A 454,745-nucleotide genomic window follows, 5' to 3' on the forward strand; every position below is an offset into this window, starting at 1 on the left:
TGCCACCTTGTATATCTGGCTTATGTGGGGAATCGAATCGGGGTCCTTCAGCAAGCACCTTAATTGCTAAGCCATCTCTCAACCCCCCCCAACACCCCTCCCCAGGCATTTCTTGAATATAAAAAAGTAAGAAATGGTGAGCCACAAAGCCAGGTGTAATCCCAGCACTCAGGAAGCTGAGGCAGGAGGATCAGGAGTTCAAAGCCAGCTCTGGCTACATAAGCATTAGACCAGTGATGTGAGGCTCTGTCTCAAAATAAAACAAAGCAAAAACAGTAAGAAACCCACCTGAGACATTTAAAATCAAATATTGAGCCAGGTGTGGTGGTGCACGCCTTTAATCCCAGCACTCGGGAGGCAGAGGAAGGAGGATTTCCATGAGTTCAAGGCTGCCCTGAGACTACATAGTGAATTCCAGGTCAGCCTGGGCTAGAGTGAGACCCTACCTCGAGAAAAAAAGGAAGAAAAAAAAGCAAGTGTTAAGCCTTACTTTAAACCCACGTGTGGCAAAACTGTCTTCAGTCTACTGGGTCTACCTCAAAACACAAAGCCACCCTTCCCGATACTTTCTCAATCTCTAAAGTAAAAACAATCATGAGTAAATACTCAGTGTATGTAATGCTTCACGTGCAACAACAACAACAAAAAAGTAATGGCTGAAACCCCCAATTTCAGCTGAAATTTACCCAAGTTGAACAATGGGCCCATACTGACAAACACCAAATGGTGACTTCAAAACTGGGCTAAACTGGAGCTTTCCCTTGCCAAGCAGCCTGTTTCTAGGTGGCCCTGGCTCCAGTCTCTCCTGGGTGGGATCTACTCTTTCCAGCCTCCCTTTAAGCCCTTTGCAGCTGCTGAGGGCTTGCGTGGCAGGAGCCGCCCATGAAAATTCCCTTCAGAGAATCAGAGCCTAGCAACTCTCTGCTGCCCCCAGCTGGCATCTAGAGGAACACACTTCAGTCTACCTGATCCTGTCCTTAGAGCCTCTAAATTTTCAAAAAGCCACATAACTAATTAGTAATGGGTTAAACTTAACCCGATAGATTCAAAATATATTTTGATACAAATATTATTGAGATGTTTTACTTTTTTGGCTTTTTCAAAGTAGGGTCTCACTCTAACCCAGGCTGACCTGAAACTCACTCTGTAGTAGTCCTAGGCTATCCTTGAACTCACAGTGATCCTTACCTCTTCCTCCCTAAATGCAGGGACTAAAGGTGTGCACCACCACGCCTGGATTTCTCTTGCCCCATCTTAATTCCCCTTACAATAAACCTCATAATTCATCATTTAAAAAATATATGAGGGCTGGAGAGATGGCTTGGCAGTTAAGGCACTTGCCTGTAAAGCCCAAAGACCCATGTTCAACTCCCCAGATCCCACGTAAGCCAGAAACACAAAGTGACACATGCTCAAGGTCGCACATGGGCACAAGGTGGCACACACATCTGGAGTTTGATTATAGTGGCTGGAGGCCTTGATGTGCCAATTCTCTCTCTCTCTCTTGCTTGCTCTCAATCATTAAAAAAAAAAAAAGGCCAGTCTGTTGGGCTTGCCTCAAAAAAAAAAAAAAATCTGCGGGGACTGGAGAGATGGTTCAGCAGTTAAAGACACTAGCCTGCAAAGCTTGACATCCTTGGTTCGATTCCCCAGTACCCATATAAAGCCAGATGCACAAAGTGGCATATATGTCTGGAGTTCATTTACAATGGCAAGAGGCCCTGGCATGCTCACTCTCATTCTCTCCAAATAAATAAATAAATAAATAAATAAATAAATAAATAAATAAAATAAAAATAAGGCAGGCACTGTGGCTCAGAGCTTTAATCCCAGCACCCAGGAGGCAGAGGCAAGAGGATGGCTATGAGTTCCAGGCCAGCCTGAGACTATGGAGCAGGTTCCAGGTCGGCCTCACTAGAGTCAGACCCTACCTCAAAAAAACCAAAATCAGCCGGGCGTGGTGGCTCACGCCTTTAAACCCAGCACTTGGGAGGTAGAGGTAGGAGGATCGCTGTGAGTTCAAAGCCAACCTGAAACTACATAGTGAATTCCAGGTCAGCCTGAGCTAGAGACCCTACCTTGAAAAAAAAAAAAAAAAAAAAACCCAAAACATAAAAAGATCTGACATACAGGTAACCCAGGCCCAGAAAGCCAAGCGCCACATGTTCTCCCTCATATGGGGATCCTAGCTACAGATGACTGGGCTTCTGTGTGAGAATGAAAATACTTAGTAGCAGAGGCCAGTAAGTTGAAAAGGAGACATAAAGGGTGGAGAAAGGAAGGGAGGAGGATACTTAATAGGTTGATATTGTATATATGTAATTACAATGATTGTAATGGGGAGGTAATATGATTGAGAATGGAATTTCAAACGGGAAAGTGTGGGGGTGGGGAGGGAGGGAATTACCATGGGATATATTTTATAATCATGGAAAATGTTAATAAAAATTTAAAAAAAAAAAAAAAAGATCTGACATAAATTTCACACTTGCAAAACACCAGAATTTAGACTAGTCACACTTCAAAAGCACAGCCGCCACAAACTATAGCTAATGTCTACTACAGCTGACAAGCCAGCCTCAGACACTAATGCCACTCTTTATGTCCAGCGTGTTAGTAAAGGACTACCTGTCTGGAGATGAAGTGGAATTACAACATTTTATTGCTTAGTTAATGTCACACCCAATTAAGCTGGAATATAAGTATATGACTTCCAAAACAATTTTGTAGAGTCTCAAGTTCAAATCCCAACTAATTATCTGAATCTTCACTAGCTGTAATAGTGAGAAATTAACCATTTGTTCTATTTCTCTCAGTAGGACAATGTATAATAAATTGTGCAGTATCCTCGGGATGGAATACTGTATGTCATTTAAATTAATAATTAGATCAAGGGCTGGAGAGATGGTTTAGCAGTTAAGGCGCTTGCTTGCAAAGGCAAAGGATCCACATAAGCCAGATGCACAAGGTGGCACATGTGTCTGGAGTTTATTTGCAGTGGCAAGAGACCCTGATGCACCCATTCTCTCTCGCTATCTGCCTCTTTCCCTCTCTTAGATCTAGCTGGGTGTGGTGGATTGTGCTTTTAATCCCAGCACTGAGAAAACTGAGGTAGGAGGATCACTGTGAATTTGGGGCAGGCCTGGGCTACAGAGTAAATTCCAGGTCAGCCTGGGCTAAAGTGAGACCTTGCCTCAAAAAAAAAAATTTTAAAAAATAAAAAAATTAAAAAATAAAAAAAAACCCTAGAGAGATGGCTTAGCGGTTAAGGCGTTACCTGCAAAGTCAAAGGATCCAGTTCAATTCTGCTGGACCCACGTAAGCCAGATGCACAAGTGGGTGCATGCATCTGGAGTTCCTTTGCAGTGACTGGAAGCCCTGGCATGTCCATTCTCATTCTCTCTCTCTCTCTCTCTGCCTCTTTCTCTCAAACAAATAAATAAAATATATTTAAAAAAAAAAAACATGGCAATCAGAGACTAGACACTGGAGCCATAAAGAGCATCCATGTATTAAAAAAAAAAAAAAAGCCTTTAATCCCAGCACTCAAGGGGCAGAGGTAGGAGAATAGGTTAGTTAGAAGACACCCTGAGACTACCTAGTGAATTCCAGATCAGCCTGAGCTAGAGTGAGACCCTACCTCAAAAAACAAACAAAAAAAATTTTTTTAACTTAATTTAAAAAAATTAGACCTGGGGCTGGATAGATGACTCAGTGGTTAAAGATTCTTGCTTGTAAATTCTGACAGTATGGGTTTAATTCCCTAAGACCCACAAAAAGCCAGATGTGCATGTATAAAGTTTACTTGCAGTGCAAGAAGGCCCTAGTGTGCCTGTTCTCTCCTTCTGTCTCTTTTATTTTTTCTCTCTCTCTCCTTGCAAATAATAAATTATTTTATTTTAAGTTACACCTGCCAAGGGTGGATTTGTAAAGGGGAAAGTGGGGGAGGGAAGGGAATTATCATGGTTTATTATCTATAATTACGGAGTTGTCAATAAAAAAAAGTTCAAAATCCAGCCTAGGGCTAGAGTGAGACCCAACCTCAAAAAAAAAAAAAGTTAAAAATCCAGGTCAGCCTGGGACAGAATGAAACCCTACCTGGAAAAATCAACAACAACAACAAAAAAAAGTTTTTTTTTAAAAATTAGCCCTGCATATTGGCAGCACAGAGAGAAGACTGATGTTTCATGACAACAATGATGCTACAACAGGAGCTGTCACTACGAGTCCACATCTTAAACGGTCAAGTACGTGCAGAACAATGGAACATGCTTCTTGTGGACACACACTGATGAAGCAAAGTTAAAAAATGAACACCCGTTCAGAACAGAGGTTCTTTGGGAGGAAGAGGAGTCCCATGAGGAAGGCAAGACTTCAACAGTGTTTGCAATGCTTTGTGTAGAGGAGAAGAGAAAGGGGAAAGCTCTAAAATAAAACTCAACAGCAGCAGGCAGGCGTGGTGGCGCACGCCTTTAATCCCGGCACTCGGGAGGTAGAGGTAGGAGGATTGCCATGGGTTCGAGGCCACCCTGAGACTCCATAGTGAGTTCCAGGTCAGCCTGGGCTAGAGTAAGACCCTACCTCAAAAAACCAAAAAACAGGGCTGGAGAGATGGCTTAGCAGTTAAGTGCTTGCCTGTGATGCCTAAGGATGCCGGTTCGAGGCTCAGTTCCCCAGGTCCCACGTTAGCCAGATGCACAAGGGGGCGCACACGTCTGGAGTTCGTTTGCAGAGGCTGGAAGCCCTGGCGCGCCCATTCTCTCTCTCTCCCTCTATCTGTCTTTCTCTCTGTGTCTGTTGCTCTCAAATAAATAAATAAATAAATTTAAAAAAAAAAAAAAACAAAACAAAACAAAAATATATATATATATACACACACACACATACATACATACTATTTATTTAACCTTACTATTAGTTTTGAGGTAGCAAAACCAGCAAGCTCATTTTTCCTGCTTGTATATATGTGTGTGGCATACATGCATGTGTGTGCATGTTCATATGTGTGAGGGCACAGGTGTGGGTGTTCATGCTTGTGTGTGTGTGTGTGTGTGTGTGTGTGTGTGGAGACCAGATGTCAACATCAGCTGTCTTCCTCAATCATTCTTGTGTTCATCTTACTCTTTGAGACAGGGCCTCTCACTGAACGCAGAGCTCACCAATTTAGCTGAACTATCTAGCTGGTGAGCCCCGGGGACCCGCATGTCCCTAGCTCTCCGGCACTGGGATTATGAACACACACTGCTGCACCTGGCATTTAATTCTTATGTTTTATTTTTGTTTGAGACAGAATGAGTATAGGTGCACCAGAGCCTCCTGCCTCTGTAAACGACTCCAGAAGCACGTGTCGCCTTGTGCACCTGGCTTTACTTGGGTACAGGGTAATCAAACCTGTGCTGTCAGGTTTTGCAAGCAAGCACCTTTAACCACAGTCATGTCTCCAGTCCTGTGCCTGGCTTATGTGGGTGTTGGGGATTCAAACTCGGGTCCCTTTGCTTGCGCAGCAAGTGTTTTACCAACCGAGCCATCTCCACGGCCATGGTTAGCATTAATCTTAGGTTTGAAACAGATAGCAAAACCAACAAACTTGGTTCTTAATCTAGAGTTTTGAGACAGGCTCTCATCTGAAATTCTGTGTCCCAAGGCAGCTCATCTTCCCACCGTTCAGGACATCCAGTGAGCACAGAAAGGTGGCTACTAAATGCTGAACCTTCCACCTCGACAAGTCTGGGGAGAAGCGACCTGCTGGGCAACCTAATGACTTAAGGCAGAGGGGCGCAGGGTGGAGTGACTTCGTAGTTTGCTCAACCCGTAGGATTTCTATGAGGCATACAGACTAGAAATCTTAAAGTAATTAATGCAAACTTATGTGTTCTGTAGACATCTGGGATTTAATACAGTACTTAGAAAGGATTTATTCCTAGGTGGTTTCTATCTACATCTAACCCATCTGGGCTTCTACGGCGAGAGCTGCAGTGCCAATGTCTTCAGACCATGTCCGTTTGCTCGCTTATAATTATGCAAAGCTGTGTTTTGTTCTGCCTGAGCCTGGTTCAGTTTAAACGCCGATCAAATGAGGGGGAAAAATTAATGTGATACAATCGCAGATGGAGTTATCATAAACTGGCACTCACCCCTGGAAGCAAGCCATCCCCTAATGAATTAATTGTATTGGGGGAGAACATAAGATGTAATCAAACAGAAAACACACACATTTATGGGCCCTAATAAATGGCATTGTTGTAAGAATGACTGTAAATTGACTTAATTTGAAGAAACTATTGGAGCACTAGACATGCAGGCTCTAGTTAGAAAAATGAGGAGTCTGATAAGAGAAACAATGCACAATGCTTCCCATGTCCTCAGTGACATTTGTCCTTCAAGGGGAAAGTGACTTTAAAAATATTTTAATTTTTTTTTATTTATTACAGACAGAGAAAGGGAGAGAGAGAGAGAAAACAGGTGTGCCAGGGCCTCTAGCCACTGCAAACAAACTCCAGATGCATGCACCACCATGGGCATCTGGCTTACGTGGGACCTGGAGAATTGAACCCGGGTCCTTAATCTTTGTAGGCATGTGCTTTAACTGGTAAGCCATCTCTCCAGCCCAAAGTATATATATATATATACATTTTTTTTTTGAGGGTCAGGTGTGGTGGTGCATACCTTTAATACCAGCACCTGGGAGGCAGAGGTAGAAGAATCACCATGAGTCCTAGGCCACCCTGAGACTACATAGTGAATTTCAGGTCAGCCTCAGCTAGAGTAAGACCCTACCTTGAAATGAAACACACACACACACATACACACACACATACACACACACACACACAGAGAGAGAGGGGGGAGGGAGAGAGGGGGGAGGGCTATTCAGTGGTTAAAGCACTTGTCTGCAAAGCCTAATGACCCAGGTTCAATTCCCTAGTACCCACCTAAAGTCAGATGCACAAAGATGAGCACACATCTAGAGTTCCTTGGCAGTGGCTGGAAGCTCTGGCACACCCATTCTCTCTGTCTCTCTTCTATCTCTTTCTCTCTCTCACTACTTACAAATAATTTATTTAATAGAGAAAGATAGAAAGAAAGAAAGAAAGAAAGAAAGAAAGAAAGAAAGAAAGAAAGAAAGAAAGAAAGAAAGAAAGAAAGAATAAAGATAGAGAGAGAACAGGAGTGCCAGGGCCTCCAGCCACTGCAGACAAACTCCAGATGCACGTAGCACCTTCTGCATCTGGCTTATGTGGAGACTGGGGACCTGGGTCCTTAGGGTTTGCAGGTAAGCACCTTAACCACTAAGTCATTTCTCCAGCCCACAAATAAATTTTTGAAAAAGAAAAATATTTTATTTTATTCATTTGAAAAAGAGACAGAGACAGAAAGAGGCACACAGAAAGAATGAGTTTGGGTGTGTCAGAGCTTCCTGCCACTGAAAACAAATACTAGATTCATGCACCACTTAGTGCATCTGATTTTATGAGAACTGGGAAATCAATTCCAAGCTATAAGGTTTTGCAAGTAAGTGCTATTAACTACTGAGCAACCTCTCCAGGCCCAAAATTAACTTTTGTGTTTTGTTTTGTTTTTCTGAGGTAGGATCTTGCTCTAGCCCAGGCTGACCTAGAATTTACTACATAGTCTCAGGGTCACCTCAGACTCTCAGCCACCCTCCTATCTCTGCTTCCTGAGTGCTAGAATTAAAGGCATGCATCACCATGCCTGGTTTTGACTTTTGTTGTTTTGTTTTGTTTTGTTTTCCAAGGTAGGGTCTCACTCTAGCCCAGGCTGACCTGAAATCCACTATGTAGTCTCAGGGTGCCCTCAAGCTCCTACCTCTGCTTCCCAAGTGCTGGGATTAAAGGCGTGCACCACCATGCCCAGCGGCTTTGACTTTTTTTTGTTGTTGTTTATTTTATTTATTTATTTGAGAGCAACAGACAGAGAGAAAGAGGCAGAGGGAGGGAGAGAGAGAGAGAGAGAGAGAGAGAGAGAGGGAGAGAACGGGCGCGCCAGGGCTTCCAGCCACTGCAAACGAACTCCAGACGCGTGCGCCCCCTTGTGCATCTGGCTAACTTGGGTCCTGGGGAATTGAGCCTCGAACCGGAGTCCTTAGGCTTCACAGGCAAGCACTTAACCGCTAAGCCATCTCTCCAGCCCGGCTTTGACTTTTAATCACAGCAGATGGACACAAAGTTCTAGAAATCCCACATGGTCACCAGAGACTGTTCCAACAGTGACCACATAGTTTTACACAAGCCAACTTATCATCAGTAGCCCTGGGCTATCTACCTACCTGCAGGGGCACATTAAAGGTATTTTATAGCTAGTCCTTAATTCCCTGGAGGACTTTTTAAAAACGGGGTAGTAGCTAAATTAAAAGTCCACTCACTCTGGGCATGGTGGCACATGTCTTTAATCCCAGCACTAGGGAGACAGAGGTGGGAGTAAGTTCGAGGCCAGCCTGACACTACATAGTGGATTCCAACCAGGTCAGCCTGGGCTAGAGCGAGACCCTAACTCAAAAAATCAAAACTTTTCTCTGATGATTAGGGATGATGAACATTTTCTTAAGTGTGTGTTTGCCATTTGTATTTCCTTCTCTGTGAACTGAAACTAAGGAAAATTGGTGAAACAAGCAAGGGTGCTGTTTTCCTGATGACCAGATAAGGGGGAAGGAGACCAACACAGAAAAAAATCAACTCCTACCAAACCAGAGAGCCAGAGTTCCAGAAGCCCCCAACACCTCATCATTGAAGCAGACCAAAAATGAATCCAACAAGGCTCAGGGAAATTTTGCAGAGGAGGAGGCGGAAAGAATGTCAGAGCCACATGTTGGGTCGTAATATGCAGAGACACTTATCATACCAATAACTATGGGCTAACTCAACAATGCACAACCCATATCCCTCAACAAGGAGGGGCCAATGGGGAGGGGGTAGGTCAAGGATGAGCCTAATAATGGTACCAAACTGCCTGTATCTGCTGAATAGAAAACTAATAAAACAAATAAATAAATAATAAAATAAATAAAAATGAAAAATAAAAATAAAACATCCATTTACAATTGTGTAAACCACAATATTCCAATGTGAACAGTGACTCACTAAGGACTCCTGCGCTCTGTGGGCGAGGGGTGGGGGCTGGATGAGTGGGGTAGGGTTCTCAGCAGCTGAGGCATTTACTGTGTATCCTGCCCTGGGTGGGGCCCCCTGCTAGCCGGGGCTCCTCTGGGGTATCTGGACTTGAACTTGAACACCATTCAAAGCAGGGAAGTCGAGGGCCTCCTAGATGAGCAGAGCTCACAATTAAACAGGCAAGTATATCAGCCCACGCCAGGGGCTCACCAGGGCCAGGCACAGGGCAGGTCTGTCTGAGTAGACACTGCACAGACGGGCAACCCGCCGCACAGGCTCGGGAGGAGGTGATAAGGCAATGCCTGAGCCTTTCCAGAAAAAGAAAAAAAAAAAAAAAAAAAAAAAACAGGCTCAATCAAAACTTCAGTTAAGAGGCTGAAGAGTTGGCTCAGCAGCTAAGGACACTTGCTCAGAAAGGGTTTGATTCCCCAGTACCCACGTAATGCCAGATGCACAAAGTGGCACATGCATCTGGAATTTGCTAACAGTGGCAGGAGGCCCTGGTGCACTCACTCCCTTTCTCATTCTCCCTCTCCCTCTCTCTCTCCTTGCAAATAAAGAAAAATTAAAAAAATAAAACTTTATTTCAAACAAGATTTAAATAAATTCACACTGGAGGGGCCAGGCGCAGTGGTGCATGCCTTTAATCCCAGCACTCAGGAGGCAGAGGTAGGCTGATAGCCATGAGTCCAAGGCCAGCCTGAGGCGACATAGTGGGCTAGAGTGAGAGCCTACCTCAGAAAAAAAAAAAAAAAAGCACACGGAGAAACAACACTGAAAACACCCACGAGCCTATTTATTCAAATCTGTTGGTGCACTATGAGATCTTTTGAAGGCAGGGCTGTTCGACCTCCAACCTGCTGATGTTGCAGATCAAGACTGTGCTCAGGGGCGGGGCAGCCTGTGAGCTACGAGCGCTCAGCAGCATTTCCAGCTTCTGCCCACGACATGCCCGGAGCACCCCATGCTGGCAAACAAGTGTCCCCTTACATTAACAGATGGCATCTCGGGGTCAGTCACTTCAGCCTGAAATCCACTCTTCAGAGGAAACGTCAGTTTTTGGACCGGCGGTTTTCATTTGGTGTATCTGCCTATGTCATTAGAACATTCCTGCAGGATCCCTCTGCAGGCTAGTGATCCATCCCATTATGCACAGTAATTTATGGGACCAGTCTTTATTTAACCAGTTCCTTTCCCCCCACAATTTCGTGCTAAAACGTGGTGACATTGTTGCATGTGTATATTTAAAAACACAATTATTTCCTTAGAACATGTTTCTGCAGTAGAATTTTGTTTTGTTTTAATAATTCATTTGAAATTTTTTGGCTTGTTTTATGAGGTAAGGTCTCACTCTAGCCCAGGCCAACCAGGAATTCACTATGTAGTCTCAGGGTGGTCTCGAACTCATGGCGATCCTCCTACCTCTGCCTCCTGAGTGCTAGGATTAGAGGTGTGTGCCACCATGCCTGGCTTATTTGAATTTTTTAAAATTTTATTTATTAATTTACTTGCGAGAGAAAAAGAAGCAGAGAGAAAGAGAGACACATAAAGAATGGGCAAGCCAGGGCCTCCAGCCACTGCAAACGAACTCCAGAAGCATGTGCCACCTTGTGCATCTGGCTTACGTGGGTCCTGGGGAATTGAACCTGGATCCTTTGACTATGCAGGTAAATACCTTAACCACTAAGCCATTTCTCCAGCCCTTATTTGAAAATTTTTGACAGCCATGGTCTCACTTTGTGATGATTGGTGTCCACCTCAGCTGCAGCTCTCTCTCTCCATCCCCTCCGGGAGTTGAGGCATTTCCACCTGCCCCGCTCACAATGTCCCCAGTGTCTAGATGCTCCTCCGCACAGGAGAAGCACCATGGTGTCTACTGAAGGGGTGAATGGACAAATGAAGGAATAACACGAGGTCTGGGGAGGCAGCTCAGCAGTTAAAGGCACTTGCTTACAAAGCCTACAGGCTCAGGTTCAATTCCCCAGCAACCCCACATAAAGCCAGACACCTGTTTGCAGCAGCAAGAGATTCTGGAAACACACACACACATAAAATTTAAGCCAAAAGAGTAACAGCAGGTTGCAACATTTTGTAAAACTTTATCCAAACAGTGATTTAGTGGAGGGGCGACTGGGAAGGGGGGAAAGGTAGTGTGGTGGGAGGGAATTATGATCATGTCATGACCTGGAATTCACTATGTAGTCTCAGGCTGGCCTCGAACTCACAGTGATCCTCCTACCACTGCCTCCCAAGTGCTGGGATAAAAGGGGTGCGCCACCATGCCCAGCAATAAAGGGATTTTTGTTGTTGTTGTTGTTTTTGCTTTTTTTTTAAAAAAGGAAGATAAAAATATTCCCTGCTTCCAGGCCTCCTTCCCAGAAAGGAGGGAGTAAAGACGCCAGCGGTGGGTGGTTCGGAATGTTTTTTTCTACAGACTGCAATTCAAATAACTCCTCCTTGACTAAATCTTATCCTGAGGTGGAAATCCTCCAAACAGGATGGAGAGTTTCATCCGCATTGACATTCCATGCCAGCCCAGATCTAATTAATGGACCTGAGTCCCAATGTCACAGGAACGCACGGCTTGAGTATAAACAGGCTGATAAAACGCTTTACGCTCGCGTCCATCCTCCTACAAATGCCACCGCTCCCCCGGGCAGCAGCACGATGGACTCTGCTCAGAATGAGCTCAACTCCTTGCACTAACCGGTCCTCCCCACCACTCCCCACAGTGAGGCAAGGAGACGGACCACCCCACGACACACACGCCGCAGCAGTGAGAAGGGCAAGCCTACCGTGAGCGCTCTTGAGGATTCAAGCAGGCATCTTAGCCAGGCCTTGCATAAACGTCAGACGTAAAGAAGATGAAATAAGTGGATCCTGGCAAATGGACCATGCAACCCTTCCAATGAATTCCAAGGTCGAATCCATCCAGACAGAATACTAATCAAACAACAAAAAAATAAAATAAAAATGGGGGCTGGAGAGATGGCTTAGCAGTTAAGGTGTTTGCCTGCAAAGCCAAAGGATCCCGGTTTGATTGTCTAGGACCAACATAAGCCAGATGCACAAGGGGGCACATGCATCTGGAGTTCGTTTGCAGTGGCTGGAGGCCCTGGCATGCCCATTCTCCTTCTCTCTTCCTCTCTCTGCCTCTTTCTCCCTCATAAACAAATAAACTATATTTTAAGAAAAAGAAAAATGATTGCCTTTGTACCCTAATTTATCTTAAAAGCCAGTGGGGCATGGTGACGCATGCTTTAATCCCAGCACTTGGGAGGCAGAGGAAGGAGGATTGCCATAAATTTGAGCAAAACCAAATACAAAAATCTAAAAAATAAATAAATAAATAAATAAAGGCCAAGAAACATGCAGTAAGATATCATAGTGGATTCATCAGAAAAATTGTCACTGCTAATGTTATCCATAAAAAATGTCCCTAGCCGGGCGTGGTGGCTCACGCCTTTAATCCCAGCACTTGGGAGGCAGAGGTAGGAGGATGGCCATGAGTTTGAGGCCACCCTGAGACTACATAGTGAATTCCAGGTCAGCCTGAGCTACAGTGAGACCTTACCTCAAAAAACCAAAAAAAAAAAAGAAAGAAAGAAAAAGAAGTCCCTAAAAATGGTGGGCGTGGTGGTGCACGCTTTTAATCCCAGCACTTAGGAGGCAGAGAAAGGAGGATCGCCATGAGTTTGAGGCCACCCTGAGACTACATAGTGAATTTCAGGTCAGCCTGAGCTAGCCCTACCTCAAAAAAAAAAAAAAGTCCCTAAAAGCCAGGCGTGATGGCACCCACCTTTAATCCCAGCACTCAGGAAGCAAAGGTCCACCATGAATTCAAGGCCAGCCTGAGACTACATGATGAATTCTAGGTCAGCCTGGGCTAGAGTGAAACCCTACCTCAAAAAAACAAATTAAACAAACATATAAATAATAAGTAAATAAATGTCATTATTTTCATGAGCCACTTGGTAATACAAAAATACTAGTAAAATACTTCTTGAAAAAGCACTGCTTGAAAACAGCTTTGCATTAATTGCCTAAGAAATTTCAAATGTTCTCAATCTTGGAAACACATTAGAATCACCTGATAGTTTTTGAAATCCCACCAATGCCAGGGCTCCAATTCCAGGTCTGGGAGGAGGAACCAGGCAGTGGCGATCCTAAACCTGCCCAGGTGATCGTAATGCCAACCAGCCCCCAGACCACTCTCTCAACTCCACCACAGCTCAGTCTCAATGCTTTGACCCAGGCTGCTGTCTGGTTTATTTTGTGCTGCAGAGGCACGTGACTGACATAAGGACTGGCACTTAATACTTGCAGTTCTGGAGGCCCGAGATCAAGGAGCCTTATCCACTGAGGGCCTCCTGGCGTGGCCGAAGGGCCGAAGGGGAGAAGGGGAGAAGAGGTTGCAAGCACAGAGCCCTTTGGGAACCATCAAGGGTGGACCCTTCCTCCAACCAAGTCCTATCTCATAGTGAGAGAAGAACACTCATTTACTGATTAAAAACTACTGGGTAGGGGCTGGAGAGATGGCTTAGCGGTTAAGCGCTTGCCTGTGAAGCCTAAGGACCCCGGTTCGAGGCCCGGTTCCCCAGGACCCACATTAGCCAGATGCACAAGGGGGCGCACACATCTGGGGTTCGTTTGCAGTGGCTAGAGGCCCTGGCATGCCCATTCTCTATCTCTCTCCCGCTGCCTCTTTCTCTCTGTTGCTCTCAAATAAGGAAACAAAGAAACAAAAACCTACTGGGTAGGGCTGGAGAGCGAGTTCAGCAGTCAAGGTGCTTGCCTGCAAAACCTAACAACCCGGGTTCAACTAGCAGTACTCCCGTAAAGCCAGATGCCCAAAGTGGCACATGCGTCTGGAGTTTGTTTGCAGAGACAGGAGGCCCTGGTGTGCACTCTCTCTCTCTCCCTCTCTCTGTTTCTCGTCTCTCTTTCCCTCTCTGCTTATAAATAAAAATATTTTTTTTAAAAAGCCAGACGTGGTGGCAACACACCTTTCACCCTAGCACAGGGCAGGAAGAGGTAGGAGGATACATATTGTTCCTTACCCAGGCCAACCTGGGACTACAGAGTGTGTTCTAGGTCACCTTGGACTAGAGTGAGATCCTACCTTGAGGAAGAAAAATAAAGAGCACTGAATGGGCGCCAAGATGGGGGGGCAGGAATCCCCACTGAAGCTGTCAGGAGGGCTGCTGAGGGCGAGGCCGCTGCTCGGAAATCTCCACCGACCCCAGGGGCTCCCTGGCAGCCGCAGGAGCTGGAGGCGGCGCTGCAGCGCTGGCGACCTGGCAGCTGCAGTCCTGGCTGTCCCCTGGCTCACAAAGCTCTCTTACCTCGGCCTCACAGGGCTGGGGTTGTAGACACGAGCCGCCACACCAGCTAGAGCTAGAAAGTGGTAGAGAGCGGCTGCTCTTTCGGAACCACCACTGAAAGGAAGTTGGTGGCACTCCACAGAATGGGCTACAGGCTCAGTAATGCCCATGCAGCCCACATGACCACAGCACAGTCCAGCCCCGTGCCAGGCAGTGTCCACAGTGCTCAATGAAGCCAGTGCCTTCCCCGTGCCCTTTCTGAGCTGTCAAAGGGGCAGGGCAGAGCCTGAGCTCTAAAATATAGTGTCCTGTGCTGACTCCTCAAAAACAAAACAAAACAAAACAAAAACCATAGCTCATGGGGCACTTTAAAAACCCACTTCTCATGGGCTGGAGAGATGGCTTAGCAGTTAAGCACTTGCCTGTGAAGCCTCGATTCCCCAGGACCCACGTTAGCCAGATGCACAAGGGGGCGCACGTATCTGGAATTCGTTTGCAGTGGCTGGAGGCCCTGGCGCACCCATTCTTTCTCTCTCTGCCTCTTTCTCTCTCTGTTTGTCACTCTCAAATAAATAAATAAAAATACTGAAGGTGTGGGCCACCATGCCCAACTATTAATAAAAAAATACCTCTCACCTCAGCTGACCCCCGACAAGCCTGTGAGCACAACTCTCATCCCTGGTACAAGGACAGAATATGCTGACAATCATGGAGAATTTAAGAACTGGCATAAATTAAAATAAACAGATGTTACATAGTCCTACAGGGACCAGGGAGATGGTTCAGTGGTCCGGGGTGTTTGCTTGAAAAGCCTTCAGGCCGGGGTTTGAATTTCCAGTGCCCATGTGAAGCCAGGTGCACAATGTGGTGCATGTACCTGGGGTTCAACTGCAATGCGGGAAGCCCTGCCATGCCCATACTTCCTTTCTCTGTCTCTCTAGAATAAATAAATAGAGCTGGGCGCGGTGGCACACCTTTAATCCCAGCACTCAGGAAGCAGAGGTAGGAGGATCACTGAGTTTAAGGCCACCCTGAGACTACAGTGTGAGTTCCAGGCAAGCATGGGCTAGACTGAAACCCTACCTCAACACACACACACACACACACACACAATTTTAAAAATTGCCCTGTAAGACATAAACTACAACTAGAATACTTCCCAACAATTCAAATTCCTCAACTATAACATGAACTAATTCCCTTTTGTTATGAAGCACGTTTCACACAACAGGCCTAATAACATTTTTAATTACTTATTTTTATTTCTTTTTATTTTATTTGCAAGCAGAGAGAAAGAGAGAGAAACAAAGAGAGAATGGGTATGCCAGGGCCTCTAGCTACTGCAAACAAACTACAGACACATGCACCCCTTTGTGCATCTGGCTTACATGAGTCCTGCAGAATTGAACCTGGGACCTTTGGCTTCACAGGCAAGCACCTTAACTGCTAAGCCATCCCTCCAGCCCCCAATAAACATTTTTAAGTCTAATTCATGCATACTGAAGTTGCTCACCAGTGAAAACAGGCACTGATAAGTTCAGCATTCTTCTCCAGATAACGAGATTAACATGCATCTCAGAGGCCAGTGTCACTCCTCCGGCACCTGTGCGGTAACTGATGGCACTGCTGTGCCAATATTCAAAGAAGCAATCAATTTCAAAAGCTTTCCTTTCACTCAATTTGCTGCCTCAAACACTCCCAGTTGCAGATGATTACCTGTCATTCCTAAAAATGTTAAGTTCCCACTGTCTTACAAGAAAATTATGCTAAAAAAAAAAAAAAACTTATCATTTTCCCTGACACATTTTCTTGCTGTTAGATTCTTTTCCTGTGAGTGAACATCTGCTGAGCACTCACTATGCACCAGGCACCACGCTAGATGAGACTCTGGATACACACCAGCGATTAAAGCAGATGGCGCTCGAAGCTAAGCTCTGTTGGCTGTTGGATCAAAGCACTGTCTTACCTGGTGTCCCTCACCTGCACAATGGAAGTGACATATAGGAAGTACCCAGCCACAGTTATGACCTGCCATTGGATCCTCACAGCTCTGGGACTAAGTGGCACTGTACTCTGCTCAGATATGTGACAAAAGGTACTGAGAAGAGACGGCCTGCGTATTTGTGCTTCAACATGTTTTTCTCCATACAGCATATCCTAATGTGCTTCTGATAACTGCAGTAAGCCTTCCACAACTGGAGAAGCTGTCTACAAAGCCAGTAGCTACCGGCCCAGGTGCTGGGCACCATGAAGTATTAATGGGGGTTTGGTGAAAGGCTCACCGGACACAGAGAGCAGCACTTGCAGTTAGTTTGCCTACTCTGAACAAGTTTTTTTTTTTTTTTTTAATATTATATATATGGTATTTTGTGTGTTTTGGTTGAGGTAGGGTCCTGCTCTAGTCCAGGTTGACCTGACCTGGAATTCACCATGTAGTCTCAGGCTGGCCTCGAACTCAAAGTGATCCTCCTACCTCTGCCTCTTGAGGTGATGGGATTAAAGGCGGGCATCACTACTAGTGGGGCCTCCTCTTCAGTGGAGTGTCCTTGATTCCACTGCATTCCCGGATGCCAGCAAAGAAAACATGACACCATCCCTAAGTGTAGAGTAAAACACCAGAATAACCCACAGACCAGAATGTTCTGTTTCTCGGAAGAATCCATGGCTTGGCATCAAACCAAACATGGCTGGAAGTCCTCGACTTTGAATCTTGTCTTCTGGACTGGCAGCTTGGAGCCCCGACCTTCCATGAGGTGCCAGGAAGCAGTGTCCAGTCCAGCAGCATCCGGGGCCCTACCACACACTTCAAACTATGGGCACTTGGTAGGTATACTAAATGTATTCCCAGTTAAGCTATTTTCAACTTAAAAGGAAGGGGCTTAGCATCAGGTTATGACCCCACCAACAGCTGAAGAGTATCTGTATGTACCTTGTCAGAACATACCCAATAAAACAAATACTTTAACAGCTGGGATTCTGAGGACGGAAAAACAATGGATTCTTATTTTGTGAGAAAAGAACGGGCACACCAGGACCTCTCGCCGCTGCAAATGAATTCCGGATGCATGCACCACTTTGTGCATCTGCTTATGTGGGTACTGGGGAATTGGAGCCAGGCTGGCAGGCTTTACAAGCAGGTGCTTTAACCACTAAGCAATCTCCCCCGCCCTTCCAATGCCTCCCCCGCCCCCTTATTTACAGGCAGAGAGGAGAGGAAGCAAGAATGAGCATGCCAGGACCTTCGGCTCCAGATTCATGCACCTCTGCACCACTCTGCAGTGCTGCTGTGACAATAAAGACGTCAGAAAATCCCTTCTAGAGTCCTTGAAAGTGAGTGACTTTTTTAACATTGATTTCCAATCTCATTAACACTTAACTCAGCAAGCTGTCATGTTTAACTTTCACAACATAGTCTTCGTTCTTATGAGAATTACCCTCTGAGATTCAAATGTTTTTTGAAATTTTTGAAAACATAATAGGGAAAATAGCTTCCCTTATGTTCCTTATATAACCCTATAAAATTAGGGTTTTTTGTTGTTTTGTGTTTTTACTACTAGTTAAGCAGCAGCAGAAATATGTTCCCTCCTCCCAGTCTGTACGGCAAATGTGATGTGTTTCCTGATAAATGTTCCAGCTAACTTGACAGAGATTGGTGCACGGGGACAGCACACGCAGTGTGGTCACTGACACTGCAAATACACCCACCCCCAGCAAGCCCACTGCTATCGGTGGTCTCAACCAGCCCCCAGAGTTAACATCTCAACGCCAGCTTACCACGTGGTGGCCTTGAAGTAAGCATTTTACTTAAAATTATTTTACTTTGTTTTTTTCAAGGCAGGGTCTCCCTCTAGCCCAGATTGACCTGGAATTCACTATGTAGTCACAGGATGGCCTTGAACTCATGGCAATCCTCCTACCTTGACCTCTCAACTGCTGGAATTAAAGGCATGTGCCACCACAGCCAGCTCTCAATTTTCTTTTTCTGATTTTTCGAGGTAGGGTCTCACTTTTAGCCCAAGCTAACGTGGAATTCACTCTGTAGTCTCAGGGTGGCCTCGAACTGCGATCCTCCTACCTCTGTCTCCCAAGTGTTGGGATTAAAGGCATGCACCACCGCGCCCAGCATTCAAACTTCCTTTTCTTAACACAGTCATATTGTACAAATGTATCTCCATGAAGTGTTAAGCACATACATATTTTTTTTTAATTTTTTTATTTATTTATTTGAGAGCGACAGACACAGAAAGACAGATAGAGGGGGAGAGAGAGAATGGGCTTGCCAGGGCTTCCAGCCTCTGCAAACGAACTCCAGATGCGTGCGCCCCCTTGTGCATCTGGCTAACATGGGACCTGGGGAACCGAGCCTCGAACCGGGGTCCTTAGGCTTCACAAGCGCTTAACCGCTAAGCCATCTCTCCAGCCCCACATACATATTTTTAACTGTAACTCTTACTTCAGTCTGTGAGGAAGTTCTTCTCTTCCAAGTGGCAGATACTTTCTGTCTTTCTTTAGTGCGCTTACATAATAAACATGCAGGCACTTACTTGAGAAATGGTTTTATTTTAGGTACAATGGGCAAACGTTCCATCCATAAATTCTGCTTTCAAAGAAAGAACTGGGAGACGAGCGCGGGGCGAACGTGACAGGCCCTGAGGTTCTCATTCTCCCACTTCTGCGTCACTGCAGGCCAGGGACTCCGCAGTGACACTCACACTGCCAGAGCCCGCGGCTCAGAAATGACAACGATCACTCACACACTCACGCCCCTCCAACACCCACACTGCCCATCAGAACAGCCCACACACTTCAGCTCCTCTAAGAAGCCAACAAAGAGAATGAAACAGGAAATACTACAATCAAAAGAAAAGACAGTGAGGCTGTCAGGTCAACTGTGGCTTGCTACGGCCCCTCCCCACACCGTGACCTACTAAAGGAGTATTCGACTGCAAAGATCATGACGTTTTGTCATCGGTAATTACATAAATGCTACCTGGTCACTCTCCCAATGGCATGAGCATGTTCTGTGACAACTGACGTCTGCACTCGCAGACGTCGTGATCCACATAAGCACAGATCTCGGCGAGACGGGGGCGCAGAGGTGCAGCTGACAGCCGGGTGGTCTGAAGTTCTGAGAGAGCAGGGTGAGAGTAGGATGTCATCTTTCACCTGAGGGACCTCACAGTAATCAATAACTTAGAGTCTGCGTCTCCAAAGGAGAGCTTCAAATGTACAGGCAGACAATGGCTACAGTGAGCTTTAAGACGCATCCTCCATGTCCACATCCTGCTGTAACTGCTGGACCATTTTTTCTTCCAGCTGCTTTCCTTTGCCTTTAAAAACAAAATTTGAAAAACATAATCCATGTAATGCCACCTTGCAGAATTGTAAAATATCCTGTTCAGTAATATTAGCCATTTTTGAGACACTTAATACTAGCTAAACTTATATAGGCTTCATTCCAACCTCACAAACCCATCTGACAGAAAACTGAGCCCAACGGGCAGATCCACTGCCGTAGGAACTCGGCTGCTGAATGCATCACTCAGGAGCCCACAGCCCGCAGCACCACACTGCCTGCCTCCAAGTCAGCTGACAGTGAGAGCATACCAGTCTCTCCCATGCTTCTTGTAAGCTGATAGCATCCACATTGGAACCAAGTGCTCCAGGAGCTTGCCCACTTGTTTTAACAGAACCTAGCACCAATAAAACCCAGGAGTACTTTTATGCAAATCTATTCAGCATGTGGTTAAAGAATTTGATTTGTGCCAAGGTTTCAGACTGGCTGGAACTGGGAAGGCACTGAACAAATTGTACTGTATCCACCAAATCAAACCCTGAACACACTCAGGCATTTCTATGAAAAATACCTTAGAAGTCAGCTGGTAGCCAATTCCATAAGCTCCAACGCTGCACACTGGCGACTGTGCGTGAAGCAGAGACGCCACACATGACACTCACCTGCAAGCGGGGCCCGGATCAGATGGATGTTCTGCTTGACTTCCTGGACGTCCTGGACTTTCTGTAGTTCCTTATTCTTCTTCAGTCTACGAGGAAATGCATCACATTCAAAATTTCAGGTACTAAGACTTCTCTGAGGAATTCATATAATAGCTACTAAAGTGAGCCACACAGATGGAACTGATGTCAACCTCCTTTTGCCTTCCTCTCCTTCCTCCCCTCCTCCTCCCACCCAAGGACACCAACACTGAGCATCTGTCAGTTCTCAAACTCCAGGTACCATTACCAGTTGAGCCCTTCCAAGTCAAAACCATGTTCTAGCCAGGCGTGGTAGCACACGCCTTTAATCCCAGCACTGGGAGGCAGAGGTAGGAGGATTGCCATGAGTTCGAGGCCACCCTGAGACTACATAGTGAATTTCGGGTCAGCCTGAGCTAGAGTTCTGGAGACCCTATCTTGAAAACAAAACAAACAAACAAACAAAAAAAAACATTTTCTAGTTGCTAACTGGCCTACACAGCACCCTGTTCATTCTTCCTATCTATTGTGTCCAGTCACCTGTCCAGCACAAAATGGGGCTCAATATACAAGTGCTGAGTGAATGAAATAAGATTAGGATTAAGCACATCTCAGAAACCGATCTCCGCCATACACATACAACGTCCTAGTCCGTAAACCTGGGTCCTTTCTCCTCAGACAACAAAGCACCTTCCATGCTATGTAACTTGTGAATCATTCACAGCAGTAAGAGCAAGAAACCCTATGAATCTCAGGAGAAACACTGACAGAGCGGTTCCCAAGCAGTCAGACCACTTAGAAATGCTCTAACACTTTCCCAAGCCAGAAAGCAGCTGGGGCATGCTAGCTCTGTGGCAACTAATAAAAGCAAATAATCCTACTTTGAAGGGCAACGTCCAGGCTGGAGGCACAGAGTACAGCCTTGAAATCTCTCACCACCCACGGACCACACAGCCTCAAAGAATAAAGCTGAACTGTCAAAATGAAGGGAACCACCTGAAGGGACTCTACTGGTCAAATGTGGGTCACTAACAATCAAGACTATTTCACTGAATACCCGAGACTATTAATATGCAGAAGAAATGATGCAATTAGAAAAAGAATCTCCATGTGGCAGTAATCACAGAATCCACTGACTGGGGCAAAACTCTCAGGAGCTAAGCCAAGAGGAGCATGTCTGAGGAAGAACAAGCTGTGGGCAGAATCAGTGTGCCGCCCCAATCCCAAAGCTGACCTCACAGGGTAAATCACAGTACCCTTCCAGGGAGATGCTTGTAGACACCTTACCCACATTATCAAAGTTAATGGTAAGGTACCATCAAGTACCTTGTGACAGGATACATGAGATGACACCATCACTTCTGGGGTACTCCTGCCAAAGGCGCCTAACCTAAATCTAACCATGAGGAAAATGCCAGACAAATCCAAATGAAGAAACACTCTACACAACTCCATCTGTATGTACTCTTCAAAACGTCAGTGTTAGGGGCTACAGAGATGGCTTAGAGGTTAAGACACTTGCCTACAAAGCCTAAGGAACCACGTTCGATTCCCCAGAACCCACATAAGCCAGATGTCTGGAGTTCACTTGCAGTGGCTAGAGGCCCTGGTGCTCCTATTCTCTCTCTCTCTCATTTAAAAAAAAGGCAGGGTGGGGCACTGGAGAGATGGCTTAACAGTTAAGTCATTTGCCTGCAAAGCCAAAGGACCCAGGTTTGATTCCCCCCAATACCCATGTAAGCCAGACGCACAAGGTGACAAATGCATCTAGAGTTCGTTTGGAGTGGCTAAAGGCCCTGGCACACCCTTTCTATCTATCTTGCTCTCAAATCATATCAAATAAGGTAAAAAAAAAAAATTTTAATGTTTTTTTAAAAAGTTAAATAAAAAAAGAAATGCCACCACCACTCAAGAGGCAGAGGTAGGAAGACTGCCATGAGTTCAAGGCCACCCTGAGACTACATAGTGAAGACCAGGTCAGCCTGAGCTAGAGAGAGACCTCACCTTGGAAAAAATAAAAAATAAATTAAAAAATAAATAAATAAATAAATCAAAAGGTTTTAGAAGACACTAATGCCTTTGGAAATGTAGCAGCACTCATGCTTAGGGACCCACTCTGTGCAAATATTCCTACCTGTTCATTATAAATTTGGCTTGACGTTTCTGCTTGATTTCTTCAACTCTCTTCATTGCGTCAACTACAAAACAAAGTCACAATAGGTTAGCAAATGTGCACACTCAAGCAGCACATCAACAAGAGCCTTCAGCAACACCTCTGGGACTGGCTTAAACACATTCAAGCAGCACCACAAACAAGCACCTTGACCAACACCTCTGGGACTGGCTTAAAATAAACTTAAAAGAAAACAAAACAAAACATCACAGAAAAAAATCCCTACCAAAAAGCTTAAGGTACGTACTCTATAATCACTGTCAGCTTTCTCTGTCAACAAAGATCATTATTTTACAGAAGCATTTATTGCTCTTAAAGTTTCTTTCCTTCTACTTTAAGTCAAAGTTTTCCCAACTTTATTCTATAGCTAGTTAGGTTATTTGCAGCAATGACTGTCCCTCTCAGTTGGCAACCTCCACAGAGGTGGCATCTTTCCAATGACGGACACTTTTCCTTCGAGTGCCTGGAGTGAGTACTGCAAAGATGAATCTGGACGACGAACCAGTCCGTCCCTATCAGCACACTCCTCAGCCAGCAGAGCGCGTCTGCCTTGGGAAACAGCTACAGGAGGCGCAGCGGAGGCCAGTCCAACTCTACTCCAATCTCTACGCCAGTGCTAGCCAATGTAAGACCAACCACACATGATACTTAAGTTGTCTAGTCACTATATTTTTTACAAAGTATCAGGAGCGGGGGGCATGGTGGTGCACACCTTTCATCCCAGCGCTCGGGAGGCAGAGGTAGGAGCTAAAATGAGACCCTACCTTGAAAAGACAAGAAAAAAATTCCTTATTTTTATCTTTCAGATTTATGTACATGTGTGCTGTGTGTACACTGGTTTATACAGGTGTTTGTAATATGTATGGCACATATGTGAGGCAGAGGGTACACATGTGTACACTTGTTTTGTTTGCTTTTGAGGTAGTTGCTTTAGCCCAGGCTGACCTGGAATTCACTATGTAGTCTCAGGCTGGTCTCAAACTCACATGGATTCTCCTACCTCAGCCTCTGGAGTGTGAACATTAAAGGTGTGTGCCACCACACCTGGCTTCCACGTGTGTACACTTGTATGCAAATGCCAGAGGCCAACATTGGGCGTCTTCCTCAAGCATTCCCATGTTTTTTTTTGTTTTGTTTTGTTTTTAGGGGGGGTTCGAGGTAGGGTCTTGACCTGGAATTCACTATGTAGTCTCAGGGTGGCCTTGAACTCATGACAATTCTCCTATCTCTGCCTCCCAAGTGCTGGGATTAAAGGTGTGTGCCACCATGACCAGCTCCCAGATTATTTTTGGAGACAGGTCTTTCACTGAACCTGAAGCTCACTGATTCAACTGGACTAGCTGACCAGAAAAGCTCTGGAAACCTCTTGCCCCTCTCTCTAGTTCTGGGATGACAGGAACAATGTCACCTCGCCTGGCTCCTGTGTGACTGCTGGGGAGCCGAGTTCAGGCCTCACACTTACCCCGCAGAACTTTTCCACCGAGCCATCTCCCCAGGCGCTTCTCATATTTTTATGTCTTTACGCCTCTGTGAGGTCACTTCAAATTTAATAATTATGTTATTTTTATAATGGATACATCAGCCATTTGACAAGAATTTGAAACAACTAATAATTAAAGAAATAAGCACAACAGAAGCAGTAGCTAAAGGATAATAGAATTAAAGCCCAGCAATGAAAATGGCAAATATTTAACCCCCACACTCTAGCCATGTCCCAGAGCAGCCTCTCCGAAGATGGCCAGGACCCCAGGGACTCACTAGTTTTATTCCAAAGCTCTCGCTGGTATTTCACAGGTTCATTTCGACGTTTTTCAAATTCAAATGAGTTGTCCTGTAAGAAGGAACAGAAGGAGGATAAGATGGTAGAAAGACAGCCTTTCTCAAAGCACACACACTCCTCAGGAACCTACTCCTCCCTTCTCTTTCCTCATTCTCTTACGTGCCTCACGCTCTACAATGCCTATAATAAAATCTCTCTGAACTAGCAAACTGAGTGACTGGCTGGCTGGCTAACTCCTTTCCATAAAGTCCTAATGGGGATTAAGACACCAGCAGCTAGCACCAAGGAATGCAAGTGTTCAATCTTTTCCTCCGCCACAAAGCTCCACATACAACTGAAAACATCTCTTCACTCAGATAATCCCAGACAGTCAATGATCACTAATCTTAAAACATGCACAACCACTGTGCAACAGCTACAGGTTTTCAAACCTAACTGACATGGGCACACGGCATATCACGACTTCTGTATTTGGCTGTTGCATTTATAAACACATGACTATATTCTGATCACAGTAATGCTGGCAGTGGGAAGGTAGCTGGTACCCAGCAAGTCACTGTGTGGCACTCTTCCTTCACTCCTGCCACACGCTCCAGTGGTGCTGGGCTTCCCAAGCACACTGAAAATGATTCATGACGACAATGGTGACTTAGCCTCACATCCTGTCCAGTAACACTCTGCATGCTCATTGAAAAGCTGTTCCGGGAAAAACCAGGGAACGGCTTGTAGACACTGTCCATAAGCAATAGTGAGGAGGAACGAGGCCATGGGTTTGAGGGAAAGGGAGAGCCATGGAAGAACAGTAAAGACCTACCACCCCCTCCCTCCACAGGAGCCACAGTGGACAGGAGTTACCAGATCCTGTCTCAATGCAGTAATCACAATGAATGGGAGTGCCTACCCTAAGGAGTCCCTCACTCCTGACGTCAGTGTTCCTCCTAACACCCACATTACCAATTTCTGTTCTCTGACACCAAGTCCTGCCAAGGACATCTACTGCCTGATAAACGAGTCTACTGCAAACCTCTGAGCCTCAGAGTGCTCAGGAATCCACAACGCACCTCCTCTCAAGCCCTGGGGACAATCCCACCCTCACCGGCTATGCAGGTCTCAGGAATCCACTACACGACCTCCTCCCTCCTCCCAGGCCCTTTGAGCAGCATCTCCCACTGCCCTCGGTCTATGTAGATGATCCTCACTCTTGGTTTGCAAATGCCACACAAGGTTTGTGAGGAGAAGAAAAGCCCTTCTACAAGCTGGGGTGGGCCTTCTTCCTTTTCCAGGAGTCGACAGGACGGAAGACTTGGGGATCGTGTGAGAATGAGACTTCCCACAAGCAAGCACAGCAAAGCAATCGCAACCTCGGAGCCCACGCTCGGGTCCAGCAGCCACAGACAGGGACTACTCACCACTGTGAGCTCTTTACCAGCCGCCTTCCGGAAGGCTTTGGTCCACCTGACCTTGCGGGGATTACGCTTCTTTTTAAAGTTCTTATGACATTTGGACTTACAGAATCTGAACACCTACAAGAAAGGTTAAAATAATGAAAACTTAGCACTGCAAACATAGAACCCCTATCTAACAACAACAAAAGTAAAGTCAGAAATGATAGCTGCTTTCTTTCCTGTCAACACCTGATATTAATCACAACTATGTCTACTTACAACACCATTTAGACATATTTGGAATATATCAGAACTAATAGAAATTGAAAGTGTTTGATGATTATCTAATTTTACCCTAACTAAAAAAGGGTAAGCCAGGCGTGGTGGTGCACACCTTTAATCCTAGCACTCGGAAGGCAGAGGTAGGAGGATTGCCATGAGTTCGAGGCCACCCTGAGACTACGAAGTGAATTCCATGTCAGCCCCTACAGTGAGACCCTACCTAAATATATATATATATATATATATATATATATATAGAGAGAGAGAGAGAGAGAGAGAGAGAGAGAGAGAGAGACTCTAAATATGTAAAGACTATTTACTAAGCCCAGTCTAATAGCTAATAATGCACTAGTGTCACTTTGCAAACAAGCCTGATACGGACCAGTATATAAACAAAATAAATCTATACGATAATAATGTACACAAAGTAATACAGAAACACTTGTGCGGAAGTGATCAAGTCTATGATGGGGTACGGCAGGCAGGTGGAAAAGGGGGGGATGTGTGATGCAGAGCTGGACATCAAGCCAGCAAATGGTCCATCTAACACTGTCTCAAAGTTCTTCAAGCCATTCTTGTTTATCCCACTAATTTAACACAAGTTAAGACCACATATATATTTTCCTATTTGCAAAATATATGAAAATACAAAGCACTGATACTGTCTCCCTTTAGAAGCTACCTGCAAGAGCTAATTATGAAAGATATTATCCCAGGCGAAGAGAACCAAAGCGAGAGTGAGGCAGGCATGAGAGGGACAAGTACCTAACCTAAGCCAGAATGGAGGGCCGAGATTCCGTTGTCGCTGCAGAGACAGGGCAGACAGGAGTTGGGAAACATTCAAAAGGTCAAATATTCACCCCAGGCATTGGTGCTCCACACCTGTAATCCTAGCACCCAGGAAGCAGAGGCAGGAGGATAAGGGGTTCAAGGTCATGCACAACTACACAGTGAGGCCAGAGTGAGCTAGAACACACACACACACACACACACACACACACACACACACACACACACACACGGGGATGGACTGGAAAGATTGCTCAGCGGTAAGGCACTGCTTATAAAGTCTGGCAGCCCCAGTTCAATTTCCTAGTACCCACATAAAGCAAGATCTAAAGTGACACCCATACTCTCAATCTCTCGCAAATAAATAAATAAGTGAAAAACTGAGGGCTGGAGAGATGGCTTAATGGTTAAGGTGCTTGCCTGAGAATCCTAAGGACCCAGGTTCAATTTCCCAGGACCCACATAAGCCAGATGCACAAGGTAGTACATACGTCTGGAGTTTACAGTAGCTGGAGCCCCTGGTGCACCCATTCTCTCTCTCAAATAAGTAAATAAAAATAGGGCTGGGGAGATGGCTTAGTGGTTAAGGCACTTGCCTGCAAAGCCAAAAGACCCAGGTTTAATTCCCCAGGACCCACATAAGCCTGATGCAAAAGGTGGCACATGTGTCTAGCGTTCATTTGCAGCATCTGGAGGCCCTGGTGTGCCCATTTTCTCTCTCTCAAAGAAATCAATTTAAAAATAAAGCTGAAGGGCTGGAGAGATAGCTTAGCGGTTATGCACTTGCCAGCAAAGCCAAAGGACATCGGTTTTATTTCCCAGAACCCACATAAGCCAGATGCACAAGGTGGCGCATGCATCAGTAGTTCGTTTGCAGTGGCTGGAGGCCCTGGAGCGCCCATTCTCCCCCCCCCCCATTTTCCCTCTCTCAAATAAATTTAAAAATTTTAAAAATACAGAAAATCAAATTCTTTAAGTTGTTAAGTTGTTTAAGTGAAAATTTTTAAGTGAAAATCAGGAGTGATGGCACACACCTTTAATCCCAGCACTCGGGAAGCAGAGGTAGGAGGATCACCATGAGTTCAAGGCCACCCTGAGACTACACAGTGAATTCCAGGTCAGCCTGGGCTAAAGTGAGACCCTACCTCACAAAAATAAATGAATAAAGGTAACTCATATATTTAGCAAAATTTTCTAAGCATATGAAGGTGACATTAATTCAGAAAGCAAGAAGACTTGAGGTAATTGGGATTTCTTTCAGTAGGTCCACTGTGAGGCACAAGGAGAACATCTTCCCATCCTATGAAGATCCATCCAGGTATGGAGCTGAGGAGATACAGGAGTTAATGCACCTGAAATCGATACCAGCTCTGAAGAGCTTTCATGACCTACTGTTATAATTCCAATATCCAGCAATTCTGCACCAAAAACAGAAAACTCAGAGAACCGTAATGGTCAAATAATCTACAAAACCAGACAGTCAGCTGTGAAGCAGCCCCCAGCCGGGCAGCCTTCCAGCTCATTTATCACGTTTTGTATTCCAGAGAACAAGTACTCAATATCTTCCACAGGCTTAAAGTTCCCAAACTGAGGTTCGGTTCCTTGCTTTTAGCAAGGATCCCTTCCCAATTTAACAAAACCAACACCTCTGGACTGTAACATAGCACAGGAGATAAAGTAGAATAGTCCCTTAGTGTGTCACAGTCATCTTGTTAATACAGATGCCTACAGCCTACTCCTCTCCTCCTAAAATCTGCATATATATTTTTAAAATTTATTTATTTCTTAGAGGGAGAGGGAGAGAGAATGGATGTGGCAAGGCCTCCAGCCACTGCAAATGAACTCCAAACTCATGTGCCACTATGTGCACCAGGAGAATTGAAGCTGGGTCTTTAGGCTTCACAGGCAAATACCTTAACAACTAAACCATCTCTCCAGCCCTAAACGTATCTTTTTTGAAGTGTATTTATTCATTTACAAGCAGAGATTTAAAAAAAGAGAGAGAGACAGGATGGGCACACCAAGACCTCCAGCCACTACAAACAAACATCACTTTGTGGATCTGGCTTTACATGGGTACTGGGGAATCGAACCCAGGTCATTAGGCTTTGCAGTCAAGTGCCTTAACTGCTGAGCCATCTCTACAGCCCAGAAATCTGTATATTTAACCAATGCTCAGTAACCCAGAGAGGTTTAACCCTGAGATTGTGATGAGATTCATTCTGAAATGAGACCAAATTCATGCACCATCCACAAAGGCTTCCACAACTACCTCACAGATACTTCATTTCTAGTTTGTTTTGGCTTTTCAAGGTAGGGTCTAGCCCAGGCTGACATGGAATTCAATATCAAACTTACAGCGATTCTCCTACCTCCGCCGCCTGAGAGCTGGGAATAAAGGCCTGTGCCACCACGCGAAGCTCCATTTATAGTTTTTGTTGTTTATTTTTTGATTTTCGAGGTAAGGTCTCGCTACAGCCCAAGCTGACCTGGAATTCACTATGTAGTCTCGGGGTGGCCTTGAACTCACAGCGATCCTGCTACCTCTGCCTCCCCAGTGCTGGGATCAAAGGCGTGCGCCACCACGCCCAACTGTTTATAGGCTATTATACAAGTGTAGCTCCACCCCAAGCCTGTCATCACTGACAATCCACGTCCTTCTTCAGAAATGCAGGTGCTCTGCTCTACACCTTTATTCAAACTGTTCACTCTCCTACCAAGAATGCCCTGTCCACTTTCCTACGCAGAATCAGAACCACAGTAGAGGCTGCCTCCATGCTGGGCCTCTCCTCCAGCAACAACACCCAACTCTGCTCTTGGGCCGCAGGTCAGGAGGTCATGGCCCTCTGCGCCGACAGCCTCGCCTCCTGCTCGCCGACTTCAGCATGGCGCCTGACTGCATGCACACAGCTTGCTGGATTCAAGAACCGACCTGAGGAGGGCTGGCAGGGTGGCTCAGTGGGTACGGTGCTTGTGGTGCCTGAAGGGACCGGTACCCACAAAAAAAAAAAAAAAAAACTGTGTGTGAGAACCGAGGAGGGTATCCAACATGGACCTCTGGCGCCCAGGGGCGTGCACACACATGCAACTACACAATAATGATAATGGCAGCAATAATAATAATAATGTAAGATATTCAGAGAAGAAATTTGAGGGGGTCCGAGGTAGGGTCTCGCTCTAGCCCAGGCTGACCTCGGCGATCCTCCTACCTCTGCCTCCCGAGTACTGGAATTAAAGGCGTGTGCCCCCACTCCCGGCAAGAAGTGTTATTTAAATTTAAAAAGAGAGAGAATGTTGGACTGTAGAGATCGCTTGATGGTTAAGTACTTGCCTGCGAAGCCAAAAGGACCCAGGTTCATTCCCCAAGACCCACGTTAGCCAGATGCACAAGGGGGCGCAGGCGTCTGCAGTTCGTTTGCAGTGACTGGAGGCCCTGGCGCGCCCATTCCCATTCTCTCTCTCTCTCAAGTAAATAAATACAATATATTCTTAAAAAGGGAGCTTTCTAGGTCCGAGGAGGGCCCAAGCCCTGCAGGTCCGTCTTGCCGTCGGTGGTGCCCAGCATCTCTCAAGCGTGGCCGGGCCAAAGCCGTCATCCCTCGGCGGCAGCGCCCGCCTAACGTCCCCTCCCCTCACCTTACAGTCGTTACGGACGAACATCATGCCGTGACCCGGGTAGATGGGCCCGGAGCAGAAGTAACACTTCTCGATCCTCATGTCGTACCCGCGTGGGACCTCTCCCACCAGGCCCTGAGCGCGAGAGGAAGTGACGTAAGACGACACCGGAAGTGGTCGTCTCCCCTCCCACTCGGAGCGCGGTGGCGCCCCCTGGTGGGCGGAGGAGCTGGCGCGCCGCTGTGGTGCGCAGGCGCTGCGCGCCGGACCGGCGTCGCCTTGGGTCTGGTCCCGAAGAGCTGGCGTTTCTCTGTTCGCCCATCCCGGTGGGTGGCGAGCAGCCGGCAGAGGATGGCAGTCCACCTGGGGCTGGGGTGCATGGACCGCGGTGGGTGAAGTCCTTGCGGACCAGTCGTGAAAAGACAGGCCAGGGCTGGGGAGACGGCTCAGCGTTAAGGCGCTTGCCTACAAAGCCTAAGGACCTGGGCTCGGTTCCCCACGTAAAGCCAGGTGCACGAGGTGGCACGCGCGACTAGAGTTCTTTACAGCGGCTGGCGGCCCGGTGCGCCCATTCTCTCCCTCTCTCCCTTCCTCCGCTTGGCCTGGTGACACCTAGCACTTAGGAGGCGGAAGTAGGAGGATCGCTGTGAGTTCAAGGCCACCCTGAGACTATATGGTGAATTACAGGTCAGCCTGGGCTAGAGCGAGACCTACCTCGAAAAACAAACCAACGAAGGATGGTCAGAGCAAAGCAGGGGTGTGGGAGACTAGCTTGCATTTATTCCGGACAGGGAATGGCAGATGAGGACCCCTGAGCTTGGTGCTGACTGACTTCGAGAGCCGATGCACCTGAGAGGAGGAAGACAGCCCATGGCCCTCCCCTTCCCAAGGCTCCTGCCATTGTTCCCCAGCTCTGGTCTTGGTTCAGGCTTTAGCCATTATTGTGTTTCATTGAGACCAACTCGAAGACCACATGGACTGTTCAGTGGATAAAGCAACTCTGGCCAGGCGTGGTGGCGTACACCTTTAATCCCAGCACTCGGGAGGCAGAGGTAGGAGGATCACCGTGAGTTCGAGGCCAGCCTGGGACTATAGAGTGAGTTCCAGGTCAGCCTGGGCAAGAGTGAGACCCTATCTTGAAAAAAAATGCGGGCTGGGGAGAGATGACCCAGTACTTAAGGCACTTGATGGAAAAGCCTTAGGCAGGTGTGGTGGCACACGCCTTTAATCCCAGCACTTGAGAGGCACAAACAAACTCCAAACACATGTGCCACTCTGTGCATCTGGCTTTTCCTGGTATTGGGGAATCAAACCCTGGTCATCAGGCTTAGCAAACAAATGCCCTTAACAGCTGAGCTTGGTCTCCAGGCCACATGTAATATTTTGAATTAGTTTTTCTACAATGTTCAGCATCTAATGGAATCTGTATCTCTAATTTTCAGTTCCTTTATCATTACAGTTTCTGGTTTGAAACAAGACAGTCACATTCACATACAGACTAGACCCTTTTTTTATTATCACTTAATTGGTACAAGGCTCACTGAAAATAGCTGACTTTTACACAAGGTTGTCAATATAAAAATACACTTACACACAAAAAAGGTTATGTTGATATCAAATTTAAACAGTTTCCAAGAACTACAGTTTATGGCAATAATTCATGGTGGTTCTTGTGTAGGCACTGTATTGTATATACATCTACTGGTATAGTATGCTTAAAGCTAGTACCACCTGTATCAAATTACATATGTAGCTCTTGAAAGCTGAAATATGCAAACATTAACTCATTTTTATTTACAAAAACAGACCTCATAAAATGTGCCCTGATATGTAACTGCAAATTTTTGACATATTCCACTGAAGACTTACATCAAGAAGACACTGCTGCTGGCGTGGTGGCGCACGCTTCAATCCCAGCACTCAGGAGGCAGAGGTAGGAGGATCGCCATAAGTTTGAGGCCAGCCTGAAACTACATAGTGACTTCCAGATCAGCCTGGACTAGAGTGAGACCCTATCTTAAATCCCCCCCCCAAAAAAGAAGGCACTACTGTGTGTTCTGGGCCTGCCCTTGAGACATCTGAATCCTTCATTTCAAGGATAAATAAACAAACCTTAGTAGCCATGGCTAATTTTACTATGGAAGTAGAGGACAGAGAGTGGAAAAATAAAAAGCCATATGAACATTATCCTAGGAGAGTAATTATGTTCCTTAATACTGTGTTTTTCTAATTAAGGTTCTGCCAAACATTTTCTGTCACAGAATACTTTTTATTTGCACATGCATGTGCACACAAACTATGGTGTGTGTACACACACCAGGTGACCAGGGCCTCTTGCTGCCACAAATGAATGCCTGGCCAGCTTTATGTGGAGACCTGAACCCAAGCAGGCAGGCCTTTTACGCAAGTGTCTTTGACTGTTGAAACATTTCCCCAATCCCATATAATACTTTCCCCCCCCCCCAAAGTAAGGTCTTACTCTAGCTCAGGCTGACCTGGAATTCACTATGTAGTCTCAGGGTGGCCTCGAACTCACAGCGATCCTCCTACCTCTGCCTCCCGAGTGCTGGGACTTTTGTTGTTGTTGTTTTGTTTTGTTTTTTTGAGGTAGGGTCTCGCTGTAGCCCAGGCTGACATGAAATTCACTATGTAACCTCAGGGTGGCCTCGAACTCATGACAATCCTCCTACCTCTGCCTCACCCCTGCCTCCTGAGTTCTGGGATTAAAGGTGTACCACCACCACACCTGGCTACAAAACACTTATTTAAATTTAAATTATGAGTGCTATTTCTTCCTAATAATCAGTAAGCTCTTTGGAAATTTTAGTCTACTTTATTTGAACCATTGTCATAAATAATAATTTTACTCTAAATGAATACTTTAGAATTATATAAGTAAATTTTATGAAGCATATATTAAAATCACTTCTCACTGGTGTGCAGACACTTGGGCAAGACCCAGCAAGTACAGTCAATACCCACAATGCCCTTGAAAAGATACAGATGATTGAACACTCTTTTCATAAACTGCGCTAGACTACAAATATGGCTGCTTAAACACAAACATCTATCTTCCACCAAGTAGCAAACAAACATCCCATGTCATTAGAAATGAATTCCTTCAATTACACTAGTGGAGGAAAAAGTGGAAAAACATCAGCCATGCAGAGCCTGACGCGGAAGAAGAAGATGAGGACTTTACAAGCTAATTGCAGGTGCGGTCTGCAGAGGCCTGCACAGCAGTGTGAACACGAAGAGGAAGAAACGAATTCTTTTTCTCTCACAAACTCAGCAGAAGCAGCAGCTGTCTTGTGCAAGGCCAGAACTAGTGGACAAGCATAAATGCGTGACCTCTGACCCCCCCCCCACCACAATACTCCCGAGCACTGGCGATATCGTAAGAGCCAAAAGCTGGCCTCACTTGTTCATGCTTATGTTTTGTCAGCCCAGCCCCACCAGCAAGAAAAGAAAACACAAAGTCAATCCAGTTTATCCAGGGCCTATAAATAGCGGCCATGATTTGTCTGTGCGCACATTAAAGGGAGTACTTACATAAAAGAAATGCTGAAAGACATTGATCCCAGTGTGTGTCTGTATTCTTATTTAACATTTCAGTGGTTGAAAATGGCACGTTAGAGGGTTACCTATAGTATAAATTTTAAATTTTGGATTCAGGACCAGGCTCGGCTTTTAATTGTTATCAGAGGTCTTAATGTGAGAAGCCAGGCATGCCGGCACATTTAATCCCAGCACATGGGAGGCAGAGGTAGGAGGATCGCTGTGAGTTTGAGGCCAGTCTGGGACTACACAATGAATTCCAGGTCAGCCTGGGCTAAAGCAAGAACCTACCTCAAAAAATAATAATGATAATAATGTGAGAATTGGGTCTGTACAGAGAAGTGGGTGATGTCTCACAGCATTCTCGTTCTACCAGCAGATGCCACGGTGGCTGCAAAGCCTGAATCTGACTGTCGTGCCAGTGTAGGCCGAGGTTTCCTAAGGCACTTTTGGCTCTGAGCTAGTTCCAAGTGTCGGACTGAATCTAGACAAGTATTTACAAAGCTGCAACGAGTTAACGACTGTAAAAAGTGGGGTGGAGCTGTGTCTGCACGCCGGGGCGGGCCAACCCTAAGATGTACGGCCACAGTGCTCACAGGCAGACGGCACCTGAACAGCCCGGCCACCCCCTGCACTTCTCAACAGCCACACGTCCCCTTGGGCTTCTCTCCACTCGGCTGGTCTGCAGAGGGGGGGCCGTTGGATCGCATCACTCCTTCCGGAATCCAGGACTTGTCCACGCACCGCTCCATCCTCTTCATGATCAGGTCCAGCAGCATCTCCATTGCTTGGCTTATGTTCGTCCCATTGGCGGCACTAGTTTCAAAATAGGGGATTCTGGAAGACAGGGACAGAAGAGGGAATAAAATGAACTCCAGGTCAGCCTGGGCTACAGCAAGAACCTACCTCAAAAAAAAAAAAAAATAGGTCTTAATGTGAGAATTAATATCCCCAGTGCTCTGGAGTGTTGGCTGACGGGTCAGAGATCATGCATTTATACTTGTCCAATGGTGTGGTGGCGCACGCCTTTAATCCCAGCACTCGGGAGGCAGAGGTAGGAGGATTGCCTTGAGTTTGAGGCCACCCTGAGAATACAGAATGAGTTCCAGGTCAGCCAGGGCTACAGTGAGACCCTGCCTCAGAAAAAGTATAATCTGTTAATAAATAGATAAATAAATAAATAAATAGAACATCATTCTTGTCCAGTGTGGAAATGCACAACCTCAATGTCGGCACCCAGCATTGCTGCAAGTTCCAGGCCAGCCAGTGTTCCATACGTATATATTTAAGTCAGAGAAAGAGAGAAAGAATGGGCAGGTCAGGACGTCCAGCCACTGAAATTGAGCTCCTGACACAGGCGCCATCTTGAACACGTGTGACCTTGCACACTTGCATCACTGTGCGTCTGGCTTACGTGGGACCTAGAGAGTCGAACATGAGTCCTTAGGCTTTGCAGGCAAGTGCCTTAACGGCTAAGTCATCCTTCTAGCCCTCTTTTTTTTTTTTTTCTCCAAAAACTTTATTAGGTAAAAGTTTAGTGATCTTAGCAAGGGCTCTATTTTCAACCACAGAAAAATTGACCTTACCACCTCCATCCACATGGTGGTGCTAATGTATTACTATGGAACTACATTGCTAGAGATGGGGAAAATGTTTGGCTAATATTGACATCTGTCTACAAATGGCCACTTGATGGCTATTTGAAATTCATGCAGACAACTTATTTTGGTTTTTTTGTTTGTTTGTTTCTTTTTTAAAATTTTCTGTTTTTTTCAAGGTAAGGTCTCACTCTAGCCCAGGAGGACCTGGAATTCACAATGTAGTCTCAGGCTGGCCTCAAACTCACGGCAATCCTCCTACCTCTGCCTCCTGAGTGCTGGGACTAAAGGCGTGCGCCATCACGCCCAGCCAAGACAACTAACTTCAACATGCTTTTAGAAATCAGTTCATCACAGATTCTAAGGGGAAAAAAACTAAGTAAACACAATGACAAATGAGGGCAGACATGGCTCAGTGGTTAAAGGCACTCGCTCTACAAGCCTGCAGAAGGGAGTATGGACCCTCAGCACCCTCATAAAGCTGGACAGAAAGTGGAGGGCACATCATGATCCCAGGGCATCATGGCAATGGGAGGAGTCAGAGCCCCCAAAGCTCACAGGCTGCAGTTAGTCTGGCCTTTCCAGTGGAGAAACGAGAGAACGTCTCAAACGAGGAGGAAGGCAAGGACTAGCACTGAGGCTGTCCTTTGATCCTACACACATCATCATCAAACAAACTCAAGGATAAATGTGCTCAAATCAGAATAAGCAGCATGAAGACATTCTGGAGAGCCGGGTGTGGTGTTGCACGCCTTAGTCCCAGCGCTCAGGAGGCTGAGGTAGGAGCAATGCTTTTTTTTTTTTCTTTCAGGTAGGGTCTCGCTGTAGCCCAGGCTGGCCTGGAATTCACTATGTAGTCTCAAACTGGCCTTAAATTCACAGCAATCCTACTTTCGCCTCCTGGGTCATGGTTTAAAAGTGTGAACCACCATGCCCAGCCCTACAGGAATTCTTCCATTCCTGTCCCTTCTGGAGTTCATTTCTTCTCATCCATCAAAACCTTCTCTTCTTGAGCTGGAGAGATGACTTAGTGGTTAAGGCACTTGCCGGCAAAGCCAGAGGACCCAGGTTCAATTCCCCAGGGCCCACATAAGCTAGATGCACAAGGTGGCATTTGTTTGCAGCAGCTGGAGGCTCTGGCATGCCCATCCTTCTATGTGCCTCTTTCTCTCTCGCTCAAATAAATTTTTTAAAAATCTTCTCGTTTTAACTCAATTCAAAACCTACAGACACAAGGCACACCTTTATTCCCAGCACTATGGAAGCAAAGTGTTGCAGTCAGGTTCATATTGCTGGTAGAAATCACCCAACTAAGAGCAACTTGTGGGGAAAAGAGGTTTATTTTGGCTTACAGGCTCGAGGGGAAGCTCCACAATGGCAGGGGAAAATGATGGCATGAGCAGAGGGTGGACATCACCCCCTGGCCCACATAAGGTGGACAATAGCAACAGGAGAGTGTGCCAAACACTGGCATGGGGAAACTGGCTATAACACCCATAAGCCCGCCTCCAACAATACACTGCCTGCAGAAGGCATTAATTCCCAAATCTCCATCAGCTGGGAACCCAGCATTCAGAACATCTAAGTTTGTGGGGGACACCTGAATCAAACCACCACACAAAGGTAAGAGGATCACTGAATCCGAGGCCAGCCTGGGCTACAGTGAGACAACCACCTTGAAAAAACTATAGACTGAGCCCCTCCCTGTGAAATAACCCATGGTCAATGAGCCCCACCTTCAGCACTCCAGCCCTCGGTGGCACCTGACCTCTCCCCATTTCCTGTGCACGTTTAAGTGCCTCTCGCGGAGAAGGGGCACGGCAGAACCGCTGTGGGCTCCGTCGCTGTGCCACAGGGCAGGAAACCCACGCGGGCCCGTGCCCACACCCCATCTCTAATGGGCCCACTTAGCTGGGCTTTTCCCCGAAGTTCCTTTTCAGTAAGGGTGGACCACAGAGGGCATCTGCGGGAGGAACTTGGCGGGCAGAAGGTGACGCATACCCATTTGTAAGCTGGCATCTGCGGGCACTCCTCTGCTGAGTCATCGCGGTCTAACAACCAGATAGGCACCTGCCCCTCCCCCAGCCCTGGCTCCTCCGCCTCCGAAGCCCAGGGTGAAGAGCTCAGCTTTTACCTGCCGCCCAGGCACCAGGGACAGGGGCACCCACCGCTGGCACTGCGGATGCCACCGTTTCGGGCCCCAGCTGGCCCTCCCTGTTCATAGCCGCCCCTCACTTGACACCCGTGACATCCGGACTGCCTGGCTTCAAGCTTCAGCAGCTGACACAGAGACAACACTTCCAGCTGCTCCCACGAGGGCAGATCCCTGCCACAGAGCTCTTCCTAGCAGTGTGCGGTGGAAACCCTGTAACCGTGACGGCAGTGAAGTGCGGCCCGCACGTGTGCAATTATCACACGCTCCGGTGTTTCTAACACGGCTCAAGGTCACCTGCCCCGGGGTGAAAAGCCCCACACCAGATTGCAAATCCTACCCACAGTGGGACCGCAGGAGTCAGAATAGGGAAAGGTTTAAAAGCCCGGCTCTGCCCTGCCCTGGGATTTTCTCACCCCAACCTTACCCTTTCCCACTAATCCAGCCCTGGCTCAGCTCTCAGATCACCCTATCTACAGCTTCCACACCGATCCGGTACAGTGTACCTCACATCCCTCCACACCCAGGCTTTTCCCCACTCTGACCTCCTGGCATCAAGTCTAATCTGAGGTGGTATTCAAAGCTGACAGCCTGGCTTCTTCCCACTGGGCCTCTACTGACCACTCCCTCACCTGGCAGGCATATCCTGCCTGAGTCCTTCCTGAACCTCCACCAGCCCAGGGAAGGAAAAGTGGTCACACAGTTAAAAGAGAAAGGCTGGGCTGGAGAGACAGCTCAACAGCTAAGGTGCTTGTCTGCAAAGCCTAACAACTAGGGTTCAATCTCCCACTACCTACATAAAGATGGATGCACAGTGACACATGCATCTGCAGTCCTTTTGCAACTGCTGGAGGAACTGATGTGCACGCGCTCTCTCTCGCTCTCTCTTGCTCTCCCTTTCTTTCTCTCCCTCCCTCCCCCCCCTCTCTGTCTCCCTCCACCCCACAGATAAATAAAAAGAGAGAAAAGCTATTCCCTGGCCTCCTTCAATTCTGCCCTGGGTGCACCGGCTAGAGTACATGCAGCCCCCCCCCCCCAACTGTCTCGTCTCACTTCCTTCTACTTTGTTATTTTCTTCTCAAGGCAGGGTCTCACTTGCCCAGGCTGGCCTAGAATTCACTATGTAGTCCCAGGCTTACCTTGAACTCACAGCAATCCTCCTGCCTCTGCCTCACAAGTGCTGGGATTAAAAGTCTGTGTCACCACACCCAGTGCTGCTCCTACTTGAACAGTAAGGTTTCAGTCTACATTTGGTATCTCACAATGAAAGAAACAAGAATACAATAAGACACAGATTCCTTGGTGGAGGCACCCTTGACACCTGGACTTTTTACCAATCTGCAGTTCATTACCCTCTCTGGAATGCTTCTTTTTTTTTTTTTCTTTTTTAAGATTTCTAATCAAAACATTTTTAAAATTTTTATTTGAGAGAGACAGACAGAGAGAATATGGGAGTGCCAGGGCCTCCTGCCACTGCAAATGAGCTCTAGACGCATGTGTCACTTTGTGCCTGGCTTTACATGGGTGATGTAGAACCCAACCCGGGCCATGTCTAAGGAGGAACAGCATCCTGTAAACCTCCCACCACAAAGGCAGAACCAAAGGAGATCTCCACCCCTTCTCCAGTCAAAAATACGACTGGTCTACAATTCCCAGTGAGGTTTCCCAGTGAGCTGGCCTTGAAATCTCCTGGTTGAACACAGTTTCCTTTGTCCTAACAGCCTCCTGCTTTATTCTCTAATGAAGAGCCCGCACACTTAACACGTCTGCAAACACCAAGAGATTGATTGATGGGACCAAGACACTGGAGGACACCCCGACCCTGTGCTTCTCCTGTGACTCCCACTATCATACAGCGTTCCTGTGAGTGGTGTGTGCACCTCACAAGGCCTACAGCTGAATGACTTGCTTTGTTTTCTTTTTCATTTTGTTGTTCTGGTTATTCATGTGCTACTATTTCTCACGTGTGTGGGGGAGGGAGTATACGTGTGCTTGCATGTCCATGTGGGGGTGTATATTCATGTGTACGCAAGTGCATGTGGCAAGCAGAGGTCAACCTCAGGTATTATCTTCAGGAACACCCTCCATCTCTTCTTGACAGGGTCTCTCCTTGGCCTGGAGCATAGGATTAGACCAGACTGGCTGACCAGGGAGCCCCAGGGATCCACCCGTCTCCACCTCCCAGTGCCAGGACTGCAGACACGCACCACCACATCTGGCATTTTCACATGGGTTCTGAGGGTCAAACTCAGGTCCTTATGCTTGCAAGGGCAAGCATGTAACCACTGAGCTCTCTCCAGCCCCATGTGCTAATGTTTCCTATAGATTTCTCCATAATACTCACCCATATTTCTCTGCAAGTCCTCTGGCTTCCTCCTCCTTCACTACCCTCTGGTCTTCCAGATCACTCTTATTTCCACATAATACTATGTCTGGGTTTTCACAGTATGCGTGCATTTGTAGCTGGCCTAGTCACATAAAAATAAGAAAGGTTATTATAGGTAAATCACAAAATAAGAACACAATCAATCGAGAATAGATGTGAAAGCGTTTTTGAAAACTATAAATGAATATCCAGATATAAAGAGCTGATAGAAAATCCTTAGCACCACACAAAGCACTAACACTTTAATCTAAAAAAAAAAAAAACTGAATGGATGGGATAGAAATGCAAAATTATTCCCGTCCTTAACACAAACTCCAGTTTACTTACTTGTGGGAGAATACACTAACCCTCAAAAGTGTGTGTAGAAGGCATGGTGGGGTACGCCTTTAATCCCAGCAGTCAATAAACAGACGCAGGGCTGGAGAGATGGCTTAGCAGTTAAGGCATTTGCCTACAAAGCCAAAGGACCCAGGTTCGATTCCTCAAGACCCACATAAGGCAGATGCACAAAGTGGCACATGCGTCCAAAGTTCATTTGCAGTGGCTGGATGCCCTGGCATGCCCATTCTCTCTCTCTCATGCGTGCTCAAATAAATAAATAAAAATATTTTTTAAAAGAAAGAAACAGAGATAGAAGGATCACCTTGAGTTCAAGGCTACTCTGAGACTACAGTGTAAATTCCAGGTCAGCCTGAGCTAGAGTAAGACCCTACCACAAAAAAACAAAAAGTTTGTAGCCAGGTGTGGTGGTGGGCACCTTTAATCTCAGCACTTGGAAGGCAGAGGTGTGAGGTTGAGGCCAGTCTGGGACTAAAGAATGAATTCCAGGTCAGCCTGGGCTACATTGAGACCCTACCTTGAAAATAAAGTGTGGGTACACATACCACAAAACTCCTGTTTTTTTTATGAAAGTGACCAAGAATCGCTTCTCAGCCTTTTGGCTAAGATCAAGTGAAAGAGACCAGGAAAGAAACTTGGAGGGATTCCCGGTGTGCTTTTTTGTTTGTTTTGTTTTGTTTTGTTTTTTGAGGCAGGGTCTCACTTTAGCCCAGGCTGACCTGGAATTCACTATGTAGTCTCAGGGTGGCCTTGAACTCTCAGCAATCCTCCTGAATTCTGGGACTAAAGGCAGGCGCCACCGTCCACCATGCCCAGCTAACAATTTTCAACTCCTTTTATTTGTTTGTTTGTTTTGTTTTTCGAGGTAGGGTCTCACTGTAGCTCATACTGACCTGGAATTGGCTATGTAGTCTCAGGGTGGCCTCAAATTTACAGCGATCCTCCTACCTCTGCCTCCCGAGTGCTAGGAATGATGGTGTGCGCCACCACGCCCGGCAACACACACTTTTGAGGGTGACTGTATTCTCCCACAAGTAGAGCGGAGTATGTATTTATTTATTTTCTTTAGAAAGAGCAAAAGAGAAAGACAGACAGAGAGAAAAAGAATTGGCACGCCAGAGCCTCAGCATGGCAATCAAACTCCAGATGCTTCTGCCACATAGTAGGCATGTGTGACCTTGTGCTTGCATCACCTTTGTGTGTCTGGCTTATGTGGGATCTGGATAGAACATGGGGCCTCAGGCTTTGAAGGCAAGTGCCTTAACTGCTAAGCCATCAATCCAGCCCTCTTTTTTTTTCTTGAGACAAGGTTTCATGTACTTGAGGCTGGCCTTGAACTCAATATGTGTTGCAGTATGACCTTGAACTTCTGATCCTCCTGCCTCCGCCTCCCAACGATGGGATTAGAGGTGTGTGCCACATGCCTGGTTTATGGGGTGTTAAGGATCAAACCTGGGGTTTGGAAAGCATTCTACCAACTGAGCTATAACCCCAGCCCTGCTAATTATCTTTCTAAAAATTAACCTATTTATACCTAAACTGGCTTTCACATTTTACTGTTATTCTAAGGCAGAACTAGTATATGAAAAAGAAAATATGGGTATGGTGGTATCTGCCTGTAATCCCATCACTCAGGAGGCGGAGTTCAGGGCCAGCCTGGACTACATCATGAGTCCTTATCTCACAAAACAAAGAAAAACCAGAATTTTCTAGGCCTGGTAGCTTACACCTTTAATCCTAGCACTTGGAAGGCAGAAGTAGGAAGATCTCCATGAATCTGAGGCCACCCTGAGGCTACATAGTGAATTCCAGGTCAGCCTGGGCTAGAGTGAGACCCTACCTCAAAAACCTAAAAGTCAGAATTTGATGGGGAAAAGAATACCAGGCATGGGGGGTACTGTCACAATCCTTATTTTACAACTTTTATCTTTCCACTGAAAACCTAAAAGGAGCACAACTGTGAAAAAAGAAAAAGTGAGTCAAACAAAAGCTTCACCTACTATGCAGTTCAACCTCCCGAAGAAGGGAGAACAGAGGTCTTTCCTCCCCCTCCCCCTCCCAGATCAGAAGTAACCCAGCTTGGACATTCTCACAAGGCTCTTATCAAAGCCTGAGGACTCCCTTGTTTTTCCTGGCAGCTAACCAGAAGCCTTGGCACTTGAGTTCCTCACTATAAAGTCCAGTCATTGACACATCTTATCAGGGGAAAGGCCTGACTCTTCCTGTGGAATTTCAGGGCATCACCCCGTTGCCCTCAAGGAACAAGTAGGGTCTTAAAACCTAATCAGTCAAGACCATGCTGTGAACCAGGCATGGTGGTGTACAACTTTAATTCCAGCACTCGGGAGGCAGAGGTCGGAGGATCACTGTGAGTTTGAGGCCACCCTGAGACTCCATAGTGAGTTCCAGGTCAGCCTGGGCTAGAGTGAGACCCTACCTCGAAAAACCAAAAAAAAAAAAAAAAAAACAGACCATGCTGTGTCCTGTGGCCAGTAAACCCTTTGTTTCATGTCCTTCAGGTAGTTTATGTGCAGTGTCCACACATGTGTGTGTGTGTGTGTGTGTGTGTGTGTGTGTGTGTGTGTGTGTGTGTTGGGGGGCACATGTGTGTGTTGGGGGGCATGTGTGTGTGTTGGGGGACATATGTGTGCCATGGCACCCATATGGAGTTCAAAGGACAACCTCAGGTGTGGTCCTTTCCTTCCACCTTGTTTGAGACAGGGTCTCTCTTGTTGATTTTTTTTTTGTTTGCTTGTTTTGGTTTTTCAAGGTAGGGTCTCGCTCTAGCCCAGGCTGACCTGGAATTCACTATGTAGTCTCGGGGTGGCCTTGAGTTCACAGCGATCCTCTAACCTCTGCCTCCCAAGTACTGGGATTAAAGCATGTGCCACCACGCCCAGCTCTTGTTGACTTTTGCTACTGTGAATGACAGACTAGTTGGCCCACAAGCTATGGAATTCCCCTGGGTCCCCTTCCGTTACCTTAGGCTCATTGAGATTATAGACGGCAGCACTATTGGAATCCAGCTCTATGTGGGTTCTAGGATCCACATCCAGTCACCACGCTTGTGCAGCAAGTACTGGTAACCACAGAGCCATCTTCCCAGGCCCAGCCCCTATGCCCTTGTATACCCAGCCACAACCGCCTTGATTTGCTCTGGTGCAGAGCCCTCCTGGTCTCCAGAGGGGTTCCAGGCTCTCTAAGCACCTGGATGTGCTCTGTTGTGAATCTGAGCGTGGACTCCCGATCCAGCAGGCCTAGGGTTGCAGCACAGCTCTGCCACGTGCCGTGACCTTGAGAAAATCACCTCACACCTCAGTTTTTCCATCTAGAGATGGTGAAGTCAAAGTAAGGGCAGACAACTTAATCCCCGTTAGGTCTGCCTAGCTCCTTAGTACCACCAGAGAGCTTGTCAAAAATGCAAAGTTGGGGGCTGGAGAGATGGCTTAGCGGTTAAACGCTTGCCTGTGAAGCCTAAGGACCCCGGTTCGAGGCTCGGTTCCCCAGGTCCCACGTTAGCCAGATGCACAAGGGGGCGCACGCGTCTGGAGTTCGTTTGCAGAGGCTGGAAGCCCTGGCGCGCCCATTCTCTCTCTCTCCCTCTATCTGTCTTTCTCTCTGTGTCTGTCGCTCTCAAATAAATAAATAAATAATTTAAAAAAGAGTGCTAAAAATATATTAAAAAAAAAAATGCAAAGTTGGGACTGGAGAGATGGCTTAGCGGTTAAGATGCTTACCTGTGATGCCTGAGGACCCAGTTTTGATTCCCCAGGACCCACGTAAGCCAGATGTACAAGGCAGCACATACATCTGGAGTTCGTTTGCAGTGGCTAGAGGCCCTGGCATACCCATTCCCTCTCTCTCTCTCTCTCTCTACCTCTTTCTATCTCTCTGTCATAAGTAAAATGTTAGAAAATTATTTTTTTTCAAAATGCAAACTTGGAGCTGGAGAGATTGGTCAGTGGTTAAAGGCACTTGTTTGCAAAGTCTGCTGACCCAGGTTCAATTCCCCAGTACCCACATAACACCAGATGCACAAAGTGGTGCGTGTATCAAGACTTCATTTGCAGTGGCTGAGGCCTGGTGTACTCATTCTCTCCCCGCTCGCTCTCAAACAATTTTTTATTTATTTTTTGTTGTTCTTTTGAGGTAGGGTCTCACTCTAGCCCAGGCTGACCTGGAATTCACTATGGACTCTCAGGGTAGCCTCAAACTCATGGTGATCCTCCTACCTCTGCCTCCTGAATGTGTGTGCCACCATGCCTGGAGCATCTAGAGATCTAAGTGGCCATGAAGTTGCATTAAGGAGCGCACTGGCTTGGGCCTGACCTGCTTACTCTTCTGGCCTAAGACGACCGCAGTGAAAGCTATGCTACCCAACTGCACTCAGGATTTAGTCTGGGCCTCCAAGACTTAGCTGAGTCAGGCTCACTCTCAGGGCTCTCCTGGCAGTCCCTACGAGGGTGACATCCCAGCTGAGAGAGCCAGCCTTGGAGGGCCATAAACACGGGCTTTCTCAGTCATCTTTAGCCTAAACTGAGAACCCCTGTTCTTGGGTTTGGCATTGGCAGCTAGACCTGGACCTAACAGGGGGTCTTGGGGGGGGGGTTGCACTCCAGGGAGGGGAGGCCAGGAAGCAGGGAAGCAGAAACACTTACTTAACCAGTTTCGGACATTGAGGAAACTTTGCTCATTCGTCAGGTCAAACAGCAGAAGGAAGCCCATGGCGTCCCGGAAGAAGGCCGTGGTCAAGCTGCGGAACCTGGGGACACAAAGCGGACTGGTCACCTGAGCCCGCGCCCGGCTGCTCAGAGAGCGCCAGCATCCCCTCGGCCTCCTACAGTGCCACCGTGCCATCCCAAGCGTAGGGACAGGTGCTCAGCCCTGTGTGAGCTGTGCTAGCAGACCTCGGGATGTGAAGCCCCACAGAAGGAAATACTGGCAGAAATTCTTCAGCTCATCAGCAATATTGGGTTTTTATCAAATATTTTAATCAATGTGTTTATAAGAGATGCTTATTTTCAGAGATACCTAACAAAATAGTTACAAATAAGCTGATAAGACACCAAGGATTCGCTTCCAAATAATATGACAGGGAGCCGGGCGTGGTGGCGCATGCCTTTAATCCCAGCACTCGGGAGGCAGAGGTAGGAGGATTGCCAAGAGTTCAAGGCCACTCTGAGACTACATAGTGGATTTCAGGTCAGCCTGAGCTAGAGCAAGACCCTGCTTTGAAAGAGAGAGAGAGAGAGAGAGAGAGAGAGAGAGAGAGAGAGAGAGAGAAAGGGAGAAACATCAAGGGAAGGGCCGTATATGATGTGCAACTGGTCACAACATGACAACTGTTGAAACTGAGTAAAGGACAAGGGTTTATTTGACTCTCCTGTTTACTTCTGCATATGCTTAAAGTTTTCCATGATAAAAAAAAAATATTACAGGAGAATGGAGTTTCAAAGGGGAAAGTGTGGGGGTGGGGAGGGAGGGAATTACCATGGGATATATTTTATAATCATGGAAAATGTTAATAAAAATTTTTAAAAAAAATATTACAGGAGAATGGAGTTTCAAAGGGGAAAGTGGGGGGAGGGAAGGTATTACCATGGGATTTTTTTTTTAAGTCATGGAAGTTGTTAATAAAAATTTGAAAAGAAACGGGGCTGGAGAGATGACTCAGTGGTTAAGGAGTTTACCAGCAAAGCTTAATGACCTGGGTTCAATTCTCCAGTACCCATATAAAGCCAGATGCAAATAAATAAAATATTTAAAAAGTAATAAAATCCTTCAAACAGGCTGTAAACGAAGTCAGAGGCTGCAGCTGACTGAAGGCAACTTAGATGCCCTGTGGCTTATCTTAGTTCCATAACCTCTGACCACGTGAGTTAATTCCAACCAGATTTTCCACTAGGTTTCCACACTCAGATAATAATGCAAGTAGCATTACAGTTTTCTTATAGTTGAGTAAACAGCAAAAGTCAACAGGGAAAAGAAGAAAAAAAAATATATACAAGACTAAAACAAAGAAGAAAGAGAATAAAAGTCATCCGGAGGAGTGGTGGCACATGCCTTTAATCCCAGAACTTGGGAGGCAGAGGTAGGAGGATCACTGTGACTTTGAGGCCACCCTGAATGACATAGTGAATTCCAGGTCAGCCTGGGCTAGAATGAGACTCTACCTCAAAAAAAAAAAAAAAAAGAATAAAAATCTAAAGTGAGAAGGTCCACTTAGAAAAGGATCCATTCATAAGAGAAAAAAGGACCTGGAGAGATGGCTTAGCAGTTAAGATGCTTGCTTGCAAAGCCTATGGAACCCTGTTCCACTCTCCCGATCCCACGTAAGCCAGATGCACAAAGGTGAGGCAAGTTCAAGGTCGCACATGCCCACTAGGTGGCACAAGCATCTGGAGTTTTCAATTGCAGTGGCTGAGGCCCTGACATGCCAATTTCTCCCTCTCTCTCTCTCTCTCTCTCTCTAGAGAGAAAGAAAAGGATCCATTCTTCCTTCAACCTTGTTGGAAACAATGCCACCATTACCATCTCAGGCTGAGGCAGCACCTCTATCCAGGTTCAAACTACCATGCAGCTTTGACTGCCCAGGTCACTGTGATGCCTGCCCAGGTCACCATGAAAAGGCTACCACTCCAGCCTCTTCTTCAGTGGAGTGGACAGTGAGACATACCTCTCCTGCCCGGCTGTGTCCCACAGCTGCAGGTGGATCCTCTGGCCTCTGCCCACAGCCCCATCTGGCCCGTTGGCTCTGTACACCTGAAATACCAGAGGAAACAGACGGAGGGAAACTCTGAGACCCGAGAGCTCTTCTTCCCTTGCTTCTTGCCACAAAACCTGAAGCCGCCTGCACTTCTCCAGACGACCCCATCTGTGATGCAAACACGTTGGTATTGCATTTGGGCAAAAATAATTTGAAGCTGGGGGTGGTGGCGCATGCCTTTAATCCCAGCACTCAGGAAGCAGAGATAGGAGGATTGCTGTGAGTTCAAGGCCACCCTGAGACTACATAGTGAATTCCAGGTCAGCCTGGGCTAAAGTGAGACCCTACCTCAGAAAACCAAAAAAAAAAAAAAAAAAAATTCAGGGGGCTGGAGAGATGGCTCAGCAGCTAAGGTGCTTATCTACAAAACCTAACAACCTGGGTTTGATTCCCCTGCACCCATGTAAAGCCAGATGCGCAAAGTCGAATGTGCATCTGGAATTTGTTTGCAGTGGTAAGAAGCCCTGGCATGCTCATTCTGTCTGTCTCTCCTTGCAATATATATTTCTTTTAAAGCCAGGCATGAGACCCTGCCTTAATCCTCCCCCCGCCACCCTGCAAAAAAATTTCTGGCTCCCTTTTGGCTTGAATCTTCCCATCTGGATGCCACGCAGTTGTCTGTCCCTGTGTGGCCCGTGTCATGAAGCCTGTCCATCACCTGCCCCTTCTGCCTGGGGCATCAGCTCATCTGATAGCATCTACTGCCACGGAGCCCTGCATAGCGGGACTCACGGCTGCTGCCCGGCTGCCTGGAGGGTTAGGCTGGAGCCAGAGTGCGGAATGCTGCCCAGGGGTGTGATGTTCACAGCATGGTGAGGGAGCAGAGGAGTGGGGAGTGCTGCCCAGGGGTGTGATGTTTACAGCATGGTGAGGGAGACAGAGGCCCACAAGGAGGCCCCATGATAGGGGGGAACTCAGGGGGGGGGGTGTCTCTCTATCAGTGCAGAGGAGGGCTCTGTTTCCTCAAATATCCATGAAGTAGGCAATTAGGGGTTCATGACAAAGGTCTTCCATGGAGTGTGTTCTGCCAAGGGAGCTGCAAGGTCCCAGCTCCAAGGACAGAATGTTCATCTGGTCCATTCCAGGGCTTTTTAATACACATACATACATACATACATGTGAAAATAAGCACCCACATACAAACATACATATACGCATGTACCTAGTTTTTTTGAGGTACGGTCTCCCTCTAGCTCAGGCTGACTTGGAATTCACTATGGAGTCTCAGGGTGGCCTTGAACTCACAGGGATCCTCCTACTTCTGCCTCCCAAGTGCTGGGACTAAAGGCGTGCACCACCAATCCCAGCTTGTAAGGAACTTTTTTTTTCTTTACACTTTAAAATTTAATATTTTTTTGCATTTTATTTATTTATTTATTTATTTTCTCAATTTTATTAAACATTTTTCATGATTATAAAAAATATCCCATGGTAATGCCCCCCTCCCCCCTTTTCCCCTTTGAAATTCCATTCTCCATCACATCCCCTCCCCATCTAATCAGTCTCTTTGCAAGGAACTTTTTTTTGTTTGTTTGTTTATTTTCAGTCCCCTTCTGCTCATTTTTCTTTCTTTCTTTCTTTCTTCCTTCCTTTCTTTCTTTCTTTCTTTCTTTGTTTATTTTTATTTATTTATTTGAGAACCACAGAGAGAGAATGAGGCAGAGAGGAATGAGCACATCTGGGCCTCCAGCCACTGCAAAGGAACTCCAGACGCATACACCACCTTGTGCATCTGGCTTATGTGGGTACTGGGGAATCAAGCCTCGAACTGGGGTCCTTGGGCTTTACAGGCAAGCGCTTAACTGCTAAGCCATTTCTCCAGCCCTGCAAGGAACTTTTTAACAGCAGAGTCACTTGGTTTGAGTTGTGCCTCAGCCTTGCTGGGTCATACTGAATGGACTGAGCATTGAACGCTTTCCTAGGTACCCTTTAATTTTAGATCCTGACTTCTGGCCTCTTAATTCCTACTAAGTAAAGCACACAGATATGCAAAGATCAGATTTTTATATGGAAGGATCCAGAACTTACCACTCTCTTTTCCCTGAAGTCAATGCCAACTGTCGTGATAAATTTGGCATTGAATTTCCCATCTGTGTACTGGTAGAGGACGCTGGTCTTCCCAACCCCAGAGTCACCCAAAGCTAAAAACTTGATAAGGTAATCATAGTCTCCGTCAGACATACTGACAATCCTGAGCTTCACCTGCAAAACACAAGGAAGCGAGCAGCAATAACATCTATCAGAAAATAACAGGTGAGGGCTGGAGAGATGGATCAGTGGTTAAGGCACTTGTCTGCGAAGCCTAAGGACCCAGGTCCAATTCGCCATGTCCCACATGTCAGATGCACATGGTGGCACATGCCTCTGGAGTTTGTTTGCAATGGCTAGAGGCCCTGGCATGCCCATTCTCTGTCTCTAATAAATAAATTTTTAAAAATCAGAAATATATACATATATATATATATATATATATATATATATATATATATATATACACACACACACACACATATATATACAGACACACACAAGAAAATAATAGGCGAGAACACCCAGCTGCCTAAGTACTGCTGGTGTGCACTAGCTTGTGTAGGTTTTGTGTTTTGTCTGTTCAGGGTGGCGCTGCAGAGGACGGCCTCCTACCATAATAGCTCCTGCTTGCAGGGGCAGGCACCACTATCACTGGCCTGTGACAGGATTCCTCTCCAACAGATGACTACATGAGAGCAAACGTCCTAACATCCCTAGTGAACCATCTGACTTGGCTACAAGCTATTCAGAAATAAGCATTCAGAACTGAAAGCGGACCCAGGTCGCATCTCATATTTGGAAATGGGAGTGTCCTCTGGTGTGATGGAAGACATCATAGTACTTCATTGACTTTTGTTTGTTTGGAAAAAGTTGGTCATACCTATAACTGTGGGGGGGTGGCATGTACATATGTGTGCTGTGCATATCTGTGGGCACAGGTATGGGTGCACTGCATACGTGTGCTCACCATGTGGAGGCTAGAAATCAATGTCAAGTGTCTTCCTCAGACACTCTCCACCTCGTCTTTGAAATGGTCTCTCAGGCCCTCGACCTCATTAGTTCAGCTAGACCAGCCGCCAGTCTGTGCTGGGGATCCCCTGTATCCGCCACCACAGAGCTGGGATTCCAGGTGTGTGCCGCCATACCGGGCATTCTATGAGGATGCCGGGGGTCTGAACTCAGGCCCTCGTGCCTGCATGGTAAGCACTTTGCCCACAGCCATTTCTCCAGACCCACTATGTTTTTACTACAAAACAAAAAACGTAGCCAGGCGTGGTGGCACATGAGGCTGAGGTAGGAGGATCACCTCAAAATAAATAAATAAACTTGGTAAATACAATTTAACAATGTAATTTTCATGGGTGAAGAATCATATTAGTTTTGTTGTTGTTGTTGTTTTGTTTTTTGTTTTTTGCTTTTTGTTTTTGTTTTTTGATTTTTCAAGGTAGGGTCTCGCTCTGTCCCAGCTGACCTGGAACTCACTCTGTAGTCCCAGGCTGGCCTCAAACTCCCAGTGATCCTTCGACCTCGGCCTCTCTTGGTGCTGAGATTAAAGGTGTGCACCACCATGCCCAGCTGCCAATGATCTTTTGACTTTTGTTTTCTATTCCTGAAAGTAATACTAACCAAGACATCATAGGTGAAACACTAACAAACCAAATACCACAAAGTGAAGGTTTAGACAGGACCACTAATGTTAATTATAGTTTAGACTTCTCAGAATTATTCACCTTTATAATAAATATCTGTTTTCTGGATCTGAAAATAAACACTCAGATCTTGGGTTTTGGTTTTCTAAAGGATAAGATTGAATGCAGAGAGGTTAACTGATTTGCACAGTCTGAAACCTGATCTCCCCCCTCTGAACCAATGCCTGCTAGACCCAAGGCTTCAAGTTCACGACTCATTTCTTTACAAGTGCATATCACACCTGAAACGGGCTGGTAGTATGGGTCCTTGGAAGGCAGCTGCGGTGGTTTGAATGTAATAACCCCGTAGGTGTAGGCTCGTGAGTTCTGAACACCGGTGCTCAGCTGCTGGCAACTTGGGAAGTGGAGCCTTGCCGGAGGCGGTGTGTCACTGGGGGCTGTGTGGACTATGGTCCAGCCCTGCCGGTTGTTCCTGCTCCTTCCTCTCTGCTGCTGACATGTGAAAACATGAGCCAGCTTCCTGATGGCGCCTTGCTCCCCTGCCTCGCTGCTATGACGGAGCTTCCACTCAGAATTTTAAGCCAACATAAACCCTTTTTTGTTGGGTGTTCCGGCCCGGCAGCAAGGACGTGCCTGCTTCGGCAGCCTTGTAGGAGATGCATGTACTCAGGCAGGGCTCTCTGAACCAAGTGCACCCTGAACAACCATTTCGATATCTCTGGTCCTCCAACTTACAGTCTCCATTCTCAGACAAGAAGAATGGCCTGGGAGATGCCTTGGTTGGCAAAGGGCTTATGGTGAAAGTGTGATGGTGCCGCCTTTAATCCCAGCACTTGGGAGGCAGAGGTAGGAGGGTCTCTGTGAGTTCAAGGCCAAATGGGACTACAGAGTGAGTTCTAGATCCACCTGGGCTAAAGTGAGAACCTACCTCAAAAAAAAAAAAAAAAAAAAAAAACTAAAAGAATCAAAATTAAAATATGAGGTGGAGAATGACTAAGAAAGAACCTGACATCAGCCTCTGGCCTACACATGCACCCCATATACATGCATACACACATATATGAGCATGCATACACATGTGCACGCATACCACATATAAATAAACAGACCAAGAAAAGAAAGGTGATGCATGCTACTTCACACAATTGTTCTGAGGACTAAATGAGATAGTTTGTGGAGTACCAAGTACAATTCTGAGGAAATACTGAGTACTCAGTGTGCCCTGAAGCTCCCTGGGTAGAGGTGGGGTGAAGGAGCCACTCTGATGAAAAAGACTCTGTGAGGCTGGAGAGGTGGCTTAACAGTTAAGGTGCTTGCCTACAAAGCCAAAGGACCCAGGTTCAGTTCCCCAGTACCCACGTAAGGCAGATAGATGCACAAAGGGGTGCACATGTTTGGAGTTCTCCTTTGCAGTGGCTGGAGGCCCCATTGAGCCCAATCTCTCCCTCTCTCTCTCAAATAAATAAATAAAATTTTAAAAAAAGTAAAAGACTCTATGAGGCTGATTAGACCTTCATTAATTGTTTTTGTTGTTGTTGATTTTCTGTTTTTCGAGATAGGGTTTCGCTCTAGCCCGGGCTGACCTGGAAATCACTATGGGCGGCCTTGAACTCAAGGAGATCCTCCTACCTCTGCCTCCCGAGTGCTGAGAATAAGGCAGCGCCACCACCACGCTGGCTGAGGCCCTCATGAATGTGAACAGCTAGGATGCTGCACCCCCAGAACTCAGCCATTCACAGTCAACCCCACATCTTAAATAACATCCTTTTAACAATCCGGTAAAACCTTTGAAATGGATTGACTAGCCTCCACCCACCCGAAAGCTAAGAACTTCATTGGATAACCTCTGAAACCTCCAGCAGAGTTTCTCGGCTGAGCTGTAAACACCCATTCGACTCTCCTTCCAAAAGACTCGAGAGAAACGCCTTAATTCCTGACTTCCTTTTGTTCCGTGGCTATAAATGTCCATGCAACCACTTCCATGCTGGAACATGCGATTTGGGGCAACCTGGGCCTGTGGTTCCGGGCCATGGTCACTCAGATGTGACTCAGAGTAAATGAACAACAACAAAAACAATTAATGAAGGTCTAATCAGCCTCATAGAGTCTTTTACTTTTTTAAAATTTTATTTAAGTTACCAGGTATGGTGGCATATGCCTTTAATCCCAGCACTTGGGAGACAGAGGTAGGAGGATAGCCATGAGTTCAAGGCCACCCTGAGATTGCATAGTGAATTCCAGGTCAGCCTGGGCTAGAGTGAAACCCTACCTCGGGGGGGGGGGGGGGGGAACAAGCTAAACGAGGTTTGCTATTTCTGGCTGACCATTTCCCCTAAAGCCATGTGTACTGACCAGAATTCTCTGAGCTTCCTCTTAACTGCCCAGAATCTGACCTGCACAAGCAGGTTCTCACTGGCTCATGTAAGGTGTTTGTTTTGTTTGGTTTGGTTTGGTTTGGTTTTTCGAGGTAGGGTCTCACTCTAGCCCAGGCTGACCTGGAATTCACTATGTAGTCCCAGGGTGGCCTCAAACTCATGACGATCCTCCTACCTCTGCCTCCCGAGTGCTGGGATTAAAGACGTGTGCCACCACGCCTGGCTTTCATGTAAGTTTTGTGTCTTAGGATATGCTTTTCAGAGTCCAGTCGGTTCTGAATAATTCAATCTCCCTCCAACCACACTGCATTTGCTGTTTTATCAGACTGCTTCTAGCTTGTTCTGGCCATCCATACTGTTCAAATAAAACTCATGCAGGGCTGGAGAGAGGCTCTGTGGTTAAGGTGTTTGCCAGCAAAGCCAAAGGACCCAGGTTCAACTCTCCAGGACCCACGTAAACCTGATGCACAAGGGAGCACATACATCTGGGGTTTGTTTTGCAGTAGCTGGAGGCCCTAGCACGCCCATTCTCTCCCTCTCTCTCTCAAATAAATAAAATATATTTAAAATCAAAAACTTGTGCAAACTCCTGGAGATGTTCAAACAGTTCTTGACGAGACTAACATGATCATCAGAAGCACCAAAAACCAAGTTTGTTTTATAATTTGTGCCAAAAAAAAAAAAAAAAAAAAAAAGCTCTCAGCCAGGCATGGTGGTGCATGACTTTAATTCCCAGCACTCAGGAGGCAGAGGTGGGAGAATTGCCATGAGTTCAAGGCCACCTTGAGACTGCATAGTGAATTCCGGGTCATCCTGAGCTAGAGTGAGATCCTATCTTGAAAAACCCAAAAATTCTCTCAAGAATTTTAATTGTAGCCAGGCATGGTGGCGCATGTCTTTAATCCCAGCACTCAGGAGGCAGAGGTAGAAGGATCACTGTGAATTCAAGGCCACCCAGAGACATCATAGTGAATTCCAGGTCAGCCTGGGATAGAGCGAGACCCTACCTCAAAAAAGCAAAAAACGACAAAAAAAAAAAATTAATTGTAAATTACCTTCACTGTGGACACTGTGTGCCCCAAAGTGCAGCCCTACCATAGCATGGCTGATTGATTTTTAAAATTTTTTTTCTCCAATTTTTAAATTTTTAAAAATTTTCATTTATTTATTTATGAGAGAGCTAGAAAGAGAAAGAATGGGTGTGCCAGAGCCTCTAGCCACTGCAAATGAATTTCAGTCACATATGCCACCCTGAACATCTGGCTTCCGTGGGTTCTGAGGACTCAAACCTGGGTCCTTAGGCAAGCACCTTAACCACTAAGCCATCTCTCTAGTCCTGCTTTTTTTTAAGTGAAAACCTCCACGCATGTGGACAATATACCATGATCCCAATCCCCTCCCACCACCCTTCCTCTTCTCCCCTCCCCTATACTCCCTTTTCCGAGACCCTTCTTGTTTCCAAGTAGTCTCTCTTCTGTTTTGAAGTCATTTTCCCCTCCTCTGAGTACAGTTGATGTGCCCACTTACAATAGCATCCGCAAGTTAGCAGTGGCCACAAGGCTAGAAACAGTGTTGCGGTGGTGGATTGCCATGGGGAAGGGGGCAGTGAGGGATGTGGGCATCCCAGATTGAGAAATCACCTCCATGTCACTTCAAGGATCAAATACAGGCCAGTGATCCCTGATCCAACAATCAAATGGAGACTCAGCTGGGGAAAACCCCCAGCAAATTTGAAGGCCGTATAATCTGCCTGCCACTGGCCACCTGACCAAGCTAGCCTCAGTTCACACAGACTAGAATGCTACAGAATAAGGAAGCTGCAAGGAAATGAGTGGATTCAGAGGACAGGTTTTAAAAGCTTTACTTTGTGGCAGGGCGTGGTGGTACACACCTTTAATCCCAGCACTTGGGAGGCAGAGGTAGGAGGATGGCTGTGACTTCGAGGTCAGCCTGGGAGTGTGAGGGAGTTGACTCAGATCCCCGGACGCCACAAACCACCACGCACCGCAGCACATGCGCGCGCCACCCCAGAGCGTCTGCAGCGCGACTGGGGAGACACAGCGTCGCCTGGAAGCCCACAGCCAGCCTGGCAAGTAGAGCGAAGACGAAGGTGGGCGGAGACGGCCAGCACCCAGCGCCAGCCTCTAGCCTTTATACAAGACCACAGCGTGTAGGCATCTGCACTCACACTCATGAAGACACATGCATGCACACACACTTAAGCTGGTACACTCATGCACTTGGGAAGGTTGAGCCAGTCCTGAAACTCTACAAAAATGTACTTCATCCCTTTAGCCTCAGATGTGAAATGGAAATGATATCCAGTTTGGCTAGTTTTTTGGTTGTTTTTTTTTTTTCATTCAACTTAATTAATTTTTTTTTTGAAGTAGGGTCTGACTGTAGCCGAAGCTGACCTGGAATTCACTCTGTAGTCTCAGGGTGGCCTTGAACTCATGGTGATCCTCCTACCACTGTCTCCTGAGTGCTGAGATGAAAGGTGTGCGCTACCATGACTGGCTTTAATTAATTTATTTATTTAGTAAGTTTTGTTTTTCAAGGTATCATTTTGCTGTAAGCCAGGCTGGCCTGGAACTCACTCTGCAGTCTCAGAGTGGTCTCAAACTCACAGCGATCATCCTCCCTCTGCCTCCTGAGTGCTGTGATTAAAGATGTACACCACCACACCCAGCCAGTCATTAAATTTATTTTTTTTATTTATTTATTTTGGATTTTTGAGGTAGGGTCTCACTCTAGCTCAAGCTGGCCAGGAATCCACTATGTAGTCTCAGGGTGGCCTCCAACTCACGGCAATCCTCCTACTTCTACCTCCCGAGTTCTGGGATTAAAGGCGTGCGCCACCACGCCCGGCGGTTAAATTTATTTTTAACAAAAAGTTATCCACACTGGTGGAGGCCACGTGACACTTTATGTTCACACATGGTATATGTGTAAGCCGGATACACGCCCCTATCAAACACTGATCACTTACTTCTGGTGACATTTGTAAAGCTTTTCATCCAGCTTCCTAAGACCCTCAGGGCACGGTCGAGATCTGCAGCTGTCTGCTTGTACTGTAACACACCAGTTACTTCTCCTGTCCTCAGTACTTACTGATCTGCGCCCACCCCCGGCCTCTGATAACCACCATGCCATTCTCAACTTCTATGGAGTCTCAGGGTGGCCTCGAACTCATAGTGATACTCTTACTTCTGCCTCCTGTATGCTGGGATTAAAGGCGTGCTCCACTATACCCAGCAAGATCAACATTTTCATATTTTCTCTTTTAAAATTTTTTTTGATATTTTTATTTACATATTATAGAGAGAAAGAGGGGGAGATTGAGAGAGAGTGGACATGCTAGAGCCTCCAGCCACTGAAAACCAACTCTAGACACATGCGCCCCCTTGTGCATCTGGCTTATGTGGGTCCTGGGGAATTGAACCTGAGCACTTTGGCTTTGCAGGTAAATGCCTTAACCACTAAGCCATCCCTCCAGTCCAACTATTTTATATTTTCTTATCTATATTTCACATGAATGCTCATACTTCTGTATCTGCCTTAACATAATGGTTCTAATTCCAGCCATATCACTGCGAATGGCAGGATCTCATTATTTTAGGTAGCATACTTTTCTATTTTGTCTATATGACACAATTTTTAAAATATTTATTTATTTAAGAGAGAGAGAATAGGCATGCTAGGGTCTCCAGCTATTGTAAACAAACTTCAGATGCATGTGCCACTTTTCTGCATCTGGCTTACACAGGTACTGAAGAATCGAACTTGGGTCCTTAGGCTTTGCAGGTAAACACCTTAACCACTAAGCCATCTCTCTAGTCCCGTGTGCCATCACACCTACCCTCTTTTTCTTTTTTAAAAAAATATTTTATTTATTGTTGGGTGTGGTGGTGCACACCTTAATCCCAGCACTTGGGAGGCAGAGGTAGGAGGATCACCATGAGTTTGTGGCCACCCTGAGACTATATAGTGAATTCCAGGTCAGCCTGAGCTAGAGTGACAGTGAGACCCTACGTCAAAAAAAAAATTTTGTTTTTAAAAAGAAGAAGGAAAAGTAAAGAAGGACATCTGTTGTGGTACACTTGAACCTAAGGCCACACATTTCAGTTCTATACCTCCTTGAGGAACTAGTGTCTTAAAGTTCCAGGCACCCACTTTGGGACTAGTCAGACTCTGCTATTGGCACTTTTTTTTTTTTTTTTTTTTGGTTTTTTGAGGTAGGGTCTCACTCTAACCCATGCTGACCTGTAATTCACTATGAAGTCTCAGGCTGGCCTCGAACTCTCGGCGATCCTCCTACCTCTGCCTCCTGAGTGCTGGGATTAAAGGTGTGCACCACCATGCCCGGCTTTATTGGCATACTTTTATCTCTCCTCCTTCCACAAATATTGTCTCAAATGCTCTCCACCCTCACTGTCAGTCAGCCCAACAATGGAAAGCAAGGAACACCCAGAGCCAGTGATAACTGCTGAGGGAGAGACAGTCCATAACCTTCTGTATTTGAAAAATAAGGAGGGCCAGCCTGGAGGCACAGGCCTTGTAATGCTACCTCTTCGGCAGTCAATGAAAGTTCAAGATATGCCTAAGCTGCTAAAAATAAAGGGAGTTCAATGAGCAATTTACCGAGACCCTGCCTCAAAATATGATTAAATCGGGCATGGTGGAACACACCTTTAATCCCAGCACTTGGGATGCGAAGGCAGGAAGCTGCTGTGAGTTTGAGGGCAGCCTGTGACTACCAAGTGAGTGCCAGGTCATCCTAAACTAGAGTGAGACCCTACCTCAAAAAAAAAAAAAAAAAGTTAAAAAAGGCTATAGAGAAGGGTTTTAAGAGGGTTCTAATTCAGGGGCAGAAGACTTACCTAGCATGTATGAGGGCCTAGGTTTAACTCCTAGTAGCAAAAAAAATTCACAATGTATTTTCATTGTTTTCTAGGAAATAAGATAGAAGAATGTGAGTGCAGTTAAAAAGGCAGAGTTTGGGTTGCAGAGATTGCTTAGTGGTTAAGGTGCTTGCCTGCAAAACCTAAGGACCCAGGTTCAATACCCCCATACCCATGTAAGCCAGATGCACAAGGTGGTGCATGTGTCTAAAGTTCATTTGCAATGGTTGGAGGCCCTGGCATGCCTATTCTCTCTCTCTCTCTCTCTCTCTCCATATATATATTTGCCTTTCTCTCTGTGTTTCTCTCAAATAAATAAGTAAGGGCTGGAGAGATAGTTTAGTGGCTAAAGTCAAAGGACCCAGGTTCGATTCTTCAGGACCCACGTAAACCAGATGCACAAAATGGTGCGTGCATCTGGAGTTCATTTGCAGCCGCTGAAGGCCCTGGTGTGCCCATCTGCCTCTCTCTCTCTCTCTCTCTAATAAATAAATGATAAAAATAATAAAAATAAAACAAACGCTAAAAAATAAAAATAAACCGGGGCGTGGTGGTTCATGCCTTTAAAAAAAATACACAAATAAAATACGAAAAAAAAGGAAGGTAGGCAGGTGTGGTGGTGCATGCCTTTAATCCCAGCACTTGGGAGGCAGATGTAGGAAGATTACCATGAGTTCAAGGCCACCCTGAGACTGCATAGTAAATTCTAGGTCAGCCTGGGCTACGGTGAGGGTGAGACCCTACCTCGAAGAAAAAAAAACAAAGAAAGGTAGAGGTGAGCTTGATATTCCAGCCCTTGGAGGCTGAGACACAAGGAATGCTGTGAATTCAAGGCTAAGCTACCGACAGAATCTCAGTCCAGCCAGAGTTATATACAAGACCTTGTCAAAAATGAAGAGGAGGGAGAAAGGAAAAGGGAAAAGGAAGGGGAAAAAGGAGAAAAGAAGGGAATAGAAAGAGATAGTTCTCTTTCCCCCCTCCCCTCCCCACACATATACCTGCACAAATTCTCTGCCAAATTTCAAATACTTCAACCTTACTGAAGCGGCTTAAGGGTAACGGGGCTCCCTAAAGTAAGAGCAGTGCTGTCCTGGGAGGGAGTCTGGTCTCTCCTGGTCTCTTTTTCCCTAAAGAGTCCTCCAAGCTTCCACCTTTCTAGACACTAAAACAGCACAAGGGACATCTGGACTTTTCTTATCTCTTCTTCTCTAGAAAATTCCCCCCTTCCAAGAAGATCCTGGATATCTGCTATGAGGCCTGGACTGATCAGCCCAGCTTCAACCCAGCAAATTCCCATAAAAGACCCCAATCAAGGACCTCTGCCTTCCTTCCTTCTCTTAAGTTCTGCAATAAAACCTTTCTAAACTTCACCCTCTATGGTCTCTGCTTTTCATTCGTTGAATTCTTAAGACAATATCCTGGAGGCACTGCCTCCAGTGGAAGTTTTGTTTGGCTGTGAACATCCAGCACCTTTACTCCCAAGTTTCAGCCCAATTAAGAGCCCAGAAAGGCTCCATGGGTCTCAAAGACACCCCAATCCTGTATCATTAGTGTTGCCTATCACTAAGCAAAATCATTCTAAATCTACTCTAGATGGACCAGCCAGGTTTTAAGATATGTGTATGTGTATGTATGTATGTGTATGTATGTGTATATATATATACATACATACATATATGTATACGTATATGTATATATATAGATTTTTTTAGAGAGAAAAAGAGAGAATGGCACCAGGGCCTCTTCCCACTGCAAATGAACTCCAGATACATGTGCCACTTTGTACATCAGGCTTTGTGTGAGTACTGGGGAATGGAACCCGAGCCCCAAGCTTTGCAAGGCAACCACTTTTAACTGCTGAACCATCTCCTCAGTGCACACCTTTAATCCCAGCATTCAGGAGGCTGAAGTAGGAGGAATGTTGTGAGTTCAAGGCCAGCCTGGGACTACAGAGTGTGTCCCAGGTCAGCCTAGACTACAATGAGACCCTACCTCAAAAAATGAAAAGAAATATGAAGTATGTTATAAAGAAATGCCCTGGGTTTTTTGTCATTATTATTGTTTGCTTTGAGGCAGGGTGTCATGTATCCCAGGCTGGCCTTGAACTCCTTATATTGCCAAAGATGGCCTTGAACTTCTGGTCTTCCTGCTTCAACCTTCTAAGTGCTGGAATTATAGGAATGGGCCACCATGCTCAGTTCTATGGCATACTGGGGGTCAAACTGAGAACACATTAACAACTGAGCTATATCCCCAGGCCCTGTTTTTTGAATTATTTAGAATAATTAATGAGATATTTTAGTATTCCTAATGTTGTTTATGGGCTTCACTCTCCCCACAACCCCTGCCTCAAATGATTTTCGTGTAGAAACTGGGACCCTTGGACGGGACGCTTCTTTGGGTAAGAAGTGTGGGATCCTCATGGCCACATGTGCTTTCACAGAATGCAATGTTCTGTGCCCAGGATCTGCCTGGAGAAGTAGGTTGACATGCCAATTACTGGCACAGAAATATGGTCAGTGATACCAGGTGTGGTGGCACACACCTTTAGTCCCAGCACTCAGGAGGCCAAGGTAGGATGATCACTGTGTGTTTGAGGTCAGCCTGAGACTCCATAGTGAATTCCAGGTTAACCTGGGCTAAAAATGAGACCCTACCTCAAAAAAAAAAAAAAAGAACCAGGTGTGGTGGTGCATGCCTTTAATCTCAGCACTGAGGAGGCAGAAGTAGGGGAATCCCCATGAGTTTGAGGCCACCCTGAAACTACAGAGTTAATTCCAAGTCTGGGCCAGAGAGAGACCCTACCTTAAAAAACCAAAAAAAAAAAAAGAAAGAAAGAAAGAAAGAAGGAAATGTGATCAGTACTTCCATGCTTAAAGCAGAAGGCTCCTGTCTCTTGTTCTAGGAGTTGACCTGTATTTCTAAAATGTCCCCATCCCTTAGTGGGTGACCTATAAGACTCTGTAAGCCAAGCAAGATGGCTGCCACAGGCAGGAAGAAGAGACCTGGAACAACTCCCGACAGATGTTTAGAAAGAACAGTCAAAGACTTAGGTGAGACGCTGCCTTTATCTGCTAACACAGACCATTGACTCATTTACTCAAAACACATTATTTGGTTACTTGCTGCCAAACCCTCTTTTAGGATCAACATGAGTATTTTTAGGGAGTTAAGGAAAGTAAATTTATCAAAATACTATGTACTATAGTACTTAAGACGTGTGAGCCAGGTGTGGTAGCACACGCCTTTAATCCCAGCACTTGGGAGGCAGAGGTAGGAGGATCGCTGTGAGTTCAAGGCCACCCTGAGACTACATAGTAAATTCCAGGTCTGCCTGGACTAGAGTGAGACTCTACCTCAAAAAACCAAAAATAATTTTTAAAAAATTGTGGCAAATTAACCCTTGGTGCAAGATAGTATAATGGGAACGCTGTGCATAAAATATAGGTGCTATGATGGAAACAGGAGTGGCTGTTTGGTTTGCTGAGTAATATCTCAAATAATGTGACAGCAGCCATATGTCACTGTGGTAGAATGACCAGCCCACGGCGAAGAGAGCCTCTCAGCGACACATGCGGCTGGATCCTCTCCAAGACTTCAGTGAAAGTCTACTCCTGGTCACTGGCTGCTTCCTATGGGCACATGGAAGACAGCGAAACATGGACCTTGGAAACGGCCTCTTCCAAAAGCCAGCCGAACCCACAGCCTGCCTGTGGGCAGAGAGCATCAAGATGCCTGGCTACAAACCAACATGCCACAGCTGCGTATGCGTCCACAGCAGGCTTGAACATCCCTGTACGTACTTGCGCCTAGATGGCTTCATGCCTAGTGTTTCCTCTCCATATAAAGAATGGCATTAGAACTGGGTGTGGTGGCACCCACCTTCAATCCCAGCACTCGGGAGGCAGAGGTAGGAAGATTGCTGTGAGTTCGAGACCACCCTGAGACTACATAGTAAATTCTAAGTCAGCCTGAGCTAGAGTGAGACCTTACCTCGAAAAAATACTAAAGACAGAAAAGAATAGCATTAGGGTTGGAGAGATAGCTTAGCAGTTAAGGTGCTTGCCTCTCTCTCTAATAAATAAATAAAATATTTAAGTATGGGGCTGGAAAGATGGCTTAACAGTTAAGGCACTTGCCTGTGAAGCCTAAGGACCCCACCTTGAAAAAAAATAAATAAATAAAGGCTGGGGAGATGGCACAGCAGTTAAGAGCACTTCCTGCTCAACTATGAGGGTCTCAGAAGGTCTGACTCTGCCCGAGTTTGAATGTCCAGATCCCACGTAAGCAGCTGGGCAGGACCACACAGGCCTGTCACCCCAGTCCTTCAAAGGGCAGAGACCAGAGTTGCCCAGGCTTATGAAAATCAGCAAGCTCTGGAATCAATAAAAGACTCTCTGGCTCAAAATAAGAAAGGGTGGAAGAGCTATGGAGCTGGACACTCAATGTCCACCGCAGACGAGTGTCCCGGCTGCAGGCAAGTGCATGACGTGCTGCAAAGGCACATGCAGGTGCCTACACCACACACACACACACACACATATACACACACCACACACACACACACAGACACACACACACACACACACACACACACACACGCACGCGCACACGTGCACAAAGACAAAGCAGAATGGCGCCAGGCGTGGTGGCGCACGCCTTTCATCCCAGCACTCGGGAGGCAGAGGTAGGAGGATCACCGTGAGTTCGAGGCCACCCTGAGACTACATAGTGAATTCCAGGTCAGCCTGGGCTAGAGTGAGACCCTAACTCGAAAAAAAAAAAAGAGAGAGAGAGAGAGAGAAAAAATGAAAAGAGTAAAGTTCATAGTGTACTATAATCACCCCCCACCTTCTTCAGCAATTACATACTGGTGTGCACCACACCCTCACCCTCAACTTCTTCAACATAGGACACAACTATGTTTAACTCTTCCTTGATGAGATGGGCTGTAACCACACACACACACGCACACGCACACGCACACACATACACACACACACACACACACACACACACACAGAGGACTGCAGCGGTGAGCCTCCCACCCCACACACCCTACTTGGAAGGAGAAGATGAACCACTGGCCTGGCCATGAGGGTCACCAGATAACGCCACAGCCCCCCTCGGCCACCCTCATTCTCAGGACCAGGCAAGGCCTCCATGTCTTCAGCCACGCGACGGCCAGCCGCACACATCTCTTCAGTCAAACAAACACCGCGCTCCACGCACTCAGGCCGCATTCTACCTCCCATGCTGCGGCCCCGCTGCTCTCGTTGTCTGGACCTCTGGCTCCACGGCTCCAAGTCGTCTTCTCAGACCCGTTAGGGTGGCAGAAGCTGGTCTCACACAAGAGCTCACAGTGAGCTGCCACTCAAAGTTCCCACGTCAGGCCTTCCCTGAAAGCTCGCATGCTGCTGTGTCTCTAGGAAATTCTGCTTTCCTTTTCAAACTTCTATTTCAGGCTGGAGAGATGGTTTAGCACTTAAGGCACTTGCCTATGGAGCGGACCCTGGTTTAGTTCCCCAGTACTCACATAAGCCAGATGCACAAGGTGGCACATGTTTTGAGAGTTTGCTTGCAGTGGCTAGAGGCCCTGGAGTGCCCATTCTCTCTCTTTATCTGCCTCTCTCTCTCTCTCTCTTAAATAAATAAACTCCTTTTATGCATCTGGCTTTACATCGGTACTAGGGAATTGAACCCAGGCAGTCAGGCTTTGCAAACAAGAGCCTTTAACTGCTAAGCCATCTTTCCAGCCCCACTTTTCTCTTTCTAATTTTACTTTATTTATTGATTTGCATGCACAGGTGTTTCTGCCCCAGCTTTACATGGATACTGGGAAATGGAACCTAGGTCCACAGGTTATGTAAACAAGTGCCTTGAACCACTGAGCCATCTCCCCAGCTCCCCAAATTCTGTTTTTCTAGTAGAGTTTCCTTGCTACCCATGGGAGCTGAGCCACATCAGAAACCCAAGCTCCCCAGCACTGTGCTGGCTGTTCGACCCGATGCGGATGAAAGGCAGCAAGTGGACAGAAGCACAACACAAGCTCAGCACACGGCAGCTGTAAATACCTCCACCCGGAGCCTGGGAGATGGCTCAGCAGTGAAAGGTGCTGGCTTGCAAAGCCTGCCAGCCTGGGTACAATTCCCAGACCACCCATGTAAGCCAGATGCAAAAAGTAGTACAAGTGTGTGGCGTTCGTATTTATCAGCAAGAAGCCCCCAGTATGTGTGTGTACACACACACGCGCGCGCGCACACACACACACACACAATGTGCAAACAAATAAGTATTTTTATCCCACTCTACACCAACTCAGTTCTTGTAAAAACAGTGAAATTGGCTAAGAAAATCATAGTACTTCCTGATGTTGAAACACCATTAGTAAGGATCCTAGAATTCTTAGCCTGTGCCATCAGGTATCAGTGAGCTGTGTGTGACCCACCAGCTATTGTTTAGTCCTCTTTACACACAATACATGTCTAAGTGTCTGCAAATATCTATCCATGTGTCTGTCTGTCTGTCTATCTATCTATCTATCTATCTATCTATCTATCTATCTATCTATCTATCTATTGTTGTTGTTGTTTCAGGACAGGGTCTCACTCTAGCCCAGGCAGATCTGGAACTCACTATGTAGTCTCAGGGTGGTCTCGAATTCACAGCGATCCTACTACCTCTGCCTCCCGAATGCGCCACCATGCCCAGAGGCAAATATATTTTTTAACAGATGAATTCAAAGGAAAGAAAAGTAACTTACCTAGTGGACAAGGTCTAATCAAGTCTATTTCTTATGGCTTCTGGAGAAGTCCTTCCCTGTTCCACCTATGCAGTATGCAGATGCAGGATATTAGAGTCCACTGTTTGCCTTTCTGACAGTGGCCACTTACAGAGTGGGTGTGCCTAGCGTTTACACACGCAGAGCTCGAGGGACAACTGCAGCTGCCTCCTCAACCTCTACACCAGCCGGTCAGACAGAGTTGGCTCTCCAGCCCAGTACTTTTGATTTCTAATCCAGTTGCATAGTGCTCAGTAAATATGGCCCACCTTATATCATTTTGGGGGGATTTAAGGTTGTTTTGCTTATGGCACATGCTCTACCACTGCACTACATCCTCAGCCCAAGATGAGTTGTGTTTTATAAATGTTTCACAATTGAGTGAAAATAACCTACATACCCTGTTTGTTACATGTATGTAACCTATAACATGTACATGCTAGCTCGAGCTAGTTCTCACGGTTTGCGTCTGACACATCCTTGCTTGGATTTTCACTACTTCATCCACCCGGCCCCGCCCCCACTTGCTTCATGTCTCCGGCAAAGTCGCACAGTTCCTGAGCCGTGTTCCTGGGTACTGCTTCTCTACTAGGATGACAACTGGCCAGATGTCACTCCCATGCTAACTGCTCCTGCCCTGTGGCTTCCTCTAACAGCCTCTTCCTTCCCAAGTTTCCAAAGTCTGTTCCCTGCTGATTTCATCCAGAAGCAAACAAAACAGCATCCTGGGCTCCTCAGACAGCTGCACATTTTAGGTTAGTTTAACTGCTTGCAACTCGGCAGTGTTTGATGACTACTGCGTGTCCAGAGTCACGTGCCCGACTATGGGGGGCACGATAGACACCCCTGCTCCAGTCGTTCCTCTCAGGGAGCTGTGGACTCAGGTGAAGAGACAAGATGAACTCAGGCACAACAAAAGGCGAATGCTATTGAAGTCAGAGAGCAAAACACCCGACACACCATGCGGACACCCAGCATGGGGCATCAAAGGGAAGTGGACAAAGAGCCGATGGCCCTGAGCTCCACTCTTTATGTCTGAGCCATGGACCATGGGGAATCTCCTAGCCTCCCCAACCTGTTTCTTCAGAATGGGAATTCTTTTTAATATTTTACCTATTTTTATTCGTTAATTATTATTATCATCTTTTGGGGGGTTGAGATAGGGTCTGTCTGGCCCAGGCCAACCTGGAGTTCACTATGGAGTCTCAGGGTGTCCTCGAACTCATGGCAATCCTCCTACCTCTGCCTCCTGAGTGCTGGGATTAAAGGCGTGGACCACCACGCCGGGCCTTATTAAGTTGACAGATAGAATGGGCTCCCTAGGCTTCCAGCCACTGCAAATGAACTCCAGACACATGGCGCCACCTTGTGCATCTGGCTTTCCATTGGTACTAGGGAATCGAACCTAGGTTCTTAGGCTTGCCAGGCTTACCTGCTGAGCCATCTCACCAGCCTAGAATAGACTGCAAATTACTGCAAAGATTAAAGGATGCATTCTATGAACACATTGTATAAGCCATAAATTACTGGGTACCTACCTGTACGATAGCTGTTCACAGGACAAGTACACTTTGGAAGCTGGACAAGGGAGCAATCCAAACACGGCTTCAAGTGGGACCCAGGACCTGAGCTGACCACCTTGGATGTCCAGCAGGATTCAGCTAGAAGGTGAGAACAGGAAGGACAGAGTGTTCGGGGCACGGGCCTAGCTTGTGGTTTTGTTTGCCGTGCTGGGGGTCCATCCCAGAGCCTTACACACGCTGGGCACATCCTCTACCACTGAGCCACACCCTGGCTCAACGCGCACTTTCACTTCAGTTCCACAAGTTCTGGGGAGCCCTGCTAATCATGTCAAGACATGTGAGTAAGACAACTGGAGAGATGTGGAGAGAAGTGGCGGTGCATGTCTGTAACCCCAGTTCCTGGGAGATAGATGCAGGCGGTGACACAGTGAAACCCTGTCCCAACAAGCCAAAGCAATAAACAAACAAACCGGAACACTGTGCCACATTGGCTACACAAGGATGTGGCAAAAAGAACCCCAAAGAATGAAGCTCAGGGGCTGGAGAGATGGCTTAGCACTTAAGCGCTTGCCTGTGAAGCCTAAGGACCCTGTTTCAAGGTTCAATTCCCCAGGACCCACGTTAGCCAGATGCACAAGGGGGCACACATGTCTGAGTCTGTTTGCAGTGGCTGGAGGCCTGGTCCACCCATTCTCTCTCTCTTTCTCTGCCTCTTTCTCTCTCTGTCTGTTGTTCTCAAATAAATGAAAATGAACAAAAAAAAATTATTTTAAAGTATGAAGCTCAGGTGACTAGAAGGGCAAAATGCTATTGCTCACAGAATGGGACATTTGAGGTCGGCATGTGGACACTTGGGCTGAGCAAGAGAAGTCTGTGGGCCAGCATCGGATTTGTGGAGGAAAAACATGGTGATATTGGGTTGAGGAAGGTAGAGTGAGTTATCAACAAAGCTATGTCATAGAGAAGTGCTTAAAAAGCACCCACAGCTGGGTGTGGTGAGGCAGCCCGTAATCACTGCACTTGCAGCACTGGGTGCAGGAGGACCAGGACTTCAAAATCATGCTCAGCTACACAGTAAGTCTGAGGTCAGGCTGGACTACACAACACTCAGGAGGCAGAGGTAGGAGGGTCACCGTGAGTTCGAGGCCACCCTGAGACTCCATAGTGAATTCCAGGTCAGCCAGAGCTACAGCAAGACCCTATCTTGAAAAACCAAATAAATGAACAAATAAAAATTAAAAAAAAAATAATAAGACAAAGCTAGGCGTGGTGGCACACGCCTTTAATCCCAGCACTCAGGAGGCAGAGGTAGGAGGATCGCCATGAGTTCAAGGCCACCCTGAGACTACAGAGTAAATTCCAGATCAGCCTGAGCTAGAGCGAAACCCTATCTCAGAGAAACAAAACAACAACAAAAAAAAAAAAAAAAAAAAAGAAGAAGAGAAAGAGAGAGAGAGAGAGGGGCAAGACCTGGAAGGATGACTCAGTGGTTTGGTAGACTGAGGGGCCTGCAACTGCTAGTTCAAATCTCTAGATCCCACATCATTATTATTATTATTATTTATTTGCAAGCAGAGATAGAGAAGGAGAAAGAGGAGACAGAGAAAAAGAATGGGGGTTGGAGGGATGGCTTAGTGGTTAAGGTGCTTGCCTGCAAAGCCAAAGGACCCAGGTCCAATTCCCTAGGACCCATGTAAAGCCAGATGCACAAGGTGGTGCATGTGTCTGGAGTTCATTTGCAGTGGCTGGAGGCCCTGGCATGTCCATTCTCTCCCTCTCTCTCTCTCTCTCTCTCTCTCTCTCCCTCCCTCCCTCTCTCTTTCTCTCTGTCAAATAAATAAATAAATAAATAAATAATAATATTAAAAAAAAAAAGAATGGACCCACCAGGGTCTCCAGCTGCTACAAACTCCAGATGCATGTGTCACCGTGTACTGTGGGTACTGGGGAATCAAAGCAGAGTCGTTAGGCTTTACAAACAAGCGCCTTAAACACAGAGCTCTCTCTCCAGCCCCAGATCCCACACTGAATAGCTTGGGTGTGGCCATGCACACCTGTAACCCCAGTCCCCTGGGGCAGCAGGGATCAGAGAATCAGCAGAGCCCTGAAAGTTCCAAAACAGTAAAAAGAAATTCCAGCTCAAAACAAGACCAGGCAGAGGAGAAACAGACCGGGGCATGTGCATGCATGCAAGCAAAAATTTAAAACTACATCTATATACAGAAAGATAGATAGATATAAAACAAAACAAAAATATCAGCCCCATTCCTGCTGCATTAATTTTTTTTTTTTTTTTTTTGAGGTAGGGTCTCACTCCAGCCCAGGCTAACCTGGAATTCACTCTGTAGTCTCAGGGTGGCCTTGAACTCACAGCGATCCTCCTACCTCTGCCTCCTAAGTGCTGGGACTGAAGGCGTGCACCATCAAACCCAGTTTTATTTACTTTAGTCCTTGAACAGAAGCAAAGCGGCCGACAGTGAAAGGCCCCCATGGGCCCTCTCCTGGGGACAGGCGCAGAGGAGGAGCCCTCGTGTAAGTGCAGCATGAACAAGACCGCAAGGACCACGGCAGCGCGTCCTCAGCCAGACTGAGTCACACAGAGCAGCTGCTCATCCAGGCCCATGACGTTCTGTCTCCGGACATCATCTTTCCGCTGGGAGGAGCTTTCTCGGCGCAATCCGGGAGACAGAGCGGAGAAGACAGCAACATCCTTTTGCCCACGTAGCAGCCTCTTGTCTCCTGCCTATGGCATCTCCTCGGGTCAAACTCAGGGCTCTGGGGCTGGGAAGACGGCTTGATGGATAAAGCGCTTGCATGTGAGCAAGAGGATCTGAGTTTGTATCCCCACACCCACATAAAATGCCAGGGTGGCGCATGCCTGTACCCCTGCGCTGAAGAGGCTGAAGAGCAGAGAGGAGGATCCCTGGGCAAGCCAGTCAGCTGGTTTAGCCGGCTCAGTGAGCTCTAGGTTGGGCAAGACCCTGTCTCAGAGAGCAAGGCGGGGAGTGTTTGAGGAAGATAGCTAGCGTTGGCCTCTGGCCTCCACCTGCATGTGCACACGTGGGCAGTGCACCCTCCCATACACAAACACACGTAATGCACACACATACACCACATACACATGCATACACCAAAACAAGAAGTCTTCAAGAACCCAGTAGTCCTTTGACACTCCCAGTTTCATATTACCAACATCTGGAGTTTGCTTTCAGACTTCTCAAAGTGACACTACCTTGTGGCCCTAAATATGCATTTCTTGGAGTGCTAATAAGGATGGGTATTTTTTTTTAAGTATTCGTATCTTTTTAACTGGTGAGTAGAAAATGACAGGGAGAGAGAGAGAGTGGGCATGTCAGGGCCTCTTGCCACTACAAGCAGATTCATGTGCCACTTTGTGCATCTGGCTTTACATGGGGACTGGGGAGTGTCCCAGCTGGCAGGCTTTACAAGCAAGTGTCTATTACCACTGAGCCATCTCTTCAACCCACGGGCATCTTTTTATAATATGTTGGGCTCAATTTCCAACTTCTTTATATAAAAGCACATTCATGTCCTTCCTGCTTTTCTACTGGGTTCTTTCTCCTTTTTGTTTGCTTGTTTGTTTGTTTGTTTGTTTTTCTAGGTAGGGTCTCACTCTAGCCCAGGCTGACCTGGAACTCTGTAGTCCCAGGCTGGCCTCAAACTCACAGCAATCCTCCTACTTCAGCTTCCTGAGTGCTGAGATTAAAAGTATGTGCCACCATGTCCAGTCAATATTTATATATTTATATATAATACTTACATATATACAAATTTCTTACATGACTGTCTAACCTCTGGAAGTGTTGGGTAGACATAGCAAGGAAGACAGTCCTGCCTTGACTATTCTTTTGCTATCTTTTAAAAATATTTTATTTATTTATTTGAGAGAGAATTGGCATGCCAGGGCATCTAGCTACTACAGAGGAACTCCAGACACATGTGACACCTTGTGCATCTGGCTTCTGTGAGTACTGAGGAGTCAAACCTGGGTCCTTAGGCTTCCCAGGCAAGCGCCTTAACTGCTAAGCCACCTCTCCAGCCCTGCTGTTTGTTTGTTAAAATGTTTTCTTGCTTGTTTTGTTTTGCTTTTAATTTGCCCAGAAGTCACGTAGCCGGTCAGTGACAGGACCAAGCTTTGAATGCAGCCAGTCTCAGTACAGCGTGAGGGCGCGACCCCTCAGCAACCGGGTCTGACTGACATCTGGAAAAGGGCACACACGCCTGCAAGAAGGAATGAGGTGCCTGGCGGGGCAGCGCCCACCTTTAACCCCAGCACTCGCAGAAGTAGGAAGATCGCTGTGAGTTTGAGGCCAGCCTGAGACTACAGAGTGAGTTCCAGGTCAGCCTGGACTACTACGAAAGCCTACCTTAAAAAAAAAAAAAAAAAGGAGGAATAAGAACATTGTTTCCTGGGACCTTGGAGAGAGCGAGGGACATGCAACATGTCAGCTGCCGCAAGACAGACTGAAGAAGGACGCGAGGCAGGGCAGTTTCCTGGCAGAGAGCCTCCATGAGTGCCCAGCTGCGGGCCTCCTGGAGTCTGGACTTTCTCCTGTCACTCCCTGGGTGATGGACAGTGACCAAGAATGGTTGCCAGTACCGTGGCAGAGACACAGGAGAGAGAGGAGGCCTGGCGGGGCAGGGAACGGGGAAGGAGAGAAACACAGACAAAGCCCAGCCTGTGGACACGGCTGCACCCCAGCGCCCGCTTGTGCGGGTTCGCACGAGGCCCACCTGGCCGCCAGCAGCAGAGGCCCGCAGGGCAGGACCCGCCCCACCGGCTGCAGCCTGGGCTGTCAGGCTGTGCCGCGACGCTGGCTCCCCGTCAGCCACATTCCCAGGGAAGATGAAGGGACAACGGGAGAAGATGTCTCGCGAGCATAATGCTCAGGTGGGATGGCAGAAGCGGGGTGGGGAGGCGAGCGTTCCCAGGAGCACACCCCCGGTCTGGGGAGGGAGGAAGCGGAGATGGTGACAACACAGGCAGGCAGACCTGGGGACGCCCACTGGCCAGCAAGGCTGCGTCTGACCCCTTGTCTCTGCCTGCGGCAGACACACTAGGGAGGCTGAGGTAGGAGAATTGCTGTGAGTTCAAGGCCAGTCTGGGGACTGAGTTGCAGGTCAGCATGGGCTCAACGAATCCAAAACATGATAATATAAAATAAAATAAAATAAAATAAAATAAAATAAAATAAAATAAAATAAAATAAAATAAAATAAAATAAAATAAAATAAAATAAAATAAAAAGAGGAAATAGAGACACCAACATGCACAGAGGGAAGAAGTGAAAGATACAGGAAGAAGACCATTTCTACAAGCCCAGGGGAGCCTGAACGGATCCCCCTCCAGGCTCTCAGGAGGAGCCATCCTGGCCGGTGGACCTCTAGACTCCCTGGCGGGGAGACGGCAACCCATGGTGCTGACGTCCGGGAGGCACCCAGGCCAGGACTCTTGTCATCACAGCCCTGGGAGCTGCAAGGACAGCCCAGAACAGAGCGAACGGAACTGCCCGGCCTGCGCATCGTCCTGATCTTCCACACTCTGTGCTCTGGCGCTCAATGCTAAAGCATACTCACCTTGCCCTACACAGCCACGTGCCCTTAGGAAACCACCACAATTAACGGGAGGCAGTTTTAAGTCACCCGAAAGAAAACACACACTAGCATTCCTCCATCAAGCTATGACCAGCACTGAAAACCTAAGACTAACTGTGAATTTTCATGAATAAGGTTCTCAAGAGGATGAGCAAGACACTCAGAATAACATAATTATTGTGGCTTGAGAGATGGCTCAATGGGTGAAAGGTGCTTGCTTGCAAAGCCTACCAGCCCAGAGTTCAATTCCCCAGCAACCCACGTAAAGCAAGAGTGGGCATTCATTTTCAATAGCAAGAGACCCTGGCATGCCCACACACATACACACAAATAAATAATTGTTTTAAAAGAATAACTTGATTATTTAGGGAACTCTCTTACTCAACCTATTACTTTATCAAAACACAGGAAAAATTCACTCAGTATTTGTACACACTCCCTGGTCATTCAATGTGTGTATTTCAGAGGCAGAGGCAAGAAGATCAGGAATTCAAGGCCAGCCTACACAACATGAGACCCTGATTCAGTTATCAGAAGCCAAGCATGGTGGCACACACCTTTAATCCCAGCACTTGAGGAGCCTAAAGTAGGAGGATGGCCTGACTGCTTGTGGTGGGGAGATGGGACCAATAACAAGAGAAATGCATATTTCTAAGTAATCCAGTTTAAAAACAGTAACAATATGTATTTTAGGAGAAATTGCACATAATTTTACCTGATAACTGGCACAGTAAAGCTCAGAACCACAAGAAAAAGAAAAGAAGTCGTGGCCCACGCTTTTAATCCCAGCACTCGGGAGGCTGAGGTAGGAGGATCCCTGTGAGTTCAAGGACACCCTGACACTACATATTGAATTACAGGTCAGCCTGGACCAGAGAGAGACCCTACCATTAAAAAAAAACAAAAAAGAAAGAAAAGAGCAAAACCATACCGTGGCACGCTAGAGAATCGTTGGTTATGTTTTCTCAAACCTCAGAGACTGGAGTCACCAATGCCACAGCAACTGATAGCTTCCAGTCACATGCCCTCTTCACCAAGGTCACTTGCTATCTGATGTTCAGGCGGAGAAATGTTAAAGTCAGAACAGCCCACCAAGAAGTCTTTCTAGGGAATCTTTTGAAAAGCACTTTGTCCTAACCACATTCAAAGCCAGGCATCTCTGTGAAAACCCTCAATCCAGCTAATTCGTCTCAGCTGTTGGTCATAAGGCCCCACAAAGCAGTCAAGTGATTCCACCCCTGCCAGGCTCACTAAGATCAGTCCCATGGGGCTTTATTAACCCCTGATGGGGATTGGAGGAAGCAGTCAATTCTTACTCTCCTCCCAGTCAAGAAAGCACATCAGGGCTGGAGAGATGGCTTAGCGGTTAAGCGCTTGCCTGTGAAGCCTAAGGACCCCAGTTCGAGGCTCGGTTCCCCAGGTCCCACGTTAGCCAGATGCACAAGGGGGCGCACGCGTCTGGAGTTCGTTTGCAGAGGCTGGAAGCCCTGGCGCGCCCATTCTCTCTCTCCCTCTATCTGTCTTTCTCTCTGTGTCTGTCGCTCTCAAATAAATAAATAAAAAATGAACAACAACAACAAAAAAAAGCACATCAGTTTTCTTACAATGATTCCTTTACAAATATAATGATTTTCAAGCTGGGTGTGGTGGCGCACGCCTTTAATCCCAGCACTCAGGAGGCAGAGGTAGGAGGATCACCATGAGTTCGGGACCACCCTGAGACTACATAGTGAATTCCAGCTCAGCCTGAGCTAGCGTGTGACCCTACCTGAGGAAACAAACAAACAAAAAATAATAATAATATTCTTTTTTTATGGTCTTAGATTGTTTGAGGTAGGGTCTCGCTCTAGCCCAGGCTGAGCTGGAATTCACTATGTAGTCTCAGGGTGGTCCCGAACTCATGGTGATCCTCCTACCTCTGCCTCCTGAGTGCTGGGATTAAAGGCGTGCGCCACTGTGTCATGCACAGGTAATGCCGTACCCAAACAAACAGCATGGGAGATCACATGAAGTAAGGGCAGGATGGAAAGTGCTAGATCGCTGACTAGACCTTGGCGTTCAGACTGCAAGACTTTCTATGGGAGGGGTGCCCAGACATCTCCTGAACACCTTTGCACACGGCCCCCTCCCTGGCTCTCCCTGCTTCTTTTCCTGGTCTTCAGTAGCAACCCCAGCACACCCGGAAATCGCAGTGCTCAGTGACTCCTCTCCTCTTCCTCCCCCACTTCCAACTCGCCACCAACTCCCGCACAGCTTTCCTGCTCCGCCCTGGCTCCTCATTGTACCATGTCTGCTCTGGATGACTATGATGAACCACTTATTTGGTGTGCTGACTGCATACCTCTGGTCCACACCATACTCAAACCGTTCTTTCCAAAGAGAGATCCATCACTCTCCTCCATGAAACCTGCCAGTGGCTCCCCGAACCTCCATTTTCTAACCCTAACCCTGTCTCCTGTCTGTGAGTCTCTGGACTATCTGTAATTCTCTAAAGCAGTGATTCTTAACCTATCGGTCCCAAGACCAGCAGCGGCAGGACCACCTGGGGCCTCGTTCAAGGCACGCCTGTGTACATGGGTGTGCCACTGGGGCCTTGTTCATTGTGTGCCTGTGTACACGGGTGTGTCACTGGGGCCTTGTTCATTGTGTGCCTGTGTACACGGGTGTGCCACTGGGGCCTTGTTCAAGGTGCATCTGTGTACACGGGTGTGTCACTGGGGCCTTGTTCAAGGTGCAGCTGTGTACACGGGTGTGTCGCTGGGGCCTTGTTCAAGGTGCATCTGTGTACATGGGTGTGTCGCTGGGGCCTTGTTCAAGGTGCAGCTGTGTACACGAGTGTGTCACTGGGGCCTTGTTCATTGTGCATCTGTGTACACGGGTGTGTCACTGGGGCCTTGTTCAAGGTGCAGCTGTGTACACGGGTGTGTCACTGGGGCCTTGTTCAAGGTGCATCTGTGTACATGGGTGTGTCGCTGGGGCCTTGTTCAAGGTGCAGCTGTGTACACGAGTGTGTCACTGGGGCCTTGTTCATTGTGCATCTGTGTACACGGGTGTGTCACTGGGGCCTTGTTCAAGGTGCAGCTGTGTACATGGGTGTGTCGCTGGGGCCTTGTTCATTGTGTGCCTGTGTACACGGGTGTGTCGCTGGGGCCTTGTTCAAGGTGCAGCTGTGTACATGGGTGTGTCGCTGGGGCCTTGTTCATTGTGTGCCTGTGTACACGGGTGTGTCGCTGGGGCCTTATTCAAGGTGCAGCTGTGTACACGAGTGTGTCACTGGGGCCTTGTTCATTGTGTGCCTGTGTACACGGGTGTGTCGCTGGGGCCTTGTTCAAGGTGCAGCTGTGTACATGGGTGTGTCGCTGGGGCCTTGTTCATTGTGTGCCTGTGTACACGGGTGTGTCGCTGGGGCCTTATTCAAGGTGCAGCTGTGTACATGGGTGTGTCACTGGGGCCTTGTTCATTGTGTGCCTGTGTACATGGGTGTGTCACTGGGGCCTTGTTCAAGGTGTACCTGTGTACATGGGTGTGTCGCTGGGGCCTTGTTCATTGTGTACCTGTGTACATGGGTGTGTCACTGGGGCCTTGTTCAAGGTGCAGCTGTGTACATGGGTGTGTCGCTGGGGCCTTGTTCATTGTGTACCTGTGTACATGGGTGTGTCGCTGGGGCCTTGTTCAAGGTGTACCTGTGCACACGGGTGTGTCACTGGGGCCTCGTTCAAGGTGCACCTGTGTACACGAGTGTGTCGCTGGGGCCTTGCTCAAGGTGCACCTGTGCACACGGGTGTGTCACTGGGAGTTGAACCCAGGGCCTGGCATGTGAACAAGTGCTCCATCACAGAGCCACATCCCTGGCACTTTTCAGTTTTTATTTATTTAATTTTTAAAATAATTTAATTTAATTTATTTGAGAGGAAGAAAGGTTTTAATAATTTAATTAATTTATTTATTTGAGAGATAGAAAGGAAGAGGCAGAGAGAAAGAGAGAATGGGCATGCCAGGGCCTTCAGCCATTGCAAACAAACTCCAGATGCATGCACCCCCTTGTGCATCTGGCTTATGTGGGTCCTAGGGAATTGAACCTAGGTCTTTAGGCTTCCTAGGCAAACGCCTTAACCGCTAAGCATTTCCCCAGCCTCAGTTTTTATTTTAAGACAGGGTCTCACTCTGTAAGCCCAAAATAGCCTTGAACTCAGTCCCAGGCAGGCCTTGAACTTATGATCTTCCTTCCTCAGCCTGATGAGTAGTCGGGATTACAGGTCTGCACCACCAGGCCTGGCTAGAAATGCACATCCCTAGCCATCACGGATATGTGAGTTGAAACCACATTGAGATTCCATCTCACCCCAGCCTATCTTCAAGAAACAAAGGATGACAAAGGCTGGACAGGGTGTGGGCAAGAGAAACCTTACCCACTGCTGGTGACAGTGTGAGTGGTACGCCATGAAGGAAACCAGCATGGAGGGTCTCAAAAGGCTAAAACAAAACTGGATGTGGAGTCACACACCTTTAATCCCAGCACTTGGGAGGCAGAGGTAGGAGGGTCACTGAGAGTTCAAGGCCACCCTATAGTGAATTCCAGGTCAGCCTGGACTAGAGTGAAACCCTACCTTGAAAAGCCAAAAAAAAAAAAAAAGAAAGAAAGAAAGAAAGAAAGAAAGAAAGAAAGAAATATTCCCACAGCTCATCTCTTATTTTATTCTGATAGTTCATCTCCAGTTTGTTTGTATACTTCATTCCCCCAGCTCATGCCCCCTCACACATTCATATGCAATCACAAAGCCTCTAAATAGCCAAAGCAATTAAAAGAGAGAGGAGAGAGGGCTGGAGAAATGGCTTAGTGGTTAAGGCACTTGCCTGTGAAGCCTAAGGACCAAGGTTCAATTCCCCAGAACCCACATAAGCCAGCTGCACAAAGTGGTGCATGAGCTTGGAGTTCAGTTGCAGTGGCTAGAGGCCCTGGAGTGCCTATTCTTCCCCCTCCTCTGTCTCTCTCTCAAATAAATAAAATAATTTTTTGAAAAACAGAGTGGGGGTAGCTGGGCATGGTGGCACATGCCTTTAATCCCAGCACTCAGGAGGCAGAGGTAGGAGGATTGCCATGAGTTCAAGGTCATCCTGAGACTACATAGTGACTTCCAGGTCAGCCTGGGCTAGAGTGAAACGTTATTTCAAAAAACCAAAAAAAAAAAAAAAAAAAAAAGGAAAAGAAAAGTGGGGAGGGGAGGCACTGGAGAGATGGCTTAGCAATTAAGGTGCTTGCCTGCAAAGCCAAAGGACCTCAGTTCGGTTCCCCTGGACCCACATAAGCCAGATGCACAAGTTAGTGTGCAGTGGCTGGAAGCCCTTGTGTGCCCGCTCTCTTCTCTCTCTCTCCTTCTCTCTCTTTCCCTCTCTCAAATAAACAAATAAAAATAAAATATTTTTCAAAACAGAGGGGGATTGGGCTGGAGAAATGGCTTAGTGACTAAGGTGCTTGCTTATAAAGCCAAAGGACCTAGTTTTAAATCCTGAGGACCCACCTAAGCCAGATACACAAGGTGGTGCGTGTGTCTGGAGTTCGTTTGCAGTGGTCGGAAGACCTGGTGTGTCCGTTCTCTCTCTCTCTCTCTCTCTCTCTCTCTCTCTCTCTCTGCTTCTTTCTCTCTTTCTCTCTCTCTCCAATAAGTAAATAAATAAATATTTTTTAAAAGGGAGGGCTGAGGAGATGGCTCAGCAGTTAAAGGCACTTGCTTGTAATACCTACTGGCCTAGGTTTGATTCCTCAGCATGCATGAATAAAATGGAACATGTGTCTAGAGTTGATTTGTACAGGCAAGAGGCCCTAGCACCATCTCTCTCTCTCTCTCTCTCTTCCTCTCTCTCTCTCTCATACACACACACACAAACATATTTTTTAAAATGTATTTTTTAACCTGACACTACCTACACAAGACCATCATAATAGGAGGAAAAGATCATGACATCAAAATGAAAGAGAGACTGATTGAGAGGGGGAGGGAACATGTTGGAGAATGGAGTTTCAAAGGGGAAGTGAGGAGAGGGAGGGCATTACCATTGGATATTGTTTACAATCATGGAAGTTGTTAATAAAAAATAAATTAGGGCTGGAGAGATGGCTTAGCGGTTAAGCGCTTGCCTGTGAAGCCGAAGGACCCCGGTTCGAGGCTCGGTTCCCCAGGTCCCACGTTAGCCAGATGCACAAGGGGGCGCACGCGTCTGGAGTTCGTTTGCAGAGGCTGGAAGCCCTGGCGCGCCCATTCTCTCTCTCTCCCTCTCTCTGTCTTTCTCTCTGTGTCTGTCGCTCTCAAATTTAAAAAAAAAAAAAAAAAAAAAAAAAAAAAAAAAAAATAAATTAATTTTAAAAAATGTACTTTTAAAAGAGAGATGGCAATTGGGTATGATAGCCCATACTTGCGATCCCAGCACTTGGGAGGCTAGAGCAATAAGATCACAACTTCAAGACCACCCTGCACTACACAGTACACCTGAGGCCAGCTTGGGCTACAAAGCAAGATCTTGTCTCAGAAAAACCAACAACAACAACAAAAGAAGGCATTCTGGATCTGAAATCATATCACAATGCTGAAATAACCATACAGTATGGCACTGACATAAACACATATTCACTAATGGAGTAGAACAGAAAGTCCAAGGTCTGGAGGGATGGCTTAGGGGTTAAAGCATTTGCCTGCAGCCAAAGGATCCTGGTTCAATTCCCCAGGACCCACATAAGCCAGGTGCACAAGGAGACACATGTATTTGGAGTTCATTTGCAGTGGCTGGAGGCCCTAGTGCATCCATTCTGTGTGTGTGTGTGTGTGTGTGTGTGTGTGTGTTTGCACGTGCATGCGCGCACACGTGCGCCTCTTTCCCTCTCTCACTCTCTCAAATAAATAATAAAAATAATTAAAAAAAAAAAAAAGAAAGTCCAGGCCGGGTGTGGTGGTACACACCTTTAATCCCAGCACTTGGGAGGCAGAGGTAGAGGATGGCCGTGAGTTCATGGCCACTCTGAGACTCCATAGTGAATTCCAGGTTGGCCTGGGCTAGAGTGAGACCCTACCTGGAAACCCCCCACAAAAAAAAAATTTAAAAAAAGAAAGTCCAGAAATAAAGCCTCACATATACATATATATGGTCCATTGATTTTCACCGAGAGCCAAAACTACATAATGGTGAAAGATTCGATTCCTCAGTAAACAGTAGTGAGAAAAGTGGATGCCTACATGCACAAGAATAAAATTAGGGAGGTAATATGATGGAGAATGGAATTTCAAAGGGGAAAGTGTGGGGGGGGATTACCATGGTATATTTTTTTATAATCATGGAAAATGCTAATAAAAATCTTAAAAAATAAATAAAAATAAACTGAAAAAAATAAACATGAACATTAAAATTCTAAAAAAAAAAAGAAAAAAAAAGAATAAAATTAGACCCTGACCGTACATCATTCTTGAAAATCAACTCACACTGGGTGAGACGTAAATGTAAGACCTGAGATTGTAAAACTCCTGGTAGGAAATGGGAAAAGCCAAGGACATTAGTCCCGGCGAAGATCTCAAGAGCATAGGCAAGAGAAGCAAGAATGAACAAGTGGGATGCTGTCACATGGAAATACTTCCACGTGGCAAAGAAAACAAGCAGCAAGATGAAAACAGCTAATAAGATGGAAAAAAAATTGCGAGCCGTATTTATCTGAAATGCAGGCAAAGGACCCAGAGGTGGGGAAACAACCTCTACTATCTCTCAGGAAAATGCAAATTAAAACCGCAGTGAAAGCTGAGGAGATGGTTTAGCGGTTAAGGTGCTTGCCTGTGGAGACTAAGGATCTAGGTTTGATTTTCCAGTACTCATCTAAGCCAGAGGCACAAGGTGGCACACACATCTGGAGTTCATATGCAGTGGCTGGAGGCCCTGGCCCAAATGTTCATTGTTTCTATCTGCTTCTCTCTCTCTCTCTCTCAAAAAAAAAAAAAATATATATATATATATATATATATATATATATGTATATATATACATACATATGTATGTATGTATGTATGTATGTATGTATGTATGTATGTATTTGGTTTTTTGAGGTAGGCTCACTCTAGCTCAGACTGATCTGAAATTCATTATGTAGTCTCAGAGTGGCCTCGAAGTCATGGCGCTCCTCCTACCTCTGCCTCCCAAGTGCTGGGATTAAAGGCGTGTGCCACCACGCCTACCAATAAAATATTTTTTTTTAATTGAAAACAAAAGAAACAGTGAGAGGGTGAGAGTGTGGGGATGGGTCAGTGGTTAAAGGAGCTTGCTTCCAAAGCCTGACAGTCCATGTTCAATTCCCCAGTACCCACGTAAAACCAGATGCACAAAACAGTGTATGCATCTAGAGTTGATTTGCAGTGGCTAGAGGCCCTGGTGCACCCATACTTCCTGTCTCTGACTCTCTCTACTTGCAAACAAACCAATAAAATAAAACCACAGTGAGATGTCACCTCACATCTGCCAGGTTGGCGAAGAGCTTAAAAGGAAGGTGAGTGTGTGGCTCAGTGGTATAGCATTTGCCTAGCATGTGTGAGCCCCAGGCTTGGATCCTCAGCCTGAGAGAGAGGCTGGGGAGAAACAAAAAGAGAGAGAAAGAGAGAAAAGAAGAAGAAAAGGAGGAGGAGGATGAGCCAGGTGTGGCACTCAGGAGACAGACAAAAGTAGAAGTTTGAGGCCACCCTGAGACTACCTAGTGAATTCCAGGTCAGCCTGGCTACAGCAAGACCCTACCTTGAAAAAATAAAAAAAGAGGAGGAGGAGGAGGAGGATGGTCACAATGCCTGGGATACACAGAAAGATCCTGTTTCAAAAAAAGAGAGCTGGGCTGGAGAGATGGCTTAGCGGTTAAGCACTTGCCTGTGAAGCCTAAGGACCCCGGTTCGAGGCTCGGTTCCCCAGGTCCCACGTTAGCCAGATGCACAAGGGGGCGCAGGCGTCTGGAGTTCGTTTGCAGAGGCTGGAAGCCCTGGCGCGCCCATTCTCTCTCTCTCCCTCTATCTGTCTTTCTCTCTGTGTCTGTCACTCTCAAAAAAAAAAAAAAATTTAAAAAAAAAAGAGAGCTAAATGTGGGGTGTGTTGGTAAGGATATAGAAAAAGGGAACCTTCCTTCATGGCTGATGACAATGTAAGTTGGTACAGCTACTACGGAAAACGGGATGGAGATGTCTCAAAAAATTAAATTTAGGGGCTGGGCATAGTGGTACATGCCTTTAATCTCAGCACTTGGGAGGCAGAGGTAGGAGGAGCTTCACTATGAGTTCAAGGTCACTCTGAGACTGCATAGTGAATTCCAGGTCAGCCTGAGCTAGAGTGAAATCCTACGCCCCCCCCCCCAAAAAAAAAATAAATAAATAGATTTGGAAATCCCACATGGCACAGCAATTCTACTTGCGGGTGTCTATCCAAGTCTGGGAGATGTCTGAACGCCATGTTCACCGTAGCCAAGAGGAAGGGGGAAGGGCAGGGTGTAACCCTCAGCCTTAGGAGGAGGAAACATTCACTTGCAGGTGAGCCAGGCAAGCTTGGGCACCTCCCCTGGCTGCCCCTTCCCAGGTAGACAAAGTGCGTGTGTGTGTGTGTGTGTGTGTGTGTGTGTGTGTGTGTGTGTGTGTGTGTTGATGGGATGTAAAGCCCAGACAGCCCGCCTGTCAATGAGAGTAAGGATCTGCCCTGTTCCGGCCCCTCCCTCCACATGAACTCATAAAGGGAGCCCCGGGAAAGAGCCGAAGTCATGTCTGCTCTCGACCCTCAGCCCTGCAGAGTGCTGTCTACACTTTTATTGTCACTGTCACCTTTTATTGAAGTTTTATTTATTTGCACATGTGTGAGGAATGGGAGGCTTGCCAGGGCCTCTTGCCACTGCAAACAAACACCAGACACTTGTGCCATTTTTAGATTTTTTTTCTTTTTATTTAGTTATTTGAGAGAAGCAGAGAGGGAGAGAGAAAGGGCGCACCAGTGCCTCTAGCTGCTACAAACGAACTCCAGACACATGTGCCACCTTGTGCATCTGGCTTACATGGATCGTAGGGAATAGAACCTGGGTTCTTTGGCTTTGCAGACAAGCGCTTTAACTGCTAAACCATCTCTCCAGCCCAGCCCACTTGTGCCACTTTTTGTGTCTGGCTTATGTGGGTGCTGGGGAATTGAAGCCCAGGCCAGTAGGCTTTTAACCACTAAGCACCTTTAACCACTGAGCCATCTCGCCAGCCCCCCACCGTCACTTTTAATAAACACACACTTTCATTCTGCTTCTCCACGCGTGTACTATCATTGTTTGAGATCCAAAGAACCAGGCCATGGTGAGCCGGGCCCAGAGGGCAGCCTGCTAAGTGCAGAGTGCTGGACAGAAGCAGGGAGTGGACGAGAAGACTCCAGCCAGGACAAACTCAGAAGCAGAGAGCAGACGCTGGCAGGGACTGGGAAGGAAAAGGCCGGGAATCAATCCCAGGGCCCCGGGGAAGCCCTGTACTATGCTCCCAGGCCCAGAGCTGGGTCCTCAGATCCCAGTTCCCACCCAGTGGCACCTCCAACTCTAGAGGGTGTCTGCAGCACCCCAGCTTCATAGTGGCAGCAGCATGACTGACCTCAGGGTGCTGGCCGGATCCCCAGGAAGGTGCTCACAGTGGACTCTGGAGGCTCTGCCCAGCCCAGCAGGTATGCTTGAAGATGAAAAAAGGAGCCAGAGGCTACTGGCCTAATTACAACCTCAGCCCTGTAAACCCAGGAAGACTGGTGAGACAGCCTGGGCTGTAGAGTGAGATTCTGTCTCAGAAACAAAAAGAGGGCTGGAGAGATGGCTTAGCAGTAAAGGTTCTTGGCTGCAAAACTAAAGGACCCAGGTTCGATTCTCCAGGACCCACATAAAACAGATGCACAAGGTGGTATATGCATTTGGAGTTTGGAGGTCCTGGTGTGCCCATTCTCTCTCTCTAGCTGCCTCTTTCTCTCTCAAATAAGTAAAGTTTTAAAATATATATATTTTAAAACAAAGAAACAAAAAGCAGGGCTGGGGATCCAGGCGTGGTGGCACATGCCTTTAATCCCAGCATTCAAGAGGCAGAGGCATGAGGATCACCGTGAGTTCGAGGCCAGCCTGAGATTATATAGTCAATTCCAGGTCAGCCTGGGCTAGAGTGAGACCCTACCTTTAAAAAAAAAAGGGGCTGAGAGATGATTCAGTGGATAAAGTGCTCACTGCTCACACCTGGAGTACCCGGGTTTGATTCCAGACTCCACGTAAAAGCCAGAAGCTGTGGTAGGCTCCTGTCGTCCCAGGACACTGGCACTGGAGGGAGATGGGAGGCAGAGACAGGAGGATTCCACCAAAACCTGTGCTGAGCACAGCGAAGGACAAAACAGCAAACCACCCCCACCTCAAATGAGACGCACAGGTGAGGACCTCCCCACACACAAACAAAGTAAAATGAAGGATAATGTGACTATCTGGGGAGAGGGAAGGGACAGAAGTGACTCACGTGTGGAAGGTGAGTGGAGAAATTATCCAGGGCTCCTCTTCCGTGACGAGGAGTCACAGCTGCCCACAGACGTGACTCACTTAGGCAGAGGTGTGAGGACAGGCGCGGTCGGCAGGAGGGGAGCAGAAAGTGGGCTGGGGGAGGGGAGATTGCGGGGCTTTTTGTAACAAGTCTTGTAGAGCTATGTCCAAATGTAACGTTGATTTTTTAAAATTTAATTAATTAGCTGAACATGGTGGTGCACACCTTTAATCCCAGCACTCGGGAGGCAGAGGTAGGAGGATCGCCATGAGTTCAAGGCCACCCTGAGACTACATAGTGAATTCCAGGTCTGGGTTAGAGTGAAACCCTACCTCAGGGGAAAAAAAGAAAAAGAAAGAAAAAATTAATTAATTAATGCAAAATAGGGCTGGAGGGATTGTTTAGCAGTTAAGGCCTGCAGAGCCAAAGGACGCAGGTTTGATTTCCCAGGACCCACGTTAGTCAGATGCATAAGGGGGCACACACGTCTGGAGTTTGTTTGCAGTGGCTGGAGGCCCTGGTGTGCCCATTCTCTCTCTCTCTCTTTCCCTCTTTCTTTGTCAAATAAATGAATAAATAAACTTTTAAAACTTGATGCAAAATAAAATGTGATGCCATGCTTTATTTGGGGGCTATCATAGTGACACCCCAGTTTGCCGTGCTGTATCTCAGAATCCTGGACCTGGCTCTGGGGACAGCCTGCCCAGCTCTGCATCTCAGCCTTACCACTCTGGCTGTGTAACCTTGAGTAAATGACTTGACCTCTGTGCCCAGTTGCCTAGTCTGAGAAACAGGGAGACTAACAGAATTGTTTTGTAAGGACCGAATTCTGATAAAGTGCCTTCAGCTGTCGGCCACACAGACGGCGCTGGGGAAAGCCCATTCTAAGAAGGCACGCGTCTCCGTAATAGGTGACGGCACTGCATTGATTTCATGTCTTTCACGAGTCTGTATTTCATTTCCCCCGCCGTCCATCAGCCAGCTGCCACTCAGCACAGGAGCCCACGTCCCTCCAGCTCACACTCCAGCTCTTCCAGCTGCTTCTGACCAACAAGTCAACGGAAGCCAAACACCCGTGCCTAAGGCAGTGTGTGAGGTGGCCGATGGGCACAAGAAGGGCGCTGAAGTCTCCACAGAGGCGGGGGGGGGGGGGTTATCTATCAGTCACTGAGCGTCTGGCTGGCTGCTCAGAAGCCCACTGCTTCCTTCCTCCCTGTCACCTGCGGGTGAGGAGGCTGGTGACTCTCAGGGGGACCATCCACCCACCTTGCCAGAGGCTGAAAGGCTTCTGTCTCAGGAAACCACTGCCTTGGGCAGACTACTTAATCCTTTTAAGCCTGTTTTACCAATCATAAAGTGAAAGGCAGACTGTTTGGAAAGACTACGGAGGATCAGATGAGAGAATGTTTGCATAATCCTTGACACATATGCCAGGCAGCAGTAGCTACTGTACTCAGAGCATATTGTTAATACCAATTCGAGTATTGGCTTAAAAGATACATACATACATGTGTATGTGTATATATATATATATATATATATATATATATATATATATGTGTGTATATATATATATACACACACATACATACATATATATGTATGTCTGTATATATATACATACATAGATATAAACTATATATATATATATAATATATATTATATATATATGTTGTTTGTTTTCCAATTTGGGTCCCACTCTAGGCCAGGCTGACCTGGAATTCACTATGTAGTCTTAGGGTGGCCTCGAACTCACAGCAATCCTCCTACCTCTGCCTCCCGAGTGCTGGTGCTGGGATTAAAGGTGTGTGCCACCACACCTGGCCTAAAAGATGTATTTTTTAAAGTATTTTACTTATTTATTTGTAAGAAGAGAGAGAATTGGCATGCCAGAGCCTCCAGCCACTGCAAATGAACTCCAGACATATGTGCCACTTCGTGCATCTGGTTAGGTTTTACAGACAAGTGCCTTAACCACTGAGCCATCTCTCCAGCTCCAGTGTTTTCTTTTTTTTTTTTTTTTTTTTTTTTGGTTTTCTGAGGTAGGGTCTCACTCTAGCTCAGACTGACCTGGAATTCATTAATTCATTATGTAGTCTCAGGGTGGCCTCGAACTCACAGCAATCCTCCTACCTCTGCCTCCCAAATGCTAGGATTAAAGGCGTGTGCCACACCCAGCTTGTTGTTTTGTTTTGAGGTACAGGGTCACTCTATCTAGCCCAGGCTGACCTGGAACCCACTCTGTAGTCCCAGGCTGGCCTCAAACTCACAGCAATTCTCCTATCTCTGCCTCCCGAGTGCTGGGGGTGCCACCATGCCTAGCTAAAAGACGTCTTCTTAACAGATAACATGCTTTATATATAGTGGGTTCCAGGAGCTAAAATGTTTGCAACGAGCACGTTTCTTAATGTGTGTGTATGCACACATGAATGCGGATGCACACGCCCTGCGCACACGGGCAGAGAGCAGAGGGAGACCCGCCCCGAGGGTCCTCTTCCATCAGCCTTCCGCTTTATTTCCCTGAGACAGCATCTCTCACTGGACTTGGAGCTTGTGCCGATTTTCAGTTACGCTGCTGACCAGCAAGTGCCCGTGATCCCTCCTTCTCCACCTCCCTCAGAACTGCAGCCGCGGTGCGCCCTGGGGACGACCTCAGGTCTCATGCTTATGCAGCAAGCACTGTTATCTGCTGCGCCATCTTCCCAAGCCGCTGAAATGCTTGTTTTTGTGAACTCCTCTCTATCTTTGTGCTACACAATTTGTTTCAGGACTAAGGACATATTGAGAAATTGAACACTTCAACACTGTTGACTTCTACTCAACAAAGGCCAGAAGCCAGGCAGGTCTCCACTGTCTTTTCGTACATGTCTTTTGTCTTTTCCACCGTGGGAGAATTGCAGTAATCATATTCAATTTCATGTTGCAGTAATCGTTTCTAAACTTGTGGACAGAAATTACCACAAGTCACCAAGCACACTGGCACTGTAACTGAACTGTTTAATCTCTTTTTCTTTTCTTTTTTTCTTTCTTCCTTCCTTCCTTCCTTTCTTGGAGAGAGGCACGGAGAGAGACCAGTGCCTATAGCCATTGCAAACTCCAGAGGCATGTGCTACCTTGTGCATCTGGCTTTACGTGGGTACTGGGGAATTGAACCTAGGTCCTTTGTCTTTGCAAACAAGTGCTTTAACCACTAAGCCATCTCTCCAACTGTTGATGACCGGTTTTCAAGGTGTGTCTCACTCTCCCCTTCATATAGCACTGTCATTCAGCATCTTAATGGGCTGCCAATCATTCGCCAAATATGCTTCCAGCCCTGAAAACTGTGGGCCCTAAACTGGGTGTGGTGGTGCACGTCTTTAATCCCAGCACTCGAGGGACAGAGGTAGGTGAATTGCTGTGAGTTTGAGGCCACCCTGAGACTACATAGTGAGTTCCAGGCCAGCCTGGGCTACAGTGAGACCCCCACCTTGACAAACTGAAAAAAAAAACAAAACATGTGGGCTCTTGTCACCAAACATGAAATACATTTCTGCCCTCAGAAGCTGAAGCAATCCACTGCTCCCCAGGGGTTGGCTGCAGGAAGTTGCTCACTTCTGTATGGTGCACCCCACCCCCAGCAGAAGAACAAAGTTGCTGTAAGAACAGTGACCAGACGGGGTAGATAACAAAGGGTTACAAGTTGCTCAGACCCCCAACTTGGCCCGGGAGCCCCCAAGAGGCAGCGAGACGGGCAACTAGCCAGGCGTGGGTGGGGTTTCTCTTTACCCTAAAGGCCCCTGACGCCCCCTCCTCCCATGTTCACGTTTCTTCTGCAAATGGCCCAATCAGCGCCGCAGAACCATGAGCACAGAACCGCAAAACCTCAAGAAGCCTTGAGTGTGATCAGCCCCAACCAGAGAGGACAGGAAGGAACAGCTGTTGAAGTCTCAGAGTCCTCTCCCCATCCCCCTCACTTGCCCCAGCTGTCCAGGCCATGCTAACCCTGGGGCTGGGGACTGCCTCCTGAGGTAATCAGCGAGCAGACCTCTGGGCTAAGAGGAGAGGTCACCTTCCCCCAGTGCCCCTGTGTACACAGCCTGAGGTCCTGCCCTCACAAGCATTTCTCCCTCTTCCATAAAGCTCACCCCTGGCCCACCGTCTCTCTCCTTCAGCTCTTCTGCTACAGGTGTGTGTATGCTCCTCCCCATTTTCTACATATTTAATTTAATTTACTTATTATTTGAGAGACAGAGAGAAAGGGGGGGGGGACGAGCATGCCAGGGTCTCCAGCCATTGCAAATGAACTCCTACAGACACAGGCACCACCTTGTGCATCTGGCTTACATGGGTACTGGGAAATCGAACTTGAGTCCTTTGGTTTTGCAGGCAACTGCTTGAACCACTAAGCCATCTCCCCAGCCTTCCCCTCCCCACTTTCTCTGGTATCTACAGGCCTTTCTTTCTCTCTCTCTCTCTTTCTCTCTCTCTTCTCCCTCTCCTCTGTTTCAATGAAGTCTTAGATGAAAGAAGCTGTTTCCATCCTCCATCGTGAACCCCCCAATCTAACAACAGCTCCAGACAGGAGTTCTCTAAGTATGGTCACCCACTGGGCAGAACTCCACCTCGCCCAGCAGCAGTTAATGAAAACTCATAGCTCAGAGCCCCTTGGGCCTCTGAATTAGACCCTCTTTGAGGGAGGCCTGGAGAATCTGCCCGTATAACAAGCTTCCCAGGAGTTCGTGGTGCTGCGTAAGGTTGGAGAGAGACTGCTGTAGGGAGCCAAGAGAAGGCCAAGAACACTCACAGGCACGTGAGTGACCTGAGGTAAAGGTTGTGTTCAGCCTCTGCCAGCCTTGGGTTCCCAACCTGTAAAACAGGGATAATAGTATTGTCTAGCAGGGGCTGGAGAGATGGCTTACCCCGGTTCGAGGCTCGATTTCCCCAGGACCCACATTAACCAGATGCACAAGGTGGCGCATGCATATGGAGTTCGTTTGCAGTGGCTGGAGGCCCTGGTGCACCCATTCTCTCTCTGTCGCTCTCAAATAAATAAAAATAAACAAAAAAAATTATTGAAAAAAATATTGTCTAGCAGGATGGTTATGAGTAAGGAGTCATGGTCCCGGGCTCAGAGCCTCGCCCACAGCAGGTGCTGGGGAGGAGCCAGCCTGTCTTGGCCTGGTGTGCAATCTAAAGAAGGCCTGGGTTTGGGTTTTGCATAGAGGTGCCTAAGAAAACCAGATGGCAGCTGGGTAAGTTAAAGGTCTCCATGTTAATGAGTCACCAGCTGCAAAGACAGGCCGGCAGCTTTAACCGGAGAACGGGCTGTAAAACATGCCATAGACTGAGGCTGTCAGTGCTGGGGTGCACCAGGGCCATCTGGATGGCTCTGAGCACACTTTGGCCACAGCTTCTGATGCAGTAAGTTTGGGGTGGGGCTGAGAATCCTCATTGCTCACAGGTTGCCCAGGGGTGCTAACACCACTGGGCCCAGACTCACGGTGACAGAAAACGTCACTCTCTAACCCCAGTATCTAATACCCAATGCATAGGTCGCTTTGTACCAGAAAGTAAAGCTATGCCTTGAGGACTTACTGTATGACACCAGACTGTTTAGTTATGCGTCAACAAAGGAAAAAGTTACAAACCAACCATTTCCAAGGCTTGCTGCCTCGGCCTCTGAGAATCTTATTGACTACGTTTTCTGAACATGTGGACAGAAGGTGAGCATATCTAAGCCCCTGTGTCCCTAGCTGTGTGACCCTGAGCACAGCACACCCACTGTCAGCCTCAGTTTACCTGCCTGGGAGTAGGGAAGGACTTTCTTACTGGTTCTCAGACATAACTATGCAATCCTTGAAATAAAGCCTGGATTCCTCACGATTAACCCCCCAAACTAACCAATTAGAATCCCCAAGGGAGACACAAAAATATGTTGTTTCATAGGGTGTTTTAAATAAAAATCCCTGGGAGGCTTACGAGGTGATTGATCTGGCTTCCTCCAGCAAGAAGACCCTGGGGGCCTTACGGTTGCTAAGCCCCTGTGCCCTGCATCCAGGAGCACGAGCCGCCTTCTCTTTCTGTGTTTGCTTCCCACCCATAAGGAGAATAACTACACTAGCTCTCAACAACATTTCTCATATACCAGTAAGAGGATTTCATGCAGAGAGACACAGAGAAAAGGAAGACAGAGAGAGCGAATGGGCATACCAGGGCCTCTAGCCACTGCAAACAAACTCTAGATGTATGTGCCACCTTGTGCATCTGGCTTTACATGGGTCCTGGGGAATCAAACCCAGATTGTTAGGCTTTGCAGGCAAGTACCTTAACTGTTGAGCCATCTCTCCAACCCCAGGGTTTACTTTAAAAAATAAAGTCTAGGGGGCTGGAGAGATGCCTTAGCGATTAAGGCCCATGCCTGTGAGGCCAAAGGACCCAGGTTCGATTCTCCAGGTCCCACATAAGCCAGATGCACATGGTGGCGCATGCATCTGGAGTTTGTTTGCAGTGGCTAGAGGCCCTGGCATGCCCATTTTCATTCTCTCTCTCTCCCTCTCTCTGTCTGTAATAAATAAATAAATAAAAATAAAATCTTATTAAAAATAATAATAAAGTTTAGGGACATTGGAGGCAGAGATAGGATTCCTGTGAGTTTGAGGACAGCCTGAGACTACATAGTGAATTCCAGGTCGGCCTGTGCTACCTTGAAAGAAAACAACAAATAAAGTGGAGAGAAACTGAGGCCAACGTCAACTCTAGTCTCCACATACACACATACATGCGCACCTGCACACAAACATGCACCCACACATGTATGAACAGGTAGGTACACACAGTACCACAGGGACTCAAAAGCAGCCAGGTAGGAGCTCTGGGACACAGAGGTGGAGCAGTCCCCCCAAAAGCCACAGACCACCTCATAGTCCTTGTACAGCGCGGAGGGGGTTGGGAGGAGGATGGGCCATATCCTCACATGCCTTCTCCCTCAAGGACCACCGAACAATTTCACTCATTCCTGGGACCGCTCTCTTGCAGAAAGGAATCGTATTGAAAATCGATCACACACAGCAAGAAACAAGGAAACCCTGACCACAGCTGCAGGGTGGGTTTTTCAGATCCTTTGGTAGGGCTGAGCACGTGGCTCAGCTGGTAGAGCGTGCTCCAGGCTTGCTCCCCCACACCACACAGACTAGGCAGGGTAGTGAACACTTACAATCCCAGCAATTGGAAGGTGGAGGCAAGAGGATCAGAGGTTCAAGGTCATCCTTAGCTATACAATGAGCTGGAAGCCAGTCTCGGAGCTATGAGAGACCCAGTCTGAGACAACAACAAAAAAAATTTCTTAGTTAACCCAAACCAGCATAAACGCTATGTACCTCTGTTTATTTATATCCCTGTGTCAATTAAATACCCATATCTGTCTGTCTCCTTTTCCCCCTCCCTGATAAGGCTAGTGCAGCAAGGATTAATGTGTTCTGTTACGTTTAACGAACTGATTGAAATCTTGTCTTTGCTTTTAAGGATGCAAGTACACAGAGATCAGTGTAGAGCGACAGCCAGATAGGGGCTGAGCAGCCACCCTGCGGTGGGATGAGCTACAAGAAAGAATCAGCAGATGTTTTCCGTTTCCTGGCAACCAGCTTCATCTTGATTTGACCTGGCATTTGGGGAGGCTATGAAAAAACAAGATCCAGGATGCTGGAGCCCGGTTTTCTAGTGGCAGATGGAGAAAGTATGTTCATACTCAAGGTTGCCTTCTTAAACAGGTACAAATAGTTTTTAAACAAGGACAGTAGTGAACACATCTTTTCGAAGGGCACACCCGACACCAGTATGGCGGCACGGCACATGGCCGGGATTGCAGGACGCTGAGACAGGGGGATGACTACAGGCTGCAGGGGGTCCCAGGCTACACAGCAAGTGCCAGCCCAGCCTATGGGACCCTGTTTCAAATAAACGATTAAACAAACCCCATTTCACCTCCACACACACACACAAAGTACACAGTGGGATCCAGGCGTGGTGGCACACACCTTTAATCCCAGCTCAGGGGAGGCAGAGGTAGGAGGACTGCTGTGAGTTCGAGGCCACCCTGAGACTACAGAGTGAATTCCAGGTCAGCCTGAGCTAGAGCGAGACCCTACCTCAAAAAAAAAAAAAAAAAAAAAAGTACACATTGGGAGGCTGGAAAAATGGCTTAGTGGTTGAGGCACTTGTCTGCAAAGCCTAATGACCTGGGCAACCCAGGTTCAATTCCTCAGTTCCCACATAAAACCAGATACACAAAGTGCCACATGCATCTGGAGTTCCTTTGCAGTGGCTCGAGGCCCTGGCATGTCCATTCTCTCCCATTCTCTCTCTCTCTCCCTGCTTGCAAATAAATTAATTAAAAATAAGTTGGAACTCTACCTCAGGAAAAAAAAAAAAAAGAAATGAAATTAATTGGGCTGGAGGGATGGCTTCTTGGTTAAGGCACCTACCTGCAAAGCCAAAGGACCCAGGTTCAATTCCCCAGGACCCACGTAAGCCAGATGCACAAGGTGGTACATGCATCTGGAGTTCATTTGCAGTGGTTGAAGGCTCTGGTGCTCCCATTCTTCATCTCTCTCTGCCTTTCTATCTCTTAGATAAATAATATATATATATTATTAATTTAAAAAGAGCACATCAGCTGGGTGTGGTGGCACATGCCTTTAATCCCAGCACTTGGGAGGCAGAGGTAGGAGAATCACTGTGAGTCTGAAGCCACCCTGGGACTACATAGTGAATTCCAGGTCAGCCTGGGCTAGAGCAAGAAACTACCTTGGAAAAGAAAAAAGTGCACATCAGGGAACTATAACTCAGAACTCTGGTGTGGTGGTTTGATTCGGGTGTCCCCCATAAACTTAGGTTTTCTGAATGCTGGATTCCCAGCTGATGGAGATTTGGGAATTAATGCCTCCTAGAGGCAGTGTATTGTTGGGGGGCGGGTTTATGGGTGTTATGGCCAGTTTTCCCATGCCAGTGTTTTGCACACTCTCCTGTTGCTATGGTCCACCTTACGTTGGCCATGGGGTGATGTCCACCCTCTGCTCATGCCATCATTTTCCCCTGCCATCATGGAGCTTCCCCTTAAGCCTGTAAACCAAAATAATCCTCTTTTTCCCATAAGCTGCTCTTGGTTGGGTGATTTCTACCAGCAGTGAGACCCTGACTGCAACATCTGGGTTCCATCTCTACTACCAAAGGGAAAGAGCAAGGGAAAGGACGGGTCTCTAAACAATGAAGTCAAATTTCCCTCTCAAGTGTTGGGCATGTATCTTACCATATATCGCCCATGTTTGTTTTTAAAGATCTATTTTTATTTATTATTTATTTGAGACAGAGAGAGAGAGAATGGGCACACCAGGGCCTCTAGCTGCTGCAAACGAACTCCAGTCACATGTGCCACCTTGTGCATCTGGCTTACGTGGGTCCTGGGTAGCCTCAAACCAGGGTCCTTAGACTTCATAGGTATGTGCCTGAACCACTAAGCCATCTCTCCAGCCCATGTTTGTTCTTTAAAATACAAAGGAGGGCTGGAGAGATAGTTCAGCAGTTAAAGGCGCTTGCTTGCAAGCGTGACCACCCAGACTTGACCCCAGTGCCCACATAGAGACATGCATGTAGTTGCATCATCAGAACTTTGTTTGCAGTGGTAGGAGGCTTGGACGTGCCCAGACTTTGTGCATCTCAGTAGGGAACACCACCAAATGGGGGCACCGAGAAGTCAGAGGCCTCTCCTGAGAATGATGTTTCTGTTTTTGTGTTTGTTTTGTTTTTCAAGGCAGAATCTCACTCTAGCCCAATCTGACCAAGAACTCACTCTGTAGCCCAGGCTTGCCTCAAATGTACAGCAATCCTCTTACCTCAGTCTCCTGAGTGCTGGGATTAAAGGCATGCACCACCACGCCCAGCCTTCAGAATAAGTTTTGCTGTCCTCAATCATACGAGAAAAAGAAGGTGGCGTGGCCCTGTGAGTCCTGCCTGCCCCCCTGCCCAGGGAGACCCCAAACCATCTGGACCCTCACTACCCCTCCACCCCATCCGATGACATAAAGCCCACTGAAAACCCTTTCTCCAGTCTCTGGTGTTTTCTGCTCCCAAGCTAATCAGCTTAAAGGAAGCCAGATGATAAACTCAAGCTTCCTGACCGGAGGCAGAGGGACAAATGGCCCCAGAAAGTCTCTGTGAGGCTGGGAAAGCAAGTGGCACGGAAGGTCCTGTCCTTCTGGAACCTTCGTGTTGTAAGCAACAGGGGGCAACCTGCTTCTCGGACTTCAAACCTGCAAGCCTTGTTGTTTTCAGGGCATCTCCACTCTTACGATTTATTTGTAAAATACATTATGTGTGCCTATGTATACTCCATATATGTACAAAGATAGAAAAATAATAATTCTTATCTCTAACCTTTTTTATGTTTTGGGGTTCTTTTTCTCTTTGCTGTTTAAAAATTATGTTTTGGTCAGCATGCACAGTTTTAGAGATCATTATGGCATTTCAAAGACTCTTTTAGTTGATCCCCTGCCCCCACTTCTTTAGCCCTCTGTTTACATGTCACGGTGTCCTTCCGCCCTCTCCCTACCTCCTTGTCCTCTCTTATTACCCGCTCTCTGTCCTCAGTCTAGCTATTTAGATTTAAAGGTGCAAAGGTGCAGCCCGGGCTGGCCTCAGACTCTGATCCCCCTGCCTTGGCCTTCTCAGCATCTTCCACCATGACAGGCCAAAACTAATTCTTTCTTTGCAATGAATTATACCTAAGACACATTCCAATGTAAGTCTAAATAGAAGGTGAGTTCAACTTAAAGAAGAAAAAATAATAGCTTTCTGGGTATGGTGGTACATGCCTTTAATCCCAGCACTTGGAAGGCACAGGTAGGAGGATCATTGTAAATTCAAGGCCAACCTGAGACTAAATATTAAATTCCAGGTCAGCCTGTGCTAGAGTTAAACCCTACTTCAAAAAAAAAAAAAAAAAAAAAAACCTCCAGGGTTAGAAAGATGGCTCAGTGAGCAAGGTGCTTGCTTGCAAAGCCTAATGACCCAGGCTCAGTCTCCAATACCCATGTAAAGCCAGATGCATAAAATGGTGCATGCATTAGGAGTTCTTTTGCAGTGGCAGAAGGGCCTGGTGGGCCCATTCTCTCTCCCTCACAGTCTCTGCTTACAAATAAATAAACAAAATGTTTTTCTTAAATGCCTCTTTCTCTCAAATAAATAATTTTTTTAACCATCAAAAATTGGTTATCATGCATTTTAGGCCAAACTAATTCAATTCTTACAAAGAATTTTCATTTCTTCAGTAGGAACCCCATTCTATTGGGAGCAGCAAGATCAGTTTGGTGGTCTGTAACCAGACATTTGCTGAGAACAATTAAATGCACGGACATGTGGTTTCCAATCCAGGTGTATATGCTTCACGAGTCTACTGAACACTTATGTTTGTGTACAGCACCATAAAAAATAAGACTCGGGCTGGAGAGATGGCTTAGCGGTTAAGTGCTTGCCTGTGAAGCCTAAGGACCCTGGTTCAAGGCTCGGTTCCCCAGGTCCCACGTTAGCCAGATGCACAAGGGGGCGCACGCGTCTGGAGTTTGTTTGCAGAGGCTGGAAGCCCTGGCGCGCCCATTCTCTCTCTTCCTCTATCTGTCTTCCTCTCTGTGTCTGTCGCTCTCAAATAAATAAATAAATAAATTAAAAAAAATAAATAAGACTCAAGGGCTGGACAGATGGCTTAGTGATTAAGGCCCATGCCTGCAAAGTCTAAGGACCCAGGTTTAATTCTCCAAGCCCCATATTAGCCAGATGCACAAGGGGGCACATGCATCTGGAGTTCATTTGCAGTGGCTAGAGGCCCTGGCACACCCATTCTCTTTCTCTCTCTCCCTCCCTCTCTCTGTCTCAAATAAATAAATAAAAATAAAATCTTTAAAAAAAATAAGACTCAAACTAAATTGGAGTCCTGTCCTGTCTCCAGAATGTTGGAATCACCCATGGTCGGGTCAGCGTGCATCTCAGTGATTGAGTCCTGCCTAGCATATGCAAGGGCCTGCGCTCAGCCTCCCACACTGCAAAACAATCGAAGTTAATTATACAATTAAATGCCAAGCACTGGCCATTTCCTTTAGAAGCCACAGAAAGATTAATTGGTTTGAGTACAAAATATTTATTAAAAAATAACTTTTTAAGCTGGGCATGGTGGTGCATTCATTTAATCTCAGCACTCAGGAGGCTGAGGAAGTAGGATGGCAGTGAGTTTGAGGCCACCCTGAGACTACAAAGTGAATTCCAGGTCAGGTTGGGCTACAGAAAGACCTTAACTTGAAAAACAAAAACAAAAAACAAAACAAAACAAAAAAAAGACAATAAGAAATGAATTTGGGGGGGCTGGAGAGATTGCCTAACGGTTAAGGCACTTGCCTACAAAGCCAGAGGGCTCAGGTTCAATTCCCCAGAACCCACATAAGCCAGATGCACAAGGTTAAGGGTAAGTCTGGAGTTTGTTTGCAGTGGTTAGAGGTCCTGGCCCACCCATTCTGCCCTTCTCTCTCTGCCTCTCTCTAGTAAATAAACACAAATAAAAATATTTAAAATATATGTATATATAAACATTTTTTTAAAAGGAAATAAGGCAAGACATAGGGGCAGAAATTATGGCAGGAGGGGCGCTATTTTAGAGGGAGTGTCAAAGTTTTCTCTTGTAAAAAAATTACATTGAGGGCTGGAGGAATGGATTAGTAGTTAAGGCGCTTGCCTGCAAAGCCAAAGGACGCAGGTTCGATTCCCCAGGACCCATATCAGCCAGATGCACAAGGTGACACATGTTTCTGGAGTTTCTTTGCAGTGGCTGGATTCCCTGGTGCATTCTCTCTCTCTCTCTCTCTCTCTCTCTCTCAAATAAATAAATTTTTTTTTTTTTAAATGGCATTGAAGGGCTGGAGAGGCTGCTCAGTGGGCAAAGCACTGAGCCCTCAAGCAGAATTCCTGAGTCCCACCCAGAGCTCACGTAAAGCCACCTCTGCGGTGGGCTTCTGGAGGCCCAGCTCGCCGACACTGACGCTGCAAGCGAGATGAGAGCTGGAGACCGAATTCCCAGGAAGCTTGCGTCAAGCCCAGCAAAGAACAGCAGAACGAGAAAGCCTGCCTCAGGTGAGGTGGACGGGCAAGGACCAAGCTGAGAGTTGTGCTCTGATCTCCATACGTGCACTATGGCACACTCATGCTCACACTCACACACACACACATAAGAATTTTAAAATATTTTACTTATTCATTTGCAAGGGGAGAGAGAGAACGAGAATGGATGTGCCAGGGCCTCTTGCCTCTGCAAATGAACTCTGTGCATCTGGCTTACAAGGGTACTGGGGAAACGAACTCAGGCCATCAGGGGTTTCAAGAAAACACATTTAGCTGGGCGCAGTGGTTCACGCCTTTAATCCCAGCACTCAGAAGGCAGAGGTAGGAGGATCGCCGTGAGTTCAAGACCATCCTGAAAACACAGAGTGAATTCCAGGTCAGCCTGAGCTAAAGTGAGACCCTATCTCAGGGGCAAAAAAAAAAAAAAAAAAAAAAGTAACATAGGGGCTACCAAAATGGCTCTTCAGTTAAAGGCCACTTTCAAGACCTGATGGCCCCGGTTCAAATCCTCAGTAGCCACGTAAAACCAGATGCACAAAGTGGTGCGTGTGTCTGGAGTTCATTGATAGTGGTGGGAGGCCCTGGTGTGTCCATACTCACTCTTCCTGTCTCAGGATGGCCTTGAAATCACGGTGATCCTCCTACCTCTGCCTACCGAATGCTGGGATTAAAGGCATGCGCCACCACACCTGGCCACCTTATTTTTATTTTATTTACTTATTTGAGAGCAACAGACAGACAGCGAGAGAGAGAGAAAGAGAGAGAGAGAGAGAATGGGCACACTAGGGCCTCCAGCCACTGCACTGCCCCCTTGTGCATCTGGCTTATGTGGGACCTAGAGAATCCAACCGGGATCCTTTGGCTTTGCAGGGAAATGCCTTAACCACTAAGCCATCTCTCCAGCTCGGTGTTGCTGTTAACAAACTGGTAAAGCCCCATTTTCCAGGCTGTTTTCACTCTAAAATAAGTTTTTGAAATTTATTATTTGTAAGCCAGGCATGGTAGTACTAGCAGGCCTTTAATCCCAGCACTCACGCGGGAGGCAGAGGGAGGAGGATCGCTGCGCGTTCGGGGCCACCCTGAGACTACATAGTGAATTCCAGGTCAGCCTGAGCCAGAGTGAGACCCTACCTCGGAAAAACAAATCAAACAAACAAACAAAAAACTATTATTTTTATAAATGCTCAGCCAGGTATGGTGGTCTTTAAGCACAGCACTTGGAAAGCAGAGGTAGGAGGATCCCTGTGAGTTCAAGACCAGACTCCGGAGTGAGGTCCAGGTCAGCTTGGGCCAGAGTGAGACCCCACCTCCGCGGGGGCGGGTAAGTGGCAAAGATATCTGGTATTTACACGCAGGGAGACCCTACACACACACACACTTACGCACATACATAGTACGTAAGTACGTACACACACACACACACACACACACACACAATTTTTGAATACGAAAGCCCAGCAGGGTTTCCTGTATGTGCCCCCAGTGGCGGACTGACCAGGTGCCCACCCGTGCGGATCCTGGCGGTGGAGAGAGCAGCTGTCAGCCCGCGGGCAGCGGGAGAGGACTCTCCAGAAGCCTGGGCCCAGGCGGGCAGCAGCACCCGAGGCCGGGGAGGGGCTGCGAGCTCGAATGGCTTCCTTTCAGGCGGACCCTGCAAACCCAAACCCGTACCCTACGGGAACGGAGCCGGGGCTTTGGCAAGAGAGGCTGAAACGCGTGATCGAATCCACCCAGCTCCGTGTGACCACAGCGCCTGGCTGCCAGGCAGGGTTCTCTCTCTGGAAGTGGGGGGGGGCTCCCAACTTCCAAAGCCTCACCGGGCGGGCGCAGAGAAGTTACATGCTCGGGGAGAAAGAGGAGCGTGTGGGAGGTCACCGGCCGGGTGGGAGCGGCCCCACCGCAACCGGCATCCCGAGGCGACCTCAGCCCAGCGCCCGCGCCCGCGCCCCGGGCAGTCCGCGCCGTCCCGGCCGGGGGTCGCCGTCCTCACCTGCTCGGCCCGGCGACGCTCCGCCCGCCCGCACGTCCCCGCGGGGCTCCCGGTCCACGCTGCTCTCGCAGGTCCTCGGCGAGTATTTTCCGTCTGGCTCACATCACTTCCCGTGGAGGAGAGCGGGCCCGGGGCGGGACCTGCTGGCTCCTCCACCTCCCGCCTGCCTCCTCCCTCCGGCCACCTCGGAGAGCGCCCCCAGGCCGGGGCGGGGACCCGGACCTCCCTCCCTCCTGTCCTAGAGATGCCCGGGATGACAGCTGTGAACTGTCCAGGGTCGGGACGCTGCTTCCTTCCAAAGCCCTCCTCGCTATAAAATCCAGCTTGCGGGTGCTTCCCAGGGACTCCAAGAGACCCCCCCCCAACCGACCCTGTCCTCCAGAGACAAGGGACAGCTCTGGAGGACCTGGACATGACCGTGAGAGGAAAAAAAGAAATACAGTCTGAGCTGAGCAGGGTGGCTCACGCCTTTAATCCCAGCAATCAGGAGGCTGAGGCAGGAGGATTGCAGTGAGTTCCACACCAGCCAGGGAGTACAGAATGACTTCCAGATCAACCTGGACTAGAGTGAGACCCTGCCTCAAAAATAATCGTAATAAAATAATAAAAGAAAAGAAAGGGCTGAAGAGATGGCTTAGCGGTTAAGCGCTTGCCTGTGAAGCCTAAGGACCCCGGTTCGAGGCTCGGTTCCCCAGGTCCCACGTTAGCCAGATGCACAAGGGGGCGCACGCGTCTGGAGTTCGTTTGCAGAGGCTGGAAGCCCTGGCGCGCCCATTCTCTCTGTCTCCCTCTATCTGTCTTTCTCTCTCAAATAAATAAATAGATAAATAAATAAATAAATAAATAAATGAATAAAAATTTTTTTTAAAAAAGAAAGAAATTGTAAGCCATTCATTACAAGAAATGAAAAGGTGGGGGCTGGAGAGATGGCTTAGCAGTTAAAGTATTTGCCTTGGAAGCCAAAGGACACAGATTCAATTCCCCAGAACCCATGTAAACTAGATGCACAAAGTGGCACATGCGTCTGGAGCGTTTGAAATGCCTGGCACTCCCATTCTCTCTCAAATAAATAAAATAGATATTAAAAAAAAAAGAAAGTGCCGGATGTGGTGGCACACACCTTTAATCGCAGCACTTGGGAGGCAGAGGTAGGAGGATTGCTGTGAGTTCGAGGCCACCCTGAGACTACACAGTGAGTTTCAGGTCAGCCTGGGCTAGAGTGAGACCCTACCTCGAAAAACCAAAAAAGAGAAGAGAAGAGAAAAAAGGAAAGAAGAGAGGGAGGGAAGGAGGAAGGGAGGAAGGAAGGAAAGGAGGGAGGGAGGGAGGGAGGGAGGGAGGGAGGGAGGGAGGGAGGGAGGGAGGGAGGGAGGGAGGGAGGGAGGGAGGGAGGGAGGGAGGGAGGGAGGGAGGGAGGGAGGGAGGGAAATTGAAAAGGGAGCAGGCATATCAAGTAAACCTGGGTCAGGCCAAATCCGCGCGCCTCTGCTGCCCCCCAGTGGCCCCTTGGTGCATGTCATGACTCCGAGTCAGGCTGAGGTTCGCCCAATGGAGACGGCCAAATTCATCCAAGGTGTCCGGTGATTCCCAACAGTTACCTTCCCCCTCTGGCTCTAATAATTGTACTTGCAGGAGCGGGAACATGTCACTCATCCTCTCTCTCTCCAGCACCCACTCCGCTGTGGCGGCCACCCGCCCAGCCCCAGCCCTAGTCTGCAGCGCTCACCTGAATCCAGTTGACATGATATGCGTCTTTCATCCCAGCACTCAGGAGGCTGAGGTAGGAAGATTGCCATGAGTTAGTTCGAGGCCAGCCTAAAACTACATAGTGAATTCCAAGTCAGCCTGGGCTAGTGAAACCTATAAATACATAAACAATAATATATCACACAAAGGACTAGTTAGCCACGTGAAGTTATTGATACGAATTACAGTGGCTCGATTTGGCAACTCCACACATCCATGTCACACAAACAGCGATGAACCTGGGCTTAGAGATAAGAGCTGCTCCCCACGTGAGAGAACCAGCAGACTATGGGTGAGGTTGAGAAGGAAGTGGCCAGATGCTCACATGGAGAACAGTCCTGAGTCACTGTCAACCAAGAGCCCAGGGGGGCTTAGTCCATTCTGATTGGTTTTAGACTTACTTATCTTGGAAACACTTCTGAGTGGTCTGTGAGGTTGTTTCCAGACAGATTTAGGAGGGAAGACCCACTATGAATGTGGACAGGACTGTCTGATGGGTTAGGCCTTTAATCTCAGCACTCGGGAGGGGGCAGAGGTAGGAGGATCGCTGTGAGTTCAAGGCCACCCTGAGACTACATAGTGAATTCCAGGTCGGCCTGAGCTACAGTGAGACCTTAACTCAAAGGAAAAAAAGAAAAACAGGATAAAGCGAGCTGAGCACTAGCCTTCATCTCTCTCTGCTGTCTGACGGGGTACAGCATGGCCAGCTGTCTCACAACTGTTACCATGCTTTGCCAGACTGTACCTTCATTGCCAAAATAAAACTTTCTTTCCTTAAGTTGCTTTTGTCAGGTGATTTGTCATGGTGACGACAAAAGCAATGAGGAAAGTCACTGCTAGCCACCATGCTCTCCCTCACCTCATTCTGGCCCCACGAAGCAGTTACTATTCCTGTTCTGACCTTACAGATGAGGAAACTGGGTCTGACAGTGACTCAGCACGCTGATAAAGGCTGAGCAACTAATGCATGGCACAGCCAGAACTAGAACTCGGATTGAAACTCAGACTTGTAATGACTGGTAAGTCTGTGGAGGTTTGACTCGGGAGTCCCCCATAAACTAAGGTGTTCTAAATGCTAGGTTCCCAGCTGATAGAGATTTGGGAATTAACTTCTCCTGGAGGCAGTGTACTTTTGGGGGTGGACTCATGGGTGTTATAGCCAGTTTCCCCTTGCCAGTGTTCAGCATACTCTCCTGTTGCTATTGTCCACCTTATGTGGGCCAGGGGGTGATGTCCACCCTCTGCTGATGCCATCATTTCACCCTGCCATCATGGAGCTTCCCCTCAAGCCTGTAAGCCAAAATAAACCCTTTTATCCCATAAGCTACTGTTGGTAGGGGGATCTCTACCAGCAATGTGAACCTGGCTGCAACAGTAAAGTGGTACCGAGGAGTGGGGTTTCTGCTGGAATCCTGACTGCAGCTTTGGCCTTTTGGCGCTAATTTTCAAGGGAAATATGGAAGGATTTGAAACCTTAGCCTAAGAGACACCTTGTAGTGCTGTAAGTTCAGCTTAGTGGACTATTCTGATAGGAGTTGAAAGACCTGAATGCAATAAGAGCTTTAACTGTGAGGTTTGGCTTGTGACGGTGAGAAAGAGCTTTGTCTGGACTGGGCTAGAAGCAGTCTGTGTGAATGCTTGCTGTTATGACTGTGCCCTGAGAACTTGTGCTTTTGCATAGAAATGGACTGGTATGAGCAAAGGGATATGGCACAGAAAAAATTGAAATCTTTGGGCTGAAACTTCTGCCCATTCAGCTGCAATTATGAGATTACAACCTTTGAGATTGGGCCATCTGACCTGCACTGGGGCAACAGGAAGAATGTAAACTCTTTTGAAGGGGCCTGAGTGCTCAAGGAGTGTCTTATTCTTCAATGTCCGCTGTATTCCCCCTGGATTAACAAATTGGCATCCTACCTGGTATTAAGGACTATAAGAAATGCAGGAAAGAGAGGGTCATTGAGTTTGCAGCATGGTCTTGTGTTTTGGAAACGGCTATGGGCAGTGTGAAGCAGGTTTGCTGGATGCCTGCATGGAGACCTGATGGAGCCATGAGGATGAACCATGGGATGCAGTGGAGCTGCCAGCCCTGTATGAAGTTTTCCAGGACTGTGAGTAGCCTAGCTGAAGGTCAGAATTGGAACTCCAGAGACTTGTTGCTGGTTAGAATTATCGGACTTGGAGACTTCACTGACTAGTTGTTGGACTTGGAACTACAGGGTTTGATGTTTGCCCTGTTTAAATCTTGTACTGGCTGAATATTTGCTATGCCCAGTGCCATCTTTTGCATTATGAGTGTTTATTCTGTGCCAATATAGGTTTTAGGGGGATTTTCTGGTATTATGGCTCAGTTAAAAGACCTTGGATTATAGGGATGTTTGAACATCATTAGGAGTCATAACAAATGCGGGGACTTTTAAAGTTGGATGAACGCATTGCATTTTATATCATGTATGGTTTTATCAGTTTATGGGGGCCATGGGTGGAATGTGGTGGTTTGATTCAGGTGTCCCCCATAAACTTAGGTATTCTTTTTTTTTTTTTGGTTTTTCGAGGTAGGGTCTCACTCTGGTCCAGGCTGACCTGGAATTAACTCTGTAGTCTCAGGGTGGCCTTGAACTCACGGCGATCCTCCTACCTCTGCCTCCCGAGTGCTGGGATTAAAGGCATGCGCCACCACGCCCGGCTAACTTAGGTATTCTTAGTGCTAGAATCCCAGCTGATGGCGATTTGGGAATTAAAGCCTCCTGGAGGCAGTGTATTGTTGGGGGAGGACTTATGGGCATTATAGCCAGGTTCCCCTTGTCAGTGTTTGGCACACTCGCCTGTTGCTATTGTCTAGCTTATGTTGGCCAAGGGGTGATGTTCACCCTCTGCTCATGCCATTGTTTTCCCCTCTGATCATGGAGTCTCTGAGCCAAAATAAACCCTTTTTTTCCCACAAGCTACTCTTGGTCGGGTGATCTCTGCCAGAAATGGGAACCTGACTGCAACAAAGGCTTAGGATGGATTTGATGGGCCAACAGGCCAATCAACATGCTGAAATTCAACTGAGGGGTAAGAGTGATGGTCAAGGCAACAATCATAAGGGTAAATCTGAAGGGTTGTTGCTAACTATATATTTTTTGTTTCAGTTTGATTTTGGTTTTTCAAGTTAGGGTCTTGCTCTAGCCCAGGCTGACCTGGAATTCACTATCTAGGCTCAGGGTGGCATTGAACTCAGTGATCCTCCTACCTGTGCCTCCTAAGTGATGGGATTAAAGGCATTTTCTACCATGGCCAGCTACTTTTTTTTTTTTTTTAAATCAATGACATGATAGATAGACTTATCTAATAGCAGAATGCCAACAGAGACCTAGATTACAGTTGTTTTGTTTCTTGAATCAGGATCTCACTAGGTAGCCAGGCAAGCCTCAAATCTGTAACAATTGTGCCACCTCTGCCCTGAGTGCGTTCTTTGTGCAAACCTGCCGGGAGGAACACAAGAAGCATCCAGATGTTTCTGTCAGCTTCTCAGAGTTCTCCAAGAAGTACTCACAGAGGTGGAAGAGCATGTCTGCTAAAGAACAAGGAAAGTTTGAAGACATGGCCAGGGTGGACAAGGCTCATTATGAGAGAAAAATGAAAACCTATGTCCCTCTTAAAGGGAAACAAAAAGTTCAAGGATCCCAATGCACCCAAGAGGCCTCCTTCGGCCTTCTTCTTGTTCTGTTCTGAATATCGTGCCAAAATCAGAGAACACCCCGCCTATGCACTGGTGATGTTGGAAGAAACTGGGAGAGATGTGGAATAACACTGCTGCGGATGACAAGCAGCCTTTCGAAAAGAAAGCTGCCGAGCTGTGGGGAAAGTAAGAAAAGGATATTGCTGTCTACAGAGCTACAGGAAAACCTGATGCAGAAAAAAAAAAAAGAGTTGTCAAGGCTGACGGCTGGAAAGAGCAAGAAAAAGAAGGAAGAGGAAGATGAAGAGGATGAGGAAGAAGAGGAAGAGGAGGATGAGAAAGATGATGATGAATAAGTTGGTTCTAACGCAGTTTTTTTTTCTTGCCTATAAAGCATGTAACTCCCCTGTATGCAACTCACTCCTTTTAAAGAAAAAAAATTGAAATGTAAGGCTGTGTAAGATTTGTTTTTAAATTGTACAGTGTCTTTTTTTTTTTTTGTATTGTTAACACACTACCGGATGTGTCTTTAGATAGCCCTGTCATAATGGCATTTTCAATAGTCACAACCTTGCCTGGTACAGTATGGGGGTTGTAAATTGGCATGGAAATTTAAAGCAGGCTCTTGTTGGTGCACAGCACAAATTAGTCATATATGAGGACGGTAGTTGGTTTTTTTTTTAATCTTTAGTTGTCTCTGATGTAGCTTATATGAAATAATTGTTCTGTTTAACTGACCAGCACTCTGTAATTGCAAAAAAATTGCAGCTGTTTTGTTGACATTCTGAATGTTTCTAATAAATACAATTTTTTTTAATTAATATGGTTGTCTGAGATTTTCATAGGTCTGAGATTTTTCTTCTTGATGGGAAGCTAGTATTCTTGCTTTTGCCCATTTTGGGTCACTTGGATTATTGTAGTGTTTATCTTTTCATATAGTCAGGCTGAGTAAAATACTTTTGTCTACACATGATAGGGGTAATAAAACATTTTCACCCATAACTGAAACTCCAGAATCTCGATCAGTGGATGAGTTCACATAGCCCATCAAAGTTTACAACATGAAGAGTAACCAATTGTTTTCATAACATGGGATTATTAGAATCAAACAATTTGAAAGTCTGTCCTTGAAGGACTAATAGAAAAGTATGTTCTACTCTTTGAATGAGGACTCTGTATTCTTTAACTCCCATCAACATGTGATGGCAATTATATTTTGAAGTTCCCACATGAAAGAAGACCTAAGAATGTACCCCCAAAAGCGTGAGTCTAAAATACAAGGCTGGAGCCGGGCGTGGTGGTGCACGCCTTTAATCCCAGCACTCGGGAGGCAGAGGAAGGAGGATCGCCATGAGTTCAAGGCTGCCCTGAGACTACATAGTGAATTCCAGGTCAGCCTGGGCTAGAGTGAGACCCTTCCTCCAAAAAAAAAACAAGGCTGATATTAAACGTTTTGTTGACTTTAGTCCCAGAGAAGGCTATGAAAGTGCTGGCTATACACTTTCCCATTTGTCTAAATATGGACTGCTCAGAAAATAAGGCTATTACAAGTATTTTTAATTAGTTGGGCTACCTTTTAAAATTATGCCACATTTAAAATTAAAGTAGGATATATTTTCCTGTATTGTGATTTCCCCTTTAATAAATCAGACATGAGGAAGAAAGACAAACTTCACATCTTAGTATCAGTTACCCGACTGACTTTATTTTTCTTTCCAAAACCCAAACTCACTCATTTGAGTCGTATTTATCTCCTTAGCAGTTTAAGGAACAATCTGGCGAATTTTGTGGTCTTGAAATTATCGTTCTCTTAAAAGTGCCAGTGTTAAATAGTGTTCTTGTAATTTTACAAGCTTTTGTGATGGGAGTGCTGTTTTGTTATATAATTTTGACTTGGATTCTTTCCATTTGCATTTGTTTATGTAATTTCAGGAGGAATACTGAACATCTGAGTCCTGGATGATACTAATAAACTAATAATTGAGAAGTTTTTACAAAAAATTAAGGGGGCTGGACAGATGGCTTAGCGGTTAAGGCATTGTCTGCAAAGCCAAAGGATCCTAGTTCGACTCCCCAGTACCCATGTAAGCCAGATGCACAAGGGGGCACAGGCATCTGGAGTTCGTTAGCAATGGCTGGAGGCCCTGGCACCCCCATTCTCTCTCTCTCCCTCTGCCTATTTCTTTCTCTCTCAAATAAATAAAAATAAGTTATTTTTTAAAAAATTAAATTCTTAGGTATGCAGATCTAGGAGGGGACACTGGTAGGTCACATACTCAATTACTGCCCAGCACTTCCAAAGCCACCATTCCATGTACAGTTCCACCAGCAGGGAGAGATGGTCCCACTGCTCTGCAGCAGGGACTCTAAGCTGACTGGGGTGACCCCAGTGACCATAGAGGTTCTCACTGGGGATTATTTTGGAGCTGGTATCAAACCCAAAATCTGATGAGCTTGCCTGCAAAGCCTAAAAGGACCCAGGTTCAATACCCCAGTAACCACATAAACCAAACACTCCAGGTGATACATGCATCTGGATGCATCTGGAGTTTGTTTGCAATGGCCGGAGGCCCTGGTGTACCCATTCTTTCTCTTCCACTCTCACTCAAATAAATAAATAAATTTTTCAAAAATTAACGAAGATAGTAAATTAGGGAAATGATTTAGGAAAAAAAAAAAGCTAAATGTGGAGGCACACACCTTTAATCCCAGCACACAGGAAGTAGAGGTAAGAGGATCACTTGAGTTCCAGGCCACCCTGAGACTACATAGTGAATTCTAGGTCAGCCTAGGCTAGAGGGAGATCTACCCTCAGAAAAAAAACAAACAAAACAAGAAAGAAAAAAGGAACGGGGTGTGGTGGCGTACACCTTTAATCCCAGCACTTGGGAGGCAGAGGTAAGAGGAATGAATACTGAGCTCAAGGCTACCCTGAGACTCTGCAGTGAATTCCAGGTGAGCCTGGGCTAGAGTGAATCTCTACCTTGAAAAACCAAGAAAAAGAAAAAAAAAAAATAAAAGAAAGAGAGGGAGAGAGAGAGAGAAAAAGGAAGCCACATTTGAAAGGCAAATGTAGGACTGTTGATGAAAGGATCAAATTTGCTCCAGTTTAAGCTCCAGCTAAGCCGGGAGAGGCAGGCAAGACTTTTGGGAAAAACCATGAACAAAGGGCCTGGCCAAGGTGGTGGGCTCTGGGGACTGAATCAGTTTCTGGAGACATGTCCAAACATACCCAGACATGTCCCTTTCACAACCCTTCGTGCCTTCTACCCCAACCAATCAGAGATGTACAACTGTAACTGCTGCTTGCCTCACCAATCATTTTAAATGATTACCTAACCCGCTTGGAATTCCCCTAGTTGTGCTTAAAAGGGGCCTGCGTGCTCCTCTTGGGGTCACCATTTTGTGTAAATGGTTGACCCTCACATGCTGGCTGACTCTGCAGAACAAACGCTCTTTGCTTTTACATACTATTTGAGTCTGGGGTCTTTCTTCAGTGATTCTCAGACCCTTATAGTTGGAGAGTTCAAGGCTACCCTGAGGGTACATAGTGAATTCCAGTTCAACCTAGGCTAGACTGAAACCCTACCTTGAAAAATCAAAAAAAAAAAGGAAAAGACAAAAAGGGGGCTACAGGGATGACTTAATGGTTAAGGCTCTTGCCTGGAAAGCCTAATGACACAAATTCAATTCTCCAGTACCCATGTAAAGCCAGATACACAGTGGTGCAGCTAACTGGATTCATTTGTAGTGGCTGGAGGCCCTTTCTTTCTGTATCTCTCTTAGCTTGCAAATAAATAAATAGGGCCAGGCACATGCCTTCAATCTCGAAAAACCAACAAAAATAAATAAATGAGCCAAAAAGATGACTCAGCATTAAGGTACTTGTTTACAAGGCCCAATGGCCCAGATCCAATTTTCCAGTACCTACATAAAGCCAAATGCAGAGTGGCACATGTATCTGGAGTTCATTTGCAGTGGCAGGAGGCCCTGGCATGGCCATTTCTTTCTTTCTCTCTGCTTGCAAGTAATAAATACAAATACTTTAAAAAGTGCTGGTCATGGTGGCGCATGCCTTTAATCTTAGCACTTGGGAAGCAGAGGTAGGAGGACTGCAGTGAGTTTGAGGCTACTGAGACTATATAGTAAATTCCAGGTCAGCCTGGGCTTAAGCGAACCCTACCTTGAAAAAAAATGTGCTACCTTTAAAAATCATTTCCATTATCCATCATTTATTTATTTAAAATGCACCTATTTCACTAGCTCAGTCAGTGTCCAATCCAGCGGTCCATTAAGCAGCCCCATTTGCCCGGCCACCTGAGCTTCCCTTCTCTTCAAAGTCTCGTGCCAGTTTCTCCTTTTGTTTCAATTCCTTTTGGTCTCTGGAATACTGTTCAAATATGGGCTGATAAATATATATTCCTCCCACAATTCCAAGGATGCTGGCAAAAGCCAGTTGTGGTAGAGTCAGTCCCCTGAACATGGCTGCAGAACACACCACACTGGGCTCCTCATCCAGCAGATCTCTTCAGACCTGTACAGAGACCAGACAACACAAGGCAATCAGTACCACAGCTTTTATCAAGACTTTATGCCAACACTTTGCTCAAGCCAACTATGGCTTTGTAGCAATATACAGGAGTCACTAGTAAAATGTATAGTGGCGCACACCTGTGATCCCAGCACTTGGGAGGTGAAGGCTGGAGGATCAGGAGTCCAAGGTCATCCTTGGCTACAGGAGACCATGTCTCAAAAACAAGCAACAAAATTAAAAACAGTAAGAGCTGGAGACGTGGCTCCGCCGCTAAAGGTACTTGCTTGCAAAGCCTGATGACCAGGGTTCAATTCCCCAGTACCCATGTAAAGCGAGATGCACAAAGTGATGCATTCATCTAGGGTTAATCTGCAGCCACAAAGGCCCTGCTATACCCATTCACATTCTCTGTGTGCAAATAAATAAATATTAAAAAATTTAAAACAAAATAAATACACAGGGAATATGGGGCTAGGGGACATTCTAAGACAAAACTAAATCCTCACCCATTGCAGAATGTTGTCAGTGAGTTATCTCTTTGTTCTGTTGTTTGAGACAAGGGATCCTCCTCTCTGCTACCCAAGTGCCAGGGTGACAGGCTTGTGCCACCAGCCACCAACCTGGCTTTTCAGTAGCTTTAAACTGCCAGCTTTGAAAAATGACAAGAGGGGCTGGAGAGATGGCTCAGCGGTTAAGCGCTTGCCTATGAAGCCTAAGGACCCCTGTTCAAGGCTCGATTTCCCAGGACCCACATTAGCCAGATGCACAAGGGGGCGCACGCGTCTGGAGTTCGTTTGCAGTAGCTGGAAGCCCTGGTGTGCCCATTCTTTCTCTCTCTCTCTCTATCTGCCTCTGTCACTTTCAAATAAATAAATAAAAATAAACCAAAAAAATTTTTAAAAAATGACAAGAGTGGGAAGAGTGGAAAACTCACACTGATCCTCTTACCTCTTCCTCCCAAGTGCTGAGATTAAAGGGGTGTGCTACCATGTTCAGGAAGAGTACTTATTTTCATTTAAACGAGAGAAAGAGACAAGAGAGAATGGGCATGCTAGTCTAGAGACACTGCAAATGAACTCCAGGTGCATGTGCCACCTTGTGCATCTGCCTTACTTGGGTACTGGGAAATCCAGCCTGAGTCCATTTCTTCAGCTGCCAATCCCCCGCCCACACACACACCTTTTTTTTTTTTTTTTTCTCCCAAGGTAGGGTCTCATTCCAGCTCGAGCTAACCTGGAATTCACTACGTAGTAGTCTAAGGGTAGCCTCCAATGCATGGAAATCCTACCTCTGCCTCCCAAGTGCTGGCATTAAAAGTATGCGGCACCATGCCCAGCCTTTTGTTCCTTTTTTAATAATTTTATTTGTGTGTGTACACACCTGCAAGTCCTTTCTCTAGCCACTGCAGACTCCAGACACATGCACCACTTTGTACATCTGGCTTTATGGGGATAGTGGGGGAACTAATGTTTTGCAACAATGCACCTTTATCCACTGAGCCATTTCCTCAACCCCTGATTTGTTCTATTTTTAAAAATTTATTTATTTGTGGCCTGGGGAAATGGCTTAGCGGTTAAGGCATTTGCCTGCGAGTCTAAGGACCCAGGTTCAATTCCCCAGGACCCACATAAGCCAGAAGCACAGGAGGCACATGTGTCTGGAGTTTGTTTGCAGGGGCTGGAGGCCCTGATGTGACCATTCTCCTGCTTCTTCCCCTCTTTTTCTCAAATAAATAAAATATTTTAAAAAATAAAATATTATTTATTTGTAAACACAGAGAGATAAGAGAATATGGGTGCACCAGGGCTTCTAGCCACTGTAGGAATGAACTCAAGATGCATATGCCTCTTTTTGCATCTGACTTTACATGGGCACTGGGAATCAAACCCAAGTTGACAAGCAAGCTCCTTAACCGCTAAGTCATCTCCCCAGCTCCCTTGTTCCGCTTTTAACAACTGAAAAAAAAAAAAAAAAAAAAACCTCACAACAAGACATAGTATTTTCCAGAAATATCCCTTGCCAAATACTTTAGTACATGGGTAAATGTCTGTGAGTGACAAGAGCAGAGTAGTTACATTTGCTCAGATGTGATCCCAAAAATCAGTACTGGCAGAGAAGGTACTGAAAGCTAGCTTGCCCTTAAAAGCTCTCAAATGCAACTTAAACGAATGTGAGAAAGGTTTCTTTTCTTCTGGACTATCAGGCTGAGTACACAAATGACAACTTCCCCAATCTTGCTTTAGAGCCCAAAGAAAGGCGGAGATTAAATAAGTAAGAGGAGGGGCTGCAGAGACGGCTCAGAGGTCAAAGGCGCCTGCTTGCACAGCCTGACGGCCCCAGTTCCAGGTCAAGCCAGATGCACAAAGCGGCACGTGCCCCTAGAGTTCGTCGGCAGGGCGCCCATTTTCTCTCTGTCTCTCTCATATAAATAAGAATTTAAGGCCAGAGCGACCACTTGAACCTTATGTAAATTTAAAAAGCAAACAAACGGGGACTCCGGGAGCTCGGCTTCTGACATACGCGCGTGCCGGGCCCACGGGAGTAGCCGAGGTGACCCGGAACTTCTGGCGGCCGGCCGGCGCTCTAGACCGCCGCGCCTCAGTCCCCCATCGCGACGCCGCACCCTCCACCCGCCTGCCTGCTCACTGACACAGGGGACTTAAAGCTCCACGCCGGCCACCAGCACGTACACAGGAGACAACGACCACCCGGGCCAGCGTCCCGTCCCTCACCTGCATCGCCCGCCCGGCGGAAGTGAGACCCCGCTCCTTCCGGCAGCGTTTCCGGCTATCTTCGCGCACGGCGACGGCCGCTCGCCGAGGCCAAACTAGTGCGCGGAGCGGCCGCGCGCTTCCCCCGCCGGCTCGGCTCCCGGGGGGTGTGCAGCCGGCCTCCTCCGCCGGCCTCGGGCGCGCGGGCCATGGACCCCGAGCGCAGCCTCGCCTTCCGGGGCTTCCAGAAGCGCTCCCCCGAGAAGGTGAAGCTGCGGAAGAGGAAGTCCGCCTTGTACGCCGGCGCCCAGGACCAGGGCTCGGGCGGCCGCGGTGAGTGCCGTCCCGCTGCGCTTCAGAGATCCGAAACGCCGCCTCGACGCGCTTTGCGGTCCTGCGCGGCTCTCGTCCTGTGCGCGAGCTGCTGTCCAGCTCAGCTCAGCCTCCGAGGGCCGCCACGCCTGGAAGACTTACAGATTTAACATAATATCTGATTTTTAAAATGTTCACTGGAGAGAGGGAGACAGAATAGCTCTCCAGGGCCTATTTCCACAGTAAACTGGAGATATATGCGCCACTTTGTGCATCTGGCTGTACGTCGGAACTGGGGAGGTGAACCTGGGCCATCAGGCTTGGTGTGCAAGCGCCTTCAACTGCTGAGCCATCTCCTCAGCCCAAAATCTGTATACATTGGCAGCTAAATTAAGATTTTAGAAAATTCTCGGTATTCAGCATACAGGCTGTCATTTGTAAGAGTAGACTTTGGAGGCAACAGACCAACCTGTTTATGACTTTATATTGGACAAATCATTTTCATTCCTGAGTCTTATAGTTTCCTTGTATGTAAAATGGAGGTAATAATACCTAACCCACGGTATTAAGGACTAAATAGAAATACCTATAAAGGAATTAACAACATACTAAGTAGTAATAGTGGGGTACCAGCCGGGCATCGTGACTTGTGGAAATTCAGGCCTATAACCCTAGCATTCAAGAGGCTGACTAGGATCATCGATTTTCAGGTCAGCTCAGGGCTAGAGAACCTGCCTCCAATAAACAACTGGGTATGTTAAAATGTACAGATGAGGTCTAGAGAGATGGCTTGGCAGTTAAGGCACTTGCCTGTGAAGCCTAAGGACCCACGTTCAACTCTCCAGGTCACATGTAAGCCATACGCAGAAGGTGATGCAAGCAGGCAAGGTTGCATATGTGCACAAGGTGGCACATGCATCTGGAGTTCGGTTGCAATGGCTAGAGGCCCTGGCCCCAATTCTTTCTCTTGCTTTCTTGTAAAGAAAAAGCCAGTATGCTGGGCTTGCCTCAAAAGAAAAACACAGATGACTTAACCTTAGTTAATTTATTTTATTTTTTATTAATTTGCAAGCAGAGATAGAGAACAGACATGCTAGGACCTCCAGCTACTGCAAAGGAACTCCAGATGCATGTGCCTCTTTGTGCATCTGCTGTATGTGGGTAGTGGGGAATTGAGCCTAGGTTATTAGGCTTTGCAAGCAAGTGCCTTAATTGCTAAACCAGCTCTCCAGCATGTCTCCCCTTCGCACCACCTGTATTTATTTGTTTGCATTGTACCAACCGGTTGCATGCAGGGCCTCATAGAGGTAAGGCAAGAACTGTGCCACTGATCCAAATCCCCATTTTGCCTAGTATTCCCTTTAGCCTAGGCCAGCTCTGTGGAGTAATATGGTGGGAAGAGCCAGAGGTGACAACAACCTAAGCCAGGGCCACACGAGAGTCCATAGTCCCCTACTTTATGTTCTGTAAGAGGAAGCAACCTGACTTTTATGCCATTGTTGTGTTTGGCTTTTCAGGTCTTCTTGGAGAAAACACCTACCTTGTCTTGCTTACCGTGGCTTTCAGAGTACTTAACTGTGCCCTAGTTCAGACCAGTTTTGTTCCGGATGAGTACTGGCAGTCTCTGGAAGTTGCCCATCGCATGGTCTTCAAATATCCTTTGCAGTTTCTCTTCCAGCCTGAGACTGTGTTCGTCTGGGGAACTAAGCTTGTGGTTACATTTTAGCCACGTTGCCAAGTGTGCCATTAGCGACACCCATATTCCTCCTAGATCTCTGACACTCAGACTTGTGGCACAGCCTTTAACTCCTATATTCCCTCAGTGCTCTTTGTTTGAAGGATTTCCGTGGAAGTAAAATCCACTTTGCTTCCCAACACCCCGAAGGCTAGAGCAAGAGGATCATGAGTTTAAGGCTATTCCAAGCTAAATAGAGAGACCCTGTCTCAAAAAATGCAAAACAACGGCCGGGCTTGGTAGGGCACACCTTTAATTTGAGCACTTGGGAGGCAGAGGTAGGAGGATCACAGTGAGTTTAAGGCCAGTTTGGAACTACAGAGTTAAGTTCCACATCACATTGGGCTAGAGTGACACCTTGCCTCGAAAACACACACAGAATAAAAGACCAAAATATGTCATACTCCAGATGAACCTTGCAAACATTTAAAATTATTAAGTTTTTACTGTCAAAAACGTTAAGATACTGCTTTATTATATGGAAATGTAAATAAGCTGATTCAATACTATTTGGTGTTTACTCCTTAATCTTATTAATTATGGTTACTTGACCTGGGAATGGACAGAACAATTAAGGGGTTACACTTATCCCTTAATCTTTGCAAGCATTTACAAGATTCTGTACCTCTTGGGGAAAGATAGTGTTCAGTTACTGGTAAGTTTAAATAAAATAGCTATTAAAAATGTATTCCATCCTTTTTCAAAGACTAATATTAAGAAAATTGCATTCCTGGTATGAGTTTGTTTTTAGGATATACAGTGATGCATAACACCTTCATATGTGCTAAAATTAGAGTGAGCCTTGGCATGTCCTGCTGTGAGGAATCTAGTTAAAAGTTATGCAGATTTTCAAAGCAGCTCTTCTACATGTTCATTATTTGGGTTTTGGAGTATAATTCATAAAGGAATCAGATGAAAATGGTGCTTTGCTTTTAAATTTTTTGTTAATTTTTATTTATTTATTTGAGAGCAACAGACTGACAGAGAGAGAAGGAGGCAGAGAGAATGGGCACGCCAGGGCCTCCAGCCACTGCAAATGAACTCCATATGCTTGTACCACCTTCTGCATCTGGCATATGTGGATCCTGGGGAATGGAGCCTCAAACCGGGGTCCTTAGGCTTCATGGGCAAGCGCTTAACCACTAAGCCATCTCTCTAGCCCGGTGCTTTGCTTTTAACCTATTGATAGAACACATCATATGGAGATAGAATACACATGAGCCCACTCAGAATTTAGCACTGAAATTCCAACCTAAGAAACGATTAACTTGGCTTAGCAGTTAAGGTGCTTGCTTGAGAAGCCTAAGGACCCAGGTTCAATTCCCCAGGATCCACATTAGTCAGATGAACAAGGTGGTACATATGTCTGGAGTTCATTTGCAGTGGTTGGAGGCCTTGGTGTGCCCACTCTCTCAAGTAAATAAATTATAAAAAACAAAAAACAACTTGATAAACATGTGACAGTATGGGTAACCAACCGTTGCTGCGTAGTAATGAACACTATGAAGGATGTGACTTTGGATAGTGGACTATTGAACTGTTCATGGAAGTCAGTACAGGTCCAGATGGCACAAGTTTCTCTAGCCTCTCAAGTTTTGGGGTTCTTTCTGTGGTGCCGAGGGACCAAACCCTTGGACATGCTAGGCAAGAACTCCACCACTGAGCTATACCCCAGCTTTCAGGTCCATTAGACGTCATCAGATTGGAGTCAGGGATTTGACCCTTCATTTCTGCTGGGAAGGCCAGAGGGTTATGTATTGCTTAGACTGCAGTGTAGAGTCTGGAGAGACTCTGAGGTCCCAGGGTATTTGTTTAAAGCAGGCTGTGCCCTCCCTCTTGCTGCTGAGACATGAGGGTTCACGGCATGGCATGATCATGGGAGGGGAATGTAGAGCAGAGCTGCTCCTATCATCTCAGTGTGAATTTAGAAACTGTGAACTCACTTTTCTCAGAAGCAATACTAGCTTCTAGATCATGAAGGGCAGCCATAAAGTCAGAAACAATAAAGAAGTACCCATGACATCAAGGACATCATCTAGCCCCAAAACAGATGATGCCAAATGAGGAAGTAGAAAAATTTCTAACCTCCAGTATCTACTCATTACCCTTAACCTTCAATGGAGCTATCAGGGTGCTTTCTAATTTAAAAAAGAAATTTTGCTGGTGTGGTGGCACACACCTTTAATCCCAGCACTTGGCAGGCTGAAGTAGGAGGATCATCATGAGTTTGAGGCCAGCCTGGACTAGAATAAGACCCAGCATGAATTAAAAAGTAATAATTGGCTGGAAAGATGGCTTAGCAGTTAAGGCACTTGCCTGCAAGGCCAAAGGACCCTCGTTCAATTTCCCCAGGACCCAAATAAGCCAAATGCACAAGGTGGCACATATGGCTGGAGTTTGCTTGCAGTGGCTAGAGATCCTGTCATGCCTATTCTCTTTCTATCTGCCTCTCTCACTCTCTCAAATAAGTAAAAAAAAAAAAAAAAAAAAAAAATTAAGCCGGGCATGGTAGTGTATGCCTTTAATCCCAGCACTTGGAAGGCAGAGGTAAGAGGATCACCTAGAGTTCAAGGCCACCCTGAGACTACATAGTGAATTCCAGATCAGCCTAAGCTAGAGTGAGACCCTACCTCAAGAAATGAAAAATAGGGCTGGAGGGATGGTTTAGCGATTAAGGCGTTTGCATGCAAAGCCAAAGGACCCAGGTTCTATTCCCAAGGACCCACGTTAGCCAGATGCACAAAGGGGCTCATGCATCTGGAGTTCATCTGCAGTGGCTGGAAGACGTAGTGTGCCCATTTTCTCTCTCCCTCTTTCTCTGTCAAATAAATACAAAATATTAAAAAATAAAAATAAAAACTGGGCTTAGTGGTGAAAGGTGCTTGTTTGCAAAGCCTGCTAGCCCAGTTTCAACTCCCTAGTACCCATGTGAAAGCCAGATGCACAAAGTGGTACATGCATCTGGAGTTCATTTGTAGTGGCAAGAGACCCTGGTGTGCGCATTGTCTCTCTCTCCCCCCCTCCTACTTGCAAATAAATGAAATTTCTTGGTGAAAACAACAGTAAGAACAGAGTCCCCAGGTGATGCCAATTCGGGAATTGGGTAATTCTGGGGGCAGTGTATTGTTGGAGATGGGCTTAAAGGTGTCATAGCCAGCTTTTCCTTGCCAGTGTTTGGCACGCTCTCTTACTGCTGGCGTCCATCTGTTGTTGGCCAGGAGGTGATGCCCACTCTCTGCTGAAGCCATAGTTTTCCCCTGCCATCATGGAGCTTCCCGTAGAGTCTGTAAGCCAAAATAAACCCTTTCTTCCAACAACAACAACAAAAAAAGTAAGAACAGAAAGTTTGGGATCCTTACCCCACTTTTGCCTCCTCATAGGCAAGAACTCTTTATGTTCTCTCCTCCCAAGCTAGTAAAGTTTCTCTAAACATCAAAAAAAAAAAAAAAAAAAGGAACATTATTGGGCTAGGAAGATGATTCGGTGGTTAAAGGCACTTGCTTACAAGACTGCCTTCCTGAGTTTGATTACCTAGCACGTAAAGCCAAATAGCAGGAACGTGGGGCATGAATATGTGATCCTGGAGCACAGCGTCTACGGCTGTGGGAGGTAGTCAGGTAAATGCAAAAGCTCATGGGTCAGCTCTTACATGCCACTACAAAACAGTGAGAGACCCTGTCTCAAAGAAGATGGAAGGAAGCTGGGTGTGGTAGTGTGTGCTTTTAACCCCAGCACTTGGGAGGCAGAGGTAGGATCGCAATGAGGAGAGAGAGGCAGGTAGAGAGAGAATGGGCACACCAGGGCCTCTGGCCACTGCAAATGATCTCCAGACATGCGCCACTTTGTGCATCTGGCATATTCTGGTCCTGGGGAACCAAGCCTGAGTCCTTTGGCTTTGCTGGCAAGCACCTTAACCACTAAACCATCTTTCCAGCCCACTTAATACTTTCGTGTTGCCAACGGAGGCGACATTATAGTGGGATAACGAGAAATGCTCACCTCCCAGGTCCAGCACACAAAGAAAAAGACCAGGGTCCCAGCATCTCACTCAGCGTCACACGGCCACTGCTCTGACTTCCTGCTGCCAGGTCCCACCTCCAAACAATGCCACATACTGGGGACTAAGCCCTTAACACATTAGAGGCTATTTCACATCCAAATGACGGCAAAAACCCTCAGAGGTTTCATCCTTTCTGGTTACTAACCTCAGGATCATACAATGTCTTCTAGACACTTGCAGTTTACCAAAGTCCATCTTCAGGTGTGGCTGTCAAACTGAACACGGTGCTGTGTGCTCCACGTACCAGTTCAAGAGAAAGTGGATGTGAGTCCCATGACTATAGAATACTTTCAATAAGTGATTTAGTGGCTGTGGAGATGGCTTGGTGGGTAAGTCCGCTCGCTGCACATGCACGAGGACCTGAGTTCAGTCCCAGCACCCACCTAAAAAGCGTGGCATGGCTGCAACTGCTGGAACCCCAGTGCTAAGGGGGATGCAGGTGAGGGTTATTGGGGCTGCTTAGTGGGCCAGGCTAGCAGTGGAGAAGGGAAGCAGGTAGTGAGGCCTCTGTCTCAGGGAAGATGGAAGAGCAGTAGAGTTGGACCAGCATCCTTTGGCCTCCATGGACATTGGGCATGCACATGTGCATACAACACATGCATCTCACATACTGCACACCTGACTGTACTGCAGAACAGGCTTTGGTGTCAGGCAGACCTGGATTGAATCCAGGTGTCTATACTAACTAGCTCTGTAGTTTTGGGAAAATTACATAGTGCACATGTGCCTTGCTCTCTGAAACAATACCTCCCTAGGAAGATGGTTATAGCAGAAAGAACTGAGATGTATAAAGTGTTTTCTGTGGCACCAGGTGCATGGTGTGGTACATGTTTGTGTGTGTACAAAATGTGAATGGAGACCAAGAAATGGCTTTCTTTGAACTAACAATTGGATTGCCTTTTTTTGTTGTTATTTTTTTGAGGTAGGGTCTCACTCTAGCTCAGGCTGACCTGGAATTCGCTATGTAGTCTCTGGGTAGCCTTGAACTCACTGTGATCCTCCTACCTCTGCCTTCGGAGTGCTGGGATTAAAGGTGTGCACCACCACGTTTATTGATTTTTATCATAATTCAGTGTGAACTAAGAGATGTGTTTAACATCATCTTTTTCTTTTTAATGAATGAAGATTTGGATCCCCAGGCTTGGCCAAGCACTTCTGTCTGCTGTTGCAGATGTGAGGCTATACTCACTCATGAAACAACTGGAGAACCAGGAAGTGGCAAGATGGGTGGTAAGTCCCCAGCACTTAAATACTGCACACCGTTGTGTAGACATAAAGCACATCAATGGGAACTATTCCCAAAGCAATTTTAGGAGCTAACCCAAAGAACTTTCTAGAGACACTTCCATAATTAAGAACAGTAAGGTCCAAGTGGCACATGCCACCTTTCTCCTTGTCCACCCTAGGATTCAGCCCTTGGAGGCTCCTGTGTCAGAGACCATGCCTCACTAGACATGGTCTTTGACATGGCTATGTATACCTCAAGAGCAGCTATGTACAACCTCAGCCCACTCTCCCTCAGCTCTGAGGCTCAGCCTGAGAAATGCTTTCTGCACTGGAACACACTTTTAGCCCTGATTGGAGAGAGACAGACACAGAAAAGTACCTTGTACTTCAGGATGTGGTTATCAGCTCCTGACATCTACCACCCACACCGTACACTGAAGGGTGGCTGGGTTCTGCAGTGCTGGTCCTTCAAGGAGTGCTGTCCATGGTTAAACAAGCTTACCTCACCAGCATGGAGATCTGCCATGTTCACTATTCCACATTACAACTTCCAAATAACCCATTTGCCAAAACATTTCTGGAGTGTTGGGTGTGAATAAATGGGAAAATGGAGATATTTGTGAAAGTAATATCTTCTTTTACATCTTAAAAAGCAAGTTCTAGGCTAGAGAGATGGCTTAATGATTAAGGCGCCTGCCTGCGAAGCCTAAGGACCCAGGTTTGATTCCTCAGAACCCAAGTAAGCCAGACACAGGTGACACATGCATATGTACAAAGTGGCACACACATCCGTAGTTCAGTTGCAGTGGCTAGAGGCCCAGGTGTGCCAATTCTCTCTCATTTAAAAAAAAAAAAAAAAAGCAAGGCGAGCCTGGCATGGTGGCGCTCTTCTTTAATCCCAGCACTCAGGAGGCAGAGGTAGGAGGATCACCATGAGTTCAAGGCCACCCTGAAACTACATAGTGAATTCCAGGTCAGCCTGGGCCAGAGGTAGACCCTACCTGGGAGGGGGAAAAAAAAGCAGAGTGAGCTTAGTGATTGGAAGTGGCCCACTGTATTTTGGGTACTTTGCTTATGGTACCAAACGTAAGTGGTGGGCAGATGTCATGGCCTGCCTCTGAAATCTCTCCATGGTAGCAACACGGAGTTCTAGTTTAGGAAAACTCACCTCGTGGAAACTGGAACATTTCTTTAAAGGAATACTGGAAGAGGAAAAATGCCTGGACCAACAAACTGCTTCTGCAGCACTGTTGAGACACACTGACACTTTCTTCCCTTTGCACGCTCTGAAGGGGACTATAAAACCACCTTGTCATAGTTCTTCTCTCTTGTTTGCATTTTTCCTCAGGAAATAGGGGAACAAGAGCTGGGCATAGACTCAGTGGAAGAACACTTGTCTAGCATGTGTAAAGCCCTAGGTTTAATCCATAGTACCAAACAAAAAAAGAAATGTGTACGCCAGAAGATGAGACAAGAGAATCACTAAAGACCAGTTTGGGCTAAAGTAACTTCCAGGCCAGTATTAGCTACCCACACACACAAAAAAAACCTGATCTCAAATAAAAGGAGAAATAGGGCAGCATTCCAAACCAAGGTCAATAAAAAATACCCAAAACTAGTCAGTGCTATAAGACAATATGTAGAATGCTGGTTGATTAAATTTAGTTGTGAATTTCAGTATTCTACCAATGTTGCCGTCAGTTGTGGTTTTTTTATGTCTTAATGAGAAATGGGATATGAACAAAATGCACCATAAAAAAAACATGCAAAGGTATAAACTTCTTGCCATCAAAAGCAGATCTGAAAGCCAGGCATGGTGCACATGCTTTTAATCCCAGCACTCAGAAGGCAGAGGTAGGAGGATTGCCATGAGTTCAAGGCCACCTTGAGAATACATAGTGAATTCCAGGTCCGCCAGGGCTAGAGTGAGACCCTACCTCAAAAATTGTTTTTAAAAAAGAAAGAAAAAAAAAAGCAGCTCTGGTATCCTCAGTTATGTTAATGTAAGTTCTTAAGCACTGTTTGGGCACACCTACTTGTAAAATCATTTAAACTCACCTTCCATCTCCCACTTACTATGTTTGCTCATAATATCTCATAGTTCTTTTGCCAGCTGACCTCCTGGTTCACATGGTACTGCTGCACCAGGACCCTTACAAACACCATGGAAACCGTTCTTACTATAATTGCTCTTTTTTACTATCCTCTGGAAGGCTCAAAGACCAGGAGCAGGTGAGATAAATATGACTGTTAATAACTATGTACAAACTCTAAGGCATGCTTTGAAGTGTCCACATACTGTACTGTCCAGGAGATCCCCTGAAGTTCCTGAGCCTTAGTAAACCACAGGGCTAGAAGGCTTTACAAGAAAGGACCTTTAGGGCTGGGGGGATGGCTTAGTGGTTAAGATGTTTGCCTGCAAAGCCAAGGGACTTAGGTTCGATTTCCCAGGACCCACGTCAGCCGGATGCACAAGGGGCACATGCATCTGGAGTTCATTTGCAGTGTCTGGAGGCCCTGGTGCAGCCATTCTCTCTCTCTCCCTCCTTCTGTCAAATAAATAAAAATAGAATTTTTTTTAAAAAAAGAAAGTGCCTTTAACCACTGAGCCATCTCCCCAGTTTGGCTTTTGAATTTTTTTAATTAATTAATTTTATTTATTTATTTTGGTTTTTCAAGGTGGGGTTTCACTGTAGACCAGGCTGACCTGGAATTCACTATGTAGTCTCAGGGTGGTCTCGAACTCATGGCAGTCCTCCTACCTATGCCTGCCAGGTGCTGTGATTAAAGGTGTGTGCCACCACACCCAGCTTTTAATTTATTTATTGACAACTTCCATAATTGTAAGTAATATACCATGGTAATTCCCTCCCTCCCCCCACTTTCCCCTTTGAAACTCCACTTTCCATCATATCCCCTCCTCCTCTTAATCAGTTTATTTTTAATGTCATGATCTTTTTCTTCCTATAATGATGGTCTTGTGTAGGTAGTGTTAGGGACGAGGTCATGGATATGCAGGCCATTTTGTGTCTGGAGGAGCATGTTGTAAGGAGTCCTACCCTTCCTTTGGCTCTCACATTCTTTTTGTTGTTGTTGTTGTCTTTTCAAGGTAGGGTCTCACTCTAGCTCAGGCTGACCTGGAATTTACTATGTTGTCTCAGGGTGACCTTGAACTCATGGCAATCCTCCTACCTCTGCCTCCTGAGTGCTGGGATTACATTCTTTCCACTATCTCTTCCTCAATGGACCCTGAGCCTTGGAAGATGTGATAGAGATACATCAGTACTGTGCACTCCTCTGTCACTTCTCAGCACCATGGTGCCTTCTGAGTCATCCAAGGTCACTGCCATCTGAAAAGAGAAGGTTCTCTAGTCAAAAGTGAGAGTAGCATTAATATGTGGATATGAACATTAAGGGCAGTCTGGGGAGCATAGTGTATACATTTAACCAGAAACCAGCAGGTGTTACACCCCTAGGGCTCATGACTACCCTTGTAGGTTTTCGGTATTAGAGATGTATTTCCTCCCATGAAGCAGGCTTCCAGTGCAATTAGAGTAATTGGTTTCTTCCATAATAGACATGCCACTATTGCACCGCTTTTGGATTTTTGTTTTGTTTTGTTTATTTTTATTTATTTGAAAGTGACACAGAGAGAGAAAGAGGCAGATAGAGAGAGAATGGGCACACCAGGGCCTCCAGCCACTGCAAAAGAACTCCAGACGCATGCACTCCCTTGTGCATCTGGCTAACGTGGGCCCTGGGGAAATGAGCCTTGAACCGGGGTCCTTAGGCTTCACAGGCAATTGCTTAACTGCTACACCATCTCTCCAACCTGCTTTTGGATATTTTGAAACAATTTATTGACAGCTTCCATGCAAATAGACAATATACACAATATACTATGATCATAATCCCCTTCCCCCATCACCTTTCTCTCTGCCCAAATCCCTCCTTCACTGATGCCCTATTTCTCTCCAACTAGACCCTCCTTTTTTGTTTTCTTTTTAAATTTTTATTATTTATTTTTATTTATTTATTTATTTGACAGAGAGAATGGGCGTGCCAGGGCCTCAAGTCACTGCAAACGAACTCCAGATACATATGCCCCTTGTGCATCTGGCATACGTGAATCCTGGGGAATTGAACCCGGGCCTTATGGCTTTGCGGGCAAACACCTTATCCACTAAGCCATCTCTCCAGCTTAAGCCTTTCTTGTTGTCTTTGTTTTAGAGGTAGTTTCACTGTAGTTCCAAACCTCCAACTCACAGTGATTCTCTTACCTTTGTCTTCCCACTGTTGGGATTAAAGGCATGTGCCACCACGCCCCGCTTTGTTTTGTTTTGAGGTAGGGTCTCACTCTAGCCCAAATTGACCTGGAATTCACTGTGTAGGCTTTGGCTGGCCTCGAACTCACAGCGGTCTTCCTACCTGGGCCTCCTGAATGCTGGGATTAAAGACACATGCCACTATACCCAGCTTTATCATTTTTTCTCTCCAAACAGTAATTGTCAGAGTTGTGATTCTGCTGTGAGTTTGAGGCCACCCCAAAACAACAGAGTGAGTTCCATGTCAGCTTGGGATAGAGTAAGATCCTATATTTAAAAAAAAAAAAAAAAGAAAAGAAAAGCCAGACATGGTGGCACATGCCTTTAGTCCCAGCACTTGGGAGGCAGAAGTAGGAAGATCTCCATGAGTTTGAGCCCAGCCTGAGACAACATAGTAAATTCCAGGGAAACCCTGTCATGAAAAAATATATAGAAAGATAGACTTTCCTTTTCCCCCCTCCTGCCTTTTCCTTTTTGGGATTGAAGGTTTGTGGCGTCACGCCCAGCTAGGTTGACTTCTTATTTGAAAACATAAGCTAGAAATAACAAGTAACATGCCTGGGATCCAGCACTTGGGAAGCTCCCACAGGAGGATCAAGGGTTTGAGGCCAGCCTGGCTACATAACAAGACCCTTTCTCTAAAAGCCAGACAACAGAAAGTCATATCCCAGTGCAGGTAGTCACCTAACTTCAGGAAGGTCCCTAGTTGTCTGTCTTTGCTTACAGTGTTAAGTACTCATCCCTGGTCGCACTGGCCTTCCTCATCCGTCCCACAGCTGTCATCCCGTGGGTTCCATTACTCCTCAGACACTTCTGGCAAGAACAAAGCAAGCTGAATCTTCTGCTACATCATTTCTTACCTGTGGGGTAAGTATAGCTCAAGCTCTTCTGTTAAAGGTAATTAACCTGTAAATGACATTGTAAAAAGATTGTGTCTTCTTGCTAAGCTTGGTGGTGCACGCCTTTAATCTCACCACCTACTTGGAGGCAGAGGTAGGAGGATCGCCATGACTTTGAGGCCACCTGAACTACATAGTGAATTCCAGGTCAGCCTGGGGCTAGAACAAGACCCTACCTCAAAAAAACTGTATAGCCGGGAAAAAAAACTTTTCGGCTTATAGTGAATTATAGTTTATGTCGTCACTAAAACAAACTCCTCAGTCTTTCAAGGTGCTGGAATGTTAACAGGCTTGAGCCACTGCTCCTGGCTTAGAAAAAAATCTTGAAGGTACTTCCCATCATAATAAAATTTTAAATTGAAGAAAATTATAGGTTTTTATGTAAAGGTAAAATGATACTACTTTGCAAAATATGAAAAATATTCTCAAAGAGAACAGTCTTATTTTTTAAAGGTACATTTAAAGGGCAGGAGAGACGGCTTAGCGGTTAAGGCACTTGCCTGTGAAGCCTAAGAGCTCCTAGTAGAACTCCAGGTCCCACAAAAGCCAGATGCACAACGACACAAGTGTACAATGTCACATATGCACAAGGGGGTGCACGCATGTGGATGTTTGCAGTGGCTAAAGGCCCTGGTATACCCATTCTTTCTATCTCTTTCAAATAATTAAATAAAGATTCATTTGAAGTCAAGTATTGTGGCAAATGCCTTTACTTTCTGCACTTGGAAGGCTCGGGTAGGAGGACGACCTTGAATTGAGTGAGGTCCAGGTCAGCCTGGGCTAGAGTGAGAACCTGACCAAAAAATAAATAAAAATAAAAAGCAGGTGTACTTGAGTACAAGTGTAAAGAGCTATGTGTGGTTCAATGGTAGAGCACTTACTTAGCATCAGTGAAATTCTGAGTTTGACCAACAGCCCCTCACTTAACACCTACAAAAATTAAAGACATGTGTTTAGCAGATTCCCCCTTATGAGAATGAAAAGGCCAGCCACAGACCAGGAATACATATCCACCAAAACCAACAATCTTTTTTTAAAATATTTTTTTGCTTATTTTTATTTATTTGAGAGACAGAAAGAGGCAGATAGAGAATGGGCACCAGGTCCTCCAGCCACTGCAAACAAACTCCAGACGTGTGCACCCCCTTGAGCATCTGCCTGACGTGGGTCCTGGGGAATCGAGCCTTGAACCGGGGTCCTTTGGCTTTACAGGCAAGCACTTAACCGCTAAACCATCTCCCCAGCCCAAAACAAAAACCTTGCATTGAGATTAGGAATGTAACTCAAGAGACTAATGACGAAAGACCTGAGCAGCTACTCCAAGAAGCCTCAAACTGTCATGACTGCTCTCCGATGGAAGACAAAGCACATAAACACACCACCAGAGGGCCGCAGACAGCGTGGGCCTCACATGGCCCTGGAACATGCACAGGCTGCAGCCTCTTTGCAAAGTATTCTCTCTTTTCTAGCATTCTAGTCGTAGGTATGCACCCACCCGAAACACTAGGTATGAACACCTCAAGGTCTGTAAGACTCTCAGCACTATTGATAAAAGCTGAAATCGGACAAGTCCATTGACAGAATGCAGCTGCACAGAGCAGCAGTTCCAGCTCACAGGATGAGCAGGAGCTGCCAGCTACCACAGGAACGAGTCTCAAAGCCCACCCTTGACTACAGGTGCCTAGGCAAGCCATGTCTGGATTTTCAACTCACAGGAACTATGCAATACAATTTACATTCAATATTTTTATTGGGCTGAAGAGATTACTAAGTGGTAAAGGTGCTTGCCTGTAAAACCTAATAACCTGGATTTCAATTCCCCAGTCCCAGATGCACAAAGTAACACATGCATCTGGACTTCCTTTGCGATGGCTAGAGGCCTTGGTACTTCCATTCTCTCTGCTTGCAAGGATGTGTACTTGAGACACACATGGTGTATGGGTGTGCCAGTGCCTTCTGCAGCTATATACGGGCTCCATGTGCATGAGCCACTTTGAGCATCTGTCTTTACAGGAGGACTGACAGATTGAAACCCAGACTGTCAGGCTTTGCAAGTAGTGCCTTTATCCACTGAGCAATATTTCCCTTTTTTTAATTTTTTTGTTTATTTATATTTATTTGAGAGCGACAGCAAGAAAGGCAGAGAGAGAGAGAGAATGGGCACACCAGGGCCTCCAGCCACTGCAAACAAATTCCAGATGAATGTGCCCCCCTTGTGCATCTGGCTAACATGGGTCCTGGGGAATCGAGCCTCAAACCAGGGTCCTTAAGCTTCACAGGCAAGTGCTTAACCACTAAGCCATCTCTCCAGCCCCACTGAGCAATATTTCCAATCCAGTATGTCTATTTTTAGATTGACATATTTTGGGGAAACTTATTATCCAACAAGTGTTTTTTTAAATTTTGCCAAAGGGCACTTTTTATCAGTGAAAAATCCTTCAAAACATATGAAAGCTTAGTCATTGGTGGAATGATGATGCATTTTAGTGTCTTCAGTACAAGGCCTTTCTAAGGTCTATGGGGCAATGGTTCATTTCCAGCAGGCTCAAGTGTCAATCACTGCTTGTTTGTTTGTTTTTCAGGTTTGTAACCTTGAGTTTGTCTCTGATGATTGATCGGATCTTTTTTGGACAAGTAAGTAAAAAATGTATTAAGCTAACAGCTGCTTTTATTTTAGCCATTAATTGTACTGAAACCCCACGCTGGTACTTTTAATCCATTAGTATTTCAAGCCCGATGTGGTGGTATGCACTTGCAATACCAGCACTGGATGGCAAGGGAGTCAGGTCAGCCACACAGGAGTTCTACATGATGTGACACTACCTCAAAATACACACAAATTCATCTGTTTCAGAACAGGGGCATAATCAATGACAAGGGATACATTAAAACACTCATAGAGCTGGGGAGATGGCTCAGTGGTTAGAAACTCTTGCTTCAGAAAGCCTGATGAGCAAGTTCAGGTTTCTCCTTGGATTTTTGGAATAGAATTATATATACATGGTTAGAAGCCTAAAATATTAGCTATGTGGTCTTGCACAAGTTTCAGACCTTTCCAGTCATGATTTACTTGGAACCTGTAACACCTGTAAAATGTTTGTAACCATTCCAGGCATTTGTGAGCACTTAGCTTTACCTGTTGTTATTGCTTGTTGCTGGCATTTTTTTTTTTTTCAGTATTTTCATTTACTTATTATTTGCAAAGTGGGGAGGAAGAGAGGGAAGGAGAAAATGGGCATGCCAGGGTCTCTTGCCAGTGCAAAAAAAAACTCCAGATGCATGCATCATCATGCATCTGGCTTTACAAGGGTACTCAGGAATCAAACCGTGGCCACCAGGCTTTACGATCAAGCAACTTTACCAGTGAGCCATCTCCCCAGCCTGCTGTCATTAATGTGCTTTGGTGTTAAGATTCAAATTGTAACATGTATACAATTTAACCTTAATAGGTAATATGCAACATCATATTACCTTGATGTTTAACCGGATGATGGCTCAGGGCAACATGAGCAAGAGAATTGGAGTTCAGATACCCAGCACCCACATAAATGCTAAGTTGGCATAGGTGTCCACCTATAACCCCAACACTCAGGAGGCAGAGAGAGGATTCCGAGATAAGGTGGATAGCTACAGTAGTGAGCCGGCAAGCCCTGGACTCAAGAGACCCTGCCTCAGTAGAGGAAAAAGATAAGTGTGGTGGCAGAGGCAGGCAGTCACCTCAAGCTGGAAGCCAGCCTGGTCTGAATAGCAAGTATTAGGCCAGTTGCAAGGTGAGATTCTAAGGGAATGCCTAATGGCTAAAATCTATGTGTTCACAATCTTTGAGATTCATCTTAAATCTCAAAAGCCTAATATTTTACAGGTTAACAAAAAGCACTTCGAATTTGTCAGCAAAATCATTCATGTACAGTAATGCCAGGATTTTACATTTTAATTCCGATTTCCTGTCACAGTCCCCAGTTCCCAAAATGAACACTTGACTAACACATTTTCTTTTTCTTTGAACTGCACCAGTGGACTCTGGTTCAGTTTAACTTTCTGAAGTTTAACGTGCTGCAGAACCTGGGGACGTTTTACGGCTCTCACCCATGGCACTGGTACTTCAGCCAAGGGTTCCCAGTTGTACTGGGTACACACTTACCCTTCTTTGTGCATGGCTGCTTGCGAGCCCCCAAGAGGCTCCAGACGCTTCTGCTGGCCGTGCTGTGGACGCTGCTAGTGTATAGGTGAGATTTTCCTGGTTCAAGTATACTGGAGAAATTAGTTAACTTCAACGAGCAAGCTGAGCCGCTGGCTCTGGGGATTGTCAGTGCAGGTCTTTTAGAAAACAGCCAGTGGTCACGGTGCCGGGGCTCAGCGACAGCTCATGTGATATACACATCTTGCTCCTCTGAAAGCAAAAGGGGCTGGGGAGGTAGCGCTGTCGGAATTCAGTCCCCTGCACCTGAGTAACAATCGAGTATGTACACACTTGAAATCCCAGCACTGGGGGAGGTGGAGACATGAGGCCCCCAGAGCTTGCTGCCCAGCTGGCCTAGCCTGCTCAGTGACAGTCTGCCTCAGAAAAACTTGAAATTCCTGAGGAACACTACCTGAGGTTGTCATCTGGTCTCCACATATGTGCACACACACATACATGCAAAATAACATGTATGTATCCTTGCCAGGTGTGGTGGTGCATGCCTTTAATTCCAGCACTCAGGAGGCAGAGGCAGGAAGATCACTGTTAGTTCAAGGTCAGCCTGGGCTAGTGAAACCCTGCCTTGAATAAAATAACAAAAAAAGCATATGTATCCTTACTCCAAATCCAGTTAAGCATTGTTTAGTTGGATTAGTAATAGAAATCCTTTTAGAATTTGTAATTTTACTTTGACAATAAATATTGTATTTTGGGCTGATGTGCCCATTTTCTCTTTATCTGCCTCTTTCTCTGAAACACTTAAAAAAATAAAATGCAAAGGTGACACAAGTGCCAGGAAATCAATTGTAGTGGCTGAGGTCCTGGCATGCCAATTCTCTCCATCTCTCTCACTCTAAAACAAGAGGAAAAAAAAACTTCCTGAAACAAGAAATTGAATCTCAAAGCCTGGCATAGTGACTGACACACATATTCCCACCACTTGAGAGTACTGGGCAGGAAGAATGCCATGAGCTTAAGGCCAGGGGTTATACAAGTAGTAGAGCAGGGTGTGGAGGCGCACACCTTTAATCCCAGAACTTGTGGAGGCAGTGGTAGGAGGATCCCTGCGAGTTCGAAGCTACCCTAAGACTACTTAGTGAATTCCAGGTCAGCCTGGGCCAGTGATACCCTACCTCGAAAAGAAAAAAATATAATTATCTCAAGAAAAAAAAGGTGGCTGTTGAGATTGCTCAGTGGTTCAGGCACTTGTCTGCAGAGCCTAATGACCCGGGTTCAGCTCCCCAGTACCCATGTAAAGCCAGATGCATAAAGTGGCTTGTGCATCTGGAGTCCTTTGCAGTGGCTGGAGGCTCTAATGTGTCCATTTTCTCTGTTCCTCTTCTGTCACTATGTGTGCAAGTAAAACTATTTAGGAAGGAATCCAACCTCAAATACTTGGAAAACAAATACATCTATTTCACATTTTAAATAATGCATTAATTTCTGTTATGTAGTATGCTAAATTAATCCTCTCTCTTAATGTCCTTTATAGCATGTTGGGCCACAAAGAATTCAGGTTTATTTATCCAGTTGTACCATTTTGTATGGTGTTCTGTGGTAAGTCCTTTTGTTTAATATAGTGAGAATACTTATATAGAAACATTTAAAGGTTAACAAGCACTGGCCGTGGTGACACATGCTTTTAATCCCAGCATTCCGGAGGCAGAAGCAGAGGCAGGATCATTATGACTTTGAGGAGACTACAGAGTGAGTTTCAGGTCCGCCTTGACCTATGTAGCTGTAGCATAGGTTGGCCTCAAGTCACAGCAGTCTTCCACCTCGGCCTCCCTTTACAGGTGTAAGCTGGCATACCTTGCTTCTAAGAATCTCCTTTATAGTACCATATAAAGATGAGAACATAAAGATCCACTGGCCAATCCACTATTTGGGGGTGGGGGGCAGGGAGAGAGTCTGAGACAGTTGCTTGGCTATGTATACCAGACTGGCCTTGAGCCTGTGGCAATCCTCCTGCCTCTGCCTCTCAAGTGGTGGGATTACAGGCACCACCATAGCTGACCCAAAGCTCTTTAGGGAAAGGGCTGTTCTGGGTATGAGCCTTCCATGCTCATGGAAGGAAAGCACTGTTCCACCATACCCCACTTTTGTTGGTGGGTTTCTTACTTGGTAGTGTTTCACTAAAGAGTAAACAAATGTATGCTTTATAACAGTTAAATATACAACTAAACTGTAGGGGCTTTTCATTTTTATAAAGGGAATATACATTTCTCATACCTGCCTCCCAGGTGCTGAGATTCAAGATGTACACCATCACACCCTCCAGTTCTGGACACACAAAATAGCTTACTCCTTTAAAACTTACTCAAAACACCAAAAAGAGAGCCAGGCATGGTGGCGCATGCCTTTAATCCCAGCACTTGGGAGGCAGAGGTAGAAGGAACACCATGAGTTCAAGGCCACCCTGAGACTAGTGAGACCCTACCTAAAAAAAAAAAAAAAAAAGACAGCCCCGTGGTGTTGTCTTTTGGGTGCACACCCTAGGGGTGCAGCTGAGCAACATGAGAATTCTATTTCCAGGGGCAGCAAGCTCACTTTAGCTCAGGCTGACCTTGCAGTACCCTGACTCATGAACTCGGTAACAATCACCTACCGTGCCAACACCTTTTACTAGAGAAAGGGGAGTACCTGAGCCAGTAGCGACCCTGAACTCAGCAACTATCATAGCTTCCTGCTCATTAGCCTGACAATGTTAGCTTATGCTGCTTACATGAAAAATCCTGAGAGAGTCTACGTGCAGACAATGCCAGTATCACCATCAGGTGCCCTTCTTTGTCTATCTAGGGTGCTCACTGGCCCAACTGAAGACACACAGGAAAGCAGCCCTGGGCTTCCTGCTCCTATCAAACACATCCCTCGCGCTCTACACCGGTCTGGTTCATCAACGAGGCACTCTTGATGTCATGAGTCACATTCAGAAACTCTGCCAGGACAGACCCAGCAAAGCTTCAGTGTTCGTGATGATGCCCTGCCACTCTACTCCTCACTACAGGTAACAAAGGTCCTGCTGCGTGCTGCCGTTCCTCACTGCAGGTCAAGGTGGTTCTGCTTGGTGCTGCTGTGGGAAAATGACTAATGGATTAGAATAATGAGCCTTTGTTCAAATGATCAACTTTAAACTCAAACCAAGTGTGGTGGCACACACCTGTTAATCTCAGCACTTAGGATGACAGGAAGAGACAGGAAGGAAGATCACAAGTTCTAGCTCAGCTTGATAACCTAGTAAAGACCATAGTGAAAACCTGTTTTTTTTTGTTTTTTTTTTTTTTTAAAAGGAGGGCTGGAGAGATGGCTTAGCGGTTAAGCGCTTGCCTGTGAAGCCTAAGGACCCTGGTTTGAGGCTCGGTTCCCCAGGTCCCACGCTAGCCAGATGCACAAGGGGGCGCATGTGTCTGGAGCTCGTTTGCAGAGGCTGGAAGCCCTGGCGCGCCCATTCTCTCTCTCTCCCTCTATCTGTCTTTCTCTCTGTCTGTCACTCAAATAAATAAATAAAAAATGAACAAAAATATTAAAAAAAAAAAGGAGTAGAAAGAACACAACCTTTTTTCACATACATAGTTTTCCAACTTTGCGCAGAAAGTGTACAGAGGATATCTGTCTAAATGCACTGCAAAGGCCTGCTTCTCCATTTCAGCATATTAAGAAAACTTTCTTCTTAGCTTCTTTGCAATTCTTCTCTTCTCAGCCATATTCACTGTCCACTCGCAATGAGATTTCTCCAGTGTCCCCCAGACCTGACTGGGAAAACTCACTATCTTGACGAAGCAGGCATGTTTTATCTAAACCCCTTGCACTGGCTGCATCAAGAGTTTCAGCATAACACATCACTGCCCAGTCACCTGATCATCTTCAATGTTCTGGAGAAGGTAAGTGCACATGAGAAGGAAAGCTCAGTGTTTCATCTCACCTTAGGGTTAGCAAGCACTCAGGCACACAGACACGTAACTTGTTTATGATCCAGTCCTACATTTGCTTATCTTCGTAACCACATGCAAGCTGAGGAGCAAGGGCTTGTTCAGAAGACCGTGTGGGGAAACAACAGGTGGGGCAGGAGCACTAACAGCCGCATGAGTGTGTGCTCAGGTCTCTGGGGAACAGGATGCACAGGAATAGAGAAGGCTGGTGCTCTGTTTTCCTTTGTATGTGGCCTTGGCCCCCAGCCCATGCTATGGCATTCCCGTGTTCAGGGTGGAGGCTGCCCCTCAGTTACCCTGTCTGCGAACACCCCACCTCAAACAGATGTGCTTCACTGATGCGTTAGGTGTACCTTCATCCAGTCGCAACCCCCATGTTCCATAACTGGCCTTTTCTATAACTAGCTATATAAATTAATTACCTAAAGCTAATCCTTTCATTGAGAAATATTTTATGAAGAAAAAAACTGCAAAGAAACCAGAATTCTAAAATTCAATGAAACCGTACTCAGTAAGATATAGCCTTTATTTACTTAAACATGTATTTATTTCTAGGAAATAAGTGCTTTCCTAATTTCAAGAAATTACGAGAAGACTGCTGTTTTCTTCCATACTCACTTGCCAGAGGGTCGAACTGGAAGTCACGTCTATGTCTACGAACGAAAGTCAAATGAAAAATTCAACAGATGAAGTTCTGAACTGTTCTGCAGAGAAACTGACAGTATTGGGTGGGAACATTCTGATGGTATTCAAACACAGTTATCACCCAGTGTTATTAATGGAACTTGCCATAAATTATGATGGGCAACTTGACCAAATAATACCAGTACTAAGAAATTGTGCAAAACATCACAAAAATTTTTTTTTAAAAAATCACATATTAATACAATGCCAGATTTTAAGTAAAGACCTTTAATTTCCTCATGGTATAATTTTATTGTTTCTTCCATAATAGTCAGATGTGCAAGAAATTTCACAAGAACAATGTCAGCAAGCTCTTAAGAGGGCAGCAAATTCTTCACAAGTCAACAGGCTCTTGAATCCACAAAGAGACAAAAGTAACATAAGGTTAAAAAATGTTAGAGAGGAAATCGCATCACCTTGCGCTCTTCAAGCTCTACTGCAAACCAACCTAACAATGTCAGTCACACCATGTGACAGGAGCCTGCTTTCAGCTCCTGTACCGGAAGGAGTCTTGTGTCATGCACAGTCTGTTTCATGCCTGGCTCCCTCAACACAACTGCCGTTTCTCTTCTAGTGGGGAGACACTGAGCCAAGCTCAACTATGGAAAGTGCAGGTTAGTAAGCTTTACTTTGGAGCACTAAGATAAAGCCATCAAGCCAGTCTTAAAATGTGAGAATTTCACCTTAAGTTTCCATTCCAAAAAATGTTGAAAGAAGCATTTATGTATCTATCAGGTTTTCTACTTTAACTTAATCAAGATTCAGTATTTAGGATCAAAAGGTAATTGCCCCAATTCTATTTCAAGCCTGGCCATGTGTCTTCCATTAGCACGACCGTGTTTATGCCATTTACCTTCCCTTTTGTAAGGCTGTGGCTGAAGGCGCTTCGGCTCTTGTTTGCGATGCCTGGAGTTTTCAATATTTACCATACGTTGCTTTTTATCAGGCCGACTGAAAGTAGTAAAGACATTTTTCATCTATGTTAGAGTTCAACTTACTTGAAGTAAAAACAACTTTAATGTTTCCATCATTTTACTATCTGAACACAGCAACAAGGAGTTAAAACGAAGTCTAATGCTGATCGATTCACAGCAGATAGAGGCGATGCAGTGGTCCTTTTTAACCTTAGAGAAAACAGGGCATACTCAACAGGAAACAACAGAAATGTGACCGTAAAATAATGAGATGTGCTTCCGCTCATTTTCCTCCTCTCCATAAAGTCAATCCACCTCACTGGCTTAACAACCCTCAGCATAAATATATCCACATCTCATACGAAGCAAAAGTCTTAAAATCATCACAGCAGAACATGGGTTCTAACCACAATCCTCAGTCTCCACTACAGGACCCTATCACCACACAGTGTCCACAAGGCTAGCTGTAGACACCCAGCTCCCAAGAAAAAGTGTTTCAATCTATGATCCCAGAGATCTGAAAGTCACTATTTTCTGCTATTCTTACTCAAGCAAAGTTTACTATTTCTCTCTTATTTTTTTGGTGGTAGTGTTTTTTCCAAGGAAGATTCTCACTCTAGCACAGGTTGATCTGGAACCCACCCTGTAGTCCCAAGTTGGCCTTGAACTCACAGTGATCCTCCAACCTCCAGCCTCCCTAATGCTTGGGATTGGAGGTGTGTGCCACCACACACCGCAGAGAAAGAAAGAAAGAGGGAGGGAGGGAGGGAGGGAAGGAAGGAGGGAGGAAGGGGCGAAAGAGAATTGGCATGCTAGTGCCGCTAGTAGTGGCAACGCACTCTAGATGTGTGTTTCACTTGTGTGCCTGGCTTTACATGGGTCCTGATGACAAACTTGGACCGTTAGGCTCTTAGGCTTTATGAGCAGTTGCCTTAACTGCTGAGCCATCTCTCTAGCCCTTATCTTTTGTTTAAACATGCATCTGTTGTTCTTTCTCCTCCTTTCCACTTCTCTTGCTCTCAGATATGCAACTCATGAATCAAACCAACCACTAGCTTCACCACTTCCCAATCAATACTCCAGGCAGCAGTCAGGAGTCAAAACTACAAAATTCCTCAAAAGTTCTCCATGCTCCGCTAGACAATCCTTCTGCACAACATGGGGACTTTCACCCAGAATGGCACCTTGTTTCCTTAAAGTAGTACATCTTTGTACCTCTACACTTTTGCAAATGCCTTCCTTCTGAGATAACCTCCCTCTATCTTGTAGCTAAATCCTCATTTTTCTTTCAAAAGTTTTAAAACAGGTATGGATAGGTGAGGCAGCTCTGTGGTGAGAAGCCATCATTATATGCGCACCGCCACACCTTCAGTTCACTTACTGTGTACCTAGCTTGTGAGCGCCCGCTCAGTAGGATTGTTACCTCAAAGCAGCCTGCGAACCCTTTGCTTCTTACATCACTAGTTATTTAAAAACTAAAGACACCAGAATCAGTCTCATTATTTTACAGACACATTTATTCATAAAAAATGTAGCTAGGTGTGCATGTCAAGGGTAAAAGTGAACTAATATGTGACCACCATATTACAGAATATAGGCTGGTAAACAATGACTAAAAGGCTGTGAAGCTCACATATCTGAATTTACAGGCTGCTGTGCTTGACTCTCATTATTCCATTACCCTCATCAACAAATCCTATAATAAGCATTGAGTGGGAACAAGAACTGTACATGAGCTCTGACAGCTGATTAAAATGTGTTCACTACTAGCTTCCTAAGAACGAGCAAGAAAAAAAAAAGAAAATAATTTCACTCATTAGATTACATAAACTATCCTAAAAAATAAACAAAATTAGCTGAAATTGGATATATCCTTAACTGGTTTTTTTTTTTTTCTTGAGGTAGGGTCTCACACTAGTCCAAGCTGACCTGGGATTCACTATGTAGTCTCAGGGTGGCCTTGAATTCATGGCAATCCTCCTACCTCTGCCTCCTAAGTGCTGGGATTAAAGGCATGCACCACCACACCCGGCTTAACTGATTTTTAAGACAGCAATAGAATCATATTTGTTCAAGAAAAAAATGATTATCCTACATGAATTAAAATTTGTAATAGCTATAATTTTAAAACTAATTCTTTTAGTTTAAATTTTCCATGGTGATAAAACATGTTTCTTACAAATAATAGCATTCCAAGAAACTTTAAAAATGATTTAAGAAGTGTCATCCTGTAAACAACTGTTAGAAACTATTATAATAACATGGTTTTATGTAAACCGACCTGGGTCCATATGGAAGGGGGAAAGTGTGACCAAAGTGTCTATATAGGTATCCGTCCAACTTCTCAAACACTCCGCCATTATCTATGTCATACTCCTTCAAGTCTTTAAGATAATCTTTAACATCATTAACAAATTCAGTGAAGAGCTTCTGGTCATGTTTAAAGACACCATTGAGGAAAAACTTACTGATGAATTGATCAAGTTCTTCCCAGTGATGAAAGGCACCCAGTTCTTGTAGTAAGTACCTTTGAATTAGCTGTTTGAATTCATCTATCCTTACATGGCTCACTAAATGGAAGGGGTTGGCAGGTTCCTGCGGAGCACATCCCACCGCACCAGAACACACCTTTCTGAAAGTGGGACAATTCTGACTGCCATCTCCTCCAGCGCTGCCCTTCTGGGAATCTGCACTTTTTCTGAATTCTTCAAAGTGACTCGCCTTTGTTCTTCCTCCATCCCTCAGTGGAGAAGGGCCTCTACCGCCCTGATTTTGGGGGGAGGCCTTGTGCTGTGGGTGCCAAAATTCACCAAAAACTGTCCTTGGCTTTTCAGCTGCTTCTTCCTTCATGTCACCAAATCTTTTATTGCCCTTTTCATCAAAGATATTCTTGGTGGTATCTTTAAAATGTCGGAACGTAGATTTAACAGAATCAGAGAACTTTTTCAGATTTTCCTTCACAGCCTCTTTAGCCTGCTTAATTTTTTCTTTATGGTGTCTCACAAACTCCTTGGTAGAGTTCTTCATGGCATCAAATGTTTCCTTCACTGTTCCCAGAAATGTCTCCTTTGGCTTCCTCTTAGCTCTGTACTGTCCTCTGGCCCCTCTCTTTTTCCCTTCAGTTTCTTGTTTTCCATTTTCATCCTTTGCCTCAACATACAGTCTTTCCCACAAATCAGAACGCTGCTGTTCAAAGTTCAGTTTCTGTTCCAGCTTAGTGAGTTTCTCCCGCAACATCACGACTTCCTGTTTCTCAGTCAATACCTTGGAAGAATCTGAGTGGTCCTGAAGCTGACTAGGGAAAGAATGCTGAAGTTGTGACCTGAGAGAAGTGGTGATGAGTCGTTCCCTTTCCAGCTCCCTCGTGAGCATCCTCATCTCTGCCAGGAGAGCCTCCCTCTGACCAAGGAAGCTGTGTATTTTCTGTTTTTCCTCTTCTAAATGCTGCTTAAGTGAGTGGTTTTCCCTAATTACCTCGGCACTCGTCCCCTTATCTTCCAGTGCTCTAACCTGCTCCCTTAGTTTCCTTAATTCCTCTTGTAAGAATGCTGTGGCTTTCTCTTCCTTTGCCAGAGACAGCTTAAGATGCTGATTTTCTGCAGCAAGGTTGTTCTTCTGAGTCTCCAAGAAGATCGTTTCGGCTTCAGAAAAGCTCCAGCACCGCATGAGGTTTTCTCTCAATGTCTGAATTTTTGTTTGAAAGAGAAGACAAATGTCAATCAAGTGCCTGAATAAGTGAATTTATTTAAGTCTTTAACATGTAATAATATCCCATAACCTTTACTGTCTATTCCTATACACTGTCCCTTAGTTTTATTTTCAACAATATGAAAATGCAGGCAGTGCTCACTTACTGTTACTTACTTAATGTTCAGCCCCTTTCCCCTTGCTATACACTTAATAAACACAAGAGATGTACAGCAGGCGACTAGATCAAATCAAGAATAATGCTTAGGCTGAGAGATGGCTTAACTGTTAAGGTGCTTGCCTATGAAGCTTAAGGACACAGGTTCAATTCCCCAGTACCCATGTAAGCCAGATGCATGCATATGCAGTATGTTTGCAATGGCTACAGGCCCTGGCACACTTATTGTCTTTCTATGACTCTTTTCTACCTTCTCAAATAAATAATAAATAAAATGTAATTTTCAAAAAAGAACAATGGGCCAGGTGTGGTGGCACAAGCCTTTAATCCCAGCACTCAGGAGGCAGAGGTAGGAGGATTGCCAAGAGTTCGAGGCCATCCTGAGACTACATAGTGAATTCCAGGTCAGCCTGAGCTACAGCAAGACCCTACCATAAAAATAAATAAATAAATAATGAGAAGCTCAGAGCATCACTTATCCCTACTAGGATTTTCAAGTACAAAAGGACTGAACACACTTGTCTAGCACACAGAAAGCACAGAGGTGCAGACAGCCCTAGTCTAAGTGCAGGATGCGTTCTGACTCTTAAGATCTGGCTGAGCAGGGAGGTGCATGTCTACAACTATTACCTGGACACTGAGGCAAGGAATAGCAGCAAGTATGGACAACCCTGGGCTAGAGTATGACCCTGACCCTGTAACTAACACACATGCTCTCTCTCTCTCTCTCTCTCACACACACACACACACACACAAACAACTGTAACTACTTTTTTATTATCTCTTAGAACAAACTTTAACCAAAGATAACCAATATTCACCATGTTTTGATAGCGGTATCTAAATTATCTTGCTCGGGCTGGGACTGTGGAAGACCCCTCAGTGGAAGAGTGTTGTAAAAGTGTCTTACCAGAGCTGGGGTTAGGGCAGTCCTCACTGTGGAGGATGTTTGCTTACAGTGTGCAAGACCCTGGTTTTATTCACAGCATCACAAAAATTAAAAAATCTAAAATGAGGGCTAGAGAGATGGCTTAGCGGTCAAGTGCTTGCCTGTGAAGCCTAAGGACCCCGGTTCGAGGCTTGGTTCCCCAGGACCCATGTTACCCAGATGCACAAGGGGGCACACACATCTTGAGTTTGTTTGCAGTGGCTGGAAGCCCTGGCATGCCCGTTCTCAATCTCTCTCTCTCTCTGTGTGTGTGTCTCTCTCTCCGCACCCCCCCTCTCGGTCACTCTCAAATAAATAAATAAAAAATGAACAAAAAACAAAATTTTTAAAAAAATTAAAAGGAATGCCTGTGAAGCCTAAGGCTCGATTCCCCAGGACCCACGTTAGCCAGATGCACAAGTGGCACACGCGTCTGGAGTTCGTTTGCAGTGGCTGGAAGCCCTGGGGTGACCATTCTCTCTCTCTCTGCCGCCCTCAAATAAATAAATAAAAATAAATTAATTAAAAATGAGTAAGCTGGGCATGGTGGTGCACACCATTAATCTCAGCCCTAAGGAGACAGTAGGAGGATCACTGTGAGTTAGAGGCCACCCTGAGACTTCATAGTCAATTCCAGCTCAGCCTGGGCTAGCAAGACCCTACCTCAAAAAAAAAAAAGAGAGAGAGAGAGAAACAAGACAAAAAATAAAAATGAATCCTCTAAGACATCAACAGTGTTTTACCTTTGAATAGCAAAATAAAATGGCTACTTCACTGTCCAACCTATTAGTCTTCAGAGAACAAATTTAATTTTTAAGATTTAAGAGGGTTGGAAGGATGGCTCAGCAGTTAAAGCGTTTGTTTGCAAAGCCAAAAAGACCCAGGTTTCATTCCCCAGAACCAACATTAGCCACATGCACAAGGGAGTGCATATGTCTGGAGTTTATCTGCAGCAGCTAGAAATTAAGAACCAGACATGGTGGCACAAACAATCAGGGGGTAGAAGTAGAATGATCACTGTGAGTCCGAGGCCTTGAACTTGCAGCAGTTTTCGCCTGCAAGTGCTGGGCTTCTGGCATTTACCACCAGGCCTAGCTCTAAGTTATTTTTATTACTATTATCATTTTTCATATTTAGTACACACCTCAGAATCTACCAAAGACTGCAGCTCCTGTCGGCGCTGGTGATAGTCCTTAATGTCGCTCACCTCGTCTTCGTGTGTCTTTCTGACTAACTGCTGACGCTTCTGAATCTGAATTGTGCCTGAAATGACAATCACTGTAGGTATATTGCATTGTGATCTCCAGTAACTAAGAATGCAGGAAACATTGACTCTACATAGAACAACTTCACCAGGATAAGACCATGGTTTCCAAACAAACATCCATCACATGACAGTGGATGTTAATCTCACTCAGGCTCAGAGGGTTCATGTCTTCAATGTCCACAGGAAAATTTAAGCCATTCATTATGCTTGAATTTAAACACACACAGGCCAATGTACCTTATACTCTAACAACAAAAGTATGCCTCTTATACTGAAGGTACTCAGCTTTGTTGAGAGGACCTTTAAAATATATGAAGTGTTTTTAAATCTCCTTAAACAAAGAAACACACTATTCCACAGTCCAAGATCAATGGAAAATGAAAGCATCTGTATGTCTCTGTATTTTGCCTACAGGGTACAATCCTACAGGTCAAGCAAGGTAAGTAATGAATACTCATCATTCTCAAAGTTACATTTCTTTTTGTTTGTTTTATGAAGCAGGGCCTCATGAAGTCCAGGTTAGGTTTGAACTCTAGACCCTCCTACCTCTATACCCAAAGTGCTGGGGTTACAGGCATGTGTCATCTGGTTCAAAGCTGAATAAGTTTCAGAACTCTACAATTAAGATGGGGATGTGGCCATTGCCTAGCATCTGCAAAGCCCAACAGAATGGATGAATGGACGGACAGACAGGTGATTGACAGAGATGGCAGATAGGGGATATAGTGGATGAGTAGACAGACAAGAGATGAGAAAACCAGGTGACACACAGATCTAAAATGTTTGAGTACCACCACCCCTATTCTGCAGAGAAAATCCCTTTATTTTCCCCCTAAAATACAAATGCCAGTTTTTGCTATTTACATGCTTCATGCAGGAAAAAAAACACTAAGTCAACACTGAGGCAAGAAGCCAGGTATGGTGTCACATGCCTTTAATCCCAGCACTTGGGAGGCAGAGGTAGAAGGATCACTATAAGTTTGAAGCCAGCCTGGAAATACAGAGTATCAGGTCAGCCTGGGCAACAGTGAGATCCTACCTGGAAACAGAAAGGTAAGCTGGGCATGGTGGTACATGCCTTTAATTCCAGCACTTCAGAGGCAGAAAGAGGAAGGAGGATCACCAAGAGTTCCAGGTCACCCTGGACTAGAGAGTAAAACCCTACATCAACCTCTGCCCCCCCAAAAGCAAGGCAACATGCATCCACCAACCATCAAAGGAGTGGGCATAATACTGTGTACAGATGAAAAAAAGGCTGGGGTTAAGGGTAAGTGCTTGCCTATGAAGCCCAAGGAGCCTGGTTTGAGGCTTGATTCCCCAGGACCCACATTAGCCAGATGCACAAGTAGGCATACACGTCTAGAGTTTGTTGTAGTGGCTGGAGGCCCTGGAGCGCTCATTCTCTCTCCATCTGCCTCTTTCTCTCTGCCTGTCGCTCTCAAATAATAAATAAAAATAAAAAGATATTTTATAAAAATTTTTACATTGTAATACATTATTCTTCAATTTCTACATTTGATCTTCAAAAACAATAAAAAGAAAACTGTGCCAATTACAAATGACTGTTGGATATTTTAAACATCAAATAACAAATACAGAGCCAGATGTGGTGGCAAATGCCTTTAATCCCTGAGACTACATAGTGAATTACAGATCCAAGCGGTTATCAATAATTTCCCAACTAGGGCTAGAGAGATGGCTTAGTGGTTAAGCACTTGCCTGTGAAGCCTAAGGACCCTGGTTTGAGGCTCAATTCCCCAGAACCCACGTTAGCCAGATGCACAAGGGGGCAAACGCATCTGGAGTTCGTTTGCAGTGGTTGGAGGCCCTGGCGTGCAAATTCTCTCTCTATCTGCCTCTTTCTCTCTGTCACTCTCAAATAAATAAATAAAAATAAACCCTCATGAACATAGATGCAAAAATTTTCAACAAAATATTGGCAAACAGAATACAAGAGTATATCAAAAAGATCATTCACCCTGACCAAGTGGGCTTTATCCCAGAGATGCAGGGATGGTTCAACATATGCAAATCTATAAATGTAATACATTACATAAACGGGTTGAAGGACAAAAATCACATGATCATCTCATTAGATGCAGAGAAAGCATTTGACAAAATCCAACATTCCTTCATGATAAAAGTCCTACAGAGACTGGGAATAGAAGGAACATATCTCAATATAATAAAGGCTATTTATGACAAGCCTACAGCCAACATATTACTAAATGGGGAAAAATTGGAAGCTTTTCCACTAAAATCAGGAACAAGACAAGGGTGTCCACTGTCCCCACTTTTATTTAATATAGTTTTGGAAGTCTTAGCCATAGCAATAAGGCAAGAGACACACATAAAAGGGATACAAATTGGAAAGGAAGAGATCAAATTATCATTATTTGCAGATGACATGATTCTATACATAAAGGACCCTAAAGACTCTACTAGCAAACTGTTAGAGCTGATCAAAACCTACAGCCATGTAGCAGGATACAAAATAAATACACAGAAGTCAGTAGCCTTCATATATGCTAGCAACAAACCCACAGAGGATGAAATCAGAGAATCACTCCCAATCACAATTGCATCAAAAAAAAATAAAGTACCTTGGAATAAACCTAACGAAGGAAGTAAAGAATCTCTACAATGAGAACTTTAAAACACTCATTCGAGAAATTGCAGAAGACACTAGAAAGTGGAGAAACATCCCTTGTTCCTGGATTGGAAGAATCAATATTGTGAAAATGGCAATCTTACCTAAAGCAATCTACACATTTAATGCAATCCCTATTAAAATTCCAAAGGCATTCTTCATGGAAATAGAAAAAACAATCCAAAAATTCATTTGGAATCACAAAAAAACCTCGAATATCTAAAATAATACTGAGCAACAAAAATAAGGCTGGTGGTATCACCATACCTTATTTTAGCCTATTCTACAGAGCCATAGTAACAAAAACAGTATGGTACTGGCACACAGACATGTAGATCAGTGGAACAGAATAGAGGACCCAGATGTAAGCCCAGGTAGCTATAGCCACCTGATATTCGATAAAAATGCCAAAAATACTCATTGGAGAAAAGACAGCCTCTTCAGCAAATGGTGTTGGGAAAACTGGATATGTATCTGCAGAAGGATGAAAACAGATTCTTTTATCTCGCCATGCACAAGAATTAAGTCCAAATAGATCAAAGACCTTAACATCAGACCTGAAACTCTGAAACTGCTAGAGGAAAAAGTAGGGGAAACCCTTCAACATATTGGTCTTGGCAAAGACTTTCTGAATACAACCCCAATTGCTCATAAAACCACAGATTAACCACTGGGACCTAATGAAATTACAAAGATTTTGCACCACAAAGGACACAGTGAAAAAAGCAAAGAGGCAACCTACAGAATGGGAAAAAAAAAAATCTTTGCCAGCTATATATCTGACAGAGGATTAATATCTAGGATATACAAAGAACTCAAAAAGTTAAATAATAAGGAATCAAACAAGCCAATCAAAAAATGGGCTATGGAGCTAAATAGAGAGTTCTCAAAGGAAGAAATACGAATGGCATATAAGCACCTAAAAAAATGTTCTACGTCACTAGTCATCGGGGAAATGCAGATTAAAACTACATTGAGATTCCATCTCACTCCTGTCAGAATGGCTACCATCATGAAAACAAATGATCATAAATGTTGGCGGTGATGTGGAAAAACAGGAACCCTTCTACACTGCTGGTGGGAATGCAATCTGGTCCAGCCATTGTGGAAAACAGTGTGGAGGTTTCTAAACAGCTAAAGATTGATGTACCATATGACTCAGCTATAGCACTCCTAGGCATATATCCAAAGGACTCATCTCATTTCCTTAGAAGTACATGCTCAACCATGTTTATTGCTGCTCAATTTATAATAGCCAGGAAATGGAACCAGCCTAGATGTTCCTCAACTGATGAGTGGATAATGAAGATGTGGCACATTTATACAATGGAGTTCTACTCAGCGGTAAAGAAAAATGAAGTTATGAAATTTGCAGAAAAATGGATGGACCTGGAAAGGATTATACTAAGTGAGGTAACCCAGGCCCAGAAAGCCAAGCACCACATGTTCTCTCTCATATGTAGATCCCAGTTACAGATGATTGGGCTTCTCCGCGAGAATGAAAATACTTAGTAGCAGAGGCCAGTAAGTTAAAAAGGAGACATAAAGGGAAGAGAAAGGAAGGGAGGAGGGTACTTAATAGGTTGATATTATATATATGTAAGTACAATGATTGAGATGGGGAGGTAATATGATGGAGAATGGAATTTCAAAGGGGAAAGTGTCAGGGGGGAGGGAGGGAATTAACATGGGATTTCTTTTTATAATCATGGAAAATGTTAATAAAAATTAAAAAAAAATAAACAAAAATTTTAAAAAGATTCTCCCAACTAAAAAAGAAGTCCAGGGCTGGAGAGATGGCTTAGTGGTTAAGCGCTTGCCTGTGAAGCCTAAGGACCCCGGTTCGAGGCTCGGTTCCCCAGGCCCCACATTAGCCAGATGCACAAGGGGGCACACGCGTCTGGAGTTTGTTTGCAGAGGCTGGAAGCCCTGGCGCACCCATTCTCTCTCTCTCCCTCTGTCTTTCTCTCTGTGTTTGTCACTCTCAAATAAATAATAAATAAATAAATAAATGTTTAAAAAAAAAGAAGGAAAGAAATTGTACCAAACTCCTACAAATCCAGCATCACCCTGACACCAAAACCAGGCAAAGATAGAACAAAAAAAATTACAGACCAATCTCCCTCATGATTATAGATGCAAAAATTCTCAACAAAATATTGGCAGGGCTGGAGAGATGGCTTAGAGGTTAAGCGCTTGCCTGTGAAGCCTAAGGACCCCGGTTCGAGGCTCGGTTCCCCAGGTCCTACGTTAGCCAGATGCACAAGGGGGCACACGCGTCTGGAGTTCATTTGCAGAGGCTGGAGGCCCTGGCGCGCCCATTCTCTCTCTCTCCCTCTATCTGTCTTTCTCTCTGTGTCTGTCGCTCTCAAATAAATAAATAAAAATTAAATATATATATATATATGTTGGCAAACAGAATGCAAGAAAACATCAGAAAAATCATTCACCCCAAGTAGGCTTTATCCCAGACATGCAAGGATGGTCCAACATACGTAAATTGATATTATATAAATGGACTGAATGACAAAATCACATGATCCAAAATCCCTTCATGATGTATGTAAGTCTTGCAGAGTATCAAAGAGAGAAGTGGGGGGAGGGAGGGCATTACCATGGGATAATTCTTACAAACATGAAGTTGTTAATCAAAAAAAAAAAGCAAAAGAAAAAAGTCTTACAGAGACTAGGAATAGAAGGAACATATCTCAATATAATAAAAGGCTATTTATGACAAGCCTACAGCCAACATATTACTAAATGGGGAAAAACTGGAAACATTTCCACTAAAATCAGGAACAAAACAAGGGTGTCCACTGTCCCCACTTTTATTTAATATAGCACTAGAAATCTTAGCCATAGCAATAAAGCAAGAGACATACATAAAAGGGATAAATTGGAAAGGAAGAGAACAAGTTGTTATTTGCAGATGACATGACTCCATATATAAAGGACCCTAAAGACTCTACTAGCAAACTGTTAGAACTGATAAAACACCTATAGTCATGTAGCAGTATACAAAATAAGCACACAGAAATCAGTAGCCTTCCTATATGCTAACAACAAACAAACAAAACACTCAGCAAGAAATTGCAGAAAACACAAGGAAGGGGAAACACATCCCTTGTTCTTGAATCGGAAGAAACAATACTGTGAAAATGGCAATCTTACCAAAAGTAATATACACATTTAATGCAATGCCCATCAAAATTCCAACGGCATTCTTCACACTAATAGAAAAAATTCATTTTGAAGCATAAAAAACCGAGAATACCTAAAACAATTTTGAGCCACAAAAATAAGGCTGGTGGTATCACCATACCTGATTTTAACCTATACTTCACAGCCACAGTAACAAAAACAACATAGAACTGGTACAAAAGCAGATATGTGGATCAATGTAAGTCCGGGTAGCTATAGCCATCTGATGTTCAACAAAAAATGCCAAAAATATTCACTGGAGAAGACAGCTTCTTCAGCAAATGGTGCTGGGAAAACTGGGTATTTATCTATAAAAAGGATGCAAAGAGATCTTTATTTCTCTCCATGCACAAGAATTAAGTCCAAATGGATCAGAGACCTTAATATCAGATCTGAAACTCTAAAACAGAGAGAGGAAAAAGTATTGGTCTTGGCAAAGACTTTCTCAATATAATCCCCAATTGCTGAAGCAATAAAACCAGATTAACCGCTGGGACGGTTGAAATTACAAGACTTTTGTACAGCAAAAGAAAGACACTGTGAATAGATCCAAGAGGCAACCTACGGAATGGGAAAAAAAATCTTTGCCAGCTATACAACTGATAGAGGATTAATATCTAGGACAGACAACTCAAAAAATTAAATAATAAGCTGGGCATGGTGGTGCACGCCTTTAATCCCAGCACTTGGGAGGCAGAGGTAAGAGGATTGCCGTAAATTCGAGGCCACCCTGAGACTCCATAGTGAATTCCAGGTCAGCCTGGGCTAGAGTGAGACCCTACCTTGAAAAAGAAAAAAAAAAAAATTAAATAATAAGAAATTAAACAAGCCAATTAAAAATGGGTTATGGAACTAAATAGAGAGTTCTGAAAAGAAGAAACACAGATGGCATACAAACGTCAAAAAAAAAAATGTTCCAAATCCCTAGTCATGAGGGAAATGAAGGTTAAAACTACTTTGAGATTCCATCTCACTCCTGTCAGATTGGCTACCATCATGAAAACAAATGAATATAACTGCTGGCGAAGATGGAAAAAGAACCCTTCTACACTGCTGGTAGAATGCAATCTGGTCCAGCCATTGTGGAAATCAGTGTGGAGGTTCCTGAGACAGCTAAAATTAGATCTACCATATAACCCAGCTATAGTATTCCTAGGCATATATCTTAAGGACCCGTCTCACTGACCTAGAGATACTTGCTCAACCATGTTTATTGCGGCTCTATTCGCAATAGTTAGGAAATGGAACCAGCCTAGATGTCCCTCAACTGATGAGTGGATAATGAAGATATTGCACATGTATACAATGGAGTTCTACTCAGCAGTAAAGAAAAATGAAGTTAGGAAGTTTGCGGGAAAATGGATGGATCTGGAAAGGATTATACTAAGTGAGGTAATCCAGGCCCAGAAAGCCACATGTCACATGTTCTCTCTCATATGTAGATCCTACCTACAGATGACTGGATTTGTGTGAGTAGGAAGAAAACTCAGTAGCATAGGCCACAAAGCTAGAAAGGAGATATAAAGGGAATAGAAAGGGAGGGAGGTAGAGAGGGGAGGACCTAATAAGATGGTATTGTATATATGTAAGTAGAATAACAGATTAATGGGGGTGAACAGGTCTAAGTGAGGTCAAGGGAAGAGATTGAGTAAGGAAAGGTGGAGGGAGAGCTAATCAAAATCTAAGAGGATATAAACAGGTCATATGGAAACCTACTTTTTTAGCAGGGCATGGTGGTGCACACCTTTAGTCTCCGCACTCAGGAGGCAGAGGTAGGAGGATTGCCGTGAATTCTAGGCCACCCTGAGGCTCCATACTGAATTCCAGGTCAGCTAGGGATAGTGAGACCCTACATGGAAAAACAAAAAAAGGGGGGGAATCTACTTTTTTTGGACAATGGAACACACAGGAGCCATAGATTGTTACTAGAAAAATTTCAGTGCCAGGGATGGGATGCCTTCCAGTGAATCACTGGCCAGGGAGGTCCCTGCTTGTCTCCAAGACATAGCGTATTGCCAAGGCCTTGGTTCCCCCTGAGAAAGAGATTGTAAGACCCTATTGCTGACGACTTCACATGCCTGAGAGGCAAAGTCACTGAGAATTCAAGCTGGTGCTGAGCAGGAAACCACCTACCTTTAGGCCAGCCAACTGAAGGCTGGAAAAAGCTGCACTGTATGCAATCTTATGGGAGAAAGAAGTCATCAATGGCGAAAACAGTGGACCTCAAGTTTGGCCAGACAGGCCAAATGGCTGAACGAGTGCCACAGTGGCATGTCTGCTCTGGGGGAAACCAACTGCTCTCTAATTGGACTGAAGGCCCACTGTATGGGAGAGAATACATGCTTGGTACTGAAAACCTAATCAAAAGCCTATGGCAGGGGAGGTCATGACCTTTAGTGGTATAAAGCCAGCTCTTGTGTGGACAAATGCATATATGACTCTCACCAAACTGCCCTGTAAGCACTACACTTAATGGTCATACTCATATCTTTTTTTTTTTTTTGATGCAAAATGCAATGTATTAACCCAACTTTAAAAGTCTCCATAGTTTTTATCAATTCCAATGATGCTCATACATCCCCGTGATCCATGCATACTCATATTTTAATGCTACTCTCTCACTTCTGGTTAGAGAAACTTCTCTTTTCAGATGGCAATGACCACTGGGATGACTCAGAAGGCAACATAGTGCTGAGAAGAAGAGATGGAGGAGTGTCCAGCACTGAAACATCTCACACCCTCCAAGGGTCAGGGTCCATTGCAGAAGAGGCAGCAGAAAGAATGTAAGAGTCAAAGGAAGGGTACCACTCCTTTACATACAACTGTCCGGACCGAATTTGGCCTTGATATCCAAGATCTCACAGTGCCTAGCAATACCCACACAAGGCCCTCATAATAGAAGAAAAAGATGACATCAAATTACAAGAGAGACTAATGGAGAGACATGGGGATATGATGGAGAGCAGAGTTATGAAGGGGAAAGTGTGGGAAGGGAGGGGAGGGGAGTGAAGAGAAATACCATGGTTTGTTGCCTGTAAGCATAGAAGGGCGCACGCACACGCGCGCGCGCGCACACACACACACACACACACATATTAAAAAAGGAATCAGAAAAAAACTGTATAAAATAAACAAATAAACTACAAACATGTACATTTATAATCCTCACTTGCATTCAGGAGTTAGAGACAGAAAGAGTACAGGTACAAGACAAGTCTGGGCTCTACAGCAAGACTTTTTCGGGAAGGTGGGGACTGGAGAAATGGCTAGGTGGTTAAGGTGGTGGCCTGCGAAGCCTAGTGGCCTGGGTTCAATTCTCCAGTATCCACATAAACCAGGTGCACAAAGTGGCACATAAATCTGAGTTTGTTTGCAGTGAGTAGAGGCCTTGGTGCACCCATAAACACATATATTCCCGCCCCCTCTCTCTCTGCATATAAACAAATAAATAAAAAGAGCAGGAGATTAAAAAAAAAAAAAAAGACCTCCATTTTCTGCTTCCCTTTTGGAAAGGACACAGGCTCTGGATTCAGAGCCTTGACCCCTAAGCTCAAGCCACCAACCTACCTCCACACCAAGTAGCAAAGCTGAGGCCACAGCACAAACCTTAATGACCAACCCTTTAATTTTCTGTTTTTTGAGACAGCAATGTAGAATGCATGGTGATATTCCTGCCCCTGCCACCAAGTGCTAGGGTTGCAGGTGCACACCATCACAACTGGCTTATATTTCTTATCTCCTATCTCAAGGGAAAATGTAAGAGAGCAGTACCACAATCTCCATTTTTCCTGATGAGAAACTTTCCCAAAAGGCAACTAGGCCACATGGCTGACACCATTAGCCCTCATTTTTGGGAAGTGCCTCTAAACTACAGGTCAGGTGGTACACCACATGGTTCAAATACTCACCATAGAAATGTCCAAATCCCATGCTGACAGCAATCACCAAAGCTAGTATAACACACTTATTGAGACCACTACCAAACTGCCGTGTACTTGGCTCCTTTGAGGGCTCGTTCTCTTGTTCAAGCAGCTGTTGCTCAGGTTCTGACGTAGACATGGTCTTCTTCCTTCCACGGCGCCGTCTGACAGCCAGACTGGGCTGGTTACTAGTCTCATCACTACTTGATTCATCCTCACTAGGCGGAGATGAAAATACTATTTTAAAGAGAAAAATATTCAGATTAGGTATTAAGATTTTCAGAAAAGCTTTCCTAGTAAATGTGATTCAGAATCATCAATGCTAGCCCTACATGCCTTCTAACATGAAACAGCCAGAACAAACCACTTTTTATTTACCCATGCAAAGCTGAGCAGAGCAGACCTCCGCTCAGAAAGAATCACTGTTTTGAGAGCCCACTTGTTTAGTGCTTGTTTAAAAGCTCCTATTGTAGTCGATACTTCAACAGTCTCCTGTCATTCCACTGTTATTACAGGCATTAATAAATAATACCTCCAGAAGGAAAAACTTTCCCTGTAATTTTCAAGTATGTATGGAACAGACATACAGCGTGCAGCAGCCACCATCCCCTGCCATAGGTGTACCTGCTCCCTACTTCTTTCCCCATGATCAAGGTTCAAAGCGCTACAGTTTAACACGGGCTTCCAGAAGTCAGATGAGCCCTTCCCTTCGACTGCCACTCTTACTAGAAGGTTCTGAGATTCACCCTCTAGTAAACATGTCAGCATGAGGAAGTGACACAACAGCTACCCCGACACTAGCACTAGGCTGGTGCTGCTCCTTGAAGAGGGAAGTACACAACAGAAGAAAGAAACGGCAGGAAAAAACTCAAGTCCAGGAAGAAGTCCCTGTTAGAATAAATTTCTGTTTTCCCAAACATCTAATTTCGTAGCACTTGGTCACCATCTCCACAGGCCAGTTGGAAGTAAGGGCAAAATAAGAATGTGGATGTAACACAGCCCCAAAAGAAACCCACTCATGCACAAAAGAGCAAACCAGTTCTTCAGCAGACAGGCTGACATGCCACAGGAAAGCTGGGGTTGGGTTAGGCAACACTTTGTGAAGATGGATCATGGAGAACTCATTCACATTCACACAAGGACTGACATCACTATGGAATGAATGAATACTACTAATAGCCAGTGACGTGAATGCCACTGAAGTTTGGTCGTGCCTCATATGCTGGTCATGTTTATCTGGGCATCCAGATGCCGTGTCCTCAGGTGTGAGGTTACACTTCTTGGATAAAGACAAAGAAAGGAAGACTTAAGCACAACAATAAGTGGTAATACAAAGGCATTTATGGTCATGGCTGGAGTACTTAAGTCAAGACTTTCTGACAACGAATTTTAAGTAAATGTAGAAGCAAATCTTTAGTGGAAAAAAAAAATTTATTTTTGTTTGTTTGTTTTCCAAGGTAGGGTCCCACTCTAGCCCAGGCTGACCTGGAATTAACTATGTTTCTCAGGGTAACCTCGAACTCATGGTGATCTTCCTACCTCTGCCTCCCAAGTGCTGGGATTAAAGGCATGTGCCACCATGCCTGGCTGTAAAAATATCTTTAAAAAAAAATCTACAATCCATGTTGTCTTCATTGTATGGCCTAACAAACCAGCCTAATCAACAACAGCATATTCATGCACTCATCTGGCTTCCATCTTTTTAACTCATTCATATAATGGCTGAAATATTGATTTTTCAAAGTCCTTTCCAAGTATATTTAGTCCAGAGTCTAAGAGGCAAGCTATGTGAAGGCATGCAGTGAGTGTGGCCAGCTGCTTTATAGGCCTCTCTCGAACACCTTTGTAACAGGTCCTCTAAAGCACTCAGGGAAGAGGAATGGGACTAGGCACACGCAACTCTAGACAGCCTGGTCAGACTTAGTCACGCCACCTTGGAAAGCGAGTTGGCTAGGAACATGGAGTTTCAGCTGATCATCCCATCCCCTTACGCACTCTGGAATCTTCCACAGCTTCTCCCACCACCTTTCTTTCATGAATAAACAGGGGAAAAAAAGATGTATAAAGCTTTAAAATAATTAAAATGAAAAAAATTGAAAATACATTTCTTATCATTTAACAATGTTATCTATGTTCAACTAATATGTAAAAACCCTAGCTCTTTAAAAACACACATAACCCAAACTTCTCTATAGCTATCAACTTCACCTTTTGGAGGAAGAGAGTTTGATCATATGGAAGTAGATTTTTTTTTTTTTTTCAAGGTAGGGTCTCACTCTAGCACAGGCTGACCTGGAACTCATTCAATAGTCCCAGGTTGGCCTCAATCTCACAGCAACCCTCCTACCCCTGTTTCTTGAGTGCTGGGATTATAGGTATGTGCCATCACACCAGGCAGGAGGTTTTCTTAAACAAAACTACATTACTACTGCAACATTGATTTACCAAAAAATAAAAAAAATAAAAAACATGAAACTGAAGAGCTATAAAAATGAAGGGAAAGAAAAAAATATAAAAGCAGCAGATGAAAATAAACCAAGAGGTAAGAGACAGACAGACTCCAGTCATGACCAAGCTGTGTAGAGCACCACACTGCTTTGCATCTGGTGGACAGAGGTGATATGTACTCACTGCTGCTTATATCACATCAGTCTTTGTGAAGAAACAGCATTTTCTAATAATGTCTATGATGAAATCACCCAGAAATGCCTCCTCAGAGAATGCCGGAGAAGTATTTCCAACATTATCCAAAATTATATTTTAAAATTTTAAACATTCTGTCTACTGAAATAATTTTGCTAGTAAAAATAACTGAAAACACCCAGGAGTGGTGGTGGCAAATGTCCTTATTCCCAGCACCAGAAGGCCAAGGTAGAAGGATCACTACTTGAGGCCAGCCTGAGATTACATAGTAAATTCTAGGTCAGCCTGTGCTAGAGCAAGACCCAACCTTGAAAAACAAAAACAAAACAGAAAAAGTCAAAATATATTTAGTAAAATATGCATGGAAGTATGAAAAATCCTCAAGTTTTTCCAAAAGAAGATGAATAGTAGTAAGGGGCTTAGCAGTGTCTAAATTCCTGAAAAAGTGAAGTAGAAGTCTGTTTGAGGTTCTGTATCATCCTGAACCCTTCTTTCTACCAGACTCCTGCTTCATCTTGACTACTTTAGTCCATGCATACACTTAAACTAGAGGGAGAAAAAATAAAAATGAATAAATACTAAGAAGCCAAAAGGAATTTAGCAATTCTAAAGATCAAATAATAAAAATCAGTTTGCTTGCTTGATTCTGTTACCTGTATTAACCTCTTAGAAATAAATATATCACTCATTTGTAGCTGCAGGTCCCCAGAGTCAACAAGGAATGGATAAATATTCAGAAACAAATCTCATGTGATCACCATCTGTCTCTCTGTGACTGACACAGAAGAGCTGTCCACAGGGCACTGAGGGTGCACACGTGGTTGCTCTGCAGCATGAAAGGGTCTAGAGCACCCACAGGCCTGGACCTGCAGTCCTGGAACCAGCCCTCTATGGATACCAAGGAACACACAGACTGAGGTGAGCTACTCTTAACAAAGGATGGACGCTTCTGCTACCCACTAACAACATCAGAAGCATACTAAAGCAGTTGAAGAAAATGTTTTTATGCTCTATGGTTTCACTAAAAATAGCTCATCACTAAATAGAGCCCAGACAGGCATTGTGGCTCACACCTATAATCCCAGCACTCTAGAGGCTGAGACAACTAGACTCTCACAAGTTCAAAACCAGCCTGGACTATAGGGTGAGACTCTGACTCAAAACTAACCAAACTGGGGGGAGGGGAGAAAAGGAAGAAAAACATGCCAGGCAAGGCATGGTGGCCCAAGTCTTTAATCCCAGCACTTGGAAATAGGAAGGATCACCTTGAGTTCAAGGCCACCCTGACACTACATAGTGAATTCCAGGTCAACCTGAACTAGAGTGAAACCCTAGCTCCAAAAAAAGCCCTTGTCTGATGCTGGCTATCAAGTATAAATAAATATCAAATGACAAAATCTAAGTATTATCTGGAATAGACATTCATATTCTCGTTTGTCCACCCAACTAGGAAACGTTTAGATTCAGCAGCAGAGTTCTAAATTGCTTCTCCCACAAGTGTGAAAACTGGGCATAGTGGCACAATGCCAGTAAAATCAAAATTTTACATGTCTAAGGGTAGCCTGAATAACATACTAACTATAAGAATAGTCAGACTGGGCTGGAGAGATGGCTTAGCAGTTAAGTGCTTGCCTATGAAGCCTAACAACCCTGGTTCGAGGCTCGATTCCCCAGGACCCACGTTAGCCAGATGCACAAGGAGGCACACACATCTGAACTTTGTTTGCAGTGGCTGGAGGCCCTGGCATGCCCATTTTTTTTCTCTCTGTCTCTTTCTCTCTCTGTCACACTCAAATAAATAAGAATAAACAACAAAAAAAGTTAAAAAAAAAAAAAATAGTCAGACCTACAAAGCTAGATCCTATCTCAAAAGGGGAAAAAGATAAAAGTCAAATGCATTTTTTGAGGATTTGAAACTTGACTACAGCTCCTTCAACCGCTGGTTATGGCTGGATGTGTAGCTCAATAACTAAATGTCTCTTCACATGTGTGATGCCACCGGGTCAATCCCTAAGGCTGTACACAAGAAAAGTATTGTCATAGATCAGAGAATGTTGTGGTCTAAGCCTTATAAAACAGGTAAACGCTCGGATTGTCTTGATTTCAGAGAAAAACATTCAAAGCCTAGAAGTTGAATGAGCATAAAGGCACTAAATAAATGGAAGTGTGTGATGACACATGGCTCTTACCAGCTTCAGGCTGACAGAAAGCATACTGGCTGCTGGAGGAGGAGCCCATGTTAAAGTCTTCTGAACCATGCACATCCTTCACAGTGACAAGTTCTTGACTCCCTATTTCTTCTAACCTGGGTGGCTCAAGGGTAACGATGTCAGAATCATCACTGGCAGTTCCAAAGTAGACATTGTCTTCAGGCACTGCCACCTCTGCCTGAAGAACAAGTGCACTTATTAACACCTTAATTTTCCTCACAGGTCAAAATGGGAATGCTGTCTACACATTTTCTAACCTGGTAATTTGAGGTTAAATTAAGTTCTGTTCTTCTCAGTGCTGGGGATGGAAGCAAGACTCTTATGCATGACAGATCGTGGGTCTACCATTAGCAGCTCCCCAGCTTACAGGAATGTAGAGGACCTTGCAACCACAGGTTCCATTTTCTTTAAGCTTGAAAACATCACAAAACACCTTTGGCGCCACTCTAAGAATTAGATGAACGGCTGGAGAGAAGGCTCAGACATTAAAGCCACTTGCCTGCAAAAACTAACAGCCTGGGCCAAATCAATTTTCAAAAAAAGGCCAGGCATATAAATGCATGCCTCTAATCCCAGCCCCCAAGAGGCCAACAATCTCATTGCGAGCATAGCATGAAGGGGGAAAAAAAAAAAAAAAAAAAAAAAACAAGAAAAGACCACCTAGCCAAGTTTTATTTAAAATCAACTCCAAAAAATTGACTGCCAATTTAAATATAAACTCAGTATAATTTTAATATAATTCAAGAAGTAAACCTATTTCCAAAAAAATTCATCTAAAAGGCTGAAAGACCAGCTCGTGAACAGAGTCCTGATGCATAATGCTTCAAATTTAAATCAGAAGCCAAGAGCTGGGAGCACAGCACTGACGGGACACAGGCTTACCATGGAAGCTAACAAACAGCCTTACAGCTTTTTCCATGGAAGATTATATTTTAATTGGAACACAACACATACCTAGAAATGAAAAGAGTTTACCTCAATTGTTGACTTGCTTTCTTCCAAAGTTGGACAGGCAGCTCCTCCCACTAACAATGTGCTGTTCTGACTGCTTTCTGATATAAAGCAAAGAACAACACGATTAGGTCTGCATTGAAAACATCTGTAGCTTATGTATAATCAAGGTGGATAAAAGTCTATTCCCTATGTGTTAAAGTATGCTTCATGCAATGTCACAGATCAATGTGACAGTCTACTCTTGGAACCAAATTTCTATTACTTGTCACTATGAAAGACATTTTCATATTTTCTTTTCAAGGTAGTGTCTCACTCTAGACCAGGCTGGCCTCGAATTCACTATGTAGAATCAGGCTCACCTCGAACTCATGGCAAACCTCCTACCCCTGACTCCCAAGTGCTGGAATTAAAGACTAATCCAAGCAGTTATCAAAAATCTCCCAACTAAAAAAAGCCCAGGCCCAGATGGATTCACTGCTGAATTTTACCAGACCTTCAGGGAAGAACCAACACCATTGCTTCTTAAGCTTTTCCATAAAATACAAAAAGAAGGAATCCTACCAAACTCCTTCTACGAAGCTAGCATCACCCTATACCAAAACCAGGCAAAGACAGAAAAAGAAAACTACAGATCAATCTCCCTCATGAACATAGATGCAAAAATTCTCAACAAAATACTAGCAAACAGAATACAATGTATCAGAAAGATCATTCACCCTGACCAAGTAGGTTTTATTTATCACAGAGATGCAGGGATGGTCCAACAAATGCATATCAATAAATGTAATACATTATATAAATGGACTGAAGAACAAAAATCACATGATCATCTCATTAGATGCAGAGAAAGCATTTGACAAAATCCAACATCCCTTCATGATAAAAGTCTTACAGAAGCTGGGAATAGAAGGAACATATCTCAATATAATAAAAGGCTATTTATGACAAAGCCTACAGCCAACATATTACTAAATGGGGAAAAACTGGAAGCTTTTCCACTAAAATAAGGAACAAGACAAGGGTGTGCACTGTCCCCACTTTTATTTAATATATTACTGGAAGCCTTAGCCATAGCAATAAGGCAAGAGACACACATAAAAGGGATACAAATTGGAAAGGAAGAGACCAAGTCATCATTATTTGCAGATGACATAATTCTATACATAAAGGACCCTAAAGACTCTACCAGCAAATGATTAGAGCTGATAAACACTTATAGCCATGTAGCAGGATACAAAATAAATACACAGAAATCATCCATACCTGATTTTAACCTATACTACAGAGCCATAGTAACAAAATCAGTGTGGTACTGGCACAAAAGTAGACATGTAGATCAATGGAACAGCATAGAAGACTCAGATGTAATTCCGAGTAGTTATAGCCACCTAATATTCGATAAAAATGCCAAAAACACTCATTGAAGAAAAGACAGCCTCTTCAGCAAATGGTGCTGGGAAAACTGGATATGTATCTGTAGAAGGATGAAAATAGATTCTTCTCTCTCTCCATGCACAAGAATTAAGTTCAAATGGATCAAAGACCTTCATATCAGACCTGAAACTCTGAAACTGCTAGAGGAAAAAGTAGGGGAAACCCTTCAACATATTGGTCTTGGCAAAGACTTTCTGAATATAACCCCCAATTGCTGAAGCAATAAAACCACAGATTAACTGCTGGGACCTCATGAAATTACAAAGATTTTGTACGGCAAAGGGCACTGTGAATAGAGCCAAGAGGCAAGCTATGGAATGGGAAAAAAATCTTTGCCAGCTATACATCTGACAGAGGATTAATATCTAGGATAGACAATGAACTCAAAAAAATTAAATAAGAAATCAAACAAGCCAATTATAAAATGGGCTATGTGGGCTGGAGAGATGGCTTAGCGGTTAAACACTTGCCTATGAAGCCTAGGGATCCGGGTTCGAGGCTTGATTCCCCAGGACCCACGTTAGCCAGATGCACAAGGGGGTACACGCGTCTGGAGTTTGTTTGCAGTGGTAGGAAGCCCTGGCACGCCCATTCTCTGTCTCTCTCTCTCTCTTTCTCTCTCTCTCTCTACCTACCTCTACCTCTTTCTCTGTCTGTCACTCTCAAATAAATGAATAAAAATAAACAAAAAAAAAAGGGCTATGTAACTACAGAGTTGCTATCTTTGTCTCTTTCTCTCTCTCAAATAAATAAAATATTTATTTTAAAAAGTCTTCAAAATGCAGAAGAAAGTGAGATAGTGCTCATTTGCAAGCCCAGCACTTCTCTGGGAGGTTAAGCCAGGAGGATCAGGAGTTCAGAGTCATCCTCAGGAACACAGTTAACTGGAAGCCAGCCTGGGGCATATCTATTGAGACTAGGCTATGGATACAGTGAAATCCCGTATCAAAAACACAAACAAGCCTGGCGTGGTGGCGCACGCCTTTAAACCCAGCACTTGGGAGGCAGAGGTAGGAGGACTGCTGTGAGTTTGAGGCCAGCCTGAGACTACATAGTGAATTCCAGGTCAGCCTGAGCTAGAGTGAAACCCTACCTCGAAAAAAAAAAAAAACATAAACAAGCTGGGTGTTGTGGCACACAGAGGGAGAAGGCCAACCTATGACTACATAGTGAATTCCAGGTTTAACTGGGCTAGAGTAAACGGGGGTAAGGGGGTGTGACAGACCACATAGCCAGGCCTAGGGCACATGCCTTTAATCCCAGCACAGGGGAGGCAAAGGTAGTGGATTACTGTGAATACGAAACCAGCCTTGGCACACCCATTCTCTCTTTCTAAAAAAAAAAAAAACCACAAACAACCCACTCAGAAGTCAGGATACAGTCTTATCAGTTTAGCAGTTAGTTAAGACGCTTGCCTGTGAGGTCTAAGGACCCAGGTTCAACTCCCCAGAACCTACATAAGCCAGATGCATATGGTGGCACATGCATCTAGAGTTTGTGTACAATGGCTAAAGGCCCTGGTGCACACATCCTCTCTCTCTCTCTCATAAGTAAATAAAATATATATTTTTTTGGAAAAAACAAAAAAAGAAGCCAGGATATGTCAACTCACCTTTTTGCTCCAGCTGCAGTACTGGTAATTCTTCTAGAGAGGAGCATGCTGGGCTCAGCTCACAGCTGTCACTAGCAGTGACAGAATTCACCATCTCTACATCAGAACCCTAAGAGAAGAGTGATAATGTCAATTATTTGTATATGAGCTCATGAGTCCATTATTGAAAGTCCCAATACTGCCGAACTACCAAAGACCATCATCAAAACTCACCAAAATTCAAGTTTTAACTTACTCAGTGAAATAACCACATGCAAATAAATATGTCTTTCTGCTTTTGTTTATTTTATTTATTTTTTGTTTTGTTTTGAGAGGTGGGTCTTACTATAGAGCTCAGGCTGACCTGGAATTCATTATGTAATCTCTGCTGGGCCTTGAACTCACATCAATCCCCCTACCTTCACCTCTTAGATGCTGGGATTAAAGGCATGTGCTACCACAACCAGCCAATTAAATACTTCTATGGCAATGTAAGTAAAAATGTTTAAGGGAGCCGGGTGTGGCAGCCCACGCCTTTAGTCCCAGCACTTGGAAGGCAGAGGCAGGAGGATCACCATGAGTTTGAGGCCACCCTGGGACTACATAGTGAATTCCAGGTCAGCCTGGGCTTGAGACCTTACCTCAGGGGGAAAAAAAATGTTTAAGGGAATGGAGAAAATGAACCTATAAAAGAATGCTTTAGGCCTGGAGGGGTGGCTTAGCAGTTAGGACACTTGCCTGATAACCCTAGAGACCCAGTTTCTACTCCTCAGTATCCAAGTAAATCAGATACACAAGGGTGGCACATGCATCTGGAATTTGTTTACAGTGGCTGGAGGCCTTGGCATGCCCATTTTCCCTCCCTCTCTCTCCTCAAATAAATAATAAAAGAATGCTTTCCTTACAAAATGGGACTTTTTATTTAAACAGTCTTGAAATATTCCCAGGGAGGATCTCAAACTTGTAATTCTTCTGCCTCAGCTTCCTGAAGAGCTGAGATTACAGGCATGTCACACTGGGCTCAGATATTTTTATTTATTTAATTTATTTATTTGAGAGAGAAAAAGAGGCAAATAGAGAGACAGGGAATAGGCACTCCAGGGCCTTCAGCCACTGCAAACAATCTCCACACACATGCGCCACCTTGGGCATCTAACTTACATGGGTCCTGGGGAATCAAACCTGTGTCCTTTGGCTTTGCAAGCAACTGCCTTAATCACTAAGCCATCTCTCCAGCCCCAGATATTGTTTTGTTTTTTTTTTTTTATTCTGAGGTTATTGTTCCCTATTTGATATTGGAGTCACTCCCTCATGACCCTGGCCACATCTGTTCTGTCAACTCATAAACTCCAACATCTGAGCTCTCCTGGCATACTTAATACAGGAGACATTAAAGGAATCCATGAAATCAAAGTCTGAAGGTGAATTCTAAGTATAAGGGTGCCTCTCTGGCAGGAAAATGGTAAGTAGAAAGTCAAAATAGAATTAATTGGTTTGGGGATTGCTGGGGAGGCCAGTTCTATACTCAAATAAGAATGGTGGTGATAAAGAAAATGAAAAATATTAAAGAAAACCTTAACAAGAAAAAAGTAGAACTTAGAACTAGATATAGACTAAGAGAAATAAAAGCATAAACCTAAAAGCAGGACATGGTAGCACATATCTATAATCCCAGCACTCAGGAGGTTGAGGTAGAAGGATTGCCTTGAGTTCCAGATAAGCCTAGGACACAGTAAAACCTTGCTTCCAAAAGAAACAAAAGCAAATACAAACACAACTTCCTGTGTGACAGGAATGAGCCACCTGGCAAAGGGCTCTGTAGTCTGAACTGCCCGACTCCACCCAGAATACACCCTGCCAAGACTCCCAGTACTGCTTCCTCCTAGACTTTTAATTATCCTTGTGCAAGAGGCGGCTTATAAAGTTAATTCAAGCTTTGCAGAAACAGGTTAAAAATAGAAAAGTCCGGCTAGAGAGATGGCTTAGCACTTAAGCGCTTGCCTATGAAGCCTAAGGACCCCGGTTCGAGGCTCGATTGCCCAGGACACACATTAGCCAGATACACAAAGAGGCGCACGTGTCTGGTGTTCGTTTGCAGTTGCTGGAAGCCCTGGCATGTCCATATTCTCATATTTTCTCCCCACCCTCCCTATATATATATCTGCCTCTTTCTCTGTCTGTCGCTCTCAAATAAAAATAAAATTAGACCCGGCATGGTGACGCACGCCTTTAATCCCAGTACTCCGGAGGCAGAGGTAGGACTATTGCCGTGAGTTCAAGGCCACCCTGAGACTCCATAGTGAATTCCAGGTCAGCCTGGGCTACAGTGAGACCCCCACCTCAAAAAACCAAAAAAACAAAAAATAAATAAATAAAAATAAAAGGAGAAAAAAATTAAAAAGTCACCAGGCATAGTGGTACACGTCTTTAATCCCAGCATTGAGGAAGAGATAGAAAGGAGGATCACCATGAGTTCAAGGCCACCCTGAGAATACCTAGTAAATTCCAGATCAGCCTGCTCTAGAGTGAGAACCTACCTCGAAAACTCAAAAAAATAGAAGTCAATTATGATTAAAGAGATCTTGAAATGGATGTGGTGACACATTCCTTTAATCCCAGCACTCAAAAGGCAGAATGAGGAGAACTGCATTGAGTTCAAGGCCAACCTAGGACTACATAGTGAATTCCAGGTCAACCTGGTTTAGAATGAGACCCTATCCTAGAAATAAATAAATAAGCAGGGCATGGTGGCGCATGCCTTTCATTCCAGCACTCGGGAGGCAGAGGTGAGAAGATCCCTATGAATTCAAGGCCTGCTTGAGACCACACAGTGAGTTCTAGATCAGCCTGGGCTAGAGCATAATCCACTTCAAAAAACCAACAAATAAATAAACAAAAATGAAAGAGAGGTGGCTGGCTCAGTGATTAAGGTGCTTGCCTGCAAAATCTAACAAGCCAGGTTCCAAAGCAGCACTTGCATAGGAGTTTGTATTCAGCAACAGGAGGACCTGACATGCCCATTCTCTCTGTCTTTCTATCTCACTCTGCTTACAAACAAATAAATAAATATAAAAAATAAATGAAGAGCCTGGCGTGGTGGCACACGCCTTTAACCCCAGCACTCAGGAGGCAGAGGTAGGAGGACTGCCGTGAGTTTGAGGTCACCCTGAGACGACATAGTGAATTCCAGGTCAGCCTGGGCTAGAGTGAGAACCAACCCCAAAATAAAATAAAATAAATGAAAAGGGCTGAAGAGATGGGCTTAGCAGTTAAGGCACTTGCCTGCGAACCCAAGTTTGACTCTGGAGATCCCACATAAGCCAGATGCACAAGGTGACACATGTGCAAGGCTGCACATAGGCACAGGGAGGCACAAGAGTCTAGAGTTCAATTACAGCGTCTGGAAGCCCTGGCAAGCCAATTCTGTAGCTCTTGTTCTCTCTCATAAAAAGGTCAGTCTGCTGGGCTTGCCTCAAAAATAAATAAATAAGAGATCCAGGCCAGATGTGGTATCACACATCTATAATCCCAACACTGGGGACTCAGTGGCAGGAGGAAGATTGCTAAGAATGAGGCCACCCTGAGACTACATAGTGAATTCCAGGTCAGCCTGGGCTAGAGAGAGACCATACCTCAACCCTCACCCCCCAAAAATAGTAAGTATAATTAATAACAATAATACTAAAGTTCAAAAACAAAAGAACAAATGCTGGTCATGGTGACACTCAGGATGCTGAAATAGGATTAAGATAAAAGCCACTCTGAGTACAGATTCTGAAGCCATTCTGGCTTACAAGGTGCCTCTGCCTCATCCTCCAAAAGAAAATTAGGAGAATGTAGATATACATATACAAAGCCCAAGAAATAACCTTTAACCTCTGTCTAATACAGATTCTGAAGCCATTCTGGCTTACAAGGTGCCTCTGCCTCATCCTCCAAAAGAAAATTAGGAGAATGTAGATATACATATACAAAGCCCAAGAAATAACCTTTAACCTCTGTCTAACATCTGTGGGCTCAGCAAAACTCTGCGGCAATGAGGGAGATGCTTTCAGCCATGTATCCAAAACCCTGCAGTGCAGCCCATGTTCAGCGCATACCACTATCCTTTCCTTAAGTGTCTGGCAACTGGACTCAAACTTGAGTGTGTATTATCTGTTTCTCAACATCTTATAGTTTAGCTCATTAAAATATAGTAACAGGCCAGGCATGGTGGCTCATACCTTTAACCCCAGCACTTGGGAAGCAGAGGTAGGAGGATCACCATGAGTTCAAGGCCACCCTGAGACTACATAGTGAATCCAGGTCAGCATGGGCTACAGTAAAACCCTACCTCAAAAAAAAAAAAAAAAAAAAAAAACACCGTAATAAACGGTAGCAATATCCCAACACGTGGGGGCCACAGGCAGGTGAGGCCATTGTGGTTTACAAAGAGTTACTGGCTAGCCAGAACCATACAGTAAGACTCTCTCAAAACACCTTCCACCTCCCCCCACATCCTGTGGTGGCACAGGTTTATAATCCTGATTACTCAGGAAGCAGAGGTAGAAGGATCACAAGTTCAAATTAGTCTGGGCTACAGTGAATTCAAGACCACTCAGGGCAACTTGGTGAAACCCTGTATCAAAACAAAGAGTGAAAAGAAGGCGGGGATCACTGATGAATCTAAGCACATGACTGCTCATACTGTTTGGATGACAGAAGTTGAAATGGCATACCTCATGATTGATGACAGTCCAACCACAAGATGAGTCACTGTCACTGGAATTTTCAGACATGTCTCAGGTCTACAAATAAAAAAGCATATTAAGCATATAAGTTGTGGGGCTTATGTTTATAACTTCTATAGCTATAAAGCTCTACATGTGACCTAAAGCATAAAGGACCTGCAGATGAAAAGTAAGATGATGCACTCAGGTTTATCACCGACACAACCAACCTTCAAGACAAGGAGACAATCAGGAGTCATACTTCTGGAATAAATAGCAATATAGAACCTACAAGAAGATGCAGATTTTGACCAGGAAGAACTTAAAGAAGGTAAAGAGCTGAGCACCAGAGCACATGCCCATAAGCTTAGTACTTGAGAGGCTGAGGCTGGAAGATTGCCACAAATTCAACCTGAGCTACTGAGTGAGAGCCAAGCCAGGCCAGGATTGCATTGCAAGAACCTGCCTCAAAAAATAAATAAATAAATAAATAAATAAATAAATAAATAAGGAGCCAAGCACTGTGGTGCACGCCTTTAATCCCAGCACTCAGAAGGCAGAGGTAAGAGGATCATCCTGAGTTCAAGGCCACCCTGAGACTACAGAGTGAATTCCAGGTCAGCCTGGACTAGAATGAAACCCTACCTTGAAAAACCAAAAAGGGATAGAGAGATGGCTTAGCAGTTAAGCACTTGCCTGTGAAGCCTAAGGACCCTGATTCTAGGCTAGATTCCCCAGGACCCACGTAAGCCAAATGTACAAGGGGCTGCACACGTCTGGAGTTCATTTGTAGTGGCTGGAAGCCCTGGCGCACCCATTCTCTCTCTCTCTCTCTCCTTCTCTCTGTTGCTCTCAAATAAATAAATAAAAATAAATCAAAAAAAGAAAATTATCATAAAAAAGAAAAACCAAAAATATAAAAAATAAATAAATAAGGGCTAGGGAGATGGCTTAGCGGTTAAGGCACTTGCCTGCAAAGACTAAGAACCAAGGTTCAATGGCCCTGTACCCAAGTAAGCCAGATGCACAAGATGGCGCATGTGTCTGGAGTTCATTTGCAGCAGCTGGATGTCCTGGCGTATCCATTCTCTTCCCAGCCCCCTTCTGTCTCTCAAATAAATAAATAAAATACTTTTAAAAAGGGGGGGGGTTAGTGTAGTGGTGCACACAAGGGAGGCAGAAGTAGGAGGATTACCATGAGTTTGATGCCAGTCTAGGACTACAGAGTGAGTTTCAAGTCAGCTTGGGCTAGAGTGAGGCCCTGCCCCCCACCAAAAACAAGGGGGGACGTGAGGCTACTGAGATTGCTTAGTGGTTAATGCACTTGACTGTAAAGCCTAAGTAAGGACCTGGGTTCGAGTCCCCAGATTCCACATAAGCCAGATGCAAATGGCGACACAAGTATCTGGAGTTCATTTGGAGTGGCTAGAGGTCCTGGCTCGCCCATTATCTTTCTCTCTCTGTCTCTCTCTCTTCTGCAAATAAATAAATTTAAAAAAAAATTTTTAAGTGGGCTGGAGGAATGGCTTAGCAGTTTAGGCATTTGCCTACAAAGCCAGAGGACCCAGGTTCAACTCCCCAAGACCTGCATTAGCCAGATGCACAAGGTGGCACATGCGTCTGGAGTTCATTTGCAGTGGCTGGAGGCCCTGGTGCACCCATTCTCTCTCCCTTTCTCTTTGACAAATAAATACTTAAAAAATAAAAATTAAATTAAAAAAATAGCTGAGCATGGTGGTGCACGCCTTTAATCCAGCACTCAGGAGGCAGACGTAGGAGGACTGCCATGAGTTCGAGACCATCCTGAGACTACAGAGTGAATTTCAGGTCAGCCTGGACTACAGTGAAACCCTACCTTGAAAAAACAAACAGAAAAAGTAAAAAACTGGGCTGGAGAGCTGTCTCATCAGTTATAGGCACTTACCTACAAAGCCTGATATCCTAGGTGCAATTCTCCACTACCCATATAAAGCCAGCTATACAAAGTGGCACAAGTCTGAAGTTCATTTGCAGTGGCAAGAGGCCCTCTCTCTCCCCTTCTAAATAAAGAAATCTATGTTTAAAAAATTATGGGCCTGGAGAGATGGCTCAATGGTTAAGGCACTTGTCTGAGAAGCCTGACAACCTGGGTTTGATTCCCCAGTACCCTCGTAAAGCCAGATGCATAAAGTAGTACATACATCTGAAGTTTGAGGCAGCTAGAGGCCTGAGGAAGCCAATTCTTTTCTATTTCTCTCAACTTGCACATAGATTAAAAAATATATATATTTTGAGATAGGGTCTCACTCTAGCCCAGGCTGACCTGGAATTCACTAAGTAGTCTCAGGGTGGCCTTGAACTCAGTGATCCTCCTACCACTGCCTCTGGAGTGCTGGGATTAAGGGCATGTGCCACCATGCCTGGCAAAAAAATATTTTTTAAAAATTATAATAAACTGTGGGACGCACGAGGGCCTTCTGCCACTGCATAAAATACAGACACATGTGCCACTTTTATGCATCTGGCTTGATATGGGTACAGAGGAACAGATCCTAGGTAGGCAAGCTTTGTAAGACAGCACCCTCAGGGCTGGGGAAATGGCTAAGATGGCACATTACAGCCTGATGGGGTTACCTGAGGAGCTGAATATATGCATCATCACACACAATTCCTACCCTCAGCACATACAATGGAATTCTTTGAAACCAGAAGACTTCAAAAAGGGTGGTTACAAAAGAAAAAAATCAGCAAACTGGTTTGCCACTGATGACTTTGAGATGGCTACCACAACATCCAGGACAAACATCACAGGCAAGTGAAAGAGTCATAGGCTGAATTCATCACATTAAACACTAGATGGCACCTGTCAACAGGAACAAAAACCCAGTACTCAAATTCAAGGCCAGCCTGAGCCTTGTCTCAGAATAAAAACAGCAAAAAGTGCCATCTTCTAGCCAGGTGTGGTGGTGCATGCCTATACTCTCAGCACTCAGAAGGCTGTGGTAGGGAGATCACTGTGAGTATGAGGCCAGCCAGGGACTACAGAGTGAATTCTCCAAGTCAGTTTGGGCTACAGTGAGAACCAACTTCAAAAAAAAAAAAAAAAAAAAAAAAATCAGCTTTAATCCCAGCATTCAGGAGGCAAAAGTAGGAGGATAGTTGTGAGTTCGAGGCCACCAAAAGTACATAGTGAACTCCAGGTCAGCCTGAGCTGGAGCAAGACCCCACCTCGAAAAAAAAACAAACAAACCAATAAATGTAAGCCACCTTTAATCCCACCACTCCGGGAGGCAGAAGTAGGAGGATCGCTGTGAGACTACATAGTGAATTCCAGGTCAGCCTGGGCCAGAGTTGAGACCCTACCTAGAAAAACCAAAAAAAAAAAAAAAAAAAGATAATGTAAGAAGAACACAATAGTATTAACATTACCTCATTAACTACAGCTGGGACGAATTACCTGACATGATGGTACCCAACATCATTCCTTGTATAGTACCTACATTTTACTAAGAAGAAGGAAGAAAAGGTTTCAATATCCTTATCTTCTAGAATGAGGCATGATGAAGAATAGGGCATTATTAGCTCACAATTCTGCAATTCTGAAGTGAAGTGAACCATAGGTTGTATATATAAACGGCCCAAGTGCTGCAGCATCATCTGTATGAGAAAGCCAAACTGGACAGCTGCCATGAATCCATGTCTAAAGTGGGCCTGGTGGCACAGGCCTGTCACCACTGAGGCCCAGGAGGCTAAGGATCTCAACTTCAAGGCCTGCCTGGGCATTTAACTGAGATTCTATCATAACAGAAAAAGTTAGGCTGGAGAGATGGCTCAGAGGTTTTTCAAGGTAGGGTCTCACTCTAGCCAGAATGACCTGGAATTCACTATGCAGTCTCAGGCTGGCCTCCAACTCAGCGATCCTCCTACCTCTGAGGCCTCCTGAGTGTTAGGATTAAAGGGTGTGCCATCATGTCCGACGCTTTAAAATATTTTATTCTTTTTATTTATGAGAATGAGAGAGAATGAATGGGCATGCCAGGGCCTCTTGCCACTGCAAACGATCTCCAGAGCATGTGCCATCATGTGCATCCGGCTGACGTTAATTCTGGGGAATGAAACAGTTCCTTAGGCTTTGCAGGCAAACACCTCAAGAGATTGAGTAAAAGAAAGGTAGAGGGAGGGCTAATCAAAATCTAAGAGGATGCAAATAAATCATATGGAATCCTCCAGTTTTGGACAATGGAACACTCAGTAGCCATAGATCATTGTTAGAAAATTTTCAGTGCCAGGGATGGGATACCTCCAGTGAGTTGTTGGCCAGGGAGGTCCCTGATGCCCTCAAAACATTACAGGCCATTGCCGAGGCCCTTGGTTTCCCACCAGGAATTGATGGTAAGACCCTATTGCTGAAGACTCCACATACTTGGGCTGAAAGGCCACTGAAAAATCCTGTTGGAAATGAGCTGGTAACCTCCTCCATGTAGACCAGAAAGCTGGAAGAAGCCATTCTACATGTAGTTCAATGGGAGAAAGAGATACCACGAGTGAAGATACTCAACAGTGGACACTGCAAGCCTTATAATTGGCCAGCCAGGCCAAATGAGCCAACAGGTGCAATAGTGGCACGTCTGTCATGGTGGAAACCAACTGTCCTCCAATTGGACTGTAGGCCCACTCCATGGGGGGAAACACATCCCTGGTACTGAAAACCTACAACAGGGGTAGTCATGAGCCCTAGGGGTGTAACATCTGCTGATGTCTGGATAAGTGTATATACTATGCTTATCAAACTGCCCAGTAAGCACTTCTCTTAATATTTATACCCTTATATTAATGCTACTCTCACTTTGGGTAGAAAATCTTCTCTTTTCAGATGGCAGTGACCTTGGGATGACTCAGAAGGTATCACAGTGCTGGAAAGAAGTGACTGGAGTACTGAGTAACATCTCAATCACACCTTCCAAGGCTCAGGGTCTATTGTGGAAGAGGTGGCGAAAAGAATGTAAGAGCCAAAGGAAGGATAGGACTCTTTACAACATGCTCCTCCAGACACAAAATTGCCTGCATATCCATGACCTCACCGTGCCTGACACTACCTACACAAGACCATCATAAGAGGAGGAAAAGACCATGACATCAAAATAAAAGAGAGACTGATTGAGATGGGGAGGGGATTTGATGGAGAATGGAATTTCAAAGGGGAAAGTGGGGAGGAGAGAGTGGGTATTACCATGGGATGTTTTTTATAATCATGGAAAATGTTAATAAAAATTGAGAAAAAATAAATAAATAAATAAAAATAAAAACTCTTTCAGGATGGTGGTGTACACCTTTAATCCCTTCACTTGGGTGGCAGAGTAGGAGGATCGCTGTAAATTTGAGGCCACCCTGAGAATACATACTGAATTCTAGGTCAGCCTGAGCTACAGTGAGACCCTACCCTGAAAAATCAAAAAGATTAATAGGTTGGTATTGTATATATGTAAGTACAACGATTGAGATGGGGAGGTAATATGAAGGAGAATGGAATGTCAAAGGGGAAAGTGTGGGGGGGAAGGAGGGTATTACCATGGGATTTATTTATAATCATGGAAAATGTTAATAAAAATTAAATTAAAAAAAATAAAAATGCATAATTATTAATATAATTAGTATAAGCATATATACGTATCAACATATATATGTATTCATACAACTACTCTTAATTTCTAGTATAGCTTCTAAAGCAGTAAGACCACTGTTTTGATATTTCTATTTATTTGTGGGGAGAGGAAGAATGAAAATGGGGGGGTGTGAAGGGCCCTCTTGTCACTGCTGACAAACTCCAGAGACATGTACCACTCTGTGCATCTGGTTTTATGTGGGTACTGGGGGTGGTGTGATGTTTGATTCAGGTGTTCCCCATAAACTTAGGTGTTCCCAGATGATGGATATTTGGGAATTAATGCCTCCTGGAGGCAGTGTATTGTTGGGGGCCGGCTTATGTGTGTTAAAGCCAGTTTCCCCATGCCAGTATTTGGCACACTCTCCTGTTGCTATTGTCCTCCTTAAGTTGGCCAGGGGGTGATGTCCACCCTCTGCTCATGCCATCAATTTCTCCTGCCACCATGGAGCTTCCCCTCAAGACTGTAAGCCAAAATAAACCTCTTTTTCCCAAAGGGAAAAAAAAAGTCTAAACTGAACATGTCAGTAATCCCAGCACTGGGGAATCAGAAGTAGGAAGACGACCTGGAATGAGACCAGTCTGGACTATACACATCAAAACCCACTCAAACAAAAAACAACCAAGTGTGGTAGCCCATAGTTATAATCCAAGCACTAAGACAAAAGCAGGAAGATCAGAAGTTCAAGGTCATTCTAGGCTAATCAGCTGGGTTCCAGGCCAGCTTGGACTACAGGAGATTTTGTCACTAAATAGAAAAAGTTTAAAGCACAGAGTAAAGTACAGATATGAAAAAAACCCTAAAGAATGGGAATCGGTTCAAGATGTAGCAATGTCTTTATATACCAGACTAACCGCTTCAGACAACAAGTTCTACAACCAGCATTCTTACTTCATCTGTTTCCTGCTGTGAGGTAACAATCACACATACTAGGAAAGAAGCAAGTAACACAGTACCTGAGACACAGGCCATCTTTCCCCACCCCCACGAAGTACATTTGCAATGGCTAAAGGCCCTGGTGCACACATTCTCTCCCTTCCTCCCTCCCCACATCCCCCCTCAAAAATGTTGTTTTGAAAAAGCTCTGCTTAGCATGATGGCATACACCTTTAATCCCAGTACTTAGGAGGTAGGGTTCCTAGGAGGGTCACTTGAGTTCAAGGCCACCCTGAGACTTCATAGTGAATTCCAGGTCAGCCTGGACTAGAGTGAGACCCTACCACAAAAAAACAACAACCAAATAAAAAGCGCTGTTTAAGTAAGGCATGTGCCACCACACCTTGCAATTGGGCAGATTTCTGCCTTATCTAAAACTAAACTTTGACAATTATAAACAGGTAACAGTTCAAAACACTGAGGGGAAATGTAGATGTCTGCCAGCAGGGAAATACTCCTCACCAGATACTCTCATTGTCAGAAAAGCCCCATTTTTTATTTACTTGAAAGAGAAAGGGAGGGCAGAGTAAGTAGGGGTGTGACAGGGCCTCCAGTCCCTGGAAATGCACTCCACACTTATGTGCAACTTTGTGTATCTGGTTTATGCAGGTACTAGAGAATGGAAGCTGGGCTTGTCAGGCTTAGCTAGCAAGTGCCTTTAACCACTCTCCAGCTTTTGCTATTATTATTATTGTTTTGTTGTTATTTTGTTGCTGTTTTGTTGTTACTAGTTACTAGAAGGCAGAGATACAAGGATCACAAGATAGTTCAAGGCCACCTTGAGACTACATAGTGAATTCCAGGTCACCATGAGCTAGTGTGTGACCCTACCTCAAAAAAAAAAAAAAATAAATAAAATAAAATAAAATTTTATATATATATATATTTATATATATATATATAATAGCTTATTTTACACATCCTTTTCACAATCCACTCTAATTTTTGTACAGCTATCTCCTCTTTATTCTTATTTTTATTTCTTTTTGATTTTTCAAGGTAGTGCCTCGCTCTAATCCAGGTTTTCTTGGAATTCCCTCTGTAGTCTCAGGGTGACCTTAGTGATCCTCCTACCTCTGCCTTCTGAGAGCTGGTATTAAAAGCATGTGCCACCACACCTGGCTTTCTTCTCTTTATTTGGAAATAGCTGATGATCAGGGGATTTCACACACTGTAGGGTTTTTTGTTTGTTTTGGTTTTGGTTCTTCAAGGTAGAGCTTCACTCTAGCCCAGGCTGTTCTGGAATTCACTCTATTCTCAGGGTTGCCTTGAACTCACTGTGATCCTCCTACCACCTTTATTTATTTTTCTTTTAAAAAAAATTTTATTTTTATTTTAGAGAAAGATAATGGGTGCAACAGGGCCTCTAGCCACTGCAAATGAACTCCAGATACATGTGCCACCTTGTGCATCTGGCCTACAGGGGTTCTAGAAAATTGAACCTGGGTCCTTAGGTTTGGAAGGCAAGTGCCTCAACCACAAAGGCATCTCTCCAGCCCATGTAGGTTCTTACCTCTTAAAATTTGTGCCTGATTGCAGATCCTGCCTTCTACTGGTAATATTAGACAATAAGATGTCATCCGAGCTACAAACTAAGTACGCATTACCAACCCAGGGTACACCATACATGTTTGTTTGCCTTTTACTCTCACTAGCTGCTTACTCTGATAAAGCCCTTGAAATGATCTCCGAAATTTCTAAAACCCTATTTTCACAAAAATGTTTTGTCACCCTAACCTGAGGCTAACCTCAGACAGTCAGATGGGATGATGGCCAGGGCTGACCACTGACAGCGTCTCAACACTGCTCACACAAACAAACTACCTGCCATGTCAAGAGGACCTGCCTTTTCATATGTAATATGGTCTCACTGCTCATGAAATCAACTTCAAGTCCCACTTTATACATTAAAAAGAAGCCACTTCCTGTTCAATCATACTAATGTCATCTCATGCTTTTTAAACGTGACACAGACAAGAGGTAGAGGCTCTACCATAGACGAGCCACCAACAGCTTCAGGGCCTTTATTGACAGAAGGTCAGTCAGGAAGGCAGCCAGGGCTTTTTCAACCTAGAAAATGCTCTACCAATATACCAAGTGAAATCCGTGTGACATAGTCAAACTTCCTCATGAAAGTATCCATCACACAGTCACCAAGTGTAATATGCTAGATGAAAGTCACTTATACCAGCCAAAACTCCTTACACAGGTTGAGTCATTGGGACACTTAATGATTTCACTTGCATATGCACATGGGATGTGTGGTGCCACAGCACTCCATGAAGGTAACTGGCTGTTCCTTACAGGTCCTGGACACCGACACTCAGCAGTTCAATTCTTTGCTCAATATAAAATACTGACTTCCCATGCCAATGCTCTTTTTATATTTCAGTATACTACAGTCTAACCTTGAGGGTGCATGGAGGGATTGTGATTTGTGGACAGGGTTCTTCTGGCTTCATTCATCTGATTGCATAGGACACTGTAACTCCTGCTACACTTCAAAGAAAGCCATACTGACTCCTGAACAGCTTTCCACATATTAAATCTTTCTTTAAAACTCTAAATGTGTAGTCAGGCATAGTCTTTAATCCCTGCACCCAGGAGGCATAGGTAGGAGGATCACCGTGAGTTCGAGGCCACCCTGAGACTACATAGTGAATTCCAGGTCAGCCTGAGCTACAGTGAGACTCTACCTCAAAAAACGGGGAGAAGCCGGGAGTGGTGGCACACGCCTTTAATCCCAGCACTTGGGAGGCAGAAGTAGGAGGATCACCATGAGTTCAAGGCCACCCTGAGACTACAGAGTTAATTCCAGGTCAGCCTGGACCAGAGTGAGACCCTACCTCAAAAAACCAAAAAAAAAGGAAAAAAAAACAGGGAGGAAGGGCTGGAGAGATGGCTTAGTGGTTAAGCGCTTGCCTGTGAAGCCTAAGGACCCAGGTTCAAGGCTCGACTCCCCAGGACCCACGTTAGCCAGATGCACAAGGGGGCACACACGTCTGGAATTCGCATCTGGAATTCGTTTACAGTGGCTAAAGGCCCTGACACACCCATTCTCTCTCCCTCTATCTGCCTCTTTCTCTGTCGCTCTCAAATAAATAAATAAAAATATTTTTTAAAATGGGGGGGACTTAAATGTGTGAGTTACATGCAATCCTTCCACAATGGAATGCTAAAGTTCATCTTAGAACACAAAATAAATAATTTAGTCATAGCTCTTTCAAAGCAACTTGTGTTTTTGCTTTCATCTAGTCAAATCTTTCAACTGTCAGGAACACAAGTGATTGGTAACTTCCTTGCCTTAACCACATACACAGTTGGGTTTCTGGAGGTTCTGCACTGGTAGATGAGTCTGCAGTTTCTGGTTTAAAGCAGCAGAGGCGTCTCAGGCCTGCCCTATGTCCACAGTCTCAACATGTCCAGAAACCACAGCTTTCTTTTTATATCTTTGCAGCTCACACTGACCCAGTTTTAAAAAATCTTTAATTTGAATAAGAATATAATTATAACTAGGTAGCAATACTGTGAGACAATAAATCAGATACATCAAGTATAAATCCTTCTGACTCCATGAATGGACTCAAAGCATAACATTAATCAAACACAAAATATACAAAATTTAAAAATAGTACATATTGAAAAGGTGGCTGTTAATTTTCCAGTCCATTCACAGTGGCCAATGATGGATGGCATTACTCTGCACTAGCCATTTGCCCCAACTTAAGTTTAGTAATTACCAGTTTTAGTAATAGCTGAACCTGTATTTAAAATGTTAAAGGTTTTGTTCAAAAATTAAAAGAAAATACTGAAAAGAAACTGAACTGCTCTAACAAGCTAAGAAAATAAAATATGAATATAACAGTCCAATTAAAAAGCCTTCAGAATATTCTATTAAGATCTTAGGGCTACAGAGATGACTCAGCGGTTAAGGCACTTGCTTGTAATGCCTGATGACCTGGCTTAGATTCCCCAGTACCCATGTAATGCCAGATGCATCAGGTGGCACCTACATCTGGAGTTCATGTTCAATGGCTAGAGGCCCTGGTGCCCATTCTCTCTGTCCATCTCCCTCTCTCTGTCCTTCTCAATGTTTGCAAATAAGTAAATGTTTTTTAAAACTAAAATAAAACATAAAATGAGCTAATGGCGGTTGGGACTGAGGCAGATCTCGATTCCTAGGGCTGATAATGATAAGCACGCAGTATTAGATGAAAGAACAACAGAGTCCTTTATGACAGAAAACAAAACACTCATTAACCATCTATGCCACTTTATCTGTCTGCACCCAGTGTAAGAGTAAAGAAACAGTCCAAAATATTACACAAAGTAACAAAATTAAAGTGCAGTTGTAATTGCCTCCTTTTTCTCTTTGAGACAGTCTCTTGTGGCCCAGGTTGCTCTAGAACTCCCTGTGTAAAGGAGAATGTCCTTGAACTCATTTTCCTACCTCCACCTGCCAAGGAGTGTAGGCAAGCACCACTAAATCCAGTTTGTTAGCTTCCATATCTTCACAGGTAAATGCTTACAATAAACAAGAAACTGCTGCACAGAGATGCCAGTAGGCTAGGGTTATTTACTGAAATCATCAAACTATCCAGGCATGGTGGCACATGTCTTTGATCCCAGAAGTTGAGGAAGAATGCTGTGAGGTAGCCTGGAGCTAGAGTCCAGATCAGCTTGGGCTGGAGTGAGACCCTACCTCAAAAACAAATACCTGTGTGACAGGCAAAACACTCTAGTCTTGATGTTACTCTCCAGGGAAGATAACATATGTAAAGATGAGGCCTGGTATGGTGGTACATACAATTTCTGCAGTTGGGAGGCTGAGGTAAGAGATCTGCGAGTTGAAGGCAGCCTGGGGCTACAGAGTGAGCCCAGGTCAGCCTGGGCTACAAAGAGATAAAGATTAGCTGGGCGTGATGGGACACATCTTTAATCCCGGCAGAGGTAGGAAGATCTCAGTGAGTTCAAGACCAGCCTTGGACAACAGAGAGTTCCAAGTCAGCCAGGGAGCTGGGTGTGGTGGTGCACGCCTTTAATCTCAGCAGAGATAGGAGGATTTCCATGAGTTCAAGGCCACCCTGAGACTACACAGTAAATCCCAGGTCAGCCTGGGCTAGAGCAAGACCCTACCTTGGCGGGAAAAAAAAAAAAAAAAAAAGCCTGGGCATGAGTGAGACCTTACCTCGAAAAAACAAAAAACAGGGTAAAATAAAGATAACTTGTATGTTTTCTTTCTCTCCAATACAACTAAATTCAATTCTCTCTTCACACCAAAATAATATTTACTGAAATTCATATAGCCTATGGATTCTGCAGCAATAACTCTAGAATATTTTTGTCTCTACTTTTTTTTTTTTTTTTTTCCAGAGGTTGGCTCTCACTCTAGCCCAGGCTGACCTGGAATTCATTATGTAGTTTCTGGTTGGCCTCAAACATCCTACCTCTGCCTCCCAAGTGTTGGGATTCAAGGCCTGAGCCACCACACCCAGCTTGTTTCCAGTTTTTGGACAAGGTGTGTCTTGTAACCAGCTTATCTTCAGTCGAAGTTAGCTAGCTTCCTGCCACAGCCTCCTGAGTACTAAGAGGACAGGCCTGCATCACCACTTCCAGCTACACCTGTTTGCTGTTACTGCTTTTTTTCCCCCCTCTATGGAGCCTGGACTGACCTTGAATTTTCAATCCTATTGCCTCAGCCTCCAGTGGACTGAGATTACAGGCTTGGGCCACCTGGCCAGCTTGTTTATTTCTTTTTAAAAGCTGTGAAGATCCCAGAGTGGTGGAGCTCGCCTTTGATACCAGCACTGGGGAGGCAGAGGTAGGAGGATCTGTGAGGCCACCCTGAGACTACATAGTGAATTCCAGGTCAGCTTGGGCTACAGGGAAACTCTACCTCCCCAAAAAAAGTTGCATTCCATAGGAATGGAGGCAGGAAGATTAGGAGTTCAAGGTCACCCTTAGCTGCATAGCTAGTTGGTCAAAAGTAAAGGGTTCCACAGAAATGGAACTGCTGCACCTTTTTTCTTTTTAACAGAACCTTTACAAAATACAGTAAAGCATAAAGAAAAATAACTCGTGTACAGCTTCCCACCTGGAGAATCACTTTTACAATGGTAAAATCCAGTGAGCTTACTTCCAATACAAATTCCAAATACAATTGCCTGCTCCATGATCTAGTGTATAGAATTGGTTAAAGGGTTATATTTTTAATATTTTTTTATATTTATTTGCCAGCAGAGAGAGGGCAAATGGGCACAGCAGGGACTCTACCCACTGAAAACAAACTCCAGATGCATGTGCCCCCTTTTTGTGCATCTGGCTTTATGTGGGTACTGGGGGATAGAACTCAGGTCTTTAGGTTTTGTAGGCAAGCACCTTAACCGCTGGGTTAGCCCCAACATCTTATTTTTATTTATTTATTTGAGTGGGAGAAAGAAGCAAAGAGAGAGAGAGAATGGGCAAACCAGGGCTTCCAGCCACTACAAATGAACTCCACATACATGTTCCACACTGACATCTAGCTTAGGTGGGACCTGGGGAACCGAACCAAGGTCCTTTGGCTTTGCAGGCAAGCGCCTTAACCACTAAGCCATCTCTCCACCCAAAGGGTTATTTTTCGTTGTCTAGAAGGAAGAGAGGTGAATGGTAATAGGGTCTTACCCATACTGAACAAGTGTTCTTCTACTTAGCTACAATCTCAAACTTTTGAAATTTTATTTTAAAACAGGGTTCCACTAAATTGACTAGGTTGGCCCCAAACTTGACATCCTCTTGCTTCAGCCTCTTTAGTACCTGGAATTATGGTAACACATCACCAAATATGTCTTAAGAATTCCATCTCAAAAGATAAATAGAAGGGCTGGAGAGGTGGCTTAGCGGTTAAGCGCTTGCCTGTGAAGCCTAAGGACCCCGGTTCAAGGCTCGATTCCCCAGGACCCACGTTAGCCAGATGCACAAGGGGGCGCACACATCTGGAATTCGTCTGCAGTGGCTGGAAGCCCTGGCGCGCCCATTCCCTCCCTCCCTCCCTCCCTCCCTCCCTCCCTCCCTCTCTCTCTCTCTCTCTCTCTGCCTCTTTCTCTGTCGCTCTCAAATAAATAAATAAAAATTTAAAAAAAAAAAAGATAAGTAAAAAATTCAATAAAGGTGGGTGTGGTAGTGCACGCCTTTAACCCCAGCACTCTGGAGGCAGAGGTTGGCTGTGAGTTCGAGGACACCCTGAGAAACTACGTAGTGAATTCCAGGTAAGCCTGGGCTAGAGTGTGAGCCTACTTTAAAAAACAAAAAAATTCTTCCTCAGCCCCTATAAAATAAAATTAAAAAATAAACAAGCCAGGCATGGTGACTGAACCCTGTACCCCAGGTCTAAGGAGCCTGAGGCAGGAGGGGTGCAGTGCATCTTAGGCCAGGTTAGGCTATACGTAAACCAGGGAAACCAGAGCTAAAATAACAAGACATTGCTATCTCAAGATAAACACGCAAGCAAACAAAAACTCCACTTAACATAACATACGTTTACTTTTCGGTCCGTCCTCCTAGGGGCTAAACTCAAGGATGTGATTTTAAAAAAAAACGAGAAATGTGAGGCCTGAGGCCAAGGGCATGAAGCGCCGCCGGGACCTCTCGAGCGATCCCCGCCGTCCGTGACCTTGCTGGGGGGAGGGCCAGGTGACTCCAGCGGTCCGGCCAGGCCCACCCGGTCACCGAGCAGGACCTGCGAGGCCGCGCACGGATCCCCGCGGGCTTCCCGGAAGCCGCTCCGACCCGGGCAAGAGGCGAAGGCGGCGGGCGGGCGGCACCGCTTCCGAGGCGGGCAGGGCTCGGAGGAAGGGAGCGGGTCCCGAGCTGCGGAAGCCCGGCGGTACCCTGGCACACCTCCTCTCTCCGGCGCGGCTCCCCGGGGCTCGCGTCACGGGCTGGGGCAGGGGACGCAGCCCACTCCGCACCATACGGCTCCGCTTCGGGAGCGCGCGGCCGCAGGGGCCCGGGGAGGCCGCCGCGCGCCGGGGAGCGGGGTCCCCGCCGAGAGGAGGGAGACCGACTCCGCTCGGCCCGCGAACGAGCCGGGCCAACAACGCCGGCCCGTGGCGCCAAGCTCCCCGCGGAAACGTACCTGACAGGGCAGCGCCTCCGCCCGGCGCCGGCGTCTGTCACGGTGGCGGCGGTCACAGCTCCGGACGCCAGTGACGCCTCTCATAAAAACAACCTGCTCCCTCCCGGGCGTCCCCAGCTGGGAAACGGCGTTAAAAGGCATGCCGGGAATCGTAGTCCCGCTAGCGCCTTCTCCTGGGCGGTGGTGGCAGAAAGAACTACAGCTCCCGAAGAGCAGCGCGGCCCGCCTCCCGGAGGCTGCAGGCAGACGGGCCCCGCGGCTCTTCACAGCCCGGCTCCGAAGCCGCGGACGGTTGCTATGGAGACGGGCAGCCACCACGGAAAGAGTTGCAGTTTCCCTCCACTGGACATCCCGCCGAATTAGTTGGTTGCGTTCAAACCACACGGAGCGGCCGACTACTCGCCCTGCTGGCGTCGGCTAACAGGCTGGTCCCCGAGCCCTAGCCCGGCCCATCGCCATCGCTGCAGGGAAACACTGCTTTTCCTAAGAAGTTATCAAAGAAGATGGTGAGAGTGACCGACTGCGACTGGGTTTGTTTGGGTGGAGAGCTACGTGTTTTTGAGTGTTGGCTTCTTGCCTAAAATTTGAGGTTCTACGTATCACGCCTTTAACCCAACCCTCGGGAGGGGAGGTGCAGTGGGTGTATCACGAGATCGAGGCCAGCTTCGGGCTACACAGCGAGTTCCTGGTCAGCCTGCGAGGGGTGGGGGAGGTAGCAGCTACTCCCACTCACCCCGTTTTCTAGGTAACCGCCGAGCATTTGTATTGCAAACAAATACGCGTTGTTAATTCATTATTTCTCTTAAGTATAAAGGCAATTGGGGGTTGGTATACCCTGTGACCCATTACAAACCACCGGCCATGGTGTAAATAAAACAAATATTTTATAGCCAGGCGTGGTGGAGCATGCCTTTATCCCGTCACTTCGGAGGCAGAGGTAGGAGGATCACCGTGAGTTCGAGGCCACCCTGAGACTACATAGTGAATTCCAGGTCAGCCTGGGCCAGAGTAAGACCCTATCTCGAGAAACCAAAAAAGAAAAGGAAAAATTGTGTTTTATATTGCTGATCTAGCTGGGGTGGTGAGCTGGGGTGGTGAGGAAGAACCAGGGGCCTATGGTAGTAGGCAAATACTTGGATAAAAACCCAGTCACATGGGAAGTGGTGGTGCATGCCTTTAATCCCAGCACTCCAGAGGCAGAGATAAGATCTCTGTGAGTTCGAAGCCAGCCTGGGACTACAGAGTGAGTTCCAGGTCAGCCTGGGCTAGAGTGAGACCCTATCTCGGGGAAAACAAACAACAACAACAAAAAAAAAAACACCAAACCCAGCCCTGCTACCTTCGTTTAATGCACAGGGTGGCTTGTCTAAAAGCAGGTATGAGGACAGAAAAAAACACAATGCACTTACACTCACTGCTAATGTAAACAGTGGGAAGTTAAGTTTCCTCTCCCTCTTACTGGTGATTAAGTAAAAAACGAAGCCGTTCAGAAAGGTGGTGGGCCCTGTATAGACAGAAATGTGCTTCACAATTGAACCTGGTGTATATGTGTGTTTTTTAATTATCCCTTCTGTAATAGTTATTTGTATTACTGAATGGCTTGTTCCCATTTATCTTTTCTGGTGTTTTCATTTATTTATTTATAGGGTTGTTGGTTTTTTTCTTGGTGGCTTTCTTCCCCAGGCTGACCTAGATCTCCTCTCACAGGGATCCCCTTACCTCAGCCACCCAGGTGGTAGAACTAAAAGTGTGTGCTACCACACCCACCCCTTTAACCTATGCTGCTTTTTTTCTTTTGGTTTTTGGAGGTAGGGTCTGACTCTAGTTCAGGCTGACCTCGAACTCTCTATGTAGTCTCAGTGCTGACCCAGCACTTGGGAGGCAGGGGTAGGAATATCACTGTTCGAAGATACGACCTCAAAAAACCAAAAAAAAAAATAATATATAAAATACTAAAATAAATAAAGATTTAAACAGACAAACAGTAAAAGAACCTAAGAAAATGTGCGAGGGCGAATGACAGGATAAATGTAATTTTAATGTGAGTGACTTCTTCGTGTCTTCTAGGATAAGAAAAGTACTTCAGTTTTCAATTCAGACACAGACCTGAAACCTGGCCCTCTGCCACCTTGTGTGAACCCTGGCAATCCCGTGTTTTCCTGTATGTTGGACCCAAAGACCCTCTGTACAGCGACATCTCTATCTGAGCCTCAGATGATTATGTATAAAACCAGCGCAGGCCACTGTGGTGCATTCTCTCCTCTGCCGCAGTTCCTCCCCTGCAACTACAAGCCCAAGGAGCAGGCGTTTTCCAGCTTCATCAGAGCCACAGGCTTCTATCAGAACAACAGTCTGAACACCGGGCCTGACCGAAGCCGAACCATTGACTGTCCTAGTTTTCAACACACTCTGTGAAGATGTGCTACTCAAGAAAGTAGGTATTAAATGTACGACTAAAGTAGCTAATTTGTGATATGAAAAGATTAAAATAAAAAGTACTTGAGTACATATTTTTAAGCTCTCTTTAAGAAATAAAACTTTTTAACTGATAACGATCTCGTGATTTTATTTATTTACTTAAAAAGAAACAGAGAATGGGCATGCAGGGGCCTCCAGCTGCTGCAAATGAACTCCAGATACATGTGCTACCTTGTGCATCTGGCTTATATGAGTACTAAGGAATCAATCCTAGGTCCCTAGGCTTCTCAGGCAATGCCTTAACTGCTAAGCTATCTCTCCAGCCCTATTTATTTATTTACTCATTTATTCATTCATTCATTCAAAGTCAGGGTCTCATTATGTAGCCCAGGCTGGCCTAAGATTTGCTGGTCCTTCTGCCTCAGTCTCCAGAGGTAAGACACCACACCCTACCTTACACAAACATGCCCAAAGCTAGGCAGCCATTGTGGGACACCTGTAATTCCAGCACTCCGCCAACTGAGGCAGGAGGATCCACAGTCGAGGCCAGCCTGGACAACTTAATGAAAAGCCAAAAAGCCGTCTCCCTGACCATGGGAGGATCACCTTGAGTTCAAGGCCACCCTGAGATTACACTGTGAATTCCAGGTCAGCCTGAGTCAGAGTGAGGCCCTACCCCAAAAATAATAATAATAAAGATTGTCTCAAAGTAAATATGAACTGAAGTTCCCAGAAAAAAGCCACACCTGTGCTAAAGATTCCACAAGACTGACAGATAAGACTTCTGGGATCATGAAGAGTTGATATGATTGACCGATAAGGACTTCTGGGATTGTGAAGAACTGATATGCTACTGATTCTGAGCCAAATTATCTCTGGCTGCCTTTAGTTCCATAATAGCCATTCACTGCCCACCACTGTCTGTCCTGACATCCTAGTGACTATCAAGTACAATTAACTGTCCTTGACCAACACAAAAACTACAATGACATGACACAGCATTTGAGACCTATAGCAGAACCCCCCCACACTTTTTTCTTTTAAATTATTTTTGTTATTTTTACTTATTTATTAGAGACAGAGAGAGGGAGAAACAGAGGGAGAGAGAGAGTGGGTGCACCAGGGCCTCTAGCTACTGCAAACGAACTCCCAACACATGTGCCAACATGTACATATGGTCCTTAGGCAAGTGCTTTAACCTCTAAGCCATCTCTCCAGGCTCTCCCCCAACTTTTGCTGCAACCCCCCTACCTGATGTTTCCACCCATGTATTTGAAAGTGACATGTTGGGCTGGAGGAATGGCTTAGTGGTTGAGGCGCTAGCCTACAAAGCTAAAGGACCCAGGTTCAATTCCTGAGGACCCATGTAAAGCCAGGTGCACAAAGTGGTGCCTGCATCTGGAGTTCGTTTGCAGTGTCAGAGACCCTGGTGCTCCCATTCTGTCTCTCTCTGCTTGCAAATAAGTAAATAAAAACATTTTTTTAAAAAACGACATGTTGGGCTGGAGAGATGGCTTAGCGGTTAAGCGCTTGCCTGTGAAGCCTAAGGACTCCGGTTCGAGGCTCGGTTCCCCAGGTCCCACGTTAGCCAGATGCACAAGGGGGTGCACGCGTCTGGAATTCGTTTGCAGAGGCTAGAAGCCCTGGCGAGCCCATTCTCTCTCTCCCTCTATCTGTCTTTCTCTCTGTGTCTGTCGCTCTCAAATAAATAAATAAATAATTTTTAAAAAATCTTAAAAAAAAAAAGTGACATGTTGTTAGGCATGATGGGCTAGCATATGACCTAGCCTCAAAAAAAAAGGAAAGACAAATTAGGGCTAGGGAGATGGCTTAGCAGTGAGGTGCTTGACTGTGAAGCCTAAGGCCCAGGTTCGATTCCCCAAAACCCATGTAGGCCAGATGCACATGGTGACACATGCATCTGGAGTTCACTCACAGTAGCTAGAGGCTGTGGTCCACCCATCCTCTCCCTTTCTCTCTCACAAATAAGTAAATAAAAATATTTTTTAAAAAGAAGAAGAAAAATTAGCCAGGTGTGGTGGTGCACACCTTTAATCCCGCACTTGGGAGGCAGAGATAGAATTTCCATGAGTTCAAGGCCACTGTGAGACGACACAGAGAATTCCAGGTCAGCCTGAGCTACAGCAAGATCTTACCTTGAAAACAAAAAAGGAGAGAGAGAGAAAGAAAAATTAGCCGGGCATGGTGGCACACGCCTTTAATCCCAGCACTCTAGGGAGGCACGGGTAGGAGTTTCGCCATGAGTTCGAGGCCACCCTGAAACTACACAGTGAATTCCAGGTCAGCCTGGGATAACCTTACCTCAACCCCCCCCCAAAAAAAAGAAAGAAAACTTACCTTCACCAGGCAGTGTTATGAAATTTGATCAATATTTTGGGAAAAATAATATTAAATAAAAATTGTAAGGGGTGCCGGGTGTGGTAGTGCATAACTTTAATCCCAGCACTTGAAAGGCAGAGGTAAGAGGATCACCATGAGTTCTAGGCCACCCTGAGACTACATAGTGAATCCCAGTTCAGCCTGAGATAGAGTGAGACCTACCTTGAAAAACAAAACAAAATTGTAAGGGTTGTTGGGCATAGTGGTGCACACCTTTAATCCTAGTACTCAGGAGGCAAAGGTAGGAGGATTGCTGTGAGTTTGAGGCTACCCTGAGATTACAGAGTGAATTCCAGGTCAGTCTAGGCTAGAGTGAGACCCTACCTCAAAAAATCAAAACAAACAAACAAAAAAAATGTATACAGGTTGAGGGCCTGGACTGCAGTTCCTAGAAAAAAAAAAGGGTGGGGGGCTATGCCTGAACATTTTACAAGGGTGGTTATCTGATCAGGTCAGAGATTGTAGGAGGTGGAATGTGCAGGTTGATTATCATAGGCCATTTTAGCCTCCTAAGTAACTGTTTTATTGCCCACCTCTGTCTGTTACCCAACATCCTTTGACAATTGGCTAAATCCTTTCAGAAGGTACAAACCGACCCCCTAACCACCACCAACCCAAAAGCTAAGAATGTCATCAGACAGCATCTGAGGCCTGTAGCAGAAACTCCTCTGCTTTGCTGAAACACCTACCTAATGTTTCCCAAGTATTTGAAGACTTGATTTATGACTGCTTTTGTTCTGTTACTATAAATTTTTTTGTTTTGTTTTGTTTTTTTTTAAGGGTCTCTCCCTCTAGCCCAGGCTGACCTGAAATTCACTATGTAGTCTCAGGGTGGCCTTGAATCCTACCTCTGCCTCCTAAATGCTGGGATTAAAGGCATGCGCCACCACACCCGGCTCTTGTTCTGTTATTATAAATCTTATACCTCATGGGAACATGGTATCTGGGCTAACTGGTCACTCATACTTGGTTTTAGAATAGAACTTGTGAGGTGAGCTTCGGTTTTGGGTTTTGTTGTTGTTGTTGTTGTTGCTTGTTTGTTGTTTAGTTTTTCAAGGTAGGGTCTCACTCTAGGTCAGTCTGACCTGGATTTCACTTTGTAGTCTCAGGATAGCCTCGAATGCACAAAGATCCTACCTCTGCCTCCCCAATGCTGGGATTGAAGATGTGTGCCACCACATCTAGCTCCAACCTGCCACTTTTAAAAAAATTTTATTTTGCTGGGTGTGGTGGCACACGCCTTTAATCCCAGCACTCGGGAGGCAGAGGTAGGAGGATCACCATGAGTTCAAGGCCACCCTGAGACTACATAGTGAATTCCAGGTCAGCCTGAGCCAGAGTGAGACCCTACCTCAAAAAACCAAAAAAAAAAAAAAAATTTATTTTTACTTATTTATTTGAGAAAGAGAAAGAATGGGCATCACAAGGTCTCTAGCTACTGCAAAGAAACTCCAGACGCACACACAACCATGGGCATCTAGCTTACATGGGTACTGGGGAATCGAACCTGGGTCCTTAGGCTTTATAGTCAAGTGCCTTAATCGCTAAACCATCTCTCCAGCCCCCAACCTGACACTTTGAGTTGGCATGACCATGAAGTTCTCTCCATATTTATCGCGAATTTAATCCATTACTTTTCTACTGCCTCATCTCTTCCTTTCCTGCACATGAGAGAGAATTCTGAACTGACCAATTTGCTTTTGGGTCTTTGCGTCTGCTTTCCTCAGCTCTTGTCCATGTGTAAAGCATCCCTGACTTGATTAGTTAAGTGTGGCCAGACTCAGAGTCACAGAGTAAAGCCCAGCATGGTGCCTCATGCCTACAGCCCCAGCACTGGGGATCTGAGGCAGGAGGATCGATCACCATGAGTTTGAGGCTAGCCTGGACTACATAATGAATTCCAGGCCCCAGTGCTACTGTAACCTTAAATAGTACATAGTAGGGGAAAAAAATGTAGTTCTATGTATTTGGAAACTAGATAAAAATATTTCAAATATTTTTATTTGAGAGAGAGAAGGTGAGGGAGGGAAAAAGAAAATGGGTGCGCCAGAGTATCCAGCCATTGCAAACGAACTCCAGATGCATCCACTCTGTACATCTGGTTTACTTGGATCCTAGGGAATTGAACCTGGGTCCTTTGCAGGCAAACACCTTAACTGCTAAGCCATCTTTCCAGTCCTGGAAACCAGATAAAAATTTATCAATACTCAGCCAGGAGTGGTGGAGCATGCCCTTAATCCTAGCACTCAGGAGGCAAAGGTACAAGGATCACCATGAGTTCGAGGGCCACCCTCAGACTACATAGTGAATTCCAGGTCAGCCTGGACTAGAGTGAAACCCTATCCCTTAAAAACAACAACAACAAAAAAAAAGTTATCAATGCTGATTATGGTAAAGTCAACCACTCAGACGTTGGAATATTATATTTAGTATAAACAAAATAAAATAATGAAAGAAAAACTAATTTTTTTTCTTTTTTGTTTTTTCAAGGTAAGATGTCACTCTAGTCCAGACTGACTTGGAATTCACAATGTAGTGTCAGGGTGGCCTAGAATTTATGGTGATCCTCCTACCTCTACCTCCAAAGTGCTGGAATTAAAGGTGTGCACCACCACGCCTGCATAAAATTCTTTTATTTAGGACTGGAGCAATGATGGTTCAGTGGCTAAGGCACTTCTTGAAAGCCTAGTAGCCCAGGTTTGACTCCCCAGTACCCATGTAAAGCATGATGCTAAGTGGTCTGGAGTTCTTGCAGTGGTTGGAGGCCCTGGCATGCCCATTCACTCCCTCTCTCTCTGCTTGCAAATAATTAAGTAAATAAATAAATTAGTATTTTAAAGTGTTTTATTTTAAAATTCTCTTTAAAAACTCCCCAGTAAAGTAATCTGGAAACCATACCAACATTTCTTTCCAAGGGCAAGTGTCATCCATGAACAATGTGTATATTATCATGCTCATATGAGAGGAAGTAATACCCTCACTCCTGTGCTGGTTCAGAGAGCACTGAAGAGCAAGGGACCATCCACAAGTTCCTCATGGCGCAGCTACTCCTGAGCAACTCCCCACTCTGCACCTTCTTCACCTACTCATTTCTAGCGGTCGGTCATTAGGATGTGAGCTCTGTTCCCTGAATCACACTCCGAATCTTCTGGGCATCATTTTGCACAACCGTGTTAGCTGGATCAATCCGAAGAGCAGCTTCGTAATCCTGTAGGCCTGTAGTTACATGGCAATAATGATTCTCTTATCTAGACAATACTTTCACTTTACTTATTTATTTCTTTGAGGCAGGGTCTTATTCTAGCCAGGACTGACCTGGACCTCATTCTGCACTGTACCCAGGCTGGTCTTAAAGAACTCACAGAGATCTATCTCAGCCTCTTAAGTGCTAGGATTTTAGTTATTTGCTTATTTGTTTGGTTGGTTTAGTTTTTCAAGATAGGGTCTCACTGTATTCCAGGTTGACCTAGAATTTACTATGTAGTCTCAGGCTGGCTTTACACTCATAGTGATCCTCCTACCTGAGCCTCCCAAGTGCTGGAATTGGCGTACATGCCCAGCTTCCTTCAGTTTTGAGTCTGGGTCTCACTCTGTCCTTGTCCAGACTGGCTTTGACCCTCCCAAGTGCTGGAACTAGAGGTGTGCACCACTCCCCAGGCAGGGGTATAGACTTTCTGACTTACAACGGCTTCTCCCTTCATTATTTTATATATTTTATTTGAGAGAGAGAAAGGGAGAATGAGCATACCAGGTCTTCTAGCCACTGCAAATGAACTCCAGATACACACACCACCTAGTGCATCTGGCTTATGAGAGAACTGGGGAATCAAACCTGGGTCCTTAGAACCTTAACCGCTAAATGATCTCTCCAGCTCCTCAAATAAATACGTATTTTTTTGACAAAGCCAGGCATGGTGGTATATGACTTTAATCCCAACACTCGGGAGGCAGAGGTAGGAGGATCACCATGAGTTTGAGAGGCCACCCTGAGTCTACATAGCGAATTCCAGGTCAGCCTGGACTACAGCAAGAACCCGCCATGAAAAACCAAAAACCAGAATGAAGCCTGGCATGGTGGCACATGCCTTTAGTCCCAGTGTTCAGGAAGCAGAGGCAGGAGGATCATGAGTATGAGGCCACCCTGAGATTACAAAGTAAATTAGATCAGCCTGGCCTAAAGTGAGACCCTATCTTAAAAAAAAAAAAAAAAAAAAAAACAAATACTGAGGCAAGGTAGGAGGAACACCATGAGTTTGAGGCTAGCCTGAGACTACAGGGTGAGTTCCAGGTCAGACTGGGCCATACCTCAAAACAACAAACAAACATAAAAATGCATTAAAATAAGTAAGAAAATAAATAAATCCATGCTACAACTGTCTTCCTTCTTTTCTTATTGAAGACAGGGTCTTACTACGTAGCCCTGGCTGGCTCACACTCATGGTGTCTGTCTCCTGAGTGCCAAGCTTCCAGGCGTGCACCGTCACAGCCAATCTATGTAGTGCAGAGTGCCAGGAATTGACCCCAACTGAGTGACATCACAGCTCCCTCTGTCTCTTACCTTCCACATATAACTCTAGTCGACAAAATGCTGTGCCACGGCGGACATGGGCCTTTATCCTGGCATTAGCATTGTCTGCAACGGGTGGTGTCAGCAACTCCAGTGCCTTGAAAAAACACATGTAAATTGGGCATGGTGTCACACACCTTTAATCCCAGCATTTGAGAGGCAGAGGAAGGAGGATCACTGTGAGTTCAAAGCCAGCCTGGAACTACAGAGTGAGTTCCAGGTCAGCATGTGCTAGAGTGAAACCCTACCTTGAGAGAGACAGAAAGAAAGAGAGAGAGAATGAGTATGGGCATGTTAGGACCTCCTGCCACTACAAATGAACCCAGGCCATCAGACTTTCAAGCAAGAGCCTTTAATTTTTAATCGCTGACCTACCTCTCCAGCCCCAAACTTCCCAACTTAAGTGTGTGTGTGTGTGTGTGTGTGTGTGTGTGTATGTACTTTTTTCTTAATATTCAAACAAAGCTGGGCATGGTGGCATGTCTATAATCCCAGAATTTGGAAGGTTCAGGGTTCAGGGGAACTGAGAGTTCAAGACCAGCCTGCATTACATAGCAAAGTTAAGCCAAAACTAAGCCAAATAAAAAAGGCATTATGGCTGGGCATGGTAAGTGCACACCTTTAATCCCAGCACTCAGGAAGCAAAGGTAGAAAGATCTTTGTGAGTGCAAGGCCAGCCTGAGACTACATAGTGAATTCCAGGCCAGCGTGGGCTAGACTGAGAACCTACCTCAAAAAAAAAAAAAAAAAAAAAAAAAAAAAGGGCCAGGCATGGTGGCACACACACCTTTAATCACAGCCCTTGGGGTAGGGGACAGAGGTAGGAGGATCCCTGTGAGTTCAAGGCCACCCTGATACTACATAGGAAATTCCAGGTTAGCCTGGGCTACAGCAAGACCCTACCTTGAAAAAAAAAAAAAAGAAGAAGAAAAATCATTATGGGGCTGGAGAGATAGCTCAGGGGTTAAGGCACTTGTCTGCAAAACCTAATGACCCAAGTTCAGTTGCCCAGTACCCATGTAAAACCATATGTACAAAAAGTGACGCCTGCCTCTGGAGTCTGTTTGCAATGGCTAGAGGCCTTGGCACACCATTCTCTCTGTGGCAAGGTATGGTGGTGCACACCTCCCAGCACTTGGGAGGCAGAGGTCACCCTGACACTCCATACTGAATTCCAGGTCAGTCTGGGCTAGAGTGAGACCCTACCTTGAAAAGGAAAAAGAAAGAAAGAAAGCCATTATTAAGCACTGTGATCCCAATCTCAATACTTGGAAAATGAAGCTAGCAGGATCAGAGAGGAAAGTCTTCTTAAACTACAAAGCAAATTCTAGAACACTCTGGGCTACATGAGACCCTGCTCCCACATACACTTATTTACTTAAGAGAGAGACAGAATAAGTACAACAGGGCCTCTTGCCCTGCTGCAAAGGAACTCCAGATGCATGTGTCACTTTGTACATCTGGTTTTAGGTGGGTGCCGGGGAATCAACCCCTGTCCATTAGGCTTTGTAAGCAAGTGCCTCTAACTGCTGAGCCAACTCTCTAGCCCAAGACTCTGTTTTTAAAAAAATGCTGAGCTTGGTCCTGTTACTAGGGAGGTTGAGACAATGGAACCACAAACTCAAGGCCTGACAGATTACGAACAAGGGCAGGAAGAGGTTGGACTGATTACAGAAGCCAAGGCCTCATACTTGCTAAGCAGCTCTACCAATGAAATACATGCAGGCCAAGTCCAAGATCACATCCAAACCAATAAACAGAAGGCTAAATGTTTTGTCTTCTGCCCACCCCCCCGCCCAGCCCCTCAGCCAGTTCTTGACTATGAGAAGCAAGCACTCCAAAGCCTAACAGCACTCTAGCCCAGGTTGGCCTGGAACAGAAGGTGGTTCTCTCCCAAGTGCTGGCTCTCACAGGCTATCAAGGTAAAGCATCATATATTAATACACACATACACATATGGAAAGAGACAGATACCTTAGAAGAATCTTCAATGGTCTTGTATAAATTTTTCAGTTTCAGATGGCAAGCAGCCCGATTCAAATATAATAATGGAATCTTGTTATTTAATCTTAGGGCTAAATTGTATGCATTAACCGCTGCCAAATAGTCTCCTGTTGCAAACAGTTTGCTAATGAATTAAAAACAAAAGAAAGGGGCAATGAAACACTGAAATGAAAAAAAGAAGTAATGTCGGGCCCTCTTTAGCAAGTGGATGGCTGACATGCTACACTCTGGGGTGGAGACTCCTGACACGGACTCTTTCTCTTAGTTCATAACCCTGGCTCCTCAACCCCCACCTCACCCAAAGGTATCACCAAGCAGCTTTTTACATCAGTAGGCACCTTCCCATGCTCTGTGCCTCAGTGAGCCACTCAGGGATAGGATGGTCTGAATGAAGCTAGTGATTTTGTTTTCAAAGTTGGAGAATGAAAACTTGGGAAAACTTCTCCCCCTGCTGGATATGAGTGAAGAAAGCACACAGGCAAAATTGTTGCTGTTGGTTTTCAACACTATGGGAGAAACTATAATTAGGATAAAGCTGATACAAGAAAATACGAAAGGGCTCAAAAGGCAGAAGGATGAGTTGGGTGTGGTGGCCCACGCTGCTTTAATCCCAGTGAAGGACTCAGGAAGCCATAATAAGCTTCAGAATCATCAATAGGCCTAAGTTTCTGCTTCCCAGCAAGGTCAGTTTCCTGATAAGGGGGAATAGACTGTCTGCACCATGTGTTCCTGTGGTCATAGATAAAGTTTGCTTAAAATAAGTTTGTTTAGCCGGGCGTGGTGGCGCCTTTAATCCCAGCACTCGGGAGGCAGAGGTAGGAGGGTTGCCATGAGTTCAAGGCCACCCTGAGATGACAGAGTTAATTCCAGGTCAGCCTGGACCAGAGTGAGACCCTACCTCAAAAAACAAAAAACAAAATAAGTTTGTTTAAAGTTCCTCAAATACACATAGCCAATTACAATAGAGGTTACGTAATCTTCTTGGAATCCCCCAAGCCCCCAGCCCACCAGCTTTGCCCATCAGTATCCTAAACCTATCAGAAAAATACAAGTGCAGTTACTGCTTAAATCAACCAATCATGTAACCAGTCTCCTACTTCTTTGTTCAAATCCCTATAAAAACCTGCCCCCAGGCTGCTAAAGGCTCTGATATGGATCCACTGCTTTGGTGAAGTTAAGAGCCCGAGCTTAAGCCTGAAGTAAAGCTCTTTGCTGTTGCATACGCGTCAGACTCTCAGTGGTCTTTGGGGACTCTGTGATCTGGGCATAACACCAGCACTCTGGAGGTAGAGGTGGGAGGTAGAGGTAGGAGGATTGGGGTGAGTTACACAGTGAATTCTAGGTCAGCCTGGACCAGAGTGAGACTCTACCTCAAAAAACAAACAAAAAAAGGCAAAACAAAAGTTTACTCTGGTAAACTCCCATATGAACCTTAACCTGAAGTAAAAGCACTTTTGCCAGGCGTGGTGACACACGTCTTCAATCCCAGCACTCGGGAGGCAGAGGTAAGAGGATCACTGTGAGTTCGAGGCCACCCTGAAACTACATAGTGAATTCCAGGTCAGCCTGGGCTAGAGTGAGAATCCACCTCAAAAAAAAAAAAAAAAAAAAAAAAAAACCATGGGGAGGGAGGGAATTACCATGGGATATATTTTGTAATCATGGAAAATGTTAATAAAAATTTAAAAAGAAAAACCCACAAAACAAAACAAAAAAAAGCTGATTGACTCCTTAGACTTATATGTATGTATGTGTATGTATGTGTGTGTGTATATATATATGGCTATATAATTTTTTTTGTTTTGTTTTTTGAGATAGGGTATCACTCTAGGCCAGGATGACCTGGAATTCACTATGTAGTTTCAGGGTGGCCTTGAACTCATGATGATCCTCCTACCTCTGCCTCCTGAGTGCTGGAATTAAAGGCATGTACCACCATACCCAGCCTTTTAAAATATTTTTTTTAATTTTTATTTATTTATTTGAGAGAGACAGGGAAGACAGAGAGAGAGAATGAGTGTGCCAGGGACTTCAGCCACTGCAAACAAACTCCAGATGTACGTACCACTTTGTGCATCTGGCTTATATGGGTCCTGGGGAATTGAACCTGGGTCCTTTGGCTTTGCAGGCAAACACCTTAACTGCTAAGACATCATTCCAGTCCTTGACTACTTCTAATATGAAGCCTAGTGGTGAGTAGCGCATGCCTTTAATCCCAGAATTTGGGAGGCAGAGGTAGGAGGATCACCATGAGTTCGAGGCCACCCTGAGACTACATAGTGAAATACAGGTCATCCTGAGCTAGAGTGAGACCTTACCTTGGAAAAACAAAAAACAAAAACAAAAACAGAAGTTCGGGCTGGAGAGATGGCTTAGCAGTGAAGGCGCATGCCTGTGAAGCCCAAGGACCCAGGTTCAGTTCTCCAGGTCCCACATAAGACAGATGCACATGGTGATGCATGTGTCTGGGGTTTGTTTGTAATCTGGAGTTTGTTTGAAAGCCCTGGTGTGCCCATTCTTACTCTCTCTCTCACTCTCTGTCTGACTCTAATGAATAAATAAAATAAAATGTGTTCATGCGATTAAAAAAAAAAACAGAAGTTCAAGGTTAGAGCTGGGGAGATGACTGAGCAGTTAAAGGCGCTTGCTTGCAAAGCCTATGCTCTGGGTTCAATTCCCCAATACCCATGGAAAGCCATATGCACAAATTGGCACATGCATCTGGAGTTTGTTTGCAACGGCAAAAGACCCTGGTACACCTATACTCTCCCTCTCTCAAATACATGAAAAATATTTTAAAATTTTGTTTTGTTTTTTTTGAGGTAGGGTCTCACTCTGGCTCAGGCTGACCTGGAATTCACTATGTACTTTCAGGGTAGCCTCGAACTCACAGTGATCCTCCTACTTCTGCCTCCCAAGTGCTGGGATTAAAGGTGTGCACCACCATATCCGGGTCATATAAAAAATTTTTTACAAATCAAAATTAGGTTAGGGATATAGCTCAGAAGTACAGCACTCACCTATTCACCATGAGGCCCTAGATTCAATTACAGGGGCACAGATATGAATGAATGAGTGAATGAAGGAAACATCAGTGTTCCTTAATGAAGGAATATCTACCAGGGTAAATTAGAGTTGATCTTGGTAATGAGTATTCATAATCCCAGTACTTGGAAGGCAGAGGAGGCAGGATCCCCACAAATTCAAGGTCAGCCAGGTTTAACTTAGTAAGTTGTAGGTCAGCCAGGGCTACATAGTGAAACCTAGTCTCAAATAAAAACAAACAAAGCCTGAGCTGGAGTGAGACCCTACTTCAAAAAACTGAAAAAAAAAAAAAAAATCAAGCATGGTGACTCACACCTGGAATTCATGGGTGATCCTCCTCTCCTACCGCAGCCTCCCAAGTGCTGGTATTACAGGTATGCGCCACCACACCTGGCTCCCACTGTCTAAAAAAAATAAATAAAATTAAATATATATATAATTTGTTGTTTGTTGTTTGTTTGCAAACAGAAGTAGAAGAGATACAGACAAAGGGAATAGGTGCGCCAGTGCCTCCAGCTGCTGCAAATGAACTCCAGATACATGGTCCACTTTGTGCATCTGGATTTATGTGGATACCAGGGTCTCTAGGAAAGCCTTGAACTTTGGATCCTCCCACCACTACCTCACAAGTGCTAGTACAGATGTGCACGGCCACGTGTAGCTTATGCAACACTGGGTGTCCTGCCTGCTAGGCAAGCACTCTATCAGCTAGGCCACATTCCTAGCCCTGAGAGCTGTACTGAATTGTTATTATCTGACTTACAACCTACTTTCCTTTTTCCTTCAACCAGTCTGGATTCCTTTCTTCTTCTTTTAAATCACAAAATTCAGGAATATCTGTGTTCATCGCTCTTCGAGCCTCAGCTTGTTTGTGCAGCCACTACAATGAGAAAGACATGGTGTGAAGAGACTGTTGTTGTCTATATATTATTGCCCTGAAATAATCAAGACTGGGCACTTCATAAGAAAAGGGGTTGCTTGAAACCGGGCATGGTGACACATGCCTTTAATCCCAGCCCTCGGGAGGCAGAGATAGGAGGATGGCTGAGGCTTCGAGGCCACCCTGAGACTCCATAGTGAATTCCAGATCAGCCTGGGCTAGAGTGAGACTCTACCTCGGAAAACAAAAAGTGGGAGGGGGTTGCTTGAGCCAGCATGGTGGTGCATGCCTTTAATCCCTGCACTTGGGAAGCAGAGTTAGGAGGATCACTGTGAGTTCAATGACAGACTCACACTACATAGTAAGCTCAGGTCAGCCTGGACTAGAGACCCTGCCAAAAATAGAAAAATAAAAAAAATTTTAAAAGGTGGGGGGCTTATTTTGTTCACAGGTTTGGAAGTTAAAGGTCTAAGACTGAATGGCTCCATGAGGTCAGGCTCTGTCATAAGCTTTTTTTTCTGTATTACCACGTGATAAATAGCATCATGTCACTGGAGCATGTGTATGTGTGTGTGTGGGGGGGGGGAGAGAGAGAGAGATGAAGAAAGCAGATGGAGCCGGGCGTGGTGGCACACACTTTTAATCCCAGCACTTGGGAGGCAGAGGTAGGAGGATCACCATGAGTTTGAGGCTACCTTGAGACTACATAGTGGATTCCAGGAGAGCCTGAGCTAGAGTGAAACCCTACCTTGAAAAACCAAAACTTAAAATAAAAAAGAAAGCAGGTGGGAAGGGTCAGGCTTGCTTACAGCAACCTACTCCAGTGGAAACTAACCCATTCCTCAAGACCAGTATTAACTCCTCCTGAAGATATGAGCACCATGACCTCCTCACTTTCCATAAGTCCCACCTCTTAAATATCTACCAACTCTGAGCTGGGCCTGGTGGCACAAATCTACAAACCCAGCTACTCACTGAGGCAGGTGTATCACAAGTTCAAGGCCCACCTGAGCCACAAGAGGAAGATCCACCACCTCCAAATACCTTTATTTATTATTTACTTATTTAACACAGAGAGAGATAAAGAGAGAGAGAGAGAGAGAAATAGGCATTCCAGGGCCTTTAGCCATTGAAAATGAACTCCAGATGCAAGTGCCACTTTGTGTATCTGGCTTTATGTGGGTACTGAGGAATGGAACCCAGTCCTTAGGCCCTGGCATGCCAATTCTCTCTCTCTATTTGGGTGTATGTGTCTCTCTCTCTTTATTTTTATTTTTATTTTTTGGTTTTTCTGGGTGGGGTTTCACTGTGGCTCAGACTGACCTGGAATTCACTATGTAGTCTCAGGGTCACCTCAAACTCACAGAGATCTACCTCTGCCTCCTGAGTGCTGGGATTAAAGGTGTGCGCCACCACACCCACCTCCTTAGGTTTTTTCAGTCAAGTGCCTTAAGTACTGTGTCATCTCTCCCCAGCCCCGTATTTTTTTCAAGATAGGGTCTCACTTTTGCCCGGGCTGACCTGGAACTCACTCTATAACACCAGGCTGGCCTCAAACTCACAGTGATCTTCCTATCTCTATGCCCTGAGTGCTGGGATTAAAGGCATGCAACACCACGCCCAGCAATACCTTTTGGAACTAGGCTTCTAACACATGAACCTCTGAGAGATGTTATGCTTTGGATTTTAATGTCCCCCAAAGTCCACATGATAAAGGTGTGGTCTCCAGACACAGGCACTATTGGGGGGGGGGCAGAATCTTTAAATGATGGGATCTAGGATGAAGTAAGCTAAGTCACTAGGTGTGAACTTGAAGGAGACTTTGCCCCTGGCCCTTCTCTCTCTGCTTCCTCTGCCATGAATGAGCAGGCTTCTTCCACCATGTGCTTCTGCTGCCATGTTCTGCCACAGTCCAAAAGTCACAAGGCCAACCAATCATGGACTGAAGCCTCGGAAAGCATGAGCCAAAACCTTCCTACTTCTATGTTGATTTTCTCAGGCACATTGGCACAGCGAAAGGAAACCAGCACAGGAGGCACCACATCTAGCTATAGCTGACACAAAGGTCTTACTTTAACTATTTATTTTTTATAGTTTGTTTATTTTTATTTATTTATTGGAAAGCAACAGAGAGAGAGAAAATAGGCACCCTAGGGCCTCCGGCCACTGCAAACGAACTCCAGATGCATGTACCACCTTGTGCATCTCTGGCTTATGTGAGTCTTGGGGAACCGAGCCTTGAACCGGGGTCCTTAGGCGTCAAAGGCAAGCACTTAACTGCTAAGCCATCTCTCCAGCCCACTATTTATTTATTTAGGGCTGGAGATTCCCCAGTACCCATGTAAAGCCACATGCACAAAATGTCACACACATCTGGAATTCGTCTGCAGTGACAGGAGGCCCTGACATGCCATACTTGCTGTCTGTCTACCTTTTTCTCTCTCAAATAAATAAACAAGTATTATTCATTTACTTGCTTACATGTGTGGAGGCGTGCATGTGTAAGGGCCTCTTGCAAAGGAATGTCTGATGCTTGTGCACCTTTTTGGTCTGGCTTCCATGGGCTGCTTGGGAATTGAGCCCATGTTACCAGGCTTTGCAAGCTGGTGCCTTTAACCACCGCGCAGTCTTGTCAGCCCTCAACAATTATGTAGACGGCATGTGCATGTACCACACATACCTACATGCACAGTAAAGATTTGGAATTGGGCCAGTGTGGTGGCACACGCCTTTAATACCAGGCAGAGGTAGGATGATTGCCATGAGTTTGAGGCCACCCTGAGACTACATAGTGACCTGACCTGGAATTCACTATGTAGTCTCAGGATCACCTCAAACTCACAGAGATCTACCTCTGCCTCCCGAGTGCTGGGAGGTCATCCTGGGCTAGGGTGAAATCCTACCTCCTAAAACAAAAACAAAAACAAAATTTGGAATTGGTGATGTAGCTCAGTTGGTAGGAGGACTTGCATAACACGCTTAAAGCCCTGAGTTCCATCTCCAGCACTGCATAAAACCAAGTGTGGAGGCACATGCCTATAACCCCAACACTTTGAAGGCAGAAGGAGAAGGGTCAGAATTTCAAATCCAGTTTGAGCTACACAGTGAGCTCTAGACTAACATGCGCTACATAGTGAGACCAAAACAAGTGAGGAAGCCAGAGCTAGTCCTCGCTGCAACAGCTGAGGAAGTCAGAGGAAGTTCACGGGGGAGTTGTAACTAAAGCCAGAGCACCCACCTCCTCCTCTTCCGCTACTTGTGACTCCCGGAGTGCAGTGGGAAATATGCGAGGGGTGAAGTTGATTTTAATACTGCCAACAGAGCGAGGTGCAGGAATGCTGTCTTCCTTTAGCTTCTCAGAAAATATGTTTTCTGAATGTCTCCCTTCAAAAGCAATGGTCAAAACCAAGTAAGTCATTTATGTTTCATTTATTTATTTACTTTCTAAATTAAATTAAATTTATTTATTTATTTGCAAGCAGAGAGAGAGAGAGAGAGAGAGGAGATAAGAGAGAGAATGGGCATGCAAGGGCCTCCAGCCGCTGCAAACAAACGCCAGATGCGTGTGCCCTCTTATACATCTGGTTTATGTGGGTATTGGGGAATTGAACCTGGGTCCTTTGGCTTTACAGGCAAGCACCTTAACTGCTAAGCCATCCCTCCACTTATTTTTTTTTTTTACAGTTTAATTTTATTTTATTGATTTGTTTTTTCAAGGCTCAATTCCCCTGTACCCACATAAAACCATATACACAGAGTAACTCATGTTTCTGGAGTTCTTTTGTGGTGGCAAGAGGCTCTGGTACACCCCTACTCTCTCTCTTTCTGATTCTCTCCCAAATAAATAAAACTAATCAGCAAGCTTGGGTGTGGTGGCACACGCCTTTAACCTAGCACTTGGGAGGCACAGGTAGGAGGACTGCTATGAGTTCAAGGCTACTCTGGAACTACAGAATGAGTTCCAGGTCATCCTGGGCTACAGTGAGGCCCTACCTCAAAAAATAATAATAATAAAATAAAATAAAAGTACCCAAAACATGAGTGTGATGGTTTTTACTAACTGGCACCTGGACTTAGAATCTTCTTGGACTCAGAATCCTCTTGGAAATGAGCCTCTGGACAGGTCTGTGAGGGGTTTTCAGGCCAGATTAACTGAGGTGGAAAGACCAACCCTAACCTTGGGTAGCACCATCTCATGGGCTGTGGTCCTGGACTTAAATATAGCCATTTTTGTCTATAATTTTTATACAGTTGAGTTTTATAAACATCTAATAAACAAGATCTATATGTTTGGGAAAAAAAAAAAAAAAAGGAGAAAGTCACTGGGCATGGTGGAGCACGCCTTTAATCCCAGCACTCAGGAGGCAAAGGTAGGACGATTTCCATGCCATGAGTTTGAGGCCAGCCTGGGACTACATAGTGAATCCCAGGTCAGCCTGAGCTAAAGTGAGACCCTACCTTGAAAAAACAAAAATAAAAATAAAGCTGTACACCATCATGCCCAGCTCTTTATCATTCTTTTTTTATCTTTTGGTAAAATATATCTTTTTCTAAATTGATTTGTTTTATTTGAAAGATAGATAGGGAGATAGAAAGAGAGAGAGGGAATGGGTGATGGGTGATCCAGGGCCTCCAGCTGCTATAAATGAACTCCAGACACGTGTGCCCCCTGTGCATCTGGCTTACATGGGTCCTGAAGAATTGAACCTGGGTCCTTTGGCTTTGCAGACAAATGCCTTAACTGCTAAGCCATCTCTCCAGCCCTGGAAAATTTTTGTTTTGAGGTAGGGTTTCACTCTAGCCCAGTATGACCTGGAATTCAGTATGTAGTCTCAGGGTAGCCTCGAACTCATGGCGATCCTGCTACCTCTGCTTCCCGAGTGCTGGGATTAAAGGCATGCATGAGCAAGCCTAGCTTTTTCTTTTCTTTTCTTTTCTTTTCTTTTCTTTTCCCTTTCTTTCTTTCCTTTTTTTTTTTTTTTTTTTTTTTGAGGTAGGATCTCATTCTAATCTCATTCTAGTCCAGGCTGACCTGGAACTGACTCTGTAGCCCAGGCTAGTGGAGAACTCAGAGCAATCCTCTGATCCTCCTACCTCTGCCTCTCAAGTGCTGGGATTAAAAGTGTGCACCACTATTCGTGGCCCAAGAGTCACTGTTTTGTTGTTGTTGTTTTGGTTTTTCAAGGTAGGGTTTCACTCTAGCTCAGGCTGACCTGAAATTCACTATGTAGTCTCAGGGTGGCCTTGAACTCATGGCTATTCTCCTACCTCTACCTCCCGAGTACTGGGATTAAAGGCGTGTGCCACCACGTTCAGCTAAAATAGATTTATTCATTTATTTATCTGGGAGACAGAGAGAAAGAGGCAAACAGAGAGGAGAGAGAATGTGTGTGCTAGGAAATCCTGGCACTGCAAATGAACTCCAGATGCATGTGCTACCCTGTGCATATGGCTTACATGGATACTAGGAAATCAAACGTGGGTCCTTAGGCTTCACAAGTAAGCACTTTAACCGCTAAGCCATCTATCAGCCCCATGTTAGTTTTATTAATATTATTTATTTGAGAGAGAGACAGAGAAAGAGAGTGAGTATGAGCATGCCGGGGCCTCCCGCAACTGCAAATGAACTCCAGAAGCATGCACCACTTTGTGCATATGGCTTCACATAGGAAATCCAGGTCATTGAGTACAAGAAAATGCCTTTACCCTCTGAGCTATCTCGTTAGCCCTCAGTTTTGCTTTCATTTCAGAAGTTTTTTCTCTTACCTCACCATGGTTACAGAAACCTGACTGTTTGACCCTGTCCTCATTCCCATCTTCCTATTTAAGTATTTGTGCAGGGTCTACTGTGAACTAGGAGTTTATAGAATGTACAGATGACTTGAGATGTGGCCAGGGAGCTAGAGGAGATGGTATATGCCCATAACCCCAACACCTGAATCACAAATTCAAGAACACCAGAGCTTCACAGTAATACCTACCCCAACCCCTATTCCCTAAACAGTTTTCAGCTTATGTCTTCAAAGTATATTGTTTATTCTCAGTATATTATAACATAACCCACTACTGCAAACAGATTTACAGAAAATAAAAAGTGTCATAGATACCAGCTGGACTCAGACAATAGTAATTGCTGTACCTTTTGAGGAAAGATGTCCAGATGATGGCTTTCTTGTGAGGCTTTTATGTTTTACTTTTTTTCTTTCCTCTTCAACTTGTTTTTCTTGTTGACATATCTCTGTCCTCTGATTTTCTTTTTGTTCTTTAGCTTTTCTTTGACATTCTTTCCAGACTTCCAATTCTTTAGTTGTTTTTCTACGTTCATTTTCTTTCATATCTTCTATTTTTTTCCTCTCATCTTCTTCAATCTATAAAAATTGTAATGACAGCCAGGCGTGGTGGCGCACGCCTTTAATCCCAGCACTTGGGAGGCAGAGGTAGGAGGATCGCCGTGAGTTCAAGACCACCCTGAAACTACATAGTGAATTCCAGGTCAGCCTGGGCTAGAGTGAGACCCTACTTCAAAAAAACAAACAAAAAAAAAAGTGTAATGACAAAGATCCTTAAAACATAGAGAAAGCAAGCCAGGTGTGGTGGCACACCTTTAATCCCAGCACTCAGGAGGCAGAGGTAGGAGGATCACTGTGAGCTCAAGGCCACCCTGAGACTACATAATGAATTCCAGGTCAGCCTGGGCTAGAGTGAGACCCTACTTCAAAAAAACAAACAAAAAAAAAAGTGTAATGACAAAGATCCTTAAAACATAGAGAAAGCAAGCCAGGTGTGGTGGCACACCTTTAATCCCAGCACTCAGGAGGCAGAGGTAGGAGGATCACTGTGAGCTCAAGGCCACCCTGAGACTACATAATGAATTCCAGGTCAGCCTGGGCTAGAGTGAAACCCTACCCTAAAAAAAAAAAGCAAAACAGCCTGGTGTGGTGGTACATGCCTTTAATCCCAGGCAGAGGTAAGAGGACTTTCTGTGAGTTCAAGGCCACCCTGAGAATAAAGAGTGAATTCCAGGGGGGGAGGAGGGAGGGTATTACCATGGGATATTTTTTATAATCATGGAAAATGTTAATAAAAATTGTGAAAAGAAAAAAAAAGAGTGAATTCCAGGTCAACCTGAGCTACAGTGAAACCCTACCTCAAAAAAAGAAAAACAAAACAAAAATAGAGAAAGCAATGTTTTTTTAAATAAAAAACTAAACCGGGTGTGGTGGCACACTTCTTTAATCCCAGCACTCGGGAGGCAGAGATAGGAGGATCACCCTGAGTTCGAGGCCACTCTGAGACTCCATAGTGAATTCCAGGTCAGCCTGGGCTAGAGTGAGACCCTACCTTGAAAAAAAAAAACAACTAAAGTTATAGTTGATTATTCTTACCTTTCAACTCTTTTTTGTTTCTTTGTTTGTTTCTGGTTAGCCAGTCTAGTCTAATTGGTGACTCCAGCACACCAAGAGAGGTAGAGCTGTTCCTGAGGGTAACTCCCAAGGTTGCAACATTTTCCTCTGGTCTTTACACACATGTTCACACCCATTCACCCGCATAAACACATGTGACTACACACCTACAAACACACATACATACATATGTACATATGTACACGTGCAAAAAAACCCTAAAAAACAAAAACAGCCAGGCATGAGGGCACACACCTTTAATCCCAGCACTCAGGAGGCAGAGGTATGAAGATTGCTGTTTAAATTCAAGGCCACTCTGAGACTACATAGTGAATTCCAGGTAGCCAGAGCTAGAGTGAGACTCTACCTCAAAAATTAAAAAAATAAATTAATTATTAATTAAAAAGCTAAAACATTAAGATGACAAGTTTAGAGCCGGGCATGGTGGTGCACGCTTTTAATCCCAGCACTCGGGAGGCAGAAGGGGGATCACCATGAATTCAAGGCCATGCTGAGACTACATAGTGAATTCCAGGTCAGCCTGAGCTAGAGTGAGACCCTATCTCAAAAAAGAATAAAATAAAATCCCAGCATTTGGGAAGAAGAGGTAGGAGGAGCACCAGCACCATGAGTTCAAGGACAGCCTGGGACTATACAGTGAGTGCCAGATCAGCATGGAATAGAGTGAGACCCTACTTAAAAAATAAAAAAATAGGGCTGGAGAAATGGCTTAGTGGTTAAGCGCTTGCCTGTGAAGCCTAAGGACCCCGGTTCAAGGCTCGGTTCCCCAGGTCCCACGTTAGCCAGATGCACAAGGGGGTGCACGCATCTGGAGTTCGTTTGCAGAGGCTGGAAGCCCTGGCGCGCCCATTCTCTCTCTCTCCCTCTATCTGTCTTTCTCTCTGTGTCTGTCACTCTCAAATAAATAAATAAATAAATAAAAATAAATAAATAAAAAATAAAAAAATAAAGACAATTTTAGTCAGGAGTGGTGACACATGCCATTAATCACAGCATTCAGGAGGCAGAGGTAGGAGGATCACTGTGAGTTCCAGGCCAGTCTGGGACTACAGTAAGTTCCAGGTCAGCTTGGGCTAGGTGATACCCTATCTATCCAAAAAAGAGGTCTGTGGGGGGGGGGGGGTGGGAGGTAGGTGAAGAAATGGTTTAGCGGTGTCAGATACAAAAGGTAGCACATGCATCTGGAGCTTGTTTATAGTGGCTAGAGGCCCTGGTGAGCCCATTCTCTCTATATCTGCCTCTTTCTTTTTCTCTCAAATAAATAATTTGTTTAAGGAACTTTATTTGTCTATTTGGGAGGGAGAGAGAGAAGCAGATAAGAGAGAGAGAGAGTGGGTACATCAGGGCCTTCAGCCACTGCACACAAACTCCAGACACATGTACTACCTTCTGCAGCTAGCTTATGTGGGTCCTGAGGCGTTGAACCATGGTCCTTAGGCTTTGAAGCCCTAAATTAATTTTTTTTTAAGATGAGGGCTGGAGAGATGGCTTAGCAGTTAAGGCACTTGCCTGAGAAGCCTAAGGACCCAGGTTCTATTCCCCAGGACCCACATAAGCCAAATGCACAAGGTGGTGCATGCATCTGCAGTGGCTAGAGGCCCTGGTGCACCCATCCTCTCTCTCAAATAAACAAATTATGTGCTGGGATTAAAGGCATACGCCACCATGCCCAGATGAATTTTTTTTTTTAAAGTTGAGGGCTGGAAAAGATGGCTTAGTAGTTAAGATGCTTGCCTGTGAAGCCCAAGGACCAGGTTCAATAAATAACATAAATAATTTTTTTGTTTTGTTTTTGTTCTTTTGTTTTGTTTTGTTTTTCAAAATAGGGCCTCACTCTAGTCCAGGCTGACTTGGAAATCACTATGTAGTCTCAGGGCGGCCTCAAATTCATGGCGATCCTCCTACCTCTGCTTCCTGAGTGCTGGGATTAAAGGCATGCACCACCACACCTGGCTATTTTTTTTTTTTAAGATAAGAATCTTAGTTGGGCATGGTGATACTGTAAACCTTGCACTCAAGGCTGAGGTAGGAGGATTATAAATTTAAGGCAGCCTCACCTCTACAGAGAAACTCTGTGTCAAAAAAAAAAAAAAAAAAAAAAAAGATTAAACCAGGAGAGGTAGCGCAGGCCTTTAATCCCAGCACTTGGGAGGCAGAGATGGGAGGATCGCTGTGAGTTTGAGGCTGGCCTGAGAATTCCAGGTCAGAGCTAAAGTGAGCCCCTACCTCAAAAAAAAAAACAAAAACAAAACAAAAAAATTAAATGACACACTTTGTCAGATGTTACCCAAGCTTTAAACTAATTTATGGTTTCACCTAAGAACACATTGTTGTCATATTTCTTCACTGCTCTTATTTGATTATCAAGTTATTTTCTGACAGGTCCTTAAGGTAAGACAACATAAAAATAGGGGCTGAAGCCAGGAGTGGTGGTGCACACCTTTAATCCCAGCACTCAGAGGCAGAGGTAGGAGGAGTGCCATGAGTTCAAGGCCACCCTGAGATGACAGAGTTAATTCCAGGTCAGCCTGGACCAGAGTGAGACCCTACCTCGGAAAAAAAAAAAAATCAACAACAAAAATAGGGGGCTGGGAAGATGGCTCAGTCTTTAAGAGAGCTTACTGTGTAAGCCAGATGACCAGAGTTCCAATCCCCAGGACCCACATAAAGCTGGACACAAGAAGTACACACATGAGGGAAGCACCTTAGCCACTAAGCCATCTCTCCAAGCCTAATTATGTCATTTTAAAACTGACAAATGACCAATTTAAAAACTACAGAATTTGCTGGGTGTGGTGGTGCATGCCTTTAATCCCAACACTTGGGAGGCAGAAGTAGGAGGATCACTGAGAGTTCAAGGCTACCCTGAGACTATACAGTGAATTCCAGGTCAGTCTGGGCTAGAGTGAAACCCTACCTCGAAAAATTAAAAATAATAATATAAAAACACCTATAGAATTTATTTGGCCTTTACAATTATCTCAGGGTGTGTGTATGTACAATGGCTAAGGGTGTATGTATATTGTCTACATAGTAACACTGACTCATAAGTACTCATATAAATTAAATATCAAGGGCTGGAGAGATGGCTTAGCAGTTAAGGTACTTGTCTGTAAAGCCAAAGGACCCAGGTTCGATTCCCCAGGACCCATGTAAGCCAGATGCACAAGGGGATGCACACATCTGGATTTCATTTGTAGTGGCTGGAGGCCCTGGCATGCCCATTCTCTCTCTGCTAATTTCTGTATCTCTCTCTCAAATAAATAAATAAAAATATATTTTTAAATTAAATCAATTATATTATCATCAAAAAAAGTGCACACATGAATAATCCCAAGGCCTGGAACAACTGGAGGCAGAGGCAGGAGCATCCTGAAGCTCACAGGTCAGCGAATCTTGTCACAGTGGTGAGAGACAGACCCAGCATTAAATAAGGCGGAAGAAGAGAAGACGAGACTGACACCTGGAGGCTGTCCTCTTCTCTGACCTCATGATTTTTATTTTTTTTTTATTTTTTTTTATTTTTTTTTATTTTTGGTGTTAGAGATTGAAGCCAAGGTCTGGAGCAAGTCAGGCAAGTACTCTAGCACCAAACTATCCCCAGTTCTCCGGCTCAATTTCATATATATATATATATATATATATATATATATATATATATATATATATATTGGTGTTTCTTGAGACAGGGTCGAACTCTAGCCCAGGCTGACCTAGAACTTACTCTGTGGCTCCTGCTGGTCTTGAACTTTCAAGCAAATGTCCTATCTCTGCTACCCAAGTGCTAGAGTTAAAGGGATGCACCACAACGTCTGGCCCAATTTTTTATTTTGAAATAAGGTCTTGCTAAGTTATGGAGGTTGGGCTTCAATTTGTTCTGTAGTCCAGGCATGCCTTGAACTTTATATCCTCCTGCATCACCCTCTAGCGTACCTGAACTACCAACTGAGCCTCTGGCTGAACTAATTACCATCACAGGGTTCTTAGCTCTCTCTAGGACTTCCCTACAGGTCCAAGGCTCACCTTCACCATGACCAAGTTTTCAGCTCTATCTGGGACTTCCCTTCAGGTCCAAGACTCACCTTCACCATGACCAAGTTTTCAGCTCTCTCTAGGACTTCTCTACGGGTACAAAGCCCACCTTCACCATGACGGGGTTCTCAGCTCTCTCTAGGACTTCTCTACGGGTACAAAGCCCACCTTCACCATGACGGGGTTCTCAGCTCTCTCTAGGACTTCTCTACAGGTACAAAGCCCACCTTCACCATGACAGGGTTCTCAGCTCTCTCTAGGACTTCCCTACGGGTACAAAGCCCACCTTCACCATGATGGGGTTCTCAGCTCCCTCTAGGACTTCCCTACGGGTACAAAGCCTACCTTCACCATGACGGGGTTCTCAGCTGTCTCTAGGACTTCCCTACAGGTACAAAGCCCACCTTCATCATGATGGGGTTCTCAGCTCCCTCTAGGACTTCCCTATGGGTACAAAGCCCACCTTCATCATGACGGGGTTCTCAGCTCTCTCTAGGACTTCCCTACGGGTACAAAGCCCACCTTCACCATGACGGGGTTCTCAGCTCTCTCTAGGACTTCCCTACGGGTACAAAGCCCACCTTCACCATGACGGGGTTCTCAGCTCTCTCTAGGACTTCCCTACGGGTACAAAGCCCACCTTCACCATGACGGGGTTCTCAGCTCTCTCTAGGACTTCCCTACGGGTACAAAGCTCACCTTCATCATGACACCCAGCGTGTACTTCTGATCTTCCCGCCTTGCTGCTGCCTTGGCCTCTCCAGCCTGTTGCGCTCTCTCTTGTGCTTGCAAAATAGACTGCTCTCTTATTCTCTGCTTCATCTCTTTGTCAGCTGAGATAGAAGGAATATTTATTGAGAACCAGGATTAGGGGCTGGGAAGACAGATGGCTCTGCAGTTATAGGCACTTGCTTTCTTCAATTCCCCAGTATTAGTAAAGCCAGAGGCATAAAGTGGCACATATGTCTGGAGTTCATTTGCAGCAGCAGAAGGCCCCGGAATGCCCATATTTTCTCTCTCCTCTCTCTCAGATAAATAAATATTTAAGCCTACAGAAAACTGGAAGAAGCCATTCTGCATGCAGTTCAATGGGAGAAAGAGAAATCACCAGTGAAGACACTCAACAGTGGACACTGCAAGCCTTACATTTGCCCAGCCTGGCCAAATGAGCCAATGGGCGCAATAGTGGCACGTCTGTCATGATGGAAACCAACTGCCCTCTAATTGGACTGGAGACCCATTCCATGGGAGGGAATACATCCCTGATATTGAAAACTTAAAACAGGGGTAGTCATGAGTCCTGGGTGGTGTAATGTCTGCTGCTGTCTGGCTAAATGTATATACTATGCTCATCAAACTGCCCAGTAAGAACTTCTTTTAATGTTCATACCCTTATATTAATGCTACTCTCACTTTTGGTAGAGAACCTTCTCTTTTCAGATGGAAGTGACCTTGGGATGACTGAGAAGTCATCATGGTGCTGGAAAGAAGTGGCAGGAATGCTCAGTACTGCTGTATCCTACCTTCCAAGGCTCAGGGCCTATTGTGGAAGAGGTGGCGGAAAAAATTTAAGAACCAAAGGAAAGGCAGGACTCCTTACAACATGCTCCCCCCAGACACAAATGGCCTGTATATCCATGACCTCACAGTGCCTGACACTACCTACACAAGACCATCATAATAGGAGGAAAAGATCATGACATCAAAATAAAAGAGAGACTGATTGTGAGGGGGAGGGGATATGATGGAGAATGCAGTTTCATAGGAGAAAGTGGCAGGGGCGGAGGGAGGGTATTACCATGGAATATTTTTTATAATCATGGAAGTTGTTAATTAAAAAAATTTGAAAAAGCCAGGCGTGGTGGTACATTCCTTTAATCCCAGCACTCAGGAGGCAGAGGCAGGAAGATCCCTGTAAATTCAAGGCCACCCTGAGACTACAGAGTGAATTCCAGGTCAGCCTGGACTAGAGTGAGACCCTACCTCGAAAAAAACAAAATAATAATAATAATAATAATAATAATAAATAAATAAAGACAAGGGGGTTAGAGAGATGGGTTAGTGTTGAATGTGCTTTCCTGCAAAACTTAAGGACCCAGGTTTGATTTCCTAGAACCCATGTAAGACAAATGCACATGGTGGTACATTTGTCTGGAGTTCGTGTGCAGTGGCTGAAGGCCCTAGCATGCACATTTTCTCTCTTTCTCTCTAACTCTAATAAATAAAAATAAAATATAAAAAAATGAGGACTTGGATTAATTTGTTTTATTGAGGAAAAACTATGTCATATACAGATACAGGATTAAATTTTTTTTCTTTTCTTTTCTTTTCAAGGTAGGGTCTCACTCTAAGCTCAGGCTGACCTGGAATTCAGTGTGTAGTCTCACAGCAATCCTCCTACCTCTGTCTCCAGAGTGCTGGGATTAAAGGCGTGCACCACCATACCCAGCTTTTGTTTTATCAAGGTGGGAGTCTAGTTCTGGCACAGGCTGACCTGGAACTCACTCGACAGTCCCAGGCTGGACTCAAACACACAATGATCCTCCTACCTTTGTCTCCTGGAATTAAAGGTGAGTGCCACCACAGCCACTGTTTGTGTGTGTGTGTGTGTGTGTGTGTGTGGAGGTTTTTTTTTTTCTTTTTTGAGGATGAATCTCATATAGCCCAGGCTGGCCTGATGTTTTGCAATGCTAGGGCACAAATCCAAAGACCTCATACATGCAAGGCAGGCATTCTACAAACTGAAATTTCCAGCCCCACAAAGAAATTCCCTTTAACCCAACTTCACAAGAAGCGAAAAAAATTATTTGTTACTATTACTATTTATTTATTTATTTATTTTGGTTTTGCAAGGCAGGGTGTTGTCCTTGTCCAGGCTGACCTAGAATCCACTATGTAGTCTCAGGCTGGCCTTGAACTCATGGTGATCCTCCTACCTCTGCCTCCCCAGTGCTGGATTAAGAGTGTGCACCACCACACCCTGCAAGCACAGAGATATAAGACAGACAGATGGAGAGAATGGGCATTCCAGGGCCTCCAGCTGCTGCAAACAAACTCCAGGTGCCTGTGCCACTTTGTGCTTCTAGTTTTACATAAGTCCTGGGGAACCAAACCCAGGTTGTAAGGCTTTGTAGGCAAGTTCCATAACCACTTAACCATGTCCCCAGCCCCAAATTTTTATTTTATTATTATTTTTACTTATCTATTTAGAGAGAAAGGAGTGGGGGAAGAGAGAATGGGTACCGCAGGGCTTCCCAGCCACTGCAAACAAACTCCAGACACATGCGCCCCTTTGTGCATCTGGCTTACATGGGTCCTGGAGAATCAAACCTGGGTCCTTAGGCTTTGCAGGCATATGCCTTAACCACTAAGCCATCTCTCTAGCCCTATTTTTATTTATTTATTGGAGAGAAAAAGGCAGAGAGAGAGAGAACAAGTGTGCCAGGGCCTCTAGTCACTGCAAACAAACTCCAGATGTCCATTCTCTCTATCTGCCTCTTTCTCTCCAATAAATAAAATATTTTTAAAAAATTATTTATTAGAGGGGGGAGAAAATGGGCACATCAGGGCTTCTTGCCACTGCCAATGAACTCCAGATACATGTGTCACTTTGTACATCTGGCTTTACTTGGGTACTAAGGAATCAAACTTGGGCTACTAGGCTTAGCAAGCAAGCACCTTAACCACTGTGCCAGCTCCCAGCCCCATTTCTGGCTTAAATGTTCATCGTTTTGTTTTTGGTTATTTACTTATTTTGGAACTAGGGTCTCATGCAGTCAGGATAACCTCAAACTTACTGTGTAGCCAAGTACTGGAATTACAGGCACGCACCACCACACCTAGTTTTATGTGGTACTACACATCAAGGCAGGGCTTTGTGCGTGTTATGAAGCACTCTAACCCCTGAGCAACATCCCTAACCCTTAACATTTTTTTTCTTTTTTTTGAGGTAGGGTCTCACTCTAGCCCAGGTTGACCTGGAATTCACTATGTAGTCTCAGGGTGGCCTGAAACTCACGGCAATCCTCCTCCCTCTGCCTCCCAAGTGCTGGGATTTAGGGCATGCGCCACCATGCCCAGCTCTGAACATTTTTTGTCTGGAGTTCCTTTGCAGTGGCTAGAGGCCCTGGTGCACCCATTCTCTCTCCATCTGCCACCCCGACTCAAAGAAAGAAAGAGAGAGAGAAAGAACTTACCACCTGATGCTAAAAGGCTCTCCCACATGACTGCTTCCTTTTTATACAAGGTGAAGAGAATGGTGTCATTCCCAATTTTGGCTTTGCTAATTGCATCATCTATGGGAGCGTAGAGAAATGCCTCAAACAAAAATGGAGGGAAGTTGACCTGTTCAAACAGAAGACAAAAATTATGTTTGGCATACAAGTTTAAGATAGTGGCTGAAGCAGGTGTCTTCATGTACCTTCTTTTGCTGGGACAAAACACCTGACCAAAAGCAGCTCATTGGAGGAAAAGTTTTACTTTGGCTCACAATCTGGAGACGTTTCAAGGAAAACGTGGCAAGGAAAAGCATGGTGGGGTGCAAGCAGGAAGCTGATCCATGTGGTCCCTGGTGAGCAGCAAGGAGGAAGCAACAAGAGAGCTTCCCAGCAGTGGCAAGGGAAACCTGAACCAGACCACTCCAAAGCCAGTCTGAGCAGCATGTCTCCTCCAGCAAGGCTCCTCCCCCAAAAGGCTCCACAACTTTCCCAAATTGCCACCAGCTGGGCACCAAGTACACAAAACACATGAGCCTATGGGAGAAAATTTATTTAAACCACCACAGTGCTTTTAAAAAACAGTGTGACTTGGGAGCTGGAGGAAGGAGCAGTAGGAGTTCAAGGCCAGCCTGGGGCTACATAAGCCCATGACTCAAAAAGTAAAAGAATGGGGCTGGAGAGATGGCTTAGCGGTTAAGCGCTTGCCTGTGAAGTCTAAGGACCCCGGTTCGAGGCTCGGTTCCCCAGGTCCCACGTTAGCCAGATGCACAAGGGGGCGCACGCATCTGGAGTTTGTTTGCAGAGGCTGGAAGCCCTGGCGCACCCATTCTCTCTCTCTCCCTCTATCTGTCTTTCTCTCTGTGTCTGTCGCTCTCAAATAAATAAATAAATAAATTTAAAAAAAAATTAAAAAAAAAAGTAAAAGAATGAAAGTTTAATTTTCTCAAAGGCTAAATGCACTCCAGGTGGCAAAATTTCACAAGGCACAGGGAAAAAGTGACCCTGACCTGATTTAACATTTATCTGCAGATGACAGAGACATCTCCGTGTGAGATTCATTATTTGGTGGGGGCAGGGGGCTCAAGGCAGGATCTCGCTCTAGTCTAGGCTGACTTGGAACTCATTCTGTAGTCCCTGGCTGGCATTGAATTCACTGAGATCTTCCTACTTCAACCTCCTAAATGCTAGGATTAAAGGTGTGCACCATAATGCCAAGACTACAGATTTTTTTTGGGGGGGGGGTTGAGGCAGGGTCTCACTCTAGCCCAGGCTGACCTGGAACTCACTATGTAATCTCAGGGTGGCCTCGAACTCACGACAATCCACTGACCTCTGCCTCCCAAATGCTGGGATTAAAGGCATGCACCACCACGCCCAGCTTAGGGCTTTTTAAAAATATATTTTATTTATTTGACAGAGACTGGGGGGTGGGAAGTCGGGGACAGAGAGAGGATAAGTGCACTAGGGCCTCCAGCTGCTGCAAATGAACTCCAGACACACGCACTCCCTTTTGCATCTGGCTTATGTGGGTCCTGGGGAATCAAACCTGGGTCCTTTGGCTTTGCAAGCAAGCACCTTAACCGCTAAGCCATCCCTCCAGCCCCAGATTTGTTTTTTAAGAACAGGAGTTAAAAATGAGGACCAGGGCTGTGCTCGGTTAAGATGCTGGCCTGTGAAGCCTAAGGACCCTGGTTCAATTACCCAGGACCTACATAAACCAGATGCAAAAGGGGGCACATGCCTCTGGAGTTTGTTTGCAGTGGCTGTAGGGCCTGGAATGCCTATTCTCTAAATACATACATACATACATACATACATAAATAAAACATTTAAAATTGAGAATCATCCAGGTGTAGTGGTGCATGTCTGGAAGGCTGAGGCAAGTGGACTGCCCCAGGATTGAAGCTTGCTTGGGCTAAACAGTGAGTGCCAGGCCAGTTTGTACAACAGAATGTCTCAAAAAAACATTAAAATAGGGCTGGGAGATGGCTCACATATCACTAGGTGGGCCTGTGACCACTGAGTTTGACTCCCTGGCAACCATGTAAAAAGGTGGACATGGCCATGCATGTTCATAACCCCAGTCCTGTGGGGAGCATCTCTGGAGCTTGCTGATGTAGAAATGGCATCTCTGGATGGAGTGAGTGATTCCACTATTAAGGAAACACATGGATGAAGACTAGAGGAAGACACCAACATTCTGCTCTGACACGGATCTACACATATGCACATATAACACACATACCACACCCCATATGCACAGAAAATAAATAAGTAAAATAAAATGAGGTCTGAGATGTACCTTAGTGAGTTTAGCATACACAAATCCCGTGTTCCATTCTCAGCACTCAAAAGAAAAGGATATAGGCCTAGGGAAATGGCTTAGTTGTGAAGGCATCTGCCTGTGAAACTTATTCCCTAGGACCCACATAAGACAGATGCACAAGGGGGCACATGTGTCTGGAGTTTGTTTGCAGTGGCTAGAGATCCTGACACACCCATTCTCTCTCTCTCTCTCTCTCTCTCTGCCTCTTCCTCTCTCTCAAATAATTAAATAAAATATATTAATGTAAAAAGTAGATATAAAATAAAATAATAAGTGGAGTGTGCCTCTCCAGAGGCACAGACAGGATTGCTATGAGTTACAGGTCAGCCTGGAGCTACAGAGTGGGTTACAAGGTCAGCTAGAGTGAGATACTGCCTCAAGTAAACCAAAAAAATTAAAATAAAACATAACAATATAAATTAACTAAAAATAAACTATAGGGCTGGAGAGATGGCTTAGCGGTTAGGCGCTTGCCTGTGAAGCCTAAGGACCCCGGTTTGAAGCTCGGTTCCCCAGGTCCCACGTTGGCCAGATGCACAAGGGGGCGCACACGTCTGGAGTTCGTTTGCAGAGGCTGGAAGCCCTGGCGCGCCAATTCCCTCTCTCTCCCTCTGTCTTTCTCTCTGTGTCTGTCACTCTCAAATAAATAAATAAATAAATAATGAAAAAAAAATTAAAAATAAACTATAGGGCTGGAGAGACGGCTTAGTGATTACGGTGCTTGCCTGTGAAGCGTTAAGGACTCATGTTCGATTCTCCAAATCCCACGTAGGCCAGATGCACAAGGTGACACAAGCGTGCAAGGTCACACATGTGTAAAGGTAGCAAAAGCATCTAGGGCTTGATTGCAGTGGCTGGAGGCCCTGGTGTGCCAATTCTCTGTCTCTCTCTTACACACACACACACACACACACACACACACACACACACACGTCTGTTGGGCTTGCCTCAAATAAATAAACTATAAAAACAAAATAAAGGTGCTGGGGAGATGGCTCAACAGTAAAAGGCACTTGCTTGCAAAGCACGTTGACCCAAGTAAAGCCAGATGTTCAATGTGACACAAGCATTTGGAGTTTGTTCCCAGTGGCAAGAGGCCTTGGTGTGCCCATTCTCTCTGACTCTCTTTCCCAAATAATTAAACAAAAATATTTTTAAAAATAAATACCAGAATAAAAATAAAATATGAAGAAATTAATTAACAGAATTAAAATTAGTGTTGGAGAGATGGCTCAGCGGCTCAATGCACTTGCTTGCAAAGCCTGATGGCCCTTGTTCCATTCACCGGTACCCACGTAAAGCCAGATGCACAAAGTGGTGAAGCATGCATCGGAAGTTCCTTTTCAATAGAAATAGGTCCTGGCACGCCCTTTTTTTTGTATCGTCCTGCCTGCCAACCAATACATAAAAATATTTTTAAAAATAAAAGTAAAAGAAGCCAGGCGTGGTGGCGCACGCCTTTAATCCCAGCACTCGGGAGGCAGAGGTAGGAGGATCGCTGTGAGTTCGAAGCCACCCTGAGACTCCATGGTGAATTCCAGGTCAGGCTGGGCTACAACGAGACCCTCCCAGGAAAAAAGTAAAACAAAGAGAATTGAAATTAGAATGAAACTATATAAAATAAACTACAGGACTGATTACAAACTATAATGAAACAAAGCATCGTGCGCCGGGCCGCCGCAGCGACCGCACCTTCAGGTAGCTCTCGGAGCAGAACACGTCGGCGTCGCGCACGCTCACGCCTCGCAGCGGCAGCGACAGGAAGACGGCGGCCTCCGTCTGCTGCCAGCTGTAATCGCCAACCTGCAGCGGCATCGCAGCTGGCTGAAGGCGCCTGCTCCGTTGCTAGGGAAGCTGGCGGACGACGCGCCGGGACTTCCGGGTCATGGGTCACGCCAGCCCCGAGCCGCCGTTTCCCAGCACGCCATGCGCGCGCTCCTGTCAGCCCGGGTCTACCCCGAGCCGGGGCTGCGGTGCAAGGTCCCTTCCGGTGTGTTCCTCTCATCCGGAGTGAGCCGGGCAGCACACGTTCCGCCCGCGGCCTGGAGTGTCCGTCGCACCATGGTTGAGCGCTTGGCTCATTCTTCAAGGCCCATGTGTTCCATCCCTAGCATTAGGGAGGAAATAAAAAAGGAAAAAGAGGGCTGGAGAGGTGGCTTACTGGTTAAGGTGCTTGCCTGCCTAAGGACCCAGGTTCGATTCCCCAGAACCCACCTAAGCCATATGCACAAGGTGATGCATGCATATGGAGTTCTTTGCAGTGGCTAGCTGCCCCAGTACACCCATTCATTTTCTCTCTCTCCCTTTCTCTCTCTCTCCTCTCTCTCAGTAAGTAAATAAAATTCACGCCTCAGGACACAAATGTGCAACCCACCCAGAGCAGGCGGTCAGCCATGTGCCTGCTTTGGTCTGACTTTCCTACCACTTGGGAAGGCTGAAGCAGCAGAGGAAAGACTACCCGACTGAGATACATAGCAAGACCCTGCCTCAAACAAAACAAAAAGCGTTGTTGTTCGGGAAATTTATCTCCTTCATCCATCCAGGGACAGCTTGTCTGTGCTCCTGTCATCCCCCAACTCCCATCAGCTCTGAGGCCACCAGAAGTACCTTAGAGTTCACTATTTAAAAAAAAAAAAAAGTCCTATAGAAAAGGGTCCTTGAGCCAGGTGTGGTAGTGCACGCCGTTAATCCCAGTACTTGGGAGGCAGAGGTAGGAGGATGCCATGAGTTCGAGGCCACCCTGAGACTACATAGTGAAGTCCAGGTCAGCCTGGATTCACTCTAGTGAGAGCCTATCTTGAAAAACAAAAACAACAACAAAAAAAGGTTCTTTCAAATAACTGCTACAACTCAACAGTAGTACATGTAGGGGTTTTGCTGTATTTTACATTTATTTATTTATTTATTTATTTATTTATTTATTTATTTATTTATTTAAGAGCAACAGACAGAGAGAGAAAGAGGGAGAGAGAGAATGGGCGAGCCAGGGCCTCCAGCCTCTGTAAAGGAACTCCAGACACGTGCGCTCCCTTGTTCATCTGGCTAACGTGGGTCCTGAGGCTTCACAGGCAAGCACTTAACCACTAAGCCATCTCTCCAAACCAAATTTTTGTTTTGTTTTGTTTATATTTCAAGGTCTTTTTTTTAAATTAGTTAATTTATTTATTTGAAAGTGACAGACACAGAGAGAAAGACAGAGGGAGAGAGAGAGAATGGGCGCGTCAGGGCTTCCAGCCTCTGCAAACGAACTCCAGACGCGTGCGCCCCCTTGTGCATCTGGCTAACGTGGGACCTGGGGAACCGAGCCTCGAACCGGGGTCCTTAGGCTTCACAGGCAAGCACTTAACCGCTAAGCCATCTCTCCAGCCCTCCAAACCAAATTTTACAATTAAATAGACTCTGAACTGGAAGGCCTCAAAGAAATTTGCAGGTCACTGTAGTTTGATCCCACATACTTAAGGACACTGAGATCCATTCCTTTAAAATCCTTGTCGCATAGTTAAAGAACAGTGATGAAAATCCTCTTAACTGATTCCAAATGTCCTTTACACAGACTACTTTCTGTAGACCCAGTTTCTAAATTACTGGTATATGATCCTAATAGTAAGCTTATTTGCCATTTAAGGATCTGGGTTTTATGCACTTTCACTTTGAGGAAGGACAGTGTCATATTTTATCACTCCCGAGAAACTCCTTGAGGAAGGTGTAGGTACATAGTAGACTGGTGGGACATATTAAGGAACTATCAAAATAGATATAATTTTATTTATTTATTTATTATTTTTATTAACAACTTCCATGATTGTAAACAATATCCCATGGTAATGCCCTCCCTCCCCCCACTTTCCCCTTTGAAACTCCATTCTCCATCATATCCCCTCCCCCTCTCAATCAGTCTCTCTTTTATTTTGATGTCATCATCTTTTCCTCCTATTAAGATGGTCTTGTGTAGGTAGTGTCATGCACTGTGAAATCATGGATATCCAGGCCATTTTGTGTCTGGAGGAGCATGTTGTAAGGAGTCCTACCCTTCCTTTGGCTCTTACATTCTTTCTGCCACCTTTTCTGCAATGGACCCTGAGCCTTGGAAGGTGTGATAGAGATATTGCAGTACTGAGCATTCCTCTGTCACTTCTTCCCAGCACCATGATGCCTTCTGAGTCATCCCAAGGTCACTTCCATCTGAAAAGAGAAGGTTCTCTACCAAAAGTGAGAGCACCATTAATATAAGGGTATGGACATTAAGAGAAGTGCTTACTGAGCAATTTGATGAGTATAGTATATACATTTAGCCAGACAGCAGCAGACGTTACACCCCTAGGGCTCATGACTACCCCTGTTGTAGGTTTTAGGTATCAGGGATGTATTCCCTCCCATGGAGCAGGCCTCCAGTCCAATTAGAGGGCAATTGGTTTCCACCATGACAGATGTGCCACTGTTGCACCTGTTGGCTCATTTGGCCTGGCTGGCAAAATGTAAGGCTTGCAGTGTCCACTGTTGAGTATCTTCACTGGTGATTTCTCTCTCTCTCTCTCTCACTGAAGTGCCTGCAGAATGGCTTCTTCCAGCTTTCTGTCAGCTGGTTTACGTGGAGGAGGTTCTCAGCTCAGTTCCAGCAGGATTTCTCAGTGGCTTTGCAGCCCAAGTATGCGGAGTCTTCAGCAACAGGGTCTTACCATCTATTCCTAGTGGGAAACGAAGGGTCTTGTCAATGGCCTGTAATGTTTTGGGGGCATCAGGGACATCCCTGGCCAACAACTCACTGGAAGGTATCCCATCCCTGGCACGGAAAATTTTCTAGTAACAATCTATGGCTCCTGAGTGTTCCATTGGTGTTTTTTTTGTTTGCTTGTTTGTTTTGTTTGTTTGTTTGTTTGGTTGGTTGGTTGGTTTTTGAAGGTAGGGTCTCACTCTAGGCCAGGCTGACCTAGAATTCACTATGTAGTCTCAGGGTGGCTTTAAACTCACAGCAATCCTCCTACCTCTGCCTCCTGAGTGCTGGGATTAAAGGTGTGCACCACCACGCCCGATTATAATCATTTTTAAAAATATTTATTTATTCATTTATGTATTTGAGAGAGAGAGAGAGAAGAGACAGAGAGAGAGAGAATGGGTGCACCAGGGCTTCCAATCACTGCAAACAAACTCCAGATGCATGAGCCACCTTGTACATCTGGCATTATGTGGCTAATGGGGAATCAAACTCTGGTCCTTAGGTTTTGCAGGCAAGCGCCTTAACTGCTGGCCACCTCTTCAGCCCCTCACCATTTCTTTAGGAAATCCAGAACTTGGTGACATGTATACGTTTTACAGGAAGCACATGTTCTCACATTGTAAAATTAAATTCCAGGAAACTTGTAGGCTAAAGTAGCCTTTCTTAATGTTTTGTTGGCTATTTCACTCAAAGCCTATTTATCTGCACATTTCCTTATCCTAATGAAAGATGAAAGTCAGTTAAACAACACATCTCTTTCTCTTTAAAAACTAGCTTTTATTTAAAAGAATCTGAAGTATAATAACACCAAAGGAAACAAACTTACAATATGTATTATTCAAGAAAGCCTGTCCTACATCACTTCTACTAATAGGAGGTCTAAATATGGACATTCCTTATACAACATACAAATGACAGAAGCGTTATTCCTCAACTAAGTGGTCAAAAATAACATGGAATATCTTGACAGTATAACCTCTACTTGTCTTATGAACTTTAGGACACAAAACTAAAATGTGGAAGATGAACTAATTTTAAATTTCTGCATGGTGTATAGGGAAGAAGAGGATAGGATAAGAAGGGGGAACCTGTAAGAGTTCAATATCGCAAAAAAGGAGAACTGGCTTGCCTCTACTTACAGGAATTACTGGGAAGTATTCAGGGTTGAGAATGCAATTTATTTAATACAGGAAAGCCTTTAAGTAAACTGTCCCTGATTTACCAAATTCTATTAGTTAAAAGATAGTTTTGTTTCTTTGAAAATTATTACCTGTGTATAAGGCATATATATATATATACACATATAAAGATAATAAACAACTTGGGGATGATATGTTCATTGGGTACTTTATTAAAAAATTACCACAAATCAGTTTGTGAATTGTTTCATACTAATACTTTCTTGAACCTCTATGATTTAAATAGAAATATACCCCATTCTAAAAACCTGTATGTGAAAATACCAGACAAGATAAACCTTTAACATGTAATACTAAATTTTAACACAAAAAATAGACCTATGAAAATATGGGCATTCAAGTCAAATATAATGGGATTATGACACAGTATATCTGGCATTTTAAAACATATTAAGACTGAATGAGATTTATTGCTATATCATCCTACAAATAGTCAACAATCCACAATACAAGACATACCACAGTCACCACACCAAGTCTAACACAGTGTAGAACTATCTTGAACAACATGGGTAAACATTTAGTTTGTAATATATTCACTGATATAGTAAAATGTGATCAATTTAGGACATAAAAACTAAATTTGAATATCTATGAAACATACGCAATATTATTCAAATATACAAATATGCATTGACGAAGTATTACCTATTGTAATGTTTTTAGGTATTGCATTGAATGTCAAAGAATGTTTTTAAACTAGTGTTTTTTAACAAATTAATTTATTTCTTTGCACATGTCTGTATGTGTGTGACAGGGGTTCTTGGCTGCAAACAAATGCAAATGCCCACCTTGCTTTCCATGGGTGGCTAGGGAATTGAACTTGGGCTTTGCAAGCATACACATTTAGCCTCTCAGCCATCTTCCCAGCCCCTAAACTAGTGTTGTTAAAGCCTATAGCATAAAAACTGAAATCATGCCTTCATGATGAAATATTTCTAAAGTCCACCTTATGCCTTTTATTATCAAATCCTTCCATCAAATAGTACAAGTTAAATGACATCCACATCCTTTTTATCAACAGTCACACATTCTAAATAAATTAGAGAAGTTTTATGGTATCTTAATAACTTTTTAAATAATGATTAGTGTTACTACTTGTTTTGGTTATAGTAAATAACATTTTGGGCAGGAAGAAATCAGTTTAAAGTATGCTGTATATTTTTAGTAGTATAAATAAAAAAAATACTGCTAATGCCCCAGTAAATTGTACCTACAACTAGATCTTTTTTTTTTTTTTCTTTCTGAACACCAGATGCAGCTGAGTGTGGTGGTACACACCTTTAATCCCAGCATTTGGGAGGCAGAAGTAGGAGGATCTCTGTGAGTTCAAGGCCAGCCTGGAGCTACAGAGTGAGTTCCAGGCCAGCCTAGGCTAAAATGAGACACTATCTCCTAAACATGAAAAATGAACACTAGATGCCTACACCCCATTTTGTGACTTTTGTGACACATTTCTGGTTTTATATGGGTGCTAGGGAAGTGAACTCAGGCCAATAGGCTTTGTAAGAAAGCACCTTTAGCCAGAGCCATTTCCTTAGCCATTTTTTTTCTTTTTGGTAAAGTCTTACTCTGTTATCCAGAGTACTCTCAAAGTTCAGATCCTCCTGCCCCATCCTCCAAGTGCTGGGATTATAGATTTCTACTGCCACATGGACAGTAGATTGAGATTTTAATAAGTGTTTATTATATTATAAATGGCACGAATAGCTAACACCAAATTGCACTCCTCTCTCACATTTCAAAGACATCCGACCATTTTACTAGCTCATAATGACTGATGTCTCACATACATCATAGAGTAGCTTAAAACATTCTGGCATAAGAAATCATTAGTATTACATAGTAATTTTCTTTGCCATAGGAAGAAATGTTGGACAAAGCCTGGAAACTTTTTATTTTCCAATTTGAATTACAGTAATTTTGCCACAGACCACAGCACTATGCATGTATTACTTTAGACATGCTCTAAGGACAAAACAAAAAAAATTACTGTAAAAATTCATGTCACCAATGTGGAACACACTCAGATTTGTATAAAAGTACTGAACTAATATCCCAAAAGAGGTATATGTAAACAGTACATAAGGAAGATAGTTTTAATATGAAACAATCATTTAAGTCACATACATCATGATAAGAAGCAGGACTTTCTTTTATAAAAGATAACATCTTAACTAAGGAGCAACATCATCTACCTATCTATAAGACAAGAAAGGTACAGGAAGATTTACTATAATTACAAGTAATGTACTATTGGCAAGGTATGACAAAGTCGAAACTTACCCATTGGGTTTCATTAAGTTTTTAAACAAATATAGGCAGTATCTGGTGCGTTGGTGTTTGGCACACATGGCCACTTTCTTTCGTCTCCCCTTGAGCATTTGTCTAGGGGTTATTAGTACCATCCATGGACAGCCTCCATGCTCCAGTGTCTCCAAACCCCCAGCATAGTACCAAAAGTTGGAAAATGAAGGTGTGACTGTAATCCACTCTTCTGGGTTTGTGGGAAAGAGATAAAGAGGAAGTGACTGAAATTTGGAAATGAGAGGAAAACCTCCTAGTTTAGAAGCACTAGGCAGGAAGCTGTGAAAAGTTGAAAGTCGAGGGTTCTTGAGACAGGAGCAGCTAATTTGTTAAAAACTCTGCTTTCTCTAGTCTCTAGTGCCTGACATGTGGTCCTCATTGTTTGGAATGTTAGGTATTAAAGACTCAATCTGAAGATCCTCTTTAAACAAAGAAATTGAGGGCCATGGAGATGGCCCATTGACTAAAGGTGCTTGCTTGCAAACCCTGATGGTCTGGGTTTGATATCCCTGTACCTACATAAAGCCAGATGCACATGCTTATGGAGTTTGTCTGCAGGATCAAGAGACCCTGATATGCCCATGCCCCCCTTTTCCTTCTCTCTCCCTTGCAAATAAATAAATAAATAACTTTTGGGGGTTCTTGTTTTAAAATATTTTATTGTTATTATTTACTTGAGAGAGAGAGGGAATGGGCACTCCAGGGCCTCCACCTGCTACAAACGAACTCCAGATGCATGCACCATCTTGTGCATCTGGCTTACATGGGTCCTGGGAATTGAACCTGGATCCTTCAGCTTTGCAGGCAAATGCCTTAACTGCTAAGCCATTTCTCCATCCTTTTGTTTTGTTTTTTCAATGTAGGGTCTTGCTCTAGGCCCAGGCTGACCTGGAATTCATTATGTAGTCTCAGGGTGGCCTTGAACTCATAGCGATCCTCCTACTTCTGCTTCCCGAGTGCTGTGATCAAGGGCGTGCGCCATCATGCCCAGCAATAAAAACATTTTTGTTTCACAACAGAAATTAAATGTTAAATTCTCCACTATATTCATTTATATCTTAGCAGAAAATTCTTTCCTCTTAAAATCTAGCCAGCCAATAACCCACAAAGAAATTACTTCTGGTCAGAGGAAAAGTGGGAGATTTGAAACACAGAGCTACCCTGAGTCTACACAGTGAACTCCAGGTCAGCCTGGGCTAGAAATCCTACCTTAAAAAAAAGAAAAATATATATATATATGTACTGTGCTCACCAAACTGCCCAGTAAGCACTTCTCTTAATGTTCATACCCATATACTAATGCTACTCTCACTTTTGGTTAGAGAAGCTTCTCTTTTCAGATGGCAGTAACCTTGGGATGACCCAGAAAGCATCATGGTTCTGACAAGTGACAGAGGAGTGCTCAGCACTGAAATATCTATCACATTTTCCAAGTCTCAGGGTCCATTGTGGAAGAGGTGGCAAAAAGAATGTAAGAGCCAAGGGAAGGGTAGGACTGCTTACAACGTGTTCCTCCAGACACAAAATGGCCTGGATATCCATGACCTCACAGTGCCTGCCACTACCTGCACAAGACCATCACAACAGAAGGAAAAGATGATGACATCAAAATAAAAGAGACTGATTAAGAGGGGAAAGAGGTATGGTGGAGAGTGGAATTGCAAAGGGGAAAGAGGGGAGAGGGAGGGAATTACCATGGGCTATTGTCAAAATTATGGAAGTTGTCAATAAAAAAAACAACTTAAGCCGGGCGTGGTGGCGCACGTCTTTAATCCCAGCACTCGGGAGGCAGAGGTAGGAGGATCGCCATGAGTTCGAGGCCACCCTGAGACTACATAGTGAATTCCAGGTCAGCTTGAGCCAGAGTGAGACCCTACCTCGAAAAACCAAAAAAAAAAAAAAAAAAAAAAAAAAACCAAAAAAAAAAAAACCAAAAAAAAAAAAACAACTTAAAAATAAAACAAAATAAAATAAAATGGTAAGCAGCCAAAGCTGTGTGTGGTGGTGCATGCCTTTAATCCCAGCACTTGGGAAGCAGAAGTAAGAGGATCACCATGACTTTGAGGCCAACCCGAGACTACGTGGTGAATTCCAGGTCAGCCTGGACTAGAGCAAGACCTTACCTTGGAAAAACAAACACACACACAAACAAAAAAACCCAAATCCTGTAAGCAATAAAGGGTTTAAGGAACTGCACAACCAGTTTTAGCAAGGAGCACAACTTGCCTCTGAGCCCAGTCAAGTGTTAACTCCTGAGGGCATCAGCAGGGTCTACTCAAACACCTAGTTCTTCTCTGCCAGCCATGATTTGATGCTGGGAATAGGCATATAGCACACGGTATACCATTTTGTAACAACCATCACTCCACAGAACTTAAAGAAAAGCAGAGCCAGATCCTTCAACATTTGGAAATTTTATCTGTAACAAAAACAATGGAAACAACATGAGATCTTCAAGTGTGTATTAAACACCACCATATGTATGCCAGTGAGCCCCTAAATCCTGACCTTTAATCTGCTTCAATTGCTGAAATTTTTGTTTGTTTGTTTTTTGTTTTTTTCGGGTAGGGTCTCAATCTAGCCCAGGCTGACCTGGAATTGACTATGTAGTCTCGGGGTGGACTCAAACTCATGGTGATTCTCCTACCTCTGCCTCCCAAGTGCTGGGATTAAAGGCATGTGTTACCACACCCAGCTTCAACTGTTGAAATTTTCACACCAGAAATCCCTATTGTAGAGTTTCTAACATTTCTTTTCCTAACTATTGCACAGCCATAGAAGAGATTTTGTGCTGAATTCTGACCAATCAAGAGTAAATGAGGGGTCTGGAAAGAGGGCTCAGTGGTTAAATGCACCTGTTAGCAAGACTGACAGACCTGGTTCAATTCCCTAGGACCCACATAAAGCCAGATGCACAAAGTGGCACATGTATCTGGGGTTCGTTTGCAGTGGCTGGAGGTCCTGGTGCACCCATTTCTCTCTCTTATTCTCTCTCTCTCTTTGCAAATAAATAAGGAAAGATTATTTTTTTAAAGGGTGAATGAAGAGAAACTTGTGTTACCTTGTTCCATATGAAACTGCTGTTTTACATGTCAAAATTAAAGCACTGTATTTTAAAGTTAAATTTTGGTCAATCAAGTATGCATCCAAACCCTTGTTTTCTGTTTTTGTTTGTTTGTTTTGATATTGCTTTTTTGAGTTAGGGTATCACTGTGGCCTAGACTCACCTGGAATTCACTATGTAGTCTCAGGGTGGCCTCAAACTCACAGCAATCCTCTTACCTCTGTCTCCAGAGTGCTGAGATTAAAGGCATGTGCCACCACACCCAGCTCAAACCACTGTTTTCTATCCACAAGATATTAAATATCTGATTTTTTAAAACAAAATTCCTCATTCTGTAGACTACACAAACTGTTCAAATCCTATAGCTACTGATTAATTGAGAAATGTTTTAGAGGAAATGTGCCAAAATGATGGAAAGGCTGGTATTCCATGAAATAAAGGTCTAAGTATTTAGGGCGGATGTGACAAAATAATGTACTAGGCTTTAGTGGCTTGGGACATGGGAGATAAAGTTCTGATGTAAGTATGGGGTTCATGTGTGCTGACAAGGCATAGCTTCTTTAAATTATTATTTTTTAAATAGTTCTTTATTTATTTGAGAGACAGAGAGAAAGAGGAGACACCCAGGTATGGTGGTACATTCCTTTAATCCCAGCACTTGGGAGGCAGAGATGGGAGGGTCATGTGAGTTTTAGGCCACCCTGGGACTACAGAGTGAGTTACAGGTCAGCCTGGGTTAGAGTGAGATTCTGCCTTGCAAACAAAAACAAAAACAAACAAACAAACAAACAAACAAACAAAAAACAGTAGGAGATAGACAGAGTGCGCATGGGCACATCAGGGCTTCCTACCACTACAAATGAACGAACTCCAGATGCATGCGCCACCCTGGGCAACTGGTTTCACAGGAGCATTTGGGAATTGAACTCTGCTTGTCAGGCTTTGCAAGCAAGCGTCTTCAACCTCTGAATCATATTTCCAGTCCTTAAAAATTATTTATTTAGGGCTGGAGAGATGGCTTAGTGGTTAAGCACTTGCTTGTGAAGCCTAAGGACCCCGGTTCGAGGCTCAATTCCACAGGACCCTCATTAGCCAAATGCACAAGGGGGCACATGCATCTGGAATTCATCTGCAGTGGCTGGAAGCCCTGGCGTGCCCATTCTTTCTCTCTCTGCCTCTTTCTCTGTCAGTTGCTCTCAAATAAATAAATAAAAATAAACCAAAAAATTTTTTTAAGTTATTTATTTAAACCGGGTGTGGTGGTGCACACCTTTGATCCCAGCACTCGGGAGGCAGAGGTAGGAGGACTGCCATGAGTTCGAGGCCATTGAGACTACATAGTGAATTCCAGGTCAGCCTGAACTAGAGCGAGACCCTACCTCAAAAAAAAAAAATTATTTACATGTGTGCATGTGTGTTTATGGGTGCTCCAGGGTCTCTTGTCACTGCAAATGAACACCAGACATCTCCACACTTTTTGCATCTGGCTTAGAGAAGTGGCTTGGGCCAAGGGCTTTGCAAGTAAGTGCCTTTAATCACTGATCAATCTTCGCCTCCCCAACACTTTATTTATTTTTTGTCGGGGTTCTTTTGGTTTTTCAAGGTAGGGTCCCAGTCTAGCCCAGGCTGACCTAGAACTTACTATGTGCCAACACCTTGTTTTTCTTGTTTTTTGTTTTTTGGTTTTCCAAGGTAGGGTCCTCCTACCTCTGCCTCCTAAGTGTTGGAATTAAAGGCATGCGCCACCACACCTGGCTCCAACACCATGCTTTTAAGTCAATCTCATACACAATTTGTTTTCTGATATGCTGCTACTGTCATGGTTTCCCCTAGGTTCAAACTGTAGTTAATTATCTCCTTTGCAGACTGACATCTTCAGAATGTTTCTGGTCACAGTGATGATGATGGCGCGTCATTAGAGACCAGCACAATATTTGGTATATAGGTTTTTTGCACGTGTGTTTAGTATGTGTGGTGTGGTATATGAGGGGTGTATGTAAAGATGTGCACATCCTGTGTGTGTGTGTGTGTGTGTGTGTGTGTGTGTGTGTTGGCCACAGGAGAGTATCAGGTGTCCTTCTCTATCAATTTCCATAGTCTCCTTGAGATGGAGTGTCTCACTGAACCTGGAGCTACCATGTTCAGTCAAGACTGGTTGGCGAGCAACTCTGGCACTTACCTGGTCTCTGTTCCCCACAGAACCAGGGTTATAGGTGTGCGTGGCCATACCCGACTGCTTATGTGGGTGATGTGGAATCAACCTTGGGGTGAATCAGGCCTTCTTGGGCCCTCATGCTTGTAAAGCAAGTATTCTTACCCGCCAAGCCATCCATCACTTAGGCCCCTAGTGTCTTTTTTGGTCTCAGGCTGTGATCTGCTCCACAAGTGGGCTTGTGCAGTCGGAAGCTGTGCTGGTTCTCCCGAGGGCCTTCTCAGGCGCACATATGGTCCCAGTCACAGCAGAAACTCCTAGGTCTGAAGCCCTAGCCTCAAGTGCTTATTTGTAAGTTAGGATCTCACTGTAAACCCACCCAGACTGAACAGGAACCTCACTCTGTGGTCCCAGGCTGGCCTTGAATTCACAGTGCTCCTCTTAACATGACTCCCAAGTACTGGGATTAAAGCACCACCATGTCTGGCTACCCTGACTCTTAAAAAAAAAAAAATATATATATATATATATATATATATATATATATACACACACACACACACACACACACACACACACACACACACACACACATATATATATAGAGAGAGACAGACAGACAGACAGACAAACAGACAGAGATGGGGAAGAGAATGGTCAAGCCAGGGCCTCTTGCCACTGCAAACTCCAGACGCATTTGCCACTGCACATCTGGCTTTATGCAGGTAATGGGGAATTGAACCCAGGTCATCAGGCTTTGCAACATGTGCCTTTAACCACTGAACTATATCTCCAGCCCTCACCGTGAGTCTTAGATGACCTTTATTTAAAATGCATTTCGATCTTAGACTCTTGCAAACCCAGCTCTCTAAAGAAAAGCTTTTCTTTTTAAGCCACTACTGAGGAGCTCTTGGGGCACAGAGCCAGCTCAGGTCAGGCACACAGATCCTCCTAGCCTTCTCCCTTTTTATTTTTGTTTGGCTTTTCGAGGTCGGGTCTCGCTGTGGTCCAGGCTGACCTGGAATTCACTCTGTAGCCTCAGGGTGGCCTTGAACTCAGTGATCCACCTACCTCTGCCTCCCGAGTGCTGGGATTAAGGGTGTCACCACCTCACCCCGCCTGTCCTCATTTGCAGTATGCCCCGGACTAAAACCAGGCAAAAGCAAGCGCGCACAATCCTCCTGAAGGTACTGCACTATTTACATCTCTGGAAAGCAGCAACAAAACACAAGAGTGATCAAAGGGGACTGGGAGCATCCTCCGTGGTAACGCTACAGAGTACACCGGGAAACATGCTCAATGCCAACTTTGCAACTGACAGGTCACCAATTTTACATGATCCAACCCACACGTCAGTTAACAAATTCTTACTGAGGATTTACTATGTGCTATGACCCATCTCTGTCTGGTACCTGTACAGATATCCTGTCAAGACTGATTTGAAAAAGAAATGAAATTCACTACTTCCAAGACTTTTGTGGTGCTTGCTTAGGCACCGCTTATACTGAATTGGAACGATTTCAGCATGGCCCCCTGTGAAAGGGGAATCTGGTCTCATACTCTTTTTTTTTTTTAATCCATTAAACTGGGTATGGTGGTGCACACCTTTAATTCCAGCAGTCAGGAGGCTGAGGTAGGAGGATCATGGTGAGTTTAGGCCAGCCTGAGACTACAGATTCAGTTCCAGGTCAGCCTGGGCTACAGTGAGACTCTGCCTCAAAAAATTCTATTACACTGCTGGGCCTAGTGGTGCATGCCTTTAATCTCAGCACTCGGGAGGCAGAGGTAGGAGGATCACCGTGAGTTCGAGGCCACCCTGAGACTCCATAGTGAATTCCAGGTCAGCCTGGGCTAGAGTGAAACCCTACCTCGAAAAAAAAAAAAAATCTATTAAACTATATGTGCTTTCCCATCTATAGCTACATATATTGTGCCTGAAAAACATGTTAAATGGATTCTTGAAAAAAGCTCTTTGAACTAAATTTTCAATGCAACAAGGCTAGACTTCATCACTGACATAGTTTCTAATGGTCCTAAAGTTCAAAGTTAAAACCCACCTACCTTTGTTGTACATTATTTTGAAGCTTTATGAGGCTTTCATGTTTATGATAAATATAACTAGCATTTATTTATAAACATTTCCACAGCACCTCCACATACATTGTTCTCATTTAAGAGAGAAAACCGAAACAATACCAAGTTTGCACTAGTCATAAGCATAATATTAAGAATTAAAAAGTCATGATTTTAGCATGTGAATCAAAAAAAAAAAATAATGTAAAGCATTAAAACCCTATGTCACCAAACCTCTGTTACACACAAGAGAGAAAAAAAAAAAACAAAAAAAAACCCACCCGCTGCAGTGAACGCTGGTGCCTAGGCATCGCTGCCCACTGCAGGCGGCCCGAAGGGCTCCCTGGTGCGCATCAGCTGGACGTCCTTGTCGGCCATGCAGGCGTCGCAGCCCCACACTGCCGAGGCCTCCGCGGTGAGCAGGCCGTAGGCGGTCTCCGTCATGCCCGTACAGACGCGGTGGAACCACTTCTGGCACGAGGCCTCACACAGGATGGCATCCTGGTCATCCTTCACCTCGTTCGTACAGATCCCGCAAGGGTACACCGGGTCGGAGGACAAGTGGCCGTGCCGGCCGGGGTGCCCGGCGGCTTTACCGCTCTTCTCGGGGGCGCACTCGGCGGCTCCCCGCGGCGGGCGGGGCTTGCCCTGCGTCCCGTTGGCATGGCTGTTGGTGGCGGGCGCCTCCGCGCCGCTCGCCCTGCTGCTCTCTTGGCTGGCCGCGTTGCCCCGGGGGGTAACGTTCTTCAGCTCCAGGCTGCCCTGACTCCCTGGGTCATCCAGACCCGAGTTTGGCAGGTGGGCAGAGGAATTGTGATTGGTGGCCTTGGCTGCGCCCTGGCTGAAGTCTTGCTTCGGAGGCGGTGGTGGCCCTTTTGCTTGGCCGAAAGTATTTGGGGGAGGAATGAAAGAGTGATTCGGTTCTAAGGGAGGGGTAAAATTTGAATTGTTTCCAGGGATGAAGTTAGATGCCGGATCGGGGTTAGGTACTTGGCTGGCATTCTGGGGAGGGATCTGACCGAAGTTTTCAGCAGGATTCTGCCTGAAATGCTGATTGGGCATGTTAACATTCTGAGTCAGGACGTTGTTATAGGATGGGTTTCCATAGCTTGCACTGTCAGGCGGCCCAAAGTTAAAAGTGTGAGGTCGATTAAAGCCCATGCCCAAGGGGTTCTGGGGGAAGGGATGCGGCTGGTTCCTGAGTGAGTAAGGGCCGCAGTAGGGAGAGGACATCCTTGGGGGACCGTGAGGTGGCATCCTGAATGTGCTGTAGCCCCCAAAGCTGGGGTAGCCAGGGCCCAGGTACGGATTGGATGCAGGCAGCGGTTTGTAGGAGATGGCACTGTAGTTGTCATCGAAGGGATTGGCAGCCACCAGATGGTCAGCGTTTGGATTTGGTGGTGGGGCGTACTCAGATAGTGGAGGGAAGGAAGCTCCCTGGAAGAGTGTGAAGGAAAACACAGGTTAATCATTAGGGAAGTCACTGTAAGTGCTCTGTCACCTTAACACCCATGATCCTGGCTTTAGTGAAATCCCTCTTGAGACCTTATAAAAGTTTAGTATCATCGTTACCTGCCCTGTCAATCACAACTGTTAATATTTAATGATACATGGTGATAAAGTTATACATGTTTCTGGCCTAGAGAGATGGCTTAGCGGTTAAGTTGCTTGCCTACAAACCAAAAGGCCCAGGTTCAATTCCCCAGTACCCATGTAAGCCAGACGCACATGGTGGCACATGCATCTGGAGTTCGTTTGCAGCAGCTGAATGCCCTGGTACACCCATTCACTCTCTCCCTCTCTCTGCCTCTTTTCCTCTCTCAAATAAATAAACAAAATTAATAAAACTTATATATGTTTCTTTCATTTAAAAAAGAAAATAAAGCCAGGTGTGGTGGCGCACGCCTTTAATTCCAGCACTCAGGAGGCAGAAGTAGGAGGATTGTCGAGAGTTTGAGGCCACCCTGAGAATACAGAGTGAATTCCAGGTCAGCCTGAGCTAGAATGAGACCCTACCTCAAAAAATGCACAAAGTGGGCTGGAGAGATGGCTTAGCGGTTAAGCGCTTGCCTGTGAAGCCTAAGGACCCCGGTTCGAGGCTCGGTTCCCCAGGTCCCACGTTAGCCAGATGCACAAGGGGGCACACGCGTCTGGAATTCGTTTGCAGAGGCTGGAAGCCCTGGCGCGCCCATTCTCTCTCTCTCCCTCTATCTGTCTTTCTCTCTGTGTCTGTTGCTCTCAAATAAATGAATAAATATTTTTAAAAAAATGCACAAAGTAGTGCATACATCTGGAGTTTGTTTGCAATGGCTAGAGGCTCATATGCCCATATTCTCTCTCTCTCCCCTTACAAATAAATAAAGCTAGATGCACAAAGTGGCACATGCTTCTGAAGTTCATTTGCAGAGGATGGAGGCCTTAGCACACCCATTCTCTCTGTCTCTCTCCTCTCCTCTCTTTCTCTCAGCTTGCAAATAAATAAAGAAAACCTTTATTTATTTATTTTGGTTTTTCGAGGCAGGGTCTCACTCTAGCCCAGGTTAACCTGGAATTTACTATGTAGTCTCAGGGTGGCCTTGAACTTATGGTTATCATTCTACCTACCTCTGCCTCCTGAGTGCTGAGATTAAAGGCATGCACCACTATGCCCAGCTACATAAAGCCTTTAATTCAGGTTTAAGAACAAGTACTTTAATTTGTCTGCCTATACTTTTTTTTTTAATTTTTATTTTTTGATTTTTCAAGGTAGGGTCTCGATCTAGCCCAAGTTGACCTGGAATTCACTATGGAGTCTCAAGGTGGTCTTGAACTAACTAGCAATCTTCCCACCTCTGCCTCCCCTCCTGAATGCTGGGATTAAAGTTGTGCACCACCACACTATCTGCTGACACTTTCTTTTTGTTGTTGGTTTGTTTGAGGCAGCATCTTATTCAGTGGTCAGCTTCCCATTTGTAGCAATCTCCACCCTCAGCCTCCCAAGCGTTGGGATTCTAGGACTTGAGCTACTGTGCCTGACTCACACTTTCTGCACCAATCATCTCCAGGCCTATCATCAAAAACAGCTAGTAGCTTAAAACACACACACACACACACACACACACTGGAGAGATGACTCAGAGGTTAAAGTCAGCTTGCTTGCAAAGCCTGATGGTTAGGTTCCCCAGTACCCATGTAAAATGTGTCTGAATGCATGTATCTTAAGTTTGGTTTGTTTGCAGGTGGCCCTGGCATGTCCATATTATCCCTACCTCTCTCTCTTCCCTCTCTCTCAAATAGTAAATAAACAAAATATCTTTATAAAATTAAAAAATTTGAAGCTGGGCGTGGTGGCACATGCCTTTAATCCTAGCACTCGGAAGGCAGAGGTAGGAGGATCACCGTGAGTTTGAACCCTGAGATTACATAGTGAGTTCTAGGTCAGCCTGGGCTACAGTGAGACCTACCTTGAAAAACTAAACTAAATAAATAAAAATAAAAGAATTAGAAAACCAAGCAGTGAGGGAGGGCAGAACCCACTTTGAGGTTTTGAATGAGGATGGGAAATGAAACCCAGACCCATATTTTAACATCACTTCTCAGTTGGAACACAGCAACAACTGAAAACTTACCAAGGAAATATTAGTTTACCTGTGCATTCGCCTTGCGTTTTTTCTTATCTGGGCTTCCAAGTTGTATGTTTGGTCCTCCTAACCCATCCAGTCCACTATCACCACCTGAAAAAAAAAAAAAAAAGATCCTGACAGTACTTACACATCTAAGTAAGTCACCTATGTCCCTCACAACATCTATGCAATCAGCTTATGTTGCCTCTCTTCTTACTGTAACAACAAAGTGGCTGAAGTCACCTAAGAGAGGAAGATTATTCTACTCACAGTTTCAGAGGTTTCTGTGCATGGCCAATTGCCCCAGGCACTGGGTAGATCATGGCTACAATGTATGGAAAAGACTCTTTTCCCCTCAATGTGTACAAGATGCAAAGGGCAAGAAAGAGACGTGGGATCAAGTATAACTTTCAAAGGCTCAGCCACCAAGAGCTACACTTCCTCCATCAAACTCTCCCTCCTAAAGTTTATAGAACCTCACAAAATACACCACCAGCTGGGGACCAGGTGTCTTACCACATGATCCTGTGGGAGGCATTCTCGTCAAAGCCTGACATATGCTAACATGTTTTCTACTTTTGTCTGGTAAAAGCAACGTGAGCCAGGCGTGGAGGTGCACACATTTAATCCCAGAATTTGGGAGCCTGAGGCAGGAGGATCACTGGGAGTTCAAGGCTAGTCTGCGTCTACAGAGTGAATTCCAGTTTAGCCCAGGCCAGAGTGAGACTGTACCTGGAAACCCCGCCTCCCAAAAAATGCAACACGTGGGGCTGGAGAGATTGCTTCATGGTTAAAGGCACTTGTTTGCAAAGCCGGACAGCCTGGGTTCAGCTTACCCATGTAAAGCCAGATGCACAAAGTGGTACATGCCTCTGGAGTTTGTTTGCAGTGGCAGGAGGACCTGGCCCACCCATTCTCTCTCCCTTACTTCTCTCTCCCCCAAATAAACAGACAAATAAGTAAATGCGACACAAAAGTTTTTGTTATTCCCCCCCATAGAGATCCTCCCACTGGAGTCTCCCAAGTGGTAGAATTAAAGTCGTGAGCAACCATACCCAGCTTTTATGATTCTTTTAATGAAAAATAAGTACTTTGGGCTGGAGAGATGTTTAGCAATTAAGGATCTTGCCTGAGAAGCCTAAGGACCCAGGTTTGATTCCCCAGTATCCACATAAGCCAGATACACAAGGTGGTACATGTATCTGGAGTTCATTTGCAGTGACTAGAGGCCCTGGTGTACCCATTCTCCCCCACCCTTTCTCTCTCTGCCTCTTTCTGTCATAAATATATAAAATATTTTTTAAATAAGTATTTTTATCCCCCCTTTTTTTCCCCTTAGGGAGGGTTTCACTCTAGCCCTGGCTGACCTGGAAGTCACTATGTAGTCTAAGGGTGGCCTCAAACTCACAGCATTCTTCCTACTTCTGCCTCCCAAGTGCTGGGATTAAAGGCCTGTGCCACGACGCTCAGTTTATCCCTTTTTTTGAAATAAGGTTCTACTCTGTAGGCTGACCTGAAACCATGTAGCCCAAACTGGCCTTGAACTCTGGGAAGTCCTCCTGCCTCAGCCTCCTCATGCTGGGATGATGGCTGGTACAAGTACGCCCACCTTCCCTTCCACTATTAAGACTCAGCCATCCAGGTCCTTGTCTCTCTGTCCACCTCTGTTACCAGCTTGGGGTCGCTCTTCCTAAGGGCAATATAGACATATTCAAATATAGTATCTCTTTAGGAGGACACAAGTGGTGGCACATAAAAACTAGTCTTTGGGGCGGGAGAGATGGCTTAGTGGTTAAGGCGTTTGCCTGCAAAGCCAAAGGACCCAGGTTTGATTCCCCAGGACCCACGTTAGCCAGATGCACAAGGGGGTGCATGCATCTGGAGTTTGTTTGCAGCAGTTGGAGGCCCTGGCGTACCCATTATCTCTCCCTCTTTCTCTATCAAATAAATAAATAAATAAAATGTTTTTTAAAAAAACCTAGTCTTTGCTGGGCATGATAGCCCATGACGTTAATCCCAGCACTTGGGAGGCAGAGGTAGGAGGATCACTATAATTTTGAGGCCAGCATGAGATTTACTTAGTGAATTCCAGATCAGCCTGAGCTACAGTGAGACTCTACCTCAGAAAACAAAACAAAACAAAAAATTAGTCTTTACCTTGTTTGCTTACTTGAAGATCATTCTAGTCCCTCCATATAGAACTGCTTTGCTCCTTACTGAGTGAGTGGTGTCCCCTCGTGTAACTATATATCACCCTTCACTAAATGGTGCCATACACACACACACACACACACACACACACACACACACACACACACACATACACATATATATATGTGTGTGTATTATATATGTATGTATGTATGTATATGTATATATATATGACAAGTCAATACCAGACAAGTCCTACTGAACTGGGGAGATGGCTCAGCAGTTAAAGGCTCCTGCTTGTAAAGCCTGCCAGCCTGGGTACAATTCCCCAGCTATCCACATAAAGTCAGATGAGCATTCATTTGCAGTGGCATGAGACCCTGGTATGCCCAGCACAGTCACACACACAAAACAAACAAACAAGAAAACCCTGTCCCTCCCTAATGAAGACTTATGGTGTTTCCAAACCTTTCTTTTTTGTTATGATTAAAATCCATATAGCTAGGTGTGGTGGTGCACACCTTTAATCCCAGCACTCAGGAGGCAGAGGCAGGAGGATCGTCATGAATTCGAGGCCAATCTGAGCCTACACAGTGAATTCCAGGTCAGCCTGGGCTATAGCAAACTCTACTTCAAACCACCCCTGCAATAAAAAATCTTTTTATTATGAAGAATTGTGAAGTCTATGAAATTGACCCATACTCCACCAGATCAATTTTGTTTCTCAACACTGCTCCCTCTTCTCCCTCCTGAAATCCCATTTTGAAGTCAACTCAGATATCACATCATTTTATTTGTAAATACTTTAGACTGATCTCTGAATGCTAAAGACTTAAGAAAAGCCTTCAGTGCTGTCCTCACACACCCTTACATAGTACATGTCCTCTGAGTTTCAGGCCTATCAGCCCAGCACTAGGGAGGGGAAAGCAGGAGGATCAAAAATTCAAAGGTCATACCCAGCTTGGTCTACAAGAAATCTCACTTCAAACAAAACAAAACAGCAATCAGATAGCATGAAAAATTCTTCTAGCTGGGCGTGGTGGCGCACGCCTTTAATCCCAGCACTCAGGAGGCAGAGGTAGGAGGACTGCCATGAGTTCAAGGCCACCCTGAGACTCCATATTGAATTCCAGGTCAGCCTGGGCTAGAGTGACACCCTACATGGAAAAACCAAAAAAAAAAAAAAAAAGATTTCTTCTAACTTGATCCAGGTGTTGTGTTGCGTGCCTGTAACCCCACCCTCCTGAAGCTGGAGGGAAGATGCAAAGTTTGAGGTCAGTCTGTACTACATTAGAATGTGTCTCAAAAAAAAGGAGGAGGAACTGAGCTGATAACCACCTCCATGTAGACCAGCTGACAGAAAGCTGGAAGAAGTCATTCTGCTTGCAGTTCAATGGGAGAAAGAGAAATCACCAGTGAAGATACTCAACAGTGGACACTGCAAGCCTTATATTTGACCAGCCTGGCCAAATGAGCCAATGGGTGCAATAGTGGCACATCTGTCATGGTGGAAACCAACTGCCCTCTAATTGGATTGGAGGTTTGCTCCATGGGAGGGAATACATCCCTGATACTGAAAACCTACAACAGGGGTAGTCATGAGCCCTAGGGGTGTAACGTCTGCTGATGTCTGGATAAATACATATACTATGCTTGTCAAACTGCCCAGTAAGCACTTCTCTTAATGTTCATACCCTTATATTAATGCTACTCTCACTTTTGATAGAGAATCTTCTCTTTTCAGATGGCAGTGACCGTGGGATGATTCAGAAGGCATCATGGTGCTGGAAAGAAGTGACAGGAGTGCTCAGCACTGCAATATCTCTATCACACCTTCCAAGGCTCAGGGTCGAATGCGGAAGAGGTGGCGGAAAGAATGTAAAAGCCAAAGAAAGTGTAGGACTCCTCATTACATACTCCCCCGCAGACACAAAATGGCCTGGATATCCATGACCTCACAGTGCCTGACACTACCTACACAAGACCATCATAAGAGGAGGAAAAGATCATGACATCAAAATAAAAGAGAGACTGATTGAGATGGTGAGGGGATATGATGGAGAATGGAGTCTCAAAGAGGAAAGTGGGGTAAGGGAGGGTATTACCATGGGATATTTTTTATAATCATGGAAGTTGTTAATAAAAATTTGGAGAAAAAAAAAAAAAAAGAGCCGGGAATGGTGGTGCATGCCTTTAATCCCAGCACTTGGGAGACAAAGATAGGAGGATCGCCATGAGCTCGAGGCCACCCTGAGACTACATAGTGAATTCCAGGTCAGCCTGGGCTAGAGTGAAACCCTACCTCACAAAACCAAAAAAAAAAAAAAACAAAAAACAAAAACACGAAGAGAATTCTAACAACAGAACCAGATCCTCCCCCCACAAAAAACACAAGATCTAAAAATAGTCAAAGGACCTGAATCAACATTTTTCTAACGCAGATATATGAATTTCTAATGAGTACATGAAAAGACATGACATCACTAGTCATTTTATCAATGCAAATCACATCTCCAAGGAGATGCTAAGTCCAACGGGATGGCTATAATCAATATTTAACAAGCGCTGGCAGGGGTGTGGAAAAACTGAAGCACTTTCTTAGCAGGTGGAAATGTCAAATGTGTAGCCAATGTGCAAAACAGTTTGGTAATTCCTGGAAGACTTAAACATCAAGCTACCATATGACCCAGCAGTTCCTCTCCTACATATATACCCTAGAGAAATGAAAATTTGTTTGCACAATGGGGGAGGGAGGGAATTACCATGGGTTATTGTCTACATTTTTGGAAATTGTCAATAAAAAATTAATAATTAAAAAAAAAAACAATTTGGCCGGGCGTGGTGGCGCATGCCTTTAATCCCAGCACTTGGGAGGCAGAGGTAGGAGGATTGCCATGAGTTTGAGGCCACCCTGAGACTCCATAGTGAATTCCAGGTCAGCCTGGGCTAGAGTGAGACCCTACCTCAAAATAAAAAAAACAAAAAAAAATAATAATAATTTGGGATGGAGGGATGACCTAGCAGTTAAGGCGTTTGCCTGCAAGGCCAAAGGACCCAGGTTCAGTTCCCCAGGACCTACGTTAGCCAGATGCACAAGGGGGCACATGCATCTGGAGTTCATTTGCAGTGGCTGGAGGCCCTGATGTGTCCATTCTTTCTCTCTCACTCTCTCTCACTCTTTGTCTAATAACTAAATAAAAACATTAAAAAAAAAAGAATTTGCACAAAAGCCTACACAGAGCTGGGCATGGTGGTGCATGCCTTTAATCACACCACTAGGGGCTGAGGTAGAAGGATCATAGTCAATTTGAGGCCAGCCTGGGTTACAGAATGAATTACAGGTCAGCCTGGGCTAGAGTGAAACCCTGCTGTGAAACAAACAAACCATCACCACCAACAACAACAAAAACCTGAAGCTGGAGAGATAGCTCAGCAGTTAAAAGTTTGCTTGCAAAGCTTGATGGCCTGAGTTTGATTCACCTGTACCCACGTCAAACCATACGCACAAAGTGGTGCATGTGTGTGAAGTTCACTTACCACGGCAAGAGGCCCTAATAGAGATGTTTTCTCTCTGTATCTCTCTCCTTGTTTTTCTGTCTCTCTCAAATAAATAATTAAAAAAAAAAAACCTATACAGGAAAAGAAATGTTCATCTTTGAGGTTTCCCCATCATTATTTTCCTTCAGTGAAATGTTTTCCTATTTTATGATTGATTTAGTTCAATCTTCTGTAATATTATCTGTAGTGATATGATATTAAGAACTAGAAGAGGGGGCTGGAGAGATGGCTTAGCGGTTAAACGCCTGCCTGTGAAGCCTAAGGACCCTGGTTCGAGGCTCGGTTCCCCAGGACCCACGTTAGCCAGATGCACAAGGGGGCGCATGCGTCTGGAGTTTGTTTCCAGAGGTTGGAAGCCCTGGCGCACCCATTCTCTCTCTCTCCCTCTGTCTTTCTCTCTGTGTCTGTCGCTCTCAAATAAATAAATTAATTTAAAAAAAAAAAAAAAGAACTAGATGAGGGCTGGAGAGATGGCTTAGCGGTTAAGGCGCTTGCCTGCAAAGCCAAAGGATCCAGGTTCAATTCTCTGGGACCTGTGTAAGCCAGATGCACAAGGGGGCGCATGCATCTGGAGTTAATTTGCAGTGGCTGGAGGCCTTGGCACACTCCTTCTCTCTCACTCTGTCTTTCTCTGCCTCTTTCTCTATCTTAAATAAATAAATAAAATATATTTTTAAAAAACTACAAGAGGGCTAGGGCTGTGGTTCAGTGGTAGAGCACTTACCCCACACATGCAAGGCCCTGGGGTTAATCCAATTTCCACTTCTAGGTATGTACTCTAGAGAGCTGACAACTGTATGTCCATACAAAGACTTGAAAATGAATGTCTGCAGCAGCATAATTCATAAATTCCCAAGTAGGAAAAAAATCAATGGTGAATGGATAAACAAAACGTGTTATATTTGCATATTGGAATTCTATCTGGAATAGCAAATTCTCCCCGACCCTTGCTTCTGGAAGGCTCAGCAGAGAAACCGAGTGTTTTTCAGATGTCCAAGGGCCAAGTCTTATTTTAGGTGCTAACGATGGTCCGCCGCCTCATCTTAGCCAGGCGTCACCTGGAGCAGCGCAGGCAAGGCTGCGCTTGATGTCTTTCAATTACCCGCAGCGTTTTACTCAAAGTCAAGGGCAAGGTTCGGGGCGGGGAGATGGCTCGGTGGAAGAAGCCCTGGCCGTGCAAGTCTGGGCCCTGACTTTGGAACCGCACACTCTGCCCAAAAGCCAGAAGCTACAGCAGGTCTCTGTAATCCCAGGACACCCACGGCCAAAGGGGAGGCGGAGAGAAGTTCCCGGAAGCCCATGAAAGGCCGGTGATAGGATGGAGCATGCCTCAAAGACGTGGAAGGGGAGGCTGATCTGAGGTGGTCCTCTGGCCCCACATATGCGTGCACACATACACATATGCAAAATAAACTTTTGTGTTTTTCTTTTTTTTGTTTTTTGAGGTAGGGTTTCGCTCTACCCTAGGCTGACCTGGAATTCACTATGTAGTCTCAGGCTGGCCTCAAACTCACAACAATCCTCCTACCTCTGCCTTCCCAAGCGTGTGCCCAGCTAAATAAACTTTTTTTAAAAAAATAAACATTTTTGGGCTGGAGAGATGGCTTAGCGGTTAAGCGCTTGCCTGTGAAGCCTAAGGACCCCGGTTCGAGGCTTAGTTCCCCAGGTCCCACGTTAGCCAGATGCACAAGGGGGCGCACGCGTCTGGAGTTCGTTTGCAGAGGCTGGAAGCCCTGGCGCGCCCATTCTCTCTCTCTCCCTCTATCTGTCTTTCTCTCTGTGTCTGTCGCTCTCAAATAAATAAATAAAAAATTAAAAAAAAACATTTTTAATTTATTTGCAAATGGGGGGGGGGGAAATCCACCATAGCCAGAGGATTTAAAAAAGAAGATCTAGTTTGACTTCTTTGGTGATGACATGCTTCCTAACCACCTCTTCACTGACTCAGCAGTCTTGAAGCAACCTATCACTTTAAAAAAAAATTATTTAGCCAGGAGTGTTGGCACACGCCTTTAATCCCAGCACTTGGAAGGCAGAGGTAGGAGGATTGCTGTGAGTTCGAGGCCACCCTGAGACTACATAGTGAATTCCAGGTCAGCCTCAGCTAGAGTGAGACCCTACCTCAAAAACAAACACTCCCCCGCAAAAAAAAATCATTTATTTGCAAGTATGTGTACACATGCATCATGGTCTCCTGCCACTGCAAAGAAATGCCCATCTGGCTTTCGTGGGTGCCTAGGGAATTGAAGGTGGCCCAACAGGCTTTGCAAGCAAACATCTTTAATCACTGAACCACCTTCCCAGACCTCCTGCCACCTTGTTTAATAAGACAATGGCACCTGTTGCAGTTACTGTCACGTTGCTGGTACAAAGCACCCGATCAAAAGTAGCTTGTGAGCCGGGTGTGGTGGTGCACGCCTTTAATCCCAGCACTCGGGAGGCAGAGGTAGGAAAATCGCCATGAGTTCCAGGCCGCCCTGAAACTACATAGTGAATTTCAGGTCAGCCTGGGCTACAGTGAGACCCTACCTTGAAAAACAAAACAAAACAAAACAAAAAGCAGCTTGTGGGAGGAAAGGGCTTACTGGAGGGGAAACTCCATGAAGGCAGGGGAAAATGTGGCCGCAGAGTGTGCCTGTCACTGGCAAGAGGAAGCTGGCTGTAACAACCGTAAGCCCACCTCCAACAACATACCTCCTCTGACAAGACTCTGATTCCCAAATGCCATCAGGTCGGGACCTAGCCTTTAGAACACAAGAGTTTATGGGGGACACCTGGATCAAACCAGCACAGCATCCACTGAAATAGTTGGTACCTTCCAGACATCAGTAGTTCACCTCTGGGACACGTATGAGTCCTCAAGCCCATTCTGCCTGTGGCCAAATTCAGTTTGAAGGACCAGGCCTCTGCTCTTCTTGCTGGCCACCAGCCTTCAGTTCCTAGCAGCTGTCAACGGCCCTACCTTTGGCTATGACACTCTACACTGATGTTCGTTTGTTTGTTTGCTTGTAGGGGGAGGCGACTGGGTCCAGTGCCTCCTGCCACTGCAAATGGAATTCTAGACGCGTGCATCACTCTGTGCATTGGGCTTTATGCAGGTACTGGTGCATTGAACCCAGGCCATCAAGCTTTGCAAGCAAGAGTCTTTAACAATTGAGCCATGTCGCTAACCCTCTACTGATGTTCAGACAGGCTCTTGCTATGAAGCCCAGGCTGGCCTCTGGCTCACTCTTCTCTTATCCCAGCTGTCCACTCTCTCTGCCTTCACACCAGCCATGGTCCGTCAAACCCTCCATGTGCATCGAGTCTCTGAGTCTCTCTTCTTCAACAGGTGCAGAGAACCGTCTGCTCTTAGGGGCCTCCTCTGTTAGGTCCTGTCCTCTCAGAAGTCAGCTAATCAAGGGTTAAAACCCATGAAGTTCCAAGTCCTGGGCTCAGAGGGTACGTGCACACTAGTAGGTGGGGTATTTTCATAGTCATCTTAAGAGTTCTGGACATCACAACACAACGTTTAGCTCTACCAAATCATTAAGGAAAGCATTCAAAGCTTTTATTTCTCTTCAAATGTATTATCTTAAACCATCTGGCAGGAAGTGGCAGTTCATCACTATAATCCCAGCACTTGGAAGCCTGAGGTATGAAGATCACTGTGGGCTTGAGGCCAGCCTGGGTTACAGAGTAAGTTCCAGGTCAACCTGGGCTAGTGTGAGACCCTGCTTCAAAAAAAAAAAAACAAAAAAAAAAAGGGCTGCAGAGGTGGCATAGTGGTTAAGGTACTTGCCTGCAAAGCCAAAGGATCCAGGTTAGATTCCCCAGGACCCACCCATGTCAGCCAGATGTGCAAGGTGGCGCATACATCTGCAGTTCATTTGCAGGAGCTGAAGGTCCTGAAGCGCCCATTCTCTCTCTCTCTTTCTCTCAAAATATAAGTAAATTACACTTAATAAAAAAAAAGACCAGGGCTGGAGAGATGGCTTCACAGTTAAGGCACTCGCCTCTGAAGCCTAAGGACCCATGTTCTATTCTCCAGATCACACGTTAGCCAGATGCACCAAGGTGAGGCAAGCATAAGATTGCACAAGCCCATTAGGTGGCACAAGCATCTAGAATTTGATTGCAGAGGCTGAGGCCCTGGCATGGCAATTCTCTAAGAAAAAAAAAAAGACCAAAAAAAAATCTGTATTTATGCTTTTTGGGTATTTTTTTTTTCAGGATAGGGTCATCTTCGCAACTATTTCTAAGCATACATTTTGGGAGTATTACACACATTCACACTCTGCTCAACTTATCTGCAGAACTTTGTCATATTGCAAAATTGAAACTCTATGTCCATTCGGTACCAACTGCCCATGTCCCTCGCTTACCGGCAGCCACGGTTCAACGTTCAGTGTTCATGACTACAGACTTCTGCAGGAGTGAACTGTCAGATGTATGCACCATGCCGTGTGTCTGCCTGTCATGGGTGTTGGGGAATGGAATCCAGGCTACGGACTTTGCAAGTAAGTGTCTTTATAAACTACTAAGCCATCTCCCCAACCCCTTACAGATATTTTTTGTTTTCAAGGCAGGGTCTCACTCCAGTCCAGGCTAGCCTTGAACTCATGGCCATCCTCCTACCTAAGCCTCTGGAGTGCTGGGATTCTAAGTGTATGCCACAACACCCAGCAATAATTTTTTTTTAAAGACTGTTTATTTAGCCTGGTGTAGTGGCGCACGCCTTTACTCCCAGCACTTGGGAGGCAGAGGTAGGAGGATTACCAAGAGTCCGAGGCCACCCTGAGACTCCATAATGAATTCCAGGTCAGCCTGGGCTAGAGTGAGACCCTACCTCAAAAAACAAAAATAAAAATAAAAAAGATTGTTTCTTTGCAAGGAGAAAGAGAGAAAGTGAGTATAGGTATGCTAGGGCCTCTTGCCTACAAATGAACTCCAGATACATGAACCACTTGTGCTTCTGGCTTTACATCGGTACTGGAGAACTGAACTCGTGCTGGCCAGCCCTGAAAACAAGTGCCTTTAGTCACTGAGCCACCTCCCAGCCTCTGCTCCCTACCCACATCCTTCCTTTCTTTCTCTCTTCTTGGTGGTACGTCAGGATTGTTTGGGGTGTTCACTCTTCAGCAACTTGGAGGCGAATGCGTCCTTTCTTTCTGAAACATTTTATTTAGTTAGCAGTGCTGGGGATTGAACCCAGGGCCTTGGGCCTTCTGTGAGATCGCTCGACCACTGAACTACCCCTGTGGCCCCTGTAACTCCTTTCATACAATGTGATGTGTCCAGTGCTATGCTGGGGGTGAGCACGGGACCCTGGGGGACGTGGGAGCCCCCACCTGAGCCTGCAGAAGCAGCGCCGACAGAAGCAGCTGGGAAGCTTCCATCTTAGCTGAGGGTGACCAGCTTGTCAAAGGTGGGAGGGGCAGGGCATGTCTAGCAAAAGGAGGGGTATGCAAAGGTTTTCTCGGTGTGAGCACATGTGCGTGTGTAGTATGCGTGTATGCAGTGTACACCCCCACACACACACACACATGTGCAGAGTCCAGAGGATGAAGTCAGGTGTTCTCTATCGCTCTTCTGCTTTATCTCCCTGAGACAGGGTCTCACCAGACACGGAGCTCTCCGTTCTTTTGGTCAGACTGCCTGACCAGGGAGTACTAAAGACCCTCCTACCTCTGCCTGCTTCAGGGCTGGGGACACAAGCATACACAGCCATGCTCTGATTTTCATGTGGGTGTTGGGGATGGGACGTATGTCTGTCTTGTGCAGCAGACGCACTTAGCCACCACCCCATCTTCCCAGTCCTACAAAGAAAGGATTTTTTGGGGGACAGTTTGAGGTAGGGTCTCACTCTAGTTCAGGTTGACCTGGAATTCACTATGTAGTCTCAGGTTAGTCTTGAACTCATGGCGGTCCCCCTACTTCTGCTGGGATTAAAGGCATGCGCCACCATGCCCAGCTCAGAAAGGACTTTAAAAAAAAAAAAAAATATATATATATATATATATATGTATATATATATATGTATGTATGTATGTATGTATGTATGTATGTATATATTTATTTATTTGTATGTGTTGGAGGGGTACACTGGGTCTTTTGCCATTGCAAATACATACCAGATGCATGCGTCAGGTTTTGCATCTGGCTTCATGTGGATGTTGTGGAATCAAACATGGGCTGATAGGCTTTGTAAGGAAGTGCCTTTAACTGCTGAGCCATCGCCCCAGCCCCTCACAAAGAGTTTTAAAGTCAAAGGAGACCAGGAGGACATCTAAAAAGCCATGTAAAACCTCAGGATATTGCAGCACAATGTCATCTACAAAGTTTAGGCTGGCCAAGCGTGGTGGTACACGTCTTTCATCCCAGCACTCAGGAGGCAGAGAGGTAGGAGGATTGCTGAGTTTGAGGCCAGCCTGGGACTAAAGAATGAATTTCAGATCAGCTTGAGCTAGCTTGAGACCCTGCCTTGAAAAACAATCAACAACTAAAAATAAAAATAGTAAGTTCAGGCTTGAGAATGGTACCATTGAGTTACAAACAAAATTGCAAGAGCTTGACAGGTGTGGTGGTGCACGCCTTTAATCTCAGTATTAGGGAGGCCGAGGTAGGAGGACTGCTGTGAGTTCTAGGCCACCCTGAGACTGCATAGTGAATTCCAAGTCAGCGTGAGCTGGAGCAAGACCCTACCTTGGGGAAAAAAAAAAAAAAAAAAAACACTGTAAGAGCTGGAGAGATGGCTCAGCAGTTAAAGATACTTGTAAAGCCTTCCAACTTACAACTTGGGTGTGATTCCCTAGTACTCATGTAAAGCCAGACACACAGAGTGACTCATATGTCTGGAGTTCATTTGTAGTGGCAGGAGGCCCTGGTATGCCCATCTCTCTCCCCACATTTTTGTCAAATAAATAAAATATGCCGGGCATGGTGGCCCACACTTTTAACCTTAGGCAGAGGTAGGAGGATCACCATGAATTCAAGGCCACCCTGAGACTATATAGTGAAGTCCAGGTCATCCTGGGCTAGAATGTGACCCTACCTCTAAAAACCAACAAAATATAAAAAATAAAATAAAATAAAACATATGGTTTACAAATGAACGTGTGTGTGTGTGTGTGTGTGTGTGTGTGTGTGTGTGTAGACAAGGTCTCTCTATGTAAGAGGACAGAGACTGGCCTGAAACTCATAATCTGACTGCCTCAGTCTCCCCAAGCTGGGATGGCAGGTGAGTTCCATCCCACCCCGCTTAGTCACCCCAGTATCTCCCCAGTTTGTGTTGCTGTTTTAAGTACTGTGGGGCCTCTGGGAGGCACAGCTTGGCTGGTGGATGCAGTTCACTACAGGTGGGTCTTTTAAGGATGTATCCACCCCGACTGTGGTCTAGCTCTCTCTGCTTCCAGCCTGCCCCCATGCGAACAAGCCCCGCTCCCGCCCCGCCCCTCCCCCTCCCCATTCTGAACACCCACCACTACGCATTGTTTTAATTTCCCTTCTACCGCCTGATAACTCTTCACACTCTGTCTGCCAAACGTTAGTGCACCCACAGTTTGTGATCTCAAAGCTTTAAAAATATGTTTTGTTTATTTATTTGCAGTAGAGAAAGGGGGAAAGGAGAGAAAAAGCATGGGTGCATCAGAGCTTCCAACCAGTGCAAACTCCAGATACATGCACCACGTTGTGCATGTGCTTTATGTGAGAACCAGACCTGGTCATTAGGCATTGCCGGCAAGCGAGCCATCTCTCCAGCCCTCTCAAAGTTTTGGTTTGGTTTTGTTTCTTCGAGGTAGGGTTTCACTCTAGCCCAAACTGACCTAGGGTTCAATATGTATTCTCAGAGTGGTCTCGAACTCACTGCAATCCTGCTACCTCTGTCTCTTGAGTGCTGGGATTAAAGAAGTGCGCAACCACGCCCGGCTCCTCTCAAAGCTTTTATTTCATTTTATTTTTGGTCGAGATAGGGTCTCACTCTAGCCAAGGCTGACCTGGAATTCACTATGGAGTCTCAGGGTGGCCTCGAACTCACGGCGATCCTCCTACCTCTGCTCCTCCTACCTCTGCCTCCCGAGTGCTGGGATTAAAGGCGTGCGCCACCATGCCCGGAAAAGCTTTTTTCTTTTAATTGACAACTTTCAAGATTGTAAACAATATCCCGTGGTAATTCCTTCCCTCCCCCCACTTTCCCCTTTGAAACTCCACTCCCCATCATACCCACCCGCCATCTGTGTCTCTTATTTTGACGTCATGATCTTTCTCTCCTGAGTGAGTTCATGTTCCCCCAATACACTAATTAGTATTGGTTTACTGATGACTTCCAGATCGTCATTCAGGCTTCAAACCACTGACTTCAATTTCAAATCCTGTGAGTATGCCCAGTGTGGATGCTGAGATACCGGGTGGAGGGCCAACGTAAATTACGCTCCAACCTCAATCCGGATGCTCTATGCATTCACCCCAACGAGACACTTACTGTTTCTAGTAAGGTCTACCTTTGGTACATTTATGACATTTCTGTGTTGTCATTCCATTCTAGATTACAACGCCCTTACAAAAAAATATTTATATATTTATTTGCAAGCAGAGACAGTGAGCGAGCGAGCAAGCGAGAGAGAATATGCACACCAGGGCCTCCAGCTGCTGCAAATGAACTCCATATGTATGGGCCACTTTGTGCATCTGGCTTTATGTGGGTCCTGGGGAATCGAACCTGGGTCTTTTGGCTTTGTAGGAGAGCACCTTAACCACCTAACCATCTCTCCAGCCCTGCATGATGCATTTTAGTGAGTTCCTCAGATAACTGTGATTCTTTTGGTCCACAGTAGGGTAAAGTTCTCAGTCATGCGTGGTGTAATTTTGTTGGATCTCCTCTCCCTCTATTACTTATTACTTTTTTTTTTTTTTTTGCTTTTTTGAGGGTAGGGTCTCATTCTAGTCTAGGCTGACCTGAAATTCACTCTGTAGCCTTAGACTGGCCTTGAACTCATGGTGATTCTCCTACCTCTGAATCCCAAGTGCTGGGATTAAAGACATGAGCCACCATGCCTGGCTATATTACTTTTTAAAAAATTATTTATTTATTTTTGGTTTTTCAAGGTAGGGTCTCACTCTAGTTCAGGCTGACCTGGAATTCATTATGCAGTCTCAGGGTGGGCTCAAACTCCTGGCGATCCTCCCACCTCTGCCTCCTAAATGCTGAGATTAAAGGTGTGCGACACCACGCCCAGCTTTATTATTTTCTTAACAGTTCATTTAAATTAAAATATGGCAGCTGGAGAGATCACTCAGTGGTTAAAGAACTCACAGTGATCCTCCTACTTCCTTCTGAGTGGGGACTAAAGGCATGTGCCACCATGCCAGCATTCCTTCCTTTTCTTTTCGACAGAGACTCTCATATAGCCCAGGCTATCTCAAATTCACTATGCAGCCGAGGATAACCTTGAACTTCTAATCTTCCTGCCTCCACCTCCCAAATGCTAGGATTATAGGCATGCACTACCATGCTCCTTTTTTTTCCCCCCTCTCCAAATAGGGTGTCACTCTAGCCCAGGCTGATCTAGAACTTACTCTGTGGTCTCAGGCTGGCCTCAATCTCACAGTGATCCTTGTACATATGCCTCCCAAGTTAACTAAAAGAATTAAAGGTAGCCGGGAGCGGTGACGCACACTAATCCTAGCACTTGGGAAGCAGAGGTAGGTGGATCGCTGTGACTTCAAGGCCACTCTGAGACTCCACAGTGGATTCCAGGTCAGCCTGGGCTGGAGGGAGATGCTACCTGGTAGGAGGGAGGGAATTAATGGCGTGTACAACTATGCCCAGCTAAAGGTATACACTTGATAGACTGATTGTATGGTGCACGTCAATGTGTTCCAACAATCCATCACGTGTGTGGAGGTCAGAGGTCCGTTTTGAGTCTTGGGTCTTGCCTTCCATCTCGATACAGGGTCTCTTGCTCTCTGCTGTGTCTGCAAGGCTGGCTGACCCGCAAGTTTTAGGATCCTGCTGTCTCCACCTCCCTTGTTATAAGCGTGCCATGTCTCTAGCCCTACACGGTCCTGTGGATCTGAGCTTGGGCAGTCAGGCCTGTGCAACAAGTACATTACTTACTAATCCATCTCCCTAGCCCAATAGCTCCTTCATTTCCTTCAATCCCACAGCAATTTATAGTAACAGGCAGAACAATACAGCAAAAAATCTCCAGGGAGAAATCATCCCTCAGAAAGGTCTATTCCTTAAAGACTGGGCAAACTCATAACCACAAACAGGGGAGGATTAAACTGCTTCACCAAAAGAAAGGCTGTGCTGACAGCAAACCTTTAGTAACAACACTCTGCTCTAAATCAGTTTTTTTGCTTAGTAAAAAAAGTCAGTTTCTATCCAAACACCCTTTGAAGGGACATCGCTTAGACACCACAGCGTCAGTGTTCCCCAGACACCTCTGTGTTCCCTCTGTAGTCACACGCGACACAGATCTCCACCTCCAGTCAGCTGGAACCAGACCTTCCACTTCCCGAGCTGTGTGCATTTTACCCTTCAGCCCCGAAATACATATGTCCTATCACGGTTGGGGGAATGCTCAGTTGGTGAAGTGCTTGCCACACAAACACCACGACCTGAGTTCAGATCCCAGCACCCACATAAAAAAGCCGAGTGCAGCCGGGCATAGTAGCTCACGCCTTTAATCTCAGCACTCGGGAGGCAGAAGGAGGATCGCCTTGAGTTCAAGGCCACCCAGAGACTACATAGTGAATTCCAGGTCAGCCTGGACTAGGGTGACACGCAACTTTGAAAAAAAAAGCTGAGTGCAGGGGTGTATGCCTGTAACCCCAGTGCTGGGAGGCAGATATATGGAAACATTAGGGCTTGTTGGCCAACTAAGTTAGCTGAATCCTGAACTCTAAGTTCTCAAAAGAATAAGGGAGGCTGGAGAGATGGCTTAGTGGTTAAGGAGTTTGCCTGCAAAGCCAAAGGACTAAGGTTTGATTTCCTAGGACCCACATAAGTCAAATGCACAAGGGGGCGCATGTGTCTGGAGTGCATTTGCAGTGGCTGGAATCCCTGGTGCGCCATTCATTCTCTTTCTTTCTCTCTCTCAAATAAATAAAAATACACTTAAAAAGAAAAGAATAAGGGGCTGGAGAAATGGCTTAGCAGTTAAAGCACCTGCTTGCCTGCAAAGCCTAAGGACCCAGGTTTGATTCCTCAGTACCCACGTAAGACGACTTGGCACATGTGTTTGGAGTTCATATGCAGTGGCTAGAGGCCCTGGTACCTCTCTTCCTCTGTCTCTCATAAACAAATAAAGGCACTTGCTTGCAAAGCCTGATCACCTTGATTCCATTCCTCAGGATCTACATAAAGCCAGATGCAAAACGTGGCGCATGCATCTAGCCTTTGTTTCCAGTGGCAAGAGGCCCTGACAGGTCCATACACACACGTACATGTGTACACAGACAAATAAATAAAAATATTATTTATTTGAAAAGAGAAAGCTGGTCGTGGTGGTGTGCACCATGAGTTTGAGGCCACCCTAAGATTAACATAGTGAATTCCAGGTCATCCTGGGCTAGAGTAAGACCCTACCTCAAAAAACCAAAAACAATTAAAAAAAAAAAAAAAGGAAAGAGAAGGGAGAGAGAGAGAGAGAGAATGGGCACTCTTGCAATCTGTACCAAAAGCAGTTTCTAAGTCATGGTAAGTAAATATAAACGCTTAATGAGCTCACAGTGTTATTCACTCCCACTTTAGGACTTTTTTTTGTTTGTTTGCCTTAAATCCATTGAGAGCTAGAAATAAGAGTTGAAGGTGGAAGAGTATATCTTTAGTGGTACTGTGCTTGGCTCACATGTACAAGGCCCTAGGTTCGATTCCCAGCATTGCAAAATAAAATCATTAATTAAAAAAAAGAAAAAGAGCCGGAGGGTATCATATGCCCAAATTTCCAGATGGTGTCTGGTGTCTTTGAACATATACAGAATATCTTTTGTTTCGTACATCATTCTCTCTGATTTTTCTTCCGCGACCATAAAGGGCAATCTAATTCCTAAGTAGTTTGCAACGCTGGAGAACCAACGATGCATAAAAGTGATTTTGTATAATTTGAGCCTTCATCTTCCTAAAGAAAACGCCTTCTGAATTCATATCGTTTTCTGCTCCTACACCAAAGGAAAATAAACTGAATCTCGCAGCCTTTGGCGGCGGGCGGTGGGGTGGGAGGTGATGCTTCAAGAGCCCCAACTCTCAAGCGGTCCAAGTTACTTTTCTGGGGGTGGGTGGGCATTGTTCGAGGTCTGGGCCAGAGCTGGGTCCTCCTCGCCCTCTGGGGTGGCTATTGTGCCGGGGTGGCGAGGGTGAGGTGTGGCGGGAGAGGCGAGGGCAGGGGCGCGCAGGGCGCCGGGCCGGGCCGGGCCGGGCGCGGGGTCCCCGGAGTTAGGCCTCGCCGCGGTGTCCCCCAGCCCCAGCCCCGGGCGCCCTCCTCGGTTACCTCGAACTCTCTTGAGCGCGACCGGGTCCTTGTCCTGATCCGCTGACATTACAGCCCGCGGCGCATGACTCGGCGCCAGGCCGCGGGGAGCCGCTGTCTTTGATGCGGCGGCGGCGGCTCCTCCTCCTGCTCCCGCGGCTCCTGCCTCCGAGCCCCGGCGCCGCCCAGGCCCCCGGCCCACTTTGCAAAGTTTGGACGCACGACGAGGCCCGGGGGTGCCCGGGACCCGGCGGCCGCGGCCCGCGGCGGGGGGAGGGCGCGCGGGCGCGGGGCCGGGGTCGTCCTGGCTCGCGAGCCGGCCAGCCGCGCGGCCGGGGCCTGGCGCGCGCCCTCCGCGGACCCGCCGTGCGCCCTCGCCGCTCCGCAGACACAAAAGCGCCCCGGAGCCCGCCCGCCGCGAGCTGCGCCGAGCCCACCGCGAGACCGACGGACGTGGCGCGGCCCCGCGGCTTCCCCGCCCTGCGCTCCCCACAGCCCCGCGCCGGGGACGGGCTTCGGGGGGGCGGGGAAGCCGCCGGGTCCCGCCGCGCCTCGCGCTCCGCCTCGGCCCAACCCCCACGGCCCGCGCGCCTCGCCCGGAGCCCCGCGCCCGGGGATCACCGCTAGGCACCCCTGCGCCCCTGCACCCCTCACTGCCCGCCGAGCCCGGGGATCACCGCTAAGCACCCCTGCACCCCTCACCGCCCGCCGAGCCTGGGGATCACCGCTCGGCACCCCTGTGTCCCCTCACCGTCCGCAGAACCCGGGGACTCCCGCTAGGCACTCCTGCGCCCCTCACCGCCCGCAGAGCCCGGAGATCTCATGCACCCCTCATCCCTTGCCACCCGCAGAGCCCGGGGACCCCCGCTATGTACTCCTGCATCCCCTGAGCCCCTCAACGCTCGCCTCCCGCAGAGCCCAGGGAAACCGTATCTGCACCCCTACGTCCCCCACTCCTTGCCGGGCCCGCACCCCTGGGTCCGTTGGCGCCCTTCACTCCTCGCCGCCCACCGAGCCAGGGACACCCTGCTCCGCACCCCTGCGTCCCCGACTTCCCTGTCTCCCTCACCGCCCGCTGGGCCCGCGGACACCCCGCTTTGCACCCCGGCTACTCGCCCCCACTTGGCCCGAAGCTGCCCCCCTGCGGACCGACCTCCTCCCTTAGCAAGTGGCATCTCCCAGCTTGGCCCTCTCGCAGCCAGGAACGTGAAAGGCGAGCAAACTTTGCAAACCATGCGGGCATGTGGACACCCAAAAGCCCCCTCCCCAGCCCTCCTCCATGGTCTCTGGACACCTGTTTCTGCAGTGCCCCACATTGTGTTTGAAAGAGTCTTCGAGAAGGAGCGACGTGGAAGAGAGAGGGTAGAAGTGAGGAGGCTGGATCTCACGAGAAGTTTCAGGAAGGAAGGCCCGGGTTAGCTTGGATTTGACCACCGGTCCTCAGTCGTTATTTGGGCCGAGTGACCTGAGCAATTTTTCTGATTTATAAAGGGCTGTGGGACTTCATTTTCAACGTCTCATTTTTGCCCTGACATCCTGGGGTGCGCTTCTGTGAGCAGTTTTCCTGTTCTTGTTGGGTTTTTTACTCATCCTATTAATGAGAATCTGAAAGTGCAGATCAAGCTTCAGTCTTTTTTTTTTTTTTTTTTAAGGGGGTGGTGGTTATTTCTATGTTCAAATCACTGAAAAGCGCTCGCTCCTTCAGCATACGAGGGTCTGTAACTAACCAAAACAGAGAACTCATTCAACTGCCCAGACCTGCCCTCGTGCGCTCTGAAGAGCTTCGCAGCCAGCCACGGGGACCAGCTCTAACCTCTGGGCAGAGGGGTCTGCTTAAAAGAGGGTAAGGAAGGGCGAGACTCTGGAGCGGTGGGTTGGGGGCTCTGCTGGGGGAGGCTAGTAAATATTCCTGATTAGAAACTTCAAGTGAGGGCTTGGGGGTGGGGGGGGGGAGACAGCTTGCTGTGAGAGTTTTGAGGACCTCACTTCTAAGTAAAGAACCCAGGTCGAAAAGCCAAGTGCTGTCACCCCAGCACTGGGGAGGTGGGGCCTGGCCGACCCCTGAGCACTCGCCAGCCAGTCTAACCTGATCGGTGAGACCAGACAGACCCTGTTTCAAAAAGAGTGGATGCCGCTCCGAGGAACAACACACAAGGTGGTCCTCTGGCCTCCATATGCGCAAGCACACACATGCCCCCCCAACATATCCGCATATGCACATGCACACATACACACGCAATATAAAAATTAAACGAGGAGCCAGGCGTGGTGGCGCACGCCTTTAATCCCAGCACTCGGGAGGCACAAGTAGGAGGATTGCTGTGAGTTCCAGGCCACTCTGAGACTACAGAGTGAATTTCAGGTCAGCCTGGGCTGGAGTGAGACGCTACCTCAAAAACCACAAAATAAACAATAAACGAGGGATGGAGAGATAGTTTAGCAGTGAAGGCACTTGCCCGAAAAGCCAAAGGACCCAGGTTCAATTCTCCAGTACTCATGTAAAGCCAGATGCACAGGATGGCACGTGTGTTTGGAGTTCCCTTGCAGCCGCTGGAGGCCCTGGTGCACCCATTCTCTCTATCTAGCTCTTTCTCACTCTCTCAAATAAATAAATAAAAATATAAAAAAAGAACTCTGCCTCTTTCTCTTGAATAAATAAATAAAATATAAAAATAAATAAAACAGAAAGGGCTGGAGAGACTGCTTAGCAGTTAAGCCATTTGCCTGCTAAGCCAAAGGATCCTGGTTCAATTCTTCAGGACCCACTTAAGCCAGATGCACAAGGGGGCACATGCATGTGGAGTTTGTTTGCAGTGGCTGGAGGCCCTGATGCACCCATTTTCTCTCTATCTCTTTCTTGCTCTCAAATAAATAAATAAATAAAACATAAAATAAAAAACACTACAAATGATTCATTTGAGAACAGGATAGGGAACATGTTGGTACAGGAGCTGGATCTGAGGAGAAAGTTGCCTCCAGCTAGAACATAAGCTCCATGCAGGCAGACAATATGTTCAGTTCACGACAGAGTTCCCTCCTACCTTCACTGGCACGCTGTAGGTGTTCACAGAAATAGCTGTGGCACGAATGCCGGAATAAGTCAACTGGATATGGCCCTGGGACACCTAGGTTGGCAGGGCTGTGGGGACCAAAAAGATAAGTGTGAGAAAGTAAACAGATCGAAAGCTCTACCGCCCTGGCTGTTAGGGAAGATGTGAAAGCATCAGACGACATGAGAACAGTGTTTTTTGTTATCTAACCCTTAGTGCCAGGGGAATTGTTGAGAAAAATCATTGCTATGAAGTTCTGAATTTTTCATTGTGATTTCCTAAGGCTCAGAAATAATCTGTCAGTGAAGAGAAATAATTAATCAAGATTAAAAACCCAGGACTGTAGAGATGGCTTAGTTGTTAAGCGCTTGCCTGTGAAGCCTAAGAACCCTGGTTCGAGGCTCAATTCCCCAGGACCCACGTTAGCCAGATACATAAGGGGGCACACGTGTCTGGAATTTGTTTGCAGTGACTAGAGGCCCTGGCGCGCACATTCTCTCTCATCTGCCTCTTTCTGTCTGTCACTCTCAAATAAGTAAATAATGAACAAAAAAAAATTTTTTAAAAAAGAATAAAACCCAGCATCAGAGCTGGGGAGATGGCTTAGTGGTTAAGACGCTTGCCTATGAAGCCTAAGGACCCAGGTTCGACTCCCCAGATCCCACATAAGCCAGATGCACAAGGTGGCACACGCATCTGGAGTTTGGTTGCAGGGCTGGAGGCCCTGGTGCACCAATTATTCCCCCCCCACACACGTGATATATCGAGGTCAGAGGGACAACCTCTCTCAGTCCTCTCATTGTTTTTCACCAGGAGTTTAGTAGTCCTGATCCACCTCCCATTGCTGTATGCATATAGGATTACAGACATGCATTCTACTTGAGTCCTGTTTTCCATGGTTTCTTGTCATCCCAATTCTGGCCAGTGGGCTTGTGGAACAAGCACCTTTAGCCACTAAGCCATCTCCCCAGCCTCTGGACATTGTTGCTGTATTTAATATTTTTATTTATTTATTTGCGAGAGAAGAGAGACAGACAAACAGAATGGGCTCACCAGGGCCTCCAGCCAATGCAAATGGACTCCAGATGCATGTGCTATTTTGGGCACTTGGCTTTATGCGGGTGCTGGAGAACTAAACCTGGGTCCTTTGGCTTTGCAGGCAAGTATAATACCCACTGAGCCATTTCTCCAGCCTTTTGTTTTTATTTTTAAATATTTTTATTTATTTGAGAGAGGAAGATTCAGATACAGAGAAAGAATGAGTGTGTTAGGGCCTCTAGCCTCTGTAAATGAACTCCAGACACATGTGCCACCTTGTGCACCTGGATTACATGGGTGTTGGGGAATTGAACCGAGATCCTTAGGCTTTGCAGGTGAGTGCCTTACTAGCTAAGCCATCTCTGCAGCTCCCCCACCCTTTTTTTTAGCTCAATTTGACTGTCACACCCTAACGGCTTCCTTGCAGATGTCAGAATCAACTGGAGACCATTCTTAATTTCAAATTTCTGGTGCTCTGTAGGTGAGTCAAAAGCCATGAGATGACTGGTGGGTATGGTACACAGAATTAGTGTGTGCTCAGGTGCATGTGGAAGCCAGAGGACAATCTCCAGTGTCATCTACAGGAATACTATCCATTTCTTCTTGAGACAGGGCCTCTCATCGGCCTGGAGCTCATCAATTTGTCTAAACTGGCAAGCCAGGGAGATAGATCCAGGGACCCTCCTGTTCTGCCTACCCAGAGCTGGGGTTACAAACGTGTGCACCAGGCTTTTTTACATGGACCCTAGGGCTCGAACTCAGGTCCTCATGCTTGCAAGACAGGCACTTTACCCGCCAAGTTGTCTCCCGAGACGCACTTTAGCTGAACATTAGGAGGGAAGGTGTGGTGGTAGGAGGTAGCACAATGGGAAGAAGATGAGCTCAGTTCTGGACACCCTGAGTCTGAGGTTGGGGAGACTGGTAGACAGAGGATAATATGTATATAACTAGTACATAACCAGTAGACTGGCGGCATAGCATGGCACGTCATTCACATGCCAGCACACAGCGGCAAACTGGCACTACGAGGTAATTTGTATCTCACTTTTATCGGCTGTAATATACCTTTGCTACAAAATAATTCCAAAACTCGATGGCTTATCATTCTGGGTAGGCTGTCGGTGTTATCTCAGGTAGAGTGGCTTTTCTTAATACCACATGGTGAAGGCTCAGGCGCAAGGATTTGTGGGGAGTTGAAAAATACTCCATTGAGTGGATGGACTACATTTCATATATCCAGTTATGACTCATGAGGTTCCACTATTTTCTCACTGTATAATATGAAATATATAATATTGAATATATTAACATAACAATTAATGAATAACAATCAACTCAATGCCTTTGCTATACAAATAATGATGTAAATGGCATATTACATTATAAGATAATGTAATCACTTCTAATCAGTTAGAAAACGTGTCCTATTATTTTCTTTTCTTTTTATTATTATTTATTTATTTTTATTTTGTTTTTGTTTTTCAAGGTAGGGTCTCACTCTAGCTCTGGCTATCCTGGAATTCACTATATAGTCTCAGGGTGTCCTCGAACTCTCGGAGATCCTCCTACCCTCTGGCTCCCAAGTGCTGGGATTAAAGATGTGCATCATCACACCCAGCTATTTTATTTATTTGACAGAGAAAGAGGGAAAGAGACAAAGAGAGAATGGGCATGCCAGAGCCTTCAGCTGCTGCAAATGCACTCCAAACGCATGTGCCACTTTGTGCATCTAGCTTATATAGGTCCTGGGGGATCGAACCTGGGTCCTTTGGGTTTGTAGGCAAGCACCTTAACTGCTGAGCCATCCCTCCAGCTCCTACTTTTTTTTTTCAAGGTAGGGTCTCACTCTAGCCCAGGCTGACCTGGAATTCACTATGTAGTCTCAGGGTGGTCTCGAACTCAGGGCAATCCTCCTACCTCTGCCTCCCAAGTGCTAGATTAAAAGGTGTGCACCACTATGCTGGGCTAAGAAACACTTTTTTTTTTTTTTTTTTTTTTTGGTTTTTCGAGGTAGGGTCTCACTCTGGTCCAGGCTGACCTGGAATTAACTCTGTCATCTCAGGGTGGCCTTGAACTCATGGCAATCCTCCTACCTCTGCCTCCCAAGTGCTGGGATTAAAGGCGTGCGCCACCACACCCGGCTTAAGAAACGCTTTTTAAATAGGTTAAAGTTAGCATTTGCTTTTACTAAATATTAATGTGTACTTGGGATCATTCAAACATGTAAGTATTTGAGTTTCCAACACATGGTGTATCCATACAAAATATATTGTTTATATATATATATATATATATATATATATATTTTTTTTTTTTTTTTTTTTTTTTTTTTTTACAGTGACTTGCTAGGTAGCCCAGTCTGGCCCCAAACTGAAGCTCCTCTGGCATCAGCCTCCTAAGTCATGGGAATACTGGCACACTCCACCACACTTTAGGGCTACCATGGATAAGGCTATGTGTACGAGATTTTTTTTTTTGTGCCTATGTGACTTTTCTAATGAGTGAGATTGCTGGGTCAAATATTAACTTTGGTTTTTGTGAAACTGCTAAATGATTTCCCATTGGTTACTCTATTTTACATTATCAGCAGTGTACAAGGGTTCTAATTTCTCTCTCTGGCTTTACATGGGTGCTGGGGAATCGAACTCAGGCTATTAGGCTTTGCAAATAAGTGCCTTTAAGCACTGAGCCATTTCTCCAGCCCTGTTTCCCCCCCACCCCCGCCAAGTTTTTACTTATGTATTATTTATGTGCAAGCAGAGAGCGTGAGTGAGAGAATGGGCATGCCAGGGCTTCTACCTACTGCAAACAAACTCCAGATGCATGCACTACCTTTTGTATCTGGCTTAATAGCTACTGGGGGATTGAACCTAGGTTGTCAGGCTTTGCAGGCAAGTGCCTTAACTACTCAGCCACCTCTCCAGCCCACCTTAGTTATTTTTTAAAGTAATAAGTAAATTATGCTTGAAAATTAATTTGGGTCATATTTCTAGATGTTCTTATTGGGAAGTGTGGTAGTTTGATTAGATGGCACCCAGTATATTCAGTGTTTCTTTTTAATTATTTTTTATTTATGAGAGAGAGAATGGGCATAACCAGGGCCTCCAGCCACTGCAAACGAACTCCTCACGCATGGGCCACCTTGTGCATCTGACTTATGTGGGTGCTGAGGAATCAAACCTGGGTCCTTTGGCTTCGCAGGCAAAGGCCTTAACTGCTAAGCCATCTCTCCAGCCCTATTCAGTGTTTTGTTACAGTTTGTAATTTAGATCTGCAGCCACTTGGCTGGAGGACGTGTCACCAGGCTGGATCCTACAGCCCTAAGGTGTGGTGGTGAATTTGAAATTCCAATCTAAATATATGCAAAGTGCCTGGAGTTCCTGAAGTGTGCTGTGGGATTTGGTTTGTGGCTTTTCTCTCTGTGTTTGGGCCTCTGAAAGCAGGTCAACTTCTTCTGCCATTATGGAACTTACCCTGGATCTGTAAGCTTCAATAAATATCCCTTCCTCCATAATTGTGCCTGGTCTGGAAATTCATCTCAGTGACCTGAAGCTCTCTGTTACAGGAAGGTTTTTTATCATTTTACTTATTTATTTAGAGAGTATATGGGCTTGCCAGGGCCTCTAACCACTGCAAATGAACTCCAGATGCATGTGCCACCTTGTGCATCTGGCTTATGTGGGTCCTGGGAAATGCAACTTGGGTCCTGGGGCTTCACAGGCAAGCACCTTAGCCATTAAGCCATCTCCCCAGCCTCTTTTACTATTAAAAAATTTTAATACCAAATTTTTCTTTATTCTGAATTAGTAACTACATCAATCCAGACAAGCCCACAGCCTCAAGTTTACCTACTGTGCAGTTCCTTAGTGAGAGAAACGGTAAACTAGAAAGAGAATATTATCTTCCTTTCTTTTTTATTCTGAGGTAGGGTCTCACTCTAGTTCAGGCTAAACTGGCCTTAAGCTCACAATGATCTGACTATCTCAGCCCTGGATTATTGGCGTGCCAGGGCCTCTAGCCACTGCAAATGAACTCCAGATGCATGCGCTACTTTGTGCATCTGGCTTACAAGGGTCCTGGGGAATCAATCCACAATATTCAATCCCAGAGCATGGAAGCCACCATTCCACATACTTCAAGGTTACACTCCCCACTTCCCAAAGAAGACATGAGTCTTTTTTTTTTTCTTTTAACTAATGAAAACTTTTATTTGAACTGTGCAATCCATCAGTATTTAGACAGCAGTTTTTACACACATTTTGGCATTTAAACTTTTATTCATTTTTTGGCATGACCTGTTAGGGTAGAATATAAAATGACCTCAAGGAGGAGGAAAATACTAGGAAATATTTACTATCATCTAGGAAAAAAAAATAGGCCCACGTTATTAAACAAAATATGTTTAAGGAAACGTTTAGAAAGTACATTCAAAAATCAAGGCAAACATTTGCTTTCTTCATGCAATGGACTTTGCAGAGCAGAGCTGATCCCCTGAGTCAAGTAGAAAACGAATATAGCTCAGCTCCTCAGTCCAAGTGCAAACTGCAAGTGTTGCCCTTACAAGGAACGGTGTACGGAGCGGCAGGACCAGAACACCCACAAGAGGAGAGAGTTTAACTGGCTCCCACACTTTCATTAAATTCACATCTTTGAAGAAAATAGGGGGGGAAAATCCAACACAGAGACATAAACTCTTGTCCAACAACAGCAACAGACAGACATATTTTCTTAATACGGGTCCTACAGTCCACCACAGGCTAAGCAATGCATGTGTGTTCAGGCCTTGCAATCTCAGTAAACAGGCTCATATTGCTTTGCTGGTTATAAGTTTAGTTTGCAAATGTAAAAGATCATCCAAAGGTGGTGATAGGAAGCAGAGCAACTGAAAGAAGTTTAAAACGTATTTTGTAGTTTGAATGACAGCTCTCTAGGAAATACATTTCTGTAGCATGAATTTTTTAAAAGTTTGTCAGCGAAGACGGTATCTAGATAGCATGAATTATGTACAAGATATAAACCTGAGTACATCTGTAAAGCTGGATGACCAAAGGAAAACAGAAAAATATTTCTTTTACAAAAACAGATTACAAGGTATACGCGTGCCTTTAATCCCAGCACTTGGGAGGCAGAGGCAGGAGGAGTTTGAGGCTACCCTGAGACTACATAGAAAATTCCACATCAGCCTGGGCTACAGTGAGACCCTACCTCGAACCCCTCCCCGCCAAAGAAAAGAAAATGCCAACATTTCCCTTCTTATAGTTGAAAAGGTTCATCTGTAAGGTATGTTGCAAGGCCTCACAGAAGTGAGTTCCTTGAAGTAAGTCATTGTATACAGTAGGAGTGTTATATGTATGTAGTATAATGGCCATGACTTTCACCCTCAAATCTGTAGAACCCGTGAACATCTTCCCATACATGACAAAGGAAGTCACAGGTGTGACTCAAGTGAGGAAGCCATATAGGGAGGTCACCCTGGGTTACCAAGGTGCACCCAGTCCTTAAAGCTGGACAGACTTTTCTCTCTTTTGGCCAGAAAAAGAGGTGATAGAAGTAGCCAGAGAAATGCTACATTGCTGGCTTTGAAGACATGGAGACTTCCTGGTCCTTAACAGCTGAGAAAAGATGATGATAACTTCCAGAGGGAGTGTTGCCCAGCCAACACCTTGAGTTTCAAGCCACCAGTGAGGCCTGTATCACCCTTTGACCTACACCTGGGTGTGATATCACAGGTGCACTTGAAGTGGGAGGATCGCTACAGACTCAAGGGCAGCCTCATCTACATAGTGAGTTCCTGGCCAGCCAGGGCTACGCATCAAGACTGACCCACAGAGCTCTAAGATGACAGCATGCTCTTTAAAGACATAAAGTTCATGGTAATTTGTACAGGAGCAACAGGGAAAGGGTAAGGTCTGCTAAAAATGAGACTGTCATCCTAATGCGAAATGCCTTTCAAGGGCTGAAGAGAGAAAGCAAAGTCAAGCATACATTGCATTAGCCTGTCGCGATCTTTTGTCCTGAGCATAAATCAGCTTAACATAGAGTCCTACGGTCATGATCTGCACATCACTAAAACCCACGAGACAAAGAGCTGTGGAAGGCGGTCTCCAGGACGCACGGCTCCGCTCACAAATTGCAAAAGCTATTTTGATTTAGCCAGTTTCATCAGAGACACACGTGATGAATTCTCAGAACGTGTGCGAGACACATGCTTAGTCTCAGAAATATTCTGACCCTTCTGATGCAGCTGGCGTTTTTCTTCTTTTTCATTCAGAATTCAGATTTTATATTCAGTGAAATATAAGTGTATAGTAGTGAGTTAATTACTAGAGCAATGAAAGTAGTATAAACCACATCCGTGTGTCCTTGCATGTCAAATATGATACATTCAAAGGCATCTTTCTGTGATATGCTGAATTGTCTCCCATCCCCATGTGGACCTGACCATGACCCTGAGTTGTCAGCTAGTAGCAGTTTTCTTGCAGAAGTCCTGAATACAGCTAAGATGACACCACTGTCACTGTCCCCAGTGCTGACACTGATCTCATTCAAACAAAGGCAAGTAAAAGTCACATGAGGAAAGGATCCTTGGTATCCTTTAAAGTCACTTAGTGGATAAATCTCAGTCACTTTAAACTCTAGATTTTGAAAAAAAAAATATTTTTCTTCACCCAAAGTTCCTAAGTCTGAATACCAGGGTCCTTTGAGACAATGAAAACATTTCAATTTAGTGGCTAAACTATAATCTGGCCCACTTAAACAGTGATGTGTCTTATCTGCCTGTCATGTCCCCAGAGATGAGAATATTCTTATTAAGGGACTGCCTCAAGCCATCTGAATAACCAAGGAATGGCTTTAAGTAGGAAAGTAAACTGATCTATCAGCTAATTTAGGGGTGATAAAAATACTTGGCAGTGAAGACTGCCGCGATTTCTGTTGACAATCTCCTACTCAAGGTGTTCTGGAAATTACCACACCATTTGGCAAAATATCCAGTGGCTGAATCAGAGGGTAGAAGGGACAGTCCTATGGATGCCATTTTTCCTTCCTTCCCTCTTTCTTTCTTTCTTTCTTTCTTTCTTTCTTTCTTTCTTTCTTTCTTTCTTTCTTTCTTTCTTTCTTTCTTTCTTTCTTTCTAATAGACTAGGTTCTGGAGATCCATACCCCACCCCCCCACCCCTTAACATAAAAACAAGAACAGCTCAACGTACAACTACATTTGCCTATATGCGGAGGTAACCTTAAATATCTTTGGTTTTTTTTTTTCTATTTTAAATTTGCTGACATAAAGTACTTGAATAAAAGCACTGATAAATACCAATATAACTGTATTACTTTTAAGTCTGTAAACTTAACCCTTTGATATCTTTTGATTCTAAGGCTAGATCCTCTATCTCCTCTAAATAAATTTCTTTAAAATCTGCCCATCTTTGCTTACTTACAGTCTAAACTATGTATTTTAGTGGTCTTTGGTATGAAAATACTGAGGAGCAATATATTGTAATATTTGGCATAAAAAATTACATGCATATATCAGTACTTATAACAAATAAATCTTTGGGAAAGAAAATAGTTACCATTTGCATATTAGCCTCTTGGGAGTCAAAATTCCACAAAATAAAGTGAGAAGCTTCACATTTTAGTCACAATTTCACACCTCAAAGATGAATGAAGTCTTTGCTGAACATCAAGTAATTTTCTTACTCAATGAGACATTTGAAATGGTTATTTTTGGTGATAAGATTTCCCCCCCTCCCAACAAGTAATTTCAACGAGTTAAAAATAATACTGTAGAGTTGAAAATTTACTTGAGGGAGAAAAAAAAAACTGTATTTGAAATTCTTTGGAACTACCTGCTGGTGAAGAAAGGATTCCATCTGATTTCAATGCTCTGGTAACAATAAGGTAGCCGGCAACACTATAACTCCAACAAGCAGTATAACCCTCTGTTTGGGTTAGGAACTACTTGAACACATTTCATATTGATAGATGTTCTTAGTTAATTCAATTTGGGGGAAATTATAATCAAAATTTCACTTTCTACTGAAAATTCTTTGATTAACAGGATTATTAGGAAAACATCTGTGTGAGGTCAGAATTAAGAGGAAAAAAAAAAACACCCCCAAAAGCAAGTACTGGTAAATAGCAAGTAGTTATATTCTAGAGGTCTGTTATCCTGAGGGTCTACTCACCAGTGCCAAAAGACAGACAGGACACCTCTTTCTGGCACATCATCTCCTCCATTCCCTTCGGAAGAAGATGTTTGGAAGGTGTTCTTAGGCTAAGACCATTCCAATCCACGCAGTCCTTAATCTAATCTCATCTTTAGGTTCTCTTTGCCTTTTAAGATCAAAAACCGCAATGGGCCTCACTGAACATCCTCATTTTGGATACTGATAAAAGCCAGCCCCCATGTTTCTACTTACAAACCAAAAGACACCATACCCTGTCGGTGTGCCCACGCTTCTGTAGGCAGCTCAAAAGTAACCAAATGTTCCCTGAGTACAGGAAAAAACAATAACAACAACAACAACAACAAAAACCCCACAACAACAACAATAATAACACTAGAATGACATTAAAAGGAGGTAGTATCACAGGAGCTGCAAAGGCAGGAGCGGCCGTCGCTCGGACCTCAGACTGTCCAACTAAAGCTCTGTTTAACCCGTGCTGCCCCGAATGAAGCCCGCGGGGGCACGATATATCCTCTTTGGCACAAAACTATGACTTAAAAAAGATGAAGAAGAAAAAAAAAAACCAAAACACAAAAGCAAGCACAGACTGTTGCATCATCAGCTGTTGGGATAGGCGATGATACTGGAACCATCATCCGTTGGCATTCTGATTTTTAGAACAACGTTTGACATGACCCTGGCCCATCTGTAAACGGAAGGTAATGAGGGAAGACCCAGGGATATTCCTTTGAAAACGAAACTGAAAAGTTACTTCCAAAAAAAATGTGGAAAAAAACCCACAGCAAAACAAGCCCCTCCCCATTATTTTAAATAGGCTGTGGGCCACCCTCTCTCTACCACATGCTGAATTCTTTTTCCACCTCCCGTGACTCAGCATTTGGGCACCTGTCTCGAGAACAGGGGGAGTTTTCTCTACATGATGAGTCAACAGTCGGCTGGTCTCACACCAGCCAGGGGAGGAACTGACCGCTGGAGGTAGTGGTCCCCTCTCAAAATATGGATACAACAGGAGGTCTGGCCAAGAATACAGCAGCTGAGATGAGAGAACTCCCAACAAAACCTGTACTTAAAAAAGAAAAATTAAATTAAAAAAGAGAGACAACCCTGGTAAGGTTATTGATACAATCCAAGAAGATTTTAAGGCAATTTTTGGAGCTCCTGGCCTAAACAGCTTCATGAATATTTAAAAAGTCTAAGGCAAAATTTTTCCTAATATCTACTGGAAGGCACTGTGACTATGAGAACCTCAAGTTCAATTTACTGTCATCTACTGTTGGCATTTATCTTTATTCTTATTTTATGAAAAATTTTCCCTTTTTAAAGCCAAACTGGGATTTGAAGAAACCCCTAACCATTATCTTACTGTTATTATTGCCCATTCTCTTCAGAAGCCCGTTTTCTAGGCGGGGCTTTCAGGCTCCTGCTGGGCAAGCTGAGGGCACTTGGGAGGCTCTCAGCAGCGTTGGCCAGCTGTTGGGCAGGCGAAGGGGGAGGCGGAAAGGCACGGATGAAGGCGGCCGAGGGTGGGGTGACCACGTCCTCAGACTGACCCTCAAAACCCAACAGCCTCGTCGGCGATCGGATTTCACAGATGCAACGGCATTGTTCTCTTCTCAAAAGGGGACACATTAGTCAAAGTAAATTAACTTGTCCCACATCTTCTCTTCTCGATGGCTTCACAGTCCTCAGAGCCAGGTGTTTCAATGATTCCAAGCCACACTGGTGTTACAGTTCTTGGAAAACCAGAGCTTCAAATACAGTCTCACCTGCCTCCATGCTCCTTTGGTCTCTCGCTCGCTCGCACACACACACACATGCACACACACGATGCACACAGCACTGGAAACAAAAGGCTACTTCCTAGGAAGTTCAATGGCTACACAGCTAAGAGAAATCATAGTGACAACGGACGCAACAAAGTCGACTTCAGAGTCGCCATTGGGCAAACTGAGGTAGATATTCAGCAAAGGGCCTTCAGACGCCTCCCCTTTGCTCCAGTGATATCTTGATCACCCAAGTCAGGCATCCTGACTGGTTTTTCACATTGCTGAAACATTCAAAATACTTGAGTTTAAAAAAATAAAATAAAATAAAATAAAAAAACACATTCAAAAATAAAAATAAAAAAAAAAAGAGGCTGAAAATCCAGTAAGACATCAAGATTTTCTCAGAGCGCTGCGGCTCCCGGTTCACAGGGCCGTCTACAGGGGGCCGTGGCCGGCGCCCATCGCGGGGTCCCCGGGGTCCCCGCCACGCAGGCAGGGAGAGGCCGGGGCCGGGGCCGGGGCGCTGGTGGCCGAGGGCAGGTGGACCTCGTCGTTGGACTCGTGGGAGAACCTGCCCGAATCCCCCGTCTCGTGGCTGCCTTCGCTGTTGGCTGAATGCTCCGTGTCGGTGGAAACCACGAAGGGTCTTGGGAAGGCGGAGGTCTGGCCCGGGGGGCTCGGGGGGTCCTCGTCGCCCATTAACACGGCAGTGCCCGGCAGGTACAGGCAGACGGCGCCCGCGAACTTCCTCCGAGGCTAGGTGAAAACAGACAAGGGGCAGTGAGCTGGAGAATCCTCCAAGCGCTTGCACAGAAAGTCACCAGTGGGGGCCTCTCCAGAGGGGCGGGAGCGCATCCCAATTTCCTGTAGCAGGTGCTAAAGACTTCTCTTGGGGGGCTGGAGAGATCTTAGTGGTTAAGGCACTTGCCTGCAAAGCCAAAGGACCCAGGTTCAATTCCCCAGTGCCCATGTAAAGTCAGGTAAACAAAGTAGTGCATGCATCTGGTATTCGTTTGCAGCGGCTAGAGGCTCTGGTGTGCCGATTCTCTCCCTCCCTCCATGTCTCTCTCTCTCTCTCTCTCTCTCTCTCTCTCTCATGGTGGCGCACGCCTTTAATCCCAGTACTTGGGAGGCAGAGGTAGGAGGATTACAGAGTTCGAGGCCACCCTGAGACTACATAGTTAATACTATGGTCAGCCTGGACTACACTGAGACTCTACCTTGAAAAACCAAAAATAAAAATAAATAAATAAATAAATAAAAGGCTTTCTGGGGAGGCAAGGGAGATGGCTCAGCAAGTAAAGCGTTTGTTGCGCAAGCGTGCGGACCGCCAGCACCCACCCTCATGCCAGATAGGTGTGGTGGCCTGGCTGTAATCCAGGCAGAAGCAGGAGGATCCCTTGGGGAAGTTGGCTAGACTACCAGAATGGGTGACTCCTGGGTTAAAGAGAAAGATGCCGCCTCAGTGAAAGAAATCGAGGGTGACTGAGGAAGACACCCAGTTATCAAATGCTGTACTAATGCACACACAAACCTGTGTATCTGTACACAATTGTGCCCCACATGAGAACATCAGATATACACGCATGTACACCATGCACATGCAAGGCCATGTTTCCCTGTCCCCACAACCCCATCAAAGCACATCTCTAGCTGGCCATGGTGGTGTGCATCTTCGCTCCTAGCACTTAGGGCTGAGATAGAAGGATTATCATGAGTTCAGCCAGCCTGGGGCTGAGTAAGTTTTAGGGCAGTTCCAGCTAAAGTGAGACTGCATCTTGAAAACAAACAACAGGAACAAAACCCAAGCCCTCATGTTTGATTTTTTTTCTCAATTTTTATTAACATTTTCCGTGATTATAAAAAATATCCCATGGTAATACCCTCCCTCCCCACCCCCCTGTTTTTTTGGCTGACCTGGAATTCACTATGTAGTCTCAGGGTGGGCTTAAACTCATGATGATCCTCCTACCTCTGCCTCACGAGTGCTGGGATTAAAGGCGTGTGCTACCATGCCCAGCTTTAATTGCTGTTTTTTTTTTTTTTTTTTTAAAAAAAGACATTTATTTTATTATTTGAGAGAGGCAGGTAGAGAGGGAGACAGAATGGGTGCAACAAGGCCTCCAGCCACTACAAACTCAAGATGCATGTGTCACCTTGTGCATCTGGCTTATGTGGGTCCTGGGGAATCCAACCTGAGTCCTTTGGCTTTTCAGGCAAGCACCTTAACCACTAGGCCATCGCTGTAGCCCCTCATCTCTGATTTCTGTCCCCAGTCCTTTTAGCTATCAGTAATCACATCTCTCCAGCCTTGCCCCAAATTAACAAAACCATCTCCATCAAGAAATACTCATTTAGGACCTTATGAAATCACAAAGCTTTTGTACAGCAAAGGACACTGTGAATAGAGCAAAGAGGCAATGTACAGAATGGGGGGAAATCTTTGTCAGCTATATAGCTGACAGAGAATTAATACCTAGGGTATACAAAGAACTCAAAAAAACTAAATAATAAGAAATCAAGCAATTAAAAATGGGCTATGGAACTAAATAGAGAGTTCTCAAAAGAAGAAATACGATGGCATATAAACATCTAAAAAATTGTTCTACATCCCTAGTCATCAGGGAAATGCAGATTAAAACTACATTGAGATTCCATCTCACTCCTGTCAGACTGGCCACCATCATGAAAACAAATGACCATAACTGCTGGTGAGGATGCGGAAAAGAGGAACCCTTCGACACTGTTGGTGGGAATGCAATCTGGTCCAGCCATGGTGGAAATCAGTGTGGAGGTTCCTGAGACAGCTGAAAATAGATCTACCGCACGACTCACCTACACCACTCCTAGGCGTATATCCTAAGGACTCCTCTCACTACCTCACAGATACTTGCTCAACCATGTTTATTGCTGCTCTATTCACAATAGCGGAAATGGAAAATATTCATTTACATTTTCCTCTCTTCTTTCTTTCTTTCTTTCTTTCTTTCTTTCTTTCTTTCTTTCTTTCTTTCTTTCTTTCTTTCTTTCTTTCTTTCTTTTTGAGGCAGGTTCTCACTCTGGCCATGCAGGCTTTGAATTCACTCTAACCCAGGCTGGCCCCAAACTCACAGCAGTCCTCCTCCTACCTCAGCCACCTGAGTGCTGGGATTATATGAGGCACCACACTTGATTTTCTCTTCTCTCTTCAGTCTCTCTTGTTTTTTTGTTTGTTTTGAGCAGAATATCACTCTAGCCCAGGCTGACCTGGAACTCACTCTGTGGGGGCGGGAGAACGGCAGCCTAGCTGCAACCCTAGCAGAAGCAGAAGCAGGATCCTTGAACAGCTGACCTTGAACTCACAGCGATCCTTCTACCTCAGCCTCTGCATGCTAGGATTAAAGGCCTGGTCCACCACACCTGGCTTTTCCTGTATGTATGTATGTATGTATGTATGTATGTATGTATGTATGTGGGGTCTCACCAGGACATCTTGGTACTGCAAACAAACACAAAACACTTTTGCCACATTTTGCATGTGAAATGAACCAGAACTGGTAGGCTTTGCAAGCAAGTGCCTTTACCAGTTGAGCCATCTCCCCGGCTCCCACTCTCTTTTTAATTGTCACCTCATATACCATGTGAGTGGGTTACCTGCTCAACTTTTGTCTTCTTAGTGTCTTGGAAAAAAAGCCATTTTTTCTTAGTGTTGTTTTTAATTATAGGACCATAGCTATTAATTATCAGGTCAGTTCCTCCCTGGGAAAAAAAAAAAGGGAAAATATAAATACCATTACAGAGTTACAATGATCACAGACATCATTTTCCCTCATCCTACACAGGCACACGTGACACACTCAAGGTATTTGCTAGTGAGCTAAAAGATACAGCAGGTTTATTCTCTCTCTTCTTTTAATTTTTATTTATTTATTTGCACATGTGTATGTGTATGGGTAAGCCAGATCTCTCTCTTTTTAATTAATTAATTAATTTTATATTGACAACTTCCATGAGAGCCAGATCTCTTGCTGCAGCAAAAGAATGCCTGTCCTGCTTTATGTGGGTTGCTAAGGAATTGAACCTGGGCCAGCAGGCTTTGTAAGCAAGTGCCTTTGACCACTGAGCTGTCTCCCCAGCCTGCTGTCTCTCTCTCTCTCTCTCTCTCTCTTAAAAACTGGATCTAGCTGGGCGTGGTGGCACACGCCTTTGATACCAGCACTTGGGAGGCACAGGTAGGAGGATAGCCATGAGTTCAAAACTACCCTGAGACTACATAGTTAATTCTAGGTCAGCCTGGGCCAGAGAGAGACCTTACCTCAAAAACCTAAATAAATGAAATAAAACAATAAGTAAATAGAATCTGGGTCTATGTAGCCCAGTCTGGCCTGGAACTCAGGGTCCTCCCACCTCAGCTTCCTGAGCACCAGGGAAAATACAGGCTGTATGCCCCATGACTAGCTTAGTTTACTCTAAGTCAATCTCCCCCTCCCCCCACTTTCTCTCTCTTTCTTCTTACAACACACATATGCTTACACAAAATTATGTTATAACTTAATAAATTAAAAGAAAATAGGGCTGGAAAGATCACTTAGTTGTTAAGGTGCTTGCCTGTGAAGCCTAAGGACCCAAGTTTGATTCCCCAATACCCACTTAAGCCAGATGTACATGCATCTGGAGTTTGTTTATAGTGGCCAGAGGCCCTGGTGTGCCCATTCTCTATCTGCCTCTTTATCTGTCAAATAGATAAAGTATTATACATATGTGTGTGTGTGTGTGTGTGTATACATATATCTAGATTTAGCATACAGTATAAAACTTTCCCAATAATGTAGCACTTATTATTTTTTAAAAACATTATTATTAAGCCAAGCATGGTGGTGCACGCCTTTAATCCCAACTTGGGAGGCAGAGGTAGGAGGATCATCGTTGAGTCTGAGGCCACCCTGAGACTACATAGTGATTTCCTGGTCAGCCTGGGCCAGAGTGAGGCCCTACCTTGGCCTTCAGCCACTGCAAACAAACTCTAGACACATGCGCCACCTTGTGCATCTGGCTTGTGTAGGAATTGAACCTTGGTCTTTTGGCTTCGCAGGCAAGCACCTTAACCACTAAGCCATCTCTCCAGCTCAAAAACATTATTTTATCTTTTTAGTTTTTCAAGGTAGGGTTTTACTCTGGTCCAAGCTGACCTGGAGCTCACTATGCAGTCTCTCACTCGAGCTCACAGCGATCCTCCTAAGCAACGGGATTAAAGGTATGTGCCACTATGCCCAGAAACATTATTATTTTTAATAATAATTTTTTCTTTTCTTTTTTTTTAAAATGTATTTTGTTTATTTATATGAGAGAAAGACAGAGGGGCACACCAGGGCCTCCAGCCAGTGCAAACAAACTCCAGATGCATGTGGCTTCTTGTGCATCTGGTTTATGTGGGTCCTGGGGACTTGAACTGGCATCCTTTGGCTTTGGCAGGCAAATGCCTTAACTGCTAAGCCATCTCTCCAGTCCCAATAATTTTTTTTTTCCAAGGCAGGATCTCAATCTGAGTCAGGCAGACCTGAAAGTAACTATGTAGTCTCAGGGTGGCCTTGAACTCACAGTGATCCTCCTACCTCTGCCTTCTAAGTGTTGGGATTAAAGACATGTGCCACCACATCCAGCTTAATAATAATTTTTTTATTTTTATTTTTATTTATTTTGAGAGCAACAGACAGACAGAGAAAGAGGCAGATAGGGAAGGAGAGAATGGGCACTCCAGGGCCTCCAGCCACTGCAAACAAACTCCAGATGCATGTGTCCCCTTGTGTATGTGGCTAACGTGGGTACTAGGAAATCGAGCCTCGAACTGGGATCCTTAGGCTTCACAGACAAGCTCTTAACTGCTAAGCCATCTCTCCAGTCCTTAATAGTAATTTTTAAGATTATTTATTTGCAAGGAGAGAGAGAAAGTAGGCATGGGTGTGCCAGGAATGCAAAAAAACCTTCAGACCCATGCACCACTTTGTGCATTTGGCTTTACATGGGTACTGGGGAATCAAGCCTGGACATCAGGCTTTGCAAGCAAGAAGCTTTAACCACTGAGATATCTCCTCCCCAGCCCCCTCTTTCTTTCTTTCTCTGTCTTTTTTTTATTTTTTTTATTTTTCAAGGTAGGGTCTCACTCTAGCCCAGGCTGACCTGAAATTCACTATGGAGTCTCAGGGTGGCCTTGAACTTATAGTAATCCTCCTACTTCTGCCTCCCAGAGTGTTGGGATTAAAAGCGTGTGCCACCACACCTGGCAACTTTTTATTTATTTATTTGAGAGTGACAGACAGAGAGAAAGACAGATAGAGGGAGAGAGAGAGAATGGGCGAGCCAGGGCTTCCAGCCACTGCAAACGAACTCCAGACGCGTGCGCCCCCTTGTGCATCTGGCTAATGTGGGACCTGGGGAACCGAGCCTCGAACCGGGGTCCTTAGGCTTCACAGGCAAGCGCTTAACCACTAAGCCATCTCTCCAGCCCAACTTTTTTTTTTTAAATCATCTATCATCTATCTTTCTGTCTATCTGTCTGTCTTCCTATCATCTATCTTCTTATTATCTATCTATCTCTCCCACCCTCCCTCCCTCCCCTAACCTCTTCTCAAACATTTCATCTAAAGGTGTGGGCACATGTTTTCATCACTAACACAAGCATGCACATAACACATTCAAACTTTCCTTGTGAGTGCATTTCGCACACGCAGCAGCGCGGCGGGGCAGTTATGAGCTCTTGCTCAGTACCTTTGCATCGATGAAGCTGTCTGGCGTCAATGGCTCTTGGTTCCCTGCAGCTCTGGCCAGACTCTTTCCTCCTTCACCCCCCATGGCCGTGGAGGCACTGGCACGGGGTAAGTGCTGAGTTCCATTCCGAGCTGTCTTGGAAGCAGATGATTTCCTGAAATTTTGGTAAAAAAAAAAAAAAAAAAAAAAAAGAAGTCATCTAGAGCTGGGCATGGTGGTGCACAGCTTTAATCCCAGCACTCAGGAGGCAGAGGTCAGAGGATCACCATGGGTTCAAGGCCACCCTGAGACTACATAGTGAATTCCAGGACCGCCTGGGCCACAGTGAGATCCTACCTTGAAAAAACAAAAGCAAACAAAGAGCCTCCAAGTACAGTATTATAAGTGTGTGCCACCATGGCCAGTTTTTGCAGCCTTGGGATCGAATTCAGGGATGCCAGCATGCTAGGCAAACACTCCACCACTGGACTATATCTCTACCCCGCAGCTTAAATTTTTTTTTTTAATTTTTAATTTTTACTTGCAAGCAGAGAGAGATAGAGGAGGGAGAGAGAAGAATAGATGTGCCAGGGCCTGTAGCCACTGCAAACCCACTCCAGATGCATGCACCACTTTGTGCATCTGGCTTTGTGTGGGTACTGAGGAATCAAACATGGACTATCAGGCTTTGTAAACAGGTATCAACCACTAAGTCAGCTCTCCAGTGCACAGCTTTTTAAACAATGGAGTTCTTTAGAAACTGAACATTAGATCCTGAACTCCAGTCACTGCTGGAATATTTATGACTTGTCCAACAGTTTACAGATAACATGGTCTCTGCTTATTATATTAGTCTTAATCTCCGGAGACCCCAGCATGCTCCTGTGCATTCCTCAGTGACAGGGCATTTCTGGTGCTGCTCCACTGAGCTATGAAACACTCCAGACTGTAAGAATCCTCTTATAAAGCAGATGCTTCACATTATGAGCATGCTATTAAAGCAAAAACCCATCTCAAGAATAAGCTTTTGAGTTTCTCACAATGATGAGGAGATGAGGAAACTACATCCCAATTTAGGAATTTTCACCAGCACAGTAATTTCCTCAAATGGAAAGAAAAGAAACTCCCTACGAAATGAGCATATTCCCAGCTATAAAAACTCAGTAACATTACATTTATTCTAAAGAGGAAAAATCTCACTATTCTAAAGCGTGGTTATGTTAAAAGGCACTTGATTTCAGTTTGTTCTCTGTGATTGGTGTAATTGAAAACATTTTTTTAAAACTACCTCGGCATCTTGAGTGGCGCAAACGCACCTGGCTTTACTCCTGTATATCAAGATGAACACGCAGGCGAGCATGCAGGTCAAAGCTATGCCGACGCCCACCGCAACGCCGGTCATTGACTCCTGGTCCAGGTGATAATAGCCCGAATAAACTAGAAGGCAAGCAAATTTACTCAGATGGGGGGGGGGGGGACAAGATTCCATAGATCATGATTCTCAAAGATATCTGCTTTTCTATAAATTTTCTTCTCTCACGGGACGTTTTCATACTCTGAGGAGAAAGTCATGACTTCAGATATAAATTTATCTTCCAATATTGAAGATTTGGATATATTTAGATATCACACTATTTTATCAAACATAGATACCATGTTTTTTGTTTGTTTGTTTTGTTTTTTGAGGTAGAGTCTTGCTCTACTCCAGGCTGACCTGGAATTCACTATGTTGTCTCAGAGTGGCTTTGAACTCATGACAATCCTCCTACCTCTGCCTGTGCTGGATGAAAGGCATGCGAAACCACACCGGGCTCTAAATTGAATTCTTTTTTGTTTTTAATTATTTATTTGAGAGGGACAGATAGAGGGAGAGAGAGAGAATGGGCGCGCCAGGGCTTCCAGCCTCTGCAAACGAACTCCAGACGCGTGCGCCCCCTTGTGCATCTGGCTAACGTGGGACCTGGGGAACCGAGCCTCGAACCGGCGTCCTTAGGCTTCACAGGCAAGCATTTAACCGCTAAGCCATCTCTCCAGCCCTAAATTGAATTTTTTTTTTTTTTGGTTTTGGTTTTTCGAGGTAGGGTCTCACTCTGGCTCAGGCTGACCTGGAATTCACTACGTAGTCTCAGGGTGGCCTCGAACTCTCGGCGATCCTCCTACCTCTGCCTCCTGAGTGCTGGGATTAAAGGCGTGCGCCACCACGCCCAGCTCTAAATTGAATTCTTGTTAAAGAAATATTTTGGGAGAGTGAAACCCTACCACCAAAAAAAAACAAACAAAAACAAAAAGAAAGAAAGAAAGAAAGAAAGAAAGAAAGAAAGAAAGAAAGAAAGAAAGAAAGAAAGAAAGAAAGAAGGAAAGAAATAAATATTTTGGGAAGCCAGGCATAATGGTGCACACCTTTAATCTCAGAACTCGGGAGACAGAGGTAGGAGGATCTTTTGAGAGTTGGAGGCCACCTTGAGACAACATAGTGAATTTCAGGACAGCTGAGCTAGAGTGAGTCCCTACCTTGAAAACACACACACACACACACACACACACACAAAACAACAACAACAACCCAGAAATATTTTGGGGCTGGAGAGATGGCTCAGCAGTTAAGGCACTTGCCTGCACAGCCTAACGACCTGGATTTGATTCCCTAGTGCCCATGTAAAGCCAGCTGCACATAGTGGCACATGCATCTGGAGTTTGTTTGCAGTGGATGGAGGCCTTGGTGCATTCATTCTCTTTCCCTGTTTGCCTCTTTTCTCTCTCTCTCTCTGCTTACAAATCAATAAATATACACATTTATTTATTTTAGAGAGAGAGGGAATGGGCATACCAGGGCCTCTTGCCACTGCAAGTTAACTCCAGATGCATGTGCCACCTTGTGCAACTGGCTTTGTGGGCACTGCAGTAATTGAAACCAGGCCTTCAGGCTTTGCAAGCAAGCACCTTAACCACTGAGCCATCCCTCCAGCTAGCGTTCTTTCTTTCTTTCTATGGGTCAAAGAATAGTTTTCATGTCATGCTATTTTCAAAGCAGATGTGTACGCCAAGTGGTTCTCCACATATATACCTTAGAACAGTACCTGTGGAGCTTTAATGTGCCCAAGAGCCACAGGGATAGGTCAGAATGCAGATTCCGACTTAGTAAATCTGGGTGAGGCCATGAACCCTGCCTGTGTACCCAGCTCTCAAGTGGTACCCACATCTGGTGCCCCACGATGCTGGCCTCTGTCACTGGGCAAAGTGAGTAACAAGGAAAGATCTAGCTCTCCTCTTTCCCGTTCTGAAGTCTGACTGCCTGTTCCCCTCCTCTCATACACACCCCAGGGCGGCTTTGCGGTGGGGTGTCCCCCGTCCTGTCCAGAGTCCCCCTACTTCCCGCAGAAGACAGGAACGAGGGGTCCAGTCGGGGGGGGGGTCCTTTAGAACAGGCAGATAGTGGCATTATTTTATGTGAGTGAGGGAGACAACCAGGCCCTTCCCAGCGGGTCACCACGGCCCCGCCCCGTGCCCTGGCCACCGCGGTCCCTGTGGCAGATGGCCGCACGGCTGGGCTCAGAGACCTGCAGGCAGCGCTGCGCTGACCCCTGCTCCCAGGAGGGGCCGCAGCTGCTGTCACCAGAGCCCCGCCAGCAGCGACTCAAACCCACCGCTCGCTAGCCAGGGAGGCTGCAAGGAAGTATAAGGCAGCTTAAAAAAAAAAAAGCGCGGTGAGTATGGCAATATACAGACCTTTGGCATCAGAATCTAGACGCTTGGGCCTCTGGTTAGATTCGGAAGTTTCCTTTGGAAGCACCGCCAGCTCCACAGAATTTGAAAAGGGTCCTTCCCCCACCTCATTGGACGCAGATATCTTGACAATGTAAACATTTCCTGCCACCAGGTTTTCCAGCAGAGCCATAGTTATTGCCCCTATAAATGCATTAAAAAATCAACATTTAAAATCATATCAATAAAGTAAAGAAAAAAAAACATATCAACATGGTCTTTCTATTAAAAAAAAAAATCCCCCCCCGGGGGGGCCAGGGAGATGGCTCAGAGGGAAAGACTCCTTGCCTAAGTCTGAGGACCTGATGAGCTCAGCACCCACATTAAAATCCAGGCATGGCCACACATGCCTGTAACCCCAGCACCAAGCAGTCCAAAATGTCACAACTCCAGGTTTCAGTGAGAGACTCTGCCTCAAGGGAATAAGGCAGAAAGACGATAGAGGACTCCTGACACCTTCCTTTTCCTTCCACACATGCGCATAAACCAAAAACACACGCAGCATATATCATACATACACACGTGCAAATAAATGACTTGTTTTTTCAAGTTATGGTCTCACTCTAGCCCAGGCTGTCCTGGAATTCACTATGTAATCTCAGGATGGCCTTGAACTCAGTGATCCTCCTACCTCTGCCTCCAAAAAACTCTTTAAAAACTCCATAGTGAATTCCAGGACAGCCTGGGCCAGAGTGAGACCCTACGTCAATAAAAAACAAAGCAACAACAACAACAAAAATCCAATGTGAGAGCACTTTTTGTTGTTTCCTTAACTAGAAGTATTTAAACTACCTGGAGTAAAAATGAAATGGAATAGAATAAAATAGTACCCTGGGTTAGTAGCTGTGATAACTGACCTTGTCCTTCCTTTATAGATTAGAAACAAGACAAGTATTTTTTTTGAAAGTGCAAATGTCTCTTTCATAGGCCTAATTATGATTGCAAGTTTCTCCCAGGAAGGAAAACAGAGTTCCCGTTGGAACCTCGGTGTTCAAGCTTCGCAAAGTCACTCTTCAGCTGACAGCCTCAGTCTGCCAGCCTCTGCTTCTCTCCATCCGCATTGGAGTTCACACAGGGTGTTGAGTATTCACAGGCATGGTCTCTCTTGGCAGCAGCTACGGATTCCTGTTTGGGCCATGTTGCTTCTGGGCGTGCACTTGCATGCACATGCCATGGTGCACATGTAGAGGCGAGAGGACAACCTCAAGGGGTCAGTCCTCGCTTCCCAACTTGTTTGACATAGGGTCTCTCTTGCTGCTTGCTTCTGAGATGAGCTGGCTTGCAAGGTTCAGGATTCTCCTGCCTCTACCTCTCACAGGTGCACTGGGATCATAGACACATGCACCTGCGTCTGGCTTTAAATGGGCACTGGGGACCCAAACTCTCAGGCTTCTATAGGAAGCCATTAAAAAAAAAAAATATTTGGGCTGGAGAGATGGCTTAGGGGTTGAGACATTTGCCTGTGAAGCCAAAGGACCCAAGTTTGATTCCCCAGGACCCACATAAGCCAGGTGCACAAGGGGCACATGCGTCTGGAGTTTGTTTGCAGTGGCTACAGGCCCTGGCGTGCTCATTCTCTCTTTGTCTATCTCTCTTCTCTCTAGCTGTCTGCTTGCAAATATAAATAAAAATTTAAAAAGTTAATTATTTGAGCCAGGCATGGTGATGCACACCTTTAATCCCAGCACTTGGGAGGCAGAGGTAGGAGGATTGCTGTGAGTTCAAGGCTACCCTGAGATTACCGAGTGAATTACAGGACAGCCTGGGCTAGCAAGAGATCCTACCTCAAAAAAAAAAATTCTTTGAACATGTATGTGAGTGTATACGTGCACGAGAGTCTGCTGCAAATGGAATGTCAGATCTTGCATCACTATCTGCATCAGGCTTTACGTAGGTGGCTGGGGAATTGAACCTGGATCAGCAGGCTTTGCAGCAAGCATCTTTAACCACTGAACATCTCCCAGTCCCAAGACCCTGCTACTTCTTGTGAACACTTTCTTTATTTTTTACCTTTGTTTATTTTTTATTTATTTGAGAGCGACAGACAGAGAGAGAAAGGGGTGGGGAGAGAAAGTGGGCGCTCCAGCCACTGCAAACAAACTCCAGATGCATGCGCCACTTTGTGCATTTGGCTTATGTGGGTCCTGGTGAATCAAGCCTTGAACCGGGGTCCTTAGGCTTCACAGGCAAGCGCTGAACCGCTAAGCCATTTCTCCAGCCCTTTTCTGTCCTTTTTTTAAAAAAATTTTTTGTTTGTTAATTTTTATTTATTTATTTGAGAGTGACAGACAAAGAAAGAGGCAGAGAGAGAGAATGGGTGCACCAGGGCCTCCAGCCACTGCAAACGAACTCCAGATGCGTGCGCCCCCTTGTGCATCTGGCTAACATGGGTCCTGGGGAATCAAGCCTTGAACCAGGGTCCTCAGGCTTCACAGGCAAACGCTTAACCACTAAGCCATCTCTCCAGCCCTCTGTCCTTGTTCTACCACTTCACTGAAGTACTTTCCCCACCCTAGGCATTAATCCCAATATTAAATTCAACCACTGTGTTGTTCCACCACCACATGGATGCCTATGAGCAAAGAAACCCAGCTCACTTTTTCCTGGGAAAAGGAATATCCTTACATTAGCTCTCTGCAGTCAACTCCAAGACCAGGGCTGGCTGCTCTGTCTCCTCAAGCAAATGATATCCCATTATGCAAGTGAAAAGTGTGGATGATTCTAGAGCTGGGGTCAACATAGAGGCCACCTCTGAAGGTCGTACGATGTGAAGGCAGCCAGCCGCCTGCAGCACTTGCCAGAGCCCAGCAGGGCGTGTTTTCACATTCTCTGGTTTCCATGTGGCCTGAGCACAGTATGATCTACTGGAATCCCAATGGCTAAGTAAACAAACTAACCCGTATTTAGAACCAGGAAGAGTCTTTCTACAGTTACCACATACTTAGGTGAAAACAAAGATGCATTGTGACACGCTAAAATTAGCTAGAAGGGAGAACATTTCCATTTCTTCACAAGTGCACATGGTTTCATCACTGAATACCTTGAGTTTCTCAGAATGCTTGGCCAAAACCTATCCTGCTACAGGAAACAAGTCCTTTTCATTTAACTTAAATTAATGAGATATGTGCACATGTTCTTTCTGACACAAAAATGTCTCCATTTACAAAAAGAGAAACTATGGAATATTCTGGACCCCCCATGAACACAAAGCGTTTCGGAAGTATTAAAGGGATCTGACTGTCCTTGTCTATATTCTTTCTGCAGCCCATGTCTATAGAAATTAAGGTGCTTATTTGCCTATTTTTTTTGGGGGGGGGGAGCAATGCTGGGGATCAAACCAGAGAAGAGACCTTGCATATGCTACAGCTCCAGGCCCTTGCCTTTTGCTTTTCATATGTCTTAGTCTTTTAGCTAGACTAGGCGTTTGATAAGCAAGAGAGAGTGACAGGCCCAGCAATGTACCAATGTGGATCCAATCTTGAGAGACTGCCAACTAAGAAACTTGTGACTAAGATCCGGTTACAGAACTGGGCTTTCTTCAGGGGTAGTAGTTCCTACCTCATGTGATTATTTGTTGACACTATCGATTCTCTATATTTAATGAACAGAAAAGCTTTTCGTGAGAATGCTTAAGATTTTTTTTTAAAGAGGCTTTTCTGGAGCAGTGAACTTTTATTCTCTCTCTCTCTCTTTAAAATCTTTTTTTATATCTATTTATTTATTTGAGAGAGAGGCAGATAGAGAGAAAGAGAATAGGTGTGAAAGAGTCTCTAGCCACTGCAAACAAACTCCAGACACACGCGCCACCTTGTGCATCTTGCTTCATGTCGGTACTGGAGAATGGTACCTGAGTCCTTTAGCTTTGTGAGCAAGCGCCTCAACCTCTGAACCATCTCTCCAGCCCTAGAGTTTTTAAACTAATTAATTTTCTCCCCCCACTCCACCAAAGTATGGTGTTAGCTCAGGCTGACCTGGAACTCACTCTGTATCCCAGGCTAGCCTCAAACTCATGGCAATCCTCTTACCTCTGCCTTCTTTCTGAGTGCTGAGATTAAAGGCACATGCCACTATGTCCAGCCAGATTTAAGATTTTAAAAAGAATGTGTTGATAAAATAACTTTGGGCTGGGACTAGTGGCCCAATGAGCCATCTTCCCAGCCCCTCCTTAAATATTTTTTTAAATTTATTTGACAGTGTTCCAGTCAGGTTTGCATTGCTGGTAGAAATCACCCAACTAAGAGCAGCTTGTGGGAAAAAGAGGTTTATTTTGGCTTACAGGCTCGAGGGGAAGCTCCACAATGGCAGGGGAAAATGATGGAATGAGCAGAGGGTGGACATCACACCCTGGCCAACATAAGGTGGACAACAGGAACAGGAGAGTATGCCAAACACTGGCATGGGGAAACAGGCTATAACACCCATAAGCCCGCCCCCAACAATATAACACCTCCCCCCCCCCGCAGGAGGCATTAATTCCCAAATCTCCATCAGCTGGGAACCTAACACTCAAAACACCTAAGTTTATGGGAAACACCTCAATCAAATCACCAGACAGAGAGAAAAGAGGGAGGGAGAGAGAGAATGGGCATGCCAGGGCCTCCAGCCACTGCAAACGAACTCCAGACATATGCGCCACATTGTCATCTGGCTAACATGGGTCCTGGGGAATTGAACCCGGGTCCTTTGGCTTTCCAGGCAAACACCTTAACCAGTAAGCCATTCCTCCAGCCCCCTACCTTAGGAGGAAGGTGGCCTGCTGATGGTCTATGAATAAACCAAAATCTTTGCTAATTTGTTACTTCATGAATAAAAATGTAAATGGAAAGCAACCCCTCTATCAGCTCCTCTGTCTCCCTGGATCACCGATCATCCCACTTCTCACTCTCCTTACCTTCTCGGTGCAGAACCTGCCACTCTCCCGCTATCCAGGCCTTTCTGGAAGCATAAAGGATGGTGTAGCGTGTCACAACTGTCTCTGGGCCATCGGGCGGTTTCCAGGAAACCAGGGCAGTGTCGTCCTGAATCAGTGTCACCTTTACTCCCACTGGGGGACCTGAGGGCGCTGTGGGTGCACACGGACAATGCTGCATTAGTCAGATAACATGGGTCACCAACACTTGAGTCCTTAGCTGACCGACGGACAAGCTTTGAAGAGAGTCAGAATAATCAGAAACTGCTATTAAAGAAAATAATCTGAATATCACGGCTTTTTGAAAAGTATGTTATTTATCTAATCGTTTTGTTTTGGTTTTCAAGGCAGGGCCTCGCTCTAGCCCAGGCTGACATGGAATTTACTCTGCAGTCTCAGGGTGAGCTCAAATTCATGGCAAAATCCTACCTCTGCCTCCCGAGTGCTGGGATTAAAGGCATGTATCACCACACCCAGCCATATATACTTAAAAAAAAATTATTTATTTGAGAGAGGATGGATGGGTGGGGTTTCAGGGCCTCCTGCCGCTACAAATGAACTCCAGATGCGTGTACCACTTTGTGCATCTGGTTTTACATGTGTACTAAGAAATCAAACCCAGGTCCTCAAGCTTTGCAAGCAAGAACCTTTAACCATTGAGTAATTGCTCCAGCCCATACTTTTTTTTTTTTAATGTTTTATTTATTTTGAGGTAAGCCCAATAGACTGACTTTTTAAAATATTTACTTATTTATTTATTTTTGGTTTTTGAGGTAGGGTCTCACTCTGGTCCAGGCTGACCTGGAATTCACTAGGTAGTCTCAGGGTGGCCTTGAACTCACAGCCATCCTCCTACCTCTGCCTCCCGAGTGCTGGGATTAAAGGCGTGCGCCACCATGACTTTTTTTTTTCTCCCCTTTTTATGCATGGGAGACAGAGAGAGGGAGAGAGAGAGAAAGGTAGAGAGGGAGGGAGATAATTGTGGCTCCTGGGCCTCCAGCCACTGCATCAAACTCCACACGCGTGCGCATGTGCAACACTGCATGCTTGTGTCAGTGCGCCTGGCTTGCATGGGGCACGGGGAGTCGAACATGAGTCCGTAGGCTTCGCAGGCAAGCGCCTTATCTGCTAAGTCATCTCTCCAGCCTCTCAAGCTGACCTGGAATTCACTATGGAGTCTCAGAGTGGCCTCGACTCACAGCGATCCTCCTACCTCTGCCTCCCGAGTGCTGGATTAAAGGCGTGCACCACCACGCCTGGCATTAAGTTTTATTCATTAATTTTTTTAAAATGAACTCAAGAGTCATGAACCATTGGGCATCTGGTTTACATGGGTCTGGGGGAATCCAACCTGGGTCATTTGACTTTGCAGGAAAGTGCCTTAACCACTAAGCCATCTCTCCAGCCCTTAACGATTTATTTTATTTACTTTAATTTTTTAAAATTTAATTCTTTTCTAATTTATTTATCTATTTGAGAGAGAGACATGAAGAATGGGTGCGCCAGGGCCTCCAGCCACTGCAAACAAACTCCAGATGTATGTGCCACCTTTGCATCTGGCTTATGTGGGTCCTAGGGATCGAACCTAGGTCCTTTGGCTTAGTAGGCAAGCACCTCAACCACTAAGCCATCCCTCTAGCCCTGTTTTTTTTTTTCCTTTTTGAGACAGTGTCTCATGTACTCCATGTCCTTGAACTGGCCTCAAACTCCTAATCTTCCTTGTCTCAGCTCCTAAATGCTGGGATTACAGGTATGTATCACCATACCCATCTCAAAGTGGCATATATACCTTTTCTGAAAACAACACCTTTAATTCTAGCACTCGGGAGACAGAAGTAGGACGATCCTATGAGTTTGAGGCCACCTGAGACTACGTAGTGAATTTCAGGTCAGCGTGGGCTAGAATGAGACCTTATCTTGAAAAACGAAAACAACAACACAACACAAAATTTTTTGAGGGCTGGGGAGATGGCTCAGCAGTTAAAGCACTTGCTTGCAAAGCCTGACGGCCCAGGTTCAATTCCTGGTACCTATGTAAATCCAGATGTACAAAGTAACACATGTATCTAGAATTCATCTGCAGTGGCAAGGCGCCCTGGTGTGCCCATTATCTGTCTTTCTACTTGCAAATAAACTAAAGTATTAAAGAAAAATTTAAAAAGCTGGGCACGGTCACGTCTGTAACCTCAGTCTGCGGAAGGCAGAGACCAGAGAATTGCTGGGGTTCACTGATGGAGCACAGCCCCAGACTGGACCTCATCTCAGGGAAACGTGCAGGTGGCTGACAAGAGGACAGCGGTGCTCTCCTCGGGCACCTGGGCGCTCACACATTGGCCTACACCACGGACCCCACACACTTGTTCCCGTGCACACGAAAAGAAAAAGTTGAGGCAGGGTTCCATTGTAGTCTAGGCTGACCTGGAACTCGTTCTGTAGCCCCAGTCTGGTCTTGAACTCATGGTGATCCTCCCAATTCAGCCTCCTGACTGCTAGAATTCAAGGTATGTACCAAAATCCATCATAAAAACTTTTTTTTTTTTTTTTTGTTTTTTTTTGAGGAAGGGTCTCACTCTCGTTCATGCTGACCTGGAATTCACTATATAGTCTCAGGGTGGCCTCGAACTCATGGTAATCCTTCTACTTCTGCCTACCAAGTGCTGAGATTAAAGGTGTGCACCACCATGCCTGCAAAAACTAAATTTTAAAACAAAATACAACCCATTGGGAAGCTATGTCCCTTACCTTCTGGAAGTGTGGAGTGGTAGACTACAGGGCTCCAGGGACTGGAGAGCTGGTCCACATGCAGCCGGACAGCAAACTCATACTTGGTGTTCGGTTCCAGCCCTTGAACCAGCATGTGAGTTTCTGATCTGTAACAGAGAGCATAGGAGCTGACAATGCCAGTGAAGTTACTTTTCACAGACTGTTGGCATCTCCAGCCAAAATGGAACATATTTTACACATTAGTGCTTCATTTTCTTTCTTTCTTTCTTTCTTTCTTTCTTTCTTTCTTTCTTTCTTTCTTTCTTTCTTTCTTCTCTCTCTCTCTCTCTCTCTCTCTCTCTCTCTCTCTCTCTCTCTCTCTCTTTCTTTCTTTCTTTCTTTCTCTCTCTCTTTTGTTTAAAGGAGATACCAGTTTATTTTATCTTTTTTCAGTTTGTGAACAGAGAGAGAGAGAGAAAGGATGAATGGGTATGGGTGTGCCAGGGCCTCTTGCCACTGTAAACATTCTCCAAAAGCATGTGTTACTTTGCACATCTGTTTTTACACGAGGACTGCTAAACTGGTCCCTGGCTGGTAGGCTTTGCGAGCAAGTACCCTTAACCTTTAATCTCAGAGCCATCTCTTCATTTCTATTTCATTCTTATTTTTCTTTGATAGAGGGAGAGAGAAAGAGAGGAAAGAGAGAATGGGCATGCCAGGGCCTCTAGCCACCACAAGCGAACTCCAGATGCATGTACCACCCTGTGCATCTGGCTTACGTGAGACCTGGAGAATTGAACCTGGGTCCCTAGGCTTCAGAGACATACATCTTAACCACTATGCCATCCCTCCAAGCCCTTATTTTATTCTTTAAACACACTAAGAGCTGGGGAGATGGTTCAGTGGTTAAAGATGCTTGCTTGGGAAACATGGTAAACTTAGCTACTTGTAAATAATACTTTCCACTCCCCAGTACGCACATAAAAACAGATGCATGAAGTGGTGCACGCATCTGGATTTGTTTGCAGTACAAGAGGTCCTGGCACACTTCTCACGCTCTCTCCTTGCCAAAAAATAAACAATTATTTAAAAACCCTCTCATGTAAATTAAAGTCAAAAAGTACAGGGTTTAGAACTAAACAAAACGATGGGAGGCAAAGTGCCTTGCAATATTGGAAGCTAACTCTGAAACACTCGCTTAAAGCCGAAGCCCAGGCTGGTAAGAAGCAGGTGTGAGTGAGGGCAAGCTGGTAAGAAGCGGAACCGGCCACGAGCAGACGTTACATACGTTTGCAGGTACAGAACCAGGGAGGCATTCTGCAGGCCCACGGGGTTACAGCGGACGGTGTAGTTAATGAGCTGCGCGGTGGTGAACGCAGGCCTTCTCCAGTGCAGGAAGACGGAAGACGAGGAGTTGGCCTTTGCGTAGAGATGGTGCGGTGGCGGCGGAGGAGGGACCATGCGATCGCGGACAGCTATTGGAAAATACCATGTTAATTTGCGGCAGATTCAACGTGTCGTGTACGACGCAGTACAATCAGAATATCCGCTCTGTTGAGCAGAAGAACTAAAGGACTCTTCCAGGGGTTAGGGAAGGGGTCACATGTTATCAGTACTTAACAGATTAAAAACTAAGCCTTTGACCAAAAAATAAAAATAAAAATAAAAAATAAATAAAGCCAGGTGTGGTGACACAAGCCTTTAATCCTAGTACTCAGGAGGCAGAGGTAGGAGGATCAGCATGAGTTTGAGGCCAGCCTGAGACTACAGAACAAATTCCAGGTCAGCCTGGGATACAGTGAGACCCTACCTCAAAAAACCCTAAATAAATAAATAAATAAATAAAATAAAAACTAAGCCTTTGGGCTGGAGAGATGGCTTAGCAGTTAAGGCACTTGCCTGCAAAGCCTAAGGACCCAGGTTCAACTCCCCAGCACCCACATAAGCCTTATCTGCAGTGGCTGGAGGCCCTGACACACCCATTCTCTCTCTCTCTCTCATAAATAAATAAATAATTATTATTTTTTAAACTCACTTTACTGAGCTCTTACTTATTCAAGACATGCCAGGCAGGCGGCATGGAGGGTGTTAAGAAATTTGCCCGGCGTGGCAACACACGCCTTTAATCCCAGCACTTGGGAGGCAGAGGTAGGAGGATCACCGTGAGTTCGAGGCTACCCTGAGACTACATAGCAAATTCCAGGTCAGCTTCGGCCAGAGTGAGACTCTACCTTGAAAAACCAAGGAAAGAAAGAAAAAGAAAGAAAACAAAAGCAATTTGACCAGCAAGTCTTCCATCTAAGTAGCAGTGAGACTGAAATTTCAAGAAGGAGGAGCAGGAATAGAACTAGAAGGAGGGGGGAGGGGCGGGGGAAGAGAAGGAGAGGAAGGAGCCACAGCGAACAGGTGACGATGACTGACTGACACTCACACACGCATCCCGGGGTGCTGACGGTCTGGTCTGCCTGGTAGCCATCTTCCACGTCGTTGTAAGCCAGCAGCCTCACGTGATACTTTCTTCTGGGGTCTATAAGGAAGCCAACAGATGATGCTTAGAACCAGCCTCCGGCTATGAGCAAATATACTGGACAGGGCCATTCCTTTCGAATGCATGAAAGTTCTAACTAAGTAGGAGCTAGGGAGATGGCTTAGAGGTTGGGGCGCTTGCCTGTGAAGCCTAAGGACCCAGGTTCGATTCCACAGTACCCTCAAAATCCAGATGCACAAGGTGGCGCAGGTGTCTGATGTTCCTATGCAGTGGCTAGAGGCCCTGGTGCACTTATTCTTTCTCTTATTCAATCTCTCTCTCAAAAATAAATTAAAAAAAATTTTTTAAAGTTCTAAGTGAAGTGAATCTTTCCTTCTGTTCCTAGCAGTGCACTCAGTATTACATTCCTGTTGAGATTCTCAGTTACTTAAGTTAGCATATTTAATCCAATTTCAAATACTACCACCATCACCACCACAAACCTCCTTCTCAAATGGCCAAAGTTTGTTTTTCTGAGCTAGGGTCTTGCTACACAGCTCAGTCTCATTATGTACCCAAACCATCCTGCACCCCAGGCTGGCCTTGGACTCTGGTTCTTACTGGATCCTCCCAAGTGCTCGGAATTCCAGGTGCATCTCCATGCCTAGCTCAGGTTTTGGTTTTTCGAAGTTCTAAGTTGGGGCTGAGCACATAACTCAGTCAGTAAAGTGCTTCCTGAACAGGTACCAGGACCCAAGCTCAACCCACAGGTTCCGTGGAAAGACGCCAGATGTGGGGTACTCGCAGGAAGTGTTGTGAAGCGGGCCGGGAAGATCCCTGGGGAATCCATCATTCTAGCCTCACCTTCAAGCTCCAGGACAATAAGATACATGGTTACACTCCCTCATGGGCTCCTGCTGAGCAATGTCTGCAGACAGCTGCTTCCTCGGGAGTGTACGTAACCTGCTGTTTGTACAGGTGGCCCTAAGCAACCTTGGAGAGTTTTCTGGTAATGTCCATATTTCTGATCTCATGCTCTTCCCAATCTAGGCTTCACACAGGCTTTGTGGGGTGCTTTTGGGAAGCCCCGGGGCACAGTGGCCAGGGTTCATACTGGCCAGGTCATCATGGCCATTTGCACCAAGCTGAAGAATAAAGAGCACGTGACCGAGGCCCTGCACAGAGCCAAGTTCAAGTTTCCTGGCCACTGGAAGATCCCCATGTCAAAGAAGTGGGGCATCACCATGCTCACTGCAGATGAACTTGAAGACCTGGAAGCTGAGAAGCGGCTCAATCCTGATGGCTGTGGGCTCAAAGACATCCCCAGTCACGGTCCCCTGGACGAGTGGCGGGCTCTGCACTCCTGAGAGGTTCCGTTACTCATACCTTGCCAACCACACTCACTCAAGAAACCTCACAATCCCCCCCCCCAAAAAAAGGTGGATGAGGGGCTGGAGAGATGGCTCAATGTGGTTGAAGGCACCTGCTGGCCCAGGGTCGATTACCCAGTACCCATGTAAAGCCAGATGCACAATATGGCACATTAGTCTGGTGTTTACTTGCAGTGGCAGGAGGCCCTAATGTGCCCATACTCCCTCCCTCCCCCTGTCTGTGTCTTTCTCTTAAAAAAAAAAAAAAAAAAAAAAAAAAATATATATATATATATATGGAGTTTGTTTGTTTTGTTTTTTTCTAGGGAGGCTCTCACTGTAGCCCAGACTGACCTGGAATTCACTCTGTACTCTCAGGGTGGCCTCAAACTAATGGCAATCCTCCTACCTCTGCCTCCTGAGTGCTGGGCTTAAGGCGTGTGCACCACGCCCGGCTCCAAATAATGTATTTTTCTAAAGGTAGATGAAATTGCTGAGGATGGCAGCCAAAGCTGTCCTCTGACTGCATGCACATACCACACACATGCTCACACACAACTCCTAATGTGCACTTGCACACACAGGAACATGGGCAAACACATGCATAATAATTATTATTATTTTGTTTTTGTTTTTCGAGGTAGGGTCTCACTCTAGCTCAGGCTGACCTGGAATTCACTATGTAGTCTCAGGGTGGCCTTGAACTCACAGCGATCCTCCTACCTCTGTGTCCCAAGTGCTGGGATTAAAGGTGTGCACCACCATGCCCAGCTTACATGCATTAATTTTTAAAAAAACGTCTTGGGTGGTGGGAAAGATGGCTCAGTCATTAAAGGTGCTTGCTTGCAAAGCCTGTCGTTCTGGGTTCAATTCCCTAGCCACCCATATAAAGCCAGACAGGCATTTGTTTGGAGTGGTAAGAAACACTGGCACCCCACCCCACAAACACACAAATAAATAGATTAGATAGATGATAGGTAGATAAATAGACAACAGGTAGACAAGTAAATAAATAGTAAAAATAAATAATTTTATTTGAGAGAGAGAGAAGTGGCATGCCAGGGCCTCTAAACACTGCAAAGACATTCCAGATGCATGTGTCACCCTGTGCATGTGTGGGTACTGAGCAATCAAACCTTGGTCCTTAGGCTTCATAGGCAAGCACCTTAACTACTAAGCTATCTCTTCAGCCTCAAAATAAATAATTTTAAAAAGCCTTAGATTGGCAAGAGCTCGAGGCTGCCCTGGGAGACTACATAGTGAATTCCAGGTCATCCTGGGTTAGACTGGGACCCTACCTTCAAAAACCAAAAGGCATCCTTTAGTAATGCCTCTGAGTACTTTAAGTTTCTAAGTGGTCCTTCCAACAAATCTACCTTTTCAAGTCGAGAGGTAAGCGAGTTGAGTTAGAGCGCCCTCTGCTGGTGCATGCTATCACCATGCTAAAATCCCAAGCCTTATTCACTGTACAGTTGTGAAGTTAGTAGTGGTTGGAAGAAAGACCTGGCTAGCCAGTACCAGTTCATCTCAAACTCGTTAAAACAAAATTCTCGCCGGGTGTGGTGGCGCACGCCTTTAATCCCAGCACTTGGGAGCCAGAGGTAGGAGGATCGCTGTGAGTTCGAGGCCACCCTGAGACTCCATAGTGAATTCCAGGTCAGCCTGGGCTAGAGTGAAGCCCTACCTTGAAAAAAAAAAAAAAAAAAAAACAACAAAATTCTCAAGGTTTTGAGGAATTACATGGTCGTAAATTGGGTGGCATGTACCTTTAATCCCAGCCCTCAGTTGGCAGAGGTAGGAGAATTGCCATGAGTTTGAGGCCAGCCTGAGACTATGAAGTGAGTTCCAGGTCAGCCTGGGCTAGAGTGAGATCTTACCGCGAAAAACAAAACAAAAGGATAATAGTACAAATACATTTAAAGCTAACTGTGTGGTGACACTTAACTAGAGTTCTTGCTTAGGACACAAATAAATAAATTCTATCATTTTGTTTTTGTTTTTCAAGACGTCACCCTCTAGCCCAGAAATAACCTGGAATTTACTATGTTGCCTCAAGGTGGTCTCAAACTCACAGTAATCCTCTCAACTCTGCTTCCCAATTGTTGGGATTAAATGTGTGAGCCACACATTGCTTATTTCTTTAAAAAAAAAATATTTTATTTTATTTATTTATTTATTTGAGAGAGAGAGAAGAAGAGGGAGAATGGGCAGGCCAGGGTATCCAACCACTGCAAACGAACTCCAGACACACGTGCCACCTTGGGCATCTGGCTTACATGGGTCCTGGGGAATTGAACCTGGGCCCTTTGACTTTTCAGGCAAGCACCTTAACTGGTAAGCCATCATCTCTCTGCAGCCCTCATTGCTTCTTTGTTTCTTTCTTTCTTTTTTGATTTTTTTTTTTTTTTTTTGAGGTAGGGTCTCACTCTAGCCCAGGCTGACCTGGAATTCACTATGGAGTCTCAGGGTGGCCTCAAACTCACGGCAATCCTCCCACCTCTGCCTCCCGAGTGCTGGGATTAAAGGCGTGCACCACCATGCCCGGCTTATTGCTCATTTCCTAATTGTCCAAGGGTGATGGCTCAAACAGGTAGTATTTGAAGTTGGGGTTAAATTTGCTTAGATTTAGCAATGAAGACTGGGGAGATGGCTCGCTCAGTCAGTAAAGTGCTCACTCATAAGCACCAAGACCTGAGTTTGATGCCCAGAATCCATGTGAAAAAATACTAAAACTCAGATGTTACTGGTGTGCACTTGCAATTCTTACTCTGGCAAGGCAGAGATAGGAGTGCCCCTGGGGCTTGATGGCCAGGTAGTTTAGCCTAGTTAACCAACTCCAGGCTGGTTAGAGACTTGGTCTCAAAAAAGTTGGATGGGCCAGGTGAGGCGGTGCAAGCCTTTAATCCCAGCACACGGGAGGCAGAGATAGGAGGATCGCCATGAGTTCAAGGCCACCTGAGACTATATAATGAATTCCAGGTCAGTCTGGGCTAGAGTGAGACACTACCTTGAAAAACCAATAAATAAATAAATTCATTAATTAATTTAAAAAGAAAAGGTGGATGGGGGCTGGGTCCTCCTATCTCAGCTTTCCAAGTGTTAGGATTAAGGGTGTGCATCCCCATGGCCAGCTCAATTTAATTTCTTCGAGAATCATCCGAGTCTTTGAACGTCAAAAGCATTGAGAAAGAGAGAGATGAGAGTGAATGTGAGCACACCAAGGCCTCTTGCCACTGCAAACTGCAGACACATTTGCCATTTGTGTATATGGCTTTACAGGAGTACTGGGGTATCGAACCTGGGCTACCCGATTTTGCAAGACTGTTCAAGTAAGAGCCTCTAACTGCTAAGCCATCTCCCCAGACCTCAAAGACATTTTCGTTCATGCCAAAGAAGTCTAGAGCCCAGAAAACTAGAACCAGAGTAATTAGCTCTACCTGCTGTTCTCGTCAGCAGTCCCTGGCCTGCAGAGCAGGCGAAGGCTCCCGTGGGCATGTGTCCATCACGGAGGGGTGATGGGCAGGGCTGTGTTTGTGTTTACTGCCAACAAGAATGCTTGTTGCTTTCCCAACCACGTAGCTGGCATGTAATTGTCTCAGTGGCAAATCTACCTTCACCCACGTCTCCCATGTAAATCTAATGATCTCACATCTAGCAACAAAGAAACAGCCCCAAGGACAGTAAGTGCTTTTGGAAGTGATGCAACCAATTTCTTTTCTAACAGAAGAACAGCAGTGCTTCACAAAAGCAAAACATGGAAGCGTTTGAGAGAGAGTCTGAGAGGAACAAGCAGGCGGAGCCCCAAATCAATCCAATCTGTTAGCTGAGTCTCATTTTTAGAATTAGTTGTTTACTGCCCTCAATAACTTCAGGCTAGAACCAGAAAAGAGAAAACCAATAAAATGCTATTTTTTGAAATGTTGAAATCTTTTCTTTCTTTCTTTTTTTTTTTTTCAAGGTAGGGTCTCACTCTAGCCCAGGCTGACCTGGAATTCCCTATGGAGTCTCAGGGTAGCCTTGAACTCACGGTGATCCGCCTACTTCTGCCTGCCGAGTACTGGGATTAAAGGTGTGCACCACCACGCCCGGCTTAATGTTGAAATCTTTGAAAGTTGCACCCATCAAGAATCGGCCCAAGGGATGAGGAGATGGCTCAGTGGTTAAAGGCACTTGCAAGCAAAGCCTGACAGCTCAGGTTTGATTCCCCAGTGCCCACACAAATGGCATCTGGAGTTCATTTTCAGTGGCTAGAGGCCCTGGTGTACCCATTCTTTCTCTCTCTCTGCTTGCAAGTAAATTAAAAAAAAAAAATTTTTTTAATCTGCCCAATTGCTGGATGTGGTGGCACACGCTTTTAACCCCAGCACTTTGGAGGCACAGATTGCAGGATGGGTGTGAATTTGTGGCCAGCCTGGGACTACAGAGTGAGTACCAGGTCAACCTGGAATAAATAAATATCTTCCCAATTATATTCCAGCTGCATATAATTTAACAATAATAGAGTATTAACTGTGTCTTTACACAACCTCTTAACTTACCTGTTAAAAATGTTGGTATACATGGTCTTTTTTTTTCCTTTCCCCAGGTAAGGTCTCACTCTAGCCCAGGATGATCTGAAATTCAGTAAGTAGTCTCAGGGTGGCCTTGAACTCACAGCAATTCTACCTCTGCCTCCCGAGTACTGGGATTAAAGCCGTGCGCCACCACGCCTGACCAACATGGCCTTTTTAAAATTTTTTAATATTTTATTTATGCATTTGCAATCAAAGAGATGAGAGAGAGAGAGAGAGAGAGATTATAGGCGGCACACTAGGGCACCAAACCAGATGCCATGCGCCCCTTGTGCATCGGGCTTATGTGGGTCCTGGAGAATTGAACCGGGATCCTTTGACTTTGTAGGCAAGTACCTTAACCACTGTGCCATCTCTCCAGTACCCCGTACCCCAATTTTTAAAATGACTGTGCTCATGAAGACGATACAACAAAATCCCCTGGGTCTGATTTCCTCTTTTCAACCACTAGATGGTGCCTGTGTGTCTGCAAGGAATGTGTTGCGCCCACTCATTTCCCCAGTGATGGGAGAGGAAAGCAAGTTTGCAAGCAGGGCGGCTCTTGCTTAAGGTTTATCAAACAAAAGTCTTGGTGAATTTCAAAGCAGTGAGAAAAGCGAGGAAGACTGGAGCTGTTTGTTTTACACAGTAATATTTCATATGCACCTCAAAAAGCCCTGAGAATTAGGTACGGGGTTTTGCCACTTTTCCTCTTAGACTCCGAGGTGAAACGACATCCTGCCGGCGGATGCGGCTCCACTGAGAAGCTGGGACAGTGCGGTCGCAGTGTTGACAGACTTTCCTCACAAGCGCTGGGGACTGAACCCAGGGCCTCGCTCATGCTAGGTAAGCACTGAGCTCCACCCCAGCCTCAGGGGCTGAGACGGTCGGGATTCCTGCTTGGTCGTTACTGAACAGATCAGAAGCCTGTCTTTTCTGTGCTTTGGCTAAAATCACCTGTAAATCATAATCCTGCCAGGAAGATTGTGGGTTCAAGGCCAGCCTAGACTACAGAGCAAGACTTTGTCTCAAAACTTTTTAAGTACAGGGCTGGAGAGACGACTCAGATGTCAAGTGCACCTCCTGTGCCAGCCAGCATGAGAGAGAGCCCGGGCATGAACTGGAGTCTCCAGAGCTCAGGTAAACATCTGGGTGTGGCCACGCATGTCTGCAACCCCAGTTCTGTGGTGGAGCTGAAACCAGGAAAATCGCTGGGGCTCAAGAACGCTGAAATCCACAGCAAAGAAAAAAAATGTGTCGATGCGTGACGGAGGGGCGCTCCTCCAGCAAGTTCACCGGGCACCATGGCAACACATACATACGCACGCACCACACACATACTACGTACATGCAAAAGTTTAAAGTACATAATTTCAGGCTGGAGAAATGGTTAAGCAGCTAAGGTGCTTGCCTGCAAAGCCAAAGGACCCAGGTTTGATTCCCCAGTACCCACGTAAAGCCAGATATACAAGGCTAGATGCACGCATATGGAGTTTGTTTGAAGTGGCTGGAGGCCCTGGCTCACCCATTCTCTCTATCTGCTTCTCTCTTTCTCAAATAAATAAATGAATAAAATTAAAAACTTAAAACACATAATTTCAAAAAATTCCAACTCTGTTGGATTTTGAGCATTTTTTTCATTTTATTAAAGATTTTAGTTTTAGCCGGGCGTGGTGGCTCACGCCTTTAATCCCAGCACTCGGGAGGCAGAGGTAGGAGGATCGCCATGAGTTCAAGGCCACCCTGAGACTACAGAGTTAATTCCAAGTCAGCTTGGACTACAGTGAGACCCTACCTCGAAAAACCAAAAAAAAAAAAAAAAAAAGATTTTAGTTTTATTTATTTATTGGAGACGGAGAGAGAAAAAATGAATATGGACACACCAGGGGCCCAGCCACTGCAAAGGAACTCCAGACGCATGTGCCACCTTGTGCATCTGGCTTACGTGGGTCCTGGAGAATCAAACCTGGGTCCTTAGGCTTCATAGGCAAGCAATTTAACTGCTAAGCCATCTCTCCAGGCAGTATTTTTATGTTTGGGAGCCCAGCTCATGAATGAGCTTTTTTTTTTTTAAAGCTTATTTATTGCCTAGTGTGGTGGCGCACACCTTTTAATACCAGCACTCAGGAGGCAGAGGATCGCCATGAGTTGGAGGACACCCTGAGACTACATAGTGAATTCCACGTCAGCCTGGGCTAGAGTGAGACCCTACCTAAAAAAAAAAAAAAAAAAAAAAAAGCTTATTTATTTGCAGGCAGAGAGAGAAGAGATGCAGAGAGAGAATGGATATGCCAGGGCCTCCAAATGCTGCACGCAAGCTATATGTTCATGTGCCACTTTGTGTGTCTGGCTTTACATGGGTGCTGGGAAATTGAATCTGGGTCATTAGGCTTTGCAAGCAAATGCCTTACTGGCTAAGACATCTCTCCAGCCCCTCTCCTTTTTTTGGTCTTTTATTTTTCTTTATTTTAGCTAAAAATAGGCGGCCACCAGTAGACTAACTTGGAAGAAAGCTTCTACAACATGTTTTCCTCTGGTACCTTCAAGACTAAGCACTCTGGAGACTGAGTGAAGTAACAAGACTGACTGACGTCACGCTCAAGCTTCCAGACTCCATGGCAATGCCAACAGGTTGGTTTGCTTCCCGGAAGCGTAGGGCAGAAAACAATTACTTACTTCTAGCCACTGCACACAAACTTGGGTTGTTAGGCCTTACAGACAAGTGCCTTAAACACTGAGCCACTTACCCAGCCCCCAATTTTTTTTCTTTACCTGAGGTAGGGTCTCACTCTAGCTCAGGCTGACATGGAATTCACTATGTAGTCTCAGGGTGGCCTCGAACTCACAGCAATCCTTCTACCTCTGCCTCCTGAGTGCTGGGATTAAAGGTGTGTGCCACAATGCCTGGCCCTCCTCTAGTTTTTAAAAAAATTAAAAATATATTTATTTATTTATTTATTTATTTAAGAGAGAGAGAGAATGAGTGCTCCAGGACCTCCAGCCACTGTAAATGAACTCCAGAGGCATGCGCCCCCTTGTGCAGCTGCTTTACATGGGTCCTGGGGAATCAAACCTGGGTCCTTTGGCTTTGCAGGCAAGTGCCTTAACAGCTAAGCCATCCCTCCAGCCCTCCTCTACTTTTCTTTGTTGTTGTCTGTTTGTCTTGAGGCAGGGTCTCACTCTAGCCCAAGTTGACCCACTCACTTTGCAGCCCGGGTTGGCTTTGAGCTCACGGTTCCTAACTCAGCCTCCCGAGTGGCAGTATTAAACGTAGGCTCCACCGTGCCCAGTTAGCCTCCGTCTGTAGTCACCACCACCTAAAGCTCCAGGACCTTGAAGAGCTGAGACACAGCCAGTGGTCAGGGATGGATAAGAAGAAGAGAGAGCCGGGCATGGTGGCGCATGCCTTTAATCCCAGCACCCGGGATGCAGAGGTAGGAGGATCACCGTGAGTTCAAGGCCACCCTGAGACTCCATAGTGAATCCTAGGTCAGCCTGGGCTAGAGACCCTACCTCAAAAAAAAAAAAAAAAAAAAAAAAAAGAGACAGAGAGAGAATGTGAGGTCATGACCATGAGCAAACTTGTCCGGAGTTAAAGACACTTTGCAGGATCATTTCTACAATGCAAACCCGACACTTGAAGTTTATTTCTTATTCTTCTATGGAAAACGAGTGGTGAGAAAATAATCCTCCTAGGATCTAAGGAAGATTAAGTAACCACATCAATCCACAGACGGGAAGCATGCCACTGTAGCCTAATAAAATGCCTTAAGAAAATAAAAAGCGTTGTTTGAGAAATCACTATGTATGGCTTTAAGTTATTCATTCAAGGCACTGTCTCAGAAAGGCTTCGCTGTAGTTGCAACCAAGTGCCACAATCAAGACAGCTTCAAGCACTAACCTGTCAGGCTGGAGCTGGAGAGATGGCTTTGCAGTTAAGGCACTTGCCTGCGAAGCCAAAGAACGCACGTTTGATTCCCCGGAGCCCGTGAAAGCCAGATGCACAAGGAGGCGCATGCATGCATCTGGAGTTCATTTGCGGTGGCTGTGGGCCCTGGTGTACCCACTCTCTCTCTCAAGTAAATAAATAATTGAAAAAAAATTATTTTAAAAGTCAGACTGGCTGGGCATGGTGGTGCACACTTTTAATCTCAGCACTTGGGAGGCCGAGGTAGGAGGATCACTGTGAGTTCGAGGCCAGTCAGAGACCACATAGTGAATTTCTACTAGAGTAAGACCCTACCTCAAAAAGTCAAAAGTCAGGCTGGGCATGGGGGTGCATGCCTTAAATCCCAGCACTGGGGAGGCAGAGGTAGGAAGGAGGATTGCTGTGAGTTTGAGGCCACGCTGAGAGTACAAAGTGGATTCCAGGTCAGCCTTGGCTTGAGTGAGACCCTGCCTCAAAAACCCAAACACAGACACACACACACACACACACACACACACACACACACGTCAGACTGGAAGCTGTGCGTGGTGGCACACTACTTTATTCCTAGCACTGAGGACACAGGTAGGAGGACTGCGCTGAATGGAGGCCAGCCTGCAGCTAGAGAGAGAGCTCCAGGTCAGCCTGAGCGCGAGTGAGACCCTATCTCGAAACAAACAAAAAGAGGTCAGACTGAAATTTGTATTCCAAGCCATGATACGAGGCAGCACGTGCGGAGATGGTTAAAAGGTGCCCAAGATCACAACTAAAGTTAGAAAGGCGACATTCTGCAGGCTGAACCCCAGAGCCTGACCAAAGGTCCACTTTTCATCTAATCTTTTGAGTTGCCAAGTTTTGCCGCAAGCAGGCTCAGGCCCATTGCTCCTGCAGCAGCCAGCCAGGGTGACTGTCCTGCCCCTGGCCTGTCCCTTGCACACAATACCCCCATATAATTATTCAGAGAAGAGGCCAGCAGTGGGGACTGCTGTGACACCCGGGTCGTGGCCTCTGACACGAGAATCTGCGGCCTGCCCAAGTCGGGTCCAGCAGCAGAGAGTGGGGGGATGGGTGGGAAAGAAGCACAGAACAGCAGGACAGGCCTGGGGGGCACACCCAGAAAACACCCCCAGGGGGCGTGCTCTTCAGGCCTTCTGGTTCTGCTGTTCATAGGCTTCCTTAGGGCATTCCCCTCAGTCTGCATACCCTTGTCTTTGCTCACCCCCTGCTGCCCAACAGGGCTCCTCTCACAGGCTTTTTTTTCTTTTTAGGTACTTTGCTTTCTCAGAGAGAATTTTTTTTTAATTTTAATTTTTTAAGTTTTAAATTTTTATTAACATTTTCCATGATTATAAAAAAAAGTCCCATGGTAATTCCCTCCCTCCCCCCTGACACTTTCCCCTTTGAAATTCCATTCTCCATCATATTACTTCCCCATCTCAACCATTGTACTTATATATATATATACAATATCAACCTATTAAGTACCCTCCTCCCTTTTCTTCCCTTTATGTCTCCTTTTTAACTTACTGGCCTCTGCTACTAAGTATTTTCCTTCTCACGCACAAGCCCAATCATCTGTAGCTAGGATCCACATATGAGAGAGAACATGTGGTGCTTGGCTTTCTGGGCCTGGGTTACCTCACTTAGTATAATCCTTTCCAGGTCCATCCATTTTTCTGCAAATTTCATAACTTCATTTTTCTTTACCGCTGAGTAGAACTCCATTGTATAAATGTGCCACATCTTCATTATCCACTCATCAGTTGATGGACATCTAGGCTGGTTCCATTTCCCAGCTATTATAAATTGAGCAGCAATAAACATGGTTGAGCACGTATTTCTAAGGTAATGAGATGAGTCCTTTGGATATATGGCTAGGAGTGCTATAGCTGGGTCATATGGTAGATCAATCTTTAGCTGTTTTAGGAACCTCCACACTGTTTTCCACATTGGCTGGACCAGATTGCATTCCCACCAGCAGCGTAGAAGGGTTCCTCTTTTTCCACATCCCCGCCAACATTTATGATCATTTGTTTTCATGATGGTGAACAATCAGAGAGAATTTTACTTACATACTTATTTATTTGTTTTGTTGTTGTTGTTTTGAGGTAAGGCCTCAACTTAGCCCAGGCTAAGCCTTGTACTCAGCAAGCCTCCTACCTCTGCCTCCTGAGGGCAGGGATTACAGGCATGAGCCACCACACTCGTGTGTCTATTTTCTTTTTTACAATCTCATACTTGTTTATAATGTATTTAAAATTTTTTAAATATCTATTTATTTATGTGCAAGCAGAGAGAAAAGAGAGACCAAGAGAATGGCCATGCCAGGGCCTCCAGCCACTGCAAATGAACTCCAGATGCATGTGCCACTTTGTGCATCTGGCTTTATGTGCATACTGGTGAATCAAACCTTTGGTCCTTAGGCTCTGCAGGCAAGCTCCTTAACTGCTGAACCATCTCTTTAGCCCCCTGTTTATAATGTATTTTGATTATATTCATAGCTATGACCCTCTCTTATTTCCCTCCCACTCTTGTTAAACCCTTTCTTCAGATCCATTTTTGTCTGATAATCGTACACTTATGTTAGAATGGGGGAAAACGTAGCTCATGATGATTCAAATAATGTTTTACCTGAATGCGTTAGTGTGCTGAATTAAAAAAAGGGTTTTAGAGGAGATAATGTCAATTTTACTTTAAACCTAGATTAAAAATTCCTTCTCATGCTGGAGAGATGGCTTAGTGGTTAAGGCATTTGCCTGTGAAGCCTAAGGACCTATGTTCAACTCTCCAGCTCCCACATAAGCCAGATGCACAAGGTGGAGCACAGGTCTGGAGTTCAACTGCAGTGGCTTGACGCCCTGGCATGCCAATTCTGTCTCTCTCTCTCGTATATACATAAAAAAGTCATTCTCCTCTGTCTGTAAGATGAATTTCTATAAGATCGTTCATCAGAAGTATTTCCTGCTCTGTCTGCATATAAACTTCAGGATGTTTAATGATTATGCCACAATGTCACAAATTTGTTCTATAGCAATACTTGAGTGTAAACACACAGACTTGCTAAGGGAGACAGGGCAGCCCATGGCATCCCCAACTTTCCCTGCATTCAGGACTCCATGGAGAGCTGGTGGCTCTTGTGTGAGCTTGAAATGACTTTGGACTCTTGTTCTAACCTCCTGAGCAGTCTTAAAACAGATAACACCTTTCCCTCCCAGTGCATACTCCCTGTCCTCCTGAGTGTAGGATCGTTTACAAAAGTCTGTATTGAGTAACGTTTGAGAATTTGTTTCCTATCAGAGTAGGTACATATACTATTGGCAATCTCTACTTAAAAAAATCTCCCCAAATGGCAGGGATTGTTCTGTGAAATCCAGGTGCATGAGGCTTTCCCAGTTATATTGCAGTAGCTAATATTTTGATTCTTGTAATTTTTTTCTCACATACAATAAGAAACTAATTTGATAGTGATATCAGAGGCCCCTTAATGGTGATTTTTTTTTGTTTGTTTGTTTATTTTCATTTATTTATTTGAGAGTGACAGAGAAAGAGAGAAAGAGAGAGAGAGAGAATGGGTGAGCCAGGGCCTCCAGCCACTGCAAACTCCAGATGTGTGCGCCCCCTGTGCATCTGGCTTACATGGGTCCTGGGGAATCGAGCCTCGAACTTGGGTCCTTAGGCTCCACAGGCAAATGCTTAACCTCTCAGCCATCTCTGCAGCCTGGGTTTTGACCTTTGATGGCCTGCTCTGATGGAGGCTTTTCCCTCCACTGATGAGTCACCATGGAAGAAAGGGAGCTCACTGGCCCAGTGTTGTAAGCGGGGTCTCTGCCAGGGAACCACCAATTAATAGAGATAAACTGATGAGTGGTCTTTCCTTTGGGTGGGGCGCAGAGGAAGTCAGACTCCGAAAGAGTGGTGGTTCAACTATCCCAGGACTTAGAACAGGGATGTATTAGCAGTACGAAAAAGGGTGGGTCCACGTACTGTTCTCCACGAAGAGTAAAATGAGTGACTGCTGAGTATACGAACTTACTATTCTAAATTGAGAGAGAGGGACAGAGAGGTGTGCACGCACACATGTGCAGTCTCCTAAAACAATTCAGGAGGCGCCAAATGTACAAAAGAAGTCCACTCAAAATTGTTACATGGCAAGAAAATGAAATCCATTCCTTTGATGGGGTTTAACTGTTTACCAAGAACACTGCTCACCGTGAGCTCAGTCTCAGGCCACTCACTCTTCTTGTCTGGTATTTGTTTAAGTAGCGGCTCGCCTGCTTCACACACGAGGGGCCTTATGAACAATATTTTTATAGGCTGACAGAGGGAACCTATTCATGACGGCCCGACGGCCCTGAAGCTGTAAGGCAACTTTCCTTCCAGGACTAACATTTCTCCACATCTCTGACATGGGCTGGCCATGCCATTCGGACCCTTGTGTGAGGCAACATGAAAATACCACCCACCATCCCCAAGAGGTGCCCGGTCTCACCGCAGGAAGACCTGTAGCTCGGTGAGCAGCCACCCTCAACTAACGCAGCCCCTGGCAGTTAAAAGCAGCTTTACAAGGTGGCAAAGACCCAGGTAGACAGCTGGAAGCCATTTTCAAATTTCTTCTCAAGTGGGAAATCCAAGCTGGTGCAATGCCAGCTTCATCAATCACAGGGCAAGCCCTGCTGTGTATTTATGCCTCCCTTCAAACTGGCAGCCCGCAGTGTACAACTTACTCGGACCGGAGCGGCACTCCAAAATAATTTTATTTTTATTTATTTATTTTGGTTTTTCAAGGTAGGGTCTTGCTGTAACCCAGGCTGACCTGTAATTCACTATGGAGTCTCAGGGTGGCCTCGAACTCACAACAATCCTCCTACCTCTGCCTCCCAAGTATTGGGATTAAAGGCGTTGTGCCACCAGGCCCGGCTTTCCAAAGTAATTTTAATTTTAGCACCAAAGCAGAGAATTTTGGGAGTTCCTTGGTGCAAATAGGGAGAGCTCATTAACATATTAATTGCTCATAAACTCTCAAGACAAACACTACCTAAGTCTCAAATCTTTCAGGTTTCGCCCTCCCCCCCCCGCACCCCCCCCCGCACCCCAGGTAGGGTCTCACTCTAGCCCACACCTACCTGGAATTCACTATGTAGTCTCAAGGTGACCTCGAACTTTCAGCAATTCTCCTACCTCTGCCTCCCGAGTGCTGGGATTAAAGGTGTGTGCCACCACGCCTGGCTTAAATCTTTCAGGTTTTAAAAGACACAAGATCTTTGAGGTTACTGAGAGGTACACAATGTCTTTTAGAATAGTTTTTGACACACATGACTAGAAATCTCAAACAATATAAAAAATTTAAAAAAAAATAGTTAAACCAAGAGGGTTTTCTGAGAAAATAGTTAACAGATCTAAAGGTTTTTAAAATGTTCAATCTGAGATATATTATATATATGAACATAAGTTTATAAACATTTCATGGGGCTGGAAAGATGGCTTAGTGGTTAAACACTTGCTTGCAAAGCAAAGCCAGTAGGTCCAGGTTCGATTCCCCAGGACCCACACAAAGCCCGATGCACAGGTGGCACATGAGTCTGGAGTTTGTATGCAGTGGCTGGAGGCCCTTGTGCACCCATTTTTTCCCCCCTCAAAAAAAAAATAACTGATAAACATTGCATGGATAAAAGAGATACTTATCTCAGGAAATAATTTTCAGCTCAGAAGTAATTTCAGGTGTGTTTTACCCATCAGCTACTTTTTATTCCTTTTTCTTTTTCTTTCTTTTTTCTTTTCTTTTCTTTTCTTTTTTTTTGAGGCAGTGTCTCACTCTAGCCCAGGCTGACCTGGAATTCACTATGTATTCTCAGGGTGGCTTTGAACTCACCCAATCCTCCTACCCCTGCCTCCCAAGTGCTGGGATTAAAGGTGTGTGCCACCACACCTGGCTACTTTTTATTTATTGATTTTCTTTTTCCCAGTCACTTTTTAATTCCTCGGGAGGACTTCCATCAGAAGGGTACTGAACAAATGTGATCTTCTGGGGTTGAGGATGGCTCCGTCAGTAACGCTTGCCTTCCAAGCACAGGGTCCTGAGAAATGCCATGTCGTGTGCCTGCCTGCAACCCCAGTGATGGGGAGGCCTGGGGAGAATCCCTACACTTTGCACACTTGCCAGTCTAACTTAATTGGTGAGCTCTGGGCTAATTAGAGACCCTATTTCAGAAAGGGGTCGACAGCATTCCTGAGAATGACACCTGAGGTTGTCCTCTGGCTTCTAGATGAAGGAACATACAGCACACACATACCACATATGTGCAAACATGCGCACAAGAAAAGTAACATCTTCTGTTTTAGGATTTTGTGTGCGTGCATGCATCTATGTGTGCGTGCGTGCGTGTGCACTGACCTATATGCTCATCTGCAGTGGTCAGGCTGTCGGGTGTCCCTCTCGTTGCTCTTGCCCAGTACTGTTTTGAGCCAGAGTCCCTTTACCGATCCTAGGGCTTGCTGGGCTCTGACGATCCTGGGGTCTGTGCTCCCCTGTGGAGCTGGGGTTACAGGCACGTGCAGCTGCGCCCAGCGGCGTGACCTGGGGTTCAGCTCTGGCCCTTGGGCCCTCCTGCCTGAGCAGGAAGTACACTTATCTGCAGAGCCTTCTCCCCAGACCTGCTTTAGTTTTAGTTATTGAGTGATTGAGGTAGGGTCTTGCTCTAGCCCTGACTGATTTGGAATTCACTATGTAGTCTCAGGGTGGCCTCGAACTCAAGGTGATCCCTACCTCTAACTCCTAAGTGCTGGGATTAAAGGTGTACACCACCACACCTGGCTCTGTTTCAGTACCTTTCTTCTTCTTCTTTTTTTTTAATTAAAAAACCATTTTTTAAAATTAAATTCATTTCAGAGAGAGAGAGAGAGAGAGAGAATGGGCATGCCAGGGCCTTTGGCCACTGTAAATGAACTCCAGATGCATGTGCTACCTTGTGCATCTGGCTTACATGGGTCCTGGAGAATCGAACCTGGGTCCTTCAGGGCTTCACATCCAAATACCTTAACCTCTAAACCATTTCTCTAGCCCTTTACAAAAATTATTTATTTATTTTATTTTATTTATTTGAGAGAAAGAGAGGGAGAGAGAGAGAATGGTCTCATCAGGGCCTTAAGCCATTGCAAAGAAACTCTAGAAGTATGCGCCACCTTATACATTTGGCTTACATGGGTCCTGGGGAACCGAACCTGGGTCCTCTGCCTCTGCAGGCGAGCATCTTAACCACTAAGCCATCCCTCCAGCCTTGTTTTAGTTTCTTAATAAGTTTATATTGTTAGGACTTCATTTGAACTGATAGGACTTTAGAACTTTATATTATATTCACATTCTTGGAAACTTAGTAAGTTTGTTGATTGATTCATTCAGGCTTTTGAAACTGGGTCTCACTATTATGGCCCAGGCTGGCCTTGAGCTCACAATCTTCCTGCCCCAGCCTATCGAAGGCTAGGATTACAGGTATGCACCCCACACCCAAAGTTAAAAGCAAAATAAAAAACCCGATATACCTATCAATTTTCCATTTTACGTTTGATCACTGAGGGCAATAAAAATATGTTTTAGACCTCTTTATAATGTCTAGGAATATCAAGAGCTTTTAAAGCCAGGATTAAGTGCAGATCAAGTACTGTGCTGACTCTAAATGCAAGTCACTCTGGGATACAGGGGCAGGGAAGCCAACACTCACGCCCTTGCAAGCATAATTGCCTAGAGCAATTATTGCAACTTCTCAGAAGGGAGACGCACACCCTCCCCTCCCATGACAAGCCTTCTGACTTATAGGAGTTTCCAGGGGCTTCCATTGTAATTCCTATACTTTTGTCCGGTCAAAATTGAAGCCCATCTGCCATTTTTCCTGAGACAAAAAGGTCATTTTTTGAAAAGGATGGAAGCGTAACTATCCCAGAGAAAGGACCATGTTCAAAATCATCCCACTTGCCCATCTAGGTGGAGAAAGTTCACAGTTACTTCCATTGCTTCTTCCTCTAATACCTCTCAGTCAGGCAAAAACCCCAGAACAAGTCAATGATTCTAGAAACCTCTGGAATCTTCTTTCCTTATCACCCTACACCATGATCAACATTGTCAATACAGATTCTGGTGTATTCTTAGAATTTAAATAATATATCACAGCCTCTTCCTAACAGCTACAACATCCTGTGTCCTACAGCTAACAGTGTGTAGACTGCTTTGGTTACTAAGAAGCCCCATAGCTAAATTTCTAGGCCATTTCTAATATCACAGGGGATGTGACGGCAAGCAGAAAAGGAGCTTAATCCTGGGTCCAGTGGCTTTACGATCTGTATATATCTTTGCCTCAATTTATTCACCTAAGCATTTTTTCTGATTTTTATTTATTTATTTGAGAGAGAATCTGTGAGAGTGGGCATGCCAGGGTCTCTAGCCACGGCAAATGGATTCCAGATGCATGTGCATCTGGCTTAAGTGGGACCTGAAGAATCGAACCTGGGTCCTTAGGCTTCGTAAGCATGTGCCTTAACCACTAAGCCATCTCTCCAGCCCTCACCTAAGTATTTTTGATTCAAAAATGTTTTATGAGCTGGGAGTGGTGGCACACACCTTTAATCCCAGCACTTGGGAGGCAGAGGTAGGAGGATTCCTGTGAGTTCAAGGCCACCCTGAGACTACAGAGTGAATTCCAGGTCAGCCTGGGCTACAGTGAAACCCTACATTGACAACAAAGTTTTATGGGGGGCTGTTTAAAGTTAGGCGTGGTGGCACACAGCCGTCATCCAGCACTTGGAAGGCTGAATGGGAGGATGGGGAGTTTGAGGCCAGCATGGGTTACGTAGTCTCAAACCCACCCTACACATCAAAAGGGGGAAAATCAGGTTGATTGGAAAGGAAAATGTAGCAGTGCTCGGTCTGGTTGGAGGATTATTCCAACTAGTTTCAACCAGGTCTTCTTTAATTCTTTCTTTGCTCTGAAAGGGTCCTTCACCCACTTAATTTTAACCACTCCTGATGCTTTGTATCACAAGCTACTGTTAGCTTCTCAGGGGGCCTGCGCTGGGCCCTCCTCTTAGACACGCCCCTCCCACACCAGCCTCAACCCCTGTGCTTTTCCAGCTGAACCACCAATTATGTGATTTGATTCGCACCTCTCACCTCCTCTAGACTGTAAAGGTCTATAACTAAAGTCGCTTACCAATACCTGATTCAAAAAAGAAAGAGAGAGAGATCGACCCAGAGAATAATCAACTCCTACCAAATCAGATATCCAGAGACACAGAGGCACCCAACACCTCATCACTGAAGAAGACCAAAAATGAACCCAACATGGCTCAGGGAAATTTTGTGGAAGAGGGGTCAGAAAGAATGTCAGAGCCACGCATCGGGTCATGATACACAGAGACATTTCTCCTACTCTTAACTGGGGGCTACCTCCACAATGCACGACCCACATACCTCAACAAGGAGAGGCCAGGGGGAGGGGCAGGACATGGACGAGCCTAACCATGGTACCAACTGGACTGTATTCACGGAGTACAAAACTAATTAATAAACAAATAAGTTAATTAAAAAAGAGAGAGAAGAAACTGAAGCCGGGTGTGGTGACAAACTCTCAGAAGGCAGAGGTAGGAGGACTGCTGTGAGTTCGAGACCAGCCAGGTCAGCCTGGGCTAGAGTGCAACCCTAACTCAAAAAACAAAAAGAAAGAGAGAAAGAAAGAAAGAAAGAGAGAGAGAGAGAAAGGAAGGAGAGAGAGGGAAGAAGGCAGGCAGGCAGGCAGGCAGGGAGGAAGGGAGGATGGAAAGGAGGAGGATCTGATTCACACTCTACACCCAGGCTTCTGAAAACAGCTCCAGGTTCAGAGAGACTGGAGTCTCTGAGTGAGTGACACAGATGAATGACAAAGGAAAGAGGCAACACTCTCCTCTGTCCTCCACACGCACGCACGCACGCACGCGCTACTCATGCACAAAGGGAACTCTTTGGTAGACTATCTTAGAACAGCAGTCTCCAAATTCATTTTACTTTCCATCAATACTTTTATTTTTAATTTCTCCATTTTTGTTTTTCTTTTATGGCACTGAGGATGGAACCCAGGGCTTTGCACATGCTAAGCAAGCCTCTATTGCTGAGCTATGCCCTGGCCCATGGATTATTTCTTCTAGCCTGCATGCTTATTACATTGGCTTTTATTTACTTATATGAGTTTCCTGATAGATTATTTTACAACAAACACACAACAATATCTTTAAAGGCTAAGATAAAGGCTGACCAGTTCCCCTCTGACCAGCAGAAGATATAATTAAGACAAAGCTTAAAATTCATTTGCATTAAGTTTAAGGACAATGTTTAAAATGAAAACAAAATACAATCCACAAGGGTAATTACTGCTCTATAGCATTCTTCCCCAGCTATCTATCCAGAAGTTTCTTTCATGTGCTAATAGTGGCATTTTAAAACCTCATCTCTTAGATCTTTAAGGACCTCACACAGCTCAGGATTCTTTATACTCACCAGGAACTTCCAGAGTGGTCGGAGGGTCAGAGCTCAGCATGATTAATGGTCAGTATTGGTTTAACTTCCTACAAGGGTTCTTATTCGTGTTGAGCACCCGTCATACTCACAGACTAAAAACAGGAGGGCAAAATTCACCCAAAGTTTCCCTTTGTTCTTAAAATAATACGTGAGAACTCTGGCCTGCGAAACAATGAAGAGCCTATGAAAAACTGAGCATCTCCTTAAAGGAAAAGCATGTTTAAGGTTTTGTTAGGACACATAGAAAGGAAGCAGAAAACAAGACAGTAAAATCAGTTAAATAAACTTCAAAGTACAAAGTGCTATAGGAGATACTGGAATATTTAAAAAGGGAGATAAAGAGCCAGTGTCAAGATATTACTTAAGTATTTTTTTTAATTTGTGTGTGTGTGTGTGTGTGTGTGTGTGAGAGAGAGAGAGAGAGAGAGAGAGAGAGAGAGAGAATGGGTACACTAGGGCCTCTAGCCAGACACATGCACCACCATGTGCAGCTGGTTTACGTGGGTACTGGGGAATCGAACCTGGGTTCTTAGTCTTTGCAGGAAAGTGCCTCCAGCACTAAACCATCTCTCCAGTCCCCTAAACAATTATTACACAGATCTGAGCGTCCCCACATGGAAAGCAATGCTTTCTTTAAGTATCTTGGTTTGATGCAGCACTTGGAATAAAGTTTTAAAGAAAAACTATTTTCTGAAAACAGAGGAATTCATGTCTTTCTTTTTTTTTTTTTTTTTTTTTTTTTGCATTACTGTTTCCAGTCTTTTATAGTTGAATCTTGCCCATTTTATTAAAAAAAGCGGGGGGATGTGGCTTTGTTTTCTCTTACAAAACAAAAAAAAACCCAGGTGTGCAGAAGATCTATTTCCCTGGTAGATATTTGCCTAGCATGGGCAAGGGCCCAAAACAAAGCCAGGATATTACGATGGGACTTTACTTTGGCAGTTGGGGGGGGGGGTGTGGATGCTGCCAGGCACAGGGGTCACGCGGACCAGTCTTGCCCTGACTGCACATGGTACCAGACTCCAAAGTTAACTGACTTTGTCTCCCAGCCTGGAGTCACACCACAACTGGCCTTTCTCTTTATAGACTGGCAAAAAGCAAAAGAAAACATAGCTTCTTCACAGAATGGAACTTCCGGACCCTGCTCATTTTCCCCGGCTCCACGGGGGCCTTGCTTTATTTCAGCTCTTTTCAGGCAGCCCGTGAAGAAGGCCTCCCAAGCACTGTAAATCTTGCCGGCCCAGCCTCGAAGGTCAAAGGGTTATCTGAAGCTACCCGAGCCGTGTTGTTTTAGGGTAGCCCATCTCCTTCCCTCTTTCTTTCTTTTTCTTAAGCCAGAAGACAAACACATATGAATCACAGTAAGCTAATTTAGGTACTAAAAAAAAAAAAAAAGTTCTACACCAAACCACTGAATATCAACTTTTCAGTCACTACAAAGAGAAAGGCAGATGCAGAGGCACCTCCACCTCCACCATTGTCTGCTGCAGAGCTCAGCGCACAGCTGCTAAAACAGAGGCAGCGGCAAACCCACAGAAGGCCTGGCCGGCCAGGCAAACGCATCCATTTTGTTCACACACTGCACCTCATTTAATTAACAAGACAGATGTTCTCCACAGAGCATTCCATATCTGAAAGCCTTTCCAAACAGTAACGAGGATTCAAGACCAAGAATTGTAAAAGTCCAGGAAAAATAAAATAACCAGAATTCTATTCTCGAATATTTTGTAGTGTTGGATGTTTTGGGAAAATTGCAACTTCTATTCTTTATAAAATGTTTTACTTTTATTTATTTGAGAGAGGGAAAGAGGCAAAGAGAGAGAGAGAGAGAAGAGAAAGAGAGAGAGAGAGAGAGGAAGAATAGGCATGCCAGACCCTTCAGCCACTGCAAACAAACTCCAGATGCACATGCCATCTTGTGCATCTGGCTTATGTAGGTCCTGGGGAATCAAACCTGGCTCCTTTGGCTTTGCAGACTAAGCCATCTCTCCAGCCCTTTATTTATTTATTTTATTTTTTGGTTTTTCGAGGTAGGGTCTCACTCTAGCCCAGGCTAACCTGGAATTCACTATGTAGTATCAGGGTGGTCTTGAACTCATGGCGATCCTCCTATCTTTGCCTCCTGAGTGTTGGGATTACAGGCATGCACCACCATGCCTGACTTGATTTCTGTATATGTTTAATTTATTTCTTTGCAAGCAGAGAGATAGATAAGAGAGACAGATCAATAGCAAGAATGGGCACACAAGGGCCTCCAGCAGCTGCAAAGGAACCCCAGATGCGTGTGTCACCGTGCATCTGGCTTTGTATGGGTACTGGGGAATTGAACTCAGGTTGTTAGGCTATGCAAACAAACACCTTAGCCTCTGAGCCATCTCTTCAGCCCCTTAATTTCTTTTTTTAAAGAAGGTGCCTTATTATTGGTTTTTCTTTAACCACTGAGCCATCTCTCCAAAATGATTTAAGTATGAAATAAAGCTACGGATACCATCCCACTGCCACTGGCACAAAGGCAAGAGGCAGACCTTCAGATGGAGGCAGCTGCATTACTGAGTTCATCTGGATTAAAAAGGCTTGCAACTAATGAATGCCAAGCTATGTCCTGTGACTTGCTGGAGATGCTGTTTGGAATGCCATCTCTATCTCTCCCAGAGCCCGTGCCCTCACTTCCTACTAAAAATTCCATCTTTTGTGGCAATTGAGACACATAAATGCTTAGAATTCCATCGAACTGAGAACAAATATATATATGGCCTTACCTATAGGAAAAAGATTGCAGTTTCTGAGCTCTTAGATGATACATGTGTGTGTACACTGTGTGTGTGTGAGAGTGATGTGTGCAGATGCACATGCTTTGTGTGTACGTAAGTGCAGGCCAGTCTCCTCTATTACTTTTTGGCCTTACTGCCCTGAAGCAGTCACTGTGAAGAGAAGCTCCTGGTTTTTAGGTTACATTCCTTGACCACGGAGCCCCAGTAAACCCACTGTCTTTGCCCCTCACTGCCGGGGTCACAGGCATGCAGAGCCATGCGTAGCATGTCATGTGAGTGCTGCGGCTAGAACACAGGTCTTCATGCCTGTGCAGTGAGCATGCAAACACACTGAGCCCCCCACTCATTTCCTTTGAAGGACTCCTCTGAAAGGTGTAATTCATGAAATGACACATGTGCCACCTTGTGCATCTGGCTTTATGTGGGTGCCGGGGAATCAAACCGGGGTCCTTAGGCTTCATAGGCATGTACCTTAACCGATAAGCCATCTTTGCAGCCCTCCCAGTTATCTTTCTAAAACAAGCCATGGCAATGGCAATTTCCCACTTGGAAGCCAGTGGTGGCTCACATTGCTTGTAGGTAGGAAGGCCTCACTGGTCCTATAAGGATGGGTTCTGTTTTACTCTAGGACCTCACTATCCACCATTAGTGCCTGTACAGCGTGTTTCGTCCACAGAAAAGCAATGATGTTGCCGCATTTCAAAAAATATTATGGGCTAGAGGAATGGCTTGGTGGTTAAGGCATGTGCCTGCAAAACCAAAGGACCCAGGTTTGATTCCCCAGGACCCATGTAAGCCAGATGTATATAGTGTTACATGGGTCTGGAGTTCATTTGCAGTGGCTGTAAGTCCTGGAGCAACCATTCTTTCTAATCTATCTATCTATCTATCTATCTATCTATCTATCTATCTATCTATCTATCTATCTACTTCTCTCTCTCTCAAATAAATAAAAATAAAAATATATCAAAAAATAAAAAAAAATTATGGAAGTTGTCATTAAAAATTTTATTATAGGGCTGGAGAGATGGCTTAGCAGTTAAGGCACATGCCTGAGAAGCCTAAGGACCCAGGTTCGATTCTCTAGGTCTCATGTAAGCCAGATGCACATGGTGCAGCATTTGTCTGGAGTTTGTTTGCAGTGGCCAAAAGCCCCGGCACGCTCATTCTCACTTACTCTCTCTCTCTCCTTCTCTTTCTGACTGTAACAAGTAAATAAAAATAAAATCTTTAAAAAATTTATTATATATGTGTGTGTGTATATATATATCTATGTGTGTGTGTGTGTGTGTGTGTGTGTATATATATATATACATGTATAAATTTTAGCAGGACATGGAGGCACATGCCTTTAATCCCAGCACTCAGGAGGCAGAGGTAAGAGGATTGCCAGGAGTTTAAGGCCACCTTGAGACTACATAGTGAATTCCAGGTCAGGCTGGGCTACAGTGAGACCCTACCTGGATGGGAGGCTGGAGAGATGGCTCCACAGATAAAGGCACTTGCTTGCAAAGCCTGATGCTCTGGATTCAATTCTCCAGTGCCCATGTAGGGCCAGATGCACAGTGACCCACGCATGTGGCGTTTGCAGGCACAGGAGACACTGGCATGCCCATACTCACTCATTCTCTCACTGTGTTTGCAAATAGACAAAAATATTTTAAAAAATAAAAGTAATAATGGTCATGAAATTTTCCCACTCATCTGAAAGATGGACTACTAATAAATTTAGGAGCCTGGAGAGATGGCTCAATGGGCATGAGCACTGGCCGCATGTGCAGGTAGACTTGAGAGGCCCTGAGGAGAACCCGAGGGTGGTCACCAGCACTTATGTAAAAATCCAGGTGTGGTTAGGCACATCTGTATCCCCAGTGCCGTCGGGGAGGAGACAGGAGAATGGCTGGGGTGCACTAGGCAGCCAGTCTGATCAAAGACGGCAGCTCCCAGGTCCAGAGAGGCCCATCTGAGGAGATAGCACAGAAGCCATTTATTGATGCTCTCCTCTGGCCATCACACGCGCGTTCACCAGGCACATGCATCGGCACATACACTATACACATACACCAAGCTATACATGTATGCCAAAGAAAGAAGGGCTGGAGAGATGGCTTAGCAGTTAAGGCACTTGCCTGCAAAGACAAAGGACCCAGGTTCAATTCCCCAGGACTCACGTAAGCCAGATGCACAAGGTGCCGCCTGTGTCTGGAGTTCATTAACAGTGACTGGAGGCACGGGTGAAACCATCCCCTCCCCCATCTTTCTCTGTCTGTAGCTCTCAAATAAATAAATAAAAACTTTTTAATGTTTTTGTTTATTTTTATTTATTTATTTGATTTATTTGAGAGCAACAGACACAGAGAGAAAGAGGGGGAGAGAGAGACAGAGAGAGAGAGAGAATGGGCATGCCAGGGCCTCCAGCCCTACAAACGAACCCCCCTTATGCATTTGGCTAACGTGGGTCCTGGGGAATCAAGCCTAGAACGGGGGTACTTAGGCTTCACAAGCAAGCGCTTAACCGCTAAGCCTTCTCTCCAGCCCAAAAATTTTTTAAAGGAAGATAAATCAAGCCAGGCATGGTGGTACATGCCTTTAATCCCAGCACTTGGGAGGCAGAGGTAGGAGGATCACCATGAGTTTGAGGTCACCCTGAGATCAGCCCGAGCTAGTGAGACCCTACCACAAAAAAAAAAAACAAAAAAAAAAAAAACACAAAACACCATATACATTTCAGGGACGTGATCCTTGAGGCTTTTTTAAAGTAAGATGTTCTAAAATAGCTTTTTTAAAAAATATAATCATGTATTTGGGGAAACAAGTTAGCCAATTAAATATCAATCGGCTTAATCCTTGTTTTAAGAAGTCACATCTGTCACATAACATGATGTCTTACTTGGGAAAAATTTTTAAATGTTAGGTAAGTGAATCAAAAAATATAACTTAATTTGTCTTTCTTTTAGGACAAAGGTCTGTGTGTATTTTCAAGGAGAACGTAGCCCCAGAAAACACTTTTAAAATTGAAAACTTAATTACAAAAGAAGTGGAAACAAAAGGATGTGCAGAAAGGCATCAGAAAGGGGATTAGTAAGAAAATGAAATTTTGAGACAGCAGTTTGTTACTCAAATTTGACATGGACTCAGCAAACAGAAGCATTAAATTGCATTTCCAAGCCCACTTAGTGAATCGCGCTCCAGCTAGAGCTTCTTTGACGTGCAGGAGCCCCGTGAAAGCAAGTATTCACCGCGCAAGACGCGGAGGGGCTCCCTTAACCTCCTGCCCTCTGCACACATCAGTCTCTGTTAAACAGGCAGCTCTGGCCAGATGCCGCCTCCAGAAATGGCCACAGATGGTCACTTGTCCAGTTGACCAGGACACACTGGCCTTCCTTCTGGAATCCGGAAGTACAGAGGACGAGGTGAGAAGGCCTCTCGCTGGTTGTGACTTGGTCAGACCCCAGAAGGGACATTCTATAAAAGAAGGGCCAGGCCCTGTGGGGCTCCAGGTAAGAGGGTACCCTAAAGGTGATCCAGCCGACAGCTGCGCAGTGCTTGAACCCCGTCAGTGCACCCTTGCTAGCCAGCCATGCAGGATGTCGCTCAGAGCTCCAGGCGCACAGCAGCTGCCTAACAAGCAGGTGTCTACAGGTGCGGAGACCTCCTGACCTTGAACTCCAGCAGGCCAACCACTGGAACTAGTTCTGCAGAGAGTGTGCAACAACACCCAAATCCTTTCTTAGTTATGCATGTGAAAAGTGATTTTCAATGAAGCTCCTTCAAATAGCAAACATGATAGCTGTTACAATATAGAAACAAAATCCAGGCGTGGTGGTGCAAGCCTTTAAACCCAGCACTCAGGAGGCTGAGGTAGAAGGATCAGCATGAGTTGGAGGCCACCACCTGGGCTACGGAAAGACCCCACCTCACCCCCCCCCCAACAAACAAACAAACACACAAAAACAAACGCAGTATACATGGAACTGATTTTAAAACACATGAGTTAGGGCTGGGGAGATGGCTCAGCCTTTGAAGGTGCTTTCTTACAAAGTCTGCCAGCCGGTTAAATTCACAGCAGCTCACGTGAAGCCAGACACAAAAAGTGGTGCAAGTGTCTTGGTGTTTGGTCATTCATGCTTGCTTTCTCTGCCTGCCTTTCTCTCTCTAATAAATAAACCAAATTTTTAAGGTCTCTCTAAACTTCTTAGAAGAGTAGAACCGTTTTCTTCTTCTAATTGACTATTCAAGTCTTTAGAATAAACTACGTGTAATCCATGCCCAAGAAGAATCCTCTGGGGAGCCAGGTGTGGTGGGCAGTCTCGCCTTTAATCCCAACCTCCCAGGTGCGGTGGGTGGTGCACGCCTTTAATCCCAACCCTCAGGTGCAGTGGGTGGCGCGCGCCTTTAATCCCAACCCTCAGGTGCAGTGGGTGGCGCGCGCCTTTAATCCCAACCCTCAGGTGCAGTGGGTGGCGCGCGCCTTTAATCCCAGTCCCCAGGTGCAGTGGGTGGCGCGCGCCTTTAACCCCAGTCCCCAGGTGCGGTGGGTGGTGCTCATCTTTAACCCCAGCCCCCAGGTGCGGTGGGTGGTGCTCATCTTTAACCCCAGCCCCCAGGAGGCCGAGGGAGGAGTTGGAGATGAGCCTGGGCTAGAATGAGAGACCCTGCCTTGGAAAAACAGCAGGCAGCGTTCTCTGGGTATGCATTTCCACATATTATTTCCACGTTTAGGTGTAAACTCGTAGAGGAAAAGGAAAGAACTGAGTTTGAGCTGTGAGGTTTTCGTCACCAGCGGTCCCTAAGCCCTTTTCCTGTCCGAAGCTTCAGGGCCAGCGCTGCGGGAGGAGGGCGGGCGGGCGCACGGGGGCAAGGCAGGGAGCCCGGGGGAGCACCACCCCAGCACCGGCGGGCGCGGGACACACGCACCCTCATCGTTCATCAGGCTCCGCGACAGAGATCGACAGTAACCGCATTTGGCCCAAGGCAGATCAAATTTAAAAACAAAGTAACAAGATTATCAGCAGAAGACCATCTGGAAAACTCCGGCATGGAGCCACCGGAGGGGTTTCTACGTCCCTGCACCCGGACACTGGGTCCCACCACTGAGCCCCCTTGTGCAGGGGGCAACGCCGGCTTATTGCTGCTCTCGTGGCTTGTGTTACCAGGTCAGGGAAGAGAGCATGGCGCCCCATGTTGGGATATCTGTCACCTCCCAAGGGCAGCTTGAGCAGAAAAGCCACCGTGGTTCATAAAATCCTAATAGGAGTTCGCCTGTTCATCAGAACGAGTGTCCGCTTGGGTGAACATCGACTCACTCCGAGCTAGGAGTACTCCTAACTTCATGCTCATAAATTCAATTTAATCTCTATGAAACATGGTACATCAGGAATTCTTTTTACTCTGCAAAGACAGGGAAAATGAGAATAAAAGTGCCTTTCGTGTGCTCGCCTTGGCAGCACATGTACTAAAATCGGAATGATACAGAGAAGGTTAGCATGGCCCCTATGCAAGGGTGACACACAGGTTCCTCAGGAGTTCCATATTTTTGAAGAAGTCCCAGAAGTTCTGAGGCTGGATGCTGGCTGACTCCTCAGATAAAAATAAAACTTATTTCCCCCCCATAAAAAAAATGTGCCTTTCAGGATGTGTATCAATCCAAGCACAGACACAGTCCTTATTTTCCACCATTTCTAGGCACATGAAGAAAGTTTCTACTCATATGGGTCAAAGATAAAGGTATTATTTTATACATATTTGATAAAATTGTTATATTTTAAAATATTTATTTATTTGAGAGAGAAAGAGAATAGGTATAGCAGGGCCTCTGCAAATGAACTCCAGATGCACAGGCCACCTTGTGCATCTGGCTTATGTGGGTACGGGGGAAATGAACCCGATTCCTTAGGCTTCACAGGCAAGCACCTTAACCACTACGCCATCTCTCCAGCCCTGATATAAATTATTTTATACCTTTATAGCACTCTCAGGCAAATACCAAGTTCAACATACTTGGTGAGTATTATTCAACCACCTAGTGAAATCCTACTTGACATGCTACTCTGTGTCCATCACATGACAATGGACCAGGACCAGGACCGCCCTGTGCCAGAAGTGAACTTTGGGGGTGGGGGTTGAGGGAGGGTCTCACTCTGGCCCAGGCTGACCTGGAAGTCATATGTAGTCTCAGGGTGGCCTCGAACTCAGGGTGATCCTCCTACCTCTGCCTCCCGAGAGCTGGGATTCCAGAAGTGAACTTTATAGAAAGAAACACAGATTCCTGGAGCTGGAGGCAACATAGCAACAGCCTGGCCACCTGATATCTCCTGCTGCCACTGGAACATGACACCGTGAAACCAGTCCTTCTCCCTGACATACGAAGTCACTCCTCACATCCTGTAACCCTTGTCCCAATGGCCACAGTAGGATACAAGGACAATCACGGACACACTCACCCAAGCCACTGAGCGTATACAGAAGGTTGCCAGTGTCTAGGAAAATCGGTCCATTCTCCTGCTGCCCCTCCTCTCTGTAGAAGAGCTTGTAGCCTTGGATGGTTCCCAGGTCCTCGGCTTCTTGCTCCCACGTCACAGAGATGGCGGTGCAGGTCAGGGGCTCCAGATGCAGCTCTGGAGCCTTGGGGGCTAGGAAAGTCACCAGGGACGGTAGTGTGAACAACTCACAACCCACAGGGACCTCAGTGTGAAACCAACAGTTACAAGACGTTCAACAATTACACTTCAGCCCAACCTTCATAAATCCATAGCTATCAACTTAGAGAGGATCTAAAATATGCTACCTAAAGACTAAAATGTACATAACAGAGCTGGAGGGATGGCACAGTGGTTAAGGCATTTGCCAGCAAAGCCAAAGGATCCAGGTTTGATTCCTCAGGACCCACATTAGCCAGATGCACAAGGGGGCACAAGCATCTGGAGTTCATTTGCAGTGGCAGAAGGCCCTGGTGTGTCCATTCTCTCTCTTTTTCTCCCTCTTTCTCTGTCAAATAAATAAATAAAAATAAAACATTAAAATGTACATAACAAAATAATGTCTAAAATTGCTATTGAATTTTTTAATGCACGAATACCTTATTTTCCAATTCTGACTCTCTTGATACTGTTCTGTGATAGAACCGACATTATCAGCACATCGCAGATCAGCCACGTGACATTCCACAGGAGTTAAAGAGAAAGAACCAGGGCCCCTTGTTTTAGGATCTTTCTATTTATTTATTTATGAGAGAGATGGGGGAGAGAGGGCAGGCATGCCAGGGCCTCTTGGTGCTGCAAATGAATTCCAGACACACGGGCCATTTTGTGCATCTGGCTTTACGTGGGCACTAGGGAATTAAAGCAGGGAGACAATGGGCTGGGGAGATGGCTTAGCTATAACCGAGAGAGGAAGACTTCAATTCAAATTTCAAGACACGGCGTTCTTCCCAGAGGGGCCGTCGGTAGCGGTTACCTTTCACGCTCGTAGCTTTCGGTGTCCTGTGGGAAGTCCACACTGACGACTCCCCCAGCCCCGCTCGCGTGGCCGCGGCAATGCGGACCAGGTAGACACTGTCGGGCTTCAGGCCTTCCAGGAGGTGCTCACGCGCGGTCCCCGGGAGCTCCAGCACTTGGATGGAACTCTCTGAACTCAGGCGGAAGGACAGGCGATAGAGCACCACCTGGCCTCGCCGGTACTTGGCTGGGATTGGCAGCCAGGAGATGAGGATGTCCGTGGGACTTCGACTCGCCAAGCTAATTTCAGGAGGCCTCAGGGGAACTGTTTATACAAATAGACACAATGTTTATAAATATTTACAATCAAGATGCTGCTGAGCACAACAGTACTTACTGAATTTTCTTAAAGACCGTTTTTTATTTAGTTAATTTATTTGAGAGAGAAAGAAAGAGGCAGAAAGGGAGAGAGAGAGAATGGGAATGGGCACGCCAGAGCCTCTAGCCACTACAAATGAACTCCAGATGCATGTGCCATCCTGTGCACCTGGCTGAAGTGGGTAGTGGGGAATAGAACTTGGGTCCTTGGGCTTCACAAGCAAGTACCTCAACCACTAAGCCATCTCTCCAGCCCTGAACTTTCTAACCAACAACACACAGCATGACAGCAGAAGAGACACTGCCTGCTCTGGCAGATACCCAAAGAAGCAGAGACCCAGCAGACATGGTGACGCCTGCCTTTAATTGCATTTAAAAGGCAGAGGTAGGAGGATTGCTGTACAGCCTGGGACTACAGAGTGAGTGCCAAGTCATCTTGGGCTAAAATAAGACCCTACCTTGAAAAAAGAAAAAAAGAAAAAAGAAGCAGAGAACTAATAAGAAAAGAAGAAGGAACAGTAATTAAGGACGGATGAAACTCATGGAATCAAAGACAGTAAGATTCTCATTGCTTCTGTCATGATGTTGGGACAAATATGGAAATACTTAATAATCATCTAAAATAAGGGCTGGAGAGATGACTTAGTGGTTAAACCGTTTGCTTGCAGAGCCTAAGGACCCATGTTCGACTCTCCAGATCCCATGTTAGCCAGACACACAAAGGTGAGGCAAGCACAAGGTCATACACGCCCACTTGTTGGCGCAAGTGGAATTCGATTTCAGTGGCTGAGGCCCTGGTGTGCCAGTTCTTTCTCTCTCTCTCTCTCTCTCTCAAAATAAAAAAATAAAAAATAAAAATTACTAGACAACTTCCCAAGTAAGCATCAAAATGCCCTTGAAGCAAGTGAGTGAGAACACCTGGGACTCCAGAATAATTGAGAAATTCGCTCTATTCTTAGTAGTACTAGTAGTGCAGAGTGTGGCGTGCGTGTGGGCAGACACGTGATCAGAGGACGATCTCGGGGTGTCCCACCTTGTTTGAGACAGGGTCTCTGGCTAGTCCAGGAGCTTCAGGGCTGTTCTGCCTCAGCCTCTCGTTGCTGTAGGTGAACCGAGATCACAGACGCATGCGCCACTTTGCATTCAGTTTCAGCTTCATGTGGATACTGGTGTGTGTGTGTGTGGGGGGGTCAGTGGGATTGAAGAGCAAGCGCCTCCATCCAGTGAGCTATCTCTCTAACCCTGAAAGTAATTTTTTGAATTCTAAGAGCTGACTCTTAAAACCTAATATTAGATGAACATGGTGGTGCATGACTTTAATCCCAGCACTTGGGAGGCAGAAATAAGAGGATCGCCATGAGTTCGAGGCCACCCTGAGACTACACAGTGAATTCCAGGTCAGCCTGGGCTAGAGGAGACCCTACCTTGAAAAGCCAAAAACAAACAAACAAAACCCTAATATGAACTTTTAATGCCCAGTTGTAGTGCATGATGTTTAATATAAAAATGGGTTTTCTGAACTGGAGAGATGGCCTATTGGTTAAGGCACTTGCCTGTGAAGTCTAAGGACCCATGTTTGACTATCTGGATCCCATGTAAGCCAGACTTACAAGGTGACACAAGCTCAAGGTCACACATGCACACAAGGTGGTACATGTGTCTGGAGTTGGACTGCAGTGGCTGAGGCTCTGGCACACCAATTTTCTTTCTCTCTCTCTCTCTCACACACACACATAAAAAGAAAATAAAAGGGGGGTTTTCCAGGTTGGAGAGATGGCTGAGCAGTTAAGACACTTGCCTATGAAGCCAAAGGACCCAGGTTCGATTCCCCAGTACTCATGTAAACCAGATGCACATGGTGGCACACGCTTCTTGAGTTCGTTAGCAGTGGCCAGAGGCCATGGTATGCCCATTCTGTCTCTCTCTGTCTTCTCTCACTCTCTCTCAAATAAATAAAACAAAGATAAAAAATGAATCACATTGGTACTGCAGGAACACGAGTTCCAGTAGTGATGGACACTTCACACTAAAAGATATACTTCACACAGTTAAAACCTGTTCTCAAGTTAGATAGTTTTACTTTATTTATTTATTTATTATTTGAGAGAGGAGAGAAAGATGCAGAGAGAGAGAGAGAGAGAGAGAGAGAGAGAGAGAGAGAATGGACGTGACAAGGCCTCTAGCTGCTGCAAACAAACTCCAGATGCATGTGCCACCTTGTGCATCTGGCTTACATGGCTCCTGGGGAAACGAACCTGGGTCCTTTGGCTTCTCAGGCAAGTTCCTCACCTGCCAGGCCATTTCTCCAGCCCAAGTTAGACTGAATGATATTCTATCAATTTGTTATGGGGTCTGTAATGTCATCCAAGCAACTTCATGTCTAGGTTTTACCTCACACAAAGGAGCCACATCTGTGGCCTTTCTCATTTCTCAGCTCAGGGGATGGCAATTACCTGTTCAACCAAACCCTTCTTGCTACCCTTGCCTCCTCCACACACACTCCACTTTCAGCCCTGTGTCTGCGACTTCCACAGCCACCCCTCCATCCACAGCTACCAGCACCTTTAGTCAACACTGTGGTGATAGCCTACTGGGTGGCCCAGCTTCTGCCCTTGTCCCTACCGTCCATTCACCATCACAGCCTGCATGCAACAGGACAGTCAGGACACTCTTCTACCTAGAGCAATTCTGTCTCACTCAGTGAGGACCAAAGTCCTCACGTAAAGCCCACCTAGCAACTGGCTGCCCAGCAGGGGTGCTGTGGCCCCACCTCCAGCTGCCTCCCCCTCGCTCCCTCCACTCCAGTCACAGCTGCAGAAGCCTCCTCGGCACCCTAACCTTACCTCTTCCGGATCTTCACCCAAACGTCACCTAACGTGAGCCCCTCTCTGTGGATGACTGTCTAAAATCTCAAAGCTACTTCAACCTTTTAGTTTCTTTTCCCCTCATTTTCCTCTTTATTCCCCATATCTAGTCACTCTCGAACTTAGCATGTAACTCATAGGTTATCTTGTTTATTGTCTCTGTTCCCTCTCTCCCAGAAAACTAGCTACCTCAGGCCAGGGACAATGTCATTCTCTCTGTGTGTATTTTGATTATATTAGATGTTAAGTAGGGACTGGAGAGATGGCTTAGTGGTTAAGGCACTTGCCTGAGAAGCCAAAGGACCCAGGTTTGATTCCCCAGGACCCATATAAGCCAGATGCACAAGGGGGGTGCCTGCACCTAGAGTTTGTTTGCAGTGGCTAGTGGCCCTGGTGCACCCCATTCTCTCTGTATCTGCTGCTCTCTCTCTCAAATAAATAAAGTAAAAAAAATTAAATATTAAGTAATACATACATATACACACACACATAGAGAGAGAATGAATCTGTAAAAGCAGACAGAAGATGAAAAACCAATGTGAGCGCTTCGAAATCTTTCACATGTTTGAACTATTAATTCTCAGAGAAATCCCATGACGGAAACCCCGTTAGTATTTCTACTTTATGGCTGAGAGAACTGGGTGTCACCATTTGCTCCACTCACACTCCTAGTGGGGGAAGGAGCAGGCCCGCAGAGACCAGATAGGGCCACCTGCCCACCCTCTTTCTCTGCCATCTCCCATGTGACCGTAGCTCCCTGCCGCAGGCGCAGGGAGGGGCGAAGTGAGAGCAGAGGAGCGTCTGCAGAGGTGGGCGGGAGCCCCTCGGTGCCGCTGTGGCTGTGGAACACGGCCGCGCATGCCAAGACCCGCCGCTCACCTCGGGAAGGTCTTAAGACATGGGAGGACACTGCCTACATGGATGAAAATTGTCAATATTTTTTAAAAGAATTATTTAAAGTAGAAACCAAAGAAAGAAAGAGAGAGAAATGGGAAGAGACTAGAGCAGAAATTTGAAAAGCAATGTCAGAAGATTGGTATATTATATATATATATATATATATATATATATATATTGAATGTTATTAAATAAAGTTGCAGGAAAGTACAAGGTCCTAGGAGAATATGACTTCATTGGAATGTCAGGTATGTTACTGTTTATGCTCCTTTTGGTTTTCAAGGTCAGGTCTTGCTGTAGCCCAGGCTGACCTGGAATTCACTATGTAGTTTCCGGGCGGCCTTGAACTCATCGTGATCCTCATGCCTCTGCTTCCTGAGTGCTGGGATTAAAGGCGTTGCCACCACGCTCGGCTATCCTCATATTTTTAAGGAGATACAGAGAGAACACCACACACACACACACACACACACACACACACACACACACACACACACTGGCCTGTTTTCCCTCAGATATGCACAACAGAGGATGTTAAATGCCATGTGATAACTAGAGATGGTACATAGTGATGTTACAAATGTAGATAGTGGTTCACTAATGTGCAAGACCACTTTGGTGTGTGTGTGCACGCACATGCGTGGCTGAGCGTGCTCGTGTGTCCCGGGTCGCACGTGCAGGTTGGAGGGCGTCAGTCCTCACCTCCACCTCATTGAAGACAGGGTCTCTCAGTGCTGCTCTGGCAGGATATCTGGCCAGCAAGCTTCTGGTAGATTCTCCCACCTCCCTCCTGTTGAGCTGGGATTACAGACACTAGTGCTCCAGCGTTGCACGGGTGCTGGGGATCTGAACTCGCGTCCTCACGAGTGCACAGTACGAGTTTTATCCACTGAACCCTTCAGCCAGTCACCGAAAACTCTTTTGAGACAGGGTCTTGCTATGTCCAGGCAGGATTCAAGCTTGTTATCCTCCTGCCTCAGCCTCCCAAGTTCTGGGATTATAGTTGTGTACCACCACACTGGCACGTAGAACAGACTCTTAAATGAAAGCTAAAATTTCTGAAATTCAGCATCCAGATCAATTTTTTTTTTCATTTAGCCCAATTGTGAATTTATAAATATCTAAATTAGGTGGCATTACAAAAATATACATAAGAAGCCGGGCGTGGTGGCGCACGCCTTTAATCCCAGCACTCGGGAGGCAGAGGTAGGAGGATCGCCACGAGTTTGAGGCCACCCTGAGACTCCATAGTGAATTCCAGGAAAGCCTGAGCTAGAGTGAAACCCTACCTCAAAAAACCAAAAGAAAAAAAAAAAAACATAAGAAAGCCAGGTGTGGTGGTGCACGCCTTTAATCACAGCACTCAGGAGGCAGAAGTAGGAGGATTGTCACGAGTTCGAGGTCACCCTGAGACTACATAGTGAATTCTAGGTCAGCCTGAGCTAGAGTGAGACCGTACCTCAACTCTCCCCCGCCCCAAAAAATATAAAGGTGTAAGTAAGAGATCTGAGACTAAATGAAGAAAGGGGAGGTGTGGGAATTATTTCTACAAAGCTGTGTGGAAACGGCTCAGTGAATGAGGTACTTCCTGCCCAAGCATGAGAACCTGAGTTCTGAGTCCAGATGCTTAGACCCCACACAAGAGCCAGAGACTGTGGCAGGCTTCTGTAATCCCAGAGCACATGCAGCTGAAAAGGGAGGCAGAGACAGAAAAATTGACCATCAGGAAATCCTGCTGTGGTCACTGAGAAATCAAGGTAGAGCTGAGCTGAAAGCTCCCTCCTTGTGGACCAGCTGACAGAATGCTAGAAAAGGCTATGCTGCATACAGCCCTGTGGGAGACAGAAGTCATCAGTGGACCTTGCAAGCCCTAAGACTGGCAAGCCTGGCCATATGTCCCAATTGGTACATGGTGCAATAGTGGCATGTCTGTTACAGGGAAAACCAACTGCTCGCTGATTGGACTGGAGGCCTGTTCCACAGAGGAAATACATGTCTGGTACAGAAAACCTAATCAAAAGCCTATGGTGGGGGATGTCATGAGCACGAGGTAAGTAACACCTAATGTTGTCTAGATAAAAGCATATATTATATCCACCCACCTGCCCTGTAAGCACTTTATTTAACATTCACACCCATATACAAATGCTACTCTTAATTTGCTTAAAGAAGCTTCTCTTTTCAGATGCTGGTGACCACTGGGGTGACGCAAAAGTCACCAGACTGCTAAGAAGTGACAGCAAGAGTGTTCAGCACTGAGACATCTCTCTCTCTCTTTTTTGAGGTAGGGTCAGGCTGACCTGAAATTAGCTATTTAGTCTCAGGGTGGCCTCAAACTCATGGTCATCCTCCTACCTCTGCCCCCCAAAGACATCTCTTTTCTACATATCCTGTAAGGTTCGGGGTCCATTGTAGAAGAAGTTGGTGGAATGTTAAGAGCCAAAGGAAGTGTAGGACTGCTTATGATGAAATCCTCCAGACACAAAAGGGCCTGGATATCCTTGACCTCGCAGTGCCTGACACTACCTACACAAGACCTTCATAACAGGAGAAAAAGATGATGACATCAAAATAAAAGAGAGAATAATTGAAAGGAGGAGATACGATGGAAGGTGGATTTGTGAGGGGGAAGTGGGGATGGAATAGAATTATTATGGCTATTGTCTGTAATTATGGAAGCTGTCAATAAAATAAGTTTATAAAACAAGAAGTCCTGTCTTAATGAAGATGGAAGGTAAGGACTGACACTTAGAAGTTGTCCTCTGAGCTCTGTATGCATGCAACACACAGGTACACACACACTCTTCGTTTTGAAAACCAAGAGTAGAATATTCACTGAGGATGAGAAACTTCAGCGATGAGATAATGCCGTGCTAATGTGTATGCTGAGCAATCCACTTTCACGCTGCTAGGCGCAAAGCATGGGCCCTCTAGAATCCTGGGAAAGAAAGCCTGTCTTTTACAACACTCCATGAAGAACCAAGGGAGGGCCAGTTTCCCAGGACTGTCGTGCACACGCACACACGCAGTGTGTATATATTAATTTGATTTTAATTTTTTTACTCGTTTGACAGAGACAGGATGGAAGGGATGGTGGAAGGGAGGAAGGGGAGAAGAGGAGGGAAAGAGAATAGAGAAAGACTAGGTGCACCAGGGTCTCCAAGCCACTGCAGACGAACTCTAGATGCATGTACCACCTTGTGCAACTGTCTTATGTAGGGGAACTGGGGAAATGAACCTGGGCCCTTAGGCTTTACAAATACCTTAACTGCCATCCCTACAGCCCTAATTTTAATTTTTTAAAATTCCTACCTCAGCCTCTGGAGGCCTGAGATTCAAGGTGTGCACCACCACACCTGCCTTTTTTTTTATTAACAATTTTCATTCATGCACATAATGTATTTTGATCATAAGCCCCTCCAATTACCTTCTTTTGCCCTAGGACTATCTTTTACCTTTTTAAAAATTTATTTCAGGGCTGGAGAGATGGCTTAGCAGTTAGGTGCTTGCCTGCAAAGCCAAAGGACTTCGGTTCAATTCCCCAGGACCTACATAAGCCAGATGCACAAGGTGGTGCATGCATCTAGAATGCATCTGCAGTGTCTAGAGGCCCTGGTGCGCCCATTCTCTCTCTATGTCTTTCTCTCTCTCAAATAAATAAGTGAAGTAAAAAATTTTTCATTTATTTATTTGGGGGGAACATGTCAGGCCCTCTTGTTGCTGCAAATAAACTCCAGACCCACACACCACTTTGAACATCTGGTTTTGTGTAGCACATGGTCCACAGGTACATGCAACAGTCCGGAGAACTGGCCCTCCCTTGGTTCTGTGTGGCATGTTGTGAAAGTCAGGATTTCTCGCCCAAACTTCTAGAGGGCCCATGCTTTGTGCCCTGCAGTGTGAAAGGGGATTATTTAGTGAGGTATTATCACAGGATTGGAGCATGGAACCTGGGCAGGCAGGGTGTGCAAGCAAGCACCTTCAACCGCCACTGAGCATCTCCCCAGCCCAGGATCTTTATTGTCATGCCACTTTTCTTTTGTGGTGCTGGGGATTGAACGCAGGACCTCACACATGCTAGGGAAACTTTCGACCACTGACCCTCAACACCTGTCCAGGCTATCTTAATAAATGGAATTTTCCACCATTCTCGGAGAATATGGTCCTTCCTCAAAACAACCACCACTCGATAGTGAAAGCAGGCCATGTCTAATAATAAACTAGGTGCTAGTTCATTTTCAATACTTTTTAATCCTTTTTTTTGTTGGGGGGGAGTGGTTGAGGAAGGGTCTCGCTATAGCCCAAGCTGACCTAGAATTCACTCTGTAGTCTCAGGAGTGGCCTCAAACTCATGGTGATCCTCCTACCTCTGCCTCCCGAGTGCTAGGATTAAAGGTGGTTGCCACCACGCCTGGCTTTAAGCATTTAAAAAAATTTTTTTAATTGATTAATTTGAGGAGGGGGGAGAGAGAGAGAGAATGGGTGAACCAGGGCCTTCAACAAACTCCAGACACATGTGCCACCTTGCACACCTGGCTTACATGGGTCCTGGGGAACCAAACCTGGGTGCTTAGGCTTTGTAGGCAAGTGCTTTAACCACTAAGCCATCTCTCCAGCCCGCTTTAATCACTTCTTTTTGTTTGTTTTTTTTTGTGGTAGGGTTTCACTCTAGCTCAGGCTGACCTGGAATTCACTATGTAGTCTCAGGGTGGCCTTGAACTCACGGTGATCCTCCTACCTCTGCCTCCCGAGTGCTGAGATTAAAGGCGCGCGTCACCACACCTGGCTTTAATCACTTTTAATTGACCTTTTATTACTGTATATTCATTCTGCAAAATAATGGGGCTCTGCTATGACCTTTTCAGTCATGTAGGTAATGTATTAGCCTCTATTTTTCCTCATCCTATCCTGTGATAATACCTCACTAAATAATCCCCTTTCACACTGCAGGGCACAAACTTTTTTTAATTGGCAGGCGCCCAATTCCAAATCCCCCAGCTTCAGAAGTAAGCACCTATGACCATGACTCAGCATGTAACATTCATTACATTTAATATCCTTACCTAGAAAAATCAACATTTTGTTCAATGTATTTGCAACTTAGGAACTACAAAGTTAAGGGGTGGGCTGTATTATTAAAATTTGTATTATGAATTATAAGTAAAGTGGTCTTTTAACAAAATTTTTGTTTATTTTTATTTATTTATTTGAGAGTGACAGAGAGAAGGAGAGAGAGAGAGAGAGAGAGAGAATGAGAGACAATCGGCGTGCCAGGGCTTCCAGCCACTGCAAACAAACTCCAGACGCGTGCGCCCCCTTGTGCATCTGGCTAACGTGGGTCCTGGGGAATCGAGCCTCGAACCGGGGTCCTTAGGCTTCACAGGCAAGCACTTAACCGCTAAGCCATCTCTCCAGCCCTAAAGTGGTCTTAATCATGTTACTGACAAAAAGAAAGAACCAGGTGGAAATAATAAATAAGACAGTGGTTTAACGTAACTGTCATTTAACCAAAACACATCCACTGAGAAAAGTTAAGCATGAGAGTTCCTGCACAGGAGGTGTGGGACTGTTTTCTTACCATCCTCTAGGGTGTTCTGTGTGACGTGGTCAGACATCTGGCTGGCCCCCATTGGCATGTAAGCCACAATGTAGAAGGTGTAATTGTTGGCCGGCTCCAAGTCATCAACGGTGTAATGAGTTGTGTCATTCCCAAGGACCACTTGATATTCCTCATTATTTAAACCTAGATTAAAAGACCCACATTTGAGAATTTCGAACACTCAAAATAAAATTGGCAAGACCGTTTTCCCCTCACCGTAAACTCTGGTTGTTGTATCATGTTATCACCGTCATCTCATGACACAAAACCCTTTTGTGAACAGAAAGTCTTTTATTTTCTAAAAGTAACCAAGTTGAGGCTAGGCAGTTGGCTCAGTGGTTAAAGGCACTTGGTTGCAAAGCCTGCTGACCTGGGTTCAATTCCCTAGTACCACATAACACATAAAGTCAGATGGGCGCTTGTTTGAAGCAGTAAGAGATCCTGGCATGTGCACACACATGTACGCAAATAAATTTAATTTTTTTTAAAAGAAACCAAGTTATTTGTCTTTTGACAAATGAGTGCTGTGAACATTTCCTGTCAAATCAAACTGAAATCTTCTGTAAATGTCATGCACGCTGCAGTCAAACGTACAGCGAGCAGCAGAAACACAGCTTAGCATGAGCTGGAATGTTCCTGGCTTAAATTTACGGCGTCTTTTTTCCTTCCAAACATAAATAAAGAGACAGCAGGGAATGTACAGACTCTATTCTTCGTAAAAACAAACCAAACCAAAAGTTGTCCTGCAAAAGATCTCGCTTTGTTCCCTAGAGGTTCTGCCACACCGAGCAAAACAACGGGGCTGGCGGCAGGAAATGGGCTTCAACTGCTCCGTCCCATCGAGAAGAAGAATTCTCAGCAATTCCTAAGAAAGCATGCGTGGCAAGGGAGAGGGGCTTGTCTCTGGGCTGCATTCCGGGGCGACAGTCGGCCAGGGCCTGACACCCAAGCTCTTGGGCGCGGCCCCTCCTCCTGCTCTGGGAAGGCACATTCCAGGACTAAGTTCTTCCACATTTCTGAATTAACTTGATAGCATTTTAATTAGACAAGATTACAAGCATTTCACAACAGACTTGGCTAATGGCTCGTTAATTAGGAGCTGCACAGTCCGATTTCTGACCTAGCAAACGAGGTCCTTGAGTTCAAATTAAAAAGCCTTGTTCTGGCCCTGAATAGACCACTGAGCCGCATGCAGAGGCTCTAATGAAACAGCCATAATAGGGGACAAGAGCGTCCCCCCACCCCCACCAGCAATCCCGTCACCTCCAAAGTCTCTAAGATGGGAATTAACATACTCAACCAAGCTCGGTTACCAGACCTCCACTCTTCCTGCTTCCATGACCCCCTTTTACACTCAGAATATTCCTTCTCAAAACACCCAGCAACAACAGCAAACCACCTGTCTCTACAGAGGGCCTCTGGTGGGGTGAAGGATTTTAACGCCGCTGCATATATACAAGGGAGGCTGGTTTGTCTGTAACTGGAAGTCACAAACCGCGACACCATGGCTTCCACGGAAAGTCAGTGCGAGACTGCTAGGATTTGTAAGTAGCTTTTCTTTCCCTCCAAGATTTTGGCTAAACGTAAGACATAAGGATAGAAAGGAAAAAAAGGTGGAACCAATAATAATAAATAGAATTTTAAGAGATGTGACATTTAATTTTATATAGTAAATGAGATTAGTAAATTATCTCGTTCAAATTATTTTTAGACTTTTTAAATTTTGTAGCAATGGACATTCACCTCAGGGCTACATCCCATCCTACAGTATTCAATGTTTGTGTATGTGTGCAATTTTTGTTGTTGTTGTTGTTTTCTGTTTCTGTTTTTGGAGGTAGGGTTTCACTCTATTCCAGCCTGACCTTGACTTCACTATGTAATCTCAGGATGACCTCAAGCTCATGGTGATCCTCCTACCTCTGCCTTCCAAGTACTGGGATCAAAGGCGTGTACCACCATGCCCGGCCCAATTTTTAAAGAGACCCTACCTCAAAAAAAAACACACACAAAAAAAAACTTCCTCAGGATTGTATAAAATAACCAAAACATACATAATTAAATATGTGAAGAATTTGATCATATTTACTTTTCCCTTAAAAAAACCATGCTGTGGTGCATGTATATAGTTTTCTATCTACTCATTACTCACACCACTACACCATGGCTCCTACGAAGCTAAATAGTTACATCAGTGTAAGTCTCAGATAAGAAATTGACACCTTGGCTGACATGAAGCTCATATGAAAAAATCTTAAACTCAGGCTGGAGAGATGGCTCAGAGGTTGAGGCACTTGCCTGCAAAGCAAAAGGACCCAGGTTCGATTCCCCAGGACCCATGTTAGCCAGATGCACAAGGGGGCGCATGTGTCTGGAGTTCGTTTACAGTGGCTGGAGGCCCTGTTGTGCCCATTTTCTCTCTCTTTTCCCCCCTCTTTCTCTGTCAAATAAATAAAAATAAAATATTTTTAAAAAATCTTAAACTCCACTAACACAGACAATGGAAGCAGTGTAAGAAAAGTTAGACAAGAGCTGGAGAGATGGCTTAGTGGTTAAGGTGCTTGCCTGCGAAGCCTAAGGACTCATGTTCGACTCTCCAGGTCCCACAGAAGCCAGATGCACAATGTGAAGCAAGCACGCAAGGTCACAAATGTGCACAAGGTGGCACACGTGTCTCGAGTTTGATTGCAGTGGCTGAGGGCCCTGGTGCACAAATTCTTTCCTTCTCTTTCTCTCTCTTACTCTCTCCCATAAAAATACATAAATAAAAGGCCAGGGCTGGAGAGATAACTTAGCAGTTAAGGCATTTGCCTGCAAAGCCAAATGATCCCAATTCGACTCTCCATGACCCATGTAAGCTAGATGCACAAGGGGGTGCATGCATCTGGAATTTTATTTATTTATTTATTTTTTTTTAATTATTTATTTATTTATTTGAGAGTGACAGAGAGAGAGAGAGAAAGAGGCAGATAGAGAGGGAGAATGGGCGCGCCAGGGCCTCCAGCCACTGCAAACGAACTCCAGACGCGTGCGCCCCCTTGTGCATCTGGCTAACGTGGGTCCTGGAGAATCGAACCTCGAACCGGGGTCCTCAGGCTTCACAGGCAAGTGCTTAACTGCTAAGCCATCTCTCCAGCCCTTTTTTTTTTTAAATTAATTATTTATTTATTTATTTGAGAGCGACAGACACAGAGAGAAAGACAGAGGGAGAGAGAGAGAACGGGCGCACCAGGACTTCCAGCCTCTGCAAACGAACTCCAGATGCATGCGCCCCCTTGTGCATCTGGCTAACGTGGGACCTGGGGAACCGAGCCTCGAACCGGGGTCCTTAGGCTTCACAGGCAAGTGCTTAACCGCTAAGCCATCTCTCCAGCCCTGCATCTGGAATTTGTTTGCAGTGGTTGGAGGCCCTGGTGTGCCCATTCTCTCTCTCTCTCTTAAAAAAAATAAATGAACAAATAAAGAAAAAATTTTTTAAAACCCAGTCTGTTGGGCCAGGCATGGTGGCACACTCCTTTAATCCCAGCACTTGGGAGGCAGAGGTAAGGATTGTTGTGAGCTCAAGGCCACACCAATCTCGGCCTCGGCTAGAGAGACCCTACCATGAAAAAAAACGAAAAAAAAAAAAAAAAGTTAGACAAAACAGATGTGTGGCATGGGTGACAGTTTGCCTTATTAAAGAGATAAATGCGGAAAAGAAAGACAGTGGAGACCAGCTGAGCAGCTCTGGTAAGACTCCAGGCACCCTGCAAAGTCTCCCACCACCAAACCATCAGGGCTGTGAATGTCCGAAGAACTCATTCACCCCCAGCTGCCCAGCACCTAGAAGGATCAAGCAATGCAAACCTGACTGCAACAGTAAAGTGGTACCGAGGAGTGGGGTTGCTGCTAGACACCTGATTGTGTGGCTTTGACCTTTTGAAGCTGATTTTCAAGAGGAAACCTTGGTCTTAGAGACACCTTGCATTGCTGTAAGTATAGCTTGATGGACTATTTTGGTCAGAGTTGAAAGACCCGAACGCAATAAGAACTAAGGACTGTGAGGTTTGGCTTGTAAGGGTGAAAAGGAGCCTTGTCTAGACTGGGCTAGAAGCAGTTTGTATGAGAGGCTTGCTGTTATGCCCATGTCCTGAGAAGTTGTGCAGGGTTACATTGCGTAGAAATGGACTGGTGTGAGCAGAGGGATATGGCACAGAAAAAATTAAATATTTGTGCCAAAACTTCTACCCATTCAGTTGAAATTATATGAGAGACTACAACCTTTGAGACTGGGCCAAGTGACCAGAACTGGGGCAACCGTAAGAACGTAGACTCTTTTCAAGGGGCCTGAGTGCCTCAAGGATGGAGTGTCCTGTTCTTCAAAATATGCTTTATTCCCCCCTGGATTAACAAATTGGCACTCTACCTAGTATTATGGAGTATAAGAAATGCAGGAAAGAGACAGTCATTGAATTTGCAACACAATCTTGTGTTTTGGAAATGGCCATGGGCAGTGTAAAGCAGGTTTGCTGGATGCCTGCATGGAGACCTGATGGAGCCATGAGGATGGATCGTGGATTGAAGTGAGACCACGAGATGGCTGCTAAGGATAGCTGCTGGCCCCGGAGGAAGTTTTCTAGGACTGTATGAAGCCTAGCTTGACAGGCGGAATTGGAACTCCAGAGACTTGTTTCTGGTTAGAATTACTGGACTTGGAGATTTGACACTCCAAGAATTGTTGGACTTGGAGCTACAGAGTTTGATGTTTGCCCTGTTTAAATCTTGTATTGGTTGAATATTTCTTTGCTATGCCCAATGTCATCTTTTGCAGTGTGATTGTTTGTTCTGTGTCATTATGGTTTTGGGGAGGATTTTTTGGTATTATGGCTGTTAAAAGACCTTGGATTATGGGGATGTTTGAACATCATTGGAGTGATAAAAAAAACTATTGGGACTTTTAAAGATGGACTGAATGCATTGCATTTTACATCATGGGTGGTTATCAGTTTATGGGGGCCAGGGGTGGGCTGTGGTGGTTTGATTCAGGTGTCCCCCATAAACTTAGGTGTTCTGAATGCTAGGTTCCCAGCTGATGGAGATTTGGGAATTAACGCCTCCTAGAGGCAGTGCATTATTGGGGGAGGGCTTATGGGTGTTATAGCCAGTTCCCCCTTGCCAGTGTTTCGCACACTCTCCTGTTCCTGTGGTCCATTTGCTGTTGGCCACAGGGTGATGTCCACCCTCTGCATCATTTTCCCCTGCCATCATGGGGCTTCCCCTCAAGTCTGTAAGCCAAAATAAACCTCTCTCTCTCCCTCCCTCTCCCTCTCTCTCTCTCTCTCTCTCTCTCTCTCTCTCTCTCTCTCTCTCTCTCTCTCTCTCTCTCTCTCTCTCTCTCTCTCTCTCACACACACACACACACACACAAGATAAATGCCATGGAATTTCTGATGTCATTCATTCTGAAAACAATCTATTTCCTTTTAAGTCAGGGTGTCTGGCTGGACAGATGCCCCAGCAGGTAAAAGCACTATGCACGCAAGCCTGAGGGCCTGGGGGAGACTCAGCCCATCTGAGTTCAACTCCCCAGCAGCACTATCAAGAGCTGGATATGTACTTAGTAGCAGAGGCCAGTAAGTTGAAAAGGAGACATAAAGGGTGGAGAAAGGAAGGGAGGAGGATACTTAATAGGTTGATATTGTATATATGTAATTACAATGTTTGTAATGGGGAGGTAATATGATGGAGAATGGAATTTCAAACGGGAAAGTGTGGGGGTGGGGAGGGAGGGAATTACCATGGGATATATTTTATAATCATGGAAAATGTTAATAAAAATTTAAAAAAAAAAAAGAAAAAAAAAAGAGCTGGATATGACTACACATGTCTAACCCCAGTCCTATGGGGGGGGGCACAGAAAATCACTGGGGCTCACAAATAGGGTAGCTTTGGGTTCAGTGAGAGACACATGAGCAAGAGGGCACCCAGTGTCCCCTCTTGCACTTAGGTCACACACATATGCATACAAACATGCATACACCATGCCCACACCATACATACTACACACATGCTTAGACCAAAAAAGACAGCATCTTATATATATAGCCTAGACTGGTCTGACACTCAAACCTACTATGTACGGTGAAGATGATCTTGAACGTCGGATCCTCCTGCCTCCACCTGCCGAGTGCTGGGTATGCACTACCTCACCCAGGTTATGAGGTGCAGGGGATCGAACCCAGGACCTCACAGACGCTAAGCAAGCACCCCAAATGTCACGTCCTCAAGGCCCCAGAAAGGAAATCCCGATAGCAAGGGGCACGTCGTGAACGGGGTTGGCGCCGCTCACCTTCGGCCTTCATGTAGTGCACGGAGTAGGCAATGACCTTGTCCGAGTTGTACAGCGGCCGCTCCCAGGCTAACAGGATGGCGGAGCTTGACATGGTCTCGGCGTGCACGTTGTAGGGGGCGCTGGGCCTGTCTTCTGACAGCACGACGGTGAGCCTGGCCCGGGACAGGACGGATCCCTGGCTGTTCTCAGCCATGCACTGATAAATAGCATCATCTTCAGGAATAATTTGATTAATTACCAATTTACTGAGGAAAGAGAGAAAATGGTTATAACCCATGAAAGCATCCTAAGAATGGTATGAACAGCAAGCATCGTGTATTGTTGAATATACACTCATTTTACATAACAAAAGTTACTGAGAACACCATCTGTATAAAATCAGCTCTGATTAAAACATCCTACATTAGTTACTTTAGGTTGCTCTTACATTCTGAGTCTTCACAAGTATTTATCATACCCAAATCCTCTTTGCTTTAACCTCTATTTTTCTTTTCTTTTTTTTTTCTTTCTTTTTTTCCCCCAAAATAGGGTCTCACTTTATCCCTGGCTGACCTGGAATTTACTAATGTAGTCTCAGGGTGGCCTTGAACTCATGGCAATCCTCCTACCTCTGCCTCCTGAGTGCTAGAATTAAAAGCATGTGCCACCATACTTAGCTTAATCTCTAATTTTTTACTTAAAACAAAATTTTATTTGGGGGTGTGCAGAGAATGGGCACACCAAGGCCTCCAGCCACTTCAAAGGATCCCCAGATTCAGACCCACCTTGTGTATCTGCCTTATGTGGGTCCTGGGGTCTGAACCTGGGTCCTTTGGCTTTGCTGGCAAGTGCCTTAACCACTAAACCATCTCTCCAGCCAACCCCCCCCCTTTAATAATGCGTGTGTGTGTGTGTTGTGGATGTGTGTGCATGGTGTGTGCATGTATTTGTGTGCATGGACACGCTGAGGTCTGGGGACAACCTCAGGGTGTTTATCCTCTCCTTCCACCCTACTTGAGATAAGGTCACCTTTCTTCTGTCCCCCACCAACTTCCATTGTGTGTGCACCAGTCCAGCTGGCCCACGGGCTTCCGGATTCTCCTGGCTCTGTATCCTATTGCCATAGGCACACTGGGATTATAGATGCATGTGCCACATTGCACCTGGCTTTTATGTGTGTGCTGAGGATGTGGCCTCAGGTGGGCAAGTTTGCAAGTAAGCACCTTTAATAGCTGAGCCACTCCCCAGCTCCCAGGATTTTTTTCTTCATAATGGACTGCTTCCACCATCCATGAGTAAAATGCAAAAGGATCAATGGCATGTTCATGCTCTTGATTCTTTTCTTTTCAAGGTAGGGTCTCACTCTAGCTCAGGCTGACCTGGAATTCACTGTGTGGTCTCAGGGTGGCCTCGAACTCATGGTGATCCTCCTACCTCTGCCTCTCGAACCCTAGAGCACTAGGATTAAAGGTGTGTGCCACTATGCCCGGCTAGTTTTGTTTTTGTTTTTAATATATTTTTATTTTGTTTATCAGAGAGAGAAGAAGGAAGGAGTGGGAGAGAGTATGGGTATGCCAGGGCCTCTTGCCTCTGCTTCACGTGGGTACTGGAGAATCAGACCTGAGCCATCAGGCTCTGCAAGCAAGGGCCTTTAACTGCTGAGTCATCTCTCTAGCCCCTTATAATCAATGGACCTGTGATCTATTTCAAAGAGAAGACAAGTTAAAATGACACAATGCATCCGTTTAGAATTATGTAAAAAAGCTGGGCACAGTGGTGCACGTCTTTAATCCCAGCACTCAGGAGGCAGAGGAGGATCGCTGTGAGTTTGAGGCCACCCTGATACTACATAGTTTCAACTGTCAAAGTTCTTTAGATATTGGGCATTATCAGAACCATCTCACATAAAAAATTAATGAAGCCATTATTTTACATAAAACTGAAGCAAAATGTCTCAGCCTACCTATTGTACATTTTGATCCTGCCGTTTGAATGGATCCTTCTCCCGTTTTTCAGCCACGACATTTTTGGTGTGGGGATTCCTTCGGCTTGACACACAAACCGCGCAGTGCCAGCCCGGGGTCTTGTTAAACTTTCTGGCCATTCCACAAAGGAGGGAGGAGCTGTTTTCAAAGAAAGAAAAATATTTTTTCTATATAGCAATGCTACAAAACTCAGATAAAAGTAAGTTACGAATGAGAGAAGATGGTAAATACAAGAATTACAGAGAGAAAGCATACCTAGTACAGTCAGGGTTGCCATGGCAACTGTAAAGTTGCGGGTGCCTGGGGTGGTGGCCCGGCAAACATATACTCCAGCGTGTTGCAACCTGACATCAGAGATCATGAGATTACCATTGCCGAGTACCCGGGTGTTGAAGACATCAATGGACCTGTGATCTATTTCAAAGAGAAGACAAGTTAAAATGACACAATGTATCCATTTAGAATTATGTAAAAAAAGCCAGGTGTGTTGGCGCATGCCTTTAATCCAAGCACTCGGGAGGCAGAGGAGGATTGCTGTGAGTTCGAGGCCACCCTGTGACTACATAGTAAATTCCAGGTCAGCCTGGGCAAGAGTGAAACCCTACCTTGAAAAACAAATTAAAAAAAAAAAAAAAAAAGACGGGGTGGAGGGATGGCTTAGCTGTTAAGGCATTTGCCCGCAAAGCCAAAGCCAGGTTCGATTCCCCAGGACCCACGTTAGCCAGATGGGGTCTGGAGTTCCTTTTCATGGCTGAAGGCCCTGATGCACCCATTCATTCTCTGTCCCTCTTTCTCTCTGTCTCTCTTCCTCTTTCTCTGCCAAATAAATAAATAAATAAATAAAAATAAAAAATATTTTAAAAAAAGAAAGAAAGAAAGAAAAGAAATTATGTAAAAAGACAACCAGTAGACTACTAGCAAAGCCATCGTCAGTCATGAGAGGATAAACTTCTCCAGTAAACCCTTTCTCACACCACAAGGCTAAAGAGACGCCCATCACCAAATATGTTTTTGAACTGTGAAATAAACTTTTTAATCAGTGTCATTGGAATGAACAAAGTTTAGCAAAAAAGGACTTCTCCTCACCCTCATCCCCAGGTGCAGTGGAGACTTACCAAGGCGACTCCAAGAAATGATTGGTTTGGGATTTCCTGTGGCCATACATTCTAAAACGACCGTCTGGTGAAGAGATGCCGTCACGTTCTGCGGGCCCGCCACGATGGCTGGTGTGTACAGGGGTTTAGACTCCTTAGCTTTGGGGAGGAGAAGACAGGATACAAAAAGAAATCTTAGTAAAATGAGTGAAATGTGTCGAAACACCCATTTTCCCCTTTCTTTCCTCTCCTCTTCGCCCTTTTTTTCTCATTCCTTCTTTCTCCTTTCCTCCCTCTCTCTTTCTTTGAGTCTTGTGTATCCTGGGCTGGCGTCAAACTCACTAAGTAGCCACGTTGCGGGGCGGGGGACCCCGCCACACAGTACCTGGACTCACTGTGAGAGAGGCTTCCATGCTCTTCCGCTTGTGCGCTGCAGTAGTGGCCACACAGCGGTAAGTGCCAGCATCCACCTGGCCGGCGTCGTAGATCTGCAGCACTCCCGTAGGTAGGGCAGTTATCCTGTCGGGAGGAGGAACACAGTCAAGCCATTTGTAGTAGATTTTGTATTGGATTTCACCTAGCAGATGACAGGAATTAACAAACACTTCCAACCTTTTTACTGTGCTAGAAGTTATGCTTTTTTAAAAAATATTTTCTTTTGTTCATTTTTTATTTATTTATTTGAGAGCGACAGACACAGAGAGAAAGACAGATAGAGGGAGAGAGAGAGAATGGATGCACCAGGGCTTCCAGCCACTGCAAACGAACTCCAGACACGTGCGCCCCCTTGTGTGTCTGGCTAACGTGGGACCTGGGGAACCGAGCCTCGAACCGGCGTCCTTAGGCTTCACAGGCAAGCGCTTAACCACTAAGCCATCTTATACTTTTAAAGATTCTCTAATAACAGATTAGCTTGGGCTGGGCGTGTGGGCTGGTGGCAGGGCACCAGCCTGACAGGAAGGCTCTAAATTCAATCCCCAGCACTGCAAAACAAAACAAAATAAAACAACAATAGAAACTTCATATTGATGGGCGTGGTGGCGCATGCCTTTATTCCCAGCACTCAGGAGGCAGAGGTAGGAGGATAGCCGTGAGTTCAAAGCCAACCTGAGAATACATAGTGAATTCCATGTGAGCCTGAGCTAGACTGAGACCCGACCTAGGAAAACCAAAAGAAAGAAAGAAAGTAAAAAAGAAAGAGAAGTTTTATCTTGATTCTACTGTTTTTATTTGGGTCAAAAAGTTCTCCAAAATAAGGGCTGGAGATACAGCCCAGTGGCAGAGTGCCTGTGTAGGCCCTAGGTTCAATTTAGAGTGCCACACAATAATGATAATCCTTGGAATGTTGTATTTGAACAGGACATGCTTACTGTATTCATGACCTCACAGCAGCTCTTGCTACCTGCACATTATTGGATCCATCAACAAGTCTGAAGCAGGAAGACATCAGAACAGAAAAGGGTGTGGTAGAGGGACCAGTGCACACTTGTAATCTCAGCACTTGAGAGGCAGAAGCAGTAATATCCACGCAAGTTCAAGGCCAGTCCAGTTAGAGCTACCTAGTGAGACACGATCTCTCCTCAAAAAAGTATACCGGACTGGAGAGATGGCTCAGCTCAGTGGTTAAGCCACTTGCCTACAAAGCCCAAGAACCCAGGTTCAACTCCCCAGAACCCACATAAACCAGATGCACAAGGTGGCACTTGCTTCTGGAGCTGGTTTGCAGTGGCTGGAGGCCCCGGCACACCCATATTATTTCTCTCTCTCGTGTGTGTTTGTGTATGTGCACACGTGTGTTTGAGTCCACACAGTGAAGGAACAGGAAGTGGAAGGCAGACAAGGTAGTACCTCACACTGGAACAGCCATGCCTAGCACGGAACGTGTAATTTAATCGTTAGATTCCTAAAAACCTTGAGCCGAAATCCAAATACTCACAGGGGTGCGTGGCTGGAACAAATATTCCAGGGGGGCCGGGATAAGGCAGTTGGATAAAAAGTATTTGAATTTTCAGCTGAACTAGTAACCATGTCCGTGTCCAGACAGTGATGATGGCATTCTTTGCTATTTTAAATGCCTTATGAAATCAATTACTGCCACCCTAAGTGACATGAACTCCATGATTTCCCTGTCACCTTATTTGAGGTGTTCATCACCCCAAAGAAGAAAGCTACACTTCTACCTGTCCGTGGTGAGCGGCAGAGCTGTCCGATTAAACTCCCAGGTTATCACGGCTGGAGGGTTGGATGAAATCTTGCATGCAAACCGGGCAACTCCACCTTCACAGACTTCAGTAGAAACTGGCTGAACTTCAAATGCAGAAATGGCTATAGGTGGAAATTTGACAAGTTTAGGACAAGCTCATGATACCCACACTACAACATCACGGGCTGGGGAGGTGGTTCAGCAGGTGGAGGCACTTGCTTACAAAGCCTGCCAATCCAGGTTCAATTCCCAAGCCACCCACATAAGCCAGATGCAAAAACTGGTTCAAGCATTTGGTATTCTTTTACAGCAGCAAGAGGCCCTGGAGCCCATACACGCATGTACACAACTCAAATAATTTTTTTTTAATTTTTATTTTATTTTTTATTTTTTTTATTAGCATTTTCCATGAGTATAAAAAAAAAATCCCATGGTAATTCCCTCCCTCCCCCCCCACACTTTCCACTTTGAAATTCCATTCTCCATCATATTACCTCCCCATCACAATCATTGTACTTACATATTTACAATATCAACCTATTCAGTACCCTCCTCCCTTCCTTTCTCTTCCCTTTATGTCTCCTTTTTAACTTACTGGCCTCTGCTACTAAGTATTTTCATTCTTTTTTTAATTTTAAAAAGAAATTACATCCTGATGGGTATGTTTGCCACACCTGAACTCCTGCTCAGACATTAGATCAATCTAACTTAAGAGGTACCAAGATGACTTAATGTCTAATTAATTGAATAATTTAACGAATGATTTTTGGCCCTTCCCAGAATTAAACTCTACAGAGGCTTCAAACACAATCCATTGAAGAGAAAAACAATTAATGTGACTGAAACAAACAATAAACAATTGATAAACAAATAGTAGGTAGTTCCACACACAGTGGTATGATACGGACTTCATATGCTGCTGTGTGTCGAAGGAAAGGGAAATAGAGACAGAGCAGCCAGGGGCACTGGCTTTGAATCAGCTCCTGAAAACTCCACAGGACACCTGTGAAGGGGGCACCTGCGACGACCCTGCAGGTGGCAGAGCAGCGTACCCCCCCACACACCCACGATGCTCGGGACCATGCTACCGAACTCGCAAAGGTTTTCAGGTTTGTAGCCCGGCTTTGCCTTGGCGGGTGGGAAGAGAGCTCGGACATCACTTGGCTCACGTGGAAAAGCCTGTCAAAGCACTTCGTCAGTCTTCCATTCCGTGAAACAGGCTGCCAGGGAAGCCAGCTAAGCCGTGACACGAGGGGCTGACCTCCATGAGCCACGTCGGCATCGGCCGCACCATGTGACAAGCACAGCTGTCATCTGCTTGGTACTTACGGCACATCGATAGGCTTCAAATCACACAATTCATCATAAAATAATGGGCTAGATTATTAACTAACTCCTCCTCTACAGAAAGATTGTTTTGTTTGTTTTTCTTGAGACAGGGTCTCACTGAAGCCCAGGATGACCCGGGAATTCACTATGTAATCTCAGGGTGGTCTTGAACTCACAGCAATCCTCCTACCTCTGCCTCCACCTCTGCCTCCCGAGTGCTGGGATTTAAGGCGTGTGCCACCACGCCCAGCATACAAAAAGATTTCAATCACATCAATCTTAGAAAACTTTTAGACTAACATAATCTCTTCTAAACTCATTGACTTGTTCAGCAAATATTATTTGATGCCTAGAATATTCCAGGTGGTAAGAGAGAGGCCCAAGGCTCAGCGATCTTTGTCTAAGGGTGGGGGAGGGTATTTAACTAAATTACTACGTGCGTAATAAATAACTCAAACTGAGACGAACTCTGGGAAGGAAAGGGGGATTACAACACAGGTTTTAAGCAATTTTATGACAGAAAGAACACTTTAGCATACAGTTGACTGCCAGCTACTAGTTACATATGTTATATATTTTTGTTTATTTAATCCTTTAGAGGTATAAAAAAAAAAAACCACAATTACAAAATAGTGGCTCACCACCCTCCCTGAATGCTTCTATTCTGGTCTGAAATAATTCTTTTTTTTTTTAATTTTATTTATTTTATTTATTTATTTGAGAGTGACAGACACAGAGAGAAAGACAGATAGAGGGAGAGAGAGAGAATGGGCGTGCCAGGGCTTCCAGCCTCTGCAAACGAGCTCCAGACGCGTGCGCCCCCTTGTGCATCTGGCTAACGTGGAACCTGGGGAACCGAGCCTCGAACCGGGGTCCTTAGGCTTCACAGGCAAGCGCTTAACTGCTAAGCCATCTCTCCAGCCCTGAAATAATTCTTTATACCACAATACTTTAATAATTTGTTTCCCAGCAAGTATCTGTCTTTCTGTTTTGAGTTTTCTCCCAGAGGTGGAATTAAACCCATGGCCTTGCATATACAAGGTAAGTACTCTTACACTGAGCTACAACACCCCCAAACCTATTTTTTTTTTGTTATTGTTTTTAAATTTGAGTGTGTGTGTGTGTGTGTGCGTGTGTGTGTGCACGTGCTTGCAAAGCAGACTTTGCAAGCACGTGCTATCTCCCAGTCCTATTTTTGTTGTTGTTTGTCTGCTTGTGTTCTTAATTTGTTTTGCAGACAGGGTTTCTTTTTATTTATTTATTTATTTATTTATTTATTTATTTATTTTGTAGACAGGGTTTCTTTATGTTGCCAAGGCTGTCCTTGAACTCATAATTCTTTCTCTCACCTCAGCCTCTGGAGTGCTGGGATTACAAGCATAAACTAACAGGAAGGAATAGCTCCTCTTCTGACTTACTTTTGGGGTTTATTTTTTAAGGGGGCATGTCAACAAATGTGTCCTTCACAGTGAGTGCTAGAGCCTTCTAAAATCTGTAAACCACCCTCTTTACAGATGGACTTATTTTGACTTATTTAAATGACAAGTCGCCTCCTGCTCTTATGTAAACTGCAGCTTACTGCCAGTGTGGACTTGGTTTCTGCAAGTGAGGTAAGAGTTTACAAGTCCTCAGCCTCCTCGTGAAACCCAACCCCTTTCTTCCTTCCACAGTCAGTGCCAACACAAACCAAGAGAAGTTGTTAAGGCAGCGCCCTTAAGAGGCCAGAGCTCAATAAAACAGCCAAGAAACGTGTGCTGCCCTCAAACACAACCATGCAAACACAGTAAACGTAAGTGCCTGTTTCATTCGTGACTTCCTCTCCTTCAACTGTCCACGTCATCATTTGCTTCTGTGACCTATGGGGGGAGGCCCAACCTGTCAAAGCTGCTCAGATGGAATTGTGTCCCCAACTTTGAAAGCAGACGCGTATGAGACACTACCAGGTATGATTAATTAAACCAGTAATGTCAACATTAGTTTGCATATGAAACTAACTTGATAAATATTGACCTAATATTCATGCATGTAAAAAGTTGCCATGGGGCTGCAGAGATGGCTCAAGGGTTAAAGGCCCTTGATTGCAAAAGGCTGTGGCGAAAAAAATACTTAATACGTGTTGATTTCAAAAACAATGACAAATTAGGGACCAATCAGCAATGTCCATCCCATCCAGTAATTTTTTTTTTTACTTTGTAAAAAAAATACTCATATTAGTTATAATTAAAAGCAGAATAAATAAAGATATCAATAAAATAAAACAGGAAGGAAAATATTTCCATGACACTTCATGGAAACGGTGGGACTTGAACTTTCTTTTTAGGCAGGCGCAGTGTAGGGCTAAGACCACAAGTCTGAGCAAAAGCTTGCAGCAAAGGATCACAGGTGTGCACGGAGAAAGTGAAGTAGTTGTCACACGGGTGGAGGGTATATTATATGATACGGCACAGCCACCCCATACTTTCAAATCAGCTTACATTCTCCAATGTAAGCAGAATGCTACTTACTTTTAAAAACAGCCTATAAGGGGCTAGAGAGATGGCTCAGTGGTAAAGGTGCTTGCCTGCAAAGCCTAAGGACCCAGGTTTGATTCCCCAGTAACCACGTAAAGCCAGCTGCACAAAGTGGCACATGCATATGGAGCTCGTTTGCAATGGATGGAGGCTGTGGTGGGCCCATTCTCTCTCTTCTAAATAAATAAAATTAAACTTTTTTTATTTAAACTACATATAAAAAAGCCGGGCACGGTGGCGCACACCTTTAATCCCAGCACTCGTGAGGTAGGAGGATCACTGTGAGTTTGTGGCCACGCTGAGACTATATAGTGAGTACCAGGTCATCCTGGGCTAGAGTGAGACCTTACCTCAAAAAACAAAACAACAGGGCTGGAGAGATGGCTTAGCTGTTAAGCGCTTGCCTGTGAAGCCTAAGGACCCCGGTTCGAGGCTCGGTTCCCCAGGTCCCACGTTAGCCAGATGCACAAGGGGGCGCACGCGTCTGGAGTTCGTTTGCAGAGGCTGGAAGCCCTGGCGCACCCATTCTCTCTCTCTCCCTCTATCTGTCTTTCTCTCTGTGTCTGTCGCTCTCAAATAAATAAAAATAAATAAAAATTAAAAAACAACAACAAAAACCCCACTGCATATAAAGTAAGGCAGTCAGCATCCTGGGCAGGGTTTCGATAGCTGGTCGCCCTGGGGAGGTCTAGGCCTCCTCTGGGCTCTGAAGGACTGACCGCCAGTTGTCACTAGCACACCCCTCCCTGGGGATCTTAAGTGGCTGGAACATGCCGGCATCATGATCCAATGTGTCTAGTTTCCACCAACTACAAGTCACCAATCAGTAGCTCCGGGGAAATTAGTTAGCAGGTCACAGGGCAATTGTGTGTTCACATGTGCGTGGGTGCACATACGTGCTCCCGTATGTGGAGGCCAGTGGTTGATGACAAGCATCTTCTTCAATGTCGCTCTGCCTTATTTACTGAGATAAGCTGTTTTGCTTTTTTTTAGATTTGTTTTTGTTAATTTTTATTTACTTATTTGAGAGAGACGGAAAGAGAGAGAATGGATGCCCCAGGGCCTCCAGCCACTGCAAACGAACTCCAGATGCATGCGCCCCCTTTTGCATTTGGCTTACATGGGTCCTGGAGAATCAAACTGGGAGCCTTTGGCTTTGCAGGCAAACGCCTTAACTACTAAGCCATCTCTCCAGCCCCAGATATATTTTTTTTAAAGGACCTTCCAAAGTCCACAGAAAGTGATAAATGAGCTCAAGTTTACCAGGTCTCAGGCTTAATTGATGAAGTGGGCTCTGCTGGTATTTCCCTAGCTTCCCACCTCCTCACACCCCTTCCAAATGCAGATGCAACAAAGGACTAAGCACCATTGTCTCGCCATCTGTCTCCTAAAATATCCCAAGAGCCCGAGAACAAGAAACCAGCAGTAATGTTAACAGGCCTGTGTGTCACAGCGCTTTAAACACAACCACCCCCATCTAAGGTCTGCTAAAATGAAATCAATTCACAAGTAGTTATAATGACAGACAGATAGCGTGCAAGTAGGAAGCTGGAAATGAGTGCAAATGACTCAGTTGGCCCAGAATGTTCTTGTATTGAATACTTTCAGCACCATTATTTTGTACACTTGAGTTGCAACTGAAGGAGACAATGGGAAATTTTTATTTTTTTATTTTTTTATTTTTTTGGTTTTTCAAGATAGGGTCTCTGACCCAGACTGAACTGGAATGCACTATGTAGCCTCAGGATGGCCTTGAACTCACAGTGATCCTCCTCCCTCTGCCTCCCAAGTGCTAGGATTAAAGGTGTGCGCCACCACACCCGGCCGACAATGGAGTATTTTTATCTGGGTTAGGCAACACACACAGTGCCTAAGAAAAGGGATGAAGAGATGATCTTTTCATGGGTCTAAAGGACCAATATAGAGCAGGGTCTTCCTCATCAAGGAACTAGCACGAATAAAGTATTCAGTAGAAGGAAAGCAAGATGGCTTAGCGGTTAAGGTATTTTCCTGCAAAGCCAAAAGGCCCAGGTTTGATTCCCTAGGACCCTCATAAACCAGATGCACAAGGTGGCACATGTGTCTGGAGTTTGTTTGCAGCGGCTGGAGGCCCTGGCACATCCTCTCTCTCTCTCTCTCTCTCTCATAAATAAATAAATAAATGAAAAAAAATTTTTTAAAAGAAAGTTGGACAAAAAATATGGGTGGAGGGGTGATAAAAGATTAAAGACAGGAGAGTTTGCCCAGGTCAGCCCTGGCTTCAAATGCAGAATGACATCCAATTACCAATTTGAAGGAACTGAAATTACCAAAACAAAGCATTATTGGTGGGAATAAACTGTAGTAAAAAAACAGGTGTGGTGGCACATGCCTTTAATCCCATCACTCAGGGAGAGGTATGAGGATCACCATGAGTTTGAGGCCACCCTGAGACTACAGAGTGAATTCCATGTCAGTCTGAGCTAAAGTAAGACCTTACCTTGCAAAAAAAAAAAAAAAAAGCGAGTTTTACTGTGTATAAATTAAAGATAAATTTCAAAAGCTCTATTTTTAAAATATAAAACAGAAAGGTTTATGTTTAATTTCTATATCTCCGCGCCCCCCGCCCCCACCCTGCGCCCTGCATTTTTCTTTACAATTGTTGGAAATTTCTATAACCTTGTTCTGGGGGGAGCAGAGCAAGGCCTCAAAAGCTTTCAAAACTCTTTTGGCTTGAACTGAAGGAACACAAGGTCACCGCAGACCTGGGCGCGCTGGAGGCTTGCTACTCACCTCCCTCCCTCTCTCTCTCTCTCTCTGTCTTTCTTTCTCTGGCAAGCTCATTATGTAGTCATGGGTGAACTTGAACTTCTGATCCTCCCACTTCCACCTCCCAAGGGCGGGGACTACCCGTGTGTGCCGCCACAGCCCGCTTATTTGATGCTGAGGACGGGGCTCTGTAAAAGGCAGACAAGCGCTCTACCAACTGAGCTGCATGCCCAGCCTCACCGGCCACTTTTAAAGCACAAAGAAGCATCATACGTTTGCAAGCCAACGGCACCCACGGATTTTTTTTTTTTTTAATTTAAATTTTCGAGGTAGGGTCTCACTCTCGCCCAGGCTGACCTGGAATTAACTCTGTAGTCTCAGGGTGGCCTTGAACTCACTGCGATCCTCCTACCTCTGCCTCCCGAGTGCTGGGATTAAAGGCGTGCGCCGCCCGCCCGGCTGCACACACGGATTTTAACAGCTGGTGCTGAACAGCACCCTCTCCTCTTCGGGGAGACTGGCCCCCATTTCCATGGTGTCATCGGGTCCACTTCCGCGCCCACCCACGGGACAAAGTCGGGATCTTTTCATATTTGTATTTCTGGCACAAGGCACATACAAAAGGCAATTTTATTTCATTTTCTTTTACTTTTCGGTTTTTTCGAGGTAGGGTCTCACTGGAATTCACTATGCAGACTCAGGATGGCCTTGAACTCACGGTGATTCTCCTACCTCTGCCTCCCAAGTACTGGGATCAAAGGCGTGCACCACCACCACACCCAGCTTACAAAAGGCATTTAAAAAATGCATTCAAGAGCCAAGCATTGTGTATAATCCAACACTGAAGTAACTGAGGTAGAAGGATTACCATAAATTGGAGGCCAGCCTGGGCTACAGAGTGAGTTCCAGGTCTACCTGAGCTATACACTGAAACCCTTCCTGAAAAAAATTGAAACAGGGGCTGGAGAGATGGCTTAGCAGTTAAGGCACTTGCCTGTGAAGCCTAAGGACTCAGGTTCTATTCTCCAGTGCCCATGTGGGGCCAGATGCACAAGGTGGCTCATGTGTCTGGAATTCGTTTGCAGTGACTGGAGGGCCTGGCATGTCCATTCTTATTCTCTCCCCTTCTTTCTCTCTTGCAAATACATAAATTAAAGAGCGTGAGTCCATAAATGTGTATGTGGACACGGAAGCCAGAAATTGATGTCAGGTGGGTGGCCATCCTCAGTTGTTCTCCATCTTGTTTTGGGGTTTTGTTTTGTTTTGTTTTGTTTGAAGCAGGATCTCACTCTACCCAAGGAGGACCCGCATCTCATTCTATAGTCCCAGTTGAAATCATGGTGATACTCCTACCTCTGCTGGGATTAAAGGCATGTAATGCCATGCCTGGCCCTCCACCTTGTTATTTTATTTATTTTTTATGTTTGGTTTTTCAAGGTGAGGTCTCACTGTAGCCCAGGCTGATCTGGAATTCGCTATGTAGTTTCAGGCTGGCCTCGAACCCAGTGATCCTCCTACTTCTGCTGGGATTAAAGGTGTGTGCCCCACTGAACCTGGAGCCCACCAATATGGCTGGACTCTCTGGCCAGCAAGCCCTAGGAACCCTCTTATCTGTACCTCCCCAGCACTGGGATTACAGCTGTACATCACCATACAGGGCATTTTACATAGGTACTATAAATCCAAATTCATGGGCTAGAGAGATGGCTTAGCAGTTAAGGCCCTTGCCTCCAAGGCCAAAGGACCCAGGTTCACTTCCCGAGGACCCAGGTAAGCCAGATGCACAAGGTGGTACATGCATCTGGAATTCATTTGCAGCGGCTGGAAACCCTGGTGTGCCCGTTCTCTCTTTCCTTCTATCTTCTTCTTTCTCTCTCCCTCTATCTGCCTCTTTCTTTTCCTTTCAAATAAATAATTTTTTTGTTTTTCGAGGTTGGGTCTCACTCTAGCTCAGGTTGATCTGGAATTCACTATGTAGTCTCAGGGTGGCCTCGAACTCATGGTGATCTTCCTACTTCTGCCTCCCGAGTGCTGGGATTAAAGGCATGCCTCACCACACCCAGCTAAATAATTTTTTTTTTAAGACAAGAAATCCAGATTCAGGCCCTCATGTTTGCATAGCAAATGCTTGACCCATTGAGCCATCTTTCCAACCTAAGAAATGGGCTTTTTAAACCATTGCTACAGGCTTTCAGATTCATGTTTGACTAAGACTGCTGAACACTCCATCACTCCTTCAGGATACCAAAGAACTGCGGAGCGGAAAAACAAAGCCGCACTGTTTTGTGCACACATCAGTACCACAGAGACCTCTCCTATGGCAGAGGAGGAGAGATGCAGTGAGTGCCAGTCACTGCCAGCGTCCGGGCTGCGGCACTTAGGTGCCACTGCTCTCTGCTCCTCTCGTTCTGTTGCACTGAGGTGTGCACCCTACATTGACCAGCAAACAGTGGTAACCACAGCAGGTACCTCAGCTTCTCAGGACCCAACGTGATGGGATGAGGGGGAGCAGATGTGGAAACGGGCTACCATGTGAGGAAGAATATGTCTTCGTAGGAATGTAAGGAAAGGCTTTAAGGACAAGAAACACATCACACACAAAAACAAGTCAAAAAAGAGGAGAGAGCTTTCAACAGAAAACAAAGAGCTCAATGTTCTATAATCTCGAGCCTGTCATAAAATTACCACCAACATTCCTTTTCTAGAGCTGCTAGAGTGAAAACTACCCCTATTCACTTTGCCTTACATCCTTCCCAACCACTTTGTAGTGTTGAGTAAGAAATATATACATATAGTCTCCATATGGTCCTCTCATAATTTGGACAGAATCCTGCTAATTTTGGAGGAGAATCTGATCTCACTTTGAAAGGCATCCCTCCACCTGGGAATTTCCTCTTCTCAAATTATCTGTTTTCCCAGCAGCAGTGTGTGGTCACAGACACGTAGGACACATGCTAATGCATTTATCAAGTGATTATTCCCGGCCCCTCTGCTGGCAAAAACAAGCAGGAAACGGTTCAGAAAAAAAACATGCAGAGTAAGCCACATTAACCGGCTTCAAAGCTGCTCGACTTGTGTGGCTCCTGCGAATTCAAGGGAAAGAAAAAGCTCCTTGCTTTGTCTGGACCCAGCCCACTTCCCTCTAGCAGCCTGCCAAGTGATTGCCTTGGATTGCTTGGTCCCAGAGACGCCTTTCTTAGGTCTTGTCATTCCATAAAGAATTAGTTCTGCTTAATAGCTCAACTGTGCAAGGAGGCATTCCGGGCGGTTTGACACTCAGGCTCAGCTGCGGAGACAGAGGGCCAGCAGAGCTGAAGAGCAAGGCTAGGAGGTTTCTAACAAAACCCGCGTCACTTAGCAACTTCTCCCGCGAAGAAATTTATAACGAGAAAAATCACGGCAGACCTGCTTCCACTAGGACCAGTTTTTGCTTTTGCATGCAGTTGTATCTCAAGGACTTTAAACATCAACTCAGGAGCTGCAGGATATTAAATTATTTAATGATAAACTATATATAGCATTATTCTGTTTTGAGAGATGGAATGAATGAATGTTTTTTTTTTTCTCAGATTAAAGTCCTGGCTTTCCTTTGTCTTCCTTATAATAACTAGATATTGGATATTAAGTAAATGTCTATTATGCAATAAACTTATTTTATAATTTATTACATTAGCTTTTTTTAGAATCTATATAAGAGCTGGGCATGATGGTGCACACTTTTAGTCCCAGCACCTGGGAGGCTGAGACAGAAGGACTTACCTAGTGAGTTCCAGGTCAGCCTGGGCTGCAGGGAGACTCTACTTTGTAAAAACCAAACAAAATCTACATATGGCATAAAATGTCTAATTTTATCATCTAATCTCCGTGTGTGTGTATGTGTGTGTGTGTGTGTGTGTGCAGGACAGAGGCCTATGTTAGGTATCTTCGTAAATTACTCTTAACCTTTTTAAAAAAACTTTTAAAAAATATTTTGTATTTATTTATTTGACAGAGAAAGAAAGAGAGAGAGAGAGAATGGGTGCGCCATGGCTTCCAGCCACTGTAAACGAACTCCAGACGCTTGTGCCCCCTTGTGCATCTGGCTAACGTGGGTCCTGGGGAATTGAACCTGGGTCCTTTAGCTTTGCAGGCAAATGCCCTACCTGCTATGCCATCCCTCCAGCCCTTAACCTTTTTATTCTATCTATCTATCTATCTATCTATCTATCTATCTATCTATCTATCTATCTATGTATCTATCTATCTATCTATCTGTCTGTCTGTCCGTCCATCCGTCCATCCATCCATCTATCTATCATTTATCTAATGTTTCTGTTTGGTTTTGCAAGGTAGTGTCTCACTCTAGCCCACGCTGACCTGGAATTCACTGTGTAGTCTCAGGCTGGCCTCAAACTCACAATAATTCTCCTACCTGGTACACCACCATGCCTGGCTTCCACCTTATTTTTGAAAGAGGATCTCTCACTGGACCTGGGTCCCAATCTGGCGAGACTAGCTGGTCAGTCTGTCCTGGGGATCTTCCTGTCTCTGCCCTCTCCCTGCCCCCAGTGCTGAGATAGAAGTATGTGCTACCATGTCAGGCTCTTGTGCGGGTGCTGAGGCTCCACATCAGGGTCCTCATGCTTGCTCAACCGAGACGTCTCCTGAGCCCTCATCTTGTCCACCATCTAACAGCTATTGAACATGAAGCCTGTGTGTATGCATGTGTGTGTGTATGTATGTATGTATAATTAGAGTCTGACCCCAAGACCACTGACCTATATCCCCAGCATTTAAAATCTATTTATTTGGGCTAGAGAGATGGCTTAGCGGTTAAGTGCTTGCCTGTGAAGCCTAAGGACCCTGGTTCGAATCTCAATACCCCAGGACCCACGTTAGCCAGATGCACAAGGGGGCGCATGCATCTGGAGTTTGTCTGCAGTGGATGGAAGCCCTGGCATGCCCATTCTCTTTTTCTCTCTCTGCCTCTTTCTCTGTCACTCTCAAATAAATAAATAAAAATAAATTAAAAAATTATTTATTTGGGCTGGAGATGGCTTAGTGGTTAAGGCACTTGCCTGCAAAGCCAAGGGACCCAGGTTCAATTCCCCAGGACCCACATAAGCCAGATAAACAAGGTAGCTCATGCGTCTGGAGTTCATCTGCAGTGGCTAGAGGCCCCTGGTATGCCCATTCTCTCCCTCTGTGTCATTCTTTCTCTCTCTCAAATAAATAAAATAAAGTAAGTATTTAAAAAATAAAAATAGCCAGGCGTGGTGGTGCATGCCTTTAATCCCAGCACTCTGGAGGCAGAGGTAGGAGGATCGTCCTGAGTTCAAGGCCACCCTGAGACTCCATAGTGAATCCCAGGTCAGCCTGGGCTAGAGTGAAACCCTACCTCGAAAAACAAAAATAAATAAATAGATAAATAAATAGAATAATTTATTTAGCAGGGCGTGGTGGCACATGCCTTTAATTCCAGCACTCAGTAGGCCAAGATAGGAGGATCACTATGAGTTCAAGGCCAGCCTGAGACTACATAGTGAATTCCAAGTTAGCCTGGCCTCGAGCTAGACCCTACCTTAAAAAAAAAAATATGCGCGCATGCGTACACACACACACACACACACACACACACACACACACACACGAGTCTCATGCCACTGCAAACAGTACACCAGATGCATGCACTTTGTGTATCTGACTTTACTTGAGTGGCTAGAGAATTGAACCTGAGCCAGCAGGCTTTGTAAGCATCTTTAACCACTCAGCCATCCCCCCGGACCCATTTTGTTGGGGAGAGAAGGAAGATATGTTCATGTGATCCTCCTTCAGCCTCCTGAGTATTTGAAATTACAGATAAGAGCCACCATGCCCAGTTAGGAGAAAGCAAATTTAACTGGCAACAGAAAAATTATTTTTACACATAGTCATATATAATTATATGCACAACTGTATATAGCAGCATATATTTGATGACATGTTAAAAGGTTAGGCATTGACTTCTGAACCACATCTTGACAACAGTCTTTAAATAATATTTGTAGTCTCCATCTTTAATTAAGCTTGACCACAAAGGAGTAAGGAGGGAATTACCCTAGTACATACATACATTAATTCACTTAATATCCTCTAAAACCTTAACTTAGCCAGGCATAGTGATGCATGCCTTTAATCCCAGCACTGGGGAGGCAAGAGGTAGGACTGATGTGAGTTCAAGGCCAAACTGGGACTACATAGTGAATTCCAAGTCAGCTTGGGCTAGAATTAGACCATACCTCAATAAATAAATAAATAAATAAAAATAAAACCTTTTGCAAGACCAAATAACTGGGGGCTAGAGAGATGGCTCAGTGGTCAAGGGTACTTACTTGTAAAGCCTAATGTCTTGGGTTCAATTCCCCAGTACCCACATAAAGCCAGATGTACAAAGTGTCACAGGCATCTGGAGTTCATTTGCAGTAGCAAGAGGCCTTGGTGCACCCATTTGCTTTCTCTCTCACTGTACTTGGAAATAAGCAAATAAAAATATTTTTTACTTTATTTTTAATGTTTCTTTGTTTATGAGACACAGAGAGGAACAGATTAAGAGAGAAAATGAGTGTGCCAAGGCCTGTACTCACTGTAAATGAACTGTGTGCATCTGGCTTTAGATGGGTGTTGGGGAATTTGGGCCCATAAAAATATTTTTTAAAAGAAATGACCAGTTTGGGCTGGAGAGATGGCTCAGTAGCTTAGGCCTGCAAGCCTAAGGACTCAGGTTCAAATTCCCCAAAAACCACGTAAGCCAGATGCACAAAGTGGCACACATGTCTAGAGTTAATTTGCAGTGACTAGAGGCTCTGGCGTGCCCACCTCTCTCTCTGCCAAATAAATAAACTTTTTTTTTTTTTTTTTTTTAAAGAATTGGCCAACTTAACTGCACAACCCTATCCAACTAGAGATTTAAGTAAACGCTCTGGATTCGTGTTCCCTGAAGAGTTTCAGTAACTCAAAGCTGTTGTGTGAATGTCTTAGTCTAGTGAAGTCCTTTGATTTACTGGGGTAAGGGAGAAGTGGGTCATATTTGCTTCTCAAAACCACTTATTAAATCAGGAAAGCACACATCCTCCTTTCAGGATTTTTTTTTTTTTCTTAATTATATGCAACCTTTCGCCCAGAAAAATACAAGCAGAGAAATCTGGACCACAGCCATACAGAAATCCCTGTAATGCGCTCAATAAGCCCAGTGCAAACAGGGCGCAGTTGAGAGCAGAGGGTTAGAGGAGCTCGCGGCTTGTATTTCATCGCAGCCGAGCGTCACGTTCATTCAAGCAGAGGAAAGCTAACTGGGAGGCTTTTCTTTCTAAGGGTGTTATGAGCAGCAGAGAGGCAAACAGCCCGACTTCTTTGATGGCTTGTGACAAATGCCACAGGAGAGCTTCAGCACTTATGAAAAGAAGGACGGCAGAAAAACAGACGAGTGACTTCCTTCATGACAGCAAAGGCAGCTGTGCTGGGCCTGGACAGGGGACGCGTCCAGCAGAGTGACCTGAGTGTGATGCTGCTGCTGCTACCCACGTTCAGTCCTCACAGCCAAGGGCGGAAGACCGCTACGTCTAGAAAAGTGATTTTCATTCGAATAGAAACTGCATTCAGAGTCAAAGGGAAAGCTGGATTCCCCAACTTTGTGCACAGAGCTTTTCATAGTCTTATGCAACTGCTCCACATGGCTTAGTAGAGAACCAGGATTTCTTTCTTTCTTTTTCATCGTTTAAAAAACTGGGGACTGGAGAAATGGTTTAGTGGTTAAGGCACTTGCCTGAAGAGCCTAAGGACCCAGGTTTGGCTCCCTAGAACCTGCTTAAGCCAGATGTACAAGGTGGTGCATGTGTCTAGATTTCCAATGCAGTGGCTAGAGGCCCTGGTGCATCAGTTCTCTATCTCTACCTCTCATAAGTAAAATTTTAAAAATAAATTTAATTTATTTATTTCCTTAAGAGAGACGGGGGAGGAGGAAAAGACAGAGAATGAGCACATCAAGGCCTCTAGCCACTGCAAACGAACTCCAGACACACACGCCATCTTGTGCATCTGGCTTACTTGGGTACTGGGAAATCGAACTTGAGTCTTTAGACTCCACAGGTAAGCACCTTAACCGCTGAGCCATCTCTCCAGCCGGAGAACCAATATTTCTTCCAAGGAAACAATTGCTGGTAAAGCCTGGGAATTCGAAAGCTGCGTGGAAGAAACACTAACACTTGGGCTCCTCAGACAGCAAGTCTCACACAGCGCTGTGCGGTGGGTCCTCGGCCAGAACGCCGGCAAGCGTCATTTCCCGCAAGCACTTGGAGATGAGCCCTGCGCTCGTGGAGATGCGGAGCGAGCTGGGAGAGAAAGCAGAGGCAGGAAAAACCGGTGAGAGGGGCCAGGGAGATGGCTCAGTGGTCAAATATTTGCCGTGAGGGGTGAGTTCACATCCCCAGCACCTACACTCCACTTCTAAATGAGTTCTGCATTTAGAAACACACATATGCCTCACATAGGTTTTCCCCTTCAGTTTTTTTTCCTGAGGTAGAGTCTCACTGTAGACCAGCATCACCTGGAATTCACTATGTAGTCTCAGGCTGGCCTTGAACTCACAGCACTCCTCTTACCTCTGCCTCCTGAGTGCTGGGATTAAAGAGGTGTTTGCCACCATGCTCTGCTTGTGTTTTTTCTTAATATTTTATTTCAATTAATTAATTTATTTGACAATTTGAAAGAGGGAGAGGGAGAGAAAGAATGGATGTGTCAGAGCCTCTAGCCACTGCAGACAAACTCTAGATGTGTGCGCCCCCTTGTGCATCTGGCTAACGTGGGTTCTGAGGAATAGAACCTGGGTCCTTTGACTTTGCAGGCACACCTTAATCGCTAAACCATCCCTCCAGCCCCTCAGTGTTTTTTTTTTTTTTTTTATTTATTTGAGAGAGAGACAGACACAGAGAGAAAGACAGATAGAGGGAGAGAGAGAGAATGGGCGCACCAAGGCTTCCAGCCTCTGCAAACGAACTCCAGACGCGTGCGCCCCCTTGTGCATCTGGCTAACGTGGGACCTGGGGAACCGAGCCTCGAACCGGGGTCCTTAGGCTTCACAGGCAAGCGCTTAACCTCTAAGCCATCTCTCCAGCCCTGTTTTCTTTTCTTTTTTTTTTTTTTTAAAGCAGGATCTCACTGTAGCCCAGGCTGGACTTGAATTCACAGTATCCTCCTACCTCAGCCTCCCCAGTGCTGGAGTGCAGGGATAGTAAGGGAGCTCCACACTTGGCTCAGTTTTAAAAACCTTTCCCTCTTTCTATTTTTAAAAATATATTATTTATTTGTGACAGAGAGGAGAAAGAGAGAGAGAGTGAGTTTGGGCACACAAGGGCATCTAGCCACTGCAAACGAACTCCAGATGCATGTGTCACTCTGTGCATCTGGTTCTATGTGGGTACTGGGGAATCAAACTTGGGTTGTCAGATCTTACAGACGAGTGCCTTAACCACTGGGCAGCCCCTCCAGCCCTGAAATATTTTCTTAAATATTTTAAAATTTTATTTATTTTTATTTATTGATTAGCTACAGAGAGAAGGGGAAAGAGAGAGAGACAGAGAGAGAGAATGGGCACACCAGGGCCTCCAGCCACTGCAAACGTACTCTAGATGCATGCATCACCTTGTACATCTGGCTTATGTGGGTCCTGAGGAATTGAACCTGGGTCCTTTGTCTTTGCAGGATAATGCGTTAACTGCTGAGCCATCCCTCCAGCCCCTAAAATATTCTTAATACTTCAACAGGCCTGTTTATTTAAGGTCACCATGACAGGCTACACACTGAAATAGAATTCCATGCCAAGGCTCCGCCCTGAAGCACTCACGAAGGTTTCCGGCTTGTGAATTTGTGCCTCCTGTGAGCACAGCCAACCCCTAAGGAGCCTCTGTGGACTTGCTGGTTAATGGGGATATTGTCCACTTGCCTCCAAAGCTAAGAACGCTTTCTTTGGCGAGATTTCCCAGCTATTCCAATTGACCAGCTGATGCTATGAACCGGGGTATTAGACTCTTAGGAATTCCGTTAATGGAAAACTGCTAGCCCTTATCCTACAAGCAAGAGCAGGGAGTCCTGAGTTGACACAGGGCCTGGAGAGCATTTGAAGCACTTGTCAAAGCGACCCCAGGGCGACAACGAGTCCCGACAGATACTTCAGTGTTTGCAAAAGTGGCCAGAAGTTCCTAACCCTTCTTTCCTCACAGAAAAGGGACGAATGTCTATGAGTTGGGATCCCAATACCGGGGTCCACTGGAATGGTGGAACCCTGAAAGAATCTGAGTATAGAAGGTCTGAACTAAATTAAAGGCCAGTAAGGAAAATAGCATCAGCTCTAACACAAAGTGGCTAACCTTTAAGCCAAAAGAAAGAGCAAGGAAAGAGACTCAGAGAAAAAAAACAACACAACTGCTCTTCCCTCGGTAGGTGATAAGCACTGATTCTGGAACCTTCGTGATGCAACATTATGATAATTCACTGCCTTCTGAGTGTCCGTCTGCGGGAGAAGACAGAGCATTACTGTAGGGAGGGCTACCTACACCTCATCCCACCAACTCACAGTGCAGCATTATCTTTCTAAGAAAAACTGAAGCCAGGCATGGCAGCACACACCTTCATTCCAGCATGCAGCAGGAGTAAGAGGCAGGAGTAGGAGGATCCCGTGAGTTCAAGGTCAGCCTGGGCTAAAGTGAAACCCTGTCTCAAGAAAAGCTAAAAAGAAAGAACAATTAATTATTTGCCACCAACTTACAAATATTTATCAACAACCAACTGGTTACCCAGATAAAATGTTATATCCATCACAACATCTCAGTTGCATGTTAAGCAAAATTGACCTTTGATTCAGGTTACACAGCTCCTCTGTCAACTACAGGACAATTTCCTTCTCCTCCTAATTCATAGGCCTGACCTGGAAGTTAACCTTTTGTTGTATGGGTGGTGAGGAGTCTCTGCAAAGATTCTGCAATATCAAAGGAATTTTAACAGGGTTCTGCAATAACTCCATAAAATGAGGACTGTCTTCTGGGCATGGTGACACACACCATTGATCCTAGCACCTGGGAGGCAGAAGTAGGAGGACTGCCATGAGTTCAAGAGCAGCCTGAGACTACATATTAATTCCAGGATAGCCTGGGCTAGAGTGAGACCCTCCCTCCAAAAAAAAAAAGATAGAGAAAGAAAACTAGCTTAAAGTCAAGTTCTGAGATCATCCAACCTCCAGGAATAGAATATAATGTTGTTTTAAAAAAAATGCATTCTAGCCAGGCGTGGTGGTGCATACCTTTAATCCCAGCACTCGGGAGGCAGAGGTAGGAGGATTGCTGTGAGTTAAAAAAAAAAATGTGTTGTAGGGCTGGAGAGATGGCTCAGTGGTTCAAGGTACTTGCTTGCAAAACCTGACGGCCCAGGTTCAATTCTCCAGTACCCACATAGAGCCAGATGCACAAAGTGGCACATGTGTCCAGAGTTCATTTACAGTGGCAAGGGGCCCTGGTGTGCCCATTCATTCTCATTCTCATTCATATTCATTCTCTCTCTTTTCCTCTCCCCAGAAATAAACAAACAAAAATATTTAAATTTTTTTTTCTAAATGACCATGATACAGATAAGGGGGACTCCCCCTGGGTAAAATCTGTAAAAATACTCTTAGTGTTGCTAGTAAGCTCTTGAAGTTCTTATTCTAAACACTATTCCAGGTGCAGACTTTGGGGAAGTGGGCCAATCTGACTCCCCTGCTATCCAAGCAGGACTGTTGGCAGTCAGCCAGCAGGAGTCCAGGGACAGCGTGAGGACACTGCCCACGATCACAGCTGCTTGCACTGGCCCTTGCAGGGAAGGACCAGCTACAACTGCTCTGGACAGTTCCCAACAGGCCTCAGTGAGCTCCAGGTGAGCCGGCCACCATCTCCACCCAGGCCAGGGGTGAGAGAAGCGTGTCCCCTGGTGACCTAGCAGAGGGGCTGCAGTGACCTGTGCAAACAAGCCTGCTTTGCACGGGAGGTGTGCTGGGGTTGGTGCAAACACACCTCCGGATACATAAACTATTTGGCTCACTTAGTAAGCTGTCTGCAGGACACCCTCCGTGAGGCCTCCTTTGGTGTGGTAGTTTGAATGTGAATATATGTTCCCCCATAGTCTGAGGATTTTTTTTTTTTTTTTTTTTTTTTGAGGTAGGGTTTCACTCTAGCCCAGGCTGGAATTCACTATGCAGTCACAGCAATCCTCCTACCTCTGCCTCCCAAGTGCTGGGATGAAAGGTGTGCACCACCACACTCAGCTCACAGGTTTTTTAAACTAAGATTTGTTGTTGTTGTTTTGGTTTTTCGAGGTAGGGTCTCATTCTAGCCCACGCTGACCTGGAATTCACTATGGAGTCTCAGGGTGGCCTCGAACTCACAGCGATCCTCCTACCTCTACCTCCCGAGTGCTGGGATTAAAGGCGTGTGCCACCACGCCCAGCTTGTTGTTGTTTTTAAAAAAATATTTTATTTTTACTTATTTGTTTGTGACAGAGAAAGAGAGAAACAGATTGAGAGTGGGTGCGCCAGAGCCTCCAGCCACTGTAAATGACTTCCAGACATATGCACCACCTTGTAACTTTGGCTCATGTGCATCCTGGGGAATCGAACCTGGGTCCTTTGGCTTTGTAGGCAAGTGCCTTTAACCACTTTAACCATCTCTCCAGCCCTGTTTGTTTTTTGATATAGGGTCTTACTCTAACCCAGGCTGACCTGAAATTCACTATGTAGTCTTGGGCTGGCCTTGAACTCACAGCGATTCTCCTACCTCTGACTTTTGAGTGCTGGGATTAAAGGTGGGCACCACCATGCCCAGCTGTTTTTTGTCTTTTTTCTTCTTTTATGAGAGTGAGAGAAAGATAGAAAATTGGTGTGCTGTGGCCTCAGCCACTGCAACTGAACTCCAGACATGTGCGCCACCTTGTGTGCATATGTGAACTTATACGCATGTATGTCCTTGTGCATCTGGCGTATATGGGTTCTAGGGAGTCCAACCTGGGTCCTTAAACTCTGCAGGCAAGTGCCTTCACAGGTAAGACATCTCTCCAGCCCCTAACTAAATTTTGGGTAGTAACTATGACATTGGTGAAAACTTCAAGAAAACATCAAAAGAAGCAAGCAGTACAATCAATAATTTCCCTCAGAAATTAAAAACATTATTTTATAAAAGCTGGGCGTGGTGGTGCACACCTTTAATCCCAGCACTCGGGAGGCTGAGAGGTAGGTGTATCACTGTGAGTTCGAGGTCACCCTAAGACTACAGAGTGAATTCCAGGTCAGCCTGGGCTAGACTGAAACTCTACCTTGAAAAAAGTTATTTTAGAAATCACAACATAGAAATACATACCTTTTTCATTTAAAAGTACTACTGGGCTAGAGAGATGACTTAGCAGTTAAAGTGCTTATCTGCAAAGCCTAAGGACCCATGTTTGATTCTCCAGATCCCACACAAACCAGATGCACAAGGTGACGCATGTAACCAAGGTTTCACTCACACACAAGGCGGCGCACGCTTCTGGAGTTCACTTGCAGTGGCTGGAGGCTCTGCCTCACCAATTCTCTCTCTCTCTCTCATAAAAAAGTACAATAAATTTTTTTTTCAGTGCTGTTATGTTTTAGGCCAAATTTGATATATTTAAAAGCTATGCTTGGGGCTGGGGAGATGGCTCAGTGGGTAAAGTGTTTGCCTTACAAGCATGAAGTTTGGTCCGTTGAACCCACATAAGAAAGCTGGGTATGGTGGTGTACGCATGTAATCCCAACGCTGAGGAGGCAGAGACACACATACCTGGAGCTCACTGGCCAGCGAGTCTAAGCCTGATTTCAAGTCAGTGATAGAATGTGTCTAAAAAGAAAACAAGCAGCTGAGGAGCACTAGGTTGTCCTCGGGCCCTCCGCGCGCGCGCGCGTGCACACACACACACACACACACACACGCACACACGTACACACACACTCCTGCGCTCACAAGGATGCACGCACACACCTGTGCCTATCCCACCCAGCTGTGGACTCTGTGTGCTTCATAACCAACCTGCAAGGAAAGATGTGTCCGCTGTGCAGTAGCGGCAGGAGAGTTACAGGAGCAAACAAGTGCTTCCTGATCGGATCTGAGGCTTACTCTGTAAGAGGGAAGTCATGCCAGGTACTGTGAATCTGGCCAGGTGACTGTGGCTGGGGACCTAAGCCAAAGTAGGAAACCCAACCCTGTGCCAGGCTCACTAGCATGCCAAGCTACCCGCTCAGTATCTACGTTTGTCCCCGTGGGCTGCTACTCACAGCCTTCCACCAGAAGGTTCTCTATCCAAAGGGCAGAGGGGATTCCAGAGGCCCAAGATGACAAGAGCTACCAAGAATAAGGGCTCATTTGTCTCAGCCCTAGACATGACATGTAAAACACAGCCAAGGCTCAGGGAAGCTCACAGAGAGATGAGAAGTGGGGCTGTGGAATGCTTCTGCATACACGTCCACTGCACTCAGGGCTCACAGCACATGGTTGAACCTGTCAATCTCTCTCTCCCTCTTTAAATCCCCATAGTTTTTTTTTTTTTTTATAAATTTTTTATTTATTTATTTGAGAGCAACAGACACAGAGAGAAAGACAGATAGAGGGAGAGAGAGAGAATGGGCGCGCCAGGGCTTCCAGCCTCTGCAAACGAACTCCAGACGCGTGCGCCCCCTTGTGCACCTGGCTAACGTGGGACCTGGGGAACCGAGCCTCGAACCGGGGTCCTTAGGCTTCACAGGCAAGCGCTTAACCGCTAAGCCATCTCTCCAGCCCTAAATCCCCATAGTTTTTACCAATCCTACTGATGTTCAAACATCCTCATAATCCAAGACCTTTTAACTGAGCCACAATACCAAAAAAAAAAATCCTCCTCCCCAAACCATAATGACACAGAATTCACACTGCAAAAGATGATATTGGGTATAGCAAAGAAATACTTAACCAGTACAAGATTTAAAATAACTAGGGCAAACATCAAACTCTGTAGCTCCAAGTGCAACAACTCTAGCCAGTGACAAATCTCCACGTCCGATAATTCTAACCAGCAACAAGTCTCTGGAGTTCCAATTCCGCCCCTCCAGCTAGGCTACTCACAGTCCTGGGAAACTTCATCGGGCCGGCAGCTCTCCTTGGCAGCCATCTTGCGGTCCCGGCAGCTCCACTGGGTCTCCACTGCAGCCTACAGCTCATCCTCAAGGCCCCTGGGGTCTCCATGCAGGCAACCAGCAAACCTGCTTCACACTGCCCATGGCCATTTCCAAAACACTAGGCTGCATTGCAAAGTCAGTGACCTCTTTCCTGCATTTCTTATACTCCATAATACCAGGTAGGGTGCCAATTTGTTAATCCAGGAAAATAAAGCAGACTTTGAAGAACAGGACACTCCTTCAGCATTCAGGCCCCTTCAAAAGACTGCATTCTTTCTGTTGTCCCAATGCAGGTCAGCTGGCCCAATCTCAATGTTTGTAATCTCTCATACAAATTCAGCTGAATGGGCAGCAGTTTCAGCCCCCAAAATGAACCTGTCAATCTCTTGTCATAGATGAAGGAGGGGTCCGTGAGAGCCCACCCCTCCCAGAGTAAATAGTGGAGACAGATGACAGCCAGCTGAGGGAGAGTCACATCGCTGTCTCTGGAGGATTGCTCATTCTCTAGAAAATTACCTCCCTCCCATGCTTATGCAAATTATCTTACTTTGTTTTGTGTTTTTTATTTTTTTTTTTTTTTTTGACGTATGGTCTCACACTCTAGCCCAGGCTGACCTGGAATTTACGATGTAGTCTCAAGGTGGCCTCAAACTCACAGACATCCTCCTACCTCTGTCTCCTAAATGCCGGGATTAAAAGTGTGCGTCGCTGGGCGTGGTGGCATGCACCTTTAATCCCAGCACTCGAGAGGCAGAGGCAGCAGAACTGCCATGAGTTCGAGGCCACCCTGAAATTACATAGTGAACTCCAGGGTAGCCTGGGCTACAGTGAGCCCCTACCTGGAAAAACAAAATAATAAATAAATAAATAAAGTGCACCACCACACCCAACAAGAAAACCTATTTTTAAATGTTTTTATTTATTTGTGAGAGAGAGAGGGAGGAAGGGAAGGAAAAAGGGAGAAAGAGAGGTTGAGAGACAGAAGGAAGAGAGGGAGAGAGAGAGGGAGGGAGGGAGAGAATAGGTGTGCCAAGGTCTTTAGCCACTGCAAACTCCAGACACATGTCACCTTGTGTACCTGGCTTAAATGGGTTCTGGGGACTCGAACCTAAGTCAGATTAGGCTTCTCAGGCAAGCGCCTTAACCACTAAGCCATCTCTCCAGCCCCAAGTGATCCTATTTTAAACCAGTGAGACAAAACATAGACGTAGGATGGGATCTATTGGGAAGAAGGGTTCTAGTAGGAGGGAAAGGGCAAGAGAAGGGGATTAAAAGGCATTGTAGGGCTGGAGAGATGGCTTAGCGGTTAAGCGCTTGCCTGTGAAGCCTAAGGACCCTGGTTTGAGGCTTGAGTCCCCAGGACCCATGCAAGCCAGACGTACATGGGGCCACACGTGTTTGGAGTTCGTTTGCAGTGCCTGGAGGTCCTGGCGCACCTATTCTCTCTCACTCTTCCCCCTCTCTTTCTCTGTCAAATAAAAATAAACAAGAAAATTAAAAAAGCATTGTAAACATGTATGAAATTGTCAAAAATTTAAAAAAAAAAAAGGAAAATCCCAAAGCCAAACTTAAAAGCAAACCAACAAAAACACTGTGCCTGCTTTCCTCTAAGAAAGCGGCCACGTGACCTAATTCAAAGGGTATTTTTTCAGATCTTACCTCCCTGGCTCTTGGTCACATCTGATGTTTCGTTTTCTCTTTGAAACTTCCTCTGGCTTCCATCATTTCATATTCTCTTTGTCTTTCCATCACCTTCCTGACAGTTTCTGTCAGAGTTGGTGCCCTGGCAGGAGATTCAGCCCTCCCTCCTCCTGAAATCACCAACCTCAGCCCCACCTCAGGGACTCTGAGCCCAGGCCTCACAGGACTCCCAAGTGCTTTGTTTTTTTTGTTTGTGAGGAGAGAATGGGCAGGGGGGGGGGGTGCCAGGGCCTCCTGCCACTGCAAACAACTCCAGACTCACGTGCCACTTTGTGCATCTATATAAACTATTTATTTATTTAATATAATCATATATTTCTAGTTTATTTATCTATAAACTATTTTTATTTAAGAAAGAATATGAATGGGCCAGGTGTGGTGGTGTACGCCTTTAATCCCAGGACTTGGGAAGCCAAGGAAGGAGGATCATCATGAGTTTGAGGCCACCCTGAGACTACACAGTGAATTCCAGGTCAGCCTGGGCTAGAGTGAGACCCTCCCTACCTCAAAAAACTAAAATAAAATTTAAAAAAAGGAGTATATAAATGGTGTACCAGGGCTTCCTGCTGCTGCAAACTCAGGCGCCACTTTGTGCATCTGGCTCTACGTGGGTACTGGGGATTCAAACCCAGGCTGTCAAGCTTTGCCAGGAGGGGCCTTTAATCACTGGGCCATCTTCCTAGCCCCTCAGTCGCTTTCTCGAGCAGTCTGATAAGTGGCTCCCTCTGCACATACCAGGCACCTGAAACTAACACTTTCCAAGCCAGATTCATTACCTTCTGCCTCATGCTGTGGTTCAATCTTTCACCAAGTCACCCATGAAAGAATTGCTCGCGCCTCCTGCACTATTCCCATCATCATGCATCACAGTAGTGCCCTCTGCACCCTAAACGGGCAGGCATCCTGCCTGGCCTTCACCCCTAGCAGTGCTCCAGTCCAGGCCTGGGGGGGTCTCACTGCACTGCGGACGTGACCCCACATCGTTCTCTAGACTTGCATCTGCCCACACTCCAGGCGAAACACAAAGCTGACCGGACACCCCTGAGCACTTGGCATCACTCACAGCGTCTACCCCCGCTAACACGCACGGCCCTGAGCGGACGCTACCCCCGCCTCCGGCTCCACGTGCGGCTGCCGGTTCAGCGAAACTTGCTTTGTGCCAACACAGCCCAGCTCTGCCTATGTGCGACGTGACACTGGTACCAGCTCAAGCAGCCTGCTATAAGTTCAGGATAAGCATAATCCCGGTGATAACCACAAAGAACATATTTTCTTCTTTTCTATTTGAGAGAGAGAGAAAGAGGCAGATAGAAAGAGAGAGAATGGGCACCGCAGGGCCTCCAGCCACTGCAAATGAACTCGGGACTCACGTGCCACCTTGTGCCTCTGACTTACATGGGTCCTGGGGAATCAAACCTCAGTCTTAGGCTTTGCAGGGAAGTGTCTTAACCACTAAGCCAGCTCTCTAGCCCAAGAACATTTTTTTAAACTTAGAAAAATACTTTCATACAATATTGAACTTACTGTTCCCCATATTTACTTATGCTCCTCTTCCCACAGTTCTAGTCAGTCTGTCTGTCCACCCAGGTCTTGTCATCTCCTTACTTATCTATTATCTACCCCCTCTCTACCTGTCCATCCTCTATCTATTCATCCATGTATCTACTCATAATTCATCAACTAACATCTATTATTTATCTATACATCTATTATCTTTTTTTTGAAACAGAGTCTCACTGGGTAATCTGGTTGGCCTTAAACTGGTGCTTCTCCTGCTTTGGCCTCTGAGGTGCTGGGATTGTAGGTGTGCACCACCCACAACACACACGAAACATCTCAAGAATGTACACACACAAAAGAAAGGTGAGGGTAGTCAAACGGTTCATCACAAAAATAAATAAATAAATAAATAAATAAATAAGGCCAGGATGCGGTGGTACATGCAGAGGTAGAAGGATCACTGTGAGCTCGAGGCCAGCCTATGTCTACAGAGTGAGTTCCAGGTCAGCCTGGGCTAGAGCGAGACCCTACCTCAGAAAAAAAAAAAGAAAAAAAACTAAACCAAAGTTAGCAGTCATGAAGGAAATGAGTGAAATGGCAAAAGTCCTTCCTTATCAGTAATCACACATTAAACATAAATGGATTATATTCTGTCAAAAATGCAGAGGCTAGCAGAATGGATTATTTTTTTTGAGAGAGAGAACTGGCAGGCCAGGCCTCTAGCCACTCGAACTCCAGACGTGTGTCACCTTGTACTCACACGCCACCTTGTGCACCTGGGGAGTCAAACCTGGGTCTTTAGGCTTCACAGGCAAGTGCCTTAACCGCTAAGCCATTTCTCCAACTCCAGAATGGATTTTTAAAATTATTTTATTTATCTATTAATTATTTGAGAAAGAGAAAAATAGGTAGATAGAGAGAAAGAAAAAGAGGAAGAGAGAGAATGGGCATGACAGGACCTCTAACCAGTGCCAATGAACTCCAGATGCATGCGCCACCATGTGCATCTAGCTTATGGGAGTACTGGGGAATTGAACCTGGGTTCTTAGGCTTTGCAGGCAATTGCGTTAACCACTAAGCCACCTCTTCAGCCCAAACTAATTTTTAAAAATATCTTTAATTTTAGTTTCAGTTCTGTTACCATTTGTTTTCTGTATTGTGGATATGATAGTACATATTTGAATATGAAAAGATGTGTTTCTGGGGGCAGGAGTGGTGGTGCACACCTTTAATCCCAGCATCTGGGAGGCAGAGGTAGGAGGATCCCCATGAGTTCAAGGTCACCCTGAGACTACATAGTGAATTCTAGGTCAGTCTGAACTACGAAGTAGTTCAGAAGTAGTGAGACCTTACTTCAAACAAACAAAAAAAAAAAAAAAGATATGTTTCTGCACAGCAAACAGGAGAAAAGCTTTATTTAAGCTCTATAAACTCATGACTGGAATCAGAAGGTCTGACTGGTGCCACCCCAAGCAGCTTATCCTGAGAAAGCAGAGACCATCCTGCTCCCACTGCCCCTCCCCTTCCTTTCCTTTTTCAACAAATTTAACTGTTTGGAGACCAGTGAAAAGCATTAATCTATTTTTAAAAATTATTTATTTATTTATGAGAGACAGAGGTACATAAAGAGAATTGGCAAACCAGGGCCTGTAGCCACTGCAAGAGATCTCCAGATGCATGTGCCAACTTGTGCATCTGGCTTATGTGGGTCCTGGGGAATTGAACCTGGGTTCTTGGGCTTTGCAGGCAAACATCTTAATAGCTAAGCCATCTCTCTGGCCCTCCATTTTTTTAAAAAAAATCTTTCTTTCTTCCTTCCCCTCTTTTTTTTTTAAGATTTATTTTTATTTTACTTATTTATTAGAGAAAGAGAATAGGTGCGCCAAGGCCTCTAGCCACTGAAAGCGATTTCCAGATGCATGTGCCACCTTGTGCATCTGGCTTATGTGAGACCTGGAGAACCAAACCTGGATCTTTGGGCTTCACAGGCAGGTGCCTTAACCACTAAGCCACCTCTCCAGCCCTCCATTTTTAAAAAAATCTTTCTTCCTTCCCCTCTTAATATTATCCTTCCTTTCTGAAAAGTTGGCAGGGAAGTAAATAAATCAAAGTTGACAGGGAAAACCTTCAGACTCTCAGCTTCCTTTGGTCTTCATTTAACATAGTGGCATCAGTGCTAGCAAGTTAAGAAACTGCTTCTATCTCTGTTGACCAACTGTGGACTCTCTTTGTGCACTTGGCTAAGCAGTAAAATTTTCTCCTTAAATATCAGAGCTTCAAAGTCCACAATTTGCCGAGCTTTTTTAATCAATGCAAATTAAGCCTAAATTCCACAAAGATGCCTCTAAGTCTATATACTTCTTTTCATGTATACATTCCTAAAAATACGTTATCAGAGTAAGGATATTTGCAGGCTTGGAAGAAAAAAATCTTATTAAGTCACTGGGATAACTTATAAGAATACTTTCGGTAATCTTTTTTTTTTTTGTTGTTGTTCATTTTTATTTATTTGAGTGTGACAGAGAGAGAGAGAGAATGGGCATGCCAGGGCTCCAAGCCACTGCAAACGAACTCTAGACGCATGTGCCCCCTTGTGCATCTGGCTAATGTGGGTCCTGGGGAATCGAGCCTCGAACTGGGGTCCTTAGGCTTCACAGGCAAGCACTTAACCACTAAGCCATCTCTCCAGCCCACTTTTGGTAATCTTAAGGTTTTACTCAAGTTAGTGTCTCGGCTGAAATTATGTTGTGAAAACATAACTAGGTTAGAACATGAAGTTACCCTTCATTGAGAAAATAGCAAACATTTCACTGGTAAAATTACCTAAGAAAAGCTGTGATCCCTCTTTTAAAAAATTATAATAGCCAGGTACCACCTTTAATCCCAGCACTCAGAAGGCTGAGGTAGGAGGATTGCTGTGAGTTCAAGGCCAGCCTGAGACTACATAGTGAATTCCAGGTTAGCCTGGACTAAAGCAAGACTGTACCTCAAAAAAAAATTATGTCAACATCAAAGCATTTTTTTCCACTTTGAGGTCAATGTCTTAATCTGGGTTACTTTAAATCCAATCAGAGGGAGTCAAGTTAATTTAGTCTGAAAACTAGGAAAATTTAAACCTTATCATTCTTTTTTTTAATTTTTAAAATTTTATTTATTTATTTATTTATTTGAGAGAGTGACAGAGGCAGATACAGGGTGTGGGTGGGTGGGTGCAGAATGTGTGCTCCAGGGCAGACAAACTCCAGATGTATGCACCACCTTATGCATCTGGCTTACATGGGTCCTGGAGAATTGAACCCAGGTCCTTTGGCTTTGCAGGCAAATGCCTTAACTACTAACCCATCTCTCCAGCCCTAAACCTTATCATTCTTAATAGAAATTGGAAGGGCGGCAGAATCTGTTCTTATTAAAACATGAATACAATGGCTTCCACTTTTACTCCCAGCACTTGGGAGACTAAGGTAGGAGGATCACTGTGAACTTGAGGCCAGCCTGGGCAACAGACTGAGCTCTAGGTCAGACTGGACTACAGTGAGAACCTTGCCTCAAAACCAAGAAAAAGAAAACCCTAGCCGGGCATGGTGGCGCACGCCTTTAATCCCAGCACTCGAGAGACAGAGGTAGGAGGATCTCCATGAGTTTGAGGCCACCCTGAGACTACAGCCTGGGCCAGAGTGAGACTCTACCTTGAGAAAAAAACAAAACACAAATGCATTAGCAAAACTCTCAAGATCAAGTCATAACTGGCTGAGAGGTGGCTCACTGGGTAAAGTGCTGGGCTCAGACCCCTCCACCTACGTAAGAGCTGGGTGTCAGCCCATGGCTGTATCCGCCATCGCCAGGCAGGCCCACTCAGAAGGACGCACCGGGCTCGCTGGCTAGCTAGTCTAACCAAGCTGGTGAGCTCTAGGCTCAGCAACATGCCCTGTGAGAAACAAAAATAAATCTCATGTTAGCGGCTGGGGAGAGCGGTCAGTGGTTATAGGCGCTTTGCTTTCAAAGTCTGCCGGTCAGGGCTTGATTCCCCAGTACACACGTAAAGCCAGAAGCACAAAGTGGAACATGAGGCCTGGTGCATGCATTCACATTCGCTCTCAAATAAGTAGTTCAGAGTGACTAAGGGTGAGACCTGAACACACACACACACCCACAGGCACCTGCACAGACTTGCACACATATCCACACACTTCCAAAAAAAGTTAATAACAAAGTAAAAATAAATACAGGCAGTCTGAGTAATCTGTACTGGTTTTAAATCTCCCATGTACAAACTGAGTCATTTTAACCTTTTTCTCTAACACAGATGACTCTCTCTCTCGTAGTGGGATTGAACTCACTCGGATAAAGTAAATATTTATTGGGCTGTGGATGGGGCTCAGTTCTCAGACTGCTTGCACAGGGCGCACAGAACCCTGGGTTTGAGCCCCAGCACCACATAAGCGGTGTGGTGATGCACACCTGTAACCTAGCACTCAGGACGTAGAAGCAGGAGGGTCAGGAGTTCAAGGTCACCCTTGGCTACATACTGACTTTGAAATCACCTAGGCTACATGAGATTCTATCTGAAAAAAAAAAAAAATCAAATATTTACCAAACTACAATAAAATAATTTAAAAATAAGAGCAAAGTGTGGCTCAACATCTACCCCTACTTCCTCCGAGCCATGCGTTTTTTTTTTTTTTACCAGTGTGAAGTCTAAGGAGAGGATGAAATTACGGCCAGGCAGGTCCTCAGCAATGGAGAGGGTGCTGGGCTTGGCTCTCTTGACCTGTCGCTTCTTTCTACTTTCCACCACAATTTCCAGCAACTTAAATAACATAGTGGCATGGAGAATATGAACCAGACACCGAGACTTGAAGACTCACACGTGGAAATGAGAAGAACACTTAAGAGACCCAGCCAGGTGTGGTGGTGCACGCCTTCAATCCCAGCACTCAGGAGACAGAGGTAGGAGGTCGTGAGTTCGAAGCCACCCTGAGACTACATAGTGAATTAATTCCAGGTCAGCCTGAGCTAGAGTGAGACCCTACCTCAAAATAAATAAATAAATAAAATGAAAAGATCTATCCTTGACACAAGTCCTATTTCTGACAGCAGAACTGTCCTTACCTATAAACAAGATCCATTCCCTTCCTCCACACTGCCGGTCTTCCTTCCTCCCCAAGCCCCCTGACAGAACTATCTGGTGTCAAATGCTCAGCTAGCCCAGCTCAGCGCGGAGTCGACAGCACTCCAGTTCTCGCTCACCTCCACTCACTGCTCTGGCCTGGCTGTCCACAGGCTCCTGAGGTGACCAACCCCATATAACTAACAGCAGTCAGAATGCTTTCTAGCTGACAGACACCAATGCTCACACAAAATGTGACATCCGAAACTGGGCGTGGTGGCACATTTCTTTAATCCCAGCACTTGGGAGGTAGAGGTAGGAGGATTGCTGTGAGTTCGAGGCCACCCTGAGACTACATAGTGAATTCCAGGTCAGCCTAAGCTAGAGAGTGAGACTCTACCTTGAAAAGCCAAAAATAAATAAATAAATAAATAAAATGTGCATATAAAATCTAAACCTTTGGAGGTCTTAGTTCTCTGGAAGAGCACTTACTATTGAGAATGCGTGAGGAGATCCCCAGCAAATGGGAAGAAAAAAAAAATGAGGAAATAAGGTTAGTTGAAATTTTTATTTATCCTACAACTAGATGTGCCCAAGAAAAGATCTAAAATATTAAAATAAAAGTGAACTGGAGAGTTGGCTCAGCAGTTAAAGGCACTTACTTACAAAGCTTAATAGCCAGTGTTTGATTCCCATGTAAAAGCCTGATGCACAAAGTGGTACATGCATCTGAAATTTGTTCGCAGTGGCAAGAAGCCCTGGCATGCCAAATCCCCCACCAACACCTCTCTCTGCTTTAAGATAAATAAATTTAAAAATAAATAAAAATTTTTAAAAAGGGAACTGTAATCAGGCGTGGTGGCGCACACCTTCAAACCCAGCACCCTGGAGGCAAAGGCAGGTGACCGAGGCTACCCTGGGATACAGAGTGCGTTCCAGGTCAGCCTGGGCTAGAAGTCCAGTCAAATCTCCAGTACCCGAATAAACCCAGATCCACAAAAGTAGTGCCTGCATCTGGACGTCCACTGCAATGACAAGAGGCCCTGGCAAGCTCATATTCTCTCTCTCCTTGCAAATAAATAAAAATATAAAAATATATTTTTAAAATTCTATCCTGGGGTGGAGAGATGGTTTAGTGGATAAGGCCACTTGCTGGCAAAGCCAAAGGACCCAGGTTTGATGCCCCAGCACCTACATAAAGCCAGATGTACACGGTGGCACATATGTCTGGAATTCGTTTGCAGTGGCTAGAGGCCCTGGCCTGCCCATTCTCTCTCTTTCTCTCAAAAATCTTTTTTTTTTCTAAGTCATAAATTTTATTTTTATTTTTATTTATTTATTTATTTATTTATTTTTTGAGGTAGGGTCTCGCTCTAACCCAGGCTGGAATTTGCTATGTAGTCTCAGAGTGGCCTTGAACTCATAGCAATCCTCCAACCTCTGCCTCCCAAGTGCTGGGATTAAAGGCATGCACTACCACGCCTGGCTCAAATAAATATCTTTTTAAAAAATATTTTTAGGGCTGGAGAGATGGCTCAGCAGTTAAGGTATTTGCCTGCAAAGTCTAACAACCCGGGGTTTGATTCCCCAGTACCCAAGTGAAGCCAGATGCACAAAATAGCACATACATCTGGAGTTTGTTTGCAATGGCTAGAGGCTCTAACACACATATTCTCTCTGTTTGTAAATAATAAAATAGCTACAAAAATATTTTTTCAAAGATTTTTTTGTAATTTTTAAATTTTTTTTTTTTTTTTTTTTTGAGGTAGGGTCTCGCTCTAGCTCAGGCTGACCTGGAATTCACTATGCTATCTTAGGGTGGCCTCGAACTCATGGCAATCCTCCTACCTCTGCCTCCCAAATGCTGGGATTATTTATTATTTATTATTATTATTATTTATTTATTTGAGAGTGAGAAAGAGGCAGACAGAGAAAGAGAGAGACAATGGACATGCCAGGGCCTCCAGCCACTGTAAACAAACTCCAGATGCATGCGCCCCTTGTGCAATTGGCTTACATGGATCCTAGAGAATTGAACCGGGATCCTTTGGCTTTGTAGGCAACTGCCTTAACCGCTAAGCCATCCCTTCAGCCCTTAAAATATAATAATAATATAAAATAAAATATATAATAAGAAAAAATATATATATTTATTTATGTATTTGCAAGTAGAGAGATATAAGAGAGAAGAGAGACAGAGAGAATGGGCATACCAGGGCCTCAGCCTCTGCAAACAAATTCCAAATGCATATGCCACCCTGTGCATCTGACCCTACATGGGCACTGGGAAATTGAACCTAGATCATCAGGCTTTGCAGGCAAGGGCCTTAAGTGCTGAGCCATGTTTCTAGCCCTAAATACATTTTTTTGTTTTTTGAGGTAGGGTTTTGCTGTAGCCCAGGTTGACCTGGAATTCACTATGTAGTCTCAGGGTAGCCTTAAACTCATGGTGATCCTCCTACCTCTGAGAGCCTTCCTGAGTGCTAGGATTAAAGGCGTGCCACACCAAGCCTGACTTAATTATCCTTTTTTTTTTTTTTAAATTCTATCCTATATTTATAAAAACATAACTGAAAGGCTTGGGGAGATTACTCAGTGGTTAAAGACACTTGCTCACAAAGCCTGCCAGCCCAGATTCAATTCCCTAGCACCCACATAAAGCCAGATTCAAAAAGTAGGGCAAGCTGGGTGTGATGGCACACACCTTTAATCCCAGCACTGAGGGAGGAAGATGAGGATCATGTAAGTTGGAGGCCACCCTACAGCTACAAAGTATGTTCCAGGTCAGACTGGGCTGGAATGAAACCCTACCTGGAAAAAACTAAATAAAAAAATAAAATAAAATAAAAAAGCAGAGCATGCATCTGGAGTTTTTGCAGCACTCCCTCTGTCCCATACACACACATTTTCAGATAAATAAATAAACTGTGATGCTATCCTTAACAGGCAGGAACTTTCTAGAGTTTTCATAAAGTGAGCTTTAATAAGAAAATTTCCTTTCCCTAGTGCCAAGGATTAAAAAGTCCTGAAACATTTCCCAACAGTCACATGATTCATCTGGCCACTACACATGTGAACATATCAGCCACACATCTATAAACACAAGGGAAGGCCAAGCCCTCCTGAAACCTGAAAAAACAAACATTTTCATGTCATGCCTTCTGCTGGACCTGTAAGAATTTGACTCTTACAGTTCATCAAAAGCAATTTCTAAGAACCAGAGGTTATAAACCAAAACAAGGAATGTGAGGGTCAGGAGAGCATCTGGCAGATTAGTGTCTGAGATCTCCATGCCCTGCATATCTCCAGCAGCTCACTTGGTTTCACAATTACAACCACCAAGGACAAACTGGTACCTCTCCCCCCCCACACACACACATGCACCTTTCAGCACATCAACAAAGTCATTCAGGCTCAAGTTGTACACTACCTTGTTAGGTCACTGAAAACACCACTTTGATGATTCCAACTACGTCTTTCTTCCTTTCTTATTTACCAAGATTTAAGCAACAAGTTTGAAGATGTATGAACGGGGCTGGAGAGAGAGCTCAGCAGTTAAAGCTGCTGGCTTTCAAAGCTGGGTGGCCCAGGTTCAAATCCCAGTACCCATGTGGAGGCAGATGCATAGTGTGGCATGTGCATCTGGAGTTCCTCTGCAGTGACAGGAAGCCCTGGCATGCCCATCTCCCCCTCTCTCCCTTGCAAATAAATAAATAAAATACTGAAAAAAAATCTGTGAACAGGGCTGGAGAGATATGGCTTAGCTGGTAAGGTGCTTGCCTGCAAAGCCTAAGGACCCAGGTTCAATTCTCCAGGTCCCGCATAAGCCAGATGCACAAGGTGGCACATGTGTCTGGAGTTCATTTGCAGTGGTTAGAGGCCCTGGAGCGCCCATTCTCTCTCTCTCTCTAATAAATAAATAAATATATATTTTTTTAATGTGTGAACAAAGGACCGTGGAGATGGCTCAATGGTTAAGTCCCTTGTGTGCAAGGTCCAGGATTCAATTTCCCAACCACCTACATAAAGCAGTGGCAAGAGACTAGCACACGCATACACAGAACACACATACACGTGCACACATACATGGGCAAATAATTTAAAAAATTTAAGGTATGCTGTGGTGGTTCGATTCAGGTATAAACTTAGGTGTTCTGGACGTTAGGTTCCCCAGCAGATGGCAATTGGAAATTAATGCGTCCTGGAGGCAGTGTATTGTTGGGGGCAGGCTTATGGATGTTATAGCCAGTTTCCCTTGCCAGTGTTTGACACACTCTCCTGTTCCTGTTGTCCACTTATGTGGGACAGGGGGTGATGTCCACCCTCTGCTCATGCCATCATTCCCCCCTGCCACTGTGGAGCTTCCCCCTCAAGCCTGTAAGCCAAAATAAACCTCTTTTTTTTTTCTCACAAACTACTATTAGTTGGGTGATTTCTACCAGCAATGAGAACCTGACTGCAACACTAACAAAAAGATCTGGACACTATAAACTCTCAAAAGTATTGAAAACAGATTTGAGGGCTGGAGAGATGGCTTAGCAGTTAAGGTGCTTGCCTGCAAAGCCAAAGAACCCAGGTTCGATTCCCCAGGACCCACGTAAGCCAGATGTACAAGATGGTACATGCATCTGGAGTTCTTTCATAGTGGACCAAGGCCCTAGAGGACCCATTCTCTCTCTCTCTATCTTCCACTTTCTCCCTCTCAAATAAATAAATAAATACAGACTTGAGTAACAAAAATGAGACTTATTAGGGACAACTTTTAGAAAAAAAAAATACTTAATCAAAAGTTGTTTTGAGGGCTGGAGAGATGGATTAGCAGATTAGCCAAGCCTAAGGACCCATGTTTGACTCTCCAGATCCCAAGGAAGCCAGGCACTCAAGGTGATACCAGCCCACAAGGCCGTGCATGTGTACAAGATGGTACATGCATCTAGAGTTCAATTGCAGTGGCTGGAGGCCCCGGCATGCCTTAAATAGACTTAAATAAAAATATTTTGAAAAATAAAATAAAAACACAACTGAGAGCAGCCAGGGCATGGTAGCACATGCTTTTAATCCCAGCACTTGTGAGGCAGAGGTAGGTGGATTGCTGTGAGTTCAAGGCCAGCTTGGCCTACCTTGAAAAACAACAACAAAAAAACAAACAAAAAGAAACAAACAAAAAAAAAAAAACCAAACCAGCTGAAAGCAATGATGTTAGCTAAATGATCCTGTTTGTGAGATGAAAATTTTTCAACAGTAGCTAAGAATATCGTGGTTTTCAGTGTCTAGTGCCAGTGTGGGAGGTTGAGGTAGGATAATCATCACGAGTTTGAGGCCAGCCTGGGCTAGTGAGGGACCCTACCGCAAAAAGAGTCCCACCGAAAAGCTGCAGATACAGCAAGGCATGGGTGAGTCCACCCAATCTCTGACTCTAGCCACAGGCTTCTGAAAATTAAAAATGCTCTTCAAAGCCAGTGAAGAAAATGGTTCCATTACCCAGATGAACACACTCTAAACAGACAGACCTCAGGTCATCACAAACAACCCTACAGATCTACGTAAGTGCCATGTTCACGGACCTGGCTTCTACCCCATCGGTCAATTTTAACATAACTCACAAGATCACCCTCTCACACCCAGGAAGTAGTAACTGAGCTTCATCTGTGATCACATGTGTTGGCAGACTAGTCTCTCTAAATATCCATTTTGCCTGCCTTCTTTTTCAAATACCAAGCTGCTTCTATTTATGTGGAGTCAGGACAGGTAGCTGCTAACAGCTTAACTTGGAGGAAGCCTGCGCACAGGTAAGTGACTCTGTCCTTCAGAGTCTACAACCCTCAAAAAACATACACACGCACAAAGATGATGTGGTAAGATGTTGCCTGCTTTGGGTCCAGGATCATGAATAAAATCTAAAAATCTAGGCTATATTTTTTTACAATTTTATTTTTATTTATTTATTTATTTGACAGAGAGGGGGAGAGAGAATGGGCACGTCAGGACCTCCAGCCACTTCAAACGAACTCCAGAAGTATGCGCCCCCTTGTACATCTGGCTTACATACGTCCTGAGTCCTTTTGCTTTGCAGGCAAGAGCCTTAACTACTAAGCCGTCCCTCCAGCCCAGTCTAGGCTATATTTTGTAGCTCTCAATTTCTTTTCATTATGCCACTCCACTTTTCTTTTATCCATCATTTTGAAATGTTTGCGCGTGCGCGCGCGCGCGCACACACACACACACACACACACACACACACACACACACACACACACAGGAGGGCTTGAGTTGGGTCTCACTCTAGTCCAGACTGACCTGGAATTCACTGTGTGGTCCCAGGCTGGTCTCAAACTCATGTGGTCATCTTCCACCCTCTGCCTCCTGAGTGCTGAGATTAAAGGCAAGGCCTACCTTGCCCAGCTTTGAATACTTTTTTTTTAAATTTTTTATTTATTTATTTGAGAGTGACAGACACAGAGAGAAAGACAAGATAGAGGGAGAGAGAGAGAATGGGCGCGCTAGGGCTTCCAGCCTCTGCAAACGAACTCCAGACGTGTGCGCCCCCTTGTGCATCTGGCTAACGTGGGACCTGGGGAACCGAGCCTCGAACCGGGGTCCTTAGGCTTCACAGGCAAGCGCTTAACTGCTAAGCCATCTCTCCAGCCCAGCTTTGAATACTTTTTAACTTCACATTTCAAACTCAAATTTGGATGATAATTTATAAGTCACTCTCTAAGGCAAAAAACCACACACACACACAAAATCACCTTAAATCTCATCTTAAAGTGAATATATATTATTCATGGAACACAACATATACTACTAAATAAATTGCTGAAATTATACAAATGCATCTCTAAACAATCTGACTGATGGCAAAATTCATCTCAAACTTTCGAAAGGAAAAATAATTATAAAGTTATAATAATTCCTATGCTCTTCTAGCTATAAAAGTTCATATAAAATAATTTTCTTTTTCTTTCCTTTTTTTTCTTCTTCTTTTTTTTTTTTTTTTTTTGCCAAAATTAACAGTCAGGAAAAACCCAAGAAACCTAATTCTGTGCTCTCTTTCCTTCTATGTTAAGGCTTCAATTTCCACCTTTTATGGGAAGGAAATAAACAAGACGCTTCCTGTTCCATCACCAGCTCACATCCAGCCTTTACACATCACAGAACAGGAGGCCTCCTCCTTCCAAGCTCTCACGTCTCTTATCTTAACTTCAACTTGTTGAAATCTGACACTCCTTTCTACCACACTAATGTGCTCCTAGGAAATTTATCTCTCTCCTTTCAGCATTAAGAATGCGAGAAACACCAACATGCTCTTTGATTATTCCTTCCTAGCTCTAAGACACTTCGATTATTTAGATTGTTAAGACTTAGCACCAGACAAGACGAAATCTTGATCTGCTAAAACACCTCAATGTACAACAAAGTTCGATTTTCTGTTCTTCCCATCAGGGACCTAGGGAAAGGGCCTCCTTCCCACAGGATTGCTTTCTCAAAGTATGATCTTATAAACCCCCTTTCTAATCTAATTCCATGAAAGTGTGAAAGAGCTTTTAAAAGTGGTTATCAGTTTAAAATAAAGTGTGGGGGGGGGGACTACCTTCTTTCTAAATAGCTAAATGCTACTTTAACCCTCCATTTTCCTAGGTTAGCTGAATTCTTTTGTGCTGGGACAAACAACAGGAAAGCCAAGCCTCCAGGCCTTTTGGGGAGGAACCTTGTCCCCAAGCCCTGCTCTGATGTGCTCGGGAGATAAGGCTCCCAGTGACACTGAAGGGGAGGCCTGTTCACATTTGAATTTCTGCATTCCTGAAGGGCAATTCACAGCAATAACCAACTCTGCAGAAGGGGACTTGAAAGCCAGGCCAGGGAGTGAGGGTCATCTGCTCTCCATCACAGGGTAAACCTCATCCTGGCCAGTTTCTAACCTTTTAACCCTGTGAATTCCTAATTTACACATGAATAATGGAATTGTGGCCTCAGAGTGCAACTTTCTGCTTCTCCCTCCTAATTCAGAAATTAAGACTGTGCAGTTAAAAAAAAAAAAAAGTAAAAAATTTAAAAAAAAAACTAAAACTTGCACAGATTAAAGTTTTGGGTACTGCTGTGCTTCTGAGCCAAAAGACAGGATTGCTTATAAGGTCTCTATGAAAATAAAAAGAACAGACGTGTGGCCCACTCTCATCAATAGCTAGGACAGACTAACCCACTGCTCAACAGAATGTCCACTTAATGCCTGTCCTCTTCCTGTTTACTCGGGGTCACATCTTCGCCCTGAACACAGGAAAAGTGCTTTCAGACCCCAGTCCCACACTGCCTCTTAGATAAACACAGACGTAGGAGCTCATCATCTCTAAGAAAGTCCGAATTTCTAAAGAAAAACCTAAACCCACTATACATTTCTTGACTAAAGTCTCAAATGCTGACTGGGTCTTCAGGGTCACATGGGAGCATGTGTCCAGTGTGCTTTCACCAGCCATGTTCTCTAGTTCACTGGGACTTGTTTGTTTCTGGGTCATGCTGGCCTGGAACTCATAATTCCCCTGCCTTAGCTGCTATTACAGATGTGCACCACACCTGCTTTTAGATGAAAAGGTTTTTTTTAAATATATATTTTATTTATTTATTTATTTATTTATTTATTTATTTGCGAGAAAGAAAGAGGCAGAGAGATAGAGAGAGAGAGGGAGAGAATGGTCATGCCAGGGCCTCCACCCACTCCAAACAAACTCCAGATGCATGTGCCCCCTTGTGCATCTGGCTTATGTGGGTCTTGGAAAATCAAACTGGGATCCTTTGGCTTTGCAAGCAAGCACCTTAGCAGCTAAGCCATCTCTTCAGCCCTAGATGAAAAGTTTTTTTTTTTTTAATTTTGAAAAGTTTTTGATACTTACAATATTTAAGTATTGCACTAAACAATTGTGCCACTGGAGTTCCTGATGCTTATAACAATTACATATATATATATGAGCAGTATATATATATATATCATTAATAGGAGCAGGGAATATATGTTCCCTGCTCCTATTAATGATTTTTTTTTTTTTTTTTTTTTTTGGTTTTTCAAGATAGGGTCTCACTCTAGCCCAGGCTATCCTGGAATTCACTATGTAGTCTCAAGGTGGCCTCAAACTCAGAGTGATCCCCCTACCTCTGCCTCCCAAGTGTTGGGATTAAAGTTGTGAGCCACCACACCCAATTTATTAATGACATTTTGTTTTTTTTTTTTTTCGAGGTAGGGTTTTGCTCTAGCCCAGGCTGACCTGGAATTCACTATGTAGTCTCAGAGTGGCCTTGAACTCATGGCAATCCTCCTACCTCTGCCTTCTGAGTGCTGGGATTAAAGGCGTGTGCCACCACGCCCGGCATTAATGACATTTTTAAAGAAACAAAAATCTAACAATATTCAAAAGGCTACAAGTTTCTGTTGTTACTGTTTTGTTTTTGGTTGGGTTTTTGGTGTCTTGTGGTGCTTGCAATTGAGCCCAAAGCTTCATGCAAACCAAACATGTGTTCCACCACCAAGTTACAAACAGCCCCTAGTATATTTCAGACCTTCTTTATGAATCTAGAAAGCCCTGTGAGTTTTCAAAAGTGTTTCTGGATTCATGGGATCCAGCCAGGCTTCTCCCGAGGCCCTGGAAACAAGTGTGGCCGTGACAAAAGCTTCCCCTTCTCAAGGCCTATCCACTCCCTTCCCTGGACTCCTCCCTTCCCCCAAAGGGTAACACAAGTCACAGTGCCTTGGCAAAACATCAGGAGTCCACAAATCTGGGAGTGGGAGAACTGGAAGCATGGGAAATCAGACAAAAGTGAGATGAACAGAAGACCTAAGGACAAAGTCACACTGTGGTGAAACCAGAACCTCACAGAAAAGCCAGTACTCAAGGAAAGACTGAAGATGATTAGCCAATACCCACAGCAGAAACAAAAGAAGGGGAGGGACTACCGATACCCTTCCAGGTTTCCTTCCGCAGGGGTGGGAGTGGGCTAGATGTGGAAACTTCTCTGGCTTCCTGACTGCCCAACACAAAACTACCTTCACCTGCAATTTATGTTGTACAAGTTGAGCATTACTGAACAAATCAAATCACACACACACACACACACACACACACACACACATTTTCCAGGTTTTACCTTCATCTTGTATATTCTTCCTGTTCTTTACCTTGTCAATGGCCCATTTGTAGATAATGCAAAATCTACTCTTTGTGGGTTTAAAAAAGCACGTAGCTAGGATGCCTGTAAGCCACAGTTTTGTTGGACTGTGTGTTTGGTCACCTGAAGAGGTGGGTAGTAACCTCAAGGAGTTTCCTATCTGTACCAGGCCCTGCGCCACAGTACACAGTTACCAGGTCAACCACCCCACCAGTGGATCACTTAGACAAATGGTCGCTCTGATGTGAATACACAGAAATCCTTACACAGCAAACTTTAAGACAGCTGGGGGGAAAAATGAGCAGATCTTGTTTAAGTCCATTAGGCATAATATAGAAATGCCCTTAATCTCTTTCCCTCCCAGCAGGAAAAGAACGGGAATACTTCAAAGGCTGTTACTGACCAATGCCCTTTCTTACAATTAAAAAGCCACATGGGTGATCTAAGAGTCAGACATGGAAGGTTGGGCTAGCAGAGTCAGCAACTCAAGGCCCATCAACATAGCAGAAAGATTTACTTGTGATCCCCCCTTTGAATTACTAACTTTTAAAGGATGAAATTTTCAGAACAACTTGGGATGTATTGGTCAAACGTTTACAGCAATGCTCCTACATGTGAACCCTGGAATTTACATACAGCCGCCTGTACAGGTCTTATTTTATTGGCTCTAAAGATAATCTGACTTGTGTTCTCAATCACTCATTTGAATTTATGGATGCTTTTTTTGTAGATTTCTCTACATGCCTTCATTAGCTCCAACTATCGTCTCTGGTAAAATTCTTAACATTCAGATGACTTCATACATCCAAAAAATCATGTAAAGGAAGTAGTGAAAAATGTTTCCCACCAAGAAAGGCAAACACTTACTTGACAAGGTGAGGTGAGCTTTCTGACTGAGGATGGCCCCATACTTGTTCACCGCCAGACACTGATAAAACCCTTCGTCGGAGGACTCTCCCCGGCCGGCTTCCACCTCGCTGATGTACAAGGAGCCGTTAGAAAGAACGTGGATCCGTTTGTTTTCAGACACTTTTCCTCCGTTTTTTAACCAAGTGACCTTAATGGGAACTTCTCCGTGAGCCTGACAATCTAAAAAAATTGGGTCCTTTCTCGTGACAGTTACGTCCTGGGGTTCTTTTACAAAAAACAGTTCACTAAAGCTCCACACTCCTGTAAGGAAAAAGGGAGATGGGCATGTCCAGAACTGTAGGCATAAAATCATTTAATGCACAACTTTAAAACGCATTCAAGGCATAAGGCAGTTTCTCTAGCCATCCAGATTAACTGAACTGACAAGGGCTTTAAGGAACCAGTATAAATTTCAGTAAACCTTTTCAACAGTCTCAGAAGTCAACTTTCAAAACATCTACCCTAAAAGCACAAGAAAGATTTCAGTAACGTTCATGCCTAAGGATTTTGTTCCCAAGTCCCTTGCTTAGAGATTCAAGATCATCAGAAAATCTGGGACCCCAAGCTGTTGGCTACTTTTTTTAACAAGCTTGTCAAAAAGATCTTGAACAGAGTAAGTCGTAAAAGTCTAATTTTACAAGAAATCATTAGCAAAACTCCCAACTCTGTGAACAAGCAAGTTTATTTCCTTGTCTCTGGAAGTGTTTTTGGAACCCCTGGCACCCAATCTGCTGGGAAGTGCATTTTATCTTTTGTGACAAATTACAAGTTTGCATTTTTCTATCTGCCCTTTTTACAGCAGGGACCCTGTCTCCAGGCCTTGAAAGAAATCCATTTACTTAATTTCTGCAGAGCCAGCTAGGTACTTAAAGGACAGACAATGGACTCTGAAAAGTTGGGATAACTCTTGCTGCTTGTACTCAGTGGGTGATCGGATTAGGAAACCTTTATTTCATTTTTTTAGACCTACCAACTGTTGGAAAAAAAAAAAACGCGTGACTAATTGGTCCTTACTGTCTAATAGGGATAGGAGATTGCTTAATCAACCAATACACATTTTTATCAGAGCAGAGGAAATGCCTTATCCTCAGCATATGCATTGCCCCTGGTCCCTCCAGAGTAAAGCATCCGATGACCGACGAATATCGGGTTGCCTCCTGGATATTTTGGAGCAAAAGCCGGGGTTCGTTTAGCATATTGATTGGGGCCAATGGGAAGTTATGGGTTACGGTAGGTGGAAGGGGCAATTTCATTTTCCTCCTGGGAAACCTGAGGTCCGGTTGTTGGGGGGGGTGGGGGGGGGGGCTCCTGACTTCCCCTGATGCACGCCCAGGGCGCCTCGAGCCACTCCGGAAGACGCCCATTGTGTCCCCATCCACATCTGACTTTGATCCTTTTCTCATGCTAACTGAAACTAACTCCTCCAGGGCGTTACAAAAAGCCCAGCGTCTGTAACTTGTAAATAAATAAAATAACACATCATCCCCACCTCCCGCGCGCCCTTAACACCTCTCTCCCAACTCCCGTCCTTCCTCTTCGGTTACTTTTACTTTTTTCTCTCATCTTTTAGAGGATGGAGGAAACCAGGGGAGGATAAAGTTTATCTAAATTTATGCCGAACTAATCAGTGGCTTCAGAGCCGCACACACCTCAGGGCCTCACCGTCCCCCCTCCCCCAGCACCTAACTGCAAGGAAGTCGATTGCATTTGGACACTTTTCTTCCTGTCCCCCTGGGGCACACACGGGCCACGCAACTTGCAACCCTCTCTACGGTTTCCAAGTGCCCTCCTCCTCCCTCCTCGCTCGATTCGGACCCGGGAAACTTTGAAGGGTGCATTCGCGGTGTGTGTGTATGTAGGGGGGTGTCGTGGATTTAATTCACCTACTCTCCTCCAGAAACACAGGTGCTGGTTTCTGGGAAGAGCCCTCGCTGCAAAGCTCAGAAAGTCTCGCGCATCCGCGGTGCCCGTGCGCGGAGAGGCTGGCCTGCCACTCAGGAAACAGGATAAATAAAAGCCACGTGCGGCCGCCGCGGTCCGGGCAGGCGGGCTCGGGAACCCCCGGGGGCCAGCTGCGGAGACGTGGACGCCGACCCGGGAGCTCGGGGACAAAGACGCCCGCAACCGGAGCTGCAGCGCGGAGCGCCGAGCCTGCAGGAGCCCCGAGGGGACAGGCCCCGGGGACACCCCTCCACACACACGCGCGCGCACACATCTCCCCAGGGCGGCGCCGCCACCCCCTCCCCGCGCGCTCACCGGTGCCCGAGCCCACCCACGCGCGCGGGGAGGAGCGCATCGAGCCCGAGCCCACCCACGCGCGCGGGGAGGAGCGCATCGGGGCTCGAACCCAATCGCGCGCGGGGAGGAGCGCATCGGGACCCGAGTCCACCCACGCTCGCCGGGATGACCGCATCGGGGCCCGAACCCACCCACGCGCGCGGGGAGGACCTCATCGGGGCCCGAACCAACCCACGCACGCGGGTAGGACCGCATCGGGGCTCGAACCCACTCGCAAGCAGGAAGGAGCGCAGCGCCCACCTGGAACGCAGCCCACGAGCAGCAGCAGTAGCAGCGGCGGCGGCGGCAGGAGCGGCAGCAGCATCCCCGGCGGCCGCGGCCGGGTCGAGGGGCGCACGGAAGGCGCCATTCAGCGGCGCAAAGTGGACATGCTCTCCCCCACACACAGGGGACCCCCTCGCCGTCTCTCCGCGCCACGGGGGCGCCGTGCACCCCGCCTGGAGGCTCCCCGTTCCCGCACGCGCGCGTGGCGGGATGCTAAGCGGCTCGGTGGTGGCGCTGCTGGTGACGATGGTGGTGCTGGTGACGACGGTGGTTGGTGGTGATGGCGAGCCTGGCGCACCGACACCCGCGCGCGCCGGGCCAGGCGGGGTGCCCGAGAGTCCGGCCTGGGGGCGGAGTGACGCGGAGGCCGCGGCAGAGGGCGGGGGCGGCGGAGTGGACAGCGCCGCCAGGCCGCCACTGGCCAGCCCGGGGACTACTTTCTACATCTAACCCCGGTTGGGGGTTGGGGAGGGGGGGCAGCGCGAGGTCGGCGGAGGGAGACGTGGCCGGGGCGAAGGGGTTGGCCCCGAGGAGGGGGACGAGGGGGTGGGCATGCTGGACAATGCACCTGGGGGTCAAGCCCCGGCTCCGGGGCCTGGGGGAGGCTCCGGCCCGCGTCTCCGCCCCCTCGGCCTGCGCGCCACCGACCACCACCACCGAGCCACAAAGGCCAAGCCCCCCGGGGGCCCCCTCTCCCCTCTCTCTCTTCCGCGGGCTACTTTAGGATTCTGGAAGGAGGCGGCGTGCTGGGGGTCGGGGGGGGGGGGAGGGAGGGTGTTGAGAGACGTGGAAAGGCCGGAGAGACTTCTCCCCTGATGGCCCCCTGCCCATCCCCCTCTGTCCCTCACTCGCCGCCGCCGGGGCCCAGTGGAGGGAAATCCAGTTCCCCCTTAGACAGATCAACTGCACTGGAGCCCCCACCCCCCACTTTCAGGGACTGATCTTAGTATCCCTCACGCACCCCATCAGCTATGGCTTTATTAAAAAGCATCTCCAAAGAAGGCCCTGAAATGAACAATTTACCTTAGCGGGAGGTGGGGACGGCGGGGCGGGGGTGGAATGCGGAGACGTTTGGTTATCTCTTCCTCAAGTTAACCAAGTTCTGTTATTTGGGACAAATGTTCACAAAGAGCCGTGTCCTCAGAGTGGAGGCCAGACGCAGGGGATATCCAAAGTCTCTGAAATTGCTGGGCAGGAGCTTTGCTAAGGTTAGCTGGTTAGGAGTTAGGCCGACTATGAAATACATGGGTGGTGTAGAATTGCTCACAGCTCCTAAAATTAATTAAGGATAACGAGAGTGTGATCAGATGGCTAAACGTGCGGATGGCACGGAGCATTTACACGTGGATTAGCATGTGCTAAGCCAAACCTAAACCCGTGGCGCCTGATGAGGGCACAGGCTAAAAGCTAACTTTAATTAAAGCTGCTGAGAGAAATCTAGCTTTTGTCCCCGACTGCCCTTAGCAAGTTTCAGAAATCCTCCTGTTGAATGGGGGCGGGGGGGGGCAGCAGTTTTAGAACTCTGCTCAGTCACCAGCATTAACCCCCCCACACCCCGTTATAAAGGATCAACCTACTTAGCAATTTCCATTTAAATTCCTGTAAAGCAGTAAGGGCTACAGTGCTTCTAAAATCGTTCTGTAATTAACATGACTGAACTATTTCTAATCCCCAAAGTAAAGGAGGTTCATGGAAAGGGAAAATGTTTGGGGCAATAAAAAGTAACACCCAAAGATGTTTTTAAGTATCTGATAATTTATATTTATGTGCGTGCGTGGTGGTGCGTGCCTTTAATCCCAGCACAGGTGGGAGGATCGCTGAGTTTGAGGCCAGTTTGAGAGTACATAGCAAATTCCAGGTCAGCCTGAGGCTAGAGTGAGACCCTCCCTCAGAAAGAAAGTTATACATTTTATATATATATGTATATATATATATATAATGTCTGCACCCAGTGTACAGCATATATATATATATATATATATATATATATATATATATAATGTATATATGTATGTATGTATGTATATGTATATATCTGCTGCTCAGCTGTTTGCTGTAATAAGGTTTTAGTTTGTTGGGTCTCAACTGTAGTCCAAGCTGACTTGGAACTCCTCTTCTAGCCTCAGGAAGATGACAGCCGTGAACCACCACTCCTGGCTGGTTTTGTCTTAACTGTATCATATTCTATATCCTTTTAGCTCCTCCTCTTATTTCAGTTGACCCTAACTGCTCACGCTTCCTGCAGGAGAATTGCTAGTAAAATGTCCTTGCACGATCTTCCTTGGAGAAATGAGAAGACTAGAAGTTGGGGAAGGGAAGAGATATCCCAAAAGGCAGGAAATAATTTTTAACTGCCTCTTTGCCTTTTAATTAAGCAATTATAGTAGCTTTTAATTGTTATCTGACAGCGTGGCATGGCGGCACACGCCCTTAATCCCAGCAGGTAGGAGGAGAGGTAGAATCACTGTGAGCTCGAGGCCACCCTGAGACTCCATAGTGAATTCCAGGTCAGCCTGGGCTAGAGGGGCCTTCAGTTGCCATGGGGAAGTATATTTTCTGGGAATGAAGATGAAGAGAGGAGCAGTGAGATTAAGTGACCCCATGGAACCTCGCTCTGTCACGCACTGCTGGACGGCAGGTTCCTCTGGTGGTGTGGACGACACCGTATGTGAGATCTGTGCTGTGCCCAGAGCTTCCTGATTTGTACACGCGCTTGACTCTCATCACAGCCCAGTACGCTGGGTGCAGACAGCATCATACATCTCTCTACTGCACTCCCAAGAAACAGATTTGCCCAAGGTCACTCATTAGGAAGAGGCGACTGGGAGCCAGAATTCCTGTCTTCACGTTGTAAGGGCTGGCTACCTCTTCTGCAATCCTTTCTGTTTTAAACTTCTCTTTTCTTTTTGAAAAAAAATTTTTTTTCTTGGAACTTGGAAGTAGGGATTGAACCAGGGCCTCAAGTGTGCTAGGCAAGCACTGTACCCCTGAGCACCACCACCAGTAGCCCCTTGTCCTTTATTTTTATTTATTTATTTGAGGTAGGGTGTTGCTCTAAACCAGACTGACCTGCAATTCACTCTGTAGTTCCAGGCTGGCCTCAAACTCAAAGTGGTCATCCTACTTCTGCCTCCTGAGTGCTAGAATTAAAGGTGTATGCCACCACGCCTGACTCCTTGTCTTTTTTTTTTTTTTAATGTTTTCATTTATTTATTTGAGAGCGAAAAAGGCAGAGAGGAAGAGAGAGAATGGACACGTCAGGGCCTCCAGCCACTGCAAACTGGGGAATCAAACCTGGATCCTTTAGCTTTGCAGGCAAGCACCTTAACTACTAAGCCATCTCTCCAGACTTTTTTTTTCCTCCTGTTTTTTTATATTTTTCACTTATTTATTTATTTTCAAGGAGAGAGAATGGGTATGCCAGGGCATCTAGCAGCAAAGGAACTCCAAATGCATGTGCCACTTTGTGATCTGGCTTTAAATGTGCACTGGAGAGTTGAACTCAGATCATTAGGCTTTGCAAGCAGGTGCCTTAAACACTAAGCCATCTCTTCAACCCCTCCTTGTCTTTTTAAAAATATTTGAGAGGGAGAGACAGAGAAAGAGAAAGAGGCAGAGAGAGAGATAAAGAGAGAGAGAGAGAGAATGGGGCACATCAGGGCCTCCAGCCACTGCAAATAAACTCCAGACACATGCACCACCTTGTGCATCTGATTTATGTGGACACTGGGGAATCGAAACTGGGTCCTTTGGCTTTGCAGGCAAGCGCCTTATCCACTAAGCCATCGCTATAGCCCCTCATCTCCGATTTCTGTCCCCACTGTCCTTTTAGCTACCAGTAATCACAGCTCTCCAGCCTTGCCCCGAATTAACAAAACCATCTCCATCAAGAAATATCCATTTAGGACCTTATGAAATTACAAAGCTTTTGTACAGCAAAGGACACTGTGAATAGAGCAAAGAGGCAACGTACAGAATGGGAGAAAATCTTTGCCATCTATACATCTGACAGAGAATTAATATCTAGGATATACAAAGAACTCATAAAACTAAATAATAAGAAATCAAGCAACCCAATGTGTTTTAGCATATGCCTTTAATCCCAGCACTCAGGAGGCAGAAGTAGTAGGATCGCCATGAGTTCAAGGCCACCCTGAGACTACATAGTGAATTCCAGGTCAATCTAAGTTAGAGTGAGACCCTACCTCGAAAAATTGAACCCACCCCCCCCCAAAAAAAACCTGATGCCATGGTGGCTTCTATAACCTGAAATGGGAGGCAGAGCAAGGAGCTCATGATGAGCACGGAAGAGAACGGAGGGGTGAGAAACGCAGCTTCAGGTGAGGTGAGCGGGGGGGACAGGGCTGAAAGCCATCCCCTGGCCGCCTCTTGTGGGTCGTGGCACATGCACGCCTGCAATCACGCACGAATAAGCACACACACAAATAATAAAATGGGGGCTGGGGAGATGGCTCAGGAGTTTAAAGCAATTGCTTGCAAAGCCTGCTGACCGAAGGGCAGCTCCCCAGCATTCATCTAAAGCCACTCAGGAGCCAGACTCCTCTGCAGTGGCAGGAGACCGTATGTCAAAGAAGGTGACATAGAGGCGACGCCTCTGACCTCCACGTGCGTGCTGTAGCGTGTGCATGCCCATACATACACACTGTTTTTTTAAAAGAGAAACAGGCAGAGAGAGAAAGAGAAGGGGCACACTGGGGCCTTCAGCCACTGCAAATGAACTCCAGACGCATGTGCCCCCTTGTGTGCATATTTGACAATGCACGTTTGCATCACAATGTGTCTGACTTATGTGGGACCTGGAGATTTGAACATGAGTTCTTAGTCTTCACAGGCAAGTGCCTTAACCACTAAGCCATCTCTCCAGCCCACACATAAATTTTTTTAAATAATAATAAAACTAATTTTTTTAATCTATTGGATTCAGAATGTATGCCCCTTTTCTTTGAATAGCCCAGTACATATATTCTTAGATACAGTTCTTTCCTATGGTCTTTTAAAAATATATATATCTATTTATTTATTTATTTGAGAGGGAGAGAGAGAGGGAATGGGCACACCAGGGCCTCCAGCTACTGTAAATGAACTCCAGATGCATGCGCCCCCTTGTGCATCTGACTTAACAGGGGTCCTGGGCAATTGAATCCAGGCCTTCAGGCTTTGCAAGCAAGCATCTTTAACCACTGACATCTGTCTGGCCCTCTCTTATGGTCTGATACTTCCCAAAATTATACGCAAGCTTTCATAGCTATTTGAGAGCTCTCCTCAGGCTCTTGTGAACAACTGCAATACCCAGTAGCACCATCCCTCACGTACCCTAGGCAGCAACACAGTGGCAAAAGCCTGGTTTTTGGTTTCTAACAAGAGTTCAAGTTTCAGTGTCATAAAGGAGTTATGAACGCTCCCACACCTAATCTAGCTAGTGGGAATCCCTGTGATGTCATGAGCCATGGGGATGGAGTATGGTGATGGGGAAATCCGGTACATAGCTCCACAGACAGTTGATGTTTTTACTGTTTAGTAAGCAAGTATTTCCAGCAGTGACAGAACTTTGTCCTTTCAGGGTGGGTTGGATTTTGAAAATTCCAATTTTCTTTCTTTTAAAAAAAATTTTTTTTATTTGTTTGTTTATGAGAGAGTATGGGTGTGCCAGGGACACACTGCTGCAAGTGAACTGCAGATGCATGCACCACTTTGCGAATGTGGCTCTTCATGGCTCCTGGGGAATTGAACCTTGGGCTGACAAGCTTTGCAAATAAGCGTCTTTAACCACTGAGCCATCTCTCCAGCCCCTGGAAAACTTCAACTCTATAAAAGTCAAATCTGATGACTTTGTTTGGCAACAGTGCTGACGGTGACTCAGGCATCTCTGCTCTGGTGCTGGAGGAGGTAGAAAGGGCCCAAGTGAGCTGCCACGGCTCCCGAAGCTTGCTGGGATCAACGGCTACCTGAGCTCTCATATTCCAGCATACGGCCAGTTATTTTCAGATTGGAAGGTATAGACGCTAGACAGAAAACAAGCAAACACACAAAACCTGAAATCTGAATGTTGGTTAAAAAAAAAAAAGTTTAATTAATTCAAGTGGTCAAACCCAACATCAGGAAAGAATAGCATCTAACCTCAGCCATCACAGTATGGCCCTGTGGTGAATGATGTTCAAGGTCATCGACCTCTAACCGTTTCCTAGGCCTATGGAATTGTGGAGCTTTTTGTAAAAGAATATGAATCACAGGCGCTGACTTTTTAGCAGCAAAAGACTGACTTTTAAAATACTTACTGAGTGCTCCTATTTCGGTTAGATGCCCAGACCCGATGAGGGTTCCAGGTCATAAGTTTTACATTTCATAAGTCACTCATGGCCAAGCCCAAGAGTTATCATCAGAAACATTCTGAAATGAGTTACCTTCAATGTGGACTGTAAGGGGCGCCCTATGCTGCCCTGTGATCCTGGCTGGTACTTAGGAAGCTGAAACAGGAGGATTGAGAGTTTGAAGCCTGCCTGGGCTGCATAGCAAGGCCTGTCTCAAAAAATAAAATTTAGGCAGGGTGCGGTGGCACACGCCTTTAATCCCAGCACTTGCCAGGCAGAGGTAGGAGGATTGCCATGAGTTCAAGGCCACCCTGAGACTGCATAGTGAATTCCAGGTCAGCCTGGGTTAAAGTCAGACCCTACCTTGAAAAACCAAAATAAACAAATAAAACTTAGGGCTGAAGAGATGGCTTACCAGTTAAATCATTTGCCTGCAAAGCTGAAGGATCCCAGTTTGATTTCCCAGAACCCACGTTACCCAGATGCACAAGGGGGCGCATGCATCTGGAGTTCGTTTGCAGTGGCTGGAGGCCCTGGTGTGCCCATTCTCTCTCTCCCTCTTTCTCAAATAAATAAATAAATAAATAAAATACACTTTAAAAAATAAAATTAAAATAAAGCAGGGCTGGCGAGATGGCTTAGTGGGTAAAGGGGCTTGCTTTGCAAATGTGACGACCTGAGTTCCTATCCCAGAACCCAGAGTAAAGCCAGGCACAGGGGCAAGTGTCCATAATCCCGGTGCTCCTTCTGTGACATGGAGGTGGACACAGGAGAATCCCTAGAAGCTCATGGGCCAGCTGGCCTGGCACAGCCATGTGTACCTGTACACAAACACACACACACAAACACACACAACGTCTACCATATTATCCAGATACCTCACGTTTGAAGACATACAATGGGACTGAAAAAAGTATCTCAAAGAGACATTTGCACACCCTTGTACGATTCGAGATTGTTCCCAGTAGCTAAACTGAAAGTAACCAAATTGTCCGTTGAGGGAACAGTGGGGGTGGGCAGAGAGATAGCTTAGCAGTTAAAGGTCCTTGTTTGCAAAGCCTGATAACCCAGGTTCAATTCCTCAGGACTCACATAAAGTCAGATGCACAAATTGGCACATATATCTGGAGTGCAGTGATAGAAGGCCCTGGCATGCCCACACTAACTCTCTCTCTGTGTCTCTTTCTGTGTCTCTCTCAAGTAAATAAATTAAAACATTAAAATTAAAAAAAAAGAGGGGACTGGAGACATGGCTTAGCAGTTAAGACATTTGCCTGTGAAGCCTAAGGATGCAGGTTCGATTGCCCAGGACCCATGTAAGACAGATGCACAAGGTGGTACATGCGTCTGGAGTTTGTTTACAGGGGCTGGAGGCACTGGAGTACCCATTCTCTCTTTCTCTCTCTGCCTCTTTCTCTCTCAAATAAATAAAATAAAAATTAGGACATAGGGAGGGAAGAGTGATAAAGAAGGAAAATAATGTCCTCCTCTGCTCTCCAAACATGTGTCCACAGAGTATACATCTGTGCACACAGCACATGCACATGTGCACATGCACACACACACCACATACTGCACACTCATACCCTAAAGAGAAAAGAAAATGTAAAAGGAAACTCCTGAGTCACTTCAGGGGGTGGTAGAGACTATATGAACAAAAGCTGCGGGGTGGTAAAGCCGTTGTGCTGTAGAGCTCTTGGTGGAAGCTTTCATCCACTCCTACGTAAGGGCTCCCATTGATTGACAAGTTTCTCTCTGAAATCTCTAAAGCCTGTTTTCAGCAGGACATGGTGGAACATGCCTTCAACCCCAGCATTCCAGAGGCAGAGGTAGGAGGATCACTGTGGGTTCAAGGACAGCCTGGGACTACAGAGAGAGTTCCAGGTCAGCCTGGGCCAGAGTGAGACCCTACCATCAAAAAAATCAAATGAACACAACAAAATAGTTTGTTTTCACTGTCTCTCCTGTCCTCCCCACACCCCAACTCTGGGAGCCTCTTCTCTGAGCCTCGGCATTCAAACAGGCTCTCAACAGCTGTCCCCATTCCAACTCAAGATTATGGTTATTACCAGGTAAGTTTTTCTGCCAACAAGTTTTTCTTGTGATCAGAAAATTTTCACTACCCCCTCATTGCCTGTAAAATGGTCTCATTGCCTATAAAATGCCACAGAGTCAGTTACAAAACTCCTTACTTCTAATGGCCCCTGATACGGCTCCGACTGAACCATTGCAGCTTTATGGTCCAAGGGCTCTTGTATAGATTCCGCAGTCGGGCCAGAGTGACTGTGTGGCTTGTCCAAGGGCGTCTGAGTTACCCTGGCTGAGCACTTCACGCTAAAGTCGAAATGCTCTTCCCCTTCATGCCCACACTGTAGTCAGACCTCCCCAAAGCTTAACTGTGCTTCTGAGGAGGCACAGGGCACAAATCATTTCCTGATTCACACTTCGGGTTCCTCACAGTGTGAAAGACACTGCCTTAGAGGTACGAGGAAGCAGTGACTGTTAACAGAAGAATAATGCTGATCAAAGACAGACAGCAACTGGGAGAAAGGTTTCTGGGAGAAGGAGACAAAATTACGTACCTGGGGCTCTCGTTTTCCAGTACGTATCCATTATGTTTGGCTTAAGGACATAGTTATCTGACTTTGTATGTGGCATAACACATAACTAACATGGTATAGGAAAGACTTTTTTTTTTCTGCTGGGTCTGGTGGCGCAAGTCTATAATTCCAAGTGCACTTTAACTTGCTTACAAGCTGACGAGCTAGGCTGCCCCAGTCCACGGGTGCTGGGGGGGGAGGTACAGAGCTTCCCTCATCACATGAAAGCCCGTGTCTTGGCTTGTGATGGTAGCTATGAGCATCATAGCTTTTTTTATTATTTTTTAATAGTTTTTATTTATTTACGAGAAAGAGCAAGAAAGAGACAGAGAATGGATGTGCCAAGGCTTCAGCCACTGCAAAGGAACTCAGACGTATGCGCCACCTTGTGCATCTGGCTTACGTGGGTCCTGGGGAATTGAACAGAGGTCTTTGGCTTTGCAGGCAATCGCTTTAAGTGCTGAGCCATCTCCCCAGCCCAGATTTTTTTTTTTTTTTTTTTTGCATTGGTTTCCTGAGCCTCATCTTCACAGGGCAAAACAAAAGAGGCCGTGTGTCACCTGTCCATGCAGGGAGGAGGAACCTGGAGCTTAGGAACCCCACCAGCAGCACGCCTACCTTTTGTTCTGAAAGGAGACCCTCTCTCTGTCTTCCAAGGCTGTCTGCTATGCACACATCTGAGGAGAGAGAGTTAAGAAACTCATACTGCAAGGTTTGCAGAGGCCTTGTCCTTGACTTCAGCAGTTTAAGTGGTAAGGACAGGGGCTGTGGGCATGGTCGGTGATAAGCACAACTGAGGGCCTGAAATTGGAACCCTCGATCTTGTGTAAGAAAGTGAAAAGTTTGGGCCGTCATCCGGGTGCACCTACAGGGAGGGGGGAAGGCAGAGACGGGAGGATTTGCCTGAGAGCCGTGAACAAGAGAGACCCTACCACCACGAGGCTAAAGGTCAGCACTAACACCTGAAGTTGTCCCCTGACCTCCAGAAATGCACCACGGATCACGCACACCTGGGCCCACACACACTCACATGCACACCAAGCAAATTAAATAATTTAAAAAAACTAAAAAGAGCTGGACATGGTGGCTCATGCCTTTAATCCCAGCACTCTGGAGGCAGAGGTAGGAGGATCACTGTGAGCCTGAGACTACAGTGAATCCCAGGACAGCCGGAGCGAGAGTGAGAAACACCCCCCCCCCCGCCGCAAAAAAAAAAAAAAAAAGCTAAAACAAGTCAAGTGTCAACCAGAATGTGGGTAAGATATTTGGAAACCATGGCCTGGGGTGGTGGCGCACACCTTTAATCCCAGCACTCAGGAGGCAGAGGTAGGAAGACTGCCATGAGTTCGAGGCCACCCTTAGACTACACAGTGAGTTCCTGGTAAGCCTGGGCCAGAGTGAGATCCTACCTCAAAAAACAAAAAACAAAAAAAAAAAAAAAGAAACCAAAATAATATTAACATCAGCAATAATAATAGCTCATCTAGTCTGCAGAGAAAGCCCAAGGCTTGGAACAGTTAAGAAATTTTCCCAAGGGACAAGGGACATGATTCAGGGGCTAGAGTGCTTGCTTAGCATTCGCAAAACCCTATCTCCCAGGGCTGGGAAGACGGCTCAGCAGCTTAAGTCCTTGTCTGCAAAGTCTGCCAGTCCCAGTCCATGTTCAATTACCAAGCCGCCCACATAAACCAGATGCACAAAGTGAAGCAAGTAACAGGTGCTTATTTGCAGTGGCAAGGCGCCCCCCCCCCCCACACACACGAGCAAATAAATAAATAAAATTTTAAAATAATTTTAAAAATTCCTAGATCTTACCTCTCTCTCCCGCTCTCTTTTTTTTTTTTTTTTTGAGGTAGGGTCTCACTCTAGCTCTATGTAGTGTCAGGGTGGCCTTGTACTTTCAGCGATCCTCCTACCTCTGCTTCCCAAGTGCTGGGATTAAAGGCATGCAACACATGAACTGTTTATGGTGGTTCATAGTATTATCCCAACACTTGGGAGTTGGAGGCAGGAGTGTCAGGAGTTCAAAGTTGATTTGACTATATAGTGAGTTCAAGCCTTGCCTGGGATACATGAGACCCTCTCTCCAAAATGAGGAAGTGAAGAGAAGAAGAAAGATGAAAAAGAAAAAAGGAGAGAGAAAAAAAAATGTTCCCAAGGTCAACCAGTAAACGGTAATGCAGAATTCAACTATGAACCTGTCTGTTTTATTGATTCTTAGAGTCTTTCTCTTTTCTATTTTATGTATTTATTTGCAAGGAGAAAGAGAGAGAGAGGGAGAGAGAATGGGTGCTCCAGGGCCTCCAGACTTTGCAAACAAACTCCAGATGCATGCACCATTTTGTGCATCTGGCTTTACATAGGCACTGAGGAATCGAACTTTGGTGGTTAGATTATGCAGGCAAGCGCTTTAACCACTGAGCCATCTCTCCAGCCTGATTCTTGGATTCTTACATGCTTATTTCCCTAACCACACTGAGTGCTCTACCACTGGACACTTTGACAGCATCCATAATTCTATGGTAGGTAGGATTTACTATCAACTCAATTTTTGTGGGGGGAGTTTTCTAGGTTGGATTTCACTCTAGCCCAGGCTGACCTGGAACTCACTATGGAGTCTCAGGGTGGCCTCTAACTCATGGCAATCCTCCTACCTCTGCCTCCTGAGTGCTGGGATTAAAGGTGTGCGCCACCACGCCCAGCTTTAGTAATGGTTTTATCTTCCTATAAGAGCTTTGTATCCAGCTGTGCCATATAACTTAAAGGGAACGCAAAAGAAAAAATGAAGCGTAAAACTTGAGGATATTACTAGACCTGCTACAAAGACCTGTCAAGTCAGAGCCCTGGGAAGAAGGGAACAAATGTTACACCAAGAAGTAAACGTGGTGTGGGAGAAGTACACAAAGGCGCTCTGGGCTAGAGAAGTTCTGCCTTCCTCCCGTTCTCCTGCAGAGCCCTGAGCAAGGAGACACGGACGTTTCTACACTGTTGGTTGTGGATGAGGAGAGAAAAAAGCGGTGATGCAGGGAGGGAATGCTGGTAGAGATATTGGCCCCAACACCTTCATGCTTCATTAGACACTCCAGGGGTCTAAAGAGCCCCTCAGCACCCTGCTTTTGGGCACACCCATGATAAACTCATTTAGTACTTTCATAAAGCTTTTATGACTGTTCAAACAGCGCACCATGCATCCACACCTTTACTAGCACCTTAGCGGAGTGTTTTGCACACAGCTGGTTAAGGGCTGGGGGAGGGGTGTCTCAAATTTTTCTGGGTTTGGCTTTTCAAGGTAGAGTCCTGTACTAGCCCAGGCTGACTTGGAATTCACTGTGTACACTCTGCAGCCCAGGGCGGCCTTAACTCTCCACAATCCTCCTACCTCAGCCTCTGGAGTGCTGAGATGAAAAGTGTGCACCCCCAGGCCTCCATAAGGGTCTCAGATTTTTTAAAAAAAATTTATTTTTATTTTTAAATTTTTGTTGTTCATTTTTATTTATTTATTTGAGAGCGACAGACAGAGAGAAAAAGGCAGATAGAGAGAGAGAGAGAATGGGTGTGCCAGGGCTTCCAGCCACTGCAAATGAAGTCCAGACGCGTGCGCCCCCTTGTGCATCTGGCTAATGTGGGTTCTGGGGAATTGAGCCTCGAACCGGGGTCCTTCGGCTTCACAAGCAAGCGCTTAACTGCTAAGCCGTCTCTCCAGCCCCAGGGTCTCGGGTTTTTGAGAGGAGGAATACATGATTTCCCATTGTTCTTTGTTGTTGTGTATGTATGTTTTAGTGTGTTGGGGGGGGGTGCAATTGCAAGCCATAGCACATGTGTGGAGATTAGAGGACAACTTTCAGGTATTGGTCTCTCATTCAGTGTTCCATTCTCCAGGCTAGCTGGCACTCAGGCTTCTAGCACTTTCTCTTGTCTCCACCTCACCTCTCCCTGAAGGCTTGCTGGGATTATAGCTACCCACTACCACCTCTGGCTTTAAGTGGCTTCTGAGGATCCAGATGCAGGTACTTGTGCTTCCAGGGCAAGTGCTCAGTCTACTGAGCCATCTCCCCAGGTCTTCACTCTCTCCCTGGGTAGAGTGGTTTGAAGGTGGGCGCGTGTACATGCACGTGGGGGAGGAGGGTGGGTGCGTGTACACGCACGTGGGGGAGGAGGGCGGGTGCGTGTACACGCACGTGGGGGAGGAGGGCGGGTGCGTGTACACGCACGTGGGGGAGGAGGGCGGGTGCGTGTACACGCACGTGGGGGAGGAGGGCGGGTGCGTGTACACGCACGTGGGGGAGGAGGGCGGGTGCGTGTACACGCACGTGGGGGAGGAGGGCGGGTGCGTGTACACGCACGTGGGGGAGGAGGGCGGGTGCGTGTACACGCACGTGGGGGAGGAGGGCGGGTGCGTGTACACGCACGTGGGGGAGGAGGGCGGGTGCGTGTACACGCACGTGGGGGAGGAGGGCGGGTGCGTGTACACGCACGTGGGGGAGGAGGGCGGGTGCGTGTACACGCACGTGGGGGAGGAGGGCGGGTGCGTGTACACGCACGTGGGGGAGGAGGGCGGGTGCGTGTACACGCACGTGGGGGAGGAGGGCGGGTGCGTGTACACGCACGTGGGGGAGGAGGGCGGGTGCGTGTACACGCACGTGGGGGAGGAGGGCGGGTGCGTGTACACGCACGTGGGGGAGGAGGGTGAGTACGTGTATACGCATGTGGGGTGGAGGCGATGTAGAGAAAGGCACGAGAGCTCACAAGAAGAAGCGTTTAGGGCTGGAGAGATGGCTTAGCGGTTAAGCGCTTGCCTGTGAAGCCTAAGGACCCTGGTTCGAGGCTCGGTTCCCCAGGTCCCACGTTAGCCAGATGCACAAGGGGGCGCACGCGTCTGGAGTTGGTTTGCAGTGGCTGGAAGCCCTGGCGCGCCCATTCTCTCCCTCTCCCTCTATCTGTCTTTCTGTGTCTGTCGTTCTCAAATAAATAAATTTTAAAAAAAATTTTAAAAAAAAGAAGCGTTTAAGTGCTACCCCACCTCACTTGGCCAGCATTTCCCCCAGCTTTCCTGTCCACTCCCTGCCATTGCAAATGTCACCTGTGGAGCAGGATTGTGACAATGTGTAGCTAGGAATTACTGATGGTGGTCTCAAAGACCCATCATTTCCTGATCAACCCATCAAAGACTTCTATAAATTGGCATTTAATGTGCCACTGGGAATGCAATTTTATTTATTTATTTTAGGTGTTTTTGGCCTCTATGCAGACTATGTGTGGTGTAGTGTATAGTGTGATGTGTGTGTACCGTATGCTTTTGTGTATGCAGATGCATGTGCCCTATGTTCACGAGGGCAGAGGCCAGAGAACAACAGGTATCCTCCTCTTTTTTACTCATTCCCCTGTTTTTTTGAGGCAGTCTCTCATTCAACCCAGAGCTCGCTGTAGTTCTTTTCTTCTTCTGTTTTGTTGTTGTTGTTGGTTTTTTGTTTGTTTGTTTGTTTTTTTGACATGTGTGGCTGGCCAGGCCCAGCCCTTTATATGGGTGCTAGTGAATCAAATTCTGGTGGTCTCAGGCTTCAAAAGCTCTAACCACTGAGAAACCTCCTTAACCAACCCCCCCTTTTGAGATAGGGTCTCGCTCTAGCCCAGGCTGACCTGGAATTCACTACATAGTCTCAGGTGGCCTTTAATTCACAGCAATCCTCCTACCTCTGCCTCCCAAGTGCTGTGGTTAAAGGCATACACCACCATTTGCTAATACTTTAATAATAGTGTCAAAAGAATATTCCTGAAATATTCATACTTCCAGTTTTTTCTGATTTAAAACTCTAATTGCATAGAGGTTGAGGAGATGGGTCAGTGTTTTAAGGAACTCACTTGCAAAACCTGCCAGCCTGAGTTTAATTCCTAGTACCCACATAAAGCTAGATGCACAGTGTGGAGCATGTGTCTGGAGTTCATTTGTAGTAGCAAGAGACCCTGGAATACTCTCTTTCTCTCTCAAATAAATAAAGAGATTTTTAAAATTTCTTTGTGTACACATAAAATGTGTTTTGTTGTTGTTGTTATTGTTTGTTTTTGTTTCTTTGAGGCAGGGTCTTGCTGTAGCCCAGGCTGACTTGGAATTCACTATGTAGTCTCAGGCTGGCCTCGAACTCATTGCACCCCTCCTACCTCAGCCTTCCAAGTGCTGGGATTAAAGACATGTGCCACCACAGTTGGCAAAATGTTTGTTTTAAGGAATTTATTTCAGGCACTATGTCTGTCTTTTCTTTCTCTATTTCTTTTCTTTTCTTTCTCTCTCTCTCCTTCCTTCCTTCTTTCTTTCACAAATTAATTTATTTGTTTGAGAGAGAGAGGGAGGGAGAAAGAGAGGGGAAGAGGCAGATAGAGAGAATGGGCATGCCAGGGCCTCCATCCATTGCAAACAAACTCCAGATGCATGAGCTACCTTGTGGCTTATATGGGGTCTGGGGAACTGAACCTGAATCCTTAGGCTTCACAGACAAGCTCCTTAACAACTAAGCCATCTCTCCAGCCCTCAAGAACAATGGTAATCAGTGTTTGGTCTCACTTGGCAAACAGACTGTGTCTACCACGGAGACAATCTGCTGAAAAAGTCAAGATTAAATGGCATGGTTCCTCACCCATCCCCAAAGCTCACATGGTAACAGTGGGGACAGACATGTAAACAAATGATGCTACAAATGCAGTATGCACACAGTACTGGAGAGACTTGGTCGGGTAGGAATGCACTTAGGTAATGGAAAGGAACCCTCAGGCTTTGCAGGCAAATGCCTTAACCTCTGAGCCATCTCCCTAGCCCTGGAAAGAACAACCCAAAATAGGATATAGGGGCTGGAGAGATAGCTCAGTCGCCTTGTAAGCATGAGGACCCAAGTTTGATCCCCAAAACCCAAATAAGAATGCTGGGTGTGGCCACATGTCTGTAATCCCGGCATGGGGAAGGTTGATACCCAAGGCTCCCTGGGGCTTGCTCATCGTTAGTCTAGCTGAATCAGTGAGTCAGTGACCTCTAGACTGAGAGACCATGTCTCAAAAAATAAATAAGAGAACGTGATTCATGAAGACACTCTAATGGTGACCTCTGGCTCTCACACACACGTGCACTTGCACACTCCCACACACCTGACACACATACACATGCTAAACAAAACTTTCACCAGGCATGGTGGTGCACGCCGTTAATCCCAGCACTCGGGAGGCAGAGGTAGGGGGATCACTGTGAGTTTGAGGTCAGCCTGAGGTGACACAGTGAATTCCAGGTTAGCCTGGGCTACAGCGAGACCCTACCTCAAAGCACCCCCTCAAACAAAAAAAAGATTTTTTTCATTGAAATAATCATCCTTCAGAAATTTAAAGGCAGTACTATCTTTAGGCAACAGTTTTCAATAAGGAAGCCAATATCCCATCCTGACGCCTAGACCTTTGAATCCAGCTCTCCTTTCTCTGGGTGTTTTTAGGATTATCCCTTCATTTGAGGCGCTCTGAAATTTTGCTATCATGTGCCTTATGAATTACACACACACACACACACACACACACACACATTTGTTTTGTTTTGTTTTGCTTTGCTTTGCTTTGCTTTGCTTTGTTTTTCAAGGTAGGGTGTCACTCTAGCTCAGGCTGACCTTGAATTTACTATCTAGTCTCAGGGTGGTCTTGAACTCATGATGATCCTCCTACCTCTGCCTCCAGAGTGCTAGGATTAAAGGGGTGCACCACCACACCCAGCCTCTTATTTATTTTTTTAATTAACTAATTTATTTTTAAATTTTATTTTTTCTTTTTTTGAGGTAGGATCTCCCTCTAGTCCAAGCTGATCTAGAGCTTACTCTGTAGTTTCAGGCTGGCCTCGAACTCACAGTGATTCTCCTATCTCTGCCTGTGGAGTACTCCAAGTAAAGGCGTACACCATGATACTCGCCTAATTAAAAAAAAAATTTGTTGTTTATTTTTATTTATTTGAGAGTGACAGAGAGAGAAAGAGGCAGATAGAGAGACAATGGGAGAGCCAGGGCCTCCAGCCACTGCAAACGAACTGCAGATGCATGCGCCCCCTTGTGCATCTGGCTAATGTGGGTCCTGGGGAATCGAGCCTTGAGCTGGGGTCCTTAGGCTTCACAGGTAAGCACTTAACCACTAAGCCATCTCTCCAGGCCCCCAAAGTGTATTTTTAAATTTAATTTGTCCAGTGTGTATGAGGAGGGGCAGGTGCCAGGGTCACTTGCTACTGAAAACAAACAAACATCAGATGCCTGCACCACTTTTTGCACCCAACTTACATGGGTGAGCCTGGGCCCAGTAGGCTTTGCAAGCAAGCACCTTTAATCACTGAGCCATCTCCCCAGCACCAGCAGCCCATTTTTTGAGAACTGAAATTCCTCTGATGCACACTATCTTTGCACCCTGGTGAGGTTTTACTTAACAAAGGATTCTACAGTGACTTCTCCTTCTCCTGTTAGTGTCTTGGATTTGATCTTGGGTCCAGAAGCTTTTGTGGAATCTTGGGTTTGTTATCTGGAGATGCCAGGGATTTTCAAACCAAATAATCTGTGAGACCTTTTTGTTTGGCAGTGTTTCCTTTTGCTTCTCTTTCCCCTCTTACATTTACTCCAAGTTGTAAGGAGAAGCTGTGAGGCAACTTCAACTCTACCTACGAATCCTGTCTGCCTGCCACTGGCTCAACAGATACCTTTATGACTTTCACATTACCAGAGGCAACAGGGCTGCTTACAATTCTGCCAGAACTGTGTACATCCATGAGACCACGAGGCCCTGAGTTTGATTCCCAGCATAGTACTAACACTTGTAATCTCAGAACTCAAAAGGCAGAGGCAGGATTAGAAATTAAAGGTCATCCTACACTATGTAGCAAGTTGGAAGCCAGCCTGGGATATGTGAGACCCTGTCTCAAAGAAAGGAATTCTACCATGACAACAAAGAGCCCCTTTCCTCCAGTTTCCCATAGAACACCCAGTCTTCAGGACCTCCCTGACAGCTTCCTGAAAGACCACCAGCGGCTTTTCAGAGCCCTTAGGCTCTTCTTAATACTCCTAGCTTCCTCTTATGGTTGGTTTCAGATTTCTCTTCAATTTAAAGCTTTTATTTTGGTAGCAGCCGCTTCCTGGCCTCAAAATGTATATGCATTGATTATCAACTAGTGCCTAATGAATGACCGGCCGCCGTGAGTGTAAAATAACCATCCATGCTTTCTCTTGGCTGGCGGTGGGTGCGGCAGGTTTCTGTAGCTGCCGTAGCATATCGCCTTGAGCACACTGGCTGAAGACCATAGATCGACCTTCTTCCCGTGACGCAGTTCGGAATCTGGCCCCAAATCCAGGTGTTCACGGGGCTGTGCTCCGTTCTGGAAGCTCCAGGGGCAATGTGTTTTCTCGGCCATCCCAGTTCATAGTGCTGCTTGCTCCCCTTTCTCCATTTCCAAAGCCAGAAATGCTCATTGCACCCTGTTTCATTACAAGCGTTCTATTTGTTTAAGAGAGAGAGAGAGGGAAGGCTGAGTGTGGTGCTTCACGCTTTTAATACCAGCGTTTGTGAGGCAGAGGGAGGAGGATTGCTGAGAGGTTGAGGCCACCCTGAATCCCAGGTCAGCCTAGGCTAGAGTGAGACCCTACCTCAAAACCAGAGAGACAGAGAGAGGGGAAGAGGGAGAGGGAGACAGGGAGAGGGAGACAGGGAGAAGAGAGGGAGACAGAAAGCGAGTGAGTACAGGCATGCCAGGGACTCTTTGCACAGCAAACGCAGTCCAGGCGCATGCACCACTTAGTGCATCTGGCCTTATGTGGGAACGGGCAATCAAACCCAGGCCATCAGATTTTGCAAACAAGCACCCTTAACCACTGAGCAATCTCTCCAGTGCCTCTTTTCTGTTTTAACATCCTCTTCCACTTGAAGGACACTTGTGATGCCCACCCGTTAGTCTAGGCCACTCTCCCTGTTTGATGCATTCCATCCCATATCTTGATTCCCCTTCACAGTGCAATGGAATGTGTCCACAGGCTCTTGGGGTTGCAACAGCAGCATCAAGGGGAGGGGCCCGTTTTGCCATTTGCAGTGGGTTAAAGAGTCAGATGAAGCCTAGCTCAGGGTTTCTGATGAAATTGCTATCAAGATATCAGCTAGGCCAGAAGTCACCGGGACCTCGGCTGAGCCTGCAGGAGACTCTTTCCAGGCGCTCATCCTGTTGACGGCAGCGCTGGAGGGGAGCACCTGTGCCTCCCAGGTGGGGCTCCCCTCTGCTGCCTGCATGGTCTCGAGACACAGCCAGGGGGTCCTCCTCAACATAAATGACTAGAGAGAGCAAGCAAGGCCATGCCTTTAAACTCTGACCTCAGGGGCTGGAGGGATGGCTTAGCGGCCAAGGTGCTTGCCTGTGAAGCCAAAGGACCCAGGTTCAATTCCCTAGGACCCTTGTAAACCAGATGCACAAGGTAGCACATGCATCTGGAGTTATTTGCAGAGGTTGGAGACCCTTGGCATGCCCATTCTCTCTCTTTCTCTCTCTCTCTCTTTTCCTCTCTCAATAAATAAATAAAATTAAAATTAAAGGGCCGGGGCTGGAGAGATGGCTTAGCGGTTAAGTGCTTGCCTGTGAAGCCTAAGGACCCCGGTTCGAGGCTCGGTTCCCCAGGTCCCACGTTAGCCAGATGCACAAGGGGGCGCACGCGTCTGGAGTTCGTTTGCAGAGGCTGGAGGCCCTGGCGCGCCCATTCTCTCTCTCCCTCTATCTGTCTTTCTCTCTGTGTCTGTCGCTCTCAAATAAATAAATAAATAAATAAATAATTTTAAAAAAAATTAAAGGGCCGGAGAGATGGCTTAGCGTTAAGCGCTTGCCTGTGAAGCCTAAGGACCCCAGTTCCAGGCTCAATTCACCAGGACCCATGTTAGCCAGGTGCACAAGGGGGCGCATGTGTTTGGAGTTTGTTTGCAGTGGCTAGAGGCCCTGGTGCACCCATTCTTTCTCTCTTCTCTCTGCCTGTCACTGCCAAAATAAATAAATTAAAATTAAAATTAAAAAATCTGACCACAGGGCTGGCAAGATGGCTTAGTCAATAAACTGTTCATCTTGCAAGTATGAAGATCTTTGTGTAATCCTGGAAACCCATATTAAGAAGACATAACACAAATCTGAGCATGGTGCAGATGTTTGTAATTTTAGCACTGCAGGGGCAAAGGCAGGAGGATCCCTAGGGCTTGCTGGTGAGCCAGTCTGGTTGAGGAGCTCCTACCAAGTAAGAAACCATCTCAGGGCTGGATAAAATGTTTGCTGTAGCTGGGCGTGGTGGCGCACGGCTTTAATCCCAGCACTTGGGAGGCAGAGGTAGGGGGATTGCTGTGAGTTCGGGGCCATCCTGAAAATACATACTCAATTCTCGGTCAGCCTGGGCTAGAGCGATAGCCTACCTCAAAAAAAAAAAAAAAAAAAAAAAAAGAAGTTTGCTGTGCAGCTCTGAGTACCCAAGTTCAGATCCCCAAATCCCACCTTAGGAAAAAAAATCCAGAAGCAGTGGCAGCTCCTGTGCTCCTGTGCTCCCAGTCTGTGTGGTGAGGAGGTCAGTGAGGACAGGAGTCTCCCCGAGCCTGGCACGTGGCGCAGAGACATTTCCTCGGAGTGAGGCAGAGGGCAAAGACCAACCCGAAAGTTGTCCTCTGACCTCCACACACATGTCAAGGAATGTGTGTGCGTACACACATTAACACATAAAATAAATAATAAATAACAAAATTATTAAATACTGGGTCTTCCGCCTTTGCAGACAAGTTCCTTAACCACTAAGCCATCTCTCTAGCCTTTTGTTTTTCGAGGTAGGGTCTCACTGTAGCCCAGGCTGACCTGGAATTCACTACATAGTCTCAGGGTGGCCTTGAACTCACAGCAATCCTCCTACCTCTGCCTTCTGAGTGCTGGGATTAAAGGCGTATGCTATCACACCTGGCTTCTTTCTCCTTCTGTATCTGCCTCTTTCTCTCACAAATAAATAAAAAAAAATTTTTTTTTGAAAACATGGGACATTGTTTCAAACAAAAAAAAAAGGGTGGATAGTGACAACTCAGCCTCTAAATGTACACACACATGCCTGTGGGCAAACATGCGTATCTGCACACCAAATGCACCCCCTAACATACACACATACACAGATCTGATTAGATTTTGCACAGTAAGAGGCTGGAGAAATGGCTTAGCGATTAAGGCACTTGCCTGCAAAGCCCAAAGACCCAGGTTCAATTCCCCAGGACCCACGTAAGCCAGATGCACAAGATGGTGCATGCGTCTGAAGCTCATCTGTGGTGGCTGGAGGCCCTGGTGCTCCCATTCTCTTCCTCTCCCTCCCTTTCTCTCTCTCATAAATAAATAAAAAGTAAAATATTTTTTTTAAAGGAAGTCACACGGTGGTATATATATTTCCACCATATTCACAAGGACTAAGGATTAGGAGCAAGGTAGCTTTTTCCTGATGGGTAGTTAGCTAGGGGCGGGCGCATGGAAACAGGAACACCACCTTGCCTGCCCTGGAAAGAAGTGGTGTGTGAGCCCCTTCTCCTCTCCCTTCCCCAGAGGCTTCCTCCCTAGTGAGACTCTTCCCTATGTGAGGGAGCTGTTCCCAGTCTTCCCTCCTGTCTGGCTGGAAAGGAAGGGAGAGAGCTTCTGTTTGTGTTTTGTTTTTAGTTTTTTTTTTTTTATTATTATTATTGACGACTTCCATAAGCATAGACAATAAACCGTGATAATTCCCTCTCTCCACTTTCCCCTTTGCACCTCCACTCTGCATCATCCCCCCCCCTCAGTCAGTGCCTCTTTGATGTCACCATCTTCTCCTCCTGCTCTGAGGGTCTTGTGTAGGTGGTGCCAGGCCCCATGAGGGAGAACTTTGGTTGCCTTAGGCACATTTCTGCTTTGCTTTCTCATCTTAACTCTCCTAAAATAATCTCATAATTTACTCTTTTCTGAGCTGTATTTTTAATTCTTTGCTAACATGGATGAGAAGTTGGGCCTCTGGCCTGGGGAGATTTCCCAGTGGTTAAAGGCACTTGCTTGCAAAGCCTGGTAGCCAGAGTTCAACCCCCAATACCCACATAAAGCCAGATGCACAAAGTGGTGCATGCGCCTGGAGTTCATTTCTTGTGGCCTTGGCATGCCCATCTTTCCCTCCCTCCCACCTCTTTTAAAAATACATAAATAGGGCTGGAGAGATGGCTTAGCGGTTAAGTGCTTGCCTGTGAAGCCTAAGGACCCCAGTTCGAGGCTCCATTCCCCAGGATCCACGTTAGCCAGATGCACAAGGGGGCGCATGCATCTGGAGTTCGTTTGCAGCAGCAGGAGGCCCTGGAGTGCCCATTCTCTCTTTCTCTATCTGCTTCTTTCTCTGTCTGTTACTCTCAAATAAATCAATTAAAATAAAAAAAATTTTAAATACATAAATAAAAACATTTTTTAAAATTTTTTGTTCACTTATTTATTTATTTATTTGAGAGCGACAGACACAGAGAGAAAGACAGATAGAGGGAGAGAGAGAGAATGAGTGCGCCAGGGCTTCCAGGCACTGCAAACGAACTCCAGACGTGTGCACCCCCTTGTGCATCTGGCTAACGTGGAACCTGGAGAACTGAGCCTCGAACTGGGGTGGTTAGGCTTCACAGGCAAGCGCTTAACCACTAAGCCATCTCTCCAGCCCAAATAAAAACATTTTTAAAAGACCTATAGATTTGACAGCTGCTGCTGTGGGGGTTCTAATCCCATTGAGCTCTCTGTCTTGCAATCAGTAATTCTAACATCACCTGGAGGGGACCCTAAGGGGTCTGAATTCCACCGGTGAGATGAACTGGGCCCTGTTGGAGGCAAGCCCTGCCACACGACTTACACAGGGAACATCTTCCCGCTTCTCCCGACCCTGCGCTCTGTGCGCCTTCTCTCTGCCCACCACTGGTTCAAGCGACCCTTCACTTGCTCACTGGTTCACAGGTCAGTTGCTCCTTCCCGCATTTTGAGCTCATTGAGGTTCAAGGAACTGCTCTACCTAAATCTGATTTGCTACCATCCAGCCCAGTGGTTGAGTTGAATTTAGTTATGGGAAGAAGTCTGAGGGCCAGAACTTAGAGGCCAATGCTACTCTTACATGGAGGGCTCCTTATTTGAATTTGAAGGTGGTCCACAGCAGGAGCTGATCTGCCATCACAGCAAACGTAAGGCACTGAGGACCAGGAGCTGGATAAAACTTGATTGCTTTCTTGATTTGGATAAAGTTAAAACTCTGCTAAACACACAGAATAACTACAATTTTTGTTGTTGTTGTTTTTGGTTTTTTTTGAGGTAGGATCTTCATCTAGCCCAGGATGACCTAGAATTCACTATGTGGCCTCAGGGTGGCCTCGAACTCATGATGATCCTCCTACCTCTGGCTCCCGAGTGCCGAGTGCTAGGATTGAAGGCGTGCACCACCACGCCTGGCTCTTTTTTTGTTTGTTTTTGAGACAGGGTTTCATGTAGCCCAGGATGGCTTCCAACTCACTCTGTAGCTGAGGGTCCTCAAGGACCCTCTTTTTTTTTTAAGTTTTTTTGTTCATTTTTATTTATATTTGAGAGTGACAGAGAGAGAAAGAGGCAGATAGAGAGAGAATGGGCGCGCCAGGGCCTCCAGCCACTGCAAACGAACTCCAGATGCATACGCCCCCTTGTGCATCTGGCTAATGTGGGACCTGGATAATCGAACCTCGAACCGGGGTCCTTAGGCTTCACAGGCAAGCGCTTAACTGCTAAGTCATCTCTCCAGCCCAAGGATCACTTTTGATCCATTTACATCTACTACTTAGGATTATAAGCAGATGCCACCGTGCCCCGTCTAGGCAGTGCTGGGGATTGAACCCATGATCTTAGGCACACTAGGCAAGAGCTCTGTCAACTGAGCTACATCCCCAGCCAACCTGAAAGCCTTCTTCTTCCTGCATGTATGTACACTATGTGTGGTGTATGCACATGTGTGCATAGAAGAGACCCTTGGATGTCCTCCTCTGTCACTCGTTTCCTTGAGAGGGGACTCTCACTGAACCTGGGGCTGCTGACCAGTGAGCCCCACCAGCAACTCTCTGGTCTCTCACACAGGACTGGGCACACAGGCTTGCATGACCACCCTGAGTGCTGGGGACAAACTCAGGGCAAATCTTCTCAGGCCCCCATACCTGTATGGAAAGCGCTCTCACCACTGAGCCGTCTCCCCAGCCCCGGACAACTTTAAAGAAAAAATTTATTTAGGGCTGGAGAGATGGCTTAGCAGTTAAGCGCTTGCCTGTGAAGCCTAAGGACCCCGGTTCGAGGCTCGATTCCCCAGGACCTATGTTAGCCAGATGCACAGGGGAGGCACACACATCTGGAGTTTGTTTGCAGTGGCTGGAGGCCCTGGCGCGCCCATTCTCTTTCTCTCTATATCTATCTGCGTCCTTTTCTCTGTCTGTTGCTCTCAAATAAATAAATAAAAACTTTAAAAAAATTTATTTATTTACTTGAAAGAGAGATTACCTAAAAAACTTTTTAAAAAAATTTATTTATTTATTTAAGAGGGAGAGAGATGAAGAAGCAGATAGAGAGAAAGAGACAATGGGCACAACAAGGCCTCTTCCACTGCCAATAAACCCCAGACCCATGTACCACCGTGTGTATCTGGCTTATGTGGGTCCTGGGGAATTGAACCTGGGTCCTTAGGCTTCATAGGCAAGTGCCTTAACCACTAAGCAGTCTCTCCAAGCCCCTAAAAACTTTTTTTTAAATAATTTTTTATTTTTATTTATTTGCAAGAGGAGAGCAAGAGAGAGAGAGAATAGAGACAGACAGAAAGAGAATGGACATGCCAGGGCCTGTAGCCACTGCAAACAAACTCCAGACACATGCGCCCCTTGTGTATCTGGCTTATATGGGTCCTGGGGAATTGAACTTTGGTCCTTTAGCTTCGCCTTAACCTCTAAGCTATCTCTCCATCTCCAGCTCCCTAAAAACTTTTAACTTTTCTTTTTCCAATGTAGGGTCTCACTCTAGCTCGGGCTGACCTGGAATTCACCATGTAGTCTCAGGGTAGCCTCAAACTCTTGGCAATCCACCTACCTCTGCCTCCCAAGTGCTGGGATTAAAAGCATGCGCCACCACACCTGGCTGTTTTTTGTTGTTGTTCTGAAAACTTTTTTTTAAATATTTTTTTAAATTTATTTTTATTTCTTTGCAAACGGAGAGTGAAAGAGAGACAGAGACAGACACAGACAGAGAATGAGCACGCCAGGGCCTGTAGCCACAAGTGTATCTGGCTTGCATGGGTCCTGGGGAATCGAACCCAGTCCTTTGGCTTCACAGGCAAATGCCTTAACCACTAAGACATCTCTCCAGCCCCCTGAAAACTTTTTAATTGTCTATTTGTCCATGGAGATTTATTACTCTAAAGAAGTCATTCCATGTTGTTTTGTTTTGAGAGACTGACCCCTGTGGTCTGATCATCCTGTCTCTGCCTCCTGGCTGCTGGGCTTACAGGTGGGCATCACCATGCCCAGTTTTATGTGGTTCTGGGAATCAAACCCAGCGTCTTAGGCATGCTAGGCAAGCACTCTGCCAACTGAGCTGCTCCAGCTCAAGAGGTCATTCGTCCAATACTTGACTATGTGGAGGTAACTGATAAGTGAGAACGATTATTTGCTTCTCTCCCAACATTTTTCCATACCCCAGACTGTTGACAGCTTCACCAAAGAAAGGATTGATTTGGAACCCTGGAATTTCACTTTCCACCTTTTCAGCCACCCTCTCCTTTTTGAATAGCAACATGAAAGACTCCTGGGGCAAACGTGTTTGCTCTGTGACTGACCCTATCTCAGATACTCACCGTCCCAAGCCCAATATTCCCTTAGACGATCTGAAAAGACTGCCTGAGGAAAACTCACCACAGCACCCTGTGTTAGTGGAGACAGTTTCCAGTCAGACAGTGTGAAGTTCTTAATAAAAACCAAAGAGACTTTTGGATAATCTCTGAATTGAAAGGAAAGAAAGCACCAGTATTCTGGCCCAAAGGTGACCCTTTTAAAGACATATTTGTTAGTTGTGAGTGACAGAGGTTACAGAGCCAGCCAGGGCCATTCTAAAGGGTTAAGCTGACCTTAGGTGACAGGGTCATGAGGTCGGGAGGGGTCAGGATTGGTGGAGGAGAACTCTTTCCCTTCTGTGGAGAGCTGTTTAAAAGGTTTCAGCTTTCTGTCCCTCCCTCTCTTCTGTCTAGTCTCACCCTGCCTGGCTGTTGTCACAAACCACCATGATTTGAGATCTGACTCATGGCTGACCTCCTCAGCCCAAGGGGGACAGCCAGATGCGGTGGGTCCATCCTCTTTCCATTGGCAGGAAGCTGGAGCCAGAAGGCCTGGAGACCAGCCACCTCCTGATCCTTGCAACCACAGAGAGCTGGTCCATAAAGATCTGTCTCCGGGTCTGATGTTCCCTCCCTTTTGTTTGGGATCCTTTGAATTGGAAATTTTGATGACCTTAGTTCTAGACCTATCTTAGGACTAATTTTTTTCTCATCAACAAGATGAGAAATTTGGACTGTGTGATATATTCTTGATTTCCAAGTTTTTATATATTTATTTACCTAAGAGAAAGGGAGTGTGAGAATGGGCACTCCAGGACCTCCTGCCACTGCAAACAAAGTCCAGGTACAAGCCCCACTTTGTGCATCTGGTTCAATGCGGGTCCTGGAGAATTCAACCGCGGGCCGCCAGATGTGGTAGCACGCGCTTCAACTGCTGAGCCGTCTCTCCAGCCCCTATTCTTTAGCTGGGTCTTGTTAGTTTGGGAAGCTAACATGTCTCCACTTTGTTGGTTTGGTTAATAAAGTTAAAGACAGGTCACATCATATCTGTGTCTCTCTAGGAATGAAGGCACCGGCTTATTCCGGCTTTTCTTTTTTTAAAAAAATGCTTCTCTGACGATTTTGATACATGTAGATAATGTATTTGAATCATAATCCTCTCCCAATACTTTCTTTGCCCCTCCTCCTCCCTTTCACTAAACTTCTTCTTTCCTACTAGTTCTATTTTTTAAACATTTGATTGACAACTTCCACACATATACACATACATATGTACTCTGATGCCCTCTTCACTGAACCCCTTTTTCTTTCCAACTAGCTCCTCCTTTGTTTGGATATCATCATCCTCCCCCCCCCCTTAAACTATGCAGGTCTTAAGCAGGTAGTGTCAGCCACTGTGAGGTGATGAATGGGACGGCCACTTTGGAGACACCAGATTACTCTTGTTCTTGCCAACACTTTGTTGTGCGTAATCACAGGCATTGTACAAGGGGGAAGGAAGATGTTTGAGGCGTTTACCCCAGGACTAAGCCTTTGCATTTAACCCCACAGTACTCAAGAAATTAGTGTGAGAGTCTGAGCCCTGGTACCGGGTACCTGCTTACACATGGCTGTATGTTTTCTCTGGCATGTACAATATTGTACTTAGGTTAGCCTCACTCGTCCCCTGCAGTGTTTGCACAGTGATTTCTTATTAAAGACTGCCTTTCCCCATCTAAACATGTAAGGCAGCCTGGGCCTGACCTCGTGAGCACAGAGATTCAGGGATCTGCTCCCTTGTACCTTGACTGACTCAGAGACCCTTCCTCCTCATTAATCATCAACTTGGAAAAAGGAAACCAGCAAGACCTCACCAGGAATCTGCTTTTCCCTCTCTTTGGAGAGTCTGCTGGGATCTTGAGGAACGTATCCCAGGCTTCCAGCCTAGGGAGCTTAGCTCCCCAGAACCGTGGTCGTGGAGGTCCACCGCCTCCTAGCACCCCCTTGCTGGGTCACCCCGCTCTGGGGTCTGCCTGCCCAGGACGCCGCAGACAGGCGTCGGGGCTTCTGGCTGCCAGATGCGCGCGTAGCTACTTCCGCCTCTGTTTCAGGAGAAAATCGCCCAGGAAAGAAGGGGAGATGGTGGTGTTAATGGACCGCGGCCCCCCAGAACGCGAGCGCAGGCGGCTGCAGCAGGGGGTGCGGAGGAGGACCGGGGTCTCCACGCGACCCGCTCCAACCAGGGTTTCCATCAGGAGGACTCGTCCCGCGAGCCAGGGAGACTCAGCCTCAGGGCACAAGAAGGAAAGCGCATTCAGAAGTTAAACTCAGCCCTGTAAAAGATATAAAAGCCACGTTCGGTGGGAAGGGGCAGGATATAAGGAGTCATTCTGATGGAACGCCTCTCAGCAGGCGAGGGGAGGCCGCGTTTTAGCTCGTCTTCAAGAACGGGTATGGTTTAATGAACAGATCTTGCCAGAGGGCAGAGGTCATGTGGGGGGGATCATCCAGAAAGAGGGACAAAAATAAAATCCTGGAGGAGGCAGCAAATGGCCAAGGTGCACGCGAGTAAGAACCGGCAAGTTCTCCAGCAGAGTTTAGTTTGAAATGACATCAAGGAAACCAGATGGAGAGAAGAAAAAAAGTTACACATTGCTTTGGAAAGTCAGTTTTAAATGATTTGTTAAGGGCAGCGACGTAGCTCAGCGATAGGCTGCAGGGTGCCTGCCTAGCGTGTATAAAGCCCTGGGTTCCATCTCCAGTAAGAGAGAGACAGAGACAGAAAGAGAAACACAAGACAGAAACAAAATATTAATAGTTACGTTAGGTACTGTTGGGATTAGGACAAACATTGAAAAAGACAATAAAGCAGGCCAGGGAGATGACTCAACTATTAAAGGCACTTCTTGCAAAGCCTGCTGACCCGAGTTCAATTCCCAGTCATCCGCATAAGCTGGACACACAAAAAAACGTGGTAGTGGTGCAATGGCTTATATTCTCTGTACTGGAAAGAGACCCTGGTGTGCCCATACAAATACACACACACACACACACACACACACACACACACACACACACATAAATGTCATTTTAGGGCTGAAGAGATGGTTTAGTGGTTAAGCACTTGCCTGTGAAGCCTAAGGACCCTGGTTCAAGACTCGATTCCCCAGGACCTACGTAAGAGATGCATAAGGTGGTGCATGCATCTGGAGTTCGTTTGCAGTGGCTGGAGGCCCTGGCAAGCCCATTCTCTCTCTACCTATCTGCCTCTTTCTCTCTCTATCACTCTCAAATAAATAAATAAATAATAAAATATTTTTTTAATGTCATTTTAGGGCTAGAGGGATGGCTTAGTGGTTAAGGCGTTTGCCTGCAAGGTCAAACGACCCAGGTTCGATTCCTCAGGACCCATGTTAGCCAGATGCACAAGGGGGTGCATGCATCTGGAGTTCGTTTGCAGTGGCTGGAGGCCCTGGCATGCCCATTCTCTCACTCTCTCTGTCAAATAAATCAATAAACAAAACTAAATGTCATTTTAAAAGGGAATAAAACTTCCATGTGTGTACTAACTTATATGTAGGATTATTCTAGGATAAACAAGGTAATGGACATGAAAACTTAATACTATGCTGGCTCTCTAAATGGTAGTTGCTATTAGTATTACTTTTTAACTTCTTTTTTAATTTTAGAGAGAAAAGGAGAGTGAGAATTGGTGCTCCAGGGCCTCAGCCACTACCATCAAACCCCAGATGCTTTTGCCACCTAGTGGGCATGTGAGACCTTGCCCTTGCCTCACCTTTGTACATCTGGATAATGTGGTATCTGGAGAGTCCAATATGGGTTCTTAAGCTTCATAGGCAAGCACTTTAACCGCTAAGCCATCTCTCCAACCCTTAACTTCTGAGAGAGAGAGAGAGAGAGAAAGAGAGAGAGAGAGAGGGAGGGAGGAAGGGAGAGGGAGGGAGGGAGGGAGGGAGAGATTTGGTGTGCCAGGGCCTCCAGTTATGTAATCAAACTCCAGATGCATATACCACCTTGTACACATGTGCAACCTTGCACGCTTGCATCACCTTGTGCATCTGGCTTACATGTGATCTGGAGAGTCAAGCATGGGTCCTTGGGCTTCACAGGCAAGTACCTTAACCACTAAGCAATCTCTACAGCCTTTAACTCCTTTATTATTATTATTTTTACTTTTTTGTTCATTTTTACTTATTTGCGAGCGACTGATACAGAGAGAAAGAGGCAGAGAGAGAGAGAGAGAGAATGGGCACACCAGGGCCTCCAGCCACTGCCAACGAACTCCAGACGCGTGCGCCCCCTTGTGCATCTGGCTAATGTGGGTCCTGGGGAATTGAGCCTTGAACAGGGGTCCCTAGGCTTCACAGACAAGTGCCTAACCACTAAGCAATTTCTGCAGCCCTTAACTCATTTTTTTAAAAAATATTTTATTTATTCACTAATTGTGGTAGTTTGAATAGATGCCCTCAATATATTCAGGGCTTTATTAGTTTGTAGTTTGGATCTTCAGCCACCTGGCTGGAGGAGGTGTCACTGGGTGGATCTTAAAGGTGTGGTTTGAAATTCCAATCTAAGATATACAAAGTGCCTAGTTCTACCTGGAGTTCCTGACATGTGCTGTCTGGCTTTTGGCTTTTGGCTTGTACTTCTCTCTCTCTGCTTGGTCCTGTGAAAGCAGGCCAGCTTCTTCTGCCATTGTGGAACTTCCCCTGGATCTGTAAGCTTCAATAAATCCCTTCCTCCACAACTGTGCCTGGTCTGGAAGTTCATCTTAGTGAATCTGAAGCTGTCTTCTACACTCACTTATTTGAATGGGGGAGGAAGAGGTGGATAGTCAGAGAGAGAATGAGTGTTCCAGGGCCTCCAGCCATTGCAAAAAACTCCAGATGCATGTGCCTCCTTGTGCATCTAGCTTATGTGGGTACTGGGAAATCAAACCTAGGTCCTTAGGTTTTGCAGGCAAATGCTTTAACTGATAAGCCATCTTGCCAGCCTTTTTTTTTTTTTTTTTTTTTTTTTTGGTTTTTCAAGGTAGGGTCTCACTCTAGCCCAGGCTGACCTGGAATTCATTATGGAGTCTCAGGGTGGCCTCGAACTCACGGTGATCCTCCTACCTCTGCCTCCCGAGTGCTGGGATTAAAGGCGTGCACCACCACGCCCAGTTTACCAGCCCTATTTTTTAACTACTTCTACTAATATGTTTTGTATGTGTGTGTGTGTGTATACAAGATAGGCTTTTTCACTCTACCACACGCTGACCTAGAATTCACTATGTAGTCTTAGGTCAGTCTCAAATTCACAGCAATCCTCCTACCTTTGCCTCCCAAGTGCTAGGAGTGAAGGCGTGCACCACCATGCCCAGCTAATATTTTGTTTTTGAGGCTAAGTCTCACTCTAGCCCAGGCTGACTGGGAGCTCACTATGTAGCCCAGCGTGGCCTTGAACTAATGGGATCCTCCTATGTAAGCCTCTCTAGTGCTGGGATTATAGGTATGAGCCATTGCACCCAGTACTATTTTTATAGTTATATAAGACCAAAGTCCAGAGAAGCTTGATTTCCCAGGACCCATGTAAGCACAAGGTGGAACATGCATCTGGACTTTGCAGCAGCTGGAGGCCCTGACATGCTCATTCTCTCTCTCTTTCTCATTAATAAATAAATAAAAATAAAATATTTTTTAGTTTAAATTTTAAATTCTTAAATTTTTTAATTTTTTAAAATATTTATTTATTAGTTTTTCAAGGTAGGGTCTCTCTCTAGCCCAGGCTGACCTGGAATTCACTATGTAGTCTCAGAGTGGCCTCGAACTCACAGCGATCCTCTTACCTCTGCCTCCCGAGTGCTGAGATTAAAGGCATGCACCACCATGCTCGGCATGTTCTTAAATTTTTTTATGCATGTGTTAAGGGTATAACCCTGATCTCTACAGATAAGAAAAATAATCTTTCTGGTGCTGAGCAGATGGCTCAGCAGGTAAGAACCTTACCACACAGGCACAAGGACCTGAGTTCGAGCTCCAGCAGCCAAGTAGAAAGCATCAAACATGGCCAGGTATAATTGTAACCTCAGTCCCAAAGGGGGGCAGAGACAGGGGAATTGCTGGGGCTCACTGATCAGCCAGTCTGACTGGAAGGAGCAGCTCTGCATTCAGTGAGAGACTCCGCCTCAAGGAAACAATGTGGGAGATAAAAGAGGAGGATGCCTGCCCAGAGTTGTTCTGGACTTGCTGCCTCTAGGGACCCCAGTGGACATCAATGTCTTCTGCTCTCATCTTTCCATAAGGCATCTATGTTGTTTTTCTTTTTCATGTTTTTAATTTTTTTTTTATGAGAGAGAGAGAGAATTGGTGCACCAGGGCCACCAGCTACGCAATTGAGCCCCAGATGTGTGCAACATCGTGTGTGCATGTGTGGCCTTGTGCACCTGTGTCACCTTGTGTGACTGGCTTACATGGGATCTGGAGAGTTGAACATGGGTCCTTAAGCTTTGCAGGCAAATGTCTTAACTGCTAAGCCATCTCTCCTATGTTGCTTAAAAAAAAAACAATTAATTAATTGCAACAGAGAGAAGAGAGACAGAGGAAAAAGAGAGAGAAAGAAAGAGATAATTGGTGTGCCAGGGCCTCTGGCTGCTGCAAATGGACTCTAGTTGCATGTGCCACTTTGTGTATCTGCCTTTACATGGGTACTGGAGAATTGAACCCAGGTCATTTAGGCATTGCAGACAAGCACCTTAACTGTTGAGCCATCTCTCCAGCCCCATCTATGTTCCTTTTTTCATTTCCCACTCTGACACCAGGCCAAGTCAGAGGAGGGGCAGAGCACAGGCCTCTTTCCCAGCAACCCTCTGCTAACGTCTTCTGTCACTGTGCCCCCCACGCTGGCACTGCCCCTCTGTCCACAGCAGAAGACCTGCACCTGGCTTAAGAGTGGGACATGCATCACGTCTTTTTCTGTGTCCCAAGAGTCCCTCCAAAGCCTGTGCTTTGAAGTGTTAGAAGCCTTTCTGAAAGCACTGAATGTCCTCTGCCCATCAAGGAAAGAGTAGGCAGGGAAGGGGAAATGCTGGGGGACGGTGTCATTATCATTTCAGTTCTGCAGGCAGTGGTGGTACAGGACTCATGGTAGAGAAATGAGAACCGGAAGTGTAAGTCTGAGGGTCAAAAAACATCTAGCTTTGGCTAACCAAAGCCAAAGGAGAATTCATTTTTTTTCTCCAGGCATGTCAAAGGGGAGAAAGAAATCCATCAAGTAATTTTTTTGGAAATTAAGCACTGTGATAATTACCCCTGGAGGCCAGACAGGATGCTTGCAATTTAGTCATAAGAACCTTTTGCAGTTTGGCCCCAGCTCCTTCTTCAGACTCTGTTCCTCCCTCCATCTTCCTTGACTGAACTCTCCTGAGCTCCAAGCCTCTGCCAGGCTCTCCCCTCAGGACAAAGCCTTCAAGCCCCCGCCTCTCTGCTGCAGCTGGCAAACGCACCCTGAAAGGAGATCACATGTCTCCTCCAACAGTTTCCTGATGCCCGCAGCAGCTCGTCTTTCTCCAGGCCCATCTCTCGACACAACTGCTGGCCTGTGAAAAGTCTGAGGGCAGCCACTGACTCCAGCCCCGGGAAGCACCCAGTGCCCTGTCTGGTCAACAGCTGTGAGCTTCGTGAAGGAGGGACATCTGCATTCAGACTCTGAGAGACCAAACTGGCAGTGAGAGCTGAGCAGTCCACATTAGCAAGAAACATCTGTTGAATGTTTCAGATACTGTCTTCTGGGTTGTGCTTTCGTTTTCTTAACGTTGTCCACAGTCTTGTGAAATAAGCATGACTTTAATTTCCATTTATAGGCAAAGACAGCAAGGGATAGAGAGGTCAATTACCTGTGGAGTGTTATTTTCCTGTTAGTAACAATTAAGTAATAGCTGCCGAGTCTTAGAAAGGTGCCTTAGTTCCTCTAAGCGTTAGTTTCCTCATTTTTAAGAAAAGGCAGTGGGAGTAGTGGCCAGCGCCTTTAATTCCAGCACTCGGGAGGCAGAGGTCGGAGGATCGCCATGAGTTTGAGGCCACCCGGAGAATATATAGTGAATTCCAGGTCAGCCTGGGCTAGAGTGAGACCCTACCTTGTAAAACCAGAGAGAGAGAGAGAGAGAGAGACAGAGAGAGAGAGAAACAGAGAGAAGAGCTTTGACTTTTATTTTTATTTATTTATTTATTGTATGTTTTTCAAGGTAGGGTCTCACTCTAGCACAGGCTAACCTGGAATTCACTATATAGTCTCAGAGTGGCCTTGAACTCATGGCAATCCTCCGACCTCTGCCTCCCGAGTGCTGGGATTAAAGGTGTACACCACCACGCCCGGCTGGTGCATGCTTTTAATACCAGCACTGGGGAGGCAGAGGTAAGAGGATCGCCATGAGTTTGAGGCCACCCTGAGACTACATAGTGAATTCTAGGTCAGCCTGGGCCGGAGTGAGACCCTACCTTGAAAAACCAATAATAATAATAAATAAATAAAGTAATTAATTAAATAGGTCAGGTGTGGTGGGTGACACATGCCTTTAATTCCAGCAATTAGGAGGCAGAGGTAGGATAACTGCTATGAGTTTGAGGCAACCCTGAGAGTACATAGTGAACTCCATGTCAGCCTAGGCTAGAGCAAGACCATACCTTGAAAAATCAAAATAATAATAATAAATAAACAAAGTTAAATTAAATGCAGCATATGCCAATGGTGGAACAGTGGAGACAAACACAGGGTCTGGAGGGTAGGGTAGAGAGGATGTATTCTGAACAGCTATTAAAGAAAGAGGCCTCCCTCGGACCCATAGAGCTCCCTGGAGGCAGATGTTTATTGGGTAAAAATCCCAGTGCCATGGGTGGGCTATCTCCCTACGCACTGTTGGCCAGGGAAGACCCTGTGTGTCTACATCCTCCCTCTGCTTCCTTACCTCCACAGTATAGGCCATTGCTGCAGCTACTGGATGTCTGCCAGAGCCGGATGGTAAATTGTGTACACTTTGGTTGTGGGACTTGGAGAAATTAGACTGTGCCTCAGCTGGAAGCTCCCTCCGTACTGGCGAGGGTAAATATGCGGGCTGCTAGGGGAGAATTGTTGCCAAAGGTTCCCCTCAATTATGGACCACATGCTAACACCATCAGCAGACGAAGCAAGATCTACCCACTGGTGCAATGGTGGCACAAAGGTAGGGACGCCACCCAACTCTTTTCCAATTTGCCTTTAAGACCTGCTCCACAGGAAGAAACCCATGCTAGGTACTTCAAGCCAGGACAAGAACCTGCGGCTACAGAGGCCACAGACCCTGGTGGGGAACCTGCTGCTGCTGTTCTGCTTAGTGGATATCATGTGCCTGTGAAATTGCCTCTACACATTTGTGATTGTATCCATAAATCGCTGCTGTGCACTTTAGTCAGGGAAACTTTTTTCTTTTTTCAGTGAGTGACAATTAATGCGGAGATACATAAACCAATTAAGTTGCTGAGAATAAGTAACGACTGCTCTGGCATAGTGGCCCAATGCTCAGCCCTAAACTGAAGGCATGATCACACATCTACATCCCCCTCCTGCAAAGGGCCAGGAACATTGTTTTTGCTTTTGTAAGCAGAGCTGACACACTCATAGATCTACCCAACTAGGCTTGGGTGAACTGTTTCTCCAGTGCCCCCTCCACGCCCATGTCTTCCCCTGCTCTTCTGAAGCCTTTAAAGAGGTCACCTTTAAAGAGGTGAGCCTCTGTGTCCCACATCCAATGGCGTTTTCTCCATCTTCACTCCCCTTGACCTTCCCCAGGCATCTGCTGCTGCTCCCTGCTGACTCAGGCCCCTTTGTCCTGTCACTGACTCTGCCCTGGGTGGATCCGAGCGTTACCTGTCCCTGTGGCGACTCTCCGAACCTTTGTCCCCTTGCTCCTCTACGCTGACCTCTCTCAGTGATGTCATCGAGTTCTCGCTACCTGGAGGAAACAGGATGATGAGTGGGTCCATTTTTCATCTGGAAAGTTTGGTAGGGAAAAGGAAGAGAGAACGAGATGGTGGCTGCAGGGCATGGCAGGGCCAGGCAATGGTTTTTCCAAGGGGAGGGGGACCAGTGTGTCTGGAATACATCTGATTTCAAGGCTAGCCTCTGTTTCCAGATGTGAAGTAGTCAGTGCTGAATACATCTCCATCTGTCAGCCAAGCCCGGGATTTTTCTCACAAAGACCTGCCATATTCAGCAGCACGTGTTATTAATTGTGTCTGCACTGTAGCCGACTGCATGGCCTGACACTTGTCAGAGACATCCCCAGGCTAGATGTATGGGTACCCGGCTGCATGTACCGCACAGGAACCCGGAGCAACAGTCCTGAAGTCGGAAGGTGGTGGAAACATTGGCTCTGGGCAGCCTTTCACTAGTTAGCGTTCCCTAACTTCAGTTTCCTCGTCTGGAAGCCAGGGGTTGTCCCTATCACAGCACGCCCATGAAGTGAGTTCAGCCACATACAGTACTTCAGTCAATTCCTGGGGTGTTGGAAACACTGTAGGTCAGCCATTAGCTATTACAGTGAAACTGTGCCTATCTTGTCTTTAAACTCAGCGTGGGGAACCAGCTTATTTCTTTTTTTTTTTTTTTTAAGCTTACTTTCTATAATCGCGAGCGTGAAGTTTCCTTTTACCAGAATTTTCTCCAGATCAGAGAGCAAGGGTGCTGAGTGAGTTTTACCCCGCGCAGGAGCAGACCCCTCCCCCCACTCATTCCTCCACTATCAGGTCCTTCTGTGTGTGGGAAAAAAAGATCTGAGCCTTCTGCAAACAGATCTGGGGTGGGGGTTGGGAAGGAAGAGGAGAGGGAGTCAGACACCAAATGAAACTCTTTGATCTAGAAAAAATGTCTCCCTGAAAACACGCGCGCGTGCACACATACGCATGCACACACGCACGCACACACATGCACACGCTAGGTTTCTCTCCATCAGGAGTCTTCATTCTTTGAGGCCCTAGAGACAAAAATAAGAACATCACTGAGACCTTCTGCTTTTATAAATATTAAAAAATGGTCAGAGCAAGTAAGTCCATCTCAACACGTGCAATCATGAATGGATTAAGACCTTGGAAGTATTGCAGAATGATTTAAATTAAACAAAACCCAAACCAAAAAATCTTAGCATTTAGCTACCTGCTTGGAAGGAGTGGGTGGGAGGAAAGACAGCCTGCCCTCAGAAACCAGGCAAATAACAAATACCCAGGCCTACTGCGCTTTTCTTTCAAGTTTTCTCAGCTCCTCACAAATACCCCTTCTGCTTTGATCAGTTTCTTCTGAAGGCCCAGGGGAAGATGGGGCGGGCTTCCTGCTGCTCGGCCCATTTTCCCTCCCCAGACCCTCGGCGACTGGAAGGCCACTTGGCCAGTGGAGCCTGTCGCTCCTGGAATGCGCCCAGAGTACTCCTTGTCACCAGAGGAGTGATGGCCCCTGAGGAGTGTGAAGATAAACAGATCCCCCCCTACAGAGTTTGTTCCCAGCACTACCCACCCACTTCTAGAAGGACCCTTCTGGAATACTCCCTGCATTAAAAATGGCCCACCTGGGGCTGGAGGGATGGCTTAGCGGTTAAGGCATTTGCCTGCAAAGCCAAAGGACCCCGGTTCGATTCTCCAGGACCCACGTTAGCCAGATGCACGAGGGGGCACATGTGTCTGGAGTTCGTTTGCAGTGGCTGGAGGCCCTGGTGTGCCCATTCTCTCTCTCTTCCTCTTTCAACTAAATAAATAAAAATAAAAAATATTTTTAAAACAGCCCACCCATATGACAACTCTGCCCAGACCCTTTCTATGGTGCTCAGCCGTTGGAGGAGCAGGGCCCTTAGTGCAAGCAGGGTGGAGAGCAGACAGGCTGATCCAAGGATGGGTGAGTGAGGACTGGAAAATGGAGATCGTGGGCATGTGGTGGCTCTCTGAGGTCACAAGCGCCACTGCTGTCTGGGGACAAAGTCTCCCAATTGCAGGGGCTCTTGTCTATTTGGTGGTAGATTCAGGCGAGGGTGGAGTATTGTGTGGTACTCATAGCTGCTCAGATGTGTGTGTGTGTGTACTTTCCCCAGTGAGTGTCCATGGGAGGTAACTGTGGTGCTGTAACCAGTAGTTTGGTTACAAGAAGCCAAGCTCCTGCTCCCCAAATCCATCCTTTTTTGGGCTAGAGAGATGGCTTAGTGGTTAAAGGCAATTGCTTGCAAAGCCTTATGACCAGGGGTTCAATTTGTCTGTGCTCACATAAAGCCAGATGTACAAAGTGGCACATGTATCTAGTTTGTTTACAATGGCAAAAGGCCCTGGTATACCCATACTCTCTCAAGTACCTAAAAAATGAAAATGAAAATGAAAAATAAAAACTGAAGAGATGGCTTAGAGGTTAAAGTACAAAGCCTAAGGACCCAGGCCTGGTTTTCAGTACCCATGTAAGCCAGATGCACATGATGGCACATGAATCTAGAGTTCATTTGTGGTGGCTAGAGGCCCTTGCATGCCCATTCTCTGTCTTTCTCTCTCTAAAGTAAATAAAATATTTTTAAATTTAAATTTTAAATTTTTTAAAAATTTAAAATTAATCTTTTTCAGGTTCTTAGGACAATGATAGCTTCCTGCTGGTGCGACGTGAAGCCTGGGTGTGGCGTTGCGAGGTGAATGTCTCTCTTAAATCGAAGGAGCAGATACACAAGGTCCCCTAATGGAGCCGCCCCTGCACATGTCACGTCTGGAAGGAGCGCTGACTCCAGGGAACGCACAGCCCCGGCCAGGTAGGAATTTTAAACTGATAACCTTCTCAAAATAGCCAATTGGGTCAATAATCCCCCGGTGGCAGGTAACAAAAGGCTGCTTGATGTCTTGCAGACAGAGCTACCTGCCAGGGCCCCTAATGGTCACCCGTGCATCCCCTGGGTGTCTTCCGTGCTTTTGTCCTGGCAAACCCTCTTCTGGCAAGGCAGGTTCCCTCTGGCGCCAGTCCCCAGGCCGGTGAGAGGAGGGCGAGGAAGGGCCTCCTTCTTCCCTGGTACACGAGGGAGGGAGGAGAGGTTGAGGGAGGCTCTGACTCCTTCCAACACTTCCCTTTGGTGACCCCAAAGGAGGCAGAGGAATGCTAATCCCCCTCAGCGCATCACAGTGAGAGGGAGTACCTGGGGAGGACTGCGACTGCCTACTATTTCTTGGGCCCCTAGAATGATGTTTCTTTCCATGTGAACTCCAGAGAGGAGAGGGTTGGAAGTGAAAAATAAAACAGACCAAAAAAAAAAAAAAAAAAAAAGGTAGGCTGGAGGGATGGCTCAGTGGTTAAAGTTGCTTGTTTGCAAAGCCTGTTAGCCTGGGTTTGGTTCCCCAGTACCCACGCAAAAAGCCAGGTGCACAAAGTGGCTCATTTGCAGTGGCAGGAGGCTCTGGAGTATATATATTCACTTCCTCTGTTTCCGCCTTTCTCTGCAATAAATAAATAAATAATTTCAGGGCTGGGGAAATGGTTTAGTGGTTAAGGTGCTTACCTGTGAAGCCTAAGGACTTAGGTTCAATTCCCCAGTACCCACGTAAGCCATGTGCACAAGGTGGCGCATGCGTTGGGTGTTTGTCTGCAATGTCTAGAGGCCCTGGCACACCTATTTGCTTTCTTTCTGGCTATCTGCCTCTCTCTCTCTCTCAAATAAATTAATTAAAATATTGAAAAAAATTAGCCAGGCATAGTGGTGCATGTCTTTAATCCCAGCACTTGGGAGGCAGAGGCAGGAGAATCGCCATGAGTTCAATGCCACCCTGAGACTACATAGTGAATTCCAGGTCAGCCTGAGCTAGAGTGAGACCCTACCTCAAAAAAATAAAAGACTCTCTCTATATATATATATACATACATACATATATATATATATATACATACATACATATATACATATATATATATGTGTGTGTGTATATATATATATATATATATATATATATATATATATATATATATGAGTAGAATGAGACCCTACCTCAAAAAAGAACTGTGTATGTATATGTATGTATATGTATGGTAGAGTAGAGTGAGACCTTACCCCTTGTTGACCTGGAATTCACTATGTAGTCACAGGGTGGCCTCAAACTCATGGTGATCCTCTTCCCTCTGCCTCCTGAGTGCTAGGATTAAAGGTGTCACCATGCCAAGCTTCCCAGACAAATGCCTTTAATCACTGAGTCATCTCCTCCAGATGCATGTGCCCTTTGTGCATCTGGCTTATGTGGGTCCTAGGGAATGGAACATGGGTCCTTTGGCTTTGCAGGCAAACACCTTAACCACTAAGCCATTTCTCCAGCCCCTGGTGTGCCCATTCTCTAGCTCTCTCTCTCTCTCTCAAATAAATAATAAATGAAATATATATATATATATTGCTTGTTTGCAAAGCCTGTTAGCCTGGGTTTGGTTCCCCAGTACCCACGCAAAAAGCCAGGTGCACAAAGTGGCTCATTTGCAGTGGCAGGAGGCTCTGGAGTATATATATTCACTTCCTCTGTTTCCGCCTTTCTCTGCAATAAATAAATAAATAATTTCAGGGCTGGGGAAATGGTTTATATATATAGATTTACCCTTGGGTTGGAGAGATGGCTTAGTGGTTACAGCATTTGCCTGCAAAGCCAAAGGATCCTGGTTTGATTCTCCAGGACCCATGTAAGCCAGATATACAAGGGGAGTTTGTTTGCAGTGGCTGGAGACCCTGGCATGCCCATTCTCTCCCTCTCACTCTTTCTCTCAAGTAAATAAAAAAAAATATTTTATTTTATTTTGAGATAGGGTCTCACTCTAGCCCAGACTGACCTGGAATTCACTATGTACTCTCATAGTGGCCTTGAACTCACAGTGATCCTCCTACTTCTGCCTCTGAGTGCTGGGATTAAAGGTGTGTGCCACCACATCCAGCCTTAAAATACATTTTTAAAAAATGATGTACCCTTCAAAGACAATCCTCAATGTTCTTCCTCCATCAGGCCCCATAATAGCCCACTGGTGAGGTTAGTGTCCGCATGATGTGATAACTTCTGAATAAGTACCCATAGGTGCCCCAGCAATCCTCCTGTCTCTCCCTGTGTACTGGTTGTATAAGTGTGGGTGATCATGCCCAGCTGGGAATTGAACTGAGGTCCTCATGCCTACAGTGCAAGCTCTTTTACCCACTGAGCCATCTCTGTAGCACCGCCCACCCCGGCCCCCACACAACATAGCAATTCTTACCAACCCCATTTTTATTTATTTATTTATTTTTAGGTAGGGTCTCACTCTAGCCCAGGCTAACCTGGAATTCACTATGTAGTCTCAGGGTGGCCTCAAATTCAGTGATCCTCCTACCTCTGCCTCCCGAGTGCTGGGATTAAAGGCGTGCGCCACCACACCCGGTGGTCAACCCCATTTTATAGATAAGGGACCTGGGTTTATGGTGACTTATCTGAGACCACACAGCTAGTGAGTGGGGAGCAGAGGTGTGTCCCAAGGCCCCGGGGGGCCTCCAGGGGATGCCTGGTGAAACCCTTGCAGAGCTCTAAGCAAAAATGCTTGGCAGGGTTGGATCCCAACTTTGACTAGTTAGAGTGACAAATGGGCTGGGCTTCTTCCCTCAAACTTGAAACACAAAGAGAAAGATCAAGTTTAGGATTCTCCCACCTAGGTGCGCACAGCTTCATTTCAGGCTGTTGATACCAAATTACCTCTGAAGAATGTCACCATGTTCTGGGAATTTCTTGCTGAAACCAGAAGTAATTCCATGGGACTGCTACATGAATGTCCCAGGACTCTGGTTTCTGTCAGAGAGGGAGCTAGAGAGTGGGTGTGGGTGTGGGGGACAGACAGTTCCTCCCCTCACATGCTCTGGTGATCTCGCAGTCTGACCCAAGGGGACCTAGTTCTCAGATCCCTCTTTCCGGACAGCTCTCTCTAGCAAGTTCCTATCTCTTATGTTTTCTGCAGTGTTCCCTTTATTGTCCCGTGGCAGAAGAGCAGACATGGGGTTTCCCGCTCCGTCGCGCTTCTGACTGCTCGTCTTTGAGCCAGACTCCCTTACGAACCCCAGAGATTGATGTTTTTTTCCCCTGCATACTCAGATGATTCTCCGATCTCTGCTTCCCTATGGCACCTGGGCATGTCTACACCCAGAGGTGAATGTGGTGCCAGGGGGCAAACCTGAGTGGTCTCTCAGGCCTCTGCAGACTCTTGGGCTTACACAGGGAGTACTCTTAGCTACTGAACCATCTCTCCAGCCCTGCGGATTCCTGTTGTTGTTGCTGTTGTTTTCGAGGTAGGGTCTCCCTCTGGCCCAGGCTGACCAGAATTCACTATGTAGTCTCAGGCTAGCCTTGAACTCACGGCGATCCTCCTACCTCTGCCTCCCGAATGCTGGGATTAAAGGCGTGCGCCACCATGCCCGGCTCTGATTCCATTTTTAAAGTTTTGCATTTATATGTTTGACTTTTTGTTTTTTTTTTTTAAGGAAATACTAATAAACATCTACTACAACTATAAGCAGATATATCTCAAAACAATACAATATTAAAAGCCATATAATAGGGACAAAATTATAGTTCATGGGGATAAGATATAGTATATATATATTTTTAAATTTTTTATTTTATTTATTTATTTGAGAGCGACAGACACAGAGAGAAAGACAGATAGAGGGAGAGGGAGAATGGGCGCGCCAGGGCTTCCAGCCTCTGCAAACGAACTCCAGACGCGTGCGCCCCCTTGTGCATCTGGCTAATGTGGGACCTGGGGAACCGAGCCTCGAACCGGGGTCCTTAAGCTTCACAGGTAAGCGCTTAACTGCTAAGCCATCTCTCCAGCCCAAGATATAGTATATTATTTCACAGTAAGACAAATAAAGTTAATTACTGCATACTTCAAAATGTTTAGAAGAAAGCTGGGTGTGGTGGTGCACACCTTTAATCCCAGCATGCGGGAGGCAGAGGTAGGAGGATCACCATGAGTTCCAGGCCACCCTGAGACTACATAGTGAAATCCAGGTCAGCCTGGACTAGAGTGAAAATCTACCAAAAAAAAAAAATAGGTTTAGAAGAGAATGTTGGTCTAAGGAGTGTTTTTTTTTTTTTTAATTATTTTTATTTATTTATTTGAGAGCAACAGACCCACAGAGAGAAAGAGACAGAGAGATAGAATGGGCGTGCCAGGACCTCCAGCCACTGCAAATGAATTCCAAATGTGTGCACCCCCTTGTGCATCTGGCTAAGGTGGGTCTTGGGGAATTGAGCCTGGAACTGGGGTCCTTAGGCTTCATAGGCAAGCGCTTAACAGCTAAGCCATCTCTCCAGCCCTTGTTTTTTTTTTTTGAAATAGGGTCTCTCTCTAGCCCAGGCTGGCCTAGAATTTACCACATAGTCTGAGCTGGCCTTGAATTCACAGTGGTTCTCCTACCTCGGCATCCAGAGTGCTGGGATTAAAGGTGTGTGCCATCACACCTGCCTATTTGACATTTTCATACCTATCATTGATACTATTTCCGCAGAAGTGCTATCTTTGTGTTATCAGGCTTAGTAAGTCGATCCTTGCCCTGTGGTCTTTTACACTGATTACGAGCTGGGTGGATACGCGAATAATTTCGGGGTGGGGAAATGCTTAGTGGGTAAAGTGCTCGCTGCCTAAGCATAAGGGCCTAAATTGGGATCCTCAGCATCCACATGACATAAGCTGGTCACGGTGACATGCCTGGAATCCCAATGCTAGGAACGCGGAGACAGGGGGATGCCCGGGCTCGCTGGCCAGCCAGTCAGCTTCCTCGCAAGTTCAGGCCTCGGAGGAGGCAGATGCACCGAGGAATCACGCCCACAGATGGCCTGGGGCCTCGGCACCCACAGAGGTGCATTCGCGCACACACAGGAATTAAAACCAAACCAAACCGTCACACACACACCCCCAGTGCTGGATCCTGTGAGGAGCACAGAAATCTCGGTTTGTGTTTCTGCTCACTCGGGGAGAAGCGCAAGGCGGGGAGGCCCCGGGGAGCTGGGCCGCAGAGGCCACGTCCCCTCCGCCTTGCCGGGCAGCAGGGCGCCCTGCTGTCCTCTGAGCCCAGCTGCAGAATCACACTGATCACAGTGGCTGTCTCTTAATGATATTTGGCATGTGTTCTGATTACATTCTGGAAGTATTTTCTGCACTAAAACTACCACGACATCTTGACATTTAGAAAATGCTAGAAAGTGGACTGGACTAGCCTTACACCAGGACAGCAGCTGCCAGATTAGAGAGACCATGTGTCTACCCGCCACGGGCCAGCTGGAGGCTGCCCGGTAACCTTCATTCTTCTCTCACAGCCCTGCATGGGGTCAGACTGCCACTGGGCGCGCTGGGTACAAGCCCAGGCCCAGTGGAGCTTGCGTTGGGGTCTATGAGGACAGGAGCGCCGCGTCCCTCTCGGCGGGGGGCTCTCTCGCTAGTCTTCTCCAAACAATGCTGACCACAGCTTCCGCTCTCCTCTCTTCATGAGGCGTCCTGTTCTCAGACTGCCCATGGGACCCACCAAGCTGAGGGTGGCAAAACCCCGAGACAGCTTGCGGTTGGGCACCCAGTGTGGGTACAGAGAAAAACTTCCTAAGTGCTGGAGAGATGGTTTAGAGGTTAAAGTGCTTGCCTACAAAGCTAAAGGACCCAGGTTTGATTCCCTAGGACCCATGTAAGCCAGATGCACAAGGTGGGGCATGCCTCTGGAGTTTGTTTGCAGTGGCTAGAGACCCTTGCAAACCCACTCTCCTTTATCTCAAATAAATAAAAATAAAAGATTTTTTTAAAAAAAAAATAAAGTACCTTTAACGCTTTAAAAATATTGTATGTATGCATGTATGTGACAGAGAAGGAGAAAATTGACATACTAGGGTGTCTAGCCTCTGCAAACAAACTCCAGAAGTATGTGCCACCTAGTGCATCTGCCTTTATAAATGGTCCTGGGAACTTGAACCTGGCTTCTTAGGCTTTGCAGGCAAGCACCTTAACTGCTGAGCCATCTCTCTAGCCTGGTATGTTCATTTTGCACCCTTCTACTTTGCTGTAAATATTTATCAGGTTTGTCAGTTTTCTGTTAGAATCTTTAGGGTCTTTTAAGCTTAAAATCATATCACCTACATATAGGGGTAATTTGACTTCTTCCTTTCCCATTTACATCTCTTTTATTTCCCTCTCTTTCTTATTGCTCTAGCTAAGACCTCAAACACTATATTGAGGAAGAATGGAGTAAGTGAGAGCACTTGCCTCACTCTGGAGTTTAGAGGGGATGTTTTCAGTTTTACACTAGTTAGTACAACATTGGCTGTAGATCTGTCATATGTTATAGCTTTTATTTTGTTGGGGTGTGTTCCTTCTAGAGTTTTTTTTTGTTTGTTTGTTTTTGTTTTTTTGAGGCAGGGTTTCATTCTAGCTCAGGCTGACCTGGAATTTACTATGCAATCTCAGGGTAGCCTCAAACTCATGACAATCCTCTTACCTCTGCTTCCTGAGTGCTGGGATTAAAGGCGTGCACCAACATGCCTGGCTCTACAAATACTTTTTTTTTGTTTTTTTTTTGAGGTAGGAACTCACTCTAGTCCATGCTGATTTGGAATTCACTGTGTATTCTTAGGGTGGCTTTGAAGTCATGGTGATCCTCCTACCTCTGCCTCCATGTGCTGGGATTAAAGGGTGTGCGCCACCACGCCTGGCCACTTTTTAAAAAAATTAAGTAAAAAATAAACCTTCAGAAGGGGTAGCTGGGATGTTGCTCAGTTGGTAGAATGCTTGCCTAGCATGCACAAAGTCCTGGGTTCAGCACTGCATAACCCAACATGGTGGTGCACACCTATAATCCCAGCATTTAGGAGGTGGAGGCCAGAGAATCCCCTTGAACAAGGTAATCAAGCTACAAAGAGGCCAGCGTGGGATATATGAGACAGTCTCAAAAATTAAAAAAAACAAAATGAGGACTGATGAGATGGTTCAGCAGTTAAAGCCCCTGCCTATAAAGCCTAACAACCTGGCAACCTGGGTTCAATTCCCCAGGACCCATGTAAAGCCAGATGCACAAAGTGGCGCACGCATCTGTAGTTCTTTTGAGGTAGCAAGAGGCCCAGGTTTACCCATCCTCCCTCCTTTCCTCTCTCCCTCCCTCCCCCTCCCTCCCTCCCCCTCCCTCTCTCTCTCTTTCTGCATGCAAATAAATTTAAAAAAATGAAAAGCAAGAAGGAACAAGATAACTAAAGTGTAAAAAAAAAACACAGTAAGTGAGGTAACCCAGGCTCAGAAAGCCAAACGCCACATGTTCTCTTTCATATGTGGATTCTAGCTTCAAATATTTAGATTTGCACGTGAGTTGGAATGAAAATTGGTGGCAGAGGCCAGTGATCTAGAAGGGGATTTAAGGGAGGGACTTAAGGGGAAGGCATTTATAGAGGTAAGGAAATGGACAGATGACTGGGAAGGCAATTGAGTAATGGAAGGCTGGGAGGAGGGTGAACCAAAATTGAAGATGCTATGAATAAGCCACATGGCAACCTACTTTATTGGATAATGGCACTCTCAGAAGCCATAGGTTGTTACTCAAAAAATTTCAGAGCCAGGGATGGGATACCTTCCAGTGAATTGTTGGCCATGGAGGTCTATGATGACCCCAAAACATTACAGGTCATTGCCAAGGCTCTTGGTTTCCCACCAGAAATAGATGGTAAGACCCTAGAGGTCCATGATGCCCCCAAAACATTACAGGTCATTGCCAAGGCTCTTGGTTTCCCACCAGAAATAGATGGTAAGACCCTATTGCTGGAGACGCCACATGCTTGGGCTGCAGGTCACCAAGAAATCAAACTGGAGCTGAGCTGAAAACCTCCTCCTTGTGGACCAGTTGAAAGAAAGCTGGAAAACAAAACAAACAAACTATGCTGCATGCAGTCCCATGGGAGAAAGAAGCCATCAGTGGTGATAAACAGCAGTGGACACTGCAAGCCTTAAGACTGGCCAGCCAGGCCAAATGGGCCAAAGGTGCAATAGTGGCATGTCTGTTAGGGGAAACCAACTGCTCTCTCATTGGACTGGAGGCCCACTCCACAGGAGGAAATACATGCCTGGTACTGAAAACTTAGTCAAAAGCTTATGGTGGGCTGGAGAGATGGCTCACTGGTTAAGGCTCCAGCCTGTGAAGCGTAAAGACTCAGGTTCGATTCTCCAGGTCCCACATAAGGTGGTGCATACATCTGGAGTTTGCTTGCATTGGCTAGAGGCCCTGGTGTACCCATTCTCTCCACCCCTCACTGCCTCTCTGTCTTGAATAAAAATAAATTACATTTTTTTTAAAAGTCTATAAAGCTGGGCGTGGTGGCACACACCTTTAATCCCAGCACACGGGAGGCAGAGGTAGGAGGATCGCCATGAGTTCGAGGCCACCCTGAGACTACAGAGTTAATTCCAGGTCAACCTGGACCAGAGTGAGACCCTACCTCGAAAAAAAAAAAACAAAAAAAAAAGCCTATGGTGAGGGAGGCCATGAGCCCTAGGGGTATAGTGTCTGCTGCTGTCTGGCTAAATGTGTATACTATGCTCACTAAACTGCCCAGTAAGCACTTCTCTTAATGTTCATACCCATATATTAATGCTACTCTCACTTTTGGTTAGAGAACCTTCTCTTTTCAGACGGCAGTGACTTTGGAATGACTCAGAAGGCACCATGGTCCTGAGAAGAAGTGACAGGTGAGTATTTATCACACCTTCCAAGGCTCAGGGTCCATTGGAGAAGAGGTGGTGGAAATAATGTAAGAGCCAAAGGAAGGGTAGGACTCCTTAAAACTAGCTCTTCCAGATACAAAATGGCCTGGATCTCCATGACCTCACAGTGCCTGACACTCCCTACACAAGACCATCATAATAGGAGGAAAAGATCCTGACACCAAAATAAAAGAGAGACTGATTGAGAGGGGGAGGGGATATGATGGAGGGATATGATGGATTTGTTAAGGGGAAAGTAGGAGAAGTAGGGGGAATTACTATGGTTTATTGTTTATAATCATGAACGTTGTCAATTAAAAAAAACGTTAAAATTTTTTTCAATCAAAAAGCAAGAAGGAACAAGATGACTAAAGTGTAAAATTCTAGAGAAGATATGGCAGAGTGTTTAAACCATGTCAGTGTTGTGCTAAACATATTTTATAACCAATTTCATCCCATCATTACAAAAAAGGTGGCGCACACCTTTCATCCCAGCACTCGGGAGGCAGAGGTAGGAGGACTGCTGTGAGTTCGAGGCCAGCCTGAGACTACATAATAAACTTCAGGTCAGCCTGCGCTAGAGCGAGACCCTACCTCAAAAAAAAAAAAAAAAAAAAACACAATCCCTAAAAGGAAGTTCCTCTGAGCAATGAGGAAACTGAGGTGTAAGGTCACAGAGCAAGTAGGGAGAAACAGATGTGAAGCCAGAGTCCCGCTGCAGAAGCCACATTCTTGAGAGCGGCTCCACGTGGAGAGGATGTGGCCCAGAAGACATTCCTCAGGACGGACAGCTCGCTGCAGCGGGCCTCCGCCCCAGCACCCCGCCACCATCTCCATTTTCACCTGACCTTCTTACACATTGCTCAGCACGGTAAGACTGGGGAGGGTCGCACCCCCTCGCACCCCCACTAGGGTGGCCCTGAGACCCGATACCGTCTGTTATGACACAGATCCAACCACAGGTCTGGTGCTGCTTGTTTCTTCCACACCTCAGGCCCCTGATGCTTCTTGCTGGGATCAATACCTCACCAGCAGCAGCTTGCAGAAGGTATGCGATGGTTTGATCTGACTGTCAACTTGACAGGACTCAGAATCACCCGTGAGCCATTAGCTCCCTTGCTGTGGTGGCTTGATTCGGGTGTCCCCCATAAACTTAGGTGATCTGAATGCTAGGTCCCCAGCTGATGGAGATTTGGGAATTAATGTCTCCTGGAGGCAGCGTATTGTTGGGGACAGGCTTATGGGTGTTATAACCAGCTCCCCCTTGCCAGTGTTTGACACAGTCTCCTGTTGCTGCTGTCCACCTGATGTTGGCCAGGGGGTGATGACCACCCTCTGCTCATGCCATCATTTTCCCTGCCATCGTGGAGTATCTCCCTTGAGACTGTATGCCAAAATAACCCTTTTTTTTGCCCCCCACGAGCTGCTCTTGGTCGGGTGATTTCTGCCAGCAATGCGAACCTGACTGCAACACGCGGGTTAGCTGAGGTGGGAAGACCCGCCTTCACCACCACAGTGGACTGTGACCTGCTCTGAGAGCTGAAATAACCTTTCCTCCCATAAACTGCTGGTTGTCCCGGGAACAAGAAGGTAAGTAAGGTGGGATGACTTTGGAGCAGCTGGAGGCCAGAAGGGAGGTGAGCAGGAATTAGGGGAGGGGCTCTAAAAACCTCAAGGTCTGCCCAGTGGCCTGCTTCCTCCAGCAAGGCTCCGCCTCCCCAGCAGCCTGTGGCCTTCTTCAATAGGGCCAACCAGTTGGGGACCAAGTGTTCAATCACATGAGTCTGTCTGTGGGGGACATTTCACGTTCAAACGTTAACTCTTGTTTTCTCAACCCACGCCCCTAGGAGTACTTGCTGGGGTGGTTTGATTCAGGGGTCCCCCATAAACTCAGGTGTTCTGAATGCTAGGTTCCCAGCTGATGGAGATTTGGGAATTAATGCTTCCTGGAGGAGTGTATTGTTGGGGGCGGGCTTATGGGCTTATGGTCTAGCCAGTTTCCCCATGCCAGTGTTTGGCACACCCTCCTGTTGCTGTGGCCCACCTTATGTTGGCCAGGGGGTGATGTCCACCCTCTGCTCATGCCGTCGTTTTCCCCTGCCATCGCGGAGCTTCCCCTCGAGCCTGTAAGCAAAAATAAACCTCTTTTTCCCAGAAGCCGCTCTTGGCTGGGTGATTTCCACCAGCAAGGCGGACCTGACCGCGACACTTGTCATGCTGTTTTCACCCACCCTGGGTCTGGCTTCACAGTGCCCAACACAAAGCCAGTCATCTGGGACGATGGGCAACGATTTGCATCTCTGAAGCTGTTTTCACCCACCCTGGGTCTGGCTTCACAGTGCCCAACACAGAGCCAGTCATCTGGGACGATGGGCAACGATTTGCATCTCTGAAGCCGCCGCCCACACCACACACCACATGCCAAAAGCACGCATTACCTAGAAAGCAGTGCGCCTCAGGATGACGCCATTCCCTCTGAACGGAGTGACTATATGGTACATTGCATGAAGCGAATTGATTGATGTCATGTGCTGTCTTCTTCACAGTGCCTTCCCAGGAAATGCTGGCCCCCCACCCTCACCCCCAGAGCCCGGCTAGTGAAGCACTTCCCCTCACAAGAGCCTCAGAGAAACGGGATCTCGGGCAGCTTCCAGGTTCTCAGAGATCTAACAACATATGCCTCAAAACAGACACCTGCCTTTCACAAGCTGGCCCAGATGACATTTGCATGTCAGAACGGTGGCTTGAAAGTGACATGAGGGGGTGGGGAGATGGCTCAGTGGTTAAAAGTGCCTGCTTGCAAAGCCCGATGGCCAAGGTTCAATTCCTGCAGCCACCCACATAAAGCCTCATGGGTTCTTATTTGTAATGGCAAGAGACCCTGGTGCCCCCCCATACACACACACATGTGCAAATAAGAAATAAATAAAGTTTTCTAAAGTTAACATAAGGGCGGTGCATCTCAGTGGGTAGAATGCTTATGCAGTGTGCACAAAGTTCGTTCCCAGCACTGTAGAAACAGGTGTGCACTTTGGAGGTGGAGACTGGAGGATCAGGAGTTCAAGGTCAGTCTCAGCTACAAAGTGAGTTTGAAACCAGACTGGGATACATGAGACTCGGTAAGGGAGAGGGAAAGGAGAGGAAAGGGGGGGCACACCTGCTCCTATTCCATAGTTGGGGTAAGAGAACAACCTTCAGTGTGTCTGGGGACCAGTGTGACCACACTCTAGTCAATCTGCCACTGGAAACCTGGGAGGTTAGAAAGATGTGCTTTTTCTACACATGATTGCAAAGCCAAGTACAGAGCAGTTAGTGAGGTTGTAATGAAGAAAATGATTCCACTTACTGACATCTGCACCCCATCGACGAGGTTTGACGCAGTGAGATGGGATTTCTGAAGCAACCTAGAATAATTAAGTCAGCATTAATAGAAGGGACCAGAGAGAAATGGCTCTGCCTACCCACTTCCTTCCTCCACCCAAAGCAAGGAATCATCTGTCATGTCTTTTTTCTTTTTTCAGGGGATGAAAGAATCTTGCACGGGGTCAGGCATAATTCTTTCCTTTCCAAAAGAGATGCGTCTTCAGTATTCTACCGAGCCTGATACCAGAGGAGGTTCTGACAGTTCAACATTCAAAAGCTCAGTCAGTTCACAGGGTAATTTGATTTTCCCCTCTTCATTTTCCATCCTGAGAACGAATGCATGCTTAGTGCTTACATGCTAACAGAGACAGAACACGCTAGAAACAGGCCAAATAATACCCTTATGTTTTCTACTTGAGTATTAAAATTAGTTAGCTTTTGTAAAAGGAAAGGCAGAATAATATATTGGAATTTTAACTAATGCACTAAAGTGCTGAGTTTTGTTCCCTTTCTTCCTCTCTTGTCCACCCTCTCTTTCTTCCCTTTAATCTCTTTCCCTCCCTCTTTCCTCCTCCCTGTTCTTAAGTTTTTTTTTTTTTTTTTTTGTCTATTTTTATGGATATGAGAGCGACAGAGAGAGAGGCAGAGAAAGAGAGAGAGAGAGGGAGAGGGAGAGAATGGGCACACCAGGGCCTCCAGCCACTGCAAATGAACTCCAGATGCACGCGCCCCCTTGTGCATCTGGCTAATGTGGGTCTTGGGGAATCAAGCCTCGAACCGGGGTCCTTGGACTTCACAGGCAAGCGCTTAACCGCTAAGCCATCACTCCAGCCCACGTTTTTTGTTTTAATCCTGCCCTGATCCCTTACTCCAATACTGATCCAGTGTGTGGTGCCTCTCTAGAGTAGCTGCTGTCAGAGATCTGAGGCTGCAGAACTGTGATCCCAGGTGGCAATTAGACAATCACCAACCCCCAGCGGCCATTTGGATCTTGTGAATAGCATGCAAATGGCTGATTGAGGTGCAATTTAGCTGCACATGCTCTGTCCTGGCCCGGGTTTTTTTTCTGAGAAAGGGAGGCCATGGTGGGGAGGATCGGTTCCCATCTCTCCACTTCTCTAACCCTTTCGGAAATACGGACTGTTGTCATGTGGCTGGAGCAAGCACAGGCGTGGGAAGTGCAGCCATCCTCGGGAAACAACAGCATCTTTGTCTTTGAAGTTTTCTGCTGCCGGTCAGTAGGTGAGTCTCCAGGCTGCGGCTCCAGGTGGACAGATGGCCCGGAGCAGCCCTCGGGACCGTGGGTCCGCGGCGCCACCGTCTGGCAGACGGGAGCCCGGCTGAGGCTGGGGACACCGCAGCCATTTCCTGGGCACACTGTTCTGGGCAAATTCCAGAACGATCTACCAGGGGAGCAGACTGCGGCCCGGCACCGGGAGGGCACAGGTCAACGGCAGAGTCCAGAGAGGAAACAAACGAGTCAACGTCTGTGAAAACTTTACTAAGGGCTGAGCGCTGCAAAACCCAATGACTTCGCAATAGTGCTCCGTGACGACTCCCCCCACTGCTCCCCGAGGAGGCCCCCACTGCTCCCCGAGGACGCCCCCCACTGCTCCCCGAGGACGCCCCCCACTGTTCCCTGAGGACTCCCCCACTGCTCCCCGAGGACGCCCCCCACTGCTCCCCGAGGACGCCCCCCACTGTTCCCTGAGGACTCCCCCACTGCTCCCTGAGGACGCCCCCCACTGCTCCCTGAGGACTCCCCCACTGCTCCCTGAGGACTCCCCCACTGCTCCCTGAGGACTCCCCCACTGCTCCCTGAGGACGCCCCCACGGCTCCCTGCGGACCCCCCACTGTTCCCCGAGGACGCCCCCCACTGCTCCCCGAGGACGCCCCCCACTGTTCCCCGAGGACTCCCCCACTGCTCCCCGAGGACGCCCCCCACTGCTCCCCGAGGACGCCCCCCACTGTTCCCTGAGGACTCCCCCACTGCTCCCCGAGGACGCCCCCCACTGCTCCCTGAGGACTCCCCCACTGCTCCCTGAGGACGCCCCCACTGCTCCCTGAGGACGCCCCCACTGCTCCCTGAGGACCCCCCACTGTTCCCTGAGGACGCCCCCCACTGCTCCCCGAGGACGCCCCCCACTGTTCCCCGAGGACTCCCCCACTGCTCCCCGAGGACGCCCCCCACTGCTCCCTGAGGACTCCCCCACTGCTCCCTGAGGACTCCCCCACTGCTCCCTGAGGACTCCCCCACTGCTCCCTGAGGACGCCCCCACTGCTCCCAGAGGACCCCCCACTGTTCCCCGAGGACGCCCCCCACTGCTCCCCGAGGACGCCCCCCACTGTTCCCCGAGGACTCCCCCACTGCTCCCCGAGGACGCCCCCCACTGCTCCCCGAGGACGCCCCCACTGCTCCCTGAGGACGCCCCCACTGCTCCCCGAGGACGCCCCCCACTGCTCCCCGAGGACGCCCCCCACTGCTCCCTGAGGACTCCCCCACTGCTCCCTGAGGACGCCCCCACTGCTCCCTGAGGACGCCCCCACTGCTCCCTGAGGACCCCCCACTGTTCCCTGAGGACGCCCCCCACTGCTCCCCGAGGACGCCCCCCACTGTTCCCCGAGGACTCCCCCACTGCTCCCCGAGGACGCCCCCCACTGCTCCCCGAGGACGCCCCCCACTGCTCCCTGAGGACTCCCCCACTGCTCCCTGAGGACGCCCCCCACTGCTCCCTGAGGACTCCCCCACTGCTCCCTGAGGACGCCCCCACTGCTCCCTGAGGACGCCCCCACTGCTCCCTGAGGACCCCCCACTGTTCCCCGAGGACGCCCCCCACTGCTCCCCGAGGACGCCCCCCACTGTTCCCCGAGGACTCCCCCACTGCTCCCCGAGGACGCCCCCCACTGCTCCCCGAGGACGCCCCCCACTGCTCCCTGAGGACGCCCCCACTGCTCCCTGAGGACTCCCCCACTGTTCCCTGAGGACGCCCCCCACTATTCCCTGAGGACTCCCCCACTGTTCCCTGAGGACTCCCCCCACTGCTCCCTGAGGACGCCCCCCACTGCTCCCTGAGGACGCCCCCCACTGCTCCCTGAGGACTCCCCCACTGCTCCCTGAGGACTCCCCCACTGCTCCCTGAGGACGCCCCCACTGCTCCCTGAGGACTCCCCCCACTGCTCCCTGAGGACGCCCCCCACTGCTCCCTGAGGACTCCCCCACTGCTCCCTGAGGACGCCCCCCACTGTTCCCTGAGGACGCCCCCCACTATTCCCTGAGGACTCCCCCCCACTGTTCCCTGAGGACTCCCCCACTGTTCCCTGAGGACGCCCCCCACTGCTCCCTGAGGACTCCCCCACTGCTCCCTGAGGACTCCCCCACTGTTCCCTGAGGACTCCCCCCACTGTTCCCTGAGGACGCCCCCCACTGCTCCCTGAGGACGCCCCCCACTATTCCCTGAGGACTCCCCCACTGTTCCCTGAGGACGCCCCACTGTTCCCTGAGGACGCCCCACTGTTCCCTGAGGACGCCCCCCACTGCTCCCTGAGGACTCCCCCACTGCTCCCTGAGGACGCCCCCCACTGTTCCCTGAGGACGCCCCCCACTATTCCCTGAGGACTCCCCCCCACTGTTCCCTGAGGACTCCCCCACTGTTCCCTGAGGACGCCCCCCACTGTTCCCTGAGGACGCCCCCCACTATTCCCTGAGGACTCCCCCACTGTTCCCTGAGGACTCCCCCCACTGTTCCCTGAGGACGCCCCCCACTGCTCCCTGAGGACGCCCCCCACTATTCCCTGAGGACTCCCCCACTGTTCCCTGAGGACGCCCCACTGTTCCCTGAGGACGCCCCACTGTTCCCTGAGGACGCCCCCCACTGCTCCCTGAGGACGCCCCCCACTGCTCCCTGAGGACGCCCCACTGTTCCCTGAGGACGCCCCCCACTGCTCCCTGAGGACGCCCCCCACTGCTCCCTGAGGACTCCCCCACTGTTCCCTGAGGACGCCCCACTGTTCCCTGAGGACGCCCCCCACTGCTCCCTGAGGACGCCCCCCACTGCTCCCTGAGGACGCCCCACAGCGCCCCACAAGTGCCCAGGCCCAGCTCTGCCTGCCTGCGGTCTCGGGCCTGCAAAGCCAGCCGCTGCTGCTGACAGCTGAGCCCCCCTGGCCCCCGCTCTTTGCTCTTTGCTCACTAGGCGTCCGCGGAGACCGCGAGTCGGTGCTGCGTCCCAGCGCGCGCTCCTCCGTCCAGCAAGGCATCGTCGCCATGGTCCTGATGTAAACCTTCGCAGCACCACCGCGCCATCCTGAGCCCTGAGCACCTAAGCTGGCGTTTTCCAGTGACTTTCAGCCACAGCTGCATCTAATCTGCATGTTAATATTTTCCTTCCTGGAAATCATTTCCATAATTGCTACAGGTTATTTTGAGGAGGAAATGGTGGCAGGCGGGTGACAGAATCGTTTTTTTGGGATGAGTAGTAGAATAGTTAATATTTGAAATCATCTCTGCACATCCCTGTCTGCCCTTATCATCTACTTCTCAGGCCACTGGGTGGAGGAACAAGGGCCCCACATGTAGCTGGAGCCCCGAACTTTTGCCAGGATTTCCCTCTGTGAGGTCATTTGTGGGTGATTTGGCACCTGCCTGGCCTGGGCACTGGGGTCTCCCTGATAGGTAGGATTTTTCTTTTTTTTTTTTTGAGGTAGGGTCTCACTTTAGCCCAGGCTGACCTGGAATTCACTATGTAGTCTCAGGGTGGCCTCGAACTCACAATGTTCCTCCTACCTCTGCCTCCCAAGTGCTGGGATTAAAGGTGTATGCCACCATGCCTGGCCTATTATTACTTAAAAAAATTTTTTTGTTCCTTTTTATTTATTTATTTGAGAGTGACGGAGAGAGAAAGAGGCAGAGAGAGAGAGAGAGAGAGAGAGAGAGAGAGAGAGAGAGAGAGAAAATGGGTGCACCAGGGGCTCCCAGCCACTGCAAACAAACTCCAGATGCCTGTGCCCCCTTGTGAATCTGGCTAACGTGGGTCCTGGAGAGTCAAGCCTCGAACAGGGGTCCTTAGGCTTCACAGGCAAGTGCTTAACTGCTAAGCCATCTTTCTAGCCCTTATTATTATTTTTAAAAAATATTTTATTTATTTATTTGCAAGCAGAGACAGAGAGAAAAGAGAGACAGAAAGACTGGGTATGCCAGGGCCTCCAGCTGCTGCAAACTCCAGATGCATGTGCCACTTTGTGCATTAGCTTTATGTGGGTACTGGAAATCCAACCTGGGTTGTTAGGCTTTGCAGGCGAGTGCATTAACCACTGAGACATCTCTCCAACTCATATTTATTATTATTTTAAAATATTTTAAAATTAAAAAAAATAAAATATTTTAAAATTGACAGATAGAAGAAGAGAGAATTGGCACACCAGGGCCTCAGCCACTGCAATCAAACTTCAGATGCTTGTGCCCCCTACTGGGCATTTGCAACCTTGTGCTTGCCTCACTTTTGTGTGTCTGGCTAATGTGGGATCTGGAGAGTAGAACATGGGTCCTTAGGCTTCACAGGCAAGTGCCTTAACTGCTAAGCCATCTCTCCAGCCCCATAATTATTAATTTAAAGCAAATATCATTAGCCACTGAGCCTTATTCCCAGTATATATTTGCTATTTTTAAAATGTGTGCATGGCCTGGTGGGGTGGACACTCCTTTAGTCCCAGCACTCAGAGGGGGCAGAGGTAGGAGGATCACTGAGAGTTCGAGGCCAGCCTGAGACTACATAGTGAATTCTAGGTCAGCCTGGGCTAGAGTGAGACCCTACCTTGAAAAAAAAACCTACAGAAAAGGTATGTGTGCATGTTGTGTGTGCTTGTGCACACATGTGTGTTTGCATGCTGTGTGTACATGTTTGTGTGTGTGTGTATCTGTACATGCAGGCTAGACAACAATGTCAGGTATTGTTCCTCTGGCCCTCTGCACTTCTTTTTGTGACAGGGTCTGGAGCTCGCCAGGTAGGCAACTGTCTGTTCAGCAAGTCCCTGGGATCAGCCTGTCTCTGCCTCCCCAGCACATGCCACCACATCTGGCTATTTTTGTGTGGGTGCTGGGATTGAACTCAGGTCCTTGGACTGAGGTGATAGTTCAGCAGCTAAGGGTGTTTGCTGACAAAGCCTGCCAGCCCCGGTTCAATTCCCCAGCACCCAAATAAAATTAGATGCACAAAGTGGTGCATGGGTCTGGAGCTTGTTTAAGGTGACCAATAGACCCTGGCATACCTATATTCTCTATTTATTTATTTATTTGACTGAGAAAGAGGGGGAGAGAGAAAGAATGGGTGCACCAGGGCCTTCAGCCACTGCAGACAAACTCCAGACACATGTGCCCTTTGTGCATCTGGCTAATGTGGGTCCTGGGGAATCGAAACTGGGTTCTTTGGTTTTATAGGCAAACGCCTTAACTGCTAAGCCATCTCTTCAGCCCTATATTCTCTCTCTCCCCCTCAAATAAATAGAAATATTTGAACTCAGGTCCTCATGCTTACAAGGTAAGCACTTTATCAACTGAGACCTCTCTTCTGCACCTTCTCTTTCCAAATAATGGTTGTTTTTATGACTAGGATTGATATTATTTATTCACTACAACTCAGAGCTACACTGTCCTTCCCTAAATGCTCCCACAGTGATAGGAATATAAATTTACTTGTGTAAGTAGGCCTTTATCATGAGGTGGACAGTATCTCAAGCACACAATTCAGACACCAGAACGGTTTACTGTCCTATTTTATTTTATTTTATTTTATTTTATTTTATTTTATTTTATTTATTCATTTGAGAGCAACAGACAGAGAAAGAGGCAGAGAGAGAGAGAGAATGGGCACGCCAGGGCCTCCAGCCACTGCAACGAACTCCAGACACTTGCGCCCCCTTGTGCATCTGGCTAACATGGGTCCCAGGGAATCGAGCCTTGAACCGGGGTCCGTAGGCTTCACAGGCAAGTGCTTAACCGCTAAGCCATCTCTCCAGCCCTTACTGTCCTCTTAAAGGGAAGAGCCATTCCCGTAACAACCTCTGCCTGGCTCTGGCGTGGACTCCCCACTATTTCTGGCTTTTACTTGTAAGTCTGTGAAAATAAGAGAGGAAGACTCGATGCTCACAGTCTAAGGCAGAGTCAGGCTCCAACTGCCCCAGAGTCCTCACTTACCCACGGGTCCTGGGGGACAACACGTGCTTAGAAGAGTCGCAGATATTTTAACTGCCTTGTAACCTCTTTTTAGCTGTGAAACAAGGTGGCCTTTATAGCCACCCCCCAGGGAGACTAAACACTGGGCCAGGCCCGTGGTGAATGGGAAGTCATAAAGGGCACGTTTACGGGAGCGCTGCTCGGTAATCACCCGGCTATTTATAGAGCTCCAGCACCAGGCCAGGCTGCTCGGGGCTTCTGAGCCGCAGCTGGTAGCAGTTGGCCTGGCTCACGATGGGCCAAGGATCCAGACGAAGAGGGAACCTGGGCCCTGTGGGACTGCAGCCCACATACACAGGTGACCTAGGAAGGGCCCGGGATGGAATCCAGGCCAGAGCTTCCCCTGGGCTGGCTGTGGGGTGGAAAGTGAGAAGGGCAGACACACCACTAATTTTTCTTGTCCCCCTCCCTCCTTCCTTCCTTCCTCTTTTCCCTCCCTCCTTCCTTCGTTTCCAGACAGGTCTCCCGCATTCCAGGCTAGCTTCTAAGTTGCTCGGTAGATGAGAATGACTTTGAACTCCTGATCCTTCTTCTACCTCCCGAGTCCTGGAATTACAGGTGTGTGCCACCACGCCAGACGCAATAGCAGCATTTCTTAAAGGGTCCACCTTTACTCTCTGATTTGAAGGGTCTGCCACCTTTTAACATCTATTACATTATCTTGGTATGCAATCAGGTCTTTTGCTGGGCTTTCTGCCTTTTGTCACTAGTGCTGTTTCTGTAGGTGTTACGTCACCATACATCTTTTCAGTCGATCTGTGGTGTGTGGGTGTATGTGCATGTTATGCATGTTCATATGTGTGTTGGCCACATATGTGCAGGCATATACACACATGTGTGTGCAGGTGCCTGTGGAGGCCAGAGGTCAATGTTGGTGTCTTCTTCAACTGCTGCCACCTTGTTTTGAGACAGTCTTTGTTGCAACTAGAGCCTGGCAAGTCTCCTGGACCCGCTGGCCCCTGAGCATTCACCGATCTCCGCCTCCAGGCAGTGGACTGGCGGTATGAGCTGCCAATACTGGCTTTTACATGGGTCCTAGGGACCCAAACTCAGGTCCTCCTGCTTGTGAGGCAAGCACGTTACTGACTGAACCAACTCCGCAGCCCCCACACTTTTAATTATAGAGGATTTGGGGGCTGGAGAGATGACTCCGTGGATAAAATGCTTGCTGGGCAAATCTGAGTGCCTGAGTTCCCAACTCAAAACCCACGTAAAAGCTGCGGCAGGCCTCTGTAGCCAGCATCCCAGTGGTGAGGGGCGGTGGAGATGGGAGAATTTCCCAGAAGCTCACAGAGCAGCCACCCTGGAGAAGCGTGGTCAGTACTGAGCTATGACAGACCCTGACTCCAAGGAGGCGCAAGGTCTGGATGGACCCTGAAAGTTGTCCTCTGACCTCCACACAAATGCCATGGTATACACAGCCGGGCACTCACACACAACACACGTGTACATACGTCATTTGCACACACCAGGAAGAAAAGGTTCGGGGGACTTGTCACACATGGCAATGGCTGACCGTCTCTGATGGTCTTCCTCTGTGTGTCTCTGGCTAGCTCCTGAGTCTCTTTCTTCATGTGAATATTAATACCAACTTGCCTGTAAAGGTTGTTGGTTCCATGCTAAGTTTTTAAATTAAGTTAGCAGGATTGATGGTAGTGTCAAATCATGCTATCAAAGAATAGCCATGTCTTCCCATTTGTTCAAGAATGTTCTTGTGTGGAAGGAGCATGTCCACTTTCCTGATCAGGCCTCATGCTACACATGGAACCGGGCACCATGCAGTCAGATGATGTTATCTGGAATACAGTAGGAAACAAGCAATTCTGTTCCTTCAAAATAAGAACCAAGGACCAGGCATGGTGGTGCAGGCCTTTAATCCCAGCACTTGGGAGGCAGAGGTAGGAGGATCACCATAGTGAATTCCAGGTAAGCCTGAGCTAGAGGAAGACTCTACCCTGGGGGAAAAAAACAAACAAACAAACAAACATAAAAACAAAAAACAAGGGCTGGAGAAATTGCTTACCAGTTAAAGTACTTGCCTGCAAAGCTGAAGGGCCCAGGTTCAATTCCCAGGACCCATGTAAGCCAGTTACACAAGGTGGCACATGCATCTTGAGTTCATTTGCAGTGGCTGGAGGGCCTCCTGGGCCAATTCTCTCTCTCACTCTTTCTTTTTCTCTCTAATACATGTGTGTGTGTGTTTTTGCAGAAACGATTACAGCCTAACTGGCCTATGTAATCGGGTATCCTGTCCCCTGGCAAATGGTTAGTATGCCACAATCAAAGAAGAGAAAGGACAGTGCTTCTTGTACATGAAGGTCATAGAACAAACACCTTTTCCTAGGTGTCTCTGGAAACCGGCATGACTCAGTAAAAACTATGAGAAAGCACTGGAACAGGGCTGGAGGATGACTTAGCGGTTAAGGCCTTTGCCTGCAAAGCCAAGGGACCCAGGTTCGATTTCTCATGACCCACATTAGCCATATGCACAAGGGGGCACACTCTCTCTCTCCCACTTTCTATGTCAAATAAATAAATAAATATAAATTTTTTTTAAAAAAGAAAGTACTGGAACAAATAGATGAAAATTTAATTTACTGGCCCCGCTTTCTTCGGCACAAATGCAAGCAGAGATTTAGCAAGATAACACAGTACCTAATTCGAATTAGAAAGCAGAAACTTGTTCCTTTGAGTAAGAAGGTGGAAAGAAGGGAGCAAAGGGGAGAGAAGCTCTGGTAGCTGCTCAGCTGGACACCGCCATCGAGGAGGAGCTGCTGGAGAGACTGGAACGGGGTACGCATGGCGACATCTACAACCCCATCCATGCCTTCGACAAGGCTCTGCGGCAACAGGAGGCAGAGAATGACTCTTCTGAGGATGAGGAAGGAGATGAAGAGAATGTGGGAAAGAGAATTTGTGGGAGATGATAAGGTAGATGCCAGTGACCTCAGTGATTCTGAGGATATGGATAAATTGGACTCCCGCAGTGCAGAAGACCAGGACAAGTCCTCCAGTGAAGAGGAACAGGCCCTTAACGCAAAGCACCCTTGAGAGGACCGCAGCCGAGAACACGAGCCCATGTAGAAATGGAGTATGAGCAGGAGACGGCCCGTGGGCAAAGCCCATGCCACGTGGTCACCCTGCAGACATGATCAGCAGTGGGCACTGAGAGTGGGCATTGAGGACTTCTACCTTAAACGCAGTCACACCTCCAATTTTTGCTCTTTTGTTTTGCTCATATTTGTTACTTCAGAGGGGCAAGAAATCTGAAGTGGAAGAAAGCCTTAATTGGTGGAACACTTTTGTCGCTTACATGTTCAAGAAACAGCTTAAGCTCAAGAAATTTAACAGATGAATTCTGAAGTTGGAATAGTATTATGGGAATAAATATTTCTAATTAAGTCTTAAGAGCCACACTCCTTGCCCCCAGTTTGGAAATGGCAGAACTTTCCAGGCATGGTGGCGCACACCTTTAATCCCAGCACTTGGGAGGCAGAGGTAGGAGGATTGCCATGAGTTCGAGGCCACCCTGAGACTACATAGTGAATTGCAGGTCGGCTTGGTCTATAGTGAGACCCTACCTTGAAAAAACAAGCAAACAAACAAAAAATGGCAGAACTTCCTATTTTTTCATTTATTTTATGTGAGAGAAAGAGGCAGAGAGAAAGAGAGAGAGAGAGAAAGGATGGGTCTCCAGCCACTGCAAATGAACTGCAGATGCATATGCCACCTTGTGCATTTGGGTCCTGGGGAATCCAACCTGGGTCCATTGGCTTTGCAGGCAAGTGCCTTAAGTACTAAGCCATCTCTTCAGCCCAGAACTTCATATTTTTCTTACTCTGTTTTCTGTACTCTGGGAGTAAAGAATGAACTAAGGAAAAAGCAGCTCCAAATGATAATGTTTACTATGAAAATACCTTTTATAATTATCCATACAATCTGGGACAGGAAGAAAATCTTAACCCTTAGGAAATCCATCTCCCGTGACGTGGCACGGAGCAGCTGCAGAGCCCTGGAGCACTTGTCTGGACTGCTCACCACTGCGCTGCCTTCACAGTTTGGGGTAATTTTGGCCAGAAATATTTTTGCCCTGAAATATGAAAACAGACACTGGTTTTTGTAAAACTGTTTAAATTCCCCCCTTCGCTTTTTCATATACTCAAAAGAAGGAGAGAATGCCTGACAGAAGAGGTGTTACCGAAAAACTGTTGCCAAAGCTTGTCAGTCCTAGTGGCTTGGAAGCAGCAGCATAATTCCAGCCAAGGTGAATCAGGTTGAGTTTAGGGCTCCAGCCTTGAGATAAAAGGGCTAAAATGAAATTGTTTGAATGAACTTCAAAACAGCAAGCCACACACTAAAATATTTCAGAATATGAATTCCTTCTCATGCTCCTTCAGTCTCTCAGGATTTCTAAGTAGGGTAAGAAGTGAGACTGGTCTATTAAATACATGTGATTGTACACATAGCTATTAGAATGACTGACTTAACCATGGAACATGAAACCAAAGGAAGAATTCCCATATGGGCAAATACGGAGATGCGCCTGTGGGAACATTTCTATTATCTCAATGACATTGTTAGGCCTTGGTGGCTTACAGCTAGCTCATTAATTCTCTGCACTTTGTTGTTTTTAATTCAAAAGACTAGAACAGAAATTTAACGAACCTCATCACAGGGCTTTTGCTCATTCTTGTCTGTAACCCTAGTAACATCTAATCCCCTTACATCTTAGCGTTAAGTGGTTCTGAGTAGTTTTGAGAGTTGGGGTTAGCTCGGTGGTAGAATGCATGCTATGGAAGACCAGTAGGCAGAGAAGGAAGCCCAGAACCCTGTCCACTTCCAGCCTGGCGAGGCGCAGCGGGAATAGAGGACAATCAGTCGTAGGACGCATCTCAGGGCAGAGGCCACACTGAGAGCGCCTTTCCTTTACCTGTCCCTGAGAGCAGTGGTCCAGGAGAATTGGACAGTGTGTGGCCTCCTGCAGCAGGGCTTTCTTAGTGGACTCAGGTGTCAGGCTAGTGTCCCTTGCTACATGTCACACAGCAGTTTCCAGAGAGTCCTCGGTAAGACTATAAGTCGGCATGAAATTCTGGAACCAAGAAGAGAAACTGTAGGTGGGACACTAACGTTAGAACTCTAAAGCCTGTCTGGTGGAAATCTTGATCTCAGAAGTGAAGAAACAAGTCAAGTGATGTCCCATAGTCACAAAAGGCTGCAGAGGCAGGAGAAGCTACGTAGCAAGACCCTGTCTTTACAAACACTAGGAAGAGGGGCTGAGTGGGAAGGTCAAGAGAAGGTCATGAATGGGAGGCAGATGTCATCAAAGTCCATTATATACGTGTCAAAAAAGAGAGAGAGAAATATGGTTGATCTCTGGTACTTGTGTCAATTTATAGTCCAACCTGTTCTAATTAAGTATCATCTTTGTAACTTGGAAAAAGCTCTAGGAATGGGCAGGGGTGGTAGTTAACACTGTATTTAGTACCACTGAATTGTATATTTTAACATGGCCAGTTTTATGTGTGCTTCTTTATTTTATTTACTACACAATAAAAAATCCTAATTTTTTTTTTAAAGAAAGGATGTTGTTGTGCTTTTCAGAAGTGTCAAATTACATTTCACTTTTTATATGTATTTGAAAGAGAGGTGGTGGTGAGGGGGAATGGGCACACCAGAGTCTCTAGTCACTGAAAACCACTTTGTGATCTGACTTTATGTAGGTACTGGAGAATTGAACCCAGGCCATCAGGTTTTGCAGGCAAATACTTTTAACCTTTGAGCCATCTCTCCAGCCTCTCAAATTACATCCATTTTTTTTTTTTTGAAGGTAGGATCTTGCTCTAACCCAAACTCCCAGCAATCCACCTACCTCCGCCTCCTGAGTGCTGGGATTAAAGGCGTGCGCCACCATGCTCAGCTTCAAATTATGTTTTTAGAATGTACTTGCTTTTCATGGTGGCGCACGCCTTTAATCCCAGCACTCAGGAGGCAGAGTTAGGAGGATCACCATGAGTTCAAGGCCACCCTGAGAATACAGAGTGAATTCCAGGTCAGCCTGAGCTAGAGTGAGACCCTACCTTGATAGAAATTTGGGAAAAAAAGAAAAAAAAAAAAAACATGTACTTGTTTTTCAACTCATTTGGGGACCATGTTGAGATTTTAGAAATGGGATTTATGACAAAATGGCGACAATATATATCACATTCTCTGCTCATAAAAAAAAACAAACAAACATATTAGATGGGAATCTGCCCCACACAGTACGCGAGCCCACGGCGGGCTGAGCAAGGCCTTTGATGAGGTTTTTATCAATGTCAGCTGCAGAGGGATGCTCTGGACAGCCGGAAATGCCAGGGAGACAGGGCTATTTTCTCTTTCGGATCGGCCTTCCAGTGCTCTGCAGGATGCCAGATCTTTCCACCGAAACCGTAAAATTTCTTGAGAAAGATAATCAGCTTCTCTCTTCTTGAGGAGAGGGGAAGGACGGCCAAAGTCGGCCATGCCCTGGTGATCGGAGAAAAAACAGTTGCAGTAGAGGAGAAAAGCAAAGTGGGAACGCAAGGGCTTGTGACCAGGAAAGAAGAGCCATGTAATACTGGAGTGCCTGCTGTGCGGTAGAGAATTGTGCAGACACATGCACACGCAAACACACCCACCCATGCATGCCCAAAAGTCAGAAAAAAATGGATCAAGACACAAAGAATGAAGCTCCACAAAGGACCTAACAACTCACTGCTCAGTAACCCTTGTCGGAGAAACCCTGCCGAGCCTCTCTGTCAGTCACGTGTGGGGGCGGGGTAGGCCCCTGACACATCAGATTTCTGATGGGTTGGACTATTTAACTATTTCAGAAAAATGTGTCCATTGTTGGAAGGTAAGTCCCAGTTTTAGATAGAACCTTAAAGTTACGTGGGGGAAAAGTGATTCTGCACTTGGGTCTGGAGTCCGTCAGTCCCTGGCAGAGGGATGGACATCTTGCATTTAATTCATTTGTGCCCTGTGCCATCTGGAGGGGAGGAAGGGACACGGACAGGTACTCTGGGCCTGTGTGTGTGGGGGGTCATTAAGCCCTTGCTTAGGCCCAAAAGGAGAGTTGTATGTAACCTGGGTCAGGAGACCACCCAAAGAGACTTGACCTCAGGTCCAGATCTGTTTCTGATTCCCGTGTGACCAATGGCAGACCCTAGCTGGGACTTGTTTTCCATTTCTGGACTTTCAGATGAGAATGATAATGTGGTATTTGCCTCATTTTGCTAGCATTTAATAAAGAACATGAAAGAGAATTAAAAGTCCTATGCATGGGCTGGAGAGGTGGCTTAACAGTTAAGGTGCATGCTTGCAACGTCTAAGGACCCAGGTTCTATTCTGCAGGTTCCACATAAGCCAGATGCACATGGCGGTGCATGCATCTGGAGTTTGTCCGTAGTGGCTAAAAACCCTGGCGTACCTATTCTCTTTTTCTTCCTCTCTCTGTTTTCAATAAATAAATAAAAATAAATATTTTTTTAAAAATGTCCTATGCAAATGTGAGTGAGATTTGTGAATTGTCTTAGAATCCTTCAATATCCTAACTAGGAAGAAAGGGAACAATTAGATGGCTTCCAGACATATCTGTCATGTTTTTTTTAAAAATATCCACTTAGTAGCTGAGCCACTACTAACCGTGTGTGTGTGTGTGTGTGTGTGTGTGTGTGTGTTAGATCAGTTTAAAAGTGTTGGAAACTGCTGAGTGTGGTGGTGCATGCCTTTAATCCCAGCACTCTGGAGGCAGAGGAAGGAGAATCGTCATGAGTTCAAGACCACCCCGAGACTATAGAGTGAATTCCAGGTCAGCCTGGGCTAGAGTGAAATACTACTTTGGAACCCCCCCACAAAAAAAAAAAAAAAAAAAAACAATCAAAGGGTTGGAAGCCTGGGTTTCACCGGCTGCAAACTTCCAAGCTCCCATAGGTTGGGCACAAGGCCGACCACATCACTGGCAGGATAGGATAAGGCTGAGTCAAAGGGAAAAAAAATCAGTGTCTCTCTGGAAAAGCTTCGGTAGGCACTGAGAAGCAGCAGCTGTTGTATTTAACTAGGGCACCAATATCATTTCAAAAAAACCTCCGTTTCTGTCTGTCCCTGCTGGCGCTGGCATAGCAGCTCACGGTGCCCACACCACGAGGAGTAAGCAGCTTTGGCATAATTCAATACAGGAAAGCATTCTGTGGCGTGGATTTGTGACATCCTTCTGCGGCACAGAAGCCCCAAGTGAAACTCGTGCAGACACTTGGACGCCTGCCCACCCCGAACCTCTGCTCTGGCTCCTTCACCCATGGGCTTCAGGGACACAGAGAGAAGGTGGCCGGCCCCAGAGGATGGGCTGTTGTTGGCCTTGAGAGCTCTTTTCCAACCTCGGGGAAGTCCCAACTTCTACCAACACTGGAATAGTACGGGAATCTTTTCTTCATTTTGGTTATAATCTTTTTTCTTTTTTCTTCTACTTTTCTTTTACTTTAAAAATTATTTTACTGGGCTAGAGGGATGGCTTAGTGGTTAAGGCGTTTGTCTGCAAAGCCAAAGGACCCAGGTTCAATTCCCCAGGACCCACATGAGCCAGTTGCACAAGGGGGCACATGCGTCTGGAGTTATTTGCAGCAGCCATTCTCTCTCTCTCTCTCTCTCCTTTTTTCTCTGTCAAGTAAATAAATCAAAAAAAGGAAAACTTATTTATTTAATTGAAATTATTCCCGTATATGTGAGTGTATGTATGTATGCACATGTGCGTGGTACAAGTCAGAGGCGTCAGTGCTCCACCTTCTTTGCACGCACCCATGCAAGTACAAATCACCTCCTTTGAGAGACAAAGCTTCTTGCTGCTGCAAAGGAGTCTGGTTCATAAGCAACTTTACATGGATGCTAGGGAACTTAATCTGGGCCGGCAGACCTTGCAAACAAGTGCCTTTAACTGGTGAGCTATCTCCCCAGCTCCCTTTTCAACTTTTTTTTTTTTTTTTTTGGTTCTTCAAGGTAGGGTCTCACTCTAGCCCAGGCGGACCTGGAATTCATTATGTAGTCCCAAACTGGCCTCACAGTGATCCTCCTACCTCTGTCTTCCAAGTGCTGGGATTAAAGGCGTGTGCCACCACACCTAGCTCTATTTTTTTTTTTTCTTTGTTTCTTTGGGGTAGGGTTTCACTCTAGCTCAGGCTAACCTGGAATTCACTATGGAGTCTCAGGGTGGCCTTGAACTCACGGCGATCCTCCTGCCTCTGCCTCCCAATTGCTGGGATTAAAGGTATGCATCACCATGCCCAGTTATTCTGATAAAATTTTTAAAAAATATTTTAATTTATTTATTAGAGAGTATATGGACATGCCAAGGCCTCTTGTCACTGCAAACAAACTCCAGATGCATATTCCACTTTGTGCATCTGAATTTATGAGAGTACTGAGGTATCCAACCTGGGCCGTCCGGTTTTGCATGCAAGAGCCTTTAGCTGCTGAGCAATCTCTCCTGCCCGAAAACAAAGCTTTCTTAATTGACCTGCCTTTGTGTCTATTCTGGGCAATTCTTTTCTAGTTTTTTGTTTTGTTTTTCCAAAGTAGGGTCTCACTCTAGCTCAGGCTGACCTGGAATTCACTATGTAGTCTCAGGGTGGCCTCAAACTCACGGTGATCCTCCTACCTCTGCCTCCCGAGTGCTGGGATTAAAGGTGTGTGCCACCATGCCCAGTTTGATTCTTTGCTAGTTTTTTAATTTTTTATTTATTTATTTGAGAGCGACAGACACAGAGAGATAGACAGGTAGAGGGAGAGAGAGAGAATGGGCGCGCCAGGGCTTCCAGCCTCTGCAAACGAACTCCAGACATGTGTGCCCCCTTGTGCATCTGGCTAACGTGGGACCTGGGGAACCGAGCCTCGAACCGGGGTCCTTAGGCTTCACAGGCAAGCGCTTAACTGCTAAGCCATCTCTCCAGCCTGATTCTTTGCTAGTTTTAAGACAAGTGCTCAGAGAGCCACTGGCTTGGGCAGTTCTAGTGACCAGTGAGTGTCTCAGCCCAACCACGCCCGGTAACCATAGATCATTCTACTGAATATAATTTAGAATGAATCTTCCTATCCAATGTGCTATCATGTTTCATAGTTCTATTGGTTTAGTTTACTGTATACATAACTGGTCTCAGGAGCTCTAACTGTTTGCTAATAAGCCCTAAATTTCTGTCCACCCTTGAGCCCAGCACTGCCTGGCAGAAGCCTGCCCACTGATGCCATCATTCCAGGCTGATGATCTGTTTGTTTCAGGGTCTGCCCTGTGCCCCTCAGTGGTCCTCATCAGAAACTTAAGGGCTGAGCTGAGAATGTGGCTCTATGGGCTATGCTGGACTACATGAAACCCTGTCTCAAAAAAGTAAAAAAGACATTTAGGGAAGGGGCTAGGAGAAAGGCTCAGTGGTTAAAGATGATTGCTTGCAAGCCTTTTTAGCAACCCAAGCTCAATCCTCAGCAACCATGTAAAGATGGCACAAAGTGCCACACGTGACTGTGACCCCAATGTGCCTAAGACAATGAGTGGTGAAGCGGGGAACTCTGGAAGTTTGAAAACAGCAGCAGTAAGAGAGACCATTTTAAGAAGATGGAGGGAAAAGAGAAACATTTTGAGGTTGTCTTTGTTTTTTATTTTTGGTTTTCGAGGTAGGGTCTCACTCTAGCCCAGGCTGACCTGGAATTCACTATGTTCTCAGAGGCTGGCCTCCAACTCACGGTGATCCTCCTACCTCCGCCTCCCGAGTGCTGGGATTAAAGGCGTGCGCCACCACGCCCGGCTGGAAGTTGTCTTCTGAACTCCACATGTACCCTGTAGACACACATCAGGCACCCATGCAAGTACAAAATGAAAACAGAAACTCAGGGGTCCCATGGACCCCTGTCTCTTGGCCCTTCTTGCCACTCCTGTCCAGCAGCAAAGACTGACCCAACCTCCCCAGTGGCTCATACCCACTTTCCAAGTTCTGTTTTGGAAGGGAGGGTCTCATCCGCCTCTCTGGAGGCTCTGCTGCCCCTCCACACGTGGGAAGAGCTTCCGAAAGGGCAAATGAACTACTAGCCTTTGGCTTAAGCCATTGCTGGCAGGACGCAGCTCAGACTCCTCTCTCAATCTACTTCTATTTTTCTAGCCCAGCATAGCCGCTGGTAATAACTCATAATTATCTCTGAGGAATCCCCTGTTTGATTTCAGTCTTTCTTTCTTTCTTTTTTCTTTTCTTTTTTTTTCATGGGCCACACGCACTGCTGAAAATGAGAGGGCTGGTTCCAGTTCAAAGCCCACTGGTGGGCTAAGCCTCCAGCCAGTTCTCCATCTGCAGCCCATTAGCCCCTGTGATCGCATCGTGTCATTCTCCTTGAGCCAGAAAAACAAACAGAGATGCCTCTCCCACAGTCTCAGCCTTTCCCTCTGTGTCAGAGGTTTGCTCCCACGTGACCCCGTCACCCCGTGATGTCCTTTCTCCACAGTGGCCTTCCTTGCCTAACTGTCCATCTCATCACCTCCCTCAGCTTCTGGCACTTTCTGACAAACCACACCAGCCTCGTCCACCTCCCCCATGCTGACTGTGGGGTCTCAATTCCTGAATTGAGGACGTCTCATTCCATATGCCCTTCTTCCCACCGTTCCCATGACCTTTGACCTAGGCAACTTTCAGTATTGCTGCTGGAATAGTGGGGATTATTATTATTATTATTTTTTGAAACAGTTTCATGTATCCCAGGCTGGCCTTGAACTTGCTGTATAACCGGGGATGGCCTTGAACTCCTGACTTTTCTTGCCTTTGATAGGAGATAGAAATTGGGTAGGCAGCTTAGGGATGAAGGACCCCAAAATGAATAGCCTTTTCCTAGGTAAGTACAGGAATTGTCCTTGGGCCTGCATGAGAAAATCTAGCTCATCGTGCTTTTACTGCAGGTCAGAAATAGCAGAAGGACCTGGCCTTTCCTGATCTCTGCCCCTTAGAAAGTCCTTCACTCCCTTCCTAGAGAATTCCAAAATTCCTGACCCCAGATTCCTAATACCAGGAGTAAACTGGCTAAACCAGCCACCCATCCATGGTGCTCATAAAAACCTATAAACCTGGCCTTCCCCACATAGCCACTCCCCATAAGAACCCAGAGCTGAGTCTCGAGGTGGGCTTCTCAAACCTCCTCTTCCCCCCCTGGGCAAGAGCTCCCACCCTCTCTCATGTTCTAGGCTTAAACGCCCCTTCTCCTTCCTCTGCCAAAGCTCTAAGCTATAACAAAATCTGATCTTCTGGTCCATGGATTTCATTCTTCGAATTCATAGGATAAAGGTGCAGGAACACCCAAAATTATCGATGCATTGGCATACAAGGAACCCCAAATTCCTGATATCACCTCCACCTCCCGAGTGCTGGGCTTACAGGCATGTGCTGCCATGCCTGGTTTATAACTAGGGTCTGGATGAGGAATCCTGGCCTCCTTTTCACGTCATTCCCAGATGGCAACGCAACTCAGGGAAGCAAATGGGGCACCTGGAGCCACCACAGGCGTTCCAGAGTCCCGGTAGTAACTGACATCATCGAGCTTTCTTCTTTGGTCTTCTCACTTTTCCTTTCCTTTTTCCTTTTCTTTTCTTTTCCTTTCTTTTTAGGTTTTTCAAGGTAAGGTCTCACTCTAGCCCAGGCTGACTTGGAATTCACTATGTAGTCTCAGGGTGGCCTCAAACTCTTGGCGATCCTCCTACGTCTACCGCCCGAGTGCTGGGATTAAAGGCATGTGCCACCACTCCTGGCTTTTTCTTTTCTTTTTTGACAGTGCTGGGGATTGAACCCAGGCTCTTGACGTGCTAGCACTGAGCAGAACCGTGCTCAGCCTCCACTCCGTTCGTTTTTAGCGGTAGGCAGGAGGACGCGGCACTGGAGCATTACGGCCAGGCCAGCGGCGCTGAGAAAGCACCCGCAGCTGGCAGCTCGCCATCCATCAGCTGAGAACTCACTTATCCCTTTGGAGGCTAAACAGAAGAGATTTCCCTGTCACCACGTCTGGAAGAACATTTATGCTGCACTTGGACTAACGCCCAGTGATCGAGCAGTCACCAAGCCATCCATCTGGAAGCCGTCTAAGTCCAACATCGGCAAGGAGCCTGTTCATTGTTCACCGTGGTCAATGCCGCTGATTAGCTAGAGAGAATAGGCTTGCCTTTCTCCTTTGTCCAGTGTACTTGCTAAAGAGAAAACTACTATTTGGAAAGCTTGAAATTTACCTTGATAATAATGTTTTTAAAAAATATTTTATTATTTATTTGACAGAGAAAGAAGGAGAGAGAGAGGGAGAGAATGGGCACACCAGGGCATCTAGCCACTGCAAACAAACTCCAGATGCTAGTGTCCCCTTGTGCATCTGGCTCACGTGGACCCTGGGGAATCGAACCTGGGTCCTTTGGCTTTGCAGGCAAGCACCTTAGCCGCTAAGCCATCTCTCCAGCCCTAAATTTAAACTTAAAAAAAAAAAATTATTAGTTTTCTTTTCAGCAAATACAGGCAGTTTGGTACCATTGTTTAGGCTCATCTATGATCTACCCCCTCCCATTGGACCCTCCTTGTTGATGTAAATGGGTTGTGCATTGTGGAGTTAGCCCCCAGTTATTGGTATGATAAATGTCTCTGCAAATCATGACCCAACATGTGACTCTGACATTCTTTCCGCCCCCTCTTCTGCAAAATTTCCCTGAGCCATGTTGGATTCATTTTTGGTCTGCTTCAGTGCTGAGGTGTTGGGGGCCTCCGAGGCTCTGGCTCTCTGATTTGGTAGGAGTTGATTTTTCTCTGCGTTGGTCTCCTTCCCCTTTGTGCTGGTATCCGGTTCACAGGAAAACATCACCCTTGCTTGTTTCGCCAGTTGTCCTTAGTTTCAGTTGGGCCCCTTTTGAGGTATGTTGGGGACAGCTCTCTCCTTAGGATCTGCATCTATCTTTCTTTCCCTGATATCTGGAGTGCAGCTAGGCGGTCGCCATCTTGGCCGGAAGTCCCCAAATTTAAACTTTTAAAACATTATTATCAGGCTGGAGGAATGGCTTAGCGGTTAAGGTATTTGCCTGCAAAGCCAAAGGACCCAGGTTCGATTCCCCAGGGTCCACGCGAGCCAGATGCATAAGGGGGTGCATGCATCTGGAGTTTGTTTGCAGTTGCTGGAGTGCCCATTTTCCCTCCCCCCTCTCTCTCTGCCTATTTTTCTCTCTCAAATAAATGAAAATAAAATGTTTTTCTTTTTAAGTTAAAATTTAACCCGGAATGGTAGTGCACACCTTTAATTCCAGCACTTGGGAGGCAGAGGTAGGAGGATCATCATGTGTTCAAGACCACCTTGAGACTACTTGAGTGAATGCCACATCAGCCTGGGCTAGAGCTAGATCTTACCTCAAAAAAACCAAAAAAAGCTGGGCGTGGTGGTGCATGCCTTTAATCCCAGCACTCGTGAGGCAGAGGTAGGAGGATCACCCTGAGTTTGAGGCCACCCTGAGACTACATAGTGAATTCCAGGTCAGCCTGGGCTAGAGTGAAACCCTACCTCAAAAAAAAAAAAAAAAAAAAAAAAAAAAAGTTTAAACTTATTCGTGTGTGTGGGGAGGGGATACAGCAGGGGCTCGTGCAAACACCAGAAACGCGTGCCACTTTCTGCATCCAGTTTACCTGTGTGGCTTGGGAATTGAACCTGGGCCAGCAGACTTTGCAAACTAGTGCCTTTAGCCACCTAGCCATCTTCCCTGCCCCATAATTAAAAAAAAATTAAATTTATTTGCACATACGTGTGTATGAGTATACCAGGGCCTCTTGAGCTGCAAACAAACTAGGCACTTGCATTAGTTTTTGTGTCTGACTTTACCTGAGCCCTGGGAAATTGAATCCGAGTTGTCAGGCTTTACAAACAAGTGCCTTAACCTCTAAGCCAGCTCTCTAATCCTGATAATAATTATTTTTTTCATAGGACAGCTTAAATCGGGACCCAAAGAGTGAAATGAATGCTGCAAGCCTACTGTTATGGTATATTTTATGTTATTATTACTTTTTGTTTATTTGACTTTTGTTTTTCGAGGTAGGGCCTCTAGTCCAGGCTGACCTGAAATTCACTAGGTAGTCTCAGGAAGGCCTCGAGCTCACAATGATCCTCCCACCTCTGCCGCCCAAGTGCTGGGATTGAAGGTGTGCTCATTATTCCTGTTTACGTACATGTTGTGGTGTGCACGTGTGTCTATGTGTGTTGGCACATGTATGAGCACAGGCGGGTGAGTCAGAATTCAACATGCCGTGTCTTGATGCCTCTCAGCTTTGTTTTCTGAAACAGCCTCTCGCGATCCTAGCGCATACCGATTCACCTAGACCCGCTGCGCAGCGAGCCCCAGGGATTCCCCAGTCTTGTCCCCAGCCCTGGGTTCACAGCAGCCTGCAGCCAGGCCTGGGGCTGGGGATCCAGATCCAGGTCCTCATGCTGTGTGGCAAGCACTTGACCCGCTCGGCCATTCCCCAGCCACCACAGTTGTGGGCCGATCTCTGGTTAATTTAAGCAGAAGAATGTTGGCTCCAGGGTCACGTGCAGACGAAGGTCCAGACCCCCTGCGAGTCTCTCCGGGAGCCTTAAAGCAGGTGTAAACATGGATGATAAACAGCCAGCAATGAACGTTCCCTGGCACGAATACTAGTCTTTCAAGCAAATAAAGTGAGCCACGTAGCCTTCTGACTATGCAATAAGAAACTGCATACGCGTGAGTTAAGCTTAATCTCAGTCATCGAGAGAAATGGAACCAGGGCTTACCTGAGGGAGGGGACTCATGGGCTGCCGAAAGGTGACTCCTACTGACTGAGGTTAATATTAGTTTCTACCACCTTTTGTTTACAGAGTGGAAACCCATACTGTGTACCGTACAGACATGTGTTTTTCAGGTACAATTTCCTCCCCAGTTCCGTCCTCCCTGTCCTTACCTTCTGCTTCGTAGGGGACTTGGAGTTTTCTAGAGATGATTTAGAAAAGCATCTCGCTCCATTGCATCCACATTGTGATGTGGTAAAATCGTAGTCCCATGATTATTCCCTACACAGAGCGATATGCAGAGATTATCCAGGTGGGCCTCAACTGGTCAAGTAAGCTCTGAAATGCAGTCAACTTTCTCCACCTGGTGGTGAAGAGAAAACCAGACATTTGCAGCCACGAAACCTGGAAGATGGAGTGATGAGGGGAACCTGGGCGGTCTGGAAGACACGCCCCAGCTAATATCCAGCAAGAAGTCAAGACGTCAGACCCAAGGCTACAAGGAACTGGACTCTGCCAGCCACCTGGAGGGTCTTGAGAGAAGGAAGAGCCCTGCCAGGATGCCCGGATTCTGTCCTCATGAGACCCTAGCAGAGGACCCAGCTGAGCCCATGGGAGCCTGTGATCTATCGAAGTTTGAGGTCACAAGTGGGTAGTGTTCTTGGCAGCCAACTATGCAAGAAAAGAAAATCAATACACCGGGATGATTTGTTGAATTGTATAATTTTTCTTTTTTTGTTGGGAGAGATGGCTCAGTGGTTAAGATACTTGCCTGCAACGCCCAAGGACCTGGGTTCAGTTTCCCAGTCCCCATGTTTGCTAGAGGTTCTGCCACACCCATTCTATCTGCCGGCAGCTCTGGGTGTTGGTCCTCACCTTCACCTTGAGGCAGTGCCTCTGTTGTTTGCTGCTGCATATTCCAGACTATCTGGCCTGTGAGTTTCCACATCTCCTGACTCTGCCTCTCATCTTGCCATAGGAGTACGCCCCCCCACCCCCACATAGAGTTCTTTTCAAAAATGGATTTGTGGGCTGGAGAGATGGCTTAGCAGTTAAGGTGCTTGCCTGCAAAACCAAAGGCCCCAGGTTCGATTCCCCAGGACACACGTAAGCCAGATGCACAAGGTGGCTCATGCATCTGCAGTGGCTGGAGGGCCTGGTGCACCCATTCTCCTTCTCTCTCTCTTTCAAATAAAAAATATGTTTTAAAACAACAGATCTGTTTTTGGGTATGTATGTGTGTTTGATGGATGGGTGTATGCATGTGCACAGGGAGGCCAGCGGCTGTTGTCAGGTCCTCCTCAATCACTCTCCACCTTACTTACTGACACAGGGTCTATCAGTTGAACTCAGAGCTTGCCAATCTCACTCCAGGGATTCCCTGCCCCCATCTCTGCATCCTCAGTACTGGGATTACAGGCCCGTGCCACCACGCCCGACACTGACGTGGGTGCAGGGTCTGCATGCAGGGCCTCAGGCTTGCAGGGTAAGCGCTTTGCTGATGAAGCCATCTCAGCAGCCCCACCATGAAGTGTTTTAATGATTTGCTTAAGTTCTTTCTTTCTTTCTTTCTTTCTTTCTTTCTTTCTTTCTTTCTTTCTTTCTTTCTTTCTTTCTTTCAGAGCAACAGACAGAGAGAGAAAGAGAGAGAGAGAGAGAGAGAGAATGGGCACCCCAGGGCTTCCAGCCACTGCAAACGAACTCTAGACGCATGCGCCCCCTTGTGCATCTGGCTAACATGGGTCCTGGGGAATCAAGCCTCGAACTGGGGTCCTTAGGCTTCACAGGCAAGTGCTTAATGGCTATGCCATCTCTCCAGCCCAGTTTGCTTAAGTTCTTAAACAAGTAGCTTCTATGTAATTAGCAGTGATTCCATCTTAAATACTAAAAAACTAAAATAAAATGAACATAAGCTGGGTGTGGTGATGCACGCCTTTACACCTAGCACTTGGGAGGCAGAAGTACAAGGATCATTGTAAGTTCAAGGCCAGCCTGGGACTACAGAGTGAGTTCCAGGCCAATCCAGGCTAGAGTGAGACTCTGCCGTGAAAAAACAAAACACAAATAAAAAGAAAACAAACAAACAACAAAAACAAAACCCCCCAAATCCCAAGAACAAAAACCTTAAACTTCATGTTAATACTCCAAAGATGGACCTTGGGTGAGAGTGGGCTCTTTGTTCCTACTCCCAATGTGGCCACATTGAAGAATTCTTTTTTTCTTTTTCTTTTTCGAGATAGGGTTTCA

The 454,745-nt window shown here is 45.8% G+C and overlaps 9 protein-coding genes, 3 non-coding genes and 1 pseudogene across 26 annotated transcripts; 5 read left to right on the forward strand and 8 right to left on the reverse strand.

Moving 5' to 3' along the window:
- Window positions 1-18,992: 18,992 nt before the first annotated feature.
- Window positions 18,993-30,598, reverse strand: Rsl24d1 (ribosomal L24 domain containing 1). The gene is made up of 6 exons (XM_004662420.2): window positions 30,474-30,598; window positions 25,791-25,904; window positions 24,360-24,432; window positions 22,563-22,626; window positions 20,411-20,496; window positions 18,993-19,782 (listed from the first exon to the last, which is right to left on the reverse strand). The coding sequence occupies exons 1-6, from the start codon at window positions 30,552-30,554 to the stop codon at window positions 19,709-19,711; spliced, it is 492 nt and encodes a 163-aa protein (XP_004662477.2). The 5' UTR covers window positions 30,555-30,598; the 3' UTR covers window positions 18,993-19,708.
- Window positions 30,599-33,135: 2,537 nt separating this feature from the next.
- On the reverse strand, window positions 33,136-98,891 carry Rab27a (RAB27A, member RAS oncogene family). Of its 2 annotated transcripts, XM_045160407.1 has the most exons (7): window positions 98,780-98,891; window positions 66,527-66,649; window positions 49,280-49,453; window positions 47,162-47,247; window positions 45,144-45,247; window positions 40,105-40,228; window positions 33,136-34,847 (listed from the first exon to the last, which is right to left on the reverse strand). In XM_045160407.1, the coding sequence occupies exons 3-7, from the start codon at window positions 49,430-49,432 to the stop codon at window positions 34,649-34,651; spliced, it is 666 nt and encodes a 221-aa protein (XP_045016342.1). In that variant the 5' UTR covers window positions 49,433-49,453; window positions 66,527-66,649; window positions 98,780-98,891; the 3' UTR covers window positions 33,136-34,648. The 2 variants fall into 2 exon arrangements, with proteins under 2 accessions (XP_045016342.1, XP_045016343.1); XM_045160408.1 differs by lacking the exon at window positions 66,527-66,649 and having other exon boundaries at window positions 98,780-98,864.
- Window positions 98,892-108,404: 9,513 nt separating this feature from the next.
- On the reverse strand, window positions 108,405-111,576 carry Pigbos1 (PIGB opposite strand 1). Of its 3 annotated transcripts, none has more exons than XM_045159927.1 (2): window positions 111,456-111,576; window positions 108,405-108,723 (listed from the first exon to the last, which is right to left on the reverse strand). In XM_045159927.1, the coding sequence occupies exon 2, from the start codon at window positions 108,670-108,672 to the stop codon at window positions 108,481-108,483; it is 192 nt and encodes a 63-aa protein (XP_045015862.1). In that variant the 5' UTR covers window positions 108,673-108,723; window positions 111,456-111,576; the 3' UTR covers window positions 108,405-108,480. The 3 variants fall into 3 exon arrangements, with proteins under 3 accessions (XP_045015862.1, XP_045015863.1, XP_045015861.1); XM_045159928.1 differs by having other exon boundaries at window positions 111,414-111,458; XM_045159926.1 differs by lacking the exon at window positions 111,456-111,576 and adding an exon at window positions 111,374-111,451.
- Window positions 111,577-111,615: 39 nt separating this feature from the next.
- On the forward strand, window positions 111,616-133,030 carry Pigb (phosphatidylinositol glycan anchor biosynthesis class B). Of its 6 annotated transcripts, XM_045159932.1 has the most exons (13): window positions 111,616-111,767; window positions 113,264-113,399; window positions 114,019-114,136; window positions 117,712-117,805; window positions 118,667-118,771; window positions 120,982-121,000; window positions 123,820-123,960; window positions 126,575-126,626; window positions 128,007-128,218; window positions 129,665-129,729; window positions 130,972-131,179; window positions 131,873-132,053; window positions 132,657-133,030. In XM_045159932.1, the coding sequence occupies exons 1-13, from the start codon at window positions 111,644-111,646 to the stop codon at window positions 132,789-132,791; spliced, it is 1,590 nt and encodes a 529-aa protein (XP_045015867.1). In that variant the 5' UTR covers window positions 111,616-111,643; the 3' UTR covers window positions 132,792-133,030. The 6 variants fall into 6 exon arrangements, with proteins under 6 accessions (XP_045015867.1, XP_045015865.1, XP_045015866.1 ...); XM_045159930.1 differs by lacking the exon at window positions 117,712-117,805 and having other exon boundaries at window positions 120,870-121,000; XM_045159931.1 differs by lacking the exon at window positions 117,712-117,805 and having other exon boundaries at window positions 120,882-121,000.
- On the reverse strand, window positions 132,994-177,867 carry Ccpg1 (cell cycle progression 1). 2 transcript variants are annotated; one of them, XM_004662485.2, is made up of 9 exons: window positions 177,766-177,867; window positions 163,081-163,149; window positions 158,384-158,492; window positions 155,359-155,435; window positions 154,363-154,561; window positions 149,519-149,767; window positions 139,637-139,755; window positions 135,981-137,383; window positions 132,994-133,736 (listed from the first exon to the last, which is right to left on the reverse strand). In XM_004662485.2, exons 2-9 carry the CDS (start codon window positions 163,138-163,140, stop codon window positions 133,547-133,549), a joined length of 2,406 nt encoding a protein of 801 aa, XP_004662542.1. In that variant the 5' UTR covers window positions 163,141-163,149; window positions 177,766-177,867; the 3' UTR covers window positions 132,994-133,546. The 2 variants fall into 2 exon arrangements, with proteins under 2 accessions (XP_004662542.1, XP_045015864.1); XM_045159929.1 differs by lacking the exon at window positions 177,766-177,867 and adding an exon at window positions 177,166-177,182.
- A 140-nt stretch (window positions 177,868-178,007) lies between these two features.
- On the forward strand, window positions 178,008-180,317 carry C10H15orf65 (chromosome 10 C15orf65 homolog). Its single transcript, XM_045160873.1, has 2 exons — window positions 178,008-178,271; window positions 179,833-180,317. Exons 1-2 carry the CDS (start codon window positions 178,269-178,271, stop codon window positions 180,178-180,180), a joined length of 351 nt encoding a protein of 116 aa, XP_045016808.1. The 5' UTR covers window positions 178,008-178,268; the 3' UTR covers window positions 180,181-180,317.
- A 4,385-nt stretch (window positions 180,318-184,702) lies between these two features.
- Window positions 184,703-212,915, reverse strand: Dnaaf4 (dynein axonemal assembly factor 4). 4 transcript variants are annotated; one of them, XM_045160656.1, is made up of 10 exons: window positions 212,771-212,915; window positions 208,732-208,879; window positions 205,235-205,368; window positions 199,219-199,447; window positions 196,318-196,463; window positions 192,970-193,079; window positions 189,125-189,278; window positions 187,142-187,247; window positions 185,670-185,799; window positions 184,703-184,761 (listed from the first exon to the last, which is right to left on the reverse strand). In XM_045160656.1, the coding sequence occupies exons 1-9, from the start codon at window positions 212,891-212,893 to the stop codon at window positions 185,690-185,692; spliced, it is 1,260 nt and encodes a 419-aa protein (XP_045016591.1). In that variant the 5' UTR covers window positions 212,894-212,915; the 3' UTR covers window positions 184,703-184,761; window positions 185,670-185,689. The 4 variants fall into 4 exon arrangements, with proteins under 4 accessions (XP_045016591.1, XP_045016593.1, XP_045016589.1 ...); XM_045160658.1 differs by lacking the exon at window positions 187,142-187,247; XM_045160654.1 differs by lacking the exon at window positions 184,703-184,761 and having other exon boundaries at window positions 185,451-185,799.
- A 2,828-nt stretch (window positions 212,916-215,743) lies between these two features.
- On the reverse strand, window positions 215,744-248,519 carry Pygo1 (pygopus family PHD finger 1). 3 transcript variants are annotated; one of them, XM_045160771.1, is made up of 4 exons: window positions 248,372-248,519; window positions 230,215-230,300; window positions 226,869-228,024; window positions 215,744-215,763 (listed from the first exon to the last, which is right to left on the reverse strand). In XM_045160771.1, exons 1-3 carry the CDS (start codon window positions 248,418-248,420, stop codon window positions 226,891-226,893), a joined length of 1,269 nt encoding a protein of 422 aa, XP_045016706.1. In that variant the 5' UTR covers window positions 248,421-248,519; the 3' UTR covers window positions 215,744-215,763; window positions 226,869-226,890. The 3 variants fall into 3 exon arrangements, with proteins under 3 accessions (XP_045016706.1, XP_045016704.1, XP_045016705.1); XM_045160769.1 differs by lacking the exon at window positions 215,744-215,763 and adding an exon at window positions 221,442-221,717; XM_045160770.1 differs by lacking the exon at window positions 215,744-215,763 and having other exon boundaries at window positions 226,617-228,024.
- Window positions 248,520-262,831: 14,312 nt separating this feature from the next.
- Window positions 262,832-378,682, reverse strand: Prtg (protogenin). Its single transcript, XM_045160574.1, has 20 exons — window positions 378,574-378,682; window positions 375,994-376,296; window positions 334,857-335,001; window positions 333,062-333,195; window positions 332,698-332,835; window positions 331,838-331,996; window positions 331,561-331,720; window positions 329,616-329,863; window positions 323,270-323,434; window positions 313,572-313,877; window positions 312,560-312,748; window positions 282,925-283,020; window positions 281,782-281,968; window positions 280,533-280,660; window positions 277,773-277,943; window positions 272,846-273,025; window positions 270,436-270,556; window positions 269,141-269,294; window positions 266,030-266,134; window positions 262,832-263,152 (listed from the first exon to the last, which is right to left on the reverse strand). Exons 1-20 carry the CDS (start codon window positions 378,680-378,682, stop codon window positions 262,832-262,834), a joined length of 3,519 nt encoding a protein of 1,172 aa, XP_045016509.1.
- Window positions 283,832-283,966, forward strand: LOC123464265. The gene has a single exon (XR_006639495.1). It is a non-coding gene; the product is annotated as a small nucleolar RNA SNORA70 (small nucleolar RNA).
- On the forward strand, window positions 311,548-311,654 carry LOC123464193. Its single transcript, XR_006639433.1, has one exon. It is a non-coding gene; the product is annotated as a U6 spliceosomal RNA (small nuclear RNA).
- Window positions 341,355-341,485, reverse strand: LOC123464283. Its single transcript, XR_006639512.1, has one exon. It is a non-coding gene; the product is annotated as a small nucleolar RNA SNORA9 (small nucleolar RNA).
- Window positions 378,683-438,479: 59,797 nt separating the features above from the next.
- LOC101594869 lies at window positions 438,480-439,855 on the forward strand (annotated as a pseudogene).
- Window positions 439,856-454,745: the final 14,890 nt, after the last annotated feature.

Source organism: Jaculus jaculus, chromosome 10 (assembly GCF_020740685.1).
Source record: "Jaculus jaculus isolate mJacJac1 chromosome 10, mJacJac1.mat.Y.cur, whole genome shotgun sequence".
NCBI lineage: Eukaryota > Metazoa > Chordata > Mammalia > Rodentia > Dipodidae > Jaculus > Jaculus jaculus.

Excerpts from the sequence above, each read along its gene's own strand:
- Pygo1 (XM_045160771.1), bottom strand. The coding sequence starts at position 248,420 with ATGTCAGCGGATCAGGACAAGGACCCGGTCGCGCTCAAGAGAGTTCGA. Across the intron at positions 230,301-248,371 it reads CGCGCTCAAGAGAGTTCGAG|GTGGTGATAGTGGACTGGAT; the intron begins GTAACCGAGGAG and ends TTTTTTTTTCAG. Across the intron at positions 228,025-230,214 it reads AACGCAAGGCGAATGCACAG|GGAGCTTCCTTCCCTCCACT; the intron begins GTAAACTAATAT and ends ACACTCTTCCAG.
- Rab27a (XM_045160407.1), bottom strand. The coding sequence starts at position 49,432 with ATGTCTGACGGAGACTATGATTACCTTATCAAGTTTTTAGCTTTGGGT. Across the intron at positions 45,248-47,161 it reads GACACAGCCGGGCAGGAGAG|GTTCCGCAGCTTGACCACGG; the intron begins GTATGTCTCACT and ends TTGTGTCCCCAG. Across the intron at positions 40,229-45,143 it reads CAATGTCCGAAACTGGTTAA|GCCAGCTACAAATGCACGCA; the intron begins GTAAGTGTTTCT and ends TTATGTGACTAG.
- Ccpg1 (XM_004662485.2), bottom strand. The coding sequence starts at position 163,140 with ATGTCTGAAAATTCCAGTGACAGTGACTCATCTTGTGGTTGGACTGTC. Across the intron at positions 137,384-139,636 it reads AGTCTTTGGTAGATTCTGAG|ACATTGAGAGAAAACCTCAT; the intron begins GTGTGTACTAAA and ends ACAAAAATTCAG. Across the intron at positions 133,737-135,980 it reads CCCCTTCCATATGGACCCAG|TCGGCCTGATAAAAAGCAAC; the intron begins GTCGGTTTACAT and ends TACTACTTTCAG.
- Dnaaf4 (XM_045160656.1), bottom strand. The coding sequence starts at position 212,893 with ATGCCGCTGCAGGTTGGCGATTACAGCTGGCAGCAGACGGAGGCCGCC. Across the intron at positions 205,369-208,731 it reads GAGCCTTTTAGCATCAGGTG|CTGACAAAGAGATGAAGCAG; the intron begins GTAAGTTCTTTC and ends CTTCTATCTCAG. Across the intron at positions 185,800-187,141 it reads ACTAGAGTTATATGTGGAAG|GCCTACAGGATTACGAAGCT; the intron begins GTAAGAGACAGA and ends ATGTAACTACAG.
- Rsl24d1 (XM_004662420.2), bottom strand. The coding sequence starts at position 30,554 with ATGAGGATCGAGAAGTGTTACTTCTGCTCCGGGCCCATCTACCCGGGT. Across the intron at positions 25,905-30,473 it reads TCGTCCGTAACGACTGTAAG|GTGTTCAGATTCTGTAAGTC; the intron begins GTGAGGGGAGGG and ends CCTTTCTTGTAG. Across the intron at positions 20,497-22,562 it reads GCCAAATTTATAATGAACAG|ACTGAAGAAGAATAAGGAAC; the intron begins GTAGGAATATTT and ends ATTTCCTCGTAG.
- Pigbos1 (XM_045159927.1), bottom strand. The coding sequence starts at position 108,672 with ATGTTCAGGGGACTGACTCTACCACAACTGGCTTTTGCCAGCATCCTT.
- Prtg (XM_045160574.1), bottom strand. The coding sequence starts at position 378,682 with ATGGCGCCTTCCGTGCGCCCCTCGACCCGGCCGCGGCCGCCGGGGATG. Across the intron at positions 329,864-331,560 it reads AGGATCAAAATGTACAATAG|TAAATTGGTAATTAATCAAA; the intron begins GTAGGCTGAGAC and ends CTCTTTCCTCAG. Across the intron at positions 323,435-329,615 it reads GCACTACATGAAGGCCGAAG|GTTTAAATAATGAGGAATAT; the intron begins GTGAGCGGCGCC and ends CTTTTAATCTAG.
- Pigb (XM_045159930.1), top strand. The coding sequence starts at position 111,644 with ATGGACCCCGAGCGCAGCCTCGCCTTCCGGGGCTTCCAGAAGCGCTCC. Across the intron at positions 113,400-114,018 it reads GCCCATCGCATGGTCTTCAA|TTATGGTTACTTGACCTGGG; the intron begins ATATCCTTTGCA and ends TAATCTTATTAA. Across the intron at positions 128,219-129,664 it reads TGGACGCTGCTAGTGTATAG|CATGTTGGGCCACAAAGAAT; the intron begins GTGAGATTTTCC and ends TGTCCTTTATAG.